This window comes from Melospiza melodia, chromosome 3 (genome assembly GCF_035770615.1).
Source record: "Melospiza melodia melodia isolate bMelMel2 chromosome 3, bMelMel2.pri, whole genome shotgun sequence".
In the NCBI taxonomy this organism is placed as follows: domain Eukaryota; kingdom Metazoa; phylum Chordata; class Aves; order Passeriformes; family Passerellidae; genus Melospiza; species Melospiza melodia.
Genome location: NC_086196.1, coordinates 2,730,143 through 3,306,858, shown reverse-complemented (window position 1 = coordinate 3,306,858; position 576,716 = coordinate 2,730,143). Strand labels below are relative to the sequence as shown.

Genomic DNA, 576,716 nt, shown 5'->3' with positions numbered 1-576,716 from the left:
AGTGCAGGGGGACAATCCCTGCCCTGCTCCTGCTCCACACTATTGCTGACACAGGCCAGGATGTCCCTGCCCTTCCTGGCCACCTGGGCACACACTGGCTCATGATCAGCCAAAAGTAAACCAGCACGCCCAGGTTTTCTGCCGGGCAGATTTCCAGCCACTCAGCCCCAGCCTGTAGTTCTGTGCAGGGTTGTTATGACCCAAATGTAGCACTCAACACTTGGCCATGATGAACCTCATAAAATTGTCTTTGACCCACTGATCCAGCCCATCCAATACCCTTTCTTGCAAGTCAGCATATCATCATACCTGCCCAACTTGGTGTCATCCACAAACTGACTGTGGCGCACTTCATTCCCTGGTCCAGATCATTGATAAAGATATTAAACGGGGCTGGTCCAAATTCCTGATCCCTGGGGAACACCACTAGTGACCAGTTACCAAGTGGATGTGGCACCATTCAGCACCACTCTCTGGGCCCAGCTATCCAGTTTTTAATCCAGCAAAAAATGCAACTGTTCAAGCTGTGGGTCTATTTAATAAACCAACATGCTATAGCACTGTGGCAATGATAAAACACAAATCCAGAAAGGTATTTAAAATAAAATACTGTTTTCCCGATTTTCTCTCATTTAACCATACTCTCTTCTAGCATGTAATGCCTTGATCTTGCAAAATTATTACAGTTGGCCACGGCTGATAAAATTTATTTCATTAACAATCAGTAACTGTTGCCAGTATTTACTACAGCAGTCTGTTCAAACCAGAATTTGATAAACTGGCAAAGCACGGGAATAAAGTGAAAAATCAGTTTATGCTGTTGGTCTAGAAAATCCATTTGTTTCTCTCAGATGTTTGTTATGGTGGTTGAGAAAAACTGAAATACTGGAGAAAGTATTTACATAAAATCTGCAGTAAATTTGCTACAAAATCTTTACATTGAAGTTGAAAGACTATTGTAGCTACTCAACTTTCCTTTATGTAGCCAGAGGTCTGAAAACATGACCTGCATGATGCCAAATAGAGTAATCCAAGGCGCTTGTAAAGTAGGCCAAGGCAAGAGGAACATGATTTACATTGCAACGCTTGCATCTGAAACTGCATTGTAATCTGTAATCTGTAAACATGGAAAGGACACACGAGCAGTCCTTCATTTCTGCTTCTTTAGCTGTACTACTTTCAGTGTGTGTTCCTTAACATTTAGACCTTTGAATTGGAAAAAACAATGGTATTTCCTGAAGGAATTCTAGCTAAACCATGCAAATTATAAAACAGCTACAGATGCTGACTGAGACTGTAGGACAGTGTTTTCCTTTGGGTAGTGGATTCACAATATTTTCATAGGTTTTGCTATCTGTTGTTCACCGCTAATCATCAAAAAATATAACTGCCTCTACAGAAAGAATCACAAAAAACAAACTGAGCCTTGTTCATGAATAGTTTAGATTAGGATTATGATAAAAATACTTCTGCATAGCCCAGGCATATGCATGCACCTTCTCATCGTGATCTCTCAGAGCAGATGCCCAATATTTTCTGCGCTCTTTTTCTCCTCCTTTTCACCTTTTAGTGATAAAATGTACACTGGGACAAATCAATGAGAATTTTCCATGACTTTTAGGCATTTTGGATATTTTCTGCATGCTCCTGTGAGCGCTGCTAGAAGAGCCAGGTGAAATGGACTGGCAGGAAAGCTTCCACCTTTGAGATGCAGCTGCCTCCTGGCTCTGACCTCTTCTTGGGCATGAGAAGGGTGCTAGAAAGGGAAGGTCAGGCTCATGGCAGAAGCATTTTGCAACAATTCATTCTGAGGCCCCGGGTTAACTAAGTTCTCATTTCTTCATTGTAATTCAAAGCTGATCAGTCGTCATTATTTCTGTAAAGCTTTGTGAAGTTTGTTCTCCTATATTTATTGACGTTTAAAGAACTGAAACTCTGCTTTCAAGCAATGACTGATCCTGTTAATGCAGATGAAAAAAATAAAATATGTTTAAACTACAGAATGGCCAGAGAGCTTCAAACCATAAAACTTCTGGCTTATTTAGTGCTCTCCTAAAAAGTATAAAGATCACCAAACATATTATTTGTATTTAGAGGGGGAAAAAAAAGAAAAGAGAGAAACAAAACTTTTCAGTCTAAGAATTTTGTTTCCAAGTTCTATCTAAAATCATGTTTTATGGTTACATAATAAATTGCTAAAAAATGGGGTTTATAATGGAAATGGTGACAAACTTAACTATGGCAGCACTAGCAGGCGCCAGCATAATTACAGTCTTCTCAAGACATAACTTATTACAGGCTACACAGCAGAGCCAGTATTTTGTATTTTAATTAAGAAACCTGGATTTTGTTTGTAATAATTGACTGTTATGCCGCCCCTCTTGCCAGGACACTCTTTTACAAGAGACTCTAGCCTCTAGTAGTCTTTTTTTGTTAAATATTTCAAATACATTTTATATTTTTGACCAGAAGATTGCATGCATTTTATAGGTCATTATTAACTGTCTTTTGATGACTCCAGTTGTTCTATATTTTTTTATGGAGCTCTTTGTTCCTCTCATCTGTGACCAGAAAAGGTTTACAGTTGAAGTCTCTGAGAAGTATAATAGTGCAATATCTGTGTTATCTGTCTCAATCTGTACTATGCAGGCCTTTGATAAGAAAGCATTTTCTTTGGCAATGCTCTCCTAATGCCCTTGGCAGGTACTATAGATCCCGTTACCCAGAGACACCAAAACAATTGCAGTGTCTCTCTGCTGCCCAGACAAGGGCATCATGTCAGCTCCCACCATGGGACAGAGAAGTTCAATTCCTGGCACTGGGCCGTATATCCTACTTGTTGCCAGCTCCTTGCACACTGCTGACATTACAAAACATGGTGCATAGTGGTGTGAGAAACACCAGCTGTTTGTCAGTGCGGGGAGGAGCCAGCCGGGAGCTGGGACAATGCCACAGGGGTGGCTGCCAGCACTCTGCTGGCCATGCTGCCCACCTGCCTTGCCCTCAGCCTCAGCCTCCCCTGAGCAGCAGCTGCTGCTACAAACACACTCCTTCCCTTTTCCAGCTCTGCCTTCGTTTCCTGACTGCTTTCAGTTGTTCTTCATGTTGCAGGAGTGTGTCCTCCACAGCCAACACTGACAAACGGCAGCTCTGTACAAGCCTGGTCCACAAGAACTAGGTTTCTAATTTTTACATTAGATGTTTAGATGAATGACCTTGAGATGCACAAAATTAAGTAGCTCACACCAGCCCACGTGCAATTTAATATGCTGTAGCTTAACAGGCACGTGTACAAATGAGATCTAGAGAAGCATTTAGCATTTTTAACAGGAAACTACATATGAATCGAAGCAGTTAAGAACAAATAGAATATTTTTCTCAAATTGTTATTTTTTTTATGTGCCTGACTGGCACTGAGTACAGCAGATTCAGCTAAAAGCATTGTTCACAGTCTCTTTCTCTCTGTTTGGCCTCAGAACAGTGCTGTTCCAACTAACACTATTCAGTCATTTTCCCCCAGGACTGTCTACCAACCAGAGAGATTATCAAAGTTAATTATGTCACTTCCTTTCTTCTCTCCAACACACTTGCAGACTAAGAAAAGAGACAAAGTAGCCAGCCTTACCACCAGATCTCTCTCTGCTTCCTCTTACAGAAGTTTGCCTCCTGCCAAGAGGACCTTCAACAAGACTTTGCTGCTTTTGGATCTTCCAAGTGGAACACAGGAAAAAGAGAGCATAGAATATAATCTACCACTACGTGGTATGGGAAGGAAAAAAATCTAGAAAATAGTGGCATTGTCTTGTGATTTTCTTTTGGATCCTGAAGCACTGAACAGTATTGCATTAGGAAAGAAATTATTAAAAACAGACAAAAAGGTTTTTATTTATATTTTGAGTCCTTGAAAAACACTACCAAAATGAAGAGTAAGTGAAGGAAGAAATAGACAGCAAGACAATTCATAGAAAATACTCAGAAATTATATCACAAATATCTATATTTGAGATATCAAATATCTTAAAAATCACTCTTCACCAACTATTTATTAGGTGGCATTGATTTCAACTGTGTGAGGGAAAAAAGCTGTAAAACATATTTCAGTGACAACGCTCAGTCAGAAGAACTGACGAGCAAGCAATAATCTGTGGGATGACTGGAAAGGCTGAAGTCTGAGCCTAGCAAGCCCACATCAAGGTCCAGTGAGGTCCCCAGGAAAAGGAAAGTCTATTGGATGAACTATTGGTAGATCATTTTCTGATATGCACCCTACTTTTAATCATGAGAAAGAGTGAAGGCTATAAGGTGAGATATCAGGCAAGTTCCAGTTCAGCTGATGCTACACAAGGGAAGGAGAACCATGTCTAGGAAAGCTGTCCATCGTGAGAGGCACGCAGCACCTTCCAAGCAGTGTTATGGAGCTGAGGGCAAGGAACCAGGGTGGGGTTTGACCACCAGACTTCAGGAAACACAGAAGATTTGAGGAATGCTAATGAAGTATTATTGCAGTCAGTGTGTAGGTTCAGTTCCATAATTTTTTTCTCTGCTTGATCATATGTTTAAACACCTTTTCATCTGATTCTCCGAAGACAGCTCAAGCAATATTTCATCATGCAGGAAACAAGAGGAACCAACAAACAGACTGCATGTGCAATAAAAATGAAAAAAAAAACCAGCCCCATGATCTGATTCCTTTATCCAAACTGACTAGACTGATTGCCTTGACATCACGTTTATCAATTCCACATGTTTTATGGGGAAACTTTTTCTAATTCCCAGAAAAGGATGCCTACAAAGGTGAAAGCAGAAACGAGTAGAATACATCTCCTAGGAGTATGTATTTGATTGCAGCACTTTGTTTTGTGCCTTAGAAGGGAAGTTAATACGCCCTTTAAAAGCAGCAATAAATTTTGAAAACATGCATGTATTTCAGAAACAAAACTTACAGAAAAAGAGGTGTGTCAGAAAAAGTAAATGGAGTATAATTGTCTCTTCTGTGGTTAAGAGGAAGATAGACTGACAGAGAAGTTCTTGAACACCAACAGATTTTCCTCTTGAAGAGTCTTGTAATATGAACCTGAGTTATTGTCAAGATTTAGGCTACTCAAGAAGAAAAGATATAATTAAAAATACTATTAAGAATCATTTCTAGAAAACCAGAATTAGATATTACTCTCTGAAGAACGATACACAAATAGGAAACTAATGAACCTAAATCTCTGCCACCAGATATCAAAACCAGAAAACATAAGGCTAAAATAAAAGATTAAGGATTTTTATTGGAAATACAACACTATTTTTACAGGATTTATCAAAACAGAGTTGCCTATGCAAAATATGTAAGAGCTAAGAGCAAAAGCTTTGTTTTGTTTACCTGACAGGAAACAAAACATACCTCTTCTATCTCATACTATGTGTAAACAGAAGGGTCTTGAAACTTGAGAGCTCAACAGGAGCTGAGCAACAGGATTATCTGCTATCATTAGCAGTTGTGAATCCATTTTCAGGTTCTGCAGTCTTCTTCCATTCGTCCTCTGAATGCAGTGTGGAGCACGACTCCTTCTCAGCTGGAATTTTCCCGGCGACTTCTGTCATAACAATGGAATGATAGGAAATGTTGGCCAAATCATGCGGGCTTTAGTCAGGCAGTGCACCTAATTAAGACAGTGAGAGATCTTCCCTTCATTTGAACTGTGGAAATGAGCCTGTTTTCTTATTCACTCACAGAACATGATTCTTGCTGTTTGTTTGTTTGTTTGTTGTGCATTACTGAAAGATGACATGAACACTGGCCATTTAATGGAATAACAATCCTGTCCACCACGTACCAGCTCCATCCTTCACAGGGGTGCAGTTGGATATAAAGGTGTCTGTTACAGCACATGCACAAACTCATTCTAATCAGCAGCAAAATGTACTTTGGCCCCATTCCAGCAGAGCACTCAATCATTTGCTTATCAGTTGAAAGGATAACTCAAATACTCCAAATTATGAACACGCTTTTATGCCTTGTTCTATCACACCCAGAATGTTTGCACTATTTGCTTGGATTAATATTAACTAGGGAATGAGAGAGATGAAATGGGGGAGAGAGGTTTACAGCAAACTGACATTCCAAGCACCGCAACACACAACTGCAATATTTTAATCCTGCTAATGCTTTTCAAATGGCTTTGCACAACCACCTGCTTAACAGATGAGATTAGAAACTTAAACCTCTGGTCTTCAGTCTCTGATTAGAAACTTAAACCTCTGGTCTTCAGGAGTACTAATTTTTTAAAGAAATAACCTTGGTTTTAAGTCATCCCAAGCCATTCCACTTGCATTTGTGTCATCTGTATTTCAGTTTCCCGGGATGAATACTGAAAATGTCCCAAGGTCTTTGGTTTCCCCAAAATTATTTCTCTTACCTGCTAATATGACACAATATCCATAAAATCAGGACGTCTTCCAGGTAGCCCCAGCTGTCTGTGGGTGATGTCTAAGTGAGGCTACCAATAGTGCGACTGATCAGATTCCCATATGGCACAGCTTCTTTTCCACAGCCACATGCATCTTTCACTTTCTGCCCCATTTTTACCCATTGATTTATTTCTAATGAAATAATACTCAGAGTATTTGCTACTTTATATAGATAAAGTAGCAAAGAAATTAATGCCTTGTGTGGATGACATAAAATATTATTTTAAATTACTGTGTTATTTGATAAAAGGTAATAAAAGAAATGAATCAAACCAGAAAACTTTGGTCATTAAAATGTAAAAAACAGTGGCTACAGACAGTTACAGATGAACAAATGCATACAAAAACAAGAGTTAATGATAAGTACTTTGAAAATACTAAGGCTAGGAGAGAACCAAAAGTCTGTCAAAAGAAAAAGTAGGAGAGCAAAAAAAAAGGGAGGCATTTGTGAAGAGATATATTTTATAGAAATTTCTTCATTGTAGCTCAAGAAGATACAAAAGTTGTTCAGTGTAAGTTTTTAAGGAAAAAAACAAAAATCAGAGTTGATGTTATGGACAAAGCTCTGTTGTTACCATCATGCTGCAAATATCTTTAGGTTACAACCTAGTATTTATGCACGCCTTTGAAAAAAACATTAGCATGTTTCTAGCATCCCCTTTCAATAGTAGTATGAGTCTGATACCAATGGGAGTGGTTCAGTCCTCTGCTCACTAGGCATATTTAACAAAAGTATCAAGAGTAAAAACACAGATATCCCACACACAATTAACTCAACAAATGAGAAGTGAAAACTAACAGTTCGTTTTTACATGTCATTTATGCTTTTGAGTGAAGTTTACACAGACACTATCATTTACACTTCTTATTTCACCTCTAATCTACAGCAGTGTGAACCACCTGCCTTTTTATTTAGATTTTTTACTACCTGAATAAAATAATCTACAAATTGTCCATTACTTAAATCTCCTCTTATTTCCCATAAGATGACTTGTACAACTGGAAGTTGATCGCTGTTATTTTTCATCTTAGCTTCAGTGTTCCAGTACCCACTTTGGTTTGACAGAAACAGCCTAGCTCCCTGTTGGTAACTATTTGGGAATCTGGTGGGACAGACAGCCATTTGTCATTGGGCCACCATCTCTCCTGAGGTGCCTGGGACTTCTACCCATCCTACCTAATGGCAAGCTAAGGGTAGGCTCGTCAGAGTCAAAAGAGAGGCATGGGGTTAGCCAGGATGCATTTCATTCCTCTGGCATCCTCATCTCTCTCAAGAAATTACAAGCCACTAGAATCCTGTAGCCTGTAATTCTCCTCAAAGGACAGCACTGCTCTCCAAACACTCCAGCTTTTCTGTTTAACACGAGCTGGGTGTGTGAATTATTCAGCAAAGATAGTTGGACATGGATTTCTACCATGGGATTTTTCCATAAATATAGAGAAAAGAGAATTGATGAAATCTACCACGCCAACAACCTGCATTAGCAAAAAGCGTCTATCTGACCTTATCCAATACAGGTGGAGGTCACTTTCAACACACTTGTGCCATTTACTGTTCACTGTGCAAGTACCAGTGCATCACTCCTAGCTGAAGTAACTGTGATACACTTACAAACTCAATTTATCTAGAAGACAGAATAATTCTGAAAATTAACAATGTCTCATAAAAATTGCTGACATTTTGATTAAGTTAATTGCGGAAACTATTTACTAAATATCTCAGTGAATTATTAAACCTAATGCATCAAATATCTAAAATATATAAATAATGAATTTTAAAGCTGTCAGAGTATGGGTTAAATAGATCATATGATAAATATTATTCATCGCCACGAATAAATTTTCTTAAGCAATCTTAATCCTGCTTGCTGGTTTATTCTAAAGTAATATATGGCAAGCACTGGGTTTTAACTTAGAGCTTCATTTTTTATCATAAGAGAACACATATTTTTGGAGAAACACAGATTTACAATCAAGGAGACAGCTATATGACAATCTTGATAGAGAAACTGGTCATACTGTGGGCATATTTAATAAAGAAATAAATCAAACATTAAAATAATTCTCTGAGGAAACTTACTTCATTTGAAGGGAGAAATAAAGGTTCACCAGTAACCATAGTGAGTTCATATTATTGCCTTTGTTTTTATAAGTTGTTGCCATGACTTTTTTGACTTTTGGGCTAGATTGGACTTAAAACACAACAGATGGCTACAATTATGTGTCTGTAACTCTTTTTTAGAATAACTAAACAGAACACAATAAAATAAACAGGCTTATATTCCAAAGAGACTCACACAGTTTAAGAGCTATACATGGTTATTAAAAAAAAATTCAAAACATTCTAGACTCTATATACAATAGGAATAAAGCTTAAATGAGAAGTTAGTTTCACAATGTGCTGTATTCCATAGGCACATGATTCATACCTATAATTTAATTCCTTTGACTAGCAATTTCAGGAATAAAACGAAATCACATTATAATTTTGTGATTACTTGGGGTCCAAGTGTGCATTCCTTTCAACAGAACAGCTTCCATTGAATTTTGTTTCAACAAAAAGTGCTATCTTGGGCTTTTTGTAGGGTAGCTTTTAAGTAAGAACAGCTTAATTTTAATATTTTTTATCTAGAATAAGACCTTAAGAAGCCTTTGGATCAATTGTTTCCTAAAAAGAAATTTATTTTATTACCTCATTGTACATCAATTTGTATACCAGCAGCCTTAGTAAAGGGCAAAAAGATACTTTAATAATGGGAATGGAAAAAGTCATGGAAATTTTTTGTGACTAAACAACACCTCACTGAATCAAAACCACAACATCATTGTGCCTTTAAGGCCACGTTGTGCAACACAGATTAACACAAGCTATTTTGAAGAGCCCAAATGACCTCAACTGTTGCAAAAATCAGGGTATATCTTAATGGAATATCAGCTTAACCTTTAAACTTTCTAGCATTGTTCCTTGCTATTTTATTTTTTAAAATGAGGCTGTTAATTGATTTATTCTTAAGGCATTTTAGACACTTGTGCGTCTAAAAAGACTTGGGTATTACTAGTGGTGTCCTGGTCATGCTCTGCCTGGGTCAGCCAGCACAGAAACATTCATGGCCTGGGAGTGAGCCTTTCTGCTCCTGTCACACGCCAGGCTGCTAAGTCTGACCCATTCCCATCTTCCTTCCCCATCTATGACTGAAGCAGAAACTCGGGTTTTTTCTTCAGATATCACTGCTATGTTCAGTGACTACAAGACCATACCTGCAAGACTGATGTCAAGCTAAAGTTTTGCAAGTTGAAGTCAGCAGCTTTTCCTTCATCAACAGCATAGTCTACCCAAACTGTAAACAAATGCAGTAGTGCAATAGTGACTTGAATAGGTCAGTCTCAAGCACCCATTCATGTAATCTTTTATTTCTCCTATGAAAAGTAACCATAACTTGCCCACTAATAATATTGTGGGCATCTGAATCCATTAGTGGTGCAGTCTTCCTTTCTGTGGGCTTCTGCTACTCTAAGCTCATCCCTGAACACATTAAGCATCTTTTCAAAGCCACATCAAAAGCTTTGAATGGACCACACTGAAGTTTTTGACACAGTGGTGGCAGCACACTGAAGGATCAAGAGGCATGTTACTACAAACATGCCTCCTTATCTAAGAAGATAGGAAAGCAGTTTCTTGATCTCAGCCCAGTTGACTCAACAGTTCTTCTTGATCTCCTCATCTTTTGTTTCTCATCCCTGCTGTACACAGCTTTCATGGGACGCTTTTTGCTTTAAAAAGTGACATTTTTCACTTATCAAGAGCAAAGTGAATTTTTAAAGTGAGAAATTATTTAAGCTGTGAAAGCAAAGGTGACAAGCATGAGAAACTTAGACAGCATAATAAAAGCAGGATAAATCATAAGATATAACCAAGATATCCAGTTCAGCAAAGCCCTCCAGCATATTCTAACCATTAAACACATGCAAAAATTCACTGAGGCAAATTCCTCTTAAGCACTTTATTGGATCCAGGATAAGTTTTAGAACAGAGTAAGTAATAATAAAAAAAGGCAACAGACATGTCATATATTTAAAGATTTATTTATAAGCATTTACCAAAACTCTGCATACAAAACAAAGTAATTTTGTCTTCATGATGTCCACAATTATCCTTATGATATCACTACAGTCTTTGCTGTAGTGCCCCATTTTAGTCAGAGTCAAATAGCTGGTAAATCTAAACACAGAGAAGTTATTCAGTCTGGCTGGTATATATATTCCAAAATGCCAAGGAAAATGGGAAAACCAAATTTGCTGTACCACTGACACTTGATTCTGAAGTGTCATGGACAAATGGAAAAATGCAAAAGGTGAGAGGCACTAGTACTGTTTAAGGGGGGGCAGACCAAGAATGACTGATTAGGTGTAATCACCAATGCACATTTTGAGTTTATAATTTTACTGTCATGTTGTCAGTGTGGCTCATAGAAAAGGCTTTGCTGGTGGATACTCACATACACTGTATGTACATAATAGTTTTCTGTAATTGCTATTCCTTGAATTATGAAGATAGATAGCTTTTCCTTAGTTTGGTTGATTTTTCAGTTTAATTTTGATTTCTAATGTATCAAACATATTCTGTTCCTTGCTTCAACAGCTCCTTTAAAGTCATCTCTTCACTTTTACTCTGGCTAGTTAAATGTTTCCTAAGAATCTTTATAAGCTGTTGAGGTCTAAATGAAAAAAACACGGAGGATGCCACATGAGTAGGAAAACTCTACTTCAGCTCCTTCAAACCAAATTCCACCAACTTCTGTTGAAATCATGAACTCACCACTTTCTTTATGAAAGCTGACACTTGTGAACACTCCCCAGAAGCTTCATTTTATAAGATCTGATGAGGGATGAAACAGCAAGATTTGTTTAATAGGTGAAGAGATAGGACCACACCAAAGTGTAAATGGGAATTGCTGGGTTGCTGCAAACAGTTGTTCAGTCTTGCAGCACTATTTGTATGAGATTTCTTTCTTCTACAAGAAAACTGATGGGGGAGTTTTCTACAACTTGTTCAAACACTTCATGGAAAGGAGATTAGTTTGGCTTTAATTTAACCAACTAAATTGAGTGTTATTACTGGAAACAGCTCTAAGCTTTTCAATTCCCCTAATGAGGTCCAAACTTCTATGGATGCTATCACCTGAGACTACTGTAATATTTTATTTGGATTTAAATCTTTAACTTGGCAGCACTGCTGTGTCTCCGTGGACACCTCTCATTTTAGTTTTATATTCTCCCAGGTGGTTGATTACTTATCCCCGTAACAGGATTCCTTTTCATATTGAGGAAGCTCTGACCTCCATTCCAGCACCGTACTGAAATTTTAGCAGACATGGGATGTTGTTTTTGTTTTGTTTTGTTTCCCTATCAAGACCAAACAACCCATTATATTGGACTTATTTGATAGATATTTCAAGGCACCTCAATTTGCTGAGTTTCTTTGATTCTTAATGTTGTTTGGAACTAATCTCTTCTGCTAACATGAAAGCAAACTAAGAGCCAAGATTTTTATGGGAGACAGGAAACGTATATTTAAAGTACTGCTGTGTTATCTTTTACAGCAACAACAAAGGGAATATAGACCCAAATATACCCCCAAGTGACACAGTTGATTTTTTAACTGGTTTTAAGTGTACGTACTCTTGGAATATTTATATGGCATCAGCAAGAGCATTAAAATCTGCTTAGAACCACAACCCCAAAGTAGCATTACTGTCTGCCAACCTGCCCAGAACTGTAATGGATACCTGATCAGTTGGAAATGTTATTTCACAGAAGGAATTTCCCTTTGTTGATGACTTGCCCTCTGTTTTCTGTTTACAAATAGAAAACTAGGAAAAAACCCCCAAAGCCTAGGCAACCTTTTCAACAAAATTATTTATATACATTAAAACAGCTTCTCATACACAAGAAAGAGTATTTCTTAACGTGAATGTCATTCTGTGTGACAGACCTCACTGAAATAATTCTCTTAAGCAATGTAGAGAGAAATAGCATTATACTGTCCAGAGCATCTTCTTCCAATCTAGTAATAAAATATGTTTATTTTGCCTAATTGAGCTCTATGAGATATTGAGATTAGGTTGATTTCTACACAGTGCTGTTAAGACATTTCATGACTTGTGCAATAGTAGGTATGAAAATGGTAGCAAGAAAGCAAGGTTGAGCTCACTTGAGAAATACAGTTGACAACATAAATTTTCTACAGGAGACATGAATTAAGAGAAACAAGTTTGACAATGTTTATGTTTTCTGCTTGATAAAAGGATTAAGAAACAACAGCATAAAACCAAAATCCAAAACAAAAGGCAACTTCCAACAAGTTACAAAATAATTTGCTTGTATCAGCTTATCATTTCAGTAGTTAAATGTAATACAATGGACATCCTCAAACTACACAATAGAAGGAAGGGCATCCTTCAAAAAATAATTTCTGTTTTGCTATTTCATATGCAATCCAAGAATTTAGAATTTTAAGGGTAGTGTGAGGCTACTGACATCATTCTGTATGAGACAGTTCTTGCAAGAACACAGGCTCAAAACAAGCTAGAGAGAAAAAACAGCATAGTTAAATTCCAGCAATATATCACTATCTTTTTGCCTGATGCCAAAAATACTAAGATGGCTTCAGATACTGTCAGGTACAAAACATTGTACCTGAAACAAATTTATGCTGAGAACATGAATTCTTTTATGCTCAGTCAGCCCAATTTTCCTTCTGCAGAACTGCATATCCAGTTCTCTCACTGGAGTCATCAGATCAGATTCATCCAGATTAGAAATAAATACATCTGAGCTGGGTTACCCCACCCACTGGCAGCAGACTTTAAAAGACAGAACATGTATTGTGCCTAAGAAAGCCCATGCAGGGAGCAGCACACCGTGGCTGACAGAGATGCATGAAATGGGCAGTGGTGAATCCTGCCTGATCCTTTCTGTCTCTGGCCACAGCCCCGTGGTCGGAGGGCAGCGTGCTCACTCATGCTGTGGGAGTGCTGTGTGCCCTCCCTGGAACACCTGGGATGTGCAAGTATGGTTCCTGGACACATTCACCGAGAAAAACCACAGATTATACAGCTTATGTGCAAGAAAGGTTTTGCAAAGGCCTGTGACAGACTATGCTGTGAGCAGCAAGGTCACATTCTGACTCCAAAATGCCTTTCCTTACCAATTCCTCCTCACTAGAATTTCAAGTCTCTTACTACAGAGCACCAGACAGCAAGACTCATTCAAAAAAAAAGAGCCAAGATTTTATTTTTAAAAAACATGGAGCAAATAATCCTTTTTCCCAAACCTTCTCTGCCAGAAATTTTCAAACACTTCAGCCTGAGGCACAGCCAGGATATAAAATAGTACCCTGAAAAAAATGTTCAGTTCAAAAAATCATAAGGGGATGACAAATGGTGTTTAGAACTGGTAATATTAAAAGCATGGGTGATTCAATTAGTCTCAATAATAAATAATTTGCATATCTAGGATATTTTTAAGTCACGAGGATAAGTTAAGTAACAGTTAATTAAAGCAAACTGAGGTCCAAGTGTTTTTCTGTTTGGAAACTTTCTACTGACACTGAGCAGTTCATCTGTTCCATGGATATAAAACAATAAAATAAGTTTAGCTGGAGTTAAGGCCTTTTACACCCTTTTGCTTTCCACTGACCTTTTCAGAATACATTCTACCACCTTCATCCTGAGACATAGCTGGGTTTTTCAGTATTTCCAGCCTGCAGATGATATTGAAGCCAAATTTGTATGAAAAACATTCACAGTAAACAATTGCATTATCAGTTGTGGAGTTGTCTCATGCTGAGACAAACACCTAGAGGAAAAAAAGTCAAAGCACAGATTCATATTTATATAAATGCCTATATATATGACAGAGGAAGATTTCTGTATCTGTGGATATCTATCCATGCAAATGTTACTGAAAACTATTACAAGGTAAAAATCTTATCAACTCAGTATGTTACCCAATCCAAAGCACTTAAAATACAAATACTATATTATATATACAGTCTCAAAACATGGCATATATTATCATGGAACATTGTACACAATAGTATATGCATTAGTTTCATTGCACTTTTGCAGCTTTGTTTAGATTGATTTTTATAAAGAAATTTCTAGAAGCATTTCTGATTTCAATGCCATGTCAGTAGCAAGAGATTTTTGCAATCAAACCCTTGCAATTAAAATTTACTTATTTACCTACTTTTTTACTTACTAATTTACTTATTACTTGCTTTATTTGTAGGGGGGGAGAGTGGGGCTGTATATTCCAAGTAATCTAGATAAGGTATGACCAAAAAAACTTGCAAGAAATGAAATCTCTGTAATTGTGGGAAAAACACAGTATACAAGCCCAGTAATTCTGAATGTTGTTCGGATTGCTAAATATTGTGGTCCAAAGTATCTTCTGCCATCTAGTGGGAAAAGCGCCTCACATGCAGCCTTCAGGCTCACTGCTTCCCTGCCACTCGGAAAAGCTACGGAGAAATACTCACACTGACTGGAAAAGCAAGTATCACTGCTTTAGCACAAAATCAGGCTCACTTCGGAAATCTTCTCTGAGATAAGAACCTACCCAGAAAATTCTTCATTAATATATATTCTATAAATTCAAATTTTAAACATTGGATGGGTTTATTACCATAGCTTTATCACTTGAAGTATACACTTCAGAGCATAGTTAAAGCCTACCAAGCCTGTACCAAGGAACAAAGCATCATAATATCAGGCAATCTGGAGGAGGAATCCAAAATAATGGCTTCAGTTTCAACTAAAAGCCTGAGACGGTTTGCTGTCAATACACAAAGGATTAAAGGACAGTGTACCTATATACTGCTTATAACCTCTTCCAAATAATGGTACAGTGCTTTCCAAAACCCTCCCAGTTTCTTGCAGATGATTACATACAGAAAATTCAACCTAAAAAAAAAATAAATAATTACTCCAGTATACAACGAGATGAAAGTTTTACAACCTTTTGTCCAAACAGAGCCAGAAGATACCATAATTTTAGCACAGCTAAGAATTATTTTTCCTCTTAGCTGGTCTTTACAGAATCACAGGCTCAATTAGGTTCGAAAAGACCTTTGAGATCACTGAGTCCAACCTATGACTGAACACCACCTTGTCAACCATACCATGGCAGCAACTGCCACATCCAGTCTTAGACATTTACAGAGAAAAGACTCCAACACCCTCTCTCCCAGTGCCTAATCACCCTTTCCATGAATAAATTCTTCCCAATGCCCAACTTAAACCTCCCCTGGCACAGTTTAAGATTGTGTCCTCTGGTGTTATCACTGGTTCCCTAGAAGAAAGGGCCAATCCCCACATGGCTACAAGCTCCTTTCAGGCAGTTGTAGATCCCTTCCAATGGATTTAGTATTTCAGATACACAAATCAGAACTGGCATTCCTAAGAGGCAATATATTCTGGTATTTACATTCACACTTATAATCCTGATCTTAAAGTGTAGCCTGGAAAGCTGTATTGGGCACTTTTGCCCAACAAGTGACAGGAACCCAAGAGACCTCCTGCAATATTTCTCCACCTCCCTACAGTGAAGCAATAAAGGAAATTACAGCTTAAGTCATTAAAGACTGTCCACAGAGAAAGGCCAATGCTAGATTCAGGAGCCCTGAATTCAGCAGAGAAGGGGTTGTTCTGATCCACATCCAACTACAAAGAATCACAGTTCAGGCCTATCCAAACCAGAGATTTTATCTTCATTGTGCCTAGAGGTGTAATTTCTCACTGACACCAGAGCTGGGCCAAATTCTGTCCACAAGGCCACACCTGCAGGATGAAGGTGTAAGAGACCCCGGCTGATGTCACACCAACAGCCATCAGGAAAGAGTTGGTACAGCAGGCTGGCCCCAACCCTCACACACACTTCCATGCTTATTCCCGTGAGACAGCAGGACCAGGGACAGAACAGGACAAACTGGAGTAAAAAAACCCATGGATTGAGATGAAAACAGGGAGACCAATTACCAAGCACTGTCCTGGGCAAAGCAGATTCAACCTGGTGAATTAAATGTTAATTAAAAAATCCATTTAACAGCTGGTCCAGAAAGTGTGGGGAAAAGGCAAAAATAAAAAACACGGAAAAAAACCACCCATCATCATCTCCCAGTCTCAGCTCCTCATCAGGCACCTCTCCCCCCCACAGCTGGTCCCCGTGTCACTTCTTCCCTCCAGTCCTTTCTTGTCTCTCATTGCTCTTGCCGCAGGTGCATTCAGTGCCTTTGGAGGAGGTGACGGGTGGCACAGGCAGTGGGGGTCAGTTCACAGCGGTTCCTCTCTGCCAATCCTTCCTCCCTCCAGTTTGCCCGTGCTCTGGCAGCTGCCCTCCACGGGCTGGAGCGCCTCTGGGGTGTGCCTGCTGCCACAGGGCGCCTTCCACAGCGCTGACCGTGCGCTCCCTCTGCTGTCCCTTCCCCGGTTCCCTCCTCCTCCTCTCTCCCCATCTCCCTGTCCCCCGGCATATCCCACAGTGTTTTCTCCCTTCTGCAACCTTCCCCCGCAGTGCTCTGCCCCGGCCGTGGCTCAGTCCTGCCCTGCGGTGCCCGGCAGGATTCGGCTGGAACGGCCATTGGATCCGGCTGGAACCGGCTGGAACCGGCTGGGGCAGCCCCGGCCTCCCCTCACGGAGCTCCGCGGCCCCCACTGGGAGTCCTGGGGTCGAGAGGAGCTGACCAGCACCAATCTAGGTTGTAGTTAGCTGTCTTTTATAATATTGAAAGTAGCAGTAAAGGAAATAGTGCATCCTACGTGGGAAGGTTATTGCGGTAAAAATAGAATTAATCCTAGCATAAAGCTAATCATACGTGTGTAGGTCGCATTATTTGTTTTTCCTCCATGGGGACCCTAGTAACTAAAAGCTTCAGGGAAATATTTGTTTACTGTTCCTGTCTGGCTCAAATCCACAGATTTTTAAGTGACACAATGTTCCAAGCATTTACTCTAAATCTTGCAAACAAATGTAAAAACAATTAAAAAATCAGATATACTGGCGCAATTATTTTTTCTGGGTGACAAAACATCTCTGTCTCAGGGATGACAGCGGAATCCAGCTCTCTTCTCTATGGCCACCTTGTCAATTCACTAATTCTGAAACAGGGTCAAGAAGAACTCCTGAAGATCCCTTTTCTGAACTTGACTCTTAAAAGTCCCCGCAGCTCTACAGCTCTGCAGGAACAGGAAATTCTGTTTCAAGTGGCCACGTAGGGATGAGGGCAAGCAGATTCAGTGGAGGCTCACCAGAACAGGACTTCAGTTAGCATCAAACATTCAGATGAGAATTACCCAACTGCCCTGCATGCCAAGGGGAAAGAAGAGATGAAACAAACTGTTCTATATTGACATTTGAACTTCACGTCACATATTTCTTCTATCAAAAAAGGATCGGAGAAAAATGAAGGGACAGCCAAAGTTGTGTTAGTTAAAGTCTCAAAGCTGCCATCCTTTCAAAAGTTATACACATAGGTATGCTTTCCACTAAGGAGCTTCTCCAGCAATTTACAATTACTGTCATTTACAGATGTAACATTATAGAAAACACCCAATTTGTTAGTGGACCTTAAAGCTATGGACTTGTGCAGAGCATACTAAGAGCCAAAGGTCAGCACAGAAATATTTGGGAGATTCATCTGGTGTGTGAATACCTACTACAGATGGTACAGCTCATGCTTGATTTAGAGCAGAGACTCAACTGCCCATCTCCCACATCCACAGTGAGCACTTATTACTATTTGCTATTTTTCACTGGCAAAAAACCCTAGACATAAGCTACCTATGCAGCTGGCCTGAATTAGGACTAACTCCAGAAGAAATATAGATGAGGAGAGATCTAGATCTGGCACTAGCACAGCAGGTTAGGAACAGCACTATAGTATTAAAGTTACTTAAAGATATAGATCGAGATGAATTTACAGTTAAAACTGCTAACAAAACACAAAAGGGAATCCAATTTCAGCATAAAGTGTGTAGAAAAAATACTATTATTTTAAATATTTCAGGTCCATTAAGACTTCTGTTTGGTTAAACATCCAAACACAAATGAACTGAACTAGCTTGCCACTCAAGGCTAATTATAAATCTTTAAGGGACAAGTACAAATACTTACTATTCTCAAATAATATAATGACAGGCAGAGGCTACAAACATTTTCCCCCCTGAAAACTACATAGAAACAAAAAAAATAATAACCAAACAAAACAAACAAATAAAAGGCCCTAAAATAATGTAAACAACTAGTTTATTCCATGACCTGGAAGTTCTTTCAATTTATGAAACATGTTCCTAGATGAACATATCACATCAATTTTCTATTCCCCTGAGAGCATTGTTAACTATAAGTGTTGCAATTGTGTCTGATATGTTGCAAAGCTTCATAAGGTAAGACTTTTAAAATGTATTAAAATTGACCAAGAAAAAAAAGGTGTGGAAACAGAAATCAAGACTTCATAGCTTCCCTTAGCTTCTGTCCCAAATGAAAAGGTAGTCAAGTGAGAAAATAAAATTCATCAACTTATGTCTTGATTAACTTGGTATGATTGCATGAGTATATTGGAAAAAGAGAGATTGCTGTCTCATTTATAAATTATAATGTGATCACAGAATTAATGTTGCAAATCATTCTGATGAAGCAGAAATAAAAGTCTTTACTTGATATTAAAACTGATGTATTTTTCTTGATTCCTTAGCCTGATCAAACAACTTTAATTTTTCTTATTTACATTTATAATTGAACAACTCTAATTTGTACTAGGTTTTCCTCCTTATTTTTCCTGACTCACCAGCAATCAGGTTCAAAGCATAGTTTAACAGGGATAAGATAAAGATATCATAGTGAGATGGGGATCTAGGGAGTCTTCCTTCCTACATGAGAAAGTGCAAACAACCGCTGTCTTCCCACACTTGTGCAACCATATCTTCATCTTCTCATACAGAGCTGGGACTAGTTTCCCTTGAAGTATTAATTATACCAAAAGAGAACCTAGAAAAATTCAGACAACTCTAGTGTTCTGCAGCATGTACCAAAACATTTCTCTCTGTTGAAAATGGCCATCTTTTTAAGGGTCAGGTTTCTACTGTGAGTTCCAATTTGACTGCAGCAAACAATTTCAGGATAAATAATAGGCAGAATTTTAAAATGCAATCCACTAGAAGTTTACTTTAGACAATTATTTTTCTAAAGGGATTGAAATAACTTTTTTGTGGTATTTTATTTATGCCATGCTTACTCTAGCATATACATAATAAATAGTAATAACCACTAAAAGCAAGAGCATAAACTGACCTCTAAGCTACACAAGAGTCAGACTGAACAAGAGCTGCTCATAATTGTATTTTTAACTACATTCACTTTTTAATTACCATTTAATCAAACAAATGTCTTTTATAATACTGCCCACATCCTCTTAAGCAATCAGTGAAATTTTTTTTATATACAACCTTACCAAAAAGGTCACAACAAAAGTAAGCCATTAAGTTATCACAGATAAGTCTGGAAGTAATTATGTAAAGCCAAACAAATTCTGACAGATGAATTAAACAAATCAAAGTTCATTGTTAGAAGAACTAGAGCCTGACCCAGTAACCTCATGTGTTTGTTCCTCTGATTCCATGAGAAGAGAAAAAAAGGTCCTCAGAAACCCAAGATAAGAAAGATTAGTACTAAACATGTTTATTAGCATGGCAGTCTTTCATGACCAAGGAGAGCTGGACTCCACTGTGGTACACAGACATTGTAGAGCCACAGAGCAGTATGTGTAGTGCCATTGTTAGCAAGTCACTCAGCTAGCTTACCTTAAACTCATCCAAACTAGAAATCAACTGTTAAAAAAAAGGTGACTTTTGAAAACTTCATTAGAATAATCTAAAAAATCTTTACATGGAAATTCAGAACCAGTCCTAAAATTATCTTTGTGGGTCCCTTCCAACTCAGAATATTCTGTGTGTTCTGCGACTACTTCATTTCTCATCAAACTGGATGCAGTTGGGGTTTGGAGAACTGTGAATTTTTGCTTGCATTTAAGAGACTTTAGAATTTTATTAACACTTCAGAAAAAACGCATGTACTTGAACAAGGAATTTTTTTTGGTTGCTAATATTTTTAACAGAAAATCATTTTATGATACCTACCACGTGACAAACATAATATTTGAGGAGCTAGTTTGACTAGCTTTCAGAATACCATAATCACGCTTGGTCAATGATTATGGAAGATCTGAAGACATATACTAAAAAGCTAATACAAACTCAGAGTTGCTTATTGTGAGACCAAATGGAAGCACCTACTCAAAACCTGCTGTTTAATCGAGCTAGAAATTAGGAATCAAACCTTTGCTTAATTTAAATCAGTGAAGAATCCCCTAAAATCTGTCTGGGAGGGAGGTCTGCTTTTTTTTTAAATTTCCCCTTGCACAAGGTACAAGCAATAAAGATGCTGCACCCTCGTTGCAGTGCAGTGCCTGTCTTACTAATATAAGCACAATTTATTGTCTTACTAATATAAGCACAATTTTTTTTCTAGGTTTGTGTTTGATTTCATCTCTTAGCTTAGAGATAGAACAAGATAGATAGTTCAGCAGAACAAGATAGATAGTTCAGCCACTGGGAACCAAAGCCCTACATGTAAGTAATCTCCATAGTAATTTAAATGTATCATTTCCATAGTGTGAATTTACAAGTGTTCAGAAACACTGTACAAAACAATTGCATTGGAAAGTACAATCGTTTTTAGTTCATTCAGGTCAATGGGTTGATTTCAGAAAGTTAAAATCAAATGATGGAAGTTTTCTGCCCGAGGAGATTGGATTTTAAATAGTAAAACTGATACAGAAATTTGAAATTTTGTACAGCAGATGGCAATGTATTCTTAAAAATGCCTAAATGAACTGTTTCATGGAGATCATCAGATCATTGCTGCTTATTACTGAGTACTTAACCTGTTAATTAGACCAGCTTAGAAGACATTGATCCAACTGCTCTGATGAGCAGATTCCACCTGACTCTTCATCTGAAACTCTCAGCAAAGATCTTTTTTCTAAAGTATGGAATTTCCACTTCCTATTTGAAGGGGTAATTCTTAGTATTATATACTCCGATTACTCCAAGTTGAGATTTCAGGTTTATATGAATGCTTGTATTTGAGGCACTTTTCTTTTGAGAATTTCTAAACTGGAAATGTCTAATGAAAAAGGATACGCAGTAGTAAAAGAGCATTAGTGTTCAGCTGCAAGTCAGCAAGTCTACAGGGCTTCATCTGACAACATTCAGCTTTGTACTAAACCCTGTAATCTCTAAGTTGTCAAAGAAGGGTGCCCAGCAATATTAAACCAAAGAAGAGGTCAAGACATGGTGAAAACCTAAAAATCTCCTTCTATGTGAAAAGTTTTTAAAAATCTAGGATGTATTTCTTATTTTTTTTCTTCCCAGCAGTAACACAGCTAACAGCTAAACCACACTGGAACAAGCTTTGCATGATGATTTACAATTTTGTATGATTGCTTTCCAGTCAAAAAAGATAGACTTAATCCTAAAAATCAAATTAAGTATTTTGCAGACTTCCATAATAATTAAAACTTTCACACAGAAATTCCTTTCTTCATCTCCATGCAGTGACTTGGTTTTAGCATTGTTCTTCCTGTGGAGAAGAAAACTGAAGTAAGTCTTCCAACACAGGGATGAGAACTACACCATTCCCCAGGACGAAAAATCCAAACAAATGTTTGTTCCAGCAACTGAAGTTTCACCATCTCCAGACATAAACATTTCCTTTACAGTTCATGTGATCTTTGTCTCTCAGTAGCAGGGACTTATGTGTCATCAGACAGCCAGTGTGGATCCAAGCTTTTCTCTCCAGATTCTTGATCAGATCTTATTTTTCTACAGTTATGGCTGGGAAACTCCCTGATTGTCTCTTTTAAGGGCCCCATCTTAGTCACACAGCTGGAAGTCAAGATTAATCCTGCTTATCTTAACAGCCTCATTTCATTGAAATTACAGGTTCCTATCTTTGGCTTTTTACCAGCTTCACCCAGCTAGACCATAACCCTGCTTGCCACAGATTTGTTTGTCCCATATCAGAGTCTTATTCCAGGAAAAAGCAGAAATGCTTTTTCCTTAGGAGATCACTGTTCAAAGCAGCTTGTGTCTCAGGTGTTATCCTGATTCACAGCACATTCCAGACTTTCATTGAAGAACTGCAGGTCTCATTTTCTTCCTAATTTATACCATAAATATGGTCTTTACTGCTACTTCAGCTTCCTAAGGTAAAAAGCTGTTCCATTGCTTTATGGGTATTTCAAATCCACCTAAAATTACACCTTTTCTGCAAAAAGAAAGGCTCTTCAGGGTAATATGTCCAAAAATTCTTCATTCACTTAAGAATGCAATGGAAAATTGTGGGACCTATTTGTTTGTCTTAACTTTTGAAACGAAAATCATGGGTGTGTGCAGGAAGTTAGGAGGGAAACCTCTCTTTGGGTTCTGTGGAACAAGACAAGACCCTCTGACGTTCTCAAAAATCTCAGGTAATATTAATTTCCTTCCAAAACTGATTTACTAGTAATCAGCATCTGTATTTCTATGAGTACATATTCACCTCTTTTCCAAAGTCCCTAAGAGACAGGTATAACCTGAAGGTAAATAGTTATGGCTATGGAGACAAAAAGATCCATTCCAGAGATGTGAAGCTTTCATTCACTTGAAAGATCATACCATACACAAATGTACCCCCAGCAAAAGATTTTTTTCAAAAATTAAAATCTTACCAGCAACTGAAGTGCTCAGCTATTTGGAGTTGATCTGAAAGTATCTAAATATACAAAATACAAGCTCTTTGTGTCAGTTAATGGTTGTGATTCAGTGGTCGACCTCTGTCCACAGCAGTACACATAGAGACATGTTTTGGGTGAAACCCCATTTTGTTGTGGGGTTTTGTTCTACAGTTTTTACAAGCCCACACTTTTTACAAGCTATCTTGTTCCTGACATGCTGAGCAACCAAGCCTTTTTGTGCCTCAGGAGCTTTGTGGCAGAGTACAAGTGACTCCAGGGATGCTGCAACAGGGACCTCAGCAGTTCTTTCTGCATGTGTCTGTTCTAGGTCATGTGAAACTGCAACAAATAAAACAATCATAAAGCCAAATTTGCTAAGAATGACAAGGCTGCTTTCAAAGTGTAACAGGCACTCTTCAAATGTAATAATTTGGAGACTAAACTAAATCAGGATTGATTATGTATTTAAACTCATCTTCCTTTCAGAAGTTGATTCCAGGAGTAATACAGCAGGAACTATCATTAATGACATGATGTGTCTCTCTTAAGTCACAATTCATTTGTGGTAGGAACAGCTTAGGGGAAAAAAGCAACGAGTCAACCAACCAAACATGTACCTTTAAAATGAAAAGCTATGCAGAAAGATATCAATTATTTAAACTTTAAAAAGCTCCAAACAAGCAAAAAAAAAAAAAAAAAAAACAAACTCCAAAATCCCAAACCCTAACCCCCAAGCAAAATTTTACATTTTCAAAAGCAAGTTCATTTTCCTCCATTTTTACCATATATTTAAAAACAGTATTTTTTCCTTACTGTTTCTTTCTCAAAATATTACTCTCAGTTATTAAAAATTTGGGCTCAGAACCTGAGCTGCATGGGATGCCATCTAAGTTTCATTAACACAAGTGCTGATTCCTCTTGCTTACTTGGTCAGGTCAATAAGGAAATAACCAGATTTCACTGATATGAAGAATAACATCTTACAATCATTGGCATAAAAATGCATTTACAAAATAAATTTTATGTTCCTGGACAGTGGAAACTCCATATTGGTTTCAGCTAATGTATACATATGTTGACCACATGTTTTAAGCCTGTCCTGAACACTTACAAGTATTTTCCAATAAATCCTCTGTGTTATTTCACCCTCTCTGCTCTTCCTATTACAAGGATTTCTTGATTTTATTTAACAACTAGATATTTGTGAAGTATCAGTTATAAATATAAATATTTGACTATACTGTACCCCACTGTGAATTGTAGCTCATCTATCCTGACCACTGTATTTTGAAGATGATTTGTAAGCACAGTTCTGTGAGCCCCTGTGCAATCCAGGCTTTAAACAACTGCTTTATTACTGAATATTTTGCCAAGAAGAAAATTGCTAGTTTCTTTGAAAGAAAAGAAGAAAACTTTTCACTGGAAATGCTTGTGAAAAGTAAGTTAAATGGTACTGACTGAACTTATTGCAGTCTGACCTCCTAAGTTTGCATGAATCAGTAGGTTCAAATGCTTGAAAAATGTGTAGAAGGAAGATAAAATCCTCATTAACTGAATCCCACAGTCCATGTGAATGCTGTAATTTCCCTCTATTTAATTTCTACACTATTCTGAGTTCCCTCAGCACCTGCAAAAGAGTTCGCAACTCTTGCCTGAAGTGAGACCTGCAAGGAGGAATTTCACATCATCAAAATTCAAGCTAATATGGAGACACATGCACCTCCAAAAGGTAATTCTGAATAGGAACAATGGAACACTTCCTATAGTAGTGTCTCTTTTTGGCATAGGAGTTGAATTTAAGTGTTTCTCTTTGAAGATCCTCTTTTAGGATTTTCTATATATGGGAGGACAGGGAGACTATTGTATATCTTAGGGAGATGCCTACAATTGGAAAACAGAGAATATGAAATATGTCTCCCCCTCAAAATATATTGTATAGATTATATTGCATTTTCATGTCTTCAGACACTTTCACTGGTTAGCATTATTATGACAGTCTTTGTCATCTGAGCATAAAGCAGTGTCTCATTTTCCTTTGCAAGTAGAGTGTTACTTTAGCCACCTTTTGTTTCTTGTTAAATAGACGTTCCATTTAATGAAAAAATTAAAGAGAAGAACTTTTATAGTGCAATCAGGTATGTTCTCATAACAATTTCATTCTAGTCTTCAAAACCCATGTAAAAAGAGTGGCTGCCATCTATAGTAATACTAGTTTTTGAATCTTCCTCTTAAAAATGTAAGATTGCACTGCAAACGCAAGTTCAAACAGTAAACATCTTGATATAATATAAAATAAACTCATAGAAGAGCTATTTTTGTCCCAGTCTTTTGGGACATTGCTGACATGAATAAAAGGATCTGGCTGTACAAAATTTTTCCTACCTTTTTAGGCACTGGTCTCCTTAGTAAAATTGGGTTAGAGTACCCTTATTTTGCTGCATAAGTAAAAAGCCTAAGATCTAAACAATTAGAAGTTTCACTTGAATTGACTTATCTGGAAAAACATTTACTAACAAATAAAACTTTGTTAGAAATGAATGTATTGATCTTGCTGTTCAGGAGCTTGGTTAGACAGTGACATCCCTCAATGGAACTGCTAGTTCTAAGCTTTTGGCCAGAAAAAAATCACCCTGGCACAGTAAGCATATCATGTGGGTTAGACAACTATATTATCTGTGTTGCAAACACAAGTGTTAAGTGCATAATATATTAACTGTATGTTGTTAAACACAGAGCAATGGAAACGTGCATCTAACCATGTATGGTAAACTGGAGTTTATATTTCAGTTCATTTGCAAAGTATGGGAAGAGGAAGAGCCTACAATAAACACTTGTCCAGTTTGTTAAACATCATCAATAAATGACCCAGCAGTGCAATTCCTATTTAAGGGCGTAATGTTCCTATGTACAGTCTCATGACAGAGCAAAGTCAAATAAACCAGGGGCCTCTACAATTCCCTTGTGTCCTGTCAGTCTTCTCACTGATGTCCACGTACAGCAACATTGGCCTACTGCTGGGAACACCTATTGTCCAGGGTGTGATTGCTTCCAAGTGCAGTAAAGAAAACAGTGTTATCACTCAGCAGAGAATGCACTTTGCCCATAACAAGTATTTAAGAATCAACAAGAGGAAGTGCTTTTTCACACAACACATAATTACATTTTGGAACTCATGGCCACAGGATGTTGTTAAGGCCAAAGCATAAATGGAGTTAAAGAAGAGATTAGGCAAATTCATGGAGAAAGAGTCCACCAGTGGCTATTAAAATATGATGGTCCAGATGCTGCCTCTAATTCAGGAAATCCCTAAGCCATTGATTGCCAAAAGCTGAGGAGAGAGTAAGGGACATAGAACAGCAGACAATGTTCAGTACTGGTGTGTTATTCTTGTATGGATACTCAGTAAAAAAACATTAAAAATTAAATAAGAACTGTACCATACTATCAATCTTAACCTGCCTAAAATATTTTGATCTCAAGGTAACCAAGATTTAAGCAAATTTGACAAAGAAGTTGGTGAAAATAGGCAGATAAGAGAAGAGATATTTTTTTAATGCCTCAAAGCTGCAGTACCAGCTCTGCTTTTATTAAATATTTACCAAAGACAAATATGTAGGAGGTCCAAAAGCATTGCAACTCTATTCACAAAGCTATGTGCTATTATAATATATGAATACTGCACAGCCCATCAAAATAGTTGCAACTGAATGAGAGCTGTAGTGAACTGTAATGAATATTTAACACTCAACACAACTTACAGTCACATAAATAGCCCTAACTAATTCAGAACCCAGAGTCAACCCAGCTGCTGAAATGCAATAAATACATGCCATGAAATAAAACAAGGAGAAAAAACCATCCTAGAAACAATAGGAAACCAATTTGTTTACATTTAATAGTAAAAATGTACATTTTACATTGCCATTCATTTGCAGTCACATACCATAAAGTCACATCTGCACCAAATGTTCTACTCCCTCCTTTTAAACTCCTTTGAAATATTTCCTTGGTCTTTTAAAAGCAGTGTAAAAATGGCTTCAGACAACTAATTCAAGATCTGTTTTGCTTCTTATCAAGATTTCTTTCCAGATTATTAAGAGGGCCTCAAAATTTAGCTAAACAAAATTATCATGTTGGAAAAAAATTAACGATTCATTTGAAAAAAAAGCATGCTTCTTGGCAAAAAGGAAAGAAAACTAGTAGAAGACAAAGGCAATAACTGAAGTACTTCCTTATAGAAACAAGCCTGAATGAATGTCATCACTGATTCATTATAGTCAGCATACATTATATGAATTGTATTAACTCTTTGTGTGTTATACAGTATATATGGTAGTGCACCTCAAACCATTTCACAAAGTCAATACTCATTCATGGCTTAACTTTTTATCCAGCAAAGCATCTTCCTGGCATTACTGAGAGAGGTATAGAGTCCATAAAAGACAGAAATGAAAATCTGTCTTGTTAGAAGTTATTGCCTTTTGGGGAAACCCTAAATCTGGATGCAAAGCATCAGTATAGGAAGACTACACTGCTTGGCCAGGAAACAGGCATGCCTATGGGATTCCTTTTTGGATTGACTCTGACTTCAGTGTATTTATTTCTGAATCTCAAAATTTCAAGCCAATAATAGTCCAAAGCCACAATTTCATCTTTTAATATTGCATCAGAAGTGTTTTATATACTGCTCAACTTCCAGTACCTTGTAAATGGAAATAAATCAATTAGAGTACCCTGAAGACCAAACTTACTGCAAATGGCTCAGTCCTAAAGCTTGCAGTTTTAGTGAGTTCACTAAGGCAGTTGAGTATGTTTAAGTGTGAAGGCTCAGAACCCTCTGAGGAAAATGAAGAGTAGATTATTGTTTCTAACATATAATTTAAATGTTGTGAGCTGTTCCCAGTTGTCCACAAAGAAATCACTAATTCATGCCTGCTCCTTACAGAGAGGTAAGGAGTCTGGATAATAACATGACATTCAGGGAATAGAGAATGCTAAGACTTGCTTGAGATATAGTAAATTTTAAATTTTTTTTGCAAAGTAATGAAAATTACATCTGCAATTGTCTATGTCAGACAATAAATTTATCAATAGAAAGGAGACTCCTTTAGTGGAAATGGAATACTGAAACTATTTTGGGAAAATAACCATTCCAGTGCTCGAGGGCTCAGTGAGTGCCTCACTGCCTGTGCCTGAGGCTGCAGACAGCTTCAGTCTTGTCAATAAAAGTGCCCTTGCAGTTACATGCTGCAAAACTTCCATCCTTGCCCAGATAGTGAGAAGGAAATATTTCATTAAACCTCAAGTCCATTCACTCCTTAATATTCAGCAATGGCAGTACTTAGGGGAAACCAAGAATATGTCACTAAGATGAATATCTGTTAAGATGCTCCCATATCGCTTTACATTGATTTCAAAAGAATTTCCAGCTAAAGTAAAAGCCTATCAATTTCCAGTTCTCCAGCAGTCATGTATTTGTGTGATGTAAGCCCATTGGAGTCTATTGGAGTCTTTCCAACTGCTTTAATATGCCTGGGGATGAAATATATCAGCTGAACTGAGTAGGTAATAACACTGGGGCAGATTTCCTAGGACTCCAGATGAGCTTCCTGTCAGTTCCCACAGCTCTTCCCCCAAACAGCTCTGATTAGGAAACAGCAATAACCATACTCTGCTGATTTCAGATGAGGCAGTAAGGCTCTGACTACTGTGTATACACTGTGATTTGGAGCTTCCTTCTGATAAGTGTTTGAAGGATAGAAGCTAATTATTTTCCAGGAACTTAGGTTAAGAATAGGAATAAAATACACAAATCAGAAAGTAAATGTGATTTACATGACCCTCTCAAATAAGACATCTTTCTAAAATAAAGGAAAACATTTTCATTCTTTTTCATTAATACAAATTGTTCGATTCACTTGTCCTCACACAGGCATCCAATGCCATTTGGGATACGCAGAAGTCATTGTGTGGTCTCGGAAGCAGAGAAGTGTTCTTTCTTTTCAAATAAAAATGCATTTAAGGAAATCTAATTCTGAACTAGAAAGAACAAATGTCAGAGTAAAGTTTAACTAACAATATCATAAATAGGTAATGTCATCACAAGTAACATTAATTTTATAGAGACACTCCTAAGACATGCTGGAGAAATACTGAATCTCTACTTTTCAGAATAATAATGCTGAACCTGAAAGAGAATTTCAGCTGATGTGATTTCTCTCATCGCTGGGCTTACCTGGCCAATTATTAAATTTTACCCAAGTAGTCTCTGTGTTCATATAAAATAGCAGATCATGTAATGCCTTCAATAATTACAATATATTTTAATTGCACTCTCAAGGAATCTTCACTTAATTACTGAGGATTCAGTTGAGGCAAATTCATGTAATGGTCATACAGATCAGGTGTGAATATGAGAGAAAAAAGTAAAGTCTTCCAGAAAAAGAAATATAAATTATAAAATTTTTCAGCCTGATAGGCTTCATACAAATAATTTGGCTGGCCAAAAGTCCTTCTAATTTGGAAAAGGAATGGAGTTAGAGTTATTTCACTGTGAGTTGCTGTCATAGAGAGCATCATCACCTTCACTCTTCCATCATTATGTATCCTCGCACGTCTTTGAAAAAAGATATGGAGTCATTTTAATGCAAGAAGACATGACATGGTGTCTCAGTTTGGACAGAGATAACAAAAGGGAGACATGATGGAGGTCTATAAAACCATTAAATATGTAGAGAAATTGAATAGGGAAGCACTAGTCACTGGGTTTTTTTTAGTATAATAATCAGGGAGTACCCACTTTATTTACCAGGCAGAAAGTTTAAAACAAACATAGGAAGTCATTTTTCACACATAATTACATCTCATTCAAATTAAACTGTGGAACTCATTATCACAGGATGTTGGGGAGGTCAAAAGTCCAAAAGGCTCCAAAAGGCATTAAAAATTCTCATGGAGACTAGATCCATTAGAGGCTACATAGCAGGATAGTCCAGATGAGACCCACAGTTCAGGAAATGTTTACAACCACTGATTGTCATAAATGAAGGACTCACTCCAGGGAAGTGAGCAGGTGTAGCATACTCTATCCATGTTAAATTTATATTAAGTGTCTGCTACTGGTCATTGCAAAAATAAACATTGACAAAATAACACTCATGATGGAGAGATGATCTAAATAAATATAGCATCGCTTCTTTTCTGTAAATTTGTTACTTATATGAATGAAAAGTAAATATGGAGCGATTGCCATTTTGACATAGTAGAATCTTAAATGAAATTGATTAAAACAAAATGAAAGGTGCACAGTAATGATCAGGTGTTCCCTGAAGCACCATCAGTAAAATACTGCAGAGTTCCAGTTTTCCTCTTGGTTAAGAATTCAAGAGTGAAAACTGTGTTCTTTTTGTGCTCCTCAAAAGAAGTATATTTTGAAAGACCTATGTATTTCTCAGCCTAATTCCACATAATTATCTACCAAAAGTATTGTCTGTCTTTTTCACTCTAGTAGTAAGGAATTGACAGATTTCCTATGCCCTTATTGATTTCATCATATAAATAATTTTCTTTTAAAGCATGTTTTCCTCAAAGATCGAGATGACATTTATGAAACAGTGATGTGCTTTGGAAAGGGAAAAGAAAAATTGAACAAACAGTCATTGTTGCATATTGCTATTTGTTCAGGGAGTGTTTTAGCTGCAAAGCAGTGTATATATATACTTACATGTTTAAAAAGGACTGTATATTTGAATTAGAGCACATAATGTTAAAATACAGGCCAAGGCTATAACGATGTGTCTTAGTAAGGAAATGTCCAGTTCTCTTTACTATGTTTACAGAAAGAAGTGCTATGTTTTAACATCAGGCAAGAAAGCAAGTTTCCACAGGCAATGACCTACAACAAGATGCATTTTTGTAGCCAGCACATGTGGTAGTTCTATTAGCTCAGAGATTTCAAGTAAGAATCCCCCAAATCCAGCTGCACACAGGAGCTGCTTAATTTTATGTTAGCTACATGTACTTTTTTCCAGCTCAACAAACTGTGGAAATAGTTTGACTAAGGATTAGATGATTCCCAGGAATTTTAAGTGTTCAAAGAACATATGCTAAATGACTTTCTAGTTTGTTTTGCCTTCAGTGTATTTGAACAACTAAGGAAAAAGAAGAAAGTAAAAAATTAGCTAGTAACCAATTCTGATGGGCAATGTTATTTACAAGTTCTGAGGTCTTGAATTGCTGTAACTGTGTCCTGAAATCACATTTTGATTTTGCTAAGCTTACGACATTGTCTTGTTCCTTCATGGTTAATTTGGAATATCCAATATAATAGTGATGGAATTACACTACCATGTAAATTCTTGCAAATTTATGAAGTTTCACTTCAATTAATAATTAGAGGTATCAAAAGAAAACCAAAGCCTTTTGCTGCCACATCACTAGAAAATAGTTTTATTGTTAGGATTCTAGCTATTGCTCTGGACAACAGTAGCTATTAGTTTGAAAAGTAGATCTGAGTATCCATTATATTTTCATTTGATATCCTGATCTGCAAACAGCAAAGCAGAGGGGAACTAACTTTTACAGAATTAAGCGTAACCAAAACATAACTGTTTCAAGGAGAATCAAATATGACAATGCATTGATTGAGTTTGTACAAGCCCACAAAATATAGATGTTTCTAGCATATCACACATCCCAAATCTGTTTTGAAGCACATTTTGTACAGGAATGTGTCCTGTGTATGGAACCCTTCCAGTAAACGCATTACTTGCCTATTGCTGGGTTCAAACTAACCCTTCTTACTCTCCTCTTCTCACTCATCCCTCAAGAACACCACAGCTAGAAAATTACATTTGTCATGGAAATGTGCTCTCCAATGATGCAAAAGGTCAATAAAAGGATGTTTTCCAAATCTAATGTCTCTGTTACTCTGCCTTGATTGGTGAACTGGTGATAAGTGGGCTGATAACATTAAGTCAGTTTTTCTATTCCTGCCCTTGTCTCTTGCTCCTGGGCATCTTTTCTCTTTTGGGTTCTGGTGCATTCTACATTATGTCTTTAATATACCCAGCATTGTAGCCTCCTCATCAAATGACAGAAATCTACAGAATAGCTATAAATATATATTTTTTTCGGTACAGAAGGAGAATATAAAATTTGCCATCACATGAAATGTGAACATTGTCCATAACTAAAGGGCCCTAAATAAATGCTGATTTTATGGATCAGCAGCTTGATCTAACTTCAAGGTATGCTTTAATTTCCAAGTTGGCCCTTCTTTGAGCAGAGATACCAGGTTACTTTCAGAAGTCCTTTCTAATCTAAATTATTCAATATTTCTCTGTCCTGCCAGTTTATCCTGGTTACTAGCATCTACTTGACTTCCCCAAATTACATATGTGTTATAATAACCACTTATTTTTATCCATTTTTGTAATCACTATCTTGTAGGAACATACTCTAGGCTTCAATGAGAATTTATTGTAACCGCCTAAAGAAAAAAAGGAAAGTAAAGAGGTAATGCAAAGGTGTTTACTGTCAGAGTTATAGAACAGGAAAATGAAGATCATAATAACATGCAAGGGAAGTGTTTGGGCTTCAGTGAAGGAGGGCCCCTTCATAATGGACCTTCATTGGAGACACCTGTTTGGCATATCTTCCACTGCTTCTGTAAAGGCTGTGTTCAAATGGGGATGCCAATAAATATGAGGATCTACTCATACAGACTTCTTAAAGACTGGGTCTTACATCCACTGAAACTCAGGAAGTCAAAATAAAAAAGTCCATCCAAAACGTTGCTGTTAGGAGGTCCTCTGGAGCAGCAGGAGAGCTTGACAAGGAAGTGGGCTGACTGAAATATAGTAAATAGGTATTTGCCTGAAGCAGAATAAGATCTGGAAGTGTGAAGGCTCTAGATTATCTAGGGAATCTGAAGCAACTCTGGCAGGAGAGAAGGAATGTGGCTCAGTCAGGAAATGCTGCTTGCTCAGCCTCAGCAGCCAAGGCCAATAACTGATTTCTGTCTTGGTGACCTGCAAGGAATCTACCCTACAGATTTGAAAAATATGCCCTAAAGCCTCTGCTTCTTCTTTATAGTGGTGCTTGTGCGTTTTGAAGAGCAGTGCTTCTGGGACTCGGTGCTGAGGAAGCTGAAAGAATGATCTGCTGACTTGTGAAGTATCAGAAAGTGCCACTGCAAAGGGCCTGGAGTCCACTTAGAGAAAAGCTGCCAGGGCTCATCTGAATCACAGACTACTCCACTACATTGCTAACCCACATAAAAATTGATGGTTCCTCTGGGACTGAAAGTGAGTAGATCTGAACCCACTAGAGCCAGAGGCTCGCATTATATTCTCCTCAACTCTCCTCAGTGTATGAAAAGGCTAGACAATGACTGACCTCTTTTGGATAGAATGAGATAAACACATGCTTGCAGGGATGCAAGGACAAAATAAAAGCAGTTAGTAGAAGGAAGAGAAAATATACCCTGTTTATGTGCATACCTATTCCAGCAGCACTTTGGCTTCCTTCTTTATGCTACAAAGAGACTGCTGCATAGACATGCTGTAGCACCCAAAAAGAAAGAAAGGAAACTTTTTGGATACAATAATTTGAAACTCTTGAAGAAATTTCAGTCATTGAGGATAAGTGAGTAAAGTGGCATGAAAGAAAAAAGGAAAGGTAATTTGTTAGGTTGATGAATATCTTCCATCCTAAATTTCATCCAAAAGTAAAGAGCCCTAGCAAAATCTGGAAGCCTTCATACCTTCAAAATTATTAGCCAATGAGAATAACAGAGATTTCTTGGATACAGCATTACCAAAGATTTCAGTTTTTCAGAAATAAAATACAGTAGGAAGATGATTTAGAGGTTACCTGGAAATATATGCATGTAGGATTTGGAGTAGAGGGAAATAGCAGCCACAGTTGTGATAAGGCCAACAGTGATTGTCCATAGATATTGAAACCAATGGGAGCTCTGAAATGGAAATGGGACATTAATACTCTCATACTAGTTAGCTATTGGTGTATTAACTTTCCCAAGCAGATAAGTTAGTAACTTCCCCAGACAGCCAGGTCAGCTGGGATGGAGCTGGCAATGTCTAATCTGATGAACTGTCTTGGTATCTAAAACATGGTGTTTATATGTGCCTACATGCACATGTCTTGTGAGATGGTCTCTGGAATGTTTTCACTTCTGAACTGAACTTGGCAATTTTTTAGGTAACATCATGCCAGGGATTTTCCCTCTATTCACTGACACAAAAACATTCACTGGCAGTATTTCACTTTCTAGTACAGATTCAGCCAGAGAGAAGGATGAATCTTGCCTGTTTTTAATATAACTCCATTGTAGATGCTACTCCCAACATAGTAATCCTTAGTTCTCAGTAAATGAGAACAGGCACTTCTTTTAGAAAGGATTTAATCTAGCTTAGTATGGGCATTTACACTAAAATGAGAAAAAAATCACACTCTGTTTCTGTCTCAAGAAAATAAAAACTAAAAGAATGGAGCTAAGGATGAACTTGGAATGAAGTATGCCTGATTTTTCAAAGCTTCTCAGCAAGATCCCATGCTAAGCTAAAAGAGACTATCATGCACTAAGAGCAAAAAAAATCCCAGGATATTAGTAATTGGTGAAAAGACAGAAAGCTAGGTAAATAGAGTGAGATGGCAAGAATTTGCTGTCAGGTCTTTTTTGCTGCTCCATAATTTCAGAATTTATTTGAAATATGAAACAAATAATGAGTTCACAACTTTTGCCAAGTTCACAGATGGCAGGGATGCACTCAGGATCATTAACTCTTAGACTGGATGAATAGGGCAATAAACAAAGTGTTTTTCACTAGAAAATGTTACAAGCAATTACATAGACTGAAGATGAAAACCATTATCCAGTAAGTGAAAGCCTATGGATGTAGGGGAAAAAGAGTTCCAAATCACAGATACAGGAAGGTGTGTCTGAATTTCTTATTACATTTCAAAGGCCTCAGAGTTGCTTTAAGTATATTTGTGAAAACATCAATTTAAGGCTCAGACACAGCTGCAAGTCAAGCATTATTTGGAATTACTATAGTAAAGGAGGGAAACACATCAAAAACGAGTAGAAACAGTACAGAAAATGAAAAAAACTCACTGCATCATGCCATGGGATCGTGCTTTTCAGGATATCATACAACTAGGAAAAGCTCAGAAAAAGGGACTGTAAGGATGGCATGGAAAGACTCCTATACAAAAGCAGATTAAGAACAAAAAAAGAGATATTTGAGGAAGAATGTAGTAGTGATCTACAAAATCCTTTTGAGTATGAAAAAACTGAGCAGTTTAACTCACAGATTTTAGAAAACATAGGTCCAATGAGGAATCTATATCTAGTTTGGAGAAAAGTTGTAACATGAATGAGGAAATTAACCATTTGAGTGAGAAATTGAAAAGAAGTAAAACAGTCTTTGCTTTTTTTGGTCACAAAAATGTGTTTCATTGTTCTACATTTCTTGCTTTGGCAAAAGAAAAAGGGAGACCAAAAAAAGAAGATGAAGAAAACAGCAACCCCCTCCAACTACTAAACGTGATTGGTTTCCATTTCATGTAGATTCTATCTCACAATTAAATAGCAAGTAATTATGTGTCTATGTATGGAATTTCTCAGCTAGCTTTTTGTGCTATGTTTTTAAACAAAAGTTTGGGTTCAAGCAGAGAATGAGGCTTTGAGCCTTCTGACTGCCTCTTTTGATATCTCCCACTTGTATACGCATACACATTTTATTTGTTTGATTGTGATGAGTTTGTTTGCCTTGTGGGCTTCTTCCTCCTACCTCCTTATTCCCCTTCTTTTGTGTCCTTTTACTTCAAAAGCTCTGTTTGATTTTCCAGGAATGAAAAAATATACAAAGTTGTGAAACAAAGGAAATGTAACAATTTAATATTCCTTCAAGATGGAATTGTATGAGGAATTTTATGGGAGGGCAATTATAAGCCTCAGTATGGAGCATTCTGTCTTTTATGTGTGTAGTAATTTTGGGCACTCATTTGGGCCCGGGACCAAGACTGGAACTGGCCCAACTCAAAAAAACTACTAATTGAATGTTTCAGTCAAAAGCTGCAATCCTAAAATCCCCCTTAGTGTGCCACTGCTGGATGCAGAGAGCAGCTCAGCTCAGTGCTCCACATCTTCTCCTTTGAAGTCCCCCAAGTATTTAGACAGCCGTGGACCTGCTTCTAAAAACAGATGTAAAGCTGGTCTGGTGCCCAAATTCAAGCCCTACCTCCACCATCCATGTGAAACCAAGAAGGTTTTGTCACAGAACAACTTTTCTGGCCCTGTGGCGGGGTCTGTTCCTGGCCCAGCTACCTCCAGCTATTTCAGGTACCCCTTGGGGGTACCAAGCTCTGAGAGCTTCCCTCTCTACCTCAGGAGAGGGCAGAAACTCCCACCCTCCACTGCATGTGCTGTCAGTTCCAGTTCTGGTTGTGAGAGAGGGGTATGAAGGCAGCCATTTCAGCCCAAAGGACTCAGTGGGCTCCAGGATGCAGAGGAGGATGTGCCAGGAGCCCTCTGACACCAGCAAACTGAAGAAGCTTGACACGTGGCTTATTTCTCGTTCAGAATGCCTGGTCTGGGTTGCTCCCTGCAGAAATCCTGCCATGACCCTTGTTCCAGGTTCTCCACTGAGCCAGCTCTACCACTTACAACTCCTTCAAAGGGCCACAGCCCATCTGCAGGAGGTCACACCCAGGCACCAGGGAAACATCCAAGAACTTTCAGCGCTCTTGGCTTGAGACACTCAAGCTCCCAGCCAAAGCACCAATGTTAAGATTACCCAGGAGTGCTTTCTTTAACTCCTGCTGCTCTGTAAGTTTTTCTGCCAGGGTGGGAGCAGAGCAACGTGGTCTGACTTTTAAGGCACTTTATCAGCAAGTTGTGCAGTCAGTTCAGTTCAAAACCTGTTTCTGTAGGCAAAGGACATTCACACATGTGGAATTTCTCTGGGGGCAGTAGTAGTATTTCCACTTTCCCACACAACTTCTGGGCAGGTGCCCCACAGCTGTCCTACAGTTCTGCCCCTCCTGCTCCTTTCAGCCAAACCAAACCCTTCAGTTTCAAGCAGGAATCAAATGTTCTCACTGTATTTTGGATGAGTGTTTTCAAACATAGCCCACTTTATAGGAAAGGGAAATTACAGTCATATTGGTGTGTATCAGGAGAAAATTTCACAAGCCTTAACTCAGATGTGGCTAATGGGTCGGGAGATTTGCTACCCTCCCTAGCACTGAGGGAGGTTACTTCAGTGAATAATCCAAGGCTGATCCTTCCCTAAGTCTTTCCATCTCAGCTCACTCCCAGCAGCTCTTTATTATTTTTGGAAATCCAGGAACATCACCCAGGGCTGTAAGGCCAGCTCTAGAGATCACTGGCTGTACTGCATCTGACTCAAACCCCTTCCAGCCCTTAAATCCCTTCATGTCAGCTCCCTGAGCAATTATGCACTCTCTTAGAGTGGTGTGGTGAGTGAATCCAGAGAATTTTCACTGTTTTTCTGAGTTCTCAGTGTCACAATGAGAGGAATTTCAAGCCTTGTCTTCAGTCTGGAAGAAATATCTCTTTCAAATTAAGATCAGCCATTGCTTTCTGAGGGCATCTGAGTCATTAGTGATGGACTGAGGCTAATACATTTACTCATACTATAAAAATATTAATTCTCATATTGAAGAATAAGGAAATATCTGGCTGTTGATTTATATCCTCCCCTAATTTGAAGAAAAATCAGTTAGAAAAGCAGCATGATCACTTTCTCTAGAAAGGCAAGTATCCCGTGACCTGGAATTTACTCTTTCTTGACTGGACAGGCATTCATTCCAATGAGGAACAGGAACTGTATCTGTAGTGTTCCTTTAGCTGTAACTCTGTAAACAGTAGAGACTCTGAATAGTGTATTTTTTCTGAATAGTTTTTAGCATATTCATTTCCTTTCCAAATTCTGGGCTATTTTTGATTATGAAAGAATACACTCAGTTTTTAGCAACATGGAATGCTAAGTTGCTACTGTCTTTCAGCCAGCATGTCTTCACATGCATGGATTTGGATGTCATCTTGTGTTACATGAGCTTTCAAATGACAAAGATATTGCAGAGAGAACTTGATCGTGCATATTAGCACTGAATAGATACTTTTTAGAACGGAATGAACATTGCTGAACTGCTCAGAAATGTTTGTACCTTACACTAATGAGCTGTATCTATTTTCTCTTCTGAATGAAGTGCATACTTAGATGCTAAGAATAAACACACGACACTTTCTTTGACTTGTGTGCAGGACTGAACTTCAATAATTTTAAACAGCTTGAGAAGTGAATTTGATGGCAATGTACATAATTCACTGAATATGCACGGAAAGGTGAACTTACAGAGCTGAAGCAGAACTGCACAGAGCACAGTAAAGGTGAGACAGCCAGGAGAAGCACTTCATTAAACAGCATATCACAACCAGAGTCACTTGAATTATAACTATGTTTTGTCTGATCACATTTTTAGACATAATATCATGGTTTAGACCACGAAGAGACTTTCCCCCAATCAGGCTGTGAGCACTGCTGGGAGAAGGGGAAAGAACTTGCATGGAAAATTTCCCTCTATTACATGTACAATGAAAATGAGCAGATGAAGTTTGGTGAAAACAATGTGCCAAGGTGTACAGTTGTGTGTCTTCCTTCTGATCATCCAGCATGAAAAATGTGGCCGCTTACTATCAAGGATATGCCAGAACACCTCCTGTAACCATAAAATCTCCCATAAGTACACTTGCTATAAAAATTAATTTCCATTTGTCAACACCTAGTGCCCAGTGCTCTCAGGGCATTTTAACAGATGAAAATTTGTTTAAACTTTTGATTTAAGCATGACAAACATTTTGTTATGTATCTATAAAGCTCCAAGTATGATCCAAGTATTTTTACTGGAAATTAAAATGTCACTTCTTCCAAACATGTTATTTCTTTACTTGGCATACGGGCACAACAGATGGAGTAAATGTGAGAAATTGCTGTAACACTGAGAAAAGGTGGTTCTTAATGCTGAAGAGTTAGAAGAGTTTGGAACTGATGTTAAAATTTGCCTCCTTGACTTCCTTGAAGTCACTGCCGTGCAATGCCATTAATGCACATACTGCATAATCTTCCAAGGAATAAATGTTGATATCACATGCACTGATGTGAAGCAGCACTCTCCAAAAACCTGATCTAGTGAAGGGTGTCCATGCCCAAGGCTCACAGCCCCACCCAACCTGGCTTTGAACACTTCCAGGGATGAGGCACCCAAGAGTTTCCAGGGAACCTGTTCCAGTGCCCCACCACTTCCACTGTGTATTTGCACTGTGATTATATTGATGCCTTGAGAGGCCACCCGGAACAGAGGCTGGGCAGAGCTAAAGGAATAAAGTAGATATTTATTAAAAGGTCTTCAAAGGATGCACCTTGGGCAGTACAAGAGCCCGGCTGACACTACACCCAAGCTGGATGATGGGTCACATGTTTTCACGCTTTTATAAGTTTTGGTTCATTTACATAATTGTCCAATTACATCTTCAGGTTATGAAGCCTCATCTTCCCAGATTGCTCTCCTCTATTTGCTGTTGTTTACACTTTTTGGGCCTGAAGCTGCAATGGTGTCCTTGGTTCTCGGCTGGAAAAGCATTGTTTTCTCTAACTAAACTGAAGAGAACTTGTGAACACTTTATATAACTTATATTGGAAAATAAGATTGCAATCCATTCAATTGCACCTAATTATATCCCTCACCAACTTTAACTTGTTTAATAAAACAAATATTCAGCCTAAATTTTTAAATAGTAAAGAAATGGACACATGGTAAAGGGCTTGAGCTGTATTTGCTGATTAGACAACACAGAAAACCAGCTTCAAACAGGCAAGAAATTTAGTCCTAAGAAACACTGTTTTTATTACCACGTCCTTCCAGCTCTGATAACAGACACACAAGGCAGAAGGTTTCCCCTGTCAATATCTCAGAGCTCCCTCCCACCACACAAAGATTCCTTACAGCCTTGGTGCCATGGGTCCTGCTCACAGACCTGCTCAGCAGCTCTCCCCTCCTCCAGTCAGTCTTTTCTCTCTCACACAACTTTGCAACCAGAGAGAACAACCCCATGGTAGCGAAGGAATATGCACACAGCTCTCAACAGGTCTGCCAGTAACTCCCTTTATTCCTCAGGATCTAGGGAAATAGCTGGCTTTTGCACCTCCTGTTTACAGGAGCATTGCAAGCACAGCAGAAGAGACTGAAGTAGAAGGAAGATGTGGATAAAGACACATACAGACTGTGCCATGACAAAAGCAGAACAAAAGCTTAACAAAAACAGAAATGTAGTTAAAAAGAAATTTAGTCAAAAAGAAGAAAAAAAAAAAAAGAAAATGAAAGTGAGATTAAAGAAAAAATGTTCATTGCAGATAGAGGAAAATGAAAAAAGAAGATTGACTGATGAGTTACCATCAAAATATTACTCCAAGGTTTCTCAAGCCTTTGCCAGGATGAATGAATTACAAAGGCATCCTTTAGGTAGTGATGTCATTGTGAGGTAAAATGATAATAATCTACTTCTATTTTGAGCTATATAAAATTTTCTTTCTCATGACAGACAGTGCCTGAATTTATCTATCAAAAAAAGTAAGTTTTCCTATTTATTATCTACTACATGTTAAAGAAACATTGATAGTAACGTTTAATACCAGTTTGCTTTTGCCAGTTGCTATTTTGTGGGTACCTCCAGCTTTTATACGAGCTCAGTGGTATGTACACCTGTTGGAAGGCACCTCCAACAATAATTTGATTCATAATTTAGCAGTGATCTGGTTACAGTGAATACTGAACAGTAAATGATTTCTGAACACTGCTTCTGTTAGCCTGAGTAATAACGAGCTGCCCTGGAGAAAGCTGCTGGTTGCTGGATTCCTGAGTGCAACAGACACCCTGGTGCAAGAGAAAAAATTAAGTTTGGGGGATTTTATTATTTATTTATTTATTTAATTAATTAATTCTTTTTGGAGGAATGCCAGTTAAGCCCCTTCCTCAGAAAGGCAAAGCAGCCCAGTTCCTGAGCACAGATGGCTTTGGATATTCGATACAAGATTTATGTGACCACAACACACAAAGCCACATTCTTTTTCCTCAGTTCTAGATTTGGGGGTTTTTTTCCCTGACAAGCATTATAAAAGGACTAACGTGTGCATAAAAAAATATCTTTAAACTTTCATAACACAAATACTGCTAAGTGCTAGCATTTGCTTGCCAATTTCCAGAGGAGGAGATAGTATCAGGGTGAGACAGTTACTATAATCCTGAATTCTCATCCAGACCTTTGGTCCCAGCTGTCAGAGACTGCTGGTGCTCATCACTGACACATTCATCATGAGCTGTCACTTTTGGGAGGTCTGTTCCTTCATATCAAGAGAGGTGCTATACCCACAGTGTCCTTTCCCATAATTTTTTTTGAGAAGGACATGGAAAAGCACAAGTCATTCAATACATATTATATTAGAATGAAGGAATAAAGTGGATGACCTATTTCTTCCCCTTCATTTGCTACCCAGACTCCTGTACTGCTTAAGCCATTTTTTTTTCTTCAGGATCCATCTTTGCTACATTAAAGGATCCATCTTACACACCTTGAAGAACCATGTTCCAGTTAGAAGAGAGCTTTTTTTTTTTCTCCATCTCTCAGGTAGCATTACATTTTTCAACAGTTCAATAATGTTATTTATTTGAAACACAGTTTCTCTGCATTATTGGGAGTTTTTTGCATTATTTCCAATACGTGATTTCAATGTTTCCCAGAGATACTATGATTTTTTTTTACATTTTTTAAAAAAGGAAAATCAGAAAACAACAAACACTCTTTGGAGTTACGAGCTTCCAACACGAGAAAGATATTTTGGAAGCATTATGGCCATATGATGTTGTAACTGTCAAATGGCTACATCTTCTGATGAATTCTCACCTACCTTTTCCTTAGGTGGTTACTAGATACTTTTACAAGCACAAAATTGGGGAAAAGTATCAGAAAATCAATACAGAGCACTTTAGTTTTTTAAGCCTATCGCAGACAACCAAGGAGCTTCAACCTGCCAAGATACCCACAGGAGAGCTAGCTGAGTGGCCAGGTATTACCTGAAAAAACATCTAGAGCTTGCATTTTGTGCCAAGAAAGAAAAGCATAACACAGAATAATACAATATACTGGAATGTCACCAGAATATTTTTTGATACAAAAAAGCACTTCTATGCAAATACTGGGAGATGCTTGTAAAGAAAAACAATCAGAAACCGTGTAGTAATGATTTCCTCATTGTAAAAATGGACTTAAATTCTCCAAGATACATAGATGATGTCCTCTATGAGAAAATCCTGCTTATCAACAGAAGAAAATAACCTACAATTTGTTTTTATATTAATTCAAGTTTTAAACATTTCAATAGCACTCCAGAAGGCAATAGCTCTTAAAGGAGTTTATGGTCTCTGCTGACTATGGACTATCAGGTATTGTGATTTATCACCTTTGTGTTCCTCCTACAGGAAAAACTTACATTATCTTTTCACAGAGGTTTGATTCAATCCATGTGAGCCATAGTGAGTGTTCATTGCCAGGACAGTCAGATGTGCTGAAATTTCATTTTAGTGCACCTTGAGTTTTCACAGAAATGAGGTTCTCTAGTTCTGAAAGATGCACAGCTAGCAATTCTCAGCTCCTCCTCTGAAAGGCCAACCAACCTTGACATATGCTGACTGCTCCTGAAGCTGACAACGACACCTTGGCTCTGAAGCAGTAGAAGGACTGAGATTGTTCAGTTCTTACAAGACTAGATTTCCAGACTAGACTGCACAGTTCAGAAAGACAGGATGCCATCCACAGGGCCATGGACAAGCTCGAGAAGTGGGCCCATGACAAGACCAAGACCATCTGTGACATCTGGTCTTTTGCTAAATCATATCTATTTATATATAGACACATCACTCCATATGTATTTACTCCAAACTTCTCTAAGATCATGATTCTCAGAGGTGAAAATTGCTGAGCTCCATCCATACAGCATTAGGCTTTCATTAAGAAATCCAGTTCCCACAGTAATACTTTTCCATTCTGCATCTTTAAGTCCAAGTACATGCCTAAGAAACTGAGAGAAAATAGCAATCAATGAGCACAGTAAAGTGGTAAATATTAAATCTATTTTATGCACACAGAGATATTAAGAGTTGAAACCATATTAAAAATTTAGTGTAGTGAATCATAGTTCCTCTACTGACACCAATAGGCACTAGAAAACCAGAGGGGATATTTCTTAACTCAAGGTTAGACAGCAAAATGATACAAAAAAAAAAAAAAATTCAGACTTTTTTTTAATCTTGCCCTCTGCTTAAAAATTAGCCCAAGATCCACTTTTATAGACTATCATCAGGAAAGTAAGTAAATGTCAGTTAACAGAGTTTCTAGTAATTATTTCCAGAGAATATCAGAGATGGTGACATGTTGCACTGTGATCTTTTTAATTCACAGCTTCCGACTGAAGATTAACTTCTGCAAGAACGTCATGCAGTTTGCAACAGTAAACAGAAGTCTCTCTCCTGTGGATCATTAATCTGATAATACTCAAGTTCATTCCATTTGTTTAACCTCTTACTGTAGAATCAGATGAAGATCTGGAAATATATTCATATTCTCAGTTAAAAGATCCAATCAAGATACAATCTTGGACACTGCTATATAATCCCACTATATCAAATGAAGTCAGGAAATTAAATGATTATGATGTCTGCTAAATTCTGGCCTGATAAAATTTTAAGGAGGAATAAATGAAATCACAGGCTCCTAGGCTATAACATATGCATTTCACTGGGATGGAAGATACTTCCTATAGAGCTCTGGGCATTTAATAATGTAGAACTACATTTCCAAAGTGTCTCCATGTATTTAAGCTACTACTACTAATTTTCTTAAAGGCACCTGCACAGACTGGATGGCTAGCATGTCTTCTGGAAAATTCCAGCTTGTCAAAACCAAATCATTTTTTGTAAAAATGCCACAGTTTCACAGATTCAAATTCAGAGCAAAATATCAGAGATCCAGCAGCACTAAAGCTCAAAGCATCCAAACAATTCAGGAGTGTAGGCAATCAAACAGATTCAGCATCAAATCTCCCCCTTTTGCAGATCAAGGCTTTGAATTTGGTTTTACATTCAGTGAAGCCTCTTAATTATTTAGTTTACTAACTCAGTCTTTCTTACCATATTATTATACAAAATGAAATGGGTCCAACATGAGATTTTGTTTTATAGCTAGCTTAGATTGTACTCTTTGAGCAGCACTGTACAGAAATACTCATGCTAGGCCAGACTGAGCTACTTTAGATACCAGAAGAAGCAGAGGATAAGTAACTATCTCTTTTATTTGCATGGAAAAAAAAATTAGGACAAATGTTCCTTAGCAGCCTGACAAGATGACAGCCAGAAGACCAACCACCCCTAGTGTATGCATATCAATGCACACAGCCTGGGGAACAACAGGAGGAACTGGAGCACACTGAGGTCAGTAGGGGAAAAAAAACATTTTAAATTTTAGAAGAGAAAATTTCAGCTCTCTCAGACCTAAATTGGGAAGGATTTCATGGGAAGCTTCCATGAAGGATAAAGGAGCTAGACCGTGCCAGGAGTTTTTCTTAAATTCTCTTCCTGGAAGCACAAAAATAGTTCATCTCCTTTAAAGATAGAGAAGTAGGCAGAGCAAGAGACCACCTTGGCTGAACTGTGAGCTTCCGAGTCTGTTCAAAAGAGAAGTGTTCCAGAGCTGGAAAAGCAGACAAGCACCTGTCATGAACTGTAAGGGAACTGCACCAGTGCACAGAAACGCAGACAGAAAACCAAAGCTGAGCTCAAATAGAAACTGGTCATACATATAAAAAACTACAAGAAAGGGGCAATTAATAGATGCAAACTGGAAATTCCTCATATATCCTCAGTCAGTCACTCAGAAACAACCCTCCAGTAGGACTAATGGGGTGACAAAACCACCACTACTTTTAAAATTGAAGCTTGATATATGTGTTAATTTGATCAAATGAAATCACAAACAAAGCTACCAATCAGACTGGCTGAAAATCAAGAGGATTTTTCTACAATTAGGGAACTCTGGTCTTCTGTTTGTGTTCACTGTAGTCAGAGGTCCTTCTGACTTGCACTTGTTTGGTTGGTCTTGGTTTTGCCTCCTCTCAGACTCATAATTCACTCAACCATACATCTTATTGGAAAGTGTGTCTTTTATTTTACCTTGAATGTCAAACATATTAACAGTCTCTGATAGTAGGACAACAGAAAAACAATACATTAGAAAAAGTGACTTATGAAGCACGAGTTAACTTAATACAGGACTCTGCCTTAATTTAAGAAATGAATTTTAAATTCTCACGGGAACTGTGCCTTTGCTCTTTATGTAAAAGCAAGCAATAAACTTCATTAGCAAAGCATACAATGAAAATTACAGACAGCTGGCTTAAAATGAAAAAGGAAACAGCAAACAAACATTGCAGCTTGTCAGCCACCAGTTAGACCTTTCTCCTTGTAAACCTGCTTATTCAATTTGGTAATACAGTTCTTGAGCAGAATCAGCAAAGAGTATATAACTTGATACTTCATTACACAGAACTGTTACATTGGGGTTGTGCAAACATTTTTAAATCTTTAATTTTGTCAAATCATAGCTAAAGCCAGCTATGTCAGGATTTTAGTATTTTTTATATTTACTGCTATTTTCATATAAGTTGAATCACCCACATGGAAACTTTTGACATGTCACAGTTGACAGGACCACCTACAATAAAACCTTGGCCCTTGGACCTGTAGTTCTACCTTTGCATTTGACCTGGGTTTGAAGCAGAGCTGCATGGCAAGACAGGTGGCATTTCTCCTGTGATGCATCCAAGTATCTGTCTTAATTCATAAAAATCTGGTACCATGCTTTATCTCACATCTGGAGCAATGACATATGAAACAGACATAAGACAATGAAATTTGCACACATATAAAGTGAAAGTCAGCCCCATTCTTTCAAAATCAAATACTATGTATGTTGGCTGCATGTGAAAAATTTCACAGTTATTTATACCTGACCAATGCCATTTAAGACCTAATTCTGTTCTCAGTGGTGTTTCCAGCAATTTTGCAAAGGACTTTCTTTGGTAAAGAGAGGTAAAAGGAGAATGATAGGACACTTAAATACTAAATACTAAATATTAGAGTTAAGTTTATTTCTATTAAAACTGATAATCTCTTTAAAAACACTTGAGATTCAACCAGTGCAAGGTATAAAAAAAAGTTACAGGTGTTTTGGAGTTTCTTGTCTAAAGGAATGTATAACCTTTGAGATCATTATTTATAATGCTTTTAATGTCAGAGGTACTTTTGTTCTTTCTTATGGGATTATTGCTGGTCACCTTCCTGAGATTTGAAAGACCATGAAAGATAAGCACCGTAACTATTCCTCTAAAGTATCATATCACAAATTAATAATTTGGTCCTTTTCTAAATGGATCTCTCCCCACAATTACACTAAAACACAGTGATGGGTCACAAATTCCAGGGGGTCCAACTGGTCCTGGCCGTCCTGGAGTGCCACGATCTCCATCTTTACCAGGCTGCCCACGCTCTCCAGGACGGCCTTCCTTACTCATCCCTGGTGGACCTTCAGGACCTGAAAAACACACATGCAATAAATAAATAAATAAATAAATAAATAAATAAATGCATTACTATTAAAATGAAGAAGAACAAGTATGAATCCACAATACCCCTGCTCTTTGGTAAAGTATGCAGATAAAGAAAACTTCATTTTCCTGCAAAAGACACTTCTTGTTACAAACTGCTTATATGTTTATATAAATGGCACGACATCTTATAAAGATTTTTTTAAATCACAGGAAAAACACTTTAAATAAAGATAGCTTTTATGGGAGAATATGAAAATCTGCTTTAGTACACTATTCTACATTATCATATTATCTGGTACCACCATGGCAAGAATCAGTCCCTCTATTTCTATTTGTTTCTCTGCCTTTGGATGAGGCCCTAATATATCTTCTAAATGCCCAACTTTACATTTTGTATGCATATACTAATGTTATGAAAAATATTTTCCCTCATTAAGCAATCCTTAAAAGTCACATGATCATATCAGGGCTGTTTTCAGATATAGCTGACTTCAGGATCCATCTATCATGAAACAGCAGTCTCAGATATCAATCTCCTACAGGACCTGTCTTATATTAAATAATTATTATATGCCAATTTATGAGGTGCAAGTGATGCAAGTGACAGGCATTACCCTAAAATATATTTAGTAAGTAAAATGTGTACAAAGTAGGCAAGTTTTCCCAAATTACATCAACATTTTTTCTAAACCACACTTCAAAGAGTTATTAGCATGCACTGAATCTGCACATCTGAACCATCCCTCACCTGGAGGTCCTGGGGGGCCTTGGATCCCAGGAACACCAACTCCTTGGTTGCCTTTTGCACCATTCTTCCCTGGCAGTCCTGTGAATTACCAAACACATGCATATCTTTGCACATCATTTTCATCCAATGAAGTCAGAAATCAGCACTTGATAATATTTATTGAATTAAATATGTAATATTTCAAAATCAAATAATGGGACACAAAACAACCCTTTTTTTGTAACCTGCACAGTGTGACTGAGTTCTAAATTATGCTAATTATGAATTTAGAGTTGATGCAGCAACAGTTAAACAGACAGCCACTACCAGCTGAGGGAATAGATGATAAGTAATGAAGCAATTTGCTGTCATCACCTTCCTATCAGCAAAGTTTTTAATATGTTGTATAAAGGAGGTGAAAGTTTTTCATCATAATCCCTGTGGAATACAGAATATATAGAAAATGTTCCACAACACACACAGCAGAATTAAATCTCCACCAGAGAAGTATTGTGAAAGTCAAAATATGAGCTCTCTTACATTTGTAAAACCCAGTAAATTCAGCTTCTTCATAGATACATTATCTGTTTTTCCAACATTTATGGAATGACCAGAACTGCTAGTGTCAGCTCCAGAGGAAAACTGCATATTCTTCTGTTGGAGATTACATTACAAAAGTACTACAGGCAAATCAGCATTACATACAAAATTAACTTGGTGTCACAGCTAGTAAGTCACAAAAAAAGTAAATATTTATCAACCATTTGTCTGTTTACCATTGGCACATTATTAGCTAGCTGTTATTTCACACAGTTTTCCTGATTATTTTGATGCTACCAGTTACCAAATTATGGACTCCATCCAGTCCCTTGCTCTAGTTCCAGACTATATATGCATACTTAATATAAAATCTGCAAATATATCACAGGAATCAATTGGAATGCTTGGACAGCTGAGTTATCTGAAAGCATAAACCTTAGCCTAAAAAGAAACAATGAATGCTTATAAAGAAAGGAGCAAAAATTCTTTTGAGATAAAGAGAGCCAAAGGACAAAAAGTCAGAAAATCAAAGGAATATAAATACAAAAGTTGTTGGATGTCAAAAACCAGTACAGCTAGTAAGTAGCCACTGAATACTGTTTCTTAAAAAAGCAGAAATGAACAAGTTTGGAAGAAAAGAAATCAGAAGACATGGAAATACCTTGAAATCCATGTATATGCCTATTTGAGCTAAAAAAAAAATCAAAATGCAGGTAGAAACATCTACACGAGACTAAGAACTCTCTAAAAAGATCAGAGCAGAGTTTATAGTACACCACAGTAGAACTGAACAATAACTATCCGGCTTTGTTCTTGCATTCTCTCTCCTGTCACGCGTTCCCTGAAGGTGGTGAAACATCCACACACTGCTCCATAGTCACAATTCCTTTCAGCCAAGCAATCCCAGCTATTCTCTCACTCCACCCTGCATTAATCCTACCCAAAGCTAGAAGCAGAAACCCAAGACGTAAAGGCCTTTAGCGCCGTGCCCCACAGACACCGTACCTCTCGTCCCACGAGCCCCAGGGCGCCCCGGCATGCCCATCAGCCCTGGAACGCCGTCACTCCCTGGCAAGCCAGGGAACCCTCGGGGGCCTTCAGGGCCTCTGGGGCCTGGTGGGCCTGGAAGTCCTGGGGAAGCACTTTGGGACTGACAGTGGTTACAGCTTTGTAGTCTTCCACTCTGGAGAATGGCAGGCAACTGGGCTGGGAGAATTCAAACAAAAAAATTGCTCAACGCGTTGCAACAATAGAAGTATTGCCCCCAACCACCGATACAAAATCAGTTCCCTCTCTTAAGAGAATGTAATACTTTTAGGAAATAAGGTGGTAAAGTATGGAGCCTGTGATGTGGAAATATAGTTCTACACATATAGGAAAACAACGAATAAATTGGCAATATGGAACTTGCTTTCAAAAAAGCATTTCTGTAATTATCAGGAAACTTCTTTAGCACTTCAAACAAGGAAACAACAGTAAAGAAGCTTTCCAACTTACTTCTCAGTACATCTGAACACACCTGTCGAACAAACTCTTCTGAAAATTCCCGTGCCTGAATTGAACAGAGAACAGAGCTTGCAATTCTTTCCGGTTTTTAAGGTACCCAAAATGAAAAGTCTGATGTCCTATACATACAGGTTTTCCATCTGATCCAGGTGGTCCTGGGGGTCCTCTATCTCCTGGCTGACCTCTGAGGCCAGGAGGTCCAATCAAACCCTGGACACCAGATTCTCCTTTTTGTCCACTGATGCCTCGAATGCCTGGATCTCCTTTCTCACCTTTCTGGATTGAAAAACCAATGAAAAGCCAATTATATGTTCACAGATCATTTGGAAGATAGGTAGCACCAAACAAACCTCTTCTAAGAACTCTTTATTGAAGATCTTCATAAAATTAATGTGATACCAATGAAAATTAACTTGATATTGATGAGATCTATTTTGCTAAATGCATTGAAGTTTTCAGATTCCTTAGCAGCTTTTTCAGATAAAATTACCACAGACAATTAGAAATAAATTGCCTTGACTTAACTTTCAAGATCCATTTTACTATTCATTATTAACACATGGAAGGAAGGGTTTTATTCACTTTTTCCACAGAATCAGAAGATTTTTTTATAGTATGTTAAAATCCTTAGAAGGCCAGAAAAACTGGATGTGAAATTCTGGCACCACTGAAGTTCCTGGAAAATTAAAGCCTTTTACCTTTTATCTTCAGTGTATAAGACAAAGGAAAAAAAAACTTTATTTCAGTTAGGGATTTTTTTTCTTCTTTTTTTCCATCTGATTTATAGTAACTGTAGTCTTTTTTGCTTCACTGGAAAAGGTAAAAAAAAATGCTGAAAAATATTTTGATATATCTTCACCAAAGCAATGGTTCCATTTATGGAATTACCTACTGCAATAGTTCATGTGGAATACTTTCCCTGTTATGGAGCCAACAATACACCAGTATGTGCCCAAGATTAAAGTCAGTATACTACACTTGCTCCCTTATGAGTTTTTTCCTCCCTTGTTTGCTTCTGCATAACATTATCAGTTGCTGAAAAATTTTCTTTCTCCACTTCCAACTATTTTAGATGGAACTGTGAGAACAGGACTATTATATATCACAAACTTATTGAAGCAAATAATAGAATTTTAATATGCTCATGCATACGGTCTCAATAGACTTCCACTGAATTTTAAATTATGGTATTTACATTACTTTGTAAAATCTCCTATATTACTCATCAAGATTCTTCACATCACAAAAGTTCAAAACTTCCTGTCTTGGTCTATATTAGTAACAATGCCCAGGATTCTCTACATGAATTACTACAGGGTAACAAGCTTTAAATTCAGTGCCAGATTACCCAGTTTTATGAGCTAGGCTGTAAAATCAGACAGGTACTTCATGCTCCTAACGAAACAGAGAGACGAGACAAAGTGTGACAGATGTAGTGCCTAAGAGTACTGCTGGAAGGGTGGCCAGTTCAGGGGCATGACCTGAACAGCAGCCCATACCTTCAAAAGCCATTCATTAATTCGGATACAACTTCTTCCAAAGGTGTAGTTGTGATTTATTTTCTTGATATTGTCATCTTGAATGTTGTAGTCACAGAGAAGGGATCCTCTTAGCTACCTCATGTAGATTTGTACTTGCTCATTTCTAATACATAATTGCAGAGGTGTTTTTTTCATTTAAACAGTCAGCAAGGATCAGAGATAAGCACATAGCTACCTATGGCTATACTAGAAAAAGTATGTGCTGAAGTCTGAAATCATCTTGGGTTTATAGCTAGAAGAGGTTTTGGTTTGGTTCCATTTAAATTTTAATTCCTCTTACCCCTGTGGACTATATTTGCATAAAAGACTTGCAAGCTGAGCTATCTGAACTAAATATCAGAGGGGCTAGAAGGCATTAAGAACCAGAGAACACTGGGGAAATAGCATCTACTGTAGAACAACTTTAGAGGCAAGAAGCCAGCATAAAAACACCAGGAGAAAATGTTGGAAGCATCAGCAGAATTGCCTGAAGAACTTGCCAAGAAACAACTGAAACTGTAGAGGGAAAATCTTCCACAGTATATCTTGGTGTTTTAATGCTCAGCCACATCCATGTGAGGCCTTGTTTGCTGACCCTTGCTTTTGGCAAAGAAAAGCAAAGAAAGGAAAACAGCTCAGCGAGTGCTGAGACTTACAGGCTGAAGAAACTTCTTAGAAATCAGAGTCTAACAAAAAACATATTTTTAGAGAAATGGAAAATGAACTAGTTTTGTAGGTTTGATAAGTAAACACAATGACATCATTACAGCTTAATACATATTACGATATTATTTAAATTAATTTCCAGTAGAAATATTTTATACTTAAGGAGACTAATTCAATAGCATACAAAGAATCTTTTACCACTTTTGACAATAATTTAGTAAAACACCTATAAGCTAAACTGCAACTGAAGAATTCCTAACAGAAGCATATGAAACAACTTATACATTAAAATGGATAAAATAATTTCATTATCAGAATGAAACTTCCAGCTAATGTATCCAGCTATTGATATGCAACAATGCTTTAAGGAAAAAGGTTGAACAAACAATATCTAAATAAATCTGAAGAAGAATTTGATTAATGGGAAAGTGTATACTCTGATTTTACAAAATATTGAAATAAATAAATAATAGCCAACAAAATTATTACTTTAAATACCAATTTCTAAACAACATGCAACACAATGATTCTTTGTCTTTAGTTCTTTTCTTTGGTTATTTCCTCTATTCAACCAATCCCTTCTTTTTTTTGTTGGTTGGTTTCTTGGCTTTTCAATTCTCTTAAAGTACATGTTTGGATTTAATAACTTTTAATGAAATGTATATCTCATTCTGTCTCTTTATAACTAATACTTCTTTGATATTTTTCAATTTCTCCCCTGTTGCTTATAGACATGTGAGCACAGATGACTAAACACACATTTTACAGATCACCTAATTTGCAGAAACAAATGGAGTCATTTTGTAAAGCTATATTAATCATTGCAAAAATACGTACCTCTCCTCGCTCTCCACTCAATCCTTCTACTCCCTTTAAAAATAAGATGAAAAAGAAATTTAAAATGTATGTTGAGCCAAATTACTTGGAATAAAAAATTAATATTTTTTGTCCTTTGTTTTCAGTAATCAATCACAAATGGTAATTTTTAAAGATTCTCTGATTGCTACAGTACAAAAAACAAAGCTATATATAATGATAAAAAAATTATATCAGGGTGAATGAACAGTTCAGTATTACCTTTAATATCATGTACCTAGAGCATAAGTTGGGAATATATCACACCTATTATAAACACATAAACATAATATAGATTTAAGAGAAAAAATCTTATTCGCTTTACAAAAGAAATAGCATGTGTCCTAGCAGAAGTAAACTCCTGATTCAAACTGTTTAATACCATCTTACTAGGCAGAAATTAATTTCAGAGCCTTAGAAATACAGACTCTATGGTAAGGCAGATTTTGCATGCTATCAAATTATTTTGGTGTCATTGCTGCCAAGTGATTCAATGGTGTTACTGACCATTACGTCCCATGGCAGTTCACTTTTCTGATTCACTCTTATGGACAAGGAAATCTGTAGGGTGTCTTGGAGTCTTGAGAATTCTTGGAAAGATCTTTTGCTGTCTACTAAATGACTGATTTTTTTCTGTTCCTGACCAAGCCAGATAAGCATGGGAAACAATTGTAGACTGAGTCTGTATTATTTTTTCAGCTTTCTCCAAAAAAAAGAAAGCAAGCAAACAGCAATTCAGTTGCATCATTCTATCTGGAAAAAAATAAGTTTTCTTTCACTATCACTTTGTTTTCTCTTATGACTAAAATAATAAAGATATTAAAAATTTGCCCATTATTTGCAAAAAAAACCAAAAAACGAGAAAGTTTAAATTGTAAAATGTCAATCTAGGAAATTATATTTGGTTAAGCCAATGACCTATCTTTTAGTTTAAACTATTTCTTTATTAAAAAATGTGGTCAGGTTATACAATGAACTATTTTCAACCTACATATCTCTGAGAGTGTTAACTAACATGCAGTCTAGATTCCCTGCCCAGAATCTCCAGGAAGTGGGTCCATCTGGCTAGACAGGCAGCTGTATCAATGTTGTAATTCTGAAAAAAGCAACCGTGGCTTCCTTCCAAGTCTAGTTTTAGATATGTACCTCCGAAAAATACTTCTCTGTTCAGACATGACATAGATTATGCAGCTAACAAGTATTTATAAATACTAACAGCTATTTTCTGCAGAATAACAAGATCGCCAACTATGACACAATCAGAATACACTGGCCTAGATTTAAAGAGAAACAACTGGATCTCACTGATTTACAGCTGAAACAGGAAACATCTGTAATTTATGAGCACAGAAGATGTCAATAATGACTCCCAGTATAGTCTAGGAGGTAATGAACTGCATGAAAGTGTAGCATAGTGCATGAAAATCTTAACATCTCAACTATCACTCTTACAACCTTTACACAAAAGCCACTATTTGCTGTGATCTACATTTTATATTACTTGTAACTATTTTATAAAAATATTCTATAATTAAGGCTTTACTACAATAATAAAAGAAATGCACTTATGGTCTGTTTCTCAAAGTATCACAGAACACAGAAACATGTAGGTTGGAAGTGACCTCCTTGGATTCAACTTCCTTTGCAGAGCAGATGCAGCTTGATCAATTCAACAGGTTGTTCAGACAGGTTTTGCCACAATATCTATGAACAACCTGCTCCAGTGTTTGACCACCCTCAAAGCAAAATGTTTTTCCTGGATATCAAATTCCTGTGTTCCAATTCATGTGCATTTCCTCTCTTCCCTTAAGCATGCACAGCTGAGAGAAGTGCTGCTCCATCTTCTCTGCATGTTATAGTTGTTATTTTAAAAATACTATGAGTGTTTAAGAGGCAACTATAACTATGTTATCATGTTACACATAAATATATTTCATCTCATGCAAAGGCCTGTATGTGTTGATGGAAGAAGTGTTAAGAAACAAATATGAATCATGGCCTCAAGCTAGGATCACTATGGCTCTCTTGAAGCAGGATCACTGTTTTATCAGTACCTGTAAGCCTGGATTTCCTTGTCTTCCTTTTTCTCCTTTCAGTCCCTTCAGAAAAGAAGCACATTTTATAAAATATAGATTTATCTGGCACATGTTATTAAATTATCAAAAAAATAACACAAGGAGCTAAATACTAAAACCTATTCTAAACCAGGACAAATCAACCTGAAAAGTTACTCTTCAAAGAGAACAGAGCAGAAACCATGAAGAACAAAATTTCTACCCTGAACACAGAGGAACCAAGCCAGGATCCAAGCAATGACAGAATTATTTTCTTTTTCTTGTAGGTATTTCCACGATTTTTAGATAGCAAGGAGGTAAGTCCCACATGCTAATAGTAAAGTAGGTAGGCAGAGGCCAGGTGGAGTTACTTTGACTGCGTTTCTGTGTCCTGTTCTGCAGGCAGGGACAGAATGCATTCTGTGACAGGGATATTCCTGCTCTGGGGCAGCAGCACAACCTGCACCCTGTGCCTGCACCATTGCTGGGAGCACACAGCTCTGCCCCAAATGCCAACAGCCTGCTCAGGCCCCCAGAAATGCAGAAGATTTCCTTGAGGGAGAGTTACTGCTGCTATTCAAGTTAACCTTCTGTGGAGTTTAATCTTAAAAAAAGCCCTGCCTAAATTAATACCTAAGACTTGTATAAATAGCAATGCCAGATGATTTCGTTAGAAACAAAGTTGATATACCTGGATACCAGTGTCACCTTGGTTTCCTTTCTCCCCCTGTAAAAATTAGAAGAAAGGTCTCCATTTAAACATGAGTCACCTCTAAAACATGTAGTCTGTGCTTTAATTCAACACAGTAATTACAAAAGAAACAGCTATCTCTTTCTCATACTGAAAGAAAGGAAATCACTTTATCCTCATGTACACAAAAAAGTCCAGAAAGCTATACTAAGAAAAGACTTTGTCATTAAAACAACATCAAAAAGAAAGTGGATGCTCACATACCAAGCAAAAAGTTAAAAGATACAACGTAATGAGGTGGCAAGTCTAGCAGGATTTTATCAACTCAGTGTATGGAGTGGAAAGGATGTAGGAAAAGAGGCAATGTTTCTTATGGGTTAAATTTTAGCTGAATGCACCACTGCATGCATAAGTTACGCAAAACAAAAAAGTATTTTTTCACCACAAACACCTCTATATTTAAATTCAATCAAAATATTTAAGGACTAAGCTCCATTTTGACTCACTTTTTTGCCTCAAAATGTTTAAAGTTAATAATAATGAGGGGATTGGCAATCAGATGGTGTAAATGGTGCTTAGAAGTCAGGTATGGAGTTTTATCAACTTGTCTGAAGACCACCTAATTGACACTGGAGAGAAACAGGCAGTGTATGAAAACTACTCACTCTAATTAACAACAGAGGTATAAAATATATACACTGAAAAAATGTGGCCATCTCTCTTCATTAATTGAAAAGGAAACTTAAAGTTATTTGAGATGGCTCTTACTCTAACTCTGACATCTTATGTCTAAATAGACGTAAATCAAAATGCTGAACCATGAACATAGCAGCTCATGGAACAAAAGACAGATCTGTTGGGGGGGTGTGCAAAACTGCATTAATAAAAAAATAATTAGAATGGAGATTCTGGGGTCTATTTTGTCAGCTTTCTTGTAAGAGCCAAAATTTTGTCTGTTTGGTTGGTTTGGTGGTTTTTTGGGGTTTTTTTTTGGGGGGGGGGAGGGAGGACAGTGAAAAATAAAAGAATATTTAGTTAAATGTGAACAGTAGTGAAGAGGAGACTTTTGCCATGGCAAATATTTACCTGATTGAAAATCCCAGAACATAAAAGACATTTATGCCACCTGTAGTATTTTGTTGCATTGTACTTGACAGTAAAATATTCTGTTGTTTCAAGTTTTGAAATCATCTATAGCTGAAAGTTTTCACTTTTACTGCCAGATGCCTAAACTGTGCTTTTCTTCCTGACTAATTCCAGTATGTCATTGGACTTGTAACTCCAGCTAACTTGCATCTTCATATAAAATAAATGACCTTTTCAAAGGCTTCTTCAGTTTAAAATTTAGAGAAGTTCCATAAATTTTAACAAAATCATCTTTCATAAAACATTGTCTTAGTACACATGCCTTACATAACCCTGATATATTGAATTGAATATATAGTGATAATGAAACTAATTATATTATTATTATGACCCTGAATCCATTCTCTAGTCAATGTAAGGCATGTCCATATATGTGTCTACTGACATGAGAAGTACTCCAGTACATGTAACACGTGTATATGAGGCTGGCATATCTGACACTGGACATACAAGAAACGTGTGCCTTCTGGAGCAGAAGATGAACTCTCTTGGAATACTTCTGCATGGGGTTTTCATAAAACTTGAATCATAACACCACCCTTCTATCTTACTGCCTCTTTACCCTTCAACCGTTCTCTCCTTATGGAAGTCAAATGCCTGATTTAATTCTATTTCTCTAATGCCCTAATGGGTCTGGCCGAGAAGGAGTTCATTTTGTCCACAGCATCCCTCATGGTGCTGTGCTGTGCAATGGTGGCCACAAAGGTGTTGATAACACACCAGTGCTTTGGGTATTGCTGAGCAGAGCTCCCTGCAACATCAAGGCTCTCTCTCCAAATCCCTGCCTTTTCCTGCAAGCTAGGGCCAGGCAAGACCTCAGGTGGACACACAAATTCAGGCTAGGTGGAGAAGGGATTGAGAGCAGCGCTGCAGAGAAGGACTTGTTCATGTTGATAGATGAGAAACTTAACATGACCTGGCAATGTGCACTTCCAGCCCAGAAAGCCAACTGCACCCTGGGCTGCATCAAAAGCAGTGTGGCCAGCAGGGCAAGGGATGCAATTCTCCCCCTCCACTGCACTCTCCTGAGACTCCACCTGTGTCCAGCTCCAGGGCCCCCAACATAGGAAGGACATGGATCTGGTGGACCAAGTCCAGCAGAGGGCCATGAAGATGATCAGACAACTGGAGCACCTCTCTCATGAAGACAGACTGAGAGAGCTGGGTTTGCTCAGCCCAGAGAAGAGAAGGCTCTGGAGAGACCTTAGAGCAGCCTTCAAGCACCTCAAAGGGGCTTAGGAGAGAGCTGGAGAGGTGCTTTCCACAAGGGGCTGTAATGGCAGGACAAGAGGGAATGGCTTCAAACTGGAACTAGGTTTATTAGGATAAAATTCCTTATTTTGAAGGTGGTGAGGCACTGAGATAGGCTGCTCAGAGAAGGTGTGGATACCTCCTCCCTACAGGTGTTCAAGGCCAGGGTGGATGGGGCTTTGAGCCACCTCATCTAGTGGAAGGAAGTGCCCCTGCCCATGACATGGGGATTGGAACTAGATTACCTTTGAGACACAACCATTCTATGGTTCTATGACATAGCCAGGGCTATGAAACTAAGGGATATTCTCATTCCCTAAACTGAAAGGGATATTCCATACCATAAGATGTCTGCTCAGCAATAAAAGCTAAAGAAAAGGAGAGGAAGTTTCATTATTGTGACATTCGTCTTCCAAACTGAAGTGTACTGAAGTCCTGCTTGCCGGGAATGTGTGGGACAACACATACTGACAGAAAGCAGAGAATAAATATTCTGTTTTACTTTGCTTCCACACATGGCCTTTCCTTTTGCTTTATTAAACTGCCTTTATATTGACCCATGAGCTTTCTCCTATCTTATTTTCTTGATTGTTTTCCCTGTCCTGCTTAAGAGGGGAGTGATGGAGCAGCTTGGTGGGCACCTGGCATTCATCCACTGTCAACTCACCACAAATGCCTTCACATGGAGGGCTTTATCCTTCAGAAAAAAATTTTCAGGATGGACATATTATTGTTTTAAATGTGTCCAACTGTTATCTAATAATAATGATATATTTAGAGAAAGGATTTTCTAAAATAATGATCACTTATAAGAAAAGTACTTCCAAAAAAAGATGCAATTAATGTAAAACTGGGAAAAAATACTTACCTTTAATCCCTGGGTACCAGGAATGCCTGGGTATCCTGGTTCACCTGGAGCCCCTGGTAGTCCTAGATCTCCCTGAGTAATACAATAGCTTTGTGTCAGTGATGTGCTGTGTATAAAAACACACACTGCATGTTTCTCAAGGCCACATGATACACTTTGGCTATGATATTTTCAAATTTTACAGCTGAAGATGATTCAAATGTCTGAAGGAGTTTTGAAGAGATGGTGAATATAGAGAAGCCACATTCAGTATCTATTTTTATTCTCTTTTAATACAGTTGATGTTTCAAAATTACACAAAAAAAACTACCTCAAGTAACAACGCTTGCAGGTTTGAACTTAATGAGTATCTGATTTTCACAGCTTAAAATCTAGTATAAAATTAGTAAGAGTAAGTCATCAAAGGGATTCTGATGCAATTAGATGTTAACTAATATCTTGCTGTGAAACCAACTGTCTTTTAATTAACATGGGGAAATAAGGGAAAATTAGTACATCAAGAAGAAGTAAATTAATCCCTTCTTTAACTAGAACACTGCCAGAATCATATTTACCTTGGCTCCTGATGATCCTGGTTTCCCCTGGATTCCCGGTTCACCTTTATCACCCTAAATAACAATGTGGGGGATACATCATTATGTTTTGTCACATGTGGTATGTCTAGCAAACATGAACAGACACTGCTGAGAAACTGACTCTTAAAATGGGCCCAGGTAGTGACTGAAAGGCTGAAGGTCTTCTCCATTACAAGAAGCCTGAAGGTTTAACTTTCTCTCAGGAAAGTTACTGATGATAAAATCAGTGCCAGCTTCTGCACACCTGTCCCATCTCCACCTGCCTCATTTGCCTCACACAGTCACACCAAGGACCTCACATTTCCATCATCTTATTTAATTGTCTAAGTCAGAATACTTATTTATGTTCTGGCTTTTATCACAGCCTATGGAATTAGACATATACTCAGCAAGAGGATTTGCATTAATCTAAGAATTACTGACTACATCATGATGGACTTCTGTAAGAATGAGCTTATTAAGAGCAATTCTCTAAGAAGCAGCTTATATTCTAAGTGAGATAAATATACAGAATAAAAGCATTTTTCACAGAAAAAATGCAACTAATTAATTTTTAGTTGTATCAAGGGTATTCAAGCTTATTGACCATAGAAAACATGAATACTTTAAAAAATGATACTGTCAGTATACAATCATAAATAAATGCATATGCACTTTTGGATGTAGATTAATGTATGGGGGAAAGGGATCTAAATGTAAATGCTAAGTTAGGGAAATGGATTTTGTATTCCTAAATATTCTCTAGGACATACAATTCAATACTTACTCACAATTTAATCCAAAACTCATTTTGGATTAAATAAAGAAGTTACACTAACCAATCTGAATTTGTGGTATTTATTTTAGCTTTTGAGAACATTGGTAAAATTAGCTCTTGCTGTAGCTGCAGTGCAATCAATAAAGTTACATCTGAAATAAGTTTGGCTCCTTGGGTGGAAGAAACAGCACGTCACATTATTGAACACAATTAAAATATAAATAAATGTAACATGGGAAAGTTCAGATGTATATAGAGAATTATCTGGTTTCCAGCATTGCAGAATATTTTCCAGGACTGTAAAGCTGAAACAAAGTCTGACAATTTCCACAACTGCTAAAAACCTCACGGGATGACAGGCACCATTTACTGAGTTATATTAACCTCTCTTGAGCCTGAACTATCATAAAAGGTAACACATACAGCTGCTCACCAATATTCAATACACAAAAAATGAGCTGCAAAATCTTGGCACTGCCCAGATCAAAGCTGCATACAAAGCAGTCATTTATCAAGGACACAAGCAAATTAAGTCAAACACTTACCTTAGGCCCAGGAGCTCCAGGTAGACCAAGTGAACCTTCAGGTCCCATCAAACCCTATTTATTTATGAAAAAAGAGAGATGTTTCTGTACTAAAACAGAGGAATAATGATCTTGGTATTGTGTTAGTAGTATCATTATTCTATTTCTTTAGTGAATTAAACAGTAAATGACATGTCTTTTATCTTATTACTATACAGGCTACAGTTTTGATACAGCACAGTGGATTATTTAGACCTTCTATGGTCTGAATGACCACAGTACACCTTCTAATAAAGGGCTACTGTGCAATAGAAAAAAATCATGCAGGAGAAATGAACAGGCTGTCATGGAATACTCATGAGAGAAAAATTCTTCAACTCAAGACCCAGTCTGTAATGCATCCTTAGTCATAACTGAAAGTGACACAAAAGTTTCTTGTGCTCTGTTTAGGGTTTCCAAAATCAAGAGAAGTATTTGTGGCATTTCATAATTCTCTGTCTCCTTTCTCTCTCACAATGGGTCAAGTTATGACAACCTTGAAGGGACTGTGTGTCCCTCTAAGGTTGTCATAACTTGACCCATTGTGCAAATTTTGTGGAGATTTATCAGGAGCAATTAACTTTTGGGGCCACACCTTTGTATCTTCTGCAAAATCTGCAGAGTTAAACTACTCATTCAAGAACTCAATAGCTTCTGCCATTTCAGATCATGACACTTCAGCACATGTACAAAGCCAAAACAACCTCTTGGACTCCACAAATGGAATCACGTTCATAAAGGCATGCTCCCTACCTAAAATAAGAGCTAAAAAGTATTAAATCATCAAAGGGCTGACTTCCTTAATTTCTGTTTAAAGCCAGTCTCAAGTATACTTTAGAAAAGAAATCCTTCTTTGAAATCATACTTTCCAGGAAGGAATTCCCATTAATCACATTTTCCACATCTGGTGTTAACAATTCTTTATTTCACTACTTCATCTCACTTCACTTTTAGTCTAGAACTGCACCCATCAATAAAATCAATATATTATTATTGTTATACTTGGACTTGCTTAAATATTGTTAAATATAATCTGCAATAAGAGCAGCATAAAATAAGGCATAATGATACAAACAATTAAGGCCTAGAAATCTAACTTGTCAGAGATGAAATTTTATCAATTATTCCAACTGATAATATTTTCAAAATTCACTGTTATTACTGTTATTTAATCTTTGCTTTCATATAAATTAAAAAATTACCTTCTATTTAGTAATACATGTTAGGAACAATTCACTCCCACGACATGATCTCAGACTTCTTCCAAAAATCACGTTTAATCAAAACCAGATATAATTTCTCATACAAGTAACAATGCAGCTTTGCAAAAAAAAAAATTAAACTTTATCTGTTTAAAACTAAATTAAAACTTAAAGGGTGTCTTTGTTTCCACAATAGAAGAGAAAATTCAGAATACCTAGAGCAAGAAGTAATTCTCTGTAGCCATTGTTTTCAGAATTTCATCAGTTTTCTGGTATTTCACCTGTGCTTTATTACTAACCAAAGATTAATACAAATTAACCACAGATTAACTCATGTTTCTTGCCTGCTTTATGATAAGAAAATACTGGTTACCCAAACTTTCCATCAATAAATATAGCAACTTATTCTTTAGGCCACAGACACTCTACCACCATACTAGATCATTTCTAGTGAAATCCACATCAGTCTTTGGGCTACAGAAGTGGCATATGCTCACCAAAAATGTCCCTCATTTGTTTTATCTTATACAAAGCAGAAATAATATAGGTACAGAATAGCTTCTATTTTTTATTTTTTTTAAGTTAAATCAGCTATGTATCCACATTGACCAGCAAACACACACCAGAGAAGGCAAATGAGAAAATACATTTAGTATAATTAAAGGTCAAGAATACATCTGCAGGAAAAGGAGAAATAAAGTCCATTTTTCCTGGTTTCCTTTCTTACACTTTCATTACTAGGCCATATTTGACTTGTTTTGTTTAAATAATTACATGGAAACTACTAAATGAAATCAGCACACTGCAAGAAGGAAACTTTCAGATGCAATATAGGAAAAGCTTATGAACATAATCTAAAAACTATAAAAAATTAGAGGAGAAGAGAATGTCCTGAACAAAAATGTACAACAAGAACATAAAATATAGCATTGTTATCCTACTTTGCAGAGCTGACAGTATATGTCAGGTAAATTAATAAATTGCTGATGTTGGCAATGCAATAAGGATAGTGATTACTGAAGAAGAGCTTGTTACTGAAAAACTTTCCCAAGCTATTAATAGACCATCCACAAGCTTTCCATCTGTGTTTTCTGGAACAAACATATTCAGTGTGACTAATACAAGGAAAATCCCACTATCTTTCTGGTTTAAATTCCCTAATGCCATATAATATATTCACATATTCCATGCTTCAATCTCCTACTTAATTTATCAGGTGACAAAAAAAATACATTAAATGAATTGACAGGAAGGAGAAATAAATTATTTTCAAGTGTATCATGAACCAGATGTTATTTATCTAAATAAAAATTTGAAGAAAATATGGTAGGTGAGTTAAATCATTATGAGCACTTTGGAATCCCACAAGGCTTTATTGGAGTTGATGATATAGCCTTCCCTCTAGCATTTTGCTCAAATTTGCTCAGAAAGAAATGGAGAAAGAAATTCCAGTAACAGGCAATAAAAATAGTTAGGAGCCACAGGTGAGAGAGCAAATGTTTATGTGTTAACTAAGAGTAGGGAAATTTAAACTTCCAGGTCAGGCAATGTTTCATCCAAATTTGTTCTGGACAACTACAATAACTGATTGTCAATGAGATCTACTTTTTTCCAGAGATCTTTAGAAGGTAGCTGGAAAAGTCCTCAAAGTTCATGAAAAGAAAATTAACCAGTGTACTCTATATAAAAAAGGTATTCTGACAGCTGTAATGTAGTGATTGTGCCTGTGGTAGTCAGGAAAGGAGGAGATGCTGTTTGGATACCAGGTAAGTATACTGTGTAGGAAATTCAAAATGTACTGGATGACAGAGTAGCCCAGAGATTTTAAAATTCCAAACTAATTACAGTTTCTGTCTCCAACAAAAACTATGAAGGGAAGGGAAGGGAAGGGAAGGGAAGGGAAGGGAAGGGAAGGGAAGGGAAGGGAAGGGAAGGGAAGGGAAGGGAAGGGAAGGGAAGGGAAGGGAAGGGAAGGGAAGGGAAGGGAAGGGAAGGGAAGGGAAGGGAAGGGAAGGGAAGGGAAGGGAAGGGAAGGGAAGGGAAGGGAAGGGAAGGGAAGGGAAGGGAAGGGAAGGGAAGGGATACCATGAGGAACACCCCAGCACACCAGTGTGTAAATGATGCTTAGGTTAGCAGCTACTTTCATACCCAGATGGCTGATTTGGCATGCAGTGACATGTAATTACACAGGACTGCAATACCAAGGTGGTCAAACATACGTGTTGCTAACCTCCATCCAAACAAGGATTCTCTTCAGAACAGGGAATACTGCAGTGGGATGTAAGCCCAAGTAATTTTGGTTTCAGGTCTGACCATGCACACTCTAGAGGATGATAACCTTAGCTAGGATGTTAAAGAGATTCATCAAGAAAGACAGAGGATTAAAAGGTCCACATGGACATCCTTGGCATCCTCTTCCTTCAAGGCTCCTCTCATGCAATCAAGTGAGGCACAACCCACTGTAACACCCCTGCAGTCCCTGAAAGTAGGAAAGAATGGTCCCTGAAAAGATTATTCCTGTCAAGCAAGGAAAAGTAGCTACTAAGATGGCCTTAATGTGACAGTACTCACGACTGAGAAGCAAATATCAAGGCCCTTTTAGAGAACCACTGAGTATTCTGTATTTGTCCTTGTAAATATGTACTACTTCCACTTTTAACACTGCAAAGGGACATCAGAACATCAGAACCCCCTTTGTCTACCAAAATGGATGAAATCCAGCCTGACTACTGTATGTCAAGAAGTTCACTGATGAAGATTTTCATAGGGAAAGACCTCAAAAAATGACAGGAGAGATCAATCGTGAGACAAGCAAGATATTAAACTGAAAAATACAATCTTTTAACAACTATCAGAATCCAAGAACCTATAAAAACATAAACTCACCTCTTGTCAAAATATTCAGAGGCTTGAATTAATGGCAAAGGTAACAAAGAAACAACCGTGCACAGCTTTCAGTCAGAATTTCCATGCTGCAAATATGTCATTGAGCTAAAAACTTACATTTACCACAGACTTGTCTTCCAACCTGCAAATGCTAGTTTGCTCCTGTATTTACCATTGCATGTTTGTCTATGACAAGCATAGAATGGCCACACCACAGTTATTTGTTCATAATAACACAATTTTGAAACTTACAGTATCTCCTGGTGACCCTTTTGCTCCTGGTTGACCTGGCGGTCCAATTTCACCCTGTATTTTTTACATAAAGAGAAAAATTCTATGACTAATGTATGTATACTTAACGTTTTTAATATATTCTTTAACTATGCAGATTTAATTAGTTAAGATTGTTTCTCAATGTATTAGGAAATTAGCATGGTTCCTTTTAAACCATTCTTTCTGGAGTAGTTAAAGTAAAACCTAATAGGAGATTTTTAAATGTGCCATGAATTGTCTCCATTCTTTTGCAGCATGATTTGATGTTATAAAACCCCACTATGAAAACTCTTCTCTAAGCCTGAACCCTTAGTTTGGAATGGGTATATATAGTATAGGTTTTAACTGTGTTTTGAACAACTAATAGTACCTTTTGTCCTTTTGCTCCTTGATTTCCAGGAATTCCAGGAATTCCCTGAGAAGGAAAAAGAAAACCTTTTAAATATAGGGAATAATTTCACCAGAAATTTTTTAGCATTTGCCTAAAAGATTTGGGTTCAAAATATGGGCAGGGACAAATAAAACAAAACAGAACACAACACAACAAAACAAACAACAACAAAAAAATATATACAAAAAAACAACAACAGCAAAAAATCTCAAGAATAAAAAATCCCTCAAAGGACCAAAAACACATAGGAGAAAGAGCTTCAGCTGGAAACATTCAGACTACTGTAGAGGTATGGTGAAACACTAATGTTGAACTGTTCCCCACTGCTTTTGTTGCAGTAGCCCATGTCTACTGCTCAGTAGGCTCATGTGCTCTTGCTTGCCCCAAAACCCTGACTGACACGTGGAAAGGAACCCCTTTACATTATCCATAAGATTTCCCACATAAATTAAAGCAAAAGCCCTGGTCAACAGGACCATCAGCATCACAGATCATATTATCTAAAATACAGTGACTTTAAAGAGATAGATACAGTTTTCCTTTATGTACACTAGCTTCCACCTTCATAAATACTTGAAGATTTCTGCCATTTCCTCAGCATCATGCTCATTCAGCTCTACAGTATATCTCACATTTTTCTAACAGTGATAATTTAATTGAATGTGATTCAGGTTAAAACAGACCTTTGTATATGCTTAATGCAGAAGTCTATATTCAGTTAGTCGATTTTTTCTCTCAAGCAAAAACTATTCATTCAAATTTTTTGGACAGACAATGTCCTACTTGTACCATAGCTAATCTGCAGCAAGAATTTGGCTTACAGGCTTTACATTTTAATCTAATATTAAAAATAACATGTTGCAGTGAAGACAAGACAACTGTTCTAGACACCACTGAAACAAATGTATTCTATGGGAAAACATAACATGAATGTAACAGCCATACCCTAATAGTTTCCATATGAATACATCTGTGCAAAAGATAGTCCCATTGTTTTGCAGTTTACACCCACTTTTAGTAAATAATGATCCCACAAAGTAGAAACAGTACATTGGTCAATGGCAAATGAGTTAACAATTACATCCTGAGCATTTTACAGACCATTAAAAATCTGATGTACCTATCATTAAAGGAAGAGATCAATTAATGCAATAAAAATAACTTCAAAATAATGCCTCATATTGAGACTTCCAATCACATTATGTTATGTAACTCTTCTTTTGTCAAAAAAAAGTCTTAGATCTTTTGCACAAATAAAGAGATGGGAAATAGGGCATGTTTGCCACCACATTTAGGAATATCCAGACCTATCGGTGAGTTCTGAATATAATTATTTAATATAATTATAATATTTAATAATGTAGAGGGTTTTTTGTGTAGCTGTAAAATATAAAACCAAATTATGAGTGTCTGTACCTGTAATATAAACCAGAATTTAATATATGCTAAAAACATCCCACTAGGTAGCAACCTTCTTATCCTGAATGTACTAGAGACTTCCAGTTACATTTCTGGGCAATTTAGAGGGCTCAGAGAAGACAGTTCCCCACACTTATCCAACCCAACAAATGATTTACCATGATATGAGCATGCCTAGAAGAAACACAATGTCCTGCTGAGCTGTGTTGATCTTTCTTGGTTAAAATAAATTGCTGGTACACAACATTTAATTTTATATGAGTGATAAAGAAAGATGAAACTCCAAGAACAATAACTGTAAAACTAAGTCATATTTCCTTTCTTTCCCCCCCTCCCTTTTTTTCCTTTTCTGACTGATTCTGCACTACTGAGGTATGTGGAAATTAGACACTTATGTCAGTGAGAGCTGGTCTAAACCCTTAAAATTCTCTTATGGTTCATTAACATTTACTCAGCTAAAAATGAATAATTCACTTATGCTGATTTGAGTGATTTTCAGAGTGCATGAGGTAGAGATTTTCAGTTACTCTCCAAATGTAGACTGGCACAAAAGGAGAATGAAGGGGCTAATTTGATCATAAAGAATGAGTACTTCGCACGAGTTATTTTTTTGTGTAGCTTCTATGGTTAAGTAATTACAAGGACTGATTTCTGTAGGATCGGCTCCATAAAACCTAAAAAATTAAAACTGATTGTTTTGTGATTATCTGTCCCAATCTATTACTTCCATTTACATGGATAATCTCTGATTATGCCAATTAGAATTATTTGCACTTTCTCAGAAGATGAGGTTAAAAGGTAGTTTAGATATCAAGAGTTTCTTATCTAACTTCTAAATCAAAAGCCAAATCAAGCTTTGGAAATGCATCTTGTTCCCAAACAGAGATTTCATTCACAATACAAATCCTTAGGATGTGATCATCTTTTTTTTTTTTTTTTTAAGTTCCATAGACATTTTGAATAGGAAGTTATATTTAACAAGATGACATAACATTAAGCTGTCAAATAAACCTTACTTTAATTATCAAAAAATGCATTCTAACTTTAAAATATGAGCAAAGCAACTAGTTTTACTCTATTTGTAAGACAAAAAATTATTTTTTGAAGAGTACATTGCAACTAAAATTATAACAAATGCCTGTGTTTAATCAAAACTTAATATGAAACACATTTATCATGCAATTTTTCTGCCACTAAGGGAAAAACAATGTTTGGAACTGCTACAAATGGGAAAACTGCCACCCACTGGGAGTAATAGAATCAATGCTGTGGAATAGTTCATGATTCACTGGCCTATAGAAAAATAAACCCTGCCTTTGGGGATGTTCTTTGCAAAGCTATCGAGCACATTTTGTTTATATAAAATATGAAAAGGAGTTGTAATTCTAAAGTTTCTTTTTTCTTGCCTTTACAGAAAATGTATGTTAAATGGTTTGTATATATCACATATGCAGATACAATAGCAATAGAAAGTAGCATTACATTTCTAGCCAGAATATCTGAAAATCAAACAATGTACTGTCCTTTACTGATTTCTATCCTTGTGTGAGTTGGAGGATTTCTATACTTTAAATCGGTTAATGTGTTCCCCTTTTTTCTTTTACATCAAACTTCATGAAAGGTTTATTCAGTATTTCTTCATATTTAAAAATTAAGTGCAAGTACTGCCTCAGTTCTTTCAACATCATCAATCTGACTTCATCAATTACCTTCACTTCATTCCAATGCCTGCCTCCTTTTTTTTTGAAATTTTCCATTAAATGAGAAGTCTTCCCTTACCCCATAAATGCCTGTAATATTATTCATTATTTTAGCCTTTATCAGCAAGTGCAATAATCACATGAAATGTAAAGCCAGCAAGATAGTCTGGCAAATCTAATTCTTTGGTTTAAAGTCATGCTTATTCTAAAAATTCTCAACTGCAGTTTTATCACACACAGCTGAGTTTGTGCCTAAAAACGAATGTCATTGTGTACCTGTCTGGCAGCTAACTAAGATTTTTGGAGATGGGGTAAGGACTGCTGTCCTTATTCTTTATTCAGCCTCTGTTACTTGTTTAATCTTTTATCTTCTACCCTATCTTAACTATGAGTACCCAGAAGTCTGTCAGCTTTTTAAAGCCTGATGAGGCCTGGGGAGGCTTTGCAGGGTAACCCCAGGACCCAAAGTGACGCTTCAATGCCATGTAGATAACTGAAATAATCTCTAGCGTCACTGATGGTGCTGTGGGATAGCAGATCTACCCTTTGAAAAAGATGCCACTGTGCTCTGAAAGCTGTGCAGATGCTGCAGCTGTCCTCACACACCTCCAATGGCCCTTGGTGGCCGTGCCCAGGCAGCCACACCCCACACACCTCGGTACCTCCTTCTCACATTGCCAAACGAAGCTCATCTCAGTATGCAACCAAACCCCTGGATGCCGTCCTCCTCAGCTGCAGCCTGCACAGCTGCGACTTCAGAACACCCATTAATTTGTTTCTGTTGGGATGATGAACTTCAATTATGGCAGTTATAAAATTTTTGTATTAATATTCTATTTTATTCCAGTTTCAACAATTTAAATAAATCTTCCACTCTTTGGTAATATCTGGCAGATAGAATGGATTTAACCGTAATAGAATGGAACTCTAAGAACTGAACTGTAAGAGGAAAATGTTTTCACAATCCCTGGAAAAATTTTCCTGTAGTTTGCATTAATCATGAGGTGTCTATTTTTGTTTTGGATTATATTAAACAGATGGACTTTCTTCCATGCAGCCTCACAAAAAAATCCTTTAAGGAAATTGCCTGGGGCCTCATATACAGTTTAACTAAATGTAAGCATTTCTACTTAAGACACAAGCTACACTTCTCAAAGTATTTCCTGCTTTTTGCAGCTAGTACCAGGATTATTTGCATCTCCCTCATGGTTAATTTTATGCTTGCAAACAGCAGAAGAAACCACGCAGAAGACCTTTCTTAAGAACAAAACAAAACCTATTTTAGTCTTAAAAGGAATACATATTAGGTAATTTTTATTCCTTATTTTCTGCTAATGTCTTTAATATTCCCCATTTCTTCAGGGCCTTGTAGGACAAGATACCCTGTTATGGAAAGTAGGAAGTTCTAGGCTACAGGAAACATATCTATAATCATAAAATTTTATCTCTTCTCTGGAAGATGTGAAATTATAGAGCATTTCCAAAAGCTATTTTGTTAAGAGCAAACTGCTTTGCAGTCAATTCCCCAGGCAGATGTAGAGAACTTTAGTATACTTGCCTTTATTATCTTATTTCCTTCTGATAAAAAGATGGTTTTTCTAGCATATATGAGTTCTCTGATTTATGTTTCAATCAAATGGTTCCTTCCACTCTGAAAAATCTGCAATGCTGAGATGACCCTAAAGGGTCTTACATAAATTACAGCAATAGAAAAAGACACACAAAAGATATCTATCTATGTATCCACATGTTCCCATGATGCCTCTAAACACCTGGAAAACTCAAACCTTCATGTATTACTGATCCTTATTTGAAAAAGCCTACTTGATGATACATGAGAGATTTACTGGAGACCCACAAAAAATGCAAGTCAACCCATAATTTGGATGAAAGTACAGCAATCAAAACACTTTTTAAAGGATTACAGCAAATCCTTGATAATCCTAATAGAACGAAAAGAGACAAACCAAATTTAGATAATGTATAAAAATGGAAAAGAAATTCAATGAAGCAGAATCTGCTACTACTGAGTAGTTGCAATTGATGAAAGCAAAAATAAAAAGGCTTCATACAAAGAAGCATTCCCAGAGACATAATGACTATCCACCAGACCAGCACAGCAGCTTTAAATTAAGTTCAGGAAAGGAAAAAGCATTACCAAGATCTCTGCAGTTATAAGACCACAGTTTTCAAACACTTTTTTGGCAAATCAGTTATTAGCAATAAAACACACATGTTAAATGTGGAACAGAGTGACCCCTATTGCATTGCCAACACCACGGACCTTGGAAAACTATAACCTAAAAGGTGAAAATACTGATAGAAAATGAAAACTATATATATCTTGTCAGTGGCTGAACCTGGGGCTACTCTTGTTTCTTGTAAAGAAGCCTCAAAAGAATACAAGCATCAGACTTGCCAAATCTTCATGGATCCAAAGAAGGGCAGACAAAATTGAACCATGATACCCTCCCCCTGCCTATAATGCTACCACCAGCCTTAGAGATTGTGATAACCAACATCTCATCTGTCAGAAATCCTACAAACATCTAAATGCTGACAAACCGACCCACATTTGACACTTAATCACACTGATACTCAGTCACAAGCCTTCAAAATGGTTTAAAATTTCTCCAGCACTTAAATTACAGGGAAACACTTATGAGGGTCACAGCACTTGAGCGCTCCCACACAGTAAGACAGGGCAGGCTGAGGGCAGCCAAGCCTCCCTGAAGGGCACTGACTGCTGCTCTGCTCCTTACACCCACCACATAAACACAGAGTTCTGTCCTTACAGGTCACACTGATGCAGCTGGATAGAGTTTTCAGCCACATCTCTTTCCCACAGTAAGGAACCACTCAGTTAAATTAGCAGGGAGTAAGTTTAACAATAAATTATGCACTCTTTTTTTTTCTCTTTTTTTTTTTTTTTTTTTTTTTTTTAAATATGGCGGATTCTGCGAAATTGGTCACAGAATGCAGCAGAAGAAAACAGTAAAACGGTGTTCCAAAAGGGATTGTAAAATTCCTACAGAATTGGTCCATTGCTGGCTATTAAGCAGGATGGGCCAGCCTGCATTTTTGGCTAAGAAAGTCCCAAAGCTCTGACAGAGGATCTGGCAGTAAATAACAGATAAAAAAAAAAAAAAACTTCTGTATGTTCCTATCCATTCCCAGAGAAAAAGTTCTGTGATAATTCCTTTAGTCCAAGTCTGTTTGGCAGCTGTTACCTGTACAAGAAATAGCTAAGAAAAATTGGAACAAAGGCTGGGACAAAACCCTTCCAGAGCAAAAAGAAAGAAAATCACACCTTGACTCACTCAGCAATCATAAAGGGCTAAATTTAACTACTAAAACTAACTACTAAAGCAAAAGTTAATTTGCACAATAAGAGGCAAAGGTTGCTTCTTAAAATGGTTTAATAATATTAAGAGAAACATTAGTTAAATCATGCAAATGGATTGAAATTCACTTTTATGGATCATGGTGTTTTGATTTGCTTTGTTTTGTTTTGTTATGGATCAGAAGCCAGACTCTATTCTGACAAAACTTTCCATAGCTTCAATTTGCAGTAATTTTAGTATGGAAGGATTAAAAAACCAAAACACTTTCTGTGCCACATTTTCCCAAATTTTCTAGCACTATCTTTACTTGAGTGTCTGAGACTTGAGTATCAGTTTCTCAATTTCACATTTAAAGCTGTTTGTGGACCAAATAATGCAGTGCTAATGATCAAGAAGGTCACACAGAAGAAACACAACAAGTAACTAATTACTCTGACAGCCCAACTACCACTTGAACATAAAAGTAACAAAGCAATCCTGCTACAAGTTGTTTGTTTTTGTCTTGTGTATTTTCTGCAGGGATTCAATTAATACAAATATCTACACTGTCTAAGACAAAACAAAAATGATCCCTTCTATGTGAGACATGTATTTAATGATGCGTTAAATGCAGATATCAGTTTCACTGTAGAAAAAAATCATATCGAAGGAATAGATTAAGTATAGACTTATACTTGACTGTATGAGTTGAAATGAAAACCATTCTGGGTAATTCTCAGAATGCAGCCTGCAGATTTGATGCCAGATACAGCATTTAGAGCTAGATACAGCCAGAGTGCTTTGAATCACCATCCTGACCATGGCTCTCAAGGAGGCTGTAACTCAGACCTTCTGAGGACTCAGGTACAACAATTTTTTTCTCTGGCTTCTCCCATGTTGAAGAAGGATGACTGGCTGGAAAACTGTCTACCCTGTTACTGCTCTCTTGAAGCTGGATCAGAGGAATGAAAGTCAAACATCCTTTTGGTAAACCCCTTTCTATTTGTGGTTAAGTCACTCACTACAAACATGTTGCAAAGCATAGAAAAGAACAGCAATGAGCAAATGAAATCAACTGAAATAATAAATATTTATGTCTGCTACATTCTAACTGAGTGTCTTCCTCATTCATACTCTACTCTCTATGTCTGGTTTCTAAGTATAGCAAATAGCTGGGGGAAGTTTCTGCTTGGTCTTCAGAGGCGCTGGAAAGTCCAGCAGATATTTATCTAAGTCATAAAATGTTAACAAGAAAATTGCATGGCAAGAATAAAAGGAAATGTTGTTCTTTTTAAAGAATAATCAGCACATGTGAAACAAGGATTACTTGAAGTATAAAGCAGGCACTAACAGGTCAGATGCCAGTGCAATACACAACACATACCAGTCCAAACATTCTCTTCAAGCCTTTTCTCTTCAAAAGCCTTTCTTAGCTGGATGAAATTAGCACATGCATTCAGGAATGCTCTAAATATTACTACTGACATCAGGTGGACCCAAAAGAATGCAAATGAGTCCTTCTTTAAATATCACCCCAAAGGAAGTGAATGTTGAGCACTTCAGGTATGCTTATTTTATTCCATTGTACTATTTAACTTCCATGATCTTTACTAGCTATTTTCAGCAAGTTGAAACAACTAGTTACAGGTACACACACACACACACACATTTTATTGCTTTAATTCTTTAATTTAGGCCAAATCAACAACCCCACTTTTCACTGATACTTCAGAATAAAGAAATTTCTGATAAAGAACACAGGATCAACTCACAGTTGTGTGGATTTGTCCATTCAACTTTTCAAAAATCTACATTTGATCAAGTCCAGTAATTTTTTAGAATGTCTTTTTCTCAGTCCAAGAAATAGTACATTAAGTAACATACTTGAAATGTATCAGTACATCATTTACTCAAAGCAACAAAAACAATTCACCAGGAATGGTTTTGAACGACAATCTGTTGTAGTAAACTGATGTTTTCCCATTTAAAACACATTGTCATATTACATATCTATAATGTTAAAATGCAAAAAAACCCAATTTCTATAGAAAAACCCACTGCAATACTAATACCAAGAAAATTTAGTTTCTGGTACTGAGAAAAAAGGTAGCGATGTTTCTAAGCATGCACATATCACAGTCTCTGCAAGTCCCTAACTGCACAAGCACTTAAATAGGCAAACATTTATTCATATTTTTGGGGAATATTACCATGAGAGAGTATATTGCAATGAATACAAATTCTTTTCACTCTTAGTTTCAACCCAGATCCCAGGACTCCCTCAAAGCCAAGCTGAAAACATGACAGCTAAAGGCTTGACCTGGACATCACCATTCCCTCAGGGGGAAAAAACAAAGGTAGAACAACAGGTGTCTTACCCTAGACAGAATAAGCTTATGCCAAAGCACCTCATCTGGCAATTAAAGCTCACACTCTAGTACAGATAACTATCGAGCCTAAAGTCTCTATGTGAGAATTTCTAAAAATACCCCAAATTATTTCAATGCATAGAAGGAATTGGACTGTTCTGAAGGGCCTGTGGGTTTGTGCAGAAACAGGTCTAGCTCATTGGAATCACTCATGGAGTACAAATAAGTCATCACTACCACCAACATTGTGCTTAGAGGTCAGTCACTGCACTCTTTAGTAAAGGTGCACCTTCGAGTGCTCACTGCAGGATGATTCTTTCAGAATCACACTGGTTTAATACTATTTTTCAGTTTATAAAATATTAACAAATTAAAGAGATATTTTAACAAAATGATAAACACTTTTTTATCAGAACACAGCTCATAAAGTCAGTAGAGATATTTTCGATATAACACGTTGGCTAGAGGTATTTCTATTTCTATGTTCATAAAACATCAACAGTAGGGGAGGAATGCAGGTGTCTAACCTCTATCAGCATAGGAACTAGTAAAAAAAGTGCCAGGGTAGCCATAAAAAGGACTATAGCATACAAGCAGAAAACAGGGTACTTTTGAGTACATTTACAACCACTTATAGCATATGCCTTTCATGTCCACAATGGGTTTACAACTAGAGCTCCTTTCATATTTCTTTACAACTTTAAAGAATTTCCCTTTGTTAACATTGCATTTATAAAACAGTCTCAGATGTTGGCAGGGATGCCACCTCTTCTCTACATGATTTTCCCAAAGTTTCAAATTTAAAATGGCATTAGCTGAACAAAATATAATAAAAAATAGTTTCCCATGTCTCTGTAGACAAAAAAAAAAGGATAAAAAAGATATTATAATTGTAGCAAATTACCATATTAATGTAAGTGTACTGTGGGAGGAAATAAATTTAAAAATTAGAAATCATGATGAACAGGCAGAAAGTGTGAATTAGCTGGGACAGAAATGTTAGCTTTACAACTTAGAAAAGCAGGCTTTATTTTCCAAGCTGCAATAGGTTAGTGGGTCCAAGTTTATTACAGCATTTATTGTGGCCCCAGTCCACACTGAATTCAATGGGAATCTTTCCATTGATTTAATACACTGTGGATTAGCAGCTATGCTGTCATGTCGTGTATCATCTTTGTCAACTGGGAATAATAAAGTAACTCAGATTAGCCTGCCTGAAGTTCTAGAAGTTTTAATTACCTGTTTCATTACAGCACTATTCTCATATTCATCTTCTTAACAGCAATTAACTCTTCTGTAATTATTGTGTGGAATGAATTTAGTTAAAATAACTTGTCAGCCAGAATGAAGATAACCTAGATTGGAAATAAAGTCTGCTCAAAATACATACAGAAAAACCTGCATTCAGTCTAAAAAACATGTTTGGACTTGCAGCACTGTGTAATTAACAAATGATTGCTGGGAGTATGGTGCAGTCAAAGCTGTCATCTCCCCCTTTCTCAAGTGAGAACAAAACTAACATCTGTTATGTAGCTCAAGCACTCAGAAAGTCAACAGCAAGACTCTGTCTACCTCTACAATTTAGATATTAGAAGAAGGAATAAAGAAACAATACCAAAAAGTACATTCAACTAACCAAACCTACTTGTAAAGAAATAATGATGCATGGCACACGCCTACAAAAATCATCACTTTCAGCTGATTATGAATAAAAAAATCCTCCCATCTAAATAAAAAATTATTTTTTTATTTACAGGTAAAACTCACAATTTTCAAAAAGAAATAGATATTCTTATGAGACCCACAAAATTTGCACAGAAAATGCTTGTATTTATATCTCTCATGACTATAACACTAACACCTTTGAAAAGCAGGCCACCAGAGCTCAGGTCCTACTATCATGGCATCTCAGACCAGTAGAAAAGCATGAATATCAGATCAGAAAGGAAAAAAAAAATTGATAGACTCACACCAACTACTTCGTTGAGTATCTTGATCACTTTTCTCTTGAAAACTGACAGGAAATAATTTCTTTATACACTACTTACAAGGAGAGTGCTATTTTATAGCAGGGCCTAATTTAAGGTGATGTAAAATCTGAAGGAATATATAGTGCTCTGTGGAGTATTTCCACAAACAACTCACACAATACATGAACTTTTGAGCACTGGAAATACAACAGGATCCTTATGCTTTAATGTATGAAGAGATTAAAAGTAGAAATTTAATAATCAGACTAGATAGATAAAAAAATAATGTAACACTTTCAGAAAAGATTTTTTTTCACAAGGCCTACTGTGCAGATATACAATAGAGGTTTTAAGTTTGCTTTTACCCTAAGTACTTCATAACTCAGTATGTAAATGCAAATACAACACACAAATGTTGAGTAAATGGCATCTTAGTACCTAAAATTGGTACAAATCAACATAACATCAACATCAGGAGCATCAAGAAAAACATTATGTGACATAGAGCGGAAAATATTAATAACAAAAAAACCCCAAACTTTGTCTGCATACTACTACCTTACTAGGTAAGGATTTTTCTTTCCTTTTTTCCTGTTTCTATCCATCTCAGCATAGCTATTAAATGCAGTAGAATTACATTAACTTTATATTTGCTTTCCAAGCACACAGGATATCTGGCTATATCAGTTTGTTTTCAGGATTTCTGCATTATGAAGACAATACAACTTCTGTTGTACTTTGTAGCATATTTTGAACATGTTTCAAAAAGAATTTTGCTACCATTGCCTAGCAGAAAGCACACTTTTTTTTTTTTCAGAGAATGCAATGATCTGGCATTCCTGATGCAGTATAATAGACAAACCAGGGTTATAGGTATAACAATGGGAGTCAGGTCAGAAGCTGAAGTCACGCTGTGCTGCTATCGCCGGCACAAATGAGGCCACATCTGAGGTCCTGCGATGTGACCTAAATATTGAGACAAAACTCCACCATTTTAAGTGTTTGCAGATGTATTTCTGAAAAATAAGAGCTCTGGAGAGTAAACATGAGCAGTTGCAAATGCTCAGACATATTACTTGTGGCAGGAGAGCATATGCTGAGCCTAGGAGAGTGCTATAAATGTCCTGCCAGCTTTACCCACAAGCACTCACTTCAGGGCTCCCATCTGCATAATTGCAAACACAAGGAGCTTCCACGGAAACCCAATTCTGAAAAACCTTACCTATGTTAAAAAGCACAGTCAGGCTGGAATTAGGCTCAAATAAATCTTGATTTATGCTATAGACATTTGGTCCCTAAAAACAATGCATTTACCAAAACAGCCTGTCATCAGTAAGATAGATGACTAGCCATTGAACTACTTAAGTGACAGCATGGCCTGGTTTTGTCAACAGGAAAATAACCTTGATTACTACCTTTACCAAATCTTAAATTATTCTGTCCATACTGTCACATGTTATTCTACAGAGTGGGTAGAACTGGGACAGTCTGGTTAACTGAAGTTCCAAATAGTATTACTGAGGGAAATCAAGCACATCTCTTGAAATTATTTATTTATCTCTACAACCTATTTTTTCTGTTTGTAACTTTGGGGACTAATAAGAGTAATAATACAACAGAAAGTATTCTGTCCAAAAAATAGCCACGCATCTTAAAGGCTGGAGGCAACGGGAGTTCAGTTCACCTATGCTCTCCATTCTAGGCAGTTGCTCCTTGGATGTCTCAACATGTACCCATTTCACAACCATGTTATTTTTATTTGCTAAAGCAAGAGTGATCATAAGATGTCTATTTTTTAAATCATCAACTTAACAAATTAAGCCATGTCTAACACTGATATGGCTGAATGAAAGAAATAAAGACTGTCTGCATGTCTGTTTGTGTGGGTGGGGTATCCACACAACCTGCTGAGCTGTCCCAGGGCCACAGCTGCATGTGGCTGGTTAATGATATAAAGACATCCAGTTCTAACTGCACCATCCAAGGCTTGTCTTGTGCTTAGGCAGCCTATTTGGCTGTGCCAGGGGGATGGCATAGCACAGTTCAATCCCTCTCTTCCACACTAGTGCCCTAAGTATAAGGGTGTCCCACCAGAGAAGTTTACACTGAATTCCACAGCAAGGGAGCCTAGAGGAGGCACTTACACATTATGTTTTAAATACACATTGGGGGAACAGCAGAAACAACACAAGCAGTAAGTTGCACAAGATATCACTTACAGTGCCCAAAATCCAGCTCACTTTCCAACAGGTGAAAGCCAATTACCCTCTACTTGAATAGAGGAGCCCATATATGTCACAGCTGAGGATAGCTTTCATTTTCCACAGCCCAAACACACATTTTCACCTCAACATTTCTGCAATGAGCTGCAGAAATGCTGCTTTTTGCTCCTCCTCCAGGCTCTAAATAGATGGGAGTGCTGTGTTGGTCATGCAGGATGGTGCTACATCAGCAATAGAGGCAGATGTGCAGGGATGATTCAGTGTCTTACATTGCCTAATGGTGACCTTGAGGCAATCTCGTGGTCAGCATGTAGCCTTACTACTCTTCAGAACCTTCACTGATTATAAATGAAGGATAAAATGCAATTTAGTTTACTCTATGATGATTAATGTTTTTTCTGGTTGTTTACATTTTGGAAGTCTCCCTCTATAGTGTTTTGCGGTGATTTAAAAAGACTTCTTAGTACTTTTAATGTCTGAAATCTACCACCTCATTTCCCTTTAAAGCAAAATTATGGGACTTCACTGATGGGTTTACATTACTGTTTAAAATGTTATATTGTGAATGTTATATTATATATGGAATTTATGTTAACTTTAAACCAAAATACATTTCAGTAGTAGATACAGTTCATACTTAACAAATGACATCACACTAGAAAGACAGCTGTTAAAGTATTAAATATTTAGTTTTCTTTAGGTCAGAAATGCCCTTTCTCTTCCATTTCTTAGATTAATTTTTTTAAAAATCACCATTAAAAATGATCAACTAACATTTATTTTTTAAAAATGAAAAGAGGCAAACCAAGGCAAAGGACAATAACAGAACTCACTTTTATCTCAACACATTCGTTAAGGTGTACCAACTTACAATAAACCAAAATCTTTTATTTTATGATATTTAATTAACATTCAGTCTTTCCTACATATGGAGACACCACAGACTGTAAAAGGTTAAAACATCTCACAGTTATTTGGGGCAGAAAAAGAGGAAAAAATAAAGCCAAGGGAGGAATTATGTGTGTTCTTCACTTAAGCCAGACAAGTGGGAAGAAAGTCTCTTGGGCATGATTTCTCAGTGTTTTGCAGTGTACTCAAAATGTTTGAGAATGTTTTGGTGAATATATAAAAAATTTAAATTAAAAACCTTCGGAATTTTTTCAGCTAGAATAGTTCTTTCCAACTCCTCTTTATCAAAACTTTGCATCACATTTCAGGTCCTGTAACTCAGACTACCTCCCATTACATCCAGCGCCACAAAATTTCAGACTGTGTGAAGCTGTATCCCTTCATCTTACTATTTGAAATGTAATTCAGAAGGCAATTCCTCTGTAAGGCAGTGCTCCACCAGCTGAGCTCTGCTTACTGCTCTTGGCCTGCAGAAGAATTGCTGATGCTTTGCTGACAGCTGGCTGTCTCTCAGCACTCAAAGCTGCTATCTTGGCTCATCTGCTCCAAGCAGCCTGCCAGCCTGGAAGGAAGCAAGGAGGAACAAAGGAGGACAAGGAGGAAACAAGGAAGGACAAAGCCTGGCTATCAGATATTAAGGGGAGGTAAAATGAGCTGCCCAAATGCTGGTAGAGGAACAATGTCTTTGGAAAGAAGCAAAGCAAAAATGAAGCAGCACAGCCCCCAGTGAAGCAAGAAGCACAGAGATGCAGATAATGTGGTGTAAGAAGATGCACGGAAGTAAAAGGCCACGAAAACTGGGCAAAGCAAAGGCAGTGGTACATAGTGAAAAAATAGACTTCACAAATGTGATTAACAAGTATTTAAAAGAAGATAAACCATGTAATCTCCTAGAAATGCGAAATGAGAGTCAAACCCATCCAGAGTCTTTCCTCAAGTAAGTAATTATTAATATCTAACTATACCACAACATCAGCAGGACAGAATTCAATAATGAGACAATTTTATACTGCAAATCTCTCAGTATATACAACAGAGATATGGTGAAGAATATTTTCCTTTAAGTCATCTTTGAATTCAAGGGCTTGTTCATTGCTTTTAACTAAATCAAATTTAAAGATGAACAGCAAAAAAAACCAAAGTATTTTTTAAAAAATGGACATATCAACCAATTTGAAACAACATAAATTAAACATGAAGCATAATAGCTATTAACTAAAAAAATAAAATAAAAAAGACAAAACCCAACAGAACAAACAATTCAGTACATAAGGATATGTCAGCAATTTAATCACTTACAGGCTCTCCTCGATGTCCTTCTAGGCCTGGAGATCCAGGCTGCCCAACTTCTCCCTTTAAATTAAAAAAAAGTCTTAATAAAAAAACTTTATTTTCACAATAAAAATTATTCTTTTAAATAGTAAATTATATTTTTAATCTAAGTAAAATTTCAAAGCAATATACATTGAGACTTCAATAAACAAACAGCTCTTAACAGTTTAATACGCAGCAAGAAATGTCATCAATCCAACATTCTCTCATGTTGTGTCTGACAGCTGTCAAACAGCTTGCAAAAAGAGATGAGGGAAAATTTTCTGTTCACTCAGAACAGCAATTTCTGGTGGAAAAAAATGCATAAAACAATAACAGACTGTTACTGTCTAATTGTTAGCATAAATAAGAGTATGAAAAAATCTTTCAAAGTACTTCAGAACACAGCAATACAAAAAATGATCAAACATTTATCAAAGTATGTATGATTTTGAAGTATTCTGAAAATCTGAATAATTCCAAAAATAAAAGCACATTAAAAAGGCAAAGATATAGATATAGATATAGATGGATATACACACACACATGTATAAAATAATCTGGCACTAATCAACTTAAAATTATAAGAGCTGAACTTCAAGGAACAATGGCTAGCATCTGGGTTTCCAGCCATGTTTTTTCCACATTCTTTCCCAAAATTAATATTGTAAAAACCAGGAAAGCTCCTACAGAAATTTCCTTCAAAGACAGCCTGTTTTTTACTGTTCTGAATTTGATTACAGACCCAAAATGAAGCAATGTTTTATAGCAAGCAGATGTTGAAGTCAGGCTAACAAAATGTTTGAATGAAAAATATGGCTTCTATTAACTATTGTATTATAAAATTAATAAAACCTAATGAGCACATCATAATTTTGGTACTGCAATAAGGAAAAAAGTCCAGAAAATGTATTTCAGCTTAAATGTACACACATTCACACAATATTCTGAATTCTCTGTATATTGCTTACAAGCATAAAACATATGAAAGTACTCTCCAAATTCATGCTTTAGCAACACAATGCTTCACTCTAAATTGCCACCAGTGACGGTTAAAATTTTATGTTAATGTTAACTGTGACTATTATCTGTCCACGTTATCAAATACCAGAGAAGAAAAAAATCTAATATCTATTTTTTTCCTATGTTCTGAAGTACCAGAGAAGAAATTTCTCCTCCAATTTAGCAATGATATCTGTGTATGTGTGTGCATATATACATATATATAGATACACACACACATATATATAAAATAAGAGATTTTATTTTTAATTTATTTCATTTGAAATAAATTCCTGGAGGTATCCAAGCTCATATCACAGATAACAGAAGTCTAGTGTGGACAATTGATGGAGGATTGATTCAGCTGACCAGACACCAGGAGTTGAATTCCACTGCTCAAATACAGACATTGGATCATATTTGAGTTACCCCATGGTATCTTGCTTCTCCCACTCCTGAAAGGCACTGGCTTTCCACAGGACTTGTGTCATGTTTTTCAGCTCCCTGAGGATGTTTTGGACACTAATGCATTTCAAATGCATCAGGGCCTTTTTATGTGCACAACTAAACTGAAATCTATGAGTCTGCCTTCTCTGAGCTGAGTTACTCTCCAGACTCCACTGGCATTACCCTGGATCCAGCCCATTGACAGACAGCTGCTGCCTGGAAGGTTTTAGGTCTTGTGTCATATGTCCCTGCTGCAGCAGATGTGACAGAGATGCCAGGTGCATCCCCAACTGCACTAGACAAGCATGGTCACAAAACAGAAGATCCAGATTTCCAAAAACAGCAATATGAATTTAAAATTCAAAATGCAGTCCAAATTTTGCATTTTTGAACACTGAAGTAACATTAATATTCAGCAGCCCTAGATAATTTCATTAGTATTAAAAAAACAAAAAAACTTCTAGGAACAAAGGTGCTGTTGAAAAACTTCTTTAGATCAATTCAATTGAGCATTTACATCACATATTATTAACATCTTTTCCCTGTGAACTTATAACTGATACTACAAGTCTATGTTTTCACAAATTAGAACAGTGCAAGCAACAACTTGTCAAATGAAACATCCAGTAAGCTCACAAACTGCAATACATTCTAGAAACACCAGGTCCTGTTGACTTTTTTACAGTAGACACATTCTTAGTTGACTTGAAAACTGTTCTATGTCAAATATGAACAGCACTGCATAGTAAAGAGAATAAGAAAACATACAAAAATATTAATCCAGTACCGAAGGTACTTTCCCCTAATTTTCCTGCAGCTCCTTTAAAAGCAATTACGTTCTCCAGTGTAAGCTTGTATATGAATCTCTTTAACACAATCAAAGGGTTAGAGAAACACAAGAGGATATCAGAGATAAAGCATAAACAATCTCTAGTGATCACTAATACACTCTTAATAAAAGCTTTTCTTTGCTCACTGAACAATTGAAAACAATGAAATCGGCTCATTGCTGCAGTAAACTTTCACAGCTCCCAGTAACAACATTATTTTGATTTCCAGTAACACTCCACAGAATAATCTCAGTATGTTTGCACCATGAGCAATGCTACTGAAGACTTTTAGCAAGGTATTAATATCCATTTCTACATACCTTGAATCCAGGACTGCCTGGTAATCCATCTTTCCCGTTTCTGCCAGGGTCTCCCTGTGGTAACATTTAAAAGCAATCAGCAGGTAAATTAACAAGAAAAGCTAATGAAAAATTGTCTTCAGAAAACTTACAGTTCGCCCAGGCAGTCCTGGCAACCCTGTATCACCCTTCTCTCCTTTTGAACCCTGAGAAAAACAACAAGTGGAAATGAAGTAGTAATCCATGTTTGTGCTGTAAATTCAATATATTTCACCAACAATTCATGTATGGTATTTCTTATTTTGAAAAAGTACAGAGGATCTGTTTCTTTCTCAACTCAGGCAGTTGTCAATTAATAACTACACCCCCATTACATAAACAAAAATATGCTTCAAGCTACAGAAATGCTAACACAGGTGCTCTTTCAAATTGCTTAAAACTTTAGACTAAACACATGAAGAAAACATAAGGCCAGGTGAAAATATAGCTGTTAACACTGGATGGTCAACTATACTCCCTGCTTTATATAACATACAGATTAAGACATTTATCTTTCCATCTGCTATCAGCCTCACTCCTTTTATGTGCTCTTCTCCTCCCTCCCCTGACTCCTCTCCCTCTCTCTTGTTTGGTTATATGTACATCTGTATTAAAAAACACAGACTTCTTTGCAATACAATTATTACATATACCCTGTATATGGTGTGTTACACCATAGACATTCACAAAAAATACATGCATTTTGTGCTATGTGAAAATGAATTACACCAATCCCCTAGCAGAATGAAAAGGTTCTCAAAATACCCAAATGAGCAGAGCATGAATTTGACATTACTAAATGTAAATACATCCAGTAAATTTGACATTGCTAAATTTGATGTTACTAAATGTAAATACATCCAGTAAAAGCAAGGAACATTTTTCTGAGCTGTAAATAAAGAATGACACTTTCTGTGAATACGCATGTTATAAAAATATTAATTATATTGCCTGGGGCTCCCATGCCCAGGCTCCCAGCGGGAATGTGGGGGTTCATGAGGGGAGCCGGTGCTGCCCGAGCTGGATACAGCCAGTTCCAGCCAGACACAGCCGGTTCCAGCCGGGCACAGCCGGTTCCAGCCGGGCACAGCCAGTTCCAGCCAGACACAGCCGGTTCCAGCCGGGCACAGCCGGTTCCAGCCAGACACAGCCGGTTCCAGCCAGACACAGCCGGTTCCAGCCGGGCACAGCCGGTTCCAGCCGGGCACAGCCAGTTCCAGCCAGACACAGCCGGTTCCAGCCGGGCACAGCCGGTTCCAGACACAGCCGGTTCCATCCAGACACAACCGGTTCCATCCAGACACAGCCGGTTCCAGCCTGGCACAGCCAGTTCCAGCCGGGCACAGCCGGTTCCAGCCAGACACAGCCGGTTCCAGCCGGTTCCAGCCGGGCACAGCCGGTTCCAGACACAGCCGGTTCCAGCCAGACACAGCCGGTTCCAGCTGGGCACAGCTGGTTCCAGACACAGCCGGTTCCAGCCGGGCACAGCCTGACACAGCCAGTTCCAGCCAGACACAGCCGGTTCCAGCCGGGCACAGCCGGTTCCAGCCAGACACAGCCGGTTCCAGCCAGACAGAGCCGGTTCCAGCCGGTTCCAGCCGGTTCCAGCCAGACAGAGCCGGTTCCAGCCGGGCACAGCCGGTTCCATCCAGGCACAGCCGGTTCCAGCCAGACACAGCCGGTTCCAGCCGGTTCCAGCCGGGCACAGCCGGTTCCAGCCAGACACAGCCGGTTCCAGCCAGACACAGCCGGTTCCAGCTGGGCACAGCCGGTTCCATCCAGGCACAGCCGGTTCCAGCCAGGCACAGCCGGTTCCAGCCAGGCACAGCCGGTTCCATCCAGGCACAGCCGGTTCCAGCCAGACACAGCCGGTTCCATCCAGGCACAGCCGGTTCCAGCCAGACACAGCCGGTTCCAGCCGGGCACAGCCGGTTCCAGCTGGGCACAGCCGGTTCCATCCAGACACAGCCGGTTCCAGCCGGGCACAGCCGGTTCCAGCCAGGCACAGCCGGTTCCATCCAGGCACAGCCGGTTCCAGCCAGACACAGCCGGTTCCAGCCGGGCACAGCCGGTTCCAGCTGGGCACAGCCGGTTCCATCCAGACACAGCCGGTTCCAGCCAGACACAGCCGGTTCCATCCAGGCACAGCCGGTTCCAGCCAGACACAGCCGGTTCCAGCCGGGCACAGCCGGTTCCAGCTGGGCACAGCCGGTTCCATCCAGACACAGCCGGTTCCAGCCGGGCACAGCCGGTTCCATCCAGGCACAGCCGGTTCCAGCCGGGCACAGCCGGTTCCAGCTGGGCACAGCCGGTTCCATCCAGACACAGCCGGTTCCAGCCGGGCACAGCCGGTTCCAGCCTGGCACAGCCGGTTCCAGCCGGGCACAGCCAGTTCCATCCAGATCCAACCGCCCACTGCAGGGCACAGCTGAGCCACGGTCAGGGTGGGAGTGCGGAATGAGTTGAACAAGGGACAGAAACGTGACACCAGCAAAATGAGGAAAGAGGAGAAAAGTGGCAGCTCTGCAGACAGCAAGAAGAGAGGGTGCTGCAGCAGAGATTCCCCTGTAGCCTCTGGAGGGGCCATGGTGGAGCTGTGGTAACCAAGGTGCAGCCCACGGAGAATCCATGCAAGGCCAGGTCTGCCCTGAAGGCCCACGGCCCATGGGGAGGACCTGCTCTGGAGCAGGGGAGGCAGGTGAGGGGAAGAGCAGGGAGAAGTTGTTAAAGCCTACCCCACCTCACTCCCCAGTTCCTATCCCATAAAGGAGAGAAACTGAGCCTGGGAAAAGGCAGGGTGGAGGAGAAGGGGGTTTAATTGGGTTTTTTTTTGTTTTTTTTTTCTCACTATCCAGACTTATTTTAGCTGCCAATAAATTAAAATAATTTTCCCCAAGTAGCCACTGGTTTGCCTGTGACAGTAACTGGCAGGTGATCTCTCTTATCTGGACCATGAAGGTTTTCCATCTTACATTCTCCCTGGTACTGCTGAGAAGGGAGATTGAGAGAGGTGCCTGGAGGTTTGCACCAGGCAACCAGTCCAGGTGACCCCATCACAGATACCAAGAGCATTTTGCTTTAATTTATGTTTATAAAGTCACTTGCCTTTTTTCCATATATTCCTGGCACTCCTTGATCTCCTTTAGGACCTCTTTCTCCCTAGATAAAATGTATGTGAGCAAGTTAATTTTTAAAATAGAAGTAGTTACCTAAAGATATACTTATATATAAATAAAGTATACATGTATAGCACAGACAAAGAAGGCAAAGAGCTCCATGTAAGCCCAAGCCTTAAATGCAAATCCTGAATTTGCACAGCTTTGCTAGAGGAGAAGGCCAGAATGCCCCACACTGATGGTGAGACAATCCACAGCTTGCAGGCTTAAGGGTTCTACTTTCTATAGAAGACGCTTTGTGATTTTCATTGCTTCAATATAGGCAGGAACTGAAGTGAAAATTCAGCTCCTTGGAAAGGGTTGGACTTTTCTGAAGACCTTATTTCAAGAGTTAAAAATAATAATTTGGAAAAACTAAGAGGTAAATTCAGTGGAGTACTAACATAGATGAGCAAAAACTACGGGGAAAATTCTTTTGGGGAACACACACATGAACTAAAATCACTGTGATAGATCAGAACTGTTCTTCAAAATGCTGTCACTCAAGTAGAATGACACAGAATTGTTTTTATTTTTTTAAACATTATTTGTGATGAAGAATCCTCTAAGTAGTAGTAAGATCAAATTAATATAAAATCCCATAGAGCAAAACAGAAATTAAATAACAGGAGGTTTCTATTGTTTGGTATCTATGTAATGAAGTCCCATGGCATGTATATTCCCTAAATATCACCTTCATAACTATTAATCTTGAGCAATTCATCAAATTCTCTAAAATAGTATTGTATATAGACATGTTTACCCTTTATATTGAACTACAAGGCAATCTGAAACACAGGAATATTGTAACAAGAAGTACTTAATTTCAACCTTTGGTGCTGGCATCCCATGTAATCCAGGAAAACCAGGTAGTCCACTGTCACCCTGAAACAGCAAACATATATTAAATCCTTGTATCAAAATAGTAATATACAACAACATTCATATTCTTGTGATCAAGTGATCAACAAATAGTGGCAACATGTAATATATTACAGTATCAACTTCATAACATTGGTATGATGACCAATAAGGGGTTTTTTATCTCTGAACAAAATTCATTACATAAAAGAAAAACCTTAATCACTAAATTTTAGACTAAATGTACAGTAATCTTATAGTAAGTCTTACAGAGGTTCAAAAGCAGCAATTTATGACCTCATGAAATTTCCTACCAGCTTACTCTGGATAAGTGAAGTATTAAAAATAAGATATTAAGTATTTACTCTACAAAAGACACTAAAACCAAAATACACTTATAAAACAACTTTGGCAATTTGACAAATGAGTTCTCATTTCAGAGGAAGAAATAATCCACTTAGGTTAAAACAGTTAGCAATTGAAAAGACAAGGCAAAATACCAGTTATTTTATTGTTCTCAGAGGTGTCAGGTATCAGGAATTCCAAACTTTTGCTGTTGGTACCTAACAATTTGTCTTCAAGTTCTCTTGAGCAATAACAATGAAATCCTGAATTACAACTTGTCACTACTTGATTTGAAACAATAAAACCAATCCTAGTTGCTTGGTTCAGGAGACTACTTCCCATGAAAAAATAGCTAACCACAAAATCATTTTTGGGCAATCAGAATGCTTTCTTTCTGTTAATACCTACTTTTATATTGAGTAATACATCTCAATTTGTTTAATATATTTCAATCAGATAGAAGGAATAGTAAACTATGCTTAGAAAGTTATTTCACATAATATTTCAAATTCTAAGACAAGGGTTAAACCAGGACAACATGTCTCAATGCTGTTTATCAAAGCCATTCATGCCTAGGCAGATTTGGAAAGGTCTGTCATGTGTTTGCAGTAGGCAGGAACATGACCACAGGAATGACAGCTTGTGGGTTAACGCTATCACAATATCTCTCAACAAATAATTATTAAAAGCAGACAGTGGAATGGAGTTTAAAAATCAGCAAAGGTTATAAAATTAACACTTCATATAGCCATTGCTTCTTAATGAAAAAGTGTGGAGTCTTCGTTGTTACTCAGAAGTGGTGGCTCAATTATTGGATAAACTAAAACATTTGGAAATTAAAATATTTTTAAATTAGCTACTACAGAAACTTTACAAGTAATGGGATGAAATAAAGAGATGAAAATTTGGACAGAATTTCCAGGAAAAAATTCTAATGGCAAGACCTATTTTACAATGGAAATGTTCTCTAAAACAGTGGTGGAAGCCCTATTTCTTGGCTTATTTTACACAAGGCTAGACTGAGCAATAGCAAATATTCTATCTGTCACAACCCTACACTGTGAGGCAATTAGAGTTTTTCATCAGCAGCATCTTAATTTCTCCACATAGCCCAATAATGACTGATTAGATTAACCTCTACAATCAATTAAATTGAGATGAATTAAGCACAGAACTCATAAGCAATTTTCAGCTCTGACCATGAATTTGAGAATTCTGCTGAACAGCAATGAATTTAAGGATGCAGTTATCAGAAACTTTAGAAAGAAATCCCAAGATCTGTTGGGAAAATAAGTACTTGTTTTACAGAAAGGGCTTTAGAGTTTTAATGAATCAAAACCAAAATACGTGTCATTACAATCTGCTTAGAACTTTTCTAAACATAGGGCAGAAATGTGAGAGAAGGCCACAGCCAGTGGGCAGCTTATTCACTGTGTATACGGAAGATCCCAAGTCAAGTTTATGCTGATTACCAGGAGACAGTTACATATCAGCTTCCACATCTGTCTATATCTCCAAGCTACTGAATTCATCTCAGCTAGAATTTTCCACAAAAAGTTTTGGGTTCAGTTAGCCACTGTTTTCTGATATAAAGTGCCATCCAGGAATTCCTATCTAAATCATCTGGATACTCACTTAAAGAGAAAAAGGGTGAAAAGAATTAAAAAAAAAACATTCTGACAGATGTCTGTATTGTGCTTCCAGGTACCCATACTTAGATACACTTTCTAAGTATATGTTATTCAGTGAATTAAAGTTGTTACTGGCAGTGCCAAAGCCTATATACACTTTAATAAATAAAAAGGGCCAGAGTCAGAATTTAAATTTAGGATTCTTAGTCCTTCCTTATTACCCTTTCAGCAAACAATTCTCACAGAACTTTCATGTGAAAATACTGATACTATTACCTGTACAACCAAAAATTACAAAAGGTAAGAGCAAAAGCTTTTTTTATCTATCACTCTGGTTTTGGTTCTTTTACCTTTGCCCCATCTTTTCCTGGTTCTCCCTTGATACCTGGCAAGCCACGAGGTCCCTAGATTGAGAAAGAAATGAACACCAGCTCAAATCCTGATAATACTAACACAATCTGATACAGAATTAGACACAGAAATGTGACACAACATGGGACAGAGACCAATGTGTCAGCTGCCTGATTCCAACATTTCGGTGACTGGACACAAAAGCAGAACTAAGCACAATGTGTACCCTGCATGGATGAACATGGCCCACTATCTTAATCCATGACTGAGGAACACTCAAACAATTTTTTCTTCTACAAGGAACACCCCAGGAAAAAAACAAGAATGTCACACAGCCCTATTAGCCTGTTCAAAATCACAACCTGTCTACGTGTGAGGCCAGAGATGTCCCCTTCAATAGCCCATCCACATATGCCTCCACATATGCCATTTTGCAGGCTTGCTCTTGGCCCCAGCAGGCTCTCAGATATTTAATTCCACAAATGAGTAAATCCTTGACTATCACTCAGACTGGATCCTGATCCACAAGTAAAATACAGCATAGGTTTCCAACAACTGTCTCTGGAAGGACTACTAAATTAATACAACAAAGAAAAAGAATTCTCATCCGCCAATCTGGGCTTTATGTGAAAACTTGCTAGGGACTTGTGAATTGTGGGCAATCCATCACCATGACAACACTTCAGATCACTGCTAGGGATTCACAGAAAAATTGAACAAACTACTGTTTGACTTCTGGATTGGGATAAAAATGTCTAAGCTGCAGCTGAGTCCATCTTCTAGAGGCTTTACCTAGCCCTGCTTCCAACTGTTAGCCTACCTACAAACCCCAAAGCCATGTGAATTTCAAAGCAATTCACCCAAGGATGGCCCCTGATTCATGACACCCCTTAAGTCCTCTTCATTCCCCACACCTCAGCTCTCAATGACAAACGAGATATTGAAAGAGACTTGGCAGGATTTGTCTCAGATATGCAAATTCTAGGAATGAAATAGAAACTTACTTGAATCCCTGGAGTTCCTGGGATACCTGGGGTTCCTGCTGATCCCTGGTATCCCTAAGGAAAAGAACCAAGACTTGTGACTTTTCAAAAGCAACATACACAAATTACAAAATATCTATTTAAAAAGAAAAAAAACAATCTTCGTGCTTACTGAAGAACTTTTGTCACAATCCTATAATTTTAGGTCACAGATTTTAGCAACTGCTATGGCAATCATACATTTGGGATTTAGATTTCAGCTTTCAAAAGCTTTCATATCTGCAGCTGAAGTTCTCATCCTGCAGACTTTAGCTAAAACCAGTCATTTTAGAATTGTTACACGAACGCATAACAAACATATTGTTTTGTTTTCCACTGGGAAAAAAAAAAGAAATTAATCCACATATGTAGCACATTTTTTTTCTCTCTCTCTCAAGAAAAATCGCTGAAACTGGCCAAGACTTTTTAAAAGGCTTTTATCCAGTTACAGAAATCAGCTTTAACAAACAAGGTATGTTCTAATACATTATGCAGCTAGTTTTATAATATCTCTACATAATAAAAATTCCATTCTTGATACTAAGCACTTAGCTATGAACTTGAAGGTATATAACAGTCTATACAAACAAAAATAATTTGAATGACTGAGACTACAAAAAAAAATACTAAATAATTCATGAGTTAAAAAGAGAATTTCAGGAATGCTGTGCTAGAAATCAACATTGGCAGAACAAGAGAACCTTTACAGAAACCAAAATATTTGTATATATTTTAGTATATTTTATTCAATTGGTACAGCAAAGATAGCCAGTTTCCATGCAAAATTAACAAGGGCTTTAAAAAATCCTTTAAGAGAGGCAAGTTACTGAAGAATAAGAATTTTGCATAGCTCATTTAAAAACATGTCCTTTCAGTAGACAAAATGAGCTACCAAGAGGATTTTTTAAAGAAAACATATGAAGCAAGAAGAGAAATTGTTCTATAATATTCTGAGGCTATTTGGTTCAGACATTTCAGCAGGCAGACAAAACTAAGTTTGATAAATCCCATTAAACAGGCTATCCAACTTCAAATACCCAGAATCTGATCTTGATTGGAACTGAGAGAAGTAATAATCCTATTTCCAAATGGGTCAAGCTTAAAACCTTGGCAAAAACATTTCCAGGGGAGATTTCCACACTGGTAAAAAGGCACTAATAGAACATTTTCAGTGCAAGGGAGGCAATGTGTTTGTCTGATTTCCTCTTTAAATCAGTCAGAGCTTCCTAGGAATAATAAACAGAGCTAAAATTATTTGCTGGGTTAGATACAAGAGTCCTTGCGGTGCCCTCTTCCCAAAAGACATTTGAGCAGTTGCCCGATGAGCCAGCTGGTAATGTTTAATATAGAAGTAAACAGAATTCTAGGTCTCTGTCATACATGGATCCCTTATCAAGCATTTTACTTCTAGTGCTCAAGGCAGTTCCAGCAAAATCAGCTTTAACTGTAAATGATATAGTATCCCCAGAGTGCTTACAGGCCTCATGGGTAGCTGAAACAATTCACCAAATCAAAAAATGCCTCTAAAAGTTTATATCATTTTTCTTCTCAAAAAAAAAATCGTTGTGACTTTCTGTAGGATATAACTCAATACAAATAAAACTCTATTTCACAATTTAGATCTCTGCAATGCAATTTCCCTTCTCCCTCTAACTGAGCAGGGGAAGTAGAATAGGACAATTTCCTGGCTGAACTGAATTTCAAAATCACAAGATGAATGGAGGACAGCAGAAGAGTTTTCAGCTTACAAAACTGCATATTTAGCTCAGGGTTAAATATTGTAATGTGATTTCAGTACAAATCAAACATATTGTCAATGTGTTCTTTTAATGGAAAGCTGGAAGAGACAAGATTCAAAAGGAAATTCACAGAAAGTCACAAAGGCTAGAATCACTATCTGGTGCGAATAGCATAGCAATTGTTTGGGCAAATTAAAAAACATCTTCTATAAAATAAAAAAACCACAGATTTCATTAAAAAATGAGTATATATTTGTATCACCACTCCTTTTGCAGTATGGATCACCAATCTACATGCTAATGCCTACAAATTTTTTTGCACTAAAGTCAGCTCAAATCCTCTTTCCCTAATGACAAAGCCCTCAGTAGGACGACCTGTGTGACACACATACATATCTGCAAGAATAGCAGTGCCACAGCTGCCATTTTATGTAAAATTGACAGAAGTGGAATTTCACTTTTCAATTGATGAGTTCAAGACTGGAGGTCCTATTTCAAACAGGGTGAACATACTATATTTGCCACCAAAACAAATAATTTTTATCTGAGTTTGGTCTTCTCTCATAAACTTTTCAAATAGCATGAGAAGTGTTATAGTTAACTCTGAATTTGATAATCAGTTTAGAATGCAGTAGCCTGAATATAGGCAGCTCCTGCCTTTTGAGACTCCTGAGACACTCAACCAATGTCAGAAGACAGTGGCACAAAATATTTGGGAGGCAATAATTGCCTTGCAGTGTGGGCAAGAAAGAATACCTTACAGTACAAAAATCCCATACTTTTTGTGGTATATTAGTTAAATAGTTGACGACTATGAGAATTTAGACACCCTGTGTCTCTGTACCCATTTAAATCCTAAATGTATGTGCCTTAAAGTGAATGCCACTTATAATTTTTCATCAACGTTGTCAGTCAGCACCACTCCACAGCATTTTATATTCTCGTTTATTATTTTACATCAGTTATCTGAAATCAGGATTACACAAAATTTACCTCGCAGTTTACTGTTGTGAGAATGGTACTGATAATTTTCTAGTGCCTGAAGATCCTTAAAAGGAAAGTGATAAACAGCAGGACATTGAGATTAGTTTTGTTCCAGATTGCTGGGTATTTGAAAAAATCACAGATAAAATGAAACTTTGGAATTTAAAGAAAATGGCAATCATTTGCAAATAGTTCTAAGGAAAAAGACTGAGCACACTTCTTAGGTCAAAGAATGTATAATAGCCACAAAAAATTAGCAATCATCCTTACTGGAAAAAGAAACTTAGTTTGCTTATAAGGGAAAAAATTGATCAAGAAGGACATATGATGAGAATTAATTGCAAAGAACTCGTGCAACAGCGGGGAAACCTCAGTATATCTTCAATGCATTTGCACACCTAAAGGACAAAAGTTCAGACAGCATTCCTAGGCATATCTCTTCTGATTACAATAAAATAAAAATAAAAATAAAAAAGAAAAATAAAATAAAAATAAAAATAAAGGGTGTATGGATAAGCCAACGAGAACTGCACTGCACACTCCCACAATGAAAAGCTTTTGGAGCCAATGGACAATATCAACAACAAAGGCATGAACACAAGATTGCTTGGGAAAGACAAAGGGAGAAGTAAGCAAGCTCCATTTGGCTAGGAAGAAACAAGGCATCAACAGTAATGGTCTAACGATATTCAAGGACTGTAAACACTAAGTAAAAAGAACTATTTAGGGTGATGTAACTAAGCATAATGGAATTCAACTGCAAAAGGAAAATTTAACTTGGCGTTAAGGAAACACTCTGAAAGTCTGCAGACCTCCTGTGGGAGTTTCTTGCAGAAAATCTTTAAAGCACAACTATCTAAAGCATTACAAGTCTTCAAACTCTTTTCAGAAAATACATTACATCTTAACAGAAATTGCTGTAACTATGCAGACATGTATCCATGTTTATTATTTCTGCATTTCATTACATTTTCCTCCATTAGCTACTCCATCATCTGCCAAGGCCTTCATAATTCAGAGCTCCTAGCAGAATATTTTACCTAAACACAATGTTCTCAAATAGCACAGAGGAAAAAAGATCCAACAAGATCATTAAATAAAAGGCTGTAAATCCAGCTTTAAAAGTTCATGAGCTTCAGGCTATTGGGAGATAGGATGATATACCAAGGGAGTCTAACTTCCTGCTCACTGTTTAGATGCTCATCCTTATCATATCTCTGCCTTTGGCAGCTGCTGCAGGTAGTGATGTGGCCTTTTGTCTGAACTCTACAGCTGTCTCTGTCAGCATCAGGCACTGCTCTGATTCCAGACTTGCAGGTCTCAGGGAAGGCATTACATGACTGCATCAGAACGGAGCAGAAAGATTTCCTCTAACAATATAAAGGCGACAGTATTACTGAGTAATATGTATTTTCCTGGAATTGAGAACAGCATTTCACAGCTGAATTATCAACTCCGCCTATGGAAGCTTTCTGAGAAAAGTAGCTCCAGAGTTTAGAACTTAAATCCCAGGCAAGCCATCTGGGAACACACAGCGAATTCTACGTATATGTGAAACTATTACCCATTTTTATTCCAAAAGTATTGCTGAAATAGCTCATCATTGCTCTTATAGTAAGTAAGTACATCACAAAAGATTTGGCCTTCAGTTGGTCACCAAATATTTAGCTCTAGGTAATACAGCTGTAATAATGTTCTATAATCTTTTAAAACGCATATTGGAATGATCAGAACTTACTTATTATGTGAGGCTTTTGATACCTTATGAACTCCATATCTACTTCTATCAATAAAGTCGGTCTCACAAGATTTTTTTTTATAAACTACTTCTTTTTTCTCATTTCTTAGTTTATTTTCTTGTACATACTGTAAAGATAAGGCAAATTGTTCCAAACTTTCATGAGTGAAACTAGATGTAATACTCCAAAATTGTCCAGATTGACAGCTGCATGCTTCACAGTTCAAAATTGACAAATGGGTGGATTTTTAAAATTTCTACTGCAGACTGATAACCTACCTCTATTAACCACAAGTGATCACTGCATAGATTCTGATAATTTATTTTTCCCGTTAGATTGAGTTTTTCCACAGTACATACAAAGCATCCTTCGGAATAAAAAATGGCTTTGTGACCACACAGTTAGGCTGCTGAGTGCTTCCAGGGCCAGCAATCACTCCAAGTGCTTTTTTGTGATTAATAATGTTCATTAAAATGAGTTCCATTTGAGATTCAAATATTGTTTTTATCTTTGCACTTATTTATCAGTGGTTTTTTCTTGACTAGACAGTTTAATAATTTCCGTTTCTAAATTACATTTTTTATTGAAGAAATGTATTTTCATTACTTAGGCTTCTCACTTTCAGGCTTTTTTACAGTTTCTTTAATTGATCTTTTCTGTATGTATCAGAATATAAACAGAGGTGGCAATTAAAGGGGAAAAAACAAAGATTGTCTGAATAAAACCAATAAAAATAACATTTAAGAAATGTCTGAAAAAAAGTAATGTCTATGTTCACTTCCCCAAATATTAGAGTAAACAATTTTACTGGCTAACACCAGGTAGACAATTATGTTCTGGTAAGTTTTAAGACATTAGGAATTGTTTTTAATTTTTTTGGACTAAAACTAACATGAAGTATTACAACAATATAGCCAGTCCACAAACAACAAACAATTTTATTAAATGTTTTACTCTAAAATCAGTTTCATATAGTAATATAAATGCATGCCTAAAACCCTTCTCAGAGGAAGAAACATTTTGTTGACCAGTTATAGTGTTCCAAGAAAATTAATAACAGATAGACAAACTGGAAAGACTTTAGAGAAGAACATAAAAATGTGTTTGGGAACAGAAAAGATTGAATTTGCAGGAAAAGCTTTTCATGCAAAAGCCATTTGATTAAACAAAACTGACTACACAACTACCTGTAAGCCTATGGTGCTGTCTGAATTAAAAGCTTGTTTCTCAGAGTTCCCTGAGACACAGAACTAAAAAGATTCAGATGAGCAAAGTTTCCCCAGACAAGAAAAATCACTGACAGCACAGAAAAAGTGCTAGTCGTATTAGCAAATACAAAAGTAAAACAGAAAGAAAAAGACAGAGAGAGGAATCTGTTTTCCTGCACAGTGGATCTAAAGGGTCTCTGACCATTCACAGCTAAAAGGTCGCCTGGAATGCACCCAAAAATCTACTGTAAGGAAAATAATGTACTGGCCAAAGGTGCAGATGATCTAATTGGTTTGCAATTATGTCCTTACAAAGAACAGGCGCAAAAACTACAACTGATATTTCAGAAACATTCTTTAGTTAATAAAGTTACAGGATTTAGCTGCAAGCACTTAAAATAATGTAAGTTCTTCAGCAAAATGATACAACTTCTCCTGGAGCTTTTTGATTCTCATTCTGAGATACTCTGGTAAATTCTTTATGTTCAGAGAATGCCCATCTATGCACATTATGACTTATTTGTAGGAAAAATTAAGCCGTGACTGTCAGATTACAAAGTTACAGTAGGTCTACAATTTCAATATATTTCTCCTTCATTATTCATGCTGTTACAAATTCTAGTGCTTATGGGAGGATAAATAGCCTTGAAGTGGAAATCTTATTAAAGTACAAAAGAGTCATAACAAATTGTTTCTAAAACAATACAGTTGTACCTGACTGGATGCTTCAGAAATGTAGTCTTAAACTATTTGTTAAAAGGAGGAGAGGAGAGGAGAGGAGAGGAGAGGAGAGGAGAGGAGAGGAGAGGAGAGGAGAGGAGAGGAGAGGAGAGGAGAGGAGAGGAGAGGAGAGGAGAGGAGAGGAGAGGAGAGGAGAGGAGAGGAGAGGAGAGGAGAGGAGAGGAGAGGAGAGGAGAGGAGAGGAGAGGAGAGGAGAGGAGAGGAGAGGAGAGGAGAGGAGAGGAGAGGAGAGGAGAGGAGAGGAGAGGAGAGGAGAGGAGAGGAGAGGAGAGGAGAGGAGAGGAGAGGAGAGGAGAGGAGAGGAGAAACTGACATTTCCCTACCATTATCCAGTCCATTCTGCCTTCATTAAAGGTTACATGATAACCCTTTACTTTTCAAAATATCAGATTTAGCTGCATTAAAGGCAGCTCTGCTATGCTTATCAATATTGCAAATCTATTTCCAGAAATCAGCATGATCAGATATGATGGACACCTTCCCCCATGCAACTCCATGTTCAGACAATCTGTATACTTGTCTTTTATAGGAGATCAGAACTGCTCTTCACAAGCTTAAGCACCACCAAATATCAATTGAAAAGTTGTTCTAATTAAATAGACTTCCCTATCTTAGAATACTTAAAAACCTGTATTTTCAGGATTGTCTAAAATCAAATGCAGTATTTTAAAGCACTGATAGTTCAATTCAGATTGTGTTCTCCAACTCTGGTTCAAAAAACTCCTGAATTTAATAGCTATCAAAAGCTGTTTAAGAGCAAAAGGATAAAAACATTTTATATCACAGGTAAAATGAGTATATTTGCTCGTGGGACTGATGAAAAATTCATGTACACACTGCTGACCTGTACCATCAGGGTTAGCATGCTCAGGTTTCAATATAACAAGTCCCATATTTTAAAAGAGGGAAATTTCCCATTTTTAGCAACTATTACACTTTTGATTTTAGCACCTATTTTCTTCCTGTTAAACTAACTCTGCTAACAAATGGAATCACCACCAGTGATGATGGTGATCAAAATTAACCAGTTTGGAACTAAAAAAGATCTGTTTTGGGTTTTTTTTAATTTTACATGCATATCTACATATTTTGATGGATTACTTGAGGTAGCCTACAAAGACATTCTATGAACCAAGGAGCAAGCCCTAAAAAAATTAGATAGGATTTCAGATGACCCAAAGTGCTTTCTAGTGAACAAATTCTTAAGGAGTAAAGACTGAGGTAGCAACATAACTGCTGCAAAGTAATGCAAACAATCAACAAAACCACTCATAGCCTGTTCTCTGCTTTACAACAGTACCCAACTCTAATATTTACAGTATTTTACCTTGAAACAGAAATAATATGATTGACATATTTATACAACAGTTGCATACAGTTAAATGATATTCACAGTTTCAGAGAATGGCAACAAAATGATCTAAATTTCAAAAATGTGGTATCAGGGTTCCATGTTTTTTCTCCTGTTAGTTTTACATTTACAATATATGACCAAGTTTTTAGTACTCACAGGCTTACCATCTGGACCAGGCAGACCAGGATAACCATGATTCCCAGGCTGCCCAGGGTCACCCTATGGAGAAGCAATACACGAAATGTATCAGCATTTTTAAATTGTAAGACTATTTTCAAATGAGCACAGAGAAACCTTAGCCCTAACACATTCCACAAAACAGTCTCTACAAGTCTAGTGACCTACTATTGAGGAGCAATTCCTACAGTGCAAAAGAACTGGTTTTGGGATGGGAGGGGAAATTCTCCCCAACTTCTCCTCAGCTTCTTCTGCAGTACTTGGACAAGTGAATCCACATTTGGTTACAGCACAGAAGCACTTTTTATAAAATAGATTAAACAATCTTTAATAAAACTTCATTAATTAAGTAGTTCATATCTAAAGAAATCTCTCACTTGCTTTAGCTGAGCCTAATTCTTAAGACAGAAGCACTAAAGAGCCAGAGCCAGGGTTAAAAACTGCAAAATAAACTCCTCTCCACACAACAACTGCTGTCAAAAAGGTATTTTTTAGATTTCCTCTTAAAAGTCCTTTGAAATTATTTTGATAATTACTGCTAAAATGAGATTAAAGTTTAAAAAAACTTGCTTGCCAAGGCTTCATGTTTAGGGCAAGAAAGCAGGAACTTAACATGCTACTCAAGAAATCCTCCTAGAGTACTGACTTTCTCTTTACCAACAGCTTTGATTTGAACTCAGCAAAATCCAACAAGATTTGGGATTTGAGAAAAACTAAATTTGTTTTCAAATATACCATTTATTCAAATATAACCATTTAACATACCATTTACCATTAAATTTTGTGCTTTTAACTTGAGAAGCTTAAAACATCAGTTACTTGTATTTTGAAATTGTTTTGATTTAATTCAATTTATTGCACTCCATTAATATCACAAACACAAAAATTAAGTTTAAATTCATACTGTTCTAGAGTCCAGTATTCAAAGATTAATAAATATTATAATTGCAATAACCTATTCAACCATAAATTGGCTTCCTTTTCACTTTCTGCAGCCTTTTGTGTTAGGCACCATCTTGTCACCTGTACTATTCAATTATCCCAAAAAAATATTACAGTGCATTGTAGATGAAAAATTGCACATAAGGCAATAGATATAGATCATCTGAGTTCTGAAATTTCATATTCCTTCATACTTTACAGGAAGTGGTTTTCAATTCTTTTAAAATGATAAATACTTCATTCTCTTTTTTCTCTAAAGAAAATAAAAAAGGTAAAAGACCACAGATATTCTATTACATGAAACAATAATATTGATCTCTGTGTTGCAGATTTCAATTCCCTGACCAGAAATCTTTTCCACTGTATCAAGAAGCCCTTAGATTTGAGGTAGCTACAGCATCCTGTAACCTCTTTTATGATGGCAGCAGAGAAGGTTTTTATTCATTTGCTTAATAAAGACAAGTGATTTGGGATTTTCTTGTCTGCACTTAAAAATAATTCTGTAAACGCTGCTTAGTACAGTTATTGAGAGAAATAATAAAGAAAATACTGGGGACTTGAGTTTGCCATGTAAGACTTCAGCAGCTCAAGGCTAGTTCTCACTTTAGTTCTTCATCAACACAAAAAGGTCATCAGCACAGCTAATGTGAAACTCTCCCAATAAGCATCCAGTTCATTCTTTTACAAAGAATGAAGAAACCCCTCTCCCTATTAAAAGATTTTGTTAGAAAACCATTTCATCCTCCAACAATTAACAGTGCAACATCATTTGCTGAAGAGTAGCAGGGAAAGACAGGTCATACACACCCAACAAGACAGAACAGAACTTACTTTGGGGCCTGGAGGTCCTTGCTTTCCTGGTGGGCATATGCAGGGGGCAGGTGTTGAGCCTACATCACTGGGACCATTCATGCACTACCAAGAGTGAAAACAGCCATCAGCACATGCCAAAGGCAGCCAACAAACCTACTGGAACACCAGGTGAAGCTGACCTTCCTTAGGCTGCCTTTCACTTAGGTCTTGGCATTCACTCCCTTGTTCAGCTGGAACTTCTGCTTATCTGAATGTTGCCCTCCAAGTAGTTTTCATACACATAATAATTTTCTCCAGAATAAAAAGTTAAAAAGTAAGTACTGGATTGGGTTGACACCTGTAGCTGTTTATTTCACAAATATTTTGTCATATAGTTTGAAATTTTTAAATCTTGCAACCTGAAAGCCGCTTCTTCTAGCTAATCTATATTCATAATTTGAAGCGAGACCAATTCTCAAATACAACGATTTAATTCAAAAATGTGTAAAATGATGCATATAGCATAATGATCCCAACCATTGGCATGCCATGCTGTGCAGTGAGCCTGAAAAGAAGATAAACCCCAAGTCTCCTACATCCTAGGTATGTGTTCCTACTGTGAAGCTGCTTGAGGGGACGCGGGACACAGCTGCTACCACTGACTCCTAGAGGTCACTAGTCCTGGTCCCAAGAGTGCCCCTCCTGCAAAAACCATCGGGTCTCCTCCAAACCATGCTCCTGCAGCACTAAACACTAAACCTTGGCAGATCACATTTCTTTTTTTTGTGATATTTACTTCTCAACATTAAGCCCCACATGAAACGTCAGTGCTTTACTCAGGTAGGCAAGGGGAGAACTACTAAATAAAATCTATTATAGGTATATCTCTACTAAATCTGTATGTTGAAGTTAGATTCAATAAATTATTTTTCACCCATCAACCCTAACCCAGCAAGTTCTCAGACCTATGGAAAGGCAAAAATTTAAGAATCTAAGCTAAAAGGAAAACATTTTTTTTATTACTATCTAAAACTTTCCATAGCATTTTACTCATATTTTCTAGAATAATGACACCTTTTAAGATGTTTCTTGACTGGAATTCTTTCTTGGGGTCAAATGATTGACCAAAACACAAACCCACGTTTCCTTTGCAGTGGTACAAGTTGGGAGTTACAGGGAAGTTGTCATATTAGGTCTTCAGATAAGCTCCTGTTCAGGGAGTTCCCATGAGCACAATGCAGGTAACAGCTGCATTATCCCTGTGCATATCCCCCACCCCCCTGCTAATAGCAGCAATTGAACTGAACTGGGGGAAAACATCAGGCCAGTTATTCTAATAAACATGTGTTTTTTTCAGAAAAATTATTTTCAATTTGGCTACTGACTAGAATTCAAGCAAGGGAAGTCAAGCACTCTCAAGCTTAGCATATCTCTATCCACTTTTGAAAACAAAGTGTATATTACCTAGAATATTAAGAAGCTTATAAAAACTCAAATACTACCTTAAAATGAGTTTGAGTAGTTTAGGATCGAGCCTACCTCTCCATTCTGAAACAAGAAGAAACACAGTTTAAGAGTACAGCAATATTTCTAAAAAGAAAATCCATTCAGTTGGAAACACTATCAAAACCAACCATAAATCCTGAGCTGTAACTGTCAAGAAATTATAATTCAAATTTTTAGACTTTCTGAGACTTATGTACAGCTGCTATCAATGCATATTAAATTAATTTAGTTAACTGCTTTTAAGGGTGTGTCAATAGGAGTTATCAGTAGCAATTTTTAAAAGATAATGACAGAATTAATACTAAACTATGCCAGTATTTACACACTAAATGTTTAGATTTGGTTCAAACCTTTTACCAGAAGTAACTTCTCATCAAAAATATGCTCTGCTTGTTCATTCATGTCAGAGACTGTACCAAAATATTTCTGAAATCTCTGCTCTCTGCCTGAATCCACCATCTGGGAAAACAGAGCAGCACAGAGGCAAGGCTGGCTTTTTCGTGCTTTCCTGTGACTGCATTAGACTCTGCTATCAATTGATTTTTGGTCCAGTAACTGCAACATCACTGAAAAATCCAACCCAAAACACTTCAGCAGAGCAACCATGAAATTTTCTGTCCTAACAGTTTAGCAGCCACCATTGGCCACACTGTCCACAGGAGCATTCTAATGCACACAGTCACTGCAGATTTCATACACACTCTGTGGACACAGAAAGCTTCCTCTCTATTCAATTTTCAGCTTGAGCAAAAACTAGAGAAAGTTTTCATTTTCCACAGATCATAGAAGGAGCTTAGAATTACTATGCAGCAAGGTATCTCTGGGAAAGGGAATTAATTTGATCTGTAATTAATACATAAAGCCTCTGCTTATTTCAGGAACTCTGACACAACCACACTCCGACAGAATACAACCACAAACCACATATTCCTCCTTGAAGATCATCCAACATTTTTATTTTCTGAAGGAGTCCAGAATTTTATGGGCAAAGTCCAAATTTAATTTGCAAAAACAGACAGTGAAACTAAAATGGCAAAAAACCATCTGTTGGCTTCAACTCCTTGATAAATAGCAGAGAAAATAAGCTATGAAATACTTTTTAGTGTTTGCTTTCTTTATGCAAAATACTTTTCATTTGATTACTTTTCATACCTTACTTTTAATTTTTAAAGAGCAAAAAGATATGTGGTGCAGTTAAGTAAATACTTTACTTTCCTCAAGATTCAAAGTTAATTTTACAAAAGTATTCCTGCACCTGTTAGTTCTTGACACACACAGTTAGAGTTCAGAACAGCTAATAATCCATTCACCTACTTTCTGCTTGACTGAAAGTTGAAAAAGCCCTGATAAGGATGCAGTAGACCCACTGGTCCCAAAGAAAAAGAAGAAAAACAGACTAGCTGGCAATACATGCCAGACTGACAAAAAAAATCTGGATGCTGGATATTCAATGGTTCTATTGTCAAACCAGCCAAATGATACAAAATGTAATCACAACATGATGAATGTGGGTCTACACTGGCTGATAATCTTTAGTTCAGTTTGTTTCATCCACCCAGCAAAGGAGATTAGTTTGAATTTGTATGCTTAAATCAATCTCTTGCTTATGCTTTGAGATGGGAGCTGAATGCTTTAAATTTGGCTCTGTCAGTCATGACTGGTTTCCAAATCTGTTTGTATGTCTTACATTGCAGTGCTTAATTTACTGCAAGAGGAGCAAGAGAGGGCCAAAGGGTCTCCATAAACTTGCTAATTGTGTACATGAATCATAAACTCTTGATTTTATTTCTGTCCTGTACTTAATGTACTTCTTGAAATCACGGCAACAATTCAGAAAATGGGGTGTTAATTACAGACCTCACCATAGATATTTCTAATGGGAGAAGGTGATTTAGAAATACAGGTTTGCTGATTATGTACCAAAATTTCACAGATTAAATGACCTGACAAGTAGCAACGAGTATTTCAGAAAAGTTTAAAAATCATACTTAAAAAATTTTACACTGAAAATACCTAGAAGTTTCATTATTCTGTAATGCTTAAAATCTGAAATTTTAAGAAAGGATCCTGAGATTCTTCTATACTCATATATATAAAAAATGCACCATTAAATACCTAAATTAAAACAACTTTTAAAAACTGCGAGAAAATAAGGCTGAAACAAAGAAGGTCTGTAACAAGCATGTGTTTGCACCAGCTGAATCAATGTAGATTAATCTATTTTAAAAATTCATTAAGTCAGCTTCAAACAGTGATTTGTAAAAAAATGCCAAGAAGTCTTCAAAAGTTCATCTATCATACTCACAAATCCTGGGATCTCACAGACTGTTTCTCGATTATTTTGCTCTGGGTCACAGTAGATTCGCAGTTTTTGTAAATCAAACTGTAATTCAAAACGTAAAAGACTCTTTAGAGGTCTGTACATTCACTGCAGTTAAAAATCAATTAAATATACAGAAATATTTTTAGGCTACTCACAAAGATTAATATGCACAACCAATTAAACATAGTGTAAAAGAATTATTTAAATAAAAATAATCAATCCAAGAATTTTTTTAAAATAACAGAAATCACCATCCATATTCCCTGGGAATTAATCCAAACACATGCAGCACAAACTACACTGGCTGCCAATATCACTGAGGAAACAAGTTAATAACACAGACAAGCCCAACCTCTTTCCTTTTACCTTAACAGACCTGGGAAGATGCTTCTGTGCAGACCTGCTCATATTAGATATAAGATTAATCAATTCTGGTGAAGCATCTGAAGGCATCCCTAATGCTTAGTGTTTAGTATACAGTACAAATCTTTTACAAGTGTTGAATAAAAACACTGGCATCAGGTAAACAAAAGTTTTTGCCATTCTGCTTTGTTGCTACATTCCAAAACAAAATGAAACCACTGTCAGTTTTTCAAGCATAAACTACTGTGATTGCAAAGCAAGGAGAAAGAAACTTGACCAAAATTTTCCTCTTTTACCAACATCACCCACACATATACTGATGGAAGGACATCACGTGGAAATGTCAAACAGAGGAAATTCCTTACTTTGAGATAAATTTTCCCAACTACAGGCAACCATGTTGCATCAATTTTGTCCTTGGCATCAGTGAGACCAGTTAAGTATCCACGTCACGGGACAGATCACTTATGTTAAGTCCTCCCAAACAGTTTTACTCTCTCTTACGTATTAAATTTTGTATACTAAATTTCAGTCTACTAAGTTAGAAAAGTAAGCTCAAGAAAACAGAAGCCACCAATGCAAGGTTAACCTACAAAAGAATTACTGAATCATTGCAGTTTTAGCATATGCCTACCTGTACCGTTTCCTCCTTTCCAGAATACTTTCCTATTTGGGTTAGGCCACTGATGTAAATACCTAAAACTGGATGCAGTGGCTTTGTTTCAATTTCTTGGCCATCTATATACAAAGTTACAGAGTCTTCTGTTACTAAGAGACGAATTTGATGCCAGCCTTCATCAAACAATGTCTAAGAAAAACAAAGAAAACAGCATTGTATAAAACAAAATGTCTTCATTTTAAATAATGATAAAACTGCACTTCAACAATCAAACTGCTGTTAATGGTTGAGATGATGAAGGCTGCAGGTTTTACATACAAATAACTCTAAACTATATAGGCAAATAAAATATTGCCAAATAATATCGTAATTGAAAATATGACAATTGGTAATAATTAATCCCTATTTCAGAATTATTTTATAACACACAGATTTTATCTTTTTAGTCTATGACCATGAAGAAGCTCAAACCTGTATTTCTTAAAAATATGCAGCCAGAAGCCTATTTATAAGCACTGGTATAATGTCTCAAACACTTTAGATTATCAATTATGGTGAAAAAAAAGTGGCACTTGTGATAAATTGACAGGTGATAAATTATCTTAAAGGTTTATTAAAGAAAAATGTTCATCAGGAGTGTATTGGCATTTATATTGTGTTTAGAGAGTCTAAAAAAGCCATGAAATTGTTGTTCTCCATAATAGCAAGGCAGGCATGGAGAAACCAAAGCAAACAAACAAAGAAAACACTGCAGTTGTGTGTTATCTTGTTAAGTTCATTGATACCTGGGACTGCATGAATCAGATTGATTTGTCTGTGCAGCTCCAAGAAATAGATAAATATAAATAGAGTATTGACTTGAAACTGAATTTTTTAATTCAGTTCCAAGTTTCCAGTAAATCAAGTTTAACACAGCTTCTTAAAATAACAAAAAATTATTTCACCTACCAATAATTATCAAAGGATAGAGGAAATTTGGAAAGAAAAAGCAAAAATTCTCCATCTAAGAACAGAAGAATAAAATGCCTCTACCTAGAAAAAGCTTAGTAGTTAAGACCTATTCCTTCACCGAGGATTTATACTTAAAATTCCTGCAGCCTGATTTGGAGTAGGGATTTGAATGCAGGCCTCCACTTCCCAGAAAAGTTGAACCCACTTGGCCATGAAGTGCTCCAGCAGCAAATCTTTCCCAGTCTTTGCTGAAACAGCCCTCTCTGTTCACTTAAATAATCCTCCCTGTGGCAGGAAGGGCAGTCTCTGGGCTGCACATATTCCTGCTACAAATGCAAGAATATGGTCATTCAATCTCCAATCCTCTGTCTCATCTGCAGCTAAGACAATTTTTCTTACAAGAGTGGAATACTCCACTGGAAATTACTGAAGAAAGACTGAAAGGCAACCTTCAGATTGGACTAGAAAACAATAAAACTGGTTTGCTCAAAGAGGAGAATAGTGGAATAATGTGAACTTAAAGAAGGATTCCAGCATGATAGTGACATACTCCTTACCTTTACATGAGGTGCAGCAAATGTAATAACTTGTGTGCCATTTATTAAACTTGTTGTAGTGAATGATAATGTTTTCTCTTCTCCATTAACAGTGACTGCTATCTGTGGTCTCTTATCTAGACTCAGGATTCTCCACAAATCCCATGTCTTCTTTACTTTAAATCTTTGCGTGGAAACAAACACATAGGATGGAGGGAGACCTTCTGGAAACACATTCCTAAATAAGGGGAAAGGGTGGAAAAAACAAGACATTACTTGAATATTCATATAAATCTTAAAATAAGTCCTTCCTATTTAAAGAAACAAAACAAATCTTACTGAATATAGAAGCATATTTATAAAGTTCAATACCTTGTTAATTCTGAGAGGTCAACACGTGAGGTTACTTCGTAAGCTTTTGCATTAGTGGTTGATATTTGAATTCTCTTTTTAACTTTTTTCTTCACACCTAATCCTACAAGAATGTCAAATCCTTTTTCATCTCGAGCTGCCACTGGAATTCTTGTTGGACAAACAGATTCTGAAAAGTAATAAATGCAAGGACAGTGTAAAATATGACTTAAGACTTCCAAGAAAAGTAGCCTCCCACCCAACTAATTTTTTATCTGCCTTTCAAGAAATAAAAAGAGAACTGAGATCTGTCAGTTAAGTACAACATGAGAAAAGTGGTTTGCAGGATCCTCAGGAACTTAAAACAAGAATATTAAGATGGCATATTTTACTGCAATTACATTCGCATACTATTTTGAATTGTCACTAATTGTTAAAGAATAAAGTTAAAGAATATTACATTATCTGGATAATAAATATATTGAATTTCATTTCTAAAATTGCATGGTTCCAAAATTATATTAAATTATTTATATTAATTTCCAAAATGCACTAACAATTTGAATTCAGCATCCTTCCCAACTATAAAATGAGTTTGAAAATAGAAAAAGTTAAAATTATCTATTTTATTTTCATTCTATTTAACTCAAAATGGACTCTGAGATGTCTTGTCTGTTACACTGAAATCTGCTTGAAGTTATTCTTAATGAAAAAGTTGTGTGTGTGATATATTTTCTGTGACAACCTATGTTTTCTCAAACAAAAAAGAAAAGAAAAAGAGACAGGACAGTGAACCTTAACACTAAAACAAACATTAGAGTAACAAATCAATAAAAAAGAAAGTTTTTTGTTTTATTAAAATTATGCTGAACGGCTTACAATAAATATCATTATTCATTTCCTACTGTTTCTCCAGAAAAGCAGCAGTTCATAGGCAGGGAAGAGGTTGGGAATACATTCCAATGAAGGGGTGGAGAGTTCTCCTATCTCCATCTGGACCAGCCATGAAGAAGTCCTGTCTGTGTGCCAGGGAATTATCAGCTCAAGGTCTAGACTGGTTTCTTTTCACAGTATGAGCAACACTGCATGACTTCCCTTTCTAACCAACCCCGGGGCAGCCAGAAGCTCCCCCGTTCTGGTGGAGGAGGCAGGTTATATATGCTCCAAGAAAATTCTGCTAATTTTCTGCACAACCTGTCTGTCATGGGGAAGGACAATCGTGGGGATTGTCACAGGTACGTGGGGCAGCAGCAAGAAGCCACATAAACTCCCCTTAGTTTTCTTTTCCTCTCTACTTCCAAATTAAAAATAAAATTATCTGTCTACGCTACAAGAAAGAATTGCACGAACTCTGCACACATTTTGGAAATTAAAATGTCTGCCTCCTGAATATTAAAAAAAAAAAAAAAAAAAGAAATGCAAAGTCCAACCAAACATTCCCTCTCATTCTTCTCAAAACACAGATTTAACTCAACATACTTTTGCTATTAAGTAAGAGTAATAGTGTTTTTTTCCAGTTTCTTCAATTGTGCATTGTTATCATGGAACTATTTTCTAAACTCATTTATAGCAAAGCTGGATAATAGTCACATCACAATTAACAGAGATTACAGATAATCACATACATGTACACTGACAAGTATAGGGTCTTCTATCAGTTAGAATATTAAAAAATTGGTGTAAAATCAAAAACTAAAGGCAGAAATAGGAATACTTTATATAAGAGGGCCATTATTATGGATCTGGGCCAAAATAACTGTCCCAAACCAATACCAACCAAACTAATTAAGCATTATTACATTAGGAAACTATTCTTTCTTTCCAGTGGCACACTGGAGAATTACATGACAAATTCCCAGTCAGGTAGCTCTTTTCTGGGTCTTCTGGACAATCTTGGGGTAGGACTATTTTGATAACTAATTAAGCCATTATACAGCATGCAGAAGTCAGTGGCAAATTTAAGAGCTGTCTTCCACTGGAAAAGGAGTTGTATTTCCAATCCATAGTACCAGTCACTTCAACTATCCAGCCTTTGCTGAAATCTTGTTGCCTTTTAATGTTTTTACATAGTTTTCTGATGCTTATTTTCATTCCTAAAAGGTGAAATAACTTTATGATGTTAAATCCCAGTAACTGGGACAAAGTAACTTTTCTCTGCATCCTCCAGACAAACTTTTAAAGTCTGCACTGGGTTTTCTTCCTAAATGGATTCCTGAGATGCAAGTTTTTTGGTTTTTTTTTTTGCTATAGCATATTGGTAGTACAGGAACATTTGACTTTCAGAATAAATAATAAATATCAAATATTCCTTAAATATTTCATTCAATTCTGGCAGACAGGTTCATGAAGCCTTCAGTCCTCTGATGTACTTTAAAACAAACACTAGAGTCCCCAAAAGGCACATTACACACTACCTGCATGCCTGTTCCTAAAAGCAACACTTTCTCCAAGAACCACCAAATCTCAGTCTTCATTGTCCATAAAGGAAATACTGCCCCTGTGGCCTTTTTGTTTACATTTTTACTTGAGAATGGATTTTAAAACTCCATAGAGCAACAGCTAGCATATTTTTAGACATTTACACAAAGACTATGAAGACAGAGTTGCAAAATTTGTAGGCAGTTTCATGTAGTTGATCACAGCCAAATTGCTGCTCGGCCCTCATGGAACTTCCTTTCCCTCAGTCAAAGTCAATCTTAACAACACGATAATCAGTAAACAAATAAATCAATCAATAAATAAAATATTGCACAACTCAGCTATTAAAATTCCAGTTTATCAGTCTTGGAGTTCACCTGGTAAAGACATTGTGGTTGGAAATGAAGCTGCCAAGGGGCTTTGATTGCTCTGCAAGAGAAGGATCTAAATGCTATAACAAGGGAAATGCACAATGTAAGGGAGACAAAGCAAAGGGTCACTTCAAGGGAAAGAGTAAGTACATTTGTATAAATAGTCAATATTCACAGATTACTGCTGTAAATCATGTCAAATACCACAGATGAATTTTAAAGGATACTAGTTAACTTGTTGCTGAAAATCCATCTTGATGAAATATAACGGCACTTCTTCTAAAACTTTAGTCAAAGAAAATATTGTGTTTGTTTAGTGTTCATTTAGTGTTTATTTAGGGGAATTTCTCCCTTGATGAAGCTCTATTAAAGAATTTAGCACCACTTAGCTGATTTAATTTTTGGACTGACAACCTTACTACATCAGCCACAAGGAATTACTATGATGCTCATTTAATGTAGCAAGCAATAAACACTAATATCCTCAACAAAAGCATTACCATATTTTTTCAATGAAGTTGATACTCAAGTGAGAGAAAACAAAATCTATTTTTCACTCTTAAAAAGTACAGAAATATGGTAAAACTGAAATATGTCTTGCATCAATTCTTGATAATAAAACATGTACAAAATACCACTGACATACTAGAATCTGAGTGATTCACTTTAGGAGCAATTTGCTATCTTTTTTATACATAAAAGAAAGCCATTGTTTTACAAAATTTCAGAAAACTCAATGCAGTAATGCTGTTAAAAGAGTCACTTTACAATGTTGGTCTTGGCTAACTCTTCTGTAAAATTCTTCTAAGAAACATCATTACTGCTTGCTACAACTCCAGACATCTACTCCACTCCCATGAGCCCCCACCTAGAGTGCAGGGTCCAGCTCTGGGGCCACAACATAAGAAGGATGTGGACCTGCTGGAGCAAGTCCAGAGGAAGCCACAGAGTTAATGAGAAGGCTGGAGCCTCTCTCCTGTGGAAAAAAGCTGAGAAAGTTGGGGTTGTTCAGCCAGAAGAGAAGGGTGTGGGGACACCTTAGGGCAGCATTCCAGTACCTAGAGGAGCCTTACAAGACACCTGGAGAGGGACTTTTCACAAGGGTGTGTAGTGATAGCACAAGAGGGAACGGCTTTAAACTGAAGGAGGGTAGGTTTGGATTAGATACTAGGAAGAAATTCTTTACAGTCAGGGTGTTAATGCATTGGAACAGAGAAGATATGGATGCCTGATCCCTGGAAGTGTTCAAGGCCAGGTTGGACGGGGCTCAAAGCAACCTGATCTACTGAAAGGTGTCCCTGCCCATGGCAGGGGGGTTGGAACCAGGTGATCTTTAAGGTCCCCTACAATCCAAACCACTCCATGATTCTATGATTTTTGCCAGGAGTCTTTCTTCTGGGTTTCTCAATGCATACTAGAAGAATGTATTCAGAAGAACTCCTGTTGTAATGCCAAGCTGTCCTCTCACGTCCCTAGAAGAAAAGCTGGATTTTGTGTATCAGTTGCAACTAGGAAATCAGTAAAGTAAACTCTATATTCTTGCACTATGAGAACTGCTGAAATATTTCAGTGTTTTTAAACTTTATCAATGAAAAAAAATTTGGGCTTAGGGTAAAAGGATACATATTGAAATTAAACACGTACTGTGTTAAACCACCATATCTTTCCCAAATATACCTCTTTGTTTGACAGAGAAAATAACATTTTGGGAGGAATTTCCAAAAAAAGAAAAAAGATCATAGTAAAGACTATCAGGTCCCTTAGGTTACATTAATAATGCATTCTGCTTGTGAAATTAAAAAATATATGTACAGAACTAGATTTTGCACACCTAAAATATTTTATACTCACCTTCACAGAGTTTCTGTTTTATAACTTCTTTAATTCTTGATATTGCAATATAGTCTTCAACATAAAATACATAAGTTGATGAAGGTTTATTGGCAATAGCTTTAAGTTCATCCTCCTCAATTTCTGAGCCAACACCAATTGCAAACAAAGTGATCTTATTTTTCCTTGCTTCTGCTGCTACATCTTTGACTTCATCTTGGGACTTTCCATCAGTGAGAACCACTGCTATTTTTGTTAAAAATCGTGAAGATTTTGCAAAAAGATGGTCAAAGGCAAACTGAATAGCTCTTCCTGTTCTTGTATTTCCTCCCAGATAGTGTATGGACTCCATTTCCCTGATGAGGTTCTCAGTGGATTCATGAGTTCCAAGGGGAATTTCAAGTACGGGGTAATCACTGTACTGGACAACTCCAACTTGAATAAACTTTGGCCCTATGTCAAAATTTCTTGTAATATTGACAAGCCAACTTTTGATTATTTCAAAGTTTTCTGGGCCAACACTGTAAGAGCCATCCAAGATAAAAACTAAATCTGCCGGAGCAGTTCGGCAACCTAAAACAAAATCAAACAAATATTTTAATGAACACTTTCCCTTTCTTCTGCCACAGTAAATGTTTTTCTTATCAATTAATGTTTATATTAGGATCTATACTGACATAGGCATTCCAGCTGAAAAAAAAAATAGCAGAGTTCATCAGGGCACACTTGTGTAAGATTGTGTAAGCGACAGAGATCCAACTTGGTACCTGAAAGCCACACCATTTTCTGGTTTTTACATTAGCTCCAGAAACAACTATGAAAAAATCTGGAATTCACTTCCTTAGCTGGCAATTGCATTCTATTCAATAAACAGAGATGAATACATATTGGATCTTTTCATATATCATCTGCAGAGATAATAAACATAAAAACTCCTTTTTGTTAGCAAACCAACCACACTGCAGAAGAAGGCGATAGACTGAATACTCCAGAATCCTTTTACAAATACCTTTTAATTGACTTTGGAAATTCCTACATGGCATTTACAGAACTAGTATTATAAAATCCTGAGGCTCAACTGAATGTTGCTGGTAGCATATTCTGATTTTTACAGAAGAAAAGTATTCAGTGAATGAGCTCAACCTCCAGAATATAGAATCACATAAGCATTTACTAACTACCTGTAACTGCATGATGACTTAGGCATGGATTCAGCTCTCCTAGCTGTAGTCATGATCTTAGTTTTTACACTAAGTTGCCAGCTACAGGCCATGGACAGACACAAGCATTTTCATAGGAAAGTCCTTCCATGCTACATGCTCATTCTCAGATGGAGGGTGTAACTTTCTAAAGGAGGGAATCATCCTCCATTGACTGTGAAAGAGGTTTTGATAACTGACACATGAGGTGCCAAGGACATGGCCAAAAGCAGGAGGGCTTATTTTGATCTCATGGCATATGAGGCCATGAGGCTTACTGTCCTTTTGTTTTCTGAAAGTCTGCACCAAGTCTGCAGGGAGGAGAGCTTTGCCTTGCCATGAAATCTGCCTATGGACACTTCTGATCAAGACAAGATTTCACCTTCCTTGAAAGCAAGGGACCACAACCTGCTGGAGAAATGCTAACTGGAGTTAGCTTCCTCTCACAGAACCTTTATTCTTCCTTATTTAGTTTCTCACATAACAGTAAGCTATTCAGAACTTTCATTCTGAAGCAATGAAAATACAAATACTCAAGACTCAATTTTAAATCAAGACTGGAGCTTTACAGTTCCATCTACCACCTTGGGCATTTCTAAGACACAAGACATTCCCCTCCTAATGAAAAAATAACATATTTAAGCTATTTTTATTTTATTTTATTTTTATATTATTGGATTTTCACCAGGAAAACTATATTGGAATAAAATCACCATCAACAGAAGGGTACATGTGAACACCAAAATGGATATTAAAAATTTGAGGCATGCTTTGAAGTTGCACTTATCTGAAATGCAAAAATTAAGACCTACTTGCTCTTGTTTCGCCATCTTCAGCTGAGATATAATCATGAAGCAGCAGAACTAACAGCATCTGAAAAAATGTTACAATCTGTGCCATGTGTATTTTATTCTTTTATTCTCAAGGTCTTGATACAAAACTAGATGGGGGAAAATGAAAAGAAAACACAGTGTTATTGTATTACCAAAAAAAAAAAAAATCAAGCTTCTGCAGTTTAAAAACTGTCTCTGAGGAACATCTCTGAATCAAATCTGTAAGACCAGATGTGGCCACTCTTCAGTGAACCATTGACTCAAAAGTGTCAATCATGTAAGCCCAAAACTGAGATTCTAAACTCAGCAACACTCACCAGCCTTTTTGCAGAAGCTCAGTTTTCACCAGGATGCATTTATACACTTCTCCTGCTAGGTACACTCACAAGCAGGTTACATTCTTAGTCACGCTTGTCCAAACACTATCCCACTATCCCACTCTGTAGCCACTATCAAAAGACATTACCAAAAGATCCAAAACATGGCAAGTGTTTGTGTATTACTGGTGGGGAGGTGCTACTTTGGTCTCAGCCCCACACCTGGCTGCTTCAGGGAGTCTGGGACAGTTCCCACTCCCCCACCCCAGGACTGAGACTGACACCAGCAGTCAGGGTCTCAGCAAGCCCCAGCCCTTTCCCAGCAAACCCAAGCCCTGCAGACAATGTACTGCAACATCCAAGATTACATATATCTTCAACTTTTAATTTTTTTTCCTCTGTTTATGTCTCCTTTGCTATCATGGTTTATGAAATACAACCCCATGTCAAGCAAAGATGCAATTTAAGTCTCATATTGCTGTTAAAAATATTATTTTACTAATTTATTTTAATTAAGGAAGATTTATTCATTATGTTTAATGAAAAAGGGTATCATACTGGTAAAAGATAAATTTTTGGAGTATTGTATTAGAGATCCATTAATTTCAAGACTGTGAAAGAAAGTATATTGAATCTCTTTTGTATTCTCTCATCTCATCCTTCAATGTAAAATGCAATTTTCAGGGCATTCATTTCAGGGAATTCATTTCACTGCAGAGCAGTCAACTTCCAAGAAATTCTACTCCCAACTAATGTAATTCCCTGAAGTTAATAAAGCATGACCATAATTATTCTGTTATTAAATTTCTCCTTCAGATTACAGATAATTGCAAGGTAGAGCCATATTTTGTTATTCATATTACCTTGTGGCAGAATGGCTAAGAAATCCAACACATCTTGGAGTTTATGGGATTGGACACAAGATCCAGAACTTTTTATTTGTGTAGTTCTGCTACACAAATACTGGGATATCACCTTCATTCAAACAGATTAAGTGGCAGGTTTTTATTCCAGTTATGTAAAAAAGGATCTATTTTAAACCATGAAACTGTGTATAAGTATTAGGCTTATAATACAGAAAAGAACATAGTAGAGGTAGACATTTTACATAGATTATTTGGTTTGTTGGTGGTTTGTACAATTGATCATTCTAAAATCTCTTCCAGCCTTTTCCATGGCAAGGTTTTAAGTATAAACCAAAATAATGCTTAGGCCAAAATGAGCCTATTAACAGGAAACAAAATTAAAAGGATAAAACCAGAGCTTAAGCAACCAGATAATGAGGATTCCAATGCTCAATATACTAGAAAGAAAATAATATTATAGCACTGCATTTTAACAGTTAAAAAGAGATGCCAAACCAACAACTCCAGAGACCTAGCTGCTGTATCTTGTCAACACAGTAGTTCTTGAACAGGCATCAAAAGTGTACTTGAAATTTACAGAAACACCACCCAATCCAGGAATGAATATTTTAAACTAAACTTCTGGCCTCTGGCATTTTCCAAATTTTCCCCAGTGATTAGTTTGTGGTTTTACCAAACATAACCAGGAAAACACACAGAACTGTCTTCCCACCTCTCAGTTGTACCAAACCACTTTTAACATATGGAAGTTGATGTATGTAGGAGAAATTCATACAGGGTTACTAAATAAATACACAGATGTTGCATCCAGCTCAAGTAAAGGGTGGGAGACTGAGAGAGTATTAGTGGAGAAATAGCACGTGTTACTGTATTTTTCAAGGCATCCTTATAGTTTATTTTTTCCACTTTAATAGGGACAGAGCCCCAAAACCAACCCCAGGCTTTGTAATGCTGGTGATGCACAGGGTGGCAGGAGCAAACCTTTGGCTATCTCCCAGCACCACTAAATTGTTTAAAGTAAAGCCACAAGATTTTAAGACAGGATACTGGATTGGGTGGACCTTTAGTGTGACTCATTATGGCCATTCTTTCCACTGGATGCTTTTTATCTTGGTATTTTATATGCCAGTTTGATAGCAAAAGGGATGTTAGAGTGAGGGGAAACAGTCATCTAAGGAAAACTGCCTATCTCAGACAGAGGGAAAATAAACAGCTTATGTAAAGGCTTCTGCTCTGAGCTCCCAAAATGAGGGGCTGTAGGGCAAACACAGAATATCCGAGTGATTTGAATCAAGACTCAGGCAAATTTCTCTGCATCTGAGTGTACACAAAAGATAAGGTCCTAGCAGTGCTACTAAACATCAGACCCTTGAAACAATGGGGTAGTAGTGTAAGACCCAGTTCTCCAGAGCAGAGTTCACAAAGTATTATTTCTGCCTTCACCAAAAGCAGGAGAGAAAGGTGGCACAATAAAACCTGGCTGCATCAGCCATACTCCATGAGATCATGGTGAGAGACAGGTGATAGCCTCCCCCATGTACATTCACTGTTTGCTGTGCACAGGAGGAAAACTCAGCGAGGTTTGGAAACCAGTGACACAGCAACTCACCCACATGCTGTCCCTGCAGGCAGCCTTAACCACTGGGACAGTTCCTGAAACTTATTTCTCACTTTCTTCTGGGCAGAGCAATTTTGCCGTGCAGCAGCATTTGCACCAACAGGGCCACTGAAATCTGCTGACTGGGAAGGGAATGGAACTCAGGTTTCCTATATAGTGGAAATGTGGTACAGCCATTACTGAAACCAACAGCCTCTACGCGATTTTCAAACTAATTCAAGACTGTCAGTGTGTTACAGATGCAAAGGCACGCAATTCCCAGAATAGCTTTGCTGCACAGAAGTACACAGAGGTTCAAATGACATCTCTATATGCACAGCAGAATAATTTCACATCCAACTTAAGTTTTCAGCAGAAAATTTATGCATCTAAGCAGGTTAGGCAGTATTTACACCTTGCATTTACGATGCCTAAAAGCAGCACCTTCTGCATCTCAAAGGGCAGTTTACTGATGCAGTCTTTCCACAGCAATTTTTCCAGTGCCCAGACAAATAAATAATTTTATTCTTTTCATGAATACTCTCTGAGGAAACTTTCCATTTAGAGCAATTTGGAATCTTACAGAATCAAAAATATTGGCTCTTCAGTGCAGTTTTGTCACTATTCAAATTCATAGAAAGAGATTTCTTCTCTCCAAAATCTTCTGGCTTCTCTGCTGCATGAAGATTTCTTGCTGAAGAATTACACTGAAAGGAAGAGTTTCTTCCTTCAATTCTTCCCACTGCTAGTTACTGCCTAAGAAGAAAGTCAGGAGGGGTATGGTTTTAACCTTTTCCATCATTCTGAGAAAATAACCAGACTAAAGGTTATATATATTAGCAAGCTTTCCAAGAATAAGTTAACACTTCTCTCATATTGCACCACTGCATAAACCTCTCATAATTCAATTAGAGATCATTAAGTTTGGTGTACAAAGGGCCAAGTATGAAGACATTACAACAGTGAAAGGAGTGAAAGGAGTGAAAGGACATAGAAAGATTCTTTGCCTTTTCAAAATTTACACAATACTACAGAAACTGAGCAGCCAGAAAAAGGAACCCTTGAAAATCATCATTAATATGCATTAAGTAATGTGGAAAAGTAATGCAATATTTCATCACCATGTTTTTATATTTGCTCCCTTCATTTTCAGAATTAATGGGATTTGCAAATAAAATATTAAGGCAATTTACGTTTAGCTCTTTATTTCTATCTCTACCTAATACTACCAGTCCTATGCATTCAAAAAGTCTAAGACAGTTTCTTTCATCATGTAATTCATCTGCATCTGTGTTTATTTCCACTTGGTTTTCAGTTCCCTCCTGCATTCATGTTTTCCACATATTGCTCCTATTCATTTGTTTTTCTTGGTGGGCACAACTGATGAGGTTGTTATACTTGCAAACATTTAAAATAACAGCATTTCCTGAGAAGGGTGAGGCTGTAAAGATATGATTAATTTAAGCTTGGTTTGCACCTATATACATGTACATAAATGCAGGATTGCCTATAAATAGATAAAATCTCCAAAAGTGACAAGTACATCAGTATCCTTCATACCATTTCTTTCTTTTTCAATGTTGGAATAAAAGATTTTGGCATAATCAGCAGTATAACTACATTCACGCCAGGAGTTTTCTACAACATTAAATATATGATTAAGGATGTGGTTTAATTAAGAGGGGTCAAGAAAGAAAATTATGTGTTTAAGTTACACATACTATGAATTTTCTTTTGTGTTTTTTCTTTTTTAAGTATTAGTGCAACAAGGATAAAAAGCCATTATAAAATGGTTCAATCCTGGCTAATCCTTAGCTGTACTAAGTCTATATATGAATACATGGCAATATAAAGTACACTTAGTGCACAGTTTCAGATATTTTACTTCCTAACCCTGAAATCAAGCAGAAAGCAATGCCTGGACTACCTTGAAAAGAAAAGACTAATGCAGGCATTACTTGGGCCACCTGACCCATTTCCACTTCCTTTGCTATCTCTCTTTTTACAACAGCAAGAAAGGTGGAGGAGTGTGGTTTTGTTTACTTTCCCTCTACGAATCTAAAGCCTACCTGGCAGACAGACTAAAAAACAGAGATCTCCTAATGGAGCTGGAGAAATACATGGAAAATTGAGAAGGGATGCAGACAAAGACCTCTGGCTCAAGTCCACAGCTGCAGCAATGAGAGCTGTGCAGAGTTAATGGCAAAGCAGCTGAGTTAGCTGAAGATGAATGTCCAAGCATGTGAAGAACATGAATAAATACTGAAGATCTCAGAGAAACAGTAACATCACATCTCATCTCCATTTTCAGAAATCAATCTCACCTGACTCTGCACATATATCTGTTGTCCCTCAAGTACACATTAGCATGGTCTGTTTTGCTGTTTAAATGTTATATTGTATTTCTCCCTCAAAACACAGTAAAGACAGTAACTAGTACTTCAAGATGATGTTTGATATTTCAATTATTTGTGCCACAGATACAATTTAAATATCTCAGTAAAAATAGTTGACTTAACAGTCAACTGTTAAAACTACTGCCAAAACTACTGATAAAGCAAACCACTTCAGTCTTCATTCCAGAAGACATTTTATGGATAAGTAAGAAAAAAATTCAGTGCACCAGTAGTTTAAATGCAATCATTCTCCAACATAAGTACAATTCCTATTATTAGAGGTATTCAATGCAAAAAAGATAAACTCACAGGAATTGGTACTACATGTTAAGATTACACTTCATATTTGTAGCTTTGATATATATATATATGATGTATAAAGTACTATGCAGATTATATAAAGGTACAGAGAGGATCAAGAATTCATCATCTTCTCAGCAGATTTTGAAAATAAGTCTTTGTATAAATTTTATAAAGGGTTTAAACCAAGTTCCATGCTAGACATTGAAGACTAAAGCAAGCAGTTGACACATATTATAACCCAAGTAAGACTATACATAGTTTTGAAAGCAAATAATGCTCGTAAATGACATGGGCTGACTGTTTATTTTTTGTATGATTCAGTAAAGCACACAAACCCACACGTTCCTCCAGTTTACAGCAGAGACAGTTTGGATTCATGCTCCAACATCTGAAGTCATAGAAGACTTGTATTTTTAAATCCAAGTTATTCTGGCACTTCGTACTTTGTTGGATCTATTCCCACTCCAAGAGGATGCTGTGCCAGGACCTGGCAATTAGTTTTTATGGGTTAAAGAAAAAGGAGCTTACCACAGCATTTGAGCTACTGGACTGACACACGACTGACTGGGAAACAATACAGGATGGGCAACTTAAGGAAGTAACCGCACTTGGCAGCTCAGATTGCTGGCTGCAACAAAAGAATTTGAAGTCTCCCTGGAAACCATGATTTACTCCTGTCTGTGGAAGGCCTGTGTTAATTCTCTCTTATCAAGCATCTTGAGATTCCACAGAACTTTCCCTCCTTGGATGGACCCAAGAAAAACAAAACATAAGAAATGTTCCAATCAACTCCTAGAGGAAATCTCAAAGTTCAAATTTTCACTGTGCACATGTAAAAGTATCTATTTTACTAAACAGGTAAAGAGAAAAAAGTTAATCGAAATTACAACCTGGTGCAATAGTTTGGGAGGACATTTTGTTTGCACTAAGGAATATAGAGTTCAGTTGGGCCATTGACAAGAGAAACAATAATTGGGGCAAATAATGAAATAACTAGAAATTATATAAAGTAATTATATATAATTACATTAAATTATATATCATTTAGCAGTGAAACCACGACAGAAATCAGTTTAATTCTAAGAGAAAAGTACAACAATCTCTAACAATAGGTGTTGATAAAAAGAGTCATAAAGGCAACATAAAAATGGAATCAATCCAAGTAAAAACTAATGCAATTATAAGACCACTTTTGAATCATTCCCATTTGACAAGAGATACACAGAATTGCTCATCAGTTACTGCTGTGGTCTCAAAGTCCTCAGAAAAGCAAGACAGTTATGGACATAAACACTGTCAGATTCAACTAGGTTGTCATATGTGGGACACACATTTCTGCCAATAGCTCCTCACCCGCTTCTTTCTTTTCCCAATACATTGATTTTACTTTCATCTTTTTATTTTAGTTCTACACTTTTAAAAAGGGAGGGTAGAGTTGGCTTAGCTGAGATGTTATTTGCAATGTGATGACTGCAACATTTGCCGTGAAAACAAGAGAAATGCAGTGAGAAATACACAAGAGGGGATTTAAAATAAATGTACTGTGTAAAGGAAAGAACAAGTCTGCAGGCTTTGTTCGCCTCCTGCAAGTAAGGACCTAAATCAGAAAAAGAAATTTTATTTTTCAGTCTTCTTACCTTTTTTTTCTATTCCTTTCTCCTATTCATCCTCCAAACAGGTTTGGATTCCAGCAGCAAGACCACTAATGAAATTCATTGTCTTTTTTCACAAATTATATTTTATGCTATTATTTGTTTTAGTATAAGTAATGTCAAAGGCTGGAGAGGATAAGAATAATGCTGTGGATGCCTGCTTTAGCCAAAGGCATCAAAACTTCCTTTGAAAGCCTAGTCCTTTGCAATTCTTTAACTGTCCTCTACCTTTTTCCATAATTTCTGGAAAAATCAACTAAAAGCAAATCAGACTGATCTTTAAAAAAAATCCATAGCCACAGGAAAGGATGATTAAACTATCTGTTCAAGCTTCAAAACCTTATGTCATTGTTTTACACTACAGAAAGAATGGGTATTTATTCAATTTAATGTACTCTATATCAAGGTATCATGAAGTATTCTGCCCTCTAAAACATTTGATTATATGTTAGTATTTTAACAATATACAAATTCACTGACTTCAATCCAGGAAGAATCACATAAGATGAATAGATAAAAAGGATTTTTAGGCTTTCCAATTCTATTGTTTTTAAATGATAGGATTCTATTTACTTAGTCCTGTTTTCATTGAAAATATTGACAATTCACTCAAAGGAGGTTGTGATGGATGAAGAAATGAAAATAGTAGAAATTCTTGAGGAATTTAGGACCTGAACTAGTAAAAGTTTGAAATAATTACATTTGTATTCAGTGGAGCTAAATCAAACCATTAAGATTTAAAACAGTTTTTTGAGGGAAGAAAAAAGAACTTTAGCACATGCATACTCAAAGGGGAAAACAAACATTTTCTGTTTCAAGTATATCCAAAATTTGGTACTTTGAGAAATACATTTCCAGAAAAGTATGATCCCAAGCAAAAATTAAAACCATGCAAAACTTCTACACCCAGCTGCTTTACACCTGCAAAAAGACTAAAGATATTCCAGCAAGTAATCCAGCTCACTTTCTTTGAACTGCAATGACTCTTACAGCCTATGTAGGCAATTATTTCTATTACTTTTATAAAGCATAAAATTCCTTCGTAACCCTACCATACAGTTTCACTCATTCCACCAAGGAACTAAAGACAAAGTAGCTGCAGAGTTGCAAATAAATGGACAAGCTGCATCCAGGAGGCTTTCCAAAGATGCAAAGCATCTTTGGGCAGCAGTCCTGCACTATACAAAAACTATCTGTGGGTATTCCTCCTGTACAAGATTCCTGTGTATCCCTCTGGTTTCACCTTAAAAAAGATAAAAAGCATTAAGAAAAAATATGTAGTAAACCAGGAGATACCGTACAAAGTTCTCCCTGGATGTTGTAAATCACTGTCTCACATAAAAAAACACCACTATTTCCCAATGCTCCAGGCAGACATCTCAACATGGAGCTGTTCTTTATTTTAGCATGCTTGTTATTGTAAGATCCCAGATTCATTCCCTATTTCTACATAAAAGCCTTGTACTTTCTGTGGTGGGGTGACTCCAGCTAGAGGCCGGGTGCCCACCAAAGCTGCTCTATCACTCCCCACCCCAGCTGCAAGGAAGATAGAAAATACAGCAAGGGGTTCACGGGTTGAGATGAGGTCAGGGGGAGATCACTACCAGATGCCATCACAGTCAAAACAGACTCTACTAGGGGGAAAAATATTTTCACAAGCAATAAAAGCAAATCTTAAAAACACCTTCCCCAAAGCCCTTCCTTCTCTCCAGCCTCAACTTTAGTCACAAATTCTCTACTTCCTTCTCCCAGCAGCACAGGGGGATGGGGAATGGGGGTTGCAATCAGTTCATTACACGTTTTCTCTGTTGCCCTTCAGGGGAAGATTCCCATGCTCTGGCATGGGGTCTGTGCCATGGGATACAGTGCTTCACAAATTCCTCCAAGGTAAGTCCTTTGCACATGATAAAATCCTTCATGAACTGCTCCAGTGTGAGTCCCTTGTGGGGTCACAAGTCCTGACAGAAGCTTGCTCCAGCACAGGCTTCCCATGGAGTTGCAGCATTCTTCAGGGCTCCTCCAGGAGGGTGGATCTCTGCACCCTCATCCCCCAAGGGCTGCAGAGCCTCACCATGGTCTTTGCCATGGGATACAAGGGAATCTTTGCTCTGGCACCTGGAGCACCTCGTGCCCCTCCTGCGCTGACCCTGGTGTCTGCAGAGCTGCTCCTCTCCCATGCGCTCACTCCTCTCTCTGGCTGCAGGTGCCATTGCACAGGTTTTTTCCTTCTTCTTAACAAAATGATCTCAGAGGCACTACCACTGTCAGTGATGGGCTCAGCAACTGCAAACCCACCTTGGAGCCAGCTGGCATTGACCCTGTAGACATAGGAGAAGCTTCTAGCAGCTTCTCAGAGAAGCCACAACAGAACCCCCACTGATATGAAAAACCTGGCCACACAAACCCAATACAAATTCACATATCCAGACATTCTGCTCTATTTTGTCCCAGTCTTGGAGCAGCAGTGCATATTGAGGTGATTATCTATGGAACAATAAGACAAAAAAAAAAAAAAAAAACCATTGCTGAAGTAACCTACATAGAATAATAAACTGACGAAAATTATTCTGGATGATCTAGGAAGTGCTGCTTTTTAGATATTCCTCAGTGTCTGCTGGTAAACCTGTCTCTGATTGTTTAAATAATGGCCTTTAAGAAAGTAATTTAGTTCCTTGCGGGGGTGTCTGCATTGCTACAGGTCACTGAGAGAGAACCTAGCGGAAGGTCAGATGTCTGAAAGACTCTGGAGGACTCTTGGGGTATGGGGAGTGAGGGTGCAGAAGCTGCATGCAGTCCTGGTCAGCACTGTCTTGGGGCTGGGGGAATTTAAGTGGGAGTGCAACCCTAAATCTCCAGGATATTGTGAGGAGAACTACCTTGAGGGCTGAGAGTTTTCTGGTATTACAGTAACAACAGACAAGGGCATGCAAGTTTGTTCTGCACTTGGAACATTAGAAACATTAGAAATCTCAATGTTCAAAACTGCAGAAAATAATTTCTCTGCATTGTAGGCAGTTCCCTACAAGCTGGCACTGCAGGGATGGAATGGGGGTGTAAGGCTGCATCCTGATCCATCTTGCCAGTTTACTCATGGGAAGAAGGCAAATTCCTTCCTCCCACTCTACATCCATGAAAAAATCTTCAACATATGGGTTAGAGAGTCATCTGGCCCCCAGGCCATGAGACTTGCTACTATACTCAGCAGTGATTCCAAACAGTCGTAAGCACTCATCACCCACACATCTCCTAGGTTTCCACCAGGGAAATGAAACAAATCAGGCACTTTCTCCCTCTTTTGAGTAACAGTTAAATATTATTTACCAGAAGACCTACCACGAACTATTCTGAGAGATTATATATTTTACCATATGGGTTATACATTACAATCCATAGAGTAAACAGCCAAAGACTTTCCCTTGAGGACATGGTTTAATGGTCAACATAGTAATGGTGCTAATTTGGCAATTGGACTTGATGGTCCTAAAGGTCCTTTCCAGCCTTAAGAATTTTATGATTCTATTCTGTATCCTTCATGCCATTCCAATTGCAACTTTCATGTTCAAGAGAAAAGTGCAAACAGTTCTGTCTTTTGCTTCCTTTTGCTATGAAGGGTCCTAGAATCTCTTAATAATTCAAGAGTGTCATATTTCTGAATCAGCCACCTTGACTTAAATTAGCCACTGGTGAATTAAATGACCAGTAGAGGTTAGAGCAGTATAGGGAACATTTTTTCTTTCAAAAACACTGATTAATTTTTCCAAAGTAGTTACCATATCTCAAAATGTACAAGACACAAGTAGCTTACTTTCCATAGAGTCCATTAAGAAGTGTCACGAGTGTAGTTTGCAACAGAATGAATAAAGCAACACGGCACACTTTCTAGGACCTATGGCAAGTTGCTTACCCAGCAAATTGGTGGTAACACACAGGCCTGAACAAAGTATAGGTCATGCTTTCTTGCATAACCAGGTGTACAACCTGGCTTTCAGAGGAATACCTCAAATTTAAAAAAAAAAAAAAACAAAAACCAGATTTTATATTATCAGAATTTTTAATGCAAAGTTTAAAAAAAAAAGTGAAAGGAATACATTATTACTTGGGCCAGAAATAGAAATATGACATTTCAAAAGATGCCAAATGCATTTTCAGACATATTCCAGAGCTATTCAACTTGAGATGAGCTTTTCTTTTTTAATATCAAACTTAGAAAAGTGGTCAATTCCAGGTTTGTTTGTTTGTTTAAAAAGATGAATTTATAAAAAAGAGGGAGCACATCTTGAGCATCACTTACAGCATTTCAGAGAAAACACTTGTAGTGTTTCTAGGGTTTATTATGACACTTGAAGCTAAGGATTACACAGTTGGACAAAAGCATTATGCATGCAGTCTTAGTGACCTCATATAAAGAAGCCTTTTGGAGATAAATACATGTGTTAAATGTCAATTTGTATTTCCTTCAGTAAATAAAAAGCCATGGTTCAACAGCACCACCAGCACAGATTCTTCAGGCCATGGTGTTGTGCAGTCTCCCTTTCGGGAGCGATTCTTTTTAATTATATTGAGACAATTCTCAACTGTCTGCCAACATTCCCAAGAGCCTGGCCATTTTTCATCAGAGCACAAAAGATGATGGAGGTAATATTAGCACATTTTTACATTTTTTGCTCCAGTTCATTTACAAGTACTAGTTACAAAGCAATTAGTTACAAAATGAGGTGCTGCTGGTTCTTGTTGTGGTAAAACCCAAATCTAGAGATTCATCAGTGCCTACATTTATGCTATGGAGAATCAACATAAAGTAACTTGGTTTGTATTTTTTCACCATGATGATGAGATTCCTAATAATTTTTAGAGTGTTACTAGAAAATATCTATCAGCTTTTAAATTTTGGGATTGATAAACTGTTGAAAACATAGTAAGACTGCAGCATGAACTACACAGGGTGAAAAATAAAAATAAAAAAGCTATACAACCAACTTATCCAACATATAGCAATAAATAATTTAAATCAGACAACAGGCACAAAAAGAAATCAACATGGATCCAGATGAAGAGTTTCTAAGCATAGTCCCTTTTATGCTCCTGGTCTATTAAGCTTGCCTTGCAGAAAAAATGTTAGTAGACTTAATTAACATGAATTTTAAAAAGGTTCAAAAGTGCATTTGCTTATTTATGTCCTCTAGTAAGGTAAGGGGTAAGAACACAGTATGACCAAGAGGTGTTGAAACCTCGTGGGCACAGCCCCTGCCACAGGTCCTGGCTGCCAGAGCTCCAGAGCATCACTGAGTGAGTGCCAGAGACAGAGAGACTTCTCCAGTTCTGCTCAGAGACATCCTGAAGAGGAAAATCCTAAAAAAAGCTGTGAAACGTGCTATTGGCCACAAGCCAATAATAATGTTACCTTACTTCTGCCAAAGAATATAGAAATTTTTTTACAGAATTTAATACTAAGGAAGAGACAGGCAAATTTGCTTTTAATAAAGTATGTTATTATCTAATTTCATGCTGAAGTATAAAAAATACGTAAACTTTAACAGACACATGTAAAAGTAACTATAGCATTTACCTACAAGCTGTAAAACTAACATCTGTGGGTTTAAACAAAACCAAGTATTGTACAGAGTGTGACTTCTTCAACTTAAAATGACTGGACAGACTGCAGTTTCCACCCAAAACAAAAAAAAAAGAAGAATCGTGAACTCAATGGATCATAAAATCTGCACCTGGACTGTAATTTGTTGTGTTAAGGCCTAAATAAACAAAGCATTGTCTGTACAACTGGGCCTGCAAACAAAACAGATCAAGAAGCAATCAAAATAAATAAGCATACATGTTACACCCTATAACTTGAAACTTTAAATAACAGCTATTCTATTTCCAGTTACAGAATGATATGCAGTGCTCAAACCTCCACCAAACACTGTCTTTCATTTAAAAAAAACAAAGAGAAGTATTCTTTGAAATTCTATTCCTCCAATTTTGATAATATGTTTACAAAATACAAAACTACTGAAATATTGAATCCTCCAAGAATGCCAACTTAAGTCTTTCAGGGTAATTTCACAGAAGTTCTGTTTACCACTGCAAAAATGGTGGTATTTGCAGATACTTTGAGACCTCAATAATTATGTAAGTGGTGTGTGAATTCCAGATAATCCACGCAATAGGCTAAATAATTTCATATGGTTATTTACAATCTCATTTTATATGACTATCATCTCCTTAAAAAAAAAGCATTTTGGAGGAATCTTTGGCATAGTATCAAGAGCCAAAGATGGTGTGTATCGTTTCATATACTGCTTCCTTATTTAAACTATAAGAAATAAACCCAGCTCTCACTAAAATGTATTTTCTTGTATCTGAGCCTTATTTCAAAATGTGTGATTACATTCTTGGTTCTTATTTGGGCTATATAATTCATGAGAATTCACACAATTTAGCTATATTTTAGTCACAACAGCTAGCAACTCTATTATAATACATAAGCATTGCTTTATATTTTAGCTCTTTAAAATTAAATACTCTCATGTATGTTTTAGAATGAATTTGTTGAAGAGGAACTCTATATATGTCCATGATAATTGATTCTCAGATAGTATTAAAGGAGAAAAAAGTGCATATACTAATACAGAAACCCAGTTTCTTTTCAGTCATACTGTTAAGCTTCCATGAAAACAAAAATACATTGAAAATATCAACTAGTGAAAAGCTGTAAGCAACAAAAACTAGAAAATAACTACTTCATGGAAAAGTACAAAAATCTGTGTCTGTGTCACAAAAGGACATAGGAGTATTTCATAACAATTTTTGTAATAATTATCAATATTTTCCTTTGTTTCAAAATGTTCTCAAGATCTTAACCTATTCATTTTCAGGAGGAAAGGCTACTTCCTGTTAATTCAAAGAAGAAAACAGGTTAATGATTTAAAGTGATTACATATTTACTTCAGGTGTCACTCATGAGTGCCTGAGTTCTATTGTAGTATTAATGTAAGAAAGTTTTCAGAATGAAATCGCCATGTAACAGAATTTTCATAGCTCTTAGATTTCTGAGCAAGATTTCATTGCCTGCAGTTGCCCAATAAGCATCCTATGATTAATTCTGTAGGAGCTGGAGACATGTATCATCCAGATCTATTTAAAAATCACATAGAGTGACCATGAAACAAATCCAAAACTGCATGTGGTCAAGTGTTGAAGAACAGAGAAAACCAGGCCTTCTTCAAGGGAAATGCTCTGTATTGGACAGCTCCAGGATGGTTTTCTTGAATGCCTTTTCCTTCTTACTGAGAGGTACCATTAAACAATGAACCACTGGCAACTACAGTGAGTACTTAGCAGGCCTACTTATGTATGCACAGAGAAGAAATTTTCCTTTGCTAGAAACACCTCTTCTGAAGGCAGATAGCTTATTTAAATCCAGATCAGAAAAGAAAACACAAGATAAAATAAATGGAATGTCTTTGCTCTTTAGGAAATAAAAATTAATCTTTATTCTTGGTTCTGCTTAGCTTCCTCGAAGACAAATATGTGCTTCTGAAAATTAGGTGCAGCTGTCCTCTCTTTTGAGCTCCTTAATGAAATCCTCTGCGTTCCGGCTTCCCTCCCCTTTTTGGCAAAACTTGTCAATGTTCATTTCAGCCCAGTCATGAGCACGCCATGGCCATGTGGGCCCCTTTGCACAGCAAATGGACTTAATCACAGGGGCATACAATTACATTCCTTTCTCCTCATTGAAAATTCACCAGGGAATAACAAACATAAACCTCCATTGTCTAGGACCTTTAAAAAGAATTTGCTGTTATTTCTATTCAGCAAATCTTCCTCCCCTTCCCTAACTCTTATTCTTTTCCATGCTAGCAAAACAGCAAAAAAACTCCTTTATCATTTTATCTTCTTTGTACTGAAAGGGCATATTTTTCACAGTTTGTAAGCATTTGAATACATTTTATCATCTTTTATCATCAGTGATTTCTCATGGCTGGTGTCATTCTACATAGGACCCGAAGAATTCTGGATTTTACTTTTCAGGGATAGGAAAAAATGCCTCCAGGTCTCCAAATTGCCATTATTTCCCCATTCTCTCTTAACTTCCAGACACAGCTATTCAAAAAGCCATTTAATTTATTTGGTTGGTTTTCTTAGGTTTGCCATTTGATGCTTACTTTCACTGCAAATGACAGTTGCTGAAAGACAAAGAGGACTTCTTTTCAGTAGGTGAGAATTTAAATTTCTTTCCAGTGGGAAAGGTAATTAGGGGGGGTTGTCTTTGATAATTCCCCTCCACATATTAACACTTTGTATCATTATATTTCCACATAAAGTTTCACCTTACTTTTGCTATGAAGGGCAGCACTATAACTCCAATGTTCTTGGCTGTACTTTTCCTCACTGCACTGTCCCATGAGTTGACAGAGGATGCCATGATATATCTCAAAAGTTCTCTCACTTCATCCACCCAGTTCTGCTCCCTCTTAATGGAAACATTTTTATGCAAAATGTGATAGCTAGGCAGACACCATTCCACCTGGGGAAAGAAGGCACATAGCTTCTACCAAGACACTGACATTCAGCTCAGTCTATATTTTTCCAGGAGTGATCTACTTTATCCTTTACAGTCCTGTGCTATCAAGCCCAAGAATTAAAGAGCTGGAGACTCCCATGTCAACTTTCCATGGGTAATCAAACGTCTGATAAAATGGAAGCCCAGCATTATGTAACTTTTCCCAGGGCTTTTGTCTTGGGCATAAAGTGTAATCTCAGAGCCACTTCCCAAAAAATGCTTTTTTGAAACATTTCCCACAACTGAGAAAGGAATGAATTCACAGTACTACCAGTTCTGCATGGTCCATTTCCGCTTCTTCTATCAAGCCATGCTCTGCATAACTCACCCACCCTGTAAGCATTGCACAGATGTGTCTGCTCCTCTTCTCCACACAGGACACTGCAGCTATGCTTACACTGTTTAATCAACTGGGAATATTATTCTATCTTTTCCATGTGCAATGAAGAAAGGGGAAACACTAAAAAACCAGGGTCAGATCCCAAGTGCAAGTAAGGAGGAACACACTGATCTGGTCAAGGAAGGTTGCAACCAAAGAGGTTTAAATGGCCTTGCTTAGATCTCTGTCTAATAGAGTCTCTTGGGGACACAGCTCCAGGGTATCCCAGCTGGTTAAAAGACTAAGAGAAGAAAAAATAACACATCTGAGGACACCGAGAGTGGAGTTTTCTAACTGCACCTACAATTTGAACCTTCTCAGCAAGCAATATCAGGAAATGAATTACATACTACTTCATACATCTTCCCTCAAATGTTGGCATTACACTGACAGTCTAGAAAGCCCATCATGCTTGCTGGCAGTTCCTCTGCTAGTCTGGCAAAAGTCAGCACACTTTAGTGAAGCAAGGGTTATACCACAAATTTTAAACTGATCTCAATAATCTGATACTTTTATAAACTGTACTCTTAATACAACTATGCAAATTTATCTAGACCTCTAGATACATGATCCTGGAAACTCTTGTGGAACCAGGGAGCTCATAAGGGGGTGGGAATTGGAATTACCAACTGAGACCAAAAAGAAGCACAAGGTACTTTTGACAGGACTTCCCAAGTGTCTATTAAAGGCTACACCTAGATGTACTCCTGCTGTTATACCAGCTGCAGCACTCTTCATTTATGTGTCTTCGAGTCACCTTAACTGGGCTCATTTTTATATGCTGAAACAGTTCTGACTAAAAAGAAAACTTTTGGAAATCATTAACTTTACTTAATGAAGAAAGTACAGATTGTTATAACGTATTTTGGAAAATACAAGCTGGCATGCTTTAAAAATTATTGGCTTAATTTCAAACTAGAGCTCATAGCTTGTTTTTTTTCTTCCATTTTTTGATGTAAGATAAAAATTAGTTCAGGCAAGTTAGGGCATGTTTTGTCACCACGATTGCTCTGAAAATTTATACAAAAAGGAAAAGAACTTTCAGTCTGGATAATGCAAATCAATATTGTATATTTGGTAAACTGGATTAAATGCAAAACAATACAGAGACTTGGGTAGAGTCAGCATTCTTTAAAATATATGAAAAAGTTCTGGGCTAATGAAATGACATTGTTATTGTACTTCAAATGTCATTGTTAATTGTTAATTGCTAATCAAATGGCATTGTTAATGTACACTCCATCCACAGAAGATGGGACACTCTTCATTCCAACAACTCAATTTTTCCTTTTCAAAGACAGCTTGGGTAAAGACACTTTTCTAGCATATTCAACAGTTAAATATATATCTTTAAATATCCTACAAGTTTTATCACACAGCACATATACAGCTGTGTATATTCCACATTTAAAGCCCTCCCAGATAAGATTAACTTCCTAATTAAAACATTCAAAAACCCAATGATCACGTTTGTAAGCAAGTAGTCCCCTTCTGCAGCAGATTTTACCCATGCTAAAGAAGATGGGGATGGCAGAGCTACATCCTGAAGCACTGATTAGCACCTCTTTACACAGCACTCTGCCACCACCTCCGAGGACAGAGACTGAGTGTATTTGAGGCACACTTGCTGTGCCTCTCTGCCAGACATCCCTCACATCATGCAGGACTCCAGAAGGAGTAAATCTCTCTCTAAAAAGTTACTGAAGTGCTGTCTTCACTTCTGCACAGGCCCCTCACCTCTCTTCATACCTCCCTTTATCGCCTTCCTGACAGCAGGAACAACTGGCCCTGAGATCCCAGCCCTTTTCCCAAAGCCTGGGGGGGATTTAGCAAGGGACAATGAAAAGGGAAAGAAAAAATGTTAGCTTGAGTAAAAATGGATGACTGCAGATGCCATAAAAGGCACCCCACAATGTGGGACAGTAAAAAAGACAATGAGAAGAACTGGTCTGGATGGAAAGTGTGAGGGAATGAGAGACCCTGCTGCCACAAATCTCAGCCAAACCTTCCCTGTCCCTGTGCCCTGCTCATTCCTCTGTCCCATTATCAACTGCCAGAAGACCCCCACCACTAGCTCCACAGCCAAAGGGCCCTTGCAGCCACTTCTCAAGCATTCCTGCCCCAGAGGACCTGCAATTCATCCCAGTCCATCCTTGTCTTACCCTCTGTGATCTCCATAGCCTGCTCATTTTGCCACATCTGCATTCATTTCTGTCATTACTTAGAAGCCTCCAGCTTTGTTATTAGTTCAAACTAGAGCTTCAGACAAGCTACCGGAACTAACCACAGGAGAGAGAAAAATCTTGGAATACAAAAATCTGAAGTATGAAGCAGCCTTAAACTACAAATATGCAAGGTAGAAATGTATATTTCCTATGTGCTAAAACAGTACACTTAACTGGCTTGTTTTGAACAGACAGAAAATTCAAGGAAAAATGAAATCTCATTGGCATGAATGATAGTTTTATTTTGCACCACATCGAGTTCAAACAAACTTCCCTGGAATTTTTGCATGTTCTTAGTTATAGAGATTGGGTCTCATTCCAGTGCCTGTGTGTTTTACTTGGAGCAACTATTAACTTCTCACTATTTGAATCCTGTTTCACTACAGCATAAAGCACACTGATAAAAAGATCAATTACTCAACATTGAAATTATATAAATTACTCAACATTGAAATTATATAAATCACACAAAATTCCAAAAGGTTGACCCATATTTACCTTGTATTCTCCGCTCATAGTATTATTCAGTATGATCAACATTGCTCATCTCCCTGGTCTCTATCTGCTGTTAATCATGAATAGTGTGCCTGACATCTACCCTCAAAGACTAAATCAATCAGCAGTGCTTTAAAACAATGTCTGTGCAGATTAATAGCAGCTTGGAAAAGTTTCTTTTGTAAGTCTCACTGTACCCCAGTACCACAGAAACCAGAGAGAGGAAAAAAGTCCCCCAAGACATTTTTTCTACGCTCCCACACGCCTAAGTTTTCTTCTACCACATATTGTGCTTTTTCCAGAGCCAGACCAGTTCTAAATGAAGGAACACAGAAGCCTTGCAGGGCTCAGCCGATTTTCATGGGCAAAAACCGGGGAAGAAATGTCACACCTTGATTATTATAGGGTTGTTTTTACTCAACAAAACAGTATGTATTGCCATGGTGTAGCAATCTTCTTGACAATTGTCTGCTTACCCTAAATTTTACTCCAGATGACTAGTATTGGCTACTTACAAGCAGACGTGGCTGGAGGAGCCACCTTCAACCCAAAGATCTGAGCAGTGCTGGAGGAAGTGCCCTGGATTCTCCATGCAGAGAATGCATAGCAGGCAGCAAACCCTGCAGCCCGACACACTGCAGGACAGACGAGGCGAGGAATGCTGCAGAACAACGCGGTGCTCAAGCACACACTTCTCTATCACAAAACACCCGTTCTAGAGGTCATGTTGGTTTGTGTAACTGGGGAAACTAAACTCTCAGGCAGACCCTTTGTGACGGTCACCCTGGAACAAATGGCAAAGCCGACCTTCCAGGCTGTGTGGGCCCACCCTCCCTAAAGCTCAACATTTTTGGATGTTTACGACACCCACTACTGTGCTGATGGGTAGATTTCACATGTTACCAGCACAAAACTTGGGTCAGTGAAGCTCTGAAATGAGTCAAGGGCTTGTGGCAGCAACAGGCCTTCACCAGCCCTTCCCACAACTCAAGCCGCCATGTCAGCCCCGTGGGGCCTCAGTCCCTGTAGCCGCGACACCACAGCCCAGCCTGACCTGGCCATGGGCCTCATGGAGCCAGGTCCCAGTGCAGGCCCAGGTCCCAGCCTGGCCTCAGCCATTCCAAGGGAGGTACCAGATGTGCAGGGCTGGGGCTGCCCTGGTGCCCCCAGAGACTCTGCTCCGTGCTGGGGCAGTGGGACAGGCCAGGCTCACCCCTGTCACCCCTCCATGGGGAGCCCCGACTGCTATACCCTGACAAAATTCATCCTTGAGATGATTCAGAGAAACTCTGATGGGGTCCAGAGCAACAAACCACAAAAAACAAATGAAAGACATTTTATAAGGCACATCTTGGTTACTTCAAGCACTCTAGCCTGCCACGCTGCCACGGGTGTGATGGAAAGCAGCTGAGAAGCAAGGAGCAGAAGATGCCTCAGGAACAGCATGTCTTCAGCAGGGTTACTGGGCTCAGCTCTGGTCATGTCAGCTCAAAGAAGAGAAAAAAGGCAGAAAAAAAGACATCTTAATAAAACAGATGACTAAGAGCATTGAAAGGGTCTCTTTTTTCATAAAGAGACACTAGAAAGATTGAATCAGCTTTATTCAATGCCTCTCCAAATACTAAGGGCAGAAAACAGGACACAAAATAGTAACAACTAATCTAGAAAGATAGGTTAGACCTTGTCTGTTCCCACTCTTATAAAATAGGAATGTTCAAAAAACTCAAGCGATCTTTTTTTGGACTGGAAAGCTAATTTTCGGAAGCAAAGATTGTAGTAGAATTTGTAATATAATTAACATTTAAATTCATAAGCATAATACAAAGAACAACACAATAAAAGAATAAATATTGAGGTAAGCAGTAAAAAGCTCTAGAATGGAGGTAAGGGGAAGAAAACCATCCCTACTCATTTCAGTCAGCTATTTCTGTAATTAGTTTGGCTAATACTGCAGGCAAAACCTTGTGAAATGTAGCAGAAAAAACTACGAATTTCAAAGTATGCTTGCAAACTGAATTATATTCTGAGCATTTTACACAATGATAATCATAGCCAATAAAGATATTAATTAAACCAAAGTAGTTCTGCCTCATGGACTTTCTGAGACACTCAGGTAATTACTGAAGACTCAAAGGAAACAATGTGATCCGCTTTGCAGAACTGTACTTCACAACGAAGCTGAAATTTCCTAACATTTACCAATAGTCAATTTACTGGCTGTGATGGTACCAAACCAAGATGTGATGTCCATCAGCAGATCACACATCACTGCTCTTAGACTTCAATGGCAAATGCAGTTTGAGCAGAAGGGAGAAGAATCACAAAATCTAGTGTAAAAGTTAGGCATGTGAGTGAAATATTACAAATGGACCACTGAGCCCTGTTTACCTTACAGAGTTGGCTCTTTGATATGCATGATCATCATCAGGAGTGTATGAGTTCACAGGCTGGTCCTCCTAGTTGCATCTACCACCCCTGGAATCTTTAATGGACCTGGAGAGGTCATTTAGTGTCTTTGACAACAGGAAGGCAGGATCACATTTGTCTTATGGATTTATGGTGACTGGATGGACATTAAATGCTCAATTCTGTGTACAATTAGACAGGACTTTCCCTACCAATTTAACCTAATCTTTCCTGCAGCAAGCTGTCTCTTGTCATATCTCCACTGCATGTGGAGAAGAGTTTGCTTCTCACCACTCTGCAGAAACCAATTACACAGGTTAATTAACAAGGATTGTTACGACATCTCTCATCAGTTTTTGCTTCCCTAGACCACAACATTCCAGTTCTTTCACTGTTTTCCTAAAGATTATGTTTCCTAGATCTCTGACCACCTTTGGCTACTCATCTCCTACTCAACTAGTAAGACTGCTGGAATTTTGGTGTCCAGAATCCCAGACAGTACTGATACCAGATACAAACCCCAAAATCACAACTACCAAGTGATGCCATCACACATCTGCTATAATCCTGTTATGCATCCCCAAATGAAATTTTTGATTTTACTCAACTTTAGCATGTTATATTCTGTCAAAGTCTTCATGCTGAAAAATAAATTTCCTAAGGAAACTACTCAGCACAATTCCTCAAAGAAATATTTTGTGCTCTTCCTTTAGTTCACTGTTTTTGAATAAATATTTGAGTGATATAAGAACAACCACAATTAATAAGGTTTGGAGAAAATCTCCAAGTTTACTAACAGATCCACAAGGCTTTCTCAGGTGCCTGGAAGCTGGAAGACTTTCAGAATCAATCAGTTGACAGGTTTCCCAGCCTTTTAATCCTTGAAGATGAGATCCTTTAAGCACAGAAAATACTGTGTACATCCAAGCATTACACAACTAAACAGTAATAATCAGAAGCGGCCCACAGGGCAATTTTTTCTTTTCAGGTACAGAAACAAATATAATTGCAGTTATTATGAACCCGTCTACTTTACTAATTCTTGTAAAGTTTGTACTCCCATGCCACAACCTATTAAAGCAGTTAATCCAATACTGGTTACAGCGCAAGAATAACGCAGGTTTCTATATGGCACAGAAGGACATAGCAGGACATAAATTATTTCATCCCGTGCCAATAACTAAGCGAGGGTGTCATGCTAGTCCAATCTCCTGCACGCACTACAGTCACGTTGCAAAAAAGAGAAAAAAACAATCCCAACCTTGCATCAGTGACACAGTGTACTGTCAGCTTCCTGCTAAGAAGGGGGCACAAGTTTCCTTGTCTCAGCCCCCCGGCTCCCTCGGCGGCTGCCCGAGGCCGCCCCGGGGGCTGCACCTGCCCGCTCCTGGCCCGTGTCTGTGCCCGTCCCGGCTGTCCCTGCAGAGAGGGGAGCCCCGCAGGGATGCAGCCCCGGGCAGCCCGCCCGGCCCCCCGTCCCCGGGACCCCTCTGACCTGCAGGCGGCCGCTCTCCGTCCCTCCGCGGCCGCGGTGCCCCCCCTGCCGCCGGCCGCTCCCGCCGCCGTGCCGCGCTCTGCCCCGCGCCCGCTCCACGCGGCAGCCTCGGCCCCGCGGAGCCGCCCCGCCGGCAGCGCCGCCCCCGCCCGCCCCGCGCCCTGGCACGGCCCCGCTGGCCCGCGGCCCGCTCCAGTGTCGCCCCCGTCCCGCACGGCCCCGGCTCGGACGGGCTTTCCCCGCTCCGGAACAGCAGCCCGACCCCCGGCTGCATTGGGGATCAGCAAGCTGGTGGATACCAGAGGGACAGGCCGGTGGGTTGAAGTAGTTTGGTAATATACTCCTGCCCATCGTTCAGTATTTCTTCTCCAGGTGAGGGACATAATGACTTCTGAGTCTTGGCCTCAGAGATTGCTGTGTCCAGGAGACAGACTATTGGGAACACTGTGTTTAGACAACAAGCATATGATTTTCATGTGTAAGAAGGTTTTACTAAAAGCAGGAGCTGATGTTCCTCGCCACCTTCACAAAAACTTTGAGAATCCTCACACTTGAAAGAGATATGCAAGCCTGCTTGGCTCAGGTGAAGCAGCATTTAAGACCTCTGGGGCCATTCCCTAATTATTTATTTACAGGTGATTGATGTTCCCCTTGTCTGTTCCTGCACATGCATGAAAGCTCTTGGAGAAACATCAGAGCTGTGTCATATAAGCCTTGCCCTTCTGTGACAGAATGCATATGGAGAAAAACATTAAGTAACTAACACAGAAGTGTTTTCATCGGACTAGGTGCCTGGCTAACATGGGTCTGAGGCTGATAGGCGCAAAGGGGAGTGCTGTTCCCTAGCTCTCTGTGAATAAAGCACACCTACAGTAGAAACCAGTGTGGTTTATGGATGCCAGCAGTCGCAAGCAGAGGCTTCTTGCTCTCACACTAAAAGCCCTTATCCCCTCTGCCACTGCCATTTTCAGGGTCTGGGGCCAACTTGTTATCTTGATGCTTTTCCAAGAGTGGTTTATTTGTACTGTGGGCACACCAGTATCCATGATCAATTCATCTATTTTGTGGTAAGAGACCTCATCCTCTCTCTTCCCCCAGATGTTTCCTGCTTGCCTTATACCCACGCCTGTGTAAAACCTTGTGTTTGCAAAGTTCATTCAGCCAAAAGACAAGTCTGGCTTCAAATGTAGCCCCAATATGCTTTAACAGGAAGCCTCTTTTGAGGATCACCAAAGAGCAGCAGATTTTTGTGAATGAACAAGGTAGGAAGTGTCTGTATTGCCCATCACACACAAAGTTTAGCCAAACACCTCCACACTTGACAGAAAGGGTTTTCACCTTTCAGTTAAGTGCAAATAAGACAGAAATTTTAAAAATCAACCCTGGCGTTGTCTTCCTTCCCCATACAGCAAAGGATTAAAAGATGCTTTTCTTTCTAAATTGTATCCCAGAAAGGCACTGTTTGGGGACATCTGAAAGGAACATCTGTGATAGTTTCCTATCCTTCCTCTGACCACATGTTTGGGAAACTGAACAGCTCAGCCATGAACAAATGTATCTCTTATTTTATAATGATGCAGTTTGATTGCTGTTGTGAATTCATTCATATATGTGTGTATATATATCTGTCTGAAGACACACACATATGTGTATTTTCTGTATAGTTTTTTCCCACTTTAAAAAAGAGCCTCTAGAAGAGAAATGTTTAAGAAATTCTGCAAGTGAACTGCCATGGAGTAGAAAATACCTACTTTAGGTAAAAAAGTTCATGAAAAATCTTAATATCTATACCATGGGCAGAGTACATAACAGCAAATGTCAACTCTAAGAGGCTTTAAATCTGATAGAATCAATTTTTTTTTTTTAATGTAGCACCTCTGGGCCGTTGTTTATACAATGATGATATTTCTGTTCATAGCATGAAAAATTTCCCACCATTCATGGCCAATGTATTCTGGCTCCTTAAGCATGAATAATTTACAAACTTTGATGATACTCTAACCAATTTATCTCCTATGAATGACTTTAGAAACATTATAACACTATATTTATAAATTTTGCCTTTAACTGAATCTATAGATAAGTCTGAAAAATTACATTAATAAAGCAGTGGTCTTGTGAGTTAAATCTACCAGTGATCTCCCAGGCTTCACCAAAAAAAACCCAAAAACTTTTGTTTAATTTACACCCAAAAAATGGGATAGAAGTATAAGTCTTGTTAGCCCTTATCCTGGTCATGGTAGAAGAGATAATGCACAAAGTGGACGTGAACACAGCCCCCAGTAGATCATCGTGTTGCTACCATGTTTATTCATCTATTAAAATTTTTCTACTATCAAATTATTAAAATGGTGATTTTTTAGCTTTTTACATGTTAGTAGCACTTGATGTTATTTCCTAAATAATGAGTCTGAAGAGGAGAAAAAAATGTTCTTATGTAAAGCATAAAACAGTATGGTGCCCAGTGAGGGCATGCAGAAATTAAATGAAATGAAAAGGCAGTCTAAAATCTAAGCACAAATTGCATCCAAATTAGTCATTTTGAGGTCTCTACTACATTCCTATCTAGCTTCAGGCAATCAAAAATTGTGTCATCCTCCTCCCACGCTGTGAAAGTTCTCGATGTCTTTCTTTGTCTCAGGATTCTGTGGTTTCAAATTAAGTTTCTGCTTATTTTACAATCAAGTTGCATTAGCCAAGGCTATGTAGACAGAAAACTGTTTCCTTGTGGAAACTCAGGAGGAGCACTGATATTACCTAAATATATTGAAGACTGAAATTTTATTGACTAGCATTAAGAAAAACACCTTTCAAAACCTCTACACCTACTATTCTTCTATGTCTATTTTCCTCCTCCTGAAACAGGCATCACATTCTGTAGCCTTTGTTCTTCCTTGCTGAGGAAGAATTTTAATTTTTCCATTTTCTTTCCCTCAGTGAATTCTTAAAGGATAGAATAGACAGGAACATGGCTGCGCTGTGTCAACGAAAAAGTTTGGAAAATATAAAATGCACATCAATAAACATTTCATTATTAAGTAGACCTGCTGCTGTAATGACTTGCATACTCAAGTACTGCACAAGTACTCAGAAGTTCCTTACTCTAAAGTGGCTTTACTGAGAAGAATTCCATGGTGTGCATATTGGTGTTTGCATACATGGTGCATATTGGATAGTGTTTGCAGAACATTGTCCTGAGGATGTGAGTCATGGAAGTAGCATGACTCAGCACTGGAGAAACCATGCAAAAGTCAATTTTCCCAAGCTCCAATTAACCAGACACAAATTCTCCTTTTTTCCTCCTAGCTGCAACACTGAGGAAAAGCCCTCTCCCATGTCCTTCAGTGAGGGACAAATGGAGCAGATGAAGTGGTGGGGCATAAAAGACTGATCACAAACCAGCATGTTTTAAATTTGTATACTGTTCTGCATTATGGTTCAAAAAATGCACATATTTAAATAATTTCCAATCAATAGAGTTCAGGTCATGTAGTTTGATTGAGTTACATCAACTTCGGTATTTCGCACTAGTGATCACATGCAAAATAGTGACATTTCTACATATTGTAGACAGCCAAACTGATATTCCTTATCTATGACCATGAGATTAACTCAGCTGATGAGAGGATGATGCTAATAATACCAGCCTTTCAGGTTCAATCCTAGTATGGGCTGTTTGCTTAAGAGGGGGACTTGATAATTCTTTTGGATTCCTTCCAATTCTAAATATTCTGTGCTTTGAAATTAAAAATATTTTTTTTCTAGCTTCAAACATGATTTTTGCTCTCAGGCTTGTCTGGCCTGAAGTTTCAGTGAAATTCTGTGCCTATTTTTACTTTTATCCACCCTTAAAATCAGCCACTAAATAGTAGGAAGTCAGCCAGGAACCAATAAGCTCAGAGATAATTGTAGACTCTGAGCCAGCTCAATTTACGCCTGTGTATGACAGATAATTCTCATGGGATCAAGCCCACTCTGGTAAATAACAAAAATTCTTTACACCTCAGCAGACATCCCATACATAATAAGTGTGCTTATGGTTCTGATAATTGTATGTTTGCCTGTGAATGGCAAAATTTAGTAAGAGATTAGGCTGTGTTTAGGACAGCAGGGTGTCACCTCACACCCTAATGAGGTTGCATTCTAGATAACGTCAAGATTTACAAAGGTGTTACAAATGAGTGTTTTAAAGCTGCTTAAAGAATCATTGGCAAAGGAATCAGCAAAACCAGATTTAATATAAAAGCAGCAGCAAAACAAGGGGGACAGATGCACCACCTCAGTAGGAAATGTTGATAAACACAGGTTCTACAGTCATCACCCCACTTAGAATTTATGCTTTAGAGAACTAGCAATGCAAGACATTTACTTAATTATGTTGTCAGCAACCACATCACACTCTCAAACCATCTCCACAAGAGCAGGTTGTATTTTAAGAGACAGAAATTCAACCACCTTATGGCAAACCAATGTTTCTGTATTTTCCATCACTTCTCCAATAAACATACTTTGCTTTACCATCGTGGCATAGTCAAGATTCTGAAATGAATTCTGGATTGTTACGGTGAGCAGAGACTGGAGCTGTAAAAGAGAAATTAAAGCTAATGCATGAGAAGAAACAACTGGAAAATAGTAGCTGGAGCCCAGGATCTCCAAAACGGAAGTTTCCACAATCCCTGTCATTTAAGCCATTGCTTAAAATAAGCATGGTTGAAAAACTGTATTTCCAAAGTTTAAGTGACAGCTCTTTACAGCTTAGTGATGCTAATGTAGGCACTCCAGGCTAGAGATACAAACACTTAAATTGGCTTTAGGAGCCCTGTCTCTTTGTGTAAACACTGAGCAGAAACTACTCCATGAACATTTAAACTAGGGCTTTATACAAGTCTGGAATGAAATTACATCATGTCAATAGCTCTAATGAATGAAATAGGTCTTTACAAAAGGGGTAGTGCATTTGATTTTCAGTTACAGAACATTAAGACAGAAGACAGGAGTATTTAAACTGCATAGAAACTTCTAAACTTGGAAAATAGGCATTTCTTGGACTTCTAAGATTTCAGATAAATATTACAGATTTCTATCTATTCAAAAAAATAAAAATAAGAGCCTCCCCATTTTTCACTGCACAATGCTATATTAGTTCAATAGGCACTTTGGCACCTTCAGACTTTTTTTTTTCATCCTTGAACTAATAGAGGGCAGGCTAGATACTAGGTTTGATATGGATTAGATGTTAGGAAGAAAAACTACTGTGTGAGGATAGTGAGACACTGGAACAGGTTGCCCAGAAAAGTTGTGGATGGCCCACTCCTGGAAGGGTTCCAGGCCAGGTTGGTTTTAGTGACTCAGTCTGATGGAAAGTCTCTCTGTCCATGGCAGGAGGGTTGGACCAAGATGATTCAGGTCCCTTTCAATTCAAACCATCAAACCATTCTATGATTTTCAGAGTGCCACACTGAGTGTGACTCAAGATACAGAATCTGTTTCCACTATATCATTTTCATTTAGTTGGATTGTACAGAAAGTTCACCTGGATAAAATCATTCTCATTTGCCACGAGAAAAAAAAAAAAAAAAAAAAAAAAAGGATGAAAGTAGGATAAATCACAGTTAAAAGGCTACATGTAGCAGACTCTAGCACTCTTGTGCCCTGTGTGTGGGAATTTGCTAATTCAACAGCTGTCCTGTAACTCAGGTATCTTGTAAACCACATCATAAGCTATTTTCTTCTCTTGTGAATTAATATAATCCATATTGATCAACACAGAACTGAATTTAGAAGTGCTGTAGGCAAAAGTTGTTTCAAATATATTTGCACTGGCTAACACTCAAAACTTTTTCTGTGATGAGATCATTATCTTACAACAGCTTGATAACATGCAGCTCCAAAATCTGATTTTGACCTTGTGAGTTATGTAATAATCATTGTGGGAAGCACCTCTGTGGAGAAGTACTTCATTTTAGCAGTGGTTTCATCGCTATTGCTTTGGATAGAACAGGAACAAGATGAAAATCCAGTCCTGCCTCAAAACGCTGCCCTGCCAACTGCTCCCAACACTTATGCCTGGTGACTTCTGCACAAAAAGGAAACAGACATCAGGTAAGCCTAGGATTTCAGATCTAGCCCATTCAAGAACTGAAACAATAAACAGCCTTTAGGTGGTAATGTACATTAGAATTGTGTTTAAATATCAGTTCCTTTTCGCTGTTCATTAATAGATGATTCTCAATATGGAAAAGCTGTAACTTTAATAATTCCTGGCTTGCTATTGTTACTGCCAGCAGGAGACCAGATGCACAGGAAGGCAGCAGCTGATTGGGCAATTCCTGTAAGAGTCTGCTCAAGAGATGAACTTTGAAGCCTGAGTACAATGTCATTTTATAAATGGTTCCTGATGAAGAAAGAGATCACAGTGCAAAAACAATGATCGAGAGTAGCAAGTAATAAGCAAAAACGACATGGAAATTTCATGGAAATTTTTTTTTCCAGAGGAAAAACTGAATGATTGTCAATGCAATTAGAAAATACTGAAGGACTCCAAGGTGCAGAAGTTTCCCAAAAAATGTCACCGGCCAGCTAAGTGAGAAAATATGTTTCTTAGCTGGCTCCAGCCCATGTGGTAGAGGTGCAGTAGAGGCACCAGACAGTAGAACAACCTATGCTGAGGATTGCCACCTCACAGGAAATGAAATTCTGGGGTCATTGGAGAGCTGACAGCAGGTTTTAGAAGCAACTGGTCAACCTCAGAGCTGCTGAGTTACCTGCATCACTCCTCTCCAGACATCCATGGCTTGGAAGTGGCAGAGCTGCTGCCCTGGTTACTGACCCACACGAAAGAAGTGGTCAGGTGGTGGAGGTAAAGACGTTGTGCCTAATGCTAATCCTCTACCACTGCAGACAAGAGGAGACGTACAGCTAACTTTCCATGCTTTATTTCACAGTAAATTGTTGTGTGCTGTTATAGTATTAAGGTTTCTAATCAAGGTGGTTTTTTAATGGATTTGATCCAAGTCATGGGAATTCTCAGTACTCTAATAGAGTAAGGGAGTTTCAGGATAATACTCGAGTGTTCAATATCAATAGAAAGAAGTGTGAGCTCCTGACACAATGGCCTTGCATGCAGGGTGACAGGAGAACATTCTGTCACTGCCCTCATTCTGAGAAAGAGCTCCTAATAGAGTTAAAAAGATAATAAATCAACATGCAAGTACATCTGTGAACCACTCTTTCAAAATGGAACTGCTTTTTTGCAGAATTAGAGTCAAGCTAGATGAAGGATTGAGCTTCAAGGGAAAGGAATTACCAGATGTAAGTGAAGCTAAAGAAAAAAGGCATAATGCAGACAGCGTACAACATGGTTCATATTTCAGAGCTTCATAAAAGGTAGAACCCAAAAGCAGCACCAGGATCAAAAAAATCTAAGAACCAACTCAACAGAAATGTCCATAAAAAACAGTGAAAGGAAACTGATAGAGCAATTACTTTGGTTTTTGTCTCCTCTAATATAAAGAAAAGGTGGGGACATATGATGAGAAGTAGCAGTGAAGTATAAGTTATGCAATATTGCTGGAACAAAGCAGCCTCTCTCCCACTGGATCTTCTAGCATATCATAGAATAATTAAAAATAAAATGTATTTCATGTTAGAGGATGGCTTAAAGCAGTGATCACCACCATCTTCTACACTCATAACTGTACCAAACATCTATTAGAGACATGAAGGTAGATAAAGATTTCTGCTTACAAAATTCTTCATTCACAAAAAGATCAAGATTATCCACCTTATTAAGCATGAGATACTAAGGGAAAAAAGATGAAGAGAATTTAGTCACAGTTTGAACTTACTGACTATAGGGTTATCCTTCAAGTTGAATTATCATAGAGACGTGGAAGGGGAAATAAAAACCTCTGTTATGATAACCTGTAGGTTGCTTCTGCAGTGATGCAGAATTCCATTTAGACTCTTGAATGCACCAGTGATATTTCAGATGTTTGCAAAGAGTATAACCCAAGTTCCAAGGATCAAAAAATATCCTCACATCCTTAAATGACTTCATCTGTTCCCATTAAACATGGGTGGAACATCTGGTAGAAGTGGAAAGTACTCCAAATCTTTTAAAAGTCAGGGTTTAAATTTGTGAGAAATAATACTCATTTACAAGGGATCACATACTTTTCAGCAGACAAAAAGTCAGTGATGGGGGGCTGGAACCTTGTGTCCAAAAACATCGAGAGTAGAATAATGGCAAGTTTCTGTATATGCGAGGAAGGCACAGTGAGGGCACATAGAACTTCAGAGAGCAGAAAACACTATAAAAAGCTTCTCTACTCTATATTCTTCTATACTGAGAAACAGTCAAAAGATTAATCCTGAAGGAGGGAATGACTTCTAAATTATGCCATGTCTGACTCATTCCAGCTACTTGCCATATACCTCTGATAAATCAAACTTTTCTAGTAAGTGTCTTTGAAAAAAACAAAATCGTCAAGCTCAACTGACACAGAGCAAAAATTGTTGAAAACCAAAAATTAGAAAACTACAAAAGTTCATTGATTATTATGGAGATCCTCCATTTTTTTTTTCATATATTTACTTACTGAATACAGAACTAACAGATACATGGAGCACAGAATTCAGAGTGACTGCTAGGATGTTTGTGAATTCACAAGATGCCTAAATATGCATTGAAATAACACCACAATGATGGAAAGTGAACAGCAGTCAGTTTTTTAAATTCAGCTGCCGATCTAGTGAGAGTAACTTCATCCCTGACTTAGGATGACTTCTAAGAATGCCTCTTCGTTGAGTGGATTTTCAGGAACACTGGACAAGGCTTTCAGCTGACCAAATCAGATCTGTTGCCTGAGTGGCGGTACTCTGTCTCCTCTAAAGTCCAGGAAGCAAGTGGAAACATTCAAACCATTTTGAGCTGGATCTCATCAGTCTGAGTCCAACCACAGGCTAAGCCTATAATCAAATGCTGAACCTGACTTGGCCAATGATCGTGGCTGCACGTGTCCTATGACACATGTCAGATGCACTCTATAGAGATTCCTGAATGTATCAGAAAAATAAAATGTTTGAAAAATAAATTTCTGCTAATTACCAAAACAGCTAGTGAAAGTCAATTAAACGTCAACCATTACTGTTAATACTTAAAAAAATGATAGCCTGAGGTAAGCTGAAGTCATGGAAGTCAATGAACCATAAGCAGGGGGAAAAAATATCATTAAGTCGTAGTCCCCATCCTAAATAGCTTCTTCTGGATGTTTCCCTAATTTACTCTTTAAGGTGTCAAACAATGAAGAAGTCCCATTTTATCAAGACAATATCTTATCAAGTTTATTTATCAATATTTTCTTCTTGTCCTTTTTTTTTCATTTTGCGTTATTCCCACTATTATCTTATTCTCTTTTGACTTCAAAGAAGATCATCTTCAATATTTTTTCAGTTCCCCAGTTTTAAATGTAACAGTTCCATTTGCCATGTCCCTTTGCAAATATCAAGCAAATACTTCTTGTTTGCATTTCAAGAGCAACTTTTTTGTCATGTTATTTAAGAATTCATAATATTTCAGTTTTTATCATGACCTATGTACCACTGTCACTAAAGATACAGAAGCCAAAGTGAGTTAAGGCAAAGTCAGACATCACAAAGTATTGCACCTGAACTATAGCCTAGTCAATACTAGAAAATTATTCTTGATGTAGAGATAGCTTTTACATGGATGAAAATCAGTGATAGAACTGCAATAGGTATCCTTAGGGCTAGGATTTCAGAAAAGGGGATCCTTTTCCCTATCAGTAATGTTTAAACAGAAGTCCATCTTTCCTCTTCCTCCATCATTTGGTTCTTGGAGGAGGTCTCTTCTGTGTATATTATTTTCCTGGTTTTGCCTTTGTTCGGTTATTTTTCAAAAATGTGTAAGTTGTGAGCAAATGAGAAAACAATGTTAAGCATCATTACATTGCTACTTAAGTAAACTGTCTGGTTCATGTTATAGCCTTCCACAGAAAAGCTTTATAATTACTAAAGTAGAATAGAAATTTGTGAAAAATACTCCCATCTTATTCTACCATCAGTCAAAATTAAATATTTTTATACACTTTCTATTGAAAATTTATATACATCTATAAATTTATACTAAGTACAACTCATGATTTTGAGTACAATAGATAAGAGTTCTGTGATTATTCAAGATTTGCATTATGTTACAGTAGAATATTTTAGAACAGAAATATAGACTTTTTTAAAATTCATATTCCATTATTCTAATACTACATAGTGAAGTACAGAGTTTTTATAAGACTCCTCTTGCTAACTCCAAGAAACAGGCGCTGGAAGTTAATTTTATTCTGAATTCTTCTATTCTTAATAATCGGTCAACCATTCATTTAATATAATAAAGACAGCTGTCAAAGTACAAGTAACAGGGGAATAACAATATCATTAAAATAGATAATGGAGATTTTTGTGAATGTGTGTTATAAATTTAAGTTAATCAGAAATTATCAAGGCAGGCCTAAGACTCCATGGGGATTTTTTTAACACAAATACCTGGAAAAACTCCTGGATATCAGGCTTCTGCCACCTCCAGAAATAACAATTTTTCCCTTCCAGTCTGCCTAACACATACAAATTCCCACTAAGTAAATGGATTATTCCCCTTTCCATTTCAAGAGCTAAAATATGAAATATAGCCAGAAAAACAAGGAAAACATGGGGGAAGATAGGGAAAAAAATCAGAAAGGAGAACATGAAATGGAATTGCATTTGAGAAGCTACAGACTCCTGAAATGGCATGATGCCTCTGTGACGCAAGGCTTGCCTTGCTCCCCAATGGCTCACTGAAATGGCCAATTATTTTTTGACTCCTTTTCAAGTCTGCTGGATCCTGACTGGTTCAGAAAACACTGAACCACTGCATTTTCTTTCCAGTTCTGTAGTTTCAAGTGCTACTGCTCAAAGTATAATCAAGTCCATCCTGTTATTACACAAGGTTCAGCAATAAACTGGTGCAATAAAATTGTGTCTCTGACATAAAATCTGAACCCAGTGTCTTTGGGAACTTGATTTCTGGAAACCTAGGAAGTGAAGCAAGACTAGTACTTTCCTTCAAGATAAATGGATAATATTCTTGCAGTCATCATTCTTTATTGACCTTTGACATATGAGAAAAAGATGGTAGATCATGTGTTGTGTGATACTGAGCTGGTTTTTCTTGGTAATACGTGTACCATATTAAACTGGCATCAAATAATTAAAAGCATGGTAGTTGAGAAGACAATACTCAATTGAAGACATTTTTTTGAAGAAGTGTTAAGATGAACCTTGCAGGAGAAAGGCAAAAAATAGCTTCTTTTTGAAAGGGTGGAGTTTTACATCACATTATGCTGAATTCTACCTTAACCCAAAGAAAAGAAAGGGATGTTATGCATAGGAGCTGAAAAAACCCCATAGATTGCTGTTATGAATGAGCCACATGAAGATGACTGCCATTGCAAGCTCTCAGCTGCCCCAAAGGGAGGGAGGGCAGGCAAGGTGTGGAGGTGGGAGTGCTGGGTGAGTCATGCCAGGGCTCATTTACAGAAAGGTCACTGGGGAAAGGAACAGGGACCAGCTGCCATTACTCAACTGCTCTGTGAGTTAACATTTCCCACACCCTGGCTTTTTTTCTCCGATTCCAGTATGTCCTTCCACTCAGCATCTTTTATTCGGAAAATCTGGCCTGTTTCCTTGGAAAATGTATACACTCGAGTGACTAGAAGCAGTTTTGTAAGCCACTGCATGTCCAAAGCTCATGTCAGCATCATACAATGTCTCTAAGAGCATGATTTCTTCTGGGCTGATAACAGTAGCCCATGAGTACTTGGTAAAATTTTTGTATAGATTACTGACAATTTAAATTTAGCTAAACTATGCCTTAAGTTTCTGCTGTTTGTTTAAATAGTAAGGGGAGAAAAAAAGAAAAATAGTACAGAGGATAATAAAGATTATGCTATGTGTTCCATGAATAAAATTATTTCCATCCCAGTGTAGAGGTCTTAGATTTAATTTTCCTTACTAGAGAAAGCAAGGGCAAAAAATAAACATATTTCAACATGTGTTATTTAAATACAGTAGGGCATTCCAAGTAACCTCAGCTATATGTTTAGAACTAAAAAAAAAAAAAAAACAACAAACCAACCAAACCACAATAGCAGAGCTCTCTTCTTGTATATATGTGTTCAGGGGCTTTTTCTTTATTTTTAAGATGGTGAAATTAGTATCCTCCTTTTTCTTCAAGCAAATTTTGTGCTGAGCATTTTACACGTCATCAAAATAAATATTGGCAAGACCTGATCGGGGCTGGTTTTCTGAGATGTTTTAATAACATTACGATTTTCATTCAGATTTCAAAACTTGGAATTATTCTAAGTGATATCCAGGAAATATTTGGATTATTTTTTTAAACAATACTATGATTTCACAATGCCACAACACCCAGAACTAAGCCTAGCTGGAAGAATTTGTTTCTGACAGTAAATCTGGACCTTGACCATTTGAATAATGTGCAAATCTTCAATGAGTTTGCCCAATAGACTAACTTTATTACATCTGGCATAAAAATATACAGGTTATTGGAGAACATCATTCTTTCCCCCACCACTCTTGCTGCTGTGTACTAGGATTGTTGCTATTCAGTGAAAAAAACTCAACATAGCAAACACATTATTTGTATGTATCACATCTATTTACAGAATGCTAACTTTTGTTTAGAAACTTCTACTGATTTTCAAATATAGATAAAACAAGTTGTGTATAAGATTTGCATAGAATACAGAATTTTTTGTAGTTAAATTTGCATGTTCAGTGTAATCATATCTTTATATTTTTATTCAAAGATTAGACACAATATAACTATAAGCAGTTTTATCTAAAAATCACTACCATGTGGGTCAAGAAAACATGCAAAATCTCATACTGTTGTGTACGTATAACAGTAGAGCTCAAAGTGGAATAATACTGCCATAATTAGTTTTAAAAGGGGGAATAGGTCATGCCAGAACAAGATTGAACAGTTTCTTTCATCCAATTCATTCCAGAGATTGCAAAGTGTGCTGTCAAATAGCTTGGGCTTGATATAGCTGACCTCATTTTAGTTAGTACAACTTGGCATTCATGGCCCTCTAAAGAAAGAATGCTAGAAATACGCTATTGGGAACTACCCTTGTAAATTAAAAGCATTCCAGGTCAATGGCCCTACATGCAATTGGACATAATCCTCCAGATGCTGAGCTCAGCCCGTCCCACCACTGCTCTGCCCACCTGCCAGGCAGCACCTCTTTCTGAGCCACAGCCTCACAATAATAAAACACATCATAAAGATGTTCTTGAGGCCTGAATTTAATAGGCAAAAGTATTCATGGAGACTAACCATGCTGGTTACTGCATCATTCTCCTGCCCAGGCAGTGCAAAAAAGCAGGAGTTCCTCAGAGAGCAGAGAAGGGGGGATAGAGTTGAGTTATGAAGCAGGAGCGTTTGGAGGGCAGTGAAACAACAGAGGTAAAAGACAAATTCTGGCGACAAGGCCAACTTCTCTGTAAAAACATCTTAAACAATGACAACACTAGTTATATTTTTTTCTCACAGGTATTGTAGAGAATGTATTTAAAGAAAATAAATTAATTAAAAAAAACCACAAAACAACAAAACAAAACAGGAGGTGGACAAAAATAATATATTCTTACAAACCCCTAGATTATATTCTTATGAAACGTTATATTCAGGATCTCTTAGGTCACTTAGGATTTGGAGGCTTTGCAGTGGACAGATGGAGAATGTTCAGTTATCACAACAGAGCACACACACACCCATGGGAAGCATGCTGGATCACAGTGTCAGTTGTTTCTAACAGAATTACATATGACAGGAATACGTAGACTGTGTTTTAAATTTAGTTTTATCATTAAAATGTTCAAGGATAAAGCTTACCTCTTGGTTCTTCATTACTTTCCAAGTATATAACTCCTGCCCTTTTACCTTCATTTTCACTGGGCTTGCTTAAAACTTGTCCAGTACTAACCACAGTGAGGTGGAGATTGTTAATCACTATTAAATTTATCAGCTTCCCTCTACATCTCTTAATTACTTGCCCACTATTTTACACTGGGTTCAGCTCCTCTCTTAAACTGGTTTGAGTCCCAGGTCAGACAGAGGGAGAGCAATAGGTAAAAGTGATCAGCTCAAGGGCCTGGATCACCTGGGCACAAGTACCTTTGGAAGGGATCTTCATTGCATCTTCCATCAAAAGGGGTGGGAAGAAAAGGATCATAAGGCAGTCCAGGCCCTCTTCTGCTGTGAAAATGCTGTTCCTGTAGTTGGTGAGGTAAAAAGAAAGAAGGGATGGGAATGCACACCCAGAAATCTACTGCTTCTTACATACAGAAAGGGGAATCTATCTACTGTATTATCTCATGTTATTCTCAAACACATCCAGCTCAGGTGTCAGGCTGATGTAGTGCTGCTACAAAATAGTTTAGTGGCTAGACTTGTATGTCCCTCCTATGCTTGAATATCACTTTTTTTCTGATCTACTTCTGCCACCCAGTGGAAATCTCATATGAAAACTCTCCTTTGTGTTTATTTCAAAAGATGTCCCAGAAAACATGTCCTTCTCTGTGTGATTATGAGCAGGCAGCTAATACCAGGGTCTTAGTGGGCAGGAATACAGTGGAACATAAATTTTCAGGGGTTTTCAGTGTCTTTTAGTACTGTAGTAGTGTCTTTTCTCCCCACTCCCAATTTCATTGTTTTTTCCTCAGTTCCACAGCTTTGAAGGAGATATAGAAGACTCCTTTGGCATACAAGGTATTGTTAAATAAATCTAGCTCATTAGAAAACAGAGAAGACACTCCAGTAATCACTGCCTGATAAAAGCCCTTAGGAAAAAAAATATTTTTTTTCTAACGACAGCTCAAATATCATGAAGTAAGAACACCTAGAGCCACACACTGAAGTAAACAACAGATATAAAAGCCATGCCTAAGACAGCATATCTATTATGTGCTTTGTCTGATTAACTGAAGAAAAGCTGTGGTATAATAAATACAATCCGTCTTGGATGAGGTATTTCCTAGAATCAGAAAATTTATTTCCCAACATGGAAAACATTCTCATTAAGAACATTTTGAATTAAGATTGATATAAAATTCATTTTCCATCTAAAAGGCTTCTTGAAACCTACTAAATCTCATATAAATCAATGGAAAAGTCCTAGCTGTTAGGTTTTCTCCCACCACAAAAAAAGCCAAAACAAACAAACAAACAAAAAAACCAACAAACAAACAAAAAACCCCACCAGATTTAAAAGAAAAGTCTTTACAAAATACTCTGAACAAGGTCAGGCTCTGAAATCATCAGCTCAGCAAATCTTTATGTGTGCCTAGCTAGAGCAGCTGTGGTGTGAACAATTTAGTGCTTACAGGACTAGGACTCAGAAGAAGCTCACAGGCTCTCTTTTATCCACTCATTGCACATTCAGGCAGAGGCCAGTCTATGGGCTGAACCTTCTTCACTAAGATGGGGGAAATGGAGATGTTAAGACAGCTATGAAAGTATAAATGCATATTGCTCTCATCCTCTTTTTCTTCAGCACATCATCACATCAGTCAGTTCGAATAATTTGTACCTTTTGCCTCCAAAGTAGAAGAAAATGTAGGATTGCTGAGCTGAGGGGAAGATAGTGAAATAAATGTCATTTAGTGCTGGGCAGCACTAGCACACACTCAGTGGTTCAGGGCAGACTATGCTTTTCTTAGACCCTTCTCTGACTTCTGCTTGACCCAGAAATACAAGCCTCTATATTAGTGAGGTATCTTAAAAAAAAAAAAAGGTGCAGATAAAACACCTTAAAAAAAAACCTCTGAAAAATCCCCATCTGCCCTGTTAAAGCAGCTTTAAAATCTCTGCACTCACCAAGTCCATGTCCTCCTGTACCTTCCTGAACTCGCAGATCCTTCCTGCTCATGGCTCCTGATGCTCATAACTCAGTCTCGTGTCACTTGCAGACAAGTGTCTCAGTTTGTGTTGCTTCCCCAAGGAGAAAGGTTGGGAATGGTTGTTATTTCTGTCTTCCTCCCTCTCTTGATAATCTTGCTGAGGAGAGAAATGCTGAGCAGAGCAGAGGGATGTGCTCTAGCAGCTGAAAGGATTAAACCCCTGTTTTCCTTTGTCCAGGAGCTCTAAGTTGATATGGTTCATCAGGAAAGACTTTAGCTGGAAGACAGATCTAGAATATAATATTATTATATTATATTATTACCCCAAATATTATTACCCCAACAACAGGTCTGGCAGTCAAAGCAATGAATGAAATAGCCTTTCAAATTTAACCCTTTCAGAACTTATGAGCTTAACACTTCCTGAACCCCATGGTCTCATTTCCCTAGATTTCATCATTGTCTTCACCATGGGCTGCAGAGGAATCTCTGCTCCAGTACTTCCTGCATCTTCTCCTCCTTCTTCTTCAGTGACCTTGGTGCCTGAATAGTTGTTGGTCTCACATATTTTCATTTCTCTCTTCTCTGGCTGCAGTTGCCCAACCAATGTTTTTCCTCCTTCTTAATTGTGTTATTATCTCAGAGGTGCTACCACTGTCACTGATGGGTTCAGCTTGGAGCCAGCTGGCATTGCCTCTGTCAAGCTTCTGTCAGTTTTTCACTGAAGTGACCTCTGTAGCCTGCCAAAACCAAATCCTGGACATTCGAACAAAATAAATTTGTATTTTTTTTCCCTGCAGGTAAAAAAACCACCCTTGGTTCCTGCTGAAGGAAATGGAAAATTCATTTCAGCTTTAGCTCAATAAGAACAAAATCAAGTATAACACTGCACCAACAAAAGTCCTTCATATTCCATATAAGTGCTTCAGAAACAGTTACATTTGTGAAATGAGCCTATTTTTCTCTTCCAGTACACTTACCTAGTGCCCAGGATATACAACAGTATCCCAGTGTCCTGGATAAACCACCAGCAGGTTTCTGTAGAGGGACCAGCTGCTGGCATGTTACTTCCTCATGCTGTCTGCAGAAGCAGAAGTTTGCACCAAAACATTCTTTCACACACTTCTAATTGTAAGAATGTCTAGAAAAGGTAGTCCCTTTTAAAGTTAAGGAGCTTTAGAAACATTAGGAAAATAAAGTAGAAACAGCTCCATCAAAAAATCTCACTAAAATGCTATCTAAATTGCCTGTAATTATCTGGTTAATAGTGTTTGGCTGTACTGCCTTCTTCTAGTATCCAGGCTAAAATTATGTTTATAGTCAAATGTTCAAATGTAGTTGTTTTAAAGTATGGCTTTACAAAAATAAAAAAATTTACAAGCAAATATCTGTGATCTTATCAGATTGGTTTAATTTCCTTGTAAGGCTAAATACAGATTCAGCGAGCCAGAAATCTTCTCTAGAAACATCCTTCTGGGTCTAATGACAGGGAAAGTTTCAGTCTCTCCAATTGTGTGACAGAAAAAAAGAAGATAATTCAGAAACCATAAGTAATCAGAAACAAATTTTTGAAAATCATTAGGAAAAGCTCATGGTCAGAAAGGTGTCATTGTACAGAAATCCTGCAGTGCCAATTCAGTATTCACTCAGCAAGAAGAGAGCTGTCTTTGAGTCACTGGTATCACCACTTGCACACCAAGGCTTTCCCTACCACATGACTTTCAAATTTGTTTCTCAGTTTTGAAGCCATAATTGGCAATGGCTGCAGTAGCAAACCAATGAAGGTTGTTTCAGTATGCTTTGTCACCACTGATCCTTACACTGATCCCCACTATAGACTATTCAGCCCTTGTTTTCCTTCCATATCTTCTTCCAGCCTTTCACAGTTTGGCACATGGGGAAAACTGCCATAAGCTGCAGGTAGTCCAGACCTCTGACAGGGCATAGATGGCATTTGCTGCCTGACCAGCCTCTGCTGCCAGGAAAAAGAGAGGCTGTGTTCTGCTTCTCTTGCTCAAACCAGAGAGCTAACCCCAGCCATTCTTGGTGTTTAGATTTTCATGTTCTAGAGTTTATTATTTTGTATTTCCCAAAGCTTGTGGGACCTTGACTACTTACTCTGAGATGACTCACATTTGGTTGAAATTAGACAATGGAACATGGAAAGAGGATAGTAAGAGTAATACAAAACCTTCACGTAGGAGACAAGTCATAAAATCAACCTTCTCTGCTTTTGCTGTGGGCTGTCCTCGGTTTCAAGTCTTTCAGATACTCCCCAAAGGGAAAAAAGTAATTTGTACTACCAGCTGCCTTCAGTAATAACAATTTTATTGCTCTGTTGAAGATAATGGCATTATGCTACATGTATTTCAACTTTAGTCTCTAATAATACACTAAAACTGCAAGAGACACACGTAGGTATTGCAGGGAGAATTTAAAACAGGCAAAGAGCTGTTCCCCTTTGAAAGAGAAATGCATTCATAATACAGAAAATACTACAGCATTAAAAACCTGTCAACCAAATGAGCAATTTTATATTACTGATCTCATCTAATTTTTCAAGCAATTATGTAACTTTAAGCAATTTCCATATCTTCGTACAGACCAAGTTTCTTAGCCTAAGGTTCTGGGAATGTAAAGGAGTTACACAAAGGAAGTATCTAATATAATTTTTAAAAGAAGGCAATTCTCCTCCCTCATGCTTTTATATTCACCATTTACAGATAAAAAATTCAGATAAAAAATCTGATGAAAAAGTGGCATAGCTCTTTGTCAAGATACTAACTTTCTCCTTAAAATTTAATGTTAGCTTGCTTGGTAGCAACATATGTCAGACGTTTTAAAGCACAATAGAAAGCAAGTGCTATTCCATCCGACATGTACCCTTTTGTGACCTTTCTTACCTTAAACAAGTACTATTGAAAAAGAAAACTGTTGTCATTATAAAGGAAATAAAAAGAAAATTTAATCAGAGGCGTATGAAAGTAGAAATCCAGTAAAATTGTACAATTGAGCCACAACTCTGACAATTCCATACTCTACTCAATCGCCTAGAACTCTGCTAACAATAGATAAATGAATTTTGTCATCTCTAAGTGAATTTATTACAGTTGAATATTTTTTAATGACCATGTTGAAGCACAGCACTTTCTATTCAGCTTCTAGTTACACCTTGAGGCAGAAGATTGTGTAATTTTACCCTGTAGCTCAGGACAGTCCTGGAGGTGCAAGGAGAAGATGCTGCCATTACTAACCCTAGGATTGATTCCCACAGCAGCCTATATTCTGAGAAACACTCATTGGCTGAGAAACCAGCATTTCTAGTGCAGCCTACAGCATTTGGCAAACGTGACTGCTGAGCTTCAGAAACCTTCACATCACACATGCAGGACATGTAACAGCACAGCGCAGATGAGATCAGGTACCAGAGCAGAGCCTACCATGACAGCAGTGCTTAAAACCTCGCAGCTTCCTCCACGCACTTTTAGGTCTGGCTGCTAGGATGACAGCTTGCTCAGAGTGACACCAGAAGGCTTCAGTCTGTGAATTTATTTTTTTTTTCCCCCACAGAGGATCATAAGTGTATTTTGACTTCTTAATGAGTGGCTAAAATCCCAAATCCCACAGCAGCCATCCTCAACACGCCATGGCCTTTGCTTCCTCTCTGCTGAGAGGAGCCAAGCAAGTCTTACACAAGGCCACATTTCTGGAGCCCAGGTGCCTTTCCACAGGCAGAGGGGAGAGGTGTGGGAAGATATTTGTAGATTTTTGTGGGATCACAGTGTGCAGGCAATAAAAAAATTCTGCTGACCACCTGCACCCTGGTGCTGCTCTGCTTCTCACCCTATTTGATTCTGGCTTGGTAAGAGAGAAGGGTGATACCTTGTTTTGATAACAAAACTGCACCATATGGCTGCTATATTTATAATACTTTCAGACAGTCCTTTTTGACCTTGGTAGTTGTATTAAAAGAAAAAGGGGCCATGAAAGGAAATCAGCAGCACTTCCATGTGGACATGGAAAGTTCCTCAGGGACAGATGACTGTGCTTAAATGTTATCTGGCGGCCTGGGGCTCCATGCCTTTGCTGAATGCTGCTGACACACTGGCTTGTGGGTTTCCAGTGACTGTCCAAGTTCAGCCCTGTCTCCATGGTGGAAATGAAGAGGCATTATTTATTTTCCAAGTTCTGATTTCCATCCAAAGGCAAATTTGCTGGCAAATAAGTTTCAGTGACTCTGCAAGCTGGGGAGGAACAAGCGCCAGAGAGCTGGCAGGCCTTTTCTTCCCCTGCATCTGGGAAGAAGATTTCAAAGACAAAGGCTGTGCAGACAGGGAGGAGGCAGAGGGAGGTGGAGAGAGACATCCTGTCCGTGCCAAGTGCAGGCAACCAGCTGGGACTGCAGCAAGCAGCTCTTGGGAACAGCACTTGGTTCTGGCTTTGGTTTTGTTTTTGCTGTGTGAGGAACCGCAAAGCTGCTTCTTCTCAGAGTACATTAGAAAGGCTGTAAATTCCTGTAGCAGAGCTGTCCCTTGGCAGACACTGCAAGTGCAATCACATAAATGTTTTGGGGCTCCTGCAATTCCCACATCAAGCAGGGCACCCATGTACCCCTCAGGAGGTGACCTACACAGCAGCAGGCTGGGTCACAAGCACAGCAACTCTGATCCATTCCTAAATGCCAACCCCCTTCTAAGCCCCCTCCACAGACAGAACTCACAATGAGCATCAGTCTCTTCCTTTTGACCAAAATAATCAGTTTCCAAATGTTCTTGCTTCATATACCAAGTGAGACTAAAACCTGCTCTTTCTGTTTATAAATTCATTTCAGCTGTGCAGTCAATAAAAAAAAAAGCTGCATGTTCTCAGACAATCACAGAAAATTAGGGAGAACTGGCAAGCTAATATTAAATAATCACCAGGAAAAGTAATCATGAGAGGAAGCCTGCACTGCCGGGAAGAGAGCACAGCCTGGCTGTAGCGGGAAGTTTCCGGCAGCCGTCCAAGCAGCTTTATCTGCATTACAGTGAATTTCAAGTTTCTTTAAGAGTATCTCAGCGACACATAAAATAATTGTCTAACCAGACACACCATGAGAGTAATTAGAAAACAAATATATGGGTAAAACAAACCCACACACCAAAGCCCTAGCCCTGATCTGCTCCTGGACACAGTTTGTGTCCAAACACAAACTCAAGCACTGCAGCCACCGTGTCCATCAGCCTGCTAAGCCTCTGCTTCCACACAGGCCCCGACTCTGCTCTGCTGCCTAAACTCATCTCTACATGTATCCAGTAGATTCCTCCCCTTAAACAAGATTTCAGGTCCTGTGGAGAAACTGCAGAGTCTCCTAACTGAATACAGACTAGGAGGCAATTACATCTCTACTGATTTCAACAATAAAAGAATTTTCTTTTTCAGTTGAAAGTTTTAGGTCAAATACTCGCTGCAGCCAGCTTTATGAAGAACAGCACTATTTTAATTCAAAGTATAGTATCTAATTTTGCTTCAATTGCTTTCTTTCTCTCTTAATTTCTTCCATTTAGTATCCACAAAAATTTTTAAATTTAAATTAGTAAACTCTTTCACAAATAGTGGACTTAGTAACCACAACACTGCATTTACAGAAAACAAGGGTGCCACCAATACACAGGATGGATTGTGTGACCTGTAGATATAAATCTCACAAGCATGAAAACTTCCTTCGATTTTTTGAGCCCTCTGGTCACCACTAGAGGGAGGAGCTGGATAAATAATAATTCTATTTGCAAGAAAAACCTCACTAGTTGCAAAGAGCCCCTAAGAGGGGCTTTGTTATAAGAAAAAGGAAAACCAAGCTTTCCACAATTAAAAGCTCCGTCATTCTAGTAAAAATCAGGAATATTTTCCCCTATTTCTATAAGATTGACAAATGGGTGATGGAGTTGGGGTGGGAATCTGCCTGAAGATTATTAAAAATTCTCAGTAAAAGTGACTGCTTTTGGCAGACTTAAAAACACAAAACAAACAAACAAACAAACAAGTCCCACAAAATAAAAAATAAAAGGATACTGACTGCAATAAAAAGAAGACACTCCTTAAGAGATTACACAAGGATGGAAATGGGTGCACTAGGAACAAAAGGTGATTAAACTCTCAGAAAAATAACTCACTTGTGAGTCCCATCAGGGAGTCAGTCAGCATCACACATTTTTTCATAACAGGTACCAGGAGGAAGAAAACAGTGACCCACCTGCCTGATCCACCAACCAAAAGAGCTGATGGCTTCATAGCAAAATATATTCACATCTTCAAGTGTTGCTCTCCTTACTTTAAGGGATAAAATCGACCTTCTAACAATCAAGAAATAATTTTGCATTATTTCCTTTCTTGCTCAATGCTATCTTACGCCAAGGACCATTAAAATCTTTCCTTGCATTCTGTACAGTCTTAAGCATGAGTGTTTGATCTGGTGTGGTACAGAAGAGACACAGAGATTGCCTTTCTGTCAGGACATGAATGACAACATGGTCTTTGCTGCCAGAACAACTGACTTGCTGTAAATTCCACCTGAGCCACAGACTGCCTGTCACAAACTCAAAAGGCCACAGTCATGGACTACTCAGATGGGAAGCCTTTTGGGTAAGCCACACTGTAAGAAAAATACATGTAAGGGCTGTTAGAATATGCCTGCTGAAAAATAGAGAAAAGATCCATTCAATAAATCATACTTCCAAGGTTTCTCACATGGCTCTTTTCATGGTCCTCTAATGCAGCAGAGATATACAGATCAAGAGCCACATTTTAAGGTGAGTAGTTAAAAGATTTGGCTGCACAAGGTTTCCTGAGTCTAATTACGCATGTCTGGTAAGTTCAAAGGAAAAAAGGTCACTATTTTAATTTTTATTCTTCGACAAGCCTCTGCTGGAGACACCAGGGCCACTCTCCCTGCAACACTCAGGACTGCTCTGACAGCTGCACAGCACATGAGACTACCAAGAGCAGGTTGCCCACTTACCTGATCCTTTGAGGTGGGTTGTCTTCCAGTACAACCAGAGTGACCTCAAGGGACTTTTACGTGTATTGATTGCAATTAACACAATGATCTGTTTGTTTAGTAGTGTCTTGTCTCCTAAAAAAAAACCAGAGAGCTTGATTTATAACTTGCATAGAGCTTTTTCTGTGATTCATGGTAGGATTTCTGTACTGGGCTATATTCTGTGAACTATCTCACTTGCCCCAGACAACCAGAACTCCTGAAGAAGTTTGAATATTGCAGTGTGGAAATAGGGTTTTTTTCATTTATTTGGGGTGTATCCTTACAAATTTGTCCTTGGTAAAGTTTTCTGCCCATTTGTTTGGGGGTGAAATTGTTATTTAGAGGCAGATACTTATCAAGAAACATCTTGTGAGTGCTGCCAATAGAAAACGTATCTGGTTTGGTTATTTCCTGGACTATATTTTAAAACTGTCAGGTTTTGCAACTCAAAGGAATGAAGACCCTCCTCTTCTTTCCAAGGAAGTCTGAAGGCCAAGGGCATGCTGAGCTCTGGCACTGGTCACTCCCAAGGGGTTGTTGGCTGCCTCAGAGGAAGTCAGACGAAGACAAAATTATGGACCTGCTTCCTCATTACCTACTAAAACCAGAGGTTTAGGATGGTTTGGACTGGAGAACACACAGTCCCAGCTTCCTAAATATGAATCTGCACCTAAATTGATTACTTGATATCTCCCTTAAGAAAGCTCAATGTAATTTTTATGACTTTCCTTTTTTGGGCTACCTGGTGCATTCTACAGTAAATGCACTCTCAAACCAATGGACTAGTCGGAACGTGTGAGACATTTCCTTCCCCAGCTCTAACAATGACTTCTTGCCCTGGGGAAAAAAAATATCTGCTGTTCAGAGTTGCTTATTCCATAGGTAATTATACACAAAAGGGGAGTGTTTTGTCAGGAAATGCATTTCTTATCCAGCAGCATGAAACCCAATTGCATCCACTGAGTTTATATGGGTGCAAACGTAGCTGCAGTGTCTCTCTGCAGACCATGGACTGTGGCAGCACTGGGCTGGCTGTGGAAATCTTGCAGCCATGCACAGAGCTCAGCGCCAGTGCTTCTGTACTGATACACAGCATGTTACACCAACTAAAGGAGATTTATGATTTCAGAATACATTGAAAACCCACTCATGGATTTAGAAACAAATTTGGTGGGTTACTTTATAAAACAGCATAATCTTTGAATGTTTTCAATTCATTTTCATGAGAAAGTAAACCATTTTAAGCTTAATCTTAAATTGTGTCCTAAATGAAGGTAGAGTTCAGGATGTCTCCTAATTCTTCTATACACAAAGGAAATAAACACATATAAATACATAATAACATATACACATGTATATATTGAAAAAAAAAGGAGTGTTATGTTATAATAAAAGAGGATGTTTTTAATTCCATTAAATGAACTTAGGTTCATTTCTCTCCACAAAAAAAAAAAAAAAAAAGAAAGCAAACCCACAAAGCATGTTGTATTTTAGTATTATTAACAGACTTTTTTTGGGCTATTTAAAATTTAAAATATCATGGATAAAACTATGAAGAAAAATCATGGTTACTTCTCCATTTTTCTTCATCAGAGCATGGTTATTGTAACAAAGATAGTATTTCTGACTAATTCTAAATGAGAAATTTCAGATAGGAGGAAAAAGGAATAAGAGAGACGATTTTTATGTTTGCACACCTGCAGCATTGATGAAATACAGGCTTAATGAAGTACTGCAGAGTATCACCAGTAGAACCAAAACAACCTGAAATTGCACTGTATGAGTGGTAGGATACATTACACAGGCATCAATCATTCAGACATTTACTGGTGATTCTGATCACTGTTAGTGATAGGCCAGTACAAACAACCTCTTAAGCACTAGCCTTGAAGTTATTTTTATACAAAAAAAAAATGATGTCTGAAAATTAAAAAAAAATGTTGATGACCTAATAAGAGTTCTTATTTAATGTGTTTTGAATGTCTGTCTAAACATACTCTAGCTCTACACAGAACAAAAGATTTATAAGTGCTACACATGTAAATATATAAAACCAGGGTCTAGAAATATACACAATAATTATTTTGAAATTTATATTGAAGAATCCTCTACAATAAGACAGCAGCAGGTAGCATCTTCCATGGGTAGAACATTAATACAGCGCTTCCTCATGTTTGGTGGAAAAATAACAGAATTTCAACCAACGTGTTAAAAACCTCAAGAAGTGGGATAACTCAACCCTATTTTGATGAGAAGTGAATTTAGGTGTTGAATGTAACACTTGGAGTTTACTGTCAAAGTTTGCTCTAAAAAATCAGCTTCCTGCTTTCCTACAGACTTTCACTAGATAACTATGGTAGTTGCCTTATTTTTTTCACATGGTTTTGATGATTTTCTCTTTCATGTTTCCTGAATTTAATTATCCAGACATGGATAATATTTTTCAACATAGGACAGTATTATATTAAATAGATTTATTTCTTATCATGATCACCATGAGAACAAGCCAGGAGGAGTTTTCCTCTTTATTTTTAGAAGGTAAAGGCCAAAATTACTCATGTCAAAACAAATCTCATCATTATTAAAAAGCCATTTTTGCTTTTTAATGTATGTGTATATTTACCTTAAAAGACAGCCTGAACATTTTGTGCTTCATACCTTGGGGAGAAAAAATTGCTTTTAATATTCCTACAATAAAACATTTTTTAAAATCTCATATGAACTGGAGGTTAAACAGTTGTTCTTTTTTGTTGAATAAAATTCCTTATGCTGAATAAAATCACATATTGTTATGAAGAAAAGGAAGAGAAATCAAATGCAAGAATTCCTCTAACACAGTTAACCAAATGCTGTGTGTTAGTGGCAGTCACAAAGAACAGCCACCTGGTATGGATACACTGTGGTGGGTAGAACTTCTGCAATACTTCTGCAAGGAAAGCAACATTTCAAATAGAAATAAAACTCCAAACAACAGGTCTTTGACATTTGGAGAAATAGTAAGGTAAAACTTGAACCAAGAAAATAGCAGCATGATTATCAACTAGGATAAATTAAATCTAGCATAGTAGCTATTAAGTATCTTTCAAACTTAGACTGGAGCTAAAATCTGTTCTGTCATAATCCTTTCAACTATAATACTGAGACAGCAACTGCAAATTACATGAACATTAAAAAAAACAAATGTGGTTGTCCTTCTACAAACAGCTACCAGTAGGTTTCAGGCTTTTCAGGGTTTGATTATCATGTGGTTCATTTTTCTTGTCTGATATGAATCACGCCTAGTTTCTTGGACCAAAAACAAACAGATTACAGATTAATATTTCTTGTTCTTGTTTCCACTTCCTGTGTTTCATATGAAAATGTCAGAACAAAATAAGTGGTGAAAATATTCACAGCCAAACCTAAAACTGTCCTTTGCCTGAGGGGTCAGCTCGATATATGCTCTGCAATCTACAAATGGAAACCTAATGAGTCCCAAAGTAAGTGTTCTGCACATCATGTATCAAGCCTATGGTCATCAAAAGTGTCCCTTACACAGGAAATTTCCCAACTGTAGGTACACAGTGAATATTTCTTCCAGCCTTCTCAGCAACCAATTCTGACCCCTGTCTATGCAGGTCTGCTATATCTTTTGGTTTTTTTGCAAATCCCCTTCCCTTCTAAGCTGTCCTGTCTCTACTTTCACAAGAATGTTTTGCCCTTCAGTCCCAGTGACTGCCTCAGTCTCCTGGCTTGATAAAGCAATTCTTTCAGTCTATCATCTCGAATATTATTCAAACTAGAAAATATTTCAATAATAAATGTTTCTAGATACAATACTGATGTTAGTCCTCTGTCAAGGACTACAGCAGGTACAAAGTTGCTAATGAATTAACAGCAAGGTCAACATGACATCATTGCTATAAACCACAGAAGTTATGTGCAATGACTAAGCATAAAATCCATCCACAGGCATACATGCCTGCAGATATCTCATATTCATAGATCAAAACATTACAGGAGTAGAGAAAGAAGTAAATCTTTTCTCTTTCCAGGTACCTATTCACAACCCCCAAATTCTGTATTGCTCTTCTGATTAGGGTAGAAAGAGTAAATCCCTCTGGACCCTGAATGCACAACAATTTCTGGTCCACACCTTCACGGGTAGCTCTGCTCTACCAGGCAGATCTTTAATATTTTTCAGTTTAAAATCGAAGCCATCCAATTTCAGCTTCAAGAATCAAACCCCTGTAATGCTCACTCGAGGCAGAACACACGGCTTCAATTGCATCTGAAGTAAACCGGTCCCACGGCGCCGTCCTCGATGGGGATATGCTGCTGCTTGCCCAGTGGATGGCAGCAAAATATTTACTAAATATTCCTCTTTTAATATCCTCATCACTGAGTTCTGTCAACAAATGACTTCATAAAAACATTGGAAGGGTTCCTTACATCTTCGTTTGGTTTACAAGGCCTTACTTATTTGTTTATTTTAATCAGAAATAAGTTTTTAGAATCTCTGAGACTATTTTCACTTCAGAGACCATCTCTTAAAACAAATAGTGCTTGCTGTATAAATAATTCTGTGGTAGTCCCATTCTTCCCAGAACTAATGACATCTGTATCAAGAGGAGGAAGGTACTGTGCTCTGCCTCGAAGCCAGTTAGTCTGATCTCTGAAATGCTTGTGTAAATTTACCAATGGCTTAAATGCAACTGCAAATCTCCAGCACAGCTGTACCAGCATACTGATCATCTTGCATCATTCATTTGCTCTGAGCACACGTTATCTCAGCTTTTAGCTTAACAGAAAGGGGAGGCAGCAGCACTAATGGAATAGTTTGAAGGCTGTTCTAAGCTGGAAGCCAAATTTAAAAAAGGAAAATATTTTAATGAATCTGGTAATGGATTTTGTGCAGTTCTCATTCGTATAATCTGACTAGCAGATACATCTAGTTTACATTGATTTTTCATGGAAAGCTACTGATAATAATCTTCCTTGTAAGGACAGACTGACTGCAGAAAGACTGCTGAGAGTAAAATACATCTTGTCTAAAGGTCTTCAGTCTAAATCACAAGAGCTGTAAAAGATCTTTAACTAAAGAATGCACATGTGCTTTATAGCTTGCAAAAAACTCACTCTCATTGTATGGCTGGGGTATCCTCCTGGAAATGAGTTCTCCTACTGATTTTTGCAAGGACAACAAGGCAGGAGGTATACCTTCTACAAAGAGTCACCACAAAATGGTTTGTAGTCAGCATTTGCCTCCAGCATCTGCTCACACTTTACACTGAGCTGGCAATACCTGTGCCACAGAGCAGCTCCAGCAGTGGGGTCTGCCCTGGCAGGAGAGCAGAACAGATGCCCACATCCCAAGGGTCACAACTGTTGTGCTTCTGGTGCTGGTTTTAAGCAGTCAGTTCATGAGCTTGGCCTGAAATACTGAGGAGCACATGCTGGGGAAAATGCACACATTATGGACAGAAATTTGAACCATGCAGGGGAGTTTTCCTGGCAAATACTAGCAAAATCCAGTGGCTTAAACTGTAAATTAAGCAAAGAGCTGGATGAAGGTATATATCAGTGAACACCTAGATAACGTAGTGAGTGCACTGGAGAACCCCTCTGACACCATAACATAGGCTGTAAGAAAAACACAATGAAATTTTTCCTGATTATTATATCCCTAGGAATTTGGGACAGAGCAGCCTGAGCAAAAGCAGATATTCTCAGAAACAGAAAAGGTTTTGCTGTGTTTCTCACTAAGATATTGGCAGCTGATTGTACTGTAAATACTCAGCTGCAGACAGTGAAAGTGAAGAAAATAACTGTGCAACAGAACTGCTGAACAGCAAAGAGCCAGGACTGTGCTTGGGGGATGGGAAGATAGCAGGGCTCTCCTGCAGGACTGTCCCACAACCAGCAGTAGTGTATTTGCAGCTGATGCTTTAGATAAGGTAAATTTCTTGGTAGCTGAGTGAAAATGCAAAAGAGACAGGAGATCTCTTAGTGAGAGGCGCAATTTCAATCAGGGAAGAGGAATTCACTGACAGGACACATACACAGAATTTTATGGAGCATTATTCCTGAATCTAAAAACTCCTAAAGTAGAATGAAGATCCTACTTCCTCTTGGAGCTGAATGAACTATCCATAAGAAATACTTATGGATAGTTCATAGATCAAAACATTACAGGAGTCGAGAAAGAAGTGATGACCCACATAGGTCACCATTATCTATAATACATCTTGAGTAGTAACAATGCACAAAGTACCTGTACATACACCTAAATTATACTTCATACTCACACCTGACTCTGGCAAACTATTTTTATTGACACATGCTGTAGTAAATGTAATTACAGGTAACACAATGCTCACAGAGTGAGCATTGACAGAGTTCAAATCCTGCAAAAGAGAAGTGCTCTACACAACAGAATGCAGGGATTGAGGGACTGACTGAAGAACTGTCCCAGTGCGGTGTTTGTAAGGTCACCAGGGCCTCCTGAAGAGCCTGGGCAGGTTTAATTCAGTGCAGCTGTTTCTCAACTGGAAAACATGAATATTATTTCTAAAGCATATGGAACTATCTTAAGTGGTTGTTTACAGTAGTATTAATTTCTATGGGGTCTGATCAGATGGAAAAGTTGAAAGGAACAAAGGCGGAAAAGTGAAACAATAGCAGAGAGAAGGAGTGGCCCAGTGCACACAATAACGAGGTTCACAGCTGCTAAAAAACATCTCACCCACAGCTCTCTGGGACTGAACTGTCCTGCCAAGGTTGTCAGAGAGACACCCATGCAAACACTGAAGCTAGAGTCTTTCCTTCCCAGATTTTGCTGGCTTCCTGTTGCGCCTGGGGGTGTCACCCTGTCCTGCTCACAGTGTATTTCCTATTGCTTTTGCTGTCAGCTTCCACTTAGCTTCCACTGGTCTCTGCCTGCTTAACTCTGATACTACACTAAGTGCCAGCAAAGGATCAGGAGCTTCCTTTCAGCCTTGATGAAACATACATTTATACCACTGGGATGAGAATCAACACAGTTTCTTCACAGCTGGAAGTCTAGCACTGCATACTGAGGTGTCACTTGTTTTGGCTATGCCTGGCCTGGTTCCCCCAGCATCCTCCCTGCCTTAAACTGCTGGATTACCTCCACCTCATGGAAAAATATGAGCAAAAGAGATGATACCTTTTACTCTTCTATCAGGTCCTTACCCCCACATCTACGACTGGCTCATTGCTCTCCTTTTCAGTTCAGTATTTTTGCCAGGAGAGCAGGCAGCTCACTGGGAGCAACAGCTCAGACCTGGAATACAGCAATCAACTGCGATTTAAAGTTCAGCCGGGGGCACAGAGTTCTGATCAGCCAAAAACACATGAAACAAAGTCTAAATACATTAGTTTTGGTATATGATAGCCCTGACACCACAGACTTACCTGTATTTGTACCGGGATTTTCCAGGCACAAACACAGAGTATCTGCTAAGAGTCTTCCAGTTACAACTATCTCTGCAACTGGGGTTGTAGAAAACAAAACAAGAATTATTTTCAAATATAGCACAAGGGTGATTTGTACTCTTTTCCTGTGGTGAGAAATTTAACCCACTGGAAAAAATACACTAGTACAACTATATTTCAATAAACAGCTCATGGAGTGCCCAGAAACAAGCAGTGAATAGGCACAAGTAAGACACTTGCATTTGACGGATGCTTAGGCAATGTAGCACGGTTCTACTCAGGACAATAGAGTTTTCCAGTCTGGCAAGGGGGGTCCAGCAGGGCCAAGGACAGCGAGGGGCAGCCAGGGCTGCTGGCCTGTTTCAGCAGCACCTTTCTGCCTGGGCTCTGTGTCCCGAGTCACACGCAGCGGTGGCAAAGCGCAGCTGGGAACAGAAGAGCGTCTTGCCAAGCAAGGGAGCGAACACGGCCGGGAGGAGACACCTGGCAGGCACCACAACCAACCTGGGCCTGCCCAGGACACCGAGGAGCCGGAGGTGCGGAGGAATGGCAGCAGCAGGAGGACGACACCATGCCTGCTCTGCAGGGGCTCCTGCGCCACACGAGGGCCGGGTCTCCAGGAGGAGAGGGAGAGATGCCTATCTCACAGCTTTTGTAGCGGGCCGGAGCCTGGGCTGAAGAATGGCTCCTTTGTCTCGGCCCCTCATTGGGCCTAAAAGCCGTGAGTCATGCGGCCAGATGGCCGGGGCAGCCTCCAGGAACGCGGGGGGAGGAAAAGAAGGAAAGCTTCATTCCTGGAGTTTGCACTGATCCCCGAGGCTTAGGCAACAAAACTGCAGGGAGCGCACAGCGCCTGAGGGGTGACTGAGGCTCCCAGGCTGCCAAAGGCACTCCCAGGGAAGGAGGAGAGCTGGGGATGCACCTTTGGACAAGTAGAGTTATCTGCTTAGAACTGCTTTGGGAGACGTGTGTGATTTCAAAGTGCAGCTGGGGAGCGGGGTGTCCATTCCCTCACCATGCCGGGAAAAGCCCCACTTGGAGAAGTAAGCCCAAGAGCCCCGTGGGCCCTGAGAGCCATCGCTCAAAATAGAAACTGCATAGTGGGTGCCAGAGGCAGCCAGGCTGTGTAACTAAGAAAACGGATGAAAAACAAGTGCTGAGCAACAGAGAGGTATTTTTGTATTAACCCTGCCAAACGGATTATTTATACCCTAATCTTCTGCTGTTGGTATGACTGAGCTTTTTAAAGGAAAGTTGCAGCCAGCTTCTTCTGGTTATTTAATGAGGCAGATAAGCTCACGTCTTAAATCAGTTCCACCAACCTCTGGCTGCCATCCCATGCTTATGGATTTCAGGACAATTCTTAAGGAAGGCAGAAAGTGACAGTTTACAAAGAGTGATCCTGGGAACCACGGGGCATAGGGACTGTCCAGACTGTAAACAGACCTGAAGCAGCAAAACTCCATCAAGTGCTGAAAGTGTCTTGCTTCAAGAGAAACATCCATGGCCTGAAATGCTGGTCAGGGGAACTGGATCCTGGAAAGGAGTGGACTCGGCCCAGGCAGTCTATGCAGCCCAGAGGGTGTCAGTGAAAGCTGAAAGGCAAGGAGGCAAATATACATGAACAGAACAGGGTTCTCCAGTTCAGTGCTTGGCCTTAGCACACACAACACTTGAAGAACAGACAAAAGATGAAAGCTTAGACTGCAGAAACCACCCCGAAGGGTTCAAGGCAAAGTCATTTCTGTACTGACCAGCAGCATCTAAGCAGCAGCACCCACAGAGCTGATACCTACCTGAAGCCCATGCCTGCCTTCAAATGTCTCCATTTCAAAACCCTAGAGCCCCTCTTCTGCATTACCAAAACCCAGGTGTCATGCCCTGAGTGACTGAAACCACCTACATTGGATGAGCAACAGCTTCTGCCTTTTTCTCATTAGTTCTGTTCATGTCATGGTGGAAGAATGGTCACCCTTAATTATCCTTAAGAGACTATGCAGCTCACCACAGCTGCTAAAAAACTGAGCTAAATCCTTCCAGGCTATTTACACAGTAGGATATTTGGATACTTACACAGTAGGATGTATTATAGTCACTATTACAGAATCCTAATAATGGGCTTCCATTGCCTCTCACATCTACTGTCAAGATCCTCCATTCCTTGGCTATCTTTAATATTAGAACAGCTTATGTTCCCCTAAAATTTAACAGAAGTCTCCTTCACCTCAATTTAAGAACATTGCTTCTTGTGCTTTTTTCCCTCTGGAATATCATTATTCCCTTCCTCCTTGGAGTATCGCTTAAAATATTTTAACAAACATTGTTATCACGCCTCTCCTCAGTCTTCACTAGACTAAACATCACACTGCCTTCAACTCACAGAACATGATTTTTTAAAATCTCTATCTTTCTAATTTTTTTTTCTGAACTCTGTCCAGCTCTGGCCCACATCTTTTCTACGAGTGAAGCATCTACAGAATCAGATCTAAAATTTCACCAATATTTTAAGTACTAAAATAGTCATTTTGGACATTTCACTATACGGTACCTCTGACACTTCATCTCCTTGCTGGACTTGTAGTTTTTAACTGCTGGGGTTTTTTCCGCTTCAGGCTTTCGCCATGGAAAATAGAACTTGGGATGTTACCAGACAGTTGGGAAGGGTATTAGAGATTCCCAAGCCAGTAATCTGATGGTTCTGTGTAGGAAACAAGTCCAGATATGAGGGTAGAATTGACAGAATAGATGATACCTCTTACTGGTTTATACAGACTTGACAGTGAATTTGAGCTGATTCATAGTCAAGCACACAATACTCTAGTACAACTATTTCAATAAAATGAGAGTATTTCTGTTGCTGATCTGTTTTTGTTAAACTGAAATTACTTCTTGATGCATTATTAAAATCTATACCAATAGAAAAACTAAGGAGCAAGAACTACAAGTAAACTTACTTATTACAAAGGCATATGCTGAATCAGATTCACTGGTGGAAACTAGTAATAGTTTCCTAACTTTGTTAGGAGAAACTTCAGTGTGTTAAACAAATGTCACCATAACCAGAGGAAAATACCATGACATGATTTAAGACTTATGTTTAATTATTTGCTCTGCCTAATTATCTAGTGGACTCTGGAAGAATCCTCACTGACTGACGTTTTAGTTGTTTGCTTGAGTACTGAGATTTACAAAACTTTATCCACAGCTGGCAGCTACTCTATTTTTTTTCGTCTTTAGCATGAAATTTAGCATCTAATCGCACTTTTTACATTTGGCTTATGATTGCCTACCAAACTATTTCTGAGGGCAGAATCTGACTCATATGATCTAGCATCATCATCCCCCCAGGACTGCATGTTTGTCTTAACCAGCCCAGCTTTGTAATAAAAGCAACATTTGAAAAATTACCTACACTTCAAATCCTAAAATATCTTCATTTGTCCTTATCAAAAAGGCAGGTCTCTTGAGCTGCTTTCACCTGTCAGTCAAACTTCTGGCAGCTTTGCACCAAAGCTGTTAAGCTTCTCTGTTTTCTCATTCACCCATGTGTCTCTTTTCTTCTTGATACCTTCATTATCTCAGTTACTTTCTTTGTGGTCTTGTCCTCAATTATGGACTCTTTGGTTTTAGTCACATTTCTGAGTGGAGAGAAACAAGAAGCGTTAGGGAATGTTTATAATTAGCAAATGGGTGTGTTAGCAGACACGGAGGAAAGACCCTTGTGGGACTGAGAAGCGTGATACCTTCATTAGGCACTCCATTAACATCAAAACTTTTTACCAACAGGTTTATGCCAGACTATTCTGGGAGCTGGTTAGATTCCTGGTTTTAAATGGTTGCATACCTTCCCACCCTAACTTTAGAAACTGGCTTGGCTACAAGCTTTACAATTTTCTTCCTCTATTAGCTCTTTCTTCCCCGTTCTAGAGAAATAACGTGAAGTTCCCACAAAGCATGCAAAGATTTTCCAGATTTGGGAGCTGCAGAGAGCACTGCAGTGGGGAACTCACCCAGGTCTTGCACCTAACCCAGGAGACTTGTAATCACCCAGAGGCTGATGCAAAGAGTAAGATTTTAAAATCTCAGCTAAACCTAACAATCTTGTGAGCAACAAAATTAACAAAAAACAAAACTGAGCGAGCGAAGGGAAAAAGAAATATTTTTTTTTCATTGTAATTGAATTCAGGTTGCTTACCCCACAGAGAGAAAGACATCTCTGGTGAAAAGGCTGAAGATGAAATTTTCTGTAGACAGCATTTAACACCAAGTCTCCTCTGAAATTTTAAAGAAATAAAATGAATTTCATCCAGGAAATAAGGGATTGCCCAGGAGAATGAAAACTCTAGATAATGTATGTCTTCCAGAAGGAAGAGGCAAAAGAAGCATTTTGCACAGAGACCAAAATGTCTTGTGCAGTTGGCAGGGCTCTGCCCAGACTGCTCCAGCATCACATTGTGTGCATGTCTCGCTCCAGTCTGACAGTGCCCTGAGGCCAATGTGCCCAGAGTGATAAAAGTTACTGAAACAATCCCATCTCTGAGGCTGCAGCTGAGCTGAGGACAGGGGGATCAGTGCTCTCTGTGCAGGAGAGGGTGTGGGGCATGTCCCAGCAGGCTTTCAGTGCTCCTCAGGGATGGGCATCAGCCTGGAACCACTGGCCCGCTGAGGGGCTGTTATCTTGTGCAGGCACAACTCACACAAATAGCTGATCCACCTCTGGGCCAGGAGAGATCCTGATGGCTGCTTGGGGTGCTATCTGTGCTAGCAAGCTCCTTCAAAGGCAGTAAGTGTGTTAATAACAAAAACTGAAGCCACCCATGAAGCAAATGGTGCCTGGAGAACCAAGGATGCCAGCAGCACCTTAGCATGAACAGTCAGGCCCTTCCACTGCCTGTAATTTAACATTTTTACCCATCTCCTAGGATGACAAGGCAGTGTAAGCACTGCTTCCCAGGAGCATTCAGTGGTTTAGCACAGAGCAGCACTGCACTTAATCCTGTCATCCAAATTCTTCGTTGTTCTTGGAAAAGATGCCAGAATACCACGGGAGGAGCTGGCGTGATTGCTTCCTTTCGTTACCATCTATGGATGCTTCTGTCAAGCTAACCTTCTTTACTGACTGGGCTTCTTTACAGCTCCTGACCTTCAGCCTCATGAGAGGGTTGGAGATACCAGCTTCATTGTCCACTTCCCCCATAGTCTATTTTTTAGCCCCTTTTTTAACATACTCTGCCCATCATAATCATTCAAAGTAGTTACTCTTTTCCAGAACTAACCCTGCTGCTCAGTCTAAAGTGCAGTTTTTCTGAAGAATGTTCTAGACAGGGTATTTTCTGCTTCAAACAGACTAGTGGGCTTTTTTTTTTTTTTAAGGTTTCCAGATATTTTATTTTCCTGACAGCTGAGTTTTCTGTTACCTACTTCTAAATTCCTATAGCAAAGGATTCTTCTTTTTGTGCAAAGTGGGTATGGCATAAAGATCACCAAAGATCTATAAGCATCCCATCTCATTCCTAGTACTCTGTGTTGGTTTTACTAGTCATCAGTATCGAAATAATGTTTAGCAGAATATCTGTAACACCTGTGGTAGGAAATCACTCCTTATTCAACAGCATTAGAAACAGCAGCAGAATTACTACAGAAATTGCACAGCCTCAAGTCATTTGCTGGGCACAAAGCAGAGTTAAACAGCTATTGTTTTTCTAGACTTCATTGTGGCCATTATTGATTAGACACTGAAACTTGTATAGTAAAGCTTTTCTTCCCTTGAGGTCTGTCTTTCTTTTTAACCCCAAGAGGAGAGTTGTTTCACACCCCCAATCCAGCAACAGCGTGATCTGATTAGAGCAGAGAGGGTAGAGCAGTCCCTTCTGCCAGTGGTGGTCACTCTTCACCTTCATAGGACAGTTGTCTTGGTGCAGCATCCCTCCATCTTGGCATTTTTATCTCAGGCCTTTGGATGCCAAGAGAAAAGTGACAAATCTGTAGAGCACAGATTTCTCTGGCCCACGTGCATGACCTGTGAATTTGTGTGTAGAAGATGCTTCTGACAGGAAGGCTGGGTTGCCTTCCAGCTGTGATGTCCAGATAGACAAACCAACACTTTGCTGGAAATTGCATTTCCAACAACTGGAACAGTTACAGCATACTCAGCAGGATAGGGCTCCCTTCAGCATATTTGAATAGAAACAACACAAATAACAGAAGATAGCCACAAGCATTTTTGACTGAGTACTTAGAAGACCAGCAGCACCTGAACGCTATTAGGAATTCAATTTTAAATGCTTTTTCCACTTCAATAGCAATCACACCAGAACAAAGAAAGCAGATACAGAAAGAAGGCACAGACTTGAAAAAGAGATAAAAATAAAAAGTAAAATAATTAAATCTACATTGTGAAGGACAGTACCAATCATAGTGTTAGTGATTCCTTAAGAATCTCAATCTTCACATTTTTCACTTCTTCAGCTACAGAGCAGGTGGCAAACAAAGGAGAACTCTTATGAGGCAAAGCAGGAAAAAATTAACCAAAGGGTAAAAGTTCATATTGAATCCAAAACCAATAACCCCCCAAAACAAAACCATAAGTTCCCTTTAGCCAAGTACTTTTATTGCTTAACTTGTTTAAAACTGTTCTATAATTAGAAAAATAACGAAATTAGTTTTTAGTATTTTGGATATAATAAGTTATTGTTTTCTGATAAGAACATTTGAGAGACCTAAAAAGTTTTTATCTTTATGAACAGATTTGCAGAGTTAACTAGCCTCACCAGCAAAAAAAAGTATTCAAAAGTAGTGGATTTTAAAATGCCAAAAGTATGCAATTTAGGGTGCAAAGCCAGTTGTACTTGCAGGGTTTATAACACAGCCAACAGCATGAAAGGAGACATTAATTGAGAGACCCATGAAAAGGATTCTAATGCTACAACACAAACTGTTCTTGAGGGTGAAAAAAAATGAAAACAGATAATTTACAATAAATGTGAGCTGGAAATAATTTTATTACAGCACTACCCCGAGAGTTTCTTACACTGTCTCTTGTGTTATACCATGTAGAGGGTTTTTAACATCAATCTTATTTAAGGTCCTATATATAGGATACAGTAGGATAGTCATTTTAGCAGTATTGAGGGTGACTCCTAGCAAGATGGCCTGGATATAAACATCATTAACCAAAGCATCTGCTCTTGGCCAGTGGCAGAGACAGAATATGAAAACAGACAAGCGTTTGATTATATACTGTAAGGCCAACAGCCTGCACAGAGATATTAGTTTGGGTCTCAGTGGCCAGTTAATGCTGTCAGATCAAGTCAATTAATCTTCATTTTGTTCTGTTCAAGCTGGCCAGGCATAGCCAGAGGCACAGTGCTGCTCTGCTGGGGTAGCTCCCTGGAGTTTAAGTCTCACTAACTGTGAAAATGGGCTGGGTGGAAAGGACCAGCCTGTGGATGCCCATGAAGGTGGCTGCTGCTTTCTCTGGTATGGATGTACTAGAGACCCTTGTAGGAGCAGGAGCTCACTCACTGGGTAACTCTGGAGGGCACTGCAAGGAAATAGACATGGGGGAAGAGGAAGAAAAAGTATCAATATCTTTCCAAAGACTTTTGTCAACTTTAAAAATGTGAAAAGCCACTGAAACGGAGGACCTTATAATGAAATAAAGGCTTTTTAAAACATCACAGGCTATTTCAATCAGTGGGTGCCATGAAATAATGACACCGTGAATTAACACTGTCAGAGAAGTGAAAAACATGCTAAAGGTGGGGCTGCTTTGAAGGATCCTACCTGTGGTCACTCTGCACAAGCACTACATGAAGATCTAACACTCGTCCCATGGCAGTAGGACAGACCCAAGAGCTCTGTGATGGGACAGAGCGGGTGTAGGAGCTGTGTGCAGGCAGTCTGAAAAGACCAGCTTGCAAATCCCAAGCAGCTGTGTCCCTCAGCTGAGGGCACTCATGAGCCAGTGCTGCTGGAGGATCACAGGGCACCTTGTGCAGGCCAAGAGGAGCCACTGAGCCATGGGAGCTGAGACATGTGCAGACAGGCACTGCCTCGTGGCAGGTTTTCAGAGAAATCCACATGGGGGAAATGAGATGGAAGAAAATCATTGCAGGTCTCCAAATGGGCTTTGAATAAGTCTGTGCAAATCAACTATAGCTCGCTCAGCTTTTCCCAGTGCTGATGTACTGCGATCTTCCAAGCCATTTTTCTGAAGGAGAATTAATAAATAGATAAAACTCCTCACCCGAGGGCAGTTGCAGGCTGGTATCCAGCAGAGTCCCCATGGTGGCACAGTGAGCACCATGGCTACAGCTCTGCACTGACCAGAACTGGGACCCTTCTACAGCACTCAGGCCAGATGCCATGGAGCAACTCATCCTTACCCCTAAATCCATCCACCAAAAAGGGAGGTAAGGGGAGGAGGAGCTGTCTCCAAAGCAGCTATTAGCACCAGATGAAACTGGTCCCAGTTCTGAAGCCGTGCCTAGGAATTGCACCAGAAGGCAAGAATTGGAAAGGTTTCTGGTGTGATTTTGGCCTGAATCAACAGCTTAATGCTACAGATGGGCCTGGGTACCAGGGCTCAGGCATTGCCTGAGTACTGCCATGCTACAGTTCATCTATATACTAAGAGGTATGCAAAGACCATATAAATCTTTACTGGTAGATGCTATATGGAGACCAAAACATTCCTTGGTGTTAATACTCAACTCCAGCCATTACTATAAACAGTGAAAATAACAGAGAAATATGAAGAGGCAAATTCAGTGTTAATTTTTTTTTTTTTCAAGTGTTCTCTGTAATTTGAATAGTTATCTTGCTAAGCAATAAATTTCACCTCTGGACTTGAGGAATCAGTAGAAACTGTAGCAAAAACTGGAAGTAGCAGATAGATCAATGTGATAGCCTAATGAGGAGTGTTCCCAGAAAACAAGAGAGTTATGTCTCAGTACACTACCAGAGTCACTACAAGGTCAATGTACCTGAAATAGTTTTCTTGGATTTCAATAAAAAGTTGAAAAAGGTCCCTCCCAAAGACCCACAATGAACAAGGGCTGATATTAAGGAAAATAGGACATCCTTTATAAAATTGTTTTAAGGAGTAGGAGGACAAAATGCAGAAATAAAACAAATACCAGCTTTCATATGGAGGTTATATTAGGGAACTCTGCCTTTCACTGCAGTCATAAACTGTTTAGAAGAAGAGGCAGCTTAACACAAGTGAAAACTTGGTGATGAGGCAGTGCAAGGACAGATGAGGTTCAACACTGAACAGCCAGAGGATGTCAGGGGGACGCAGCTTTCCCTAATATAAAAAGCTTCCAGTCAGCAAGTAGTTAAGCAGTACAACGAGACTGGTGAAAGGATCAGGTAAGCACTCATCTCATTTTGAAGTTTCCTGAGTGCACAGCAGTGCTGCTCTATGACCAGCAGCGGAGCAGGTCGTAACCATGCTCTCAAATCAGCAGCACTTTTCTGGGTAACTCTAAGAATATGGCTGGAAAAAAATAAAAGTTATAACCCTGGCAATTTAACAAATTTTATTTTTAGACAAAATACAGCTCTTAAAAACATCAGTGGTAATGGAAATTTCTTTATGAGACCCACCTCTGCCCTTATTTATTAGTATGTCAGTGGCTAGAATAAAACAGTATTTCATGGTTTTATTGTATTCAATTGACCTAGAATAGAGTGATTTTAATCTCTTCTTCCCTGGTTACATCTACAATGCATCACATGATCTTATCTCCTTATCTCCAATTATGCTCTTGATCCTACTTTTCTAAACAGCAGTTTCATTTGCCCTCTCTCTGTTTCCTGGAACAAAGATTACTGTTTCTTCTGCAACATCTCTACATGGGAAGAATTTGTATTCACAGAGAACACTGCTTCCTGATGGAAAATTATTTTCCAAGACATGCTTATGTAACTGAGGTGCAGCACCCCATCAGGCAAAACATGATCCCTCAAATGATCTTCAAGCTAAGCAGATATCTGAGAAAGTACTAAACGTAGGATCCAAACAGAGGACTTCTGTTCCTCTCACTATTATTTTTGAACTCTTGAAATTCAGAACTCTCTAGGAATGACCATTGCTTACATTTAAACAACAGAATTGGAGCAGCTCAAGTCACAGATGATTTGCAGCTGGTTCCCCACATTTTTGCCAACAGCTGGACCCTTGTATCCCTTGAACTTTGCAGCCTTAAGCTACATCTAAGAAACATGCTTAATGCAAAGACTTCAGAACCTGGCCAAGATGCAAAATGCCACCTGCCACATTTACAAAATTTATTTGCTTTAATCCCATATTACTCTCCCATAGTACGAGGGGAGATATGTTAGTTATCCAAGGTTTGTTCTGGTGTCAGAAAACAAAAGCACGTACACAGCTCACATGAGAGTGGGGGGGAAAATGAACATTTTCCATCAGCAAATATGAAAACAAGTGCATCTTTTGTCCTCTCTAGGAAGAGCATCTGGATTGGGCTAGTTTATATGACATTCCTGGAGGGAGCATGCTCTTACAGCATGTCACATCAGATCTAGGCATGAGCCCCTGAAACTCACACTTGCCACAAGTGCTATGACCTCTTTGTTTTCTGCATTTCAAGGGATTTTTTTTTCGTAGTTTGCTGATCAGTAGCATCTGACAATGTCTGAAATCTAGAATTCTCTGCTTGGAAAGGAATGGCACCAGGGGTGGCTACATCAGGCTCAGCAATGTGAGACCTGCCTCCCCTCCACAGCCGAGGGCTGTGCCCAGCTGGCTCCCGTCCTGGCAGCTGACCAGGCTGAGGAGCAGCACTAACAGGCATTTTGGGGTTTGTCCTGCAAGATCTGTGCATGAAGAGATCAGCACCGAGGCACTGCCCCAGCAAACACCCTCTCTAGTCTGCACTGGAACCATTCCACACAAGCTGAAGTACATGTTAATCAGGATTCGCTTCCAGAGCAATCCTGTTAGCTTAATTAAGCCCTCAGTATCCCAAGAAAAACAATCAGAAGGAGAGCAATCCTGCAAGCTGGGAGAAGAACCATCTTTCCCCAGTCTGCCCTTCCAAAAGAACTGATGTAGGATTACAAAATGCCTCTGCATGCAGCAGCAAGACATGAGAAATGTGTCGAGCACAAGAAAAATTATTATAAAACTTTGACATGACAGATAAACATAGGAGACATTCACAATAGCCAGTTTTTCATAGCCTACTTAGATCCCCTTGGATAAGCTTAGGCACACGATTAACCAAAAATTCTAGCCAATAGCTGATGTTATTTCAGCATTTTTCAAATGCTTCAACTAGAGCCTTGTCAAAATAAATGGTGGATTTGTGCTGTATGTGCTTATATGGCAAGGTTGATCCACAGTGATACTATTACAGTGCTGTAAAGCATAAAATCTAGTTAATGGTTTCTGCCAAACCATGAATCAGTGCAAAATAGCGACCTAAAGTATGTTCTTTTTTTCCATTCTCTAATATTTCTGCACAGCACAACCCAAACAATTGCTCATAATTAAACTGATTGGAGGAGCAGACACTGGCAGGAAGTACACTGCTGGCACTGATCCAATAGCACTTCATTGTATTGCATTTAGAACAATTACATCAGTTCCTTTCATTTTGCAGAAAAAGAAGAGGGGGGCTGCTTTTTATCTTTTGCTCTCTATGAGCAAAATCAATGCTTGTCAAATCTCCTGAAGCAGATTTTTAATGAACAGCGTTAAGTGCATCCCTGAATACCCTGGTGCCTTTGCCCATCCTCTTCACCTTCTTATGGATGCTTTGTGTTATTAGTCAGTATCCATTTTGAGGAAAATATAAGTTGATTAGCTTTTAATAATGGAAGGACAGAAAATGAAAAACATATTATACAACAAGCGAGCAAAGGTAGAGTGAAACTGGAGTCCACATTTAAAAATAACATGACTTGTGACCTCTTCTGCATCTGTGGAACAAGAGTTGTAGGCACATATTACCGAGAAGAATAACATCCCACAGCACTGTAGGGAAGCTGAAGCCAAGTTTTGCTCTTGAGCAGACTTGTACAGTTTGAACAAAATTTGAACAGAGACAAGGAGGTTGCTGGTGTCTGTAGAGACAAAGTCACAAGAACACTGCATAAAACTGAAACTGATCCTTCTATTTCACAGTGGTTTTGTATCCCAGACTGGACTTAACACCCAGCATTTCCTACACAAATCTAAAAGCATTCAGCTCTATTCAGAGTACCTACAGCTCCCAGCTCTGCACACAGATAGACACCACATTTGGGAGGTCTTTCAGTCGAATGAATGATCTGTATTGCAGGAAGCCTTGTTTTCAATTCCCACGGCCACCTTGACAGATTTGTCTTCATTTTGCAGTGCCTGGTCTCCTGGGCAGCTCATAGAGTCAGAGGGTGGCTTGTCTCTACAGCAGTTTCTTGCTCCCAGCAGAACATGTGCAACTTTGGGCCTGCACAGAGGCCAGTCACAATCTGGCAGTCAGTTAGATACTCATGCATTCAATTAAAGTGCTTTTTCTCTCACACATGCCCAGCAATGTAGCACTTCCCATGAATGGCTGTGAATGGACCTTTGAAGAGGTTCTCACAGAATCAATGTACCTCTGTTTCCCCCAGCTGCTGAATAGAGGGCAAACTTGTTTCAGAAATATAATCTATATTAGTAAATTTATAAGTGAGATCTGTGCATTCATATTTCATTCTTTACCCATGCAGACTTAGAAACAAAACCCAGACTGTTTTTTTGTAGGGGGAGGAGGGAGAAAAACCTACTTGTGAATAGAGTACTGTGCAAGAAGTGAGGAAGACAAGGCCTGCAGCTTGCCTTCAGCTAATCCCTTTGTGTCTTTGCCCTTCTCTTTCATGGTCCTAGGTCTTGTCTACCTGTATAAACAGCCCACTGGGAGCCAAAGCTGTGGCTGATGCTCCTCAATATTCCTTTAGTAGTAAGTCCTGTAAATATCAAATATCATTTAAAATAACTATTTTTCTATTGTAGAATGAGGTTACAAGTCACAGAATCAGAGAATGGCTGAGGTTGGAAGTGACCTCCAGGGATCATTTAGCTCAGACCCCACTCAGAAGATGGTCAGCTACAATATGCCACTCAAGACTACAACCAGTCAGGTTTTTAATATCTCCCAAGGATGTCAACTCCACAACTTGTCTAGACAGTCTCTTTCAGCATTCAGCCACCTTCACAGCAAAGTCCCCAAATATTCTTCCTGCACTCCAACTTCAGCACATTGTCTTTCCTTCTTTCACAGGACACCACTGAACAGAGTGAGTTTCCATCTTTACTCCTATCTCTGCCCCAGTCAGGCAACATCTCCCTCTCTCTCACTCTTATTTTTATGCTGAAATCCTTTCATCATGTGGTTATTTGCTGGCCTCCCTCTACTACCCCCATGTCTTGTACTGTGAGGCCCAGAGGTGGGCATGGCCCCCCAGCCCCACCAGGACTGAGGGAAGCCCAAGGCTCCCCTCCCTCATCCCACTGGCAAAGCTTTTGCTGGTGCAATTCAAGGGGCTGCTGGACACCTGTACCAAAGGACAGCTGCTGCTCACATCAACTTTGGATCTACCAGAAGCCCCAGCTGTTTTCCTGCAAAACTGGAAACTTCCCATCTGGTCAGACTCCATCCATTCTAGTGCTTGGATTTACTTCTTCCCAGGTGGAGGACTTCATACTTACTCCCTTTGGTGAACATTGTGTGGTTCCTTGTCACCATTTCTCCAGTTTGTCAAGACCCTCTGAATGGCAGCACAACACTCTGGAGCATCAGCCACTGCTCCCAGCTTTATATCATCTACAAAGCAAGTTCCAGACCCAAATATACATGAAGTGGATTAAACCAGAAGAAGTTTAGATGGAAAAATTTCTTCACAAAAGTGTTTGTCAAGCACTGGACCAGGCTGTCTAGGAAAGTAGTCACCATTCCTGCAGATATTTAAAAGTTGTGTAAATGGGGCACTTGTGGGCATGGTATAGTGGTGGACTTCATGGTGTGGATTAATGGTGTGACAATTACCTTAGAGGACTTTTCCAGCCTAAATGTGTCTGAGATTCTAAAACAGGAGCAGAAGTACATTTTGACCTATGTCATTACTGGATTCTGGTTGCACAGTTTGCAAAACCCTATAGCTGCTTGAGGCCATCTAGACCTGAGAATCACCTTCAGCTCACCTGTCAGAGACACAGGGGGCCACTGTGCAGAAAGACTATTTGTCTTGTTTGTGCTGCATCATGCCATTCTCAGTCATGAGAGTAAATCAATTACATGGGAAAATGAAGGACAAACAGCAGCTGCTTGTTGCAGGAGCGAAGCAGCTCTGAGACTCAAGTAAAATATCAGCATTTTAAATTGGTTGTTTTTTCATTTTGCACACAATCTCCTTTTGCAGTTTATCTTTCTGTATAAGAAGTAGGGTGCCTACGTTCTATTTATAACTCTGCTGGGAAAGAGTCAATGTTTTGGTTTTATTAGAACACTGTTAGAACAGAAACATTCCAGAGCCCCAAACTAAAAGGCAAATTCATATTCATGTTTGTGTTGCCCTTGAGCCTGTGCTCCCTAGCAGAAACACTCCATGGTCACATTGTAGTGTAACTGCTGGACTTGGACATTTGTAACTAGCATATCCAATGCCTTTTCCAGCAGATAATACTGTATGAGTAAACACTGACTTGTAGCTATTTTTAAATCACAATTTAAATTTCCAGATGAGCCAGGATGTCTTTTCAAACAAGGAGGATTATATTTCGTTTCCTAAACAGACATAATTAAATAATGACATTCTTGAAAGAGAGGGATGTTCTGCTCAAGTTGAAGATGAAGATTAGCATGTGCCAAACCAGTTTCCTAATTTGCCAGCAAATCTCCTGAATATTCCCAGCCAAAGGGCTTAATCTGTTTCTCTGTTTCCTGTCTGCAAAAGGAAGGTGGTCTCTCTCTGGAGACCAAAGAGGTCTTAAAATGGTAAGAGCAGAGCAGCTCTCTGCAGAGGTTACAGATAACCAGAATGAGGGAGCAGCAGTGACACAGTAAACCTAATTTGTATTTAGGACACTCCCTGTGAGGACTGAACGCTTCTGTTCTGCAAACAGCTTTGGTACCTACTGCCTTTGTAAACAAGATGCATTTGAACGTTTGCTCTTTGAGCCACACTGTTCCAAGCAATTCTTATCTTCACCAAGGGGAGGTTTTTTTTCTCTCCCATCTCATCTGCTTTTTACTTTTAAACATTTCTTTGGAACAAGACTTAGATAACTTGAGATCTCAAACATAAGACACGGTTTGGAAGTACACAGAATACTTATCCCATTCTAAATCAACCACCTGTTGGCCTCAGGAAAAAAAAAAGGAAGAAAAAAGAGAAGTGTGTTTCAGTACATTTTGGATTCCATTCTCCAGGTAAACTGATATGCTACGGAGAGATGTGTATGAACATGAAAATACATCCTAAGGCAATCCATTAAAGATTAAAGTTAGGCTTGCATTTATCTGGGATTTTTCAAAGTACTCATATCTACTGATTTTTGCATTCTTGCATTGCTTTTTTGTATCTTGGTTTCATTCACCACAGGCAACAGAAGTACCAAATAGTCATCGTCGTTTTTCCACCCAGAACTATGAAGTCCAAGGAAAAAACCCCAGACTCTGTGAGCAAGAAATGCCATCCCTATCTTGCCAGCTCAGCTAGTCATCACTGTCCACACAGTTTTAGTGACAGAGGAATAGTGCTGGCAGAGTGCCGGAACCACTTCACCAAACCAGACAACAAAGAGTTAGATTTGAGAGAAGAGTCACCATCAGAAGTGCTGGAAACAGAATGTCTTTTGTTAGACTAATGTTTATTGGAAGCACAGCATCACCAAAGCATTACTGAGGCAAACCAAGACTAGCCAGGAAACTATCATCTATGGCATTTTTCATATTTCCAGTAACTTGACCTCTCTTTTTTTTTTTGACTGTAGAACAATCACCAACACAAATGCTTTATACTGCTTTCTTCCAGAAATACCAGCCTAAGAAATGTCCCAATATCATCCAGCTCGATACTCTAGCTTGTTTCTTTGCAACATTTTGCAGCATCTCTTTGAGAAAAGACTGTCCCAATATTGTTATCAGCTTAAAGAAGCACTGTCCATCTCCTGCTTTACTCCCAGAACAGAGCCCTGCCAAAGAATAGCTCTTGCAAGATATCACATTGAATGTCAGAGTCCTCCTTTTTTTTTGGCCAGTCTCCCCTTCTGAAAGACTAACTAAAGAATAACCTTGACAGAAAACACAACTAAACATTGACTGGAAAAAAATTAAATGGAACTTGATTTTTAGCCATCTTTCTCCTGGCTTGATCAAGTCAATCCCAAGCTCATCCCACACCCCCAATGCTCAGAGCCAGGAAAAAAGTTTGTGCCGCAGGGCTTGCTGCTCTCACTCTAATTGACAAGTGTATTCTTCCTTGAATTTAACACTTATTTCAGAGTTTGATTAGGAACTATGCTTTAATTTGCTTTTTTCTTTGCCATGGCATTTTATCACTCTTATAGACCATCCTTGGACAGGTTTGGAACTAGTACAAACCTCCCCAAGGCTTTGTTTTCAGGCATACATTTCAGCCTTATTTCTGCTGTTCTGAGAGGTATGAATAAATTATGCTATATTTTTTCTGACATACATTGTTAGTTAGATCTCTCCAGAGATAGACACAGCTGGTGTTCCAGTCTGAGACTACATATGTGAGCTTACAGAAAAAATGTTTCCTTGCAAGTTAATATAACAACAACCCAATGATGTCTTTCTCCTCTTGTACTTTAATCCAACTGATTGTATCTCCAACTCTACCTTCCAAACCATGTATACATCCAAATGACCTCAGTTTGGTAAGCTCACGCACAAGTGTTTAATTGCAAAAAAATCCAGCAACAAGCCCTAAAAGTGAATTCTCTAAACTATCTGTTCATGTTAATGCAGCTGCCTAAAATACTGCCCATCCAACAGGTTCTTCTGAAAATTTTTGGTAGTTTTACAATCATAGCATAATCTTTGCACATTTAAATTTTTTTTTCCAGAGTTTTTATTGAATTTTTTGACAGCCAGATTAGATCACTCTGCCTGAACTCAAACTCCCTTAACATCATTTCACTACTCAGCTGAAAAGATTTGCTTTTATTTACGTAGTACTGCAGACCATATCTTATACCCTAGAGTTCAATAGCACAGCATTCAGGGCCAGGGACTGACTTATAAAAAGACCATATGAAAAGACATCCTGGACACAGTAGGCCATATATCTAAGACAAGGAAAAGATTCCTTAATCTCTGCCACTTTGATAGAAAAACTCCAGCTGGTAATTCCCCCCTTTTAGTCTGTATTACTATTTAGCAAATTCCTCACTAATTGTCTGCTTCTCCTCTGCAGCGTGGCCCGTCCTGGGTGGGAGGGGATAAACCCTCTTGCTGTGCCCACAGACACTTCTTGTTGCCCTCTGCCTCCAAGAGGGCAGTGAGCCCCAGCCCCAGGGCATCTCTCCTGCAGTGGGGGAGAGGTTGGTGGTGGCAGCCTGGTGACCCCACAGCCTAATGGAGGATTCGGGCTGCTGCCGACCAGGGTTGGAGAGCCCTGCACAAATTATTGGAAACAGAGCGGGAGCTTGGAGGGGAGGAGGAGATCTCTCACATGGAAAGCTTTAAAGCTACCAAATATAAAGTTCTCACTCAGGGGCTGAAGTTTCCAATGGTAATTAAGAAGAGCTTTTCCACTAGCAAGCAGTACATGGAAATTCTTTTGCGTCATTAAGAATTAAATCCTCCTCAGAAATCTAGAAAGATTTAAAAAATCCCTGATAAGCTAGAGGGGTTGGAGGGACAGGGAAAGGAAAAAACATTTAATAATTTGTTATCTACACACAATTCAGGCTATTCTTTTTTTTTTTTATCTCTTCATTGGTTCCTTCTACTAGTAGAAGTGCCATGCAGAAGTCTGCACTGATCTAATCAGTGGACTTAAGGAAGGCTTTCTAGTGTCTGAAAGCACTGTGATCATGTTCATGCTCTTCCCAAACATCAGCAGAACTGATGAGGCATCACCTCAAGAGTCACTGCCAGCTCTGCCTGCGTGGGGCCATAACCAGGAGCTCCAGCCAAGCTGGGGAGCTGGGGCTCACACACCTTCCTCACCATCTGGCCACAGGAAGCATCACTTCAGCTCTTGTTACAGAGCCATACACATGGGCTGGAAAATTCAGTTTGCTCATTTTAATAGGAAATGCTGCAGAGCTGTTGTACAGTTCAGAACAGCTGTATTTGCAAATACATTCTGTGAGGAAAAAACAATAGCAGTGCATAGAAGCAGCCTCCACTTGCCTTGCACACAAGCATCTTGCCTTCTTTAGGCTTGCCCAATTTAATTGTGGTTTGTTTACTACATCTCATTATAATTTTACAAAAGCAATTATATTTGTTTTAACATGAATGTCTATGCTTTGGCCTTAAGTTCCAATTTAATAAACTGTTGCTCTGGTTTCATTTCTCACTGGATAACTATTCAAAGAAATAGTTACTTATTTTTCTTCATTCCAGAAAGAGCTATTCATGCATGGCCGTACTCAATTGTGTTTATTTAGAAGGCAAATAGGAAAAAACAAGACAAAACACAAAAAAAATAAAACCACCCCACAAACAAAATAACCAACCAACCAAAGTCCAAAACAACCACACCATACTAATTAATAGCTCATGTCTTTTGGAAAAAACCACTTCTCTTCCTCAGATCCATAGGACACTTGAAAGGAAGAGAAACATTTCAACACTATATTCTTTTCAATTACTTCAGTTTTTTAATGGTTTAAGCCTTAAGGTTGTGGATGATCTGCCACTGTCCCCCTGACAGACACATTCATTTCCCTTGTGCCAGTGGATCCCAGGAGAACTAACAATTGGAAAACTCAAAGGAAAAACAGGATTGGCAGGCCTTGCAGAGATCCATGTGACAGAGTAACACAGAGAGGAACACCCTCGTACCTGGGTTTGCTGCTGAAGGATCCAGGAATGCTCAAAAGCTTTAAAGTATGAGAGTGACAATGTGATGGGATTCTCTACCCCTCTTCCATGGTTTGCATTTCCTGAATATGTCTAGAAATGACTCAAATTTATATGATGATCCATACTTAGCATACCCTAAAATACCTTCAGTGCACCAAAAAGGTGTGAAAGTAATAAAAGCTAGAAGCAGAACTCCCAAACCACTCGGGAAAATCCCATGCAGTGTTTCTTAGCTTGAAGTAAGCTCATGAATTTGGAGTGGGATTCCTTCTAGTTTAACCAGCCATCTAAGATTAGTTGGCTAGGGCTGAGGCAGTCACTGCAGGATCCCCAGCATCAGTGGAAAGCAATGCACACCCCCAGGAGATGCGATGAGTCACAGAAACTCAGCGATGCTTTTTTCCAGAGCGCCCGTCCAACAACGTGCACTTCAGGAACCCTGAGCCAGCGTTTGCAGCTTTGTGTTAAAACCTGTCAAGGGCTCCTTTGCAGAGCTCTTCCCTCTGTTAAAACTGAACACGTTCTCCTGCCTGTCTTTCCTAGCTTGCCATGTGCTATTTACCCTCAGTGAGCCCTTTCTTCTGATCCCATAAGTGCTCACTCCTTTGAGAATTTACTGATTTCTTTTGCAAAGCCATGTGGTCAATCTCAACCTTTGTCCACATTAACTGATCCTTTCAAGGATTTTCAGGCTGCTTCTAAGGCGTGACATCCCTTCAAAAGCTAAGCCAATTCTTCCACAGTGTATTTATTCAGGCTTCCACTACTATCTCATTTATTACTGCACCTATCATTTTTCTGAGTCTGAACCGATCAGCACTTTTCTTAAGCTTACCAGTATCTTTCTGGAAAAGACATCCATTATATATTAGACAGTCCTCTCATGCTCACAGGACAAGAGAACTCCAAGTAGCAGCTTAGCTACTTCAGTCTTTGGTGGACATTACCTAGCCTAAATTACCATATTCCATTGGTTTGGTCTATAAAGCTTCAAATCAGTGTTGCTTAAAGTCCCATCCCCTCTTCTGATAAGCAAACCAGAGTTCCTCAATATTTCATATTTACAAGCCTGTTTTCCTCATCCCCACTGGTGTCTTTTATACTTTATACTTTGATATTTTAAGTTTTTAAGTTATAGAGATATTTCTTTATCAAGTGATTTAAAAATAGCCCAGACACTGCAAACTCTTTCAAAGATCCCTAGGTTCCCATTGTTCCCCCTAAAGAACAGAAAAATCTTAGAGGTCTTTTCCAACTTAAATTATTCTGTGACTCTAAGACTTGGAAGAGCCAGGATCAAGCCCCAAAAAGAAGAAGAAAAAAAAAAGAATGGTACTGGATAATTTTCCAATTGTTGTAAAGATCATCATGACCCCTACAAAAAGCTCCACATCAGCTTTCCCTGAGGACAAAGCTATCACCACTCCATCTGCCTCCTCTCAGAAGAACAAATAGCATTGTAAATGCTGACAGGGCCTGATTTATAGGTTGAGGTTTTTACTCATATTCAACTATCCAAGTGCTAATAACACATGTATTAACACTTTCATACTTACTCAGCCAGAATTCCAGCTAAGTTACACAATTCACCTTCATCATGCTTTCCTACATCCTTCCAATAGAGAAATACAGTTTGAGCACCCCAAAATGCAATTCAAACGATTTAAACCATTTCAGTTGATCAGAACAACTAACAAATTATGAAAAAACAACCCCCAAAGTTCCTTTAGCTTCAGGTCAGATACCACTTCATTTGCAACAGCAAAACTCCAAACAATTCTTTAGCAGAGGACTTAAAAATACCTCAATACTAACAACCACCCAGCATTTTTGTGCAAGTTACACAGAATTTAAGGTGCAGCTGCATCCATTTCTGAAGAGTTCCCTTTTCCTTTACAATGTTCCTGTTTTTAGGAAATGTAAGGTTTTTATTTTCCACAGACACAAGTAACCTGCCTGCACTGTTGAAAAAGAAAAGCAAATAAGTCAACCATCTCTTCCACCTCCATGTCTGCAAACAGGTTATTCAAATTCAGCAGAGAAAAATGAAGAAAGCTTCATTAGGGAAGCACATTTTCTTTCTTGTATAAAAGCCTACTCACCTTGCACAAGTCTGTAAACCTCCTAACGTTACCCTCCAGTCAGAGCAAGCATCTGACTAAATACCTGTACTCCAGGGTGAGCTCAGGTGCCACCCAACAGCCTGAGAATGGGAAACACCTGGAAGCAGTTAGGGCAGCTGGTGTGCAGGGAGTGAAGCAATGCTCAGTTTCCCTCCCCGTGGTCGTTCACAGAACATTAAGAGCAAGTGCTCAGCAATGTGTCTGCTTGCCACACGCCTGGGAGGAACGCAGCTAATGCTAGAGCCCCTGTCTCATGTGGGGTGCTGCCAGCTGTGGCAACCACGGGTCCAAACCCTGCTGCTCACTATGGTATGGCATAGCTGCTTGCATCAGTTTGCTTTTATGAAATGCATTCGTTTTTAAATTAAGATTTAAGAGAAACTCATTCATACGCTTTTGTAAAGAGATGTGCTGGAGGCAAAGGCTGAGTTACTGTCATTGGTTGCATTAGCATGTAAGAAGCTCACAATATACCTTAACTGAAGCTGAGGATGCCTAGACCAGGAGGTATCATTAGATCACTACAGATTTCATCTGCAGATTGCAGAAAATTTGTGGAAACTTTCCCATTTTGAAGGCAGCAGAAAGGCAGAGAGCTGAAAATGAAAAGGAAGCCTTTTAGAACTGAGCCAGCTTTTCCAAGTGCTAAATATACATTATTCACTTAACAGTATGGTTCCCATAGTCACAGGCTGTCCAGCCCTTCTTCCCAGCCCATCACCTCAGCTCCTTCACCGTGCAGGACAATCACAGAACACACAGGTACAGGAGTCTAGGCCACACCAAGTTGGAATTGATTCATGGTCACCTAGCAGGCTGATGAATTTATGATCAACTCCTGTTGTTAAAAGGAAGGTAATAAAAGGGCGAAAAACTCATCTCCAATGATGAGGTTAAATTCTCATCCAACTGAATGAGGTGGGGAAGTACTTGTAGGGCTGATCTTTCATCTCCCATTTATGCTGGTACCAAAGAAGAAATGCTTTTCAATTACAGAAAAATGGATATTGAATACCACTAATTTCTTTTCAAAAATAGTTCACTAAAACTGAGCTGCCTACCACTTATCCATATGTTCACAATATGCCTTTTCCATGAAATGCTGCAGATTCCTCCTTGGGTCACAGAGGTATAGAGCATCCATTATTTATTTTCAGACTTTTGTCAGCATAAACTTTGTATTACAGGCAACAGAATTTTGAAAATTCTCTTAGTATCAATCTAAAGCAGTTAATTTTTGGAAGTTAATTAAGGTATAACATCTGGAGGCAGATTTAAGCTTTTTCACTGAATCCCCAGTCCTATTTAATTTACCATTAATTTGGTTTCTGACACGGAATGATTCTCTTCAGCCAATAAATGAACTTTCCCACTTTACCACTTCCATCCTCCCCCATTTTGCAATGACTAGCAAGTCACAGTAATCTGCTTTGTCCTTGAGTTAGCTGGCATTGGATTTCTCAGAGGCTGGTCACCTCTCTAATATTTCTAAAAATGTAGCCATACAAAAATTCCATAAAGTTGCATAATTAAGGAAGCATTAAAAAGATATTTGAGCTAAGACTGCAATATAAAAGGTGCTTTAAGTAGGTGCCAACACTAGCTCCTGTGTAGGTAGGTTGCTCTTGGGATACAAAGAGCACCCTTGCAAAGGATTGAGATTTGTCCTCCCCACACATCCTTTGAACATCAGTCTTGTGGTTAAAAAAAAATGCACCAAGAATATTTCACTGGGCACCACCACCTCTCTGTCAAATTATCCATGCAAGTTCCCAAATTCTATCCTTTTCCTTTCTCCTGCTTACAAGCAGAGATATTTCAGCTATCATTTGTAAATATTGAAAACTATGCAAGGGTGTTGGGGGCTTCAAAAAGCACCAAATCATTCTGATATATTTTAGTGTTCTAGGAAAGCAGTCACTGGATGAATAGAAGCAACAGGAGAGGTGAAAAATGGAAAGATAAAACAGTGCAGCAGAGACTGATGCTTCAGTTATCAGTAAACACTTGTGCTGAAACCCAAGCCAGGTTGATCATGGCTTTCCACAAACCTTTGTACAACTCTGTGTTGAAGGAAATCCTGATACAAATGGATTCTGATTGATTCAATTATCTTTGAGTATTATTTTGTTTATCTGGCCAAGTCCCACACAAGTCTTTCTGATATTATTTGAAAGTTCCAGAGATTCTGTCATTACTTACCACAACATCTATCCAGCCATGCTACAGCACTCCCATTTGAAGCTGCACCTTTTTTTCCAGTGAAATTGAGCTATTAGGTATCCTTTCAATGAATCCATGCATGGCTAGAATGTTTCACTGACTAACAGAGCAAGTGACTTACTCTATGCATTTTATACATGGTATGTAAAAGACACAGTTTAATATGGAGAAAATAACTGTCGACACACAATAATTACATATAATTTCATATGCTCTGATATGTGCAATTTAGTGTTTTATTAAACAAATACAGTAGCTAACCAAAATCAGATAGCTGATAATGGGAAATAACATTAAAGCCTGTGTTCCTATGGTAATTATTGGTCATCTGAAATGGCATATGCTCTAAAACATAACACAGAAAATTACCTTCCTGTGAAATAAGAAATACAATAGAAATAAAGTTAAGGGACATGTTTATTTCTGAGCTTTCTGCAAGCAAAATTGCTTTGATACAAAATGAATTTAATGATACAGTGCTACCATCCACTCAAGCCAAAGAAAACCTCACATTTACATGAATGCACTTTATATTGATATTCTTACAGAATAATAGTTCAGATATCCAGAATGTGTCTGGCCTCATTGAAAGCAATGGCACAGAAATGCTGCAAGGTATTGGAGTATCATATTATTGGCAAGTGCTTAATTAACTCTGTGAGTTCTCAGAGATGCTGTATAAATAAGGGTACTGTGAAGGTGTGTTTGTATTCCTTAGTACTTTTGACATACATCCTTTAGTGTTTGTTTAGTTAGCTCAAAATGTGTAATTGTGTCTTTTGGCTTTCAGTATTCTCTTTTTCTTTTTTAAAGAAAAATCATGAGGTATCCTTTACTGTTAACTAATGACATAGTGATAGGCCTTTTTTATTGAGGTTGCAGAGACTTACTGTACATTCAGTACACTGTACATTCGGCAAGTATTTTTAGTGTACTCTCTACATGTTACTGTGTACAACTGTTAGTTTACATTAGAACTCTTCCCCTTCTCACAGGATATGGCAAAACAAAAAAAAAATCTGACAAAAATTATACACATAAAATAAGAAGACAAATACACAAATAAGGCCATCTGCAGAATTAAAAATCCACCTCTTGCGATATTTCACAGTAATTTCTACATAATATTTTACATCTTATGAACTTAAATATTTAATGCAAAAGGGAAAGACCTTTATGGAGCCAATCATATTATCTCTTCAAGGACTTGTCCGATTTGCTGGCTAGCGGCCTTCTCTGGGGGGTTGGAATTTTGGAAGGCTTGGCGGATCCTGGCCGAGAGCCTGCTCGGGGTGTCGGCCTGCTGGTGGCAGGAACAGTCTCTGACACATCCGAGCACACAGACTGGATTTCTGAGATGTCAAAGTCAGACGCGTCACTGCCGCGGCGGCTGCTCGACCTGCTGCCAGCCTTGCTTCCTGCTCGGCTACCAGGCCTGCTTGGAGTTCTTCTGGTGTCTGAAAAAGCGAAGATAAGCACCAGGTTTAAAGGTGAGGATGGAAGATCTGTGCAGGTCTTTCCTAGGTCTTTGGCACTCCGAAAATTCCTCATTGCACAAACTACATTTTAAATGTCTGCCAGGCAAGCTAAGTGATGCTGTGTCTCACACTAAAGAAAAGGTAATGCAAGATCAAATGCTGACGCCGAGTTAGTTCATCACTAGCTTATCTTATCAAAAATGCATTATCCTGGCAGCTTTTACTGACTTCCTAGACATGGATTGTACCTTCACTCAACAGCCAGAGCCTTTATTTCCCCTGCCAATTTCTCAGCTATTAATTGGGGAGAAAAAAAAAATCAATATCTGGTCTCTTCATGCATTCATGATTTCTAAATATAGGCATCTTGGAGATGCAAATGAACATCCCAATATTTAAATGTGTAGCACTTTAAAAAGAAAATAAATTCAAACCCATACAGATGAAAGCTGCAAGTAAACAAGGGCAAAGTAGACATCCTGCCCAACAAAGGGCTGAGAAGATGAGCTATCAGCAAGCCTGCTAAGTAAAAGCCTGCCCAGACAATGTGCTGTGAAGAAAAAACCACAACAAGGAATCTTAAACAGAAAACAATTAATGTGGTTTTTCATAATTTTCCAATTACTTATTAAGCATTTTTGATCTTCACAGCTCTGGTTCCCTGTTTGTATGAAGAACTGTGTTGCAAAGCACAGCTTCACTGCTTTCCATTTTTGTATATTGCTTTTAAAATCTCTGTGGGATATTCCATTAATAAGGCAATTTACAGCTGCTCCCTGCAGTTCTTCCAAAAGAAATAGACAGGTCATGACTAAGTGACCTCCCTTGGCTCCATCACATTGAGAACAACTTGAATACTGTAAAAAACTGGATCCTTTGAGTAAATGCTTCTTCCCCAGTTCCTAGGGCAGATGCATTGAAGGTACCATTCTCAAGAAGATTGCAGGCATGAATTCACACATCCAGAGCTGAACATGTTAATGGAGGGCCTGATTATGTGCACCCTCAGCAATGGGTAGACTGTACAACTTTTACTCCTTCTCACTGTTCTGACATCTCCCTTGACCCCTAATGTGACCTCAAGTGCTCAGGTGGAAAACAAAGCAAGTGGTAGATCAATCTCTGAAGTCAAGACACTCACCTGCAAACTGAGCTCTGACTCTGGTAGCTGCTGTTGACAGGATGCCACTGTCTTCTCCTGAGTGGAAACCCTTCCCTGATAGATACCCTGGCAGTCTCAGTTTACTTCCTTGAATTGGTGTTCCCTATGTAAACCAAAACACAAAAAATGCTTTTTTAACTGAAGACAAGGACTAGTATTAGGGACTACATAGCTTAGGATGTGATCATCACAACATTCACTGTGAATCTGAAATATTGGTTTAAGCCACTATGGGAATTATTCATAATGTGAAGTTTAGAATGCTCCTTTAGCAGTTTGCATTTGAAGTAGTCCAAAGGTAAAACAACAACAACAAACGAATAATTTTAAGTCTGCTTAACTTTTAGCATCTTTGTGTGTATTTCAACACATATGAAGAAAGAAAAAAGCTACCTTTTTATAATTAGTCAAGCAGGTAAGATTAGTTGATGGTACATACTGAGAGTTTGTATCTGCATAACTTGAATTTCCACCATTCTGGCTGTAGTTATAGGTGATGAAAATATTTTTAAAATTGAAACAAGGCTACCAAATTTCAGAAACCTTTTGCTAGGAGGAAAAAAACCCCAAGCCAAAACAAGGGAAAACAGAAAAAAGGGCACAGGACTAACTGTAAAAGTTCCAGTTGTCAATATACTGCCTTACAGTGTCTCTACTACCCAGTCTTACCCTGCCTGCTTTCTTATTTCTGAAATGAGTCTTGATTTACAATCTGCCCCAAATCTGCCCAAAATTTCTTTCACAGCCACAAAAATTGAATCATCAGATTTGAAAATGAGTATCACTCACTAAATAAGAGGTGTATGCAAATAAGAGAAAAATTACAGTATGCACAGTAATTTAATAACACAAAAATACTATATAAATATTCAAAAATTAGAAAAAACAGTGCTGTGATGAATGCAGTTTGTGGAGTGGCCTGGATCCCAGGATCCTGCATTCTGTGCCCTTGATCTCCACAGAGCTGTAGATAGAATTAGGTACTGAAAACCAGGATCCAGAGAAATGTGTTGGAAGCTGCCTTGAGCTAAGAAAAGAGCAGAGGCCTGGCAGGAGCTTGCCTGGCAGCTGCCAGTTCAGACCACTTCTGAACAAAAGAGTGCTGAGATGCTCCAGAGCAATCCTGCTGGCTCTGACCAGGGCAGGTCACAATGTTAAACTCTCATTACAGCCAAGGACAGTGCTGGACATACAGCTAGCCCCATCCTGGGAACCTCTGCTCTACACACACTGCTTGGGAGGGTAAGGAGAAAGGGAACACTGGTACCCCCACTGAAGCTGCTGCACTCTGGCCAAGGCATTGGGAGGGGAACACCAGTGCGAAAAATTAAACTAGCCTGTTCAGTTTTGCCCTAAGCCAAAATGCAGTTTACATATAAAATGAATAACTGCTCTCTTGGGCAGTAAATGCAGCAGAATGCCTTAAAAAATCCAATGAACCTACCCCACCCTAACCATTCTGTTTATAATCTTAAACCACACTGGTTTACATAAAAGAAACTCACTGAAACTACTGGCAGTTGGAAGAGTAGATAAGAAATACAGTGCCCCCATATGAAATCAGGCCAGCTGCTTTCCTGTCATTGTAATTCAATGAAAACAACATCTCTCCATGTCTATAAACCCTTTAATGTACCATCAATTAATCTTTCACTGCAGTTACCAGCTAAGAGATAAAAGAAAATACAGGAATATGTTAGAAACTGACAACTGACTAAACTCTGTGCTGTTAATCAGCCTAAGGCACAGCCCCGTGTGCTTGCAGTGCTGTACCCACAGACACACCTGCAGTGTGCACAACAACACTCACAGGAGGAGGGAGGAAGAAGTTTGTTGCACATCTTTGAGAAAAGCCATGCTGAGGTTGTGGAAGCTTCCCACCAGAAGGTGTCACATGAACAGCAATAGGCATCAAAGCGCAGATTTGTGAAAAGCAGATACAACAGAGGGGGTGGTAGCACAAGCTTCTCCTCTCCAAGCCCTCCATCCAACCCAGGGCAAGAGTAACTCCCACAAATGACACATCAGTGTGCAGCCTGATCCAGCTGCAATCTTTTCACTGACTGTCACGACATTAAAGCAAACACTCTGGCTTCAAGCCCCTTTAAATTTTGGTCATACAGCCTAATTGCCAGCATAATCCTAATTGCTATACTAGCAATTTCCATGTAAGCCATGCTAGTTTCCTGTTAAGTCATCAAATAGCTATCCCATTAGAGCAATGACTGGTCACTGCCCCCTAAACAAAACTTTCAGTTGTTGTAAAGTTCTATGTATCACAGCCAAACTTTTTTGCCATCTTCTTCACTGTGATTGGGTATTTCTTTATTATGTGGTTTTGCATTAGAGATCATGATTTATTAATCTCGTGTCTGCAGTTAAGAAACATTGTAGTACTTAATGAATTCAAAGTAAACAATTTTAGGAAAGAAACCTGCAAAGTATATTGAATGTTTTATTTTTCTTTTAAAAAGTACTTTTCCACATTTACTCAACTATTTCATTCCATACTTTCCTGATTTATTAAGCATTTGAGATTTAAACATTAGCTCAGTGAGGCTCTATTTTCCTAAGAATTAAAAAAAACCCATGAAAAATAGAACATTAAAAAAAACTCAAAAAACAAAACAAACTTTGGGGAGGGGGAAAAACTAAGAAATAATATGACAAAGGTCTAAAACAAAGACAATGCATTAATATACACAGGATGTTGCAGCTTAGACATACTGAAACTGTAGTGACTGTTAGTGAAGTGAGAGTTTTAGTGAAGGAAGCCATTAGACTAGAATTTCTGTCCTTACTGTACCTCTGCAGATGACCCTTGATAGTCTGAGGATTCTGGTGGCTTAGAAGGAGTTGATGTTTTGCTGTTTGTCAACCATGGTTTACCATAGTTGCGTGTTAAATGATGTGGTGTCTGTATGAAACAATGGTAAATCAAAATGTGAAGGACAGTAGAGGAAAACTATGGCACAGAGAAGGATACCCTGGCTTTCAAAATCTCAGTAGAAATAAAATCTAAGCAGAAAAAGTTAATGACAAATGTTCTAAAATGAAGAGATGACAGAGTTTATTTTTCAAGTGAAATGGAAGTTTTTTGATCTTTCAGAGCAGTTCCCAAACTGCCGGTTAGCTCATGTGGCACCTTAACGTAGAAATTCTTCTACTGCCATGTTGCAAACAAACAGTAGAGAAAACATATTGAAAACACTCTCATATCCACCTCAGACTATGAAATGAAATGGAGACACTTTTTCTCCATCAGCTAGAGAATGCAGCAATATTACTGGAGTGAGGAAAAGCCCAAAAATTCAATCTGTACCCCATTTGTTAACCAGTGCAGTTTTGTAGGTTTCTCCTTACCTTCGGTGTACTTGTAGCAACAGCCTGTGGGGCAGCTGCCTGGCCAGCTTGACTTGACAGAGAAGTAGATCTGTTGGGAGAAGCACCTCTGGAAGAGGGTCGTGATCTACGGCCCCTTGGTCGGAAAGCTGCCATGCTCTGACTGGCACCATCTGCCAAAATGAATTTTTCACGGAGCTCCACGTTTGTCCTCCCTTTAGCTGCAAAGAGAGGTGTTCGTTGACTCAGACATGAAAGCTGTCACAAGGCTGTTTATTGCCATTTTTGCCATGCCAACTCCAACACATTTTAACAATAAATAAAATGCATTACTATGTAATGCATTTATTTTAGACACAGAAGAGTTATGTGCAGGACTCACTTATTCTAATACTTTATGCCAGCAGGAATGAACCACTGTCAAAGGAAGTCAGCGTGATAATGGAATGCTCAACGTGCTAAATCATTGTTAATCAATCAACTATTAATACATAGACACAACCTGATGGGCAGTTTTGCTAACTCTACAGCTATTCATAATAAATAATACTTGCTTGGACGTTCTAGAAGAAATTACAGGAAAGCAGCAAATATATTTATTCAAAAGTATGAAGTTATGTAGTTTGGCAACATGCAATGATGAACATAAAACCCACACTATGATGAAGTAATTGGTGGCTAAGCACTCACACACACACATACAAACACACATACAAGAGAATGTTCTGCATGAATAAATGCAAGACATGTTAGCATTTAACTGTGTCAGTGTGAATGGCAATTGTTTTTGAAACACTCTTCAAGCGTGTCAAAAAAATTAGCTTGCAAAGCACCAGCCCATGTAGGAACATGTTAAGCTAAATATGAAGGGTGAAGCATATAGCTAAAAGTATACATATATTAAAAAAGCGGGAAGGAAATTAAGAGAGAGAAGAAGAGGAGAAGGAGACAAAGAGAGGGGTTTGCCAACCTATAGTAGGCTGAGTGGTAATTGAAGAGTTTGATTCCGAACGTAACATTTTACTCCCGTGATGATGAACTAGAAAAAATGACACAGGACATGGGTCACATTAAAGAAAATCGTTAGCAGGAGAAGAAATCAAGTACAGCAGCTGCATATGCAAGAGACTTGGAGCACCAGGCCAAAAGACAGGACTTGAGCAAAAGCTGTCCCTAAGTGCTCTGAGGTGAGCTCTCAAAGGTCCCCTAGGCAGAAAGGAAATGGCGTTTGGACAGACTCGGCTGCAGTCCCAAGTGTACTTGTGTGGCAGCGGTATTTATCTGCTGACATAAAGAAGTAATACAAGCTAAAGAGATTTTATTTGACTAGGTGAGGTACTTTTGAAACTGTTTATGACCACAGTTCTTTGCAGTATGATTCATCTGAATACAAGAGGAGCACTTGGTGGAAATGCAAATTTGTTAGGTGAAGTGGTTTAGGAAAAGTTTGAACCTGCAACACTGATTTCAACCAGGCAAGGATTAGGTAGCAATGCACAACATCCAGTGATGCTGATTTTACAGAGTATTCTTACAGGTATTCTTTAGACCTTCTGTGTTGACATCTGCTCAAATACACCCAAGAAAAAGGGTCCTTCTTTTATTCCTTTCTACTTCTATTCCTCAAAAGAGTAGTAGAAAATAAAATGTGCCTCAGAAGATCTGGCTTCATTGAAGGGTTAACTTGGTTGGTTCTGTTGTACCCCAAACATTTTTCTCAGGCCTATTGACGGGTAGAGTGTTCCAATTTATTCCTACGTTGACACTGAAAGATGTAATACTTAATAAATATCCAATAATTTATTGGAATTCCTTATTACAGTCCTCAGTATTGTGTCCTGAGAAAACAGCTCATCTGATACAATGCCCTGGAGGGCTCAGTGATAGAGCACTTCCTGCTCCCACGGAGCACAATGTCCTCCAGACCAGAACATTTTCCCCTTGCTTTGTGTAAGGCTCAGGGATCTACAAAGTGCTTCTGGGGAAGATGCCAAGGAAAAGACAAGGTTAAAAAGGTAGAAAGACTGGGAAGAGTCACTGGCCAGAGGTTTTTGTGGTGGTGGTGTTACTCATCAATTCAATTGCCTTACTTTGACTTATTGTGTTGCTGAGAAGGTTTTATTGGAGAAGGTTTTTTACCGTGTGCTATTTCTGCCAAGTCATACAAGCCACTTATATACCATCAAGTCTATTTGGGCTAAGTTCAGTTTTTACTTACACCACTATAACACTGAAGGAACTGTGCAGAAGACACCACAGTTTTTCCAGACATACATCAGTGCAACTGAGAGGATCTCAACCATGTGATTTAAAGTTCACAAAAATGTGACATTTAGTGAGATGATGTTTACAACAACTGGCATTTTATACAAGTCCATCTCCATCTTGAGACAATGAATGGTGACTGCATCCAAATAATAAACTGCAAGTCTTTAACAGTTCTGTTACATACCACGGCAAGGGTCATTTTTCACTAAGAACTCATCAAGTGCCATCCAGCCACCTCCAACACGGACCATGACCGTACTTCTCAGGATACGAACAAGGCGCAGTTGTTGAGAGTCACCAAACTGCAATAAAAATCAAATGACAGTCTGAGCTTCTCAGGCATTCAGATGCAGTACAACACTGATAGGTTAAAAAAATCAGACCTTTTAAAAAGTTTATTTTGATATTTAATAATTAGTAAATGCTAAAAAAAATCAATTTATTTATGCAGATTATTAAAGCTGTTAAGATTTCAAATCAGATGGCACTGCATTAATCAAAAGAAGATGGCAGGATGGTAAGGAAGAAACTCAGGTTTAATTTTATGTTTGATTCTCAAATGTCTGAGGTCATAAAAGAAGCAAAATTAGTAGTACATTATTTGATTGGTTACAGTCTGCTTTTGTGCAAATTAATGAAGACCTATTTGCGTTATTTCACTGGTAAAATCTTAAGCAAACACTCTTCTGCAACAGTCTTGATTTTTAATGTTGTCAGCTGAAAGGAAGGCAGCATCACTTCAAACAAGCAGTATATAATCTGGAAATTCAACATGTTATGAGTGTTGCACAGTTCTCTCAATTGATTAACCTATGGGAATATTTTCAGGTGTAGCACTACAGTGCTGACACTGCTTACCTATAGCAAGGTGCATGTGAGGAAGGGAACATTAAAGAAGCAATGAATGATTAATAACTATAATTATGTTTGTCATTCCTCTGACTACACATCAAGGTTCTTCACGATTCAGAGATGAGAGTCTGTTTCATACTAAGTTCTTGTATGAGTCCTTTGGGCCAGGCAGAATGCATATTTTGCTCTTGAAACCTGTGTAACAAAACCTGTACGCAGTACCTTCACTCACATTCAGATCAAAGAAAGCATGACCAAAATGCTGACCTCACAATCTCAAGAAAACTCACCAGAAGAATTCAGTACTTTTAAGCCAGCACTACTAAAATATTTTGATACCAGATCACCAGGCCAAGTGCAGTGCACCCTCACACAAACATGCAGAGCACTCACTAAAACCAACGGGAGTTGAGCGGCCCTCTTTGGGACAATCTCCGACCCTTGGAGAAGGCTGGCCATAATTCAACTGCACCTACTTGCTCCAGTGAGGGGACTGAACAAACCACACAAAAAATGTGCTCCCTACTTGTTAGATGACTTTAGTTGTTTGGTACTATTCAAGCCAAGAAGAGAGAATAAGTTTAAAGGAATATTACTTTTAGGAACCAAACAAAAGCAAAGCTTGCTTCTTAATTCAATAATAAATTGTATTTGTTATAAGTAAGAAGATTTACATGAGCATTATTTCTCAGAGTTTTTTAATAATGCATTCAATATGTGCCAAACAAAGAACCATTTTATATATGTAGATCACAGGTTTTTTTTAAAAGGCATCCAAATTAACACTGTTTATTTTCATTGGCTTGTTCCTACCAAATTTTTTTCCTAGTGATTCTGAAGATAGTATCTTTCTTCTTTTCTTTATTTTTTCCCCCATCACAGCCTAATTAGTCAGTTAGACCCCATCAGGCAACTACACCAAGGGTCAAGTGTGCTTTGGAAACTGCCCAGCTAGAAATTAATTCAGAAAGTGGGGCTGGAAAGTAACATGGCAATACAATAGTACCTATCACTGCATTTCTGCTTATGGTAACTCGGTTGATTTCCTTCTTAAAATAGCCTGGTACAACTTTCTTTAAACAGTATTTAACATTATTTCAAATAACCAGAGGTAAAAACATAAAGGAGTTTAAGATACAGAAAAAAGGTCTGTTCTTGACAATAGCCTGTAGGTGCCGTTCTGCATCAGTACGAGTTTCTCAAGCAATGCTCTGTGTTCCCCAGATCTGAGAGTACAGATGATAGATAAAAGGATTAACATAATTTCAAACAGTTCTTTCAAAAAGAGCTTTGTTCTATATGTGGAAAATATTTTAAATTATTGCTTAGATGTATTGCTTGAGGCATGTGGCAAAGTTATGCACTACTCTGTGTTTTCTTCTATACTTCAACAGGCTCTGCTAGTAAACAAGAGTACAACCACATTTTCAACATCTTGAGATTTAAAATGGCTATTGCTGTTAACACTAGCATGTCCAGAATGGATTACATCCATTATTGCCTTTTTAAAAGCATAAGACTAACCTGATACCTGGTTTGCATAGGGTGTTTCCATTCTTACTGGGCAGATGTGATTTAGCACTTCAGGAAGCTGTGTATCAGTGTGTAGCACAGGAGTAAGCACTGGGCAGCATCTCCTGCTGGGGGAGGACTCACCAGTGACCCAGCTGACACAAAGCATTCCTTAACACAGCTCCAGCACATTATAGACTCGCCACAGCTCCTTGAAAACACTCTGGGAGAGGCATTAGTCTACAGGGGAACAGCAATTTTATTTTGCCTATTTCCAAAATATGTATTTAAAGATTCACTGTGTTAGGAAATAAAATAATAACTATCAGCTAGGTTCTTAATCAGTCTGCTTGATTGCTTAGAGACTGTACCTTTTTTTTTGCAAAGATGAAAGTACTTTTTGTGCAATTTGAAATAAATAAGTGATAAGACACTGGGATCTGTTTGCCATGATTAGCCTTTAATCAAATAGGCTAAAAATAACATTACGGAATTTTGAAGAATTTGACTATAAAACTGATTAGATAATTGTGATCTCTACAATTGCAGTTTAAATGCTCAAGATTTTTTGCTATGGGAATTGCTGCTGACCATTATCTGGTTCCTTTAAAAGTAATCTCCTTAATGAGGAAAATGACCAAAGAAAGCAGGTGAGGGATTGTATAGCAGGGATCCTGAGACAAGGAATGCTCCATAGCATTTAAAGAAATACCACAGCTGACCAGCAATGAATTAGCTGAAAATTAAAGGATGGCAAGAAGGCTGACCATTGCAAGCTTAAATATGTGTTAGGGGGAGGAAAAAAAGAGAGAGAGAAAATAACAAAAAAACCAAAAAAAAACCAAAAAAACCAAAAAAACACCAAACCAAAAAAACCCCCAAAAAAACTTCATAACACATTCCACTGGTTTATACCTGATTTCCCAGGAAGAACTGATAAGAAATGAAAAATGGAAGAAAGACACGATTAGTTTACAGGAAATTCTCTACATGACCTAGAACACATGCAAACTAACACATTAGACATACTAAATAAAGTATCTACTTGAGAGATGAGCAGGTAGCTAGCCATCCAGAGACTGAATATTGGAAAATATTCAAGGCCTTCATTTCCTTCCCATTGCTGTTTCTGTGGTCTTTTAAAATCTTCAAGTACTTATTAATCTCTCTTAGCCAAATGTTGCATATTTTACCTCAAATTTTTCTGGCTATTGAATCCAGGGGTAGCAGATCTTTCTCTACTGTGTGATATTTATTTTTCTGTGATCTATAATAATTCTGCAGATATCTAAAACTTTGCTTATATTTAGAAGTATGCGTGTTCCAATAAAATGACAAAAGAGTGTAAAAATGGTTGAATACACTTTGGTAAAAGATTTTTGAAGTACAACACAATACCACAAGGAAATATCAGTAACTGTTTTCATGAAACTAATAGAAAAACAGCTACAGTTTAAACACTTAAGGTTTTTAGGCAGAAAGACCAGCTTTTGAGGATATATTGTACATATGTATGCATGTGTACAGATGTGTGAGGTTAGCTCTTAAAAATTCCTATCACTGAAAACAGCTTTGGTAGTTTGAGTGAAAATGAATACAAGCATCAGCAATTTTCCATATTTTTAGAACATATCTATATGTTCTAACAAGCAAAAAAACATTTAGACAATCTCAAAGAAAATATGTAATTGTCATACAAGATTCTTGTGAATTCATATAGCCTAATTCCTTGTGTAAACCATGTCATATGAAGAAAGCTGAAAGAACTGAGGTCCTTAAATGACTTACCCTGTACTTGTTATCCCCAATCTGTTCCACTTGAAACCGTTTCGCACATTTACATTTCGCTACCTGCCTTGTAACCTGCAAAAAACCACAACAGGATCATTACTTTAAATATCACAATTACAAAGATTTGTGTACCTAGTAAGCTTCGAATTAAATAGGAGTGAAAATAAAGTGAATTATCATAGAATACAACCCCAGTAGAAGAGAACACAACCTAAGAAAGCAGAGAATGTACCTCATCTTCAATTTTGTCAGCATCTGTGAGAGGCTTGTATGCATCCTTGTTCGGATGAAGAGCTGCTACAAATTCATAATAGTCAATATATCCATCACCATCCCTGTCAAAAATGTCTGCAACAGCACTCATTTCAAGTCGGCTTGTAGGGAACTCTGCAGGACAAAGACAGCAACACAATTTTTTTCACTTTTCAATCCCATTACAATGAGAAGCTTTATCACAAATATTAGAAGGTGATTAGGCATTTGGTGACAGATAGTGCTTATCAAAAAAATAAGGACATTCAAACAAGTGAAGGAATATTTCTGAAAAAAACCTCAATCTGAATCTCCACTGTTGTCCAGATATTGGATAAAAATGAGTACCACAGTGTGGCCTAAAGACAGAGACAAAAGCAAGGGCACAGATTAAACTGTAAAATACATGGTGCATATGGGGGTGTTAACATTTTGACCTTCAAAGTGCATAAAATACCAGAAATTAACAAGACAAATAGTTAGTGACGATAGGTCAAGCAAGCATTTCAGTGCTGATCAAATCTGGAATGTGAAGCCTTCTCAGAGGAGATCCATTCATGGTGTTTCATGAAGTTCTTCTTTAGATGAAGTTCACAGCAGAGATTCTCAATGAAATCGTCAAAGAAAATTTCAAGGTGATGAACCGGGATTATACCAGGAGTGTTTGGTGGATAATAAATTGATGCCAACTGAGTTAAAAGTGGTGGTATTAGGTTTTTTTCATGGTTTTTTATCAATTCAAGCAAAACAGCAAAATTCACATATAGTGATCCTTTACTGCATTTCCTAAAGCGGGGGAAAATATACAGAGTACAATATTTTCCTACTGAGTAACACTAAAATGAAATGCTAGAAGCAGCCCAATTCTGAATCATTACTGTTCAAAGCAAAAGTCTCCATGATCTGAAGATAAAGGATTATTTTAAGTATGAGGTCCTTGTTTGTTATGAGTCAGTTCCTAGAAGGAAATATGATCACATATACAATGAGGAAGACTTACATTACCACCATATCTAAGGAATACTGATCCACCAGGAAAGCTAGGAAAATTCCTTTCTAGTTTGATTGCTTGGCATTTTAAGCCTTACTATATAGGTATATAAATATTTTCATGGCTCATGGAAACACTGGTTTCAAAAATTACAGTTTCCTTCTGTAATTGAAACTATTCTGTGTAAGTTCTTTAATAAAAATCATATGATCCTATGAACTCATTTTGAAAATCATCTATAAGGTCCATAAGGTACTTTTTACTATTATGAGTAATCAATCAAAAAGTAATTGTTGAAGCAGCTAGTGTACTGTAGGAATGACAATCTGAGTTCAATAAACCAGCAAGTTACTAATTAGACAATAATATAAATGTGACATTTGTAAGCTGATTCACAATGTAAAAAACTAGAGTTTCTATAATACAGAAATATTTTCAAGTAAAAGAATTACAAAGTAATAATAATAAATTCAAAAGGAAATCTGTGACCTTCTAACACAATAAAATTCATAGGCCACACTATCTAGACAATAAGATTTCATGAGATGCTTGTTCCAAGTTCAATATTATGTTAATTTAAAAACTTACTTGAAGAAAGAATTCCATCAATGAATTCCTGTCTTGTAATCTTTCCATCCTGATCTTTATCAATCCTCCTAAAGAAGTCCATCACTCGAGACTTCTTATGGTTCATCCATCGCATGTATTTTTTCCTCCAAATATCAAAATCAAAGTTGGCAAATTCTCTCAGCTTAATAAAAAACAGAAAAAACTTTTTTCAGCTGAAATCCATCAATCTAGAACATCAATGAGATAGATACCATCTGTGTTTTGTTGAATAATTGATTTTTGAGGACCTACGCAAGCATTTTAAACATCTCAGCTCTCCTCATTTAAAATGATGATGACAGCTTTTAAAGCACATTGAAGCACCTGTACCAAAGTGGTTTCAGTTAGCTGTGTCATACAATATAATACAACAAATATGGGAGTTATTCACAATATTGGAATTTAATCCGGGGTAAAGAAAATTATGCAAAAAGTATGTATGTTCTGTACAGTGCTTTTCTGACCTCTTCAAGTCTGTCCAAAGCATCGTTAAGTTTTCTCCTTCTTTCCAATGCCAGAAGCCAAACTTGCTGCCATTTGCTGACTAAAAGGTTTACCCGTGGATTCTTGGTTTCAATTTGTGCCTGGGCTGCTGAGGGATAAATGCCTGGTGTTGGGGAACGCTTTCCTGTTAAAACATTATAAAAGGCATAGGGCTCACCCAGTTCAAACAAAACAAATGTTCACAAGAAATGCACTTAACCCCCCTAATATTATTCCTTCCTGTCCCAAATAAGGAGGTCATACCCCAAGGTGATTCCATATAGTGGGATTTTTCTTCTTTTTTTTTACCATGGCTGGGGAACAACCCAGTGGTGTTTACAGCCTCTTTTATCTAGCCAGAAGCAACTGGTGAGGGCTCCACTAGTCAAGCTGCGCAGTTTAAATTAAATCTTCGTAAATCTCTCAGAGTTGCAAAGTAAACAACCTCATTTTAGAAGCAGGTTCCATGTATGGGTAAGTATAAAATACAATGGGTAAGTATATCTAAAAATACAAAAAGCAATTTCCTCACTTGGTGATTCACTTTCCATTCAACTTCACTGAATACACTTCTAACTGGATTAATATAATTTTATAGACAGTAAGAGCACAATTTTGTCTCCATATCTCTCTGTGAAGTTGTCTGCACTTTCAGATAATGGAAGATTTGCAAAGACTCAGCATGTACTTGCTCTTGGAAGTTTAAGGGCACAGGAAAGACTGCACACTTTAAAAATAGCTATTCATGAAGTTTAGGACAAAATGTAAAAATACATGTCTGGTCTGAGAAATTTCCTCACTTTATAAAAATGAGAGATAATTAGAAAAGTCAGCCAAGAGAACTTTACCCCCTTTCACCAGAAGTTAATCAAACCTATTGGATTATTAGCAATCTGTAAACTTTACAGATAGAGCAATGGTACGTGTGACACACCCCAAAATATGCTGTTACTTACTTCCTGCTCTCCCCTTATCAAGGACAGGAATATGAGATTGTACTGGAGAGGGTTCAAGTGCTTTCCTTTTATAGGTCTTTGTAACTTTATCCACATCAGGCTGTTTTCTGGTCATTTCTTCCATGAATGTCTGCAATCAGATAGAGGGGATCTTAATTAACAATACACAAAAGTAACCAGAGGAATGAAAAACATACACAATAGCAAAACACCAAAGTTAAAAAGAAACTCACAGAAAGACACTTATAATGCCAGCCTCACAATATAGACACAGATGAATGTTTTGTAGATAAGAAAAATCAGCCATATAAGCTTTTAAGATCACTATGGTCTGGCTGTTAAAAGAAGGCTAAATCTAAAAACCAATCTGTCAAACTTCTTTATTTATTAACGGTATGTGGTGAGGTGATACAGAACAGAATCTTGCCTCCAAGATCCTGCTCTTCAGACTGCAGTTCATAGAAGGGAGACAGTGCAGGTGTTTAAGCTGAGGTAAATCTATGAGCATTCACTACACCAGCAGCTCCCTCTGGCACTTCATAAACCTGTTCTTGATATTTAATCAGTAAAGGCACACTGCAGCACTGGATCTAAGGTGGCAGCACTATCATACATTTCACATGGGCTTTCTTTTATTCCTAATACTATCCTTGCTTGTATTCAACTATCATAAGAAACAACAGCAAAGGAGATTGGCACTTGATCGTGCAGCGTAACTGAGATGTGCACCCTGTGTGAGTGACACATGTCACTCACTGATCCTTACCTGATGTTCAGCTATAAGTGCTTTAACCTCCTCAATCTCCTGGGGGATGACCTCTTTGTCTTTTTCAGTCAGTGTAGTTTCTGCCCACTGCAACCAGGACAGCAAGGCTTCCAGCAGCTCCTGGTTAGCAATGAGTCCAGCCAGAGCTCCTGCCAGTCTCTGTTGATGTTGTTTAGCCCACGCTAAGACCTTGATAAAGGAACCAATACATGAGTATGTGCACATCTGAAACTCTTCATTATGTTTTTAAAATTGCTCTGCTAACTGTGAACCCAGAGCTACTTCTTAGGCCTAATGATATTTGAATATCAAAGGTGTTAAATGTAGTGGCTGATCACTAACAGTAGCTAGGTAACTAGAATTCCTAGTCCAACATATTTCTTCCACAGATATTCAGGATTAGGTGCTGCTAAACACAATAACTAGTACATTCAGGCAACATATTAAGAAGTTTTACTGTATGTGTGAGTTAGTGAATCACACAGGATTTGGTGTCAGTTTTCCTGCTGGGCACTCCTTTGCTATCACCAGTATTTTGTTTTTCTTTAAGCTTAATATAAACCAGAAAATATTACCTTAACAGCTGAGGGTACAACCTCAGAAGATATCATTTAGATATCTTCTAGATTAAGAATATTTTGGACTGAAATCTTTTGTAATATAATCAGAAAATCCTTCACATTTGCCCTTGTATTTTCTTTCCTTTGTAACTTTTCAATTTCCTCCTAGAAAATATTGGTTTTCCTCACTTGGGAAGAGTCAGACAGTATTTCCTTTAATACATACAAACAAAGGAGCTTGACCATCTGCTTTAGCTCTTAAAGCCCTGTAAGTTTTGAAAGAAAGCCTAGGGAAGCACAGTATTCACATCCATCACCATGGGTATTTTAAATGTTTAGTTCTCAACAGCTGGATCATTTCCTCACAGTGTAACTACCATGTTAGTTGTCAGCTGTGTTCTAATCAAAGATGGACTGCTGCAATGAAGATGGTTCAACATATACTGACCTCTTCAAACCTGGCTCTGATGATGGTTATCCAGTGCTTAATGGTGGTGATGGAGTCTGGGTGGCAGATAGCCAGAATAGCTTCTCCCATACCTGTTGCTTTATTCAGTTCTGCCTTTTTCTCTTCCAGTTTCTTCATAAATTCCTAAAACAGAGGTAATAATTTTAATTAGATGCTGATGAAATTTGCAAGAGAAATCTGAGTGCATAATCTGGAAGGCCATGAGCCTCTTGACTGCTCAAGCACATTCAAATTGCAAGAGGAAAATATGAGAAAAGTTTAAACTGTTTAAAAAGCCTGTTCCACAGAAAGTACTAAACAAAGCTCTAAAACCTTATCCCAGCTTGCTGCTCCTTAAAAGCCCACCACAATCTAAATCCTTGGATGATGCATGCCCTTAATAAAAAAACAAAGGAAAATCACAGCATTTAGAAGTGCTGTAAACCAGCTATATGATGGTTAGAATCACTGTTGGCAACATTTCAATTACTTGGTTTGTCAGTTCCAGTAATTCTTCATAATAACTATCAAGCTCCTTCCACAGGCTGGAAATGTCCAACAATTGCATGCTCAGACAAGATGACAGAGTTCAGGAGCAGCTCTACTAAACTAACACAAATGTGACAACTCAGCAGCTGAGGGGGAGAGACACAGCATGTGGAAAAAATCTTGTAAAAGCAGAAGGATGTTTACAGCCTTAGGCATCCAAGCTCATTGGTATTCCAATGATAGCAGGGCCAGAAATGGATGTGGTGGGGGAGAAACAACAATAAGAAAAAGCAACTGAAAGGAGGCTCCTATCCTTTCTAGAGCTTGCATTTCTTTCTTTTTTTTTTTCTTTTCCCCTTTCCCTTTTATTTTTGTTGAACATTGCTACTACAATGGCTTTACTTTTCTGCCTAAATGTTATGCAAGTCTGTTTGTCTTTATGAGCATCCTTAACTAGAACTGCTATTATCTCTTAGTGCCTAGTGGAAATTTTTTTATACTTTAACACTTTTAATTAGGCTACAAAATGGAAACATGTCTCTGAAAGCTTAACTCTTCCCCTCTCCAGCCATAACACCATTTATTTTGGATTAATGATGAAGTTAAAGATAAGCCAAGTCAGGTCCTAGACAATTCAAAATCACCAAAACATTGTAGAAATAGGTTCTTCAACAACTCATAATGACATTATCCTGTGCCTTTACAAAGTAAGAATGAAGTTATTATGAAATAAAATGTAAAATATAATCTCTTCTACCTTGTTCTAGAAGCTTGGAATATGTAGGCTCTATATTTAAATGTATTTGTTGCTAATTGACTTTGATTTAAACTTTAATTATTGCCAGGGTTTAAGACCCAAATCATAATAACAAACCTTCTCTCACAAAAACACATGCATCCTTACAATATTTCAGCTCAACTTGCTTTGGGAAAAGTTGAATTGGATTACAATGAGAGATTCCCAAAACAAGCCAGAGGCAGGTGGAAAATGGGCAAAAAACCAGCCTTGTGTTCCTTTGCTCAGTTGTACTAGAGTATTTCAAGAACTAAATCTATGACACACAAGTCACAGTGTATTAAACTCTCCCCTAATTTTATTGAACGCTGTGGCAAACCAGTGACACAGACACATTTACAAAAGAGGAAATGGGAGGCTTTTCATTGAGCAATGCAGTGCATTAACCCACTACAGCTCTCAGTACCATTTGGATAAAATACTGTCCTGAAGGAAACATTTCTACATGTAGTTCAATACAAATGCAATAAAACTATTTTACAAAATTACAGTGAAAAAAGGATGATAAATTTCATATTTATATAATAATTCCAGTCATACATTGTTATTATAGTATGCAGCATTATAATGCATTAATGGTATTTAAAAGTAATATATATGTATTCTTCCCTTATTTTATTTTTGTTTTCTTGAAAGCTTATGTTATAAGCTTAAAAGGAGAGATGACCTATTGAGAAAGATTGTGTGAGTGGTAAAACTGTGGTACCATAATCTTTCTTAGCTTGAAAATTTCTCTTTCTATTGTTTGCCCTTGAAGAGGAAAATGTTAGGAAAATACCTTCTAAAGCCTACTAAAAAAAATTAAGTATAGTATGGCCACATCCAACACCAAGATTGGTTGTGTTGTGCTAGCTGTCATCCTTCCCAGATGGACAGGGTTTCTCAGAGACAAACTTTGCCTTGAGGTTCCAAGTTATGCTTCACCTTTGGCACACAAATTTTAAAATTAGTACAGAAATATTTTGCTAATCCATCTACAGTGCGGAGGAAGACATTTAAAATTTTATTTTCTAATTACTTCAGTGGACCGAAGATTTCACTCAGTTCTCTGTAGTCAGAAGATTAAAAAATCAAATAAAAGGGAAGTGGTGAAGCACATGTGGAGGAAAGGCAGCTAAAAGACATTTCACTGAACAGAGACATTAAGTTGCTGCTGCCAACATTAGTCAATGCACTGTGAGGTTGCTACATCAGCACACACTGATGTATACACACGTTTGATGTATACATATAATTGCCAGTTTATGACTAGCACTCAGTTTCCAGGGCCCTAAACTAAAACTGAAAACTTTTTCAAAACATTGCATTTTAAGTACATTGGAAATCCCTCAGCTAAGAACCATTTAATAGTTCTATCTTGCATATACTCCTCTGCATAATAACATTGGCAAACTGAATTTCAACAGGATGCTTTTCCAACCTCCATTTCATAAATTTTGCTTTAACTTTCTTCAGAGCAATGATGAACATATCCAGGACTTATAACTTGTTCTATAACCCTGTGGGTACTACACCCTTGGTACTATTTTGAATAGGCTGCTCTGTGCATGTTTGTAGTCTCCTGTTTGGAGAGTGAAAATTTGACCTCTATGATCCTTAGCCAATTTCCCATTTCATTACTGCAAAGTTAGTTTGATGGCCTATAATTTACTACCTGCAGTACCTATGACACTGCAATATTACAGTGGCCAATGCATGTGAAGTATGGCAGCAAGCTGTTTCACCACGACTAAAAGTTCATGGATGATAACAGCATTCTGCTGACATTTACAAATGGCCTTGCCAGAAAAGTCCATTTAGGCCAATGGTGCTAAGGAGACAGAAACACTTTCCCTACTGTAGCAGTCTGTGTGGCAATCACAGGCATGGTATGCTCCACAGAGGGGCTTGCATCTGTCTCTAAATCTTTATAGCAACTTCCTAAAAGCCCTAAAGGCCTTTTTTTTTTTTTTTTTTTTTTTTTGTAATAAGCCAAGATGACTCAAACAACAGCCCAACACCAGTCTGGACATCCAACTCTTAACTACATTAAATTTCTAGCTTCTCTACAGAAAGAATTGCTCCAACACTGGATGCTGGATTGAACTATCTGGGATAGACTGTATTTTTCCACCTATGAGAGCCATTAGAATGAAGAGGATCCTCTGCATGTTCGTGCTCACCCTGTGCTGCTCTATCAGTGTTCTCAAGGCCTCTTCATCATCTGGGAGGATGCCGTGGAAACGAAGAGCCTGCTCTGCCTCTGCCAGCCACTCCAAAAGGACATGCACAACTGAGTGGAATTCTTCTGCCTGTTAAGATACAAGAAGACATGGTCACTCATGAGATGACCTGACAGACACACTGCAGCTTACACTGGGAGATTGAGCCACATTTGGGATCATTAATCATCCAGCAGTACCGGCACATTATCTTTCCATTAAAAAGTCAATGATATACAGCACTACATTTTCATAACTGTAAAAACAGCTCATGCTTCCCAAAAAAATTATAGGAAGCCTAAAAGCCTGTTCATGCTTTTAGCCATCTGATTTATATTGTATTTGCAGCTCAGTTGAGAATGTCATGACATTCTTTACACTGACAAATTACACAGGAGGTGCTTTCAGAGACCAGCTGGAGAGAGGAGAACTATTGTCTGCACAGCCTAAAGCACCAGTAAAGCAAAATGAATTGACAGCCTGTTGGAGAGTGACTCTTGTGTTTAGAGAAAACAAGAAAGATTCACCTTTGGGTACAGCCATATTCAGACACAATTAGTGTTTGAGGTAAGTTCAGGATTGTGTCTGCTGAGCAAAGCAGAGCAGGAATATTGTACATAGGGATACATTGCTACTGCAGGAGCCCCATTCTAGCATCAGTCCAAGCTAGTGTATCTTCAGAGAGCTGAAAATCCATGTTATCTCAGGTTTGGAAACAATACAGATACACATATTTTTTGCTTTTGCTACCAGATAATGCTGATATACATAGACTGTTCTAGGTCATGACTGCACTCAGCACAACTCTTTTTTTTCCTCTGAAGTACCTCACTGTGCATTTTAATTGTGCCAACGTAAAGAATTTTTCAATACACAAATCTACTTCTTTCCAATAAGGCACAAAAAGCACAAATATGATTGCAACCTCCTGCTTCTTGTGAATGGGGCACAGTTCTATATCAGCCTTCATATTTGACTGCAACTTCAGGGATTTCCTTAGATGGTAAGGTCTTAGAAACATTTGTTTTGCATTTGTGGCAGAGACTAATAATAACAGGAATAATAAATGCTAAGAGGCACTATTTATGTGCTGTGGTAAAAGGATAAACAAGGTAAGCAATGCATTAGCACTTAAATGAATATTTTCAAATGAAATCAGAGGGAATGACATCAAGTGAAAATGAAATGAAATTTTTGGCAACTAAACTGCAAGGTATTTTTCAATCCTTCTCATACAGTCCATGTAGCAATGTTATTATTCCTTTACCTGCCGAAGGGCCTGTTCCAGTCGTGTCTGCTTGGATACTGAGAGGGCACAAACTGTCTCCCAGCGAGTGCTCAGCTCCTGCATTTGGACTTTGACCCAGGAAGAGTCGTCACGACTGCCTTCTATCAGCTCCCTTGCAGAGCGCTTCAGAGCCTGGACACTGCTGGTTCTTTTTCCCAGCTCCTTCTGGAAAACCTAGACACCACCAAATATATTTCAAATGTTTAGCTCATTAAGAATGCTTATGTAAAAAAAACAAGAAAAAACTACTGGTTATGAAAAGAAATAAAAATACAGATTTATTTTTGTCAAAAGTAACTCCGTTTAAGTGATGCAAAACACCTAAGTTCTATTTATTAGATTCTGTAGGAAGATATTAACACTCTCTTCTAACATAATAAAAGTGGAATATGGTAGGAAAATGTCAGGCAAATCCCAAGAATCCATTCTGGTGCAATGCATGGGAAATCTAGTCTCCTTACCACTGCTGGCTTTCAATTCTTTATCAAAGCAATTGATCTGACATGGATTAACACATAAGATTGCTGTGGCAGGAAAAGATCAGATAAAAAGCTAACAATCAAGGAGAGGGTTTAAAATCATCCAAACAGAAATAAATCCCCATCTGGGTTGTGGATCTTGCTGCTTATTCATATATTTATGTGGGGGTATGTTCACTACAGCAGTAAATTGAACAAGCTCCAGTTACTTAAAAGAAGCTCTTAAAAGAAGATAATTACAGTGTGTGGTGCCACTGACTGCAAGCTGTTGTGATGGACTGAGGGATTCCAGCAGCAACTGAAGCACTGTGCAGGCTAATTTTTATAGACAACCCATGTTTCCAAACACTTTTTTTCCCCAAAATCTCCTCCTTAGTGGGGATGAGATACTGAAAGTCACAGGTGGAGGAACAGAGAGACCTTCACCTCCTAATCTTCCCAGGCTGCAGAGCTCTGCCTATATATGTCACCTTTTCAACACAAGTAACTAACAAGCAGCCATCTCTTCTGACATACTGAACTGCAAAACTGGGATTCAGAGGCAGAGTCTAATATCTCCTACTTGTTCCCACATCCAAAAACACTTCAGTAACATACTACTGCAGGTTTCCAACACAGGCTCCCTGGACCACGGTCTAGTTGAAATCTATGCATAACTTTAGCACTGTAATTACTTTTCTAAATAAATCTACAGCAGCCCCACAGGTCTGAAAGGCTGCTGTAGTCATGATAAGTGCATGGGACATTTAGTTAGCAGATGGACTGAAAAAGAGTTATCTGCCCCAGAGTTTTCCAGTAAAATAATTTTTGCCATCTCTTGCCCCATGACATACATTTGCAAATGCATACGTGTGATTTATGACATGACATTAATAAATACACAGGGTAGCACAATAAAATAGAATATTTCAGTGCTAACTCGTATTAATGAGTCACTAAGAATTGCCCTCTTTCATGTATGTTTTGTAACATTTTCTATTGTTGACTTCATTTATGTTACAAAAGTATTTCATATCTCTAAAAATTAAATAATAGTGAAAGATAAAGATATTATTAAAATACTACACTTATGAGCAGTCCAGTAATTGAAGAACAGTATTTTTGGAACTACCTTATGGTTGTCAATCAAGTTCATTACTAAATCGATGTCTCCATGTACTGGTTGGTCTTCTGCTAGTTGAGGTTCAATTTTGTATAACCAGTCAATGAGAGCTTGCAGAGCATCAGTAAACTGTCCTGAAAATAGCAGGGCTTCCTCCAGTTTATTTTGCCTGAGAGGGAAAAAAAAGTCAAACAACCACACACAGATAAAATAATCATTTACACACTTCAGGAAAATATTTTCAGCACAAAATAATAGAATCATGGAAGTGTTACAGTTGGAAAAGACTGATAAGATCATTGTGTCCAACCACTATCCCAGCACCACTACATCATGTCCCCAAGCACTACATCCATGTGGCTTTTGAACACTTCCAGGGATGGTGACTCAACTACTTCCTTGGGCAGTCTGTTTCAATGCTCCACAACCCTTTCAGAGAAGAAATTTTTCCTAAAATCCAACCTAAACCTCTCTTGGTGCAATCTGAGGCAGTTTCCTCTCATGCTGTCATTTGTTCCTTGGGAGAAGAGACCAATCTCACCTGGCTACAGCCTCCATTCAGGCACTTCTAGAGAACAATAAAGTCTCCCCTGAGCCTCCTTTTCTCCAGGCCAAACACCCCCAGCTCCCTCAGCTGCTCCTCACAGCCCTCGTGCTCCAGAGCCTGCCCCAGCTCCCCTGCCCTTGCCTGGACTCACTGCAGCCCCTCAGTGTCTCTCTCACAGTGAGGGGCCCAGGGCTGGACCCAGCACTGGAGGTGAGGCCCCAGCAGTGCTGAGTGCAGGGGGACAATCCCTGCCCTGCTCCTGCTGGCCACACTATTGCTGACACAGGCCAGGATGTCCCTGCCCTTCCTGGCCACCTGGGCACACACTGGCTCACGATCAGCTGGATGTGGACCAGCACCTCCAGAGAACTTCAAATCAAGTTTCCCCCTTTTAAAGGGCTCTTCCACTTCCTCCCCTGCTCTTCTACAATACCATGAGCAAAGTATGCATTTGCAGTATTTTACTGCTTTGGCATTCTTAATTATCAAACAAGCTAGCCACTCTGGTTCTACTTTTACACAACAAATTGCAAAAATAGAAGCCTTTTTCTTATTTGATGAATAATTAGTTGAGTTTCATTTACCTTTCCACTGACTTTCCACAAATTGTATCCCATTTATCTCTTAGTTCACTCAGCATGTCATCAAGTTTCAAATTGTCATCAGCCAAGGTGGTTTTCTCTTTCAAGGAACGTCCAGTCCTATTCGTGGTATCATACACAGAATGTTTGGCACCAAGAGATTTCTGGAATTCCTATAAATATGGAAAAAAAGAAAATGTCCATTTATCATTAACTGCTTACAGGCCATAGTTAATTAGTTTTTGACATACTATTTGCAGCATAAATTGTAAATGTTGCACCAAGAATAATTTAAACTTACTGTAAAATTTCTAGGATAGTGCCACAGTGCACCTGGGGCTTGGCACTAGGAGAACTCTGCTTTTTCTCCTTCTCTGAAAATGCAGCTCTCTGCTTACTGGAACAACTTTGGGAATATGGGAAAATTCTTCCTTCAGTGAGGAAAATTATTCCTGTCCTACCATAATATTCCCAAATTTCAGCCTAGTAGTCAGAAGGATGTGAAAGAACTGCTACTTTGGGAGCCATTAACTGAGCATTCTTTGTACCACATTCTTACAAACTAAGATTTCAAGCCACTTGTAGAGCTCCCCAAGAGCTACAAAGGTTATTCTGGTTTAGCTCAACATGGCCAAGCTGGGAAACCTCTGAGCAGAAGCAGCAGTCAGGAAACATCCAAATAACTCAATCTGTGCTAGAAGTAAAAATCACAAGCAGGTTTCTGTGCCCCAGAACTTTGGACAATGACAGTGACAGAGTGTGCCTGCCAGCTCTGCCAGCTCCTTTTGCACAGATCCTCTGGAAGATTTTCACTTACACAGAAGAGCTCAGGAAATACAGCTCATCTGCTACCACACAGGAATTAACTGGCTGACAGAGTAAATAATTAAATAAAGGAACATGGGCAAAAGATAGCACCAGTCCAACAAGGCAACTTTTAAATTGCAGCAATGCTTGAAATGTTTTATTTCACACCTACATGAAGTGTTAGCAAGGAATCAGTTGGAAAAAAATAAACCCCAAGTTTGATTTAGATAACCCTTATATACAGCATCAAATATTTTCGGGTTTTTTGTTACCAAAAAAGCAATATTTGTTTTGTAATTTAGCATTTCCTTACTATTCTTTCCTTTTCCTCATATAAAACAAGAAAACAAACTTAAGGAAAAAACATAATTGTCAAGCTAGGACTATAGTAAAAATAACTACAATTTTCAAAATATCGAGTTTTTTATAACAGTTCCTTCAATACAAACAATATGTCTATGCTTCTTTTTTTTTGATGGGTTTTGTTAACTACTTTACACAATGTTACTAGGTTTACACAAGGAAACACAATTAAATTGCTGCCACAGAAAGATCATGAACGGAAAACAGATTAAAAGATGGCAACAAGTTGCAGTTAGTTCATTCCCTGAGACTAAACCACATCTACCTTCATTTGACTTCAGGTATAACTGAGAGGAGATTTTGGTTTAAGCTGCCAGGAACAGATAGGTAAGTTAATTACTGAAATTTTTGTTCAGCTAGATACCTTCCTTCTAAGGGAAATGGGCACATAGAGATAAAATTAGCCAGAATCATATAAATGCTCTGTAAGAACACTCAGCATTAGCACAGGAATGGATTGGGTGACATAGTGCAGGTTTTTCCATTCCTGACTCCTAAAAATGAGAAAAAAACTCCAATAAACAAACCATGAATAACCCCCAAAAGTCCCTGGCAACATGCTAGATATGAGTGAGAGAGAAAACATATTATCTTGGCTTTTCTTTTTCAGGGACTTTTTTTTTTTTTGGCAGTAACAACTGGCAAAGAGCAAGTCCAAATTATTGCTTACAGCACACATTCAGATGGGATAGCAAAATCCTTAACTAAATGGAGCAAGGAAACCTTCAAGGCTGGACAGAAAAGACAAAGACAGACACAGAGTATATGTGGGAGTGGAAGGAAAAGACTCAAAATACAAGGAAGGACGTTGCAGTGTTGGGAGGTTTGACAACTCATTAAAAAACAATTGAGTTGATTTCTTGAGAGGGTGGTGTTTGAAGTTTAAAGTCACAAAGTTCACCAAACTCCCTCTTTCTCACACATTCATCTTTTTTCTCCAGATCACCAGTTTCAACCCCTATGTGCCTATACCAGTTTCATCCCACTCCTTAATGAGATTCAAGCAACCCAAGCTGTAATGCTCTGCAGGCTTTTTACAAGAAAGAAGCTGAAGAAAAGATATCAGTGACAGAAGTGATGAGTCTGCCAGTCCATTTGAGGAAGCTGGTCTCATAAAATGTACTGCTGTAGGTATAAAACACATATCAAGTTTCTCAGGTTTAACATTTCTGAAGATGGGATGAGGATACAGGTAGAGAGTCCTGGAAACCTCAAAGCAAAGTCACAGCGCTGACCATACTGTGAGGAATTTGAGTATGTAAAGAAAAGAGAGGAGTGAAAGGATTAGAAGATTAGCAAGACTCAGACTATCATAACAACAAGATCCTCCCCTGCCAGTTCAGATCACTGACTTCAAATTCCGGCAACAGCAGCAATCCCAAAGCAAAGTGAAATTGCAGAGTTGGCATAACAGAATGTTAACGAAGGTTTTATCTTAAGGTCTTTAACAGCAGGCACAGGTAAAAATTATTTTTCCTTGACCAACTGTCAGCTCTTGCTATTTTAAAGGAGAATGATTTCCTGGCTGATAAACAACATGTCATGCAACCTGAGACATGATAAAAAAAATAAAGCAGACTGATGAAGTCATTATTATACATGACAAAATTTGTCAGAGGTAACGGCAATCACCAGAAGCTACAGTGAAAAGAAAAAAATTATATATGCAAACCCCTCAGGACATTGTGACATATTAAAAAAGATAAGTAAATGGAGAACAATAAAACTGACATAAAAAGTAAATATATGCCAAAATATAGAAAAAAAATTATTCTAGTGTTTAATGAAACTGTCCCAAGAGAAGTCTTAATGGCTCTGAAGATTCTACCTCTCATCCACTTGATCTTCAATAATATATTATTCAAGGCATTTTAAAGAAGTCAGTCAAAATGAAGTAAAGACTACTTCTGTCTTTGCTTTTGTTGTGTCTGATGGAATTACAGAGCTTTACATTATCATTACAAGTTTGAAGAGCCAAGTGAATGAGAGAGATTTTTACATATTTACAGCTGAATTTCTGAAAAGATGGTTTCAGAATTTTGAATCCAATAAAGAGAAATATGGAGGCAGTATTTGCTCTAATACTGTCACAGTGTTTTCTAGGAGATTTCATCAACACTTCCACTTGACATAAAAAGCAACTGCCAATCAAAATATTAGATTAAAACTATTTTTCACTTTTGAAGTTGTCCTGAAGTATTAAAAGAAAAATCTCAACCCAAGTAAGTGGACAGTAAATGTTTGGTTTAAGAACTTAAAGAAAGCCTCTTCAGCCTATTCTGCAATGGTATTAATCTGCTTTTTAAAGTTTCCGTGGTGCTGTGTTATTCTTTCCTCTTCATTTTTAACCATTCCCCCACATATAAGGTACTGTGAAAAGTTATTTTCATTCACATCCTGTTAAAATACCATGATTTAACTTGATGTGAATAAACATCCCATTGCAGTGAGGCCACAAATCTACTTTCTTTGATGATTGAAGAGTGCAAGGCCACTTACCTACATTTCACTGGGAATTTTGTGTATCATGACTCACCTTATGCTGTGCAAGCTGCATCTTTATTTTGTCAGGGTCATTTGCAATTTCAAGATCTGAGTCCAGAGATTTCTCTGATTCTTCCAACCATTCCATAAGTTTATGCCAGGCTTCATGAAACTAAAGGAAAGTCAGATTTGCATAGACTTTAAAATTCAGTGGTTCATAAAACAGTCCAAAAGCATTAAACCCCAACCAAGACTGGCAAACTTTGACGAAATTTGATGGTTTTTTTCTCCTTGGTCTCTTAAACAGAACTGGTCTAGCCATGTGCCCACTCCCTTCACCAAGTGAGTTAACCACCTTTAATGTACATGATGTGCACACGTCACATGTATCTGTCAGAGACATAGTGGTAATACCTGTTGGTGTGTTGGTCATTTAGATTTCTACAGGTTTATTAATGGATAGTAAATACAGAAAGAACACTGCTTAGCTATTGCTTATATGGGACCATGGCAGGAAATCTCTGGGAAAAACTTCTGTCTGGATGACTGCCCAAGATGTTCCCTGTAACACTCTTAAAAGCTCTCATTATATCAAATGCTATCTTGATGAGCAAGGAACAGATTTTTGATCTTCCTTCCTGTTTCAAAGGAACGAGCACTTCAGGGAAGGAAGCAGGGAAAAAGTAAAAATTCAACCAGCTTTCACCAAGTGTAATCCGTTGCGGTTTTGATTTTTTTAAGCTGGCTATTTCTCTCTGTCTTGAAAATTCTTCCTACCTGGGCTGCCTACACATGGAAGCACAAGAAACTAGTTCAGAAACCTTTCAAGGCATCTAAGACACTGTTGTTCAGGGCTGTTGATCAGGCCTTGACACTAGTAGCCTTCAGTACTCCTTCCACACTCCACACACACAGTTTTCATCTTAATAACACTGTATTCAGCTTTCTACATGCATATTGAGGTGAAACCCATCTCACTGCAGACTGCTGTGTGTGTGAGTGCACAAGAGAAACTGCTGGAAAATAAGAAGCACAATTGGCTTATGGGCTAATTCATTGTCCAGAGAACTTCTTGCTCTATGAGCTGAGTGGTGGTAGTTGAGAACATTGAAACATGGTTTAGCTGTGAACATCACCAAATCTTGAATGATGTTCCCTTAAGAGAATGGAGCTAGAACTTCCTGTTGGTATTTAAACAGCTTACATTCCTCTCACACATTTTGCTTCTTATAATTTCTGTTCTTCAGTGAGGGAAATATGTATTTAAGGAAAAAAACACGCATCCTCCCAAATAAAGAAAACTGTGAAAACAGCCCCCTCCCCCCAAAAAACAACCTCTCTGGGTTTATAAGGAAATAAATGGAGATATCTTACCACAAAAAAGATAATGGTCTAGTAACTAACATAAGACATTGAGTGATAAGTGTTGAGTATAATCAGGACACAACATAGACCCAGGAAGAAAATGTTAAGGAATACTCCCACAGATTAGTGAAAAGGGTTCATCACATTCTTTAAAATATACAGGGTTGATTATGAAACTTCTTTTTGAAGACAGATGGCACTAATACACATCTGGAATCCATACCGTAACTTTCTTTTTTCAGACCATCCCACACTGCAGACAGAAGTCACTGCTTGGGTTGAAAATGATGCTTTCACTTCCCAAATGAAGTGCTCTGGGATTGAATCACAGAAATCGTTCCACTAACTCAACACTGTCTGTTACACTAAACCCAGGCTTGCTTTGTAAGTGCTTTAAAGCATCATACTCTTCAAGAATCTGGATGCAATTACATCTAAGTTCAAAGAGCTCTATAACAGCTGTTGTCCCATTACCTGTTTGGCTCTTTTCCTTGCATCATCCAAAGCTCTTCCCCTTTCAACTAAGCGTTGAACTACTTTTTCCCATCGACTCTGCACACTGATCAGCAGATTCTTAATAAGGACAACGTCCTGTTTCTGGCTGAAATATTTCAAATGGGTTCCAGTTTTGTCCAGCTCTATGACCTGATCTCGATGAGAGTTCACTTCTGTGGCAAAAACCTTGGAAAAAAAGGGTAAAAATTACTGAATACTGTGTTGGGTAAACACTGAAAAAACCCAGTCTGATAAAGAATGATGTAGTGAGAAAGACTACAAAACACAATTTTAAAACAAATGAAATGTTTCTCTGAGTGCCAGCATTATAGGATTCATTTGGACATTGTTACAGTATCTCCACAGAGTGGGAGAAAAACATTACACATCTGTTTCTTTACATACCTTGTGTTCATCAATTTGAAATAAGACAGTGTCCAAGATAAGACTTGGCCGAGAAGCTGCAGTTAGAGTCTGCTCAGCCTGAGTAAGCCAGTTGATGAAATCTTGAAGTGAGTTGTGGAACTCCATTGCTAAATTGAGGGCTTCTTCCAGTTTGGTCTGCAAAGACAGGTCATACTTTATTAGCAGCTGATAGTGTGCGGGGGCTTCAGCCAAGGAAACCATTTTAGTTCAGCACTTTGGAGTAAACCATTTTACTTTAGCATTTTAAAGCACTTTTCCAATTCAAAGTTTCTGAGTTTTAAAATAACAGCCTATATTCAAGCATATTCAAGGAGATGGATACAGGAGTTACAGCAAAATTACACATAACAGATGAATTGAAAATACACCACCTAGTATCAAGATAAATTTTTCCACATTAGAGCATATTTCCTACTACTTAATCCAAATGGGACATTTGGACTTATCAAGTTCAATGCTAAACCAGTAAAATTTCAGAAATCTAAGGTGGTAGTGCACTTGGAAGGGCCTCAGGTAGGTCATCAAATTTATTCTCTTGCACTTAATGAAGAGTAAGTTTTCTTAGAGTGCTTCTTTTTAATTCAGTCCAATTGTCATTTTGGTGGCCCAAACAGAAACTAATTTGGGATACAAAATTTTGTTGATCATGAAATGGCAGTGAGAGATTTTCAAACATTTACATTGCTGACCTCACTGAGCACTTCAACCTTACACCTTCCTAGAAGAAGCTGCTTGTACTGAGTATTAATTAGTCATTTTTACTTTATTATTAGCTTGAGATACATCAGTGTTATGACTTTAAAATACAGCTAAGGTGTGAGTTAAATATTTGTGCTTTATACTTATCAGTTCTGTACAGACAGTTTCTCTGTTTGCAATCATGGGTTTGATTGAGTTAGAACAAGTGGACTGTATTTCGTGAAGGAATGAAAGCCACATGAAATTAATAACAAGAAAATGTATGTTGCATATGAGTGAAATCATGCTATTGATCTGTTAGAACAGAAGGTAGTCACTTGAAGTAAATGGTAAAAGGCCAAGTGTTTGGGAATGTTAATAAAAAAAGGCTAAAATCTAAGAAAATTAACACAGCAATTCTGTACTGAGGAGGAGATAAACTTGAAGGATCATTCAGTCTCTCGTTCAGTCCATTACTGAATAAAAACCCATAACTGCAAAAAAACGCATAAAACCCATAGTCCTGCCAAATAAGCATTAACAGTATTAGTTTATATATTTCTGTGAAACAGACTTGGGCCATTCTCACCATACTCCTCCCCAGTTATGGATAATTAACTTCTTGAATCTTATCTTCCCCAGTACTTTCTAAACACATTACTGAATTATGCCAGTCTCTACAACTGATTTTAAATGTAAAAAATCAGGCAAGTATGCATCCATAAAACTACTGATCATTAACACACTTAAATGCATATTTTACACTTCTGTTTTTATGTAAAAACACTTACTTTTCTTTCACTGAGTTTTGTTTGCACAGATTCCCATTTTTCTTTTAAGTTATTTATGTCCTGCTCAACGTTTGTTTCAGCAGACTCTGGGCATCTTGCAAGCATCTGCTGGCCTTTCTGCATTAGACACTTGTATGTCTCTTCTTTGGCCTCAAAGGCAGCACAAAGTTCCTAAATAAAGAAATTATCAGAAATAATAAGGTAGAAATTCAATACTCTTTATAAAAACCCGTATAATATTTATTCCTCCCCCAACATTTAGCAGGTATGATTAAGACTAATAAAGGAAACACATGTAATTCATAGAAAGCCAAATGAGAAAATGAGGGACACAGTTCCTCAGGAAATGAAAACTTGTATCGTCTGCCAGTGTCTTCTCTGAGATTCAAAGATTGGCAAAGTAAATACTATGCACTCATTGAAGGAGTTGCTACAACTTGGTTGGCCTAAAGTCCATCTGTGGCCAAAACACAAAAAGTGTCAGCATTACACAGTGTGCTGGAAGTCCAGACCTATCCAGTACCCTTCAAAAGTGGGTAGGACAGCTTGGGAGGGCTGGTTTATTGTACATTGTCAGTATTTTCCTTCACTTGCCAGGCATGAGCACTGAAGACATTTCAGACATCAAAAGAAAGCTGTAATAATAATAATGGTAACAATGCGTTTTACCTGTAAACTATTCTAATAATTATGCTGTTTAAATCATGTTGGTAAGCTGGCAAAAGTCTGGGAGCTCCCATGCATCCCCCTGACTCAAACAGACACGCTCAGTATTGGTAACAGACAAATCAAAATGTACCAATGAAGCTGCTGCAGACTCACAAATGAGGAACATCTTCACAAGGAGATGAGGAATAAGTGGTTTACAAATAAGAAGAAAAGTACTTTTCCGTGACACTCAGGACAAGAGCCCAAACCAGACATTTTTGGGGGGCTAAGAGATACTGTACACAGGGCTCTGTACCTGACCACATAGGAGGGCAAAGCAAGAAGCAGGCTCATTCATGAGATTAAGATTTTGACACAACAGAAAGCTTCATTGTTTTCTCTCTGAGGACTATGGAAAGTGGCGTCCCCTAGTCTGCTTCCTCCTACTACTTCAGGAAGAAACTGAAAACAGTGATTGTTTTAAGAAAAGGAGAGGGATGGTCTGAGCAGTACTGGGATAGCTAAAAAGGTGTCTTTTTAAGCCCCTTTTGTACTGGTATTCTGTAATGTCTCTTCATATATTTTGTTTTCCTGGAGCTGCTTTAGCTGGAAATGCAGCCCAATCTCAACTCCATTTGTGAACCAATTATGGCTGAGGTTCTTGTATTCATATCTTTTATTCATATCTGTGGAAACAGGCCTTGTACTAAAGAACATGGTTCATAACATTACTTCCAAAGAGGAACAAATCAAATGTAGTATAGAACTTTCTCCTTCAGTTTCACATCAGTATTTGACACAGCTGGCTCAAACTACTGAGAGCCAAGTTAGAATTTGGCATGTAGTAGACAACATGACAAGTGGCCTCAACATTCCAGAAAAAAGAAAAAAAAATAAAAGGAGAGAATTAACACATATCTGCACATGTGCACTAAGGTTTAATCAAAAAGAAATCAAGCTCTGTGCTTTAAGGGTTGATAGCAAGTCAATGCCTGCAGATGGCCACCAGGACAGTAACATCCTGTTAAAATGCACATGTACAGTCAGGGAGGGATTGTACATCTAGAGTGCATTTTACTGGGGACAGTCAGACTTGTTCTATCACATAAAGGCCCTTTAACTAAGGGCCCTTTAACTAAGTGCCTTTGTAAGTGTAGAAAAATTGCATAGCAAAGAATGTACTAAAAGAAAATTCTGAAGCCTTCCATGAAAATTTTTGCATCTTGATCTAAGTGCAGGATGAAAAAGGGAAAAATCACTACTGACTTTAAGAGAATCATGAGTCCACTCTCACAGGGGGAAAAAACCCTACCACCTATTTTTCTCCCTTTTTTGTTTTTTCTTTATGACAAATAGAAAAGGATTATAGGGATTCAAAACAACAGGAATATTTGTGTTTGGATCTAGTTTCCTGTCTTATATGATTTTAAAACTGTAAATTACTTTCCCTATCAGTTATAGATACTGGCAAATTTTTGAGGACAAAAAGGAAGGGGGGAAAAAAGTGCCCCATGTTGGTAACCAATGATCTTTATCACCATTCAAAAAAAAATCTGATTTTTAACATGACAATTCAGCATTCTAATTGGAAGTGTCAAGTCAAGCATATTCCAGTTCGAGTACAGTTCAGTAAGTATCACTGTTACCTCTGAGCCAGGAATTCAGAGGTTCAGATCACCAGGTTTGGGCTTATATCCTGGCCTAAAGCTCATCATGATTTTACACAAATGGAGCAGTAAGAACCACCTTCCTTAGAGGCAAGAGATCAAGTTTAAGTGTCTTTTTAAAAACTCTATGGTTCTATGGAAGCAGAGAAATCCACAGAATGTTTCTTAAAAGAAAGGGAATAATTCAGTCATCCCAGTCAGCTTGCCATTTCTAATCAAAGCACAGCCTCTATGAGCCAGTAGTCCTTCTTATTTCTATGCTAATGTTGACTTTACTGTCAGCTTTGGTTAAACAAAGAATAAAGGATCAAGTCTCTTAAGGTTTAGTGAATGTGGGCCATTTTTAGGTTCATCCTCAAATTTTAGAAAAATCATAAACTTAGTTATGGGGTCAGAAGGGAAAAGAAGAATAGAAATCATGAAAAATCACCTTCTGTAAAGATGCAAAAGTTGTTTTATTTGTCTCAACACTAATAATGCTTCAGCTTTGGGCACATCCCAACAGGCTACTAAACTGTAAATAACAGTGTTGTTTTGAAGGCTATTAAATTTCTTTAAGACACTGTACAGACCTTGTGATATATAGAACACACTCTGTATTTACAAAAAACATTCTTAAAAGATAGTTAGTCCTGAAATTCAATTTGCAAAGCATTCTAATACTGATACTTACCATATGTGCATTAAGCTGCTCTCTTGCTGTTTCTGGTAAGCCTCCAACAGGTTTTGATGCCAACAGCTGACGTTCAGTGTCTGTCAGCCATTGCTGCAGATCCTCAACTTCACCATGGAAACCTTGAGCCTAAATTATACCACATCATTTTAGAGATAACTTAAATGCTCTCCATTACAATAACCAGTTCAGATGCATAAGCAGATTGGCAATTGATATAATCAGAAATTTGTAATAATCAAACTAAATTAAAGAAGAAGAAAGAAAAAAAGGAAAAAGCAAACTAACAAACTAGCTGAATTCAATCTAAAGGACAAAAACCATAGAAATCATAAAAGTAGTCAGAATAACTACTGTGAGACCAATGTTTTCCCTGAATAATACAACTAAACAGAAATTACACCCTTTACAAACATGTAGACCAAAAGCTGAATTCTCATATCAGCACTGTAAGGGACAAAGTCCAGCTGTGGAAGATACAGCTGGATTCAAAATTTCTCCAGATTCAGGAGCGTCTGCATAATGGCTTTGATTTAGGCCAACTTCTAATACATGTATCTGTGTATTTCATGTAAAAGACACTTTTTCTGAGTTATCTCTGTATTTGATCATTTCCTGTTCACCTGGATCAAGGCACTATCCAGCTGCTGTTTCCTTTGCTCTGTTTTTTCCAACAAGTTTTGCCAGCGCTGATTCAGGAGTTCCAACTTGCTCCGTAAATTACTTGCTTCTTCAACAGCACTTGATTCAATCAGGTCATTTCCTGCTTTTTTAACAGCTTCCACCGTAGACTGATGAGCAAAAACATCATTTTGTAGCACCTACAATTGTAACACAGCATGGTCAAATCAAGTAAGTTACTGAATGAAGGCGCTCACAGAGATTCAGCCAATAGTAGCCCAAGGACAAGACAATAGTTAAACATCAGCACAGGTATCAGAAATTAAAGCTCTTAGATCTCCTCAATCAAATGCACTAACAATTCTGACAGTAACCATTCTAGCAAAATACTGAAGTTTATTTTTGTATCTTCAAAAAAACAAATATATTCCTTCTGAAAGCATATATTTCTGAAATTATCAAAGGTTTCTAGTAGTGGTAGGGAATAATTATTTATTCACTTTTTAAATTTATTATATACTTTTCTTTAACAGGATTTTTCTTTGAATACTATGTGCCTGCTGTGCTATACAACAACCCAGCTGCCACAATGAATTCTTGTGCATTTCACGGCTACAACTCCTTTCACATTATTTCAGGCTACCAGGACACTTGACCTGTGCTAAAAGCTGGGGGATGGTTGTACTACTAACACCAAAAGACCTCCTCCATCTGCTGGAAAACTTCTTATCACCAACCACAGTAAAAACCATAAAAGGCAAAAGGTACATTTGGGGATAAAATGCTGTTTTCAGAAGGATGGAGGGCAGGGCAAAAAAAGCTTTAATATAGAACAGAAAAAGAAATACACAAAATGGTTGGGAAGAGAATGGTAAACCCTATCTAAGAATTTCAAGTTTATGACTCCTATCTTCCATAGAGTCTGACTGAAACTCTCCTCCATCAGAGTACTAGCATATGGAAAAAATGCAAAGCTAAATACAAAGAAACTTAAAAATAAACTATGTGGAGCACAATATGAAATAGCAAGTCACAAGCAGACCTTGAATACAAAACACACATCACATTTACTTTAATTCTTCTAAGCTAAGAATCAGATTATTTTATTTTCCTAACAGGGTAAAAAAAGGTATTCAAAGAAGCAGATGCATCTTATCCCTTCCTTCCTGCTGAGACTCACTAAGAACAAGGTCTATTCTTTCCAAAGTTATTCAAGAGTTGGATGTTTTTACAGGCTACCACAGGATGCACTACTGTGTGAACTTTCTAACCTATAAACTCTGTATTATGAAAAGGAAGTAGATTCATTCATGTGTTTGCTGAACTCCTTCAGCACAGACACAAATGATGTCTCGATGCTCTTCACTAGTGAAACACTTCCGTTCGATAAGAGCACAAAAGGCTCGTGGAGCAGAACCCGGTTTTGTAATTTTATTTACTTTGTTTTAAAAGGGTATGTTTATAACAATAGTCACACAGGCTATGTAGATACTGTATTCTGTTCAAGTTCCAACTGACCACCCAAAAGCTTTCAGAAGCTGCATAGCTGCATTAACACAGACAATGAAAATACTTTAATTATCTGTGTACTGTCAATTTCAATCAATTCTCTCAAAATCCAAAATGGACTCTGAGCGCTTTTTACATCTTATGCAAGCCAAAATTTAAATGGCAGATTTAAAGGGAGAGGAATTATAAGGTTAGATTGAAATCTTCAAGCTTAGAAAGAACACATTGTTATGAAGAGCACAGAGCTAAACACTGAGGCAGGGAAAATATCTTAGTCCTAGGAGATGTTCTAAAAATAAAGGCATAGCAGAATCATCCTTCCATGGGCTTCAAAATAACAATGATCAGTAAAAATACTAAAACAAACAAACAAAAACCCCTTAACCCTATGTTGCAAGTAACACAGAGATAAAGATGGGAGTTTGCACAGATTTTCAGAGAAGCATTTTCCATCTTAGCTGAACCCAACTGACACACAATTTTGCAGAATTCAGAACAAATCACTATTTTCTGGGAGGGAAGAAAGAACCAAAGATATGCAAGAGTCATACAGCTTGTGAGGCCTGGCTTAAACAGCAGTACTCAAGGAGTTTACTGCTTCAGGGAGGTTCAGGTTTTGAATTCCCTAGGTCAAAGAAAGGTGATTAGAGGTGGAGTCTAAGGTAAGCTGTTTATTTTTGGCTAAAACCTATCACACTTGCACAGCATATGCAAGAAAGGAAGGCATGTGGAGGAGTAAGAGGAAAGATATTACTTATTCTAAGCCTTCATTCCAGCTACAGTCTGCATCTTGAAAGTGTATGTAGAGAATTATTTATCAAATGCAAAGTTTTACTAGAAGACTCATCCCTATGATAAATATCAAAAGAACATTTTGGTTAATATTGTTTATAATTACGTACATGATGTTTGGCAAGTTCAATTTCAATAGCCTTGGGGTCTCCACCCACGGGTTTCTGTTCATTCAGCAAATCTTCTGTATGTGTCAGCCATGCCAGTAACTCATCCAGGGCATGCTGGAACTGCCCCAAGGCCAACAAGGCACCTTCCAGCTTGTGCTAAAGCAAAAATAAAGTTAACAAGAAAATCGTTTCACAATGCAATTGAATTGTCTTCCATTACCATTAGTCACCATAATCCAGAGCAGAGTCCACACAGAAGACAGAATAAAAGCCAGGGAGGAACAGTTACCCAGTGCAGGCAATGCTTTATAACTACAGCTGAGTTAGCAATTCCCTTGTAAAGCCTTGCACTCCAGGCTCAAATTCCTCAAATTCCATTTAATATAGAACAGAAAAAGAAATACACAAAATGGTTGGGAAGAGAATGGTAAACCCTATGGTAAGATGGTACCAGACCAGAGGTAAGATTGAAGGCTGTTTCATCAGATGTATTAGTAGCTTTTTATCACTTAAAACATATTTTCAATATAAATGCAATTTGGTGCCTGATCTCTTTAAAATCTTTTCTTTGTCATGAAATTATTCAATTTAGAAAAAAATAACACACTTCAAAGGACTCTTTCACATCTCTCAGCTTGATAATTTAAGGAAATAACAACAAAATAGTTTAATATTAAGTTAATGGGATTTTATTCAAATGTTCAGCTCAGCACCTACTATTACTTTTGCACATATAAACATGCTTTCAGCTGCTACTTAAGACATCATCAAACAACCAAAATGCAATAATAATCATTCAATACAGCATTACTGACAGAAAATTTAAAAAGGTTTAAAAAAGTTTTAAAAACTAAACTAATTGTACAATTCAATGCTATTATATATAAGTTTTTTAGCTTCCAAACTAAAAGGAACGTGCAAATTAATGTAAGTATTATGCATAACAAAGAATTTTTCACAAAAAACAAAATCATTAATAAAGCCCCCATCTCCAAGCTTATTTACCTGTCTACTTATAATTTTGTCTTCTAGGCTGTCCCACAATAGTCTGAGCTCTGAGAGGGGGTCTTGAACAGTGTGCTTGTCACTCTCTTGTGTTGCTTTCTTTAGCAATAGTTCTGCCTGATGGTTCAGTCTTTCCATTTCTATCTGCTGCTGGTAAGCTTCTGTCTTAAATTGCTATGGTAAATAGAAAAAGAAAATAAGTAAATGAAAAACAAATAATGATTATAGAATCACAGAATGATTCTGTGTTCTAGCTCTTGTGGTTGTGATGGGGATAATGTTATAACTTTCAAATGGAATTATTCTTGAAAGGAAGTGAAAGCAAATTCTCTTTAGTAGAACACCCTCTTTAACACACAATTGGTGCAAAAGTCTGAAAGCATCTTGTGTACATATGTTCTGAACTATGTAAGGTCACAATTCATTTGAAGTTCCATCATAAAATACATAAAACAAACTGCCCACAGCCAACAAAATCTACAACTGAGCAACAAGACCAAGAACCTTCTCTGATCTTCACATATCTCTGCTTTTTAAACATGGCACAACGGCATCCCAACATCAGGAGCATATTTGGTCACAAGTACAGATCCCTGCAGACAGATTTCCAAATTAGATTGGAATTTTGATTTTCACCTTACTCACATATTGGGAATGTCATGATCTGTGTAAGCATTTACATAAAGGCTCTAATGGCATAAGCAAAGCTTTGGAGGCCTTCTCTCATAGCCTCAAAGAAATTGTTCATGTTAGAAACAAGAAAACATAAAGTTCATAGCAGAAGAATCCTGCACATAATAACTTCATAGTTTTTGAAAGAGAATGAATGACACTACAACTATTTTTGGGCTATCAGAAAAAAATAAAATGTAGCCTAGACAAAATTTGGAATAGTTTTTTAAGTTAAGTGCATTTTAAAATGAAAAGTTTGATATTAAATATTTTTAAATTTTCATGCAAATTCTTCACTAAAAATTGAAAATGAAAATTATATTAGACTCTCAAAAATAGTGCACAACACAGAAAAATACAGACAAATGGAAATATAAAGGAAATTAAAGTTCATACCTTAAGTTCCTCTGTTTGCTGCTTCACTGTCTCCAGATCTGTTCCAACTGGGGACATAGATGCTAACTTGCTGCCAGCAATGTCCACCCAGTCAAATAATGCCTGAAAATCACAGTGTGATATTTAAGTGTGAGCAGAGAAATGCTGTTATTTTTGAAAGTTGTATTGAGTAAAATATCAAAACTTTTCTTTTTTCCAGAGAGAGTATTGCTGTTGTTCTTTCAAAGAAAATAACTTTCCCAGCAAAACCTAGGTTTCTTTGTAATACAATAGAACAAATACCCCTGTAACAGTTATAGGAGTGTACATTCTGCAATCCTGGACTTCTATTAGCAGCAAGATTCTGCCCCAATTATTCATGCTGAGTAGCAATCTACTTGTTGCATTTACCTTTCAGGGAATTCATAAAAACTGCAGATTTTACACAAGACAAACTCTGTTCTACAGCTGGTTGGAGTGAAAATAGATAACACACCTTAAATGAGGATTACAAACTTTTGAAGAAAGCTATTTGTGTAAGGAACATGGAGCTACCTATTCAGTACATACTAGGCAGTGAAGGATCATAACTGAGCTACAATGAATCTCTAAAGGATAATGCAGAGTGACTTTAAAAAAGCAAAAAATAAAAAATAAATGATGTCTCCCCGGTTCTGATGCTAGGATGTGCCTTATACAGCTACAGGAAATAGAAAGTAGTTAAACCAAATGGTGATGATTCTGTCTAATCAATCTCTGCACAGCAGGAACACAAGAGAACACAGACAAAAATCCATAGTGATGGTGCACTGCAAAACAGGCATGTTGCATTATTATTCAGGAGTGGTCTGCTGCTTGATCTGCACCAAATACAGCAGTAACTGCCCTCAGTGTCATGTGAAATTTCAGTTTTAAAGATTTAAGGAACCATGGAAGACAGTAATTCCACCAAGAAAAAACAAACAAACAAAACCAAAACAAACAAACAACTACAAAAAACCTAACAGCACGTACAGAGAAAAGATCATAGTTTCAAAGGATAGGTTGTGTTGGAAGAGACCTTTAAAGGTCATCTAAAGCACAACCCCTCACTGTGTACAAGATACCTTTAAACTGCTGGAACATTTGCCTACAGATTTAAAAAGGGGATAATCTTCTAAAGTATTGTGATAGGATAAATTATACTAGGAATATAAATTATACTAAGAATAATGGCTTAGCAACATTATGTTAATAATTTTACTTATAAATGAGGTGGAATAAAATTCAAGTGATGTAATTGTCTTCGACTCAAAGAAAACAGCAGCAAGTGTGTGTACAGACCTGTACCCTGTTCCTTTCAAACCAAATGTGTCACAACTTTAACCTGCCTTGACTATCACAAGAAACTGTGAGCAGAACTACTAGGAATGTGTGGTGCCAAAAAGCCTCTGCCCTTATCAACAAACAAGGGGACATTAATTTGGAATCTAAACACAGTGCAATATATGGACATGAAGAAAACAACACAACATATGCACTCTTTAATGCAGAAAAAACCCAACAAACCAACCCCAACCAATCTTGAGGAAAAGCCCTGCCTACTCAAGAAAACAGTCACTACAACCAGACTGCAGTACTTGTCACCTACCTTGTCACATGACACTTTTTACTACAACCACAGTAAATCCCATTGACCCAAGGCTGGGTTAGGTATGTCACATCATCTTACCTGTAGTCCATCTTGGTATTGAACAGCTGCCTGCATAGCTTCCCCAAGCTTATCCACACGTTCTTTCCATGTTTTGTTTAGTGCATCCCAGGCAGAATTCAGCTGCAAATAAGCACAATTTACTCCCATAGACAAAAGAATTTTACTGCTATATAATGTGCATTTACCAACGCTTCACTGATCAATAATACAAATAGAAACTCAGCACGACTGCTTCACATTTATTAACACTCTTGTTCTCCCTATCACTTCAGAACTAGTTTCTTTCAGAATTCAGTAGAGGTTCTGAATTATAAAAGCTGTAAACTGAAATACTGATTAAATATTTTTTATTAACAGAGATCCAAAAGTTAGTAGATGAAATACTACTAAATCATTTGGAGTTGCATCACCACAATAAAAATACCTTAAAAGAATCATACAGTGCTGAAGACTGGAGAAATAAAAAGTACTTTATAGACATCCAAACAGGATAGTCTCAATTAAGATGTCTCACTTGGCATGAAGAATACATATCCAAAACTTATTCCAGCATTACTTTTTACAAGAAATAGTCACCTACAATATTAATCAGTGACTATTTTTAAAAAAACTGTCTTTTACAAAAGTTCTAAACCATAAATCAATTAAATAAAACAGTGTGTACATTCGAATCTAATCTAAGATTTATTCACTCAAAAGGGAAATCTTACTTTATCACAAAGGCTTCAGTGGTGCCTCACTTTTGCCACCAAATTTTTATTCTCAAAATTTGTTGGGGGTCATAGGGAATATACAAATTTCAGCTGAGCAAGCTATTACACAGCAGACCTAAGCATCTGCATTTCCCATACCTCATCTATACTCTTGTTGACAATGGGTTTGTCAGGCTCTCCACAAGCAGCTCTCAGCTCAGAGCCAAGGCTCACAACTGCTTCTAGTTCTTCTTGTAGTCCATCAATTTCTTCTTTAGCAGCCTACAAAGAGAAAAAAAGCCAACATTGCTGATACTAGATTTAATAATCTATGTAAAACTTGCTTTCAAGATAGAACACAGTGGGATTCTACCTTTGTTTTCCTTCCAGTCACTTGGACTTAGAAAATAAGCATCCCTTTGCAGTGCAGGGATGAAATCAGCTGACATCAGTCTAAATTGTAACAATGGTTTATGATACCATTTTGCATGAGATAGAGAAAGTAAACAGGAAGTTTTAAATTAGATTTCTTTCATCAGAGAGTCTTCTTTGTCAGAGGTTATCATTCGACCTTCAAACATTTAACTATCAGTATAAATAATTACAGGCTTAGAGGATAATACATAGAGCATCATACATTTGTCCACCTTTCATTTGGATGTTACGTACTACTCGAGGAATCTCAAGCATGTACAACTTTTCAAAGTCCCAGTGAGATGGTTATTATGTACATATTTACAAACAAATAAGGAAATCTAATGACAAGCACATGTTGCATGCTCATTGCAATTAAGCACTGATATGTGTTATTAACTGTAGACTCTTGAGATACCATTACTGAAAATTTCTACACAATTATCCCTCTTAGTCTCTACAAAATGATATATTTTCCTCTGCATACCATAAATAAAGTACTTCAAATCAAGAAAATACTTTCTACTGACCTCTGCAGCTTCTTGCTGTTGCTTGACTACAGATGGGTCAACTCCAGGTCCCTCCAGTTCTCGAATGAAGTCCTGAGTATCTTTAATAGTAGCTACAAGAGCCATATGATCACACCAAAACTTTTCAGCTAGTTCCATTACATCTAACAGTTTGGCCTCTCTTTCCTCAGTCAGGGTCTGGATGTCTTCCCAAATTAGGACCATTTGGTCTAGTTTATCTTGAACAGCTAAACAACAAAGGAACTAGATTACTACCTTGGCAAACAATTCTTGGTCATAAATCTCTCTACAGTTCTACAGCAGAAACATATGTGTACATTTTAAAATTTAGACTCTAAAATATTTCTTTGCAGGACTCCTTATAATTTTAAGTGGAAACAAACACAATGGCCTTTAAAAATAAAATAAAGATCATATCCACAACGAATTATTTTAAATGATGTTTTGTTTTTATAAATCTTAAGCAGCTTCTCCTGGAGAACATTCCCCAGATTAGAGGTCATCAGAAATGAGGAATTTTATATGCTGCAGCTTACTGCATTTCCACTACATGAAAGTTTTCTCAGTCTATTACCTTTAGCAGACATATCCTTATCAGCGCCTTCTGAGCGAGCGATCATCTCCTCCCCTCTCTGTTTAAGTGTCTCATACACTGGCTGAAGTTTTTCCAGATCCACTGACACATTCTTATTTTCACTGATCTGCTCTTTTATCTTCTCAACCTCTGCTGAGATCGACGGTGGCTGCCTCAGACGTTCAACTATGCGCTTCAGACTCTCCAGAGTTGGATCTATCTTGTCATGGAACTAGGAGGGTGCCACAGGACACAAGGAAATGGCAGACAAATTAGAATATTTAAAAGAACCCAACAAACTAAAAAATGGCATCTGAAATTATCTTAGAAAAAAGTACTTGACATCTCTATCCAACATATGTATGTGTAAATTGCAATACCTCCCTCTAGGCTCTTTTAATTCTAAGTTACAAAAATAACCCTGCAAAATGATAGGTTCTGTCAAATTCAAGAACTTTTCTATTAAGTTTGGTTCACTCCTGAGACACTCCCTCTGAGAGTACTATACACATGGCAGAATCCACTTACATTTAGTCCTGTGAAACCTATGCAGTTTGCAGCTTTAGAGAGCCATGGCTTTCTGACTTCATCATTTTAGAAAGATTTGTACTTTACTATGAAAAACATACATTTTCCTGTTAGGACCAACATACTGATGTACTACCTCTGATTAAAGCTTTATATGTAAGGTCATGGAAAAAGACATCTGTAAGTGGCCAGGAGGTGCTTGCTGGGGCAGTAAAGGTATGGTACTTTCTGCAAATAAAAGCACACAACAGTGTATATACTGTATTCTTCCATGTTTGACTGGGCCCAGGTAGGTGCTCAGAAATTCAATTACAGCTGTGTTAAAGTGGTTCAGCCTTTGGGATAGGTCCAAAGTTGGCTTTATTATATGCTTTTGGATGCACACAGATTCCTAAATATCTCGCACTACCACGCCCCTTTCAAATTAAAGAAATCAATAAATTGTGGGTGCATTTAAGAACTCTCCAGGATCTACAAAAAGCATTCCTGACAACACTTGGAAAAGATGCTCACATACCTTATGTGAATAAATAGCTACCTCTCGTCTATTCAAAGGAATATACACAGGCAAAATAATGACTTTTTCCCACCATACAACCCACTTCAAATCTGACTCTGTGACTAACATTACAGGCCTCAGTGTTTTTGTTAGAAGTGTGAATATCACACAAGCCAACAAAATGTGTTATGAAAGAATAGTAGCCTTCCCACATTCAAGACTTCCAAGAAACTGATTGTGGTAACAAAACCTAACAGAAGTGATAAAAACTGAAATTAATTTGGCAATATTTGTGTCTAATTTTAGGACACAGATCACATTTTTAAGTTGTCAGTGCATTCAGTAGGTCTCCTTGTACCAACTTCAACAAATAGGACAAAGTGTTTTAGAACTTAAAAGGAAGAAAATGCAAGTCATTACAACCTCTCATTCTAGCTTCATGCATTACATCCTTCCTTTGATACACAGTGCAATGTAATATAATTTCAAACCTGAAGAGTTAAATAATTACTCTTCAAGGACTGTCTAGACAAACATTGACATAAACATCATAGTGCAGAGATCTGATAATACATATTCACATATCTTCATAAAAAAAGATTTTATATAATTATATTCTGTGGGCATTACAATGTTTTGCTTTGCCATCTGTGTATACATTTAAGTATATAAAATGAACCATAAAGTATTGCATAAATAATTCAGTAATTTCTCAACATCTGATTATGTTCTAGGTGTTACCAAAGAATGCATTTTAATTCTTCCTTTCTGTACTTAGCCAGTACAACATGTTGATGTCTATCACATACAAAACAGGGACTCTAACACTAAATAAATATCTTAATTTTCAAATTGGCAGCTCCACATAAGAGGAGGAATATACATTTACGACAAAGAAAAAGAGAGGATTTAAATAATCAGGCATATTTCAGAGGTGCGAATAGGGAAGCTGTTTAGAATGACTGAAAGATTAGAAAGTTTAGTAAATAAATAAATAAATAAATAAATAAATAAATAAATAAATAAGTAAAAATAAAATATGCCTATAAGCACTTCAAAAGCAGGATGATATCTTATGTCATTTAGTTTTGCCTCACATTCTTAAACTCTGCAGGGGCTTGGAATATGACATTTATCATAATGACCTGACAAAATTACTTAGAATGTAGAATTGTTAAGGTCTTCAAGGTGTATTTCTTTATTTAGTATTTAAGACCTAAGCAGAATGTAGCTCTTATTTCCAGTGAACAGAGAGGAAAAAGGGGAATTTCCTATAAAAACAGCAGTATAGAACAAAGTACTTTTATTCAGGTTTTTGTATGGGTTTATGTACAAAGTTTTACTGAGTTTCTTTTCTAAATCTGGTGTAGAGGAAAAAATTTCAGTGTGAATTTAATGACAATTAACCCATATTTAACAGTACTTAAGAGTTGCCAGAACACATTTGACAATACTCTACTAAAGTTCATTTCATAGGCTGATGAAGCTAGAATATACAACTTTTGGAGACTTGACCTGAGTTTTATGCTGATGGCATTTTGTGAAGTCTAAATTTCCTGGCAATACTTTTCTGTAGCAGTTTCAATGCATTATGTTATGTTTTTTGGAGTCTGCAGCAAAGAGACAATGCCATCACCACTGCTAAACCACCCACTAGTTGCATTGCCAACTGTTAACCACAGCTGCAAATTTCTAGAAATAACTATACCCAAGTTAGTTAACTATACCCAAGTTAGTTAGTTAGCTGATGCTTCATTTGTAAGTAAATGTTACTTTTGATCAGTTGATCAAAACTAACACTTATTTACAAATGAAGCATCAGCTAGCAACACACCAGTAAGTGAAAACAAAAGTGAAAAATCATATGCCCCATCTTTAGCCCACTAGTTTTACTTAAAAATTAAGCAGTTTAACATTTTTCAATGGCTGCAAAGTTATAATACTGACCAATATATAAAATTATAATCCCTCAAGATAGAGAAAAATCAATACCATTAGCAGTGGTATGAACATTCACAGACCATTAGGTTGAAAAATCCAAATGAAACCGTAGCTTAGTCTTGATATAACCATGTAAGATGACAATGTGTATTTTTCCATTGAATGAACCCAATTATACTTTAACTGATACCTGGGTACACTGAGAAATGGCTTCATCCAGTGCCAGTGCTCGCTTTTTGACATCTTCCTTAATTTTACTGTACAGGGTGTCAGCTGCCACATATTTCTCTTGGATAGAAAAGCCTTCTCCTGGGCTCAGCTCCAGCAACTGAGGCCCAGTTTTGTTCATCTTATCTATATGAGGCTTGTGCTCAGCAATCAGCTCACGCAGTTGCTATAACAAATGAAACAACTTATCAGTTTCTTACCCTTGTACCACCACATTACAACTGTCCACACTTCCAACACATCCAGCTGGCAAGAAATTCCAAACAAATACCTTTCATCTTAATGTAAAGCAGAAATAAAGTTAATGACTGCTTTGCCAGTGACCATTCCTATTCCAACACAGAACTATGCAGGCATAAAACATCAGAACTAGAGACACACTGGAAACACTCTGGCAGGACATATGATTACAGGCAAAATATAAGATGCTAATTATGCATATGATGCTAACAACAGACAATGCCCATCATATTTAGTACCTGTAATGACAGAAAGGGCAACAATATTCCAGACATGGGCGTCACACCACCACATATATACTTTTCATGTTGATATTGGTCACATGCTGCAAAGCCTTTCATTGAAGAGCATCACAGAAAGAGGTACCAGCATTGCAAGAAAATTAATTCAAATTATCCTTGATTTAAGAACAGGAAACCAGCACAAGGGAGGGTCAAAGAAATCAGTGAAAAGAACAAGCAAGGGTGATCAGGAGAGACCAATCAACCTCGTTTATCCATCTCCCCTTCTGGCCACAAGACTCCCCTGTCTTCATAATAGCAATATTATTTAACTTACATAATGTTTAACAAGTAATTAGTAAGTGCATTATATTTGATCTCAGCGATCTATTCCTTCTCATCATCCACCCCAGAAGCAAAAACTGTGCTGCAGATTGTACAGGGGCTTGTGGAAGTGAAATGTCACAAGGTGTCTTTCAAGTTGTCTAAGGATTTCAGATTTTTCTTGCTTGCACTGACAAAAGGGAAAGGGTTTTGTTTGTGTGAGTAGCCCCAGCCTTCCCTCATTTTATTTACTTTCTCATCTCATCCCTCTCTTCAGAAAAGTCCAGTCTTGTGAGAGGCACTGTCCCTCTCAGTGCTGTGAACTCCATGCCTTTCTATCCAATAGCTCAGTGCAGGAACATGAGAGGTACATGCACTGCTCCTCCCAGCTGAGACTGTTTAAATTAATGAAGACCCAGAAAAGAGCCTATATCAGTCTCAGTGTAAATAAGTTTCCTCTCTTTACTACAGTCCTTCCCTTAAGAAGGAATCCAGATGCTGGCTCTCTTCCTTGTTCCTCCCCAGAAGAGGGGACATTGAGGAGACTGGGAAGGGAAGACAGTGACACAACTCTTCAGTCTGCCAATGCCAAAACAGAAATGAAAATAACCCCCATGACTCTAACTACTTACTTTGAATGTAACTTCATTTGTACACCTCGCCACAAGAAAAATAATGTTGATTAATTTAGAGGAGGAAAAGGAAATTATAAGAACAGTTTGAAAAATTTTAGGAAATAATTTTTGTGGTTTATTTTTGAGCACAAAGAGATGATTTGACAGGCCAAAAGCGTGCACATGTCTGGGTCTAAACCTTATGCTAAAATACTCTGCCAACAGCTCATTTCAAACCAAACTAACTGCATGTTACTCACATAGAATCAACTCTATGAATTCCACAACTTGGAACAAAGATAGTCAGCAGTAAATACATCAGAACAGAAACATTAAGTTCTCATTCACATTTGAGAGCTACCTTTTTTTCTTCTTCTTCTTCTTTTAAATAGAACAACAAATTATTTGGTCTTCTTCATGATCTACTATTGGGTAAACAATTCTAGCAAACAAGCATTTCAGAGCAGATTACGTGTTAAAAGTGCCTGACATTAATCTTCAATTTAACAAACAAATCTCAGCTAATGGCACAGCCCGGGGAAAATGCAAAATTAGAAGCTCATCTGAAAGGCTTCTCATAGAAGCAGCATGATTAAAGTAGATGAGGAACAATTCTGCAAGTAAAGCAAGCATGATATGGTTCACAGTGACTAATCAAGGTAGTTTGTAAAGCTTATGTCATGCAGCTAGTCTTAACAGAACATGTTTGTTCTTTCTGTACATAATAGGAAGACAAATGAGTGAACCTGGTGTTTACCAGTACATAAGAGTGGCACATTTCATTAGCTGGTCTCAAAGTAAACAAGACTTTGAAGCCAGGGTTCATGCTATCTAACTTGAGTCACTTAATGGAGGCAGCTGAAACAAAAACAACACTAGTTACTCCATGCTTAGCAGGGAGAAACAGGTATCTCCAGTGGCTGTGCAGGTTTTGCATCTGCCAAAACATGCAGGTTCTTAACCTCAGTGGGATGCATAGAATCATAGAATTGTTTAGGTTAGAAAATATCTTAAAGACCATCCAGTTATCCTTCTGCCATGGGTAGGGGTGTCACCCACTGGATCAGGTTGCCAGGGCCCCATACAACCTGGCCTTGAACACTTCCACAGATGGGGCATTCACAGCTTCTCTGGGCAACCTGTGACAGTGCTTTACCAGCCTTCGAATGAAGTAGCCACGTGGCTGTCACAGAGAAATTTCAGAGAAAATACTGTGATAGCATATTGAAAAGTAAGAAATTTGCCATTTTTAAATAATTTCAGACTCCATGTTCCTGAATTTGCAATAGCAATCTTGTTTGTCCTTCACAAAAAAATAGCCATATATATATCCCTTCCTGTTTTCCTTTGCAAGATGAAGCAACTTCATTTTGGAGGCAGCCATTCTTCCATGGGGAGGGATATGAGAGGCATCATTAAACTCACAACCTTTTACCTGATATAGGAATCACATATGATTCCATGTGATACTAGCAGTCACCTATGAAACATCTCCATTTTTATCCAAAGTGATTATATATCCATGTAAGAGGACCCATACAGTGGCCAGTCTACAACACAGTCACCTCTATTTTGTGAGGCTATGGTAAACAACTATTTATTTTTATTATTGCACAACAAACATTCTGGACATGATAAATTACAAGATAAATTGATTGCTAGCCAAGCAATCAATTCTTGGCCCTCTAATTGTTCATCTTCTTTACTCAGCTAAGTTTAGTTTCAATGTTACCAACAAAACAAAAGTTTTTTTTATGCATACATAAGATCAGCATATGTCCATATCTGTGTACAGACTATAACCCCCTTTTGTTTCTTGCTCCAACATCCCACATCTGTTCTTTCTGCTTCTGTTTTGGTTTGTACCAGTACTGACATTAATGAGTACTTTTAAATATACATACTTCTTATATAATACCTTTTATGTCTCCAGTTCTCCCAGGACAATGGCAATTATTACCCTTTAGCCCTCTTTTATGCTTACACATCACTTGGTGCCTTACCCAGAGACCCTTGCTTACATGCACAGTTTGGTAAACAGCAGAGACACAACTGAAAATGTATATAAACTCTGTATTATTGTCTTAATTATCTTTTTTTCAACAGAAGATTGATATAGTTTTAAGAATTTTGCAGAGCACTCCACAGTTGTAAGCAAAATACTTTCTGATATTTAACACTTTCTTTTTCAAAACTGGCAAAATGCTTACCCTGTGTTCTTCTTGTTGTTGTTTTAATGTTTCATATTCAAGGGCTGGTGCAGGAAGCTGAGAGATGATCATTTCTGTTTCAGTTAACCATGGCCAAAGCTCTTCATAAGTCTCCCAGAACTGGTTAACTAGGGACTGAGCCCGTTCCAGCTGGAGGTTTCTCTCTGAGTTCATTTGACAGACTTGATCATATTTCTGTAAGAGGCTTTCAATTTTTTTCTGCAAAATAATATTAATTTTTAAAAGTATGTTTTCCCATGTGTCTCTTACCTTCATTTCCAAACATTCTTTGATAATTTTAACACCAATTCACAGTGAATAAAATTTCAATTTTGATGTTCCTACAGTACCATTGTTTAAGGTGGACAGAATCAACAATGAGGGAGACCAGAATTTGACAGAGTACTTGAAAATAATTAGAATACATTTAACAATACTGATATTGACAAATACCACTTTATCCATAGAGCTTCTAGTCAAGCTGCAAATGATTTGATGACACATCTTAGCCCAACTTCCTTACTGCAGACACTTATCTTCAGTGACACTTGGCAGAAGATAAGTTTTCCACAGCATTTCTGATTCAAAGCAAGAGGAAAAATACACAAAATCTGTTGGGATGTTTAGTTTGGTTTGGTGGTTTTTTTGGTGGGGTTTTCTTTTCCACTCTGGCAAGATAATAGGATATTGTTGCAACTGTCATTTACAAACTTGCAACAGAAACCACAAAACACTATTTTCCAGGTTAGCCTACATTACTTAATGAGAATGTATTACCATTACTAACATAGATAATAGTGATAGAACTATAAGGCTTATACATTACTAATTTAATGTATTTGGACATGTAATAATAAATGAAAGTATCAACTAGCTATAGTAGCTATATTTTTCCTGTGGAAAACTGCCCATGTTATCATGTTTATGAAATATTACATGTGACAATGCACATAAATCCTAGCCTTGGAAAAACTACATATAAGCAAGACATTCAATATGAAGAAGCTTTTCTTTTTTTCCCTTTGGCAGAACAAGCTATACTTTCATTTGTTATGTCTTGCATGTAAATTAAGCATAGAGATGCTATCCAGAGGACAGAACATAACCTTAACACACAGATATGCAGTACTTTTGACAAATAAAAATATTTAGCAGAGACTCACACAAAACTGCTCTGCCTTATGACTACAGTTTCATAGGCAGAACATCTCATCTATTTTAAATTGACTTAAGAGCAAATCAAATTTATTCAGAGATCCTGCAGCCGATCACAATTACTGAAGCATTGTTTTTCATGGACTGGAAGGACTGAATTTACACAAAATACCCAGCCTCACCGTAATTTAGCAAAAAATTCCCAACCCCACAACTAATCCTTCCCAAATGCCAACATGAAAAATCCATCCCTATATGTTTGCAGACCTGACGTTGGGCTCTCTGTGTCTGTGTGTAATAAAAAAAGTCATAAGAATGCCTTTCATGGGCTGTGACAGGATGGAATAATCTTGGCATGCAAGGTCTACTAGGAAATCAGCAGAAATGAAAGTAAAGACACACACTGAGGTGCAGAGCCAGTGAATTTGGCACAGAAATGCTCACGCCCAGAGCATCACTGACCCAAAAGAACTCGGAAGATAAACTGCCAGATTCCACACATCGACCCAGATGACTAACACCTCTTTACTCAATCATCCATAGGCTAAAATACTGTTTACTATGGATGAAGATGACAAATGGGGCTCCAAATTAGTGTCAGGCAAAGAAGCAAGTACGCAGCGTTTGTTCTCTTGACATCCTGAAGGAAGGAGAGCAATGCACAACAGCATTTCCTCCAGCATCACAATCCTCAGACAGGAAGTGACTGTAATTAATGCTTTTTCATTAGTATTTTAAAAGACTCAATAGGAATCCTTCTACTTGTACATTTTCTGCATATCTACTGCTGTAGCTGCAATTTAAGGAACTTTACCTTCATCATCTGTTTCTCTTCTTCAGTGCATGTTTTCATGATCTTATCCCCAGATTTAACAAGTTCATCTATAGTATCTTTGTGCCTTAAAATCTCCATGGTAAAAGCCTTGAAACACAATAAAAGTTGGTTAGAATAATATTTTTTTAAATAAAGTATTGGAGCAAAAGCTGGTTTTGAAATGCATTAATTATGATTGGACTGAAAATTAAATCACGCCAGTACGTTTTCTAGATGGAGAGTGTGCTGGCCAATAATTAACATGACAGTTGGAAATGCATTTCTTTTACCTTTTGAACTTGCAGCTGAGCAGTGGTCTGGTCTTGCTCAAGCCTAATATCACCCAGAGACATCAGTTTCTTTTCTGTTTCTGCAATCCAGGCAAATTCAGCATCAGCTGCTTGATCAAACTAAATGAGGGAGACAAGAATTAGTTCAGCAGTTCTACAGACATGAAATTAGAATAACAGTTTCAAAAAATTTAAAGAAGATTAAACAGCATATTTTTGAATTTTTAGAAAGATAGCTTCTCAATTTCAATTTAAGATTTTTATATAAATGAAATACAATGCCCAAAATGGTTCTGAGGGATTGTAATACAAGCAGCTTAATTCATAAGCATGACAAAGCAACAGAAGCAAATACTTCTTTCCAAAGCCTACAGCTCTCTAACAGTCGTAAGAAAATAAAAAAGGATGATAATCTCAGAGTTTTAACTAGACTGCTTGTTTTCATTTTATTCTACTTTTACATGTCTTTTTCATCTCTGTGTTTATTATTACTGCTAGTGTAGGAATTAGCCTGAGACACAGTTGTTTGATGTTACCCTATTAATCTGAAGAGCTGCTTTGGTATTAAATGATCAGGGCAAAACAATCACAGCTTAGATAAGTTAGTGCAAAAACCTCACTGAATTTAGAGAAGACAGGATTTCATCCAAAACTAGGCCTCAGATTAAATGCAGAAGATTTTTTGAGCATTTGGATACAGCCAGTCTTTTTCCTTCTGACTTTTAGATTAACTTCTGATTACAATAATCAACATCTAAATGCTTCAGAAATTTCCTAAAAGCACATATTGAGAAGAGTTTCTTACTAATTTGCAAAGAAAAGCATGAAATGAAGAATTTGGGGATCTAAGTCTTCTGAAATGTGAGAACAAATTTTAAAAAAACAAATCATACATTCTCGCTTCAGAACAAGTTTATAGGCATGTGCATTTTAGCACGCACATGTTGCAGTACTCAACCAAGGCAACTTTGAGCCTAAGCCATAGAGAAATATTACATGGGATGTATCAGATGCCCATTGCAGAAACTAATAAGAATTTATTTAGTGAATTCGTTAAAACTCTGCCCCCTCTCCAAAATGACCTGAACCTTAATATAGCCCTGAGTTATTGTTAAAATCTGTTTAGGTCAGAACCTACTTGTGTAAACTACTTGTGTTGTTGAGGCCCACACTTCCCTCAGAAATCTTCTGAACACTCTCAGCCCCATTTGTCTTTAAAATATGCTGATCTGTGCCTTTATGGCTGAAATCTATAAGAGCCCTGCTGCTTAATATATCTGGAATTCACTTTAGTCACTAACACAGACTTGTCTTAGTGGTTCATCATGAGTCCCACAAAATGAAAGAAACAGTTCTGAGATTTCACTCTTTATGAATCAATCTTTTTTTGTCTTTATAATCCATTTGTTATGTGAAAGAGCAGAACATTCTTTTTCACTATATGTCATTTCTCATTTCAAGTAACAGAAAGTAAGACTTGTCCTAAATATTGTGACATCCTACTAGAAAGGTATGTTCTGAAATAATCAGTACTGTAAACATTAGCATGAAGCACATGCACCAGTGCTAGTTAAATCCTGGCTTTAGAAACTACAGTTCACAATCAAAGTTTTCAGAAGTCCGTCTATTTACAACTGAAAGGGAGAAGATGATTTCAAATGTGCCAGATGTACAAACTAACTGCAGTGTGACTTCCTGATACCAAATATTCATGGGTATGTAAGTAATATTGAGGAAATATTTAATAGAAATAACAAAACCAAGGCAAGGCACTGAAACTTTTAAGTTAAATTGCATTGAGAAAGGGAAGGACTCGAAACTCAGTTTCCTGAAGGTATAGGATTTTCAATTTGTGATGCTTAAAAACAACATTAAGGAATAAAAAGCATAAAATTGGTACTCTCTGCATCCAAAATTTGAAATGTTTTCTTCCCATTATACATGGCAGTTACTTATGAGCCCTCAGCTACACTTGGAGTCAGTATAAAATCGCCCACTTAATCCCCATCCAGTTTAACCAAGCATAGCTCATTGTGGTACATTTTCTTCTGATCAGGAATGATTGAATTCTGAATATGATGATGCTGTGATTTTCTCCATGAATGCTTTCTAAAGCACTCTCTATGGCTGCTTTAGAGTGAAGAACAGGTAGAATATGACCTTGTGTTTCTACACAGGACTCCTTCACTGGAGGACCCCACCAAGGCCTTTACTCTCCATTAACGAAGACTAAACCATGCAGCTGAATTTATCTCTATTATCAGTCTGGTACCATTTTGCCCAGGTAGTTAAAAACCCTGGGCATTGCATTATTCTTCCAGCTTCCACTCACAACATGAAGCTATTCTGCCTAATCATCTGAGTTTCTTGCTGCATTCCTCACCTTGGTCCAGGAACATCTGACACGAAACCTACACTTCTACCAAAGCCTTGTATTCTCAGCAGGTCTGTCCTCCAGCCAAAACTTAATAGTATAGGCACTTCACAAATTGCCACAGGGCAAACTGAAAGAGCACGAGCTTCTCCAAAAACGTTGATTTTGCATAGCCAAATGGGAAGTATCTTACCCTTTACATTAAGCCACCCAAAACTTAATCACAGGATATGGTGTATAGGAGTTTATTGTGATGATGTGCTGAAGTGGAGGTTAGGGGTATGCAGCATGAGAGTGCAATGTGCCCTTCCATTAGATAGTGGAATAGCAGCTCTGGAATTTTCATGTCTGGATCTGAAACTGCTCAACTTATGCTAGAGGATGCAATGTACTCGTGGAATTCAGAAAATCTGAAGGAGAGCCAATATATAAGCTCCTATCTCACCTTATCACTCATGAAAAAAATAAAATAGAAATCACCCTTCATTTTTGAGAGTTAGGTTAATGAGATGAGAAAATATTAATTATCAAACCCCTTAAAAAGAAACCTATGGTTATTTTTAGGCTCAGTTAGAAGAAAATCTGAATTACTGCCTCTTTTAGCCAGCTTTTAGCAAATTTTGAAATTATGACACATGCTCTCTTTTTGTCCTCTTACAACTGTTTAAGAGAACTATACAGCAATAGGAGAAGTCTCCACCAATATTTGTACACGTGAACTGGAAAACTGTTTCCACAAAGCATTTATAAGCTGGCTTAAATATGAAACTACTTAGTGACAAAATTAAGGCCCAGTTCTCAAAGCGTAGCCACATATACTTCTATGCATGTATAGAAACCTCCACATACTAAATAACTCAGGTTTTGCACCCCAAGAAGAAAAGCATTGTAGATATTAATGAAAGTGTTATTTAAATCCTCCACTACAGCTTGAACAAGGTCATCCAGCTTTTAATGGTCTAACGTGCAGAGGAGCTAGACAATCAACAGATGCTAAAAGGTGGCCAGCCTAGCAATATCAGTGCCACCTCCAGAAAAGTGGCTCAGGATTTTGGCCCACATTTTACTTAACACAACATGATGTACAAAAGACCTGTGCTATTCAGTTCTTAAGCAAACTCCGACTTAAGGAGCCACAGATTAATAACAGCAATTTTAGCTAAAATATTTTTGTTTGCATCAACAAAATGGGAGACAACAGAGTACAGATTAACAGATTTTTGGCATTCATATTTTAACACTGGAATCCCATTTCATTCAAATGGGCATTGTGCTGCTCAAGCATAACAAACTTTTGGCAACACTATTATAGGACGGCTTTTGTTCCAGTACACATGTCCAGAGACTGTTACTGTCCAAAGAACAGTTTTCAGTACCTGCTGGGATCTCAGGAAGGCAGCATCGATCTCATCCACCTTCTGAGAGATGGTGTCACTCACTAATCTGTAACGTTCGTTGTCCTCCGTTATCATCTTGTCCAGCCCCTCTCTGGCCCTCCACGGCACCAGCTCCAGGAAGGCACTGCCAACCTCATTCAGAGTGTCCACCAAGCCTTTGTTGTTCTTTGCTTCTTTCTTCAGCTCCTGTAAAAGGCCATGTAAAACAATTAAACCATTTAAACATGGCAGTATATGAACAGAACATACAAAGTTTGCAGATTTTTCATTCTTTCAACTACTCCGTGAGTCCAGAACTGAAATGCTTCCCACACAAAACAAAGGGCTAACTTAGAATACTTATTTTCAACTAAACTGTATTGTCTTTTTGATACTGTAAGCTGTTTGACAAAAAGGTAACTGCTTCTTAAGAGAATTTTCCACAGAATTTACCTAAATATATTTCTCCATTCAGTATGACTGTCTGAAAATTTTCTAAGAATTGTTAGTACTTTGTGAAGCATCCAAAGAAAATAAAATGGATGGTTGTGAACTGCAACTCCATAAGGAACTAAATGAGCAGCAAATGCAATACAGCAAAATATGATGAATTCAAATTATTTCTGCAATGACTGGATTAAATTTCAAGCACACGTTCATACAAAGGAACGAGCTTTTATCTGTGTAGAACTTCCCATCTATTAAAGAAATATAATAGATTTTTTTTAAGCTTCCACCCTCAACATCTTCTATACCATGCAGCTTACACTCCGTTTTTTCTTTTGAAATAGATCTTGTTAAACAAAATTATTAATATGTTTCAAATGCTGACACTTTACAGGATTTTATCCATGCCACAGCTAAAGAACTAAAACAACTTTGTTTGACAGCCTATGAAGTTTCCCAGTCTTAGGTAGCTCCTCGAATAAAATGAAAATGTTGTTCTTCCCTTGTGCTAAAAATAAACCTCAGCCTAATTTCATAAGTGATCATAACAGATGACTCTGGAAAAAGAGTTTGATCCTTAACTACTGTTACTTTTATTCAAATGATCTGATACTAAATTTAGTTACTAAAAAAATTATTTCATACCAAGCATAAATTAACACAAAACCTCACTGAATTACAGAACAGTAAATAATTGACAGGTTCTAGACCTACTTTTTGTCTTTCTTGTACTTGGCTTAATTCTTCACCCTTTGGCATTTGAGTTTCATATGAGAGTAACTCCATCTCTACTTCATCAAGCCATTTGCAGAGCTCCTCATGAGTTGAGTGCAGTTGGCCTGCAAGCTGCAGAGCCTGCTCTAAAGTCTTGGATACATCAGAACTTAATTTTGTAATGTCTTTGTATCTTGCTTTAATGCCTTCCAGTTTATCTTGAACGATTACAACTTCATCACCTAAAATATTAAAGGAATGTTATTTCCCATGATCACAAATATTTAAAAAAAAACAAAAAACAAAACCACCACCACAACTAAAAAACTAAAATCCCAAACTCTACATATTACAGAAAACTCAGTATTTAATTTATAAAATAACGCAAACAAGGTGAAAAGGCCAATCCTCAGCTATTGTAAATTATCCTACCATCACTAAAACCCACAGAAGTACAAAGTTTACCTCAGTTCAGGATCAGTCCTTCTGTCTTTTTTCTGCTTTACTAAACTATTACAAAGTAAGGAGTTAAATCCAATTTTAAACAGAAATGTTCTTATTAAAAAAAATCCACCTTTAAATTCACAATACTTCTTATAAAGGCCAAATAAAAGATATAAAAGTGTTACTGAAAATGTAAAGAACAAAAAAAAATTTCTACATATTACTAACTAGACTTTCAATTACACTAGATTTTGACATCACAATCCACCCTCATTGCTGTCCATTTGAAACACAACTCAAAAGGCTAAAAGAAAAACAGTGCATTGAAATTTATTAGCTATAATATTAGATATGTTCAGATTTCATCATAGAATATGTGTAATGTCAAAGTTTGGAACAGAAAAGGATAATACCACCCTGCACTAACATATGTACGTCTCAAAGGGTTCAAGAACTTTACAAGTATAGGAAAATCTGGGCAGATGTTGATCTACAGAACAGACACATTGTGTATAACTGGAATGCAACTTTTCCCACAGTATTGGCTCCCATGGCTGAAGCTTTCCCCTTGCAGTAATAGGTAGTCTAACATCTTGTTCATCTGTGGATGCCTGCAGGGAATTTACAGTGTCCACTGCCAAACATCCCTCCATTATGAGTAATGTCCACAACTCACTATTAGGAATGGAATGCAGGTTCACTAAGATAATTTTCCACTTAAAATAATAAAAGGTTTCAAGGGCTAAATTCTCTGCAGGCAAAAAAGGCCTTTTGCTCACTTACATTAAAAGTAAAATTGGCCCCAAAACATAGCCTAGGTTGACCTCAAACCTTATTAAAACAAACAACTATGATTGCTTTAACCAGTAAATATGAACCATATTTACAAGCTTCACTTTAATTTTCTTAGGCAAGTACAAGGAAAAAAAGTATGACAAATTATAGTTTTATGTAAGTTCTCACCTGTTGTTTGCTTGAGAAGCTCTAAGCCATTTTGTATAGCCAAATCAACATTTTGTTTTCTAAGAAGAATCTCTTCCTGAAGATCCTATGAATAAAGGTCATTTATGTTAGCACAGACCTAAAAAATATTTTTATTTAGAATAAGTATACTGACATTTTAAACAAAATACATTAATGAAAATAAATGATGTATGGGGATATAAATCAAATTAAAAACATGAATTAAATAAGAAATGAACAGAAATCAAAATACCAGTAGTTCAGAGTGCTGTTTCTCAAGCAATTCTGTGTTGCAGTCTTGGACTGACAATTTGTTCAGTTTATCATGGACTTCATTCAGCCAGTTCATCAATTCAACTTCGTCCTCCCCAAAAATCTGAGCATTGCTGTAAGCTTGCTGGAGAAGTTCAGACCTGCTGTTGCTCTTCTCTTGAATTTCAATGTATCGTGCCTGAGCAGAATCTAGCTTTTCCTGCACCATATCTTTATCTTCCCTGGAGCTCATAGTCTTTAGAGACTGACCAGCACTAATGGCCTGATGCAAACTCTTATTGTGAGCTAGGACATCATCTTCTAGGGCCTATATTTTAGTGTCAATAATGAAGAATAATGGAAAAGAAAATCAGAAAAACATAAAATAAATTGAGGTGAAACTCAAGAAAAATTGAACAAAAAAAAGGACATATTGTCAACATAAATGTATAAAACTTAAATTACAGGGAAAAAAAATGAAAAAGTATGGTGAAATGAGTACAGTGCAACAGCTCTGCCAGCTTTACAGAAGCATCTAAAAAGAATGACCAAAGCAAGTGAGTGGTTTGTATCTTACTTTGTGCTGAGCAATCTGCTGCTGCAGTTTGGAGGCCTGTGTCCCAATGGGCTCTGCATTTGCAAGCCTCTTCTCTGTGGCTGTCAGCCACTCCACCAGGGGCTCCAGAGCTTCGTGGAACTGCTGCGCTACCACCGAGATGCCTTCCAGCTGACGGTTCCTACCAATGCACCCAGGGAAGGGTTATCTTTTGTGATCAAGTGAGTGTCAGACAGTTTTAATAAAGAAAAAAGTCCCTTGAATCCTTTGAAAAACACTCCAGAAATAATTCAATCTCATTGCAGGAATCAGTCACCAAATGAAACAGGCATATATCCATGACACTTAGTGAAAAGCAAGGTAAAGTAAAAATCAAAATTAAAAACAAAAAAACACCTCCAAGGTATTTGGCTAATATACCAGTTTTGAAAATAAAAATAATATCACTTTATTCATATACCTTTTGTTAAAAATAATCTAGCACTCAATTCAGCAAAACATTGTTTTATAGCCAGTTAAAATAGTTCTCAAATTTCCAGCTGTCTTAAAGCATAAAGTTACATTCCCTTGACTATTATACATGTTTTAAAGTTAGGCAAAGGCTTTACTGAACCAGAATGCTTCCTCAGTGTTGCAAAATATCTTTAATCATTTTTTCAATGATGACAACAGAATTATTTGGTTCTAAATTTGCCTCTCTTGTCCTGGATAAAAGCTCTCAATGAAGTTAGTGAGACAACATTAATAAAGCACAGAGACTTGACCTCCAAAACAGAAAAGCAGCATCTAAAATATTTCCATTTCAGTTTATTACATGTCAGAGAAGACTCTTGATTACAGCAGTGCTGAACAAATGTCATTCAAGCAGACTTTTAGGAGAGATTTGTTCTACATGAAAATATCACAATAATGTTGTTCAAATGAGGATCTCATTCTAGATAAAAGCTACATTTATATGTGTTTTCCAGGCCTTATAAATAAGGTAGACTTGACAAACTTAGCCATGGAACACTCTGTGGGGTACTCTACATAGTTTTCAAAATCATCTTCAAATTCCTTCTTCATTTCTAGAGACCAGCCAAAGAACAATGGAGACAAGCTCGCAGATAATGATGGCTTGGAAAAAGCTGCAATTTCATTTGTAATTAGATATCACCAGACTGGGAGGATATTATTAAATTAAACATGACATTAACATTTACCCCAGCTAATGAGTCAGATTCCTTCAATAAAAAAGAAGGAAAAAAAAAGGAAATAATAGTCTATTGGCAGTTAACTAATTAAATAATCCTATTATTAGTATGAGGTAACAAAACAGGCTCAGCTAAAGAAAGGCTACCAGAAGGAATAGAAGACAGCAGAAGTGAGGTGAGTTCAATGCTACTCTAAGTCCCAACACAACCATCTGTTCTTCACTGCAAAGCTTCACTGTGCACTTTAAATTTTTCCTCAACTTCCCAAGTCCTCTCTTACTCTCAATTATAGGCCTTTTCCCAAGCTGTCTCATACAGTCTTCTCTCTACTCTGAAAAAGACTGTCCTTCTCAATTCCCCACCCAGAAAACATGCTGAGTAACCCTTTCAACACAGCTTCATGCAAAGAAACTTTCCAGCTCATAACTTTACAGGTGTTTTACCCATTGACAACAACTCGTAAATGTAAGTCTGTGTTTACAAAGATACTGTATGCATGGACTTGGTTTGATTTTTTTCCAATTGGAACTTGAAGTGGACCTCAATGTCTTTTAAGAGATAGAATATATAACCTATATATATTCTATCTCTTTTATATACATATATATATATGCCAGAATACATATATCTATATACTTTAAAGGTCCTTTTTTTCTTGAAAACTAAGGGAGCTCGGCACCTTGCATGCATCTGTAACTGACATTACGATGACCTCCGAGTTGCAGAAACTAATTATGCAGATACTATTTAAAAAAAAAAGGAAATAATTGTAGCAATTTCTTCTTTGTAGCAATTCAGGACTTTGAAGTTCCAACAGAATATCATTATTATTTGTTAGGTGTAAAATTTGCGCTTGATTCTATTGCAAAACAAGTTCTTGCCTCAAAACACTTGCATTCTAATTAATTAGCAGAGATAATTAATTAAAATTGTTCAGAAGATACATATGTAGCTAATCCTAGCAGATTATCACAAAAGACTAAACATTTTTTAAAGTGCTTTTTGTCTCTTCCTGTGACTTTTCTCCACTTTTCCCTCAGAGGACCCATATATACATCAAGACACAAAGCCATAATGCAATAAAAAGCATGGTAGTACTTCACAGTATGGAGTTCCACATGCTGCTTCTAAACATCCATCACATGCTATGTCTACATTTTTCAAAGCCATGAAAGAATTTCAAGTACCTTGTTTCAGCTTTACTGAGCAAGGCATCCCATCGGCTGTCCAGGAAACTCAGCTGTTTCAGGATCTTCACTCTGTCAGCAGCCTCTGCTGACTCCGCAATTTTCTCCCCTTCGCGCTTGATTGCCTCAACAGTTGGCTTGCGGTCATCCAGCAGCCTCTGCAGGAGCTGCAGAGAGAGCAGTCCAGCACCAGTTATTAAGAAATATTGCAATAATGCAAACAGTAGACTTCTTGAAAAGCCCTTAAAACAAAACAAAAAAAAAAAAAAAAACCAACACCAAAAACTAAATCACAATGCCTGTATTGTGATAAATATGTGAACAAAGCCAATCAAAGAGACACACATAACACACACATCAACCCCTTCCCTGACCAACACAGGCTCATTTTAGTTTCTCAGTTGTTTTCCCAAGTACACTGGAGTTTCATGAAGCCCAAGCAACAACCCTGCTTCTCTGAGGTAAGGATGTGCAGCAGCCCAAAAAGTGAACACATAGAGGACAAAGTTCTACAGAACACCCTTGGGGGAATCCAGCTATCTAGAATTCAGTTACATTTTATCAGAACATTTATGGGAAAACTGCATGCCCTGCCAGATTTGGCTTCACAGAGGTAATTCAGATACATAGAGAGATGAGAAAATGGAAACTAAAACTATTGTATAATCAACTCATCACTTAAATGAGATACAGTTGAGTTCACCAATCTAGTGTAGTACATTAACTTGTCTGTGAAGAATAAAATGTGCCTCTGTCTGCAATCCTCCTTTCCTCCATTCCCTAGGTGCCTTTGGACACATTAACATTTTGCCACCGCAGGTATCCCAGGATGACAACCTGTACTGGCCATAACTTTATATAAAATCCCTGGGTGGCAGTGGGCCACACTGCATGAATTGTATGTTTTATCAGCTACATTATCATTCTTTTTTCTATAACCACTATTAAAATATGACAAAGTTGATGACCCTGATAGAGTTTCTACATCAGCACAGACCACTTCCCAATGGGATTCCAACTAATTACCAACAGTGATCACATGAAGATCAAGACCCAAGGATTTAAGTCCATAATCTGCAATCTTATCTCTAGTAGTAGAGTAAAATTTTACTAGGCTTTATTTCCTACCTTTCAAATGGCCAAATACTGGATTTTATGCTTTCTCTTTTTCCAATGGATCTTTAACATCCTTTCTAGCTAATGTTAATAAACCAGAGCTCAGATTGCACAGTATCACTCTGTCTTATATCCAAGGAGATGAGCACTCCTCCCAACCCTTTTCAAAGTCTTGAGTTTTGAACAGATGGCTCCTTTAAACACCTCAGCACACCCCAGTGTAATATAATACACTTGAATAGATATTATGCTTTGCCAAAGCCTGGGAGTTTATTCTCATTGGTCCAGTGGAAGGAGATTCTGAAACCATTTCACTTACCTTCTGTTCTTGTATTTGGGCCTTGACAACTTTGAATTCAGCAGATGGTGGTTTCTGATTAGCCACAAGATCTTCTGTATCAATGAGCCAGCTAAGCAGAGATTCAAGGGCATCCTGAAATCTCCCACAGTGGAGAAGGGCTTCCTGCAATTGTGCAGCACGCTGGGCAACCTAAAAAACAGCAGAGGATCTCACCTATTCTTTTTATTTCTGTGAAATAGTTAGTCAAAATATGTAGAACAGCTGTCAATATCACTAATAAATACTATCATTTTTATAACTATTCATAACAACACTATGTCACAAATCAGCATGAATCTAATTCATGAATTGGGGCTGGAGACATCCAATGAAAAGAACAGACTGACTCCCAGTAACTCAGCCTGCTCTAGTAATTCCTTACAAGTTACTCCAGCTTTATGTAGCTACAGTATTATGAAATATACTGATGGGATGTTTGCATTTCAGATGGTCTTTATTTTCCTTATAGAAAGAATGAGCCAGGATTTCAAAGTAACAGCTCTTAATAAGGCCCAATAATGCCATTAATGAGAAATAAAAATAGGAAGGGAGAAGGCAAATATGTGAACCACAGGTGTATCTGGTTCTGCTGCATCACTCTTTCAGGAATGGAGCAGAAGATGAGCACCATTTTTACTCCCCACCCTTTCCATTTCCAACAGCAGCTACTGCTGAAGGAAGACTTCTGAAAAGTACAGAAAAACATCTACAGCCAGTTTTTCAAAGCAGTGGTACTTTCTGATGTCTCAAGCCATACAATCCTTAATGTGCTGTAAAGGAAACATGGCACCAGTCACACAAAGCTGGGCTGTATCACTGCTCTGTGCAGGTACAACAGTGTACACAGAGCAAATACAACAAGCTGAAAAAAACATGCAAACCATGACTGAAAGTGGGACTGGATCTCTAGGGATCTCTTCCAACCCCAATTTCATGATTCTGTGAGTCTTTCCTGAATAAAAATCTAGAAAAGACCTACAGAAAGTTTGGCAAAACCTTATAAATGACAGCAACACCTCTGGCTTTTAGCAATATAAATCTTATCCTTAGAATTACAAACAAAGTGATTGTGTAAAGCAAATACAACTCATATTCTTAGTGAATATTTAATTTCCTGTATTTTGAAAGACATCAGCAAGCAAACAACCAAAAGGCAGAACACAACAAAAGCAGGACAGTATACAAGATTATAACCTTCTTATTAAGAGTCTTCCATCGGGTGTTGACATCTTCAAGGTCGTGTTCAAGGTTTTCTGTGCTGGTACTTTTAGCAGCACTCTGAATAAGGCCCTGACCCAACCAATTTACTTCCTGTTGTTTTACTTGTAAGGGTTCAATTTCTTCTTTCTGGAATACCTGCAGTTGAAACCCAAGATAGACATGAAACACAGTAACTTCAGTCATAAAATGCATATGATGTTTACATGACAGTATGCAACAAAAACGTTACTTAAAACTGGTGTCTAGAAGAAAGGAAGCCATTCCTTGTCAGGACCTGCCTAAAAAACCATTAATAAATCTAAACAGAATAGACTCAATCTAAACAGAGTAAATTCAATGCATCATAGAAGGGGAAATGGCATACATTTCCATGAGTAGTTTTAGATAGGAAGGAAAAGAACAGAGAAAAACACAGGTGGTGAAAGTTCAAGGGGTTGAAAAAAGAAAACTTCTGATAGAGGGGTAAAATAAAAGACTGGACAAACTCATCTGTTTAATTATCTATCTATAAAATCTAACAAAAAATGGCACAGACCAAGAGAGACAAGTGGGCATTTTTCCAAAATAGAACTAAACCCAAAGTTTTAAGTCAAAGAAACAGTGAAGGAAGAGATATTTTAAGATCTGTTAAGGAGATTATAATGGTAACAAGTGAGGAGGAGGCACTACAGATGCTGTTGAAACAATATCCCGGCAGACACTCAGGAAAATGGGCTTTCATTCAAAGGATACTCTTGCTAATTGCCAAGGCTTTGAGCGTGCCCAACAACAGTTTGAACAGTTTTGTGTTTGCTTTATTTTACTCCTGCAGGTATTTAGGCTTTTTCAGAGCCAGATTATTACCATTAGCAACAGCAATGTAAATCTCCATTTGTATTCAGCAGCATTAAGCTGCACTGACACAAGTGTCAATGAGATCAGAAAATGGCCTGAAGCCCCTGAATTAATTACACAGGCCAGTGAAAAATAACCAATGAATAAACAATGCTAAAGAATGCTCAACTTTTGACCCTAAATCCTTCAATTTCTATAGCAGCATTCAGTAACAGTTTTGGTGTACACTTAGTGCATTCAAAGCAACCTTTCTCAGCATCCTGAAAAGCAGAGATCACTCTGAATGTACCAGCAACTCTCCTCTTTTGCACCAAACACACTGTGGCAAGTGATTCCTTTTAAAGCTGCAAACCTCAGGTGGCTGAGCACACTTCCACCAGCTTGACAAGTTAATCTAGAGCTACTGCAAGTACACTAAACATGAGGCATAAAATAAATTAAGCATCCCTAAGAGATTTGTCCTACAGACAAAAAAAAAAAAAAACAAAAAAAAAACCTAAAAACTCTACGACTGTGGTTACATGAAAACTGAGAGCGTGCAATGAGTTGGCTGCTTCTAAAAGAAGGAAAATGCATGTGTTTTTCTTGACTGTAGGGTAAGGAGGAGGCAGAATAATATTTCAACACAGAATCAATAACAAATTCTTCTTTTATGTGCTATAAAGTCTCATCGTTTGAGAACAACGTCCTACCACAGAGAGGACTGATCTACATAATCTGCCCTTTAAAAATGCACACATTCTTTGTGGAGAGAAGCTTAAAATAAATTACAATTATTGCTGAGGCTAAAGTTTACCAGAACAACTTAGCAACAAAGCTTGAAGTATCTCAGATTTCAACCAGAGTGGGAAGAAAAAAATTACAGACCCGGCAAACACCCTTTCTTTATTACAAAGTTTCCCTTACTCTCTTACCTCATCCAGCACTCACAAAGCACTGCAAGATCCTGCGCTTGTAAAATACTACCGTAACGTCAGATCTGCTTTCTGGCACACAAATGCAAAAGGCATCTTTCAGAAGAGGCGGTGAGCCTTTAATCTGCCTGCTTTGGAAACCACAACCATCTGATACTGTTGCTTATACCTTGATGAGTAAGGCTGCTCAGAACACATGGCCGCGGCTGCCCTGGAATGGCACAGCCCTCCTGGGGCAGGCACGGAGCGCCGGGACAGAGCACGGAGCAGCCATTCCAAGTCGGGAGCAGCGGGCACCACCGGGCAGGAACAGCCCTGCTGCAAACAGCTGGAGCAACAACCACCCCTCAGACTTCGCCCCCAGCTCTATGTCACCCACTTTGGACGCCCCATGGGTGCCATGCAAATGGCGCTGATCACTGCATCTGCCTAATTAATAATTTTTTTTAAGTTACGATTTTTCAATGGCGGCAAGACTTAAGAGTTTTAAACAAATATCTTTATGGTTACACTACAACTATTTAATAAACCTATGGATTTTTTTTCTAGTTACCTTGTTGGACAAGAGGCCATTGCAGACTGTATCCAAGGTGTCTTGGATGCCAGTGGTCCAGATATTGCCTTTATTTCTCTCTGAGAAAACTTTTGAGCAGTTTACAGTGCTATCTAATTCAAGCTGTTGAACAGAAAATGCCATTTCGTTTGAGCCTGTACATGCTACACTGCATTCCTCCGTATCAGATAAAATTTCATATTTTGCTAAATCCAAGTCACTGGTATTTACAGCAGTATTAGTGTAATAAACATCTACATGAAGAGATACATCATCCACATAATCCTCCTCTACTGTTGTGACTTGTATTTTTGTTTTTTCATGAACTTCATATGCATTTTCCACTTCGTTTTTGTCAGGGGTAATACTTCTTCCATCACCTTGAAGAGGATCTTCATGTGACAGAATTTGCTCTTTGAAACCTTGCAAGTGAGAGCATTTCCCCTCCATGTCTTCCTGATCACTCTCACATGTCTGGGCATTGTTTTGTTTTACTTTTGCAGAGGGTAAAATATCATGCAAAGCCAGTCTGCCGTTGTCTTTGACAGGGAGACTCATGCTTGCAAGCAGTGGGGTTTGCTGCTCTCTGCAAATGGCTGGGATATATGGTCTGAACTGACCTACTACATGGATATCTTCTGCAGAAGACACACTTGGTATTTGAGTTTGCTCCCTTGGTAAAGGTGTATCTTGTTTATCTTCCCTTTCTGTTGGAGGGCTGCACAACCCAGAATCATCCTCTTCCGAGGTAAGAGAATTCGTACCCCATTTGCATTTGCCTAGTCTAGCTGCCTCTGATGGATCAGCAGTTTCATTAAAGGAGCTTTCACTTCTATTAGTGTAATCTGGAAAGCTGGGTGGAACAAGCATTCTCCATGACCGTCTATGCTCCTTCTTTTCAGTGTGAGACTTCACCTTGGGCAACCCAGCTGTCCGAATTATATCGCTGTTCAGCTTAAGAGCATCAAAGATCATTTTCTCATCCAACTTGTTAGCTTCACGGCTTCGGAGCTCAAAAACACTGGAAGAAGTAAGGGCACCATTGGAGCACAAAGTACTGATGTCCAGTGTTCTGTGACTGTAGGGTAAGGTCCGGTCTGTGAAATGCCTCGAGGAGAGGCTGCCCTTGGAGCCTGAATCGATCTGTTCATTCAGCCGCACAGTGTCGTAGATAGACCTCTGGGGAACGTAGCAGTCTTCAATATTTAGATCCTCATCTTCCTCCCCTTTGCCAACACATGGAGGATTCTGACGTAGGCAGTCTGGCCTGCTAAGTGGCTTCCCCATGTTGAAAGTATTCACACAAGTACACCTCCGTTTTCACAGATTCAGGGCAAACATTTAAAAACCACTAGCAATCTGAAGAAATAGTAAACTTGCCCTTAGCACAAGATGCATAGATACGAAAATATACATCATAAGATATGAAGTGGCTGAGGTCATTCATAATCAGTGCATCCGTTTAAATTCGATTTTACCTGGATATGAGGTTTTCCACCCCCCAAAATATAAAGTGCTTCAGTAAGAAAGTAACAGAAATGTCCCAATGTCACAGAAAAACTAAGTATAGCAGAAACCAGCAGTAGCCCAATATGTCAAATACTCAATGGAAGGCTTCATTTACTTTTCCAGGTCAGAATCTGTATCTGAAATCTCCCAAATAAGCCTTCAAATGAACAAGTGTTACAGAAGGCAGTACATTATCTTCTGTACATGACTGCTTAACTGTAATCCATTTAGCTGGCTTGCAGGGTCCCATCTCCTTTATAAATAAAGCATGGTGCGGCAGCTTAAAAAGACAGAATCCACAGTGACTTGTATGGTCCTGACCAAGGCACGGAGAAAATCCTGGGGGGTGGGGGGAAATAAGTTAAATCCAGAACAGTAAGAATAATAAAACAGCCCTTTACTTTTTTGGCAGTAGCTATAAATAACCTTGATCTGAAAGGCAGCTTATCCTCCTCTTGTAACAGGCTCGTTCGCGGTGCCTCCACAAGTCCCACAGGAAAACATCACTTTCTAGCAGCCAAGCCAAGGCGTCCTTTGAGCAGCCCGTCGGAAGACGAATGTTTCAGCCCTATTCTCCAGATGCCATCCCGGAGCGCTCTTTAAGGCAGCCGCAGAGCCGAGCAAGCGTGGCGCGTTTCCCGAAGGCACGGCAGGTTTACATTCGGCAGGTCCCGACTACGAGCTGCAGCTAGCGGGCTGCCCTCGCTCGCCTCCTCCTCATTTCTGAGGCGCAGCTGCTGAGGAGCCGAGGCAGGCAGGGAGGGAGGCAGGGAGAGAGGGAAAGCCCCGCCGAGCAGCGCCGGCGCGTCCCGCCCGCCCCGCGCCCCGGCTCGGCTCGCTGCAGCCGCCAGGAACGCCCCGCTCCGCTCCCAGCAAACATCGGCCCCCGGCCCGCCCGCGCCCCGAGCGCCGCTCCGGGGGCTGCCCTCCCTCAGGCTCTGCCCGCCGCTCCGGGGGCTGCCGTCCCCCGGCCCTGCCCTCCCTCAGACTCTGCCCGTCGTTCCGGGGGCTGCCCTCCCTCAGGCTCTGCCCGCCGCTCCGGGGGCTGCCCTCCCTCAGGCTCTGCCCGCCGCTCCGGGGGCTGCCCTCCCTCAGGCTCTGCCCGCCGCTCCGGGGGCTGCCCTCCCCCGGCCCTGCCCGCCGCTCCGGGGGCTGCCTTCCCTTAGGCCCTGTCCGATGCCTCCTTATCGGCTCAGCCGCCCGCGCCTCTCGCTCGGTGCCGTGCAGGGGCCGGCGGGGCAGGCGGCGGGGAGGCTCGGTGCCCGCCCGGCGGTGACATCAGTGCCCCGTTCCGGAGCCCGCGGGAGCGGCCGCCACCGCTCCGGCCGGCCGCCTGCCCGGGAGAAACTCCGGGAGGGCAGGAAGCGGCGCTTGAACCGCGCCCGCCATCGCCGCGTCTCATGCAGCAGTCATTTCAATGGAGGCTTCCTTTCCAAAGTTACACCGAAACCTTACCGCTGTTTTACTTAAAAAAAAAAAAAATCCCCCAAGCTCGCCTAGTGTTTAGATTAGGTGTTGGAATAGTCGCACATTTCTCCACCTGACGTGCAAAGTTGCAGTCTGGTCACTGGCCCTGAGGCAGGACTGTAGGGTGGTGTTGGCTGACAGGACAGCCGCTCCTGAAGAATTCAGTTCGCACTGAAAGAAACATTAAAATATTGGGGGAAAAAACCTAACTATATCTGAAAGATCATTTCCCCCCTCCCCGCTCTTTTTCAGAGGGATTTATTGGAGCCCTAAACCAGCCTATCAGGACAAAGATTCCAGTTTTGGAAATTGACATCTTTTAAATACAGCTCGACACTTGGCACCTACACTTCTAGCTCATAACCACGGAGGGGATGGGCTGGGAGACTCACAGGTAATTTGCCAACACCACAGGAGGAGTTGCCATGACCTAGCCGCTCCACTCCAGTAGAAGCCAAACCTCAACGACCTGAGCCGCTGGTGTGACAGTAGCCATCAGTTTTAGGGACAATTCAGATCTCACTTTAAGGACAGCATAAGGCACAGTGCTGAAACTTAACACACTGCATTCACTACAATCAGCTTGAGCATTCTGCATTAAGCAGCAAGCAGGATACACTGTATGCAAGAAATACAAACATACCACACTTCATGTTTATTGATTTACTTAATAAACAGTCAGCTACATATCAAAACACTAAGGTCATGCAAAACAAATTCTCTCTTCCTCCTCTCTGGTGAGCAGCCATATAGCATTTGGATTATGCCAGATAATCACCTCTGGATTCTCTAGCAGAGAACATACTATAATGGTAAAGATGCAAAAAGAATTTTAGATACTTTTGATGAAAGGTCCTATCATCCATGGTTATTTTCACACAAAACAACCAAAACCAGATAGATCCCTGCGTAATTCAGAAAGTGCTGCATGATGTTTTAGGGGAAGTGTATAGCTGAAATTGGTCTGTATTTGTTCAACAGCAAAATTATTTTAACAGTTTAAAAATAGTTTACCATTTTTCACTGTTTCTGCTTAAGACTTTTGTATGACAGGTAAGTCACTTTCAAAATGCAATTCTTAAAAATATTTAATACTTGCTTATATTACCTTTGATTTTCAATACAGACCTTCACTGTAGTTAATCCCATGGAAGATTTTAGTATCTTATTCTAGGGGTTGTAAACAGCACATGGGATGTGCAACACTTAGCTCAAAGAGAAACTTAAAGAGAAATTTCTGATTAGGCTTTCAACATTATTTGCCTTCAAAGCAAAAGTCAGAGGACTGACACCCTGTACATAACTAACAGGACATGTAGATGTGGCATTTAGGGACATGGCTAACAGTGGACTTGGCAGTGCTGAGTTAACATTGGACTCAGTGTTCTTAGAGGTCTTTTCCAACATAAACAATTCTGTGGTTCTATAACATAAGCCAATTAAAATCTTAGTTCAACCTTATTGGCAGGAATACTCAGGCTACCTAAAAATTCTCATAAAGTCCAATTAGAAGGCAACCTCTAATGACTATATCTACTTTAAATCCGAAAATAAAAGCAAAAATCAAATGAACCACATACTCATGAAAACTGTAACAGTGACATGTTGGTTTTACTAAGAAGAATGACATAAAATAATTCAACTTTGAGTTCTTTATTTCAGAGAGAAACTAGCTGCAAATGCTTCTTCAACTGCAAACATTCTAGCACTGTGCAGCTACTCAAACCCAGAGTGTTTGGCTCAGTCCATTTGTACAATTCTTTTTTGTTTTGCTTTTGAAGAATAGTAGCAGACTCAGTGTACCTTAACAAACCCAATTTACTGAAATTTCCTTTCAGGACTAATCTACACATTGCATACAGACTTTGGGGTAGAAAGTGTCTTACAAAGCCAAGTTAATTACTACTTTTCTGTGTGTGTTTTATTAATTGAGATAAATTCTTCATTTGATTATACTCTTCCTGAAGTGAAGTAAGAATCATGATCCTCCTTTGAAATTAACTGCTCTGAAATTTTCATTTACAGAAAGTAAATTTTATAACTGCACTGTAAATAAATATAGTTTAACACTGATGGCAACTGCTTACAATTTAACACTGATGGCACCTACTTTCAATTTAATACTCTATACCAACTGGAATAAGCACATTACAAAGAAGAAATGTAAATAAAACAAGTATGCATATGCATTTTAAATATATATATATATAAAATACAACTCAAAGCCAGTTTATCTTTTAAAAAAACACTATGTGTTTTAATGTCATGCCAAGAAGATGCACGCAGCTCTAACTCTTTGTACATAAAAATTGGTTAAACCACAAAAAACACCTCTGGCCCATTAACCAAGATCCTTCCCTGAAGAGTGAAGATTTCATGTTAATAGATCTATAACAAAGAACAACTCTTTTGCTTTACTCTTGAGGAACTGGAGTTGACTGTAGCTGACCACAGAAGCTAAAGACATAAGGAGCCAGACAGTGGTTTTGTGGCCACAGCCACACTTTCACGTTGTGTATGTTTGCGTACGTGCACAAACACGAGAGCAAACACAAACACCACGAGTGGAGCAGGATCTGTGGCATCCAGTCTCCCTACACTTTGCTGCCTCAGGCAGAACTGTTCTCTGGAAGGGCAAAGAGTATAAACAGATAGATTACTTTCTGCAATTTCGATATGCTGCAGTAGCACCGACACCAAGCATTAGGAGAGTTCATCCCTATCCTCCTGCTATCAGTATCTCTTCACTACTACACTCTCACTTAGTAAAATTTCCCATTCTGGTCTCCCTATTTCCTTTCTTCAAAGGCTCATCACTCTGCTGTTTTATTTCTGCATTTGCTTCTCACTTATTTAAACAACCCCTTCACTTTTTCATCATTCTTCACCTCCTGTTTAATGGCATTGTGTTTTTAATCATAAGCAAAAGCGTGGCCTAGAATAGTTGCTTCAAGCCAAACACATTTCTGAGCTTATAAATATCTCATATAAATACAATACCAGAGTAGACTTCTGGATATAAACATGCTGCTATCACTGTTTTCCTTTATGTCTCGCCAGGGTTTTTGTCTCCCTACCACATAAGCCCTTGTATTACCAGGGATGCTGTCACCCCACTGGCCTGCACAGGTCTTTCACTCCCAAATTGCTCAACTGCTGTGTTGTGTCCAATGCCCTGATGATCTACAACACTGGGACAACACACAGGGAACTGGATTTTCCTACCATCTGCTCATCAGCTTGTAACACTTTCCTTTATAATAAAACATTTTTCTTTATAATAAAATACATATTTGTACATATACAATTCATTGTGTAAAATATGCATTAACAAAGACATGAAGCTGCAGCTAATGTTTGAAAATGTAAGAAATGTGGTGAAATCAGAGATCCCAAACTGGCTACAACTTAAGTCCTGTACAGTCAATGTAAGCAAGAGCATTCACAGCAGGAGCTGTTGCTGTTTTCCAATATCCAAAGTGTTTTACTAACCATATACAAAGAAAAGCCATTTGTTTCTCTTTTAAATTGAGATAGACTTGTTAGGATAGAGTGGCATACAATTTTAATCCTCCCAGTCTAATGGAATCTCCTCATAATGTAACTATTTGTTCAAGATTTTTGTCTCTATTTATGCATTCTCAGAGATCACCAAAACTCACAGTAAATTTCAAACTTCCATTTGAAATTCCCAGATGAAAGTTTTCAGGTTTAATTTTCCTTTCCAATATGGCTTAAACAAGCAAAATGCACCCTCTGTTGGCCAGCCATGTAATGACTCTTTTCCAAGGTCATCAAACAGCATGGCTTATCAAATACTGCAATGAAGGTCGGGCTTTATCATCAAGTGTCAACTAATGTACAAGTCATACAAACATTTGAATCAATATTCTATTGGAATGAAACCAGAGCTGCTCAGAATATTCAGTGCTACTATATAGCCACTAGGAGATTTATGATCTTTTTCAAACACTGCTTACATCTATAAATAATTCTGATGAAAACTGGAAATTCATTTCTTGCAACCTAATCCAAGCAAATATCTGTACTTATTTCAGCAGCAAAGCTCAATTAACACTCACTATCACTGCAATGCATTTCTTTGAGCTGGACATGGATTGCTAGCTGGCAGATTAAAAAAGCTACACACAGAAGCTCTGGAGTGCATTTTGGATAAGGATGCTACAGAAAAATCCCAATATCATACAGAGATTATTTTGCCTGTTTTCTTTTTATTAGTGGAATTCAGTGAGGTAAAACTGGCCAGTGTATCAGAACAGAAAATGGCAAAAGGTAACATCTTAAACCTAAATATTCTGAAAGCTATATCTACATGAAAAAAACCTAAACTACTCAGATGAGCAAAGTGCATGTGGGCTGATATGTGAACACTGGAGTCTAAAATTCACACCACTGTGAAGATGAAAGTTGGGTAACACATGGACATCAAAGAGAGATGTTTCTCAAAAACAGAAAGGCAGATGGATTACAGAAGACAAGATAGTGGAGAGAGGTGAAGAGGGAATTGGGGTGCAGGAACTGGGAATTTCACTGAGATGTAAAATTCCCAATGTCTGCCAAGCTGTAGCAAAGGAAATCTTCTCTAGAGCATAAGATCCCCATTTAAAACAGATAAAATGCATATAGGCAGAACAGACTGCTGTGAAACAAGACTCTTCTAAGGTCTGCACTTAACCAGGCTCTTTCACTATAATGTTTAATAAAATGGTATTGTGGTAAAACACTTTATGATAGTAAGAAAGCAATCTTCCTACCTTGAATGTATTCAGCTGCTGATTAATAGCTTCTGTTTCCATTCCAACAGGACCTTGTGACTCTTCATGTTCTTCAGCTCTCCCAAGCAGAGTGGAAAATTCTTTTAGCTTAGTGTAAAACTCCTCAACACGGCAAATAGTACCCTCCACTTGATCTTCCCTGGCTTTTGCTCTGTCTTTTAGCTTGTTGCACTGTTTATTTAGAGCTTCCAAGTCTCTCTTTATACCAACAAGATCAGGAGAAGCTTCAGCTTCTGTGGCCAGCATAATTTTACAGTTTTTATTAGCATTTTCATTATTCATTATAAGATCCTCCAACTTTTTCATGAAACATTTTATGTCCTCTCTCTGTGACTGCAGTACCTTGAGATCCCTTCCCACTGCAGCCATGCTGTCAAGTTCATCATCAAACTCTGCAAACTGAGAGAACATCTCTCGGATGCTGTTTTGGAAGTGGCCAATTCCCTGAAGTTTGGTCTCTAGGAATGAGCACCTATCCTCAACTTGCTGCTTCACTGTACTGTATTCTTGCTCCAAAGACTCAGCTTGGAGTAAGAGGTCAGAAACACCTGCTGAATCAGAAGCTTCTACCACCAGGTCTTGGGCAAGCTTTTTTGCTAAATCAACGTGAGGTTTTAAAGCTTGCAAGGCTTTCTGCTGGGCCTGCATCATTGTCAGGTGTTTGTTACTGAATGACTGAGGTCCAAGTGAGTCATGAGCTTCCAGATGCTCTTTGGCACTTTTAAGCTGTCTTTCAGTTTCCCTGGATGAGTCCTGAAACTCTTTCAGTCTTTGTGCCATATTTTCCAAGCACTCTCTCTTCTTATGTAACTGTTCTGTAACCACTTTCACATTCTGATTCAGCACCTTAGTTTCTTCTTGAATAATTTCTTTATCCGTTTGACTTGCATTGAGCAAACTTTCAGCAGAATTATTTAATAGTTCCACCATCCCATGGTGTTTATCCAGGTCCTTCTGCCATGCCCTCACCTGAACAATAGAATCCTCTATTTCAACAGGGTTTATGCCAACTTTCAATTCACACAGGTTGCTTTGGCACTTCTCTATCCATGGCTGCAGATTCTCTACATGCTGCTTATATTTGAGGGCTTTCTCCAGACAATCTGCTAATTTGTCCTCCCTTTCTTTTACCTTTTTATTCATTTCATCCCAGTTATTCTTGAGTGTGGCAATTTGGGATTGTAACTCTGCTTTGTCATCTCCTTGAGTCTTCTGTAAGATACTTTCTCCTTCTGCAACAATTCTTTCATAGGAACTAATCTGATCGGTCATTGTCTTCTTAAAATCTTTCTGTTCTTCAATGAGTGATTGCAAGGCCTCAAGTTTGGCTGACACAGGACGAGCCTGGTTCAGCTCTTCTTTCTTTTTGCTTAGCCAGCCCTCAAAGTCTTTGGACATCTGCTGGAACTGATGAGAAGTGGTGTATGCTGACTGAAGCTGCTGAACATGGTTATCTACAAAGGAGAAGGCAGCACAGAGGTTCATTAGCAGAATCTGCTAGTATTCAGTGAGAAAAAAAACCCTAATATTGATTGTATTATGCATGATCATTAATTTTAAGAAAGCCAGTCCTTAGTATGTGAAGGTTGACTGGCAGACAACCAAGTTTCTTGCAAGGGGCAGACTCATTCCTGTAATACAGAAGGCAATAGGACATGAATCAAATGAGGTGAGCTTATCCAGTCTGTGTCTACATGGATCCCATTTGAGCAGATTTTGGTGGTAAAAAACACACAATTGTGATTCCTGGGACTCGGAAGTGTAAGCACAGGGAATATGAAGTGGTATAACCCAATAGTGTCTAACTCATGGCCTACAGGCAATACATCCTCCTAGGGAGATTCTTTGAAGTTTCTCATAACCAGAGGAAATTAAAAACCCAAAACTGAGGCTGCTAGGGAGAACAAATATGATATCACTTGCAATGTATTACTTGCTCAGTTCTGTTGTTCACAAGGTATGGAAAGGCTGCAGACTACCAGCCCCTTTCTGTCACAGCCAGTTTTATACAATTACCACTGTGTTTCACTAAGCCATTAACTGGTGTTAGCCTAAAAATTATTATTTTGGTTTATACTCTGCCCCTATGAAGCTGGTAGCTCAATGAACAGCATCCTCTCTTGGCATTCTAATTCAGTGAAGATGCACCTGAAGGAAGACATGACAAAAGCAGCCTTGTTATTTTACTCCAAGTTATCTCCTAAACCATTCACTAGAGATCCCCAGTATTGTTTTTACCTTTTCAAAGCATGGGGATTCTTCTAAATTCTAATGTAGAACTGCTTGGGGATTGGACTGGATAGAGAGCTGCCACCAGGCTCAGCTCACCTCTATTACAAGCTTTTACCTTACTTTATGCCTTAGTTACTGTCTTTCTTTAAATAAATACTAACCTGATTTTTGCTCAATGTCCTTAAATGATTTTAAGATGCCATCTAATTGTCTTGTAAGTTCTGCTTTCAAATACTCTTCCCCAACCAGTGTTGACAGCTCTTCACAAAGAGCTTGTGCTGCATTTATATTCTTCATTTCCTGTTCTATTTCCTCCTTCATTTCTTTAGCAATTTCCAGCTGTTGTTTCACAGCATCGGGCTGTGTGCTCACAGCCAGGCTGCTGCTGAGTTTATTATCCAAGGCACTTAGCTTATCAGAGAGACTTCTGAGTAAACTTTGATACTCTGTGCTTTTCACAATGGCTTGGTCGATTCGGTCACATCTCTTCTTCAGCTGGCTGGTTAGACTGTCCCACTTTTGTGCCACAGCTGCCAGTTGCTCTTTTACAATTTCATGTGAGGGTGGATGTTCACCAGGTCTCTCCAGAATCCCCTGCCCAGCCATAGTTAACTGCTCATATTGTGGCTTTCTGGTGTCAAACTCTTTGAGCAGAATCTAGGGGGAAAAAAAGAGAATTTTAAAAAGGATTTACTTCATGAGAAAAAAAGTGCTTCTGACAAAAATTCATGTAGAATTTGTCGTAGCTAAGCTCTATTGTTGAGTGTATTCAAGTTTAAAAGCCAGTGAAATAAATGTGCCTTCTACATAAACTGTGTTGTTTCCAAGTATCTACATCAAAGAAACAGAAAAAAATGAGGTGAATTTATACATCATCTAATAGAAATTCAACCAGGAGATACAAGTAAACAATGAATTCTGTTAATACTACAGTAATTAAGCAACCACACCAAGTAAAGTAAGGGCTGCTTAGTTTCAAGTAGCGTCTTCTTTCCTAGACAGTTTGGATATTTGTCTTAAGAAAGAACTTCAAAGAAGGTGTATTCTGACATAATATTGCAATGTTTTGTTATAGAACAGAGACTATTTGGCTAATTCACAAAATGACTGAATGTGTAGTGTAAGACCTTTTAAGTTTATATCACTGGTTCTCAGTTGTTTTGGTTTTTTTTGACAGTAAGTCACAGTGCTTGCAAAAGAAGGGACAAATGTAATGGTTTTACTTTACAGAACATTCCAAACCCTTTCTAAGTCAATTAGGTTGAACTTTTAAGGACTGTGAAGTGATACATGATAGTCTTATGCCATCTGTCTAGACTTTTGAAGCAGTTATAAACCAATATTGAGTCATAGTATTTCACATAGTATTAGATCATAGTTCATGTTTCAAATACTTCATTTTAAACAATACCGACATTGATCAACGTCTCCTCAACATTTTTCTCTATTTTTTTCTGATCTCTATTCACTCTTATGATAATTTTTTCTTGTAATTACCGTAGTCAAGTATGATGTAAGCTGATACCTAAAGATAAACAAATCTAATGGCTTATACTAACCATGTTCTGCTCTAGATGCAAAATAGTACTTTGCTAATAGCAAAAAGGCAGAAGAAACTTAAATCAATAGTGTGTGTTGGCACTACTCACCTGAACCTGTTGCTTTTGTGTGTTCAGCATATTAGGATCAATTGATAATGGTCCCAGCACACTGACCATTAGCTCCTTTTCTACAAGCCAGTGCTTTAGCTGAGCTTCTGCTGTCTGGAACTGGATCAGGTAATTTGAAGACTCCTCCAGTTTTTGTTGTCTCTCAGATGTAACTTGATTGAGCTCTTTCCATTTGGAATCTAACAAAGGTAATGTTAACACATTGCATGCATATTCTAGCAGATGGATTGTGAGACAGCAGACTATATATGAAATATAAACAGAGCTCTCTCATAAGGCTTCATGCTGATTAACTCCAGATGCCTTATTGCAGTGACTCTGCAAATAACATCTTATAAGTCAGACCCACATAGACTTGGATGACAGTCAGCCACGTGTGGAATTTTTAGAGCAATGAATATTCCACATGTAATAAAATTATACTAGAATATTACTAAATGAAATTCCCCCACATTTAGGCTTTGGTCTCAAATGATATAGAAGGCAAAGAGTTCTACTCAGTTATAATTCCGGTTCCTGATTTAGATAGACAAATATCCCTGCTTAGTCAATAATAAAGCCTCATAAGTTCTCAAGGATGATCAGAAGCAGAAAATTAGGCTTCAGCTCTGAACAGCCTTCTGAAAAAGCCTAACTCTAATGTCTGTATCATTCATCTAAAACCATTCATCTAAAACATCTTAACCAGGTACCTAATGCTGGACAATGAGAATACTTCTGCATATACGTATTTCAAAAGTACTGTGTGAGCCTAGGTTCACACCTTGCCAGTCTGTGGTCTTTTCCAGTATGGCAAGTGGCTTCCAGAGCAGCCTTTGAGTCTTAATCTTGTAACTTTCCCATTCCCCTCTGTGATACTGTCAGTGCTTGCTCAGTCTGCTCTGGTATTTTGCCAAGTCTCCCTGTCCCTGATTTTCATCCCTGTTTTTTACAGTTACATTTGCTGCTTCACAGTCCTCTGCTCATTCTGTATGAATCCCCTTTCAGCACGACTAAGGGTCTGTTGGAGACCTTACCTGCCCCTTAAACTTTTCAGAGTTCTGCTCTGAAATAAGCAGGACAGACTGGAAAATTCTCAGCTTCAAAATTACTGTTGGTGCAGCAATGGAAATGCCTATCACCATGAAACAAGATTGATACCATGCTATTGACCTATAATTGATTTAAAATATGATTAACATAAAACCAATTTTTAAAAGCTCATGACAATTAAGTGCTGTAATATCTCAAAACCTATTGACTAAGCATGGTAATTTTCTTTATTTTCACTGGCTTCTTAAAAGCAACATTTATACAGGTTTTTTAGCAACATTTATTTTTTTAGCAACATTTACACTGTTTTAGAAAACAGCAAAAAAAAATGCCAAAAGCCACTAGTTCATGGGGAAAATACATGCAGAAGAGCACTACCAAGAACTCAAACCATTTTCTACATGAAATTAGAATCACCTTATATTTTGTAAAAAGAACAAAATATATATGTTGCTTGTAAGTGGCCAGTCAAGTTTTAGCTGCACAACGTTTGAAAAAGATAAAGCCTCTCAAACAGGGAGTCAGGCTATAGCCTGTGCACTAATACAAATTCAAAGCCCATGGACGTGACTGGAATTACTTCAGATCTACATGCTTGCAAAAGGAGTTATTTCCACAGAGGTAAGAGGAAAAAAGGTATCAAAAATACTTGTTATTTGTAATAAATTAAAAAAACTCATAATAAAACAACTTCCAAATGAGTCTGAGCTATAATACAGCTTTATTGAAATACCTATTTTTTCCAATGTTTGTCTCCACTTAGGTGCCTCAGGAGAGTTAGGGTTCTTCTCCAACAGCTCTGTAACTTTGTCCTTCAGTTCCTGCACTTTATTTGCACTTTGCTTTAATTCAGTTTCAAAAAGCTGAAAATTTAGGTGATAAAATGAATAAATAAGAAATTAAAGAAGAATGGTAAAGTTTGCAGTCCATAATACTGAGATGCAAAACATGAGGACAAAAAGAAATCTAGCCTACATATACTGTTTTTCTGCTATGAATCTCAAAACATGTTATAAGGACATATGTTGCTAGTCAATTTTTTTGGAAGAGAGAACCCAAGAGATATCAATTATATTAATAATTATTGCTTAATTTGAAGAAGTGACAGAACTAGAATTCAGACAAATAAGATTCACTAGGTCCCATCATATTCACATATACTTGGAATCTATTTGTGTACAGAAGGCAAACTGACTGATACAATCTAGTTCACAGCAGAAATAACCCAGCTAGCTCCGACAGAGACGGGTGTGGTGTGGCCTCATTTACCTCAGTAGAAGTCCTGCTATCACAGACAATTTAATGTAGATCTCCTAAACCCATAATTTAAAGAGAATCAGAGTTTTAAGTGTAAACCTAACAGAAGAGAACCTCAGATCTCTAACTTGAGACACTCCAGTAAATCCTAATTAATGCTGTTCTTGCAGACAGAAGTGAATGTTTCTTATTAATTATCCAAAACCCACAAAAGTAAACACTGAACAAACTGTACTTGATGTAGAACTTCTAGTAAAAGGTCCAGTGCATCAGATGACTCTTGCCTGGGCACTCACTCAGTTTTCCAACTATTTGTGAATACTTTTCTATTACTACACTACGGGTTAGATGATCATGATAGCTTTGCACATTCTCTGTTAAGAAAAAAGAGCTGGTTTTCTTTCACACTTTGAGTTTTATGATTGAATGTTATCCAACTCTGAGGAAGTTGGTAGCTGGTCAGGTTAATTTTTAAAGGTGACCCACCAAATATAAAAGAAACTCAGTTAAATCTAATTCTGTCTTTGTTTATATACAATCACAAGCAAGAAAAGAATTTTCCCTATCCATTACATTTCCCTTTCTAGATGAACCTTACACGTGTAAATATTGTGCTTCATTGCTAGGGAAGCATATGTCTCCAGTGCTGAAAGAGGACAGAAGCTTACTGCTGAATCAGTGGTTTTCTCATATCAATTATAAAGGGGGAAGGAGGCTGTTGTGCAGCTATATAACTTAACAAGCATGACAGGGTTGCTGAAGAGAAACACTGCCTTGGAGGAGACATAAGCCACTGCAGCTGCAGAGACCGGGAGGTCTGTGGAGCATCAGTGAGCCAGCAGCTGCAGAAACAGCTTTTGGACACATACAGCCCTTCAGATATTAAAAGTAATCTGTTATAAACCTCTAAACCACTGAGATTAAAAAAGTTTATTGCACAATCAGCATAGCCTCACCTTTTCAAACTGTCCACCAAAATTATTATTTTCTGACCTGCAAAACTCATTCTCTCTGACACAGTGTTCCTTTACTCCACTGACACAGTTTGCCAGATTTGCTCTAAGCCTGACTAATATGCTTAGTAGGTTCATTTAAATACTCTCTGTAACATTAAGCTAGACTGAGATATCAGTTATTTCATAGCATCTGCCTAATAACTACAAGAGAAAGTATTTGTTTGAAGGCACAAAATACCTTATGTTGTTCAACTTGGGCTTTAACTGCTTCACTGTCTGTTGGAGCAGCTTCCCAGTCTGATGCAGTTTTGTCCATTTTTTGCAACCATTGCATCATTGAGGCTGATTCTTCCTGAATATTTTGCATTTTTGAAAGCATACTTTCTAGTTCTGAAATCTTTTCATTCAATAAAACTCCCAAATCTTCATAGCTGTGATTTACATTAGACATGGCTTGTTGAACAGTTGTGAGTTCTGTAAAAAGAGTGCACAAATACTGTGTTAGAAGTTACAAGCCCTTGAAACAATACTGAATGTAGTGAATCAGTACTGAACAGTAGCTAATAGTCCCCTAAGAAGTCACTGAATATGTTAGTTATTCCCAATCTACTCTAAATGTGGCAACACTACATCTGAATGAGTTAATATAAGTTCCTATTTGCAAGAACTTCTTATTTCACAGAAATAATTATTTTAATACATACAAGTGCACAGACATGTTTCAATCTTTCTACCCATTGCTGTTTTAGTATTTTAAGTAACAATTCCATGACCAAAAGTTGAATATACTGGGATACAGTTCGGCTACTATAAAGTCCTTATATAAAAATTCCTTTGTTTCTATAAAAGAGTCAGTCACAGTGATAGAAATGTATATAAAATGGGTGTCTTTGTGTGTATACACATGTTGTGAATTCTGATGGGTGTCAAAGTTTCAATCCCCATTGAAAGATATTTCTCAAAAGTCATGTCTTATATTAAAATATCCATCCCTGTGTATATATAAAAGTATATATTGATTCAGAAAACAAGGCCAGATTGGTTGGTCTTCAAAGACAATAGTAAGATAGGTATTGTTACAATTACTTATAATATCATGCCCTAGTCAATGTAATTGTCTCATGTGATGGTGATGTGAAATTTCAGTCTAATAATGACTGCTACAAGCAGATTTATCTACAGCATTTAAAAAAATACTTCCACATTTAACAGTAATTGGCAAGCAACAATTCTTTATCACATGTTGAAATTTTTACTGACCTTTATTTTTCAAGAAATCCTGAGTTCCTGGAGCTCCTCCTTCACCATTTAAAATTGTGCCACCTGTGGATCAAAAGAGATGAAGCCTCTTGCTTATGTGAGCCTTTCCCCACCATAACCCCAGCACTTCATTTCCTCTTCCAAAGATCATGACCCATAGCTGTCATTGCAACCTGAAGAACGAAGCTCCAGCCAGCCAGGACCATAAGGGACTATCACATAGCAGAGCAGGGCACAGAGGGTGGGGTGTACATGCATGACCTTACAGGGGTGCACATATGTATGGAGTATCAGCACTCCTGCTGCTCACAGTTCTGTACTAAAGCACTGAGCAGGGCCGAGGCTCTGTGCCCTAGCTGTGAGGCTATTCTCATCCAGATTGCTTACAGCACTTCCTTCCTTCCTTCCCCAAAGGACCCTGTTCCCCACTGAGAACACAGTTTTATCCAACTGGGACAGGTGGAGTCTGGGAGAGGATGGGCTGGCAAATGCTGTGACTGAGGAGAGCAGAAAACATTAAACAGCAAAGAGGCTCAGAGTGCTTATTGCAGACACCACAACCAAAGGCACTGCTTACCTAGGGCACCTTTACCCACGGCTGAGATACCATTCTTGGAGGTATTTAAAAACCATGTATATGTGCTGCTTGGGGACATGGTTTAGTGCTGACTTGGCAGTGCTGAGTTGCTGAGTTAGTGTTTGGACCTCATGATCTTAAGGGTCTTTTCCAACTTAAAAAGATTCTGGTTTATGTGCATTGTAACTCTGCACAGAAAGCTCTCGAAAGCGCCTGGATTAATCCCTCCCTATCTTGTCCTAAGCAAGACTGAAGCATGTGCTCCATGACAGGAATTGCAATGTGGCCCTCTTATACCTGAAATCCTTACTCTGAGGCAGCCCTACTGATTAACTACAATATCACAGCCTCTGAAACCAGAGCTAATGGGCTTTGTAAAATGAAGTCAGAGCAAAGAGCAGGGCCACGAGATCACACTGCAGAGAGCTGCAGGGAGAATCACTTCCCGCTCTCCTGCACACATGTATTCCCAGAAGAGCAATTAGCAGAGGAACATTACTGGTTGCCTTGGAAAAGGCTGTGCACAGTACCAGCTGCACAGTGAGGACCACATTAGTGGCAGCTGGAGGATGGCAAGAGAAAACAAACCAGATAAGAGAAGTCACAGACCCCAGCCAGAGTCCTGTGGATCTTCACACTCTTTTAGCTGGACTCTGGTATTTATAACTGCAATAAAGTGATACACAGTACAGCTCTTGTCAAGGAGGGCAAATGTTCTGGTCTGGAGGATTATAGCTGCTCTTACGTGATAGCTATTTAACTATTTTTTCTATCTGGATGCATATGAGTAGAAAAGAGGCAGAGAAATGAGCCCAAATAGATCATAGAAGATTCCAAAATGTTCTTTGAAAGATTTTTATTTCAAGTTAAAAAAAATTAAAAAAAAACCACCAAGCCAAACAAAACCAGAGGCAGCTATTACAAAGAGATATAAGAAAGAAAGTGTTCTACTTTTGCCCAATAGGTATCCTCTGTCAGGCCCCAGCCTTCCAGTCATTTACAGATGACCAATGAAGGCCAACACACTTGAATTTATTTCCAGACCTAGTCAGTTCAAGAATTGACTGAAAATGTGCTTATTGCCATTAAAATGCCCCAATGTCCTTGAACTATGTCTGGAATGATACTTGGCAGAATTACTGGTTTCTGTAAAACAAATTAATATTTAGCACTAGAGTAAAAAAAAATCATGAAAACAGACTTGCCATCTTTAAATTATGATTGCCAGTAGAATTTAGCTGGTCTAGACAAAAAAATACATTTTGGCCCAGGAAAATCATGCTGAGATTAAAAATTGTTTCCCTGCTGTGCTGTTGTTTCAAATAAAACACTGACTAATACCAATTATGATATCATGTTAGGATGAGTATATTTACCTAGGCTCATTTTTTTATATAAACCATCTCCTCATCACTCTTCTAACAAAAAATCCACAACTCTGCAAACCTTTCTGTGTTTGCTTGGTGTCACAGAATAGCCTTTTGGCCTTTAAATAGGCATCTCTGTGCAGGTACATCAGAGTTTGCCAGGCAAGATTTGTATTTCTCCTGCTTGCAGACTTGATGGATATGTGAAGCACCCAACACTGATCAGAAAAAGTCAATTTCTCATTCTCTGAAGCTTTCTGGGATGAGGTGAAGGCAACTGTGAAATTGTCATTTTATTCCCTATCTGGCAATTCCATAACAACTCTAGGACATGATAAACTTTTACATCAGCACACTTCAGCATTATTTTGGCAGAGTAAAACAATGAAAATGTGTGTTGAATTTCTATAGCAGCTAGACAGTTTAAACAGAAATGGCAAACAATGGTCAGAAGAGACAGGGCTAAGTGTTTTCTCACAAGCCATAATATTCAGAATGCTAATCCAAGGGTGAAACAATATTAATTTTTGTCTTGAAGATTTTAAAAATTCTTGGCATGTTAGGCTTACCTGGTTATACAAAACCATACCTGATTTGGCAACTGCTCTCAGTTTTGCAGGAGAAGTCACAGCAGTGATTAAGCTACACAGCAAAGTTCCTCTGCTATTCATTTTCTGCAGTTCAGGTGCCTTTAATGTCCATTCATCTTTTAAATTCTGTTCAAGAAAGACAGTAATTTGTTCATTAGAAAACTGACTTCAAACTTAAGAGCATTAGTGTACAGAAAGGAACAACTTTGCTGCTTGGGAATCTGTTGCAAACTTACAAAAGTAAATGGGAATGTAAATGCAGACCCCTAGTCCCAATTACTGTGACTGCTTACATCTTAAATCTCTATTTCAATATTAGTAATAGGTGCCTTATTTCCCTCAGCCAGATTTCACTTCTGCAAAGGCTTACCAATGTATCTTCCAAAGGTTTCTTTAACTCCTCTGTATTCAGAGAGGGCTGTGCTGCGGGAATTCGTTCTGTCGTCTCTTTTATCCATTTCTTTAATGATTCTACAAGGAGCTCAAAAGCATCCATTTCTTTCTGACAAGATGATACATCCTCTTCTCTAGACAATTAAAAACAAAGGAATAACAGTATTCCTTCTAATAATTAAACCAGTAAATATTATTAATCTGATATTACTATTCCTAAATTTAAAGTGTCAAAAAGCAAATTTTATGGATATAAGCAGAATGTGCAGAACCTAGTCTTACTGCAAGGTAACATCTATGAAATCTCTTACAATTTCTCCAGTTTCCCTTTGCAGCCTGTTGCCAAATAGTACTCTAAAGCAATATACACAAGTAGCAATTTATGCTCTGTCACAGAAGGGGAGAAGTAGGGTTTTCTTAAAATTGCCAACAATCCTGTGAATGTCACAAATTTTGAAAAATTACATATCTTTATGGCATTTTTTAGAGCTCTTGGGCCAGAGAGACTAACTACAGACACATTTTCAAATAGAATATTTTCCTTCCAAGAAAAAAATCCCTTATTTACTCTGGTCAACTGCAATATCTTCAGATTGCATACAAAAAGATAGCAGTAATCACAACATTCATACTGTGTTATTAGCCAAAGTGGAAACACTTTGGTTATCCAACTTACTTTTCTTTTATTGTCTCCTCTACCTCTTTGAATTTCTTTGACAAAGCATTTACTTTTTCTGATACCAGTGCTTTATCTCCAGGAAGAGCATAGAATGAAAGTTCTTCAAGGAGCTGCTTCAAAACTTCCAGATCCTTCTTGTGTTGTGCCAATTCTACACTAGCTTCCTGCAAAATAGGATTACATTCTTCATATCAGACTTTACCATCACTCATTCAAAGTTAAACTTTTGATTTTAGCTAACCAACCAATGCTGGAAAAAAAACCAAAACATGCCTTGTTTCTTATTCAATCACTTAGATGAGTTAGACTAAGAACCCCCAACGCATACAAATTGAATGCTAGAGTACCTGCATGTATTGGGACACTTCACTGACATCCTTTCTTGGTGCCTCTGTCTCACTTAGAGCCCGGTTTTTCTCATCTAAAAATGATTGAAGTTTTGTTGAAAGACCTTCAAATAACTCCACTTTAGTCTTCAATTCTTCCATTTTCATAAGCTTCTCTCTATGCTTGTTACTTGCTTCAGAAAACCTTCCTGCAAGCTCGCTCATTTTAGCTTGCAGTGTGGATGCAGTGGATGGATCTGCCGTTTCCATGAACTTCTTCACTTTTTCATTCATAGTGTTTATACTGCTTTGGCGACCTGCAATGTCTTGTTCTAGCATCTGAAACATACAAGAACTACTTTGTATTACTTGCAACTAAATTTTAACCAGTGAAATTCCTCTACTATATAAAGCAACAAACCACTACAGCTAGACCATTGGTGTAACTATTTCAGCTACAAAAATCCTTATGAGCAGTTTAACTTCATACAACACTCCTCTCTGGTAAGTATTTTTAATCCATGAAAGGTGCCAACCTAAGATTTTAATTCAGTCTTTAAATCTGAACTATCAAATGACTGTTTATTTTTTTCAAAGAATGCTACTTACAATGCTTTTACTAATAATGTCCTGAATAGCAGCAGAATTCAAAGGCACTTGATCTTGTTCTTTAAGGCTCTTTTCAACTCCTTCCATCCAATCAAGCATTTCATCCAAACCGTCCTGCACACTTAGGGATCGTGTCAGAGTTACTTGAAGCTTCTCATTCCTCTCATTCACAGATTTGGATAAATTGTCGTATCTTTCCACAATATCATCTGATAAAGAGAAGATATATTTCAATTTCTTCTTGTAGCCAAATTAAGCTTTTAGCTTACTTCACCAGCACTCACCAATTGAGTCAAAAATTGCTATGTTAAAATGAAGAAAAAAAAGTCAGCTTTAGTCAGTAAAAACTTGGAAGCAAAGACCAACAGAGCCAAGACACACATCAGACAAGGGAAATGATGGAGTAGCATACAGCTGTAGTTCCCAGTGTTAGAAACTGGTTTCCATGTAGCTCTAGCTTAAGACAGCTGTTGACTGTTCCCAAGAAATAAAATAGCACAGTATTAAGACAGCTCTTCTACAATTATGTCTCTTATGTTACTGTGAGATCTGAGAGGTTCCTCCAGATGGTTCTTCATTACATGTCCAATACTTTCGAAATAACTTTCTGAAAAGCTCTAGGTACCTCCCATAGAGTTTTATCACCAACTCCAAAGAGTCAAGCCACCATTTTTCAGTTTTGTTTTTCTGCAAGTTACTTATGGGATTCTATGAAGAGATAGCTGGGTGATACACACAGAGCATCTTCAAACTTCAGACAGTGACAGGTGACAGTGACAGTGCTGTGCTACTTCTCAAATTGATAGGAAAAAGTATTAGGTGTAGGTGGTAATGTTTTGGTGCTGGTAAGGGTTTGTTAGTGACAAGTTGTTTTTGGCTCGTGTGAGAGGAGGTCAAGGGCTGCCCTATGGAAGACAGAGATGGTTCCAGCCAACTCCAGCTGACCCATCACAGGGCACAGCTGAGCTCCTCAGCCAAACTGGTGGTGCCACTGGAAAAATGCATTTAAGAAAAGGGAAAACACTGCAGGGGACTGAGAAATGAGGGAAAAGAAAGTATGAAAACAGCCCAGCAGACATGAAGGTCAAAGAAAGAGGGATGCTCCAAGTGCTGGAGCAGAGATTGCCCTGAAGCTGTGGAGGATAGGAGCAGATAACCACACTGCAGCACATAGAGGACCCAGGCTAGAGGAGGTGGATATTTCCTGAAGGAAATGCAGCCTACATCCACACTGGAACAATATTAGCCTCAAAGATTTCAGCCTGCAGAGAGGTCCCTCACCAGAGCACGGGAAACGTGTGAGGAGGAAGCAGCAGCAGAGAAATGACAGACTGACCACAAGCACCCATTTCCCATCCACACTGCACTGTTTGGCAGGGAGGGAGGGGCACTAATTGTGAAGGAAGGAGTGATGGTGAACCTGGAAAAAAGAGTGGAGGGGAGGATAATGTTGCTGTAATTTGTTTTTGTTTCGTATTTCCCAAACTTGTTTTATTTGGCAATAAATGAAAGTTAATTTTTGCCAAGTCGAGTCTATTTTTCCCATGACAGTAAAAAGTGAGTGACCTCTCCATCAACCTGTGGCCTTTTCTATCTTATCTGAAAAATCTTTTACCCCATCCACTTGAGCAAGGGAAGTGAGAGAGAAGGTGGGTGGGCATCTGGCAGCCTACCAAAGTCAACCCCTTCATAGGCAGTTTCATAAAGTTAGAGGGAAGTAATCCCTAAGCTAAGCAAACTTCAAATAACTGCTTGTAAACAGGCTCCTTGGAGTCATTTTTCTCTGGAGAATTTATGATCCTCAGCAAATCACTACCTCTGCTCAGCAATCCCTATTTCTGTAAAAAGAAAAAAATGAAATGACAGTTAAAAGCATATGGATCCATGAAGGAGAGAGACCAACAATAAAATTACTGTGTTGTAATGACTTAACACTCAACAAAACATGGACTTGAACAGTGACATAAGAAAGAATGTGGAAGCCCTGTAATTTTTCTCTTCCAGAGTATGCATGCAGAAACAAGTGATAAAAAGGAGGCATTAGGAAAAGCAAACACTTTACCCAGTGTTTTCTGAATCTCATCTTTGTCTGGTGTCAACTCTCCCCTTGTGTCCAATAACACTTCAGCAGCTTTTTTCAGTTTTTCTACAGCAATTTGGTGGTTAGACACTTGTCCCTGAAGAACCTGTAAAATTCCACTATTATCAATTATGCTTTTCAGTACAGTTAATATTTTTACATATATTTGTAAATGTACATATTTACATTAGCAAGACACAGAACCTAAACTCAGTATTTGGAATAAACTAACTCAGTTTGTGACCTCTCCTTAAGAAAAATCCTGACCAGTGGTTATGGCTGCTGTTATCCTTCTGGCCCTTGATTTAGTTCATGTACCATCTTTTTTATCTTATGTTTTAGAATACTTGTCTGACTCAACTTATTTCTTGCATGTAACTTCAAATGTGTCTTTTGATTAATTGTTTCTAGAGACCCTTTGTACAGACAATTACAAACACATTTTTCCACTCAGCATCGAAGAACAATTCAGAGGGAAAAGCACACAATCAACAGCAGCAGTTACACATTCACCAGCAGTGGTACTGACAAAGGATCAGGCTGATATTGTAGCACAAACAGGAATAGCTTGAAACAAGATGATTGCCTTCACAGCCAGGACCCCCTGAAGCAGTGTGGCTGAATTTTGCCTGGGTTTGTCCATCTAACCAAGAAACACACGTTCAGAGACTAGCCCAGCCATTATTTACTCCAGAGCCAACAAAAACAATAAGGCTGAATCAATTTCTAGTGGTTTTATCTCTGTAGTGTGTAAGAGTACTTTGGGGTAAATAATCTTTAAAATTATTTCAGGCCTCTGTGCTAGTGTTTGTTTTGATTCACTTGAAACTTATACAAGTCGAAAATAAAGGGACATCTCATTTATTTTTTGATATTCATTGATACTCAATGAATATATGATTGAAAAGGTAATCCTATGTGCCCTGCCAGCACAAAGAAATCTCATCAGTGCATTCAGCACTGGTACCCAGAAAATAAGAGTGTGCCAGAACACAGTGCATCATCTTGCTGACCCATTTGACACAATGAGTCTCCAAGAGATCTGAAGAGGCTTAGGCTAGCTTGTGCAGAAAGGAAAAAAAAAAAAAGAAAAAAAGAAAGAAAGAAAGAAAAAGATGTACCAGAAAACCTTGTATGCTAACAGAAGGCAAGCAAGCTGATGCCAGAGGCAGTGAAGAATATTCTGAAGAACAGCTAATCCCCATAAAAAGATTAGACCTCACCATGCTGCCAAGGTCTGTGTCTAGCTGGATTATCAGCTGCATGTGTTGGCTACAAGGGACAGCTTTAACTTGCAACACCTGACTTCCTCAAAATACTCTTTGTTTTGCTTTCATTAATTGGCTTGCTTTCCTCAGCCTCCTGGTTTTTTTCTCTTCCTTTGAATCTCTTGACATTTTGTACCCTCTCCCTTCTTCCCAACTCACAGCCATTGAGTGCCTCTTTTGTGTGGCAAGTAATCCATGTAGACATTTCATAAAAAGAGCCCTAGCACTCACTCCTTTTGTATTATATCCATGAAAATTTGCATTATAGAGAATATAATTCATTTTGGCATAAGGAACAAAAAGTTTAAATGAAGCTTCAAATTGTGATTGGTTTTATTCCTACTCTTTCAGTGCTTGGAAGCACAAATGTACCTAAACATTCAATTGTTAGGAGCTCACAACTCACACTCTTAATTTTGTTGTCTTAAACACAGCTGTGATTTGTCTCCTTTTCCTGTCATGCACCAAAGTGCTGAGCATTTCCAGTGGCCAATTTGAAAGACACCATAGATAAAGATAACTACTGCTCAGGCTGATGTGAGGGAAATGGTTAAAGTATGTACTTTCCAAAAGCCATTGACTATGATTTTTCAATAGTAAATGTGTCTGACCTGCACTGATACTTCACCAAGCACAGACAAAACAGTGAGGAAGTGCCTGACCATTAGTCTTGCTCACTAAAAACCAAATAATCTTGCTTTTTTATAGTATAGGTGATTGAATGTGTTTATGAAAATATAATAGTCAGTTCAAAGATGAAGACTCTATGAAACTTTATATTGCTTACCATATACTTGGCTTCCTAAAGCCTTCTCCAAACCTACACTTTGTACAGATATCCAGAGTTTTATTTCATAAGCTCTATCATTAACTTGTCTTGCCTATACTAGGATTTACATGAAGTCACCAGTTGCATCCTCAGAGGCAAAAAATAAAAACCACTGGTTTTGTGCGCAACACAAATTATATTAAGTTCACTCTCTGAAGGGTACATAGCACTGGGTGAAACTGAAACAGGCAGACAGACTACTCACATCACACTGTTCACCTGGTATGAGCCCTTTCATAATGAAGTAACACACAAACGTGACAAGAAAAAAAGTCAAGAGTCACAGACAACAATCAAATGGATTTCTCTATCTGGAACCCTATCCAAGCCTTATTCTGACAGTAAACCATAATCACTAAATCCTTTCTTAGTTCAAGAACTTTCCAGATTTCACCCTATCATTTGCTAAGAGACAGAAAACACATCTTGCTGTCACCACTGCTAATGGCATCTTGGTACCCATTTTTTTTCACCCAATGCTTTTCAGATATCGCTCTGGACAGGCAAATTTCAGAACCATAGAAGCTGTATGCCCCCATGCAAGGCAAGAATCTGGCCTGCAGCCATTTGGATTATATTAGATCATCCTGTTTTCCAGACAAAAAACAATTCCTTTTAGGACAAAAGCGCTGCTGCATTTTAAAGCTTTTCACCTTGGTTTCTTCAAGTTGTCTTTGGAGATTTTTGGGATCCACTGCAATTGGCTCTGAGAGTTGTTTGTTCACAGCTATTTCAGAGGCCTGGAGACCTGACAAAAGTCCAGATGAGGCATCTTCATAATGCTGGTATTTATCCACCAGGTCTTTAAGGTTATTTCCAAGGATGCTACACTAAAAGAGTAAAAAAGAGACAAGCAAATATGCAGGCATTAACTGCATGCTGCATTTCATACCAATCTCAAAGGCAAACATTCATTCCTGTTGTACTGCATCGTTTTTTCCTGCCATCATTTCACTAATTGATTTTTGATCTAAGACATGACAGCTGGACAGGCTATGCAGGTCTTCCCAGTTTGTGTTCCTAAAGGATGATTTAGGATTAAACCACTGATGCGGGTGCAAAACTGGAATCTTACTTGCTGTACTAGAATAGGAAAAACTTCAGGAATAAAGTTTGATTCAGTGATATAAAGATTCTTTATCAGAACTCTGGTACCAAAACTGTAGAAAGCAAGTGGAAAGTAGAAATGTAGAAAGCCACTAGAAGCTAGATTTTTTTTTTAAATCAGGAGAGATATGTATGCTCATTAAAATACAGACAGTGGAGAACTGTTTTCGTAACTACCTTATCTGCATAGTGAATCCAAAGTGATGTGCCTTGGTATTGGGCATATGCTTTGTTTTATTCACTTTAAAATGTCATCTTAACAAGATCCTAACTAGACCTATATATTAGCATGCCCCAAAATGTTTACAGCAAATTGTCACATAAAAAAGTCAGTGAAAATCTTTCAGACTTTCTGAAGATGATTTCACAAGCAAAATCTGATTGTATCAAGTCATAATATTTATAAACTGTTACATTAAATATTTATATTCTGAACCTTCCAGAGACTGTATTTTAATATTCACAAATGGTACTTGGTCTCCATCTGGTGGGCAGACATAGAACATGTCTGTTTATATAACCAGTTAACCAAGAACTGACTTTAGGATTCTTTCAACATACAAGCCTATAAAATCATGTCTCAGACATGTGAAAATACATATATAAAAAAAGTAAAAGCAACCTAAGTATTTATTAAAAGCAAGAAACTTTACAAAAGGCAAAAATGGTTACTACCAATTCATTTACAAATCACAAATTTTTCATTTTCTTGGAAATTCTCACTGGTTGAGGACACTCTCACTTTTTAGAATTCTGTCCTTAGAGACACAAAAGGTCTACTTTGTTCTGCATATTTATTGTCAAATATGTATGTCTCTTATAACCCTTCTAAATGTATATATGGAAATCATAGAATTTGCAAAATAGACAAATCAAGTTGCTGGCATGGGAATTTTATGTGCATAAAAATAAGCTATCTGAAAATTTTGCTATGAAATCTTTACATTCATACTCAAAGTAATTCAATAAACCAACTGCAGAAATTTAACATGTCAAGAGAATTGTCAAATTAGCTGCCCTATTCATAGCAGTTAAGCAGGAAAAGGAAAATGTGCTTCTGTAAATGAGCAGCTGTCTTGATAAACTGAGAAAACAATTTTATATACTTTTTTCACTATGTAATCAGTCTTTATAGAATTAACATTTCTGAGCATGAAAACCTTAAAGAGATAAAAATTTCCAGATAAACGTGGCCACTGTTGCAGACCAACACTCTACCAGTGGTCATTGAAGCTCTAAGGAGTTTGAACCTAGGATCTCAGAAAAATATGAAATAGCACAAGTCAGAGGCTACTGACAGCAACTTCAATAGTTCAATTAATAATTATCTCAGAAGTTTACAGTTCTGGAATATTATCAATATTGAACAACACTTGTTTTTTTTTTTAACAGCTGGAAATTGGCATGTGAGATTAGTTGGTGATGTTTGTCTAGTTCTGTCAGGCAGATTCCATATGTGAACTTGGCACAGAGAGCTAGATTATCTTCCCTCTCTAAGGTACATGGAGGATTTTGCACTGCTAATTACTCATTAGTTAGACACTAATCTGATATTGTTAAGGATAAAATGTTTACTTGGCAGAGCAGTGGAAAATAATTGCTGTCCTTAAATCACTAAATTCTTTCATGCCTAGTGCTGACAACAAAGGTCACATCAGGACAAACTACTTCAGGATACAAATTAAAATTAAAACTTTACATGCTATATTTGGCATAATCTCTCTCTTTTTACAGTCATTTTATTAGTAGGGAGCCAAGTAAATAAACAGCTGTGGGAAATATTGCAGGTAACATAAAGTACACATTATATATCTGAAAGTATTACAATTTCTTTCCACCCCAAAGCGTTACTCAAGGCATTCTGAGCTGCCACAGTCTCAGAGGCTCTTTAAGCCTGAAAAGAAGAATGAAGAACTCTGGTCTCATTTCTTCCTTATAACACAAAGTAGAAAGTATCATCCTTTCAGACCTTTAATAGTCTGACATTTAAAGTAGATCTGGAAAAGCATCTTGTTTTGTTATCTTAACTTGAAGAAACAAAGAATTTACAACTTCTCACAGTGTTTGTTTCATCACCTACCTCCTGCCTACACAAACTGCTAAATCAATTATAGCAGTCATTCCTATTCAGTATAAATAGAACTTACCTTAGTATAGAGAGATTTGAAGCGTTCTGAAGCTCTGTCCAGTTTGTTCTGCACTTCAGCATACGTAGCTGAAGTATCAATGCCATCTTTGTCAACCTTCACACCGTCTCTTTTGCTGCATGATCTCGCAGCATCCAAAACTCTTTGTCCAGAAATTGTGATATAGCGTAAATCACCTTTGTGAGAGATAACATCTTCTGAGAAACTCTTCTGCCTTTTCAGTTTGACCACAATACCACTGAAGTCAGAAGCCCCTGCCTCCAAGTTGTCAAGTTCTTGTTCTGCCTGCTGCAGCCACGTTTCGAATTCGCTATAGTCTGCATCGAATTTCTCCAATTCTTCCCTCAGAGAATGGGTTAATTTCATTTTTCGTTCTGATTCAGCCAAAGCAGTCTCATACTGAGCCTTCAGCTCTTTCATGTTCCTTTGCATCTTGTCCTTTTCTTCAGGGGTAAGGTAATGCCCTTGCTTCTCAAGCAGTGCCTGAGCAGACTGAGTTGCTACTATGATAGCCTGCTGCTGCGAAATAATTTTCTCATGTTGAGCCTACAAATAAAAGAATAAATTACAACCAGCACCCTCTCACATGGTTCCTTAGTAAAGGACATGTAAAACAAAGATCATCAAAATGATAAAGGCTTTTCTAATATTAATATTGTTTATTATAAACCCAACATTTTGTCAGTAATTTAAGTGAAAGTGTGATTCTTAGTCACCATATTTCTGTGGAGTTAAAAAAAAAAATACAAAATATTCAATGGTAATTTTTTTTCCATATGGCCATGACCATATGGCAATGTTCAAGTATCATTGCAACTCAGCAATACCTAGATGCATATATCACACAAACATTTTCCCCTATAATTCCAAAACAGAACTTTGTAGAGCAAAACTAGACTTTGTCAATCTCTTTAACGTTTTTCCTAACAAAATTAATTTGCTGATTACTTAGCATTTATGGTAGTGTGCTTAGTGTAATCAAAATTTTCCTAATTCTCTGTCTCAAAATGGGATTTAAAAAATAAAACATTCAAAGGTAGGGAACTTTTCAAATCAAAACTCTCCATATCCCATTACTTATATTGTAGATACCATTACAGACAAGCACACCTAAAGGAGTAAAGGCATCAAACATAGTACTGATACTTTCTTGTTACACTCAGTGAAGAAAAATTATTACTTGGGTTTTGAAATTGCATTTTTTCAAAATCAAGAGCCATGATTCTTATCAAATATAGTTAGTTATAAAACAGATCCAGTTGACATTAAAAATCAAGACACAATCTGTTCTTTCAAATTTTCCAATCCCATAAAAATATTTAAGTCCAGGACCTAGTTCTATATTCCAAATGAAAAGCATATTTCAAATAGATTCTTTCAAAAAATTCTTCACTCTTGAACATCTCCCATGAAAAATAGCTATGTAAAATAAACAGTATGCTTTTCTTCCATGACTACAGTGGCCAATTATTTTGTAGGCACTAGGTGCAGAGATTAACTGTCAAAAAAACAAAAGTAAAAATATCATGTATACAAAACCCAATAGTCCTATTTTCTCAGGTTGCTTTTGGGGTTTTTTTAATAAAAAAGGAAATCCAAAATACTATCAGCTACAAGCATAATAATTTTCTTTAAGGTGTCAATCAACTCACACCTAAAGGTTCTTGGTTTCTCAGCTGCAGGTCAGCAAATGAAACTAAAGTCTTATTACTTTAAATGCTTCCAACTTAACAGGAAAATCTATTTTTAAAATGCTGCACTGTAATTTTGTGCAACTTACTCTTCTGAATCTTGAAACACTGCTTTGCCCATGTGTTAAAGTTGTAGGAAATGAAAACTATAGTTTCAGTAAACTATTATTTGCAGCAATTTGCAATCTGTAGTCACAAGGGATTAAAAGGGGATGAATCATCTAGGTATCACAAAGATTTTTGAAAAAGTCACATAAAGAGTATGAATTTATATTGCTACTTTTTGCATTTTGTTTGCCAGCACCAATTTTCTCACTACAAAAAATAATAGACTCACCACAAAGATTACTTGCATTTACCTTGCAGAATGTATGCTTTCTCTTATTTTGCAGGAAACAACTACAGTAATAGCAAAAAAGTGACAAATATGCAATATATTTGGAATTCCTAGCACTGGGTATTATTATCTTCCTAGTACTTGCTCCAAAGTCTAGGACAGACAGGGTGAGATTGAATTCACTTGTGTTGAATAAGGAGTGATACTCCTAATTGTTGAATAAACCCAGGAACAATACCTTGACTTTCTGATACTGCTGGTTCAGGTTATCATCTATGCTTTTCACTAGTCCATCCACCTGAGTTTCAATGTCTTGCTGCATTTCCAGCAGATTCCCATTGACATCATCCTCCTCTCCTTCCAAAACTTTCACATCTCCTTCTTCAAAGTGTGTTCCATTCTGTTCTATCACTTGCTTAAATTTCCGGCCATGCTCCGCTTCTTTGTCCACATTTGATAACCAATCCAAAAGATTTTCTATTGTATTTTTACTTTCTTCCAGCTGTTCTATGGCTGCAACCTATGATGAAATTTCACAAATTTCAATTTAGAAATCTTCTTTAAAGATCACAAAATATCAAATAAGTGTACGAATAAACCATTTACAATACATTAACATCAAAGAAAACGTTTGATTAATATAAAGGTTGCTGCTTATTTTATAAGAGAATAAACCAACAGTTCATTAGTTACCCAAATGAAATATGATATTAACCTCTCCACAATTTATCAATATGTATTGGGTTTGCTTGGACAGGTTCTGGAATCAGGGGGGCTGCAGGGATGACTTCTCTGAGAAGCTGCCAGAAGCTTCCTTCATGTCCAACAGACCCAAAGCCAACCAGCTCCAGCATGGACCCACCACTTGCTAAGGCCAAACCCATCAGCAATGGCGGTAGCAACTCTGGGATCACATAGCAATAGGGTAAAAAAAAAGCATGAAAAACAGCAGCAGCCTGAAGAGAGGGGTGAGAATAAGTGAGAGGAACCTCTCTGCAGACCCCAAGGTCAGGGCAGAAGGAGGGGCAGGAGGTGCTCCAGGTGCCAGAGCTGAGATTCCCCTGCAGGCCCTGGTGCAGCCCATGGCGAGGCAGCTGTGCCCCTGCAGCCCATGGAGGGCCACAGGGGTGTAGAGATCCACCTGCAGCCCATGGGGATCCAGAGGAGGCAGAGATCCACCTGCAGCCCATGGGGATCCAGAGGATGCAGAGATCCACCTGCAGCCTGGGGAAGATCCCATTCCAGAGCACATGGATGACCAAAGGGAGTCCGTGACCCTGTGGGAAGCTCACACTCGAGCAGGCTTGTGGCACAACACGAGTGTGACCCCGTGGGGTCATTCCACATACTGGAACAGGGTGCCTGAAGGACTGCACCCCGTGGAAGGAACCCTGCTGGAGCCCTTGGGAAGGACTCAGGTTGGAGAAGTCCATAAAGGACTGGCTCCTGTGTGAAGGACCGCACACTGGAGCACAGGAAGAGTGTGAGGAGTCCTCCCCTTGAGGAGGAAGGAGTGGCAGAGAATGTGTGATGAACTGACCATAGCCCACTTTCCCCAACCCCCTGGCATCTGTGGTGGGAATAAGAGAGAACTCCAGAGCTGAGCTCAGGAACAAGGGAGAGGTGGAGGGAAGGTATCTTTAACATTTTGTTTTTATTTCTCATTATCCTGTTCTGATTTGATTGGTAATAATTTCTCCAAATCAAGCCTGTTCTGCCTGTAACAGCAGCTGTGAGTGATGTGTCCCTGCCCTTATCTCAACCCACGAGACTTTCATTAAATTTTCCCTTCCTGTCCAGCTGAGGAAGGAAGTGATGGAATGGCTTTTTGGCATCCAGACAAGGTCAACCCACCACACAACAGTTATATTGCACAACTAATATCGTAAGACATGAAAAAGGCTTGAATAAAGGTATGAAATGGTTGCCTAAAAACCTTTTCTGTTTCCTGCTTAATTGCTGTTGTCATAGCTTTATCCAGTTCTTTTTTGGACTCTTCTGCCTTCTGGCTAAGGAGCAAACACTTTGTCTTAGCTTCATTTAGTTTCTGCTCCAGAACAGTCTTGTCTTCTTGTGACAACTTTTCTCCATTCTCTTTCAAGAAGGCTTCAGTATTTTTCACAATCTCTGCCAGTGTCTGGGCACTTGTTCTCATGTCTTTTTGGATCTCCTTTTGATAAAAAAGAAAGCAAATAACAGTAAGTAAATGATTAATTAGATCTTTCCAATTAAAGATAGTTTATTGGAACTGTCTCTCTTCCAGTTGTAAGCACCACACTGGTCCTTCCTAGCTGCACATGATACATTAATAAATTGCAGACAATTATTAAAATCAAAGGCAAACATCTGACAATGTTGTTGCAGCACAATCTAACCAATGTTTTTTAAACTGCAAATCTGTTTGCTTACAGTCCTATTCAGATTGAGCTCACTTTTTTCCCTTTAACAGTTTAAATGTTGGGTTTCTACATATGCAGAACATATATTTATTTTATTAGAAATCAAGGCTCAAGTAAATCTGCTACACTGCAGTTAGTAAAGTGAGTCTCCTGAAAAATTCTGGTCCATAGCTATCCTAATGGAAAGCTGCTGAAAATAAGCTGTCTGAATAGAAGTCAGAAAATCGCAATCATCTTTCCTGGGTAAAAGTGTTCCCATATTTCTTGGGTTTGTTCAGGCCAGAGATGGCATACAATTTTTTTTTTCTATTGTAATCAGTCATAATATTTCAGTCTCTTAAGAATGTTTACTTCCATTGAATTTCACAGAGGACAGATCTTTAGTTTTAATTCACCCAAAGCAGTTTTCCTCTGATCTGCCTCCCAATTATCTGAGAGGAGCTTTAATTGTAATGATTAAACTGTTGAATATATTCCCCCAGGTACTGAAACAATGCCATTTTTCACCTTCTTGTGCAGTGCATCTCCAATCTTGGAGATGCAAGACAGAACATTTGATCCTCATTCTAGACCACAGATTTTGCAGCAATTTTAGAGTACAGCAGCTAAAACTGCAGCTCAATTTAGCAATTCAGCAAGTGCATTAGAAATATTTTCCTGAGGATCCTGACTCAAGAAAAGCTTCTCCTGTGACCAAGATCTTTGCGCTTCTTTTCAAACAGCACACTGAGGATTAAAGCTCTAACTTGATACAAAAAACACTGGTTTTAAACCCCATTCCATCCTAAGGCACTTTTTGAATGGTGATTCCAAGAAGTCAGTCAGAAAATAACAACTAGTCTGCTAGGCAGTCACAAACAGCTGATGGGAAAAAAAAGAAGCTGTATCAATTCTTGACTCCCCAGGAGTATCCCATTTAGGCCATAAATCCTTAAGACAGGTAAGAGATTAAAAACTACCCCAGGGGTGTCTGACTGACTATAAGAACAATTTTGACAAACTAGATACATTACTTCAAAGATAAATAAAGCAAGGCAAGATGAGTAAGGAAATTTCTCCTTTTACAGAGAGTTGGAGCTCTACAGCATAGTAAACTAGTATTAGGAGGAGGAAGAAGAAGAATACAAAACTCTTCCTTTAACTATCACAAACTCAATTTCTATCAGGACAGAGATGACTGGATACAGCTGAAGAGCAAGGAAAGCAAGCCCGTTCAAAGGGGTTTGCTACATGGGGACACCAAAGAGATTGCAAGAAACATTAATATGAACCAGAATCCAAAACAAAGCAAGAGTGAAGCAATGGAAAGCCTCAGACAAGAGAAAACATTGCAGAAAACTTTTTCAAAGTGCTGTGAACAGGAATAAACACTTCCTGATGCTCACAAAATTATTTTAGCATAATAAACATGTGTGATTTTATCACATTCAACAGGAACAATCTTAAGCTAATATATTAACAAAATTCACACCTGCTTCAGGAGTGCTTCTTGAAATGTGTAGCACATACTCCCTATTCTAGTGTCTCCTCATTTGGAAGTTTCTCTTCTCCCACTGGCACACACTGGGGTGTATTCACAAGCAGCAGTTTAAATGCATGCCACTAAGCCTTTACTTTGGGTAGGTCAAACAAATCTATTTTATTGTCCTCTCACATGACAAGCCTTGTTACTCAACAAAAGAGTCGAGTCACTCTCCTCTGCACTCAGCCCTCTTTAAGCTCTCTGTTAGACTAGAACTGTGCCTACCTCCTGTTTGGTCTGGTATTGTTCCAGCTCAGCCTTGCTGTCTCCAATGCCAAGGGACTGTCGCTGCCCAATGAGTCGATTTTCAGTCTGTGTGAGCAAGTCACAGATCTCCTGCAGCTTCTCCTTGCACTCCTGCTGCCGCTCAGCCACATCCTATATTAGAGCCAAGTACAATTGAACAATAAGACAAAAAATCCTCACTTCAGGAACCAGCACTCTAATAGATATTAGAAATCTTTGAACATCAATTTTGCAAAGCAACTATTTTTAAAGTATGCTGTAAACATGATAGCAGTGGTACAAAGAGCAAGATGAACATACAGAAGTTATGGATAAACTTCAAATATGTTTTAAGTAAAAGAGACCATGTTTGATGGAATTGCCCAATAGAAGTCTGGCCATGCACATATGTGAAGGATGAAATCTCCAAACAGCAGGAGTGAAAATCCAGCCTCTTAACCACTTGAAACCTGTGATAAACACTATTAATTCTGAAAAAAAGGACATCAAAACAGAGGTTAGTTGTGAATGTGAGTTAGCTCTTTTTGGTATGCATAACATGTTACCTGAATAGAAACTGTGAACTTTTTAAGCAGTAGAGAAGAACAAAACATGCAAGCTCATTATTGTTACAAAGTCCTAGAAAACTTATCTTTGCCTTTCCTGTACTCAATTTTATGCTTCTTTCACAAAAATATAGTAGAAAGAAATGTTCTTGGAATGGCAAAAAAATACAAAGTCTTCAGAATATTAAAGCATTTTTATTTATACATAAACCAGGGGCTGAGGTGGTGATTCTGAGTCCTAGCAGTGCTTCTATGAGAGAAGAGGAGGTGCTGTTCACCTGCAGCATCTTATCAGCCTCTTTTGACTCTACAAAGGCTGCTTACACTTGCTGAAGAAGTAACTGGCCCAGCTTGACTCACAGGTTTCCCAGTGCCCACACCTAGAACTGCAAGGACCTTGGCTGATTCACTCATATATTTGTCCCTCCAACCCATCTCAGTCAAAACAATCCATGCTACACAGATTTTAACAAATCTCGTTCTTGGACTAGAAAATCTAGAGAAAAGATCGCATAAGCAGATGACCTGGAAAATTCAAGAGAAAGAAAATGTTCAGCGAGACCAAAGTGTTATGGAATGGTGCAGTAGCAAATTCAGTGATCAATATAGCTCAGATCAATTACTGATAGAGCTGCTGAAGAAACAACACTTGTGAGAAACCTCAAGTAAATTTCTCTCATTGCTAGAAAGAGCAGACCTGTGTCTGTTCTCAATTTAATATGCTGTTTCTGTGAGTATAACAAAGAAAGACAAAAATCATAATGCACCAAATTTCATCAATATCATTTTTGTGGAGCTACAAATGTATCTGTAGTAAAAAGGGAAAAGATAGAAATACACTCAATATTGCATGCTGGTATAAAAATTCCTCATCCATAGACAGAAACATTCAGCACACATTTACACAGAAAGGCAAACCTTCTGATCACCCAGCTCTTGCACTGCCTGTAACTGAGCCTCTAAACTTTCCACTTGAGAAGTTACTGCTTCCTGTGCTTCCTGAAAAGATTTCTGGGTGGTATTTAAGAGCCTCAGTAGCTGTTTGCTCTGATTAGGAGAAAGATCTTCAGCATGTTCAGAAATGAAGAACTGAACATCAAAAGCAGTGGACTCCAGTTGCATTTTTTTACAGCTGAGCTCTGCAGCACTGTTCTGTAAATGAAGTGAAGGGAATTACTAGCAAGAAAAATTGGGAACAAATAAACCACAAGTATGCCTACCATCTCTTCTTAGCCCTTATCCCAAAATGCTTTTGGTATACAATTTAGCCATGGAAAATCAAAACTCAGAATCATACTGCCACATTCAGGTATGACATTAGAACTTGGACATGGTTTGCCTCAGGACAGCTTGTGTCCAATGAATAAAACACGCGATCTTGTACATCTCTATTTCTTTGGCCTCTCATAGATTTTTGAAAACTGACTGACCTTCAACTCTAAAAGATTTATGGCAGGTTAGATGTAACATTTCTAGGTGACATCTGGTCTGAAGATCGAGAAATTTTAAAACATATGCTTGAAATCATTCCTATTCTTAACTCCACAGCAGGAATGTCACCATTTCTAGCAATGTGGCAAATTCTACCAGCAGCTACATACTGTGGAGCCCCTATGACCATACCATTTCTCTGAAACTCCATTTAAGCACATTAAAACAACTAAAATAATTTTTATTGTTAATACATATAGAAGTATATGAACTTTACTAAACATTTTATCTGCTTTGTTTGCCATTAGTCATTTTATGGAGTGTGTAATGAAGAAACCTTTTTATCTTTTCCCATCTTGTGTTCTCACATAGAATTGATTTGGAAGGCAATCAAACTTCAGTTAAATTCTGAACCCAATGCATAAAAATTCAATTTTAATCACTGAAATACTTGTATTATATATTAGATATCTAAAAGGCTCAGATTTATTGCAACAAATGTAAGTAGAACCAATAGCATTCTCAGTAATCCTAACTCTATGAAACTTTATTTGCAAGTGAAAAAGCAAATCAACAAGATTTTATTACTGGCTTATCTAATTGTTGTCTTCTTAAGTAATTACTTCTAGTCCTCTCTTTAGGCCATAGAGATTATTGAGAAGGAATAAAAAACCTAGCTAATAATTAATAATAAGGACCAATATTGAAACATCAACACCTGCCATAAAGAGAACTTACTTTAAGTATCTGTAAACTTTTCTTCATCTCTTCTATATCATTAGTATTCACTGTGAAGTCATTCATGATTTTATTTTTCTCTGTGATCCAGTCTGAAAATCTCTGCAGTTGGTTAAAAAGTTGCTGGTGTAATCCTGCAAGCTTAGACTAGAAAGGGAATTTGTATATTTATTTATGCTTCTGTAGTATACTCACATTTTCTACCATATTAAATTGAATCATAAATGTATCTTTATACTAGGATAAAATAAAGAAAATCCAAATTCCTTTATTTTAGCCCAATTGCCTTGAAGAAAATCAAGGTAAAAACACACACTGCGAAAAACATACCATTTCCAAGTCAACAGCGCAGACTATTTGTTTTGCTCGTTTTGAAGATCTATCACAGACCTCTAAAAATGTTTCCTGCAAAGAGTCATAGCTTATCTTTAGCTCTTTAAGCTTCTCTTCTGGAATATCCCTGTTACAAGACTTTAAGAATTCTTCTGCCAGCTTCATGTCCTTTTTTAAGGTAACTGCAAAGGTAGCCAGTCCTGAGTCAAATGACTACAAAGAGAATACATCAAAAATGCTTTAAGTTACTAGGAAAAATGTTTAAATCTGAATTGCTTTAAATGCATTTTGAATCTCCCTTTTTACACCTAACGGCTATATTTAGCACTCATCACTGAAGTACAAAAAGTACAAAGCATAAAGGACACTTCACTTACCTCTAGCTGTTCCAGTTCAGCTTTTAGTATTTCCAGGCTGCTACTAATAGTCTGCTGTTTATCTAGGTGGTTTTTCATATCTTGAAGCACTGCCAAATGTTCTTGCATTTTCTCTGTTAACTTTAAACATTGCTGTAGTCCATCAAACTGAAAATGAGTTTTAAAAATAAGATTTTCCAAACTGACTTGAAAATAAGCAATAAAATTCTTTGGATTTATTACGATTTATTTTACATTTATAATCTAATTTTTCAACCATTTTTCCAGTTCAATTGTTCTCTCCACCACTTGGAAAGATCCATGCAATTCCACTAACACAGGACACTGAGCACATATTCTTTTACTTACCATGCTAGTGGGGGTGTCTCCCATGACTGCTTCTTCTGTTTTCAAAGCAGGCTCAGTAAAGCCTTTGGACAGGCTTTCTGTCTTCCCATGCTCCTGATCACTTTTCCAAGCAGTGGTTCTGTTATCTGCCAATGTTTTCTCTTCATCGATTTCTGATCCAAGCTCTGATTGTTCTGTTGAGGAGAGAGAATAAAGCCCATCTCCTTTGCCTTTCCCCTCATGCTCTGTGGCAGTACCAGCAACCTGTGAGCTCCTAAGCAAACCATTTATCAGCTCCTCTAACTTGCTTGTACTTTCATCTCCAAGCGAGATTTGAAAAATTTCCAGAAGTTCATTGGTAGCAAGCTTGGGAACAGGAGCTTTCATGTCTGTTTCACTCTTCCTTTCATCTGAATCAGCTGTCTTTTGCTTGCAGGATTCATGCTTCAGAATATCATGAAGAAGATCAGGACTTCTGCAATCAGGCCAAAGCAGTGAAGGAGCATCACTGTCCTTGGGCTCTGCACACAGTGTGGTGACCATTAATGCAGTTCTAACAGCATTGCTTATTTGCTTCAGATTTGACCCACTAGACATTTCACTCTCAAGCTGAGTGCTTCCAACGATTTTAAGTAAATTTTGCATTAAAGTTCTGGTATCAGAGTAACTTAGGGGTTCACATTCCTGCTTGCAGTAAACCTGTCCCATTTTCAATTTCTTTTGTAATATACTCTGTAAGTCTTCCATTGGTGTGTCAGACACATCTGCTGATTGCGAAATACCTTCCTTTACTTGAAAGTCTTCGCAGGGTCCCATTTCTTTTTGCAACGACTCCATGGACATTTGTTTTTTGAAACCATTTCCAAGGGAGGAAGTGTCACTGACCATGACATTTTCTCCCTTTGTGCTTTTCAGCATCTCATGCTTGTTCTGGGCACCATAATTCAACTTAGTCCCCATGCTACTCAGAATTGCAGAAGAAACACCAATGGTATGGATATGACTCCCAGTAGGTTGCACTTCACTTCCATCCCTTAACTCTTTGGTATCCTCAATAGTTCCTAAAGCATCTGGTTTTGTGGAGGTAATTTCACTATCACTGCTGCTTTTGTTTTCTGGAATGTCTTTCAGAACGTTGTCAGTATTTTGAGAGTTAAGCCTCCCTGTTTCTTTAGTTATGCTAATCTCCTTTGGTGTTGCTGTATTAGATGTGGGAAAAGAGTAAGTGTTACATTCACTTGAATGCATTTCTTCCATATTTAGCAGGAAATCCTTTTCATTTCGTATACTTTTTTCCCCTCTTTCCATGTTCTCAAAACAGAATTCAATTTCACTGAGTTCTGAATGGCCACCTTCTTTTATGCATGTTGTATGTTGTTTTAGAGGAGAAATGTTACCACTTCTATTAAATTCATCTGATCTTGCCCCTTGAATGTCAAGAAAACCTTGATCAACATTTACTTTTTCTTTACCTGCAGCAGGAGTTTCTCTAGCAGCTTTAATTACTGCTGCATCAAATATTTCCCCAAGGTTTTCCATCTGAATGGGACTATTACTTAGTTCCATGACTTCACAATCCTCCATAATATTTACTCTATTTTCATTTTCTGTAAGAATTTCAAAACCTCTTTCTATTTGACCATGCTTCCAACTGGTGACTGGATGTGTTGGGTCCCTAAGTGAACTATTATCACTCGCATAAGGGGTATCTGTAAGGAATTTATTGTCCATTTGGGATGAGCTTTCCTTTAGCTGTTCCACATAATTTAATACTTTTTCTTCTGCAAGCAGTGCCTCTCTCTGTCTTTGTCCATGATTTGAATCTAGCATTGGCATGGTATTATTGTCTTTATTCATGCTATCAGTAATGCATTCTGAGAGAAGAAAATTTGTGCAGGTACTTTGATCATCATCAGCTTGCTGTAGGCAGGCTGTCACACTGATGTCAGATTTCACAGTACCATCAAGAAGCTGAGAACCTGGAACCCTAAACTGTGTTTCATTATTCTCCTCACTCTTTGTGGACATCCATTTAGTGCCAAAGGTATTTTCAGACTGGATAGGCTCAGCAGAATCTTGTGGCATGTGTTCACTTTTGACACAAGTCCCATATTCATCTTCTCTTTCCTGCTGTCTGGCTTCTTCACTGGTACATGGAAGACCAACACATCTTTCTTCAGAAACATTTGACATTGATTCACATATTACTGGGGATAGTTTTCCATTTTCATGGTTAGACTGGAATTGCAAACTATATCCTGTCGTGTGGCCTAAAGAATAGCAGTAGTCATCAATACTCTGATTGTTTTCATTGCTCCTTTCTACATCTTCTACAGACATTAACAGCTTGTCTCCTGCACTTACACATTGATTATGTGAATCAAAAATCTCCATTTCATCTTCACTGTCAGAATTAGTGTCAGAGTCATCATAACTATCATAATCCTCCTCGTAATCTTCCCCCTCCTGTGTACCTTCAGATTCCTCCTCACACAGGTCACCTTCTGCTTTCATTTCAACTTCCTCATTCCTGTCTTGTACATCTGCTTCATACATTTTCTGTAAATAGCTCATGCCTCCTTCCTTTGTTCCTTCACTCTCAACAGTAACTGGCAAATCTAGCTCCTTCGCTCCAAAACTCCCTGTTCTTTCCCTTCCCTCAAGGATTTTCTCCATAGTTTTGGCATTTGCAGAAGCTACAGTTATGCTCTCAGGTTGCCCTTTCACATTCACATGAACATTGTCTCCAGCATTAGCTGCAAGTTCTTGAAAAGAGCTGGTCTCTTCTTTTAGGGTTATTCGACCACCTCTCTCCTCCAGAAAACCTAATGGAACTGATCTTCCAGCCAATTCTGGCTCTGGTGTATCATCATCCCCCACCTGCAAGGCATCAAACCCCTCATCACCTTGAGAAGTGTCAGAGGAATCATCATCATCATCATCATCATCATCAATTTGTGGAGTATCATAGACATCACTGTCATCATCATCACCCTGAGGTGTTTCATAGGCATCATCATCATCATCACCATCATCCAACTGAGAGCTGTCCTCTTCAGAGGCCACCTCACCACATCCTTGCTGCAAGCAGCTACTCTCAAGCTGTGGGATGCCATCACCCTCCTCTGTTGAGGAGTCAGAGCTACTGGCACACGGCAGTAACCTGTGGAATACAAGATCACTTTCTTCTTCTGTCAGCCTTTGTGCTGTGCTGTTACTGTGGCCTAGAGGTGGTCCATCATGTGTGACAGCATCACCAATCCATGAAAGCCTATGGTGCATGTCTGTGCTGTCCTCTAGACACAGTTTATTCTGAAAATCAGCACAATCCTCCAGGGATGGCCTTCCATGGATGTAAAGACAGTCCTGTAGAGATGGACCTGCATACTCCTGGAGAAGTTGTACACCATATCTGTTGTCTTCAAACTTTGGTGTGGCACAACATTGACTAACCAATTCTTCTGGAAGTCTATATTCAGTGTCTGCAGTGATGGATAAATCAAGATTACTCTGAAAATTATCTTTCTTGCTGTTATCCAGTACCATTCTGCTACTGTCAGCTTGAAATGTGGGAGGCCCATAGTCCGTGCACTTTTCCAGTTCCCTCCATGTTTCCTTATCTGACAAATCATTCATGCTCAAGGAATTTTGTAATGTTTTATCATTCATGTTTTCATTATCCAGAATGTCTCCCACACAAATCTCTTCTTTTGCTGTTTGTGATAAAAATCTTGTATTTGAGTCATCTGGAAGATATCCTTCAATGTTTCCTGAATTTGTCTGCTGATTGTTATGCTTACAGAGTTCTGTCCACTCAGAAACCTCCAAAAAACCTCTGAGATCATTTCTCATCATGGAATTTTGAGTGCTGCTTACTACATTTCTGAGTTCTGCAGGGGTAGTTAACTGCATCTCCTGTGTATATTCTGATTGCTCAGTACCAAGAATATTGCAAACATCTGGCCTGCACACATGGGGATATTCCTGTGAACATATGTAATTCCCAGAATCATCACATTGATTACATTTCCTGTTATTACCAGAGTTCTCAGCACCTGAAAGATCACCCTGAACACTGTTTGCTGACTTTAGGTGAATTTCTTTTGAACTTACATATTTGTTACTAAACTCTATTTCTGATACACCAGCATTGTACCCAGCACTTTCGCCTTCCAGCAACATATTGACGATTTCTTCCAGTTGTCCATCATATAACAAAAGTCTCTGTCCAGTGTTTGCATCCATATAACTATTTACCATCAGGTAAGACATGAATAGTTTCTTAGCTTCATCTACATTATGACATACAGGGTCTTCTGTGCCAGAAACTTCATGTTCCCCCTCAGAGCCATGAAATATAGATGGCAGAAATTCATAAGTTGATAACCACTTTGCAGCATTTTTACAAAGGGACTTTATTTCTTCTACATTGGGCATTTTATCTGGTAAAGTCACATTGGTCAAAACGGATACAGTATTACTGTCTATAATCCCTGATTCTGCAGCCTTGTCGAGACTGATTATTTCACAAGTTTCTGGAATGTAAAGTGCAGCTATTTTCTTTCTACCATTCAGTATTTTGAACGCCAGCTCATTTGTAACCATATCTTGGTGCAAAGAAGTTGATACGGGGAATATTTCACCAGTGTGAGGCCAAATTAGTCCCACAAAGCCTCTCTGAGCTTCTAATACCAGCAGAGCACTGGTAGCTGATATTAAGTTGCACTGCACAGCTTCATCAACAGTCAAGCGTTGTCCTGAATTTTGACAAAGGATTCCACCGGTCTGAACCTGGCGTGAGAGGATCCCACAGGCCGTGTCCTGATCTATCACCCCTTGTCTCACGGCCTCTTCCACGGTCATTCGTTTCCCTGAGTCGGGGTCAACGATACCTCCAGACACTAACTGAGCACCCAGCAGCCTGAACATTGTTTCCCTGTCAATGAGCCCTTCGTGGGCTGCCCTCAAAACAGTCACCCTCCTTCCACATTTCAGCACAATTCTCCCTTTTTCTTGTGGTTTCACAGGCAGGAGTCTTAACCCTGTTGCTTCATGTACTATGCTTCTATGAACCATCTGTTCAAGGGAAATTTTCTCAGCACAGTTGGGATCTATGAGATCTTTACATGTATCTTGTCTTTCTAGGAGTTTGGAATATAAGGTTGGAGAAATGAGGTTTCTCTGGAAAGCATTCTGCAAAGACAGCTTTTCTCCAGTAGATGGCAAAATCAAATAACCACTTGAAAGCTGATTCTCAAGAATTTTAACAGCCAGATGTTCTGAAATCAGACCTTTCTCTAAAGCTGAAACAACTGGAATATTTGCTAATGATGATTCTGACATAAGCTTCTTTGCGTTACTTAATTCTTGCAGCTGCAACAGAATCTGCTCATCAATTAAGGCATGGGCTTTAGCTTCTTCCAAACCATAACACACTCCTAATTCTGGAGAAATTATTCCAGAAAGAATCAGCTGATTCTCAAGCAATCTAATTCCAGTGTCATAGTCAAGAAAACCTCTTAAAATAGACTGAAAGACTGAAAGGACTTCTCCAGTTGTTTGGTCAATGACACCAGCAATGACTTTATTCACCTAAAAGGGAATATAAAAGAAAAATTATCATCCTTTTTGGATCATATGTTTAAAATATTATTTTGATTTTGAATGCATGATAAGCATAAAAACGTACTTACCAGGCCTGGGGGAATGTTGTGAATGTTAGCAGCTCAAATGCACAAGTGATCTATGTCAGTCATTCAACAGCACACGATGTGATAAAAGATTTAAAACCAACATGCATCTGTGAATTGAAAACCTATATGCTTTGCATACATAAATAGGGTTAGTGAAAGACAATAGAAGAAATGATTGCAGAGAGGGCAAATAGAACATATACCTGAAAGGCACATTTTCATGCTATAAATGTCTGTGAAAGGTTAGAGTATTTGGAAACAGTATGTGATTCAACACAACCATGCTATTCATGTTTACAGCATACAGCATTTCTGTATATACAATCAACAATATGGAATCAGATATTCCAGCACCAAATATTGCATTTAGTTCACATGGAAAGCATGAAGTCAGTTTGGCAACATTACCTGAACTCATTACACAGACTCTGCCTCTGTATGCATATGAGAATACTCTTAAATAGTCCATATTTAAGACTAATACTCATTAACAAATATATTCATAGTGTCTCAGAGAAAATTGTATTATGTCCTCCCATTTTCATACCCAGAAAAAAATTAGGAAAACCTGAAAGTAGATCACTTCTAGGATATTTCTGAGCGATATATGGGAGAGATGAACATGTTATTTTACAGTGTCATTTTTGCAGCAGAAATGCACACTTATCTAGCAGTCAAAGAATGGCTTTTAAGAGAAGAGTTAAGAGATGAATGATTTGCTTATCTTTCTTCATGCAAGGCACACATTATTAAGACTTTTCAGAAGACGTTTGATGAATAGAATGCTCATGTGCACAGGTAAGGTCACATACAGTATTTCATAGCAAATACACAAAACCTTCAGTCAATTAAATATCTAGTCCTTCCACACACTGTTAATTGCAGCTTCTTCTTTTGCTGATCATGTGTCGTTTGAAAACCATGCAAGAAATCTCAAGAGGAACTGAAATCTAAGTTTGAATCTTGTTACCTTTTCTTCCATCTTTTCATCACCCAGATGTGCTTCCTGCAGCTGCTTCAAAGCTTCATTGGATAACAAGCTGTAGCTTTCCTGGAGGGATCTAACTTGCTTTTCCATTTCATGTCTCTCTTCATCTGTCATTCTATCATGGAAAAAGAAAAAAATGGAATGAGGAGATCTCTGGGTAATTTGTAACTTGTTGGGAGTGATCTGCCTACCTTTACTTAAAAATGGGGAACAGGAATTAGTACAAGTAGTCTGGAAAAAATACAGCCTAATTACAAAGATGCTCAAGAAAGCTACAATCTCATTGCAGTTATTCAGGAAAAGAAGCATTTAACTTTTGCATGGGGCTCTGTCTACTGGTTACCAGTCAAGACAGGTAACTATCAAGGAGTCTTGAGATATCTCAGCAATTTAGTAACTTAAATCTGTTTTCAGACACAAATGAAAAAATCTTGTGCTAGATAGTTCAAGTACTCATTTACTACAAATTTGTTAATTATTTTGACTTCAAATGAAATGTTAAATATCTAATATTTTTAAGATGACCAGAGGTATGTATACCTCTGGTATACAAAGTCAACAAAGTCAAATTCTTGAAATCAACAAAATTGCATCAAGCTTCATCAAATGAGAAGATAAAAACCTCCCAAACTGTACACGACATGCAATTAGATCTAAAAGGATGTGATTTCTTTTTAAGCAAACAGTATGTATTTATTCAATTAATTTTACATTATTTGAAAAATAAAAAATGGCATACTTGTCACTGTGCTTAGCTAAAAATGACTGAGTTGTCTGCAGAGCTTCAGCTATTTGTTCTTTCTTGGTTGACATTTCATGAAGGGAAATCTGAAAAATAAATAACCTGTGTTCAAAACTCAATAATGTATAAAAATAAAACAAACAAACAAACCCTTATTTGTATCTGGGACTAATCTCAATAATAAAAGAGCTTGATTTTAAAAAAAATACTGGCAATCAGTAGAGCAATATTATTTATCGGAATTGCATCATTTACTTATGAGTCAGTCATTGTGATATGTCTTTTGATTAAGCAAGCTCTTTTTAGAAAACTAGTGGGCAAAACAAATAGAATATTTCAAAATGTTATTTGATAGAAAATTAACCAATCATTTAAAATCACTTATTGTAATTGGCACACTTTATAGTAGCTTTATAGAGGTTGTGTACAATAGTCATGTTCAAGAAGTTGCTCACCAAAATAAGACATAACAAATTTTTGCAAAAACATAGCAGAAGACCATAAGCCTTCATGAAATTCAAAAACAGAGACAAATGCAATATGAGACACCTGGGAAAAAATGAATTATTAATTAATATTCTCCACACTATCAGTTCTGTGCCCTCCCCAATAAAGGACTTGTTCTGGTAGAGGAACTTGTGGGAATTCAATCTCCTATCTTTCCTGAGAATCTCCCTGCAGTCTCTTCAAAGAAAAGCACTCATAAAGGCAAATTATGAAAAGGGAGTTTTACAAGCTGGAGATGTTTTCAACATAGGTGCTAGGTCTTGAGCAAGGTGCTTGGTCTGGACAAAACCAGTCTCTCCTTGTCTGCATTTACCAAAGGGCCCAAAAAGTCTCCGTTTGCAATCACCACCAGCAAGCCACAATCTCATCACCTGTACTGCTTGCACAGGAACCAAGAGAACCACTGGATGCACTATGCAAGAAGATGAGGTGAGCGGGCTGAAGTAGTAGATGGGGTCACAAAATCCATTTTACTCAGGGAACCAGTGTCACTGTGGCTGCTGTGTGCACCCTGTCACTACTGGCAGCAGCTTTTCTTCCCAGTGAAGAAGAAAAGCTGCTGCCAGTAGCAGTCTTCTTTGGCTACGCTCCACAGCAACCCCAGTTCTCTATGTGAAATGCATTTCAGCTGACATTAGCTATGAAATCACCAGTTTCTTTGTGTTTCTACACAATTTATCAAGGTATCATTGCTATTCAGTGGAGACACGAACACAGGCACCTCTGAAAGGTGCAGCCACCTCACCAGGCCATTTCACAAGGGAAGCAAAGACCCTCAGCAAACACCCATCTCCCAGAGGAAGCCAAGACAGCCAACCCACAGGTTACTCACTGGAGGCTCAGGCTGGACAGAGGGAGATGGCAATGGCAACCACAGTTGCTGTGGTAAGCTAAGATGTCCTTACTAAGGAGTTGAGAGCTAGCCCAGTACTGATAAAGGTTTGCAGTGTAGTCATTAACAAGGGCAGCATTGAATGCTTTTGCAAATTATGATTTTAGCTACTAGCAATTTACCAATTAATATGTTCAAATCAGTGCAAGCTCACTTCCTCCTGTAGATATAAGGACAAACTCAGAGCTAGCACTGGTCCTCTCTGAACAAGCTACATGTTGGAACAGTGCTCATCAGGACTGCCAACCTTCCCAACAGCAAGCTGGACTTATGCACATGCTGGTCCAGTGGCTCTGGCACCAGAAAGCATCACCAAAATAAAACCATAGGAAGAGGATGCCAAGAGGGCAAAAATCATGTTTGCATGATGACACATCCAGCAGTGTACTGAGGGATGTGGACAAGACACTGCTCTGTCCCTCTGCTGCTCAGTGTGCAGGTAAGCCTTCACCTACTGAAACCTTTCTAGGTGTAACTAAGCTATTTCATGGGGCAAGCCCAGCAGAGAAGGTCCTAGAAATGACATGAAACTTCACAGATGGAAATTTATGGTCTGAGTTAGAACTGCACGCAGTGACAATGTCGTGTTAAATACAAAGGCATCAAGTTGGGCCACTCCAATAGCATCTGGACTAGTGTGATAACAGAGAGGACATCTGCTGGGCTTCCTAGGACAGCAGTTTTGACTGTCTCTTAAGAAGACCCCTCAGATAAACTTTTCAAACACAAATAAATAGAAACTTGGCCCTCAGGCCCCTCCTACCAACTTTCTCCTTCCTGGTGCCCAAAATGCCATCCTGACAGGATGCACTCTCCCTCTACAAAGGCTGACATATGGTATGCAGGGTCCAGTTTCTCTAAACTGATATTTTGCAGTGTCAGAATGTGTCATACACGAGGTCTGGAAAAAGCAGTGGGAGTTTCTTCCTGAGTAACATGCTTGTGTCCCTAAACATTGATGTTTATTTACCCAACTCTCTACTCACAACCAAGTGTGAAATCACGTCCTGAGTGAAATGTGGATGGTGATTTGTAGGGGGAAAAATGTATTTATGGATTTTTTTGGCCTTTTAATCCATGCAAAAACCCAAAAAGAGGAAGTGGTGCTTTATTCAGAAGAGATGTGTACCTGCTGCTTAGGTAAATCTGTCTTTTCAGCCTTTTCTCCTTCTTCTTTGCTGAGTGTCTTGCTGAGGTTTGACACCCATTTCAGTAAATCCCCAGCTTTCTCAACATGTTCCTTCTTTTCCTCTTCCACTGATTTCTGATGAGTGCCATGAATTGTAAAGAAACATGTAAATGTAAATTGTTGAAATATGTAACATTAATGTCTGTAGAAACACAATTCTATCACAATGCCATTATTATCACCACATAAACATAAAATTATTTCTTTTTTATTTACCACCACATGCATTACTATGACACTTTGATGTAGGAACAAAAATGGCACATAATTATAAACAATAATAAAAGAATACCTCAATTGATTTTTAATTATGATAAATGTGCTTATTCATACACACATGCAATCATTATAAAATGATTGATAGCAAGAAAAAGGATAGTTTCCCAGCCATTACTCAGCAGATAAAATCTCAAAAGCATTTGCATATAAAGTATCTTTGAATTGCTGCCTTTGCATTACCCTCAGGTAAGGATATGTACAACCAGTATGGCATAACAGTATTTTGCACATTATGCACATGAATTACCAAATTACAATTAGGAAGAATACATTGCTTTTATGTCTACAGAAACAATAAAACATAAAAGTAAAATACTGAGACATTAAATCTTTTTCTGCACAGGAAAACATTCTCCCTTTCATATAAGTACAATCTGTTAGGTCGACACTTATCAATACTGAGAAAACACAGTCAAGCCCTTCCATGTACCATAAGTACAAATTAAAACATTTTATTTCAATGAATTTTTTAAAAATTTGATATGTAATTGTAATTCATTTACCTATTAGAGCAGAAGACAATTCTAAGAAAAAAAATAACATGAAATTAGAGAAAAACTCAGGACAGGAAACACAACTTTCTGGTGTAAGCAGCCCCTTAAAATTAATGAAATACTATCGTGAGAAAAAGTACTGATGCATGTGTTCTTACTACACTGCAGGTTTAATTCCTGTACATATTATTGCCACTCTTGTAAAACAAATGGTATCTGCAGACTCGTAATTTTAATTTAAGTAACAAGTCACATTAAATACTGCACTGTGTTCACTCACAAAATGGTCAATCCCTCTCAACCTTATTGTAAGAATATGAGTATTGTCTCACCTAAATCTACCCACTTTGAACTAATACTAACTTCATCAACTTCAGTATAGTTTCTCATTTACACTACCTGCATGCAAAGTAATGACAGACAAGGCCTTCAGGTAAAGACTGAACACATAGATTGCATTTTGAAATTATGAATCTGCCTATCTATACATTTCAGTTTTGCAATAAGTAATATCTAATTCCAGTTTCAGTGGTTTATGCTAATTAGTTGTTCATAACAATTAGTTTTACAGCAACTAATTATTGCTAGAAAACACCACTTATGATTTTCCATAAAAAGCCATCACAGATATTTTCCTTAACTTTAACAGGTTTTAAAGCAGAGCCCAAAAGAAGTATTAATATCTTTTGTCCACTATGAATTATAGTAAAGACTGGAAATTCCTGTTTTCATGGGCTGAGCTGCTTCTAACAACCGCAGCCCAGTGTGGCAATCAAAAACAGCTCTATCTAAAGCTTCTTTGTAGGTTATCTTCTTCTTAGTTTTGGGGCATGTTAAAACTTTACCGTGAAACTTTTCATCCTTCATCTTTGTAGCTGTGACAGCATCAATGATACCACTCTTAATCGCATCTTCCATTGTGAGTCTGGAATGAGACTTTGGATCTATCAAGCCACCAGTCAAGTACTGGTACTCCAGGCAGCGCATGCCCATGTCTTTGTCTATGGCACTTAAATGCACGGCCTCAACAGCTGACATAACAGTGTTCCTTACAGGATGAATGATCCCAGTAAAGATCAGCTCACACTGCTGGATTTGCTTGGCACAGCCATCATCAATTAACTCCCTTTGCAAAGCCTCTGAAACACTGTACTTTTTCCCTGTGAACGGGTCAATTACACCTCCTGTACTAACCTGAGCTTCAAGACATCGGAGGGCAGTAACTCTGTCCACCAAATTTTTGCGTGAGGCTTTCAAGACTGGAATTCTTTCATTGGTTTCAGAAAGCCAGAACCCCGCAATAGGACTGTTTATATCTTTATTTGGCTGTGAACTGCTAACCAAGATATCACCAAACTCATTAACTGCGATGAGGCCCTCCTTATATTTGCTGACTAACGCTCTGTCAATTCTACCCTGATTTAAGGTCTCCTCAATATTAAACTGTACACCCGTTTTAAGATCTGTAAGCAAAAGAAAAGAATTTCCATCAGAGTCAAAACACGTAGACTCCTTCCAATCAAATTCCTGTTTCGAAAGCTCAAGATATGTAGCTTTATCAATATAATTTTTTTGATAAGCCTCATATGAAGTCATTTCACTTCCTGTGTCAACATTTATTACAGAAGTTTTATGACTTTTCTCTGCTGATGGGCTGCTTATTTTCCTTTCACCAACTGGAAGCAGAAAGCATTTACTGCTTACACTGAACAAACACATTTTCAGCAAATCACAGTAGTACATAGCTTTCCTGTTATTTGGATTGTGGAAACATTTTGCATTACTTGAAGGCTCATGCAAAAATTTTAAAATTGTGTTATTAAGCAAGCCAAGCTGCACAGCAGCTTCTGGAGGTACACGAACACTTCTTACAGGATCAATAACCCCCCCACATGCAATTTGGGCCTCAAGGATATTTTTACCTTTTTGTCTTTCTAAAAGTTGAGCTTCCACAGCCTGAAATACAGACAGCACTTTGCCAGAACAGCAATAACCTAGAACAGCTTTCTCTGCCTCAAGCAGTCTACTCTTGAATTCACTATCTGCAAGGCCTTTAACAACTGAATCATCAACAGAGAATTTCTGACCTGTTGTGGGATCAATAATGAAACCAGTAGCTGCTTGGGCCTCTAAAAATGCTAAGGCCAGTGCTTTTCCTATTATTTTTTTCTTTGCTGCCAAAGCAAAAGAGAGTATCTCTTTGCTGGATTCAAGGTACAGCCCAGCTATAGCTGTAGGTTTAGTTAAAAATTTTTCAAGACTTTTCTGAACCTCACCAACAGTTTTCTGCCCTGCAATGAGCTGCTCAACAGTGAGCCTGTCTAAAAGTTTAACTTCAGTCAACTGCCTGGCAGTTACATCATGTCGGAGACCTTGAAATTTAATAGCATCATATTCCTCTGTAAAACATTCCAGCTGAGTAGCATCATCAACAGTCCTCAAAACCTCTTCTCCTAAGAAAGAGCTCATCTTTGCAAAGTCTTCTTTCCTAAACCCTTCTGAAGTTTTGTATCCCTGAAACATTCTCTCTTCATTACCAAAAGTCTTGTCATTTTCTTGGTTTAATGTTGTGACTTCAACATGCATGTCATAGTGCTTGTTCTTCACTATCTGTAAATAGGAAGTTTTTGACACAGTGAGAAATACAACTGCAGACTATGCTGTACACATAATTCACTCCTAAATCCACCACCAGAGAAACCAAAGGAAGAACTTGAATGCAAGTCAGAAAGGAGAACCACTACTAGGATTGGCAAGCAGAGATATATAAATAGCTTGAGTTTTGAAGTGCATTTGCCATTTCAAATATTTATTCAATAACAGGAATATGACTAGACTAAACATCATTAACTGTTTTTTGTAACTATATGAGCTTACTGCTGTTAATCAAAACTTACTTTGACCAATAACGATACAACAGTGTATGTGAATTTATTTTCAATACAGATTTTTAAAATAATCTTTCTTAGACATTAACAAACCTGGTAGTAAGATCTAATATAAAGCTTTTTGTGTTAAGTAAGACAGAAGGGGTTCCCTTCACCAAGACATGAACATAAGAAATACTAAACAGTATAGTAATAAAGCATAACCAAAACCAGCCAACCAAATGGACTAGTAAAAGGCACCGTTAGGAAGGCAAACCCTCACAAAATGTAGTGTGTACCTCCAAGGGATGCAGTTTTACCAATCCTAATTCATGTTTTGAGTCTTCTCCATGTCTAATGGTTTGTCTGGAACTGTGTAGGTTCCTGTTCCTCAATGTGTCCCTTTCAGATGTTCCAGAGATTTGGCTTGCTTTATCAAAAGTTATCTGGAACTGTGTACTCGTCTGTGAAACAAACTCCGTAAAAGACTGGGAACTTGAATCTTCTAATGATTGGTTTATGCTTGACATCTGAAACTGCACCTCTCTTGGCATTGTGTCATCAGCACTCACATACAATGTATTTTCTTCTATTTGATCAGATTTAAAACCTGATCTTTCCTTTTTCTGCCTTAACAAAGGCGAGGTACGTGGAGGAAGCTGTTCAAATTCTTTAGCTGCAGTCTCACTCAGGAAATTGAAATCATTTCCTCTTCTCTCACAGCTCAATTTAAATCCAGAATCTTGGAGATCATTATTTTGCTGAACTTCATTCTGAAATGAAAGAAATCTATGTTCGCTCTCCCTGACCTGCAGATCCATCTTCTGTTTCAAGCTCTCAACCATGCGCTTCTGCACTTCCAATTCTTCCTCGAGTTTCCTGCACTTCTGGTGATAGTCCATCTCAGCCTGCTTCCCTTGCTGTAGTTGTTCGTGACATTTTTTGAGCCTTTCTTGCAGATCTTCCATTTGCCTCTTGTACAACATGATGTTTTCCTCAGCCATATGCTTTTCTTGCTGAAGAGCAACACATTCGAGTTTTATACCAGATATGTCCTTTTCTGTCATGCTATGGGATTCCAGTAATTTTTCAACTTTTTTCCTAAATTCCTCTGCAGAGTGTTTAAACTTAATGGATTCTTCCTGAAATAGAATCATCTTCTTGCGTGCCATCTGTTCATCCAGAGTCTTCTGATGGAGTTCGTCCTGCAATTTTTTTAATTTGCTACTTAGTTCTTGTATATGAGCTTGTTGTAGTGCCATCTTCTGCTCACTCATTCTCTTTTCCACAGTTAGAGCATTCATCTGAGCATTTAAATTTTTAACCTCCCGGTCAATGCTAAGGGCGGACGCATTTTGTTTATCACATTTTTGTTTATAGTCACTAGCTAAGTCTTTTGTTTTTGCAAGATCAACTTCTAGGCTTTTGATTTTACATATGAATTCTTGCTCAATTATTGTTTGCTTGTGCAATTGTTCATTTGTTGTATGCAATTGTTCTTTGAAACCATCTGCTAGGGCTTTCAAAGCATCATTTTTCCTCTGAATATTTTCTTTTTCCAAAGCCATCTTCTCTGATTCAGACTGAATTTGCTTCATCAGTAGTTTTGTTTCAGTATTCCATTTATTAAGGTCTTCTATCTGTCTTTTCAATGTTTCTGACACCTGATTGCTTTTGGTTAATTCATTCTTCAGCATCTGAATTTCATGCTGGTTTTCTTTCTCTACTTTAGTTTTTTGAATCAATTCTTCTTTAATTTTCCTATATTGGTCTTGAAGATTATTTGCTTCTCCTTTACATGACTGTGTTCTATGTTCAGCTGCCAGCTTCTCTTTTTGAAGAGAACTGATTTGTGAATTTAAATGTTTGATAGTTATTTCAGTTTTTGTCTGTGATCTGGTTAATTCCTCTATTTCTCTTTTTAGCTGTGTCTTTTCTTGCTGAACAGACTTCAGGTCCTCCTGATAGTTCATCTTAAGTTTTTTAAGTTCCATATTTTCTTGCATGACCTCTTCAGCTTTACCTGTGGTTCTCTGTAGTTGCCTGTCCAGTTCTTTCAACTGTTGCAAATATCCCTGCTCTACCTGGTCTTTTTCCTCCAACTTAGTTTTTAGATATTTAAGTTCACTGTTGACTTTATCTAGTTTTTCTTTTAATAAACGAGACTTTTCTTCTGTCGATGATTTTTGAAGTTCAATTTCATTCAGTTCATATTTCAGGTCTTTAATAGTTTTATCGGCTTTTTTGTTAGCAAGGGTCAACTCATCTATCTTTTGTTTAAGCTCTTCTACTTTTTTGGCTTCTAGTTTCTTTTGGAAGCTCGTAATTTCAGAATCAATCCTACATTGGTTGCCTGGCCCAGCTGTGAAAGTTGGCAGGGAAGTTTCTCTAGTCACAGAGTATGTGCCTTCAACAATCTTCCTTCTGGATTCAGTTGTTTCTCTTTCTTGCAGTTTTATTTCAGATAGGTTCCCTTTAAAGTCAAGATCTTGTTCCATTTGCTTGATGAGCTTCATAAGTTTCTCTTCCCCATCTGTTTTTTTCTTCAGTTCCTGCATCAAGGTTTTTTTTTGTTTCTCTAAATCATGAAGATTAGTATCTTTTCTTCTTAGAAGGTCTTCAAGGTTTCTTCTGGTAAAGGTGCTTTCTTCTATTTGATTTCGAAAAGCACGGAGGTTTTCTTCCAGTATACTCCTTTGTGTCTCTGCCTGAAAAATGAACTGCCTAACACACTCCAACTCCTGCTCTGCATCTGCTTTCTCTCTCTCAATGCTTTCTAGATCTATACGACACTGCTTTGCCTCTTGCTCAGCCTTGGTCTTCTGAAGACAGATCTCTTCCATCTCCTTCTGCTGCTTCTTCCGCTCTTTTTCTGCAGCTTCTCTCACTTTAGGGAGCTCCTGTTCCACTTGGCTTTTTTGTTTCTTCATATTCTCCAACATCTCCTCAAGTGTTTTTACCTTTCCCATGAGTTTTTTATTCTCATCAGCTGTGCTATTTTGCTGTGCCATTAGATCTGAATACGCCTGACGTGCGGATGCTTCCTTACTCCTTAAAATCTGTAAAAGAATAAGATAAGTTGGAATGCACTTTTGTAATACAGCGTATGGAATGTATTAGGCCCTTAGAAAAGCAGAAGGGAAAATACTTACTCATGCATGCATGGTATGTCCAGAAAGCAGGATGAGCAGTTCCCACCACCATCACCTTCTCTTGAAGGCTTCAGGAAGTTACCATTAGCTAAATATGAAACCCTTGGCAAAGACATCCACAAAGCGAAGAAATCCTGCAGCCTCTCACTTCAGTCAGATGCCTCTTAGCAGAAAGCAGCACCAAACAGCTCACTTTGGCTGTCTCTCCAAACAAATAGGCAGAGCAAACAATGACCTGAATACAGTGTGCAAGAATTCCCAAAGAGAAAGTGGCCTACCATTTCTCAATCAGTTCAGCAGGGTCTGGAAAAAGGATTTAAGCTTGCAAGCAGAAATGACACAAGAGAAGTTTGGAAATCCCCTCCAAGAAAAGAAACAGTATCTTAGAGCCAAGATGCAGCAGGTCCATAAATACCCAAACCCCCACACATCAGTGCTCCACAGTGTGCTCCCCAGCCCCAGTGCCCCCACTGACCCAGCTGCTCTGCAGTGCAGACACACAGCTGCAAACAGGGTCATTAGGAAAATCCCAGTGAAAACCAGCTGGCTGGTGGTCTCCATATATTGGCAGATCCAGAGCAAGTCCTTTGAGCAAGGAGTGTAATCACCAGTGATCATATGGTTGAAACCATACATACCTTGTCTTCATTAGCACTGCTGCGGTGCTAAGTTACCAAATGTGAGCTAACATGAAGTAAGAACACACCTATATTCCTATGATCATACAAACAGGGCATGAAGGGTAACGACAGCAAGGTTTTCAAACAAACAAACCATTGGGTTACTTCAAATTTACCAGATTTACTTGATTTTTTGTATGATATCTGAGACCTTTCTTAAAAGGCTAATGCAAAGGCAGCTTCTCCAGTTTCTCTCCATATTTCCCTGTATTATAATTTTGAACAGCCCCCAATACAAACAAAGTATGTAAATTGATTTGTTATCAGATCTTTTATACTCACATAAACACAAAATATAATGTATTATGCTTGAAAAAGAAGACCTAAAAATATAGTACAGTAACTGCATCTTCTTAGATTTCATTTTTCTAGTCAACATGCTGAGCATCAGTTGGGTGGAGAAAAGGATGGCAAATATTAACATCAAATAAACAAAAATATTAATTCTTAAGAACTTAAAAATCTTAAGCACCTCAAAATGTGCAGTAATTGATACATGATTAGCATATTCATTGTTTAAATTATGCTCAGTCAATCTTAAATCACTTGACCTTGACATATTTTGTGATTCAAATGCTGATTTGCATTGATTTAGAATCATTCTTAGATTAACTCTTTCATTTGCATTGCTTAAAAACTCTGGTACCTTAACAACAGTGGTGCTCCTTTTCTCTTCATTATGTTTCTCTTTCTTTTTTTCCTTTTCTTGTTTTTCAAATGAGGCTTTTATGCCTACTTTTTCACTGAATATTTTCTGGAGTTCAGTGGTTTTTGCAGGGATCTTTGTGCTATCACCCTCATCTCTACTGTCTGCTTCTGAAACTATCCATAGATCTTTGCATTTCTGACCCTGTTCTAGCCTGTCTTCTCCACTCTGCTTCCTCCCACTTCTATTTATGCTGTCCAAACCATAAGTGTTACCCTGTGGCATTTTCTTCACACTTACTTTTTCATAGTGACTTAAAAGCTTTTTTGTTAGTTCATGTTCCAATAATGGAAAATAATCCTCTCCTCCAGAAAAAATTCCTGAGAGACCTAAATTTTCATTTAAATCACCAGCACTTCCTAACAATTCTGTACCTAAATGCTGATCATTCTGCAGTGGTGACACTTGAAAATCTAATGGATAAGATTCAGAGACTTTTGCTGCACAGTCACTCTCTGAAATATTTCCTGAAGAAAGAGCCAAAATTTCTTGCTCTTTATTCTTAGCTTTATTTGAATTTAAATTTGATTTTTCTAGGATTTCATTTTCTACTAGGACGTAATCTTTATTCAGAGGTGCTTCCTCCAGTTTGTGAATATTCCTTTCAACACTACAATAAACACCTGGATTACTTATAGATTGCAAATTTAACTTAGCATTCTCACTTCCATTGTGCACTGCCAGCTCTCTGGAAGAGGATGCAACTTTCTCTAAAGATGTTGCATCTGTTGCAGGTGAACGAGAACCACCTTTTTCATCACACACTTGAAACTCTGTGTCTTCAGAGTTTAAAGTATTATGGCTTTTGCTTTCTGTAAAGCACTGCTCTTTATGCTGACACTGAAAATGAGTTCTCTGTGAAAAATGTTGCTGTTTGTACGGGCTGATACCCAGGGCCTGCTCTGCAGTTTTTGGAGTTACTTCAGCTTTCTTTGTTGTTAGGTCAAAATCAGTTTCTGATTGCATCTCACATTCTTCCTTTGTTGAAACATCACTCCCTGCCCTTCTTGAATTTTTTTTTCCTTTGGTTTTGTGTATCATTTCCACTTTAGGCAACTTCTTTGATTTCCCCTCTGTTTTCTGTCTCTCTTCATTAGCAATTTGCTCCTTTAACATTTCACCAGGATCATTTTTCACACTCACACAGATTTCAGTTGAAATGAAACAATCTTTTCTGCCATTTTTTTCTTCTTTAGTTTGATTCCCAAAACCCATTAAACTCTCCTGCTCTGTATGTAGCTTACTGTCTCTGTTGCCACTAATGCTGCTTTCTTGACCAGTGACATTAAAAAGTTGCTTAAATGTTCCATCAGTTTTGAGTTTATCATATCTGTCTACATTTAAGTTTCTTCTGTTCATTTCCAGTTTATTTTCTGGGTATTCAGGTTTACTGGAAGCGGTCTGGTTTTGCAAATATCCCACATCCATCATGCTTTCATTAGGTTTCTTTTCTTCTCTCAATTCAAGATCTTCATTACATCCCAAAGGTTGAAAGCCTTCAGCTGACTTCACAGGTTGCTGGAGTTGATTCTCTCCTGGTAAACTCTGAGCATGACAGCACATGGATTAAACTGTGATATGATGGAAAGTTTATTATTTTTACCCTTATTCTCTGTTTTCTTAATGCCATTACTGAGAGTTAGAAAGAAGGACTGGCATAAAAGAAAATCTTGGAAGAATCACAGACTTCAGCGGTCTGTGAAGAATTTTTCTTCCCAGAAGAAAAATACCCTCATTCCTCTTTCAAACATGATTATTCTTTTTCTGGTTTGCTACCTTAATTAAAGAGAAAAAAACTCCATTATATTATTTTGAGACTGGAAACCTGCTTAGGTTATCTTCAAAGAAGCTACCAAAAATTTAGAAGGCTAACAGAGGAGGAAGGAAGATGGGGGATACTTGATTTCAAAAAAAAAAGCAGCCCTGCAGACACAGAGCAGACAAATTGTAAACATTTTGGAAGATTCCACTTGTTCTTGAAGAACATGAAGTTTATTGACATTCACAGATTTCCTGATCCTTGTTATTTGACTGACTTTTTATCCTTGATGCTATTATCATTACTAGTCATACTAAATCCTCAGTTATAATGGCTACTTATCAATAAATATTATGTATTTCCATCAGTTTGCTCCACCACTTGATGATGCCCAAAGACACATGCTGTTTTTAGTGTTGGTTCACAGGTATTCCATATCAAGAAAAGCCAATAAAGACAAAATCAGCACCAGATTTATATAACATTCATTTAGGAACTGTTTTTTTTTCCTTTAACAATAACAATAAAATTTATACCCATATGGTAGTATTCTCCAAATTTATCCAATTTATTAAAAAAATGTAGTCCTTAAGAATTACTAAAAATTTTCTTTTTCTGAGAGACAGTTTTCAAAAGAAAGTGAAAAATTTAGAGTGTTAGTTTTTATTTTCTCTCTCAATTATTTGGAAGGTTTACTCTGCAGCAAACATATATTTGAAAAATTCATCTGCCTAATGTCAATAACGTACTCTTGCTAGTAAGATCCAACACTAAGCATAAATAAAATGCTATCTGACCCCAAGGAATCAATACAGTAGAAAGGCAGGAGGAAAAACAAATCCTGAACAGATCAAACTAACTTCATAAATTAATTAAGAAGGTATCTCATTTCCCTGTTGGAAGAACTTGTCAGTTAAGTGGACTAATCCATACTATGGAATATTAAAAATATGTATACATAGGGTATACACAGTGAATTTGCCTTTTCAATGTCTGCTTTTATCCAAAAGTTCAAGCCCTAGGGTATTAAAATTGAAAGCATTAGTATTTAAACTTTAACTACATCTCCATCAGAATGCAGCAAATCACATGATCATTCTAGGTGGAAGAACTGGTAGAATGTCTAGATGGTAGAGGATTTTGCTTATCTGAATGATAACAGTGCTAACACTGCTACATTCCTGTTCAATGTGCACTACATAAGGAATTTTAGTTTTCCACGTCTGCTGGTAACTTTGTGAATTATTCCAACAGGTATATTGCTCTTTGTTAGCCTAGATGTTCTTTTTGCTTGGTTGACTGCCAGAGAATGACCTACCTCTTCCTCTTCCAGTCTTTTCAAGGAATCACCTGCAAACTTAATGTATTGGGTCATCAAGGTCACTAAGGCAGTGTACCGAGTCCGCAGATCCATGAACTGTGGAGGAACAAAGGCAGGGGTAAGTGTTGTAGAAGTAAATACTCCCATTAAGCTTCAAAGAAGTGATAGACACTGCTCTAGAACCTATCCTGATTTTCATTTCAAAATCATCATTGCGGAATCCAAAGTTCTAATTTTGAATCCAGAATTCAATGCTGTCAACAAGGTGCACTTGAACAAATATATCCTAAGGATCTAAGAGCAGATCCATAAGAAGAAGAAACAGAATACAATGTTTTGACTTTGCAGTCACTTGACACTTCCCCCTGTAAGAAAGGGTTTCAAGAGGGAGAAGCCATGCTTGTCACTGTTCCTCTCTCTAAGAGGTAGCAGGGAGACAGATTTATCTTTCTCACCCAAATGAGGCTGGTTTGCCTTAGAATCTATCAAAGCATTCAGATCCAGTAAGTTTTACCATGGCCAAGATGAACTTCTTGTTTACTGTGATCAAGATCCAGTCTAGAGGTAGTTCTAAACAGTTTTACTGAGGCACAGTTCTCATACAGCTTTTTGTCATTTGGATGACTTTTTTTAATCAGCTGCATTATGCTGTCTTGCTACCAAACTGCAGCATAAGGAACAAGAGAATATTTGTTATACCATGTATCTCTAGAGAAAAAACCCAGACTTTTTTGGATTATCGTATTTAATAATTAATAAATCCAAAACTTAATTCTTGTGTTTACTCTATTTCAAGCAAAGACTCTCACTTTCCTGCCATAAGAAACCCATTTACCTCTTGAATAATGAAGTCTGATGAGCTTTGAATTCTTCGTCGCTTTACTGGAGATTTTTGTTGGGAGTCAACCATAGCTCTGTAGGTCATGGTCTGCAACTCATAGTCCTGTACAAGAGAAAATACACAAAATCATTGGCATTATACATGACACTGACACTAAAAGATAGGACTATAAGTGTAATATTATTGTTACCTTCACAGCAGCTGAGTATTGTTCTGAATATTTCTGGCATTCATCTATTTTGCTTTGTTTCATTTCAATCTCAGAAACCAGCATCTGTAAATTATGAATGTACATTTTCAGCTTAAAAAGATACTTTTATTACCATTATAATTAACATTTCTACTTTATCTAACATTATCTAACATAAATAGATGGTTCATTAACATCTACTTTATCTAATATGCTCCTATCCATATGTGTACAAGTAATTATGCTCAAGCCTATGTCCTCAGCTTAATCAGATTTACAGTACAGAAGTAGTGAAAAAACCTGCCACGTTAATAGTTCATGAATGAACTTAAAATCAGGAATATATCATTACATGCATATAATTTATTATCCAGTCTATTTATACTGTATTTCCTTCTTGCAGGAGACACATGTTGAGTTTAGCTCTGCTTCCATGAAAATATTTCTACATCCATAAATAAAAAACCAGCACTGAATATGGAATTATGTGGTAAGGCAAGTCCAGAAGTTTTAAGGTTTTGATGTTCTTGCACACTTGAGGACCAAACAATTTGGTTTATATGACAGTGACAATTATCACTGGGTGATATATTCATGGCTGCACTAGAAACACAAAATCATAAAATCTGGTGATTACTTGGAGCTTTACAGTAAGGGCTGATGGGTATAAGCCATTCGTATTAATAAACAATATTGAGATCACTGATATTTTAATTCTTTGGTCAGTGCTTACCACAGTGGTTTGCCACAATGACATCCCCTTCATACCTTGTGTTGGTTCAATTGCTTAGCCAATGCTTTGCTATTTTCAGGATGTATTTCTTGAATCTTTCGCTGAGTATCTTCCACTTGTTGAATCCAAGTGTCCAAAGAATTGTAAGTATCTTTATAATACTTCAGAGATTTATTAATACCTTCTAAGTCACGCAACCTGATTTTATAAGATAAAGCAAAGGGGAGAAGATTATGATTAAAGACAAAAAATAAAACAGTAAGGCAAATACAGCTTTAAAGGCTTCAAATGCCTTAGCTCTGTTACAGTTCACAGCATAAAACCTGGTGTAGCATTAATTAAACAGCAAATTCACTTCTCAAACACTAGGGCTTCCCAGCTTGAGGAACTCTTTCCATTTGTCATAAAGGACATCCAGGAGAGATCCTACCATGCAAGAAACTCTATATATCCCTCATTAGAGTGTTCAACTGCTTGAAGCTCCAGGAGCACTGGAAACCCCAGGAAAGAGGGAGGGCTCTGCTACTGCAGTCAGCTCTGTTACAAGAAGGGAGAGTATTTAAAATGTGGCCTATGAATCAAGAAGGAGAGTGCCATGCTGGAGTCAAGTAGTGGTTCACCATACTCTCCCATAAAACAGCAGGAGTTACACTAAAACTGAAGACTGTAAAAATGCCAATGTGCAAAAGTAATTCAACATATACATCTAATTTTAAATCATGGTTTTGACCTAAAAAGAGAAGTCTGTGTGTTTCTTTAAAGTAATTTCCATACTGAGGGAGATACTGACAGTTTTTCTTTCAGGATCCTAAACTGTTACTTGTTATCATGGTGTGATTTTGGTGGTTGCTCTGTGCAGAGCCGGGAGTTACACTCGATGATCCTTGTGGGTTCCTTCTAACTCAGGATATTCTACGATTCTACTTAAAAGATCATATAAATATGACCACTCAACACTGCAGAATAAACAGAAGTATACAACCTTTTACAGTTCAGCTTGGAATCAATACTTTGAATTGCTGTAGTGTTGTTCTTAAGATGCCAAAAGGAGATTTAAAAAGAGCAAGCAAAGGAAAATTTTTTTCTCAAGTTTCATACTTAAGCAAGTTTTAAAGTTTAAGAACCATGAAAAAGAGAAAGGATCATGAAAACTGCAGCCAATATTTGTACATAGGTTTTGTATAATGATTATCAGTGTCAAGCTGGTAGGAAGAAGCAGAGATAATATTTACAGAAAGCAGCCTGTTTAAAACTCTGTACTGCAGTTACTTCAATCTGTCCTGTTTACACCAGAAGTCACTATGTATTAGCAGTCATTTTTCAGCATATTCTGTTCAGGATACAGTCCTGGCAGGAGAGCATGTGGTTCATGCTTACTCTCTTGAAGAAATAGGAACACTTCAGTACCTCATAAAACCCCTGTTTAATAATTTAAATTATGTCACACTAACAACTGATGAAAAATCAGAGGTGGAACTTCAGCTAGCTATTCTGCAGCCAGCTTTAAATGAGTGACCTTTTTCCCATCTTCCTTCTAACTTCCAGCAATGTTGAACAGACAAACTAAACTAGTTAATTACAAGTGAATAACTTCAATATTGCACCTGAATGTACATTCAGTCCTCAGAAAAGGAGGACAAAAATGTGACAGGTTGTTGTGCGACTTTTACATCAACAGCGCCATCTTCAATGTTCTTTTTCAGGCTATCTATAATGACAAACTAAAGTACATTTCAAAGAAAATAAGTTCAGACAGTACAGAATTCCTCAACACTTGCCCAATACTTTTTCCTTCCGCCTCTACAGTTCTGCATCCTTTAAATACAGGAAACAGGACTGTAGAGACTGAAGAAAAAAGCATTTCCAGGAATTTCATGTATGGACATCTTCAGAAATACAGGGAGGTGTGTTCTGCTGTATCTGCATATCTGCATTGGCAGGTGCACTTGAGCATCATTTTTCAGTATCAACTAGACAGTAAAGGGCTGAAATCAGAGCACTATCTCTAATGGATATTAAAAAAAAATAAAAGGCACTTCACAAAAAAAGTTATTGCACCACAAATTATCACAGATGTCCATGGAAGCTAAGAACTTCCAGACTTAACACTTGAGTAACTAAAAGCAAATTAACATGAATCCAATCATAATTTGCTCACCAATTTAGCCCATCACAACTAATTATGTGGAGAAACAGATGGAATTTCCATAGGCCTGCCAGCCATTTCTGCAGGTTTCATTTTTTTAAAAGAAAAATGACAATTTAGCTCCACTGTGTATCAATAAGTTGTAAGTTTCTGTATCTTGTTCATCTCTTGGAGCTTAACAGCCACAGGCATTTCCAGTGGAAAAGTAAGGCAAGGTTGCCAACAGCACAATAAAGGTGTTCATCCCAGCACATTCCAAAAACAGTTCAGAAAACTATTCAGACCTGTTTTAACATTCATTTCTGATTGTTTTTCCTCAGAAATAAATTTTTAAAAACAGTCTAAAACATGAACAGAATATAATAAAAAGTCATACAAACCTATTTTCAATTTGAGAATGAACATTTTGCCACCTCTCAGCCAACTGATCAACTTTTTCTTTATGCCAGTCAAAGTCAAGATCACGTTCCTTGTGCATTTTAAACATCTGATCACTGATCATCTTTGCCTTCTGCAGTTCATCCTCTAAGGCATGGAATGTTTGTCTTTTCTCATCCACCTCAGATCTCCATTGCTAGTAGGTGATAAAAAAAGTTGTAAATAACTGCTAAACTATGACACTATTTTATAAATTAGTATTTTACACAAGTATGCTGTATAAATGAATAAACGAAAATATTTCAGTTAATGTTTTATTCTGCTTGCTCAAATACTCAAGTGGCACTAGAATGGGTTTGAAGCAATAAACAGCTAAATAATTCTAAGTAACAGCAATCCCCACAACACACAGATCAAAACACAGAGGTCAAATGAACACACTCACCTTAGAAATTATATCTTTCAAAAAAAATTATTAGGCAGATGCTAATCATTCTATCTAGCAAAAAAGCATTACTCATAATTTGTAATATCAAAATGAGTTATATACAGCAAACAAAAAATGCTGAACTTCAATCTTTCAGTTTCTCAAAGATAACTGCCAAACTTCCTAAAAAACCCTGATTAGAACACTGAAGCATCAAAAATGTTATTGTGATCAAATTTACATAACATAAATATATGTTTATGCTACCCTAAGTATGTGGTACCTTCTGAAGAGCAAAGAAAATCTTACCGCAGCATTTACAAGTGCCACTTTTGCAAGTTCAGATACTTTAATGCATTTTGCAACAGCAGGAACATGCTTTCAACCTATCCAAATCCTAATGCTCCAAAGTAGTCATTTTTTTCTGAAATGTCAATTCAAATACCACCTCAAACTAAATACACAAGCCCATGTTTGACACCCTATAGAGTGAAGCATAAGGGAATCAGGTGTTAAAAGACAGATAGCTTTCGTCTTATTTTTTTTATTTGCCCATGAAAAGGCACTAACCAGCTCTTACCTTTAAGGTACCCATCAGATTTTCAATATTGTTTTTGTCAGCTGTTACTGCCTCTTCTTCACACAACTTAGTTTCATAGTGTTTTACTAATGATTCTGCTGTTTGGGTGTTCGTCAGCACCAAATTGATAGTTTTTAATCTGAAAAACAGACCTCCTGTTAACTGAACCATAAAAAATAATAAATAAAATAAAACCATAAAATCATAACAATCAATACCAACACTCAACACATTCGTGTTTTTCAGCGTTTTCTTTCACAGGGCACCCCTTTATACAATGTTAAAATGTTAACTCCCTTTTCCTCGATCAGTATTATTCATTGTATTCATTATTAAATTGTTTCAATTTAAGAGAAAACTATAAACTAAAACACGTGTGATGGAAGACAGCCTAGTACATACTTTTCTATGAAAATGGAAGACATGGAGTAAACTTGGTTCATGTTTTGTATAACGACATTGAGCTCAGAGCGCAGAGTAGGGACTGAAGGTGAACCAGCAGCTTGACTGAAAAACTCTTCACATTTATCTGTGATGACTCCCAAGTCATCCTTCAGCCGATCCAGTTCTTTCTTCAGTTTCTGTAAAATGAAAGGTGATTGGTAGTGCTTTTATCCTACATCAACCTGATAGATACTTTACATATCACTATGAGTACAGGTCTGCCCTCCTTTACTTCTTTGATGATGACACCATTAGAAAAAAATTGAAGAGAAATGTATGTGTAATAGGGAAACTAATGGAGATGCCATTGATCAGCATATTTTTGCTCACAAACATCTTTTTGTGATGCTGATCAGCAAAAAGATGCTGAGCAAAAAGATGCTCCATTAGTTTCTCTATTACACATACGATTTATGGAGCTTCATATAACACATACGAAGCTAAATATTTGACTCCTCTTTTCAAGGTACACTGCAAACCTTCCTGGCTTACACTCAAAACTCAGGATATGTTTCTTTATTAAATACAACTTTTCCTAGGCAAAACAGGCTTTCTCAAAGACTCACCTCTTGCTCTGAAATCCTAAGCACATTTTCATGTACATCATCCCTCTCCATCGGCGTCCGGATCTGCCGTATTAACCGCTCCTCACAACTCTCCAGTCGTAGTCTGATATTTCTGACTTCAGAGATGTACAGATTATAAATAGACTCTTCCTGCTCCTCTGTTGAGAGAATTAAGGCATATGTTAGCCATCAAAGTCATCATGTCATTTTCACCATAACTTCTCACACTTTTTATAAAGTCATCGCTCTACTGGTGTTTTCGTGACTGGCCAAAATGCCATCAGCTTCCATCAAAATTCTGGTTAAAAGGCAAATCTTAGGAACTTTTAAACTTTATTTTTATTAAATCATCTCCTCACACATGAAAAATAACCATCTGTGATCATTCTGCACAGGCATTACTCTATGATGACATTGCTAAATTCAGTGACTGATTCTTTTAATCAGTGGTAGCAGGGACATAAATCCTCTTTCAGATGCACAGTGCACCACATCTTTCCTGAAGCTGAGTGAACTTTGCTAATGAAGTAATCAGCTTTGCACTACTGTATTTCTTTAAGTCATCAACTACTCAACAGTAAATCAGAAGAGCTATTCTGAGCTTTCTGTTCTCACTGTATTAATACAGTGTTAATTACAGTTAAGACAGCAGTAACTACAGGCATCCTGTGGAGTCAGGAAAGTAGCTAGGACATTTTCCTAGCCTTAACAGAGTGAAAAATTCTAATTCAGTCACGAACTCAAAGTAATGAAGCTGTTTTTCCAGCATTCAAAAACAAGGAACACAGGACTAAGCAGGGAGCTGTAAAGCACATAATAAATTCTTAAGTGTAAAATTTCTTGTAGCATTCTGTATTTTATGTAACACATCAATATTTTTGCATAGCTTATTATATATACAAAATTTAAAAAAATTAAGATCTTCTATACAATGGAATTGCACACATTGTTAAATTAGTCTTTTCAAAAGGACACAGGCAGAAACAATATCATGATAAAAAAGATCTCAACATGAAGAACAAAATCTCTCTCATAAGGACATCTTTCGACATTTCTAAGCTAAGTTTTACCTCTTTCTGCAGACTTCAGAAGCTCTTGATAGTATTGCTTGCAAACATTAACCTCCCTTTCCAGCTGAGCTGTATCAGAGCTTGTAAAGATTTTGGACTCCTGGCTGTCTTCCACAAAATCATCAAAGCGGGACTGTAAATTGCTTAGAACCTGCTGATGTTCCCCTGGCAGCATTGTCTTTATCTGCAACAGATTACAGACCCAAAGCACAGTCAGCAATGGTGCACCTCTCACACAGTTCCTGTGATGCTTTTTTATCAAAAAGCAATACTGATCAATTACTAAGATGGTAAAGTCAAAGAATTGAGGTCCTGAAAGGTCTCTGTTCCTTAGCTGGAGTCCACTTGACAGCTGATAATTTACACTCAACATAAAATCTTTTTCAATCTTTCCCATCAGAAAAGGCTTCTGTTAAGCCAACCCTACATCAGACTTCATTTCTCTCATCTAACACCATGCAGCAACAAACAATAACAAGGACAAAAAGAACTATCTCAGATTCCTCTTTCCAACAGCAACAGTGATAAATTAGGTAGGAAAGTGTCATTTTCAGTATTGCAAATACTTCTTGCAACAGTTTGTGCTCTCACACGGTTTTAGTCATCCTGTGACTTCCTAGTAAATGGTTGAGAGCCCTTCCTAGTCATAACACTTACTGAGGCAACATTGCCAGCTCGAACAACTTCAATTTCATTTGTCAGGTAATGCCAGGACACCACACTCTTCATGTTTACATGTGACTCATGCCAAAGGGCCAGAACATTCTGAAATTGCTGTTCAATCCTGAAACAAAAAAATTACAACTTCAGATCAGGGTAACACATGAAAAAAAAAAAAAAAGAAAAAAAAAAACACCCAAAAAACCAGCAACGAATATAAACCCACCAAAAAACTGTGAGATATTATTTTAACCCAAGTTTCATGTAAATAGATGTTAATAGAAAATAGGTAGTTTTACTTTGTCCCTACCTGTTGGCTGTATCTATTGCTTCTTTGTTTGGTGGAGGAACTGTAAAGCATACAGATGGAACCATGGCCTCATTACCACTGGGGCTAATGACTTTCCATTTAGCACGATGGGAGTTGTTTGCTAATACACACTCATCATCTTTGTAAATAGTTATCTAGTATTAACAGAAAAGCAGAATCATTTGATGAGCCAAGCATTACAAAATAATTGTACAAAGCACTTCTGCAAATGCTGTCAGCAAATAAGGAACAGAACAACAAAACCAATGTTCCAACCAAAGGATTTGCTCCTGTTTACTAGGGTGGAAGAAATTCACAGCCCAGCTTTCTCCAGGAACATGGTAATTAATGAAACTTTAGCTGAATTCTTACATCTGTAATTGGTTTGAGGAAATTTTAGTTTCTAACCTCAATTTGTCTATAGTCACAGATAGCTTTAATTGGAATGGATGTTTTGAGTACACAGTCAGGGTTCCTTGGCTTCAGCTGAATTATTGCCTTTGCTCTTCCCACAAGGCCTGCTACTGTGCTCTTATACTGCAAGAGTTGTTCTTTTTCTTCCTAGAACAGTTAAGAAAAGAATACGTCATCAGAGAAGTCCAGAATACAGTACTGCCTCTTTGAGCCTGTTATGCCTTTTTTTTTCCCCACTGACTCCTTCTACAGTGTTTCTGAAAAGTAACACACTTCACAAAAACAAAGTATCTTTCTGAAGCCACTGTCTTCATATATCTGGTATTGTAAACACAAACAAATAAAACTGTATTTTAAAGTTATGAAAAATAGTAATTTATTTAAAAATTCTGAAAAAAATCAGCATTTTTTCCTTTACTTTATATGAATAATCTTAGCACATTTTATATCCCCCCATGACCTACACATTTCTTGTTTCACTGTAGCTCCTACTAATTGCCTCCTACTAAAGTGCTTACCATGGACTCCTGGACAAGGTCTTCCAGTCTATGAAGACTGCTTGATCTATCACAGCTGTATTTTCGGTATATGGTATCTTTTAAATTCTTCAAATATTCCATAGCTTCTTTGGCATCACTGAAAAACTAGGATAAAATAATTATCTGGGTTATTTTTAAACAAACTAAAAAATGCAGAATCAGCCACACTGAAGTTTTCAAGTGCTGTCCTTTAAAACAACCTTTTTTCATCACTTGAAGTGACCACTGCACCTCGCTCAGCTACTCATGATCTCATGTCTCAATGTACTCTTCAAAAAGGCACACACTGTTAACACCAGTTATTCTTGGTATGAGCTACATGCAAAATTAATTCTGCAATTATTGAACCTGCAGTTAATGGCCATTCCTGCAATGAAACAATTTTATTAAGCCAATCCTGCTTCCTTTGGAATTACAATTACTTTCACATAGAAAGCACAGACAAATCCCACAACTATAGAAACTACCTGCAAAATCCAAGCAGCACAGCTGGGGCAAACATTTTGTTCAGGAAGGGAAATGAGCTGCCACACCTGGCAGTTCTGCAAGGGTATCTGCCCACCCAAACAAGGGTCCTGGTTAGGCACAACTGGGAATGGAAATCCCATTCTCTCCCTTAAGCCCCTTTTTTAAATCCAGAATTCCAGTTTCTTCCCCTTGTCACAAGGAGCTCAAATTGCTTTTTCTTCTCCAGTGTCCCGTTCCTAACTTTGGGATCTCATCTTTCTCAGTCCAAAGGCATCTCACCCCTTCATCACCTCCCTTTCTCTTCAATCAAACAACCCAGAAGACACTAAGGATTCATCCTTATAATTTGAATGTTTTAAATTAGTAGATTTAAAAACAAGCAAAACCGACCAAAAAACTCCTCTGTCTATCGTGTTCATGCAAGTAACTTAATCATTTGCTGAGTGTGTGAACGGGTGACAATGAGATAGTCAGAGAGGTGTTTCATGGGATGTTTCTGCTCTCAGGGTGTTCTCTGCTCGGTTTATTATTAAGGCTGCACATTCCACTTTGCTTTGAGTAGTCCTGGAATAACCATCTAGAATATGTTCTCCCATTGTGCATGACAGGGAGAGAACAAGGTTTCATTCTCAGAGTCTCCACCTGCAGCTGCAGCACTGAAAAAAAATCTCAGGCCAGATTTTCATCTGCTGTGAACTGACAGAACTGTGGTGAAGAAACTGAGTTGTGGCAACACTGTGGGAGCATGGCTTATCATCTAGTGACATTACAAGACAAATGTCAATTCTACAGTTACTGTGAGAGAACAACTAGAGCTTTTCTTGCATCTTTTTTACTATGAACAAAACTTATAATATTTCATATTCTGTTTGATTTACTTTCTTACCTCAAAATATGCAGCATTTTCTCTCAAATGTTGTTCAACACAGTGGCAGAGCTGCAGAATCCAGCTCCATTGTGTCTGCATTGCAGCTCTATAGGCCTTTAAGGAAGAGAGATATATTCTATAAGTGGAAATGAAAACAAAAACTTCCATATACCTTTACAGAATTTAGGAAACACAAAAGTAATGCAGCAAACACAAACAACTAAAACCTGACCACCTCAGCTCCCGAGAGATTCCCCCAGTCTAGGCTCATCTACAATTCTGTGTGCCTAGTTACTCATTCAAAACAGCTGGAGCCTTTCCTGGAGACAACTGGTACATTGCAGGAGCACAGAACACCCAGCTGGGATCGGTACATTGCAGGAGCACAGAACACCCAGCTGGGATCGGTAAATGACAGGAACCCTGAACACCCAGCTGGGATCGGTACATTGCAGGAGGAGCCCCGAGCACCCAGCTGGGATCGGTAAATGGCAGGAGGAGCCCTGAGCACCCAGCTGAGATCGGTACATTGTAGGAGCCCTGAATACCCAGCTGGGATCGGTACATTGCCGGAGCCCCGAACACCCAGCTGGGATCGGTACATTGCCGGAGCCCCGAACACCCAGCTGGGATCGGTACATTGCCGGAGCCCCGAATACCCAGCTGGGATCGGTACATTGCAGGAGCCCTGAATACCCAGCTGGGATCGGTACATTGCCGGAGCCCCGAATACCCAGCTGGGATCGGTACATTGCAGGAGCCCTGAGCACCCAGCTGGGATCGGTACATTGCCGGAGCCCTGAGCACCCAGCTGGGATCGGTACATTGCCGGAGCCCCGAACACCCAGCTGGGATCGGTACATTGCCGGAGCCCCGAATACCCAGCTGGGATCGGTACATTGCAGGAGCCCTGAATACCCAGCTGGGATCGGTACATTGCCGGAGCCCCGAATACCCAGCTGGGATCGGTACATTGCAGGAGCCCTGAGCACCCAGCTGGGATCGGTACATTGCCGGAGCCCTGAACACCCAGCTGGGATCCCCCCCAGCCCGGGCCGATCCCGGTTTGGGGCCCCCGAGGAGCCGCGCCCGCCTCGCCAGCAGGGGGCGCTCCTGCCCTTGGGAAGTGCCCCCAGCGCCGGGGTCCGGACTGCGGCCACCCCCCGTCCCAAACAGCTTTTCCATGGTCTTCCAGGAATTCCAAACGGATGCATTAATGCATATATTGTTCAGCAGAAAAGGATGATTTTTTTAAAGGGTATTTTTATAAATATCCCAGTATATATATATACACATATACATATATATAATATATATTTTTTTATATATATATATATAGTATATATATATATATATCATTGGAGACAGCATAACCTGCCCAGTCATGGTGGCTGCGATGGCCTGGTTTTGTAACAGGCATCCCCAGTGTGGTTTCACCCTACACCAGTAAGAGCCCATTAGAACAGCTCATACTTTTAAAGAACAGAATTGCCCACATTACAAAAAAAAAGGTCATTTATTATTCCAAGTAGATATCCTGAGAAGTAAGGAAAGGAGGGGTTTTCTTCATGTTTCCCATTTTTGCAAATGTAAACTAGCAGAGCTGGAGAACAATAAAAATGCATTCTCTGACTTTTTTTATTCTTGTATAATAAATCAGCTCTTTATTGTTTCAGTCTTTACCACTCACTGTCTGTATCTACTCTTTCCTTGAAGGTCTACAAGGAAAAGTGTTTTATATTCCCCTTTGAAAACCTGTTATGACCTACAACAGCTACAATAAATTTTTCTGTAAATTGTTTACGTATGTAACATAGAACTAGATTCAACCCTGAAGTAAATCATATCACCTGGTCAGATTTTACCATCCAAACAAGTTTCATAATTAACTGACAAGTGAGTTATGAAACCCACCCTAAATCATATTAGGAACCTGCACATACAGTAAGTGATGACAAAGGCTCTTACTGAAATTTCTTTCAATCCAACAAGAAAGAAACCACATAAGGACTGTTCTGTGCCCTCAGTCTGTCAATGCAATTTGTATCAACAGCTCTAGAAGCTGCATGACCAGAAACATCTCTACAGACCAATTAATTTTAGAGTTTCAGGAGATTTCATCTAAGCAATCCAAGGTATAACCATAACTTTAAAAAGTGGTTTTGCTTTTTGGAAACTGGAAGATAAATACAACAGAGATGCTGAAGAAGAAATTTTAGAAGGGCCCCTTAATTTAGAGTCTTGTTTAATTTTCTCTAAATTGCCTTCTTTTCCCCCTTTTCCCCCAAAACTCAGCTCTTTTAAATCCCAAAACTTTTCTTGTTTTGGTGCTGGTTTTACTAACTTACCTCAATGGTTAGCCTGGCTGGGTGGTTTTCAAGAAGCAATTGCTCAGCTATTTCTTGTACTGATTTAATAACCTCTTCTTTTTCATCAAGCTCTCTCATTAATTCCTATTTCAGACAAAAAAAAAGTTTTAGAACTCTATCTAATTAATAAAGATCATTTAATAATCCCCTCTGGATTATATTAACAATACATACTGCATGATATTCCTTTTTTCTTGTTATATTGGGGTTTCTTTCACTCCAGTCATACGCAACTTCTTCCTCTTCTTTTTCATTCAGCCATATCAACTCTCTAGTAGCACGAGACACAAAATTGTGAAGAGTATCTAGATGTCTTTCCTGATTTCTTGATGTGTTCTTTAGTAAAAGGAAAAGAAAAAGATTTAAAAGAATCAGAATTTAAAGCTCATCCCTTATCAGAAATTATGCACACTGAAAAGCTGAACATGGTTAACTTACCAAGAGTTTTGAATACTGACTCTCCAGTTTGTGCAGTTTTTCTGCATAACTGAGTTTAAGAGGGGCAGTCATTTGGATCTGTATTTGGTATATGAGATCAAAGACAATAAAAAGGTTAGATATGTTAAACCATTAGATCTTCTGATTTCATCATAAGTCATGTAGAGAACAGAAATAAAGGTAAGACTGTGAAATCCAAACACAGTTCTGAAATTCAACACTAGTTTATGGGTCACCCAGTAAGAAAGCAAGCAAAGAAATAAAGAACGTGGTGCGGTACCTCACTGATTTTAGCTTCTTTAAGGCTGGATTCAAATTCCTCAATAGCTTTGTGGACATTTTTGTGATTTTCCAAATGGCTTTCAACACTTGGCAAATCTGAACCCCATTCTACTCGATCAAGTTGAACCTTACAAACAGGAAGAAAAGATTAGCCATGACCTACAAAAAGCAAATCATTAAAAGCGGACTGCTTCTGCAAAAATTGCTACCTGCATTTCTTCCACCCAGCTCAACAGGTCCTGGACAAACTTCATGTTCACCTCCTCCTCCGTCAAATTCTGATCCACGAAAGCCGATTTCATGAGAGGCTTTCTGATTTGCATCAGTTTGAGTGTCTGCAGAGCGCCGCCGTCGACCCCGGTCACGTAGCTCTGAATCAGCCGCGGCGGGCAGGCCGGGGTAACCGCGGCCGGGGCCAGCCTGGAGCTCAGGCCTGACGGGAGGCCAGGCGCCAAAGCAGGTGTCAAACCCTGTGTCACTGCAGCATTCAATTCAGGCGTTAGGGTTGCTGTAAATCCTGAGTTTAAGCTTTCTGTTATTCCTGATATCATCAGCTTTGTCTGCTCCGTGGTCAGCGCGTGCCCCTTGCTGTACACGGAAGAGCACTCGGTCCGCAGGGCCATCAGGTCGTCGCGAAGTTTTGCAACTCTATTAAAGCAGAATTTAAAAAAAAAAAAAAAAAAAAACCCAATGAATGCTTATGATTAAGGTTTATCATGATCAACTGAACAGTGACATGAGCTCACGTTATCTCTCATGCTTTAGTTGCGCTTAAATATTATAAGTAAATATTTTATTAGGAATTACAGGGAATATCAGCTTATAGTTCTGTACAGATAATAAAAGCAGAAATCAGGCAAAGTCTGAAAAAATGGTTATAGGCACTAACATGCGCCATACACAAATCCAGGGAACAATCAGCAAACCAGAAATCTTACAAGACACTACATGTTGGGGTAGATCAAACACCTCAGTTCACTGCCAAGGAGTTATGCACTTCATCTCAATCAGTCCAGGGATGAATCCCAAAAAAAACTTTGGAGCCACTTCTTCATAAAACATTTATGCAGTTTAAATGCTTCTTTCTGCCAACACTATACACAGTGTCGTGCACAACCTAATGTTACTCCACTTATTACCTCTTAATACACCTACAGCTGTCACCAGAATCTCATCTTCATTTAAAAATCAAATTTAGTAAATTCTAAATGTGTTTTGCATGCAATAAAACAAGCTAACATCTTTACACACAGATATCTAGTGAACATTACACATTAAAACATGTCCAGGGATTGACTTCATTTTCATAAATAAGTAAAATATCTCCTGTTGTCTTCAACATTTGTGGGCAATGCACCCACCAGAATATGTGATATTTGGGTACCCAGTGACAGGCCATGAAGTTTAAATATAGTTATAAAGAACTGAAATTTCTTTCCATATAGGGAATCCATATTTGGGACATTTACTTATTCACATAAACATACTGTAAAGTACCTTTGAACAAGCTGGTCTGCTTGATAGTATTTTCCATCAATAAGAATTTGGGCATCAATCACTTGCTGGCGGAGAAGATTCTCAGATTCAAGAAGATACCCAGCTATCTCTGCCTCGTGCTGGAACTGGAGCCCTGACTCCAATCTCTTGGTGTCCTTAATAAAGAAGAGAAAATCATAAGCCTTGCAGCTAAAAACAGAGATATCAGCTCTAAGAATTATAGTTAAATAAAAAAAAAAACTTATTCTTATCTTGAAACAATTGTGAAGCATTTCATTAATTACAGAACAAAAAAAAATATTAACAGAACACACCCTAGGCAACTTGTGGTATTTTCTTGAAGAAATGCTGCTTTTACAGTACAATGAAAATAAAAGTAGCAGCTATTAAGGTTGCCTTCACAAACCCTCAAGAAATTTTTGCCATTCAACTTCTATAAATTTATGACTACAGACAAGTAAAATCCCTGACTGACTTACAGACTGCAGAGCATTCCGGGCAAGTATCAGTTTGTCCTCACAGCTCCGGCTGTCCCGCTGAATTCTGTTCGCAATTTGCTGCAGCATCTCCAACCTAGATGATGCCAAAGCATTTCAGGAAAATAAATAAGTACTATGTAATTTTTATATTTACAATCATGCTGCATGACTTTAAAAACAAACAAATGAATCAACAGCATCTACCACAAAGCACAAAGGCATATGTCAAGTTACCTGTTCCCTTCTAAGGTTCCATTACCAAAGCTTATACAAGATTTAATCAGCGTGGGACCACAATTAACAGAAAGGAAATTCTCATTAGAGTCGACGCTGGTCCGAGTACTCGTGCTGTTGCTAAACAGCGAATCACTGCTATGATAGCTGTAACTACTGCTATTCATCTTTACATCCAGAGCACAGATCTTCTGGCTGTTTGCATTTGCTGAAAAATGAAGATAAAAGCCCTGCAAAATGTACAGCTTCTAGGGATGAAATTCCACTACTGGCTTTTGAAACACCTAGACTCCTCCTTTATATAGGCTTCTGTATGCACATTTAAAACCCAGCAATTAATATTCTGCCAGCTCTTCAAAGGATTTTACCTGGGGCTATGTACGCTACCTTGCTTTTGGCTTCCCTACCTTGCATTAAAGCTTTGCAAGTACAGACTAGGCAGCAACAATGGGGCGTCTCTAGGAAACAGACACACCAAATATTTTATTGAAGTGTCACTAAATAACTATAAACCAAGTAAGAACTAAAAGAACTCTTTGTGGTGTCCCTCAGACTCTTCAATGGAAAGTTTCAAAAAGGAGTGAAGTGAGAAATCCACACTCAACAGTGCAGTACAAATAACCTCCAGGCTGGGCTGACTCCTTTTCCTTCAACTAGAACTGCACAAAAAAGCTGGGGGAGTATCAGGGTTAATCAGCTCATTACAATATAAACTGGGACACCTATACACCATCCAACCTAATGTCATTCCTGCACTGTCCAAGCATGCATCTTCACTAACTGCCCGTCCCACTACACTGTCCTCCTGAAAATTTCCCTTCATCTTCTTCCACATGCACAGCCAATTGCTTCCAGCTGTTTTGACCAGAAAATAAGTAAGAAAAATCTGATCACTTCTTTCAAGTTTAACTTTTTAACTCAGATTTTGGGCTGGGGTGATTTTTTCCGTATTTCACTGCCTGCTTTTAGGATTCCTGAACAACCACACCCATCCCATAAGGTAACTGTTTACGCAGCAGAGCTCTGCAAAGGCACAGACACACCCCTGCAGCAATGCCAAACTCTGCCAGTTTTGCAAACTAGACCTCAGTTTGGCACTCTCCTCATTGGCACCATATTAATTTTGATCCCATATACCAATCTGGCCACACATTGTCTGTGTGTCTGTGTGGATTCTTTGAGATGTATTGGACAGACTTTCAAGTAAAGTTTTATTATTCAACAGGTTTCAGTATTGGCTGAAGTCACATTTTTGCCACTATCAACAGCTGTATCAGCACCTCATAATGATGAGATGCACTGGTAACCAGTGCAGCAAACACGAATTACGTTCTTGCGTCCACATCAATCAATACTTTTAACTTGGTGACTAAGCCAGAAGCACTTAATGACATTTTCTCTCTCATTTTACAGTGAACATCGCCTGTAGTGACCACCACCATATGACCTGTCACTAAGCGTGTTTTCCCTTCCTGAAATATGGGAAGGAAGTTAGGTTCATGTTTGTTTATCTGTGCTCAGACCATATAAAAAATAGAAATAAACAAATGTCATTTACACACATTCTCAACAAAGATAATCCAGCTTTCTGCAAGTATGAACAGAATTTCTATTGGTGAAGCCAGACACTTTGCTCTCAGCAGGTTGGGACAGATTAACCTACAAGACCTAGCAGGCTGTATTGCTGCTGCTGCTTTCCAGTGTTCTGCTCTGCATAAGAGGGAAAACTCAGTGTGGACAGCTTCGTGTTCCTCTGTAGGAACTTGTTCCACAGTTGGGTGCTGTGAATCAACACCTCCTACTGGATCTGCCATTTCAGTCATGCTCTTGCTCTTGTAAGCATGACACATGTTTAATCAGTTCTGACTGGCTTTGTCCTCTGGCTGAAATCTCTCTTGCTAAGGACTTCCTATACAATGGGCTGGATTCCTTACACCGAGTTTCAGGTACCTAAACCAGAGAGATAGGTTACCCTGTCATCACCAGAAAGTCAGAAACAAGATTCTCTAGGAAGATGTGATTCAGATCTTAGATGTCTCATTTGGATGCATAAGGTCAAGCAGAATGAATCCAGACCCAGGTGTCTGTATCTACCCACAGGTAGAAGCCCCAAAAATCATTTAACAGAGTTTTTAAATTAATTAATGGACAGGACCTGTATCTCCCACAGAAATTAAAAGGACATACCATTAAAAACTGCTCTCAGACTGCATCAAGACTTTAATCATGCTTAATATGCTATCAGTGATGTAAAAAGTGTCCCACGGCCTACTCTCATGAAAGGCTACTATGCCTTTCCACATCTAAACACTTGGTGTGCTCTCAAGTACCACCAACTTTTTAAACTTCTAGAATGCCGTGCACCAAGAAAAACACACGTTTCATGTAAGGGATGAGGATGGTCCTTATATGAAATCAAGATGGAAGGAGACAGTGACATGGTATAAACCCAGCTTTGACTAAGTGCACAAAGAAAGTGGTTATATATGTGCCTAAGTGCTTTGATGATCTGAGGCCCACATACTGTTCATCACAACCTTCTGAGCCCACCACAGTTGTTTATGTCTGGACTTGCCTCTAAGCAGGTAGAGACTTTCAGACCTTGAACAAAGACAGAAATGCTTGATCTAAAAAAATAATATGGACATTATCATAGAAGAAGGTATTTACAACTTTCAATATGGGTTAAAACAACAGAAAACGTATTAACAAAGCCTGTCAAATATTCACTAGCGTACCTCTCCACTTCGGGTCTAAGGGTCTTCTCTCTTTCCAGCATGGCAATAATCAGCTTTCCCCATTCTTTTTCTATATCATTTGGATGGTAGCCTTGAGAAAGTTTGATGCGTCCAAATTCTATCCAGACCTTAAAAATTCATATGTACTTGTTATTTTAGGCCACAGAAAAGAAACTTCTATACATTTCAATGATGTCAAAACTTACCTCTAGCAGTTTATATAGATGTTTGATTTTTGATTTATCTGTCTCCTTCGGTGGAATTTCTGTTTCTTTAAACTGTAAATATTGATTATAAAGTGCCTACAGAAACATGAAAAATAACATCATGTTTTATTTGCAATGAATATCACCTTAGTCTACAAACCCTCTTCTAATACTCTTCACAAGCTTACCTTTATACTGTTCAACTAGAGTTCTACAAAAAACAATCAGTGACAAAGTAAAGATTTGCTTTTGATTGTTCATATGCTAGCAACATATTGATTATACTTTGAAAAGGTTAAGGAGCAGTACTGTTCTGCAGTCGACTTGATTGTATAAATCAACAAGCACGTCAGTTGTTCAAGTATGCTTTGAGTCAGTAAGATAAAGTGTAATTCCAGCAAGCAGTCTAAACCACCACACCTCACCTTCAGTTCCACAGGATTATTGGGAAATGTTCTGTCAGACATTATCGTGACATGGTGTCTGATCCACTGCATGAGGTAGTTCACCATATTCTGATATTCAACCCATTTGACTTCAACATCCTGCCAAAGCAAAACCCAGATTACAGAAGAGGTGAAAATCATCAAGAACTCATTTCTGCTTCAGCTTTGAAGACTTCATGTATATAGAAAATAGATTTTGAAATCCTGCAATTCTGAAACAATATTTATTTGCTCTTTAAAGATCAGTTAAAGTTTTCTTTATATGATTTTGGTCTTCAGTTTTGATCCCAAATAATTCTACTGAAAACAAAATATTTTCTAGATTAATAAATTTCAAGCTGGTAAGAGTCAGAGAGGCATAATTTATATATTCGCAACTGAAAAGTAAGAACTTTGACTCGATCTTTCTCCAAATCAGACACACTGTTTTCAGTTAAGCTCTTTGCACAAATAATTTCATGTCTATGACATGAAATAGCTAAGACTCTAAAACCTCAGGTTAGAAAAACCATGCTAAAGAAAATTGTTACAGCAGTCCTATGGAAGATCTAGCTAACATTCTGGATCTGAAATTCAGAATTGTATTAATGTAGCTCACACACTACACAAGTGTTGTTTAGCTACTTACATTTGCACTGATGCCTTCACCACCTTCTGGTACTTTGGGAAATGCATCATAAAGTGATGACACATAAGTTATTACTGACTTCTCATCAGGTGAGGAAACATCAACATCTAAAAGAGCAAGACAGAACAGTGCTTTATCACATAGTTGTAACAATGCCCACAGCTACAACCTGCAGGCAGATTGGATTTTATTTTAGTGTTGGGGGTTTTGCAACAAAACCACTCTTACCTTCAGGATCCAGAAGTCTGGCAACACCAAGTTTTTCTGCTACAAAAAAAGCATGTTCTAAATTTGCGAGGTTGCTTTGAACAGCAACGGTATTCATGTCTATCAGGTCCGGCCTGTCAAATAAAAACAGCAACACTTGATTACAATTCTTTACCAGTGTTAAATTACTGCTGTACTGGTAAATCAAACCATGGGCATGGATTGACACAGCAACAGAGTTTTCATTATAGAAGGATTTCACTAAAATCAGGTGAACAAGCTGAGACCACTGCTAACTGAGAAACACAAGCAGCAGAAAACTACAACATTCTGCTCTTCATGTACAAGCTGGTTTCCAGCCATCCCTTGCATACACCTGTATTTTCTTATGCATATTTATTCATGTGCATTGACATTGTATTTCAACATCTTGTCCTTTCCACTGCCCTTAAGATTAAATTCACTTTTCTCTTTTACTGGAGGGAGTTACTTTCTACTGCCTTCACAAGTTTTCAGTCATTCTGCATCAAATTCTTCAGCATGTGTCAGAAGCCACACAGTAACAAAGACAGTCACAAAAACACCACTTCAATATTTTCTGAAGAGCTTTAAAGGGGTCTTCTGCAAACACATTTAAGCCCTGCTTTCAGATATACATTGGTGCCAATTCTCTTATAACTCTCAGTCCCGTGCACTTAAACCTCCACACCTTCATCCTGCTAAACTCCATTTCCAGCCACAGTATGCTTGCTTTAATGGAATAATTGTCTTAAGCCAATCTTGCCTATAAATATTTTTAAGGCTCATAGTTATTATCCTCTATCAATCCTGTACCAGCATCACTACTTTAATGTTTTAAATTAATGTAAAACTTCAAAACTAATATTGCCCTTGATGTTTGCTATGTAGGAGTTGAGTTTTAGATCTTGTGATTCTTAGTGTGTTGCTCCTTGCCTCTTTCAGCACTTGTCCACCAAAAGGAAATAAGGAATTTTCAAACGTGCTGAGCAAAGCTCAGCAGAAAAAAAAGCAAAAGCTCATCTCACTGAAGTCAACTAGAGCCACAAGGTTCTGAAACCTTTGCTTCTGAAATCCTACACTACTGAAAACTAGACTCACCATGAAAGAAACACCTAAAACAAAACACCAAAAAAAAAAATTGGTATCCAACTAGCAGCAAACAACTCCATTCTTAAATGTTCTCATTTTTGCTTCTATAAAAACTGTTTTCTTAGTTTTACCAAGTAGAAGTTTTAAATAATTGCAAGAGATAGGAATAAAACTCTTAAATACAATTGTTCAAAATTAATGCTAACATTTCATTTGGCAGCACCCTAAATTCCCTCAATAACAAAACAGCATTAACTTTGGGAAATTCAGTACAATCTTGACTTTGAACTGACTACAAGGGCACTGTAAAGAAAAATCTATTTCTTTTCAGCCATTTAGAATCACTGCGTTCCTTGTGCTCTTTTGAAGACAAGTGTACAAGACAGATAATAACACTGCACCCATTATGCCTCGAAAGAACACTTAATAAGAACAAAATGTAAGCAGTGCAATATAATCCTCCTGGGGCAGTGGGGCTTTCCACTTCCAATATGCTCTGTGGGAGCATGATCAAGCTCACGCTGCTCTCCTCTGAATTTCAGTGCAAGGAAAACAATGCAATGAAACCAATATCAGCCGTTGCTCTCAGCAGCACAGAAAATCCATGAAAAATGAAAGACAATACTAGAAAAGAAAACTGAGCATCCCCATCTCCTGTTTCAGCCACAATAATAGAGATGGTATGAGTAATAAAGATTGCTTTAACAGCAGTTCTGACAAGAGAATCAGGTTTTTGTAAGTGTAACACTGTTGCTTAGGTTATTTTTTTCTCCTCCTGCCTTCTTTACATTTGTTTCACATTTGATAAAAATGTCCCAAGAATAATCTTGCACCGCCTGACTGCCAACTCTCAGAACATGAAAGAACACGTTGTAAAAGCCCTGACTATTCCCAGAAAACGAGCTGCAAGCTGCAGAGACACTAACACAATAATCTCATTAGAATAAAGCTTTCATTCAGTTGAAGAGGTAACATGGTTCTCACCGAGACACAGGTAATGAAATCAATAAAAACAACTGCTCTCCCATAATAAATCATTTTACATCAGTGCTGCAGCTTCACCACCCAGCTGAAGAAGAGCCTACTCTGTGAGATGCCTCCCCATCTTTTAAACACAATTTCCCATCCCTGAAATTCCTACCAGCATTGGATTATATTACAGCTCCCTTTAAGAACAAGGGAAAATTGCAATGAATACTACTACTGCCATTTCCAGTTAATTATACACTTAGCACCCAGTATACTGAACTAGATTAACTGGTCTATATTTATCTAAAGCCTTGGTCTATGAGAAAATACTACAGAGGATGGCATTCATGCCTGTCTTGGTAGTGCATGTCTTTGGTTCTTTAAAGTGGCCAGAAGGCTCCACAGCTGATGGAGAGCGAGTCCACTGATGGCTTTTGAGAGGGAAAGGACAAACATCATCACCTGAATGCAAAAGCACCTGCGAGGTGATGCTGCCTGGGGCTGGGGCCTCCCCCTCTGCAGATCACCCTTTCCTCTTCACAGGTAATAGAGGGATGTACTGCAAATCCACAGGGAAAGGAGTTACCTCCCAGAGCTCAGTAAGGGACTCTTTTAGCCTGAGAAAAGTGCATCCAAAAAACACGGCTCATCATCCAAAAATCACTGATTGACATATTGTTCCTTTTGTTTAATAGTGGGGACTTGTTGCAATTTTAAATATAAGTAAATGCCATTTTTGCTTGCTGTAAGGTTGCAGAGATACCTGTCCACTGACTCAAAATAACTGTTGAAATTGCAATTGTGATGAGTATCCTCTAATACATTAATTGCCATAGTTGAAGCAAACACTTCAATTTATAAGCATTGTCCATCATGGAAAATATTCCCTTTTTTTTAAGGCTATAGAGCAAATATATGAGTTTTGTAGAAGTTATTTGTATTGTATTATAAATATATTTCATACCACTTTACATAGCATTATTAAGTAGTTCTATGCATAATCAAGACCAAATTAAACTAAATGCCTTTTAAGTAACATACAATGACTCTACCTTCTGTCATAATATTGTGAGTCATCTTATGGCAGATTTTTCAGTGGGCTGGGGCCTTGCCATGAAAACACACATAAACATCCCAAACACCAGTCAAGTTGGAACATTCCATGCAAAGAAGATGCTTCTGCTGCAGCCACACCTAAGTCAAGGGTTTGGCTTCCACATTAAGAGCCATTAATCATTTAATTTATTAAAAATCTGCTGCTGCCATTTCAGATCTTAGTGTAGGTGTTAGAAATTAGATACAATTTGTATCAGAAATTATGGGGAAAAAAGCATAAATAATACAACATGAATTAGGAAGCTAACAAAATTATGATAAATTCAAGAAAACAACACCTAGTACCAGAAAGACAGGGAAGAGAGCAGTATCTGAATAACAGCAGATACTTCTGGTCTGCAAAGACTCCCTGAAATCAGAGTTGTACATTATAAATAACATTAGGTACATGTAGATTTTCTCATTGCCAGAACTTAATACCTAGCAAAATAGTTCAAGATCCAAATTAGCATCTATAATATTTCCCATTAAAATAAAATATTATATTTGAATGGGACTTGATATCTCAAAACAGAAAAAGATGTTTAACTGAGCTTTATTTTCCCAGTCAATGACGAAGAAGTCACATCCTTCTCCTCACTCTTGTGGGATGACACTTGCTCAAGTTACAACAATGTTAAGCTTTACTAAAACATATATATCAGAGTAATATTTCACATGAAAATTCTGTTAATGCATTCAGAAGGCTGAGAAGTCTGAAGTTATTTACATGAACCATCTAAACTGTTTAATCTCCACAATTCTTTCTCAGTCAAAACTTTGCAGGCTGCCTGAGTAATAACCTGATATTAAAGGATATTTCATTCTTGGCTTATATTTAGTTGAAACACTAACATAGAGACTTTCAAGCTGAACTCAAAAAAACATGACTGAAGATGCAGAGTGAAGTGCACCACGTCACTACAGTCCAATTAGCTTTTCCACTGCTGTAATTGGAAAATGCTTACAGAAGTTAAACTTATTTTTTTCATTGTTCACAGAAAAATGAGAAAGACTCATGCCTTTATTAGGGATAGAAGGATTACCAGAACAAATGAAAGACCACGCCAGAATACACAGTCATAGACAAAAATATTAAAAACAAACAAAAAAATCATCAATTCTAGAGATTTTGATTAATAACAGAAACATTGCAAAGCAAAAGAAAAAAAATTTCATGCAAAAGTGAAATTTTAGCTCTATCTTTTCAAATATGCATCTCCTGTTACTTCCCCAGGAACTCTATAAATGAGATGATGAAGCAACATATATTATTTAACCTATATAATTAGGCCTACCATTTGCCTATCTCTTAACAAAGTTATAAAAATACCAACGTGTTTACAGCCATTTATATGTAGAGTCGCTGTTTTAGAACTTACTAAACAATTTGTCCCCATATCAGGTACAAATCTAAGCCCTGCTCAAAACAGCTTGTCAAAAGAACCTGCTTCAGAAAGACTGAGGCAGTAACACAGTTGGAATGATGGCTGGACTTGAGCTCCCCCGTGCCGTTCTTTGTGCCCCACACACTTTGCTTGGTTCCCCACGTTTGCAGTGCTCACACTCAGCCATGACCAGGAGAGCAAATCCCAGGGTCAGAGGTACCCTTTGCTAGTACATATGCCTACCACATTTTCCTGGTTTTTTTTCAGGGATGGTCCGATCACTTAGAGAAGAGGAAGAAGAGAGTTTCTGCTCAAGAATGTCAGGGAGGTTTGACTTTGTGGCATTAGGGAGGTACGGGTCTCTTCCATCAGCACAATCAAGGACCACCACGTGGACATACAGCACATGGTGCTGTAGCAGGTTCCTTGGTGTAAAAAACCCCGTGCCAAGGAAAGGACATAAAATATCAACTCTGAGTCAAAACTATCTTCTATTACACCCCAGACTTCCCTCTCATTCAGAAGCTCTAGATTCACACATGATATGGTGATAAAAAAAGTTACCCCAATGCATCAAACCACTGGGTGAAGCTGAGCTGTGATGTCACTGAAGTTAGGCAACAGTCCAGAATACAGAGAAAATCAAAGATTTCAATTAGAAAAATGTCTCTATAGGAAAGCTTTATCCTTACAACTGTGATAAACAAAAAAGCATGCTGATGCATGCAGCTCCGCATATTGTTTGTTCAAGTATGTGGCAAAATCTTTTCTAAATCTCCACAGGTCTCCAGCCTCAATTACATACTCTGTTAATTTGATCATTGTGCCTTTTATCCTTTTTGGTTTGTCCTCTTCCATTGATATGACAGGAATGCCTGCACTACATGATTTTATGTATCTCTATAGATTTCACTCAATGCCCCTTTATAAAGATGAACAAAAATGCCTTTTTATTTCCTTGAGAGCTGAAAAATTCTCATGTGATCTGAACCCTTCAGCTATCCTTTGCTTATTTCTTCATAGTTTTTCATCTAAATTTTCAGATATGATGAAAAAAACTGAAAAAAACAATTGCAATGGACAGTATAACAAGGGCACACTATTTACAAATGCATGTCTATTCTTCAGACATCCCAACATATTATATCAAAACTTCCCACAGAAAAAGAATTAATATTTTAACTGCACTTAAAATAAGGAAAGCAAAAGCTGTCAGGTGCCCTAACATTAATTAATCCCCTAACAACATACAGAGCTAACTCAGGTAATTCCTTCTATTGTGCATGTCCTTGACTCAACAAGCACTGAATTTAACAAACCTAACAAAGCTGCCTGTCCTACCTTTGTTAGCACTGCAAAACTTTACCTGAAACTTGCCATACCAATTAAAATTTAGGTAAATACACAATTGTGGCATTGCAATATCAAAGATCTTTTAGTTAAATGTGGAGTTCATCTTTAGCCATGCAAAACAAACCCTAATCACAACTTGGCAGTAAGTTTGCAATGCAGGTTTCAAACTCAGTACAAACATGAATGAAACTAGAAAGGATCTGTTAGTCCTTCCACTAGATTTAAAATCAGTTTTTACACTCTCTTAGTACGAAGAGCTGTTTCCATCATTACAAAACCAGTAATGGTACAGCAACTTCAGCAATTTTTGGCTATGATAAAATTTAAATGGGAATAAGGCTTGTAACTCATAACCTCAACCGACACCATGCAATCCACAAAAATAATCATAAATAATGTACTTTTCCTTGAACTGTGAATACCAAAAAGACAATGAAGAAACCCAACTAAAATGTTTTTCTGTTCTGCATCCTGAGAATATGCCCTCCAGACCACAGTAGTGGCTGCTTGACAGAATGGCTTCCCAGTGGGATAGTTAGCACAGTTACCAATGAGGAAGAATGGTGATGTACTGTAAAGAGTTCAAACAATTTCCCAAAGGCTCCTTGTCCTGTCTTGGAGACAACCATTTCTCCAAGTGCCACAAATTTGCCAAAGGCATTCCCTGAAGACCAAACATTTCCCTATGAGATTTATCACTGGCACATATGCCCCCACTGCTCAGACACCACATCCTTTTGCATTAAGACACTGACACCCTTAGGTGTCCTGGTCCTTGCTGATGCAAGAGTACAAAACACATGAACCCCCAATTTAAAAAAAATCTGGCCTTTCAATGCAAATTGTTACTTTATGTTTTATTCCCATTAAAATGACAAGAAAAAAAGCTTTGATTTCATCCCAGATTGGGTTTTTTTTCTGAGTTACAGTGAAAACAAAACTGTTATTCAGTTGCTACTTAGCAGTAGGATTCAGCACAATATACACAGAGATAATTTCAAGCCCAGGTCTGAAATTAATCAACCCAACTGACTGGAAGTCATCCATCTAATGCCCACTAAGGCTAACCACCACCACAATGCAAGATGCTGAAATTGCAGGCATGCTTCTGGTACTATTTTAATACAGTCTTTACCAAGAGCCATCACAGAATTCTTCTGAGTACATCCAATTAAGCTCCAGGTTAGGTAACTTGTTATTTGTAAATCCATTAGAAATATACTCAGGCAAGTAATATTAAAAACATGTCAATATTTTTAAGCACCCTAAATACAGTTTATGTTTTCCCAAATTGCCAATTCTCAACACCAAGTTCATTTATTCTACACAACAAATTCTGTTGAAAATAGTAGGAACCACACCATGAGGTGCATGGAAAGAGGGCTGCAACACAACCAAAGTCACATTTTCTTTCTGTTAAAGCTGGGTTACAAAAAAGTACAAGTCACAAAACAGCAAGCCAAAACCAGCAGACCCAACTAATCTCTTTATTTAAAACTTATCCCCCAGCATTTTAAGGCTTGACACTGTGCAATATTTAGTTTCTTTCTCATTCATTCCCCAAGGGTGCTCAACATGTTTCTGCACATTGAGGCATCATTATCCCTCCCCTTAAGGAATGTATTCAAGTCAGTACCTGAGCGGTTGCAACATGTTTTAACATCAGAGGGATGCCACATGCACTGCTGGCCAGGAGATTAGTGTTCAACCAACTATATATACACAGCAAATCATCCTGGGTTAGGTTGAAACAGCTTGTTCCAAACCATCAATCTAGCTTGCTCCATGCTATGCCACACTCAGAAAAACATCCACGGCGTAATTCTGAAAGCATACTTAGTTATGATAGCAACATTTCAAAAGCAAAGCACTTTGACCCTGGAAAAATTGTCTCACTTTATCTAGCATTTATGGATGTGTTACATTGCTGCTTCCTCTGGGAACACACTGCAGCTGCTATTCCTCTTCCTCCCACATGAAGCACCCCGTGTACATACACTTCTTCCATGCTGCATTCACTGTTTGCCTCTTTTGTCTGGGAACAGTAGCCATCTCCTCACTCACTCTCTACACTGAATGCAGCTTAAAACCACAGGCTTTGTATTTTTAAGGTCTCATTAAGGTCTTGCACAAAGTTTAGCAGTAACAAAGGCTCCTCTGTATCAGATCCCTGCATTTCTTTAACAGAAATTCTTTAATACAGTAAAAACATGTTTATTGTGCTCAAAATGTACCCCTTTTAACCCTATCACCACCTTCCCTGTTTGTAGCATTTCTGATCCTTGCTAGGTGGTGCCAAAGTTTATAGAAACTGTCTGCATGTGGCCTTGGCAATGGTTGGAACGGCATTACACGAAATAACCTCACTTGTTTTCTTGTCTTAAACCTTTCACGTGTACACTACAGTCCTGCTAGCTTGTCACACTGCTGCCTGACCTGAACACACGTTATCCTTTTTCTCTCCTACAGGTGCTGACGTTCACCTGGGGGTCCAGACGCAGCTGCGCCAGTCTGAGTGCCCAAAGGCAGACCAAGGGCCCGTGGCACTGGTCCCCAGTCCTTCCCATAGCGTGGCTGTGCCCACTGTGAGTGAGTGGGGGCACACTCTGCCAGGCAGCACACGAGCCCAGCTCCAGGGCAGCCCTGACCCAGGAGAGCTCCAAAGGAGCTGCACGCTGTCTGGGGGCAGAGGGAGAGCCCAGCCAAGCACACCAAGCCCTGCTGTACCACTTACCCTCGGGGCTGGACCCGCTTCATTTACCAGAACAGACCCAACACCTGAGACTGGAACTTTAAAAATGTGTCTTTATCTGGGAACTGAGCTTGCAGGGCTTCCTGAACAGATGCTATTTTTCACCATCCAGGCACCACTGAAGCTACTCATTAAATGCTACTATCTAGTTACTCAAGAACACAATGCTTTTGCTGGAATCGCTTTTGTAAATGCTAAAATCAAAACTAAGTCTCTACTGTAAAAGCTGTGAGAATACAAAAATAAAATGTGTACAGGAGTATTTTTACAAAAAACATACATGTCTGATATTAATCTGATCCTATCATCTATACTTCATCTTTTTTCTCTAGAAAATAAGATTAGTTAGTCTGTGACCCTTTTCTGTTTTCTGAATATCAACAGTCATTGTCCTTGATGGAGCACCTACACGTGCCAGCCAACTGTAAATGTTACAGCTATTATTTTTACTATTTCTTACATTTCATTTTAGACACTTTTTAACTGAAAATTCCTGTAGTTTTCACGTACTAAAGGTCCAGGGCAGTCTGAGATCAAAACAATAGGTTGGCTACTTTGGTATAACCTTTTATCTGAATTTGCTGTAAAATAAATGTATGTGCCAAGTGTAGTATAGATCTACAATATAGATTACTAGTTCCCATCTGACATATGACTTCTACTGAAATAAGAGCAGCTTTCACTCTCTATAGAAAAAAACTATTTCTATATATAGGGGATATAACTAGGATGCAGTTCTAAAAATTAGTGTTTCTTATTTCTGGTCAAAAGGCATGTACAGAAAAAAAAGAAGAAAAAAAAACCAACCCAGCAACAAACCAAAAAAAAAAAAAATAAAAATTGAGAAATTGAGCATTTACCCAAAACAGCCTAGTGACTAGAAACACTTAATGTGATAATGCTGCAGAATGAAGATTCCAGGGTGTAGGTGGTAGTATCTCAGAAAAATCTGGGCATTACACTCTGATTAAAGTCTGCCTCCAGCTTCAAAGTCTGGCTTCTAGGTTTTTGCTACATACTATGTGATGGCACAGAAGGAACATCACATAATTTTGAAACTACCTGAAGTCAGATTTCTTGCAACAGAACATATCGAATAAAATAACATACATGTTCAATGAAAAATTAAGCTGCAAAAGGCAAATGATATAACAGATGAGACATACAGAATATTCTTAAATCTCCTGGGTGTATCTGTAGCTTTCTCTAAAGGCCTGAAGAAAAACGCGGAGGTTAAAAAAACAGTGTGATAGCTTATATATTTAAATACAAATACAAATCTGGCAATGCCCAGTATTAAAACACACTTTTTAATGTCATCATTTGATTTGGTCTGCGTAAGGACAAGAACTCCCACAGAAGAGAGCAGGTTTAGATTTGATATTAAGAAGAAATTCCTTTCAGTGAGGGTGATGAGGCGCTGGAAGACACGGCCCAGAGCTGTGGGTGCCCCATCCCTGGCAGTGCTCAAGGCCAGGCTGGATGGGGCTCTGAGCAGCCTGGTCAGACGGGAGCTGTCCCTGTCCATGGCAGGGAGGTTGGAACTCGGTGATCTTTAAGGACCCTTCCAACCCAAACCATTCTGTGATTCTATGATTAAACCAAACTCCAGGGCCTGCAATGGAGCCCCCACCAAGGCAGTTCTTGAGGTCAGTGTGAAGCCCTGTTCCCAGGGATTTAACCATGTACAGGATGTAAATGGAAACTTTCTATACTCTACAAAATTTCAGCCAAGTAATCTCCAGTCTTTCCCTGTAAACATGGACCACTGCAAACTGCTGAAAATGTAAGGAATCTTCTCAAATAGAAAAAAATTACTTTTTTCTACATTTGGTGTTGGGAAAAAATCAAGTGGTATATGGATCCAAGTACCTCAAATAAAGAAATTTTCCCCTCTCATTTCCGTTATTCATAAAATTACTTTCCTTGATTAAAAGGGCACTACAAAATCACTGGCAAGTCATTCAGACTGCTAACAGAAGTGAGAGAGAAAGTAACTGAAGGCCTTTATGAGAAGCTCTGACGACCTAACCCTCATTGCTCAAGGGGACAGAAAACAAATACCCTGCATTTGCTCAGGAGAGAGGGTGAATGACTCCAGGGTGTGAGCTCCAGCACCTTACACTGCCCACATGCCTGCCTGACACTGCACGTGGAGCCCTGCCAGCACAGCTGTGGGTGCAGGGAGGGAGGAACCTGGGTCACCCACTGGGCCACCAAGGTGCTGCAGTGGGTGTGACAGGGATGACAGGGAAATCCCAGCCTTATGGACTATCTCCCATGCTTCCTGGGGGAGACATGGCATATCCATGCACTATTCCTGCCGTTCTGCACCACAAATCTCAGCTTGCTTGCATGAAAAGGTGCTAAGATCCTCTGTCAAGAGGGAAAAACAAAAGGAACAATTCTAACCTGCCATTAAGAGAGGGCAGGCTGCCAGTTCTGCTGAAGGGAGAGGCTCCCTGCCTGCTGGAGCTGAGTCACCGCCCAGCTCCTCGCCCAGCCCTTCACAGCTTCAGCAATCTCCTGAAGTCTAGAAGCTGGTATGTACTTGCAGTTTAAAAAAAATCATGTATGACTGGAGAGGAGGTAATTATGACCTGCCACTCCTATCCTGTCACCTGGAACTGGACAGTGACATCTCCCTGTCTCATGGACCACTGACTGTAGGGATCGTGTTGGACTCATTTGGCTTGTGCTCTCAATGGAGCAGCCAGAGAAGGTCTCTCAGCCTTGGTGCCAGGGCTGTGGGCCAAGGCTGTCTTCTGGGAGCTGCTGGTGCTCTGGCCTCTGGCCCAGAGCTGAGCTATGGCCCTGCAATGGTGCAGCCACCCTGCACCCTGCAGTCCAGCCCCAGCACAGCCCAGGGAGGGCCCAGTGCAGGGGCTGGGGCTGCCCTGGTGCCCCCCTGGCTGCCCTGCTCCTGCCTGGGGCAGTGGAACGTGCCCTGACTGCCAGGCCCTGCCCTGATGGACCTCGTGAGGGAGCTCCTGCTGCTGTGCCCTGGCATGGCATGTGCCCTCCAGCCAACACCCAGCTTACTGCGGCTCAGTACAACTGCAGTTCTAGACACAACCCTGGCATTTGAGCCTTCTGGGTTTTACTGTCACAGCACTAAATGTCAGGCCCTTAAAGTAAGGTCTGGGCCCAATTAAAGCCCTTCCAGGACTGGAAGTCATGTCCCACCCGAAGAGCCCTGTCCCCCTTTTGCAGAGAGGTTTCTCCAGTGGGCACAGCACACCTGGTGCAGGGGGCTGCCACACTGCAACACAAGTGACAGCTGTGTCCCCACGGGGGTGCTCCACAGTGGCAGCACCACGGTCCCACCCCACAGCCCAAGCAGGCACATCTGGGCATGCACCCTGGTGGAGCACACCAGCTGGCAGCAGCCACGGGATGCTCAGACCAGCTCCTGACACCACCTGTGATCCACAAACTGGGAGCCACTAAAACAGACAAACAGAGCAAATGGAGAATCACTGCCAGAACTGTGCAGATCTTTTAGTGTTTAACCTACTTATTGCTCAGAAGACAAATGAAGCATTAAAAGAGGTCTCTGGAGTAAAACAATATAGTTAAAAATAACAGATGATTGTTTGGGAAGATTGTTCCTCTCTTGTGAGCAATAGTTGGAAATTATTCTCTCTGTTTTAATGGTACAAAACAAAAAAGGAAAGAAACATAGAAACTCATTGAAATCAGCAGAAGAATCTCACTCTCATTCCATTTGAAACGGAATCCAACAACCTGTAACTTCTCACAGCAAAAACACATTAGATAAGGTTGGTAAACATTCCAGGGAAGGACAAAATCCTTAAGTGAAGTTATGTTTACAGACAGAAGTTAAGCTCAAAGGAAACTGGCACAGAAGCACACAAAATGGGGACTCTGCTCCCCAGTCACTGAATCAATTGCTTTGTGCAACAGACCGGAGTCAAAGGTGCCTGTTCTTCCCTGCTGAAACACTGTGAATGAAACTTACAGGGTAATGTCAGAAACACTCATGCAACAAAGCAATTCAGTCATATCCCAAGGTATTAACATTTGCACAGCTGGAGGAAGAATTCAAGATTTTCATTATTTATTAACTGGTCTGTACCATAATTACCAGTTGCTTGAGCAGTTAAGTCTACACTGCTCTATGAAGAGATACAAGGTTCTGAAGAAGCTCTGGGAAATATTTTCCATTACTCATCTCATTGAGTTCCTTCCTTTTTTTTCTCTGTCCAATCCCTCTGTAGCTTTCCTATTGTTTATTTTTTCAAATACTTGCCTGTGCTGTGTTCATTCCTTTGGTTGTTCTGTCTCAAGTAAAACAGCCTTGCCTTCTGCCAGCTATTTCCTTTTGTCTTGCCAATGTTACTAAAAGAGACTTTCTTGCTGGCATGCACCTCCTCCCTGACCAGCTACCAAGAACAGAAGCATGTCAGAAAACAACCTCATTGACTGAGATGCAGCTTTGTTTTACCACAGAATTATGCACTGCCACAGCCAGCTTCTCAGGGACTTGGAGCACTGTGCATGATGCTTGCAGCCTTTATACACAGCCTGTGAAAAAGGCTGCACCTCTCTCCTGTTTTACTTTAGTGTCCTAATCCCCAGAAGGATCATGTTGTATATGTTGTGTCTACCTAGACCTCCTTCTGTGGTGGGCCAAGTGATCCCACAAGAGGAAATCCAAAACCAAAATAATCTACTCCAGGCTCTGTTCACTGGATGTGCAAGGAAAAAAAACAAATTTGCCTTTACTGGGGACACTCCTTTAAATTATACCAATGAAATCATGTACCCTTAAACTTCCTTATTATATGCTCCAGGGCATAGAGTACAAACTACACATGCTATGATAAATCCAGAAAACCTCATGCAGTGAAGGACAAGTTGGTACACACTGATTAACCCAGCAGGAAGAATACTCTCCCACGTGGTCCTCTAACACACAAACCTTCTTAGTCAATTCAGGAACCAATAAAATACACAATAAAGTCACATCACCAACCAAGAGAGAACAGTGAGGAGATCAGTGGTTAAATCTCTGACAAGCTTGATGCCAAAGGCAGCTTTGTCAAGAGAGACTTATTCTCACTTAGAATCCAGAATCAGAAATCCTCTCCTGTCAGTAGACACTTTCAGCTGCATTTCAAGTTAATGTCCTGTGCCTTTAGTCTCTGGTCACAGCCACCAGTGACTCTACCATGTCTGCTTAACTTTGTAAAGTTAACCTTCTCAGACTGATAACGTTCAAGCCAGCTGGTCACATTTTCCATGAGAATACCTTTTTACAGGAAATGCATCTCAGAGTAGGTCTGGGCTCTACACATAAACACTGAAGAAGCTCTACACTCCAGGGCCATCCAAGGGTAAATTCATACAAGGAAGACAGGGATCTCAGACATATCATACAGTCATACAGTAGTTGATGGCTTTCACCAGCAGTGCAGTTTTGGACTTTGGTGATCAGTTCTGCCTCTGCCCTGCCTACACTTAAACATCAGTATGACAAAAAAGGACTGTGGAGAAGACTGAATTCTGAAAACATGCCTCCTAGCAGCTTGGACATGTCCCATGAAAGATGTACAGGATTCATGGAAATACTTCTCTGAGGAAGGAGGGACATACAAATGTTAACAAAGCATCCTCTGGCTGCAAGGAGCAGGAAATCACCGAGGAAGAGTCAGTGTCATCTCCACAGCTGCACTTCTATTACAGCATAAACCATAGAGCCCTCTCTCTTTGTATATTAAAATGCAGTAATTAACATTTTCCAAGGGAGCAAACAGAGTACTTGCCTGTATTTATGAATGATGGCATTAAATAACCTTCCATCACGCCAGCAGGTAGTGAAATTTTCACAACGTATTCCAGCATAACCCTCTGTTGTTTGCTGTGACCACAGGAGCAGTCTCTCTTTAGCAGACATGTCCTCTGACTCCCCAGTAACATGGATATCAGATATCTAAAACACAGTTAATGTAAAAATTGAAGTTACATCAAATCCATAAGAAGGTTTAAAATACTGCAGAAAAATCACTCTGCATTGCTGGAGAATTTATTGTCTGGTATCTGCATACATGAATACAATTGTTATTCAGGTACTGTATGAATATTTTCTCATGTCTTATCCTTATGCACTCTTAGTATCTTCAATGTGAAATACAAAATTCAGTTTTCTTCAGTTAGCCAGTTCTCAGTCTCTTAATTTCTGGGTACAATATAATACTATTGCATCATGCAAAATACTTAACTGTTTATTTATGCTGATAATACAATCTATTTTTATGTATGACACCAATTATGTAAAAAAGCTATATAAGTATATATAAATTGCAATATATTTATATGTATATAGTCATACAGCAGCCATATTTATCTTATTCATAGCTATGAAAATCCTCTCTTGAAAAAAATTGATTTATAGTACATGTCCTGGAATTCAGTAACAAAACAGTCATTCTGAGTGAAAACTAATAACAACAGTTTTAAGACAAAATTTTCTGAGAAGTATTTTAGGAATTTTAATTTTAGGACTAAAAGACTGAAGGATTATAAATAGAAATTTTGTCTGATCAAGAAGGTTCAGTTTTCAACTGTATTATTTAAGGATTATCAACTTCTTTTCAGGGAAAGCAGGAAAGTATTGGGAATTTTACATTCAAATACTACTTTATAGTACTTTAGATCATCCCTTAATGAAGTTCAGTCAGTTTCCTTGGAAAATTACCACAGCATAAATATAAAGCAGACTTTTCCCTAATCAGCACCCAAGATATCTTCTGTCTGGGCTCTGACAGGGGGAATTCCAACAGGCTAGGCTGGAAATTATGGGATTTTCTCACATTAAAGCCACAAAATCACAGTGTAAATAATGATGTATAGCTTGTCTACAGATGTTGCTTTGTCATGGCCTAAGACATGGTGGGAAGCACTGGGAAGCAGGGAACTAGAGGAAGACCCCTAGAGATGTCACAGCAATGGAGCTCACTGCAATTTCTGCTTTACCATCTCTCATACTTTCAGAGAATGACGAGCATTTACACCTATACAGTAAATTATAAATAAACTTAATGTAGGGGGGAAAAATTACATTACTTTCTATTCAAGTAATCCCAAAATCACAAGTTGTGAATGCAGTCCTTCAGACACCTATCACAGGCCATTGTATCTGCTGGATCTATGTAAGGGAAAAATACAAACACCAATGCTAGAAAGCAAAACAATTTTAACTGTTCAACCAGCCCCTAAATAACCTGACAGCATTTTTTCCATCCTATTGTCTCCAGCTTCAGCACATTTTTAAGATCAAACAGAAGGGGGGAAAAAACCTTTTTTTTTCGTTCAAAACACAGTAGAGAACTGTGATAATTTGTAACTTTCTAGGTATCAAAATCCTGCAAAGACTATTTACTAAATGAAATACAGATGGGATGAGTCGTGTCTGTAAAGACAACAGAAAATACAATGTGGCAAAAAACCAACTTGTAATCACTCTGAAAGTTTTCTTGTAAAAATCTAGGGAACTCAGCTGTAATACAAGATTTTTCTGTGGGTTAGCTTTATTGTTTGGTATTTCAAAGCAAGAAAGCAAACTAAATGTTTTTTCAGTAGCTTTAGTTTCTATTCATCAGAGAACAACCAGATCACAATGTAAATGAAGTCAACCATATACTGCTTATCTGGACAACGCTTCTGAAAGAGATGATGTCATCCCCAAGTGCCAGATGTCCAGCAAAAAAAAAAAAAAAAAAAAAAAAACCAACAAACCCAAACCTATATTTTTATTCTGTCATTTTCAGAAAGTCCTCTGTCAATTATTATTTAGTATAATCTTTAATTATCAGGTTTTTTAATATAGTCTAACATGAGCAAGCTAAAATGCAATTTGCTAATGGCCCTTCCTTACTGCTGAGTTCAAACCCTTAGCTTCCTTCACGGTTAATTGAGCAGGGATGGATCTGTGCTCTTCAGACTGCAGAGAGTGCAAACACAGCATGTTTGAGTGCACATTAGATTCCCCTGGAAACAAGTAATGTCAAACATCAAGGTAGCTTCTGAAGACTGTACTAGTATCTGGTGTTAGATATAAACAACATTTTACTCATGGACACAAACAAAAGGAGAATTTTTACTCTGGACGTGACTATTAGGGTAGCTCACATTTGAAATTTTGGATGGCTAAAACATTAATTCAGTTTATTACATGAAGATCAACAGGTTTTTGATCTAAAATCTTCCAAGCACGCTAGTTAGCCATCTGAAGAGTAAGGAAAAGGCTTTTCACTCATAGGGGTAGCCCATTTCCCTACAGGTTAAGGAGCATTAACATCGCCTGAGACCTGAAACAGCCTGAGCACTTCTATTCTCTAAATAAAGTATTTCACTTTTCAAGGCTAACATTTCAGACTTTTAAATAAACACTGAAATAGTATTTTAAAATTAGAAATACTCTAAGTGAAATGGTGAGTCAAATGGTTATATTTAATTACCCCTACAAATATGGGCTCTAGTTTGCAAGGTGCCCTATTAAGTTAAAACTTCTTAACAAGCAAAATACCACCAAAACAAAATAAGGTGTAAGTAAGAGAGAGATCCCATCTTTCCTTTGATAATCCCATGAGGACAGTAGAGATACTTATCCACCAACTATGCATTATCATCAATATTTCTAACATCACTTCCCATAGGAGAAAAACATAAGAACTATTAAACTAAGAATGATAGAACAGAAAATAAATTATGGGAAATCAAATCTTCTACTCATAAAATTTAGTCCTTCCAAGCAAAGTTTGTGTGAACCTTTTGTATCCCACAAGCCTATCATTTGGTCACCATAAACTGCTTAAGTAGAGCACATTTGTTCCTTATGTGTGTAAAGAACAAATTACAGCATTTGCATGAGTTTGAGCAGTTGTTTGCCAGGGATACAGTCCTCCAAATTATCTCAAAGCCTGTGAATTAAAAGTTATGCAAGAAAAAGCATCAGAGGAAATTCTCTATGCAGCCCTTCTATTTCGGGATCAAAGTCTTAACTGGCACTAAATACTCTGTCTTGCTTATAACTGGGAGAACGTGTTCACTTCTGCTACTGCACATGCTTTTTCTCAGCCTGTAAGTTCCCCCTGCATCACACAGTATACAAAATGCAAACACCAAAAAGCCTCAAGCTCTTTCCTTGCACTGATTTTAGTGATGCAGTTTGGAGCCCAAAGAGCAGAGCAGACGGAAGAAGGTTTTTCCAAGAGATCAACAATGGTGCTGGATTTCTGTGATTCATTTTCACACCACAAACAGAAGAAGAGCAAGACTCATACAGATAGTAAGAAGTCTACCCTCTGACTCCATCCAACTCTAAATGTTTCAAAGCAAGACTAAACTTGACATAATGCACTAAACTGCACAAAAGTATATAATGAGCTAGAGTTGCATGATTCTGCTGGTGTATTATCTCTCTTCCAGGCCACACCATGATCTGAGAAATGCTTACTAGGCTTCAGCAGAAAGTAAGAAACTTTTCTCCCAAAGCTATTAATGAGTAACCAAGAGCAACACTTTAGCAAATTCCTCTAAGCTGAGCTCTGTAATCAGGAAAACAGAGGTAATGAAGTAGCTCATATTTGAACACAAAATCATAATTTTTTACATGCATAAGAAGCCATGCCACAGCAAGAAACTCCAAGGATGTATTTCAGTAGAGGAGGCCATACTGTTTCAGAGGGTAAAATGTCGTATCTCTGTTACAGAGCAAATTATCCAACTGTACCAATGAGTTTGCTCTGGTGTCTGCTCCTCAGTTTGAAAAGTCAACATGCTTTCAATTATCAGCCACATCTGAGGCACTGTGTAAGCTGAGAGTACATTACAGCACAGGTAAGGGAAGGCTGCTGATCTTTGTAGTTTCAGTAAAAAAAATGGTAATGCTGAGATTGCTAACTGCAAAATTTTTGTGCTAGCTCAGGCCACTAACAGGACCTTAGCAAACTCTTATAAATACCAGCTTTACTTAGTATAACAAAGACAGAAATATAAGACATTAAAATGCTTTTTTAGATCTCAAAAACAATCAGAAGGAAAGTGGTTCTGAGTTTGCACAGTAATTAAAGTCTGAAATCCAGTTTTTCCTGGTTTTGTTTAGAGACCAAACCTTGGTGTTCTTAAAATTACTTATACTGAGAATCTTGGGTTGAGAAAGAGAACTGAACTGATTTTAGCAACTGAGGCATTTAGCCTGATGTGTCAGTTTTATATTCATGCAATGTTTTCTCAATATCAGTTGATGTAGGTGCCCAGCAGAAATCTTATTTTTTCTCCCTTGCTCTGTGGTAACAAGAGGTGTAGACCTGGTTGGAGTAATTAGTGCAGCAGTATTAGAAGTGGCATTACTTTCATTATTCAGGAAAAAGCAGCCATGCTTAGCTGAAAAAACCTCATACCCTCTTACTCAGCAGTGATGTTTTGTACAAATCAAAGAGCATTCCTAAGCTGTTCCTGAATTCCAGCTAAGATTAAGGAGGGCAAAGATCTCTGTGTGTATTACGAGGTTATTTGTACTATTGTGAACCGCGTGTCGTAATTGGGTGTGTTATCTATGTTTAAAAAACTAAGCTCAGACAAAGTATTGTTTGATTCCTGTTAGAAAAGTAAATTATATAAGCAAAAGACATTTAGCTAGCTCTTTGCTGGAAAGAATGCCTCTGGCATGTGCCCATTCCCTCTGCTCACTCAACTGAAAGCTCAGATGTCCCCACTGAGCACGGGGGATCCATTTTGGACCAGATCCTGGTGTCAGCATTTGACTCACACGTACAGATTTCAGTTATCCCAAAGATGGGTGGGGCAAAACTGGAAATATGGATTGAATTGGTAAGCATGGTTACCAAAACTTTGCTTTCCTTCAGATATTCTGCCACTAAGATTGTATTTTGGTTTCTTTTATTGTAAAAACAAAATAATCCTACCCTCAGAGGAAGATGGAATTTTGATAATTAATATTAATAGCTCATCTAGACAGTTTGGGAGGAAAGATCCTCAAAAAGGAGTGTAGACTGCTATTAAAAGGATTCATGTTCACTCGTTCTATTTAAAGCTGCCTACATAGCTCTATCATTCTTCAGTTCCTACTGGTCATAACTGAAGAAAATTAGAAATATTCCTTGGTGGTAAGAAAATTTACTGCAGATACTGAATGAGAACTCTAAAATTCACTCCAACTTCTAACAACATTTTAATACGAAAATCTGTTTCCTAAATTGGGAAGCAAATCAAACTAAATGCAGAAAAATAGGACAAGAATATGTCAATGGTCCGAAAGTATAGAGTTATTACATAGCCTTTGAAAAATATCAAGTGATATGTTCTGTCCTACAAATATCCATAGTATCATAGCATGGTAAAAGATTCATACACAGCATAGTGAAGATATTTTTGTAATACAAAAATTACTGTTCCAACATTTATTCTAAGCTACCTTTCAAAGATAATGCACTGTATCAAAATATTTACCTTGCTCCTGTTTGGTGCAATGATAAATAATACCTTTTCTTTTGGCAAATGGGAAAGTACAGCATCAGGATAAAACCTCTTTTGTTCGAGTAACGAATCACTTATACTTTGAGAAAGAAAATGATACAACTTTTCAGATTTACTGCTTTCTGGAACATTTTCAATGACTCTGCAAGAAGTTACATTTAACTCAGCTTCTTCATGTTGTCTGCCTAAAATGTGGAGAGCAGAATCCAAAGTAGTTCCTTTTCTATAACAAAGACCACTGGACTTCTTCAGGAATGCTAATTCTCTCCTGTTATCATCCTGTGAACATTTCCTTTTCCACGCACAGTGTTTCTCGGCATTGCTCTTGTCTTGTTCCTTTAACTGTGTGTCTGTCTCATCAGACTTGGCGCGTCCCTGATTATCACCATGAAAGCTCTCTCGACAAAGAGAATCACTCTTTGCTTCGCGCAAGAAAACTTTTGCTTTAGCAATATCAACCGAAAGGTCTGTACTCACAGGCAGAGCATTACCAGCCACTGTCACTCTCCCGGGGAGGAAGTCGGCCAGTCCCACATCCTTGGGATGAATCTTGACGTTTTCTGCAATCTCCACTTCACACTGTCTTTTTTCTTCATTTTCTTTAACGTGCACTGAATCTGATCCCACCTCGGTTGATTTCTTTCTCCTTTTTCTTCTGAAATATTTTCTTCCAGGGGAGTGTTTATCGGGACTTAAGGGAGCTTTGGCAGGATCTAAACACTGTTCTTCCTTCTCAGCCCTCACGCATCCACAGACATTCCCCATTTGGCTGTCTGTAACTCACAGCCACACAGTTTCATTCATTCCCATATATTTAAATAAACTTAAATCCTCCTCAGAAAGTTAAGAACTGCTGTTTCCACTGTAATTTCTTCCAGACTTCACTTGCACCCGCCTCGGTACGTAGCCATTTTGCTTATGAGAAATGCACACGCAATAAACGCTGTGGCTCGCTGCCCAGGCAGGGCCTGTGTCTGATTAGACACTGTGGCTTATTTCTGGCCACCAATCCTCTTAAATAAACATCACTGTTCCAGCGTTGGGCTGTAATGCTGATTGCCTTTCACAGAGATGACATAGCAGTTATGAGCAATAGAAATTTCTCACATGCATTTTAACTTCCTGTTTCACTTAGTAACTTGAGCAAGATAAAGTAGAAAAATATGCAGCAACCTTTGAAACTATTAGCTACACTCCAAATCCAAAAGTAAGCAGCACAGTAAATAAGCAGGGGTTTAGTCGGCAGACTTGTTTTGCACTCATATGCTTTTATTACCTACCCAATGATCCACAAAAGGGAAGATTAAACTAAAGGATCAGAAATTGCTCTGACAGCTTGCTGGGGGTCAAGTTTTTATTTGTATGTGGAGTTTTCAGAGCAGTTAATGTGACTTTTCGCTGATTTGTCAGCTATAAATAACCTGCTGCTTCACTGCCATCACAAAAGCACAACAGCTTGCTCAGGGCAGCGACACTGTGTACTGGGGCTGAAACTTCGCAGCAGAGTTAAACCTTCTGGCAGATAAAAGAGAAACAAATCATAAAAGCCAATCTATCTAGAAAACAGGCCTTAAGTTTACTGTTTACAAAAACGGAGTTTTATCCTTCTCCCATGCTCCTGTAAGGCATTTCTGTTTAGCTCTGAATATAAGATCCAAGGTGTATATACATAAGATTTAGGTATATATAACTATACCTAAAACTAAGTAGAAATATACAGTTTTAAAATGCAAGCAAGTCTAACCTCTAGTATACCTTGTTTGGAAAAATCTTTTAAACTTACTTCTTTGTTTTTGTCATGTATATGTGAAATCTACTAAAACCAGCACACGTCCCAAGGACAGATGTGTATGGTTCCTCATGCTGAGAAATAACTACAGAATGACTTGCCAGGCATTATCAGGTGTTACCATTGACTTTCCCTTGCTTATTTGAAAAGGAATTGCAATAATGAGACCCAGAGACTTTATCCCCAGAGGCCCGTTCCACTGAAGTATTCCACATTTTACTGACAGGATCCAGAATGAATAATACAGCAAAGATCTAGGATGAGCCCCCAAAGAATTTCCAAGGATATAGTTGCTCACTGATGATTACTCTCAAGGCACTGGGGTAAAAGCAGACAGTAATGCTCAGAAAATTTTATTCTGTAACACCACGGAATACTGTGACAGATGGGCAGCTATGTACAGGCACAATGCTAACATGTTTCTTTTCAAAGTTGACATTTGTTCCATGACTAAACTCTTTCCTGGCCTCAATTTGTATTTGCATTTGTAGCATGCTCAACATACAGGTGCACTTGTGACATTTGATCCCTTTACTCATAATGAAAAAGTTGTGTCCTAGTCTGTTTAGAAAAATTACTTTAGAAAAGTGACTTTTAGGTAAGACCAGAGGACTTACTGATTTAAAGAACACTTCCACGTGGGTCTGACATGGGTCTCCTTCATTAACAGAAAAACACATTAAAAAAATATATCTTTCTAAATGACATCCCTGTGTTTGTACAAAAAAAAAATGAGGCTTTTTAACCTAAATATATACTTCTTTTTCTTCTCTCTCATCAGAAAAGATGATTAAGGACTTTACAGTGCAATGGGCCAAGGCTGATTTCATTTCACACAGATACAGTTTATGGTTTAACAACAAGATGCCTAGTAATAATATATGGTTAAAGAGATCATAGTATAATGGTCTCAAGATATATATTAAAAAATATTATCTTGATAAAGCAGAAACTATGTAAAATATTAAAGACAAGTTTCCAGCATTTGAATGGAGAACTGCAAATCTTCATGCTCTCTAATTCAAAATGTATTAATGTAACCTACCACTAGTACACTGCTGTTATTCTTCCTCCATAAATTTCACAGGGGGAGAGAATTTCCCTAGAAATACTGCAAATTTAAATTTTCAGTGCATGTCCATTTTTAAATTAATACATGTGGGTATCAAGGTTTCTAAACAGTATTATATTAGATTGTATTACTGAGCTTAACTGGAGTGTGATTTGATATGTATTTCCATTAAACTGCTTACATCTCTTAAACAGTCACCCTGATACCACCACCTTTCAAACAGAAAATGTCCCATAAGTACACTATTATGCCTAATTTCCTGTAGATTTAGTGTCACACTGTCACAAAAATATAAAATAATATCTAATTCAAGATAGGTCAGAAGAAACACATTATTGTCATTTTACAGCTGACAATTACATTTTGTAATGCAGTCAGTAATTTACAGAGTCCCAGATCTTGCACATCCTCTTTCATTCATACTTGAAATCTTGATTATTTTTCTTAGGAGTAACTCAATTTTTCAAAAATCAGGTGCCACTGAAGTAGAATTAAAAAAAAGAAAAAAAAAGAAAAGAGAGACAGCGGAAATATAAGAATCAGCTCTAAAGGACTGGTTACAAGATCAGTGTTTCCAGCAATCCTGCCCTACTTCTGTATATTGCAGGTCAATCTACTCGAATGCAGCCAGTGTAACTGCAGCTATCCTAGGAGAGAGCCACAAGGACGGTGAAGGGTCTGCAGGGGAAGCCTTGTGAGGAGCAGCTGAGGGCACGGGGTCTGTTCAGCCTGGGGGAGACTGAGGGGAGGCCTCACTGCAGTCACAGCTCCTTGTGAGGGGAGGGAGGGGCAGGCACCGATCTCTGCTCTGTGGGGACAGTGACAGGAGCTGAGGGAATGGCCTCAAGCTGTGCCAGGGGAGGTGTAGGTTGGATATCAGAAAAAGGTTCCTCACCCAGAGGGTGGTTGGGCACTGGAACAGCTCCCCAGGGCAGTGGGCACAGCACAGCCTGACAGAGTTGAAGAAGTGTTTGGACAATGCTCTTGGGCACATGGTGTGACTCTTGGGGTGTCCTGTGCAGGGTTAGAAGTTGGACTTGATGATCCTGAAGGGTCCCATCCATCACAGCATATTAGAATATGGTAGCTCTATAATTGATCCATTTCTAAATATTATCTAGGAATAAATACATTCCAAATATACCTCTGCAGATAATTAGTAACCCTTATGACTTTTTATCTTTCTAGATGTTGGTATTTCTGAGACTTAACAATACTTACGAGCTGTTCCTGAGGAGGCTATCAGCTCTCTATTACCAATTCTGTCTGCTGGTTCTTTGTATTTTATTTTTTTTCCCAAGAACCAAATAATAACTTATAGTCACTTTTACTTTCTAAGTCACTCTTGAACCAAAGAAAAGGTCAAGGACAACAGAATTTATATATGGCATTTATATCAGTTGTTGGTGTTCTTTTTATAAAAACCCTAAGCAAAATAAGCGAAGACGATAAATGAAAGTGCTAGTAACTAAAGAAAAAAATATGCCTCTTTCAGCTAACTGAAATTCTATCAAGTCATAACTTTGGTCTCAGCAAGGAAAGAGACAGAGTTAACAGGATTACACTGGAGGTTCAGAAGAGGGAAATTTAAATTTCTTGCAAAACCTGACAGATGGAGCATAGATAGATTATATTCTAAAGCACCAAAATAGATTACCACTGAAGCCTGTGAGAACCACCACAACACAGTGATGACCACACCAAGGGCTTCGTCTTGGACATCTGACTAATCTGACTAGACCTGAATGGAAGCTCTGCACTGGTTTAAGGCAGAGATCCAGGTGATCAAAGCTGTTAAAGCAACCACCAGGGATCGTTGTGTTTCTTTATCTTGATACTGGGGTTTTTTATTGTGTTGTTGTTGTTGTTGTTGTTGGTATTTTTTTAAACAAAACATGTAAAAGATACAAATTTATACCCACTGAGGCTGCAAAATTTTATGGGGAGATTAACAACTGACTTTTTCTGGCATGAAAACCCCTAAGTACAACATGAATAAAGGATTAGACCAACACTTGTGTGCAATTTGACCTGTCTTACAGGCTGCCTAATCACAAACAGGAGGTTTAAGATTAAGACATGGAAAACAAATGACTAACACTGAAACATGAAATAGCTCATGCAGATTTGTATGGGTTTGCACTTAACCACAGATTTCTATAATTTGTCAAGCATGTCTGTGACTGGGAAATGCAATAATTTCTTAATATGGGACAGGTGCATAACACATTAAATTGGCAATGTTGTTGAATATTTGTGTATTTCTAAGTCTGCAAAATTATGATACCATTAGCCCTATGTACACTGCAAATTTATGCTTTATTATTTGTCTCATATAGTTAGCAATTATTGTACCGGAGAAATTATTCTGCTTTGGTAATCAAACCATGCCAGGTATCTTTTATCAAAACCCTACTAGTAATGCATTTTAGATTTGGATCTAAGATCACTTTCCCCTCTTTTTTGTGTGTTTATGCAACACAGCAGAAGTAATGGAGCATTTAGCACAAACGGGACGTGTCATTTCACAGCACTAAAACAGCATACCAGATAACCAGCAAGCATTTTGTTGCACAGCCCTAAGGTCACATGCAGAATAACAGAGAGATAAACATAAGCCAAATAGAAAGTGAAAATTAAAGTAGCACAAGATAGAAAACAAGGGTAAAAATAAAGGCTTGCCAGCACAAACAAAAGGTTTGGAGCTGTTTGAGCAGTACTGGCAACCACTCCTCAAACTCTGAAAGAGATATTCAGCTACCAAATAATAACCACCAACAGGAGAGGTTTTATATCCAGTGAGATGGGTAACAAAAAGAGGAATTTGCTCCTTCTTGATGGCTTCATGGCATTAAGGACAGAGATTTCATGCTTCTCTCACCCTTGCTGTGATTCAGATGAGTCCCAGAAATTTCAAAGATTCCACACCCATTTTCTTACCTAAGATCTAGGAATTTCACTATTTTTTTAATAAATCACTGAAGAATTCCAGAAGAAACAACTAGGAGTTCATCTGAGAAATAAAATATCACAAGAGTACACCCTAACAACTGCTGAAGGACAGGCAATGCTGCTGCATTGGCTAATGACAGACGATGCAGCTACCGCGTGAAATACACTTTATCCTATCATCAAGTCACAGACGGGACAACTGGCCGCATAGTTCCATTTTTAAATCTTTAAGAAGATCAGAAGTGTTCTGGTTATTTTAAAGCAGAGGCAGAGGAAATTTCAATCCTTGGACTACAAGGGCACACAGCTCGAGCAGCACCATGAGGACTGAAGGCCAGACCCAGCTCTCCTGATCCCTCATGGCCACCTCAAGAAAGCAGGCAGCCTGTCTACTCAATGGTGACCCTACCAGGGACATCCCTCTGTCTTCTGCACATCATTTACTCAAGTGGGCTACCACAGCTGAGCTGCCTCCTCCTCTGGCCACCCTGCATGAAGGCCACAGCCTTACAAACCCACCTGTCTCACCTTTTCACCAACACTGGTAAAAGTTTAGCTGCTGATGCTGGACCAAATGAACAGTCTGTACACTGCTTGGGGCCAGACTAATCAAAAGTGATTTTTGCCTTAAAGGTTTATGGGGAGTCAGCAGAAAAAAAAAAAAAAAAAAAAAGTATTTGCTGGCTAGCAAGAGAAATGTAAAGAGGTTACACGTGTCAAAGGAGGCCTGAGGCAAAATGCCCATCTGGCTGGAGAGGGCTGGGTGGTACTGTACATCTGGACAGAATCATCACTGAGCAGAACCTTGAAAGCAGCATCCTCCAGAGGTCTGACAGTAAAGAGCAGGGAATAGTGGAAGCAAAAGTGTTTAATGGCAGTTCTTGAGCTGAAAAATGACGATGAAATTGAAATAGAAGAAGTCTATTGAGTCATTACTTAGAACTTTCTGAAATTTTTCAAGGTCTGAGTTCACAAGGGCCTACTTTTAGCTAGGTGGAAGTTCAAAGTTTTTCTTTGCTTCAGCATGCTTTTTTCAACCAACATTTGCAAGTGATTTCAAACATTTAACATTTGTTAAAGGATGCTTGCAGAGGTCTGAAAAGAAATGATCACCAGTTTACACAGAATTTAAATCTTACTAAAACTGTGATGATTTTATGAGGACAAATATTGCTTTTATTTATAGTTGCTCATCTCCAAAGTAGTCAGTGAAAATGTACTGGATGTTGAAGGAGTCCATTAAAGTATTAATTTGTATATTTATACATACAGCCTATGATTATACAAAATACTATAATCTGATTTAGCATGTTCTACAGGTGCCAGGAAAATAACTTATAACAGTTATTACATTATGAAACTGAATTTAAACTAAGCCACCTACTATTAAAAGCATGTGAAATACGTATATTGAAAGCTTGCATAAATCCTAGCAACATAGATGCATTGGGGTTTTTCAATACCCACAGAACAAATTATTTTCTTACATACTCAGTTTAGTAATCCACCAGATTTCCCATTCCAACTTTTCAGTAACTCTTATGTAATTACTTGGGACACAGAAGAATGGATACTTTCTGGACTTCTGCAGCTGCAGAAGTCAGTGCTGTAACATTTATATTTGTCTAGTTATGCATACCAATTCCCAAAGCCATAACCATCTCTACATATAATTCAGATGCAAGAGAAACATAATCCTCAAACGTGTATTATCTTTTTTTGTTCATCATGTCTTTCCCCTAAATCATTCCTAAATTCATTCCAATAATCAGAGGGATTTTCTATTTTAAGTAAATAATACCCTCCAGATAAGGACCATGACTCAGAGAAACAATAAGCCACAAACAACAACAAAAATAATCCCTGGCCTCTTGACTACTTCCCAGATTGCAGTGTTATTAGAATATGATGCGTAGCTGAGCCAGTAACATCACACAGCAAAGAGATTCTTATGCTCACTGAGAAAACTAACTACTTCTGCAAATGATGGGAAAATTAAGGAATAATTCAGTTTAAAAGACCCTCACTTAAGTGTCTAGATACTCTTGTTTACACACTGGCTAGGTTTTGAAGAGATCCCTTTATGCAGTGGGGGCAGGATTCAGTTCCCTCAGCCCGGGGTTTGGGAGCTCTTTGAGATATCCTGCAATATCCTGCCATTGAGATATCCTGGCCTCCAGCTGCAGGTCCAGAAGATCATGAGTTTCTCACAGGTCTGGAGTCTCATCAGAAACTCCACACACGTCCTGCATACTCCAGGACACCTCAGGTATCACTCAAATGTCACCTGTATTTAGGAGACTGAATCCAAAGCCCTATACTAGTTGTTCAATCAACAGCAATGATTCACACCCTGAAGCAGAGAGATAAGAAAGTCAATTGACCATCTAGAATATTTGAGACACTTTAAAATACCTGAGATACCCATATGGAGATAGCATTTACACCACAAGACCTAAGGAAATCTGCTTCCCACTGCAAATGCTACTGGCTGTGAAGTATCATCTCAGAACACACACAGCAGCTATGCTGGACAAGTGAACAGCCCATAGGCGCTCTAGGCAGCTCCTCCAGGTGATCTGGATTACTCCATCAGCCTCACCCTCTGTATTGCCTACTCCTCCAGGCCTCAAATCCATTGCTAAACATATTTTCCACCATTTAAGAAGCAGTTTATCCTCCCTGATCTGTCTCTTCCCAGATGAGGCTGGGTTTCCCATAAGACCCAGGTCATGCTTCTCATACTCGCATGGGTGTCTCATAAATCTCCAACAACACAGATGTTTATGTTTAGTTGAGTGAAGTGAACCTCTAGTAGCTAGTTAGCTGATTCACTGTCTAGGCTGTACTAACTGTATAAACTAGATCTCTATCCTTCTGATTATCAGATTAAAGGGACAATTTAGACAATTGCATAAGAACATACCTCCCCATAAGCACAAGGATTTAGATGTCTTAACTTCAAACTGAATCTAATCACAACTTTCCCGTAAGTATGGGACTATTCCACACATAGACACAGTTATTATCACAAAGCTTTATCCCTTGGTGAAGACTCCACTTTTCTGTTCAGATTTTTCCCTCATTTTGAATGTAATTGAAGAAAAATAAAAAAACAACTTGAGGTCTAAGTATGTGCAGTCTTCTGAACGTCACATTCTGGACCCAAAGGGGCCATATGTAGGTGACAAAGACACTGAATTGCCATTTTAAAGAGAAATAGCAGGAAATGTCATGCAGGAAATGTCATGGAAGCACAGATCAGTGTGTCTTACATCACTTTACAAATCCCTTCTGCATTCAGTATAGGTTTACTGCAGCCATTACTAACAAAAAAAAATACCTTTTTCTACATATCCTGTTCTTCAGTTACTTCATGTTTATTAAAGAGGCTTAATAATTAGTCAAGCACCAGTAGTCATCCTTAAAATTACTTTTTCACCAATTTTTGAATTTATTATTTTGAAAAAGAAGGTCATCAAGATGGCAAACCCCATAGTAGGGGGCCTCAAACACAGCCCAAACAGCCAGTAGGAAGGGGCAATTATCCTGCTGTACTCAGTGTTGGTGCAGCCTCACGCTGAGAGCTGGGTGCAGTTCTGCTCTCCACAGTTTAAGAAGGGCATGAAGGTCCTTGAGTATGTCCAGAGAGGGGCAACAAAGCTGGTGGCAGGGATGGAAAGCCTGTTCTAAGTGGAGCACCTAAGGACTTTGAGTTTGTCTAGTTTGGAGAAAGGGAGGTGGAAGAGTGACCTCACTGCGCTGTGGGGAACTGGAAGGAGGCATTGAGCTCTTTAAAAGGGAACCCATCTTTAGAAATGGAAGAAAAGACAATGCTGGGAACTATCAACCTGTCGGCCACTCCTCTGTGCCTGGGAAGATCGTGGAACAGATCCCAGGGAAGATGCTACGATGCCCCATTCCTGTGAGTGCCTGAGGCCAGGTTGGATGGGGTTCTGAGCAATCTGGGCTAGTTGAAGGTGTCCCTGCCCCCAGAAGGGGGGATGGAATGAGCTAATTCTCAAGGTCCCCTTCCAACCCAAACCATTCTGATTCTTTTCTCCCTGGTATGCAGTCACTGGACACACAGAAATACTTCAAAACTGTGCTGGGGAGGTGTAGATTGGACATCAGGAAGCATTTCTCTTCCTTGAGGGTGGTCAGACATTGGAACAGGCTTCCTAGACAGGTGGTGGATGCTCCAAGCCTGTCCCTGTTCAAGATGCATTTGGAGAATGCCCTAAGTAGCATGCTTGAACTTCCAGTCAGCCCTGAATTGGTCAGGCAGTCCCACAAGATGAGCGTTGCAGCTCCCCTCCAACTGAAGTACTCTACTCTGACAGATCTACAAGATCTGACTTGTACTTACAGATATTTAGTTGGTAGTTATTTGGGTTAGGACATAGTGAAGTGTGTTTTAGCTACAATCTAAATGCTTCAACATATTTCATATGGAGCTGACTACCTTACAGGGGAAAATCCTTGCCACACCAGTTCACCTAAAGAAGGTAATTTATATCAATTGGTTTTCCTTTTCATCCATTTTTTACAACTGGCAGCACTAACGTTCATGACTTTTTACAAGCACCTAAAATTGTGCCAGATGTTCTGTGCTTCACCTAATGACAAAAACTAACAATTTCATTCTGCAAAAGCCTAATAATCAGGTTCAGAAACATAAAATACACATCAAGTAAAGGTTTAACCTCCACTAACAGCTTCTATTAGTAAGTTGTTAATAATTATTTCTTAAAATAGAGCAACCTTCAATCACAGCCTAATTCTGTAGGTCATGCTTAAATATATTTAAACCCATCATTTTTTCCTCTGTATAACTATGTGGGAGCAAAGATTGACATGACAAGGGGAGCTGAAGGAGCTCCAGGTCCTTGCTAGAGGTTTCTCCTTTATTCTATGTGCTTGTCTGGGCTAAGATGTGCACCCTGTTTATATTTGGGTACCATTGGCCCTATTCATATCTTTACTCCACAATAGGATTTGCAGAAGGGCACACTAGATCCTAGAAGCCTTCTGGCTTTTTTGAGAAATTTTTTCTCAGTCATAAATTCAGTGTGGAATACTCCTAAGTGAACCACGTTTTTTTCTGTGTGATCTTGCAAATTTCTGATCATTTAAAATGCCTGCACAGCGGGGAGTTCATCGCTAACAATGCTGCAGTCACTAAATGGGAATTATCTGTCATCTGAATTACATCATCTACAGCCAGGGCCATTATGCAAGCCTCCTTTTGAGGAGCAATTTAACACCACACACTGTAAGGCTGCATTATACTGTACACAATCCCACCAGTGTACAACAACCAGAGTGCCACCTAGTGTGACCCATGCCACCATCGCTGGGGCTAGAAACAAATGCTCACACGGGAGGAACTGCAAGAAGGGGCTGAGAGTACAGCTTGCTAAAATGCTCATAAGCAGCAGATCCTGAAGGAAAAAATATTCAACGTTTTTCAAAATATTTTAATACTAATAAAAACAAGTATGTAGATTAAACTAGAAGGATATGTCCAAATACTGGAAGGAATACATCAATTACTGTCTTTAATGATGTTCAAAACTGAAGCTTTTTTTACTCTCACTCCACAGACAGGAAATTAGCAAATAAAATCTTGAGATTCAGTTTACATCATGAAATAAGATACATCATCCAAACCTTTAGAAATACATTAGAGAAGAGATAAAATCTATGGAGTCCTGTCTACATTGACATTCCTCGCAACTATGCAAGAAACTGACCAAAACCAGATAGTCAAGCAAAACTAGGCTTACCTGAAAGTGCAAAATTATGGTCCATATCAACCCCAAAGTCAATTTGGGATTCCCATCTGTTATATCATCATTTCTGATGTTAACCAGTTTCACCTGCCATCATAGAAAGAAAATACAGGCAAAATTGAAATAAATATGCCACAAATACATAGTGCATTACGCAGGCATGACTATAAAGGATGCACTACTCACTTCCTGAGCCTACTCTGCTGGGTTTTTTAAATTCTCAAAAGCAGAAAGGAATTGCATTCTGCCTGTAAGTGGCCTGCCAGGAATTGCCCTCTCCCACTCCCACCGGGATGAGGACATTCCTCAGCTGTCACTAGGCTGGCAGATCTGCTCCCCATGCCAAACACCCTTTGCCTCAGCTCTTGTCAGAAGGGGAAGGCACGACAGAGGAGGGCAGGATAACATGAATATAATGATCTGTAGCTGCTGTATCAGTCCCAGGGCAGTGCTGGCACTGGAAGTTATCACTGCCGTTCTTCCACCCCACGCTTTCCTGTACTTAAACAAGGATTCAGCAGCAGGAGAACTGGCCTGCTAAAACACAGGTCTGGCTTGATAAAACTAGGAATTTAGTATCACATTTAAGTAAACAATGGCTTAAAAATACAATAATTATTGTAGTTTCTGATTCTGAAGTCATTCATAGTGCTATAAACAAATGCTTAATAGGATTAAAACAAGAGCTGCTGTTATTACGCTCCCATAAACTCACACCCAGAGTGAGCTCAATAATTCTGGTCTTTTCCCTAATTTTATTAATAAATTTAATTTCTCTATATGTATTATGCATCCATAGAACCTAGCAGTTAAAGATGACTCAGCTAAGAGGCATTTTATGCTTACATTATTAGTAAAGTTTCATGCACATGCTTTTCAACATATACCCAGTTATCAACTGAACAAGCAAAGGTATGTCCTTCTTTTGATCTGCAGACATAATCTTTACTGTTTGGAGAGAAAAAAAGTGCCAAACCCCACTCTCTGCAAGAAAGACAATGTATTCCACAGTTTGTTGTTTGTTCATTTCTTAAGTCAGGCTTCAAAATTATCAATATATAGGCTCTCTCTGCCTTATAATCAGAATAAAGCATTGTATTTGGAGGTTACACAGCCAACCTGAGCCAGTTAACTCCAAAATAGTTTAGAAACACCTACTAGAGGGCTGAAATTTTAATCAAGCAAGCCCCACTGACAATTTGCCAAGACCAAAGCCCTTTGCTTTGAACTCAGCAAAGGAGGATTTTGTTCTCAGTGTACACATTCCATTCAGTGACCCGAAAGGCAGGTTTGAAATTTCAAAATGCAAAACAACGTCTGGTTTCATAACAAAACTAAGTATCTGTTTATGGTTTGCTACCTCATATTCTCTCAAACTTCTGAAGTAGCAAAAACAATTTCTTTCTTTTTAAATCAACCAGTTAGAGAGTAGATTTTCATTGGGATGTGATGTTTAGGGAGGAACAGTTTTTCCTTCCATGTTTTGGATAAAGGGAGAAATCCCTTTATCTTCCCTTTGGAAAAGGGAGAAATCAAGCTTCTGTAAGCATTTAAAAGATATTGAAAAGTAGAAAGAAATTCACAGTAGCAGAAATGCAACAGTGTGGATTTCAAGTGTCTGGCTAAAAGGAGATACAAGTGAAATTAAGCCTGAATCTTCCACAATGCCCAGGCGGCTCTGACACCTCTCTAGTTCATCTAAAAAGACCAGTTTTGCTTTTATCAGGATCAAAATTTGACAAAGTTTTCCCAAAACTAATACAATTAAAACAATTAACACCTATACAACATTCTAATATATTTGAATTGGCATTTTGCACTAAAAATTAGATTGGGAACAAAACTGCATACCAGCTGGGCAGCATGAAAGACAGTTAAATTTACTATAAGCAACTCCTAAGGATGTCACCCATAACTTTCTCCTCTTTAATAGTATATAGCACATGGAATGTGCTGTTATTGCTCAGGAAAGGGTGGTGTAAAACTACCTTTGCCACATCTCTCTTAACCATCTCAAGCATGACAAAAAGCTGAGCCTACACAGGCAGCTATTAGACAACAGGCAAAAGAGACAAAACAGGACAAATTTGTTATTTATTAGCTATATGTGACAAAAATTCCATTAATTATTTTTTTATTATTGTTTTCATCATACCTGGCGCTTTTTCAAATAGTCAAGTGCAATTTGGACGTTCTGCAGTCTGTGAAAACGCATCCGACCTTTTTCTCGGGGCTACAAGTGGAAAAGAGTGCTTGTGAGATTTTCTCATCAGACAAAAGAACAAACAGTCTGATTCAAATACACCATGTAGAACATTTGAAGCACTACAGCTTTAATGAAGTCAATACCTTTGGTGGAAAAGTGTGCTTTAGCTATTTATTTTAACTGTAGTTATTTTTTAGTACAGTGGATGGCAAGAGTGGTCCCCAGCTGCAACTTTGATCCATGCAGGCTGATAGCTGTTCCCTGTAAAGTACTATTAAGGCCAAGAGGGCTATTAGCTACAGAAACTAAACATTATTATAAAACATTTACAGTGTATTGAGCAAAACAAAACAAAAGTAATGTCATGGACCTTTATATTGTTCTAGTAAACTCTGTGACAGAAAAGCTTACCTCTGTATGGAACTTCATGGCTTAATGGCATGACTGCATAATGATTATGATACCTATACATATTTATTTAAAGTATCTAATAAAGATAGTATCTTCCTCCAAACAGAATATTATAACATGAACAGTCCTAGAGTGTAAGTTTAAACTCTTGACTTGGGTAGAAAACTTTAAAACATGAAAAATACTAACAAGTCACTCCCCTCAAACAAAGTCAGAACTATCAAAAAGAAATTGTAAAATAAAAATGAGCGGTGTGTTAATGGAAACATGGCAAAACTGCATGCAGTTAGTGTCAAATCACCCAGAAGAAGAATCACACAGAAAACGCATACTTAGCTGTCACAGATCAGCATGGGAAAGCAGTTAAATTTATACCATCAACATCATATCCAAGTCCTTCTAATCTTCCTTATTTCAGATTTTTCACAAACTTTCACAGCAATAAACTGAAGCAGACTATAATTGCTAGGGATCAGCCATGAATATGAGCATTTCCTCAGACAACCACTGTGAAACACACAGATAAGCCCAAGCCTTCCTCAACTGCCTTTTTCCCCCTATGGAGCATCAGATGCTTGCCAAAAAGAAACATAAGAAAATGAAGTTGAATAAGAAGCATAAACTGAAACAAAAAGAATTTTAATTTCTGTTACAGAATCTTCTATTTAGCCCCTTGTTTTTCACACCAATAACTTCAGGATCAAGCATTGCAGCCCTTGCTAACAAGTAGCTTCCACAGATGGAATGAAGGACTGCAGACCTGAAACTTGATTTTCCACAACAAGGAAGGTATAGTAAACCCCAAAATACACAGTTAGCATCTCAGAGGGGAAATATTTCTTTTATAAAACAATGCAGCATTTTGACTTATGCTGCCCTCCAGAAAAAAAGCACAGAAATCCCACTGAAATCACAACTGCAGCACAACACATGGGAGCCAGGGAGGCACTCAGGCCCTATGACAGCAAGTTGCTTTAGCAAATGCCAAAATGCAAGGTCTAAAAAAGCATAAAACAACTCACTCAGACTAACAAGCACCCAACATTTTACATTTTATGAGTAGATATTTCCCTTCTGGATGGGCAAAATATAGAGAATTGATAATTCAGCATTTGTTGCAAGAAAGAGAAACCCTACAAACTATCTGTATTTTTAGTAGCCACAACATAAAGCTGTCGCTGAACTTCTAATCTACCTGCTTTGAAAAAAATCTCTACTACATATGGTAAATTTTAACAAACAGATCTGCACACTGAATTACCTTATTTCAAGATATTACCCAATATTATGGCACACACACCATGCAAAGAGTAAACTGGTGCTTCTAACTAAGAGAAATCAATTTTTTCTATTGATTTCACTTAGAAGAACCTTCAAGTCTTTGTTGAAATTACTTGTATATGGACAATACTGTTTGCAAGTTAAGAAAAACGATCTTAGTTGAATAGAATTATGGTATTTCCCTATCTATTATTTTAAAAAATTATAGCTTCTTGATAGTGTTGTCCAGTATACATTTGCACCATGATTTTGTACAGTTTAATGACAGAAAACAAACAGAAATCTTGAACATTTGTGTTTTAGCTGTTCACAGAAAGACTTGAATAAAAATTTGTCTTTACCACACCTCCACCGTAAACGCACATATCCTGGTTTATCAACAAAAGTCCTTTTGTCCTTTCTACAGCCCACTACTGCGGCACACCAAACTAAGAATTTGCATCAGCAGACACCACACGTCAAACACTGCATTAGTACAGTTATGGGGGTCGGCACCTACCCCCTTATCCTCATCCTCCACATCCTCATGCTGTTCATTTGCGCATGCTTCTGTTGAACTCACCAACCGTAAGGTCTTCAAAAAATCTCGCTCTCTTGGCTAATGAATACAACAGACAGGAGACAGGACAGCAAAAACACAAGACAGACCACAAATGAAAAGAAGAGCATGAAAAGAAGAACATAATGAAGAGAACAAATACCAAGCAAGGGAAGTAATGCTCACAAAGAAAGGAAATGACACCTGAGGAGTGTGTTAGACAATTTCAGGGACATTTGATCCTTGTTATTTGTAAGTTACTCCCTTAAATGCAAAAAGATATTAAGCATCCAATATTTGTTAAAACAAAAATCAGAAAATAAAGGAAAGGAAAGAGCAGAAGAAATAGTGCATTACCCTGTTAAGAAAGTCTCACTAGCCACAAGAAACAAAGAGAACAGATTGGACTCCCCCACAGAATTCACACCAGCATATTTACCAACAGAAATACAACTTGAGTCTTTGGTATCAGGTCGCAGATTACAGAAAATATCAAAGAAATCTACAGCAGTCAATACACAAGGAGTTAATAAACAGAGAAAATACATAATTAACACTCTGAAACCATTGTATTATGATCTAAAAGCTTACCAAGGTGTCTCCAGAAAGGACTTCTAGAAGTGAGATTAAGTTATGTCCATCTCTTAGGTCTTCATATAGGTCATTCACATGCTTTCGAACCTGCACACATAAATGCAAAAAATAAATACATGATCCCTGTTTATAGCTGAGAATTCACACTCATATTAATACATATCTTTCAAAATACAGATAAACCTCAGCTATACCTCAGCATTGCTTTTTTTAATTTCTTCACTTTAATGACAAATTTACAGATGCAAATTAATTGTAATAGACAAAATTCACGTCTGTCTCTGCACTTGGAGTTTCATCACACTTTATATTTATTTAATGAAAAGAAAAACAGTATTAAGCTACAGGTAATGAATGCATGTAGCAATGAAAGAATCAGTATCTCACAATTTAAACAATATCAGATGCTCCCATATTTGGACCTAAATAATGACCACTATGACAACAGTAGCTAGAGTCAATGGACTGTAAAAAAATACCCAACAGATATATATTATCAGCAGCATGCATGTTCACTGCAGTAACACATTTCCTAATCAAAGCATGCCATCCACCAACTAACAGCATGTATTGTCACCTCAGGTTTCTCAGTGCTTAGTGAGCTTTCCCAACAACTCACACACCCACCTCACACACCACACCAAAGAACCATGACATTGGGTTGATCTAGTGAGGGGTTGCAATGACAAGAGAGGCAGATGGAAGATCCACCTTTACTGACAGGCACAACAAATCTGGGAGATATCTGTCCACAGGCAAACTCCTTGAATCTTACCATTAGCTTAAATACAACTTTATCTGAAATGGCTTAAACAATTCCAGCCAGCTGCTCTTTGAATGTGACACAAAAGACCTAATTTTTCAGAATACAGCATCAGAAATTTTCTTCTTCCTAATCTCTGCCAGAGATGAGCTGTACTTCCAACATGAGACCTGTGGGACACACTCTGACTGTCAACATGTGTGTGTGATGAGGGCAGCAAGAATCAACCCAAATCTTCAACTTACTACAACAACTTGGTTTGCTACACTTTTGGGGGAATCTTGAGATTCATCCTGTTCATAAAAAAACCATCTCCATGCCTAAGATTAGCTTCATAAATGCTTTTTAGTTCAAGTTTTCTTATTCCAATTTTAAGCATGAAATTACCCGGCAATCTGTTTTCACAAACACCATCATCTTAACTGAGAGTAGCATCAGAACATATTTATGCTTGTGCTGAAGACTAGCCAGAACAAGTCATCTAGAAGACTGTTCCATGAGGAATTACAACACATCTTTTCCAAAACGCTTACACAGACTCTACATGCACAGCCAAATTACAGTCCAATGCTCTAATACATATACATAAGCTTAACACTCTCACACACACACCAAATAGTATCATTTTAAATTTAGTTACATTTTTTTTAATCCTGCAAGCAATTAACGTAAAAAAAAAAAAAAAAAAAGAAAAGAAAAATTGTCTCTGATAATACTAAAGTACTGCCAAGCTGAACAAAGAACAGGTGTTCTCCTACTACATCTCTGGTGAAATCACAGAAAAGGGAAGCCATATAAATAATTTATATCCCTGATACAAGATTTGATTATGATAAATGCTTGAAAGATGAGAAGCATAAGAATCTTTAATTTTTAACCCACATGTTATTTTTATATTCAAAAGACTATATCAAACTGAGTGCTAAACTCTTTCTGTTAAAAGCAGGCAACTTTTCTTTATGACAAAACCCTGTAAGAGGGCTGCCTGTCCCACCACCACCCAGAACGTGCCACTTTCCACTTCTCTTTGGAAAGCAGAATTCCCAGCCAGAACAGACCCAAAGCTTCCACTCAGATCCCCACACTGTTCTGTGTCTTCTACAAGATTTCCTGGCCTGCCAGGCTTGCCCTCCTCCTCTGTGAGCTGGCATCACAGCACCTGTCACCACTGCCTGCAGTCTGCCTGACAGGGAAAGAAGAGCATGATTCAGCTGCCTGGCCACTACCTAAATGTTCAGGGGCTACACCACTTGGTCCCCCTTCCTTTCCAGAAGGGCTAATGTTTGCCTAGGTCCTGCTGGCCAGTCCCCCACAGATGTCTGTACTGAACACCCTTATACATCTCAAGCCAATGCTTAATGAACCAAAGTTGCACATAGTGATCTCTGGTTTTGCCATCAGTCAAGCCATCCTCCACAGAAAACCTGTTTCTTACAATTTTTATTGATATAATTTGTCTTGATTCTAGAACAAAATCTATAGTTTCACACACTCATGGCTGCTTACAGTTATATGGTAGAAAGGGAAGGACTGTCACTTCCACTGCTGCAAGCAAAACCAGCCCTGTCCTGACAAGGATGCACAGGAGATACCTACCTCTTAGTAGAGCCTGTTGCAACAGGACAAGGTGTAAAAGTTTTAAATTAAAAGAGAGTAGATTTAAACCAGATATAAGGAAGAAATTTTTTACAGTGAGGGTGGTGAAACATGGCAAGAGATTTCGCAAAGAGGTGGATGTCCCATCCCTGGAAACATTCAAGATCAGGTTGGATGGGGCTCCAAGCAACCTGGTCTAGTTGAAGATGACCCTGCTCATTGCAGGGAGGATTGGACTAGATGGCCTGAAGTTGTGTCAGGGGAGGTTTAGGCTGGGTGTTAGGAATAGGTTCTTCACCCAAAGGCGCCTCCACTCTAGATTCTGGTAGTAGGATGCTGGTGGTAGGATGCTGGCTCCCCAGGGAAGTGGTCACAGCACCAAGCCTGACAGAGTTCCAGAAGTGTTGGGACAATCCTGTCAGGCACATGGCAGAATCCCCATTCTTGGGGATGGTGTTCCACAGAACTGGGAGCTGGACTGGATGATCCTTGTAGGTCCTTTCTAACTCAGCTTATTCTGTGATTTTAGAGGTCCCTTCCAACCCAAACTGTTCTAGGATTCTATGACAATTCTACTAAAACAAGAATCACGCCCTTTTTTTCTTGATTAGAAGCAAATATGGCAGGAAAATAGGGTTGTGCCCATTTCTGTGTGTACAGTAGGGGCACACCCAGCATCCACGCAGATCCCTCAGGCCTTCATGTTAGGATGTGGTGTTCCAGACCATTCCTAAAATGTACAGAGCACATTCTCAACTGAAATAGTGTGTGAAGAAGCAGAAACAAACATTAATATGCTGCAAAATCTAGAGTGGAGGCAAAAGAGACAGGGGAGAAAATAAAATCAGATCAAGCAGGAACAACTCAAAGCAACGCCCATGTACTGGAGGCCACCAGGAAATCCCTGAGGCAGGTGAGGTAATCACTGTGGCCCTGGCAAGCTGCATGACTTGGAAACAAGGCAGTTTTGTGCTCACTTATTTGCAAAATTGCCCTTTTTTTTATTACAGGGTCAGGAAAGCAGACTACTATAATCAAATATCTGCCTTAAAAACATCAGAAGGCTCCCTTTCCATATTATAATTAAGCTGAACTGATCATTGTGAGAACATGCCAAATTAGACCTTTTCTTATGGTTTGCAGAACAGGCAAAATTAGAATAAAATCTGAACCATACTTATTTTGAATAACTGAAGTTCAGTTGTCAAGACTTCATAAAATCAGTGTCATTACCCAGAATTATAGTATTAGAGATCCAGCTGAGGCTGTTCAGACCACATTGGCTGGGAAAGTCTTTTTCAAGTACTGCTCTCCTTGCTTCTGGAAGCAGAGTTAATTAAATGCCCAGCCCAGACATAAAGCATTACTGATTTGTCAAAGGAAAATGGGAAAAGGCTCAAAAGTTAGAACTGTAAGGGGTGTGTTTAGGGGAAAAAACAGGTCAGGCCTTAATTACGACTGAGGTCACAGATAAGTCCAAATGACAGCTGGCACAAGGCCAGCTGTGAGTTTTGCAATAAACTTCAAATTCATTCTTTAAGAATCTGAGTCAATGACTGTGGGAGAAAGATCTCTTAGAACACCCACTCACTTCAGTAACAGTAAAACAATTTTCATCAAGATAATAGATAAATAGTTAAGAGCTCCTATGACTACAGTGTTCCACAGCAAATGCCATCAGCATTCAAAGAGCTGAAAAACTTCTGTGGCCACTGTTGAGATCCTGACACCCTGATGAGTTTCCCTAATGTTTCAGTTTCCTAAAAACATACTTAAGCTTGTTTTTAAAGGAAAACTTTTATTAAAAATTATACTTATGGGAGAAACAGTTTTCTGTAAGTTTTGAGAACATGCATGTTTTAGTCCTTTCATCTTTAAAACTTAAGAAATCACAGTGGCAATTCTAACTGCATGATAACAAATCTATGACATAAGTAAAGGATAAAAAAATCCCTCTAATACAAAAAGATGTATTTGTGTACAAAAATAAAGATTTATTAGCCTGACACATGCTATGAGAAACACTCTAAAATTCTGAAGAGGCTGTAACAAGAGCCACGAAGCGCGCAATTGTGAAAATATGAGATTTGTCAAAACATTCCCACGTGACTGATCTGCCAAGGAAGCTGCTTCTTCAAAAATCTTCAAGAGTCCTCGCTTTACTGCGCAGACATCTCACAATCCCCCAGGTAAGAATGAGTATGGCTCAAGGCAGTGCAGCCCCCTCCCCGCCAGGTAATGCCCCCAGCACACTGCGAAGGGCAGCGAGGCGCTGAGCGGGCTCCGTGGCCAGCCTGGTGCCACGCCAGGAGAGCCGGGAGCCTCAGCTCCATGGCCAGCCTGGTGCCATGCCAGGAGAGCAGGGAGCCTCAGCTCCATGGCCAGCCTGGTGCCATGCCAGGAGGAGAGCAGGGAGCCTCAGCTCCATGGCCAGCCTGGTGCCACGCCAGGAGAGCCGGGAGCCTCAGCTCCATGGCCAGCCTGGTGCCACGCCAGGAGAGCAGGGAGCCTCAGCTCCATGGCCAGCCTGGTGCCACGCCAGGAGAGCAGGGAGCCTCAGCTCCATGGCCAGCCTGGTGCCACGCCAGGAGGAGAGCAGGGAGCCTCAGCTCCATGGCCAGCCTGGTGCCATGCCAGGAGGAGAGCAGGGAGCCTCAGCTCCATGGCCAGCCTGGTGCCACGCCAGGAGGAGAGCAGGGAGCCTCAGCTCCATGGCCAGCCTGGTGCCATGCCAGGAGGAGAGCAGGGAGCCTCAGCTCCATGGCCAGCCTGGTGCCACGCCAGGAGGAGAGCAGGGAGCGTCAGCTCCGTGCACACCGACACGCACACCCACAGCCCCTGCTCTCTCCTCTCCTGCCCCGAACCCAAAACTCGCTGCCGGGAAAAACCCCAACTCCAAACACGCAGCCTGGTCACAATGCTCGTTTTGCACTGAATCCCATACCACACTCATTCTGTTGAAAGCAAACGAGCATGCAGGTGTTGGTTTCTTTCTCGGCTGTTTTATGGCCTGGAAAGGCTCGGGGATGGCCTTGGGCAGCCCACGCTCCAAAGGACGAGAAGAGGCTTCAGGTTTTTTCTCGGTCTTCAGTGTTTCTTAGTTTTTTATCTAAAAGATTTTCTCTCGGCCTGACAGAGGTCTGCACATCAAGCCAGCCATGAGCACACTGCGAGCCCCCGGGGCGGTCACTTATCTTTATACCCAAAACTACGTATACAATATTTACCTATTTTCCCCAATACCTTTTACCCTTATTGACCAGTGCACTTTTAGTAATAACCAATCCCAAAGTGCCACCATCACCACAGAAGAAGGAGGCCAAGAAGAAGAAGAAGAAGAAGGACAGGACACGCCCCAATTCCTCCATCTTACTTCTCTAGACCCCCCTGTACAGAAATCCCAAGCCCTGTGTTTCACACTCTAATTAACTTATCCCTTCACCATTCACCCAGTGAAATCCTCCCATCCTCATACAGGTGTCGTCTCCTGTGTAGGATCAAAGTCCAGCCACCAGCAACATTCCAGGACCTCCGAGCCCCCCAAGGGTGGTCTTGGTGACTCGGCACATCAGTCCTGAGGTGCTGAGATCCCACACGCAGGCTTATTGAAGAGGATTTGATCCCGGTGAGGAGCACTGAGCCTGTGTGCAGGAGCCGCGGGGCTGCAGGTGGTGCTGCTCCCGCAGCTCCAGGCTGGACACCCCGCCCAGGACACCCCGCTCAGGACACCCTGCCCGCCTCCCCATCACCCAGGACACCCCGCCCGGCTCCTCATCACCCCGGACACCCCGCCCGGCTCCCCATCACCCCGGACACCCCGCCCGGCTCCCCATCACCCCGGACACCCCGCTCAGGACACCCCGCCTGCCTCCCCATCACCGGCCCGCAGCCGGGGCTGGCAGCGAGCTGGCACACACCCTTGGGCCAGAGCTCTTTTGGCCTCCTGTTCCCTTGCTAGCACAGTCTGGGAAATCCAGTCTTAGGCCTAGCGGCTCCAAAACTCATTTTCACTCTCTTCTTTTTCGCTCCTTGCTTTTGACAGCCTAATAATCCACTCTACAGGAAACAATTCTCGTGGTTCACGGAGAATAAATGGTTCTTTCTGTAATACTCAGGAGGAATTTTTCTGTTTGAATATGTTTCTGGATATTAATTCTCACAAGTAGCAGACACAGCTACTGTTACTCAATTCCTTTATTAGGGAATTCCTCACTCCTTAGGGGATTATTAAGGATTAATAGTTATTAAATTCTTTACTAAGGATTTTATTAAGGAACATTTAAACAAGTCTCCTTTACAGAGTGAGTTCAACGCCCCTGATCTTTGTTTACAGCAGATGTTTTCTAACTGAAGATTCATCCTTGATTGCATCCTTGGATTCATCCTTCACTGTCTCCTCTGGCCAATGCTTTACATTCTGTTATCATGACAACCATAACATCCTTCCTGTGTTCCATCCCTCTAACAGCCTGTCCTTGTAACTAAAAAGCTCAGCTCAGTCACTTTTTTTTTGCACATTAACCTTCACATTTCTCCCAGACAACTCAATCTCCATTGCTTTCACATACTCAATTTTGCCCCAGCCTTCAATTATTTCCCATGTCTCTGGATAACTATTAATCATACAATATTTGTCTGGCTTTGAGGTGTAAATATACTCTGGCTCAATTTAAAAAAAAATAATATGGCCATTGCTAAATATCCTTATATTTTTCTTAACATCCCACATTTTTGTTTCATGAAATGCATTCCAGTATTTTCCTAATCCCCAAATCAGCAAGTGTGCAATCAGAGGTATAATCTTACATATATATCAAACTGTAGGACATAAACGAACACATCAAGGAGTCCTTCTATGGATTTCAGTAGATGTGATTTTTGAAACAGCATCATTGTATGGAAGAACTTTAAGCAAGTATCCTAAATGTCACAAGTCCTTCCCACTTCCTACAGGAAAAGAAAATTGGGTCCATTAACACCAAAACAGAATGAGCCAGATAGGAAGGGACCACAGTGGGTCATTTGTTCCAGCCTTCATATTGGAGTCACCCACTGCACAGGATGGTGTCCAGATGGCTCTTGAATATCTCCAGTAAGGGAGACTCCACAACCTATTCCAGTGCTTGGTCATCTGCACAGTGAAGAAGTTCTTCCTATATTCAGGTGGAAGCTCCTGCGCTTCAGTTTCTGCCCATCGCCTCTTGTCCTGTTGCTTGGCACCACCTGCCACCCATCCTTTAGATACTCATACACCTTGATGGGTTCCCTCTGTCATCTCTTCTCAAGGCTCAATCAGCCCAGCTCCCTCAGCCTTTCCTCGTAAGAGAAATGCTCCAGTCCCTAAATAATCTTTTTTGCCCTCTGTTGGACCCACTCCAGGAGTTCCATGTCTCTCTTGTACTGGAGAGCACACAACTGGACACATCTCAAAACATTTTGACAAAGGGGCTCAAAGGTTCTCTCCAACCAGCATTGATCCAACCACTCAGGATATCCCCCAGGTCCCACTCCACTCACTTATTATCACTATCACAGCACTACCCTCACTGCTATTAATCCACAGTCTTGGTTGTCTGCTTGTAAATTTGCATATTGGCATCAGCAAATCCACCTCCGTGGAGCCCCTGCAGATTCACAAGCAGAAATGCGTATTCACTAACATAAAATGGATGTCTACTCCACCACTGCTACAATTTAAAGATCTAAAACATAAAGTCACAGAGATGTCCAGCAAGTTTGAGAATCTACTGCACTGAATTAACCTTCATTTTGTGGATAGATCAAAGAGAACATGAGGGGCTGATGCCACATGTGGTGTGGCATGTGAGGTTCCATGCCAGTCCACTCATACTCCCAGCCAACAACACTGCTTGCACAAGTTGTGATTTCAAGGCACAGCATTCCCATCTCTCTTCCCCCTTTTGCACCACTGTAATTCTTTTAGATTTTTCTTCAGATCAGTACACTTTGTTTTGATGGTTTTGTATGCAAGACTAAAGATATTTATAAATATTCCAGAAACAACTAAAACAAAGAAAGTGTGACTCACAACGAAGTGGATTTGCTCCCTTGTAACATCTGTTCTCCCCTTTAAAAAATATTTTATTTACAAAGGTATAAATGTGATAAACAATTAACAAGAATATAAAGCAAACATCACTTAGCTTCACCTTACATGGCAACCATCTCAAAGAAGGCATTTTCACTGGAACTGTAGGATTAATGCAGATTGAAATCACTAAAGTAATAAAAATATAAGCTTTGCTGAGGAATTTTGCAGCGATCAGCTTCAAGGCTCAAAAGCTGAATTATACTTCACCAGAGAAGGGCTGTGCCTTACAAGGCTGTCAGAAAACACTAAAAGTGTAAGGTTAAAAAGGACTGGACAGATCACTCAGTCCTGTGCAGTTTGGCTAAAAACCACTAGAGATTCTCCTCTAATTAATTCTTGAAAATCCAAATGAAGGAAATGTAAAACACAGTACAAGTGCTTCAGTGTTTGACTACACTTACTTGGCTTTACAGAGAGGGACATTTTTCCTCACTAATCTTCAAACTAAATCTCCTGTAAAATAAACTGATGTTTTTGTTGCCCCTTCCCCTAAAGTTTGACCTCAGAAATCATGTGTTCACCAGCCCCTGCATAAACACTTTTTACATACTGAGGACACATTATCACGTCTCCCTTCAGTCTTCTTAGCTTCAGACTAAACAAACTCAAATTATCACAACCTACTCTCGATCTTCCAAGAAAAATTATCTTCTTACTACTTTGTTAGAGATGCCTACAAGCCTCTTGTCCACACAGAGATCAGAAGTCAGGCAGCCAGGCAGAGTTTCACAGCCCAGTGCCCACAATTGTGTCTATGAGAAAGCAGGATTACAGGCTGCCTCCTTGTCTCCTAAGCACCACGCTGCCCACAGGGCAGGGTGAGGAGCTCATGTGGAGTTCCTGGAGCTCCCTGGGCATAAACCAACACAGCCCAGGGCAAGGAATGAATCCTGTGAGGTTTGTGGCAGGGCAAGGACAACGGCTGTTGCTGACACCACTGAAGGCTGGAGCCAGAGACTTGTAGAGCCAGAGAGAAGCAGGTGTACCTGTCCCTGCAAAGGTGAAGGCACAGAGCTTGAAACCTCACTTGAAGAAAGAGTGAGGGCAGCAGGCCCTGGGATGCTCCTCAGGGGAAGGTCCTTGCTCATGGGCGTTGCTGCCAGAGGCAGATGCTGCTGCTGCACCTGACAGCACCCATGGCAGCAGCAACAGCCAAGGGCACTGGCTCTTCCCAGCACCAGCTCTAGCCATTATTAATGGCAATAACCCCAGCAAGCTCTGTCAGCTATCCTTTCACCTCAGTTTTGTGGCAGTGATGCGCTGAGGACACTACGTCTGGTAGCATGTAAAAAAGTACAGACATGCCATTTGCACCACTTCCCCTTTGTCCACCTGCTTTCAAAGATCAGATGTTCCCCAGTCTCCCCTGGGAGAGAAGTCACCCTGCAAGGTCTCTAACTCCTCATTGTTTTCTTCTCCTTGGGAGAGAGGTATTATGCTTATTGTAATTGCAGACTTCTAGAAGTCTCCCCCCTCCTCTGAGTTCTTAAATAGAATGATAAAATGTTACAAATCAATGAGTTACTAACTGTTGGATAAATAAAGCTGTGTGATAAGAAAATGTCACGTACCAAATATTCTTCAATCCACTGTTTCCTTATCTGAATTTCACCCTCATCTTATTAAAACATGTTTCAGCACTTTATAGAAAAAAGAGACCAAAGTAATTCAGACATTTCTACATTGGTCAAAACTATTTATCTTCTTCTATTTCTTGGTAATGTACTTCTAAACAATACTTCCTTTTTCTTCATATTCTGACATTATTACAGGGTCTTTCTCCTCTGATCTTCCAGGTCACATTAATTCATTCCGGACCCTGTACTTCTCTGATTTTACCCCACATTGCTTTATTAACTCCTTTATACAAACCTTTAATTCTGCTACCCTTATTTCCACTTCTCGTACAGCTCCTTTGTATTTCACACACCTTGAAAGCAGCAGTATTTTCTGTGCAATGCCTCCTATCTGTTCTGCCTGGCTGTAGCCTGCCTTTGTGCCTCTTACCTTCAACAACTGCTAAATCTCCTGCATTTCTGCCTCTCCTGTATTACTCCCCCATGAGACCCTACCTGTTGCTTTCTCCAGCTCATTATCTTGCTTTTACTTCTCACTTCTCTTTTTTTCTTTGAAAAGTGAGCCTGGGATTTACAACCACTGGCTTCCAAATTACCTTGCTTTTTTTACATTTTGAAGCAGCCCCTCCCAGCCAGTCCAGACCTATCTAACAAAGCAGCTTTGACAGCAACTTTCTGAATTTGGCAGGCTGAAGGTCTCTCTGGCTGGCATTTCGCTCACAAAACTTGTTCACACCAGAGGCAGCCCCTGCAGCAGGCAGGGAACAGAGCAGCAAGGGTGGTTTGCACACCTGCCTGGGGATGAGCTGAGCTGTGCCACAGAAATGCCTTTCTTACATACAATACTCAGGGCTCCTTTGCAGGTTTTCAAATGCAGAATTCCACCTTGTCCCTTCTGTCAATTATGAGGATAAATTATTTTCCCCGTTGCTACACAGTTCTGTCTTTCCAATGCCAAATTAGTGACCAAAAACCCACCATCAAATTTCTTGATACAGCTCAATGCCTCCAATCAACAGCAGCCATACTGCCTTTTTTCTTTGGCCAGGAACATGCCACAGTGTTTCAGTACACCCGCTTCTCATCACCCTCCGTGTTTCCAACTTGGCCTCACCGTTCCTGGCCTCTACTACCTGCTGCTAAATGTAACTCACCAGGGAGGAATTGTTTCAAGTATGCAAATGTAATGCTAGTAACATTAAACTCAGCTCTAAAACAAACCCTCACCAAACAAAATACGCTCCAAACATGCCTGAAGTAGGTAAAAAATACTAAGGTTGGCTGATAAAATATTATTCCAATTAAAATCCTCCTAAGTAAAGGAGCATTGTGATGCTATGTGATTACATTGAAGTGTCCCTGTTCAAAGCACCATAAATGCCTTTAACAGAGAACACCTTTCCTTACAGGAATAACACGTGCCTTTTTAGGTCTTCACACTGTCACACATCTACACTACCTCAGGGCAAGCCTTCCTTTCCAGAGTATATGAAATATTGCTGTAGATCAAAATACTTAGGTAATGTCTGTGATTAAATGTTTGAAGTTGCTCACTGTCTGGATTCCACACACTGGGGAAAAAACTGCTCCCACTGGAGCCAATGGCACAGTTACATTAGCCCAAAGGGAGCTAGACCAAACCCTAGTACTTTTAAACTGATATATAAATAATTATTAGATACAGATACATCAAAAGTATATAGATAAAAATAAGCTTATGCATAATTTAACAATTAATTAAAAAGTCAACACTTAATTGCAAATGCTAGAATTTTATCTCTCGCAATCTCCAAGGAATAAATAATATTAAATTAAATCTATGCTGAGAACTAATTGCAAACAACGGACCGAACAAAAAAGAGAATTAATTAATACATTAATATATTAAGTCTATAACAGGGAGCATATTGATTCTAGTGGTTCTAATTCATCATGCAGTCAATGCATGGCAGACTTAGTTCTCCTTATACTCATTCTTTCATGTAAGAGCACCTATATAAACCATTTTCTTTAAAAACCCACCACACATGAAAGCATGTGCTCAACTGGTTCAATAGGGTTGCATGCCATAAAAATCGATATGCTCAAGCTAGCCTATATTTCATGCATATTTAATTTATTGGTTTCAGTTATTCTCTCTCCTGTTCCCAATTAGTCATGAAGTCTGAATGCATTAAAGAGGATCAAATAAGCTTAAAATCTGTGGCACAGTTTTTATTGACTTGAACTTGCTTATTTATTTATTTGCTTACTGGCAGAGAGATTTTTGTGATGCAATTCATCATTATCCTTTAAAAATTTGTACAATTCCCTCCTCTTTTGCAGCTTTAACTTGTGGCATTTGTCACTACTTTTCCTCACTGTTTCCTGGTTACTTTACTCTCTCATCTAAACTTTAATTAAACACCAAAAAAGTCCCCAATTTGCTTGCTAAGCTGTTATGCAAATGGCTGCAGTTCATACTAAGCAGTGTAGTTTACCTCCAAATGAAGAATTTTTGAAAAAAATGTGTGCACAATGAATAAACTGCAATTGTGCAAATTTCCAGAGAAAGTACCAAAAACTCCTTTGCACCATTAACTGATGACGTTCTTCAAGAGTTGTTTTTATTTATTTTTTCAGAAGGGCTATGTCTGAAAGAAAAAATACTTCAAGACCTTTTAGAATTAGTCCTGAAAACACAACAGAAGAAAATTTTAGGAGAAAAACTGAAATGTTCTTCTGTCCACCCATAAGACAGTAGGCATAGCTAAACAATTGAATTCCAAAATAGAGGAGGAAATACTGATCCTTTAGCTGCGCTCAATGGCTAAAGCAAACTGGGGACCACCTTGAAGTGGAATTTTATGGAAGTTGTGCCCAACACAGTTTGCAGCAGCTGTCAGAATGAACTGGGGGGAGAGTATACAAAGCTCATTTAGATGCACCAGCACAGCAAGGAATCAGCCTTCATTTATTTTACAAGGTGGGGGGGGGTGCACTTTTTCTGAGTGTGTTTCAAAATCAAAAGCTGTTAAATTGAGATTTTTTTTTAAAAGCTACTACCATTAGACTAACACCAGGCACCTCATCCCTCATCCTTTAATATCAATGTAGAGCTGCAAAGTACTCATTTCTAAAAGCAGAGGTGGGGAATTTTAAATAACATTTTAACTGCAGGCTGGAAAAGAAGATACTGAGAGCAGTGCTATCTAAAATGATAACCACTAGTGTCAGTAAAGTGCCAGCTTTCAGCAAGGAATGACTGAGCTCTATCAGGAATAGTCGATCCTGCTGCCATTAAGGTCATACCTGAACATTTCACAAAGCAATCGACCTAAGAGGCCATTTGCAAACCCTGTGCTGCCTGAAGGACACCCAGGAATCAATAACTTCAGGTTTCTATTCTGAATTATTCATTCAGTCTTTGCACAGCAAAAAGCTGTTCTCTCTCTCACTAATGCAGCCAGGCACACAGGGCAGCTAGAAGGCCAATTAAGAGGCTCTCTAAAACTTTTTATTCTGTGAAAACAAAGAAACATTTTCCCTTGAAGGGAAGTGTTCACTCTATCACTAGCCAGTCTCTGCTTGCCTTGCCTTTAGTTCTATTTTCTGTACATCCTAAGTTCTAATAAAGAAACAAAGTATTTCAAAATAGCCCATTTAATCTCTCAGGACTAGGACCTGGCACTACAAAAATATTTTTTAATTGATTTGAAAAATAAAATCAACAACAAAGAGGAATTTATCTGCTTTTATTCTGTTTTCATCAACAGCTTCTTTTATTTCCTGACTTTCGTCTCATCCTCCACTGGTGCTTCATACATGCCTCACTACTTCCTTAAGTTATGGGGTTTTGAATTCAAAGGATGTCAGGAAGAATTTCTGGGCTTTCATGGAGGCTGGATTTCTCCTTGGGCACTTTAGGACCACGAGAACACTACACTAGAATAAAACATGCAGACACAAATTTACCTGCTCGTGTCACAACAAGGGTTACTTACTGCTCAAGCAAGATTTAACACCCTATTTTTACAGCAGCAGAGTGAAACACTTGCTGGAAGCAGAAGCTGCTTCCAAGAAGAGAGGAGACCTCTGCCCCACCACCACACACACTGGCATGTGAACTCTCCCTGGGAGCTCAAACCACAGCAGCAGGCAGGTCTAAAGTCCAATATCTCACCTCTCCAGTCTGTATGTCAACAAGACATAAAAGATAGCATTTGAACTGGAGCCACACCATCAGACAGCAAACAGTAGCCTGAGCAAGTCTAAAGCTCCAACCAGTCCTCAGAAAATCTGTTATCAATTCAAAAGAAAAATTTCAGCATTAAAAAAACTTAGTGACAGTCCACTTGACCTTAAGCTGTGGAATTCAAAGATAACTTGAACAGCTGAATTTTGCAAATAACACACTGCATACCTGTCAAAAACTAGGTATCTCAAGAACACGAGCAGGAAATATTTCTACAATGACTATGTTTCTATTTTAGCAAAGCACATAACATGCTTTACTGCTCAACTAAACTGACAAGGGACTAACACTGAATTTTAAATATTGTGCACTTACACACTTTGAATCTAATGCAACCAGAGATGGGCAACAGACAGCAGAAGAGTAAATATTTATAGTCATCTGGTTCTTTGTGGTTACTTAGTAAACACCATAAATATAGAACTTAATCAGAAGAGTGACAGTAGGCTCCCATGCCATTCCCCAGCAAAAGATGGGAACTCATAAAATCATCATTTCTGCTGACCTAGAATAAAACCTCTTAGATATATTGGTATAAAAGCATGCAAATTTGGGACTTTCTCCAGGACTGCAGGAAAATAGGAGTTTAATTAGAATGAGGAAGGAAAGCACTAAATAAGAAAGGGAAATGTGAAAAGAGATGAGAAAAGAAAGAGAAAAAATAAAAGCAAAAGAATAATCAGGGCACAGAGAAAAGAAACAGGAAAAAGAAAGCAAAAAGCACAAATAGGAGGGGGAAAAAAGATGAAATTAAAATCTGATCCATCCCCATGCCCATAGTGGGGACATGTCCACATGTGTGGTCTGGTCTTTCCCAAGAACTCTCATAATTTTCACTGTCATCTTTTCTGCTTCTTGTTGGACCCTACACATGACAGACATGACCTCCTTTTACAGTCAGTGTAGCAAAAGCATTTCTAGGATAAAATTTATCTTCCCCTTAGGTAGTTGTCTTAGTGGAGGAACACTGAAAAGGGCCTGTTCCCTCAGTTATCTACTAAACAAGTCTGGGTAACGTGCTCAAATAAATCTATGCCTGAAATGAGACAATTCCCAAATGGTTTGTCTGAAACAAGGTATTCACAGTGAATGTGCAAATATGAGTTGAATATGATTTGTATTAAATATGAGGTAGCTGGAAATGAGGGCTCAAGTTCAACTCAGTGCATTGCCTAGGAGAAGGCCATTGTCTCTGCTAGAAATGCACTCATTTACTGTGCTATTTTTCTATATTCCCTCCATGTTATCATGCTAGCTTTCTAAATATGTCCTTATGTTTTAAGACTAAGAACACTTGAAACATTGATTTTAATTTCCATACAAGTCACGGTTCTAGAAACAATGTCTAAGAACAGAAATCTGACAACTGTATCACCACTTGCTTTCAAACTATTTCCAGAAGACAAAGTTGAGTTGCTACACAAATTCCAAGTTAATGGAAGAGCTATAGTCAAAATATATTTGTATGAACTAGAAACTCTAAAATTGAATTCTAAAGTGAGCAATTTGAGATGAAGATCAAGGCCAGCAATGCACACAGTCAACACACACCATCTGTCTCTTCTATCTGTATTCCTCTGCAATCACCCAACCCAGAACTATTTGGAAATGAAGGTCTAAGGCCACTAACCTTGGCAAGCAACGCAAAAGGATTTAGAGTGAACTCTTTACCCTCATTTCTTTATGGGTTTAGAATCCAAATCTCTTTTAAGCTACTCCCAAGAGGTTGACAGCATGGAAATGATGACTATGCATATTTTAGAAATTTGTAAAATGAAATTGTATAGAAATATAATTTTCAGTACACTGCTCTCCTGTAAAATAAGGCACTATTTTTAACCCATATTAAAGGATTGCTCTCCAAAAAGCTTCACATAGGCTTTTCTGCATCCCACAGAAAACTAAAGCTGCATTTTTAAAATGCTTCTTTAATACAAAAACATGAGTAGACTGTATAAACATGACAACAATTACTCTCAATTAGATGAAGAAATGCCTGATGGTTAATTTGGATATTGCATTTTACTTCCTGAGTCCTGGCAACCTTCCTGGATGCTTTTTTCCCCCTTTAATTTCTCTGAAGTATTCTACAATGGATACATTTCTTATATTATAAACATGAGGCAAAATTCATTAAAGGAAGGCTGCAGAACTGCCTTTTGTCTTTTCTCATTAGCAAGTAAAATTTTCTGCAGGGACACGGGGCCACTTGGATGTTTTAGGAATAAAGGGAGGAGGCTTCTGCATAGAAGAGGTCCCTGGAGCAGCTGTTTCTAGACACAGCATGCTTCCCTTGGGTCTAACAAAATTCACAAAAGGAAACCGATTGGGATGAGCCATTCTATGACTCCACACTCACCCTGCTCACAGAAAGGTTTTACGCTGCACAGAGGCTGATAGAAACATGATGGCTGATGGCTCAGTCATGATGAGAAGGACCAAAAGGTCCCTCTGCAAGAGAGGTCTCTAGCAAAAGACAAATTTGAGTCCGACTTCAGTTCCAAGCCTGGTTAATTTCCCATATTACACTATTCCCAAGAGCTACATACATCCTAAAATTTTTAAAGATGCGGGGGAAAAAAATACACAACCCTGTAGGAACTCTCTTTTGTTTCTGTGTCCAATATTGCTCAAATATCTGCAAGAGTAGCCACAAGAAAGAGAGAAATAATGAAGTTGTTCCCTAAAAAACTCTATTTTTCTCTAAACATGAATACAAGGAGATCTTTTCAACAGAATTTTAACATTGCACTCATTAATTAAATCTCAACTCTGACAGTTTTTATTTACATCAACTCAGATACATTTTTATCTAATGTGAATTTTACATGAATTCAACCTCAGAGTGAGGGGGAATATCAAAGGAAGTTATGTCAAGTAATTATTCAATCCGTTTCTCCAGAGACAGCAAATTTAGCAAATTTAGAACTGAAGGGCCATGCAGTCAAGGTGAAGTCACAGCTTTTAGTTCTCTGTCAACTGAAATCTGTACACGGTGTTAAAATAATATGGTCTGTCCCTGAAGCAAAGTTCACTGCTATTGAAAAGAAAGATATTGAAAAGTGACTTTTGCCCCTGGAAAGCCTCTGTTTCTAATCCATGAGCAGCATATTGATGCCACAGGATAATCTAGAGATCTCTCAAGGTCATTCCCTCTCTCCTCAGCATGGTATTTCAAATATTTTTTCCTTCATTTGCCTTTGCTGTGGTACCACAGCCATGACACACAAATTCCAAAAATGAGCCAAGCCTTATAGAAAGAAATCAACTTTGACTCATTTTAATTTCAAATTCAAGTACTCCATCAGATCATCCTTGGGCAGCATTTCAACTCCCCCATGACTCCTCAAAGGCAAAGCACATGGATAAACCTCACAATTTAAGATCTTCCTTACATGTAACACAGCTGCATCCTGAAATCAAACATGTAGTAAAAGACACAATCACTGCTGTAGCAATCAGTCATCCAGACAAGACAGAAATAACAACTGACCTTCATGAGATGCTGATTTATCCATTTTGTGAATGTCTTCTTTTGTACTTTGTCACGCTCATCTAGAGGAAAAAAAGGAAAAACAAATGTTTTAACAGCTCTACAAATCATGTGGAAGATTTTTTATTAAGACCTTTAGAAAATCAATTTTCTAATAAATTTTAAAAACAGAATAGCCTGCAAAAGCTCCAAAATGTCTAATGAAAATAATAGCACAGAAAGGGGTTTTTTTCAGTACATCACAGCATGATTTTCTTGACACTCCAGGTGAGTTCCTCCAGGGCAACAGTGGCCGACTGACAAAAATCGAACTGCCTTGAAAAAGTAAACTGGCAATCACAATGCACTGAAAAGGTCATGGCAAACTCTTTAATACTATAAATGCTACTCATGGTCTATATAATCAAATTGTTACTAGTGTATTAGGCAATAGAAAACTTGTGATATGAAAGCTAACTTTTTCAATCATTATGCTTTTCAACTGGCACAGCACCCTTGTTCAAACACACAAGGGCTTGGTACAGCTTCAGCCAGGGAAAGGACTCCCAACCCTCTGCAAAATAAGCAGGGATGTCCACCAACCCAGGTATGGGGCCCAGCCAGTGCCAGCAGTTTGCTCCCTGGCATGACAGTCAGCATCAATGATTGCCCATGAAATGCTGAGCAGAAATAATAAATGCAATGGACTCAGGGTAAGAAAGCATCCCTATTACCGCGCCTGAGTGGGTCGCAGCTGGTGAGAGAGAGATGGTGAATCTTGTATCTTGATCAGAAGGCTTATTTATTAAGATATTATATATAATACATTATTACTATACTAATAGAATATAGAGAGAGGCTTGCAGAGCAGGTAGGCTAGGCTAAGAATAGAAAGAAAGAATCTATAACAAAGTTGTGTCCAGGGACTCAGTCCCCTGGCTTGCACTGGTGATTGGCCCTTAATTATAAACATAGAAAATGAGCCAATCAAGGTGAATCCTATTGCATTCCACAGCAGCTGATAACAATTGTTTACCTTCCCCTCTGAGGCCTCTGCCTTCCAGAAGACACAGAAATCTGAAAGAAAGGATTTCTGTGGAAAAATGTCTGCGACACATCCCACTTATGGGTAGGGAGCACGAGCATGTGTTCTGCCAAGCCACACTGGGGAAAACCTAACCACCACCCCAGCACAAGAGTTATCTCCAGCTCACTGAGCAGGGTCACAGCCAGCACAACTGCTACAGAGCCTGGTCACCATCCCAGGGCTCCCCAGAGCAGGAGTCACAGTGTCTCAGGACTGGCACCACCTGTGCAAGTCGAAAATAGCCAGAGCCCTTCAGCCCTGTACAACACAACTGCAGCTGTTTCATTGACTCAGGCTACTTGCAGTGTGGCTGAGAATGAACAATGAGCTCAGGTAGCAAAACAAAATCCCTGTGTACCTATTGCCGTCACTAAAAGACTGAACCAGGTCCTGTATTTTACTTTAAAAAAATACAGTTTTTAGGTTGGTCAACTATAACAACTATTAAATTAAAATAAATTCACAGAAGGTCTTTCAAATCCATAGTGTGATACTGAAGTCTTTCAAAACAGCAAGATATACAAGAGTTCATCCTGGGCCAAACTGAGCACCTTATGGGGTTCCTAACAGCAGTGAGAAATGACTACTGAGGAACAAAAGCAAAAACAAAACAAGTAAAAGCCTGTGAAGCCTTTGCATAGTCCTTTTATGTGACTCACAGACTTTCTACATGTTCATTCGTATCTTTGCATTTAATAGCTATAGATACATTTTTTTCTGGTTTTTTTTCCAATCCTTTTTAACACACCCATAACTTTTATAGCCACAGCCCACTGTGGCAATGAAATCTTCAGGCAGAATGTGAACTGTGCTTGTACGTTCAACTCTGTGCAGAAGAGTTGCTGTTTCCTAAATGCTTTTCCACACCACTCAAGGTATCCTAAGCTTCTGGCATATGCTTTTTTCCCCTACTTCATAGCTCTACAGTCTTTTATTCTACTTGAAGACCCAAATAAAGAGGAGATAGAGAAACTAGAGAGCAAAGCTGTACTACTGGGGGAAAAAAATCTGGCAGATTAAGAAAATCTTTTGCTATACATACATTTCTCCATAGCCTTCACCTAGCAAGACACCATTTCTGACGTAAGTTATTTATCATAATAAGGTGGAAGATTTGATTAAGTAAACGTAGAGAACAGAAAATATCAGAAATAAAAAAATTCCAGAAACACTTTCACTTTTAACTGTTTCATTCTGAGTAGCTCTTTTAAAAAGAACACAAAGTTTCTCAACTGCAGAATTTCACAATGTGTCCAAAGTGTCTTTTTTACTAAGGTAATCCCACCTAGTTTTGACCAAATACACAGAAATTTACATTTTGGGAAATGTTACTTTAATGACAGTTAGAAAAACAAAAGGTTGAAAAATCCCCTTTCTTGTATCATGTATGTTAGAATACAAAGTCACTATTCATTTCAACTCTGTTTTCAATTAAAATGCTAACATACACAAAAGAATTGATGGTCACTACCCTCGTTCCTTTATATATACATATATATTACACAAACGCTCAGAAAAATTCCATAACTGACAGACCCAAATGCATAAGGAAGAGAAAAGCTGACACCTGTCATGTTGTGACAGACATCAGTATTAAAGGGGGGAAAGGCCACCAAAACACCACAACTGCGATTTTAAATCTAAAACCCAAGTGCCCCCAGAACAGCAAATGCACGCCAAGAGAAAAAACACAGCGCCAGCGTTCAGTGTGCTCGAGCTCAGAGCACAGCACACCAAACCCAGCTCCCCAGATGAAGCAGAAAACAGGTAAATGACCACATGAACACCAGCTGAGGAAGGAAACCCACAGAAAGCCCCCGCAGAGAGCTGTGCCCTGTCCCGCAGGCAGCCCCGCTCTGGCCGCGCTACTGACCCATGCAGCACATGATCCCCACCAGCTCTGCATTCTGCGCCCTCTTCTCTTCACCACACTCTCTCATTCTGCCCTTGGAGACTTCAGAGCTCCCTTTCTCTTCAGGGAAAGGAGAGCCAAGGAGTGACCAGGGCTTCCCCTGCCTGACACAGAGTAGCAACACCCCTTTTTTAAAAAAACAGGAGCAAACAGCCCATATGCTGTCCGAGCAGTCAAAACTGTGAGCCCTCTGACTTTAACTCAGAACAACAAGATAAATATTAAGGATCTGTGTTTGACGGGTTTTTTTGAACGTTAAGGTGCACTAATACACATTTGAGTACAAATGTTGAACTTTCCAAACAAGGAAGTCTGTTTTTTTTCCCCTACCAGCAGCGAGCAGCAAGGAGAGAGTCACCCTGAACCCAGCAGCCAGATACTCATTAAGGTAATTTAAGAACACAGCTGAAGCAGGAGTTGCAGAAAGAAAGCACATATTGTTAGATAATCTGATCTATAGATTATCACAATAAACCCTCTGTGGCTAATTAATCAACTTAAGCTCATCCACTTTTATCTGCAGACAATATTCATATATATCAGACAAACTCAAAGTTTTTCATGCTTTATGTGCCTGGAAAGTAGCTCAGTAAAATGTCACCCGTCTGAATAACTTCACAGCCCATTTTAAGAATGTACACTATAACACAGAGGCATCTAAAGAGGTTTCAAATTGGAGTATTTTGGCTTAAAAATCAGTTGCTGCAACTAAGGTCTCCTTCTGTGCACTTTTGATTTCCTCAATTCCAAGCGCAAATTGAGGAGCCAGATCCTTCTAACACCAATGCTCCCTTCCACAAACCACCAAAATTACATGGCTCAGAGTGTCTGGAATCAGAACAGCTTCTCTGGAAGTCAAGTTCACTATCAGGATTACACCAACATATGGCATTGATGTCTTTTCAGTGCTCTCCTGGGGAGAATCACAAACCTGCTTAGGTTGGAGAAGATCTTTAACAGGTAACAAACAACTGCCAAGTCCACTGCTAAACCATGTCCCTAAGTGCCACAGCTAGAAGTCTTTGAAATACCTCCAGGGATGGTGATTCAGTTACTTTCCTGGACAGCCTGGTCCAACATTTGACAACCTTTCTGTGAAGAAATTCTTCCTAATGTCCAACCTCAACCTCCCCTGGTACAATTTGAGGCCATTTCCTCTTGTCCTGTCACTTGTTGCTTGGGAGAAGGGACTAACCCCACCTGGTTACAGCTTCTTTTCAGGCAGTTGTGGAGGGCAGTAAGATCCCCTCTGAGCTTCCTTTTTCTCCAGGCCAAACACCCCCAGCTCCCTCAGCTGCTCCTCACAGCCCTCGTGCTCCAGAGCCTGCCCCAGCTCCCCTGCCCTTGCCTGGACTCACTGCAGCCCCTCAGTGTCTCTCTCACAGTGAGGGGCCCAGAGCTGGACCCAGCACTGGAGGTGAGGCCCCGGCAGTGCTGAGTGCAGGGGGACAATCCATGCCCTGCTCCTGCTGGCCACACTATTGCTGACACAGGCCAGGATGTCCCTGCCCTTCCTGGGCACCTGGGCTCACACTGGCTCATGATCAGCCACTGTGGATCAGCACCCCCAGGCCCTTTCCACCAGGCAGCTTTCCAGCCCCTCTGGCCCAGCCTGTAGCACTGTGTGGGGTTGTTGGGGCTCACATGCAGAAGCCACTGAGTGCTCCTCTCCACCTCATGACAAACCTGAAACCTTCTCTGAGCAAGCACACCAGATGCCACCAGCTTGAATGACCAGAACAATGTGCCTGTCTCCACAGTGACATAAGGAAATGCAAAATGAGTGCAGGAATACAAACTCCTTATTCTCCAGATGAGCTGCCAATTTCTGCTTTCTTCATTCTAATGGTGACAGTATCAAAGTTTGGAGTTCCTACACCCAGTGACAGACTTTAAAAAAGAAATCTCATTTACTTAGGCAGCTTTTGGCATTGCTAAGTTATGTTTGCTTCTCTGCTGATACTGTTTTGCATACATGAATGGCCAGATAGTCAACAGGTTTTTCTACATTTGCCTGGGTAATTTGCAAAAGCCCTGATAGGGGGTTTTCCTGTATTTATATAAGAAAACTCATGTCATACTCTTATATATCACTTACATTTATACTCATATACAAATGCACTAGTTTTTCTATACATATTGTTGCTATTTATAATATGTATTGTATTGTATTGTTTAGTACTTTTTTAGAATACTGATGTCTATAGCATAGAAGAAATGCTACTCATTTAAGAACAAGTTATTCAATAATGTATTTCATGTTGTTGAAAATGGAGCACCAATTCATTCATCTTTTTTTAAGCTCTGAACACAAAATTCATTTAATGATAGGGTTTTCTCTGGTACTGCTAACATTCCTTCTGTAAGGTAGACCCTGGTATCTCCAACTACACATTCAGAAAATAGAGCATAATAATGTATGGTCTCTTGGGAAAGCATTTGTTTTAGGGCATTACCCAGAATCACAGAATATGTGAGAAATAGGGAACAAATCCAATTCAGAAAATGCCTTATCTTGGAGGCTCCTGCCCATCCAAACTTGATCCTAACCTTCTCACAGGCCTTCCATGCCTATACCAATTATTAATTCTTGCTCATTAATTAGGAACTGGGAGACAGGTTCAACAAACCCATCATCATCTGAAACAGTCTCCAGGAAGGTAAAATCTCACTTCAAACAAGGCTAACTTGAAAAGTTAAAAGTACAGGTTTTTCCAAATGGAAGGGTTGAATAACGTTAATAACAGGTAATAATCTTTCATATAATTAGTGATTATTCTTAGTTATAGCCTTACCTAGGTCAATTTAGGAGCAAATAAAATGAAACTCCATTATGAAAGTGTATGAGTACTGACCAATGCTATGAACTGTCAGCTGTTGTGTCAAACTTCCATTAAGACACATAGAATGGAAAACCTTACATACTTTACCAATGCCCCTTCCCATAATAAAAAATTCTTATATCCTTCCACTGTAAAAATATCAATCTATGGTAAATGTTGTAGAAATTCTAAGAAATACTGAAAAAATAGATTTAGAGGCCAGGGGTTTTTGTATAATCAACCCCAGTACAGTAGTCAAGAGAAACAAGTCTACAAGGGTGATAGTTGCAGGACCAATCCTGAACCTCTCCAATACTTAACCAAAGTGACAGAGAATTAGAATTGTACACTTAGTATTTATCATGAAAATTTAGGTTGTTGGCTAAAGGATCTCCAAGTTATTATCTTCACCTTCAGAAGTCCTGGGTGAATATGACAGTTTTCTCATAGTAACCTCACATGAGAATCCAGCTTCTTCTTAGGCATTTGTTTCTTCTAACAGAATATTTTGCTACGGATAGTGCTTTATGTTTTATATTTCAAAAGAACACTTCATGCATTTTAATGTATAATGGTGCTATTTTAAATTCAGATGTTGAGTAGGAAACATCTGTCATGCTTAAGAGCAACATTTTATATTTTACACCCTCTAATTTTTTTTTTTTATTTGATCACCTTCCTCTTGGATTTATGAAATCAGAACTCGCAATATTTCATTTATTTCCCTGTTGGCATTTACAGGGCAGTTTAGGGAATAATGTCAGTAGTTTGTAGGAACTTGTCTTGGAGTCAACATCACATTCTTTTTTTGGTTTTAGAATTGAAAGGAGGCCTTGTCATCCAGATACAAAACAAGTGCATAACTAGAGACAGACTGGAAAGGTACACAGTTTAATATAGAAGAAAGGTAGTTATGGGCATGGATCAAGAGAGAGGTATGGTCCACATGTGAGAAGGAAGAATTCAAGCTAAATATATATATAATTATACATATATTTAACAAGTCCAGATAGTGAAATCTGGATAAGAGATTTCAGATAAGTCACAATGAAGGGGTTTCACCTTGTTGAAAGAATTGCAAAGCAAAAAACAAAACCCCCAGAGGCAGCAGGGCACACGAGCAGTACACAAAGGACCCCTACACATAGGATATAGCCTACTCTTTAAGAAACACAAGCAAAAATGAATGTGGTTAGACATTTATAAGTAAAGCACTAACTCTTAAAATGTATCATTTAACTGAGGGTCATTTAAAAATAATGAAAACCTAAACCCCACTTTTAAATTCTTATTCATTCAGGTGAAATTATTTCATTCCTCTTTCCCACTTTCTGCTTATTCCATCACTTCCACATTCATGACAAGCTTGAACTCCAACTCATCTGGCCTAGGGATGGGACATTTCAGCTACCACTTATGTGGTGGTCCACACATACACAAAGAGGCATGAAAGATGCTGCCACTGCATATATATGGCATGAAAGATGCTGCCACATGCAGCTTTCCAGAAAAAAGGAAGAGGCACAAGGAGCTCCTTTCCCACTGTGCTGCTCCCACATACCTGAAACTTGAAACTGATGCAGTGCCACAGGGGAAAGCTGGGTTATTCAAGCAAAAAGTTTCCATCAGCAACCAGAATAACCTCGGGGAAAATTCTCACATCCAAAACAGTTTTTATTTATGTTTAAACCCTTGAAGAAGAGCTTGCATTATGTGCTGGTGTTTCCATCGTTGCTAGTACTATTTTTAACCACATACCACCCAAGGATGAGAAAAGTCCCACTGGATCCTTCTGACTTGTTACCAAGACATTCACTTCCAGGTGCCATGAGAGGGGAACACTGCTGAGGTCAAACAGGGCTTCTCCATTGTTTCCCACAGTCAACTGCCACTCTCACAAATAAAAATTTGACAATTGGGATCATCTATCCTGTGTTTTTCCAGAAAATGCATCCCACTCAATACTGCCCTCTGTTGAGGTCTGCACTGGTTTGGCAAGGTTCTTTCAAAAGAATGGCTCCTCTTCTGCATTCTCCTAATCAAACTCCCAAAAAATTTCACTTTGTATATCATGTCACATCAGATGTGGAATGGAACACAACTATGGAAGAATTTCAAATTTACACCTATCTTAAGCTTTGTGTTGTTCATTTAAATAGCAATGAAATACAAACTTCAAATTTAGGTCTTTTAATTTTTCTGGTTGCTTCAGTTAAGTCAGTGAAAAATTTAAATCTCTTTCCAGTTTAATTTCCTCTGAAAACCAATCAAATCTCACACATTGGGATGAAAAGTCACATATACAGCTGATCTGATTACAAAGATGAATCAGAATAAAAAGTTTTGCCCACTTATTCTGAAATCTCATTCCCCTTCATGCTCTATTTTTATTAAACTGTGAACTATATGCATTAAGAGTTGAGAATGAACTAGCAATTATTCGGGTTTTTTTGGAATTTCAGTCAAATAAGACCAAACTTACACTCATTGTGAAGTTAACAGCTACATTTCACTAAGCCCCCATTAGCTTCTGTCATTAAGGTTCAGCCTTCATTAAATACAAAACTGTTTAGAACCTCTGACATATTTTTTCAAGCAGAATATTTTTATTTCTCTTTTACAAAATAGTATTGGAAATTTCACTTGCCATGTTGTTTCTGTGAGTATGCATTCAGCTATAAAAATGCAAATATTTTCAGAAAAAATGCTCTTTAAAGAAATGAGCAATGTAATTTGTAGGCTGAATGTGAACTAAATTTGACAACAGACATAAATGCATCAAAGACTGGCAAGTCTTACAAAAGCTGGCAGAAAACACACAATAAAAACTACAAGGACTGAAAATAAACTGGACAGCTTCACCGGTTTTTTTTGCATTACATTCAGTCATCAGTGAAGTGGGCTTCCCAATGAAGTTGTCTTGAATGCAACAGCTGCAAACATAATCCAAAGATATTGTCTTTTCCTCTGTGCTTTACTTGATGCATGTTTGTTCAGCCAACTCCAGTGACCCATCACAGCACCCTCCCAGCCTTCCAAGCAAAGGAGTGAAACAAAAGTGCAGATTAATTCATGGAGAGAAGACTTAAAATATTACAGAATTTTAAATGCTGTGATCTGGAACTAAACTTATCTTCGAAACTCTGCAATTCTTTGCAGTTAATTATCAGGATAATCTGTTTGATTAATATGTCTATTAAAATCTGAAATCAATTGTTTTGATACGTTAGTAGTATACTTGCAATGAAACGAAAATAGCTATAAAATAAAAATAATAGAAGTCCTTAGTCACATGTAAATTCTATTTGCTCTTGTAAAAGGCTTTGCAAAATACAGTGCTCTGTCTGAAATATATGTTGCTACCTTGCTGTAAAACAAAACCCAATGTTTAGCCTCTCATGCCCACTATAATCTGTTAAATTATTAGATGGGCTTATCAGACTCTCATACAGACCCAGCAATAAAATCCTACCATTAGCTGCACCATCCCCTCCAGCTGCACACACACCCGTTCATGGCTTTTTTCTTACCCAAAAGACACAATTCTATTGCCAACAAACAAGCACAGTTCCCTGAGCCTATGTAAGATACTGATCTAGCAGGAAGAACCCCAACAGTCAGCCAGGAGGAGAAGACTTCTCTGGAGCCCTGGGAGCTCAAGCTGCCCACATGGCTTGGGTACATTTGCTTCCTGGACATAGGGAAGACCTCAGAGTCCTGTGTCAGACTCTGGCCACTCTTTAACAACCTATTTTGAGTAACTGTAGTAAACCAGTTGTACCTGGGACCATGAATTCATACTCCAGGCCACAGACATTTTTCAGCTTATGAACAGCTGCTGGGGCTCAGCCCTTCCCGGTTTCCAAAGCAGCTGCTTCCCAAGTGATCATACATGACAACCTGAATGCCAGACAAGCTTGATTAACGTCAATATTCATACTCCAGACTGACATCACTGATATCAAGAGATATTTGCTGAAACAAAAAGTCTAAAAGGCACAACACAGAATAGTGTTTTATAGTCTGCTAAAAACAAAATAAGACTTTTTGATAGTTTTGGAGGACAGAATTTAATCCTAAGTGCAGATGAATGGGCCATCACTGAACTTCCATTGGTTCTGACAGAGGTATGACCACCTCCAAAATCCAAATCAAGACCACGTGCAGACAAAATCACACAAAAAAAATCCAAACTATAAGAAGAATTGTCTCACCATTTAAGCTTGCGATATCCTGTAATACCCCTCAAACCTACAAATGCAGATGAACGTGAAACCACAATATGCAGCAAACAAATGCTTTCAGTCTTGAAATCATTCAACAATTTGCTAACTGCACACCCATCTGGCTCCATAGGAAACTGCACTCAAATTTTCACTCAGACCATTTTCTGCCACTAGTTTGCATTTCTGCTTGAAGCAAGACGAAGAATTCAGCTGTCCTACATCTGAAATACTGCATTAAAACTGCAGGCCTGCCTGGCTTTACCATCCCATGCAAAAGATAATATGTAAAACTTAAACTACTGGAACAAGAGCCATACTTCTGGTATGATTGCGGGAATGTAAATTAATAATTTCCACAACTGTATGGAGGAAATGTTGCTATATCTCAGTGTGTGCACAGACATCAAAACCAAGAGGAACCCTGAGGGATGACTTCAAAATTCAAACAATCTCAGTCAGCCCTTTAGCATGGTTAAGTAGCTGCTTCAAAACTAATCAGAAGAGAGATATGAAATTAAGTTCAAAAAGCATTTCCTCTAGTGCCTTCCAGTCCCCGCAAGAGTGTTCTAAAAGATTCAGAATCATAAATGAAACAAGGGTCCCAGCTGCTCAAAGTAGATAGCTGAAGAATTAGACAAGAAATCAACAAGAGATACAAGCAGATCACAGGAGATACACTGGGAGATAATGAATCAATAGTGGTTACATATAAGCCTGTTCCACTTAGGAAGGAAAAAAATAATTCAATAGAGCATCCAACTTTCTTATTTAGGCATTTAAAAAAATATGAACCAATTCAGATTAACTGAAGTCACAGAAGAAAACATTCTTGTCCTCTGGAGCACTGCAGGGCTCCATGTCTAGTTCTTTTGTGCCCAGAGAGTCACTCCTGGCTAAGTTCTGCATTAGCACAATACCCTGTGGAAAAAAAACTCCTGAAGCTCAGCAACCTTCTATAGTATTTTCTTTTGTGCAGACCTCTCCCTTAAGCCCTGTAGCAGGACACATGTTTAACTATTACAAAGAGCCCAATGAAGTAGAACTGCACAGATGGCAACTAGCAGTACTGGAAAGCTATCATGAAAATAATCAGTTTCCAATTAGATTCAATTTCCAGTATTATTTTACTTCTTCCTTCTAAATGAGAGAGAAGGCCCATGTGAAAATATCACATCCATCCACCAAGACTCACGTAGCCTGTATGTAGTCCAACAAAAAACTCAGTAGGCAATACCTTGTCCTGCAAAATTTATTGTAGCACCCCTTGACTTGTGGCTGCATCACCGCATGTTAAAATTACCTCTCCAACCAAAATTTAAACTATTTTTTTTAAAGTTTGTGTGCTTGATGTAAGGACTTTAACATCACAATTGCCTGCCTCAAGAACTGTTCAGGTCATAGAAAGATTTGGCCACGAGTCAAGCACAGAATGAAGTGACAACCCCACAGCTGGTGCAGGGAGGTGTGGCTAGCACATCCTGGGTAATGTATCCTGAAAAAATTCCCACTGTGGCAGACCATGTGAAGAAGCAACTGCTCATACACCTATCATCAGTCAAATGAAGATCACCCCAAGAGATAGGACAGATGGCAGCTGAAACCACCAAACACCACTGAAGCCCCCCACAATATTCCTCTGGGGATACCTGAAACTTGGACTGTAAGTTAAACCACAGGGACAGGAACTTGAGATAAGACAGGTGGTATTATTGTCCAAGTGTTATCTCAGGTCTAGGACGAGGTAAACAAAGCTGGGGAGAAGAATGTATCACTGATAATGGCAGAATTTATGGACCACAAAGAAAGCCAACTCAGCAACAGTGCTCAAGTCAGCTCAGACTGTAATTCCTGTAGTGGGAAATCACAACCATCAACTCACAATCCACCTCAAAAGAGAAAGAGGCTAAATAATATTAGCCAATAGAATGAGAGAAATCAGTAGCCAATGAGCATTAACTCCTTTGTTTTCTCAAATGTATAAATAATGAAAAGTTTTGAATGACCTTGGCATCCCCACCAGCAGGAAGCCCAGGGTGAAGATGGATCAACAGATGGCACTGGGTGGTAACTATCTTCTGCCTAATCTGTCTTGCTCTCATCCTCTCTCCACACCCCCATTTTCTATTTCTATCTCTCTACTTCACATTTACTGTTAAACAAAACCAGTATTATTGACTTCAGCATGTGGTCTTGTTCACACCTTAATTTGGGCACAGAGAGCTCTCACTCATCAGGTCCCAATGTTTGGTTGTTGATTTTTAGTTGTTTGGGGGTTTTTATAAGTGATCAATGAAGTTCTGACACAAATTAAAAATGGGTTTCTACACCACCACACGACAGCCTATATATTTTGAAATGGTGAACCAGGTTTTAACAGAAATCCCACACTGGGAGGACATGTCTAATTAAACAAAGGCTTATGAGACTAAAGCCTATTTCATCAATCCAGTGCAAACTCAGGTCACAGCAGCTTACTGTGTGTACTGCATCACTGCACTAAGAAAACTGCAGGCATTTTTCCCAAATCCCCAGAAGCCAGTGGAGACCTGTGCTGATTTTGTGTATGTCTGTCTTTTGATCAAGTCTTTCTGCTTTTCTTTTTATACTTGCCCTTGGAGAAAAAGCAGTGGGATATGTTCCAAGAGACCCATGTAAAGGTCCTGAGAGAAGAAAAGAAGACCCAGAATAGCATTCCCTTAGCAAGCTCCTCCTCAGGCAGCCTCTCAGGCCCTCTGCTTGCATGACTGCGCCAACTCCTGAGTGCCACAGAGCAGAACTGGAGGCAGAGCAGCAATGTTTCCATGTGGCACACACAGCTCTGAACAGCACAGTCCATGGGGCCATGACCCCAGTTATCAGCTAAGACTATGAAACTGTAATCTAGCATACAAAATGCATGAATGTACCCACTAACAGACTCAGGAGAGCTTGGAAAGAGGGGATATGAGCAGAGATCTGTGTTGCTAGATTTGGTTAAATCATTAGGTCTCTCTCCCTCCTCTGATCTTCAGACTCTTTGATCCACTTATATTAAAGCAGAGTAATTTGATTTGCATGTGATGTCAAAATAATGGGAACAAGAATAAAAATCATTGAGCACTAAAAATAAAATCTCAGCAGCTGATGTTTACCCCACAGATGTATATACTGTGGGGTATACTGATACTGCCCCTCATTCATCTCCACCAGCACACTCGCCCCTTGTTCTCCCTTCAGTTTCGTAAACAATGGAAGATTCTCTGCCACAACAAAGAAATGTAAAAATAACTACTAGGATGTTTTCTGTGTTGTAGGAAGACAAAGAATACACACATGGTTTGAAGCCACTATCAGATTTCCAGAAAATAAGAAAGAACCCCAGCCAATTCAATCTAAAGACTTGATCCAAAGAAAACATTTTATTTGTAACACAAGGGTACAATAATTTGAAAATCTCATTGATGGCTTTTCTTGATTACCACACAAACCTAAAGTAAACACTTTCACTGAGTTAAACAGGTTTGATCATATTGTTTCACTGGGAATACCTACAGTCTTAATCCATTTCATAAAGACTTACCAACAAAGCATTTTTTTCATTCATGTAAAGAGAAGCCAGTTGGCTGAACTGTCATGCTGAGACATGCAAAATGATCTTTAGTAGAAAAATAGGAAAGTTATTAGACTGACACGTGACTGCTTTTCACACAGAGGATTGCTGTACTGAATATGGAGCTTCTATACAAGATATACAGCTGCACAACCATCTGGAAAAACAATAGAAAGCAACTGGAAACAGCGTGCTATGGAGGGAAGTCTACCTGGGCAGGCAGGTGCCCTGATCATCAAATTATCTTTCCCATCTTAAATTCTTACTATAGATTTCACAGAGAGCATGCAAATTTGCTGAGCATTTATGCAGCCTCTGCATGCCCCATTTAAGGCAGACTTACAATATATATTCACAGTCTATAACAAAATGAATTTCTGCCTTTAACATTACAGAGAGCTGTGAAAGTTCTATAGGATCACAAATTTTCTGCCCTTAACGAAACAAACAACCCACCTATTCAAGTAAAAGAGGAAAACCACATAATTTTTCAGTGTGGCTTTGCTGGTATGATTAGGTGTGAGAGCTGCAAACTCAGGACAGAAAAAGGAATAATAGTGCTAATTAATTAGATACATATTATCCTGAAATAATTACCACTCTGAAATTGAATTTGCACACAAACAGCCAATTAAAATAGCATATTTTTTCAGTTAACCACTTCCTTCCCATACTCATGGCTGCATTGATTAAGAAAATAGAGTAACATTTGAATCATCCATTACGATCACGTAAAATTTATCAGTCCTGAGATAATACTAAAGGTTGTTGAACAAGGGGTCAGTGAGGCTTCAGGATGATATGAGGGCAGGTAGCTGTTTCTTCATTAAATTTACTACAACCACCTTAATGCACCTTCTCATCAAACTGCACCACCACAGCCAGGGATTTCACTCTGCAGTGCAAGGTGCCAGGGCAGCACTCAGGGAGCTGGGACACCTTTGCTCTGCTGATCCCCTGGAGCTTGAGACCTAAACTCCCTCATGGACCTCTGATAACTTCCTGTGAATAGAAGCTCAGAGAAGTGTCACCACAGGTGGAGATTTGAAGGTTTCAAAGGAACTTAAAAGGTCACTTCTGAGAATTCATTGCCAAGCATAAAAACAGCAGCTGATAAAGAAGAAACACAAGAACCATGGGCATAGGGAGTTTTGAAAATGTCTGAAGAACATGAAAATTTGAGGAATGAGAAATGATATGGCAGAGAGAGCTGTGAGTGGTACTGGAGATAAAAACAAGAAGCTAGTACATTAAATAGTGCAAGAAGAGTATTCCAGGGCAGCAATATGCAAAGATAACGATTTCAGTAAAAATGAACGTTGAAGTGACTGGTTAAGCTTAGCATCTGGAGAGTTATAAAGATGGATCCTGTGGCAGTCAGTACAGGACTCAGACCTCTCTGGAGGAAAATTTACGCTGCATGCACAGGAAGAAAGGCAAGTTCCCAGAACCACTCCACAGTCTGAGGAAAGAGTTGAGAGAAGAGTCACATGTTTCAGCCTTAGAGGCTGGTAAGTGCCCTCAACAGTGACACACACAGCGGGGGAGGAAAAAGAAAAGGAAAGGTGACTGAACACGCAGACAGAAGTTTGTGGATCAATACAACAGGGAGTTCTGAATCACCTTCACTACAGCAACAGATGCCGCCAGGATGACTCAGACTGCCCAGAAATCCTGAATGGGAGGTAAGACCACCAAAGAGCCATGACAATTCCAAAGGAGTAAGGAAAATAAGGATAAGGAGGACTCCATTCAAGGCAAAGCCACTGGAACAACCACAAGGAGCAACAAAAGCAAAGGAGGAAGGGAAGTGCAGTTAGTTGTTTCAGTGTAGTCACTCAAGCCAAACAAGGTGAAGAAGGATTTAATAAAGCAAAGTCAATACAAAGTTCTTAACATGCCAAAACATTTCCTGGAAATAAAAGTAGTTACATAGAAAATCACAGCTAAATGATGGATTTTACACATCTTTTACCTAAATAAAATATTTGCAATATTAAATTATTTACAGAAAAAGCTAAGGAGTGGGAACATAGGGCAATTGTTCTTGTTTTATTTAAAGATTAAAGGATCACAGGATCTAAAAACTAAAATCAGACTTGACTTATCATGAAATATAACTTTAAGAAGTCTAATGTATGCCAAGACAGGGAACACAAGCCAACAGAAGAAAGATGACAGTAAGTGAGGCAGGCTGAGTGACAGGCCACCTGCCTGTCTCAGGCAGGGGGTTTGATTACCACCATTGGGTTTGCCAGAACAAAATTTCACTCTCCATCCAAGTTAGGACATATTTTTAGTCTTTGAAATATTACTGGACTATAAATGGATGTTGTTCTAATAGCTTTTTTTAATTATTGCAATGTAGAATTAACAGCACTTTCATGCACAGGGATTTGACATCCTAAAGGCAGAAATTGTATGCTGGGAAAGGTTGATCAAGAGCCCCATGAGCCTTGGTTGGCTCCCCCTGACAGGCACCAGCCAAGCAGGCCAAGGAGTGTTCCTGACACACGAGGCTGTGTCACAGAACCGAGGAAAGGAGACTGGGTGACAGCAACAATGACAAAAGGGGCTCCCAGAAGAGCCCAGAAGAGCCCACAGCAGCCGTCGCGCAAAAGGAAACGGAATCATGTGTTCAGCCACAGGGGGGATTTGCCTCGTCACTTACAGGGCTCTCATTCACATGGGAAGGAAACACATCCCTGCCACAGATGGACGGGCAGAGCTGCCCACGGTGGCAGAGCCAGAACCTTCCTGAACCCAAGAGCAAAGCTCCATGAAGGCTAACAGCACAAGGACTGGGTAAAGCAGGGCTCGTTGGTCTCTCTTCTCTTGTGTGTCACCACAGTGTTAAGGACAAATCAAAGTCTTGTCTTACATATGCAGTGATGCATATGAGAAACACCCCAATCAGAGCTTGTTAGGCCAAAATAGTTGTTTTGCAGCTTGCAAGCAAGGCCATGGCCAGTCCAGCCAGAGGGAATGTGGAAGGGTGTGAAGGAGGTCAGGTTATGGCACCTGGTCACATAGGTCAACAGCTGAGCAGCAGCTCTCTATGTGAAGTGCTGTATTACCCACTCTACTTTACTAAAAGCAACGTCAGATGCCACTTCAGAGTCTCTCTAAGTGCCCCAGTCCTTTAAAAGGACAAGCTTTCTTTTCTGTCCAAAAGCTAAGAGTCCAAAGCTCTGCTCGTAAGCCTGAAATAGTTATTGCCTGAAATAAAAGAATCAAATTAATTACTGTCTGAAATTACTGTAACGAAATAAGATACAAGTCTGCCTAGTCACAAGATGCTGACAAGGTATGAAATACTTGATTTTACAGTAGTCTTGTGGCAGTGCAACTTGGGCTGAAGAGAAACTTATTTACAATTTCACAGGATTTTGTCAACAACCAACTTGTTCTACACATCAGGATTATTTTACACTTGCTGCAGCAAATGCAATCTCATGAAAATTGTACTCTTTCATGTAAGGTACAGCTACAAATAAACAGCAAACCTGATCAAATGATTCCCTTGAAAACAGGCAATATTTTCTGCTAATAACAATGAAGAAGGTATGAATGAAACATCCGCAGCAAAGACGCTCTGTGAACCACAGACAGACATGATCCAGCAAAGCCCCAACACAAAACTTCTGAAACTGTCCCCACACCAGAATGAGACTATATATTCCTTATCTATAAATTACTAGGATGAATATCAATTTCTGTCAGTTTCATGGAAAAAAAAAAGTACTAGATCCAGAGTTGTGCAGACCATAAATCTGAAACAAGGAGTAACTGGGGCAGATGCTGCAGCAGCCATCCATGACTTAAAAACCAGTCAGCTGGACAAGATCTTTCAAGCAAAAGTGCAGAACACTAAAAGCTATATTTTAAACACTGTACTTTTATGACTAGAGAATTAAAGATTACTGAATATTAACCATCAAAAGGTAAAGAATTCAAAAAATATGTCTTACAGGCAAGCCTGGCACCACTGTCTTTGCAGAGGCAAGCATTTCATAGACCAATGGCTTGTGATGTTGTACACCATCACAAAAAATAAATCCAAAAAAATACAACATTTATTAACACTAAAAAGCTTAAAGCTGGATCAGAGACCAGTCCCCCAGGCAGATTTCTTTGGACTAGTCACGCAATGCTGAGGATTGCCTCCAACATCTCTGAGGGACACATGCGTGACATTGCTATGAAGGGAGAAGAAGATTATTAAGAAAACCAGGATTTTGTAAAGCATTACTTAAAATGGTAGTCACAGCAGAAGTTCTGGCTTCTGTGAAAATATGATTATTTATGAGGGAAAAAATTTCTAAAGATTGGCTCAAACAATGTTCCTAGGGAAATCGAAAAAAAAAAAAAGGACCCAAGGCTGTATTTAATTCTTTCCTTTACATCTTCACTGGACTAGCTGAACCAAATCAGCAGGGTGCTGGATGTGTTTACAAGCATAATTATGTCCATGATTTTCAAGGATACTTTTCTTTTTTTTCAGGAATCATTCAGCCTTCAGCAGAGACATTCCTCATTTTCAAGGACTCTACAGGCACTGTAGGTGTGATGGATCCTGTCTCCCCAAATGCCATCCAGAACAGCTGCACAAAGCATACTAACTAATAAGGGGCAAGAATGTCACCCTGCATTAACAGCTCCAGTTACAACACAATAGTGATTACCAAAATATTCACTTCTGGAAAGATTTCCGTGTTACTGACATATAACCTAGGTTCCCAGATTGATTTATGGAAGACAAAAAAAACCCAAAACAAACTGAACTGCAGGAAAAAGGATCAGAATAGTTTAAGAAAAAAATAATTCATGCTTAGGGTGTTAAAAATAACACAGATGAGTCATGGTTACCAACAACAGATGGAAGCTCATGCCCTGTTCAAAGTGACTTGCTTAGACATATTCAGAAAGAAACATGATAAATACACAAACACATCTGCTTTCAAAATAAATCTCTTGAAAATAAAACAAATCTGACATTTAAAACAGAAATAAACTGATGATAAATGAAAAGCAGTAACATGCCCATTGTCAGCTCTACATATTTAGGAAAACACCAGGAGCGGAGACATTAAATGTTCTCACAGTATTTTGTGAATACTCTGGAAAACCTCTTAACCCGCATTGAACACGCCTAAATAAATAGGTGGCTAAGCCTGAGTGTTTAAAAACATGAAACAGAGTAACAATAAAGGCACCAAAGCTATCCAAGTCGCTTCCCCACAGTCGTGCAGGATGTCGATGCCTGTGAGCACCACCTAAGCAGGGCCAGCGTGCTCTGAGCTCTGATGGGGAGCTTGGCTGCATCTGCCCCCACCTCTGCACCGGGCCGTGGGTCTGCACAGCAGCACAAACTGCACTTCACTTTCCCGTCTTCACACAGTGAAGTGAGGGGACAGCAAGTTAATGATAATACCTTTTCCCCCCGCCTTTTTCAACAGCTTTTGTTCTGCAAATGCGCTTGCAAACAGAAGTTATAGTTCCCTTGCACTTTTCTAGCCAAGAAAACAGCTCCCATTAAGGGAAGGGTTCTGCCATTGCTCCCTCTGCTTCTCACCACCTGAGCATTCACTAGCACGGTGCTGATGCAGTGTCTGCAGCACTGCTCATCCAGAAGCCTGTCAAGTCCCAAATCCAGCTGAATGCAGAAGAGAGGAAAAGGCAACAGCCCTGCTTGGCCCAGGAGTGATGGGGTCAGCACACCAGGCAAGACAGAGTAAGAGGTTAAAGTCACTTTGTCTCGCTGCAGCTGCAAGGCAGATCGCACCTGGCAGAGGAAATTAAAACAAATGGTAACATGTTCTGGTTGAAGTAGTCCAAGAAGGAGAAATACTTTATCTTGGAACAGGCATAAGAAAGGACAGGGACCAACTGAGCGATCAAATACACCTTGAGCAAAACGAAGAGAAATCTAGGTGACCCCTGCAGCATTTCTGTGTGCCTTTGGCTGTCCAACAACGCCGCGGCTGAACTGGCCCCAAAGGGAAGAAACCTGCGGGAGAGGTTCTTGTTTGCACTCTTTGTCACTTTGCTCCTGTCAGGGCAGAGCTGGAGCCAGCAGCAGCAGCTGGTGCAGGGGCCAGGGACTGCAGAGCGCCCGGCTGGACCTGCCTGGGGCTGGGCTGTGGCACAGGGGAGCCCCAGGAGGGATGGGCTGGGACACACAGAGCCGCGGTGTCACAGGGGCCAGTCCCGCGTCAGGTCCTGATGGACGCACCCAGCGAGCAGCAGGGGAAAGGCTGAACGACTTCCACTGCATCTGAACAGCCTTAGCCTGTCACACCACCTCTGGTGAGAGACATTTTAAAGTTAAAAATGTAATGGCATTCCACACGGTGTGTCTATGAATTTGCGTATTAATGCAAGGTGTTTATCTTCTGCAATGATTAGTCCCTGTGATAACAAATATCAACAGTGCTTACAGAAAAGAGACCATCTAATGCCAGGACATACAGAAATTTTAAGTTACAGAATTAAAATTTTACTAAGTATCTACAATGCTTCCCATTCAAGAAAGATATCTTGGTCCAAAAACTGGATTTCCACAAGATGATTTATATCGTTCAAGAAAGATTTCTTGGTCCAAGAACTGGATTTCCATAAGAGTGACTTATATCAACAATCTACCAAATCATCCTAGTTCTCTTCTTAAATGATCTTTTTCTCCATCTGTCCACACATTCCCATGCACTTGTTTTCTGTCATGCAGAGGACAGATGTATCCTCACCTCCCACCTGACAAAATGGCACTGTAATAGAAAAATATTAATAATAATAATAATAATAATAATAATAATGGGTGTGCCTTGCATCCACACAATTCTTTTGCCAAAGTTAAATCACCACCGAAACTGAGAGATTTGCATCACTATTCAGCAAAAGTAAAACAACAACAAACTGGGCCAAGAATGATGAAAATAAATGGACTGTCATGTTCCAGACACAACTACGTTTTTCACCATGCTCTCCCATAAAACACATTGGAAAGATTCATACATTTTTAAAGCTACTTTCTCCTTTGATAAGATCAGCTCCTGCATCAGCACAGGCTCTCACCCCCCATGCCATGCATCTAGCAGTGCACAGGAACACACTGAGCACAGCTGTGCTCTTCCTCCTCTGCAGCAGCTCCCAGCAATAACCCCACATGACACACACACCACATTCATCATGTAGATGAAGGCACGTTGTTGCCATTGCTTTTGTACTCTTTTCCCTCACTTGTTTAGCATTAAATGACTTGTCCAACAGTAGGGAAAGATCTTTATAGGTCAACACACTTGGGGAATGGTCTGAAATATATAGAAAATTTAAATGTACAAATTCTTGTAAAACATTGCAGATTTAAAAGCTTAACAGAAAATTCTCCTGGGTGGCAGCTGTCAATTCAATTATCTGAGCTTTAAGAAATGAATGTTACTTCAGGGCAGGTTTAGTGCTGATTTCAACCACAGCCTATGAGCTGGTCAGAAAGAATTTAGAAGTATTACAGCATCCTCTGCTATTCTAGCAAGTAAACCAAATAACTCATTTTAAGGGAAAAAACAAACCCATGATTTTTAACTCCCTCACCCTCTGAATCTGTTTCCTGAGGGAGGTACTTTTCATACTTTTAATCTTCTTTTACATCAAATATTTAAAAAGGCACTGTGTCTATCCTACAGTGGAGGTCATAAAACCTCACTCATCCCCTTTTATTCAAAGGGTCTGCATAGTAAAAGCCATCATTTCCTTATACAATTAAATACTCATCACCATCTTTTCCAACACTGGCAGCTTTAGTTATTTTTTACAGAAGATACATACAATCATTTTGGTCAAGTCATTAAAACCATACCTGGCACTGCAAGTACCTCTGGTCTTACTTGTCAGCAGCAATAAACACACACTCTGTCAAGCCCTCCCTGTTCACCTAACCTCTACTGTAAACTGTGCTATTATATAAATACCCCACAGATACAAGGGCAATCCCTTTTTTCCTATTCAAGCTAAAGATAACTGCAGTAGCTGCACTTGGGTAATTTTTTTTTTTTTTTCCCCAGTAGCTCTTTCTAAGCCATGCCAACTCTGTGATCTGGAGAAAATACAGCTTTTGTATTTCCATGTCTGATATCTGTGAATAGTTCTGACTATTCACTTCTCTAAAAAGACCCCCAAGTCTGTCTTAAACAAGTATGGTTTCAAATTCACAAAGGCAGAGGTTTTTTCCCTGGGATTTGTATGCATTTTTGGGGGCGGTTGTGTTTGTTTTGGTTTTAATAGCCTCGCCTCAATTGCTTTCAGCTTTTAAATCTTTAGGACACATATTACCAAGATTTTCACTGTTACCATCCAAGCCAAAAATCTGACCATTTGTAATATAAATTTGGATTCTTCTAAAAACAGAAAAACCAGAGATGCAAGTTTTAGTACCAATAGTGTGGTAAGGCACAAAAATAAGAGGACCAGTGATAACACTATACTTTAGAGAAATACTCACTAAGGAAAACCCAGAGAATTCTGATCCCAAATGATGAAATAAGCAAGTGTCAAGTATCACTTCTGTGTGACAAGTGCACTAGAAAGGTAAGATATTCACGACTCAATTCTATATCAGAGTTCATCAATTTTACACTTAACTCCTTAAGTTTAAGTGGCATGAGAACTTCCCAAAAATCCTGCACCAGTGTGAATCATATGCATTTTTTCAGTGACTTGACTAACCAGTGAACTCATATAATCTTGGTTAATCCTAATATGGCTAATTAAATCCTTGTATACACCTGTGTTCTTAAAAGCTTACAGTCTGAACTGAAGATGTTACAGTCAAAGAGATTCTTTGGGGTTAACTTCTGTTAACCTGAGGGAGACCAAGATGGAGACTTTATTTACATAAATGTGAGTGTCTGAGAGCTGACTGTGATTCCAAAGAGGAAAGCAGCACCATCCTTGTAACAACAGCTGTGCAGCCACAAAGACCAAACTACCCAGAGGCAAAGCCCCACTCCCATGGCCATGGTATGATAAGCATCCTAAAATGGCCTGGCATTTTCAAAAGGGCCACCAAACCCAAAGTTACAAGCCTGATGACAGAGGGAGCAGCCCTCTAAGGGGGGTTAACACAAGAATCTAAATTCCCAGCATCTGACTTCAGCTGCATAAAACTTTTGGGAAAACAAAGGTTTAGCTTCAGCTTTCAGTTACGGCCACTGAAAAATCCAGATTGTGACAAGCAGTGATGCTTCAGAACAAGAGCCATATTTAAGTGAAAAATAATAGCATCAATTTTTAGTGGTGCCCTTTTGAAGTAGCTAAAGAAGCAGATTGATGACTAAGACAACAAAAAGCAGTGACAAGAATAAACCCACCATGGGTTTCAATACTATATTTAAATCATATCTTTATGTTAGTGGAATACTACAGATGAAAATTGAAATCTTTTCTATTGACAGCTGTGGAGCAAGAGGAGTTCTATCTCCATGATAGCAAAAGAGATTGAAGTTAGAAACTTGAGAAATGTTCAAGTCTTTCACATCCCACTTCTATTACATGCACATTTGGTATCTTAGGAGACAAACAGCAAGGAGACAACCAAAACGCTTTCTGGCAGTTTACCTAGCATAGGTATCAGTGGCTTGCATTTCCAAAACAGAGACCTAGCAGAGAGACATCTTCCAGCACAGGTATTTTCAGGAGTTCCTCTCCTCCTTTCTGTTACAATTTTGTGAATTGTTTTTCACACTATGTGATTCCAAAGGTGCGTTTTTTTCATAAAAGCCAACCACTATTTTTGTGCACCATTTGTATTTGTCTCAATAATCAGCTATACAGTTTTCATAAACATTTATCACAGTGGAAGAGCAATAGTGAAAATGAGAACATTTACCTTAGCACTGCTCTTTTGGGGAGAAAATGCTCAGCTCCATTACAGGAAAATAGGATCAGAATTACATAGGAAACCACCATCATCCCTGGATACCAAGTTTGCTAGCTTCACTATACCTCCATGCTTAAGCACAAATTAGTATAATAAAAAGAGGGAAGAAGAGGCTTGGGAATGCACTCCTTACTTGTTACCAAAATAATATCCTGTTGGACAAAATGGAGGTGTACCAACTCAGCAGAAAGGAGAACGGCAAACATAAGCAAAAGGACTGAAGATACAGAGGTGCCCAGTCTTTCATTATAGAAAGTTGATAAGCTTTACTTAACTGAAACAACATAAATAAGCAACAACTACATAAGCTTTACTTAACTGAAACAACTAAATAAGCATCATCTACTTCAGGTTAACTGCTGGTTCACATAGGTTTACCTCTTTGGATTAGCAGAGAGGGAGCAGGTAACACCTGAAGTGACTAATACTGACTGATGTCACAGTATCTCAGAACTTGCACCTGCACATTTTTGCACATAAACAGTTAATAGATATGTGGAGTTAATAAATGTAGAGAAGCCATTTTTTGGAACATGCTATACCAACTAAGGAGGAAACAGGAATTAAAAGCAATATTGGAGAGTTCAATCTTCAATATTTTTAAGCCTCTCACTTGGGTATCTAAAACTTGGGTCCCAAAGCAAGAGAGATTAATTCCACAGCCTGATAAAAAAGCCAAATAGTTAAACTTGAATGTGTATTTCTGTATCAATATCAATATACTTTAAATCCTAGAAAAAGAGTCTTAAAATTCTTTTGTGGAAAATTAACAACTTATTTCAATTGAATAAACTCACTTTCTCTATTACCAATCTTAACACTGTTCACCTACAAAATATATCAAATTATGAAATCGTGATTAACAAAAAATCTTTCCTTAAGTTTTACGTTTTACTCCAAGGGCAATTGTACACAGTGTTATTTCAGTAGGGACTGACTTTGTGAAGAAAGTAAATTAACATGACTTATTTTTAAATAAACCCCTACACTCTCTTGTAACTATTAAGTATTACCATCTAATAATATGTTATTACACTCCCTGTCTCTTATTTTCTAGAAACAAGATACAAAAGCACTGCTTAATATCCTTAATGCAGAAAGCTGAGAGGTAGGGTTAATAATAATAGACTCTTCTAAGTTTTAGGACAGTGGAAACCTGGCATTGGTCTGATACAGTCCAGGATGATGGAAGGGATGCTGAAATAGCCAGAGAATGGGATTAATTCCATGTTCAGAAACCTGATCTGAACCTCTTGAGCCATATGAGAGGTAGCAATGCCAGAATGCAATATGTGTCCTCACCAAGAAAAAGGTTCAGCATATAAATAAATCAGAGTGAATTTAAAATGACTAACTTCAACTTTTCCCTTCCAGGATGAGAGCTTGGAAAGTGCTGAGGGATTCTGTCTCGTTACCTAACTACTTTTAAGAGTCATCTCATTACAGAGCTTCCAGAACCAGAACTGGCATTGGAAAGCACAGCTTTTTTTATAGGAGTCACATTGCTAGCCAAAAAAATCTTCCAGCTATGCAGTATGAACAACAGGGATATGTTCTCCCAGGCAGGCCAGCTTCCTGATTCAGCTCCCTCAAACTTAAATACCCAGACCTTGAGGAGCACGCTTACAAAAAGCAAGATGGGTGAAAATAGGGACAAATAACTGAAGGTTTAAGCTTCTCCTCTTTTGGTTTTATTAGTATTCAAATTCTAATTCAAATAGCCTAAATGATCACCTTAAGGAAAGGAGGCAATTGGTAGCAGTTGAACATTGGAACTTCTGGCTAAGCAGTAGGGTATCACAAAGAGCACCTGCAATAGCTTCAAGCAGCCTTCCAACAAAACTATATTAAAATAAAACACAAACAGGAAACAATTGCAGGCCTCTATTGTTATCACAGATGAAGAGTTAAGCTATCAAATAAGAGACTTTGGGAAATTGCAGAAAATCAAAGGTTCAATACTTCATCTGTTTTTTCACTTCACTGTTGTTTGAAGGAGTGAAGTTTGTATTGAAGATAAGTGCAGAATTAACATCACATCTTTACACTGTCTCTGGAAGATCAACTGATTCCCCATCTGTCAAAAGAGGTAGGAAGCCAATTCCACCATCTGACAACATGAAGGCCCCCCAGCAGACCCCAGACAGTCAAGAACAGTTATCACAACAAGCTGAACTCAACTGTTGGGCTGTCTCATGCGGGTAAGGCAGCTACTCAAGTCAATATACTCTAAATCATGTTAGTTTTTAATTTCTGCACTCTTAAACATACCTGGAAGAAAACATTAAGTCTATCCAATCTTTGCAGAATTAGGACAGTGTTCTCCACACAGTCAAGCTGACTGCCTAACTATCCCAAGAATTAAAAATTTCTCAAGTTGGAAAGAGAGAAAGGATACAAAACACCATTTCTTCACCATATCTGAACCACAAACTAAAGATAAAACATCTTGTATCCATAAATCCATCCCCCTCTTTGAGAAACTATATGGGTTTCTAGTTTGTTAATCTACTACACTTGCATGGTCAGAAAAAATAAATTACATCATTCAGTAAAAATTATTGCCAATATATAAAAAAGAACCTCTGATGACAACTAATACTCATGCTCAGAACTACCTCAGCAGATTGCTGGTACTGTTTATTCAGAACTGTGCAAGCATATTTATTATGTGGCATTAATAAACGGAGTCAGTACACAGGTAAAGCTATAAGCATGTAGCAGTGCCACAACACATTTTTCCTATTTACTGCACTTCAACACTGGCTCACAGTGCACTGCTGCTTTCACAGAGGGGTGCTTTTTCCCCCTTAATTTCCTGTTCAGAATGACTTTTAACAGTAACTTAACTCCTCCAGCCAATTTGGTTTTCCTGATTCCTTCAAATAAACTGGAGAACTATCTTAAACAATAGTTACTTCACCAGTCATAAGATCATACTGGTGAAATAGTCAGTAGAGTTTTTTGTAGAGTCTAGCTCTTGCACTACTAGACTCTACAAAAAACTTTTAAAATGTAAAGCTCTTAGAATTGTAAGATTAACATGAGTAATTTATAAGACTAAAATAAAAAAAAAAATTAAAAACAACAGAGCAAGCTTGTTTTGAACTTTTTGAAAATATCAATCTGCAATGCAGTTTGTATGGTGGCCACAAATCTCTTTGCAAGGTCTTCGACCACAGTCCAAGAGAACATTGGGAGCCAAGGTTCATCTGGGACACACAGGTACCACAAAAATGAAAAAAAAATTTTAAAAAATTGAACTGTAAAAAGACAAAATCCACTGTAATCCTATGTAATCACCAGACTTGGAACAAAAAAGGATGACACAGAGATCCATCAGTGGTAGTCAATCTTAGTTATTGTGCCTTGGCTCGATGCAAATCAGTTGCAGAGACACGAACATTCCAGTTTCTGGACTGATGGAAACAGGCTGTAAACGATTTTCCAGATGCAATGAGGGAGATTTTTGTAACACATCTAGTCATATTGAGTGTTTTTTCCAAAGGTCTGAGGTAGGGCAGCTCTTGCCAGGAAGCTCTGTTTGGCAGGCTCTGACTTTTCCAGCTCTCCTTTATCCAACAGCAAGGCCAAAATAAATCAATCACATTTACCTGCCAGCTTCTGCATTCCAATTTTCCTAGACTTTTCAGTAGCATATTGAAAATTCATTACTACTGACAGCAGAATTGGAAATCAGAACATCAGTGTCCTGTTTACCAAAAAAGCATATTCTCCATGTGCAGCAGGAGGCAGTGCCCTTATGCACTGGCATAATAGCATGGTGTCTGATATTTAACTGGTCAACTTCAAAAGTTACTACTGTGACTCAAAATTATAGAAAATGCAAGTATGAATACATACTTTCCTTTTTCCCCCTCAAGCACGGCTTGGGAAGCGTAAGGAACCCTAAAAAAATATATGTAATGGATATTAATGAAAACATAATTCAATACTTATTTAATACTAGAGCATGTTTCTATGAAGCATGAGTCTTTCTTGCTGAGGAGGAAGGTGGAAGCAGCAGAGATAGGGAACAAAAATCTCACACAGCAAAAGTTCTTTTACCCCAGCGCTGTCCAAGCAGCCACAAGGAGGGGAGAACTGCGACCTCACTCTCAAATCTGGTGCAAACAAGGCTTTAAATCACTCAGATCAGGCAAGAGGGCTACCATCATTACAAGAGGTAAAGGTGCCTATTTTCCAGGACAAAAAGAAACCACTGGGGCAAGACTGCAAACCCTGTCGCCTCCATCTGAACAACTCTCACCATTTTTTCCATTGTCTGGAATATTTCACCTTGAAAACGTCTCATTTTCTTTCCAACTTTGAAAAGCCAAATCTTTTGTCAATTATTACTCTCCAAACACGAGTACTTTTCAAACTCTGGACTATCCACCACTATTAAAATTTTTTTGTTACTTCCAAACCATTTTAGGAAAATGAAAAAAAGACCAGAGTTTCTTGTAAATAGTCTTAGCAGAATTACTGAGCATAATCCAGGATTATCACAGTGAGATGAAATAGACTAAATAGGTCAGCATAGTACACTTCACCATATTCTTTATTTTTCACTACCCTTACCACATTCTCCATCTTTAAAAAAATAGCCAACAGAAATATTTTTCGAAGTTTTGCCTTTTCTTTTTCATGAGAAAATAATAAAATCATATTTCACTCCTTGGTGCCAGTTGTCTGGCAAACCACTAGGGAAAAAAACCCACAGCTAAAAAAGTATTGAACAATTCTTCTTTTGTAATAAAATCCAGGTATTCGCAAGGTCAGGTTTCAATTTCAAATAAGGTAAACCATAACAGATCTTTTTAGCAGAGATTTTGGCCCAGTAATTTCTGTTTCCCCCCCCTCCCCGTATAAAGCAATTGCACAGTAATGCTATTACTACAAACATACACAGAATGTGCATGACCTAGCAGCCCCAGAGAACTCACTACTAGAAAATGACACTTTATAGGTTGAACTTGAGATGATGTGCCCTTATTCCACTAAGGTTCCTCATCTCATATTATTTATATCTGCTTTCTTCTCAGTTTATGGCATTTGAAGATTCCTAAGATAATTTGTTTTAGGAAAATCATATACATCTTCAGAGCTATATGACTAAGCTACTGGTCATCCATGAAACAAGAGTGAAAATATTTAAGTAAATGATAAGGAGCACACACTGTCCAGAGTCTTGTGTTATGGATGGAAGAGGATTTTAGACACTAATTTATGCACTGTGCCATAGGACCCCATCCAACAAAATTTTCTTAGTAAAGGACATTAAAGGTCCTGGCAATTTTTTGTTCTGACAGCTAATGGATGTTTATTATAAGTAGTGAATTTAGCAAGCCTCTTAACTTGCTGAATCATACATATATGGAAAGTCAAGTCTTATTCCTGGACCCATCAATCTCCAACCAGGTCTTCAAATTCCTCCTGCTTCATGAAATTAATCTCCAACATCACCTAACCTTTACCAACTACTCACACTTTATTTGTACTATTATATTTTCCTGAATTGATTTTACATCTCAGATAATTGTAAACAGAAATAACACATACCATGAAAATGGATTCAAAAGTTATACAGTAAACATTTGACTGCCAGTGTTGGAAATCCTGTTAAAATATAAGTGTGAAAAACAAGAAAGCACAGTTCTAAATTGTAATTAGCAGCTATGAGTGTTGCAGAGAAGTTTGAACTCCCTCAACATTGGGCCACAAATCATGAGGAACTTTGGGAAATAATTCTTGGCTGCTTGCCCTGTCCAATGCCAAGCCTCAACTCAAGCTATGAAACCATTTTTATACTTGGAAGAAAAAATGCATAACCTTTTAATCCAAAACTATATTTTAAGTCAGAACACCTACCAGATAAAAGTCAAAAATTTTGTCAAGATTTGGTTTCTTTTTTTTTACAAAAATTGTCTTACAATATCTAGATCAGCAAAAAAAAAAAATCTTTTTTTTTAAGGAGGGAAATATCAGTCATATGATTTCTGCAACCACATCCTACATTTTTATATTTGACACCACAATAGATGATGCTTTACTAACCAAGGGCAGGCCAGATCCCACCAGTAGTAACTCCTGTGCAAGTGTCATGACTTTAGAGCAGTTATACTGAAGACAAAAATGCAAATTCACCAGTTTGCAGAAGTTAATTCGTAGCCATACTTCTATTCTGAAGGAATGGATCAAAAACACAGGCAGATAATGATGGATTTCCAAATGTTTGTTAGCATTCTGAAAGATTAGTTGGCAATTATAAGGTAAGCTTTAACATTCAGAATTGCCACTGGTGCTAAAAATATAAAGCCTTTTAACTACATCAAATGCAAGCCTTAAAGTTCATATCTCCTCATGCAAAAGGAAATGTGAGTAAGCATGCAGGTAGCAATGTTTGTCAGCCTATAAAGAGATGTCACTCAAAGAGTAGTGGCAAAATTAACAACTCAAGGTGTTTTTCTACTTTTCTCCTACACATATAAGCCACAGTTATTATAACTAACACAAAAGTTTCTAAAGGGTCGGTACTCACAATTATAGGTAGATTTGCTTTTCAGGAGGGAAGTAAAAGCAAACCTGCTTAGGTCAGCAGAGAAATCTCATCAGGTTTTTGTGTCCAGAGTTTTACCTGTCAGAGACTTGTTTCTTTGTATTGTATGTCTATAATACATACCCTGATGCTTTTTGGACATCATCTGCTTCCTATGTTTAAAATTCACCATGTCTACTTACTTCTACTGTCCTCCCCTAAAGTTCACCATCCTAATGAAATAAACTTTGTAGACATCTGGCCTTGAGCAATCTAATTGAAGCCCAATCGTGCTCCTGTTTTAACTCAAAAATAGCATGGGAGATCACTTCTTCAAAATAAGGTTTTGTTCTTCCACACCATTAACCAACAGACTGATATCAAGTGTTGTTCAACAGCCATTTTAAGGCTGAATCCACTGGTTCTAAATAGGAAATAAAACATAAAATTTGGGCACACCATTGTCAGCTATGGCTTTGCAGAAAACATAAAAATTTCTTGGTTTTCCTCTCTGCCAAAGTCATTGTATTTGCCTCTATTATGTTACACCATATTAGTCAGTATCATCCTTCAATGTTCAGTGAAGTTCTTGGATCATCTGCTGATGGGCCATCAGACAATTTCACTGCTTCTTAGGCTACACCTACACTGCAGAATATCCATATCTGCAACAGGCTGTAAGATTATTCAGACCAAGGATCTGACCTGAGTACACTGCAGCTTTCACACGTCCTCATGCCCTTGTTTTCTTTCCTTGGAACCCAGGATTCAGATTGAATGAAGAAGCAAAGGAAAAAATCAGTAGCATGTGCTTAGGGTTCATCCCAATATTAAATCAGACATGGACAGGTTATGAGGTAAGACATGGAAAGCACTCTGTAGTTAATAGAAAGGGGTATGTCCAAAAAATGTGGTTCTAACCTTAGGTCCCACACTCCTAATTTTAACAATTCAGTGAGGTAGGATTACACTTGACCTTCACATTTCTGTCATAGCCCTGTGCATGCCCTTCAATACCGTAATGACTGGCAAGGGGGGCAAGTTTGGCTTTTTTGTCTGGGGGGTTGTTTTGGGTGGTTGGTTTGGGATTTTTTAAATACAGCGAACACAAGAGTAAGAAGTTCAAACACATCATCCATTTACTCAAGTAAAAGACAAAGCTACGAACTCAGTGGACTTCTTTTCTGACAAAATGTTACAAATGGCACAGCCTTGATCACAGAAATGACAACACACATAGCAGCTAGTCTTTTATTACAGCTAGTCTCACTGTTCAGAGTGATACTCCCTAGCATTCTGCCAACACCATGGACAAGTAGTAGTGCAATTCTACACATGTAAGTGACTGAAATACATTGAAATATTAACTACAATAAGGAAAAACAAAGCTGCAATGGAATGATTTATTAAATCTTCTATAACAATTATCACACAGTATTTTTAAAAGGCCATGTCTGAAATCATGCTTATGTAATTTTTTTTTAATGAGTAAGGGCCTTTAAAAATGCCTCTCAGCAGCACTACTTAACATACATTCCTCTGAAAATTATTCATGTGACCAGGCTAGTTACACTTCTTTTAGTAAAAAGTACCTGTGTATTGTGGACTACTCTTACCACTAACAGATATGAACAAACAAAAATAATCTGTTATTTGATAGAGCATTACCAGCTTTGGTACCTCAGCCTTCAGCTACGCTTCAGAGTAATCCATCACCAACAAAATTTAAAGGCAAAAATCAGTTTAAACTCAGGCTCAAATACCATCTTGTGCACCCTAACTTCAAAATACTTCTCCAGATCCAATTCTACACACAGGAAATGAACCATCATTCAATGACTAGGCAAGGGGAGTGAAGCTGTGTTTTTTCAAGTTGTGAAATGCTCCTGAAATTTCCTCATCCATTATATAATCATAAAGCCCATCTAACATCTAGCAAAAATTTGTCAACTTTTAGAAGTATAAATACCATGGTTCACACAGGGAAGAAGAGAGCAACTACTACTGTCCCATCTTCCTTTCTGTAACATCAGTCCTTTGTCCTTTTTTCTTTAATCTTTACAAGATTCGCAGTAACAGTACTATGACATTTATCAAGATCTTCAAGTGATGACTGAACTTCAGTACTTTATTACAGCAGTGATCTATTCAGCCCACAATGTGGGAGGGTGCCTTTTTATTTGAGGAATTTCTGCATTTCTTTTCACAGTTTTATTTCTCACATTAAAAGACTCCCATACTGCATGGCTATTTATTTTCTCTTTTAAAAAAATCTAGGTAAATAAAGAATTATGATCAACTAGTTTTTCCTACAAACTTCTATTAACCCTACACAGTAATTGTTTCAGTTATGCAATGTAATTCTAACTCCAGCATGGGAGAAAATCATGAAGACAAGAACATGATTTGAGGAATTGTCTCCTTTCAACTAAAGACATCAGCTCTTCTGGAAGTGTCTGTGAATCACTTTATCATGAGTATCATATCAACAACCAACACTGGGCTGAATGAGGTCTTGTCTTCTGGGGCTGGGTGGTCACACAGACTCACATGCTTTCAGAGTATTTTGCTTTACCAGTGAACAAATTCCTCAAACTTCAGAAAGTTAGCCTAAGCCACAAAACAGAGTGGCAGTACAAAAGAAATGGTTGACTTCTGCAAAGTAAGCATTGCCTTTGATCTTGTCTGCTGCAAATTCAGTTACTCCACATCACCACTACTGGAGAGCCTGTTTTGTGTTGCTGGAAACAGGAACAAGGTATCTATATCCACATTTCATGTAGGAGATAATCTCTGCATTTGGCTCTCACAAGTATTTGATGATTTTTTCAGATTACAGAAAAGTATTAAGAAAAAAAAGTAAATTTTGATTTTAAAAAAGGAAAAAAATACACACACGTCTAATAAACATATTTTAAGATTTGCTCTTCCTAGTCTGCCATATTTCCAGTACAGTTTTTTAAGTAGTTCTATTATTTTACTTTTCCAGCTACATACACCTCCACAAGCATAATGAATACACCACAGTAAAAATAAAGCTTTGCAGCACAGCATGATATTCTCAGATTTATGTATTCACCACAGCTTTTAGATATTTTCCTGCTCTTTCAGTCTTTTAAATGCATTCTAGTTTGCTGGAAAAGCAAATATCTAATATTTGCATTTTCATTTTCTGTTCATTTTGCTACAACTTTACATTACTCAAACAGTGCTAGTAATTCCATCTTATTATATGGTTCAGTTGCCTTGAAGAGGAGTATAAAATTCTTCCCAAAGTCAGTATATATGTGCCAGCAGCATCCCAAGCTGGAGAATCAGATGTTTCTGAAACTGTTCTGAATTCAAATGCTTTGGCCCAAAACCTGGGTGCCATCAGAGTACATACTTTTTGATGTACTGATCCAGAATATGGTCACTGGTCACCTTTCTTTTTCTAATTTTCTTTCTTTTTCTAATTTCAGCTTCAGATAACAGAGTTATCTGAAGTTGAAATTAGTGTTAACTCTAATCATCAGCCTATGCATTAAAATCTTTTCTTCCACGAGGCTGATGCTCACTACTCAACTTGTCTAATCTGTCAGAGGGTACAATGCAAATGAGTACACCTCATTAGCTGCTAACCCATCATCTTCACACCGCAATGAAAACAACGACTGGGAAGTAATCCAATTTCACTCTGCATCCCATGTATTCAGTGGCTGCTCTCCCTGAGCTAGGCTAACCTGCCAAAAGGTAACGAGAGCAATTCAAGTCTTCAGGAAAGACAGAACTGGGGAACAATGGATAACCTGAGATAAGAGAAAATAAATGTGGCTGAAGGAGTGAGTCTGAACACGAAGCGAGGTGTCCAGGGCAAAGTTAATGTAAAGAGAACCAGGGGATCCTACAGCTTAACTAGACACATACATTACAAAGCACTACACATTGTTGTAAAGCAACGGCACCAAACAAAAGTAAAATTCTTTGAGAAGGGAAACAAGGGAAACACGCATAAAATGTTATTATGCACATCTAAAATAAGAAAAAGAAATGTCAGCAATGAGGCCAAATGTATACACGTCACAGTCCAAGCTACACTAAACACACACAAAACCAAGCACTATGGTATAGGGAGAAAACGTTTGTATCAACACAAAAGTTGTATATAAATAGATAAATAAAGAAATCCAATCATGAGAAGATCCCTTTTATTTTTTTTTCCAGCCATCCCCAGTGACAACACATACTCCTCTCCACGCAGTTCCAAACAAATTATGTGGCACTTGACCACATCATGAAACGACATCAGAAGCTGGAGCATCTCACCAGGAGAGTGCTGATGATGGCCCTGCAGAGAGCCAGACCTGCACCTCAGGGGTGCCCATGCTCCCCAGCCTTCACTGGAATCCCAGGCACTCCCACCTCACTTTGGAAAGGTCACAGTCCCTCAGGCCTGGCAGCTGAAAATATTCATGGGCTACCATGGCTTTCCAACAGCCTGTCAAAATCCAGTTGATGATGGGCAGTCATCTGCATGTCACATCCCATGTCTCTGCACAGCAGAGAGCGACTGGCAGCTCCTGAGGACCAGCGACAAGCTACGAGATTTATTACTTTATCACCTGGTTTTGCAGTTTTTTTCAGTTGCCAAATATTATTGATCTTTTTCCAAACTATAAATGTCATTTTCCTATTTTAGAATTATATATTTTTTTTGGCTATGAATAAAAAGCAAAATCCCTTTATATGGCCACTACATTTTTTAAAATGAGAATTAAATGCTGCACAGCCAGAGAACGGGTTTGTGTGTACACAAGGACAATTAAGTGCTCTCTGAAGGACTTCTGAAGAAGCCTTAAATCAGTTATTCTGCTTTAAGGAGATAAGCTACCTTTAGGAAAAAAGTCTATTAGTCTCAGGAATAATATTTGAGGAAACAAAATTAATGTCTAAAAGGATTAAAAAATCATCTTCCATACAAAGTGATTATATTTTCAGAAGGAATAACTATTACCTAAGAGAACTATCTTTCACATTACATGAACTCTTATTTGGAACAAACACGAGGAATAACCCACTCCATCAACATAACCAAGAAAATTACTTTTGCATTTTTCATAGCCAATTCTGCCAAAGGCTACAGGAGAGAACATGACAGCAGCATACAATGAATAACAATTTCACAATATCCAAAATTGTTACTATAACATAAGTCTGGAAATATTGATCATATGCAAGGCTCCAGCTTTCAACTCTTGTAGATTGTTCATTACTCCCTTTTCACCTCTAAACCAGTAGCCACATTTCCACTGCACTTAAGCTAACTCCAGCACAGATTTGACATATTTCCATGTTCAAGTAGCTTTCCTATTATCAACAATATGAAAATATTTTTTAAAATATATACATATTTTATCTGTATATATATATATATATATATATACACAGATATATACACACAGTATTAATGCACACTGCATGCCCACTGGGCCTAAGAGGAAAGCAAGCATCTTTGGTTAACCTGCACTTCATAAGCTTTGCTAGTTTCCCAGAAAAGCACCCAACTTGTCAATGCTCAAATACAACTTTCCTGACCACTTAAGCATTGCTTGGAACATGCAGTGAGACTACTAAACCTTAAATTCACTTTTATTTTTTGTTTCAATCCTTCCTGAAATGTCCTTGGCATAAGTTCGTTTATCCTATGCACTGAAATACTCCCTTGTAAAATACCCACTTTAAACAAACTGAATTCATAACTGCAAAGTAACAACTTATAAAGAGGTCAGGAAAAGCATTGAAGCCTCTTATTCAAGCAGATGGCATACTTTCTCAAACAAATAAAAATCATAAATAAAATAACACTTATTAACTTGGAAATTTTCCCCATAGCATGATATCCAGAATAAAAAGCCTTTGCTCTAAATCTGCACATACAATTTTTCCAATTTTACCACTATGAATACTCCTTAAAATAGAACATTGGAATTTAGAGTGCTTAATTAATGTGACTAGAAGGCAACTGTAACACTTACTATAGCCTAGTAATTATAAAAACCTAAAGTTGTAAAATTTTTTTAGGACGCATTTCCCACTACATCCCTACTAGCAAATTAAACAGCAGCCAGGTGTTCATGGGGAGCAGAAATAAATCCTTCCATTCTATTAAGTTTTTGATGGTGATATCTCTAGCTTGCTTTCAGCCCATGCCAGCTGCTCACCTCCCAGACAATTCTCAGGCACAGCTCAGGGTGAGCATCCACCATTCCCAAGAGAGCTTGGCTGTAGCCCAATATGGAGAAAAAGAATTTCAGACCATGAATGAAGGCTCCTCTATGGCAGTGGGCATCAGTCTCACAGAATTGTCCCAGTCATGCTAATTTACTGGCATTGATGTAACTGCAAAACAAGTTTTGCCTCAACTTTTTAATCCAGGTTTCAAAGCATTGCAGTGACTGTCCTGAACTCCTTACCTTTAATCCTGGCAAACATCAATCATGCTGACTGCTGCATTCTGGAAAAGGAAATGCCTTCCCAAGACAAGTGGGGTACTGTGAGGTCAGGCAACAAAGGGACACAGAGCATATCAGATATATCACAGTTACTCTGAGGCAAATGTCAGATGTGCCTCGAAGCACAGCGCTTGCTGAAAGAAGAGTTAGTTACATCCCATTTCACCACAGCATGAGCAGGCACATGAGGCAGCTAATACAGACTGGCTCATGCACTGTAATCTCTTGTTTTATCTTAGTCTAGAGCAACTTGTCCTTTGCAACACCACACAGCAATTACAGTCCTTTCAGATGCAGACAGGCAGCATTAAACCCGTGATGCTTGCGAGGCTGGGCATTTCTGAATGGCAGAAGTGATCATGTGCCCTGGGCCTTGCTGGATTTCAGAGTACAAAACTCTCACACTCCATTGCAAGTGAGTCTGTAACTCCCTCTGCACATGACTGGCCAACACCATCCTCTCCAACAGAGATGGAAGAGCCATTCCAGCTGCCTTGGACAAGGAGCAGCTGAAACACTGTTCTCCTGAACTGAACATCTGATCCAGCAGCTCAGCCCAAAGTGTGCTGCTTGTATTGATTGCTTGGCTGCTCAGAGTTCACATGACCTTGCTGCTGCACTTGCTCCCCTTCACATCCATCCTGGAAGTGTGTGGAAGAAGCAGAAACTGGTCTCCTGGAGTGAGCCCTGATGTTCAGCTGGAGGAAAAGGTTACCAGACAGCTGGCATCTTGGCAGATTAACTAGGTTATGCACTTTAAGACTATCTGTGAAGACACAGCTGTGCTGCCTTAGCTTCCACATACCAAACAAACAGAGGAGGCAACAGTCAGTAAAAGAAATCAGAATCTTCTGAACATTAGACCTGTATTTATTTCTTCTGTACTAAATGTGGTTCTAAAAAGGGAGGTTTTAGATTCATCATTCAGAAATGAACCACAGGATTTTCATGATTGTGGTGAAATGCTGTTGCTTGGAGACTCAGGTAGAAATCTGTCACTGAAGAACTACCAAAAATAGCTCAAGTGATATTTCACTTGGCACGAGGTCATGAAGGCAACATTCATGCAGGGGGAGATGCATAAATTTTGAAATCATAGGATCTCAAGATGACCTTGCAGCAGTAGGCTTTTTGACAGCTAGAGGAAGCTTAGTATCATGACATAAGGACAAGATGTGGAAAAATTATCAGTGGCAAGCTGAAGTGTAATTAAAAAAAAGCAATGAAACAAATAGTCAAGGACTGCCAGTAATGAAGTCTACATGAGACTGTTCAAGAATCTCTTACATACTTCAACACATACTTCAGTCTCTTCTATCAGATGATCCCCTTCTCTAAACTAAAACATCCGGGGCTATAGACAGCAGTTCCTATCCAGACCATGCCAAGGAAATGTATTGGCAGCCACAGGGACAGAATAAACTCATCTCTCGTCCACTTGAACAACTCAATCTTTCCTTCCTGAGCAACGCGGTGCTGCAAAGAAATCTCTGCAAAAATACCTCGTTTAAGGAACAGGTAACAATATTAGAAACAACACATTGTACCGGGCAGGGAGGGAAGGAGTCAGGCAGTGTGTGTAAATAGATTCAGCAGCAAGGTGTTTATTAGCCCTGCTGAAGGAAATATCATTGCTGCAGAGTCATGAGCCCTTAGAGCTGTCCTAAGGCTCCTGGGCACACCTGAAAACACCTGGGGGGTCTGAATCAGCCACTGCCCCCAGGCTGGCCCTGCTCAGAGCTCGTGGGCCCTGGGGACAGCGCGTCCACCACCACCCGTGTCACCACACTGGGCACCCTGCCCCTTGGAGGGCAGGCTGTGCTCTCTGCTCCCCAAGTTCCTCAGAGTTCCCATTCCCTTTGCCACAGGACAGCACAGAAGGTGCTACGGAGAAGGAAAATCTTGGTTATCTTCCAATTCTTCACCGCTGTTTGCATTTCATTAATACTGCTTGGACCACCTGCCACAGTCTGATTCTTCTGGAATTTTTATAGAGTTTCCTATTACAGATCACTGTGTGGATCCTCTCCTCTCAATGGAGTAGAGAAGAGAGTGCTTTCAATGAAAACAGTTGCATACTCAAAAGGCAGTATCATAACTTCTCTTGATATTCTTGTTGACAGCTCTATCTTTCATATGGGTTGTCACTATGGAGTAAATTAGTGGAATTTCTTTGGCTCTGGTTCTTTGTGAAAGTGTTGCCATATTGGAGAGTACAGCTCAGTATTTTATCCTATCCTTTTAATTTTCATGGATATTAACAACAATAAACAAAAAGCAACCTTAGAGGCAAAGACCAGAACCTACCCTTTTCTCTCCTGTATGCTAATCTATAACTTGCTTTCCTTTCAGCCTTTTTACCCCTACATCTTCACCCAGTAACTCAGCTTTAAAAGAAAATCATTAGATTCCTACCCAAATAGCAATAAATACTCCTGCCATTCTAGTTGCAGATAATCAAAACTCTTCCTGCTCAGAGAGGCCTAAAAATACTCCTAACTCTCAAACACTCAAATCACTGTCATTCTTATGCAAATTCATACAGAAGCAGCATTCAGTTTTGGATTAGGTTACCCTGCTGAGCAAACCACAGAAAACATTCAGGCAGTTTGTTATCTGATTTTTGGCATGTGGTGAACGCTAGGCAGAGGACAAGAGCGTCACCTCTGGGAAGGCAGTATTTCTGAGAAGACACAGACACACTAATACACCTCAGAAATTCAGATACCCAAAGAAGATGGCAGTGCTGGAAAGCAGCTAACCTGGACCACTGCATTTAACATCCTGACTTAGGCAGGATTTAGGACTGGATTTTGTCCTTTGTCTTCCATATAGTTTTGTTACACATGCCCATACTGCCAGACATCACTGAGTTTGCACTAAGGCTTTAGTACCTCTCAGACTTCATTTCCTGGCTGCAGCAGACAAAGGAGCTTTCTGTACACTGGGCAGCCTGAGGGCTGGGCATTAAATCAGCATAGCAACACACTCCAGAGCATTTCTTACAAGAATCACAGTATTTTCCAAACACTAATTATGCTTCCAACTAGCAATACTTATGCATAAAGTGTGAGCCTCTCCTAGGTCTTAAGGGAGTGCCTCCCACCTCCTCAGTGTCTTGTTGAAGTCACATTTTAGAACCTTTTAAGTTGTGCAATGAACCAGTTCTATGGCTAGTCCTTCCCCATCACTGGGTTGTTAGGTTAAAGTAATTAAGCACTGCTAATGAATATAATAAAAGCCATTATGTTCAAGCATCTTTCTGTCAAGTCATTACACAATGGCAGCACACTAAACAGGATGGGATATAACACAGCCTGCCAGGAAGGTACAGAAAGCCAGGCAGGTGTCAACCACACTCTAATAGGAAAGGTCACCATACCATGAGGCCAGGAAAGAGGATAAAACTACTAACTAATAAATTATATACCACTGACAAACATACAGGTGAAGCAGAAGATGGGCCTGCACAGAACAGTCATGGTGCTGGGGGTGGTGGGTGCTTCTCATGGAGGGGCAGCAGGGCAAGGCCTGGCAGCCAGAGCCCACCCCAGCACCCCAGCCAGGACAGCTCCAGGCACTGGGAGCCTCCCTGGGAGCCAGGCCATGGGCCCACAGGGGGAACCCAGCAGGGCCGGGCTGTGGGGACCAGCCCTGCTGTGGAATCACTGGAGGGCCATTCCCAGGGAGCTGGCACGGGGTCCCAGACTGTGGGACACTGTGGGAGCCCAGTGGGGTGGGCTGGGACATTCAAGCCCATTACCAAAGCCAACACTGACAGCAACTTGATACCAATTTAAACATGAAAATAGCTTTACCCTGATGTAAAAAGCCCAGCATGTGAGATAAAATGCTCCACTTGCAGATAAAACTGTTGCCATACTAAAAATATCAGCAGCAACTGACATATAAAAATTCCTGTTTACAAACTCACAGGAAGAACCAGATCATGAAAGCTTCCACCCTTCACAAAGCAGCCGACAGTGTCCATCAGGAAACCTTCAGCATGGGCAAGACAATTGGGAGAAGAGGCAGATATAAATAAGAACTTACTGAAGTTAATGAAAATGTCACTCGTGCCTTCCAAATCAGAAAAAAACCAATACTGCTAATTTAAAAAGGTTAAATCTTGAAATCATGATTCAGTCTTTGTTTTGATCAGTTGTCTCAAGATATAATTTAACAAGACATTTATCTGCAATGTGACACAATGTACTGTCAGTATTTTGGACAAGACTGGGGATGACTAGCATTTAACAGAGAGGATTTTACTCCATATGTCTTCTTGTTCAAGTTTTAGAGAAATTTTAGAAGATCAATATGTAGCTACCAAACAGTGGAAAATCTTAATGCAGTAAAGATTTCAAATGTCAAAATTATGTTGGATTTTAAAAAGGCCAGTAATAGTATCTTTAAATGACCAGGATTTATAGTTATAAAACAGAGTAAAGCATAACAAGTAAGTCTCATAGAAGCAGGAGACATTGAAACCAAAGCTACATTGAACAACTACATGTCTTAACAGCATAAAATGAGAAAACATTAGGTACTAAGGGAAATTTTTGCTTTACAATACACATATGCCCCTATTTTCTAAAATTTTCCCATTTGTTACATGTACCACAGATATTGTTAGGTGATGGAGGGAAGTTCTAAAGTAATTTTTAAAAAAGGAAAGAGAATGCAATGTTAGGGAGTATAATTTACTCTGGTACCAGAAGGCTAGTAGACTAAATGCCCAGTGCCACCAAGTAAACAGGCACATGCTGCAAGAAAACTTTCTGGCATAGCAAAATTCTTATCCAGATAGAAGCCCTAACCAAACAATGGTGGGAAAAAATCAGGATTAAAAAAGAGGCAGCAGACTTAGTAACTTCCAAAAGTAAATAAGAATTGTGATACAAAATCAGACAATAACACATATGTTCACAGATGATCAGAATCAGGGAGGTGGTGAGAACAGACAAGCCACTGCAAAGGCTTAGTATCTGAATGAATTCTTTAGAGAAAGGACCTAGGCTTTAAGACAACAATATGTTTTTCCTTTCCCCACAGCCTCCTTTACAGAAAAATTACTAAGTTTCATCACAGGAAGAAGTCTCAAAGAATAAATTACTTAAATATGAAACTTAAACACTATCCACCAAAAAGCAGCATACATAGCCATCTACTACTAACTCACTCAGAGTGGACTTAAGGTATCAGAGAAAAAAAAGCAACAACAAAAACCTACAGTAAAATAGATCACTGCTATCCAGATAATTCGTAAGAAATAAATGAAAAAGCTTGAGAGATTACTGGTGTAGCTTTAATCAGTTCCACCAAGAGTAACTGGAAAGCACAAATTAAAACAAAAAAAACAAACCTAAAGTACTGGGAACAATACTCATAATGGAAAATTGTGATGTAATGTAATATAATGTAATGTTCTGTAATGGAATGGAAAAGAGCTCCAAAATCACAAAGATCAAACTTAAAATTAACACTGAACCATGTCCCCAAGTGCCACATCTACATGTCTTTTGAATTCCTTGAGGGATTCCACCACTTCCCCTGTTTGATTTCCTCTGAGTTAAAAACAAAACCAGCTATGTCTATGGTTGTGTATATATACATGTGTGTGTATACATATAAATACAAGGAAATTTTACTCATATTTACAAAAGCTAACTAAAATCAATAAGTATATAGGGCACAATGCTTTTGTAGCCTGAAAAATAACTTACAGAACAATAAATTCTTGAATCTTGACTGTCTTCCAACATAAGAAAATGGTGTGGTTTTCCAGAAGTCAACAATGTATTGTACATTTACCAGAGAGCGGGAGAAGGCAGCAAACAAAACCACTCTTGTCTAATGACACCAATGTGTTCAGATTGGGAGAACTCCAAAATGTTAAGACTCAGACTCACTCACTGAAACTAGGAGGATTATTAGAAATGGCAAGATAGGAAATATTATTAAAATAAAAAGTTTAAAAAAAAAAGAAACAACAAAATTAAAAACAGAAGGTAAGCATCTCTGAACTACTAAACCTATCAGTGGAAAACTGTCTGTTAACTGCATACAAATCAATAAATCTTATACTAAGTATTTGAGAACTACCTAAAAGAAAAAAAATCAAAGGGAATTCTTAAATTCACATCAAAGATATACTACATAAAACAGTAATGCAACAAAAGTACTACATTCAATCACACTCACATCACAAAGTACATCAATAGTAGAAGCACCAAAGAATATGTACAGCCATTAAATGCTTTAGTACCATGGCACAGAAAGAACTTGTAGATCCTGAGATTTTTAATCTTGAAATATTGAAGTAAAAATATTTTAACTGAAAAAAAATTATGAAAATACAAAAATGTTAATAAGATTCCCTTCTGCTACACTGACAAAATCAAATTGCAAGCAAACTCCATTATTTCATATAGCATCTTGGTCAATAATAACTGCTAGTCATCAAGACAAATACCGTGATCATCTCTTTATTTACTCAGAAGAAAAAAAAGCAAATAAATCAAACTAAAATTATTTATCAGCCAAGTAATTAAGCCAACACATGGAAAACAAATCTTTGGCATTTCAAATGCAGTTAAGATACAGAAAACATCTTGGTGTATTTCATAATTAACAGCAGGGTGGAGCATTTGCTTTCACTGGCAGTGCAAAGCCTGACTGCCTCCCTCATCCTGAGCAGCCATGCTCACACACCCAGGTGCCAGTCGGAGTACTGAAGCCAGGAGCAAAGGAAACATTTCAGAGGCGATCTGTCTGTCTGCTTGGTGGTGTTCCCTCTCTCTGCACTTTCCCTGACAGGGATTAAACCAGCCTTGAATTTCTCTCACAGTAGGACAGGAGCACATCAGTGCATGACCTGACACTCAAGTTCCAGTCAGGCTTGATCCTGACTCAGGAACTCAAGTTCACAGCAGGAACCAGCACGCGGCCACACAGTCTGAGAAATCTCATTCAACACACACAGCTTTTTTTACATTTCATTATGATAAGGAAAAGCTCAAAGATGCCTCGACAGCTCTAACTACAGTTCGGGGAGTGAAGCCCACACTGCTTCCCAAACTAGAGGCAGTGCTCGAGCGCTCTCGGGGCAGTGGCAGCAGAAGGAGAACGGAATAGAGGAGTTCTCCTTTTCCACCATGAGAGGGAAGGGGCCAGCCTGATGAGGATGTATAATTCAACACCTCAAAGGAAACCCATCTTCTGCCTGCAGGCCCACAAGGAATCCAACCCGCAGCTAAAATTTAACTTAAAAGATAGTGAAGGAAAGAAGAAAGGGGAACCAAAGGTAGGTGGTCTTCCAGATGCTAGGAACTAAGTCTTTAAAAAAATCCAAAAGCTTCCCCCAGCCTCTAATGAAGAAGTATTGCCAAAAACTGATCAAAGGTCAGAAGTGAGTAGACTCAAAGTGTATTAGATGAGGAAATGCAAAGAGAAAAAAAAAAAAAACCAGTATCCAGAACAAATTATACAAAGATCCATCAACAATTTAATCATACAGTCAGACCTGCAACAGATGACTCACAGCATTGCCACCGAAATGGCTACAAAAATCTAGGCACCAAATTGAAAGGACATTTCAAGCTTAGAATAAAGATGATCACCCACTTGCCATTGTTATTTAACCAAATCCTTATATTTGGGATTAAATTGCAAATTATTGGAGAGACACACAAGCTCTCAAAGCGTAAACCTAATTCTTGAAATTCTCCTGAGTATTATGTTGTTCCCAAAGCAAAAAAAAATGCTTCAGTATGATAGTCAAAATATCAAGGCATAAACATGTATTGTTTCTAGGATAATAATATAATTTTTATAAATTAGATTATAACTGTTTGATGCTGCTCAGTCCTACCATACACCCACTTTAAACAGTATGTTGGATGGCTGGACTCAGTGTAATCCAAGATCTGAAGGAAATGTATATCCATGAGAAAGCAAAAATAAGTGTACAGTTTAAGTAGAAACATACAAGGTCTGCAAGAACCAATGTGATTTAATTTAATACAATTTGCAACAGCAGAAAATAAGAATTTGAGTGAATATTCTCAGAGGTAGGATAGATCTGGCCTTACAAGAACTATATGGACTTTGTTAACAAGGACTCTATTTTAAAATATTGGAAAAAAAATACAGTGCAAAAGTATCCGGTTGAGCATGGTAAAATTATAAGGTAATTTCATCAAGGGACCTAATCAACGTTGGCTTTCTTCCTGTGGCTCATCTGTGTCTGTTCTTCTCTACTTTAAAGAGATACTGAGCCAAAGGCTGCTTTAACTCCCGTGTAAACTGGAGGTAGACAAAAAATTTCCAGCAGAGCAAAATGAAAATCTACTCAAAACCACAACAAATTTTTCTCAGCAACTGCTTTGTAAAAAATGAAGAGAGTAAAAGGCATAAAGCTTAACAAGTCCGCTCTATGAAGAAAATTTAGAATGTTTAAAATGTATGTCCTTTTTAATTAATAAATCAACTTTCTTTCTAAAAATTAGGATTACTTTTTCTCCAGAGAAGACTTCATATTTAAAACATTTCAAAAATGGAATTTTAAATGCAGAACTGCTCTGTAATACATGGTATTATGAATTGTTTCCAACATCAGGTTATGATCTCAATAATGAACATATAGCCACCACAGGAAAAGTTCCAAGGCACAAACAGCAGGGAGGAGCCCAACTGCTATTAAAGGTCATTGGGACTTGCAATCACATTGCTCTATGTTCTTTTGAAAATATCCTACTCTGAAACCAGAACTACCTTAGCAATAATACCTTATTCCCAGAAGTTACATACAACTACACAGCAGTGGCTTCTCCAGACAAGTGCTCTAGTCATTTCCTAACTCCTAGGATGTAATGTAAACCCTTTATCTCAAAATTAAAAATTTATCTAAAGGCAAAGTAATTTAAAGCATTAAATATTTATAAACATCGATAGCTAAGTTCCTGACTCCCACCAAAATTAACAGAAGTTTTGTTTGAGTAAAAACCACAGCACTGAAAGTGCCATTTCTCTTTCAAAAAAGCACTTTTGCTTGAACAGTTCAGGATGCTTTATCAGTAATATTACTGCAAAATGTCTGTCCAAATGATTACACTCATTTTCTAATGTTGCTTCTACTGTGCCTAGGAGACTTGTCACATGAGGAGCACACAGAAGGTAATCTGAGCAGGCAGAAGCGAGTCCATGAGCAGACTTTGACAGGATATCCATTGCAGTACCCAGCAAGAGACTTTATGGAACTTCTCTGTTCGCCCATAGTCTCACCTGCAAAATGCCCAAAACATGCCTCTGAAAGCTGCATACAAAGTCAGACTTCTACCCATTTTGTGAACTAAAACATACACATATCTCTCTAATCTCAGTATAGAAGAGCTCTACTAATTTTAGACCCACGTGGTGCCAAGTGTCATAGCTGTCAGATAGCTGGATACCTGAACCTCAGGCAAACCTAATTTAGCTTTCCAACACAATTAGGTTATGAACCCCACTTAACTGCTGATCTGTATTTATATGCATTGCAGAACACATGATTAAATATTGTAATTTTACATATTAACTATGAAACTAAACAACGAAGATGTGTTTAAAAGCAAACCAAGTTCAAAAGGGCCATGTGGCTATAATCAACAGCAGATTTTGGCCTATGGCACTGGAAAGCCCATCAGAGACCTAATCCTCCTTGTCCTACAGAAATAGCTACACTAATTGTGTGATTGCAAGGTGCAGAATTTAACCCTCAATACATTTGCCTAGACTCTTCACCCTTTCACAGATTTATTGGCAGCTATTTTCATCTTGTATAAAATCCAAGGATTTCATAGATTAACACTCCACAGCAAAATGATGTACTCACCAGGTAAAATAAAATTAAACCTGGAGCCATGCTGACTTGCTTTTAATGCAGCTATAGCCAAATTGGAATTGCCTACAGGAGGCCTGACTTTAGGAGGAATATGCCTTATCAAAGGCCCAGCTATTACTTGGGCCCCAGTCTTGGGAAGAGCCTTGTGTGGGTGGATGGGTTTCCAACACCAGTCTTTGCACCACAAAAGCACCGAGTCTGCCTACACAGATCAACTTGTAAGATGTGGCCACATTAACATGCCCTTCAGGATTTGACCAGCAGACTGAAGTGTCTTTGTAAGCATTGTTTCACCTGTTTGAAAGCTGGGCTGACTGGAAGCATTCAGTACATGAATATTTTCACCCACTACAGAAAAGCAAGGCTTTGTTAAATTAAACGGCTTTAATGATGTTTTACAGGAAACATTTCAGGCATGCAGCAATAAGCTGCATTCATATTTGACATTTACAAAATGTTATTATTTTAAGCCTGAACTTATAAAATACTTGCACTTAAATTCAAGTATATGAATAAGCCCATTTTTATTTTACAAAGTAGTTAATTCCAAATACATGTTGAAATGGTGGAATAAATTCCTCAAATCAGGCTTGTTTTAAACAGCATAACGGAATAATAATAAAGCATAATCTGGTTTTCAAGTACAATACCACTAGAAATTAGCCAAGTTGATCACAGAAAACAATTACTAACACCTCAACCAGAAATACAGATTGAGACAAAATAAACCTTTCAACTCAGTAGTGACTGAAGTTCGTTTTCCTTTTTTCCTCCCCTCATACCTGACCATCTCTTGGTTTTCATCCTAAAAAAAGAATTATGGAATATTCCTATGAGCTCTACTTAAAAGATGTTGCTGACTCAATGGGAATTGGGAAGTAGCAGAAAAGCAAAGAAGCAGACCTTTGATGTCTTCTCCAATTCACATATAAAAGATATTTGAATCAATGGCAAATTCTGTCTGCCTTAGTCCACCCCACAGGTATCTATTAAAATCATGGAGAAGCTACCACAGTTTATGTATCCCATCAAACTCAGCTTCAGAAAATGTTGCCCTAATCTCAAGGCCTGTACACAAACAAATCTCACTGAATTGCCCAACATTCAGGTTCTTTCTATTTCACTCCAAGACCTCTTCCCTTTAGCTCAAGTGAAAACCTCATACAAGTCAAATCATCAAGACCTGGTTCATATTTAAGATTAATGTACTAAAGGAAATATCCCATCTTCAAGCCCTTTAAAAGTCAGAACTTCTGCTTTAAATAAGGACGAATGTTGAAACAGAATAAAACTTCAGGTTTTACATTTTAGGTGGCCCGGGTTGACCATTAACTTTTCGCCCGACTTCAGACAGCACAAAAGCTATTATGTTTCCATCCCTAATTGAAGACATTTTCTGTTGGCTACAATTCTTCCATCCCAGGAGAGTAATCTGCGGAAGGAAATGTGCTAGCAATATGGGAAACAACAGGGCTGTCTTGCTGAAGACTGGCATGGTGGCAAAGAAAAGATTAGGCGACATGCAGCTGGATAATCCACACGTGCCCAACAGTCAGCCAAAATAACTTTGCCATTAAAAAAATAAAAGAAAACAAAAGATCAATCCCAAGGCCAGAGGCTAGATACTACCAGCACCTGAAAAGAGGTCAAAGAAAACTGTCCATGGTGGAAACTACCTAATCAATTACTCACTTCAGGATTTCCTGCTGCATTCAGAATCAGAACCCTGAAGCAGAAGATCCAATTAGTTCACACATGAGAGCCCAGAAGAGCATGATTTCTGCTGACTAAAAATTCAACTCCCCAACTTCAAAGCATAAATAAGGAAATTCAGTAATTCACATATTCCAGAGCCAGGAGCATCTATCATGGCCCCTACTATCTTTGCTCTATGATCATCTCTGAAGAATAATATCCCTGGACTAAATCTGATACCTAACACATTTAGGAGCCTCCAAAATCCTAAAATTCATTTTCAGATGTATAAAAAACATTCTGTGCAAATGCTCCCTTCTTGAAGTCAGCTCAAAGGAGCTGGACAACAGGCATCTATTGTTTCTATCTTAATTCAAAACCTGTACCCAATGTCAGAACAGCTTTACTTGACACTGCCCTCAATCAATCATTAGAACAAATTACATTGTCTCTGAACCCTAAACAGGCAACAAAATGCATCAGATGACCTGCTAGCTCTCGTCCATCTCCAGTGTCTTTGTTCTCAGAACACAGAACCAGAGCTGTTTGCTGTGCTTCAGCTGAATGTGTTACAAATCTCTTTAAAGCAAGACAGCAATGCCAGCTGTGAAACAAAATGTACCAAAGTTTAACAACTCAACCTGAGTTTGGCTCTTCCCCAGACTTACCTCTCTCTCCTATGGACACCAGGGCTGTGCAGCAAGCCCAAAGAACCCAAAGGAAGCCCTAATCAGGCACCCATTGCAAACAAAAGATTTGTGTGATACCTTTCCTAGCATTACCAACAATTTCATGAAGTCCCTGAACTGCAAGACTGTATTTTTTATGGGCAGTCATGTCAAGCTGAATTTTCTAACAGATCTGTTTCCTATAGATGCAGATGTATAAATCTGCAGCATTAAAAGCTCTGCACAGCCCAGATAACCCTATATTTCAAACTTCAAGGGCTTACATAATTAAAGAATGTTGTTGGATAACCATGATTTATTCAACACTTTACTCCATGAATTAGCTCTTTTCCAGGTACTGCAGTCATGCTGTCATTAACACATGTACCCCTAGCAAAAATGATGTCAAAATGGAGACAACCTAGTTACATAATTGCGGAAAATCTTTCAGAAAAGGCTTGTTGCAACTGCTATTCAAATAAAAGTTTACTACCTGAACTGAAAAACACATTAAAGAGTGACCATTTCAGAGGGATGATAAATTTATATATATAAACTTGATTCTCAGTTTATTACTTCAGATTTATAGCAGAGGAAATGTAATGAACATCTTGCACTCACAGCTAAAATCATAATCTTCAAATATTTAATGCTCAAATAATAATGGCACCAAACAATGCATTTCTATGCCATATGACAGAGATGGCATTTAATGCTTTAAAAATGAAAAGTATATTAAATACAATTGCACATTTTCTTCTTTATCAAAAAGGCTACAGCTAACAATTTCATTACATTTTGTTCCCAGGCAACTGTAAGTTAACTTACAGAGCACCAAGAATAATTTTTGAAGTTCTTTACAACCTCCCAGAGAATTCAAATATAATTTTTGAGAAAATGTTGAATCTTAATTATATTAACAAATATTTGTATGATTTCTCTTATTACTTAAATAAGCTGTGAAATATCTAAAATACTTCAGATAAACTATACTAGATGGTTTTTTGCCACTCTCTGGTTGCCTTTGAATTCTTAGAGGTGCTACCAACAAAGAAGCAATTTTTTCCCCTGAATAAATAGCTGGATTCAACCTGATTTCTAAAACATCTGAGATAATGTGACTTTTTTCCCTCCATCAAAATGCTTTAGAAATACTGCCAAATAATTACTAATCAAGAAAAAAAAAAAACCAAATTGACAGCCAGCAACTGAGCTGACCAGGGATCAGAAAACAACACTCTCTTCTCCCATAGCAAACGGCACTTCAGTGGTATGTCAGATTTAGCAAACAGTTGCCTAATTATTTACTGTCACAGCCAGAGACATGATCAGCAGACAGAATTTGGAGACACACAAATATCTGGCTTTCAATTTCTAAAACAACAAGGTACTCGGTATTCTCGGTATTGCATGATCTTCAAAATCTGCAGCCTACTTTGGAAACAGAAACAGAGGAAGGGTAAAATTTCACTTTTCTATGTTTACAAAGGGCAGCTTTTATCTTCCTAAGTCAAACTGCCTGAACATCTTAATGATGCGGCACCATACGATCCCAAGCCTTCCAAGACAGGCAATGAATTTTGTACAGCTGACTCTGCTAGTTACAGTACTCAACAGCTGGGACATAGATAATTTGGCACCCTGATAATGGCCTAGATGAGTATGAAGCATTCTGCAGACTGTAAAAAGGAAAAAAAAAAAAAAACAAAAAAACTATCAGCATTAAAATTATAGATTGAAGCTCGTCTTACAAAGCCAACATAGTTCACATTTGATTAAGAAATTTACTGAAGGAGGTGTTTACAAAACTGAGAAATTCAGAGAAATGGCACTCCCTCTTCAAAGCCTATATTGTAGCAATTCTTTTCTGATTAGATCAGCTCCCATAGCAAGTCATCAGAACAACAATCGCTGTAGTGAAGTCATACTACTGGGACTCGAATGGGAAATCATGACTGGCTTGAAAACACATTTTAGAAAGTAATGTGCTTTCCAGATTTCCAATACATCTTAATTAAAACAAGTCCAAACCTTTACCTTTGCTCCAAATGGCTGAATAAAATCTACCTTGAGCAGCAAAACATAGCGTAGCAATATACAAAATATGACACTTAAAACTAAGACAACAGAAATTGGATCCTTCCAAATAATTTCAGGATTCAGGGGTCACTGAAAATGGCATATGAATGGACTTTGTGTTACCCCCACAATAAGATATACTCAAATACTTTCAAAAAGTGGTTTATTTCTTACAGAGATGTAAATTAGCTTTCAGAGTTTATTTAATTAAAATCCTATTGTTCCCCAACCTATTAAAACCAGACCTTTCAGTCCCATTCCTGATAAAACAGCCATTGAAATAGGGGAAATTGGGCCTAATCTCTTTCCCAGAAAGAAAGAGATTTCCCTTGATTTCTAAGCAAGTAATTGGTATGAGAAGAAACCTTATTAAATCTAATTCTAGCAGGAAATAAAAGGTGATCCAAAGCAGAAAAACAAGCTTTCTCAGTTTTATTTAAAAAGTAAACAGCCTACTAGCTCCAAAATTTTGCACACATCAGATCAGCTTCATATAAGGACTTATAGGACTTAAGAAAAATGAGAGAATAGAATAAAGACATGGTTTTGAAGATGATGGTAGTCACCAAATGGTAATTATTTCTCAACCAAAATGCACTAATGCATTTGAGAACAGAAACAGTGCACATGCTCCATTGCTGCATTGACACAATGGGCAAGAGACACAAAGGAGTCATTAGTCAATACTGCTAATGACACATGAAATTGCAAGTGACACCAGTATAAAGTACACACAGACCCAACAAGTTCTCATAGTCAGAATAACCATCTGTTGAGGGTTTATTATTCAGAATACCGCTACTAACAACACAAAATAAATAAAATCAATCATCAGTATCTTCAAATCAAGCTGTCTTAAACTATGCCACTCCCATTCCCATCAGTTGAAACCATTTAGCAAAAATCTTCAGAACTGACTGAAGAAATACAGCTGAAAAACTTCAGATATGAAACATAACATCTTATTCCCTAACGTTACAAAAGGACTCAGCACTGCAAATGTCAGCATATGCTGTGACATGCTGTAAAAACTGTTTCAGGGATGAAGGTTCAGTGTGAACAGTTAACTCCATCCATTTCGCACTTGGATTAAAATCAGAGCTGTAACACTTTTGATAAGCTTCAGATTTAGTACCAGCAAATGTACTGAAAAACAGCAGTGAATCATCCAAACCATCCCTTCTATCCCGTTATCCGTAAGAAATCAATGCAATTTACATTTCTAGCAGGATTAATTTAGCTGCATACATCTTCACCCTGATAAATGCCTTTTTCCTTATTTTTCTGTATTCGATACAAAAAAAACCTCAAGTGCTACACGAACACTGTAGCACTTTGCCCTGGCCCCCCAAAAAAAACCCAAATAAATAAACAAATAGGTAAAAATAAACCGAAGCTTTAAATATGAATGCACATCGAGCCAAAAATCCCCGTGTCCGTACCGCACTCAAAAACGCGACTTTCAAACACGCGAGAGCGCCTGTCACACACTGGTGAGGTGACACGGTATTTATATCCATCGCTCACGCCGCCCACGTCCCTTGTCCCCAGACGGACCCTCGCAGGGACGCGGGGCCACCCATGTCCCCCAGCCGGCCCCAGCGCCTCCCGGCTCCGCAGTCGCCACACCCGGCGTGGCAGGAGAGCGGCCGGGCGGGGAGCGCTGCCCTACCTTTGTATCTCTCTAGGACATCTTCGTAGGCCTGCAGGTACTCCTGCTCCTCGGCGTAGAAATAGGCGCCGGGGGAGAGGTAGCCAGCCATGGCCAGCAGCTCGCCCTGCCCTGCCCAGCCCAGCCCTGCCCTGCCCGCCGGTGCGGCTCGGGGCGGCCGGCAGCCTCGGGGATGGCACAAGAAAAGCCCCGGCAGCCGCGGGCGGGGGCGGGCGGGGGGCGGCGCTGCCAGCCCGGCCGAGGGAACGCCCCCGCGGGCGGCCGCTCGCTCGCTCGCTCGCTCGGGTTTCGGCAGCCGCCCCTCGGAGCGCGGAGGGGCGGCACCAGCCCGGCCTCCCGCCGCAGCCCCCGGCTCCAGCCCCATGGCCGAGGCGCCGCCCGCGGGGCCGGCGGCTCCACCGCCGCCTCCCCCGAGACGAGGAGGGTGGCGGCTGCCGGGGCGGGGACGCGACGCCTGCAGCGCTGACGGCGCCGGTGGGGACACCGCACTCTCGGGCAGGCACCGACCGGGGAGGGAGCCCAGGCCGGCAGCCGGCGGGGCCGGGAGCTCCCGCAGTCCCGGCGGGGCGGGCACGGCCCTGCCGCAGGTGTCACCGCCGCGCCTGCGTCCCCCCGCTGTCCCCCCGCTGTCCCCCGGCGCTGACCCCGCTGCCCTGCGCTCCCTGCTGCCCTGCCCCGGCCCGCAGCTGCCCCGTCCTGCGCACCCTGCCCGCAGGGATCCGCGGGCGGTCGGGCCGGCTCCGCAACGCCCCAGTCGCGGCTGCATCCTGCGGCTCCGCAGCGCTGGCCCCGCTAACAGCGCCGCTAGGAATGGTTACCCTGGGAAATGGTGTCCCGGCAGGGACCCATGGAGACGCGCATATAATCGGGGCGGTTGGGGAGAACAACAGCGGTGTCCCCGGGGAGCGCTGGGGACCGCCTCATCTTTCTGGGATTCATTTACAGGCGTTTTCCAGCTTTCGCCAGGGTGATGCGGACCTCCGCCCTATTTTCGACATCAATTGTCGCCGGGCCGCGGACCAGAGCCCTTTGGCGCGTCCGGCACACCGGGGCGGCTCCGCTCCGGTCCCCGTCCACCCCGAGCGGACAAAGGCCGGGGCTGGTCCCCCGCCCCTCACGGAGCATCATCGGCCGCCGCGGCCTCTCTCCGCGCTGCGGGCGGTCCCGCGGCGCTTCCAGCCAGGGCGGCCGGGGGCTGCCTCGGCCTTGTGGGCCGAAAAAAGCGCCGGCCCCGCTGAGCCGCCCCCGCCGCGGCTGCAGCCCCCGCCGCTGATGCTTTTTCGCATGAAAGTTTAATGGGAGCACCTGCGCGTGTTTCGGCTCGCCTTCCACACGCATCAGTTCACCCAGCCGGAAAAGGCGGCCAAAGAGCTTAGTCACCGCCCGGCGGGGCCGCGCTCGGAAAGAGAAGGGACGGGGGTCCCTGTGCCCCCGGCCGCCCCCTGCCCCGCCGCTCCCGGCCGCGCCTTACCGGCGATGCGCAGCACGGCCCGCTCGGCGGGGTCCAGCACCGAGCCGCCCTGGATCTTCCGCTTGGACCTCTCGTGTTTGGGCAGGTTCCAGGGCAGCGTGTCCCCCGGCGCCGGCGACACCGTCCCCGACCTCTGGCTGAAGTCCTCCTCGTCGGAGAAATCGGCGGAGGACGACATGGAGCATCGGTAGGACGCGTTGCCGGAGCTCTGCACGGGGAGACAGACAGACAGACAGGGTGCGTGGGGAGCAGCTCGGGACGAAGGGCCTCAGGTGGCGCCGGCGAATACCCGCCCCGCGTGGCGTGGAAAAGCATCTCACGGGAAAAGGAGGATAGGGGAGAGGGCCGCCGCTCACCATTGGTGTGAATGTAGAGGGGGAAAGGGTGCGTGTGCGGCGTGCCGAGGGTGATCCCCCAAAAAATAGCCGGTCTTTAGCGGGAGTGCATTTGGAGGGATGTCGGGCTAGAGCCGTGGCCTGCGGCTGGGCAACCAGCTCGCAAATGAGCCTCCCACTTCCCCAACAATAAACCCAGCAGCAACAACAGCCGAAAAAAAAAAAAAAAAAAAAAAAAAAAAAAAAAAAAGCCACCAACCTTCCCGGCTACAGATCGAAGGCTTTTGGCTCCCCCGCCAGGACAAGGGGAAGATTTGCCATCACCGAGCTACTGGTAAATCCGCCCCCGGGACAGACCCCGGCCCGCCGGGAGCCGAGGCGGGCTCTCCGATCATCACCGGCCCGGGCTCCCCCTGCCCCGCGCTGCCCAACGCGGGGCGAGCCTGGCTGACGGGACGGAGGGAAGGAAGGAACACGATGCCTCAGAGCAGCCCCTCCGGGCAGCAGGGCACGATGGGCAGCCTTAAGTCACACTTTGCAAAGCGACTTCGGCAAACAAACGACTGCTCTCGGTGTATAAACTGTATCCACTTTTAGGCTTCCCAGCTACTCAAAAAAGAGCTCTTCCGGAAACGTAAATAAACACTGATGCAGTGAGAGGACTGCTGCCATGTCTGGCTTCCCTGTTTATGTAAAGTGGGAAACGGAGATGTGCGAACAGTTCGGCACCGTGTTGAAATTTAAGGTACATCATTAAACACGTTATCAGGACACAACGGACAGACACGTGCTATTACTTTTACTCTGTAACTTCAGATTGAAGGATTTGTGGTTTCTCCAAGGCACGACACAAGAAAATGATGGGTGTGATTTGTCATTTCACGTGGGAGCTACTGTTACAGCCCCTTTCAAAAGTGCAAACTGATGCTCATCCAATTATTTTAGGTGTGTGCTGTCAACTTTTGCAGGTGCAGTAGAATCATAGGCTCACATAATTGCTTGAGTTGGAAGAGACCTTTAAAGAGCATCTAGTTCCAACCCCCTTGCTGGGGGCAGGGACACCTTCCACTAGACCAGGTTGCACAAAGCCCCATCCAATCTGGCCTTGAGCACTTCCACAGCTTCTCTGGGCAACCTGTTCCAGTGCCTCACTGGAACTTACTGTAAATGAATCCCAGTGAAGGATTACTTCCTTATATCTAATCTAAACCTGCCCCCTTTCAGTTTAAAACCAGCATATTTTGTTACACAGCAACAGCCCCATTCCGCCATTCTAGAGTCCAGATTTGATATTAAGCCAGATAGTATTTTAGGCTTGTATTGCAGCCCTTTTCTCAATTTTATTTTTTTCTATAAAGGAGCCTAAAGGGTACCTTTTCTTAAAGAAAAAATTTGTACAGTGATTGAGATATGATTAAATGTATTACTGTTGTCTAATTTATGGTTTTGTACTGTCAGCTGTCATGGGGGGTATTTTACCCATTTAAAACTCAGAATCTGCATAATCCAGAGAAACATCATGATGCACTCTTTGCATAAAATTAAAAAATAATATATAGTTAAATAATCTGTTATAATAAGAGATCACTTATTAGTGGTTTTTTGCATCTATTAGTGTTTTTCCTTCTATTAGTGTTTTATCCTCTTCACTTCTATCCCAACTCTCTTTTCTCCTCGTAGAATACTCCATGGTGAAGTTTGAAATGTGTGAGTTGTGAGGGAGGGAGTGAATACATAAAACCAATTAACTGAATTCTTGTTCACTGTATTGTGATGTAGAGAGAGCAAAAGGTAAGTGCAGAAGAACAGAAACATGAGATGTCTGATACCAGCTCAGATTTCCTTCATAATTAGTTTTAGTGCAGAGACTATTTGGCACTCAGTTTGTATAATAAACTAAAACTGGATCTCATAAAGCAGGATGGTCACATATAGGTGTCTTCCTGATAAGAGCTGCAAGTGCTCAGCTTGCTGCAGGGCACTTTGCTGTTCCAGCTGGGGCTACCAGGGCCTCTCATGTGCTTAGTCAGGGATTAGGTTCCTTGAGCCTGTCCTTAGCCCCAGATTTTGCCACAGAAGAGAAAGTGTTGCCTTTAATCCCAGCTCTGAACATCCTGCTTCAGGCCTGCACCTTCTTTTGGCTGAGCAGCAACCCTCAGTATCTCTGGATCACACAGACCCACAGAGACAGATTCTGACTTTCATCTTTTTCACCTTCTGCATTTCTAGCTTATAATATGAACGTTTGAAAGAGACCAAACACAGTGTTGTGAAGTGCTATAGCAATAGTTTGTTAGTATTTATGTAGCAGCTTGAAATATGCAAGAACAAAGTACAATAGCAATTGCTATTGAAGTTTTGGGGAAAGATCTCTCAACTCTCAGATTTATTTTCAAAAGTAAGCTATAAATTTTATCCATTAGGGTTTCCTTTTTTCAAAAGAGGCCTTCACAGCCCATTATTATATGTCATAACATCTCCTCCTACCTGTAGAAGCCAAAAGCACTGTTGAGTGGTTGTTCATTGTGCACCATCAGTCTACTGAGATGTCAGTTTTAGGGAAAAGGATTCTGCCTTTTAGTCTGCTCTGCTACAATACTGAAACATAAGTGTGTGAGAAGACTCCACTCATATTTTATGAGAATCAAAATGAACAGGCACTGATAGAGCAGTCTTTAGCATCTGTGTATATTACAATTAGCTATCTGCTTTTAGGCTATCCTACCTTAATTGATACATGCAGTTACCAAAACCACTTTAGCTTTTTAACTCTTCAATTACCATGTTGTTTCATTTTCAGAGCAATGTAGGAAGTTTAGAAAGGAATTTTTCATAACAACAAAATCTGGAAAACAATAAGAAATGTCAACTTCTGCCTTAATGACAGTCTACTCTCTTATTCAGCATGGAGATGCTTCTGAGTAATGTGTCCACAGAGATATTGAACACCTAGGTATATTTACTTTGCTACTCCAGAGGTGTTTATAACAAACTAAAAAGCTTTGCTTGAGTAAATTAAGAGCTTTGATATGAATTCTGTAACTGTTCCTCTTTTGCACACAGGCACTGTTTGTGTACCACTCATCCCACTGGGGTCTATGTTTCTAGCATATTCATTTTCCACGATAGAGTTCTAAGTCCCAGATAAGCATTCCATTATCAGAGCAATATATTAAGCAGTTTAAAAAATAGGAAATAACACAGAACATCTGTAGTAGTATTCTGAAAAAAGTTCCTGGCCCATTAGGACAGTATTGGGGGGGAGGTTGTTATATTCTGTTAAAATCAAAATATGTAAGGCACTTTTGTTATTTCTGTATAAATTACATGGCTGCGTGCAAGCGAAAAGCATCAGTTAATAACGCACAATGCTTTTTGGGGGCGACATGAATGAAGTGTCTTTCATATCCCCTAAAATATTGATCATCCTTCCTTAGCCTACTCTTGGGCACTTAGCAAGGCTCAGGACTTGACTGCTCTTATCTTGAAGGCCTCTAAGGTCACAGCCCAGTTATTCTCCGCCTGCCGTAGCGCCCTGCAGCCGGAGGCCTCTCTGCATGCCCGTGGCGGCTCCGGCGGAGCGGCGGCACCCAGGGCCGGGATGCGGGCGGGGATCCGGGCAGCACCCAGGGCCGGGATGCGGGCGGGGATCCGGGCAGCACCCAGGGCCGGGATGCGGGCGGCACCCGGGGGCGGGATGCGGGATCCCGGCGGGGATCCGGGCGGCACCCAGGGGCGGGATGCGGGCGGGATCCGGGCAGCACCCAGGGGCGGGATGCGGGAGGGGATCCCGGGCGGCACCCAGGGCCGGGATGCGGGAGGGGATCCCGGGCAGCACCCAGGGCCGGGATGCGGGCGGCACCCAGGGGCGGGATGCCGGCGGGGATCCGAACGCCACCCAGGGGCGGGATGCGGGATTCCGGTGGGGATGCGGGCGGCACCCGGGGGCGGGATGCCGGCGGGGATGTGGGCAGCACCCAGGGGCAGGATCCGGGCAGCACCCAGGGGCGGGATGCGGGATCCCGGCGGGGATGCGGGCAGCGCCCAGGGCCGGGATGCCGGCGAGGATCCCGGCAGCACCCAGGGGCGGGATGCCGGCGGGGATCCGGGCAGCGCCCAGGGCCGGGATGCCGGCGGGGATCCGGGCAGCACCCAGGGGCGGGATGCGGGATGCCGGCGGGGATCCGGGCGGCACCCAGGGCCGGGATGCCGGCGGGGATCCCGGCAGCGCCCAGGGCCGGGATGCCGGCGGGGATCCAGGCAGCACCCAGGGGCGGGATGCCGGCGGGGATCCCTGCACGGCCCGCTGCCGCTGCCGCTGCCGGTGCCGCACGGGGGTGCGCAGCGCTCACCAGTCCCGGAGCGGAGCCGAGCCGAGCCGAGCTCCCTCTGCCGCTGCCGGCGGGCTCCCACGCATCGGGGCATTCGCAGGAGCCGCCTGAGTCAGGCTGGCAACCGCGCTGAAAAAGCGAGCTGGTTTCCAGTAACGGGGATGATTTCAAAGAAGCATTTCGTACACTTCTTGTTAGAGGGATTCGGCCAAGTTCCAAGGCCGAATGATTCCCCCTGAGGAGGGAAAGGATTGCTGTTTGTCATGGGTGAGGCGCTGCAGAAGATCAGATAGAGACTGAGTGGAAGATGGTGTAGCTGGCAAATGGTGTTGAGCATCGCACACCGCCAGAGAACAGGAAAGCACCTGGGAACGGGAGCTGAAAGGGTCGAGAACAGCGGGGACTGCACGCTGTCATTCCCGGGGCAGAGAAGCATTAGCCCAGGTCAGGTTTCAAACTCGGTCAGGCAAACCAGCTGGGAAAAGCTGCTGCAAGGCTGATACCAAATTATCTTCATATTACAAAAATTTCCCAGCCCTATGACACATCAGAGATTGTGCTGGCCAGCTGAATTCTAATCAAATAATTTGTACTTTCACATTTTATCTTTAAGAAGATTGTCTGCTGCAGTGAGTCCTTTCATGCTGTTTTTTGGAAGCTGTGGGAAGTATAGGTCAACACTGACTGACATTTAATTTTCAGTTTCATTATGAGTTATTTCACTTACACTAAACTATCTCAGAATTCCTGGAATGTATTTTTTGTTTTATTATACTTATTGCAGGAAATGGATAAATATCAACAGAAATGAAGCACTAAAATAATGGTTTTACTCAGTGTGTTTCAGCAAAATTCCTTTTAATTTCATTTAGAATATCAATTGAAAGCGAATGACTATTTCTGCCCTTTAACATCCCAGACTGAATTATATTAAAGTAGATCAACTTTTAAAGTAAAATAACTTTACAAATTTAAGACAAAATCTAGGGCAGCTGAATGTTCCCATTAGTAAATCTTTAGCACTTTAACCTGGGTAGATGATAATGAAATGCAGAACAAAAAACATCCAATGTATGTAATCAGGCTATGTGAGTCCTTGGGACTGCATGTTGTCAGGAAAGATCAAAATTCAAAACACGCACAAATTAAAGTACCAACAAGAGCAATGTAAAGCCAGTGATGATGAACTTAAAAAAAAAAAATCACCAGTGGAGATGTAGATGTAGAAAATCAATAGTTTTCTTTGGTTCTGTGCCACTCACTTAAGAGGACATCCATACGTCCAAGTACCAATGTTATCAGGAAATATGGAAATTACTACAGAGTTTCTAGGTTTGTATTTAATGTCATAATGCAATAAGCAGGAAGCTGGAAGGCAAATACACTAAATCTGAAAATCCTGATCATCCAGGGTCTGGCTCTATGTTAAACTGTCTTTGCAAACAGGTAGGCTTTTCAAACATCAAGACAACACCCACCTGCCCTGTAAAGAGAACTTACATTCTTTCTTTCTAAAGGTAGGAGAAGATGGAAATAAGCTTTCGGGGTTTATTCTATCATCCATGTTTTAGAACTAAACTTAAAGAGTCGATCCAGCAATCAATCAACATTAAATTATTTGAAAATACATATTCTTATAATTACACACATCGGTTTTAATGATTAAATTATAAGATTTTCTCTTATAAAATCCATTTTGAGTTTATTTATCTTAAATTTGCTTGAAAATATTTCCTTCCCAAGGTTTAATTTTCTTGAAAATTTTTAGTCAAAGCTGACTGAGAAGCCTGAGAGCAAGATTATGAAAACATCCAGTAGTTATTTGTAAAGACTAAAAAAATCCCAGTGATCTTTTTTGAGAAGACTGTAAGCTTTGGGATGGATACTTCAAATATGAATATGCTTTAAGCTAGACATAAGTCTTTTGCCATCTTTGTTAAAAATCTGTCTACATTTGTCAGAGTGATAAGTCTTTGAGGTATAAATATCATCTGCTATCCCTGGCATCAGGGAGTATAAAGTAAAGCTTTTAAAGTTTGTGTTTGATCTCACTACTCTGACAGGAAAACTGCTGCAGAACTTCCTGCTGTCTTGATTACAAGTGATCTTCTAGTTGCCACCTCAACCTTATTCCCGGTCTTTTAGGGGATTTTTTCAACAACAATGTTCATTTCCTTAAATAATCTTTTTGCTTCCCCGATGTATTCATAACCTGCATCCCATCTCCTCTCACCTTCTCTTGGTTTTGCTGAGCGAGTGAACCTTTAATCTCTTCTCACCTACTAGCAGTTCTTCTTTGTAAAGGTAGATAGTTTTGATTTAACTATTCCTAGTGTTCAGGTAACTACCAATATTATTTTGCCAGACTTTTTTAAAAAGGGCTCAAATTTCTCAGCTAAAATGTCTTCAATGTATCATCTCTGAAAACTCCCTTCAGACCGGCACCCCCTAAACAGAGTCTCTCAGGGGTTTCAGATTTGCCACACCAATGCGCCACCATCACAGAACGAGCGAGCAAATGTCACCCTCACAGCTCTTACCTCCACAGCTGGGACACCTACCATCCCCACCAAGGAGCCCACCAGGATCCTTCCAGCTTGGAGATCCAGAGGAAAAACTAATCTTTGCATTTAATCATTGCTGGCCATGGTTTCAGGCTGATGGCAGCGTGGGCGAGAGGCGTGGAGAGCAGGGCAAGGTGCAGGCGTGAGGCAGGAGAGCCCCGGTTTGTGCTCTCCGCGAGTCGCTGGGCCGCGGAGGGCGAGAGGCATGGAGAGCAGGGCAAGGCAGGTGCAGGCCTGAGGCAGGAGAGCCCCGGTTTGTGCTCTCCGCAAGTCGCTGGGCCGCGGAGGGCGAGAGGCATGGAGAGCAAGGCAAGGTGCAGGCCTGAGGCAGGAGAGCCCCGGTTTGTGCTCTCCGCGAGTCGCTGGGCCGCATGCGGGCAGAGGGAGGGAGGGAGGGAGGGAGGAAGAAGCCGTGATGGGAACGTGGAGAGGACAAACACCGGAACCGGCACTCTGCAGGAAAGGGCTGCAGGAACACACCGGGACTGAGAGCCTGAGGGACAGACTGACAGAGTCTGCGAGCTGCAGCTGGAAAGCATTCAAGGCAGCAGCAGGCTCTGTGCACAAGGACTACAGGAGGAATGGAGCTGCAAGGAACTGTGGGGATCGGTGACCATCAGTGCTGGGGGAAGCAAACTGGGGAGAGCTCAGGGTCTGACATGCTGGCATGAAAGCAGAGCTGCCTCTGCAAGAGGCTTTGAACAAGGCAGTTTAATGGACAAGGAGGGTACGAACTTGTGTGTGAAGGTTTCAGAGAAGACAGACTAGAGCCAAGGAATGGAGTATGCAACCAGGGGCCACAGGGAGGCACAGAAATCAAAGAGACAGCTGGAACAAATGCCTCAGAGCAATGAGAGCACTGACCAGGAGAACCTGGGAAGGGCTGTGACATGAAGGACTGACACAAGAACTGAAGAGCAAAAGCAGAAGAGCCAAGGTCAGCAGAGGAGTGAGGACTGGACAGCAAGGAAGGAGCAGAGGCAGGTCAGGAGCAGGCTGGAGGAGACATGGCAGAAACAGCCATGCTTGGGAAGAATGGGCACAGACAAGCTCATTGCCCTAAGAAGCCTGGAAGGAAAGGGAAATTTCACACCAACTCCAGCCATTAGCAAATAGCTGAGAGTTCCTCTGGAAAAAAAATACCTCCTCCCCTGCATTACTGATTCATATGAGGAATACAAATGCCATCAGTCTCTCCCTGAAATCCAACAGAATTTTCCATATTGAAGTCAAAGTGTCAAAACCTGCCAATGTGCTACACAGCTGAGCTTTTCCACTTTGTTTTTAACAGCAGTGGGAAATTCAACACAGCATTCCTGTTAAAGTACTTTTCTTAGGGCGGCAAAGTTAAGTACAAAATGTTACCAAATCCCAGACTTCAGGTTCACCATGCAGCCTTGCTTCAGCCTGTTTATTTGTATATTACAATGCAGTCATAACAATGTGATCATGTACGACTACATCCTCAGTAATTTTCTTAATAAAAGTCTTGCTCTTATCTAGTGCAAATGATGGGTGATATTCACTCCACAAACAGTTATTCAGTACTTTGTTTGTTATTCTCACTTCAATGGGCAGCCCTAGAACTTAACTTACTTCATGCTATTCAAATACCAGTGTGAAGAAGGAACTATTATTTAATAGGCTGGGGTTTTGTGCTCATCACTACTTCCATGCAAAGTCAACCAAGAGGTCAATTTTTTTTTGCCTAGGTCAAATTGAGATGCCAGGGATCTGACTTTTAAGATCCATTAATATTACATATCAATAATTCGCAGACTACAGCACTGAACACAGAGTTCAGTGGTGAATGGCAGTTTAAGAACTTCTATAAACCCAGCTACATGCTTTGATTTAGGCACTTAGAAAATGGAAGATAAAAAAATGTTTTAAACCAGCTGTTCAGCTTATTTACAGTGTCCCTGTGCCCACCCTTCAATCTCCAAAGCAGCACTCTCTCTTTTTAAAGAAATAAGAGATCCTCTGTCTTCCTGCAATCTCCTGTTTTATTCATTCATACACTTTACAACTTCTGCAGTAGAACTCCTACACATAAGAGTCATCCTAAGAGCACTTGCACCCTGTGGTGAATGCAGAGTACATCCTGTGAAGAACCAGCACACCACCACACCATTACAGCCTGTACGACAACGCAGATGCATAATCCACTGAATTGCAGCTGCACGTGTAACCTGAATTCCAGTGCTTGATAATACCTGAACACTTGCCTCTGCCAAACTATTCTTTCAGCATCATACCCATGTGTAGTGTTATATATATATATACAAATGGATAAGGGAGTCCCTTGCTATATAAAGATGTACTTTTATGTGCCACAGTAGGATGTTACACAATACAACTCTGAAGACTGACTCTGGTGGCAGTAAAGGAAAAGGAAACATCTGCATTTAGACTATAATTACTATGCATCTGTGAGACAATTACTGGTCATTTTAAGTTGTGCAAACAACACTATCAACAAGATCAGAGCTGATTCATTTTTAACCAGCTTTCAGCCACTGTACAGAATTTACCATTTATAATCACATACATAAAACATTTTTTTTCTAACAGTTAAGACTGCTAGCACATTTTAGCAGCTTAGGTTTCTATTACTAGCTCTCCCAGAAGGACACTGATTTATAAAAGAAAAATTCTGAACAGCTAAAAATTCAATTTCTCACTGAGGCTATGCTGCATGCATGTAGTAAAATTTTATCAATGAACACAGAATCCCAGTTAATATAAATCAAGGCAAAATGGTGGTGGCAAAAAAAAATACATTTTTCAAGCCAGAGTTTCACAACTCTGTTTCTTAGATACAACATTTGAATAATATTTTCTCTCATTCACTTCTAAATTAGGAGCAAGTGAGCTTCAGCTCCAAGGATGAAGGGTGCACTTTGACCCTCTTTGAACACTTGAGATGGAAGAAAGTTAGACAGGTTTAAGCTCTCATCGTATTTTCACTAAATAAGCATTTGCCCTGGGAATGAAAATTGGCTCAGACAAAATAAAAATGGTATGAAATCAGCTCACCTATCAAGAAAAATCCTGCTATATTAGAGGGCTTTGCCCACAGTTACAGAATAATTTGCAATGGTGTACAGAAAAATAACAGATTTTATGTTATTTTCAACTATGTAACTTTAAATCTAAGTAAATATATTGAAAACAAGCATGATCTGTCACCACAGGGGACAATCTATTGAAATGACCTTAACCCTCCAAGTAAGAGCTAGCAGTGAAATCAGTTAAGGTGTTCTAAATACAGATTTGTACTGTTATTGCTATGCTTATTTCTTGTGTGACACATTTTTCCATTAATGAATTATGAATTATTAGTCCTAATGCAATTAACTTGTTTCTTTTGTACTACGTTTAATAGCTCTAGCACCTCAGTATAGGAAAAAAAGCACTGGAAAGACAACAATAATTTTAAATCCCAGATCTAATTCTCAACAAATCACTGTTGTGTTTTAGGAAAAAGTAGCTCTAAAATAGTAATGCAATCACCTCCAGGGCCTAGTGAAACTCATGGCAATACACCTTTAAGAAATCCCTTCAAAAACCTAAAGTGCCCAGGAGCTGGCCAGAAGGAGTGGAAGAAATGGGCAATTGCAATGGATGAGCTGCAGGGTGGAGAGGGAAAAGCAGCCAAGAGGAAATGGGGAGCAGGCAGCAAGGGAGGAGGCCACAGAAACTGGAAGAGCAGCGGGAAAATGAACTCTTTGGGCAAAACTGTTTATGAAGTATTTATCAGTGAGGAGTTATTTGCTATAAGAAAAGCCATAAAGCACAGCAGTCCAAAAAAGAGATGTAAACAGTCTCTTGGAAAAAGAACAAACTTCAAAGTCAACCTAATGGCCACTGAAAGCTTTCTCTTCATTTCAAACATGACTGGATTTAGCATTAATAGTCATATTTGCAAAGATCCTGTGCACCTAAAATAGGTTCCTTGAGATATTTTTAAAAATGTTTAAGATGGCCAGATGCTTCAATCTTGTTTAAAAGTTTATGAAACCATTGCCTAATAAACTGTCAGGACCTTATCAAAATCCCCATCAATATCTTTTAAGTCTTTGTCCTGGTTTCAGCTGCGGTAGAGTTATTTTGATTCCTAGTAGCCGGTACAGCCGTGTTTTGGGTTTAAGGCAAGAGTAATGTTGATAACACACTGATGATTTAGTCATTGCTGAGCATGGCTGACACTTCATCAATGACTCTTCACCTTCTCACGTTGCCCTGCCAGCACAAGCAGCTGGGAGGGGACACAGCTGGGACAGCTGACCGAGGGGATGTTCCATCCCGTGTGGCATCACGCTGGGCAGCAAAACTGGGGATCTGGCTGAGGGTGGCAGCCTCCTGCTCAGGGACTGCCTGGGCATTGCCCACTGGGCACCGAGCAGCTGCACTGGGCATCACTTGGTTTGTACGTTGTTTCATAATTCTCATTATTTTCCCTTCCTAGTCAGTCTGATTAAACCTTCTCTCTACCCACAAGTTTTACCTTTTTCTCATTCTCTTCCCCATCCTACTGGGGGCAGTGAGCGAACAGCTCTGTGGTGCTGTTCGTGTTTAGCTGCACGCCAGCCTAAACCATAGCTGCCTTTAAAATGAAAAAAAATGCAGTTCTTATTTCCCTTTTTATATGGATTCACATGTTGCCTGTGTTTGTTCCTTATGGCTGTGCTCAGATTGTCCTGAGAGAGGACCTGGCCATGTGTGTGTGTGTGTGTGTGTGTGTGTGTGCACACGTGCGTGCAGAATCTGACAGCTCACAGCCCTGCCATACGTTTGAGAACATTGATATAATGTTAATAAAAATGCTGAAAGTGAAAGATGGCATGGTAGTGTTTTGCCAAGTTTGCTTCTAAATGCAATTCACAAGAGACACAATCCAGACAATCCAGCATGAGCAGATGTCTCCAAAAGAAAGAAGATATGAATGCAATCCATAGATTAAATAGCTAATAGTTGGAAATAACCAAGTCTTGTGCAGAGTGATGGCCAATATTTGCATCTCATGTTTTAGGTCAATTCAAATAGCATCTAAAGGACATAGTGGCACTGGAAAATTAGTACATAACATCAGAGTAAGAATAAATGGAAATTAATGAAATTAATGTTATTTAATGAGACATTTTAAAAACTCCTAAAAGGCCCTGTAGAACAACTTTATCCATATGAAAAAAATATTCTTAAGGTGTCAGAAATGTGAAACTTCTGGAACTTCTATAAGTTATTTGGTATCAGATATTTAAAAAAACTCCTAAGTATTTTTCAGACATAACTCTAATACTGATTTTCCCATAAGTTTTAAGGCTTAAATACAACATATAAGTAAACCAGGATAGCTGGAAGGACCATGAATGAGACAGTTTATGGTTTTACATGCATTAAAAATTGATCAAACTTTGCTTTCATGGTTTCTTTATCAGGGTATTCATAGTGCAAGTTTCACTTTGGCCATGGGATTAGTCTCAGTGGAGCCAAATGAAGCTGTCCACGTTGGGAATTTTTCACATGTGGCCTCCCAGATATCTGACCTCTCTCTGTTTTCCTTGTAGTGACTTATAGTGATGCTGCACCCGCTCCTAAGGAGCTAAATTGCTTCAGCAAAGGCCAGTCCTTAAGTAATTAGAAACAGGTAAATTAGGAGACCCTGAGGAATATCTACAACCAGCAGTGCTTCTGAGATTATTGTTTGTCATCAGTTTATTCTTTGTAGGTTATTTCAGAGGTACTTTTCTTTGTAACAATATTCACTAGTAATCACCTCAATGCACGCTGTTGCTACAGTTCTGGGGCAAAACAGATCTTTGGATGTGTAAAGTACAAGGCTTTTGAGTAGAAAGAGGGCTTTCACACCTGAAAGTGAAGAAAACGGGTTTATTCATCACCCTGTCTCTGCAGTCTCATCTACCATGTCTTGGAGTGATCATGACAAACAAAACTGCAAATTTTGGTACTACATGTCATGATTGTAAATAATCCTGGTAATAAGCATGAGTCATTTAGGAGCCCTTCAAATCGTTTAACAATGGAGATGTCAAAAGATGCTGCTTTGACATCATCTCTTTTCAATTATGTTCATGGTCATACAAACATTGTTTGGCAGAGCTGTACACCCAACTGACCCCACAGCTCAGGAGCCACATCTGTTTACACAAACTCAAGGCCACCTATGAATAACTTGCAGCATTTTATACTTTGCTTCAGAGCAGAAGCACTATTTAAAATATAGACAGTATTTTCAAAAGGCTTGTAAAAGAACCCTCAGTTTAAAATCTGCCCTGGAGAAGTACTGCTAGGCAGCAGCATGCTCACAACGAGAGATGTTTGCACATCCTTCCACACTTTCAGAAAATTTAACAGAATCAGGTACCCAGTTTGTGAAAGGAGCAATATGAAACACTCCCTTGATTTGCATGCAATCACACCAGCCTAAAAAACACAGTTCTGTTTGCTCTCAAGAGTTCTCCACTGTGTTCAAAAATTCAAAGCACACACCAGTAGCAGGTATGTGTACTCTCCTCCACGAGAAACTGAAGCAAAGCTGTCACCTATAGAGAATTTGTCAGCACAAATAATACAGCCACTAATGAGAGGGTGACCTGGAGGGCATGAGATATAACAATGTGCCCTACAAGGGGAAGCCTCAGCACTAGGTTCATGTTGCACTAGAATAAGATAAATAAAAATGAAAATGGCTTTTAAACTGTTTGGCAAGGATCAGTATTAGCACAAAATATATTTAATATCCCCATTAACAACTAGGAAGGTGTAAAAAAACCATTACATTTTCAGAGAAAACTAATGTTCTATTTCTGCAAACATCTCCTCATGCAGATATTCAAGTGGAGTAATTATTGTCTTCAGCAGGATTACTCCCATCCAAACAATTACAACTCATTTAGCTCTGACAAGATCAGGAACAATACTGGAAAGATCTCAGACTGCTATGCAGGAAGTAAAAAATAATACAAGCAAATTCAGACAATTATAGCAGCAGCTAGGAAACTGCAAAACAAGATTTAGACACAACAAAACCAACCAAATACAAAATAGTCAAACTTAGCAAGAATAAGAAAGCCTAGCAATTAAATATCCACCAGAGCCTTAAATGAAATATCTGAAAAGTCTTTATGCATATATCTTAATATGACAACAAAACAGGCTAACATATTTCAGGATTTTAAATTTTGCTGGAGCAAAGGCAAAGCTTTCCCTAAGGTTCTTTTATAGTTACTTTGGAGATACCATTCTTGTCAGAAAAAAAGGGACAAAAATGCGTTAGGAGGGGAAAAAAAATAAAAAGGAGAACTGTTTCATGAGGAGAAATTATATCTTCTGGTTGGCAGACATCATACAGGACTTTTTTCAAGTGATGACTCAGCAGAATACGGCCATAATGTAAACATCAAGACAACATATTATTTATTTAGAGTGGCTCAAGTGGGCAGAGCTAGGAATGTCAGGGGGAAAAAGGGGAAAGAAGTTATGCAGATCAACAAGAGCATTTCTGGCACTGAATCATGTAAAACCGTACAAAGATGAAGGTCAAAAGTCTCTCAGCTTCAAGACACTGAGACTAAGTGGGATGAAGATGCAACAAACTGCAGGATGGGCATCCTGGTGACTGCCTGGAACTTCACAACACTGCAGTGATTTGTCATGGCAATGGCATAAACCTTACTCACCCTGTCACCATGGCATTAATAATACACCCAAAATAATTTACAATGTCCATGAGAAATTAAATCGGTGACTTATGTTTTCTGGATTGTAGTATAATAAAGACAATTTATTCTTTTTTTGGTAGAAATATGCACTCATCAAGGCTGTAGAAGGAAAAGCTATCAAAAGCTATGTAACTGTATAAAAGACACACTGCAAAAGCAATTTCAAGGAAGTGACATAATGGTGACAGCACTGAGAGAAGTTTTCCCTAAATCTGGGATTTATTATTGTTTCAGTGAAACCTGGGACACCCTAGGACACAGTGGCAGATCTTCTTCAGACACAGCAGACACATGAAATGATACAAAAGTGAAGTTACATAGTAACACTGCACATTTTCCATTCTTATATTTTTTATTTTTCTGATCCTTAAATCCCTGACATGTTACTGACTTTTGGAAAAAGTAGGGCTTTCTTAGCATAACTAATCCATTCTTCCAAACCTGTTTTGCTGCTTACACCATTTCTACAGCTTTAGCTCTTTAATTCAGTGGCACTGATGCTCTTTTTCCAGTGTTGGTAAACAGTGGCAATTGGTTACAGCCTCAGCAGTGACAGGCAGGCTTACCCTTGGCATGGGCCTACCATGGAAAAAATACGACCAAAGAAAAAAGGGAATTAAAAAAAAAAAAAATAAACCAAGAAGATTGGTATGGGAAATAAGAGTTGATGATGGAAGAGGTAAAGGAAGGACAACAAAGCAGGGAAAGGACCCTGAATGTGAATAATCAAGTGAGGGAGCCTGGTAGGAGGCTGGAGACTTAGTATGAGTAACAGAGCCAGACAAAGCAGTCTAGAAAGAAAGACAGGATGGGAGTGAAATGGTTGAGAAGAAAGCGAGAGCAGATCCTTTAGGAAGAGTAGAATACAAACCAATCATATCAAATTAAACACCAAAACATGAGCAGTGTAAAATAAACCATAAATAGAAGCATGAGAGAAGAGGAAAATGGGGACTAGTGAAGTGAAAGCAGAGAAACAAATTCAGATACTAGGTAAAAATTCTGGCAGCTGTTGGCAGCCATGGCTTTCTTTGCAGAAGTTGCTTGTTCTCTCAGGCAATGTAATTCCACTAAGGAATGCTTCCTCAAACCATCTTCAGAGCTCACTGATAATTCTTGGTGCTCAGTTAACCCCAGTCTAGGAAGGCTCAGGTAGGTCCCAGCAACTTCAAGATAATCTGGTTTAGGCTATTCTCAATAATTACCTCTTTAATAATACTGACTTTATAAAGTTGTTCGAGCCTCATAACACTGGCACAGAAAAGCTCTTCAGAAAATGTGTCAAAGCAATGAGCTCATTAAAAAGAGAAATGCACTATGCCTGCAGGACAGAATAGGTCTTCATGCAAATTTACATTAGGAACTGTATGTCCCAACAAACTGTCATATTTCCATACTAAAAGTAGGTTATCAGTATTGAAATTACTGCGTGTAAATCAAGCTGAGGAGCAAAGAATCATGAGATTTGATCTAAGTTTTGTTGAGCAGAAAGATTGTAAACACTGTATAAAGTAGAAGAGATCTCAAAATTGAATCTAGTAATGATATTTAAAATAAATTTAGTTGAGTACATAGATCTCTGTTAAATCTAAGTAAGAAATTTAAATAAAATGCATATTTGCTATAAAAACCTGTTAAGTAATATCACTATAAAAATAAAAAATTTAATTTCTAACTTGATTATAGTCTATAGTCTAAATAATAAATTTTAAAAATCAAAATTCAAAAAACCCTCTTCAGAACAGGATTATTTTTTAGAGTTATGCATCAACATTAAATACAGTCTTATCAACTTTTATTTGGATTTGCTGCTGAATATGAGCACTGAAAAGCTTTTTAAATTGAGGAAGAGAATATGAATAGCTCAAAAATTAGAATTATATTACATTCCTCAAAGTATAAGTGCTTTTATAACAGTAAGTGCTATTTATCCCTAAAGGTAGAATACTTACAGGTTTTCGAGTTGGGGTGACTTGAACAGAATGGTAAAATTCTGGTTGGACCCGGCTGCTTTTCTTGATTTTCCTTTTTCTTACAGAAGTTTCCTGCTCACTGAGGTGGTGAGCTTCCACTATGGGTTGTGTTTCCTCCAGGCGAGGCGCTACTCGTCTTCTGGCATGGCGAGGGCTGGATCTAAAGCCCTGTAAGAGAAAAGGAATCATCGTGTTTGGCATCTCCCAAAATGGAGCTGTGCCACAACTGCAGCATCACACTGGATCTTAACAGCTCAAAGTACAGGCATGCTCACCTCAATTAATATAACGCCCATATATACTGCATGTAACAATAAAGAGATGCTGCCAAGTGCTGTTAATAGCACATCTGATTTATGTTGCTCAGTTATCCATATTACAGACACAGACAGTAGCACTAACTCCTGGTGCTTTTCCTTGTAAGCTCACACTTTTAGTTATTTATAACTAAGAAGTTCTAATTTAAAATTTATAATTAAAAATTTCCAGGTTAATTCTTGGCCTCATGAGAAATGGTTTTAGGGAGCATGGGCTGAAAATGTGGACTTTTTTCCTAAGAATGAAAGTGAAGAAAAATTGATAGGTGGGCAACAATTATATCACCTCAGAAATATGGGTATATTTGGCCAAATTAATAAACTCAGGAAAAGCTGCCCTTCAGAAATGCTTTTTTAGGGCTTTCTGGGAAAACCTCTGAGCATCATCCAGAATGGCTCATGGCCTTACAGAATTTCATTCCTTTAATGGCAACATGTATAATGCTATCCCTTTATTGCTACCTGCAGAGCATTTACAATGAGCATTCTCTCATTTCACTGAGTCCCTCATGAGCATGCACAAGTCTGACAAGGGCCATTTGTACTGAATACAATGTTGGTTGATATTAAACTTGGCCAGGTTGTAAATATTCATTCACTTAGTCATATCAGCTTTCAGAATAGGTGAGCCAAATCTGCCCTTAATGACAGTCTGCAGTTTAAGGACTATATTTCTTTTCAAAACCAAGAATAGATGCAACAATTCCTAATTTTCTACTTTCTTTTTTCTTCTAGCAGAATACCTGCTGAAGTCCTTATGCAACAAAGCCAGCATTTTAGAATCCAACATCTGCGAGGTTAGATTTCAGATAAAACTGCAGAAATCTATGCTGTGAATCTAAATATCCTGAATTCCTGCCAGCAGAAAACTAGTGGGAGCAGTACATTTCCATTTAAATCTGCTGTTCTTTTGCTCCCCCCTTCCATTAGCTTTTGGGTTTTGGGATTTGTTTTGCCTTTTTTGTTGTCATTTTAATTAGGAAATCAGCACAGAAGAGTTGTGCTAAAATGCTGTTATGTTGGTAAATTGAAACAATCAAAAGTGTGGCTCTGTGAAAACTGGATTTCCTCCACTAATGTTCATGAGTCTGTAAGGGAAGACAGTGTCTGGCTTGACACTCAGATGGACAGACAAACAGCCATCTTCATTATTTAAATGCATTCCACATTAAGTAAATATACCCTTAAATGGCCAAAAGACACAAACACACATTTACATACACATGCTAGCAATTGCTATAGGTAACATTGCATGCAACAGACGATGTAAAAAGGCTGAAGTGGGAAGGTGAAGTAACTTGCAGGGAACAACCTTCTACACATGAGCACTGGGGAGGAGGGACAGAAATAGAGCCCAAATCTACTTAGCCAGTCTGGGAGGTTCGTGTCTGCGGTGCATCAGGGCTGTGCAATACACATGATGCAAAGGTACAGACAGCGTTTCCTGAGTCTCTTTTTATGATCCCTCCTACTCTACAGAAGCAATGGAACCACTCAGAGTTCAGGTAAGGACAGACACCCTGTGTGTGAATGGAAGCAGGACCTGCCCATACCAACCAGAGCAAGCAGTGCAGCGGGAGCCACTGCAGCCAGGAGCGAGGTGCAGATTGAGGAGGCTCTCCAAACATTCCGAGATGTAAATCTTGTTGTTTCCTGCAACAAGCCTGTTGCCCTGTTTTCTTTCCACTCTGTGAAATAGCTAACAGGTACTTACAATGTATCGTTCAACGCGGGACTAGGGACTATTCGGGATAAGAGGGAAAAGCACAACTCAGGGAGCCCGCTACAGAGGGGCTTACTGCTCGTGGAAATTTCCTTTCAGGAAAAAAATGCTAGTGTGCATCAGGGATTATTCCATAGCAAGTGAAAATATTCCTTAAGAGACCAACACATCCAGCAAATCTATTCCGAGTTCTGAAATCAGAATAGATTTTCTAAATGTTAAATGCATTGTGGTTTATTTATGTGAGGGCCACTGGCCAGAGCCTTGTGATATACCCTGCCCTGCTCCCTCGCCACACTCCCATCCCATTAGCTGGATAAAACTCTTCGGGAAAGTATGTTTATGTAACAGAAGAATTTGATAGAAGCTAAGCAGCTCTAAAAGTGCTTAGAAACACATGCCAAATAGGGATTTGAGTATGTGGGTCTGTCTCACCAAGTGGCTTCACCTCAAAATATGTCTAGGTTCGTTGATTATTATGTTTCAATATGAAAAAGTCACCTGTGATTTCCAGAAAAATCTGTTTATAGACAATGTTTTGCCTTGATATTTTCTGTAATTTTTTTTCACTTTTGTGGTTTATTACAAGCAAGAAAATGGGATCTTTATCTCTTTAAGAGCTCATCTGCTTCTGTTTGCTGAGGCTCATTCTTCCCCTGAAGTCATAATCTGCCTGCAGTATCACAAATAGTTGCTGTGAGGAGGATTATAATGTGATAAAGGCAGAGGATCACGATTTCAGGTGGAAAATTAATTCTGTATCTACAAAGATAATGTTACAAGGGCAGAGTCCTCAGACCAAATCCCAAAATGCTTACTCATTCCTGCAATGGGACTTTGCCAGAGCAAAGAGGCAAATCCAGAAAATTTCAAAATTTGGTAATCAAAAATGAAGACAGGAGGCAAAAGTGATGTAACATATGGAAGCTGCTACTCCTATGCTCAGTGCAAAATGAGGGTGCCTGGTGATTCCTTCTAAACAGTGAAATTAACAGAAGCTTTTTGTGTCATTTATCCCTCAGTTTAGTCCAGAATTATAAACATCATGTTAATACAGCAATCAAAATAAAAACCATGGAAATCACGCAAATATTTGTTTGGCAAAGACAGCACTATTTTAGATGTTAAGTCAGTGCTCATAGATGAGCAGAAAAGTGTTACAAAATGCTCAGGGAAGCACAGTACACCACCTGAGCCCAAATCACTGAGGAAAAGCTGGAGATTTTAAAATCACAGGGATATTACAACGAGGTTGCTCTAACACATAAAGCAATTTGTAGTTTCCAGCATCATGTGAATGCTGTGTCACTGGGCAATGAAAACCTTGTCTTGTTCTTTGTGCTGGGAAGGAGTTGCTCATTCCCAGAACCTACTGCCTGACTCATTTTGTGCTGTAAAATTCTGAACAACAAGGCAAACCAAACAAAACTCCAAACACGTATTTTTAGAAAACCTGTCTTCTAAATACCAAAATAGCTGCACTAAGATTTACACCAAAGTAATCTTCCTTAAAGAAACAATTCATATGACCACCAGAAGCAGTTTTAGACATATCAGAGGAAGACACAAGGCCAACTGAACCTGGAATTATCTTCTCTGCAAAAGCATTAATGTGCATCCTTCCAGTTAGAGTCTGCTGGAATCCAGGAAGAGTGATCTTCCTAATCAAAGCCTACAGCAAACAGGAATGGACAGGTGTCTCTGGAGGCTGTTGCAGAGCCAAAGGCTAGTTCACCTGGTCTCAAGTGAGCTTTTCTGTATGAGGAAGCAGGCTGGGAAGATCAACTTTTTTAGCTGAAATTCATCCTTTTAAATCTCTGAGTGTTGGAGGTTTTGGTTTGTGGATTTTTTTTTTTGTTTGGTTGGTTGGGTTGTTGTGGTTGTTGTTTGGTTGTTTTTTCCTCTTGAATGGGGTGTGATAATGTTGAAAGAACCTATTCTGTCTACCTTTATACCCAAACCAATGATGAATGCTGCCAGCCTGGCCACGGCATGCCAGAGCACACTGTGTAAAATTACTTTCACAATAAGGTGCTCAGTAAAAAATACCTTATCTAGCCAAGTTTTAACTTCACAGCTCTGATTCAGTGACTAATTCCTTGTCTACAGAAACATGTGTGGGTTTTCTCTGACCAAAATTCAGCAGACATCCCCTCCCCAGGTCACCCTTTGAGCCACCAAAGCCAGCAGGTGAGGGAACCACTCCCTCACAGCGCTTATTTCTCTCCATTGGCCATACCCAGAGCCCAGACTGACCACTCACACACATCCATACTGTGAGCATCCAAATTAAACAGGATGGATCAGACCCATGGTGACTAGGTTTTGGTCTGCCTCCAATCTGGTATTCATCATGCCATATTTTATTGTAAGAATTCGTTTCATTTTTCTCCTTCTACATGAAATTATTCTGGTCTCTTCCATCACTTTTTTTTTTCCTATGAGAGTTTCACGTTTCCTCTTTCACGGTTATCACTCTCGATGGATCCCCATAATTCAGTACTCTTATAAATACTGATATATATAACAGTAGCACATGTTTTTCTGTTCTGTTTAAACATTTCCTTTCTCATCTCCTTTCAAATAAGGCTACACATCTGAAAGTAGTCCTCACTGTTGAAAGTCATTCTGACAGCCCTTTCTGAAGATCATAAACCTAAAAATTACAATGTGGCTAAAGACTTTTCTCTGTAATGTACTCAACCTTGCATTTGTTAACAACATCATATTTATTTGCCCCATTTCTTCAATATGGTCTGTATTTGATAACCAAATATATCATACTCTGCTATGCTTGTTGTGCTTTTGCTTCTTCTCATTCCTAATCCATTCCTCATAAAAATAGGAATTTTAAATTGCCTTAAAACTTGTCTAGCTTTTGCTTTTATTTAAATTTACAGATAAGAACATATTGAATAATGTATTGAACCTTTTTCTTTCACTGTCTTAGTTTTTCTGTATTTATTTTTAATTCTTTGTCTGTTACTTTATTAGCTTCAGATGAACATATCAGTGCTACCCCACGTGTGCATTATTGCTTTAGTGATATAAATCTCTGACTCCTCCATTCTTTCAATGTGCAATTGTATTAATTCACCAGATTCTTCTCTTTTCCATTCTAGTTTTTACTAGCCCTACTGCCTTCATCATATGTTATCTCTATTTTTAAGCTTGATAAGAAGCCATATTCAGTTTTCATTTTTTCCAGTGTTTAAGTATTTTATGTAGAATATATTGGTTGTCAGAATTCCAATCTTGGGACCCAACCTTTGCAGCCAGTATGGGTTTTTGGAGTCAGTAAGCATTAATATCAGTAGAGATAAAAGTGCATTATCTGATGTCCAGCTGAAGTCAACAGAAATCTTTGCATTAACTTCAGTGGGCACTGGACTGCAGCCAGCTTTCCTCCTGGCAGAACTTCAGCAAATCACAGAGAAAGTGCTGGCTAGCATTAGGCCACAGTTCAGCGACAGCACAACTCAAGTGTGTTTGCAAAGGCCTTTACAGATGTCTGAGAAATTCCTGTAGATGAAGGTGCACTAATAAATATCAAAGCCAAAAGGAGTTAGATAGGATATCCAGATCTGAGCTTCACCTTTTAAGGTTTCTGACAGTGGTTGTATGTGCATGAGAATTGTCATCTGTTACCATTTCTACTAATGGCCTGAAGAAATAGCCTTCAAATTGCCAGTTACCACCTGCCTAAATCTTGGAAGCTTTCATGTCTCCACAACCCACAGCATCTTAGGGCCTGCAGACATTATTATGAGTAGCATCAAACCCTTCTCAAGATGCTGGCATTCTCAGCTGTTCTACAGACAGGCTGAAATGTAATTAAACCCTAGAGTTGGAGAACCTACTTCAACTAAAATGGCAGGTTTAAATTAATTAACTTTATTGTATGAAATTCCCCTGCACACTGAAGGAGAATAATTTGAGATTCTTTCTGCTACGTAGAAAAACATATATGTATATGTATAAATATGCATATATCTATCCATCTGAATTGTAAGAACAGTTCTAAATTAAAAAGTGGCCAAGATTGCATTATTCCCCTCCTTCCTCTTCCATAGAGATTTCCATCCCAAATATCATCAGTTTACAAAAAACCAAAGAAAACCCCACAACATTTAGTTAACTGCCAGTTCTACAAGTTCCACCCAAAATCCAAGATTCAAGCTAAGTTCTCCAAGATATTTATAATAAAGATTGCTAAGTAATGTAACGTGTAAATTTTCTATCACAGGAGGATTACCTACACTCACTGAGTGTATTCACTAACACCCAAGGAGGATACAATTGTATTTGTTCTATTTTGACTCTATCAGAACTAAAAAAATAGACTGCAACCATTTTTTTTTGTGTGGTTCTCTTGATAATTTTTTTAATCTTACAAAGGGTTACTCCTATAAAGAATCAGGATTTAAAACATAAAATATAAGATTTTACATTCAGTTTCTCATTCCACTCCCTCATTAGCAAGCTTTCACTGATGCTGCTTTGCATGCCTTATGTTTATTTTAGGAGATATTATTCTTATCTTATAAAATCTAAACTCTAAGCAGTGCTGGAACCATTTCTCAGATATTGAAGACTGTGATTTGGCACATGCAATATTCCAAGATAAGTCCACGTGTTCAAAGGCATTTAAAGCAATTGCTTTTTACATAACCCGAACAAGATTACTTTCCCAGTCGAGTTTATGAAATAGAACATCAATAATCTCCTTTCCAGCTCCTAATCAGGCCCCCCCATGTAAATACATAGAAGTCCTTGCATTTAGGCATTGAGGAGCCCCCAGGTTTAGGTGTGAGTTTAGAAAGCAGTGCCCAATAACCCAGGCTAAATTAACACCGCTGCTTTACACGACACGTTTGGTTTTCCCTGTCATAAGGTCAGGGTTCCTATCAAAGCACAGGTAAGTTGTAACACTAGGAAAATCTGATCATCTGCAAGCAAGCAGCCAAATGGCACACCCAGTCATGCCTCGAGGTACCCTTTCAATTCTCTTTCCTGTCTAAAGCTGTCTGCCACAGAGGCTGGCCCGTTCTCCAGGCAGCCCCGTCGTTCTCTGACAAGGCTTGCAGCTCTCCACAGCAGCTCTGCAATGCCTTGTCCCGGCTCCTTCCCTGTTACCTCAGGGCACTGCAAGCCTCCCAGGGAAGGCAACAATTATTTAAGAACAAAAAAAAAAAAAAAAAAAATCAATGTACTGCTTGATCAGTGGTCTGCAAGGGAAGGTTTAATTTAAAATATACTAGCACATTCCCCTAGCATGTCCCCTTTCCAGCCCTGCTTCCTCTGTTTTCCATCTCTTCATGTCTCCTCATCTTGGACAGTGTCCAGTAGATATCAAGGATCTGCCAGAAGAAATTAGCTTTAAATATTAAAAATACAGTAAGAAGCTGAATAAGAAATAACAGAGATTGCTAAACCATAGCAGTGCTGCCAAACACCTAATACAAAGAGATTACTCTCTTTTCTCTGGTGTGCTTCTTTGAAACACAAACTGGTAAGAGAATGTATCCCACCACAGCATGTGAAGATGTGTCTGTACTTTTTAAATTGTAAAATAGATGCATAACTGATGAGACACTTTGCAGGAATGTATTATACAAAGCTAACTAGGCTAGAATTCAGGTATCTGTTAAGATAACTAAATTCGGATACCAACAACATACCTGAACAAGTCTTTGCTTCCTGTTATCACCAATAAAAAATTTAGTCGACACATTCAGTGGGGCTTGAAGAACCATTCAGCACATCCTGAAGCAGACATCAACACCAGGTCAGCCGAGCAGTTCTACAGACCATAATCTGTAAATGCCTACAGTGAGCTTGTTGGGCTGCATAAGGGGATGCTGTTTTTACAAACTCACTTTCCAACTCCTACCTTCACATGAAGGAAGGTAGTGGAGGCAGATCAGAAGAGAACTTGGTTGTATCATTTTGTTCTTTCTAGAACAAGGAAGAAGGATAAATACAATACCTCGGCCTGACATGATTATGTATTTCAGTATAATTTGTGCTATCAATTTATAGAATCATCAATTAAGCCTGTAGGATCTGTGTTTCACTTCCAGTCTGCTCTCCTACCTACCCCACCACCCTGAAGCAGAGCCATGTTTAAACAGCTGAGTGGACAGGGGAGATAAGGACATTGGCACAACTTGCAAGAAAAGTGTCATTGCCCAAACATCAAGTGCAGTTAGTTTCTGTAGCTGATATGGTGTTTTCACACCTCAGCCACAGCTCATGTTTCATTCCCACTGATGAGTCAGGAGCAGCAAAGCTCTGACTCTCCTTGATGCAAGGCAGTAGGGCACAAGGCAGCCCAGCAAGGGCTCAGACACTTTGGGTACAAGCACCCAGGCTGGCTGCTGATCCAGAGGCACAAGGAACAAGCCCAAAACCAAGGCAGCTTTGCTAACACTGAGCCAAGATCAGCTGTCTGCACTGTGAGCCTGACACGCTAAAGCATCTCTGCCACACAGTGCCAAGTCCTCGTCCCAGGAGGCTGGAGGGGCCACGTGCCCACCCTGCAGAGCCCAGGAGGCTGGAGGAACCCATGTGCCCACTTGGAAGAGCCCAGGAGGCTGGAGGAACCCATGTGCCCACCGTGCAGAGCCCAGGAGGCTGGAGGGGCCCATGTGCCCACCCTGCAGAGCCCAGGAGGCTGGAGGAGCCCATGTGCCCACTTGCAAGAGCCCAGGAGGCTGGAGGGGCCCACGTGCCCACCCTGCAGAGCCCAGGAGGGGCCCACGTGCCCACCCTGCAGAGCCCAGGAGGAGCCCACGTGCCCACCCTGCAGAACCCAGGAGGCTGGAGGGGCCCACGTGCCCACCCTGCAGAGCTGGGACCCCTCTGGGGTCCTGCAGAGCACGTGGAGCAGGGTGTGCAGCTGCAGCTCTGGCTGGTGTCCTCTCGTGTCTGACAGGGCCAGGCCCCAAAAAGCCAGCTCAGCTGAATCAGATCCAACATGAAAACATCAAGGTGACTTCACCCTGTGCTCTGCACATTCTTCCCTGGCATATCAAAGGTGCCTCTACTTAAAACAGTCTGGGAATGGAAGAGAGTGAGTCAGGTTTCCATGCCCAAGGAAAACACATCTAACAGCCCTGGAGCAGCCACAACCCCAAGGGTCGTACTACCCTGTTCATGTGATGCTTTCTTACATTTATTACCCTCAGTCTAAAGAGCTTATCTGTTTCTGAAGGAACATCCACCACCTGATCTGTCACCCTTATAACCTAACTGCAATAACTGAGAAATCAGTGCAGATGATTAGGCTTTTCTGAGCAGTGTGTGATCTATGGAGCCCTGCATGATCCCTTCTGTCTGTGTAAGAGCAGTTTCTGCAGGAGATGTGGTAATACATGTTCTCACTGCAAGTATGACCTCAGCTATTCTAATTCATGGTTTCAGTCTGAGGTTTGTTTAGGGTAAAAGACAGTAGCTAGAAGTTCCAGTTCTGTACACATGTACAAAGTGTTTGTGAACAGGCAGATGGCCACAAGCTGTGCTCCCCCTGCATCCCTTTAATGCCAAGGTTCTGCTCGTGTGTACAGGGAGGGTGCACTCAAATGGCACAGAGCCCAACTGAACTGTAGCTCATCTAAAACCCACATTTCCAGAGACAGCAGTACATACTGAGAAACATGGATGTCTCAATACTTACACGATAGCCATAAGGTTGTTGGCATAATTGTATATTAATGGGAAACTAAAGAGTAAGAAGAACTTTTAGGAGGTAGTTTATCTTTATGCAGTGGTTTTCCTGGTCCTGCTAGAGAACCATGAGGATGTGTTCACTTATAAAGCAGGTCCCAGCACCAGGCCAGACCACTGATGTGTACCATGACACAATGTCAGTACTTTTTAGGTGATTGGTGGGGCTCAGAGGTGATTCCCTCAGCATTTCAAAGCTCTGCAGACCATCAGAATCCAGAGCAGAGATGCAGACGACCAGAAGGTGATATAAATACATTACATAATACATTGTACACTACATGGTAGTACAGACTAAAAGTACCCAAGTTAACTCCTCTGGAGTTAGTTGAGCTCAGCACTCGAGCAGTCTGGCTGCAGCAACCAGACAAATGCCATCTATTTGGTGACACAACTGCTGAACAGGCTGCTCCTCAGCACAGACCAATGCTCGTGGGCTACCTAAAGGCAGCACTGCTGTGACTGAAGCTGACAAAGAGTGATGGACAGATGACACATAGTGAACCTAATCTCAGTGATACCTAGTTTGCCATGTGACAGCTCAGTGTGGCACACTCTGTCTGGGCCACATTATTTGATATGTTATGAAAAATGGACAGAATGGTTTGTCTTTATACAGTGTAACCTGTATTTATAGCTCTCCATTCATTCCTATACGTAAGTGCTCTCATACAGCTAAGAAAACAATTTATTTTTTCGCTGATTTATTTTCCTTTGAACTTGTTTCTTAACTCTTAGACAGCTAATGGAAAAATAGTTTAAACATCCTGAGGGAAATCATGTCAAACACAAAGGTAAAATATTTTCAGGCTGATTCAACTCTGTAAAGACAATGAAATATCCTTTCAATAGGTGAATGAATGTATTTCGCTGGCTAGTCCTGCACATTTGTTGTGCTTGTTGGATGCACTCCCTCTGATCAAACAGAAGACTCAAATTCAGCTTGGAGGGTCTGCTGATTTCTCCTTTCACTGGAGCTGTACATATCTGGAGCAGTTTATAAATAACTGCAATGCTCAGGATGAATTATGGTGCAACTCTTGAATTCAAAGACTATTCATTATTGTTTTGTAAGATAACTAGAACCATATTTTTAGGCAACTGTCTCACAATCAGCCTCAGAAAGGGCATGATTATGGCAAAGGTACACTTAGGGATAAGTTTATGAACAACTTTCTGGGCATCTGTGTTGACAAAGTAATATATACATTTCCTGGAGATTGTTGTACTGTAGTTTTGCACCCATTGTACCATAATGGATGATTTAGAAAATCCATTTAGTCTTAAAAAATATCATCAGTTTTGGACGAACTATTTCACTCCCAGTCCAGTCATAACAATACAGAATCACAGAATCACAATGTTGGAGGAAACCTTCAAGATCATCGAGTCCAACCCATGCCCTAACACCTCAACTGAACCATGGCACCAAGTCCCACATCCAGTCTTTTTTTAAACACATCCAGGGATGGTGACTCCACCACCTCCCTGGTCAGACCATCCCCGTACTTTATCACTCTTTCTGTAAAAAACTTTTTTCTAATATCAAATCTGTATTTCCCTTGGCACAGCTTAAGACTGTGTCCTCTGGTTCTGTCAACGGTTGCTGCCTGGAGAAAGAGACCAACCCCCCCTGACTACAGCCCCCTTTCAGGGCTGTAGAGAGTGATAAGGGCACCTCTAAGCCTCCTTTTCTCCAGGCTAAACACCCCCAGCTCCCTCAGTCGCTCCTCACAGGGTTTGTGTCCCCAGCCCCTCACAGCCTCGTTGCCTCCTCTGGACACGCTCAGGTGTCTCAACGTCCTTCCCAAACTGAGGGGCCAGAGCTGGACACAGCACTCAGGGTGTGGCCTCACCAGTGCTGGGCACAGGGGCAGAATGAGCTCCCTGCTCCTGCTGGCCACACCATTCCTGGCACAGGCCAGGAGCCTTTGGCCTTCTTGGCCACCAGGGCTCCCTGCTGGCTCGTGTCCAGCCAGTGCCAGCACCCCCAGGTCCCTTCCCACCTGGGCACACTCCAGCCTCACCATCCCCAACCTGTAACACTGCAGGGGGTTATTGTGGCCAAAATGCAGGACTTGGCACTTGGATTGATTAAACTTCATCCTATTGGACTCTGCCCATCCATTCAACCATTCCAGGTCTCTCTGCAGAGCCCTCCTACCTTCAAACAGATCGGCACACAATCCCCGCTTAGTGTCATCTGCAGATTTACTGATGAAGGACTCAACATCCTCATCCATGTCATCAATAAAAATATCGAAATAGACTGGATATATACAACCTTGTAGCAACTGTTCAGTGTACTAAAATGAAAATGTGGGGTCTGCAAAACTTAAACCACCAAATGTTATTCCTTTGCTACAGACATGGTTAACACACACTGCTAGCCCTCACAGAGTCTTTTCACAAAGTGTCAACTCCTATTTATCTTACTGGTGTGATTAGTCCCACCTGGGTGATGCAAAGTCAGAATTTACAGTGGACTGTAAAACTTGTACTGATTTGTTTCCTAGTAGTTTTGGACCTGTAGGTCTCAGTGGAAGCATTCACAGAAAACTTGCCCAAAATATATGAGTCAAAATCAAATAAATACAAAGTCATACCATGTTGCATGTGACTACCCACTGACACTGATCCCCTCAGTTCCTAACATAAAAGGTAAGGTAAAGGAAAACTCTGAAACTCAGAGAAAACTTCTGGCAAAAGATTTATAAACCTATTCATTTTTCCTCAATAACCTGAAAACTGCTACTTTAGCAATTAGCACAATAATCCCTTCACAATCTCATAAAACCCAACCATTTATAGATCCTGAATGAGAACCTTCCTTTCCAACAGTTTGTACCACCAAATCAAAATGCATTAAGAATTATACCATTCAGATTAATTCCTTCCAGCCTAAGGGCTAGAAACTTACTTCCTTTTTTAATTGAAGGTAAAAATCTCACATAATCTAGTGACTCCAGAGGCTTCAACTATGAGGAAAACTAATTCAGAAAGAAATTTAAATCACAAGTGGCAACACCAGCACATTAAGCAATGCTTTTCAATTGAAAGGTACAGGAGACTATCAGACATCTTCCTAAGGCATAAAATGATAAACATTGAAAGGAGTCCAGCCCAAGCCCACAAAGTACTCAGAGAAAATTCTTTTGCTTCATGAAAAAAACTTCTACAAAAAGCACAAAAATAATAAAATTAGGGAATCATTTATGGCCTTTACATCAATAACAATAACAATAACAATAACAATAACAATAATAATAATAATAATAATAATAATAATAATAAGGTCAAACAATGAATCATAGTCCCTACTTTGGTAAAACTCTCACTGAGTTATACTGTTATTTTGGTGTCGATTTGGTTTAGCACAGATATTTCATTCTACAACTGATTCTCAAAATAAAGACAGAGTAGTGCAAACAACTACATCAAAGTCTGATGTGTCATGTAGCAATGAATATTTCTGTTGGAAATTTACTTGTTTTCTTTTTAAAGCAGTGGCATATCTAGGTCTCCCTGAGATTAGGAACATTAACTATTCTGGGTGTGATTCCTTTGTGACTTCATAGAATTTCTGTAGTACCTGGGGAATGGAAAAATCTTAAGAGCAGTTACAGTCATGATGAACCTGAGGACTGTAAATAAAAAATATATTAAAAATTAGGCCTGAAAAACTTCAGATGGTAGCAAGTGTTAGTGCGGAGGTGGAGAGAATAATCGTATTATCTCAAGAAACTCTCACATCTTCCTGGTTAATGTTTTCTGTTTTTAAGCACCTCTAACAAAGACAGACTTTCACCTACTTTATATTCATAATAATTCATGCAAATTTACCTCCTTTTGAGGCAGGGGGTCAAGTGTTTAAGTTCATTCTATAATAAGTAATATCTGCATAGACTTTTGATGTATAATAATGAGGCATGTTTTGCAGAGACATTAAAAATCAAGGCCCACAAAAATTGACTATTTGTGGATTCAATTCACCAGTGGCATATAAAATCCAAAACAGAAGGACTGAAAAGATCATAAATACATTTTCAAATTTTGTGTCTAGCCTCCCACAGTATGCAGTCTTGTTTTTTATCGTGTGGTTCAGTATTAAAAGAAAAGGATTCAAGAGTTCTCACTGTATATAGACAATGAAGGCAGGCACCACGAGAGCTGTGGCTGTGGCAAAGAATCTCAACATAAATTTGCACACATCTATTTTTCCAAATATAAGGCTTTCCTGGCAGGCAGTCAATCACGCAGGAATTGCCAAGGCTCTGTAGATAGGGCAATTATAATTCTCTGTGCACTGCTGCTAGACCACCTGCACGTTCACATGTGATGGAAGTCGGATGTGAACCCAGCTCTCAGGAGATGAATGCCAACCCACTGCTATTTACTATCAGCCTGCTTTTCATTATCTTTCATTCTAATTAAGAAACACTATTTATAACTACACCTGACAAACAGCTAAGCATGGTGGAAGCTAGCAGAGGTACCTTGTGCCATCAAACTTGGAGCTGAGATATTACATTCATTTTGGGGGTGGGGGGATTATACAAAGCCCATATTTTCATGTATCATGCTTTGCTTTCATCAACATTGTACTGCAGTTGGAAATGCGTAATGTTTTGTGATGATATAGCTATAGAATGTCAAATTCTGCTTCAGATAATGTTTCCAATATTTTTATTGGAAGTATGCCTGTAGTTTTTTCATTAATGAATTCTATTAGATTCATTAAAATAACATTTTACTTGAAAAAATATTGGAAAATGAAAATTTAATGATGTCAAATGAGTCATCGTTTCTCTATCAAAAGTCTCATCAGAAAATGAAAGGAAAAACAGTTCTACCACTTATTTAAAAGAGCAGTTTAGACTACTAGCTGTAGCATTCCATCTAAACAAAATACAGAAAATTATGAAAGAATATAACAGTTACCCTAGTATGTTTCACTTAATGGAAGCTTCTAGGAAATATCTGAAATTCATCTGCTTCTGACTGGGTGATAAACAAATAACCACATGCTGAAGCAATAAAAATAAATTACTCTGCCAACTTCCCTCTGAAGTGTCACCATGCAGGATGGTACATATTTCAAAACACTAAACTTTATCTCCATCTAGGCTCAGGACTGAGTGAATTTTACATGGAAACCAAGCATTTCATATTGGATAAACTAAATAGTGAAAAAATATTTTGATTTCCAAAGGTACACATTTGTTTGTTCGCTTTACTGGAGCACTGGTGAACAACAAACTCAGGCTTTTCATGGTTTAAAGATAGGACACTCCCTATGGCATCCTCTTTTTGTGATGGTGTGTACAAATTTCAAAATAGTTGAGAATTTAAAACTAATTGCCAATACAAACCACGCTGCAAAAATGTATCCCATGCACACTTTTGAAAACATTAGTCATAATTGGATAATTTTCACACCCACAGCAGGGTAAGGGAAAATAATTTAAAACAAAATATCATTTGGGTGCAAAACTGTCTCTCAAGGCTTTCAGAATAATAGGCGAGGGCATGAAGATATGCCTTAAATCAATAGCAGGAAACCAGGCAAGAGAAATATCTAGACAGGAGCTCTACAGGGCAGCGTGGAAACGAAGTGGGTACTAAAACAAACATTATTTTTCATATTTTCCCAGCAACTACGCTCCTCATCCAGAATCCCTAGGAAGTGACTGGGGTTTGTGTTTACTTTCAGCACCAGCACGTAGGAGTTTTGATTCCCCTGACCTCTGCATACAAAGTCACACACCGAGGTCCCTGCCGAGCAGGATTGTAGTCTGGATCCTTCTGGGCTCTCCCTGGCAGGAGCAGGGTCAGGGGCTCCGCAGCCCCAGCCCCACCGCTCCGCACGCATTTACAGCCAGTCCACAGCCGGGCTCAGGGCTGCTCCTGGGCGCGTACCGTGAGCACAGCTTTCCTCCAAGTAACCAATTCCTTTGGGAATGACACGAATGGGCAGGCCGGTTAGGGTAACACGGATGAAGAGCTCATTTTGTGTTGGGAAGGGGAAAACAACCAAATCAAGAGATGAAAGAGGACATTATGTTTTTCATGCAAAATGAAAAGTTTGCTAGGTGATTTCATTAACAAAAGACCACGACAATAGGTACTCGGGGTAAAGAGAACAACTTCTGACCTTGAAATTGCGTGCTAAATAAATTACCTCAGAGCGAAAGTGATGAGTTCTCATGACAGCATCTGGAAGGGAAGCAGAAAGAGACACAGGCTCCACCAGCTGCACCCGGCATTTCGCCCCGGCTAACGGGGTTACCCCGCCGCTCGCCCTCCGGCGCACAGTCCGGGACGGCTCTGGCCCCTGGGGCACAGCCGGCAGCTCCGCCCGGCATTTATATTTAATTCATCGGGAAGAAGTTGGGCATAAAGTTCTGCTGCGCTTTGGCACACCGGGGAGGGCTACGGGGGCTTCCCAGCCTCTCACCTCTCTCCCTCTAGCCGAGCTTTCGCTGAGGGATGGGTGGAGACAAGGCTGCCGCAGTACTGGGCTCGGCTTGAATTTTCTTTAAAGCCTTTGCCCGGCTAAACCGTGCCACGGCGGCCCTCCGGCGGCACAAAGCCGGGGATGGGCCGGGGACACCCCCCGCCGCCCTCAGGGAGCGGCAGCGTCTCTTACCTCGGCTCCTTGAGCGACCTGAAAAGACGGATTTGATGGGATGCCTCCCTTTCTGGAGCCTGCGGTGCCAGCAGCAGAAGAATAAAATCGTGGCGATGGTCCCCAGCAGCAGCAGGAGCAAGAAGAGGGCGCACTGGATGCTGTAGGGTCTCAGCAGCACCAGGAAAGCCGCGGCGATCATGGCTCAAGCGCCCGGCTGCCCCTGTGCGTGCGCGGGTCTGCGGCGAGCGGCGAGGGGCCGGGCAGCGCCGGGCAGCCTCTCCCCCCGGCAGCGGGGCGGGCATCGCCGCCGGCACCGCGCTGCTGGAGCCGGCAGCCGGGCGGGAGGCGGCGGCGCGGGGGAGGAGGAGGAGGAGGAGAAGGAGGAGGAGCGGGATGGGATTCAGGCCGTGACTCAGCAGCAGCAGCAGCAGCAGCCGCGGCTGCGATGGTTGCGGTGGGGCTGCCCCTCCGTGCCCGGGAGCGGGGAGCGCGGCGGGCAGAGCCGGAGCGCCCCGGGCAGCGGCGGGCGGGGCGGGGCCGGCGCCGCATGGCAGCGGGCGCGGGCACGGCGGGGCGGGGCGGCAGGAGGAGGAGGAGGAGGAGGAGAAGGAAGAAGAAGAAGGTGCCGCCGGCGTCGGGAGGGAGGAAGGAGCGCGGAGCGGTGCATCCCGCCGCCGGGGAGGCTCGGCCGGTGACATCGCCTCTGGAGCTGCCGAGAGAGTCGGAAAATGGCTGCTGCGAGGTACCGGGGGTCCCCCGGGGGAAAGGAGGGGCTGCGACCGACGAGCGCGGGGTGTCGGCAGCGGCGGGGACCCGCGCAGCTCCGTGGGGTACCCTGTACCCGAAGCCGGTTTCGTGGCGGGGCAAGGGATTGGGAGACGATAACGAGACCCATCGTGCCGAGGTGACCGGGGCCCTGAGCAGGTGCGGGGCTGCCCCGTGTCCCCCATGGCGGCTGCGGGCGGGACGGGGCAGGGTGCCCTGCGCACAGCCGCACCTGCAGGGAAGCTGCAAGGCGCTGCGGGCAGTGTCAGCCCGTGCCCTCCCCGGGCCGCGGCTGGTGCTGCAGCACCCGAATCCTGCCGTGTGCAGGTCCTAACGCAGATGGTAACAAGAGCTCACCTGTGCCGCACTTTCTGCCTCTGCGGTTGTTCTTGTGATAGTCCAGACTTTCAGAGGCTGTTTCGAAATGCGGTTCTAAACTCCCTCACTGACACGCAGAAAGAAAAAAAAATCACTAGCTGAAAATATAGCCAGGTACCATTTTGCATTTACTCATGTTACTGAGGGGGAAAGCTCGTTCAAGGCAAAACTCATGTGCTTTTCATGCGTCTTTGATGTGAGCACAAGAATCTGTAGAGCATTTCCAAAACTTCATAGAAATAATTAAAATCTCTGTGTAAATATTGGAGAAACATTGAAATGTTACTGCTTTATATGACTGACATGAAGCTGCAGAAAAGCATACGTGTAAATTTAGGTTAAACTAAAAAATATGCAAGCTGGAAAGACAGAGAGGGAAATGTATCTGCGGTAGCTTAAATAAGAACTGGAAAAATAATCTCTAGATTAGTAAAATTAATTTATCAGTGGGCTAATAACATTGTAACGCTTTACTGTACCCTTAAGGTTAATAACACTGTAATGGTTTACTGTACCCTTAAGGTGAAGGAAATCTGTTACATCCAAAGATAGCGGGGGAGGGGGGGGGTTAAGTAAAAAAAGAAAAAAAATTGGGTTTTAGGTCTATAATAATTTATTCCAGGTATTTCGTATCATTTCATTCTATACACCAAGAGTGAGCCAGAATAGTCTGTCCTATCACTTTGTAAAATGGAAAGTTGCTACATTGCAGCCATGGATTCAAAGCTTTCCCTGACTGCCTGGAAGATGCCAAATGCTGTAAGGTTGTGTTGCATCACGTGGTGCAATATTGAAATCTTTCCTAATACCGCAGTACACTGCAGTAGAATGGTTTTAATGCAGATTACGTGGAGATTATTCAAACAGTCCACGTTACCTCACTGAAACACGAAGGAAATTGGTGTGATCCTCCTGGCATCGTGCTGCAGTGCCACGCTGCAGGATATTGCAGGAGCAGGAAACTTTTTGACGCCTTTAGCTCTGCACTGATTTATTGTTTCAGAGTGGGATGATAGAGCAAAAGTAGCACAGCAGTGACTGCACAGTAAATCACGGAGAACTGAGGGGGAGCAGTTCTTTTCACATTGTTCTCAGGTAACAGCGTGTAGAAATCATCTGACAGACAAATCTCTAGTGAAAGCTTTTTAGTTTAAGGTTTATAGCTTTTCCCTTCTAAGAGTTAGAGCTCACTGGTGTCTTGAGGATAATATTTTTCCAAAAGGATATAATAAATTTCATGACAGCTGCTTAATTTTTTTTTTCAAGTGTGAAAGAGAGTACAGTTCAGTCCAAGAAATGCTGACATTCATGATTTTTCAGAGAGCTGCTGCTCCAGGCTTTTGAGTCAACTATCTCACATGTACACCAAATTGCTGCTCTGGCCTTCATTATGTTAATATTCTGTATTTGTTAAATACTGCAGGGTATGGTACAATGGTTAAAATATTACTTCCATGGTGAATAATTTAAAGTGCTGAAGTTACTACACAATAAAAATAAGGAAAATATATGTGGGTAGATTTTTTCCCCCGAATAGTAATAAAGAGAATTTAAGATAAGTTTTATGTGTATCACACTTCTAATCTAAGATTCTTTACAGAATGTTTTTTAGGGGACTTTTCCTAAATCTTAAGGATGATAAACAGAGAAGACAAAAGAAATGAAGAGAGAAGGTTAAAACTAAACCTCTCATCTGAGATTTGACCTCAGAGGGGAAATCCTGGAGGTGAAGCCATTGCAGAGAAGAGGTAAAAGAAGGTAACAAAGCCTCGAGACTAACTGTGATCAAGGGGAGTGGAATGGGAGGGGAAGCTGTTGAGAAGTGGAATTAAGTACTTGATAATCCAAGAAGGCAGTTATTGATTCTGCAATAAGCTAGGGGCCCTGCTGCCATTTTAGAGTGCACATAGCGTGAGTGCACTTTTGTAGAGTTGTGAGCAGATGGGATGTAGGGTCTGCAGATGCTTGTTCTGATGGGAGCCACAGGCAAACAGAGCAGTGACAAAGTCATTGGCATTGATGAAGCTTTTGGGAAGTGTGGGAAGTAGCCTTTTACTTGAGCAATGCTGAGGGAGGAGGTGGTGATAATTATTTGGTCAGAGGGATCAAAAAGGGAAGTTCTGCTTCAGAGAACCCACAGGGAAGAGGTGACCAGCAAATATTTGGAAGTGGAAAGGCATAGGAGGATGTTTCTGTGGTTACAGTTACTCTTGAATGCAGTTTACCTATTTTCCCAAGTTGTTGAGGCAGGGAAACAACATGGAAATTGTGCTGAACTTTTGCAGTTTAACGTAAAAGTTGTACAGGGAATGCGCTGTAGCAGCAGTAGCAGCCCTCCTGCAGGGAGAAAAGGCAGTGTTGACCTCATATATTCTTTCAGCTGGTCTCTCATGATAACCTGTTCTGACTTAGCAGTCTTGCCCAGCAAGGCTGAAGAAGATCCTTTTTTCCCTTACCCTCATCCTGCTTGCAGAATTGCAGTACAGTCTCTGGGCCAATGCATATTCCTTGATAATTTAGATGATGTTCAGCCACACCTTTTAAAAGAAACAAAAAATTCTAGCCGAGTGCCATAGGTTAGGCCGACAGACAATAAGATTGCAAAAAGAAAACGTGATTGTTGTCGTTATAGTGCAAGAGTTCTATTGTCAGCATGTTGCAAGAGTTCCATATTGCTGGAGTTTCACACCTCCTTGATGTTTCTTGTAGGCAGCTCCTCGAGGCACTGACTCTTCCTTGTCCTCACAGCAGCCAACCAATTCCAATTCCCCTAAACCAACCAATCCACTGTTTTATAACACTCTTCTTATTGGCTACAGGTGTGGCCTGTTAACATCAGGCTGCTCCTAATCCTTAATAATTGGCTCAGCTGCAACTCTTTAAGGGGGTAAGATTACATTCTATACCACCATCATTTATCCATACTCTATCCCCCTACATGTGATGGCATTTTGAGTGGAGAAACCGTATCTTCAGAGGTCTGCTGGCTTCCCCCAGTGTGAGCCATGGAATTCAAGGGCACTCCACAGCTCTGTGAAGGCACCTCTGCTCCTGCAGACTTGAAGCCTTGCCGACCTCATTTTACAGCTGTAAAGCTCCCTGTGCCAGTGAGCTGGGGGGGAAAAGGTCGCTTGCTGGATCTGGTGATGTGGACATAAGAATACGAGACGATGCATGAAATTATTTCAGAAGAGTAGCTGAGTGAGTGAAAGGGCAAGATCATCTCTTTTCACTGGTATGTAGGTGTGCTTTAAGGGCTGTGTTTGTATTGATTAATTAAAATTGAGTGAAATATTCTGTCTAAATTATTACTTAACTGGTAAGAACAGTTCTCTAATCATCTAATACTTTCTAACAAAATATTTGGGGTTTTCCTCATCAGACAAGAACCAAAGTAAACACGGTCAAAACCAAAGAAGCAAGCAAATAAAATACAGGAGACATAGTATCTGAGTGTTATCAACTTCTTTCAATGAAATACTTTACTTTCCCCCTCAATATCCTGCTCACAGATTACATAATGCCATCAGTGCTACATTAGCAGCTTAAATATACCATAAAAAATGTTGTGAGAGTTTCTGGTAGATGATTAAACCTTATAAAACACTTTCTTAGTTGAAAGAATGACATTTGCTGGCTTGATATAGGCAACCTATTTAAAAGAAATTTGTTACGTGAAATGATATGTTCTAAATTCAGCAGGGTTATTACAAATCTTCATTCTGCAAAACTTGCTAAATTGTTTACTCCATACAGTTCTTGGTGTGGTTAAAAGGCATGTTAACATTAGTTAATTCTCACAAAATCTTTGAAATTAGGTAAATGTGTATTGTTATTTCAGAAAAGAAAAGGTGAACTATAAATTTAAATGTTGCATGATTTACCCAAGACCAAACTCTGTGATTCCAATGCTGCAGACTAAACTCCTCTGTGGCTGCAACATTTTGCCATCTGCAGGTGTCCTAGGTGGCCATGTAAAACCACATTCTTGTCAGCTTGTGTAGGTCGAGGTAATTGTCCTTATTTTGTGGGTTTGTCAGCTCAAACTTGCATATTTGAACTCCCTCTGTTTATTAGACTGAATGTAAATCACATGGAGAATGAGCCATACAGTTGCACACTCATGGCTTATAGTGTTGCTGGAAAAATGCTAGCAGGAATCCTGTCGGCATAAATTGACTTTGTAGACAGAGAGGCTGTTCTTGAGCCTGGATGGAAATATACTGCTGAAGCTCCTATGGCATTTTTTTTATTATTACAGCAGCAGTGTGCCCCTTTGTCCTTGGTTGAAATTTGCTCTGTGTTCATTTTTGGCAGTGTTTAGAGTAGCAGTTGTCAATCTGTATGTGGCCTTACATCCCAGAGGGAATTGCACTTCATTAGTATTTTAACTATATAATTGAAAGTTGTTTAAGGATTGTTTCAGACTGATATACAACACTGGTCATTACACTTGTATATTACTTCATAAAGTTAGGTTGAACTACATACAGTAAAAAGACATTTAATTTTACAGGAAGGGAAAAAATAGCTCTAGAAAGTTTAGAGGTTTTTACCCTTGCAGGGAAGATGTGTTGCTGTCAATTCTCTGAAGCATGTGCAGAATTACTCTTTTTTTAAGTAACATTCCCTGGAGTAAGAGGACAATATATGTGTCTCTTTTTCTAGCTCATGACCTTTAATAGTAATGCAGATTTTTTTTTCCTCCTCCCACCTACCAAAATGCTGCAAAACCAGAGCATCTGGGGAAGAGATTTGGAGTAAAAGAGCAAGCACTTTGAGTAGTAATCAGGCATGACTTCTCTCCTATGATCACTCACCTATGACAGCCAGCAAAGACATAGAAGTAGAGATAGTAAAGATGCTGCTAGGTTATTAAATACTGGCCAAAAATTGAGCCTGAAATTTTCTAGCTGCTGTTTCACTTTTTGCTTTTAAGTGTTGAAGGGAGAATGCCACCAACAGTAACACTGTGGGGTAGAATGAAAGATATAGTTTCTACTACCTTATAGAGAGAGTAAGGTGCATCCTCTTATAACCTCTTATATCAGCTTATCCAAGGGTTTGCTTGAATAAGTCCAATTCAAAAGTATGTCTAATATTTTTTTCAGCCTTTTAGAAAATGTTTGGCTGCTTGGGCTCTTGCATGGAGCAAATGCACAATTATAGCACCTCAGCAGAGATTTGCATGTGATCTAACTTTCTCTAATGATCCCATAAACATCTTTAGACAAGATAAGTCATGCATCACTGTGCTTTAATGTTTATAATTTGGGAGCTGTTAAAATAGGTTTCATTGGATTACCCAAGCCAGGTCATGATGAGCATGGCCAAGTGTTTGACTTTACAGAGCCATGTTGGCTGCTCCTTCTTCCAGGCTACTTATTGCTTCTAAGTGTTTGGATATATTAACCTGCATAGAAAGAGCTTTTTTGGAATTATTCAAACTCCTGTAGCATAGGTATTTCATCCTGTTCAATAAATAGAGATTTATTTCTTGGTCTGTATATTAATACATTTTGTTGTGCATGGCATTTGCAAACAAGCAAATTGAAATGAGTATTAGTTTCTCCATCTGTCAGCTGTGAAATAGCTATTAAATAAAGATATTAATCTGTCATGTAGAATTAAGATAGCTTCCTGCATCTTACTTGGCATCTTGCTACTTTAATGTGAATCTTTCACTGAGTGTGGGATTAAAATACAGATAAAAAGTCTACATGGTTTATAGGCATATGAGATATGTAGGCTCGTATTTAAACTCAGGTAAATCTTTGAGGCTCAGAGAACAATGCATTTCCCTGAATTTGAGGTGCCTGGAGTTAGTAACCACCGCTGTAAGCCCAGAAGGGGGTCCAAGCCCTGTGGGAAGTCTGTTCCCATCAGAAGAGGCAGCTGGAGGCCTGGCATAATAACTTATGATATTTGAGATTGCACCATGCATTTGTTTTTAGGCCACTGAATTGAACCCTACATTCAATTTTTTCAACCCTACAGCAGTTGAAAAAAAGCTGAATTGCTCTCCAGGAAGCTTTAACTGTGTGCAGTAGGGGCTTCACACTTATGCCTGTTGGAGCTGCTCAGGGCTGAGACATCCCTGAAAGGTTGACAATTGTGATAAAAAACCTGTGGGAGATTTGTACTTCTGGAATAGCAGCTGAAGGCCAGGCCAATACCAGTGGTGCTGGACACCTGCTTAGAAAGCCAAATTGCCCCCTGCATCTCCAGTGATTACAGCAATAACTTAAGACACTGGTGCACCAGTGACACCTAAATGTAAGCATCTTAATCTAGAACTGAATCCTGTACTGAAAACCCAGTAATGTTTCTAGCTTCTCTTGAAATCATTGAAATTAATGTCATGTTTCACTGATAGCTGAATAAATGATTGGTTAGAATAAAAATTTAATACTTCCAGACATACTAAATATACCTGCTTAAAAATTCATTATTCAGCCTTTCCTATCACTCAATTTAACAAATAAAATTAAGAGATTGATGCAAAAACTAGAGCTTTTCGAATAGATTTCTTCAAGCTTTTGATTTAAGCCACAGTCCTACAAAGGACTTTGGCATATTGAGGTATTAACATTATTTTGTAGAACTCCTATGTTGCTAAAATGTGGGAGGAGGGCACTATTGTGAGAAATAAGAATGGCTTCATGAATTCCTTGGGTCACTCAGCAGATTTTAGAATGTGGTTACAAGGTTTGCACCAAGTTCTCTGTGTAATCCTGTGTATTTAAATGCTGCTGAGCTTTAAAGTCAAGGAGGCCACCTGGGTAAATAAGGCCAGAGCTGCTGCTTTACCATGAATAGCATCACTTCTCAGAAAAGTGTTTCACAGGGAGTCACACCAGGGTAGGGATCTGCAGTGAGAAAGTGACCTCTTGAATATCAGGAATAAAATCATAGAGTTTTATCCTTCCTGTGGAAGACAAGTGGGATCATTTCTGTGCATTTAGAGTTGCAGTAGTGTTCTGATAGATGCTCCCCCAGATTCCCAGCTGAATTTGGAACACAGTGATACTGATGATTCTGGAAAATCTGTACTCTGTATTTCTCAGCTGAGAGCAGCAGATTTGTGCTTTTGAATCATCTTTTCCCAGAAATGACTAAGATATTACACTGTAAATCTTTTGAGCAGTAGCACACTTTTGTACTCTGACAGCACCTAATTCCACTGGATTCATTACTAAATGGTTTCAGGTAAAAAATATTAGAACCTACAACAGGGCATATAAATTACTTACATATGGTCATGTTTTCCATCATACACTTGCTATTGGGAACTTTGAGACTTCACTGCAGCCCAAGTTTTTAATCAACATTGTATTTAATATTCTGGCAACAATGTAAAATGTGACAGTCTAAATAACACAACCCAAATGTGTCACTACCACTTGTCATGCTAAATTGGAAATAAATAGGTTTTTATGAGGTAGATTTATTTTAAGACCGGTTCAGTTTGGTTTTGGTTTGGCTTTTCTCTGAAGGCAAACTGGGATTATTGGAGGCTGAACTCAGAGGGTAAGTAATACAAAAATGCTAGTACATAATAAAATGTTAGCTTTGCTATGCATTTATTATGTATTGCATTAAGGCTACAGATATTTGGCCTAAAATAAATCCCTTTGCATTCCACCTGGGCCTCAGGAATCAGGTGGGTTGGGTGCAGCTGGGCTTAGCTTCTGATTAGAACTGATTCAGCATCACCAGCCTGGTTGAGTTCAGTGAGAAATTGTATGATCACAGACTTGCAAATAGTGCAGTTTATCAGTTCAATACTATAGATCTGAGTTCAATAAAAACTTTCACAGTCCAGATTCACAAAAATTACAGTTTCCTGAAATAATAGGAAAGCAGGTTCAAACACCAGGTTTGCTGGTGATAGGATTGCACTAAATACAGTGTATCACTACAGCAGCTGATAGTAACAGAGCTCTATTACTGATATATAGATAGAAATATAAAAATGTTCCCAGGTCTTTACAATGCACTGAAAGCACAAAGCTCACCTAGAGGCATCCCTTCAGGGGAGGACAGTCCATCAGCCAATTCCAAGGAGAGGCGCTTCCCCCACTTTTTTTCTTTACTTGCCTCAAACCTCCCCTTCCTTTATGCCATAGGTGGGGTTTTGGGCATTATGATCATACATGTAAGATGTATTTTCGTTTATCTTCATTTTCATTCTTAGGATGTAAAAGTTAAAATGCAAATAGGGGTTAATGAGTGTCTTGGTTATTTTCAGCCAGAATTTATAGTTGACACAAAAGGCACAATAAACACTTTGGTCCTTCTCCACCTGCTGGGGTGGCAGTAAAGGCTGTGTGACCTTCACTAGAAAGTCTTTGAGTACATCTTTGTCTCCTTACAGGACCACGTGTATAACAAGGCTGCTCGTGCAGAGTGGCTGGTAGAGAGGTGCAGGTTTTCTCTGGGGCTTCCACTTCACCCAGGCACCACTCAGTCCTTACACCTTGCTCAAGCCAGGTATAAGAAAGGCAGGGGCACATCTTATGTTTTTCTCAACCAGTCTCATTAGTTCTTCACTAACTTAAGGCAACCCTGTAGCAAGCCTGAGCATTTACCATAATTATGGATCTGTGGTACATGGTTCCTCAATTTGCTGAAACCAGTGTCAAAGCCCTGTTTTAAGCCAACAGAATCAGACTCATCAAGTGGGTACGCAATCTCATGTGGTAAACTTGTAACACTTTGCACTGTTTTCACTGAAAGAAAAGAGAAATAATGATCTCAGCATGCCATCTGCCAGTTGTCTGGCTGAACAGAACAGACTATGTCAGACAAAGGGTGAGATATGTCGTTAAGTGACCTTTGTGGATTTTTGGTGGCTTTGGGGTTTCTTGTGCAGTTTTTGGTTTGGGTTTTTTTTGGCTTTTTGTGTTGCTTAGTAACAATATCACAATTACAAATTGATAGCATTTGTGCTGTGTGTGAGGTGTTAACATGTTTGTAAAAATTAAGAGTCCGATTAATATTTCCTCTGCAGAACTTTAAAATTATATGGCTCCTTCCTTTTTCTTTTTTCCCTTCTACAAATGACCTAGAATAGTAAAAAATTGTAAATTTGGATTTCAGTATTACTCAAATCAGTAGTGTTTTCAAATGGAGCGTGTAGCAGAATTAAATAACTTGTAAAGCATAAGTGGCTTTCAAAGGTCATATAATGTCTTTGTGGTTAGTAGCTGCACACAGGGTAATGCCTGTGAATGATAATGTTTCCTCCAAATGAACCACTGAACAAAGCATCCAGTGTCAGAAATCTTACTTGATGACTTGCAGAACTATGTTACAAAGATTTAAAACAGAGAACCAGATACACTTTAACAGATTTCTTATGCTGTCCTTTCAGCTCTCTATAGTTTCTGCTGGTCTATGGAATCTATCCTACTACTCAAAATCTGTTCAAAAGCATAAAAAGGTAATTCAAGATGGCTTGGACCAGTCCAGCTTCTATAAGGAGACACACCAACTTTATAGTCACTGAGTAGTGGGTGGAGACAAATAGGCTCTCCCAGACAGTACACGTGTCACCTCCCTTTCTGCAGTGACTGAGCCAAATGTGGCTAGACAACCTCTCCCTTTTAAGGCAGTAAAAGTTTGGTAACATTAATCCCAGTTCCCAACTTATTTTGTTTGTTTTCTGACGATACATCATAATTTGCCTTTAATTTGTTTTGGCAAATAAGATTTTAGAGGGAAGCATCTCCAGCAAGGTTCACATTGGCTCCTGTGGAAGGTCAGAGTGAGAAAACACTGTAGGACTTCTTTTCCAGAAAGTGAAGTGTTTCACTGTTCCTCTCCCTTATTAGTGACATTTTGTTCTACCTTTCCATTCCCTTTAATCACTGCTTGAGATGATGCCAGCAGACAGTTCGGTGTTATCCCCAGGGCCCATGGATTGTCACAATAAATTCTGTGAAAAGACAAAGTTTGATTAATGTCTACTGCAGGAGCTGAAGCCATTGCTCCATAACATAAAAATACTTGCAACCAACTACTACACTCTGTTCCAATGTAATGATTCACATTTGGCTATGTAATGATTTCATCATTTTGCCCATAACACAAGCAGTTGGGCTTAGGTTCAGTAGAGATGCAGCAGAGAAAAGGAGGCCTGGCCAGTTGCTGTTGCTGCCCCTCAACTGCTTTCCTGCCTTGGTCCCTTTATAAACAACAGGATATCCCTTCTCTCAGCATGCTGAGAGAATATGGCAGCTGTACAGGCCCTTAGTGAAATTGGTTAGCTGTTAGAACACACTCTGACCACAGGCAGGAATCTTGTCGGCTCAGAAGAATTTTATATAAAATGTAGATAAACTGCTGAGCTCCATGGCCTGCCATGGTAAAATTTGTCCTTAGCGTAAAGAGGCCAGATGTATTTTCATGGATCCAGGTGTTTGCCTGGTGTAAAGACTGTGAGATATTTTGCTGTCCACGTGCTTCACAGTGTCTACCAGTGGCACCAGGCTGCTCTCAGGGACTCTGAACATCCAGAAATCCACATTTGCATTGGCTTCCTTAAGCTATTTAAAAATGTAGGCGGGTGTGATACCTCCCAAAAGCTGTTGGATTTGGGACTGATGTGCAAGGCATTGGCACGGCGTGTATGTGACTAGCTCTGGTGCTGTGGGGAATCACCACTTGCCCTGCATGCTGTGAAGAGCCTGTGTGTCCATGTACCTCTGGAAACCCTGGGCTGGCTTACTAACCATGTGCAACTTCAGACCACAAGAATGTCCCATGGCTCAGAGAATATTTGTCATAATACAAAGTGAGAGACAAAAGACAAACTGTTAGAGGACTGCAGGGAAACATTAAAAAAAATATAGAAGCCAATCAATCAGTTGTTAGACTTAGCACACTGGCAGCTCTAGCTCTGCTGCAATTCTGTGGCTCTTTTGTGGGCTTTTAGGAGGGTAAAGAATAGCTCACAACTGCCAAGGCCAAAGGGAAATATCAAAGTACTTCATTTGAGAATCAAAGAACTGGGTGGTGTAGATTGCTGTGCTGGGTTGGTCAGAGGCAGAAGTAACATCTTTGAGCCAGATGAAAAATGTTAAGCTGAGTGAAGTATAAATTCAAAAGCATTTTGAAAAAGGAGGAAGAATACTGATGCCCAACTGATTGCATACTCCACCTGTTTCAAATCTGGTATTTTGTTGTTCAGACAAACACACAGTTCCAGTTTGGACCTTACCTGTCCATAGTGAGGTCAGAGCTGGAACTTTTGTTCCTTTGGATTCTGTTTTGTCTATATGTTTATTCATCTGAATGATCCCTGACTGTGTTATGAGGATCCATCCAGCAGGGATCAGTGGCAGAATGAGGTCTCTAATTAGTCATGCTGGGCTGAGATATTCAGGCTGCTTCCTCTTCCAGAATTTGCATGGGATGGATGCTTTCTGATCTTTAAAGAAAAATAATGCCAGTTCTTGCAAACACAGTCTCCTTTCTCCAGTGAAGCAATACTTAACAATCCTACTAGTATCACATTAAACATATTCTGCATAGAAGTTTGGTTTAGTACTCCTTTTAATGATGATTTCTTATCTATACTGCTTGCCCCATTGTATCAGTAAACATGTTGATCAGACTGCAGCTGTCTTTTGCAAATTAACAAGTTCACCCCTGTATGGAAAGCTGGCTCTGTTGAGGCATAGAACCGACGTGTGGAATAGTGGCAAACTGGGCTTCTGCAAATGAATTGACATTACTTCACAGAGCAGTGCAGCCAGATATTCTCTAGCTCCGAGTTCCCTTTTTGACAGCCTCTTCATGAGGCACTGAATTTGCTTCTGACTGATTGAGGCCAAGTCAATTGCAAATCACATTGTCACATCTAGGAATTCATGAGTTTTCAGCTCTGTGAAAGTATTTCACCTTTATGAATTGACCATATGTTTGCTGGAAAGAAGATTCAGGTTTGAAAATCAGATTTTCTATGTATTGATTTAATAATTTTAAAGTAGAAAATATCTTCTCTGAGTATAATGGCAGCACTCAAAAGAAGTGGTTACATTTCCAGTAGAATTTATACTTGCATGAAAAGCTATCATCCTAATTGGGAAAATAAAGCTCAAAGTTCAACTTGTTCCATTCTTCTGGTAGAGAAATCCAGTGCTTTAAAAGACTCAAAACAGCACATTGCTTTAAAAGCACTGTTTTATGAGGCAAATGATTTAACTGTATATTTGGGGTTGGGTTTTCCTTGTCGCTGTTTTTCCTCATGAAGCAGCCCAGCTCTCTTCCAGTCCTTAGCCTGTCACTTCTTTTGTGCATCAAACTTTCCACTGCCAGGCTGTGTCGTACCTCACCCACTCAGTTGTCCTGGGCAGTTCTGGGTTGGTTTTCTGTGGCTGCAATTGTCTTCCTGACCATGAAATGGTACCCATACATTCCACTTAATAGCATGAATAGCTAGCACTTTCCTCCATTCTAGGGAAAGGCTCTATCACACTTGTATCTTTTAGTCAGAAGCTGAACTAAAAGGTTTTTTTGAGACAAATCTTGTAACAGCAGAGATCCCAGCCAGATTGAACATAGAAGTAGTATGGGAGCCAGGACTCTGTGAACGAAAGCTGTTTTCTCTGCAGTTTTGGAGGAAAATGTCTGACACACAGGTGTTAAACAGACCATCTCCCATCTTTCAGGCGGGATACAACTCACTGCTTGGCTAGTTTTCACTTCCTTAGGGTATTTTCCTACAAGGTAATTACCAATATCCAGCAAAAGGAGGGTTGTTTGGAGCTTTTCAAAGGGTTCTTGTAACATCCCTGTGGCACTGTGGCATGATACAGTAACTGCTATTTTTCCTATGTCGTCCTTCAGGAAGTGTCTGTGTGACAAGAAAGCCATTTAACAATGAAAAAATTCACACTGTTTGATTTTGTAAATGATAATTCACTGCAAATTGGAGAGACTTCATGGATCCAGGACCTTCCCTGTGATGACAATGAACTGGAAAGGCTTCTGAAACCTAATGAGCACGTACTAGTAAACTGGCCTGTGGGAGAAAGAAAGACAGAAAAGCACCTGGTGAAAGTTGTGTACATGAGTGGTGAGTGCAGTACCAGAACATCTGTCTGATATGAAACCTGCTTTTAAGGTATAGTTGCCTGATTGTCTGTGCTTTGGCCTTTTTCCTTTCCATCTCTTCAGATGACCCCCAAGAGCTGGTGGAAATGATGCAAAAGATATTACGAGCAGATGAAATTACAAAAATACAAGTCCTTGGAAAAGGCAAGAGGAAGAGGATAGAAATGATATTCTCAGAAAGTGAGGACAGTGACCTGGATAAAGAAAAGGTGAGTTTGTGTCTTTATGTGCCCTATATTGTTAGGTCCATAAAGGAATGAAATAGACTGTGACTATTGATTCTTCATGATAGAACACACAAAGGATGGTAAAGGTAGGAATACAGGCAGCCTTCACGTGGTACCTCAGCACAATAACCTGTCAGAGTAATTACCTAGGCCAATGGATTTTGTCCTTTCCTGTGTCAAGAGATGATTGCTATTCAAGGCTTTGATGCTCTGTAAGACAGAAATCTGACTACTGCTTAAAAAGGGAAGGAAGCAGGTTTTCTGAGGTGTACCTTGTGCTGAGATCTGCAGTGACAAAATATAGGCAAGGAAAACATAAAAGTTAACAAAGTTACAGATACATTTTTTAAAACTACTAACCAAGAATGTCAAGTGCACAGTGAATAAAAACTTATGGTATGTTATGAAAGGCTGTATAGGAATGCAAAGGCACTATTATGCACTTTTTACAGGGGAAGATGATGAAACATATAAAAAGAAAGAAATCATTGCAGGCATCTGCTCCTGCCAACATCCTGAGTCAACTTGAAACATCTTTAATTAACAAACAGGTAAACATCCGTTTTCAGCAATGTATCAAGCAAAAGCAGTCTGAAAGGTATTTTTGAGGGAGGCATAAGATTTTTGCTATAGTGAAGTTAACAGTTCTGAAAGATGCTGCTTTGGAAAACTGGTGAATAGAGAACAGAGACAAAGGTACCTAACAGTTACATATTAAAATGACATTTCATTTTTCATTTTAACTAGAATACTAAGAGCTATGTTCGGTAAAAGTTTTTATTAAAATGCGCTGAGTCTGTTTATAAATGAGAATTTTTTGATTTAGCCAGATATTTTAATGTTGGCTTTGATGCTTTGATTTTATGTTGTTGTTGCTCTAGATATCACAGTGGTTTGGGGTTTTTTTCAGAGAGAACCATATTCAAGAAGCAACTTTCTATATAGTGAAAGTAGCAGTGATGATGAAGAGCCTTTATTTCAACTCTCCAAGGTAGAACTATGTGCCAAAATTAAAAGTCTCAAGAGGAAGCTGACAGATACCATGAGAGAAAACTGCCGCCTAAGGCAGTCCCTGGTGATGCTTCAAGGTAAAGCTGGGAGTGTTTTGATGAAGAGAAAAGCCTGAAGGTCAGGAAAAGCTTGATTTATAAGAGGCCACTTGGATGGGAATTATGGATGCTCAAGCACCTGACATGATCAAGGCCTACCATTAGCATCACAGTCTGTGATACATGTCAGCATTTAATTCCAGCAGCACTTACTGACTTACACAGAGGCCATGCAATCATAGAGTTAGAAATGAAAAATGTGTCTAAATCCTACCAGTTGTTCCCAGGAGAACCTTTCTGTATGCTGTGTAACCATTGGCTAAGCTCAAATACTTCAGCATTTGACCAGTCCAACTACCCTTATTTACTGGCAGTCTTTCTTGATCAATTGATATTTCATTTATTCTGAAATTACTTAATTTCTAATTACTTGGGTGATTCCTCATTACTGATAACCTGAGTTAGTTTCAGATGCACCAAATTAAAGATGAAAAATCTTGTTCCTCTGTAAATGAACTCTTCATCTCTTAGCGATCATCTCTGAAGTGCCTCTGGCTTGTCCCTGTCCCCTACTCTAAGGCAGCCAAAACTGAATCCAGAATTTCAAACCACTAGTGAATGAATAAGGTTTAGAGAGGATTTACTCCCTCCTGTGCCAGCTACACCGTACCATCCCTAGACAATGTGGTGGTACCTGTTTATTGTCAGATGATTTTGCAACTGTTTATCATTTTCATTTCCCACCTGATTGCATTTCATCTTTGTTTGCATCATTCATCTCCACCTTTTGGAATATTATTTGTGAACATTTTCTTTGTGTCTAACAACTTTTCTCACATAAAAGTAAATTTACCTTGCATCCTGAGCAATTATCTTAGTCTTTTACAGTCCTTTATTTAATTTAGTATTCTGTATCTTGCTGATACGTTATCTCTTGCATCCTTTTTGCTTTGCATTGATTCTTCTTAATGGATGCAATAAAAGATTATATTTGAAAATATTGCTTTGAGAAAAGGTTATTTAAAACATATTCCCTAGAGATTAAAAAAAAAAAAAGAAAAGAGAAAGCCTCTGAAGTCTGTGTTACTTCTTTGGAAGAAAAAAAAAGACATCACTTAGCCCATATTCAATAGCTTTATGGACTTGTAGAGACTTTGAGATTGTGCAAAGAAAAAAGAGAAAAAGTCTGTTTTGTGCCAGGATGGGCATAAACTAATAATTCCTCTTAGCCTTGCACTGAACTGATTTATTCTAGAAACTGAGCCCAGATCTTCATGGGTGGGGACAGCAGAATGGTAGGAAAGCATTTGAGAGAGGAGGAAAGAAGTATATTGAAATGTCTTTGCTGACTGCTTTGAGTCTTTTGCATTATGTGACAGCAATCCAATTGCTAAATATCCCTGCTTATGTAATTGGAGTCTGAAAGCTTCCATTACCGTTTTACCCCTCCCTTTTCATGTGATTTCAGTGTTGCCACAGGCAGTCACTCACTTTGAGGAGCTGGTAGGGATGGCTGAAGCGCTGCTCAAAGGGGGAGTGACATCATCCACGTCCAGTCTGCATCCCCATGCTGTTTGGAAGGCATCTCACAATCCATTAGCAGACTCCTATGCAGCTATGCATAGTAACTCCAGCTCACCAATCACTCTGAATGTGGAAGATGAGGAGCAACAGACTGAAAAACAGGTCAGCTAAAAGGCAATTTCAGGCATGAAACTTTATACAGTATAACGTTTACTGCTATAGCATAATATAGAAAATAATTATCTGTAAAATAATCTATCATTATTGCGTTGATAACATAACTTATGAGCTCCTTTTGTGCAGAATGCTCTTTCCATGAGAAGCATTAGCTCTTATTCAGTGTCCTGTACACTTTGAAATTCACTTTAATTTCAGTGACCTTGCGTATCTGTAGCTAAGGGCAGAATGTGGATACATGAAGAAAATGCCAAGATCCAGGGATAACTTCCAGCCTAATTGTTTGGATGCCAAAGGGGAATAATAGTATTTCCAAGATAATCTAAGATGAATACCAGCGGTCTGTTCAAACTGTTAATTTGTAATTGGCAGCTGCTGTGCTTCTTCTCCTGTTCCAGACACTGGCTAGCAGTTAAGTAGAAATACATGTATACAGAGATACTGAGTAAGGAAGTTCCTTTATTCTCTGCAATTATAACAGAACATGATTGAGAAATCTAAGGCACAGAGGCTGTACATGAAAAAAGTGAAGGCACAAACAAAAGAATTAATTCTAATGTCTGCATTCACAATTTACATAAACATGCATTGGGTCATGCTAATACATGGAAATCATTCCTGTGTGTTGTCATGGAGTGCTAAAATCCAAAGAAGTCTGTTAAGAATTATTGTGGTGTGTTTTGACTGCATATTGGAAACCACAAAATTTGACCTAACATCTTCAAAGAAATAAAAAGACCTAATTTTCTGAGCAGCCTGCCTTACTTCATAGAGGTAGCTCAAAATTGCCTATTAGGAGAGTTCAAACTCTCTGGCTGTACCACTGCTGCGTGCAGGAGCCACTCTGAAAGCCCAGGACCAGATGTCACAGTTCTTAGGGCATGTCTGCTCACAGGCAGGAATATTTGCTTGGGCACAGTGCCATGCTACCAAGGCAGTACAGAAACCATGCCAGAACTGGGCCACAGCCAGCCTGCATGAGGAGCAAGCAGAAGGATTTTGCTGTGTCTGAACGTGTCCTGTCTCCACGAGTGAGCAGTGAGGATGGTGAAGGGTTTGCATGGGGTCCTTAGTCTGCCCCACACTTCCTTCTGGAAAATAATCAAGCTGTGTGTACAGTCCCAAATGCTGAGCAGTTATCTCAAGCACACTGTTTGTAGAGATTGCTTTTGAAATTGTGGTTTAGAAATAGAAAATTTAAAAGATATTTCAGTGGTAATAGTATGTAATATTTCTAGAGAACTGCAGTAATTATGCCTATGACCAATTTTGTTTTCCAGTTCAAGATCGAAAAGTGGCAGATTGCACTTTGTAACAAGAGCAAACCTCAAAAATTTATAAATGACTTGATGCAAGCACTTTATACACATGAATACATGGCTACACACAGCCTGACAGGTGCAAAGTCCTCCTCTTCAAAGGACAAAGCAGCAAAACCAGCTATGAATCAGAATGAAGTCCAGGAAATCATAGGTGATGACTTGTTAACCTTACTCACTTGACAGGGGGCTTTCTTGGAGGGAGGGGCTGTCGTGCTTAGCAGCTGCTCCACCCAGGTGATGAGCTGCTTCCTATTTCCTTCTTCAGCTACATGCTTTTTAAAACCATCTGTTAAAAATACTGCCAGCGACATGCCACGTAGTAGTATTTCTATTGTGTGAATTCTGTGGGTTTTATTCAGGTGACCGCTCAGGAACAGTGATGCTGTAAATTGTTTTAGCCCTTGCAGGGTTAACCTGCAACAGTCAAACTCGGAGCACGATGATAACAGATATGGGAAGGCAAAAAGAGGACACACTTGGATGAAATTTTAAATTATGTCTGCTGTGTTCTGAAGTTTAGTGAATGTTATGAATTCTGACATTTTAAATAGAGCTAGAGGCAAAATGAGACTGTATAGAAGACAGAAATAGTGGTCAGAGAAGCAAACAAAATTTGATTTATGCTGAGGTTTACAGCAGAAAATATTTGGTGAATAGGACAGAAAATAATTTCAGATGTAAGTATTAGCTTTAAAGAAAACAGAATTTTGTGAGCATATGAAGCCAAATTTTAATTGGATTCACACCTATAACTAAATACTAGAGCAATATAGCCTTAATTACTATAATTCCTCCCCCATTGCCATTCCCTTGGACTTTGCAGTTCTCTTGGTTCCCTTCTGTTTAGCTCCAGTTCCTGTACCTTAGTACAGTTTTGTTGAAGTTAGCCATCAGTTTCAAAAGTTATCAGTTGCCAAAACCCTTTTTTTAAGAACCTTGTTAGGAAAAAAAAGGCCCCAAGTCAAGAGAGATAAAAAGAAAGAGTGTGTAGGATGGTAAAAATATATTTATAGGCAGTAAGATGAGACAGTTTTGGAATGACATTTAAGAAAAATGAAAAATATTTAATAGGATGAGAAAAATGGTTGGACTCAATCATAATGGTTTTATTCAACCTTAATGATTCTAAATCCTACTAGGGCCTAGGCAAAACTGAAAAGGGAATCAGAGAAGGTAATCAGAGGATGGCATTCAGCATGTTGTGGAGAATTCAGTGACAAAGCTTATAAAGAAATCAAAGAACTTTGTTAAGGTAGAAGAGAATACTCTGAAATTTAAACAGAGAAGTGTCAACATTATACAAGAGCAAAAGAAAAATGAGAAGGAAGCTTGGGAGTTCTAGGACTGTAGAAAATGAGTTAGTGAATCAGATTATTTAAAGAAGATGGAAATTGTGGGACTTCAAAATAAAATGAAATTAAAGGGCAGGGAAATCAAGGGGAGGGAAGATGATGGAAAAGAAGGGAGCAAGAATCACATTGCTCATGTTGAGTCCTGTTATTATTGCATTCAAAAAAATGTAGCCAGGCAAAACAGGAAGGAAATTTTTAGAAAAAGTGACATCACCTGCAAATGAAAACTAATGAGGGAAAAAAAACAAAGATTCAGAGTCATAAGGACTGATGAGGATGGGAAAAGGACTCTGATCAAGGACAGAACGAAAGGACAAATGATTACCAAGCACAAATCAATCACTAAAGAAGCCCTCATGGCCCTGGGGTTCCTTTTCAGTCTGCCAAGAGCAGGCAGCAATGGGAAGGCACAAAGACAAAAAGGAGGTGTGTAAAATCTCTGAAGGAGTTTGTAAAGATTGTGAAGTAACTAGAGTGGAAGCTGAAGTGGCTGGGACTTTAAAAGATGCAAGAAATTATATCACACATTTCTTGTTTCTCTTATTTGGAGAGTCCATATATATAAAACTATATTATCATCTCTTTATTTTGCAGGAATCACAAAACAGTTGTTTCCAAACACAGATGATGCTTTAATTAGGCGAATGATGGGACAAAAACTGAACAATTGCACCAAGAAGCCAATTTTAAGCAAAGACCTTAACTCAGGTGCTTTTCAGAAACATAGTTTTTGGTAAGTAACATTAAAAAAATGCCTGCACTGTGTAATTCTGCATATTACTACATGGTAATAAAATCTAAAAGCAGTCTTAAAATTCAGGTAACGATACATATTTACCTACTTGATATATGCACTACCAAGCCAGTAAATATTTCCATAGCCTTGTACAAAAAGTACATAATATAGAAGCAGTCCAGCTTAACATTACTGCACAAAAATAGTTATTGGTGCCAGACAAAGCAGCACAAGACTATTAAATTACAGGTAGAGAAAACAGAAGTAAACACGTGAAGTTGCTTTGCTGAATATGTCTATTTTAGTTTTGACCTTATTTACATTTCTTATTCTCTGTCTCACCATGGACAAGTCAATTCCATTTTCATGTCACTTGTTGTACCCCAATTAACCCACAAGTGAATATAGGGAAAATCACACCTCTTTGGTGTGTATTTATAAGAGTACTGCACCAAGCTAAGCTGGCAATCCTTTACTGCCAAAAGAGTCTAAATTATTGGGTCAGAGGAATTATTAAATAACATCTTACCTATTAGGGTCATTTTTGCCTTGTGGGTGAAAGTGATACAAAATCACCAAATTCATGGCTACGGTCGGTAAAGTCAGCTATTGGCACAGTACTGTTTCCACATACACCATGCAGATATCACAGAAGGCTGGAGCTGGAAGGCACCTCTGCAGGCTGGCTGGTCCAGCCCCTGCTGCTGCAAGCAGGGTCACCCAGCCCAGCTTGCTCAGAGCCATGCCCAGTTTGGTTGGGTATCTGCAAAGGTGGAGACTCCCCCAGCTCTGCGGGCACCCTGCGCCGCCACCCTCGCGGGGTTGGCTGATGTTCCCCCAGGCCCTCCTGTGCTTCCAGTTCTGCCCCTTGTCTCTGGTCCTGCTGATGTTCCAGTTCTGCCCCTTGCCTCTGGTCCTGCTGATGTTCCAGTTCTCCAGTTCTGCCCCTTGTCTCTGGTCCTGCTGATGTTCCAGTTCTGCCCCTTGCCTCTGGTCCTGCTGATGTTCCAGTTCTCCAGTTCTGCCCCTTGTCTCTGGTCCTGCTGATGTTCCAGTTCTGCCCCTTGCCTCTGGTCCTGCTGATGTTCCAGTTCTGCCCATTGCCTCTGGTCCTGCTGATGTTCCAGTTCTGCCCATTGCCTCTGGTCCTGCTGATGTCCCAGTTCTGCCCCATTGCCTCTGGTCCTGCTGATGTTCCAGTTCTGCCCATTGCCTCTGGTCCTGCTGATGTTCCAGTTCTCCAGTTCTGCCCCTTGCCTCTGGTCCTGCTGATGTTCCCACAGGACCTCCCGTGCTTCCAGTTGTGCCCTTTGCCTCTGGTTCTGCCACTGGGCCCCTCTGGGATGAGCCTCCATCTACTTTACACTCTCCCAGCAGACAGTAGTGCACACAGATAAGGTCAGCTTGAGCCTTCTAGAGCCTGAGCAGGCTCAGCTGCCACAGCCTCTCCTCAAGAACCAGATAAGAAATGAGGAAGGAACAGGACAAGAGATGAAATAAGGTGACAGGGAAAAGAGATTTGTCCTTACTTAGACTTTCTATACTGAGGTAACATTTTTCTTCTTCCTGATTCACTTATCTCCTGCATGCTTTTAAAATCCAAATTTGCAACTGTAAGACACTTCATAAGAAAAAAAAAAAAAAAACAAACCCACAAAAACAATAACAACAAACAAGAAGCACCCCAAGATATTTGTCTATGTTATGATACCAGTGTTTGAAAAGTAGTAGTGCTTTGCTTCTAAAATTTGTTTCTAAGCCCCCTGGTAGTACTCCATGGACCACCAGTGGTCTGTGAAATGTTATTTGAGAAATACTTGCAGAATATCTGTTAGGAAAATCCACATACACAGGGGTTTTTCTATCTGGAAACAATAAATAAATGCACCAGCTTGGTAAAAATAAAGTTTACTATGTTAATACTTTTCTCCTAGATATGAGAAGACTTCATAAATTAAAGGTCCTGTGTATTTGTAATATACAGTATGCAATGATTCACTGCAGTGTTTTTCCTTGTCCTTAACACAGACAGGAAAAATAACAGCACAAAACCACAGACTTTGTCTTCTTTGAAAGTATTAAAATCTTAAATATTTTAAATCTTCATCAGGTGAATCCACACATTTTGCTAATTCCAGACTCTTCTAATGTACACAGTATTCCTGAAGCCTGGATAGGAAGACCATGACTATACTAAAACAATTCTTGGTTGTTATTTAATATTGCCTGTGGACCTTCCAACTTAAACCCAGTATTTTAAAAATGCCCTTTCAATATTTTTAAAATGCCTTCATGTCTGTTATTGATCAGTGCTTATGTAAAATCCAGTCCAACATCCATTGTGACCAATTCAGATATTGCCTGAATAGTGTCTTTTGAACTGATGCATTTATAATGAATTTTTTTTACCTCTGTTAAGCATTCCCTCACTGTCAAAGCAGTTAAGCACCATCTAAGTAACCAATATAACTTGGAGATTCCATTAACTCAGATGACACACATTCTCTGTAAGAAAAGTAGGACAATTTAGAAGTACTCATAATCTCACTGCTACTCCTCCAATCTATCTTACAGCAATGAAATGCAGAGAGGGGTAGAGAAAATTCTGTTGAGCAGGACCTTTAGTAACCATTTATACAAACAAGTTACTAACTCTAAAAAGTGGTGTTGCTGCAGCTTTTATTTCCTCCCTTGCTGCTATTTCTTCCTTACTTACCTTCTTCACCTTTCCCCAGAGTAGAATTATGATCCAAGAGAAAAAAATATGGAAACATATCCAACGAGACGGACAAATTTCCATCTCAGATGCATGAAACTGAGGTGAAACAAGGAAAAGGGCAATGTGACAGTGAAGAAAACTATTTAACTAGCTAATAATCTCTGCAGCTTGGAAACTAAGAACTAAATTAAATGTACTAATTGCACATTTAATGTTAATATCTCCAACTTGGTTATAAATTGTCTCAACAGTGGTTCAACAGCTGCTCCTCAGGGCATCATCTCTTCGGCTGTTCCTCCTTGCACACAAGACCAGCAGGATGATGATTCACCAGCTGCTAATGCACAACTTCAGCAAAGTGACAGCTGCCTGACTCCTCCACCTCCCGCCCCAGAAGGTCAGCAGGAGTGGCCCAAGCCCACTTCTTCCAAGGTGGAGTCTCAACTCGCCAGCAGCTCACCAGCGCCCTCTCCCAGCCAGGGCTGTGGACAGAATCTCAGGAATTCAGACAAGGAATAACACGTGTTTCATTCCAGCTCATGTGCTCAACACAGATTAAGAAGCAGTATGAAATAAAAAAGAAGTAATACCTAAATTGAACTAGATATATGGTAGTGTCCAACAGTGGACAGAGATAGAAGCCTGAGAACTTTTTTTCTCAAACAAATGAAAATTCCATAGATTAGAAAAAAATTGAAGGCATATTAATATGTTTGAATTTAAGATGTTATAAGATATATGCATGTTATGCAGTAATTAAAACTTGTACTGAAGAATACAAGTAGAGTCCCCCTTAGTTAGAAAAAAACATTATTTAAATACTACCAAAAGAATATATATGAGGAACCATAATTCCCCTTGCTTTCACCTTGACAGCTGAAGGAAAACTGCTCAACTGATCAAAGAAAGTTATTGTATATTAATACAAAAAAGATATAGTGATATGGAGAGAAAATAGAAAGACCTCCTAGTGAAATGAAGGCTGTGGCCAGCACAGGAATAGAAAGCACAGGGCCACGTGAGCAGAGAGGAAGAAATTAAATAGCTGTTTAGGGCTGCTACTAACTTGGAAAACAAAATAACTTTCTTAGGCCAAACTGCAACTCTCAAGATATCCATGGGAAAAAACCAGTTATTTTTTAACCTCTCAAAGTAGCAAAGGCAATGGAAGAAGCCATGTTCCCTTGTAGCTCAGGGAAGAGTCCTCCAGGAGAGCCTGTTTGGTTATGGAAGCCATTCTCTCACAGGGATTCTGCTGCTGGTACTCTGCTGGTTTGGCAGCTCTTACTCCCTTCTTCTTCCCTGACCATCAGGTCCACAGGATAAGGGTGCCTGGTCCCTTCAGTGGGGAAATAGAGGACCCGTCAGCAGAAGCTTCTACTCCCTGTGTTTTGGTATGCTACCCCTTGCTTAGAGAAAAGGTGGGCAGGCAGAATATTCCTCATGGGACTAGGACCAGGAAAATCCCAGTATCTGGGCAGTTCCCCTTGGGGTCTGACACCCCTTCTTCCAGGAAGCAGCTGGCAGTCACACAAACCCTATAACAGCCTTAGGAGAAGGAGTGGAAAGGTCCCCCAGGGCAGCGGTCACAGCACCAAACCTGGCAGAGCTCAGGATGTGTTTGGACAATGCTCTCGGGGCACATGGTGACTCTTGGGGTGTCCTGCACAGGGCCAGGAGCTGGACTCAATGGTCCTGATGGGTCCTTTCCAACTCAGCATATTCTGTGGTTTTATGATTTTTTTTCCTTGCTGATTGATTTCAGGTTTCCAGTGTGCTGACAGGGGAAGGAGAGAACACTTGAGACTATATAAAAAGCTTTCCTGTTTGAGTGTCCTTCCCAGAACTGAGAGTACTATTAGCTAAATCTATTTCAAACATGGCAAACAAGCAACTAATTAATCAGACTGGAAAAATGAAATTACATTATATTGAAGAAATCTAGCTTGATTTGAGGAGGATTTCAGGACATGTGAGTTACAGAAATAAATTAGAAATAATATGAGGGTGAACACTGAAAAAAAAAATCTGAAGAGAGGGTTATCAGTCAAATACTGCTGAAGGGAAGTGCAAGGCACTAATAGAATGCACTGTGGAGAAGACTTGTTTGTGGGCTGGGGTACAAATTAAGTGATTTGCTATCTTTTTTCATCTCTCACCTAACAATTCCTTGTAGATAGGATCAGGATGAAAGCAGGTATGAAATATGTTAGGTCTATCTCATGCTATTAACTACCATCTAAAATGTAACAGAAGGATGTTTGCTATTATGTAAATTTTGTACATGTAATTGTATGTACAGCATATATAATAATGTATATAATTAATAATATTTTTGAAGTGACTTTCTATCAAATAAAATGAAACATTACTTTGTGTTGTTTTATTGTCCTCACTGCCTAATGGGCCTTTTCTTACATCACCTTGGTGGTACACTCTAACACACAAGGTTGGGGTTTTATTCTTGCTCGTTTTTTGGGTTTTTTTCTTTCTTTCTTTCTCTTTAATAGCTGTTCTGAAGCCAGCTTCTGTAAAGCTCATCATTTTACCTGGGGAAGGAGTTGGCCCACCTTACCCCAGGGCGCTCTAACCTAAAAGCTGTCACAGCTGATGTGGCACAGCTGTAGCTGCCCTGCCCTTGGGGAGGTGTTGAAGCCCCTGGGCAGGGAGATAGAGCAAAGATGAGCAGCTGCTCTCCCTGTGCCTGGTGCAGCTCTGCAGATCCCACTGCACTTGGTGCTTTTCCATTCTGCTGCCTTGGTGAGTTGTCAAAGGAAAACCAGTGAGGCTGGCAGCTCACCACAGAAAGTGTAGGAGGAGTTTCATGGTAGGGTGGAGGACCTGCTCCCAGGCATGGGAACAATAAATGGAAGGAGATATTTTAATGCTGTAACAAAGGAGAAAAAGTGAGCAAGCTGCGAAAAAGACCATTCCTTCCCCTTACTAAAGTAGAGAAACAATGTTATCCCACTGGATGAAAGGAGATAAATAGCTGTCACACAACTATACCATTAACAAAGGGGCCATATCTCTTGCAGTATGACCAGAAAGGTAGAAAATAAAACTCTTTTTTTTCAAAATTACTCTGACAAACTCAGAGAATACAAAATTGAAGACTAGATAATCACGTATTGGAAACTTCAGAAGGAATAGAAAGGGATATCAGATCAGCATAATGCTGCTTCTCCCAAAATTTGCATTAAAATAAAAATTAATTTGCTATAGGTAAACGTGTGGTGTTCCAAAGTGTAAAATTCTGATATGAGCAACAGAGGGCATGTTATTTGCAGTCCTCAGAATGGGAAAAGACTGATGGCTGCTACAGAAGCTGTAGTGGGATTAGACTGTATGGCAATTAGTAACTGAAGATTTACTACTGATGAAAAGGTAAGCAGTACTAAAACTAATAATTTGAACTATTTATTTCTATTATTGCACATTAGATTGAATTTGAAGGTTCAAGTGGAAAAAAAATTTGGTAGCTGTTTATCACAAAGTGCTCAGAAGAGCACTTGTTTTGTAAGGTAGGAAGGATATTGAGATATGTGAAGAATTAGATAAAAACCTTACTGAAAAAGTATACTGTTGAATTAATCAGGGAGTTTAATGCATATTGGGTTTATGTCCCCTATTATTAGGGTATATAGATAGAAGTAAAAAAACTCAAACCACCACATATCTAAAGTTTCTAGATCCAGAGTAAGTAGCAGTATGACATGTTGGTACAAAAGGGAAATCAATGGTTATAAAGGCAATCAGGTTTCACTTAAGGGAGCAAGGAGAGAAGCAAGAATATTGAAATATGTTTGAATTAGAATCATAAAATTGTTCAAGTTGGAAGGGACCTTAAAAATAATTTAGTTCCAACCCCCCGTCATAGGCAGAGACACCTTCCACTGTTGTCATTTTAGTGCAAGAGTTCTAATACCATTATATTGCAAGGGTTCCACATTTCTAGAGTTTTGTACCTCCCTGATGTTTCTTGTAGGCAGCTCCTCCAGGCACTGACTCTTCCTTGTCTTCACAGCAGCCAAGTGACTCCAGTTTTCCTCAACCAACCAATCCACTCTTTTATAACACTCTTCTTATTGGCTACATCTGTGGCCTGTTAACATCAGGCCTGCTCCTAATCCTTAATAATTGGCTCAGCTGCAACTCTTTAGGAAGTAAGATTACATTCTATACCACCTTCATTTACTTGTGTTCTATCCCCCTACATTCCACTACACCAGGCTGCTCAAAGCCCCATCCAACCTGGCTTTGAACACTCCATGGATAGGACATCCACAATTTTTCTGGGCAACCTGTTCCACTGCATTACCACCCTCAAAGAAAGGAATTTCTTCCTAATAGCATTTCATCTAAACCTACTCTATAAGTAAGGACATATAGTGAATATGTGGAATTAGTTCCTAGAAAGTATTACTGAGTTTATAAAGATCATCTGCTCTGAAACAGCTTCCACATCTTATGTGATATCTAGACTTCATTTGAGCTTTGGACTTGGAGATCTTATGAAGATCTCAGAAAAACCCCTACTTCTGCTTTCCTCACCTCACCTACCCTCCCCAAGAAGTTCTGCATGAGAACATTCCTAAGCTGGCCCAAAGTCTGACAACTGTTCTTTCACAGGAATTACATGAAATACACAAATTTTGGAATTCAGAGTTTTGTTAGCATATTGGAAATTATTGCATGGCAACTCTCTTACTATTTCTTTCCCTTAACTGTATTGTTTACATACATTGAGGAAATTTGGACTGGTCATACCAAGAATTTTACATTTACATTAATGACTACTGAAATATTTAAATGAGCATCATTTGCATAGGGTCTCAGAGTTTGGAAATATAATTTCACCATGCTGCCCTAGTAACTTTTTACTACAGGTCCCCGTATTATCTGCTCTCAAGAATCAAAAGTTATCAAGTGCAAATTCAAGCTACAAACAGAATGACCGCTATCAACGTTCTGTTAGCAAATTCAAGTGACAAATGCAAAATATAAAACTTTAGGCAGCAACAATGACTTTCCAAGAGGCAGTCAGGTTTCCATTATTTTAATAATGAAATAAAAGTAGACAAATGAGTGTTGTTTATACACTCCAACAAGAGTGATTAAGTCATACAGTTGTTAATGAGTACATAACTAGTAGATACAACTAGCACCTCAGTATGTCTATGTTCTACCAAAAGCTGTTTTTACATTCATATGGAAAGAGGCTTGAAACTAACAGAAGTAACTCTGTGTTTCCAAGAAAAATAAGTGCACCAATTAATCCCTACAGTACGTGACATGATATTGCTGGTAGTTGTTCATTCTCTTGCATTACACCAGAATTTAACATGCAACCTTGAATTCTTTCTCTCCTGTGTTCACAGGACTTGATAAGCACTCACCAGTGAAGTGTGTGAAGCAGCTCTTTTATACTGACACACAACTCACAGGTGACATTTGCACTGTTCAGTTTACTCCAATCCAAGGCATTGAGTAAAGATGATTCATACTGACTTTTACTTTGGGTGGCAAAGTATGAAGAAGCAGGAGAGCAGCAGCAGATAAATAGCAAGAATCATGGGCATGGGGGTCTGAGTGATGTTTTCCCAATCCTGGCAGTGAGGGGGCACTGACAGGACAAGTCAATACTTGTTGGCAGAACCTCTGTTGGTGACAAGGATTTGAGTTGTATGACCATGAGACCCTACTTACAAATCACATTCTGCTTGACAGAGATGAGATCCACCTCACTAAGCAGGGCAAAGCTATTTTTACCAGTAGGATCGTGACCACATAAGCAGAGATTTAAACTAAGTGAGAGAGTAACCAGCAGCCTTGTGGGGGATTGATGGACAGAGAAAAAAGCAAAGAGCATAAGGTGATATAGCAGGAACAGAACACAAAATCAAGAAGATGGAGCTTAGGAGAGGACACCTTCAGCTCTTGAATGTAAGCCAAGAAATGTCTATAAGACACCATAATGGAGTTATCTCCCAGTCCTTTTCTAGATAGATGATCAGCCTTGTGTTTGCTGGTCCTATTGTGGGACTCCCTGGTCCTAATGTGGTAGTTCAACCATTCAGATATTTGCTGGAGGGACAGTACATCAGGAGGTACTGTCAGGCAATCCAGGAGGTTTCTGGTAACTTCTTTCAAGTCATGAAGGAGTTAACAAGGACCAATAATGAGCAATGCTTTGTTGGACCTATACCCATGAAGGAATTGTGGGAAATAAAAAGCTCAAGGCAACCTTGGCCACAGTGAGCATGAGATGGTGGAGCTCCGGATCCTGAGGGGAGTGTGAAGAATAAAAAGCAGGCTCATCACTCTGAAGAGTGAATTTTGGTGTCTTCAAAGATCTGCCTGGAAGAGTCCCATGGGATATAGCCCTGGAGGCAGCAGGGGCCCAAGAAAGCTGCATATGTAAGGATAACTTCTTCCAAGCTCAGGAACAGTTCATCCCTGTGAACAGGAAGTTAGGCTAATATGCCATGAGGCCTGGTGTAGATGAACAAGGAATTCCTGGTTAAACTCTAACACAAACAGGAAGTATACAAAGCATGGCTTACCTCAGAGAAATAGAGAAACGTTGCTCAAGCATACAGTGATGAAGTTAGGAAAGATAAAGCATGACTGGAATTGGATCTAGCTAGGGATGTCAAAGACAACAAGTATGGCTTCTACTTTGTACATAGGTGACAAAAGGAAGACTAAGAAAAATATAGGCCCATTGCAAAATGAGACAGATGATACAGCGATACAGAACATGCCTCAGTCTTCACTAGCAAGACAAGCCTTCATGAATTCAGGCTCCAAAACTCAGGGGGAAAGGCTGGACCTTTAGGAAGATGTACCTTGGTGGGAGAGGATCAAGCCAGGGAATACACACATCAGCAGGCTTGGCATATGCATGCTACATCTATGGGCCCTGACAGGATGCACCAACACATACTGAGGTGCTGACAGATGTCATGGTGAGATCACTCTCAATTATCATTCATGGATCATGGTGTCTGGGACTGGTGCCTCAGGCTGGAGGAAAGCAAATGCCACCTCCATCTTCAACCAGGGCAGGAAGGAGGAAGGCAGGGAGACCTAAAGGCCAGTCAGCCCCATCCTGATCCCTGGGAAAGTAATGATGCAACACATCCCAATAACCATTTTCAGGCCTCTCAGTGACAAGAAAATCATTGAGTTGTCGGTATGGCTGTACCAAGGGAAAATCAGGCTTGACCAGATTGACAAACTTCAGTGATACTGATTGCCCTGGCAGACGAGTGGAGAAACGACCACTGTGTAGCTGGACTTCACCACTGCCCTTGGCAACGCCTCTCTCAACATCTTCACTAAGGACCTTTGCAGATGCCTGGGCTGGATCGAGCGCCGTGTGAGGGAGGCCCAGCACGGCGGGGACAGCGGCAGCGGGACGAGGCCCGCAGAGGCGATTTTGGCGCCTTCCCGCCCCCCGGCTGCCAGCCCCAATAGCCGCCCTTCCTCCTCCCCCGGAAGCGGAGCGCGGGTTTTCCCCCTCCGAGCCGGATCTCGATGCTGCCCGTCTGAAGGCGGACGAGGGGAGGCCGGAAGAAGGAGAGAGCCCAAAAGAAGGAAAGAGCCCGGAGTGCCGGCCGGGGGCCCGCGCCATGGTGCTGCCTCGGTAGCGCCGGCGCCTGCCATGGGGAGCGGGGGGCGCGGCGGCGGCGGCGGCACCTCCCGATCCCGGCGAGCCCTGCCGCGCCCTCGCCCCGCCCCCGGGCCGCAGAGGAAGCGGGGACGCGGCGGGCCGGGGCGTTGCTGCCCGCGGGGCCCGGCGGCGGGTGAGCGGGGCCGGGGCGCTGCGCGGGCCTCGGGGCCGGCGGTTGCAGCGCAGCGGTCGCGGGCGGGGCCCGGGCAGCCGCAGCACGGGCAGCGCGGTGTGCGGAGCCCGCAGAGCCGCGGGGCCGTGCGCTGCGGGAACGTGAGTCAGCAGCGCAGCCCCCGCGTTGTTTTGGAGCGGGCAGCTCAGCCCTCTGGAGCGGCCCGAAGCAGCCGCAGGTGCTAAAAGCGCCCGAGCTCGCCCGCCGCTGTTACGGGCCGGCCTCGGCTCGTCGGTGGCTGAGCGCCGCTAGGCTGGAGCTCGGGTCTCGGCTCCTGCTGGGGTTTCAGGCTCAGGCATGTCCTTGGGCTGCTACACTGCAGCTACGGCTGCTGGAGGAGTGTAGGTATTGGCATGCTTTGTAGATAAAAACCGCGTTTTACATATCTGGAAAAATACAGTAGCGTGATTCGAGTCAGAGTCGTTTATCACCCATTGTGGTGTCACTGGTAATTGGGAGTGAATGATAGAGACTTGATGAATACGGATAGACTGTAAAGAAGGTATAAAATGGAAAATGCTGTATAGTTAAACAAAACTTAAAAAGTGAAATTATATGGTATGATTTGTTTATGTTTAGATAATGGAGTCTCGTAAATCTAACAGCCTTCACAAGAGTAAATCACCAGCTTCTGGAAGTGAAGATGAGATTGAGTTCATTGGAGTAAGTAGAGCTTGCATGGCAAATACACTGCTTGTTGTAAAAAATACACTTTCAGTAGTCCAGTAGACAGGAGAGTAGTAGTCAATCTTCAATGACTGATGATTATATTTCAATGTAAAGCATTACTCTTGAACATAAAGATAATTTAATTTGTGAATGTTTGTGGCAGATAACAGCTCGATCTTAAAGGTTTATGTGCACTTTCTTGGAAGGGTGTAAGATGATGTCAGTTGGTCCTGCAGAGAAAATGCTTGAGTATCTGAGCAGGTGAGGGAGGTATTACAGTGAGGTATGTGAGAGGGGACTGTAGATAACTTTCCTGGTAATTGTATTGCATAGCATTTTGCTTTATGAATAGTCCCCCTAAAGTTAAAGGAATAAATCACTGCTCATTCTTTGAAATCACTGTACTCAGTTTAGAAGAGGAAGGAAATAATGGGTTAGAGGCCTTAAACAATCCTCTCAAATTGTCAGGTGCTCTTTATTGAACAGCACCTAGTCTAATGCTGACATGCTTTATGTGAACATAACTTTAAGACACTTGTATCTGCTGGCTATCCAAGAGAAGCAGAATGTTTTTCATGCTGCCTGTGTTCTGGCCTCAGTCTGTCATCAGTGAAGTGGTGCTGGATGGCAGGATTACATAGAATCATAGAACTGAATGATTACATAGAATTAGGTTGGAAAAGACCATTAAGATCATTGAGTCCAGCCATTAACCCAGCACTGAACCATGTCCCTAGGGACCACATCTACATATCTAAAGATGTTTTTCTTGAAGGAACAAGTGATGTTACTAAGGTCAAGTGATTCAATGATGCTAGTGTTTTTAGTGGCTGTTTTTTTGTAGATTTGTCTCATTTTTGAACAATATGCTGAATAATTGCTAGGTCCCTCCCCATGTTGTATGGTGTTTGAATAAAGCTGAAGTTCAACATACTGACTTTTTTTGCAAGCGTATTTAGGTGCTCTAGTATGAAGGGATAGGTGGTTTTTTGCAAAAATTATAAGTAGTTGGTTATCTCTGAGACATCTTAATATTTTGGTTGATTTGGGCAAAACTGATTGAGTTCAAAGCTCATTATGTACGCCCAAGTATCCATGTGCACCTGCAGAGGAGGGCTTGGGCTGTTGGTGGATGAGCTGCGTGTGCTTGCAGCCCAGAAGTTGCTGTGTGGTGTCCTGGGCTGCACCAAAGCAGCGTGGCCAGCAGGGTGAGGGAGGGGATCCTGCTGCACTGCTCTGCTCTGGTGAGACCCCCCTTGCAGTGCTGCATCAGCTCTGGGGTACTCAGCACAAGGAAAGCACAGGGACCTGTTGGAGTGAGCCCAGAAGGACACCAGGATGATGGAGGGATGGAGCACCTCTCCTGTGAGGAAGGACTAAGAGAATTGGGATTGTTCAGCCTGGAAAAGAGAAGGCTTCAAGGTGACCTAATTGCAGCCTTCCAGCACCTGGAGGGAGCCTACAGAAAAGATGGAGAGGGGCTTTTAACAAGAGCATCTAGTGAGAGGACAAGGAGGAATGGCTTCAGACTGAGAGTATGTTTAGATTAGATATTAGGAAGAAATTCCTTCCTCTAAGGGTGGTGAGGCACTGGAACAGGTTGCCCAGGTAAGTTGTGGATGCCCCCCATTCCTGGGAGTGTTCAAGGCCAGGCTGGAGGGAGCTTTGAGCAGCCTGGTCTAGTGGAAGATGTTCCTGCCCATTACAGGGGGTTGGGACAAGATGATTTTTTCCAACCCAAACCATTCTGTGATTCTGTGATGGTGACTGAAAAAGGCTTCATTTTCTTCAAGCTGGGCAGTGAACAAGGATAGCTTGTATAGCTTGCAAAGTGTAAGGATTGAAGGGCTGCTGGAGCACCAAGAACAGTAACTGAAAGAGAACTGAAACAAAGGAACTGAAATCAACACTTCTAGCTACCTTTTTTTCTTCTTTGGCTTTGCCTGTGGGTAACTGGGATCCTTTGTGGTCCCAGGGACTATTGCTTCCAAGAGAGGCTGCTATATATAGGAAGATGACTCTGCTCAATTTTTCTGCAGGATTTATATCCTGGGGTGAGTAGCTCACTGTTGTAATTGATGAATATCAGGGGAAAGGTGTGTGACCCTGGCTTCAGGTCTCATTTGCTCCTCTGAGTGAAGGTGACTTCAGACTTTGCAAAAGGATTTCTAGACTGCTTGGCAAGCTTTAGATCATCATTTCCATATAATAATGTGTATGACTGGAAACTTAAACTCTTCATAAATGTTATAGATGGATGCCTCCTAATTATCTGCATGTCTTTACGACCCAGTGCAGAAGATGGTCCTGTATACATTGAATTAGAGAAGCTACTGGGGTATCTCAACCTGTGCTCATTTTGATAGATAACAAGTAGCTGTAGGCCATGTTATGTGATCTGTGTTTTTCTTCCTTTTTCTCTTTTTTTTTTCCTTCTTGACAGACAGATGTGGCTTTGGTGTGGGTTTTTTTGTTTCTTTGATCAGTTTTTCTTTGTGGTTTTAGGTTGGTTTTTTTCTACTTCATTTACTTGTACTAGAGTGTTTGAATTCATACTGTAGGACTATGTTTTTGCTCCATCAAATAAGGACTTTTTGTCAATCTGCTGCTGCCAGAGATTTTCAGCTTTTATAGTCCGATTCACTCTCATTTAAGAAACTTAAAATTATTCTTCCATAATTTCCCACCTTTTAATTCTTCATTAAAACATACTTTGTCCATTTTAAATCATTGCTTAACATACCACCAGAGAAATGTGATTTTAATCTACAGTGCAAGCTGTTATTCCTGTGTTCTCTACATGGTCTTTCCCCCATTTTGCTTACTTGGGAAAGATAAGGCAAGAGTGAAGAAATTCACAGTTTTAATGCCCTGTGAAGAAATAGATAATTCAAGTTGCCACAGTTGGGACCAAAAGCATTGGACTTAGAGGAGAGTTTGTTAATATACCAAGTCAAGTAATGCACTAAAACATGGTAGTTACCAATTAAGGATTTTTCTTCCTTTACCTCTGTGTTGCTAAATATTAGATGTTCAGAATGAAGGATTTGTCTCTCTGGTTTTTTTTATATATTTCTATTATCTATTTATTTATAAAATAAATAGATAATAGAAATATTTATATATTATTTTATAAAATGTATAATAATTTATATACTACAATATATGTACTTGTAATATATAAGCAAGTGTAATATTACTTGTGTTACATTTATTGTTTTGATCACCTGAACTGCTAGGGTTGGAAGCAAGTTACTCTGCATTTCAGCTGTCAGTTTTGTAAGTTTTTATTAGTTGTTGAGCCCTGAGAGTAAGTAAACACAAATTTAAAAAAATCTCTGTTGTTAAAGGAGCTGTTAGGATCAGAGCTGAACATTTCAAAACACATTATTGAGCTGATTGGACAGTCAGATGGTCAGAGTGTGTCTTTGAACTCTTACTTGCTAACACCTGTCTAATAAAGGTTTAATTTTTTAGCAGCATTGTAGAACCTTTCAGTTTCTACAGAAGCAAATCTGCAGTGGATTTTTTTTTTTTTAGTATTTCGTTTAGAAAACCATGTTATCTTTGTTTAATCATAGAGAGTTCCTCTTTGTGGGTAATGGGAGGCTGGCAGCTTGATCCATAGAAGCTTTTGTCATCTGTCCAAGATTTCATCCCTCCTCTCCCCAGTGACACAGAGGCCTGTTCATGCCTGGCCAGCTGAGCAGCTTTACTGCCTTGAAAGGTGGAAGAATGTAAAGAATGAGCTGCATTAGGAGCAGCAGAGAGGATTCCATGCTGCTTTTCTCTCTGCCACTCATCGTGAGGCAGTAGGTCTTCTTAGGCTGCCCTACATAGTTGATTGTTAATATCTTGAAGAAACTGGCAATATGTGGCAGAGATGGTACATTTTCTGTCTAAGGAAGACAATTTAATGCTTTTGTGTGAGGTTTTTTTAACACTTTTTTTCCAGGAAGGACCTTTAAGGCCTGTCCTTGAATGCATTGATCTCATCAGCAGTGAGGATGAAGAACCTAACAGCAGTTCTTATTTTCATGTGAGTATGTTGTAATGTATTTTGGGACATCTTGGTTTAATAAAATAATTGGTCTTCTGTATTTTTTCCCATCAGTTACTCTTCACAAAAGCCTTGTTAGATGTGTTTTTAACAAGTGCTAAATAACAAGTATTGAAATATTTTGATTTTTCTACTTGCTGCGGAGTGAAAAGCAAGAATAACAGCACTCACTTTTTACAGAGCCATTTTTCCACCTTGAAATGACTTAGTACTTTATTTGTCTTTCAGTCATCTGAAAAAATGTTTGGAAATAAATGTCACTTTTCATGCAGCCTCAGAAGTTAGGGTGCCCAGTTTCTATCCTGAATACATACCTGGTCTACTACAAGGCCTTTTCTTTGTAAAATAACTTTTTAGGAACAGATTGAACGACCTTATTCCAGTGACAGTCTGGGTTTAGCTCAGCCTAATCCTTCATAATCCATTCTAAGAATGTACAAGTCAGAAGCAGGCTCATCAGTTTGTCTGTCCCCCCCAAACTTATTTTGCCTGTTCTGCAAGGCCTTTGAAAGGGACATTGATAGACCCTACTAGAGTTGGTTTTGGCAGCAGTGACTGTCTTTTGATTTTTGTTTTCCTGTATTGCATCTGAGGATGTTTGTAATAAACCTGATTCTTAAGGAAAGGTGATCTTCTGTACATGCACAGGCTGTCATTACAGGGATCATTACTGGACCTGACTGTGAGAAGAGGAAACCAGAGTAGATGGCCTGTCCTTAGAGTAGAAAAAGCTCATGATCTGCCTTTTTGAAGATAGTGGGCAGCGTTAGGGAAAGAACAATAGCAGTTTCCAGATTTTTTGGATGGGCTGCATGTTGGCTTTGATGTCAGGAGGGATTTTGTTTACATAGAAGAACCTAACTTTTAATTTGTTGGAGAGTTCTAGGGCACTCAGCACAATCTTGCATGTTCCTCTGCTGCAGGGTGAGCCTAATGTTTATGTTGAATTGCCTTGAATATGTGGAGGGGGAGGGTTGGTTTTCTTTGTTTTTTAACAGAAGCTACAGACGCTGGTAAAAAGGAAGAGAAAGCTACAAGGTAGCTCATGGAACATAGGCTTAGAGTATTTCTACTGAATTATGTGCTGATGCTGGGGCATCACTATTCACTGTATTAGTGTCTGTTACGTAACAATGACCACAGAAGGGCTGAACCTTCCATTGGCAGAGCAATTCCAAGCGTAAGGATCACATTGACTACCAGAAGGAACGAGTTGCATCGACCCTGGATCGCCTGGCACGCCATGTTGAAGTAGAGAAACAGCAAAAAGAAGAGAAAAACAAAGCCTTTAAGGTACTGGATGTATTTTATTTTGGAAGAAATGCATAATAAAGGCCTTGTTGTCACAAGTATCTTTGTTTTCGCTACTAAGTAAATAAAATTGGTGAGGCATACCTGGAATTAGCAATTAGACTTTTGCTTCTGTGGCATCATGTGAAGCACTACATGGACTTTGTCTTTTCAGTGGCTTTTAACTGATTGATTTTCTAGTCTTACTGCACTTCCTAAGGGGGAAAATTAAATGAAAGAAAACCACTGGCAAAAACTTCTTCTCTTGTTTGTAGATATAGCAGTGGAACCTTAGTATCAGTTATTCTGATATTCTGATATTTCAATTAATTGAAAAATAACAGTTATCACAAACCACCATGCAGCAAGCCTTGCTATTAATCTGCTTCTGTCTGAGATTTTTGGGAAGCTGTTTGCTGCATTAAATCTGTATCAGGTAGTATTTCACAGTGGGAAAAAATTTTCAGTGTTTTTAGTTGCACTTTGAAAAGAATATACTTTTTACTTTTGTTGCCATTTGAAAAGAATATACTTTTTACTTTTGTTACAAACTGGGAGATCCAGTCAGTGACTTAATGATAGGAGTGCTCTCAGTGGGAGCTGGACATCTTGAAGGAATGTGATTACAACAACTTGATGGAATTGAACGGTGGCAAATGTGAATCCGGAGTTGGGAAAATGTGCCAATTTCCCAACCTAATTTTCTCAATACTGTTAAAGGCTTTTAAAATCATATAATTCTACTATGCATACAGCTTGTTGCAGTCTATGGTAAACTATGCAACTGCAGTACAATGGAGTAAAAGGCTAAATTAGATATAGTCCAAGGTAGCCTTGAAGTCTGGAGGCCTACATCCCCCTTATGTCTCTTCCACTTCCATTTGGCAATCTGTTTGTGTCTCCACATACAGTTCTTCAACTGTAAAGTGGAGTCAGAGGTAACTGTGTAGCTTTTAAAGCAGCTTGAGAATGAAGGCTAAAAGATCCTTTTGTAAAATACAAATATTTTCTTCCTGCTTGGCTCTTCACACTTCATCAGGTATTGCAAGCTGCAGAATTAAATTTAGTTTTCAAACTGAAAACACTTCTTTCTTCTTTTTTTCTATTACATTCCATTTTCATTGTATTAAGTAGAAGTCAGTCTAGTTGTAAGATTTTTTTTTTCCCTTCACTTAGGCTTTTGTGGGTGTGTTTTTTAGGAACCCATATGCAAGTTTTGCAATACATACTTAATCTTTTTTCTTTTATTCTTTCAATTTGATCACAACATTGTCTGGTATGTTTTTTCCCTTAGGAGAAAGTTGATTCCCAATATGCCCATGGGTTGCAAGAACTAGAATTTATTCGGGAACACAGTGATACAGAAGCTGCAAGGTTATGTGTAGACCAGTGGTTAAAAATGCCAGGTAAGAAGAGAAAACTAAGTTTGAGTGATGGTTTCTAAGTCCTGCATTACAGAGCAGAACATGTGAAAATTGTGCTGAGCTGCAGGTGCCTTGTGGATAACCAAATCCTACAATATTAATTTTGCTGGAACATACAATTTAAAAATTTCTAAACATTTATTTCCATGAAAGCTATTCTTGTAATGCTTTGCTATGTAGACTTCATATCTTAAATTTTCTAAAAACCAATAAGACAATGTTAGTTATTTTTTATAAGCCAAGTTGCCAGAAAGAAAATAATACTACTGTTGAGCTGCTGCTTAGGAAAGTGTAAGTGTAACTTCACAATGTTTAATGAATTTAAAATACTGCCTGGAGGACATGGAGGAAGGGTGCCAAACTGTGTAAAAAGTTGTACAGCTGGGAATTGAAGAGACAGTGAAAGAGCAGACTTACTGTAGTAGGATTGAAGGACAGATTGTTAGCTTGCTTTTTGATTCTGGAATGTTTTAGAGCTTGTGTGTTGTTTTCTTAAGCCTCTGTAATTCAGCTTCTGGTTAAGTACTTTGTTTTGGAACACAGGTCTGAAACCAGGCTCTGTTAATGGTGGAAGAAGGGACAATTTTAGGAGGACAGGTCAGACTCGAGTCAACAGCAGACCCAAATGTTGTCCTGTGATGCATTGCAACAGACAGTTTGATAATGTACATCTTCTTCTGGGTCACCTTCAGAGGTAAGGAGATACATTGCAAGAATTCAGTGCAAGGAGTAATAATGAAAGAATGTGCTCTAACTTAGGACATCAGCATCAAGTCTGCTTTAAACTGCATGTACTGACAAAGCTCCATTTGAGAGCCAATTAATATGTTACCATTTATGTAGGTGAGCTTCATGGAGGTTTTTTTTTGATGATTTGGTTTGGTTTTTTACTTGGCGTGTGTGGTTTGTTTTTTTAATTCAGAATTTATGGCTTCCTCTTGTTTAGCATTTTTTAATATCTGAGTTTTTTGAGAAGTCAGATTTCTGTACTCCAGTTTAGTTATATCTTCATCCAAACTTGAAATAAACCAAAAGGGTCACTTACACAAGTTGATGGTAAGATAAAGAGAAAAGCCCCTAATGCAGGGAAAGAGGAACAAAAGCTATAGGCTGTGTGTTCCTAGGTGATATTGCTAGTCAGTACTCAGTGTGTCAGTGTTCAATTCCAGCAGATGCTGCCCTTTACCTACTGAACGTGTCCATAGGCAGGATGGTGAGGAGTTGAGGACAGTGTCATGGGTTAACCCCCATAGGCAGCTCAGCCCCACACAGCTGCTCACTCACTGCCACTGGTGGGGTCTAGGGTAAAGGTGAGAGCACTGTGGGCTGATGTAAAAACAGCTTAATAAGCAAAGCACAAATTCCGTGCACGTGCAAAGCAAAACAAGATTCTTGAATTGAAAGGCAGAGCTCTGTCACATGTGGTAGTTACTTGGAGTGATGGCATTTGTCTTCCCAACTATCTCCTTCCTCCTCCTTTACACAACTTTTATTGCTGAGCATGATGTCTTATGCTGTGGGATGTCCATTTGGCCATTTGAGGTCAGCTGTCCCAGCTCTGTCTCCCAACATCTTGCTGGTGGGACAGTCTGAAAAACAGAGAAGACCTTGACACTCTGCAAGCACTGCTCAGCAATAACTGAAACTTCTCTGTGCTATCAACACTGTTGTTCATAAATCCAAAACACAACAACCATGCAAGCTGCTACAAAAAATGATCTATCCCAACCAGAGATAGTACAGGGAGATAAAAATAAATAAATTATTAAAATGTCTATGTAGGAAATTAGGATTTCGTTAGTTCCCTTAAAAGCGGTATGATTTCTCTTGAGTGACTGTTTTAACACAGAAGCTGCAGGGAGAATCATCTCTGTGTAGGATGCATTTCATTATAGGGGAAGTAAGGATTTTTTATAGTTTAGGTTGGTTAGATAGGGAATTTTTGTCTGATATCTTCAAAGGACAGAATTTTTCCCATTGGAAAAAAGTTATTTGACTATTTATAGGGGACTAGTTTGCTAATTATTTCTTCTTCTCCAGGTTTGATCATTCTCCTTGTGACCCAACAGTCACATTACATGGACCCCCACATAATGCTTTTGCCTGTGTGATATGCTGTGAAAGATTTGCAACCTCTCAGCAGTACAGTGATCATCTTGTATCTAAGGCAAGAGCATAAGGATAAATAACTCGCCTGACTGAATGTAGTAGAGGGTTTAAGACTTAAAATTATACATTGATTTTTGGTGGGTTTTTTGTTTTGTTTTTTCTTTAACCCTCTTTCTCTCTTCTCTTTTACTCATTCTGCTGTGTTTCAAACAGCTGGTGTAGCCTGACAGTTTGCCTTTTAGATGTGACCATTAGGTTGTATTTTTGGTATGCTTTCAAGAGGACAATAGTTCTGTCTTGCACCTCTTGTCCATCTATTGGTATTGTTGATACATATTCCCTTTTTTCTGCATTTCCAGAACTATTAAAGGTAAAGGCAGGAAGTTAGGGTGAAATAACTTGACAGCAAAGAGAAGCAGCAGAAGGGAGGTGGGGATTTTTATTTAAGCAGTCTGGTGTTGAATTGGATAGTGGATAGCATTTTCAAAATTGAGTGTTTTCATAACAGATATTCTCACCAAGTCTCCAATAGCTGCATTAAATTTGGGGAAGTGTTAGACTTTCTGAAAATCAGACTAAATTTTGCTTGTAGCAATAACTGGATAATTAGTCATACCTGACAAGCTGAAAGACTGCACTGTAGTGTGTGCCTGCTCTTTTTCCATTGCTTCAAGGTTGTGTGCCTCTCATGTGTTCAGGGACATGAGCAGGAGTAGCAGCCAAGGTGGGGGAAGGCCAGTGAGTGTCTCCTGCAGACAGCGAGAAGATGGGATTACTTTGATACGTAAGGAATGGGGAGATAATCCAAATCAGAGCTCTAAGCATATAATGAAGATTCTTGGAGTGATGTAGAAAGCAAGCAAAAGTATCAGAAGCAGAACTAAAGGATTTTTGCCCTGAAGGCAGAGCTCTGAAGTTGATGTAGCAGGCAAAGCTGGTGGAAGGAGTTGACTTCTACAGAAGACATAGACCTTTTAGGCTACTCTGAGGAGCAGCATTTTGGGGACTTAGAGGTTAGCAAGATTAGAGGAGAACTGGTATGAGGTAAAGCAGCTGCTTTAATGACAGAGGGAGCTTTTCCTGGGAGCCTGGGTAAAGGGAATAGGTAAGAATTGCTGGAGCCCATAGTCCCTGGGAAGGTACTTGCTCCCCGTGGTGCAAGAAGGGGATGGAGAAATGGCCAGTGTAGTAGGGGTTGATGTAGCTCGGTTTGACAGTGATGCTTTGGCCACTCCCTTGTGTCTTGTGAGCTGAAATGCAGAGGAGTAGGCTTTAGGTAAATACAGATGTGGTAGCTGAAAACCTAAAAGTGAAAACATTACCACAGAAATGAGAGAGGAATGGGAGGACATGAGAACTGGGCCTGGTTTCTTCACTTAATTTTTTTTCCTAAATGGATCATTTTCTCTTCCAGCTAAATGAAAATGATGGCCATAAAAAAGGTATTCCTCCACAGCATATTCAGTGCTTTGCATGCCCAAAGTGCTTCCTCCTTTTCACCAAAAGAGATGAGTGTTGGCAGCATATGTCGCAACAGAAACACATCATCCAGGTTCCTGAACAGAGTGGTACGTTGCTACTAAGTGTACTGCTTTTAATTTTTTCTGATAATTCATCCTTAAGATTGGAATTGACTTATATTTTTCTGCTGAGTAAAAAAGCTTAAGGTTTTAAAGTTTGTTATTAATGAATTCTTATTTTTCTTTTAAGGTATTAAATGTGATGCTTTGAAATTCATATTTTTGTGTAGAAATCCTCTATCACACTTGCTGTAATGAGATGCTGTTGAGTCTCTCATATTGGCTTCTCATCCTCTAGTGACTCCATGCAACTACTTTCCTGAATAACTACATTTAGCATGTTTATAGAGACTCAGAGCAAAACACATACATTTCTTTTCAGTTCCAGTTAAGAGTGGCTGTTGAGATCCTTCCCCTTACTCTAGTGTGCTTGGAGGCTATTTTTCTTGTCAGTGCCCTTGGCATTCCTGATGGCAAAGACTTGTGAAAATGTCTTCTCCATATAATTGCAAATTTAGAGTGCTTAGCTGGAGCATTGCTGCTGGTCTGATGGCTTGCATGGACTACATGGCTGCTGAAGGCTGAAACACTGGTTATGTTGTGAGCTGGCAGCATCCTGAACCATGCTTAACAAAGTCCAGAGGAAAGATCTGTCTGATCATGGTGTTGCAAACAGGGTTAATGCCCAGCATAGCTGTACTGATTTTATTTTTGACATAAGCAATAGGCATTAAAGCATTTACTTCACTGTTAGCTGAACTGCTAAGTGGCCATGTTTTAGATGTTGCAACTGTCTGGGCAAGCCTATATGGCCAAAAGGATTCATAGAGTTATTTCTCATCTTCATAAATGTATCTTTGACTTCTGGTGTCCCCTAGAGTGGCTGCAGGAAATGTACAGAAAAGGCAGGCTTTGAAGGAATCTCCTGCAGGCTGAGTCAGTACTGCTGCCTTCTTGTAGTGAAGTGACAGTCAGCTGCATGGTTATACTTTCCCTTATGCATTGTCACTCTAATGGACTTTTATTTTTATATAGGTTATTAATTCTGAATGTGATGACTGCAGATGCTTTTGAATTCGGGTCATAGGTTTTAAAAAAGATTACTGGTGAGCTATTGCTTTGAAAAGATTAAAAGCACAAGTTAGTGTTTTCTTCTTTAGAGTTGGAGAGTACTTAACTCAGAACAAAAAACTGAGTGCTCCATTTTTTACTTTGCATTAGTTAGGCTTTATGATTAATAATTATCAGCATGGCCTGATATCTGCCAGTGAAGTTAGCTGAAAGGCATAACCTCAAATTACTGCCTGCTGATCATCACATATACTAAAACAGAAAAGTCAAAGAAAATTTGCCTGCTGAGGTGCAGAACATGAACAATATATAACCCATAAACCATTTTCCATTATCTTTTCAGTAGAATTTTCTTATTCTGCTGATACTAGGAGTTACCTTTGGAGTATATACTCATAACAACAGAAAGTCCTGCGTCTAAAAATATAAGAATTAACACTAAGGATGGGAAAGAAGGAAAGAGATGGTCAGGGTATGTGTAAATAAATTGTGTGCTCTTTCAGAAAAAATACTGCATGGCTTAAAACAAAATTTTATCTAGTAAGAGTAGATGGCTGGTGATAGGTAGAGGAGAAGAAGGTAAGAACCTTCCTAAAAGAGATATTGACCTGGCATTGTAGAAGGAGGAAAAGGGAAGCAAAATCAGTCACAGAGTACAAAAAAGCAAACTGCAAACAGATTCAGGTATAAGATAGTTACAGAAGTTAAAAAATTCAGAACTTAGTTACAGCTTCCATTGCACAGTTACTGTAGCTCAGCTGACATTTGTTAACTTACAATTCTGAACCCTGTGACAGATAAGTAACAACAGTAATTATGTCATCAGAGGGCTGAAATTGTATTGGGAAACTCTAATGTGTGGTTGCACTTTGTACCATTCTGTTTTACAGATGCAGTGAAGTCTGGTGATCCACTACCTTTTCCATCCTTTGCAAAGAACCTTTTGATATCTCTGTGTAAAGAGGTCTCCTTCCAAGTGAAATGTATGTCCTGCTTGAAGATACTGCGCTCACATATGGAATTAACAGCTCACTTCAGGTTTGTGAAAGGCAGTTGTCTTTATAATGTGAACATCCATAGATCAGTGACAGGTATGCAGACATGCTTTTAATGAAACTAGTGGATTTCAGGGCAGCTAGGACCATCTGAATTTTGACTTCCTGAATAAACAATCAAAAGCCTGCCCCCTTAACTTTACCCCACTGCAGAAAGCTGGTCAATGTCAGGATCCTTTTTGTATTTTCTGTAACAGAACAACAAAAGCTTTTTGCTGTTCCTCTAAGTTTACAGCATTTGATTTTGAAAATGTACAGTCAAAAACATAAGCATCAATCTACATGCTAGCTTTGGAAATTAGCTCCTAATTCTCTTCAAGTTTCAGAGACTAAATATACATTGCATGTTTTGTTGGCAGGCTGGTAGGTAGGTTAAAGTACACAGAGCACCCTGTTTCCATGCACTTACTGCTGTAGCTACTTGGTAAAATATCGCGTACCTCTGAAAGTTTACAAATGTTTCAGGTGGTGATATAACCTCCTTTATGTTTTTTTATCCATTCTAGAACACGTTGTTATAATTCTGGGCCCATGGCACTGTCAAAGAAAAGCATCTCCCAAGTTGCAGAAATATTTAAAATGAAAGGTCACTGTGAGAACTGTGATGAACTGTTTGCTGAAAAGAATCAGATGACCCAACACAAACAAACCACTCAACATAACATTAGAGTTTTTACTACACTGGAAGAATCAATCTTGATGTTCTGCCATGTCAATGGAAAACATAAAAGTCAGTCTCATTTGGCCCACATTGTGGAACGGTCAAGACCACTGCTGAAAAGACACTTGAGTCCAGATGAGTCCTCCAGTGAAACAGGGTCTAGTCCTTCAAAACGGAGGAGTAATTCAGAAGGTAAAAGTGAAGATAAAGTTGCAAACCAAAGTCAAGGTACTGCTTCCAAAGTAAAAGCCTGGTTTTGTGAATGCCTTCAAAAGTTTTTTACAGAAGAGTCAGTAGAAAAGCACATTTTATCAGCAAATAGGATTTGTCACAAGTGTGCTGTGTGTGGAAAACTGGCTGAAAATTCAAGCATTATCCGCCTGCATATGAGTCGATTCCATGGAGGAGCACACTTGACTAATTTTCTTCTCTGGTGCAGAGCATGCTCTGTAGATCTTAGAGAAGAGGATATTATGAGACATGTAACTGAATTTCATGGTGGGCATAGTTACTACTATGAGCAAGAAGCTGTAGAAGATGAACCTATGCCATCTGCTTCTGATGCGGTGAGCATTTCTGCAGGTGGAGATAGAGACTGCATTTCTGGCCCTGTGGAACTGTCCCCTGAAAGTGGTCCTGTTGTGGGAAAATGGCAGTGCTGCATTTGTGAGGAGATGTTTGAGTCTGAAGAGAGTGTTCAGCAACACTGCAGGTCCTTAGAAAGCCATGCATTTCACAGGTACTCATGTGGCATATGTAAAAATCATTTTCGGAAAGTAGGAACTCTACAGCGGCACTTCCAAGAGCATCATAATCAGGAGATGCAGATTAAATATTTCTGTGGCCTTTGTGGTAATCTCTTCTTCAACACAGAGGAAGAATTTCTAATCCATTACAAGACGCTTCATAGCATGGACTATACATTTGTGCCTGAGCAGATGGAGCTGTCAATAAAAAAGGATGAGGACTTCCTCCCAGTGGAACAAGGAGAGCGCTTAACCTGCGGTTGCCGGACCACTTACATCTCCAAAATAAACAGGAGGAACGATCATGAGAGTTGTCAGAAAGCCATGCTGCAGAAAGGGAACCTATGGTTTCGCTGCTGCCTGTGCTCTGCCACGGCACAGAATATTGCTGATATGAACACTCACCTCAAGAGCCACAAGTCAGTAAACTCTAAGGGAGAGATGTATGTTGTTAGATGTGCTGCATGCAACAAGAACTTTGATGATCTCCAAAGCGCGCATCAGCACTATCACATGAAACACTGCTTCTTGCAGAAACCTGATCTGTCAAGTCTTGCAGCAGAATCAGAAGACACAGTATTCAAGTTTTCAGCAAGTGGGGCTTGTGTGGTCAGAAAAACTAACAGGCAGCAATTTCAAGCATCTCCATCCAAAACTCAGGACAGTCAACAGTTTTCTTCTCTGCAGGGCCCAATAGAGGGAAAGAAAATTAAAAATGAGGACTTAGAACATTCTGAAGAACTTAGTGAAAGTATGTAGAAAATATCTTTCAGCATTAGAAAACTATTGCTGTCCTTAACACACTCTGTTTCATTGTCAGTACGTGTCGCATACCACTTGGTTACATCCAGTCTATAAATGAGCTCAGAATTTACTACTTATTATTTCTCAAATACTGATTTCTCAGTACTTGAATTTCCAAAACTCAGACTCCACAGTTTATTGTCATATGCCATTTGTATGAAGTCTTAGGGAAAAAAAAAAAACAAACAAAAAGGCAGATGTGAGGATTCTGAGACCGAAACATTTGATTTTCAAATTAGTTTGGAGCATAATTTGGTGTTAAAAGGAGGAGGACCCTCAAGAACATCCCAATTAGGGATCTAATGCCTAGAAGTGTAAAAGTGATCGATCATACACATTCAAAAGAAACTTGCCTTTTTTATATATATATATAAATATTTATGAGCCTGTTAGTGCTTTCTGTGTGGGCAATGCTGTTATACCATCATCTCAGCTTTCTTAGCTTGCCAAAAGGCAGTATCAGCTGAGAACTTATATTCCCAGTATGTATTGTTTGCTTGTGTTCAGAAATTGGAAGTGTTTCTTGATTACTAGTGGTGCCACAATGCTTTTGATTAAGAGGTAGACGTTTATGTTAGAAGTACAGCAAAAAGTGCGTATCTAAACATTTTATGTGCTTTTATGCAGGCAAGCAGTTGAATGTCACAGAGACTTGCCATCGTCAGGGGTACACAGCTGGACATTAAATGAGTTATTAAAGTGTCTTGGTGCAGGAAGACAGCTCTCTGTGCTTACCATAAAACTATCCAGGTCTACATCATCATCATATGGACAGATTCTACTTTTCTCTCTAATTTGGGCATTATTAAGTGCTAATTCAGTTGATTTTAAAATCTATGCAGTCACCAAATAACATCATGTTTTGTAGCTTTTCTTTCTGTGACTTTTCACTTACATATGTGTCTATAAGAGTTTTCAAAAGCAAGTTGATTGAAAGTCACATGAACTTTTAATGTGTCCTTTTTTGTCCCATTGAAGATGGTGAACTTCCTGATCTTGACTATCTGAGTACCATGACTCACATTGTGTTGGTGGATCTGGACAACTGGGGAAGCTTTTTCACACAGCTGCCAGCTAACCTCAACCAAGGGACATTTATCTGGGGTTTTCAAGGTAAAAAAATGTTTGAAGTAAATTCAAAGATAAGATTAACAAGTCTACATATGTACTCAAGCAGCGATTCCTTGAATCTGAGAGAATAAAGAGCAGGAGCAAGTAGGCACTAAGCTTCTAAAGTTGCTTCTTGGACTTTTCAAACTCCATCTAAACCTCCACTGCTCCTACTAGTCCTTGTAGAATAGTTCCAGAATTGCAGAACTGTTTAGGAGTCTTTCTGGCTTCCCTTATGAACTTACTTCAGCTGTATCATATTTTCATAATTATTAGGGCACCCAAAGTACTCAGATTATATTAACTCCTAAGTCCTTCTCTTAAGGCTGGGATTTTTTATTTTGGTGTGGATTTTTAGTTCCAGAAGGCATGATTTTGCACTCTTAGACCTTTAATTTTGTTCTGTCTCTGGCCTGTTCTATAAAGTGGTCCTGGTCATCCTGTACAACAATAGGTGTATGTCCCATCTTAAAGATACCAGTGATTGGTGGAACTCACATTGTCATGGGTTTCATAGAATGATAGAATGGTTTGGGTTGAAAGAGACCTTATAGATCATACCATTTTGCAAAGTCTGCCAGTAGCATCCATTTAACTTGGTTTTTGAACCAACTGCTTGTCCACCTCATGCTTTTTCTACGGGTTTTCTCTGTATCTACCTTTACAATTATTTTGTCTGTGGTACCTTGATTTTTTCAGTAAAACATAGATAAGGGATAGTTTCAAAATATTTATGGCTTGGAACACAGGCATCATCTTACCAGATTTGTAGGTCAGGTGTGTTTTGCACTTGCTGAACACTATTGCACTGCACTTTCTTGCTAAGAGTTTTTCATTATCTCTTCCCCTAAAAGATAATCAAGGCTATTCTGAAAGCTGAGAGTTGTCATGCTGCTCAGGTTGTACAGAAAGGCCTGTTGATGCCTGGGTCACTTTTTTTTCCTCTTAGAAACAGATTTTCCAGTTAGTTGATGAAGGCAGAGCAAGTATAGCTGTAAAGTGGTAGAGATTCAGTAATCTGTGCTCCTGAACCTGTAATCTGTTACCTGCTTGTGAGGAGTTTTGTGCCCAGAGATGTTCCAAACACAGGTGATGTTCCAAACACAGAGATGTTCCAAACACAGGTGCCTGGTGGCACAGCACAGCCCATATCAGCACCACTCAATTCCTTACTTCCTAATGGGTTTGCTGCATGCAGGCTGCCTCATGGGAATGGCCCCTTAATCAGAAATGCTAAAGAGTTCCTTGGGAATAAAATGGGCCATATTCATATTAAAGAAAAATTTACTGGTTTTAGTGTCAAACTATGTTGGTTTTGAGCCTGGGAACACTAAGGTTGCTCCCAGGCACATCTGAATGTATTGTTGTAGGTACCTTCTCATAATAATGATTTGTATAGTTACTTGAGGCATGCTATTGTTTGTTTCACCTGTGAAAATACAGCAACGTTTTTTTCCTGAATTTCCCAAACAATGTTTCTGAATTTTAATTATTATTTTTATACTATATATCTGCATTATTTTTATTATTCCTGTTTCTAGTATAGCCTTAGCTTTGCTTTGAGTTCCTCCATTGTATTGTCTGGACTCTGTATTGTTTCTGTCTTCAGATACTCAGTCTTTCATCCACTTGTGGGCTAACAAATGACATAAATACAGGTCTGTTTTCAGCTGCCCTGGTCAAATGCTTGTGTTGCACATTTATGCAGCCAAAAAACATTCCTGGTAAATACAAGTCTTTCCCAAATAGCAGTGGCTGAGGGCAGACAAGAACAACTTGTAGATAGCATTTTTTTTCTTATGGACAGGTTCCACTAAATCATTTCCATGTAGACTCTTAATACATCTTTGCAATCATTTTTGATATCATCTTCTTGCCATTAGGCTGAAAAGGCAGGGGGAAACAGGAGGAATCTACTGAGGAATGCATTTTCTTTGTCAGACTGTGGGTGGACATGTTGATGTAAACCATCCTCTGCAGCCTGGTTACTTGAACACTGGTTTCCCATGTCCTCATGTGAAGTGCCATCAATGACTGCTTTCATTTTCTGTTCAAAATCCTTTCCTACATCCAGCCACTCTATCATCTAACAGAGAAAGCAACATTTTGTTGCTGTCTGCAACTCCATGTTGCAGACTCATTATTTGTTAGCCATTGGAATGTTAAAAGATTCTTAGTCACTCTGGTCAAATGATCCTTCCACTTGATTGCCTTTTTATGGTGCCATATGTATTTTTATGGGGCAAGCTCCTCTGGTTTTTCCTCTCTTCTTGAAAGACTTCCTGCTTCTTCCCTTTCCCTTGCAGCTTGTTTCAGTCTGGTACTGGTTTTATCTGTACTCAGCTCATCCTTATTGTCCACCTATTTTCTTAGCCTGTACCTACATGCCTGGTATACTGTTTAGAAAATTCCTGCACTTTTTTTCCCAGTTGTAGCCTCATTTTGCTTGTCCTTGACTGCATCCTTGAGTTTGTCAGGACTCAAGCTTATTTCTCTCAGCTGTTACTCCAGATTTTGGATCCTCTTGTTACTGAGTTCTGACATGGGCTGTGTGAGGCAGTTACTGTGCATGTTGACTGTGTAGCTCCTCTAGTACAGGTTTCCCTAAGAGAAGCATTTCTGTACTTTTGTACTATGTTTCCAGAGCTCTTCTGATCCTGCACATTAACTGTAACTGTGCTTCAAACTGCAGAAAAACACATCCTTGTGTCTAAAAGCACATGATATCTAGAAGATAAGCTTTTCAGGATTTGAAGGAAAAAAACTGTACAAAATTGATAGAGTAGCATATTTTTTTTTTTCCTTCTATCTAAAGAACAAGGAGGCTGGGGGGATTTGGGTTATTCTTAGCTTTCACATTAGTCAGAATAAATTCTGTCTTTAAAGACAGTTTTATATTTGCTTTTGCCTTCTTGCATTCTTAATTCATAGAGGTGTTTCTACCCAAACCCATGTTTTGTTTATTTTTCATGTTTGGTTTTTATTACTATTAATATTATTCCCCTTCACTGTATAGGAGGATACAGCAACTGGAAGCCTCCAGTGCATTGCAAAATTTACAATTATCTTAAGAGGATTGGATGTTTCTTTCTTCATCCACGTTGCAGTACCAGAAGAGAAGCAGCAGACTTTGCTCTCTGTGTTCATGTAAGTTAGGGCACACTTGCTTTATTGTGTCCTGTACCCAGAGAAGGGTGGCAGATGGTATCTGCTATTGATATTAAGTACTAATTGCAGATGACATTTTCAGATTCTTTCCATGACACTTCAGTGTCCCCTGTAAAGAATGATAAACCTGGATTGAGTGGAGTCAGGTGGTTGAGAAGTGACCTAAACATTAGCCTGAATTGGACAACAGTCTGTTGTGGAGGGGAAGGGAGCTGGTTAGGGAATGAAGAGTAGAAATCCTGCACTTGTTACAGTTTCTCTTTGAGAGTGATGTGTATCTCCTTTGTTTCTCTTCAAGTAGCCCAAATCTCAGTGGAGTTGAATGGTGCTGCTTTCACAGACCCTATTGAGCTGACAAAGGGCAGTGCCTTTATTCAGTAGACTTTGGCCTTTGGCAGGGTTGGGGATGTGCAGGTGAGGGACAGGAGTCTGGGATGCCATGGGGACTTGTGTTCCTAATGTAGAATCATAGATTTTAAGGTCAGAAAAGACCTTCTAGATCATTAAATCCAGCTGTTAACCCAGCACTACCACTGTCATTAAGCCATGTCCTTAAGTGCCATATCCACATGATTTTTGAACACTTCCAGGGATGGTGACTCCACTGCCTCTCTGAGCAGCCTGTTCCAATGCTTGGCAACCTTTTCAGTGAAAATCTAAACCTCCCCTGGTGCAGCTTGAGGCCATGTAGTGCTTCATCAGTTAAATAAATTACTGCCTATCTATCTGTATAAGCACATTTTTGTAGCAGTGGTTTTATGTTTCATCATGCTTTTCATGTTACTCTTAAAATGCTCTGCAGAGATGACTTGTTTTATCAAGAGACTTGTCTTGTAGAGACAGTTCTAAAATGCTGCTTTTTAGGAATTTGTTCCATGCTCCATCTGTACTGTTCTGGTAGCCATCACCAGTATCTATTGTGCATAGAGAAGAAATGGGCATCAAACTCTTGACACAGTGCCTTTCACAGTGGGGTAATGTGGCTTGGATCATAAGGGCAGGAATAAATTGGTGTAGAAAACTTTCCAGTGAAGACCTGTCTTGCACAAAGCCAGCCAAATGCCATGAGATAAAAACATGATCTCTGTTCAACACTTGTTATTTGTTTTATATAGGCTGGTCGTCTGGATGAGCACCTGCCCAAGCAAATTCCTTTCACTGTTCTTTCTGGAGACAAAAGCTTCCTGGAACTGGAAAACCAATTCAAAATGACCCAGCGGTCAGCTCGCATCCTCAATCCTCACCACATTGAAGGGGACTTGATGTGTGCCTTGCTAAACAGCATTTCAGATACAACAAAAGGTACAAAGTAAACAGTAAACACAATTTTTCCAGTACACTGAGTTCTTTCCAATAAAAAAAATGGAACACTTAGACTGGTAGCATAAACTGTTGCTTGGTGCTTCTTGTATTGTAGTGGTATTTCAATGAATAATAGATCAGAAAATCATGATGCTTGGGCATGTTTTGAGAACAGACTTAATTAAGCATTTTTATTCAATGTAAAAAAAAATCATCCCTGTATTCTTTATTATAGCAGGAGACAAAACTGATGTTTGAATTTGATAACTCCTTTCTAGTTCAAGAGAAGCCGTTTGAAGCACTCTTGTGTGCACAGTTATCAATTTGTCCTCAGATCTGTTTGGCTTGATTTATTCTGTCTGTTCACATTCAAACAAATGTGACCCTGCTAAAACATCATTATTTCTCAAAATACTTCTGTTTATTTTAACTTGGACCTCCTGGCTACTTGCTGTCATTTGATAAGTGTCTTCACTGGCACGACTCACACACCCATTTGGAAAAAAAAAATCTCAGTGGAAGTTTTTGAGTTCTCTCAAGTGCTAGATTCTAATGGCATGCTAAAATAGTCACATTGGTTTTATATAGGATAATCAAAGAGGATTAAGCCAGCTCATTGTCTTGCAAAGGGAACCAGAGCTGAGATGAGTTTTAGTACTTATCAGCATTTCAAAGTATTTTGCTGTTTTCCTGGAAGACTTAATATTTCTCTGTAGACATTTTTGCTTTTTCTGGCTTCTTGTTGCGGTTTTGTAGGGTTGTAAATTCAGAGTATGTTAGAGAAAGTTGTTTCTGAATTAGTTCTAAACTGTTTTCTGAAAATTTACACTGCTAGTCTTGATACAGGTTTATGAGGGCTATAACATGGTACTCCTGTTTTACGAAGAAGATTAAAGTGGAGTGCCATCTCTGAATGATGACTTGGCATTGACTGATTAAAGGGGAAAAAAATGGGATAATTAAATAGCTTTCTGGAAAACAAGTACTATATCTGGTGAGCTGGAATTGATTTAAGTGCTTTCGATACAGAAAAGGTGCTTACAGAGTTTTCTGGCCACCCCAGGCATTAGAAGTTTCTTAATTTAACACTTCTTTCAATGTCCTTTACTACATTAATATTTACTGTTGTGGTAATTGGCCCTACCTGGCGGCTGCAAACCTTTACTTGCTGTCTGGCTGCTCATTGCGTGTTCCACTTGAGTTGCACATGTGGTCATTATAAAAAAAAAATCCTTGAACAGGAAATAGATGGAATGACACATGATTCCTTTGGCTGTTAGCATTCCTTAACAAACTTGTAAGGAACAGAATTGTCCCCTTTTTTAGTCAGTGCCAGCAAGGGGGAACCCAGACAGCAAGAGCTGCCTTTGTCTCCCTGTCATGTATTAAAACATAATATTAGAGAATTCACTGTTGGTAATAGGTCTGTATTTGCTGCATTGTGGAATGATGTTGTTACCAAGAGTTCATAAAGTTTTTCTTTAGAAAGAAAAAGCCACCACATAGTGCACAGCAGCATCAGCCATCATTTGCAAGTCTTAATGTGGCAAAACCGGTACTGGAGGGTTGAGGTGGAAAGTGGTGCAGTGTATCACAGGCTGGTATAACTTGTTGACCTGTTACAGACAAGCAGCTGAGTGTAAGGAAATGCAAACAAGAACTGCTTGCTTTGTGACTTTCTCAAGCCTATGGCTATTATTCTGAAGAGAGAAATAAGTGAGAAACAGGACAGAAAATCATATTGAAAAATATCAGACTGTTGTTGGTGTTGGATCAGCTGCAAAATGAGAAAGCTCTTTCCCTAAACCACCTTGACAGAGCTATCATTAGCTTCTGAGCAGCTGGATTGTGTTTGGATGTGGCAATCTGACAGGTGCATCATGTGAACTGTTTTACCAGTACAACTGCTGTGGGAACTATAGTACTGCATTTATTTTAAAATAAGTAATAAAAATAAAATTTTCTGCATACGTTGCCATACGATACCAACTGTATGTTACTATAGGAAACCCTTGGCTGGAGGAGATGCTTGAACTTCTTTGAGGCATGACAAGAGCAGGCATTCTCGTTCACTGCTGCTAAGCCTGAGTTCATAAATGAAGAAGGTTTTTGCTTTTATGGTGAAGCCACATCGCATGACAAGAGCTTCATGCACATTAACTGAGTGGCTTGGGAAGGGCAGAAGAGAAGAATTTTCTGTGTCTCCCTTTATAACAAAAAAAACTGTAGTTTGCAGAAAAATATCATTATTCCATTGTCTGTGTCTTGATGATATCCTGTGTGTTGAAAGTACACTTTTAATGAATGCTGGACAATGTTGAGGGCAAAGCTGATAGTAGGTTGTGGTCATCGTATCCATCTGTACACTGACAGGAATGCCACAGCTTTTTGGTTGACAAGTTGTTTTTGTGTAAGTCTTTAGCTTAACTGTATTTCTCCCAGTTATATTCAAATGAGATCCTTCAGTGACTGAGCTCTTATGTAAAACAGACTCTTAAATAATAAGAACAAATTTTTGAAAGTATTTCTTGTCCTTTCTTTTGAAGAGCCAGTCTGGCTCATGAGCCTGTCAGAGTCACTGGTGTAGTGTTGTGTGCCAGATAGCCACCATGGCTCTTTCACTGACCCCTACATTTCCTTGTGCTCAAATGGAGTTGCCAGCCTACATCCTCAATCTGCTGCTCTTGCCTGAAATGTTTAAATACTACCAAATGCAGATTCCATGAGAGTTTTATGTTTAGAAGAGCAGGATTTCAGTTCATTTTAATGAATGCTCCCAAGCTTCCTAGCTCCCACTATGGCCAAAAATTTTTGTTTTACCCACAGCCAACAAAATAATTTAAAAGGACAGAAGAACAAATTTATAGAAGACATTGAGAATAGTTGCTTTACTTCTCCATAGTGAAGATTTTCATGGGTGAACATCCTTGTGTGGTGCAGTTTGAGGTCCAGTATTGCTACATCTGTCCCATCTCTGCTTTTTCCAAACCAGCAGTTAACACAGATGGCAAATCACAGCCTCCAGCCCCTGCTTTCCTGAATGTGAAACTGAATGTGAAGGGCATGGGCATCTGCAGAGTGATGCACCATGAATGAATTATAGTTTCTCTATTAATATATTCCTTTACTATAGCAGCCACAGCTTGTTGCAGTAGAGAGTGATAAGAAAGTCATGCTTCAGTTGTAACCTGGTGTTAGCTGCAGCAGGAAGTTACTACTGGGTTTGGTATGCCAGTGGCATCTCTTGTATGTTCATGCCCTAGGGAGAAAGCCATGAACTGACACCTAAGATAATGAGTCTCAACAATTGGAGGCCAGTGCATGAACTGGGAGGACCTCACCACTCAGATCATACCAAAAAAATTCTTGAGGTTCAGCTTGAATCTGGCTTGGAATTTGAGAGAGGAGTCTAAGATAAAGGTTAGATGAAAGTCTGAGTGACTAATAATTATACTGGCCACAGTTTCCAAGAAATGCAATTGGAGGAGAGTGGCAGCTTGAGAGCTTTGTTTTTATTTGTCCTATGCTTGCATGAGCAACTGTAGGCAGAGATAGACAGAGTGAAGCTTGCTTTGCATGGAGGAAGAGAGGGCTTGTATGGTGGTAACCCTCAGCAGGGAGTAGCTGCACTTGCATTTACAATATGAACAGAGATTAGAGCAGTAAGTATTGGGGAGGAGTATGTGGGAAGGATCTTTCAGGGGCATATGAAAAAAGGAATAAAAGACAAGATTCTAGAATCCAGGGAAAGTGTTTTAAAGGCAGCATGGTCACACATACCAAATGTGATTGCTACAAATATAAGGGTGGGGTACTGATCTAAAGCTTTTGGCTAAGTAATTCCTGGGATCCTGACTGAGTTAAAAAATTGTATCCATAAGGTAGCAAAAACTCCAGACAGCAGCTGCAAGAGAAGAAGGGTCAGTGGTTGGAGAGACAGTGTGATGTGAATGCCACTGTACATTGGAATGGGAAAGGGGCAGGTGAGAGTGGGAGTTACTGAAAAGACTAAGAGAAGGAGTATTTTTAGGAGGGAAGTGGAGGTGGGGTGTGAGACTGTACAGGAGACAAGAGGTATGTTGTGGTAAGGGAGCAGGAGGAGGGCTGAGGAAGGAAAGTTGAGTCACTGCTGCTAAACCTGATGGAAAGTATGAAAGGGTTGGTGGTAACTGGGGTGGTTGCAAAAGAAGATGATTAGTGGCAGGATATAGAATAAGATACAGTGGGGGGATGTTACCCTGAGCTGTATGGGCAGCTAATCCAAACTCAGGCTGGGGTGCTTTGATGGCAGGACAGTGGGTGGCGCTTACATTCTGTGAAAGTTACCAGTCTCTCCCCAGAAGAGGTTTCTCAGAGACATGAGATGTCAAAAAATCACTCTGAGCTCTAAATTCATCTGGAGTTTGCCTTCCTGTTTTCTAATTCTTCCAGTAGGAATATGTCAGTATGTGAGGCCAGCAGTGAGCAGTAGGATTTCTTTTGAAAGAACAGGTACAGTCACAGGTTCTTACCTGATGTGTATTTGACAAAATGTACTAGAGAAGAGTACAAGAGATCTTAAGATCTCTTGCCTCTGAAACCGGGCAGCTGCTTTTCCTCTGACACCAAAGGAGTTGGGAGCTATAGCATGTGCTAAGGATTTTAACAAGAGACCTGACATACCTGGTTTCTCAAAATTAGAATGCCAGCTGTGGCATCTCATCATTAGAAGATGCCAGCAGTTTCAGCAGTGTATGTTGATAAAGTGTGGGCTGGGTGAGAAAACTGAGGTGGATTGAAAGCTGGCTGAACCGCCAGACCTGGAACATGGTGATCCGTGGCATGGAGGTCAGGAGCCAGCTGTGTCCCAGTACAGGGGCTGATCCTTTTTAATGCCTGTTAATGCCCTAGATGGTGGGGCAGAGTATACCTGCAGCAAGTGTGTTGATGACACAAAACTGGGAGTGGCAGTTGGTGCACCACAGGAACTGTGCTGCCATCCAGAGGAACCTTGACAGGAGAGAAGTGGACTCACAGTGAATCTCATGAAGTTCAACAAAGGGAAGCACAGTCTTCTGCATCTGGGGAGAAACAGCCCCAAGCATCAATATATGCTGAGCAAGAGTAAACCAGCTGGGAAATGGCTTTGTAGGGAAGAACCTGGTGGTCCTGGTGGACAGCAGATTGACTGTGAGCTAATGTGTGCTCTGGTGGATGAGAGGTCCCACAGTACCCTGGGCTGCATTAGGGAGATTGTTGCCAGTAGGTTGAGGAAGATGATCCTTTCACTTTATTCAGTAAGGCCATATCTAACAAGTTTGGAGCTCCCCGCTATGTTGTCTTTTGAGTACTGCTCAAAAGCTATCTGGACAGAGTCCTGGGCAGTAGATGATTCTGACTGAGCTGGGAGGCTGGACAGTATGACTTCAGAGGTCCCTTCCAATCTCCACCATTCTGTGACATTGCCTGACCAGTCTGGTGGCCTTTTATGATGGAGCAGCTGCAGTGCTTGACAAGGGAAGGCTGTGATATCTGCCTGGACTTGTTGGTGGTTAAGGAATTGGCTGGATGGACATTGCCAGAGAGCTGTGGTCAGTGGCTGCATGTCAAGTGAAGGCTGGTGACAGATGGTGATCCCCCAGGACTCTGCCTTGGGACCAGTGCTTTTCGGTGTCCTTACTGGTGACACGGACAGTGGAATCAAGGGCACCCTCAGCAGGTTTGCAGATGACATGAAGCTGAGTGGTGCAGTTGCACCTGAAGGATGGGATGTCATCCAGGAAGACCTGGACAAACTTGAGAAGTGGGCCCATGAGAACCTCAGGAAGTTCCATAGGGCCAAGTGCAAGGTGCTGCACCTGGCTGGGGATAATTCCAGACACGAATACAGCCTGGGAGAAGAGCTGCATGTGAACTGACCAGTGAAGGACTTGGGGGGTCTCACGGATGAAAAGCTGGACATGAGCCAGCAGTGTGCAGTCACAGCCCAGAAGGCCAATGGCATCCTGGGCTGCATCAAAAGAGGAGTGGCCAGCAGGTCAAGGGAGGGGATTCTGCCCCTCTGCTCCGGCTTCATGAGACCCCACAAGGGTGCTGTGTCCAGTTCTGGGTCCTCAGCACAAGAAAGTCATGGATCTGTTCAAGTGGGTCCAGAGCAGGCCACAAAGATGATCAGAGAGCTGGAAAGAAAGGCTGAGAGTGTTGTGGTGGTTCATCCTGGAGCAGAGAAGGCTCTGAGGAGACCACATTGTGGCCTTCCAGTATTTAAAGAGGCCTTATAAAAAAGGACTTGTTATGTGGGCAGATAGTGACAAGACAAGGAGGAATGATTTTGTACTAAAAGAAGGAAGATTTGGATTAGATGGTAGGAAGAAATTATTTACTTTGAGGGTAGTGAGGCACTTGACCAGTTGCCCAGAAAAGCTGTGGGTGCCCCATCCCTGGAAGTGTTTTCATGTCATGTGTACTAAGCCAAGAATTGAGTTAGGGAGTGATTGCTTCAACTGTTCCACCTCTAACAGGTATAAAACTTTTTAAAGTGGTCTGACATGTCTTCCAGGCTGGAAGATTAAAAGGATAGTTAATTAGGGAGAAGCCACTTGCAAAAAGCTTTTCCTTTGTGCTTTTTGCTCCCTTTCATTAGTAATTGTAGTGACTGCTGTGGGGGATGAGGGGGTGTGGATTTTTCTTTCCTTTGCTTTGCTTTGGAAAATGATGTCAGAATTAGTATCTCGTCTGCTCAGAAATAGTAGGCAGCCCCAAAAAGAGTTCACAGTCAGTCTGCTAAGTAAGTGGAGAAATACCATTTAAATTATCTATTTCTGGCCTATTTTTGGGCTGCTGATCACTCTTTGACACCAGCTGTTGGAATTTTTATTCCTGGAATTGGGAAAGTCAGCAAGGTTCTGCTCAAACAGGTTGTGTGTCAGAGGTTGGAAAACAAATTTTGGAAGCTTACCTGACAATTTGGATAACTAAGTTGGGTAATTCAAAATGCCAGAAGTCACACAGTCAGTAAATTAGATGGCCATATCAGAAAGTTCTTTGCTGGTTGATGTAATCAGAAGTATACAGATGTATTAATAAATGTGATGACTTTAAGGGGAGTGCTTCTGTTGGTATGACTGCAGGAGACCTTGCTGATTGCTAATACTGTAAGACCTCATTACAGAGACCATCTCCCAAAATAGCAATGTAGCAGGAGCATGAATGCATAACGTGACTCATTGGCTTGGCTTTTAACCTGTACTTCACTGTGCCTCTGTTTCATGGGGAAAAAACAACCAAGAAAAAACTAAACCAACCAACCAAACCCCTCACCACTTCAGGTACACTAGACACTCCAAAACAAAGCTGTTCTGCTGGAGCTGGAAACCAGCCTTGTGGAGAGTGTTATTAAGAAAGGGAAAGGTTGTGGAGTTTTGGCTGGGCTGGGTTGTGATGAATGAACTGATTTAACTAAATCTATCAACCTTCTGCTTATATGAGACTTGAACAGCAACATCTGCTGGATTGCACTGCTCAGTTGAGTTTTAGCACTCCATTGTTCAAATGCAGTATTTGGGGAATAAAGCACAGCTACAGGCATGTGTAGGCAGAGACACACTAAGGCACTTCTTCCCATAATTAAATCCTTGATATATTTTATAGAAAGTGAGTAATTTATAGAAAGTGAGTCATTTTTAATAACTGAATATTACCAAACCCCCCACAAATGCAGTTGACACAGCAGCTTCTGCACCTATTATTTCTTGTTGCCGCTTTACCATAATAAAAAATTGAAGCAATCTGCCTCTAGATTGTGGGGACAAAGGGAAGGAGGTAGCTGAAAAATAACTTTCTCCTGAGTTGCTGTCTTAAACTACCACTGGAATGTATTTTTATCTTGATGTTTTTAGATCATAACAAGTGTACTCTTCAAATCAGTTGGTGTTACAGTAAGAGAAATGCAAGAAAGGCTGTTAATATCTTTATTAGAAGCAATGTGTCATTTATTTCATTTGTGCATTTAAGGTTCAGATAGTGAAGAGGATGAAGATATGAAAGAAACACTGAAGCGGAGCTTAGAAGAAACAAAGAAAGGAGAAGGTCTGTCAATTTTTACTTTTCTGTGTTCAAGATCACTATTAATTATGGAAGATAGAGAAACTGAACTTACAACCAGTTTTACAGCAAGTGACCTCTTAGGAATACTCTCTAAATTATGTTGGGCAGTCTTGAGTAGTGAAGAATGCTGTGATGAGTTATAAGTATAAAAAGTTCATAACCTGAAAAGTATGCCATCAAACTAAAAATCTATTTCATTGGACACCACAGGGTACCAGTCAGTTAAAGACTTGACTGAGTTCACTTTGTACCAGTTTAATATGACTGTGTTGTCTCAGAGCAGAACTATTGACTAAACAGTTGAACTTCCGAATAAATAATTCAACATTAGATATCATTTCACAATAAAGCACTCTGGTCTCCTGAAAGAGCTGCAGAGTTATGCACAAGGTTGAATCAGCATCACATCTGTCCACTCACAGCCTATCTTACATTATTTGAAACTGTTTTCATCCTTTTGCTGTTGAGCTTACTGGTGGTGTTCAGTGTAGTCATGCATTTTTGGTGACAGACCACAACGTACTTCAAGAATAACTTATTGTTAAAGACTTGATTCTGCCCCTCCACCTAATGGAAATAAACTAAAAAAGTTGTACAAGCTCTGTGATAAAACTGATTACTCAATCTTATGTTCCCAGAATTTATTCAGTTTTAAGTTTACCAGCTGTTACTAAGCACTGTTGTTAAATGCCCAGCATTCATCTGCAGCACTGAAAGTTTGGTGCATTCAGGCCCCCCACCCCAGCACTGGGATAGCAGTGGCATTTGGTACATGCAGCAGGTCCCACTTGTGATGCTGCAGTGCAGAGGCACCTGAGGTTATGAAGCAGCCTGGCTGCAGATGAGTCACAGCTTGGACCTTATTCTGTACTTTTGTACAGGCTTAGTGGCTAAATAACGTATTTTAATGCAAGCAGTTGTCAGCAGATGGTTTTCGGTCTTTGTTTGGCTTTGTTTGTTTCTGTGAGCATGTAATATTTTTCTTTAAGCAACTCTTATTTTATCAGTAGTTCTGGACATTACAGGAAAGTCCAGATGCATGAGAGAGCAGCCAGTGATATGATCTCTCTTCCAAATCTCAGCCTTGCATAAAACAGCCCAACAATTATTAAAGTTTTAAAATTCTATTTCCTTTTTCATAAGAATAGACAAATCCTTCTTTTTAATAGGATGTGCTTGTGTCCTCCTAAAGCAGAAGATAAATAATTCATGAATGACAGTGTGTCTGAAAGCTGCTTTAATTTTTCCAGCTATACTATTTATATTAATATTTGCTGTGTGTACAAACCTTGTCAAGTTTATGCTATTTGATCACTAACACCAAGCAATTAGTGCCCAAAACAACCTAAATGTAATGCAAAAACAGTTTCTTTTTTGAGTATTATGAAAGTTGTTTGAGATGGTTAAGAAGTCAGATGAGTGCAATGCAATTTTTCTCCTCACCACCAAAACTGTAACAGCTCTGATCTAGACTAGCAGATCTAGACTGCTGAGGTTGACTTTTTATCTACTTGTTTGGCTTCCCTGGTAAGAGTGACAACTCTGCTGCCATGTCAGAATGTAGGTATGGGCATATCTCTGGATAAGGAACTGGAATGAAAATACTGAAATCTCTCTGCTTGTTATGTGTTTACATTGGGGTTTTTTAATATTTTGTTTATTTTTCTTGGTGCATACATATGGGTTCTAATCTTGCTTTTAGTTTGACCAGTAAATACAGAGTTACAATTATAGTGTTAAACTAATCATTGGGCTGCTCCTGGTTAAGACAGTGAAAAGTTGTAGAGTTGTTTTCCACATTTTGCAGTGTTGAAAAGATAGCATAAAACAAGGAGGGGAAATATTTTCATCTGTTTCTTAAGGGTTTTTTGCAGTCTGCTGACATTACCCACAGAAATAAGTTCATGGTTTATGTAGTAATATTAAGGTAGTTGTGTTTATGTCTAGTTATCAATTGCAGTTTGACATTACACTCTTTTTTTTATTTATGCAGAACTGCAAGACACAGAACTGCAAGATGCAGAACTGCAAGAAGCTATCAAAAGGAGCCTTGAGGAAATGTAAATGAAGATACTTCAGTACACTAACACCATGCTATCAGAACTGCTCACAAAAATGGAAGCTTGTTCCATCTATTTACAAGGGTTCAAAAATACCACTTTTGAAATGTCTGTAATTGTTAGATTAATAATCTGATGCCCTCTGTCATATTGGTGAACAGCTGGAGTTTATTCACATTCACAGCAATGTGTTATGTTTGATAAAAAAAGAATTTTAAGCCTTTTCATATTTGTTTCTAAGGGGTGATGACTAAATCTCTACAATTTAGCAGTTTGAAATTGTTGCCTAATTAGTAGGCTGGTCTTACTAGGTATTTTGGGGTTCCTGGTTGTTTGGGTTTCTTTTCCTAAATTGGTTCTTGTATTTAATTTTTGTCACAAAATGTAATTGTCTTTATTTACTTTTTCATGTGGTCTTTGCAGCAGATAAAAATAGTAAACTCCAGTTATCTCAGATTTGCCTGGCTAATCTTGTTATAAAGAGAAGCTTAGATCCCAGGGTTGTTGAACATATGGCTTAACTCTTGCCTGTGGCTGGTTTTACTTCATAGGCCATGATTTTGTCTCTGTCCTGTTTGTTATAAATGTCTGAATCAGAACCACAGGCTGTAGTTTTACCAGCTTCACTTTTGTAAATATGTTTTGTTTTTTTCAAGTGGTAGAGTATTTGGATTTGATGGCTTAAGGTTTGATGACTTCATTTGAGTCATCAAATGAGAGTTTGATGGCTCTCCTTTACCTGAAGCAGGAACAACCTTTTAAGGGAACAGAATCTAAATAAACTTTCTAGTTTCTGTTTGGACTACATGTGAGAAGATTTAAACTGTAATATTTCTGTATACTATGGTCTTTGCTCTCTTCTGCTCATGAAGAGGTGGCATTGGATAAATGGATGTAAATGTGCTAATTATTTTTGTACTGTCCTTACTTTAAGTGAAATTGTTTGTGTTTAAATTTATCTGTAATCTTTCTCAGTTTTGTTTAAAAATACCTATGCAAACTGTCCAGCTTTACCAGCCTGTTATCCTTCAGTTAATGACTGCTGTCAATCACTAAGAATTCTCAGTGTAATAAAATGCCAGCCTAATTCTTTTCTATGATTCACTCACCTTGTGAGTTTGCTTCTACCTGCTGTATCCGTAAGTACTCATTATGGAAATAGATACATTTTGCGGAGAATATGGTGTGGGTAAGGCTGGATTTTCTCACTATTCCAAAGTGTCAGTGTAACTACAGCTGTTTGTCATCATGGTTAGAAAAGCTGGAAGACTGACACTGGTTTATTTCTAATCATCACTCTGATATAAACGCTATCTCTGAAGCAAGCAGAATGAAGGAAGAATCTGCTGAGGTATCTAGCACTCAGTAGCAATCATACAGCTTGAAGAAACTGTTCAAACGCCAGAAAATAGCTGGGATACTTGAGAGTGCATTTGAGCGTGACTCCCAAGCGTTACAAGGTGAGCTGGACCCCTCTTAGTGGTGTTGTGTAGCCTCGTCCCGCAGCCACGGGAGCTGACGGGTGCCGGCCACGAGCAGACCGCGGACTCCGCCACTCGCAGGTTCTGGCAAGAACCCCGGGCGGCGGTGCTGTCTGCGGCGCGGTGGCGCAGGCGAGAGCGGGACTGCGACGGAAAGGAGGAGAGAGCGGATACTCGTATGGGTGCCACGGCGCTTCATCGGCCCGGGCAGGACCGGCGACCGTGCCCGACAGAGAACTGTTCGCGGAGGCACTGATAAAGGGGATGGGCCTGACAGGGGGAGACACGAGGGAACCAATACACGAAGCCCAGGGGAGGAGTGAGGGACACAACTGAACCAATAAGGATTGCATCGGGGAGGGAAAAGGCTCGGGAGACAAATCATCTCTTCAGTAAGGGATAACTGACATACAAGTTTCTTGAAATAAAGGGGGGGGGGGGTGGTTACAATGATGGACAGGAAACTGGGCAGCACCGGGAGGGAGGAGATAAAAGGATATAAAGGGAAGGACCAGGGGATCAGTTACTTTGACAGGCAGGTCACTGGCGGGAAAACAAGGGACAAACAACTCAGGGACAAACCATTGTGAGGGAGGAACATGGGGGGAACCGAGGGTCAAACCATAATCTCAACTTATAAAAAATAACCAACTTTACAACAAAACCTGTATAAAACACACAATCCTACAGTTTCCCCTTGTGTCAATTGCTTGCTTTCCTACTGCCAGTCTTGGATTAATTGTACTCATGATAAAATTCAGGTGTGTAGTCATACTGCTGCTGAGGGAGCCCTATTTTGGGAGATTTTGAGTTGTCTTTAGCTATTTAATTTACTACTGTCTTTAGCTTAAATCACTTCCAGAATTCTTCCCACTTTTTCCTAGTGCTTCTGTTAAAGGACTGAATGAAACAGAAAATAACTTTTATCTTCAAAAACATCTCCTTCTAAGTTATACAAGTTTTTGGGCAGGTTTTTTTCCCATATAGATCCTGAAGTTTCCTATTCCTTTCACATGAAAAGGTGTTTTGGTCTGAGAAAGTTCTTTGGCTCAACACTGTTTAGAACCTGGATAGATTGTCTTCTCCAGATTCTGCCATGTTAGAATTTGATTATGTACTTTTTTTCATAACATTTTATTCTGTCATAAATTTAAATTTGCTTGTACCTAATGGGCCATGACTTAATTGGTTGCATTAAAAAAAATGTCCTGTGTGCACACACATTCCGTATACCTGAAGCTCCACTTATTAAACACATTGTGTTGGCCTTGTCATCTGCTTACCAAAACAAATGGCAATTCTCAACTATTGCTGCCTTGGCTTTTATAAAACAACTAATCACAGTTCTAGTTTCTCTGTTATTTTTATAGCAGTAGTCTTCAGAATTAGCAACATCTTGAAATTTGGCCTCATTTTGAAGAAAATTTTGGTCTCTTTGAGGTTCTCTTTTAACTCACATTTTTCTTTGTGAAATTTTCTGCCATCACAGGCTTGTGATACTTCTGTTTCCAGAAGAACAGAGAAAATCAGATTCTTAAAACACTGCATGTACAGGCATGTGACTTGTTACTCACCAGCATCTTGTAGTTGAACACCTTCAGCTAGAAAAGTTGTCTTGTAAATGTGTTTCAGAATTCAATGGTTTTGTCTGGTGAGTCTTGTTTAACTGGCTGAAATTTTTGAGGTTTGTCCTTCACATGCTGAGAAATCTGCCTGCATTTACAAGCACAACCTGTCTGTTAAAAGGGGCTTGCCCAGCACATTTGTACTAGAAATCATTTGTCTGCCCTTTTCAAGAGCGTTTACTTTTGTGGTGATGTTTGAGTTCATCCTTCATTAGCCTAAAGTAATTCAGTTGTGCTTCTTTGTATTTATCTTTAATGAGGAAAAAGTCTAATCTCTCCCTGACTACCACAAACTGTTCATCTCAGTGCTTTTAATTTCTATGTGGTGCATGTGTTAAGTTTTGTAAAACTGAACTTGAGAGATAAGGCTCTTAATTCTTTAGTACTTTTTGTGCCACATTCTTACAAAACAAAATCCCTTTTTGGTCATATTCAGAGACAAGGTGAGATGCCAAATAAGCCAGTACAACTGTTACTAGAGTCACTGGAGCACTGAAGTGTTTTATCTGCCTGGTTGCTTCTGTTATTTAATAATATTAAAAAGAGAGACATTAGCTGACTCTAAGATACTTGCCTTTTATATATGTTTTGGGTGGTGGGTTAGTTTTCGTAGCTCTTCAAGGAATACAGAAATGACCACCACTGCTCCTGTAGTGGTCATGGAATGCAAACCTTTATGAAATCTTTACCAAATATAGTGAAGTTTATAGAGGTATGAAGTTACGCCATCGTCTTTCTTAAAAGGAAAGTGTTCTATCATCTGCTTGCAGTGTCCTGGCTGTGTTTACAGAGACTGCTGTAAATTGGAAGGAGGTGAGGAGGATGAATGATGAATTATTTCAAAATTAATTCAGAAAAATTGGCTTACATTAGCACAAATATACTTTCTGGCAATTCTTTCCAGCTAAGCAGCTTTATGAAAGTTTGCATCTGCTTTTTTCTTTAGTACTTCTAAACTCCTTCAAGTTTCCTGTAGAAATTCTTAGTTCAAGTGGTTTGGTGCTCAGTAGTAACAATATGGGTCAAATAATATGGCCTGAGATAATTCTAGAAGTGAATGTAAGCAAGTCAGAACATTTATGGCAAATGGCAAGAACATGCCAAGTGTGCACTTGAACAGCAAAGCTCTGCGTGCATGGAAATTTAATATAAAGTTCCCTTTGTAAATCTGTGCAAATTGGCTTTCACTGACTGCAATACCCTAATTTCTGGTAGTCCTTCCCTTTGGTTTTTTGCTCAGAGCTCCACTGTCAATCCACCAAGCATCTTCACCTGTACAGAATGCACTGGCTCATTTAATTGTCAGCTTTGCTCCAGTGAGAATGAACGGCTGCATGCCCCAAAATGGTCACAGCAGCTCTCGGATTGCTCCTGAGACAGAGGGCTTCATTCACACTTCTAACAGGCCTGGGACCTCAGCACTTGCCCACACAGTAAAACAAGTGCAGCATGTAGAGGCAAACCCAGGGCTAGGTTTAATTAACATTGGTTAGAACAGCAGAAAAGACACAGCAGGACAGGTTCAGCAGGTGTGAAGTGAGGGGGCAGCCTACTGTGATAGCAGACATGTATTTTGATTGAAAACATACCCAGAAAAGTCAGCTTGGCCCATCTTTATCGTTATTGTTGCGGTGCTGGGGAGACTGCAGGCTGGTTTTGGTTGGCTGGCCTGAGCCATGGATGCATCCTTCAGCCATGTCTGGGAACTGTTGTGTTTGCAGAACACCTGTGCACAAGGAAGTTCTTCACCACTGAATGGTTTGGGTTGGAAGAAGCCTTAAAATCATCTGGTTCCAGCCTGCTGTGGAGAGGAACACCTCCCACTAGACCAGGTTGGTCAGAGTCCCATCCAACCCGGCCTTGCGCATTTGCAGGGATGAATTATCCACAGCTTCTCTGGACAACCCGTTCCAGTGCCCTCACCACCCTCACAGAAAAGAATTTCTTCCTAGTAACTAACCTAAATTTCCCATGTTTCAACTTGAAAATACTAAGTTCCTGTAGGTGAAGGCAGGAAAATAATCCTGCATGGCATTTCTTGGGTGTGGACTTTCTCTTTGATCCTGTTCCACGACAGCTCATGTGTTAGGGTATGTGACAAGGTATATATCAGGGTTTGAAATAAGGCAAAGCTGGAATTAAGGTGCTATTTAGTAGTGTTACAATTTGCAGTGCTTTTGGTGTAGGTCATCTCCCTGGCTCTGGGACTTGTACGGGTACTTCAGATGTCTGAGACCTGGGAAAGTTGCTCTTTCTGCTGTCTCAAGGGATTCTGTGCGTGTGAATGAGACTTCTGTTCATTGCTGTTTTGCAATCAGCACCCGTTTTTTACAAGGCTGTAGTTTAAACAAGAGACAGCTGGTGTTTTCACTGCTGTGATGGGAATGCAGGAACAATGGGACACACGCCCTCTCCTCATGTTTTTGCTGGTGCCTATAGCCAGAGCAGGGCTGTGCAGTCCTTCACATGACCACAGATGTGGGGACAGGGATGTTAGCATGGCATCACCAGCAGTCCTGATTGTGCCTCACCACTCAGGGGAGGCAAGGAGGAGAATGAAATATGTGCCTTGTTTCATGTGTGGGGGCCCTTCCTCCTGCTTGCCTCCCCAAAGGACCCAATTCCTGCCTTTGTGTCCTCAAAATTCCCTCAATTCAGCTGTGAATCAGTTTCCTTCCTGCAGAGATGGACCCCAATCTTTCTAGACCAACCAGTTATTATTTTGGAAAAGTTATGCCAATTGTCCCTTTACATACCTATGCAAAAATAGAGGGGATGGAGGCCAATCTACTCTAGAGAGCAGGAAAAGCAGTTTTCAAGGTTCTTCCAAATCTCTGAAAGGGAAATATCCCGGTTTTTACAGGCAATAATTTCAAGACTTGTCCTGGAAGACCATTTTTGCTTTTAAATTTTCATTTTGTTTTCACAGTTTTGCTATTCTTCCTTCCCATGTAAAGTGTCCTTTAGCTGTTAAAGAGCTTAAGTCAAGTGTGATACATTTGGACACTTAAAGCTGTTCTGCGCCTCTGATCCAGTTGTAACTTGTGGAATTAAACCCCTGTTTACCCGTGGAGGAAAAAAATGTTCAGAGCTGTGCAGCTACTTTGATTTCTACTTTTTAAACCAAATCTAATTGATGCTTAATAAATTGGCATGGGAACAATAGAAGGATCCCAGGAAACAAATGGTAGCAAACTATGTGTCATGGCTACAAACGGATTCTGTTTGGGGTGGGAAATGGTTTTTAATTATCTTCTGTAGAGCCTGTGGAGAGATGGATGGAACATTTGTTCCAATGAAGCTATTTCCATGAGCTCACAGGCAATAAGCCTTGCTTATCCAACCACCTAAAACAAAGAAAACTCAGGCAATTAATTTAACGAGAGTACTTGGGACATGATATCATTCTGAATGGACAAGCCTGAGAAAACAGCTATTTTGAATCACAGCAGGATAAGCATACAAAACAGTATCCCTGTGCAACAAAATCCCTCTTAGCTGGGTGCCAAAAATTAGTCTGTCGGAGCCATGGGGTATTTGCCCAAACCTCATCTTTTAGGATAAGCAAATTCCTTTTTAAATACTCACAGTAGTGGCAAGTAAAACTTATGTGTGACTTGAATTGCTTGTGCTTGTGAGAGAGAAGGTGCCATTTCACACAGGCAAATTAAATATGTTCTTGGGACAAGTCATTACTAGATGTAGATCCACTACCTTGGCTACCATGAAATACATACATCTTTTCTCTCTGGCATAAAAAGAGAACATAAACCACTTTTCTTTCCAGTAAGCTTTTTGTAGAATCCTACAATTACAGCTGGTGAAACAGCTGCTTTTCTGCAAGTAGTAGGGGGCTCTTGCAGTTGGCAGGAGAAAGATGCACTATAAGTAGCATATCCAAAGTACCTATTTTTTATTTTTTCTTTTAGGAATTCTGTTCAAGTTCTGCTTGCAGTAAGGGTTGTCTCTGGTTTGACTTTTCTCTCCTTTCAAGCTTCTGGATTTTTAAAGCCCTTATTTTTTCTCCTCCTGTTTCTTGCACTTTCCACTGTTTTCAGTTTTGCAGTTTACTGTTTAATTAGCCTTAAATAAAAATAACATTTGGGTAGCTGTGTAGCACACCACAACAGCTGTGGTTTTCTTGTTTTCATTAATGAAAGAGCAAACCAAGGAACCAGTCATATAGACCAGTTCTGGAATACAAATCCTCATACCAGTAGCTCCCATCTCACACAAAGTTAATATACAGATATTGAAAATCTCATTATTCCTCCTGTAGCTTCTGGCTGAACTACAGCCAGAGTTCAGTGTGGTTTTGGCTGCTTTTGGCTGGTCCAGGTTTTGTCGCTTTTGTCACAAAGGGGAGTGGAGGCGGGAGCAGGACAGCCCGGGGTGACACGAGGAGCGGAGGCACACACGGCTGCCGGACACCGGCGCGGGGCAGGCGCAGGTGACACTGCGGTGTCGGTCACAACAGGGGACACTCGCCCAGCCGGCCTCAGGGCAGAGAGCAGAGGGACAGGGGCTCCTGGGGCAGGTAACTCAGCCAAGGCTCTGGAGAATCTCTCTTACCAGGAGTGCCTGAGGGAGCTGGGTCTGTCCGGCCTCGAGGAGGGGTGACTGAGGGGACTCATCAATGTGATCACGTACCTAAAGGATGGGTGTCAAGAAGATGGAGCAGCCTCTTCTCCGTGGTGCCAAGTAATAGGGCAAGAGGCAATGGGCAGAAACTGATGCACAGGAAGGGAAGTTCCACCTGAATACGAAGAACTTCTTTACTGTCGAGGTGACCGAGCACTAGAACAGGTTGCCCAGCGAGGTTGCGGAGTGTCCCTCGCTGGAGAGGGGCAGGGAGGCTGGCGCGGCTGACCCAGCCCGGTCCCGCCCAGCCCGGCCCCTCCGGTGGTTCTGTTGCCCCCGGCCGGGGCGAGGCGGCTCCGCCGCGCTGCGTGAGGCGGCGCCCGCGGGCCCGGCGCGGGGGCGGGGTGGCCGCGGGGGCCGGCGGCGGGGCGGCTCCTTCTTTGGCCATGAGCGGGGTGCCGGCATTCGGCCGCCGCCGCCGCCTGCGGGACGCGGGGAGGGAGCGGCCGCAGCGAGGTTCCGCCGGCGGCAGCGGCGGGTGGGATGGCCCAGGCCCGGATCAGCGCCAAGGCCAGCGAGGGGGCGCAGCAGCAGCCGCAGCAGCAGCAGCAGCAGTCGGGCGGGCAGCTCCGCGGCCGCTTCTACCGCTCCACCTCCATGGCCGACCGCTCCAGCCGCCTGCTCGAGAACCTGGACCAGCTGGAGCTCAGGTGGGGCCGGGGCCGGGCGCTGGCGGGGCCGGGGAGGCGGCCGGGCCCGAGCCGGTGGCTCCACAGCGCGGGCTGGGGCGCGGGGAGGGGGGGCCGTGTGGGGCTTCAGAGGGAACCGAGGGAAAAAGCGCTCCCTTCCTTGGGGGGCAGAGTTTAAAGATGGGAGCTGCTGCTCTAAGGTGAGTTAGCGTGGCCTGGAAATACACGAAAATAGGAATGTCTATACGAATGTGTGACACTTGAGGTTTTTCAGAGAAAGCGCGAAGGGCTGCTCGGATTTGCTCCCCTTCGGGGTGTGGGGAGCCTTTGGCAGACGGGACGGGCTCTGTGCCAGCCCGCGGTGCATCGTGTCTGTCCCACCCTGTCGCCCCTGTCCCGCACTTGCGGGTGTTTTATAAGAAGGTGCAGGAAGTCCGAGGATAAAACCTGGTGTCATTCGGGCTCTCGGAGACTTTGGCAAGCCTTTAAGCTGCAGTGCTGTATGCTGGCGTGTGAGGTGTCTTGTCTTCCAGACCTCCCTTTGCACTTACTGGTTCAGCTGTGGATGTTCTTGTTGTGTTTGTGCCCACCTCCTATCTGAGGTGTACTGAAACATTTCACTGTAAAATGTGAACAGCATTGCATTCTGCAGCTGAGATGTGTTTTTCCAAAATTATTATAAATGCTATGTGAATTTCATCATTGTGCCAAGACATGTCCTGACTTTTTTTGCTACTTGATGTTCCCTATATACCATTTGACTTTTTTCCCAGTTTGGCCTCATGAGAGATGATACCTTGCCTTTAATCATCTTCCTGTCCTCTCAGCTCTGCTAAATTACATAGTGTCCTTTCTGAGGTGGATGGATGTGCAGGATGCCACTGATTCACCTCCTCTGGTACTGTTTCAACACACCCTTTCCTTCATTACAGCTGCATATTGATCAGCAGCTTTCACAGAACCACCCAGAATGTTTCTAGGACTTTCCTGTAATTAAAAGAGCTCTGTGGGATGCAGGAGTTTTATTTCCCCTTTCTGCCTGCATTACTTTGCATTATTCAGGAGTGGACTCGATGTGCTGTTATATTAGCCTTTCACTTAGCTTGATTAAATCTCCTTGAAGTCCTTTACAGACTTCTCTGAATTTGACTAAACAAAATCACTGTCTGCAAACAAGTCTCACTGCTTACATCCAGGTCTAGGCGTATGATGAATATATAATCCAGAAATTAGCATGAGAATATGCAAAAATGTGTTTTAGATTTGCTGAGTGACTCTGAAACAAAGCAGACAGTTTGGTTAGCCAGCAATTAAACCCTCAATTAAACTTCCCAGTTTGCTGTGGTCCTTTCAGACAGCCATAATTCTAAACGTGGAATAGTAATGAGAAAAAAAAGTCCAATTTGATAAAAGTCACTCAATTCTTATGTTTTTTTCTATTCACAACTAATCAACATGCTTCATTTCAAGTTTATGTGAATGACAGGAGGAAAAATGTCCAAACGTTCTCCTTCTCAGCTTGTTTGGTTTTGCTATAGACCCTCAAGATGTTGCTTGTAAATATAATAAGTGAAAATTTGTCAAACTGAACTACAGCCTCTAATTAAAACCCTCAACTATCCTCAGTTCTCAAGTTGCTTAAGGTAAACTGAACTCTGAAGCAAGTTTCATCCCTCTGGAAATCACAGGATCACAGAATGGTTTGGATTAGGAGGGACCTTAAAGGTCACCTAGTTCCAGCCCCCTGACATGGGCTGGGGCAGCTTTCAGCAGACCAGGTGGCTCAAAGCCCCATCCAGCCTGGCCTTGAACACCTCCAAGTGTTCTTGGAGCAACCTGTTCTGAGCAACCTGTTCCAGCATCTCACCATGCTCATAGTGAAGAATTTCTTCCTGATAGCAAATCTAAGCCCACCCTCTTTCACCTTAAAGCCATTGTAAAACACTCCAGTTTGAACAGCCTTCCTTTCCCCCCTTTCTTTCCACTGTGAGGGCTTCTTTTCCAACAGTAAATGGGGTATTTTTGTACCTCCCTGATGGGTGTTGGCAGAGGGGATTTCTTCTGCATGGAAGGTGAGCAGGGAAGGGGAATCAGTTTGGGAGGGAGTGCCCGAGGCAGAGGTGGTGAGGGGCGGGTGGCACGTTTGCCCCTCGGAAGGGCTTGGACCCTGGTGTTGCTGTGACTGCCAGGATCTCTCAGGAGCAGCTGGAAGCCAGAGCAGAGGCTCTGTCCATGAGTCGTTGTGTTAAGTGAAAACACAGTTTTAGGTGTGATGATACATGAGGTAAGTCAGATTCTTGCTGGGTATTTTTTAGCTTCATTTTTTTTGTACTTTTTATCTTGTTCTTTGGGTCGACCATGTTCCACCACCATTCATTTCAGTGGTCACAGGACTGCTCACCTGGGAGTGGACACTCAGCTGAAGGAGCTGAGGATGCCAGGGTGAAAGTCCCTGTTTTGTCTCCCTCCAGTGTGCCTGATTAGCTCCATTTCAGGAAAGAAGCTGCTCCATCCTCAGATGTTTCTTATTTCCTTTGAAGACTTATCTGAAGCTGCAGCACGTGGGCTTTAATAGTGGGCTCTTTAAGTCAGTCAGTAGTTTAAAGGACAGAGTTATTGCAGCTGTCCTAAGAAAGAGGGTGTCAGGTTTCTCCTCTGGAAACAAAAGCACAGCCTGGTCCACCTGTTTCTCAGGGGAATGCTCTGCTCATGTAAATGGTATGTAGCAAAAAAAGGCATTGCTCAGCTAACTGCTCACAAACAGGGAAAATCAGAAGTAAGGAATGTCTTTTTCAGTGTTAGGTAATAGATGGAATATTTAGTTGATGTTCAAAGCAACAGATTTACTTGGACTGTTCCAATTAAAAAATTGATTGGAGGTTTTCATCTCTGGGGAAAAAAGACTATACTGCTGTATCAAAATAATTGATACCTGGGCATAAACATGAGTATTTTGTGTTCTTTTTTCTTCGCCTTTCATTCTTTGGTTGGTTGTTTTTTTTGAGACTTGGATTGTGTTTCCACCCCTTCCCACATCAGTCACCTCTGTTAGAGGTTTAAATCTTCCAACTGGTTTTTTTGGGTCCACCACACAAGGAAAGGAAAGATTTACAGAAACCTGTGAAGTTAGGAAACCATGCATTTTAGTAAAGAAGTTGAGAACTGACTGCATGGTGTGATCCTGACACATTATTTTCCTGAAGTTGATGTGACTGGTTTCCATTTTTTGGGGGTTTTTTTTTCCCCCCACTAGAGCACTGTTATGAAATGACCCTGTCCCATTGTTGTGTGGCACTCTATATTGCAGTTTAGGAAATGGTTAAAATAATTCTGAAGTAGCAATTATGGCAAATAAAATAGTTCTTAAAATTTGGTTATATTACCTTTAGTAAATAAATGTCAATCAAAGCTCTAGTTGGTGAACTGGGTTTTTGATTTTTTTCAGCATGCAACATTAATTCTGACAATTTGGCTTTCAGGTCCTACCTCACATACCAAGCTGGCCTTTGGAAGCAGTGATATTTTAGGCATCTCTTTAGAACTGTACCAATTCAGGATCCATCCCTGCAATGCAGCTTTTCCACATTCTTCTTAGGACCCAGCAAAGCCTGTGGAAATCATGGACTGATCTAGCTCCTGAAGGCTGAACTTTACTTTTTACATCAGTACAAGGATTTACAGAATCTGATTTTAAAACACTATCAAAATTGAAAATCTGCACTAAAGAATTTTAATTTACAACTTTCCAGTGACTAGTTTTTTTTTAAAGGCATGGCAAGGCATTTTAAAAATATTACTAGACTTCCTAAATTATAAAGTGGAGACATCTGAAGTATGAAATGACTCCACCTGCCTCACTGCTCTTACTAACCAGTCCAAAATAATAATTAAAAGTATTTGCTCTTGGCATGAATTTGCATTGCATTAACTTTTCCCACTCCGCCTCAGAAAAAACATTAAAGGCAAGGCCTGAAGCCTGTGCTTTCACTGACTAAGTTGAATATTTTGTAAAACAGAAATTATTTCATGAACAGGCTGCATGTGAAGAGTGACTATATCCTCAAATGCTCCCGTTCTTCTGCTTTCAGTCTCTTTTCTCTCGCTGCTGTTTTCCTGCAGTCACTCCCTTCAGCCAGCCCGTGAGGAAGGAGCAGCAGCTCCGTTCCTGTCCCAGGAGACAGCAATGGGCCACCCCTGTCTCAGGGCAGCGCCCAGAAATGTTGAAGAGTGTAGAGCACCTAAGAGACTTAACAATGTTTTGGTTTGTTTGCCATTTTCTGGCCAGGTTTCATAAACATTTCAGGATAGATGGATGGATTCTGATGATGCAGCCAGACCTCCTGAGCTGTGCATTGCAAGCATCTCAAACCACCAGCCAGTTTCACGTGATACTCTTTTCTGTGCAGCCTGTGAACGCAGAGTTGATGGTTTTGGGCAACTCTTGTAGCCTGTTCCTGCTTGGACAGGGCTCTGCAAGCCCCTACCCTCAAGTCTCAGAGAAAAGCAAAGGGAGTGGGACATACATTTCCTTTTTTGTATCAGGTCAAGTAACATGCTGCATTGGAGTGCTTCAGTGTTCTTTTCCATTATTTGACTGAATGCAAAAGCCCCCTCTTTAAAACTGTGATGGGGAACAAGACATGAATTAAGAAACTGGACTCAGATTTCTCATGGGGCATTTTCACATTGCCCACGGTGAGCTGAGTCTGCACTTTATGCCACAAGGAGAGCAGGCTGTGGGCACAGAACCACACACTTACCAAGACCCAGTAGTGACAGGGACAGCAGTCTGTGATGAACTTTCCCCTTGTCCTCACTGCATTACATGTGAGTTTCAGCACAGGAATGGGACTGGAGTAGGAGTCTGGTTTCAGGAGGGACTGAGTTTCATGCTTCCTTGCAAGCCCAGAAATAGGAGCTGCTCCCACAGGCGCTTCCTCCCTGTGTGAATTACAGTGAGCATCATTCCATGGAAAGCACCAGTGACAGTGGGAGCAGGCAGTCCAGCATCTTCTCCCAGTGACAAGGCACAGCACTTGTGTTGGGAAAGCCTTGTCCTGTTAATAGAGGTGTGTGAGCTCTGTCCCCCTCGCGGGGTTTTCTCCTTTGTGAAGGGCGTTGTCTGGCGCGTTGCGGTGTTCTGCTGCTTGTTGCCGTGCAGGTGCTTCTGGGTTCTGTGGCCTGGCAGTCGCACAGGGAGCCGGGGCCCCTTGCTGCCTCCGTCTCTGCAGCTGCCACCCTCATTACCAAGTTCCCTGATGGGGACTCGGTCCCTCTCTCTCTGAGTTAGGCAGCTGATAATAATTGCCAGCTGCCTACAGGACTTCTGCTATGGGGCTGTAGTACCATCAGACTCTGCGTATCCAGCTTAACCACAGAGTAAGATAGAACAGCACTGTCAGTAAAATAAAAAATTTAAGTCTGATTGAATTGCTGTTGTTTCTGTTTGCCCCTCCATCTGTTTGTTGTTTTAAATTATACTGAGTCTTGAAAAGTGAAGATAGAGAAGGTCATGAAGTCAGAGAATCTGTTTCATGAATAACCAAGATCTATTGGAATAAGGCTCCCAATATTCCCAGTTAGATTGTGCCTGGGCCAGTCTGACCCTCGCTGCTGGGCCAAAGGCAGCAACTGCGGTGTGTCACCCCAGAGATACCTTGGCTTGCTGGTGGTTGCAGCTGGGCACTGAACAAGTCCAGGCTTGTTAGGAACCCCGTTTACAGCACACCACAACATGACTGCACTTACTCTAAGCTGAAGTTTAAAATAAAGAGTTCTTTGCAGCTATATAGGTGAACAGCTGTTTTATTATTTAAACGTTTTGTTTGGTTCAACCATGTACAGGGTAGAGGCTTTCCGTGATGCAGCATCTGCCATGGAACAAGAGAAAGAAATTCTGCTTGAAATGATCCACAATATACAGAACAGCCAGGATATGAGGCACATCAGTGAAGGTGAGAAGCTGCTTTCCTGTACCCTGCAACTGACCCAAAGTCTAATCAGCCCATCTTATAGGGAGCAGCTCTTTGTGAGCAGCACTCTGCTGCTGGTAAGGGTGCAGATTGGAGCCAGCTGAGGCTGTTGAAGTGTTACTCATTATCCTGAGAACTCTTCTTGACTAAATTCATACTGTGTATGTGAAAGCCTGTACTCAGTTCACTGATACATTTTCAAAATCAAGATTAACATTGCTCTGCTGGGGAAGAGTCATTGATGATGATGATGACAATATAGTTTAAAATGATTTGACTACTGGACAGGCATGAGTGCTACAAAGTGTACAGCTTGCAAGAACCTGATGATTAAGGTCATTGTTGTTGTTGTGTGATTCACAGCTTTAAATATATTCCCTAAACCCGATTATTAGGTGCTTTAAATTGCTGGTTTATTGGCTCTTCAAGAGCCTACATCTCATATTTTTGAAAAGCAGCTATACTTTCAGAAAATTGAAAAACAGTTTTTTCATGGCGTCCTATTATATCTAGTTTTCTCTTTATGGCTTTCAGGGAAGGTCTAAATCTCTCCCTCAGAAAGGCACAGAAGTCCTTAATGAGCTAGTTCTGTTACCCAGTGTTTCCTCATAATATTGTATGTTTTGCTTGAAAGCGACACAGCAAGCATTGTGTCAGCAGAGGAAAAACATTGCTTACAATTATGCCTCATTTCAAATCAGATACTGGCCTCTATGAAATGAGTATGACTTGGGCAAATGTAAAAAGCTCATTTCTGCCTTCTGGAAATCTTGTTGATTGTCACTTACTTAAAAAAAGATTGTTTACTGTCAAGTTATAGCAGTTTGAGTATCTTGATGATGCTATTTGCACAGGAAAGTATTTGCCCGTAACCAAGAATATTTCCTTGTTTTAAATTGAGGCGAGAGAGAAGAACTCAATTTGACTGCGAATCGCCTGATGGGCCGAACCCTCACGGTGGAGGTTTCCGTCGAAACCATCCGCAACGCGCAGCAGCAGGAGTCCCTGCTGCACGCCACCAAGATGATCGACGAGATCGTCAACAAACTCCTCGACGATCTGGAAGACGCCAAAATGCGCCTCATGTCGCTGTACGGTGCGTGCACATCCGACGTGCCAGCGGGACCCATCGATCAGAAATTCCAGTCCGTGGTCATCGGATGTGCCATTGAGGATCAGAAGAAAATCAAAAGGCGCCTAGAGACTCTGCTCAGAAACTTGGAAAATTCTGAAAAGTCCATCACATTGCTGGAGCATCAGAAATCATCTGTCCGGCAGTCTTGCAACAGCAAACAGGATTAACGGATCCTCCCGGCTGCTTCCGGCAAACCACAGGATGAGCAAGTGCCCATAAAAAGCACACGGAAGCCAAGACAAGAATTCTCTGTACGAGCACACACGTATATACACATCCACACCCACCAAAGTATCTTTGATTGCCAGGTGCAAGCATTTAATGGGTTTTAGTAGCATTGGCATTTTCTTTTGGCAGTAAGGAATGCTATCAGTTCTTCTGTAGAGTCGATACTGCTCTGTTGCAAATTGTAATTGTGCTTCTGCTGAACTGACAGAAACTGAAAATCTAGCCTTTCCTCCATTCTCCTGGGTTTTTTAAACTAAAGTTGTTTTGTCCTATCATGAGATTTCAGCTTTTCTCTGCTGTATACATAGTGTGTGAACCAGACTTTTGGGGACAAAAGACAAATTATGGCAATAAATCAAAAGAATTAATAAACCGTTTATGGTATTTTCATAAACAACACAGTGTCCTACTCATTACCATTTATAATTTTGCACTTTTTAAATACTTTGAATAAACTGATCACAGAACTTTCTAGAGATAGGTACCTCCAGCTTGTAACTGAGGAAGGTAAAAGCAACATGTGTGTCCCAGGGATCACCAGCCAGGCTAGAAATGACCTGACTCAAAATCCCCCCTCCATGCCTGGTGAACCATTCTGCTGCCACAAGCTCATTGTACCGTTGAGATTGATGTGTTTTCTAAAAGATAATAGAAAGGGGAATTGTATGTCAGCTACTACTCCACTTTTGCATCATCTCTGAAGCCACAGAGCAAAACATTTTGACTTCTCACCAGGCAAACACTGTATTTGTGACTTGTGTAGGAAGGTACTTTGTACATCCAGTTATTCACCTCTTTGTGTGAGTGGTTTTTGGTTTGTTTTTTATCTCCCACCCTCTCACTCACAGTAACTGCTGCGCATCATCACTGAGCTCTGTGGCCGTGGGTCAAGAGTTGCAGATTTTAGGGTGTGCCTGTAATTCTGTAACCCCCTGCAGTACTCCACCCAAGGCTGGCGGTGCCCTGAGGGGAGCAGGGCGCTCTCTGGCTCAGCCAGCAGCAGGTTAAAGCTCAGCTGAAGGGAGCCCAGAGGGTCTGAGTGATGCCCCCACCACAGCTGCCTTGGTGGCAGTGCCTCGGATGTTACAGTTGGACTGTCACGCCCGGATGCTCTGAGTGAGCCCACGGTGAGACCCTGCACATCAGGCTCCTGCACAGCCAACACTCAGGAGCCCTGTGGTTTTAAATGCCTTGAATGGCCTCAAGGGTTCTGCAGGAAAACTCAAGAGCTGTCCTTCTTGGAAACCTCAGCTGCTATGAGGTCACTGTCACTGCATTTAATTTGCAGAAATGGCACTTCAGGTGGGTGCTTCAAATACAGTCCAAGTTTCAGCTTTGAGATTGCGAGAAGTTTCTAAGGTTGGTGACGTTAATTCTGTAATTCCACTTGAAAAAATCTTCAAGCTGTTCAACAGTAAATCCTTGACAGTAAAATACATGGCCTGGGTTGTTTTCAGAACTTGTGCTGAAACTTGTGCTGAAACTTCACTTAAGTTGAAGACAGCTTCTTATTGATTAGAATATTCCTCCAATATTTGGGTTTTTAAGGTCATTATAAGGTTATTCAGGCAAAAATCTTTTTGTTTTCTTTCTTAGATCCTCTTCATTGTACTAATACCTAGAAGAATTTTTATTTTTTTATAGCACTTAGTTGGAATCACAGAATTGCAGAAGAAGTGGGTTAGAAGGGACTGATGAAGGTGATCTAGTCCAATGCCTCTGTGATGAGCCTAAAACACTGCCAGTTAATCCTTGTCAGGGTGTTAAGCAAACACATTGATTTTCTGTGTTCAACTGCATGCAAAAGAAGTAGGAGTATGTTACTTCTGATATTCTTCAGATACCTGGATAAAGAGGCAGACACAAATGCTGATTTGTGTTTTACTAAAAAAAAAAAAATACCATAACAATGCAAAACCCCCAACCAACAACCACTAGTGGCTATTTACCTGTTTATTTTCAGAAAATGTACCAGACATCTTTGATGTATTAATATTGCTTTAATGCCACTTCCAATGTCTACAATCTTGAACCTTGTCACTGTATCGGCCAGACCAATCATAAAAAGCAAAATGACCAGAAAGAGCAGAAAAGAATCCCTATTTTGTATTTCAACCTTATGGTAAAGAAATCAGGGGCAAGAGCTAAGAAACACCATTTCTGTTTGTCTGGGGCATCCACAATTGTTCCTGCCAGTGCTCTCACGTGCTGCCTTTGATCCAGCTGTTGGCAACACACACCCAAGAATCAAGCACACGTTTCTCAATCAGATTAAGATTGCACAGCTTGTAGTTACAGCAATTTTTGAAATTTAATGTACTGACAATTTAACATAACCACAAAAGTAGTGACATATCAGACAACAATAAGCAAACAAACGTTTTAAGTTGCATAATGCAACTAGTGTCACAAGAGAACAGCAGAATTAATTTGTAGGGATTTTACAGAACAGCATACACAAGATACTGAGTTTTAAACACTGATTCTTCTGATTGAGGATTTATGGTATGTTGACTTTTTTTTTCTACAAATCTGTTACATTTACTTGAGATCATGATGGTGATAAAACCAGTTATGTACATTTCCTCTTTTAGCCAGTTACATTTAAGCCATTAGTAACAATGTATCTTAATCCTCACAATGAGAGTGGTGTTTCTTCTGGTGCACAATAATTTTTAATTTTTCTTATCAACTTTAGTGAGTTTGGCAGAACTGACAAACTACTTATCAGTATTACCCTTCCACTAGAAACCTGAGAATGAGCCCAGTTCAGTACTAAGTACTCACCTGGCTTTGAGATGACTCATATAGAACACTCTGACACAGAACATTAGCAGGTTTCTCTTATTCCATTACAGGCACCTTTCATCTTAAATCTAAGCATTGCTTTGATTATCTGCTTGGATGCCACATTTAACAGAGAATTATTTTCTTCTCTCAGTACTATTTGTGCGTTAGAAAGAAGATCTGCACAACTTTAGCTTCCTTCAAAAAGATGGCAAGGTCATTTAGATGAATTCAAGCCCACTGGACCATCCTTGCACTCTAATTTTGGTACAGTTAGTGTTCAGGTACTGGAACTTCAGCTGAAGGTCTATGACTACACTTAGAAAAGCAGCAGGGGCTCAGGTAGTGTCCTGGAATGGAGCAGCATGTGTGTTGGCTTGCTGAATGATAAACTCCCACAGAGAAGGGCAGATCATTCACCCTGTTAATACCTGCAGCTCTCAGCCTGAAGAAGGTGCATGAACAGCTTCAAGGCCTGCTGAGTCTTGTGCATGTACCCCACATAACCCCCCAGAGTGCTGCGTGTTCAGCTGCTCAATGCTCTTTAGATTATTCCACCTCTATAGAAATGCTGCGAAGGAAAAGTTCGTGTCAGATGTGCTTCAGCCCAATAATGAAGAAAGTAAAAAGTTATATTTTACCAAAGCATAAAAATTAAACAGGAAATCAGACTGACAGTGTGGTAATTCAGGCATTTTGACTACAAAAGTGTTTCCTTAAGAAACACTGAAAATAAGGAAGCTTCAAAATTGTCTTAAGTGGAATATTTAAAGTCTTTTTTAAATTAACCACACACACAAAATTAACCACAAACGCAAAAATTAGTGTGATCAGTCATACAACTTTGATATTTGCTATTTCCAGTTGGAAATACATCCCTAGCATTACTGCTTTGCATCTAACAATGCCCCACGTACTGGGAGAACACCCATTCACTGAATGGATACAACACAGAAGTGACAAAGCTATAGTGTCATAATCTTTAGTGAATCCCTGTTTCACTAAGGCATTAACAATCATTGAAGTTTCCTGCTAGTGGTAGCTTTATCAGCCAAGGGCAAAGAATTGTGGCAAGACCCAGATAATACAGCCAATGAGCTATTCAAGAGATATAAGAAGAATCTACAGGACTGCCATGAAATTTGTGTCTTGTGGCACAAGAATCTCTTGCTCTTAATCCAGGGTATCATGGATGTAACAGAGGCACCTCCTCACCCACCATGCAGTCCCAGGGATGCAAAAAGAAGAGCATTTTTATTACCAGCCCTGCACCTGTAGGTTTTGCTAACTAAAACATATGATATTTCAATGAGTACACTTTGAGTGGAGAATGAAGTAGTGTTTATAACAAAAATTATATTATATTATATTCATGAGGGACAACACAAGTGCTAAAACATTTAGGTATGTCTCTTCTTCCAAAAGGCAAAAGTTAGTGACACTGAAGAGTGATGTGAATACCCAAGGGGTTCCTGCAATATGCAAGTCATCTGGTTTACACCTACACACTAACCTCAGTAGAATAAAGAATCAAAATTCTGAAGCAGCATACATGCAGGGCACTTCCCAGGAAGATGTTAATTTGAGCAGTTTCCATCACAGTCATGTTAGAGAACAAGCACTGCAAGGTCTCAACAAAGAAAGATCCACTTCAGATTTAGGGTGGGAGTAAAATGAAAACTCACTGTTACCCAATGCTGCAAGTAACTATTCCTATATTGAAGTATATGCACTACATTTCAACATACCTTAAATTTATCAAGTCTGTCAAGTCTCCACCTATGAAACAACTGCTGAGTTGTTAAAAGCAGTAGTTTATAGTGACATACTCTAAATACAAACAACCTAAGTAATTGTACAGTGTGTTACAGTATAACATAAAATAGTACAAATTGTCATTATACATAATAAAGACTTACTTTTCAGTACACTGTACAAAGTCAAACAAGGCAAAAAAAGATGTTTCAAACACTTTGTGGTTTTGTTTGTTTTTCATAAAAAATGAATAAAACCCCATGAAACTTGTAGACAGACAGTGAAATGTAAAAGTTTCCATATTAAAAACAGTTGTCAAAATTCTTCATGCATACACTCTCCTCTAAGCTGTGAGGTGGCCCCATGATGTTCAATCATCTTATCCCAAGTACCTTACTTCTTAAACTGCTAAGACAGGTAGGACTTGACTCCATTTATACATACAGTGATTAAATGCACTTGTTAAAAAATAGAGGCCTTTATCCAAGAGAAAACACAGGAAACAAACATTACAGTGAAGAAAACACAATTTTGTTGCAATAGCAAAAGGGATGGAGTGCCCTCTTTCTTGCCAGCAACAGGAGATCTCTAACAGCTTGTCAAAGAAACTGTGGTACTCGGTCCAAAGCCTCATACAGTAAACATAAAATACAGATTCAGAGATCTTTAGTGTTTGTGCATAACTTGCCACTCACTCCTCTCCCTGCAGACAGTGGGAATAACAACACATTTCAGTTTTCATACTCATTGACTTAGAAACAAAGTCAGTCAAGCTTCCTACATGAATTCACATAGTGAAAAGTCCTTCCTTCAAAAATATACAGGACCGCTCAACCAATTTTCATTCTCATACACCATTTACAAAATTATTAAAACTCTGATTTTTTTAAGCAGCAGATTTTGCATTTGTCACTGGCAGACTTGTAGAAATCTTAGAAAGTTAAAATTATATCATACCATACAAAAACATGTAAACAAAATGGATAGTTTTTAAAAAGCATGCATACTCTTGAAGAGGATTATAAAGTGTTCATTTTTGCTAAATAAAAGGTATCTTGCTTAGCATCTTTAAAAGCACCTTAGTGATTTAGGAGCCTTAGCCCAAATAACCTTGAAGTTAGATTTGGGCTCCTAAACACCTACATCAGTTCTGTAAAATTACTGAAGCACTTTGAAAATTTTTTGCCATGTCTCTCATCTTGCAGAATTAGATTTCCTTAACTTTAAATCTGAGACAACATTCAAGAATGTCTCCCTAACATAATCAGCTGCAATTTTTTGGATCCCTGTAACTTAGTTTATGGTATCTATGAAAAAATTTCAAATAAGATAAATACTTTGTAACACCACTTTGAAAATTCCTTTTTCATAAGATGACACAGGATACAACAATCAAATTTGAACAAGAACATGATTATATGTTCCTTCTGAATAGCTATTAGTGTTATTTGTTCAACCTGTTAAGACTGAGAAAAACAAACTTACAAAACATCTGTAGCACAGCATTAGGTAAAAAGGAGCATTTTTGGCACCACACATTTTTAAATCTAAGCTTTTAGGCCCGAAGTATAGCAAGTTAAACATACACAGTGACAGCTTGGAAAGCCTCATTTGAAATGCAACATTTTTAAAGGACAATTAGAAGATGCTATTTGATGGTCATTAGCTGATCTCCAAGTAATGTACACATTGGAACCAAGCCTAGATATTCATCCCAAATGTTTACATATATACCTTAGCACACACATATATAATGCAAGGATCTTGCACCCACAGAATCCTGGCAGAATATTAATATGGTCAGGCATAAAATGAAGTAGAGTTTTTTTGCTCTTCATTTATCTTGTTAAGTGTCCTGACTAACCAATTCTAATATTTTCTTTGAAATTTAGTTTCAAGGTTGCTACATTACCTTGGGCCGTAGCGTTACAGTCCGTACCTATACGTGTAAGTATTATTCTTACATTAAATGTGCTCTGCAATTCAGCAATACCTACTTCATAGCTCTGTAAGGAATTCCTTGAGAAAGGAAAAGCTCACCTAATCTGTACAAAGTGCACGAGGCAGCCACGGTTCTGTGTGTCACCACCAGGTGTCTCACGGCACACAACAAACCCACGGCGTCAGCGAGTTCATCAAAATCCACCCTCTGTCTAGGAGGCACAAGATTTGCTAAAGCACCGGTAAAAATACCTCCACGGCTGGCTTTATTCTGTAGTCAATTGCACAACTTCATCCAATTCTCTGAGCTGCTTAATTTCCTCCAGAAGTGGTCTAAGGTATACTGCAGTTGCTGAAAGGACTTCTGTTTTTCTTGGTCCTCTGTTTGTTGGGTTTAAGGTTGATGACATCTCCACCATTAAGAGTGCTAGAATTCTGGTTGGGGTGGCTTCCACCAGCTGTATTAAAAACACCTACAGAATTCAGACAAGAGAAGCATTTGCATATTCACTTTGTTTACTGCTTGCAGCATAATACATGAACACTTTAGACACAGTACCTGGTAAGGCATAGCACAGCACCTCAAACGTATGCACTAGCTTTAAATCTATTTTGAGTAAATTTTGCAGCTAAATTGGAAGTAGAGGCAGTTGCAATTACTAGCCAGGCAGTATTTAAAGCTGGTATGCACCTGTGTAATTGAAGGGCAACATAGGTACTCATCTGTGTATGTGTATGTTACTACCTGCACAAAGCTGTGGTTAGTTGAGTAACATAACAGAAGACAGAGATGGCGATTTAAAATTCAGAAACTTTGTTGATATAAAGGTAAGTAAAAGCTGGAATAAAAAGGGAGTGCTTTAAGGAAAATAAATTACCTGACTCAGAAAAGCTTTAAAGAACTACAGAAGTTCAGTGTTTTAGTGTTTTCTTACAGAAGGCAACTTCCAAACACCTTTTGATTACATGCCAGATTCTTTCCCCATGAGTCTTTTAAGTCCACACCGAGATGAGCAATGTTATGTAATGGTAATTACATTAAAAAGCCCAATAAACATCCTTCTCAAATCCTTGCACAATCTTGTTTAAATGAATTTAGTAAAAGGGCACTTGCCAAGCATTAGCTAGAAACTTTTGTGCATCAGTTTGGCCATCTTGTAATTTTAAAGAGTCACAAAGTTATTTTGCAGAAAGAGATGATATCCTAAGATAGGGAGGTAATAATTAGACTCTGATTCCCCTTGTATTAATTCCATATGGAAACAGATGAAACCATAAGCTTTGATGGCACAAAATACTGTTTCTAGGGGTTTTTTTTTATTATAGTATACATACCAATCTTGTTACTGCTTTTATGTACTACTTCTGAATCTTCTGCTGTTTGTTGCTTGAGCTTTTGAAGATATTTATCAGCCAAATACTTAAAAACTGGAAAGTTAAAAAAGAAAAAAGGTATATCACAGAATGCTTAAAAATAATAATAATCATCATCATGTCATTATATTAAAATTCTGCATGGTGACAAAAGTGCATTTCACATCCCAGGTTTAGCACAAGCTGGTGAGTGATTCTGGGCAAGCCTGTGTGCCTGAGCAGAATCCAGGTCACTCCATGTAGGGGCCTGAGTAAATATATGTATTGTAAATATATGTATGGCAGTGATCTCTGTATTGTATTGCCCTGATTCTAGGTATTGTAAATGGGCTGCAGCTGTGATGTGCTTAATTGGGCAGCAGCTGTAGCCCGTCGAGGTAGCTGGGATAAAAGGGGATGAGGCATTCAGAGAGGGCTGGAGAGGAGCTCAGGATGAGAAGCAACAACAACACTGCTGTGAAGATCACAACAACTCCAGTACCAGCCCAGCTCTTACAGATTGCAGTACTCTGAAGTCCTGCACAGAAATATCTCAATGCTCTTATATATATTAAAAAAAAAAAAAAAGAAACACACATATTGCCAAATGTTTCAATTAATGCAACTTGGAACTTGTTACAGTCATGTATTCAATATACAATTAATGTAGGAATTATATATATATATATATATATATATATATATTGCAAGAAGCATTAGAAAAACAGTAGTCACGTAAAATAAGTCTATTAATAAAACTTGGCAACAAGGTTTTTCTAATTAACTAATGCTACCCTCATTTCTATTGGCATATATAAAGTTGACCTAGGAATCTGAAAAAATATACAACTAAAGCAGAATTTTCAGAACTTAGATGTGTTATGATTATTTACATCTGTAATTAAACTCATTTAAAGATGATACAAAAGACTTTTACATTTTCTCTTGCAAATTTTTCCCATGGTGAATGATGTTAATATAGAAGAAACAGGGAGTTTACTAATAATCTTGGCTAATTAAACAAGAATATATCATTAGGGAGTCCAGTACATGATTATTCAAACCCAGTCCACAAAAGGCAGAGACTCAAAATTTTAACACTACTCCTATGAAATTAAGTACATTAAAAGTGGTACTTAGGAACTAATCAAATATCACCAGTAGGCAAAACACTGCAAGAGATGCAATCTTTTAATGTAATTTATCTAAACAGGACTAAAATATAAAATAATTGTTTCTATCAATTACTTATTAACTATTAAAATTACAAAACAATGCTCAACAGTTTTTATGTTGCAATAATTGAGCTTCTACTATGTGTATTTGTTTTAAAAGCTCGTGCTTACTGACAGTCATTAGGACTGAGGAGCCATAACACACTGGCCCTTGTGAACCTCGCAGCTGTGTGTGTTTGTGGAAGAGAAAGATGTGCACAAAGAAATAGGCCTCACCCACTGAACACAGGTAGTTTTAGCTGTGTTCAAGGCGTGCTGCTATGGAATATAAAGAGGGTTGCCACCATCATGCAAGGATGTGTAAGAGCCAGCTGGCTCCAACCCGGGGGGATGCTCAGGCCGTGCAGCAGCGCCAGGACGGGACACGCTCCCCGCAGCACCGCCTGCCTTCGCTCACGGTCAGCTCTGCCTTCATCCACTCCCTCCCGGCACCGCCTGCCTTCATCCACTCCCTCCCGGCACCGCCTGCCTTCCCTCACGGTCAGCTCTGCCTTCATCCACTCCCTCCCGGCACCGCCTGCCTTCCCTCACGGTCAGCTCTGCCTTCATCCACTCCCTCCCGGCACCGCCTGCCTTCATCCACTCCCTCCCGGCACCGCCTGCCTTCCCTCACGGTCAGCTCTGCCTTCACCCACTCCCTCCCGGCACGCCTGCCCTCGCTCACGGTCAGCCCTGCCTTCATCCACTCCCTCCCGGCACCGCCTCCCTTCGCTCACGGTCAGCTCTGCCTTCATCCACTCCCTCCCGGCACCGCCTGCCTTCCCTCACGGTCAGCTCTGCCTTCATCCACTCCCTCCCGGCACGCCTGCCCTCGCTCACGGTCAGCCCTGCCTTCATCCACTCCCTCCCGGCACCGCCTGCCCTCGCTCACGGTCAGCTCTGCCTTCATCCACTCCCTCCCGGCACCGCCTGCCCTCGCTCACGGTCAGCTCTGCCTTCATCCACTCCCTCCCGGCACGCCTGCCCTCGCTCACGTTCCTTCCCTCACCCACACCCCTTCCCGCAGCACCGCCTCCCTTCGCTCACGGTCAGGTGTTCCCTCACCCACACCCCTCCGGCACCGCCTACCTTCGCTCACGTTCAGGTCTTCCTTCACCGACGCTCGGTAGAACCGCACCTTCAGCTTCTTTGCCAGCGCTTCCGCCTCCTCACTGCACAACACAAGACGGCTTTGTAAGGCCTTACTTGGCTCATTCCTCAGCATTTATTCTTATCAACAAAATGCCATATTAAGTTAAACGTGGCAAAGTGGGTTGAGAAATTCAAGACAGTCAAAAAATACCTAATCCTTAATTTCTTTACACTGTCTCCACTCCAAAAAGAAGGTATTTTACATGCCGTGTCTTTATGACTCAAAGGAATTCTTTCCAGTATTTACTGACTTCATTACATAAAACTTCCCAAGGGTTCAAAGAAGTGTGTCGGTGAAACCAAAAGCACTATCACTGCAATTAACAGCACTATCACTGCAAACTCTAAACAACAACAAAAATTAATCCTTAAGCATATCTTAATGAAGCAGTATGCTATGCAATCAGATGAGTGCACAGATGAAATCAAGAATTACTTTCTTCTGTGAAGTGAAAAAGAACTTATATTAAAGTTTAAGAAACTTATGAATATTTCCCTAAGGAAAATCAAATCATCAGAAAGATTATATTACTGAGGCTGACAGAGTATTCTGAGAACCAAACCTAAGTGACATACCATGAATAAAGGAGGAGTTCAAATGCAATTTTGCTTTTCCTTTGAAAAATCCTCAGAATTCTTTGCAGAAGAAGTAGAAGCTGATTTATGCCATCAATGATAGCAAACAGACAACAAAGAAAGCCAGTGCAGGAAACAACAAAAAAAGAAGAAATACTTTAAATCTCTCAGGAAGATGATAGAAATTGAAGAAGTGGAGAATGATCAACTTGATCATGCACTATTTTCTACATGAAATGCTGTGATAAATAAACACATTTGCTAAGCTGATTTTACGACAAGAATGAAATTTGTCACACACACACAAGGGCAGAATGAATTGATAATAAAATCTGTAAAGAAAAATACAGCAAGGAAGATTCAGCACCATGCAGTTTGAGAATATTACCACATACATATTTCTACAGAGTCACAATGTTTTGATAAAAATGAATAATAAAAAACGAATTAAAGAAAGCAAAGAATATTAGCAAGCATTTACTAGCTGAACAGACAATGTGCCTTCAATGGTGCACAGCACAGTTTAAAGGTAGCTGAAGTTTAACAGGAAAGAAAATCTATAGTTTTAGATTTTTAGGGGAAAAAAAAAGGGTGGGAATCACACTATGCCAGAACCAATCTTTTTATGTCTTTCCTCTATTACTTTTGGCTTCAGGATGCAGCATGAAATAAACAGAAAGCTCCTAGCTTTGCAGCACATCTGCCCAAGTGTGACTGTCTACATTCATGCAGCAACACCCACCCTGTGTGCTTCTAGGGCATGTCTAGATGCAGGACACAGGAAGGACAACCCAGATACTCTAACTCTTCACCAGAAACTCTCACAGACTTCTTTTTTTAAAACTTGTGAATACAGGAGGCACCTATTGATCTTTAAAAGTACTACAATAGAACTCCTACTTCTTTATGCAAGAGTCATCAAGAAGATCAATCTTATTCTGCACAAGAACTGTGGGAATATCTCCAACTTCAGTCACAACTTTTTGTTTCCAGGTAGGGATTGCTTTGAAGGACTCTCTGTCAGTTGTCGAAAACACAAGAACACAAGCCTGGGCTCCTAGAAATATACAAATAAATTAGAAATACAAATACACCCAAATTAGCCAATAAACAATAGAAAAAAAATTGTAATTATTTAAAATATGAAGGATTTTTAAAATATTTCCCACAAACATGCACTTTTACTACCAGGTTGTGTCAAACTACTGGTCATAGATTGCCTAAATGAAAATTCATTGCCATATTACTTTGGTCATTACAGCCATTTTTTTGATGTCTGTTACCTTTAAGGCTAATTCCAGCACACTGAATGTATGCAGGGGAAAGGAACAGAAGGAGGTCTGGAAAGGCTGGAAAAAGGGAAGGGGAGGTTCATTTATTGCTGTTTTACAGACAGATTAATGGAGGCCAGGAGGCAGATTTTTTCCTGTATGCAGCATCTGTAAAGCACATTTCACATTATTCTTTGTGGTACAGTAATCTGGATTCTGAAAAGCAGAAAACTTTAAAACGTTTTCAGATGAAGTTGTGACTATTTCAAGTAAATTGTTAGTACCTTTTGGGGGAAAATAAGTGTGCTTCTAATTAATACTATCAGATAGTCTAATAATTCTATCAGAGCACTACAATAAATTATACAAAACCTCTGGTTATGGTTCTGTAAATAAAGAACAGTTAAAAGTTAAACTCCCTGGATACTGAGAAGGTACCTCCACAGCTGAAATATTAGTGTGTAGTCTTCTGACTGTCCAGTAGTCCTTTATTATTCTTCAGAAAGTGCTTTTCTTTGCACACTTCATTATTTATATGCCTTCAATGTGCTAGTTATTTAGTAACAGAGTATGAAAGAATAGATAGCCAGTGTTTTTGAGACTTTAGCATAATCTTGTGGTGAAGATCTCCCATGAATGTCATATAGCATGAAAAATTTTTCACCAGTATGAATTTTATCTCTGAGTTTCACAAAGTATTCCCGATTCCTGTACTCTGTTTATCTTTCTATTTCTCTGGCACAAAGCATGTAAGTTCTCTTACTAGGATTGCATTTATTTAGATTTTTAAAAGCCAAGTTCAGAGTCTATTTCCAGAAAGATTTCCTATGCTCTTTTGCTCTTTAACATTCTTCCATATGCATATTAAGACTCTTCTGGTATGGTTTTATATAAAACAGTAAGAACTGCCCTAAGAACTTCAACTGAAGCTCTACCAGTAAAAAAGCAGCAATGCACCCTTCCATAATGTCTGCTATTATTTGTGTTGTAAAACTGTGTTTTCCCTACTGTCCACACTGTACTCTAACATATGCAATTATTCTGATGCAATTCCTGCAACAAAGGTGTAAAATACATTATTCCTTCCAAAGCAGGTTGGTTTGCATTTGCCTATTATCTCACATAGTAGCATAATGGAGATGAGAGCATTTATTAAAATACTCCCACCATCTGTAAACATCACTTTGTTCAGTTTCAAGGCCAAGAAATCCTTTGTGAAGTTTCCAAGCTAAGACACCTTCACTTCATCTTTCTCCTTCCACCCATTCCTTCTGAATGCTACCACAAGTAACAGTAAGTTTAGAGGGAAAAGCCCTGGCATGTGGTAGGTAAAGAGAAGGTAGCACACTACATCAGACTTTATTCAGTTTACATATAGTATAGGTAGAATGCAGGCCAAGGACAGTAAAAATACCTCAGCTTGCCCATATTCATTTCAAAAGGAAATTATATGACAGGCTTTAATAAAGAGTCAAACTGAAATAGTTTTGAGGACCTTCAAGATTATTACAACAAACAACAGTAAAATAAAGTATCATCAACAAAGACAAATTCTATACACTCGTGTTATTGTGTATTTCCAAACATCTGCAAAAGTTTTCAATCACTGGATCATAAATATCAGACTTAACTAATCCAATAACTCTGTAAGATGTTTATTAAAGAAGAGAAAACAAAAGTAGTTTTTCTTCTCAGGTTCAATGCAAAACAGTATCAACTGTGATCTTTCTGAAGTGTGCCTCAGTATGGTGCAGAAGTTAGTATGGCAACAGAGTTCAACAGAAGACACTGCAGAGCAGAGATTTTAATATGCAAATTCTTTTCATCTTCAAGAAATCTGCTGAATACTCAGTAGTTTTACTGAAAACATAAACAATTTAAGAAATTGTAATATCCATCTAAGAGTTCTAAGGAGGACAAAAATAGACAAACCTTAGAATTTAACCACATAAACACCTTTTTATGCAGGCACTGACAGTTTTCAAGAGTCAGTACCATTACTATGTCAGTCACCCACTGCTAATGGAGTCATACACCACCTCTGTCATACAACAGATTATGTACAACAGGCACCAGCAGCAAAGGCTCAGGATCATGTCAAACAGGAACATAACAGCTCAGGATGCTCTCAATGAATATTTTAAATTAAAGTTCCTTTGTAAGAAGCTGTTCCAAAAAGCTACTTTAAAGTACTGAAGAAAATGACACTGTGTGCAATTACTGCATTGATAATTCCTCTATATTTTAAAATGCTTCAACTACCTGCAGAATCACTGACATAATATTTATACCTAGAGCAATTTAGAAAAGAATTTAGAGACTAGTGCTACTTAATTCAAGTAAAGCATGAGCTTGTCAGCTGAATTTGCCTCAGCAGACTATCCTATCCACATAGACCACACATTTTTTTCCTTTCATAAAGGTACAAAGCCTTTGTAATAGAAAGTGTAAGGAAATTCCTTGCCATGAGAGGACTCTCACAGGCTTTATACCTGACCCTACTCATTTCACTCAGTACTTTGCCTCAGCTATCCAAGCTAAAACAGAAAGCACATATTCCCTATAAAACTGGTGGTGACTTCAATCTCACACTGAGATCAAAATCCAGTATTATCATCCAGAAATTCTTGTTTACTGCTGATGTTTTAACTTCTATGGATCCTGCCTGTCTTTGACAGACTCAGCAGGATTTAATGTCTCCTTAACAGTACTTAAAATAACTGTACTAGGGTCTTCCATTATCATATTTACTACAGACAAATTAACAAATGCAAATGAAAGCAATCCTATGAAGGCTTGATTATGAAGACTGAACTATTTTGCAACAAAATGAGGATTCTGACAATTTGACTAATCAGCAACTGAGTAACACACTAATGAGCAAGATGTCTGTCTTCCATCAAAAACCTAGCAAGGATATTCAAGATACACCAGTGGTACTAGAAGGAAGAAGATACATGCACGAAGAAATTATCAAATACTACTTTGAGAAACATTTGACTTCAATCACATAGAAGCTGCTGAGAAGATGCATGGGACAAGACAAAAAATAAATTACTAAATATATACAGTGCTTCCTTCAGCTCTGAATTTAGGCTGCTGTACTCCTTGCACTGTGTGACTGTGGGCATGCAACTGCACTGGCTGCACACACTTGCCTGCACGTAGGAAACCACACAACAAATCCAGTGTCAGCTCCAATGCTCTTTCTCTGCAAGGCTGAATGAATTTGGTCCCTGGACAACAAACACTCAGCCAGGTTCTGAAGCATTCCTGTGTGAGCACTGAGGAACTGACAATACACAGTGTCCCAGGGGAGTACATAAGCCCCAGTGCAATGATAGTGGGACAGTGACCTATGGGAGAAGCAAACCTTCAATTAACAGCCAGCATCTATCTGACCTAACTTAGAGGTGCCCTCCCCTTATTAACAATAAAAGCCTGGCATTTCCAAAGTAAGCTTGACTTTTTCTTCTATAATAGCGTGATTGCTGAGGCTAGACCAAAACTGCACTCCAGGCTTTTCTGATTTCCCTCAGCCTTCATGAGTCAAAGTCTAGTGTAGAGCAGTCTCTGCATCTGACACCTTGAACTATTTATTGCATACCCATCGTGCTGCTACAAGGTGAACAGCCTGACTGTGCAAAAAGAACTTCTGTACAAAGAACTCCAAGCAGAGATCTAACAGCACTACGCTGGGCTTGAGTCATAACCACGATTTCAAGGTATTAATGCAAATTTTTTATTTTGTTTTTAAACCAGCAGGTTGCTTGTGGTAAGTGAGGCCAGTAGATGTAGTCCTGAGTTCTTCTCAATGCTCCATACTCCAACCTATCAGTCCCAGTAATTAGGAGAAAAAGTCTTTGCCTTGAAACAACTGGGGAGAGCAAAGCACACAAGAGGAGCAAAGGCCAGGACAGTGAAAACAAAGCTCCAAGAGAATCAACTACTACCATCCAAAATTGGTATGCTCAACTTGCCAGCTGTAAATTATTTATATCCACATGACAAAAGAAGACCTTTCTCTGAGGAAACAGTAATCATCAATCACAGGCAACAACAGGAAGCATCACCAAAAACCCCCACCAATTAGCAAATTGATTATGAAACATAAAACAATCATAAGACTCTAACACCCTGAAACAGCCTGGCATAATCATTACTTTATCTCCAAATAAGGTAATTTTATACCATAGCAGTATATTTTCTCCCCATCTCGGGTAAGTAATTTGCAAGAACTGAACACTGGAATCTTTGCCAAATCATTTGTATCTCTCCCATAAAAAAAAAATAAAGAGAAACATTTACAGAACCATTGTTAAATTATAAGCAAAGAAAGCTTAAGTATGCAATTTGTAGCAGGTTAAATAGATAAGCTGCCTTTACACAAATAATACAGTTTATTTGATGGAGTAAATACACTTATGTTATTGCTCTTTAATGTATTTGAGGCACACTGTACTAGTAAAAGAACTCTTGTGCCCTGTAAACTGTCTTTCTAGGATGACTGGTGGATTTCCCCCCCTTGGATTAATTCCCATGTGCCTCATCCACAGTTTTTGGAATATTTACAAATGTGTGTCTCACAGAAGTAATGAAACACTTTTAGAGGGAAAATACACATTTGCATCTGATTGTTTGAATATCTACACTCTGTCCAGTTTCTGTGCAGACATTTGTCTCATTTCATTCAATGTTTTCTAAAGGGCACTACTGCATAAAGTGGACATAATTAAGACAAGGAACTTGCACAAAGAGAAAAAATACTTAAGAATTGAAAAAGCTGAACTAAACATGCTTTGCACACACACATGAAATAACTAAAATTCTTAATATAAAGATATGAAAATATTTTAGAGATGTGCCGACCAAGAAAACCCCAACTACCAAACAACAAACATGGTATTTTCACCTCTATAGTAGGCCTTAGTTATTGCATCAAATTCCTCTTGACCTGCAGTGTCCCATAACATTAGCCTGACATCTTCACCGTTAACTCTGAAATAAACAAGACAGTTTTGTCATCAATACAGTAACAGGAACAAATCAAAGCAAATGTCATGGAAATACTTCTGTTTCTACACTATAGGAGTAATCCAAATAAAATTTAACTGGATTTAAACATAATGTAACATAATTAATATTCATTCACCTTCATAACATACTATGGCAATACTCCCTCAACTACATTATATCTTTTTTACAGACAATCTGTATTATATTTTCCTCTTCCTCTACATTTCTCTCAATAGTGAAAAATAAGATAGACATCAAAACAAAACTTAGGTGCCTGAGGAATGGTGCTTTTGCCTTTTTCATCAGCTTGCAGAACTTATAGAATTTTCTTACTTCTCCTTATCATACAATTTTCCACTTTACCAACATAATAGGGTATTACCTGCTTATATTGCATAAAGACAATCATTTTTTCGCAGTAATTTTTTTCTACATTGGCTAACAAATTTGTGTTTATTTTTTTATCATAAGCAGTTTTACTTCTTCACAAGAAATCATTAAAAAAATGTTAAAATAATCAGCTGGTGGTAGAATACAAAGCAAACTTGTCAAAGAGCCTGGTATGCCAGATATTCCAGATTTTATTTATAATTTTAAATTTTGGATGGAGAATAAAGGATATAACTTTAGCCCACAGTGCAAGAGAGAAAACAACTCCTTTTAGTGTACTTCAGAAACAGCAGGCTTTGTTTTCCAAGCCTTCATAAGTGTCAGGATTACAACAGAAAAGAGAAATAGAGAGAGAGGTAAAAATCAGTAGTATGTCATCTGTTTAATACATACTGGATCTGTCTTTCCAGGAAATCTACACCAATAGTTTTCTTGTAGTCTTTTGTAAAAATCCCCTTGCAATATCGCTGAATCATACTGGACTTCCCAACAGCTCCATTTCCTACTACTACCACCTTGATGGCCACCTCCATATCTTCTTCCAACATCTTTGCGTCTCAGGTGACTCTCTGGTTTATTCAGGAAACTACTGATTCTGTCAACAAAGTAAATAGCTATTATGTTCATCAAAATGCTGTGAATAGAAAGCAAGAGGCAAGATGATCACACAGATTAGGGTGCATATAGATAGTACAGTTTCTTCCTGTCTTTGTCACAGATTGCTTAAGTGACCTCTGGCAAGTCATTTAACTAGCTTTGCTTTGACACTTACAAATTGAAAATTAATAAAAATTAGAAGTAGAGAATAATTTATTTGGCTTAATGCAAAGATATTTCACTGATGTTTTGGTGGCTTTTTTTCTTAGTGAGGAAGAAATGGAGGCACTGAACTGCAAAATCACAGAATCGTTAATGTTGGAAAAGACCTCAAAGATCAGCAAGTCCAATCATTAACCCAACACTGCCCAGTGCTAAACCGTGTCCCTAAGTGCCACAAATACCTCCAGGGATGGTGATGTTGCCTCACTGCCCCAAGCAGCCTTTTGCAATGCTTGACAATCCTTTCTGCGAAGAATTTTTTCTAATATCCATCCTAAAACTCCCCTGGCACAACTTGAGGCCATTTCCTCTTGTCCCATTGCTTGTTACTTGCAGATGAGACCAAACCCCACCTCACTACAATCTCCTTTCAGGCGGTTGTAGAAAGCAATAACATTTCCCCTGAGCTTCCTTTTCTCCAGGCCAAATGACCCCAGCTCCCTCAGCCATTTTTCATTAGACTTGTGTTCTAGACCCTTCCCCTTACTGCCCTTGTCTGGACACTCTCCAGCCCCTCGGTTTCCTTCTTGCAGTGAGGGGCCCAGAACTGCACTCAGGATTTTGAGGTGTGGCTTCACCAGTGCTGAGTGCAGGGGGACAATCCCTGCCCTGCTCCTGCTGGCCACACTATTGCTGACACAGGCCAGGATGTCCCTGCCCTTCCTGGCCACCTGGGCACACACTGGCTCATGATCAGCTGCTGCTGACCAGCACCCCCAGG

At 39.2% G+C, this 576,716-nt stretch overlaps 6 protein-coding genes and 1 long non-coding RNA gene across 25 annotated transcripts in view; 3 read left to right on the top strand and 4 right to left on the bottom strand.

The window, feature by feature from the left end:
- Nucleotides 1–45,664: 45,664 nt before the first annotated feature.
- COL21A1 (collagen type XXI alpha 1 chain) lies at nt 45,665–136,450 on the bottom strand. Its single transcript, XM_063153406.1, has 30 exons — nt 136,405–136,450; nt 113,690–113,817; nt 111,700–112,251; nt 107,081–107,249; nt 106,730–106,946; nt 105,237–105,410; nt 104,222–104,299; nt 101,950–101,958; nt 100,450–100,533; nt 98,656–98,718; nt 90,717–90,770; nt 89,712–89,765; nt 87,356–87,409; nt 86,475–86,528; nt 83,483–83,536; nt 83,352–83,405; nt 80,741–80,794; nt 65,509–65,553; nt 65,118–65,171; nt 60,760–60,813; nt 59,437–59,490; nt 58,883–58,954; nt 55,618–55,653; nt 54,927–54,971; nt 52,855–52,887; nt 49,961–50,107; nt 49,823–49,877; nt 49,331–49,531; nt 47,807–47,884; nt 45,665–47,042 (listed from the first exon to the last, which is right to left on the bottom strand). The coding sequence occupies exons 2-30, from the start codon at nt 113,775–113,777 to the stop codon at nt 46,855–46,857; spliced, it is 2,874 nt and encodes a 957-aa protein (XP_063009476.1). The 5' UTR covers nt 113,778–113,817; nt 136,405–136,450; the 3' UTR covers nt 45,665–46,854.
- A 54,015-nt stretch (nt 136,451–190,465) lies between these two features.
- On the bottom strand, nt 190,466–479,898 carry DST (dystonin). Of its 13 annotated transcripts, XM_063150655.1 has the most exons (105): nt 479,674–479,898; nt 479,206–479,240; nt 463,236–463,424; nt 446,309–446,516; nt 392,260–392,321; nt 374,482–374,571; nt 373,852–373,950; nt 371,610–371,687; nt 369,449–369,541; nt 352,113–352,279; nt 337,678–337,790; nt 337,450–337,556; nt 336,801–336,920; nt 336,376–336,471; nt 336,170–336,297; nt 333,198–333,291; nt 332,719–332,873; nt 331,431–331,869; nt 331,220–331,348; nt 330,940–331,017; nt 330,676–330,837; nt 330,481–330,585; nt 328,151–328,246; nt 326,776–326,901; nt 326,252–326,404; nt 325,844–325,998; nt 325,531–325,657; nt 324,874–325,057; nt 323,804–323,961; nt 323,196–323,374; nt 322,794–322,932; nt 321,789–321,982; nt 319,298–319,460; nt 318,530–318,613; nt 318,334–318,441; nt 317,496–317,594; nt 314,359–315,963; nt 306,181–306,315; nt 303,650–303,738; nt 302,893–303,025; nt 296,251–301,821; nt 295,903–296,049; nt 295,523–295,738; nt 295,193–295,339; nt 293,942–294,175; nt 292,458–292,610; nt 290,248–290,481; nt 288,550–288,831; nt 286,284–286,829; nt 283,683–283,859; nt 280,915–281,038; nt 278,853–279,061; nt 278,265–278,582; nt 277,915–278,081; nt 277,216–277,372; nt 276,845–276,971; nt 274,312–274,374; nt 273,290–273,525; nt 271,572–271,701; nt 269,786–269,985; nt 268,298–268,793; nt 265,884–267,358; nt 255,805–255,966; nt 254,590–254,760; nt 253,155–253,321; nt 250,796–250,955; nt 250,220–250,546; nt 249,967–250,051; nt 248,560–248,801; nt 247,399–247,605; nt 243,649–243,768; nt 243,359–243,466; nt 241,390–241,608; nt 237,743–237,946; nt 234,585–234,816; nt 234,011–234,237; nt 233,226–233,348; nt 232,393–232,494; nt 230,703–230,804; nt 229,635–229,808; nt 228,630–228,785; nt 226,221–226,418; nt 225,598–225,726; nt 222,610–222,780; nt 221,120–221,275; nt 220,694–220,900; nt 218,907–219,026; nt 215,204–215,373; nt 214,082–214,241; nt 212,471–212,665; nt 211,165–211,293; nt 207,718–207,861; nt 206,710–206,898; nt 205,944–206,073; nt 204,969–205,132; nt 204,484–204,646; nt 202,885–203,039; nt 202,650–202,724; nt 201,777–201,794; nt 198,682–198,799; nt 197,200–197,268; nt 196,251–196,450; nt 195,694–195,804; nt 192,867–192,990; nt 190,466–191,704 (listed from the first exon to the last, which is right to left on the bottom strand). In XM_063150655.1, exons 1-105 carry the CDS (start codon nt 479,852–479,854, stop codon nt 191,439–191,441), a joined length of 25,113 nt encoding a protein of 8,370 aa, XP_063006725.1. In that variant the 5' UTR covers nt 479,855–479,898; the 3' UTR covers nt 190,466–191,438. The 13 variants fall into 13 exon arrangements, with proteins under 13 accessions (XP_063006725.1, XP_063006727.1, XP_063006728.1 ...); XM_063150657.1 differs by lacking the exons at nt 314,359–315,963; nt 373,852–373,950; nt 446,309–446,516; ... (1 more) ...; nt 479,206–479,240; nt 479,674–479,898 and adding an exon at nt 444,838–444,970; XM_063150658.1 differs by lacking the exons at nt 293,942–294,175; nt 295,193–295,339; nt 295,523–295,738; ... (1 more) ...; nt 296,251–301,821; nt 314,359–315,963 and having other exon boundaries at nt 479,179–479,240.
- Nucleotides 479,899–480,251: 353 nt separating this feature from the next.
- BEND6 (BEN domain containing 6) lies at nt 480,252–505,397 on the top strand. 4 transcript variants are annotated; one of them, XM_063150652.1, is made up of 11 exons: nt 480,252–480,397; nt 482,399–482,556; nt 483,508–484,033; nt 493,654–493,882; nt 493,984–494,129; nt 494,600–494,698; nt 495,058–495,235; nt 496,665–496,882; nt 498,178–498,370; nt 500,166–500,304; nt 503,278–505,397. In XM_063150652.1, exons 4-11 carry the CDS (start codon nt 493,687–493,689, stop codon nt 503,543–503,545), a joined length of 1,437 nt encoding a protein of 478 aa, XP_063006722.1. In that variant the 5' UTR covers nt 480,252–480,397; nt 482,399–482,556; nt 483,508–484,033; nt 493,654–493,686; the 3' UTR covers nt 503,546–505,397. The 4 variants fall into 4 exon arrangements, with proteins under 4 accessions (XP_063006722.1, XP_063006723.1, XP_063006721.1 ...); XM_063150653.1 differs by lacking the exon at nt 483,508–484,033 and having other exon boundaries at nt 482,399–482,546; XM_063150651.1 differs by lacking the exon at nt 483,508–484,033.
- A 5,389-nt stretch (nt 505,398–510,786) lies between these two features.
- Nucleotides 510,787–543,107, top strand: LOC134415370 (E3 SUMO-protein ligase ZNF451-like). 2 transcript variants are annotated; one of them, XM_063150648.1, is made up of 15 exons: nt 510,787–510,837; nt 511,456–511,539; nt 515,501–515,584; nt 516,773–516,898; nt 518,190–518,301; nt 518,863–519,013; nt 520,360–520,486; nt 521,843–521,996; nt 523,910–524,057; nt 524,581–526,232; nt 527,264–527,398; nt 530,412–530,542; nt 531,679–531,865; nt 539,858–539,932; nt 541,944–543,107. In XM_063150648.1, exons 2-15 carry the CDS (start codon nt 511,459–511,461, stop codon nt 542,012–542,014), a joined length of 3,234 nt encoding a protein of 1,077 aa, XP_063006718.1. In that variant the 5' UTR covers nt 510,787–510,837; nt 511,456–511,458; the 3' UTR covers nt 542,015–543,107. The 2 variants fall into 2 exon arrangements, with proteins under 2 accessions (XP_063006718.1, XP_063006719.1); XM_063150649.1 differs by lacking the exon at nt 510,787–510,837 and adding an exon at nt 511,198–511,221.
- On the bottom strand, nt 519,007–549,948 carry LOC134415371 (uncharacterized). Its single transcript, XR_010027043.1, has 4 exons — nt 549,767–549,948; nt 546,706–546,842; nt 524,515–526,162; nt 519,007–519,908 (listed from the first exon to the last, which is right to left on the bottom strand). It is a non-coding gene; the product is annotated as an uncharacterized LOC134415371 (long non-coding RNA).
- A 286-nt stretch (nt 549,949–550,234) lies between these two features.
- Nucleotides 550,235–558,118, top strand: BAG2 (BAG cochaperone 2). Its single transcript, XM_063150647.1, has 3 exons — nt 550,235–550,407; nt 556,231–556,340; nt 557,260–558,118. Exons 1-3 carry the CDS (start codon nt 550,241–550,243, stop codon nt 557,658–557,660), a joined length of 678 nt encoding a protein of 225 aa, XP_063006717.1. The 5' UTR covers nt 550,235–550,240; the 3' UTR covers nt 557,661–558,118.
- A 1,583-nt stretch (nt 558,119–559,701) lies between these two features.
- Nucleotides 559,702–576,716, bottom strand: part of RAB23 (RAB23, member RAS oncogene family) — an 18,356-nt gene continuing 1,341 nt past the window's right edge. For 2 of the 3 annotated variants that reach the window (XM_063150645.1, XM_063150646.1), the window contains exons 2-7: nt 575,570–575,771; nt 574,683–574,768; nt 569,400–569,556; nt 567,861–567,943; nt 565,540–565,632; nt 559,702–564,677 (exon numbers count right to left, since the gene is read on the bottom strand). In XM_063150645.1, the coding sequence (XP_063006715.1) occupies nt 564,538–564,677; nt 565,540–565,632; nt 567,861–567,943; nt 569,400–569,556; nt 574,683–574,768; nt 575,570–575,724 (714 nt within the window). In that variant the 5' untranslated portion in view covers nt 575,725–575,771 and the 3' untranslated portion in view covers nt 559,702–564,537. The remainder of the gene's footprint in view (nt 564,678–565,539; nt 565,633–567,860; nt 567,944–569,399; nt 569,557–574,682; nt 574,769–575,569; nt 575,772–576,716) is intronic. The other variant, XR_010027042.1, reaches the window with a different exon arrangement.

What these genes read in the sequence shown, in the direction of transcription:
- BEND6 (XM_063150653.1), top strand. Translation starts at nt 493,687, where the DNA reads ATGAAAAAATTCACACTGTTTGATTTTGTAAATGATAATTCACTGCAA. An exon ending in GTCCCTGGTGATGCTTCAAG is followed by an intron (nt 495,236 to 496,664) that starts GTAAAGCTGGGA and finishes ATGTGATTTCAG; the next exon opens with TGTTGCCACAGGCAGTCACT. An exon ending in TTTCAGAAACATAGTTTTTG is followed by an intron (nt 500,305 to 503,277) that starts GTAAGTAACATT and finishes TTGTCTCAACAG; the next exon opens with TGGTTCAACAGCTGCTCCTC.
- DST (XM_063150655.1), bottom strand. Translation starts at nt 479,854, where the DNA reads ATGATCGCCGCGGCTTTCCTGGTGCTGCTGAGACCCTACAGCATCCAG. An exon ending in CCATTTCTCAGTGTACCCAG is followed by an intron (nt 234,817 to 237,742) that starts GTATCAGTTAAA and finishes GCACCCTCCTAG; the next exon opens with TTCCATGACAAGATAGATCC. An exon ending in TTGCTACAAGTACACCGAAG is followed by an intron (nt 195,805 to 196,250) that starts GTAAGGAGAAAC and finishes TGTTTCATACAG; the next exon opens with ACACCACATCATTTAACACG.
- BAG2 (XM_063150647.1), top strand. Translation starts at nt 550,241, where the DNA reads ATGGCCCAGGCCCGGATCAGCGCCAAGGCCAGCGAGGGGGCGCAGCAG. An exon ending in CTGGACCAGCTGGAGCTCAG is followed by an intron (nt 550,408 to 556,230) that starts GTGGGGCCGGGG and finishes AACCATGTACAG; the next exon opens with GGTAGAGGCTTTCCGTGATG. An exon ending in TATGAGGCACATCAGTGAAG is followed by an intron (nt 556,341 to 557,259) that starts GTGAGAAGCTGC and finishes TTTTAAATTGAG; the next exon opens with GCGAGAGAGAAGAACTCAAT.
- COL21A1 (XM_063153406.1), bottom strand. Translation starts at nt 113,777, where the DNA reads ATGGCACAGATTGTAACATTTTTTCAGATGCTGTTAGTTCTGCTGCTT. An exon ending in AAGGACATCGAGGAGAGCCT is followed by an intron (nt 65,554 to 80,740) that starts GTAAGTGATTAA and finishes TTTCCTTCTCAG; the next exon opens with GGAATTCCTGGAATTCCTGG. An exon ending in AAGGAAATCCAGGCTTACAG is followed by an intron (nt 52,888 to 54,926) that starts GTACTGATAAAA and finishes TTATTTTTAAAG; the next exon opens with GGAGTAGAAGGATTGAGTGG.
- LOC134415370 (XM_063150648.1), top strand. Translation starts at nt 511,459, where the DNA reads ATGGAGTCTCGTAAATCTAACAGCCTTCACAAGAGTAAATCACCAGCT. An exon ending in CCAGTGGTTAAAAATGCCAG is followed by an intron (nt 518,302 to 518,862) that starts GTAAGAAGAGAA and finishes TTTGGAACACAG; the next exon opens with GTCTGAAACCAGGCTCTGTT. An exon ending in TTCTGAAGAACTTAGTGAAA is followed by an intron (nt 526,233 to 527,263) that starts GTATGTAGAAAA and finishes GTCCCATTGAAG; the next exon opens with ATGGTGAACTTCCTGATCTT.